At 50.3% G+C, this 536,371-nt stretch overlaps 5 protein-coding genes, 1 non-coding gene and 1 pseudogene across 10 annotated transcripts; 3 read left to right on the top strand and 4 right to left on the bottom strand.

The window, feature by feature from the left end:
- Positions 1 to 4,715: 4,715 nt before the first annotated feature.
- On the top strand, positions 4,716 to 43,992 carry Slc29a3 (solute carrier family 29 member 3). Of its 2 annotated transcripts, none has more exons than XM_076917228.1 (6): positions 4,716 to 4,813; positions 6,762 to 7,180; positions 26,605 to 26,687; positions 33,628 to 33,854; positions 36,624 to 36,786; positions 42,186 to 43,992. In XM_076917228.1, exons 2-6 carry the CDS (start codon positions 6,818 to 6,820, stop codon positions 42,838 to 42,840), a joined length of 1,491 nt encoding a protein of 496 aa, XP_076773343.1. In that variant the 5' UTR covers positions 4,716 to 4,813; positions 6,762 to 6,817; the 3' UTR covers positions 42,841 to 43,992. The 2 variants fall into 2 exon arrangements, with proteins under 2 accessions (XP_076773343.1, XP_034379623.1); XM_034523732.2 differs by having other exon boundaries at positions 4,718 to 4,813; positions 6,882 to 7,180.
- Positions 43,993 to 56,643: 12,651 nt separating this feature from the next.
- Positions 56,644 to 56,789, bottom strand: LOC117725016 (small nucleolar RNA SNORA48). Its single transcript, XR_004608883.1, has one exon. It is a non-coding gene; the product is annotated as a small nucleolar RNA SNORA48 (small nucleolar RNA).
- Positions 56,790 to 69,408: 12,619 nt separating this feature from the next.
- On the top strand, positions 69,409 to 451,655 carry Cdh23 (cadherin related 23). 3 transcript variants are annotated; one of them, XM_034524155.2, is made up of 69 exons: positions 69,409 to 69,792; positions 102,392 to 102,463; positions 110,287 to 110,364; positions 163,569 to 163,711; positions 164,327 to 164,374; positions 164,501 to 164,593; positions 219,603 to 219,797; positions 223,119 to 223,247; positions 230,875 to 230,953; positions 269,208 to 269,320; positions 270,599 to 270,787; positions 286,379 to 286,528; positions 286,945 to 287,103; positions 313,954 to 314,018; positions 315,642 to 315,879; positions 317,931 to 318,036; positions 318,659 to 318,786; positions 324,407 to 324,479; positions 326,077 to 326,193; positions 331,478 to 331,590; positions 332,925 to 333,032; positions 338,984 to 339,173; positions 339,509 to 339,654; positions 341,900 to 342,119; positions 343,654 to 343,806; positions 345,443 to 345,556; positions 349,017 to 349,165; positions 361,667 to 361,727; positions 363,336 to 363,484; positions 368,577 to 368,712; positions 370,447 to 370,835; positions 372,957 to 373,058; positions 373,272 to 373,274; positions 376,184 to 376,333; positions 376,666 to 376,794; positions 377,873 to 378,001; positions 378,688 to 378,915; positions 417,523 to 417,744; positions 418,054 to 418,173; positions 419,360 to 419,540; positions 423,880 to 424,013; positions 424,375 to 424,584; positions 425,651 to 425,758; positions 427,584 to 427,686; positions 428,900 to 429,025; positions 429,802 to 430,005; positions 431,272 to 431,730; positions 435,275 to 435,391; positions 436,790 to 437,014; positions 437,495 to 437,664; positions 437,863 to 438,000; positions 439,081 to 439,200; positions 440,088 to 440,265; positions 440,417 to 440,628; positions 441,962 to 442,153; positions 442,295 to 442,408; positions 443,178 to 443,307; positions 443,401 to 443,652; positions 443,729 to 443,890; positions 446,193 to 446,449; positions 446,751 to 446,848; positions 447,623 to 447,743; positions 447,825 to 447,904; positions 448,079 to 448,119; positions 448,217 to 448,277; positions 448,668 to 448,797; positions 448,913 to 449,035; positions 449,327 to 449,431; positions 450,247 to 451,655. In XM_034524155.2, the coding sequence occupies exons 2-69, from the start codon at positions 102,397 to 102,399 to the stop codon at positions 450,571 to 450,573; spliced, it is 10,059 nt and encodes a 3,352-aa protein (XP_034380046.1). In that variant the 5' UTR covers positions 69,409 to 69,792; positions 102,392 to 102,396; the 3' UTR covers positions 450,574 to 451,655. The 3 variants fall into 3 exon arrangements, with proteins under 3 accessions (XP_034380046.1, XP_076773283.1, XP_034380053.1); XM_076917168.1 differs by lacking the exons at positions 69,409 to 69,792; positions 102,392 to 102,463; positions 110,287 to 110,364; ... (34 more) ...; positions 431,272 to 431,730; positions 449,327 to 449,431 and having other exon boundaries at positions 377,879 to 378,001; XM_034524162.2 differs by lacking the exons at positions 69,409 to 69,792; positions 102,392 to 102,463; positions 110,287 to 110,364; ... (43 more) ...; positions 431,272 to 431,730; positions 449,327 to 449,431 and adding an exon at positions 433,520 to 433,740.
- C20H10orf105 (chromosome 20 C10orf105 homolog) lies at positions 350,264 to 355,221 on the bottom strand. Its single transcript, XM_076917169.1, has 2 exons — positions 354,873 to 355,221; positions 350,264 to 352,484 (listed from the first exon to the last, which is right to left on the bottom strand). Exon 2 carries the CDS (start codon positions 352,477 to 352,479, stop codon positions 352,099 to 352,101), a length of 381 nt encoding a protein of 126 aa, XP_076773284.1. The 5' UTR covers positions 352,480 to 352,484; positions 354,873 to 355,221; the 3' UTR covers positions 350,264 to 352,098.
- Vsir (V-set immunoregulatory receptor) lies at positions 386,139 to 409,159 on the bottom strand. 2 transcript variants are annotated; one of them, XM_034524167.2, is made up of 7 exons: positions 408,850 to 409,159; positions 397,627 to 398,055; positions 397,042 to 397,098; positions 391,472 to 391,579; positions 388,132 to 388,159; positions 387,214 to 387,407; positions 386,139 to 387,074 (listed from the first exon to the last, which is right to left on the bottom strand). In XM_034524167.2, the coding sequence occupies exons 1-7, from the start codon at positions 408,929 to 408,931 to the stop codon at positions 387,037 to 387,039; spliced, it is 936 nt and encodes a 311-aa protein (XP_034380058.1). In that variant the 5' UTR covers positions 408,932 to 409,159; the 3' UTR covers positions 386,139 to 387,036. The 2 variants fall into 2 exon arrangements, with proteins under 2 accessions (XP_034380058.1, XP_034380057.1); XM_034524166.3 differs by having other exon boundaries at positions 387,214 to 387,410; positions 408,850 to 409,112.
- Positions 451,362 to 478,229, bottom strand: Psap (prosaposin). Its single transcript, XM_034524165.2, has 14 exons — positions 478,067 to 478,229; positions 463,114 to 463,247; positions 462,213 to 462,287; positions 461,850 to 461,975; positions 460,579 to 460,776; positions 460,210 to 460,353; positions 459,091 to 459,147; positions 455,615 to 455,746; positions 454,398 to 454,493; positions 453,924 to 454,203; positions 453,675 to 453,829; positions 453,391 to 453,471; positions 453,118 to 453,225; positions 451,362 to 452,335 (listed from the first exon to the last, which is right to left on the bottom strand). The coding sequence occupies exons 1-14, from the start codon at positions 478,104 to 478,106 to the stop codon at positions 452,300 to 452,302; spliced, it is 1,662 nt and encodes a 553-aa protein (XP_034380056.1). The 5' UTR covers positions 478,107 to 478,229; the 3' UTR covers positions 451,362 to 452,299.
- A 31,475-nt stretch (positions 478,230 to 509,704) lies between these two features.
- On the top strand, positions 509,705 to 511,360 carry LOC117724743 (regulator of chromosome condensation pseudogene; annotated as a pseudogene).
- Positions 511,361 to 536,371: the final 25,011 nt, after the last annotated feature.

Here is a 536,371-nt window from a genome sequence, read left to right as displayed (position 1 = left end):
TAACTGCCTATATTTTTTGTTAACTGGATACAAGCTACAATCATCTGAAAAAAAAAAAGAAAGAAAGAAAGAAAAAGAAACCTCAGTCGAGAAACCTCTTTCATCAGATTGGCCTGCAGGCAAATCTATGGGGCATTTTCTTAATTAGTGATTGGCCCACTGGGGACAGTGCCATGTGTTGCAGGATATTTGATCACACTGTGAACCCTGAGGTGGTGTTGCTTACTGGAAAAACTTGTTTCTAGTTGTGGAGTGGCTCAGCCTTTACACACACACACACACACACACACACACACACACACACACACCTTTAATCCCTTTGGCTGGAATGCAGACATGCCCTTAGTACATGCCTTTAATCCAAAACAATGAAGATAAAGTTAGTTTGTAGAAGGAAGCACACATGTTTGAAAGTGATGCCTAATTGAGCGGCAGACAAAGTGATGAATCAGAGAAAGATTTGACAGAATAGGATACCCCCAACTCTCATGAGAAGAGAGAGGGGCTACTTAAGAGAAAGCAATTTCTGAGAAGAAAGGACAGACTTTACTGGGAGAGTTGTACAGAGACGGATTGCAGAGAGAGAACAAGTTAAACACACGTGAAGACAGAATGAGCCAGAGAATGGGCGGGAGCCCGAGGACTAGAACAGATTGTTAAAGTTAGTTCTAGGCCAAGCAGAGCAATTCAGGAGAAGCCTAGAAAGCCCAGATTGAATCAGTCAGTGTAGAGAGGAGTTTGAGCCAGAACAGCTAAGTTGAATCAGCCAGCCAGAGCTCAGAAAAAAAAAAAAAAAAAAAAAAAAAAAAAAAAAAAAACTAGGAATGGATGAACTTGAAATTCAGCAGCAAGTCTCAGAGGCTGAAAACATTCTAGGTCTAGATAAGATTGTACAGAGGCTAGAAGCTTCCAGGACTAGGCCTAGGTTAGCAGATGGAGGCAGTAAACCTCTGAGGCAACAATTACATGAAGGCCAATGAAAGATACTTTTACAGGCAGGCCTTGTAGGCGGTCCTGGCTTGTATTAAAAGCAAACTACGGTAAACCAGACGGCAGATTTACTCCATGGCTTCTGTTTCATTTCCTGCCTCCAGGAGTTCCTCCTGGCTCTTGAGTTTCTGCCCTGACGTTCCTTCTTATGGACTGTGTGTGTCTGGAACATTTACGCCAACTGAACCCATTCCTTCCCGAGTTGCTTTTGGCCACTATGTTTATCACAACAATAGAAAGCAAACCAAGACTGCCTCCGTTTTTACCTCCTGTTCCCATCTCTGCTGGCTACATTTATGTTGACTTGACACAAGCTAGAGTTATCTGAAAGGAAGGAGCCTGTTCAGAAAATGCCTGTATAAGATCTAGCCCTAAGGCAATTTCTTAGTGATAGATGGGGAGGACCCAGCCCATGATGGACAGTGCCATCCCTGGGCTGGTGGTCCTTGGTTCTATGAGAGCAGACTGAGCAAGCCATGATAAGCAAGCCAGTATAAGCAGCGCTCCTCCATGGCCTCTGCATCAGCTTTTGCCTACAGGTTTTTCCCTTTTTGAGTTCCAGTCCTGACTTCCTTTGGTGATGAACTGTGATGCTGGAAGCATAAGCCAAACACATGGTTGTCTTCCCAAGTTGCTCTGTTCGAGTCATCTCATGTTTCATGACAGCAATGATAACCCCAACTAGCACACTTGGCCTCTTCTTCCTCCTTCTCTTTCTCTTCCTCCTGTGTGTAACAAAGTTGCCAAAAGGCTGTTACAAATTCTTTCCCTGATCTGACAATGCCCATGCTTCAGTGGTGAGCATTCCTCAGCTGCAAGGTCCCAAGTACCCCACAGCTGGAGTGCAAGCCCTCAGAACAGAGAGTATGGCTGTCCCGTGCTAGATACTGATATTGATGAAGCCAGGACAGGCTACCTCAAACTAGGACAGTAGGAGACCAGAAGCAGACGAACCAAAAGATGCCTCTTTCGCATATGGGTTATTTTGAGTTAGTTATTTTGAGAAACTGAAGAGACGTGGTGTGCTGGCTAGTTTTAGGTCAACTTGATACAAGCTACAGTCATCTGAGATGAGGGAACATCAATTAAGAAAACTCCTCGGGCAGTGGTGGCACACGCCTTTAATCCCAGCACTTGGGAGGCAGAGGCAGGCGGATTTCTGAGTTCAAGGCCAGCCTGGTCTACAGTGTGAGTTCCAGACAGCCAGGGCTACACAGAGAAACCCTGTCTCGGGAAAAAAAAAAAAAAAAAAAAAAAACCAACCAAACAAGAAAACTCCTCCACAAGATAAGGTAAGCCTATAGGCCATTTTCTTATTAGTAATTGATGGGGAAGGCCCAGCCCACTGTGGGTGGTGCTATCCCTAGGCTAGTAGTCCTGAGTTCTATGAGAAAGCAGGCTGAGCAAGCTAGGAAGCACTACCCTTCCATGGCCTCTGCATCAGCTACTGCCTCCAGGTTCCTGTCCTGCTTGGGTTCCTGTCCTGACTTCCTTGGTGGTGAACTGTGATGTAGAAGCCAAAAAAACAAAAACAAAAACAAAAAACAAAAACAACAACAACAAAAACCTTTCCTTCCCAAGCTGCATTTGGTCATGGTGTTTTATCACAGCAATAGCAACCCTGACTAAGACACATGGTAGGAGAAGCTGCCCTTTGGTAGGGGAACTTTCTGTCTATAAGGAAGGCCTCTGGGTAGAAGGGTGGCCCTTTTCAGTGTGCTGGTTAGTTTTTGTGAACTTGACACAAACCCAAACAGATCTGTAGAGAGACCCTCAGTTGAAGAATAGACACCATTAGACTGGCTTGTGGAGCATTTTCTTGATTAATGATTGATATGGAGAGTTCAGTCCACTCTGGGTGGTGCCAGCCCTGGGAGGCCAGTTTTCAATCATATAAGAAACAAGGCCGAGCACCAGGTGGTGGGGGTTTGATCCCAACACTTGGGAGGCAGAAGTAGGTGGATCTCTGAGGCCAGCCTAGTCTACAGAGGGAGTTCCAGGACAGCCAAGACTACACAGAGAAAGCTTGTCTACACACACAGACACACACACACACACAGGTGTGCATGCATGCGTGCACATACAACTGAGCAAGCCACTGAGAGCAGCAAGTCCTGTAAACCTCAGTTTCTTCCTGGTGTCTGCTTTAATTCTTGCTTCCAGCTTCCTATCTTCAGTTTTTGCCTAGATTCTCCTCAGTGGAGGGCTAAGATGAAATTAACCCTTTCCTTCCCAGGTCCGTTTTCCTTGGGGGTTTTATCACAGCAAAGGACACAGGGGGACAACAAGAACTTCTCAGGCTACCTTCTTGTTTGCTCTGCTTTTTCTGATCCTGAGGTAACCTATGCCCACTCTGTGCCCGAAAGGGGATGTGCCCAGCGTCTGGAGCATGCTAGCTTCTGCTCTCCCACAGCGCTGCATTCCGGTCCCCACGTGTTCCCTTTACAGCGGAGGCTGGTGTTTAGGCCATGTTTTGAGATAGACTCATTTCTCTGAGCTTCACTCATGTGTGTATGTGTGTATGTGTGTATGCATAATGATGTGTGTGCATGTGTATATATATGTGTGTACGTATGTGTGCATAGGTGCATGTATACATATATATGAGTGTGTCTGAAGGTGTGCATGTATGTGTGTGTATTTATGTCACACATTATTAAAAGCCTGTTGTTTTTCTTCTGTGTTTGATGTTTGGGATCCTTTGCCAACTAGGAACCATGATGGGTAGAGAAAATTCTATTTTTTTTCCCCTCCTCTCCCCACTTACAAAAAGAAGCCTACTAAGCTCTGGCACCAGTAAGTCCTCAGCTTAGGTACCTGGAACTAGCCCACACCAGCCTTGTGCCCACACTTTCTCTGGTCTAGCCCCTTTCCATTCCCCTCATGCCCCTACTTCCTCTCCTCGCATGACCTGTAAGGACAGCACAGGCATGTGTCCTCCATCCCCAATGCCACCAGGGTCTCAAGTAGCCTGGGCTGACCTCACGCTCACTATGTAGCTGAGGTGGGCCTGAAGTCCAGATCCTCCAAAGTGCCCACGCCCCCTGCAGGTCAGTGGAGGAAGAGTCACCCCCAGTGGTAAAGGCTTCTGTAGAAAGGGATCTCAGATGTCTGTCACTCTTGGGTGTTTCCTTAGGTTCCCCACTTTTTTTTCCTCAAAAAGAAAACGAAAACAAAGCAGGTCTGCTCCTTAACCCCCACTCTGCTCTGTCCTGCCCTTCAGAGCACCGGAGCCATCTTCAGCTCTCTCCTGAACTTTGATCTCAGAGTCTCCCAAAAGTTTCTCTTCTGCAGGTTTGGCATCTGAATTGCCCCTCCGCACACACCTGCTCTGAGTGAGAGAGTTGGCCTCGCTCATTGCCACCAAATAGCTTCAAGTTCTCTCTGAGTCTCTCCACCTAGGTCAGGAGGCCAAGTTCATCCTGCAGGTGCATCCTGCTCAGAAAGTATTGAGGGGGATCAGGGGGTGGTAGGGCATCCCAGGGAACGAGGCGGGGGCGGGGGGCGGGGGACGACGGGGAGATTCTCCCAGGTCTAAGGCGGTGGATAACAACAGGGAGTCAGGCAGGACCTGTTCCAAAGCCTCACTTTTTGCACTTTGCAATTGGACGCCTGCAGTTATTGTGGTATGCCAGGCAGAGGCGTGCGTGGGGTGGCGGGGCCGGTGAGAGGAGTCAGAAAACCCGGAAGCGCTGAGCGGGGCGGGGCGAGCTGAGAAGGGGAGGGCGGGGCTGGGAGAGCAAGGGCGGAGCCCGGCCTGGCTGAGCTCTCGTCGCAGTGGCCCAGCGCCTGGGACCCGGTGGAGGTAGCAGCGGCAGCGACAGTAAGTGCGGTGCAGTGGCCCCCATGCTAGGCTGGGTCTCCCCTTCCTGAGGCTGAACCTAGCCTCCCCGGCACACTCTCTCTGGTCCTGCGTGTGGGGACAGATCAGCCCGAAGGATCCAGAAGGCTTTGCGGGTCCGGATCGGATGCCAAAGCTGCCTCTGTAGAGAGGACTTGTCTTAGTCTACTGTTGCTCGCTCTTGGTCCCCAGCCTGTGCCCTCAGGAGCCATCGAAGCACACGGGCTGGCCAGGCATGTTCTCAGTCCCCAGATTCCCACTCTTTCCAGTTCTGATTGGTCCTTACCCCAGTACCCCAGGCAGGGGCAGGGGCAGCCTGACCCGGGGAGGTTCTCGGCCACCTCTCCTTCCTTTGTCTTTCTCTATTCATCCAAAGCCACAGCTACCTTTTATAAAGAGTAATAAGGCTTCGCTCAGTCCACTGCACCGCCCGTGACCCGGTTAGAGAGGATCCCTGGCAACTTCAGATGCTTGGTCAAGGCTGAATGGTCCTTGATGAATAGACACAGTAGCTGAGAAGGGACTTCGGCCCTGTGTGGGTCTGGGTAACCCATGCTGAGTGGCTGGGCCCTGCACCCACCCTCCTAGCCTGAACTTCTGGAAACGGAATGGCTCCTTGCCAGTTCTCTGATGGTTTATGGTTATCTTTCACATTTAAAAAAAAAAAAAAAACTGTGTGTGTGTGTATGTGTGTATGTTTGTGTATCTGTGTGCGCAGTTCTTTCAGGTGCCCACAAGAGACCATTGTATCTACTAGAGCAGGAGTTAAACGCAGTTGAGCTACCTGACTAGGGTGCTGGGAACTGAACTCAGGTTTTTTGAAAGAACAGCAAGCACTCTGCATTGATGAGACATCTCTCCAGATTCTGTTTACATTAAAAAACAAAAAAACAAAAAAACAAAACAAAACAAAAAAAACCACCAAACAATCATTTTAAGCACTTTGCATGGGGGCCCTGTCTAGTGGTCATCTTTGGTCTTTGTGTGAACTAAGGCTATAGAAGGGCCCTGCTCAGCCTGACAGGACACTGTAGAACCTCCCCCCAGCCTGCCTGCCCCAGGCCACAGCTGCAGTAGTCAGGATCTGTTCATTCAGCAGTGTTGATGTGGGGCAGTCCCCTTGGCCCATCTCTGCTCATTGCCTCTTGCTGCAGGAAGCCTTCAGGAGGGAGGGCTTTGGGGACTTGCAACCAGCAGACAGAGTCACATTCCCAGAGTATCCCTGGTGGGGATGAGGCAGGGGAATCCCCGGGAGGGGGGTGGCATTCAGACAGCGTGACTGTATCATTTCATGCCACCGTGACCTAGACATGTGGCTTGAACTTTCTGAGCCTCAGATTCCTCAGCGCCTAACACCCGGCTGTCATAGCTCACACACTGGGTGTCACTGGCACTCTGAAGTCCTGCAGTTGTTTCTTAGTGAGATAGGGTCTCACTTAGCCCAGGTTAGCCTTTAAACTCTCTATGTAGCAGGGCTGACCTTGAATCCTGATCTTGCTGCCTCCACCTCCAGAGTGTTACTGGGTTGCAGATGTACCTGCACGAGTCTGCCACTATTCCTGGCCTAACTTGATTGAACAGCAGACACACATTGTTCAAATTCAAAGGCGCAGAAACACAATAATAGTTAACAATGAAGCTCCTTCCCTGTCCCAGTCTCCCTCCAAAGACACCCACTGTTGGAAGACCTCCCTGTACCTTCCAGCGTATGCTTGCTGCCATCAAGGGTTCTGACTTATATGTAAATGCATTTAGCCCAGGCTTGCCTTTCTGCACTGCTTGTCTTAGTCTACACCTGCGGTGATGTTCACACTGCCTGATGTGTTGACTGTGTTGTCCTTGCATAGTTGGAATGACCTCTGAAGTCACTACAGTTATCATAGCCTGTTCTTCTTCTAGCTTGATTTTTGTCTTTCTTCCTGATCCCAAGACTGGAAGCTCGCCAGCCAGACTTTGGAGACAGGATAGACCCAGCATGGATGAGAGATGTCCCCAGTCTGGATGCACACTCGCTCACCTGCCCTGTCTGTGCCTCTCTCTGTCCTCACAGTGGCCTTTGTCTCTGAGGACAATGAATACCACAGCTCAAATGCTGTCTACAGAGCCCCGAGCAACCATCACGAAGCTGACCAGGAAGCTCTACTGGGGAAACTACTAGACTACCCAGCCCCAGGCCTGCAGAGGCCAGAGGACCGCTTCAATGGTGCCTATATTATCTTCTTCAGCCTGGGAATTGGGGGCCTACTGCCCTGGAACTTTTTTGTCACTGCCAAGGAGTACTGGGCATTTAAACTCCGAAACTGCTCCAGTCCAGCGTCTGGGGAGGACCCTGAGAACGCGGACATCCTGGTAAGGGTTGTTTCCCTCACAAGGGGGAGGGGAGCAGGCAGGCCAGAGCCAGGCCATCCTTAGAGGTGGGTACTCAAGGGAGGCCATTTACATGCTCAGAATCTGAGTGTTGATGCAGAGCTGTGTGCACACAGTAATAGAATCCACTGGGTCTTAGACCCTGCCTTGTGTGGTACTGAGGTCTTGTCTCATGGCTCCTGAGGCCGACGGGATGGAGATGGGCAGACCCAGTCCATACTTCAGATTGCCTGCTGTTGTCCGTGGGAGGAGGGTGGGCATGAGGGCTCTCTACGCTGTGGGGTAGTGCATGTAAGAACACAAGATTCCTGTCCCCAGCAATTTGAAAGTGTGACTCTTACAACATTAAGGCAGCTGTGAACTCACAGAAAATTCCAAACAGCAGTAGCTAAGACAAGGGGAGGTCATTTTTCTGTCACATTCAACTTCGGACAGGTGGGTTGCTTTGACACATGTAGTTCTTGAGTCCAGGGTCACCTCATAGTCCAAGACAGCTGTTGAAGCTCCAGTCATTATATCTTTAGGGTGAGGGGAAGGAGGGAATGCCTGTTGCTTGTAAGAATACTTCCTAGAAAGTGTACCTTCCCTCTCTTTACATCCTATTGGTCCAAATTCAATCATGTGACTCTGTCAGTTACAGAGAAGACTGGGAAATGTAGTCTTTTTGTGTGTCCTACCACTTAAAACCAAGACTTCACATATATTAACATGCCCTGCACACACACACACACACACACACACACACACACACACGGGGTGGGAGTGGGGAAGAGAGAGAGAGAGAGAGAGAGAGAGGCCAAATATAGTCATTAAGCATAGTTTTATAACATCCTTGCTATACTGGAGCCTCAATAGGCTCTATGCTGGAGACAGAGCGTACTGGTCTATTTACCATGGTTTGCAGAAAAGTACCACAGGCCAGGTAGGGGATGATTGTTCTGAAGAATGGAAGATTATTTTGGCTCTTGGTTATGGCTCTAGGTTGAGAGACTGTGTCTGGTGATGGCTTTCTTGTTAGTGGCATTTTTCAGGTGGCACAAAGCATCTTGTGATGAGGAAAGATGAAGATGTGTGTGTATGTGAGTCTGGTCCCCTCTGCCTTCTCATAAAGCTACCAGGATTCACCTGGGGGTGGGGGAGGCTCCATCCCGTGACTGACTACAATCCCCTCTTGACGTCATAGCTGGATTCAGTTTCCCTCCTCTTAACCCATCCCGGTGGGGAATGTATTTCTGTATAGGAAAGTTTGGGGCACACTCAGACCATATGCCAACTATAACCCAGGGGGAGCAGGGCCCTGGGGACACACTCGGGTCACTGTGTTCTGGGGCAGCTGGGTTAGAAGAGTGAGCAGGAATCTCCCCAGGAAGGAGGGACTGACTTCAAAGTCTTTTGTTTTCTTCTCCTGTTCTGAGGATACAGAGCCCCTATAGGTCACCATGGCAACCTTCCCTCCATGAGGGCCATGGTTGTGTGTGTCTGTTGGCCCTAAGGAAAGCCATGCCATTGTAGGGGCCAAGGTCCAGACCTAGTACAGGAGGAGGGTTCAAAGGATCCTGAATGCCTGGTGAAGGGATCTGTCAAGAGTGGTTCTTCCGTGGCCTGGGGACAGAGCTGGCTTGTAAGCACAGGAGGCTGATACCGTTAAGCTATGTCTTCCTCTTCCACAGGTCCCTCAGGGACAAGAAGGGATGTGCTAGCAGACCTCAGCAGACCCTCCAGTGACCCCAGAGGTGGCTTAGTTTTGGGTGGGGAAAGCCACACAGTGACTGATACCTGTGAGCGTCACTCCAGGGTCCCATTTCACACGTGCCTGAATCATTCGCTTCCAGAACTACCCATGGCACCAAGCCCAGGGATTCCGATTGATTTAGCTGAAATCCAGGGACATTGGTGTCTAAGGTTTTACATGACTGCTGCATATCCCTCGCCCCGCCCATGTCATCCTGACGCGTGGAAGGGGACTGTTTCTGCATGCCTGTGGATTCATAGGAGGCTCCAGGGACTGCATATGTGCACCTGAAGAGCCCCGGGGACAGACCACCGTGACTTAGAGTACCACTGCCCCCATGTAGGACTGTGGGATCAGGAGCAGCCTGAAAACCTGTTGGAGAAAGGCCCTATTCCACCCCAATCCTGGAGTCAGGGCTTAATTTTTAACATGGGTGGCTGATGGGCACTGCGAACTTCAGGATTCTCCCCCTGAACACGGCCTTTGGATCCTGCACTCTCTGTTTACCTTGTGTATATACTGGCCATTTTGCTGTCCCAGCGTGGCTGTGACCATGAGGGCCATTCTTATATGTCACGTGATAAGGCCAGGCCCAACCATCCCAGGCATTGTGTAATCAGCCTCTCCGGCATCCTTCGGGACTGGTCTCATTCTTTCATGGACTAAGGACACAAGCCATCCAGCTTTCTGCAGGCCTCTGGGACTGACAGCACTTTCTCCAGAACCTCTCTGCCTGTCCGTCCATCTGTCTGTTTCCCCAGGCCAGGTCTAGGCTACATGTACACCTGTCCCACCCGCCATCGTCAGGCCTGTCTGCCAGAGAAGGACCAGGGTGCTTGCAGCCCTTCCCAGCTGCAAGCACTTAGCGTTCCAGGTCCTGCTAGGATACTTTATTGCCGCTCTCAAGTACTGGCAGGTGCAGGCATAGTACCTGCCTGCTGCCCGCAGCTCCTGGCTCTTGGCATCAGAGATGAGAGACCTGTCACCCCTCGATTCATGGGCCAGGCTGGGGAAGCAAGCATGCTGCGGGGCTCTCTGCATTTGATGGGGCTGTTTTTTCTTTGCCTCCTCGTCTGTGGAACCCGTTGCTACCCATCACCCCCCTGCTCTCTCCCTCATCTTGCTCATGGCCCCGCTCTGCCCTGTGTCCTGAGGGCCACTGAGAGAGGAGGGCAGACAGCCTGTTCCTCTTCAGGCTTCCTCCAGCGTGTTGCTAGGATGGAGGAATCTGGCCCAATAGGAATGTTGACAGCCTTTCCCATCCGTCCTCTTCCTTCAGGGCATCTCCTAACCACCCCCGGCTCATTTCCTTCTGCCTATGGCAGGTCTGGAGTCAGTTTAGAAAGCTTAGTGCCTTCTCTGCCCTCTTTGTTCTCGAGAGTGAGAACCTCAGATTAAGCCAATGGGGTGGGGCTGGGGGAGTTTGGGGCATCCACCCTGAACCAAAACCATCAGAGCACCAATAGACCAATTGCCATGAAAGGGTAGCTCGGGGTGGGGGTGTCAGGGTGTCAGCTTTGTGGGTTCTGGTTTCCTAGACCCACCAGACAATCCGGGGTGACACAGACTTTCTCTTACAGCCCTGAAAGATCTGAGTAACCTCTCATGGAGACAGAAAGCCAGAAGCTCTGAGAGGTTAAGCAACCAGCCCAAGATCACACAGCAAGGCAGGGCTGGAGAGAATGGCACTGGGAAATGTGGGTGGATGAATGATCACTGGCTGGATGCACCCTGAGAGGGCTGTGTGGGAGGCTGCTGTGGGCTGTGGCCAGGCTGCCTTCTCACTTGTTTTGAAGCCCAAGAGACCTGAGCCCTGCCCTTGGGCTCCGCCCCTGGTCCCAGACTGTCAGTGACCTTTATCAGCATCCTTACTGCTGTGTCTGAGGCTGTGTGTGTCTGTGTGTGTCTGTGTGTGACTGTGTGTGACTGTGTGTGTCTGTGTGTGTCTGTGTGTGACTATGTGTGACTGTGTGTGTCTGTGTGTGACTGTGTGTGTGACTGTGTGTGTCTGTGTGTGTCTGTGTGTGACTGTGTGTTTGTGTGTGACTTTGTGTGAATGTGTGTCTGTGTGTCTGTGTATGTGTCTATGTGTGTGACTCTGTGTGTGACTGTGTGTGACTGTGTATGACTGTGTGTCTGTATGTTTGTGTGTGACTGTGTGTGTAACTATGTGTATCTGTGTGTGTGACTGTATGTGTCTGTGTGTGTCTGTGTGTGTATATGGCTCTGTGTGTGTCCGACTGTGTGTGTGTGTCTGACTCTGTGTGTGTATATGTCTCTGTGTGTATCTGACTGTGTGTGACTGTGTGTCTGTGTGTGTGTCTGAATGTGTGTGTGACTGTCTGTGTCTGTGTGTGTCTGAGTGTGTGTGTCTGTGTGTGTTTGTGTGTGTGACTATGTGTCTGACTGTGTGAGTATGTGTGTGTGTGACTTATGTGTGTGAATATGTGTATTGTGTGTCTGACTGTGTATATATGTGTGTGTGTCTGACTGTGTGTGTATGTGTGAGACTGTGTGTGTGTGTGGTGTTGTGGGTGGTGTGTGTGTGACTGTGTGTGTGTGGTGTTGTGGGTAGTGTGTGTGTGTGTGTGTGACTCTGTGTGTGTGTGGGGGTGTGGTATTGTGTGTGTGTGTGTGTGTGTGTGTGGTCCTTCCAGCTGGGAGGACTCCTTGCTGCTTTCAGCCCCTGCTGCAGCCTAGATGTTCTCCTAGGCCAAGAACAGCAAAATCAGTCCCCTTCTGCCACAGATGGGACAGCAACAGTTCAGTTCCATGGGTGTTCCCTGAGAACCTCTCTCTAGGTCACAGGTTTACCTCTGTGCCCTCAGAGTCACGGTGCTTCTCCTTCAAGGTCTCCCCATTAAGCCCAGGGTGTCAAGCCAAGCTTGGGTGAGCCTGGTCCAGCCTCCCTAGACAGCAAGGGATGTAGGATCCAGATGACCGGGAGGATCGCCTTCTCCCTGCACTCTCAGACCTCAGGAAGTACACTGGGAAGCATCTGGTTGGTGCTAGGCATGTGGTAATATGTCACAAGGATGTCTGGCGTGGGTTATCATGTGGTCCAGGAGGGAAACAGATCTGAGATCACTGGCCAGCCCACCTTTCAGATGGGTTGGTATAGATGTTAAATGAGTCTTCTCCCTAGGGAAGGCCAAGTTGACCTGGTTCAGTAGGTGTGTGGGGGGCCCATTCCATATTTACAACCTACTGGTCCTGCTCCAACTGCCTACCTACAGGACAGTACCGCACAGGAGCTGCCCATATAATTAAAGACAGGCACTCCACTCCAGGGTTAAAAGGAACCAGGATGAACTGACTTCAAAAAGAGGAACTGGAGAATGGGTTAGCAGACAGCTTGTTGGAGATCTGCTGACTGTTACCGAGTCCCCGCCATGCTGCTTGAACCCACCCACGCCATGATTTACCACCCATCATCCATAGAATACCTTGACGGATTACTGTTTCATCCCCAATTTCCAGACAGGAAAACTGAGACTCCCAGGTTTGAGGCCACCAGCCCAAAGTCATTTGCTAACAAGTGACAGAACTGAGATTTAGACCAGGCTAGAGCCCCTGCCAAAATCACCATGTCCTGACTGTCCCTGTCTCGCCACAGTGGAGTCACCAGGGAGTTGCTACAAACTACCCACCCACCCAGTTCTGACTCACTTGGGCATACACATGCACAAGTTTGTAGCCAGGGAAGAACCAAGATCAAAGTCAAACAGCACTTAGTGGGGTAAAAAGCAATTATCATTAAATAGGCCGTGCTATAGAGTCAGAGAGGCAGGGAGTCTCCTCCAAGATCTCTGTCCAGTGAAAGTCAAGTTGCCGAACCTGGCGGGTGAGTGGCAGGCAAACCTATTTCCTGCTTGGAGAACTAGAACAACCCTACCTGGAAGTCCAAGGAATGACCTCTGCTAAAGTAGAGAGCCTGGGAGTCCTGACCCTTACATAGCAAGGGGGCTGGGGGCCGGGGCTGGGTACTGGGGGCTGGGTACTGGGGGCTGGGGGCTGGGGCCGGGGCTGGGTACTGGGGGCTGGGGGGCGGGGAAGGCTTGATTAATGTAAGTGCATTGAGCTTAGTTGATTTTTCAGTATATCTGCGTTGTCTCCAAGCTATGTCAGACAGAGATGGTCTTAGGTCTCTTAACCCTGTCTCACCGATGCTCACTATCGGTGGGACTGGGGAGCCTATGAAGTGTGTCTAGGAAGAGGGCTATATACTCCTCTTCCTGTTTCCAGGGCTTAAGGACAGAAGCAGCGGGGCCTATGGGGCCTCAGGATAGGTATCGTCTGAGGGCAACAAAAGCAAGATCATAGGAAGGCCTGAGAAAGGAAGGGGCGCTTTGGCCTCCTGCCTTCCATGAACCTCTGTGAGGTTTGGACAGGCCCAGGAACCTCCCCTGTCAGAAGAAGGGAGAAAAGTTCGGGATCATTTGTATCATTGGTTCTCTGTATGTGGGAGAAAGCAGAGCCCGTGCTGCCTCCTGGGCCCTACTATCTGCTGTGTGACAAGGATGTGACATGCTCTGTGGCCCTAGGTCTCTGAGCCCGTGGCGTGTACACACGGCGCTCTGAAACCATGAGGAAGAAGGCCTGACATTTTTACCACATATGTCCTGAGGCCTTCACTGAAGCAGGCCACAGCAGCAGCTGGTACCCTGCACCAGGCAGAGCCTCCATGAGCACTATCTCCTGGTCCTGTGTCACTGATGGGTAGCAGCTCTGCTACTGTCACCCAGACTGAGCAGATGCAGGAAGTTACGCCCAGTAACCATACGTGACACCTGGGGCTAAGCCAAGGACGCTGTAAGTCATCCCCGCTTTTAATTCCCCAGCCCTCCGTGTCTGCAGTTTTAAATGTCTCCACTTCTTTTTGATGATAATACTCACTTCACAAGGCAAAACCAATGTGCACAACAAAGCTGCACTTCCGGAAGTGCTGTCTGTGTGTAACAATGTAACAACTCCTCCAGCCTAGCTTGGCCAGTTAGGCCTATGTGTAATCCCAGGTACTCAGGAGGCAGAGGCAAGTTCAGGGCCAGTCTGGGTAATTTAGTGAGACCCTGTCTTAAAATAAGAAGCAAAAGTAGGGCTGGGGAGTGGACACAGTGATAGAGCATTTGCCTTAGTGTGTGAGAGGTCCTAGGTTTGACCCGCAGTAAAACATAAGCTAAGCCACTGAGCAAGTAAAGCCCCTCTGTGTGTGCAGATGTGGGGGGCAGCATATAGTAGTTTGTACCAGGCAGGATGGGCATAGTCTGCCCTTGGATTTGACCCTGGGCCAGTGTCCTTGGGGACTTTGGGGAGTGGAGATGGTACTTAGCCTGCTGGGGGTGTTTACTAAGTTAACAGGAGCAGGACTATGCCATTGGAGCTGACGGAGAGACAGCTCAGAGGTTAAGAACACTTGGTACTCTTACAGCGGAGGACCCACGTGGTGTCTTACAGCTATCTGTAAGTCCAGTTCCAGGGAATCCAACACCTTCTTCTGGCCTCTGTGGATACCAGGAATGCATGTAGCTCTGTCTGTCTGTCTGTCTGTCTGTCTGTCTCTCTCTCTCTCTCTCTCTCTCTCTCTCTCTCTCTCAATATAAATACTTTAAAAAAAACCATGTGAAGAGAAAAAGAGGGAGGCCAGAGGAGAGGGCCCCAGAAAATGGTACATTGGTAAGTGTCTTAGTTAGGGTTTTACTGCTGTGAACAGACACAATCACCAAGGCAACTCTTATAAAGGTGAACACTTAATTGGGGCTGGCTTACAGGTTCTGAGGTTCAGTCCATTATCATCATGGCAGCAAGCATGGCAGCATCCAGGCAGACATGGTGAGGAAGGAGCTGAGAGTTTTATATCTTGTTCAGAAGGTAAAAGACCCCTGAGAGGGGAGACCCTCACTCAAGTCTCGGGATGTCACGGCCACCCAGTAATTCACAAGACACTGATCTAGATGCAATCAGCAAGAGGTATATTTCGGGATCAACCAGCTGATGGTCACGCCATCAGCAGGAGCAACTCACGAAGGAGCAGAGGAATTGACCCAGTGGCCCGGGGGAGGGGGACTTTTACAGGGTAAAACCACAAACCAGGGGGTTGGGGGGTAACCAAGGGAACATCAAGAATGCAATCTCTTTCAACCATTCATCTTGTGGTCAGCTAGTTCCTGGAACCACCCAGATGACTTGCATCTTTCTTTGTACCATTCACCTTGTGGAACGTGTCTCCTGCTTTGGGCCTTCCCCACCCGCAGGTGGGTTCTCTTCCCTGAGGTCTGAGGAATGTTAATCAGCCTCTCCTTTCCTCTCCTAAATGTTAATCCAGCAAGTGTCCTCTGACTCGGGAGTAATGTACTCCTCCAGGAATGCAGAATGTATCCCAGGGCAGTGAATTCTAAGACCTAAAAATCTCACATTTAGTTCTGCTTTCTTTGTGGAACTAGTGAACCGGCTGGCCTACATTTTTGGCTCAGGTCTAGGGGTCATAAAAACTTTTTATACTTTTCATAAGTTTTCTATATCTTTCAAAGGGAAACAGGAAAAGACTGGCTTCCAGGCAGCTAGGATAAGGGTCTTAAATCCCATGCCCATGGTGACGCACTTCCTCCAGCAAGGCCACACCTCCTAATAGTGCCCTGCCTGGGCCAAGCATATTCAAACCACCACAGTAAGAAAGGCAGGTGGCAAAAAGAAAATAGGGTAAGATAGAACTCTGGCATAGAGCCATCCCATTGCTTCCTAGACTGTCACAGGCTGTCACAGGCCTATAATGTGATGGCAGATGCCTCCTGCCATTGTGTGGTGAGAGGGTAGGGTATATGAGGAACCTGCTGGAGGCTGCTCAGATGAATAGGGATACAGCGCACATCAGTGTTAGGTGGGGTACCTGGTCCTATCCTGCAGACTCACCTCCCAAGGTGCAGATGTGGCCAGCTGTCAGAGGTACCAGACCTGCAAGACTGTTCCCAGTATAGGGATACTAGTGTTTTAGAGACAGGCAGATTTCTTGACATGGATTCCTTCCCAAATGGAAGAGGGGTAGTCTGTTTGATCGTGTACTTTTTAAAAGTCAGGTTCTAAACACAAACTCCAAACTGAACTAAGGCACCTGCCTGAGCCAGGCCACTCCTCAAGAGGAGATAGCAGTGGTCAGCAGGCTGCAAGGGACGCTAGCTATCTGCCATAGAGTGTGGGTAGGTGTCCATCAGGCATAAGGGTCAGCTGCCTGACTCCATTCCAGTTCCCCATCGCTTGGCCTGTGTGGATGGCCGCTGTAAGCCATCTATAAAAATCCAGAACCCAAACCGAGTCATTTTTAAGTTCCCATGTCTCCTCTCTGTTACTAACCACAGTCCAGCCAGCATATGGTTCCCAGCGTGTGACACCTGGGATACCCCCCCCCCCAACTTATATTCCAGTGCTTCCTCCTTACGTGAAGCTGTTATCCACATCTCTGGCCCCTTCTGCAGCTCTCCCTCCCTCTTTATCCCTTCCCACCTGCTCACCATCCCTGCCCCACCTGTATGGCCACCCAGGCCCCTCCATCCCTTCCTGCCCCCCACCTCTCTCTGTCCATCTTCAATGTTATTTCTTTTTGAATATATCTTTAGACTCTAGAGACAATCTCCCCAGCACGATAGAAGGAAGCCTGGGCCATGGCGGTCTTTTTAATGTGGTTGATCATTGTGAGGAAGCTGAGAGCAAAGCTCTCTAGAGGCTTGCACAAACGCCAAGTACTTTTCTTTTTAAGGATTTATTTGTTTGTTTTGTATATACATATACATATACATATACATATACATATACATATACATATACATATGAGTACACGGTTGCTGTCTTCAGACACACCAGAAGAGGGCATCCGATCCCATTACAGATGATTGTGAGTCACCATGTGGTTGCTGGGAATTGAACTCAAGACCTCTGAAAGAGCAGCCAGTGCTCCTAACCGCTAAGCCATCTCTCCAGCCCCAAAGTACTTAAGGGCAGTCTTTGGCTGAGAAAGTTCTGCAGGGACAGTGGAGGGTCTGGGTTTCCATTAGACTGTCAGTGGTGTGTAAGTGTGTGTGTATGTATGTTTGTGTTGTTTCTGTGTGTGAGTGAGTCTGTGTGTGTCTGAGTGCGTGTGTCTGTGTATATGTCTTGTGTATATCTGTGCGAGTGTATGTGTGTGTATGTCTGTGAGTGAGTATGTCTGTGTGAGTATGTGTGTGTCTGTGTGAGTGTGTGTGTCTGTGTGTATGTCTTGTGTGTTTCTGTGTGTGTATATGTGAGTGTGTGTATATGTGTGTGTGCTTATGGGTCTCTGTGTGAGTGTGTCTGTGTGTGTCTATGTGTGAGTGAATATGTCTGTGTGAGTGTGTGTCTCTGTGTATATGTGTCTGTGAGTATGTGTATGTGTCTGTGCATGAGTATTGTGTGTGTCTGCTGTGTATGAGTGTGTGTGTGTGTGTGTACCTGAATCCAGTCACAACCTGTAGCTTTGACCCCACATGAATCTTCAGAGAAGTTTGTTGCCACAATGAAAATGCTGTGGGTGTAGGAGGAAGCACCTGTCAGGGCTACCAGAGAGGCCCAGAACAGCCGTGTCTCAGGCATGGCCCTTGTCCCTCACTGACGCCTCTACCCCACCTAAGGTCTATGGAAGCTGCCCTGTGCAGACATGGCTCAATGGGTTATAAGGATTTTCTAAGAAGGCCACCTTCCTATGTCCCCATGGCTTAGGAGAAAGAGAGACAGGCAGACTTGGACACTCATGGTGACTGTCTCTGGGGTGTGTGTATGTGTGTGTGTGTGTGTGTGTGTGTGTGTGTGTATGTGTGTTTCTCAGACTTCTTTTTCTCTGGTCCTTCCTTCTGTGCCCCCACCCCGCACCCAGAGCCACTGTTTGGCTGTTTCCGGTGCAGGAGGAATAGAAAGAGGAACAGGAGAGATGCTGGCTTGTCCTACTGGGGCCTTGGCAGGGGTGGGGTGGGGTGAAGTGGGGTGGGTAGAAAGAACACTGCTGTTCTATTCCTCCTCCTGAGGCAGGAGGACCATGGTTTGGGAGAGGCAGCCTTGGTTTCTGTGTTTCAACCTTATTAGTGACTAGGAGCTTCATGTCCATCTTTAAGAGTAAAGAAATTAGCCAGACAGCAGTGGTGCACACCTTTAATCCGAGCACTTGGGAGGCAGAGGCAGAAGGATCTCAAGTTCAAGGCCAGCCTAGCCTACAGAGTGAATTCTAGGAAAGCCAGGGTTACAGAGAGAAACCTTGTTTTGAAAACAAACAAACAAACAAACAGAGTGAAGAGGGCTGGAGAGACAAGGACCTGAGGTCAGAGTCCCAGCACCCACATAAAAAAGCTAACACTAACAGTATGTGTGTAACTGCAGCCTCGAGGGGTTTGAGATGAGAGAATCTGTGGTACTTGCCGGCCAGTCTAGCCAAATCTGTGAGCTCCAGGTTCAGTGGGAGACCCTGACTCAAAAATAAAATGGACACCTGGCATTGACCTCTGACCTTCACGCTCACAAATACACACATGTGTGTACACACCCATAAGAACACATGCCATCCATGTGTATATATGTGTAAAATGAGAGGAGACCAGGCCTCAGGATACTCAGTAAAGCTACCATCTCAGGCAGGAGTGACAGGAAGGACCACATCCCCATGTTTACAGAAGGATGAGGGTCACCCTTAGCCCTTGGACTGCCTCTAGCCGGCCTGTGTTGATGATTAACAGGCCTAGGTACAAATCAGGTTGTACAGAGTTGGGAGGTATGTGTGGATACCAAAAGATGGGGCAGGTGTTTCTCTCCAACTCCACCGCCTACCAAACTGGGAGGCTGGAGCCAAGGCTCCAGGGAAGAGCATTCCTGACATCTTGCAGCCTCCGGGGACTTTGGACCCTTGGCATCCCTGGGTCTGTCTTCACCTCCCCAACCTTGTGTGCACAGCCTTTTAATGTGTGCCCCATGCCTTGGATATGGAGCTCACCTCTCTTCATTTTAGCCAGATCCAGGGCTTCCTTTCCAAATCAGGGCTTACCTCAGGGCTCTAAGGCTACCCTAGGGTCGGAGCAGGGCTCCTGGACCCACTGTAGAAGGTGTGACCAATGATACCAGGAGCATGAGGTTAGAGATGACCTGGCTGTGGGGACCTTGGGACCCAATGCACGAACAGTTTCCCAGGGCATCCTGGGAAGAAGGCAGGCAGAGCTGCCTACAGAGCTGCCTACAGAGAAGGCTTTCTAGGAATTCTAAGGGAACGGGTAAGGATCTGGTGGGGGGAAGGGAGTCAAAGTACTTTTTTTTTTTTTTTTGCTCTTGACCCACAGAGAAGGAAGAGCCAGCCAGCCCTGAAGGAAGCAGAAATTGCCATCCAGGCAGTCTTGTGCAATGGCTCAGCAGCAGAGGGAGGAGAGACAGTGCTTCCTTCTGGTGGGGAGGTGCAAAGGAGTGCTCCTGCCTCTATGCAGACAGGGAAAGTATCTTTAGCCCAAAATAGCCCAAGGAGTCAAGGGACCCAGCGCTGAGGGAACCATTTGATGGAGGTTCCCCATCCTTAGGGACCTATGGTGACATATGGCTGGTTGCAGTTTTTTGAGGCTTCCCTGTCTGATTTCAGCTCAAGCTTGTTCTCTCCTTTGGACCCCCAGCTTCCTCCCCCCACTTGGAAGTGGCACAGCCTTTGAGCTTCCCCGTGTCCCAGGCCCATGTCTCCTCAGGAGCCCAGGAAACCACTGTCTTCCCTCTGTTTACTTCTCACTTTGTTCAGACAGGAGTGGACAACTGTTCCAGGATGAGGGTACATTCTTAACATCCCAGGCCATGGAGCCAGACAGCTGAAGGCAGGAGCCTGCATGGCCAATCGTTCTTGGCTGCAGCCCGCTCACTGCTGCTAATTTCATGGCCCTGTGATCCAGGTAACGCTCTGCCGCCCTGAGCTACCATCCCCAGGCTGGAATCACTTTCCTTACCCTGCAGGAGCCCAGCTGCCTCCTCCACTGCAGACTGGAGGTGGGGGCCACACAGAACTGTTCAGTGACAGTAGCTTCAGACACAGAGGCTGCTGAGGCTCGTGACTAATGGACTCTGCTTATATCAAAGGGCCCAAATGGCATTCCGAGGAGAGAATTTTACCCAAGGCCTGCCAGAGATAAACGGGCTCCTTTCAGGGGCTCCCTGCCCAGAGAAACCTTCTTACCTGGACCCTGAGCCCAGAATCAGATTCTTCCAGAAGAGCAGCTTAGCACGGGGCCTCTCAGCGAGGTGGCTGGAGGAAGTTCTCTGCTGGAAAATGGCCTCACATCTGGCCGGCTGGCTCCGCTAGGCTTTTGAATTTCATTTGAAGAGTGGTCCTCTGGTTCCTAGTTTTCACACTGGAGGACAGCAGATGAAAATGGTTTTCCTTATCACACTGCTAGTGAAGTGAGTACCCCCTGCCCTGGCCAGGAGTGGTCTGTCCACACTCATGGGCCATTGGGAGGCTGCTGGTACCAGCTACCCCTCAGCCAGGCTCTGTCCATAGTTGGGGGTCTGTCCCACACCTACCGGGGAGGTTTGGGGGCTGCTGACACCATGGAGAAGAAACTTAGAAATCTGCCCACTATTGTTCATCATGCTATCTTCAGTCCAGCATGGTTTTGTGGTACTGGGCACAGAGCATAGAGTCTCACGTATGCCAGGCATGCACTCTGCCACTGAGCCACACCCCAGCCTGTCTCCTCTTGAAGTGATCTCTGCTTAACCACTGACCATGTCCATTCATCCCCTGGGGCCAATCAAGGCAAGAGTTTTCTTTTTAATACTGTGTAGAGCTCTTAGCCTGTGTAAATGCCCAGGATACGAGGAAAGACAATGCCCATATTCTTGGTCACGGTGCAGACAGAGAGAAGAGGTATCAAACCCTAACATTTGCTGCCTTGGGGCAGAAGAACATGACAGTCTCTACAGAAAGAAGTGTAGCTTGCATAGATAGACTACGAGAACCTCTTGAAAGGCTTGTTTTGTAAGCATACATGATTTGCCGAAGAATGGTACCCTGGACTCAAATAGTATATAACTGCAAAGAGTGTGTTATTCTGCAGAAGTTCAGCATGCTGGGGTCTCCCCATTGCCAAGATAGAGAGACAACCAAGTGAGCTTGCAAGCCTGATTTAAAGCACATTAGGGAATTCCGGGTGGGTGACCTCTATGTTAATCTGCTTGGTTCATCTCTGTGGACATTCCATTACCAGGCTGTGTGGGCTGGACACTTGCTGAGGCTGTCTGGGAACTGTTACTGAGGAAGTAGCTGAGGAAGTCTGGGAACTGCTGCTGACCCGTTGTCCTTGCCTCAGGCCTGGTGGCGGGGCAGCTTCTGAGGGCAGAACTTGCCCAGTTCTTGGAGACAGATTTAGGCCTAGTCTCCTGAACTAACTGCCCATTTGAAGCCTGTCATGGAGTCAGCCTAACCTCAGTGTCACTGAGGCAGGCAATACACTGTGGCCATGATAGAGTATGGACTCGTGAAACTTGTGCGGATTACAGAGTAAGATGGCGGGTGTCCCTCAGAAGTTCCACGTGGGAAGTGCCTGTCACCATCATCAGGCGTGCATCTCTGAAACGTAGCCGCCATGCGTGGTAAAGTGTGAACCCCAGTAAACAGCTCTGAGTGTCAGCCTCCTTGCCCGCCATCTTGTTTGGGCCACTGTGTCTTTGTTGTTTGTCTCTGAATATGCCAGGCCAGCTGGCCCATGAGAATCCTGGCTCCATCTCCCGGCTCCCCGGCTGAGCCTTAGGGTTACAGACATGTGCTTCAGACCCAGTTTTACCTGGGTTCTCAGTTGAACCAGGTCTTTTTAGTTTGTCTTGTTTTGTTTTATGGGCTCCAAACAAGCTAGAGTTACCAGAGGAATCTCAATTGAGAAAACGCCTCCCTCGGATCGCCTGTAAGCAAGCTTGGAGGGACATTTTTTTTAGTGATTGATGTGGCAGGGCCCAACCCACTGGATCAGTGTGACCCCTGGGTAGGGTGGTCCTGTATGGTATAAGAAAGCAGTAGCCTGAGCAAGCCATGAGGAGGAGTAAGCCAGTAAGAGGAGTTCCTCTATGGCCTCTGTCAGTGCCTGCCTCCAGGTTCCTACCCTGATGCCCACTCAGTGGTGCAGTATGACCTGGGCCTTGAAAGATGAATTAACCCTTTCCTCCCCCACATGATGGTGATGGTGTTTCTCATAGCAACTGGTGTGTTTATAAAAACAGAAAGAGAGTATGTTCTGTGGCTGTGTGGCGAGGTATGGGAGAAGAGGATGTCTCCTCGGGCCCATGCGGAGGCATCCCTTCCCCCTGAGGGACCAGTCATGAGACAGTATAGTATAGGATAGTTTACTCAGGGAATGGGGAGGGGAGTTAAGAGAGTAGTAGAGGCAGAGAGAGAGAGAGAGAGAGAGAGAGAGAGAGAGAGAGAGAGAGAGAGAGAAAGAAGAGAAGAGAAGAGAAGTAGAGGCCGGCCATGAGCACATGGAGAGAGGGAGAAGGGAAAGGGGACAGAGGGATCAAGAGAGAGCAAGAGCAAGAGAGAGAGGAGGGGGCAAGCAGCCCCTACCTGGCTGTTGCCATATAACTGGAGAGGAGCACACCTGGCTCTTGCCACGCACTTGGGGGTGGGGGTTAGACAGAATGCTAACAGCCAACAGTAACCCTAACTAAGATATGGGGATTTACCCACTGGGCCATCTCCCTTATCCCAGCCTTGGGCTTCTAATTTGTAAAAAAAAAAAAAAAAAAAAAAAAAAAAAAAAAAGGGGGGGGGCTATCCCAGGCCTGCCTGTGCTGATGGATTGCCATAAGAACAAAGGGCTGGGTGGGAGCTGCACTGTTCCAATGTTCTGCATGGCTTTCATCTGCCCACTCTAGTCACCATGGATGCCAAGGTAGCCTTTGCTGTCATCCCCTCCACAAACTGCTACTGAGCCAGGCAGCCCAGGGAGATGACAGTGGGCGTAAGTGTCACTTCACACTGGGTTTGAGCACTCTGCATGAGACTGGTGCCCCCCCTCTGACATTAGCACCCTAGGGGCCTGGCTGTCTGGAATTCTGGAATGTCTGATGCTCCTGCTAGGTTGGCTCCCAAAGGGAACATGACAAGGTGACATCACCTCACGCCGAGTCCCCTCTGTACATCATCCTCTTCCCATGTCTTTGGACACGCCTCCCCCTCATCTTCCCAGCTGCCACCCAGACTGGTCCTACTGGAAGCCCCTGGTCGCCTCTCCTTCTGTGTCTACCATATGGTGTCTCTTGTGCCACAGCAATATGCTTCTGAAGACACCCAAAGGCTGTCAGGCACGGTTCTGCTCGTGAGCGCTGCCCTGCATGTGACTTGAGATAGCAGCAAGGGAAAGAGTTAAAAGAGAAGGTGCTGTTGGCATGGGCGGTGGCTGCCCAGCCATGACTGGGAGCCTAGGGTGTCCCACAAGGTTCAGATCTTGTGCCTGGGGCCCAGCGTGCTAAGGTAGAAAAGCCTGCTTGGTGAGGCCCTTCTGCTCTGTCAGTATCTTCTACCTGCTCTCCTACAAGGCCCACTTGGCCTTCGGGCCTTCAGGAGGCTGTATAAATAAACAGCAGCACCATCGAGCAGCCCTGCAGGCTGGGCAGAGCTCAGCCGCCATCACATAGCCACCTCTTTGTAGGGGTTCAGCCAAGAGTCAGAGTGAAGGGCAAGGAAGTGAGATTGGCACAGAGAATAAACACAGGCTTCAGGACCCTAGAGCTGGCCACCGCTCAGCATCAAATACGGCTAATACCCAGCTCCATGACTGTGTCCCCAGAAGCCGGGGGAGCCGAACCACATTTCAGAACTGCAGTTAGGATGGGAAGAGACAAGCAATTTCATCTGTGAGGATCTTTCCGTTCCCTACCTCACACTGGCCAGAGTTCACTCTGGGGCATTGATTCAAACTCCTGCCCCCAGCACCTTTCTGGGAGAGTTACTAGGCCCGTTGCCTAACAGACAGTGTTCAGGCTTGGTGGGCCTGGGTAGCACGTTTATCAAGTGCCATCACTGGAATCAGGGCATTTCCACAGAGAGGAGACAAGGTGAGACTGGAGGGACCAGTGTTCCCAGCAACCAGACCTTTGTTCCCCTGAGGGCAAGTACAGGCCAGAGGTCAAGGCTTGGCATGGCTGGATTCTCTCTGCTGAGGCTAAATCAAACACACACACACACACACACACACACACACACACACTCACACTCACAGACTCATACACATTTACACACACATATTCACACACACACACATCACAGACATACACACTGATAGACACAAATACACATACACACACACTCACACACCCCCTCTCTCTTCTCCTCTCTCCCTCTCTTCCCCTCCTCTCGCGCACGCATGCACACACACATACACCCACCCACCCACCCACCCACACACACACACACACACACACACACAGAGTGCAAACACCATATTTGCAAGGGAGGTGCTAGGCCCACTTTATATCGCCGTCTGCAGCTCCAGACCCTGCTTCTGATGGCCCAGCCTGAGTCCATTCTCCCCTCACTGGCTTGTCCTTCATAAAGTACAGAAATGGGCTTAGTCAACAGCAAGGGACTCAGGGCCTCCTGCAGTTGTCAGGGCTGAAAAAGCTTCCCAGCTTTAAAAGGTGCAGTCTTCAGCTTGGCTGTATGCAAACCAGAACATTCAGTTACCTGGAAAATCCCTGTCCCTAAAATACCCAGGGACTCTGAGCCTGCTTGGAAAAAGCAAACCAGGTTCTCCACACCATGTGAATGAAGCCACAGTTCCAGGTCTGGACAGGGGATAGAGGGAGCCTGCCAAGGACAGAGGGTCTCCCCTTCTCTAGCCTTTGTCCCTCCTCGGCCTGCCTGGCCTCACATGGACTCAGCCAGTGTGTCAGGAGGTAATTGACTGACTGCCCAGCCCTGGGCAGGCTCTGCTGAGCCCATCAGGGCAGGGACAATGAGACTCACGGGTGATGAACTGCGATTATCATTTTAATTTCAAGGCTGTCACCTTACAGTCAGGGTGCCCCTTCCAAAGAGCACAAAGCTGGCTGCAGCCTTCAAGGGACCTCAAAGGGTCTGTGCCACAGCCCAGGGGGTACCTAGGACATTTATGTCTCTCATCTTTGTTCTGTCCAGGCCTGACCACAGCCCCACCGCTCCCAGACCTTTTCTTACCCCCCATGCAGTTTTCACTGTCTCCAAGGCAGGTCCCACCTACTCCCTGGAACTCCGTGAAACTTCTCTCTCTTCTGGTTAGCCAAGCAGCAGCAACTGTAAGAACTTAGGAGGAAATTCTCCCAGCTGTCTGGGGTCGGAGGAACTGTGAAAAAACCTTCACACTTCTGCTACTCCCAGTGGGATGCACCACGTTCCTGGGATGGCGCGCGTGTGTGTGTGTGTGTGTGTGTGTGTGTGTGTGTGTGTGTGTGTGTACATCTCAGACTCCTCCATCCCGATCATAGACGGGATGAAGGTTTTACACACGCACACACGCACACACGCACGCACGCACTTCTTTGCACTTGGCTTCTGTGATCTCTTTCCTCGGTTGTGTGTTGCCGTTTCTTAAGCACTCCAGAGTGCAGTACTTACATGCTGCCTTTTCTTTGCTTAGAGTTAAATGGCTTAATCCATTTAAATCCCTTCTGTTTGTTACACAGCAAATGCTTAATGTGTGTAAGCCTTACTGCAGCTCAGAGCTCATCTGGGGTTCATGACCAAAGCAAGACAGTCAGCCCTTGGTTGTTTTTCCTCCATCCCTCCCTCCTTGTTCTCCCTCCCTTCCTCTCTTCCTTCCTCTATAGCCTCTCTCCCTCTACTCTCTCTCTGGCTGTCTCTGTCTCCGCCTCTCTCTCCTTCTTCTTCTTTTCCCCTTCGCTGTAGCGCTGGAGGATCTAAGCCTGGACCTCCTCCCCAAGGCTGCTGAATTCCCCTCCCCCACAGTTAGTTTGTTGTGTGGTTGACTTTAAAGATGCTATGCCCAGAGTCAACGCCCATTCAATCAAGTCTCCCCTAATGAGTGGGCAGCCGGTGGGGTTTTTAGAGTTGCATTCAGTTTGTACTAGGCCAGTCTGTAGCCCTGAGTCCCAGCCTGCTGTGGTGTGGTGTGTGTGTGTGTGTGTGTGTGTGTGTGTGTGTGTGTGTGTGTAAACCCTCTCCAGCTCCCCGAGGATTGCCCTTTTTCCTAGCTCATCATGGAGGTAATTTACCCTTCTGGCTTTGACCTGCAGTAGCTTTTTGGTAGCTGAGTCTCCTATAAGTTGCCGTCTGTTCTACATGGTCTGAGAAGCCGGTTACTATATAGTGTCAAAGGGCCAACAAGGGTAGGGCTTTCCTTTTAGCTATATACTGTGCTCCACTCCCAACATCCAGTCTGTGACTTGGGCAAGTGGAGCACTGGAAGCATGGGCCTCCCAGGAGCTGAGAACAATGTCAAAGCTGACCCTGTGACCCCAGCACCCAGCACAGCTAATATGGCACAGCTGTCCTTGGAGGCTGTTAGTTGAATGACTGAGTGAGCGTCAGATTGGAGGGAGAGGTGGGACCACATGGAGTGGGGTGGACTTAGCCATGGCTTCTAAGTATCTGGGGACAGTGAAAGCAGCCCTCCCTTGGGCCCTCACTACCCCTGAGTAACAAGCAACCTTCCTTGTGTGTTTCCAGAACTACTTTGAGAGCTACCTGGCAGTTGCCTCCACTGTGCCCTCCCTGCTGTGCCTGGTGGCTAACTTCCTGCTTGTCAACAGGTAGGTCAATGGTTGCCTCCCCTGACCTCCACCCCCTGGCTGCTCCGCTCTCCCCCAGTCTACAGCAGGAGTTTTCTGCATAAAGGGTGGTTCCCCATATTGGAGGCAGACAGTTCAGCCTTGCCATGCAGTTTACAAATCAGAGCAGGTTCCCCGGGGGCTCCAGTCAGGGGGGCTCCAGTCAGGGGCCGTTGCTCATTTACAGCCACTTACGGTGACACCCAGGTAAGGGCCATCTCCCTTTGAGAGGCCTTCAGGGCTTTGGGCTCTTGTAGCCAGGGTGTGCTATGTGGAGCAAGGCCTGAGGAAGCTGTTCTACATGCCCTGAGAGCAGCCAGCCGCTAACAGCATCCACTGAACTGTCCTACCTACAGAAAGCAGTCACCACTGTAATATGTTGATGATACCAGTCTGTCCCCTACTCATAGTGGGAGCTCATAGGGACAGATTGCAAAAGGCTTCTGGGTAACACAATGGAGGATGGAATTATTTGAAAGATAAGTAGTTGGTATGATCTATAGACCCTGCTATCTGTCCCTTCCAGTCCAGTCTCAGTTTGACAGTGGCAACAGAGACACTACGTTATCTGCCTTTTCCTGAAGCTGTCTCTAGGCAATAAGCATGGCCTCACTGTGGTCCAAAATCTCGGACTTGAGCTCATAGATACCTCAGGTCCCTGGTGACAAACTTATTCAGCTCTGGTCACTTAGTAGGAACTCCTGGATCTCCTGCTGAAAAACATTCTAAGGTACATCTGGCCTCAGGAAGGGTGCTGGGATTGATTAGTAATGTCTGCTCGGGCACAGGGAGGAAAGAGCAGAATGTACCCTGTTTGCTAAGCCTGTGTATAGAGCAGTCTTTCTAAACATATCAAGGTATAGGGCACAGTTGTATAGAAGATCCCAAAGTATAGTGGCTTGCAACTGTAGCAGTAATTAGTTTCTTTTACTGTCTGGGGTTGCCGAAGTCAGCCAGGCTCAGCTGGATCATGCTGATGCAGTCAGACAGTGTTGGGGTTGGGGATGCTCATTCTTTCCCACCTCCCTGTCTGTCTCTCCTCATTGGCTTGTTCACATGGGGTCAGAGACTGTTCCCATTGTGACTGAAGAGCAAATGTTCCGTGAGAGCCAGGGACAAGCCACAGAATGTTACTTTCTTCACACTCAACTTATTAAGCTGTCATAAAGCCTCCTCCATTTCAAAGGGACAGCACTCCCCTCCCCGTCTCTCCATGTATCAAAGAACCTATATCCCTCTAAAACCAAAGTGTAGTCTAAGAGAGAACTCAGCCTCACCTCCTGGCCCCTAGGAGGCTACCTGCAGTGGTCTCCTCCCAGATACCTAGACTTTAGACATACACTTTTGGGGGTGCAAGAGATATGGGAAAATTTGGGAGGTGTCTTTGAGTTTAACAGAGTCTTTTTGAGCCCTTCATGAGCTTAGGTGTGTGTGTGGGAGCAGGGAGTGGCAGGAAGATGCTGCAGAAAACTCAAGGGCCACCCTTAAAGCCACCCAAGCCAGTGACTTTTGGGTTCTGTGTTGCTAATAAGATAGAATTCACACACCACAGAGGATAGAATTTGGAAAGGAAGTTACAGATAAGTAGAGAGGAGCTCTGGGGAGGGGACAGAGCTCCTGTACACAGGAGAGATCCTAGGACATGGGATACCACAGAGCTGCGCTTTTGGGGCCCTGTGAAGGACTACGATGCCTTGCCGAGCAGCAGTGCGGTCTGCTCACCGATGACTTGTTCAGATACCCCTTTTTACCAGTGAGACCTTCCAGTATAGTTTCCAGGCAAAACTAAGAGATACAAGGGACCAGGGACAGAACCCTCTCCTGGCATTCCTGGTCTCCAGCAAGAACGTTCTCAGAGTGGCTATTCTGGGGTCCCTGCCCAACCTGACCACGGTCTATCCCCTGCTCTCATGGCTAAGAGCTGACTTAGCACTACAAGCCACCGAAGACAGAGTTCTGGACAGTGCCCAGAGAGAGGAGAGGAAGAGATACCGGAAGAAGATGAGACACAAGAGCACCTGTAGAGGCAAGGAGGCTTGCCTCACCCACCCTCTGCCCTTCCAGGCCTTGTGACTGACTTGTCTATCCGCCTGCTCTGTGGCACTGGGTACTTGTGCCGCTGGGACAGCTCAGTTACCTGTGGACAAGAATTCCTGTCGTCTTTAGATGACCCACACCACCACCTGACAGGGGCCGGGGGCAATAGATACCTACGACCCCTTCACTGTGCCACCCTGTATGTGCAGTGACTTAGGAGGTTGGAGTGACGTCCTATTTTTCCTGGTCACAGAGGTGCCACAGTGGAGCCACATTCCTGATATTTTTCTTGGTGGCCATGGAACCAGAAGCTGGCCCAGTTCTGAGGTCAGCCTGAGCTGACCCTCTTGGACCCTCTTGGGACCATGGAGTATATGACCTCCAGTCACAATAGACAGTCAGTGGCCAATCAGTGGTCTTGCATAAAGGAAGACATCCCATTCACTCAGGTGACCACCGCAGGTCACTTGGCCACTGAGGCCAAAGGGCAGGGATTTATTTCTAGAGGGATCTCCTCAGACTGTCTGCCCTTGAAACCTGAGCTACCTGCGGGTGCTTAGTTACCGGCTTTGTAGCCCGCTGGGCCAGGCTCCAGGCTTAGAGCTAGGCATGGGGAGGGTGGCTAGGAGGGGGCTGGGCAGGGAGGTAGTTTCACAGGTGCCCTAGTAGATCATTGGTTGCAGGCACTATTTGAGGGCCTTAGGAAACAGCTCTCCAGCCTCCCTTGTTGCCAGCTGCCAAGGACAGTTTAGGGCGAAGCTGTTTTTTTTTTTTTTTTTTTTTTTTTTTTATTTAATGTGGAAGATTGAAATGTCTCCCTCCCTCCTGGAGCACCCACGGCTTCTCTGACTGGCTCATCCATAATCGCCAAGTGTTTTATTATGTTAAATCTGCAGCTTTATAAATACAGATGAGCCAGATTTACATTTTGGAGATTTGGGAGGAAATCAGTCCCCCGGGGTCCTGGACTCTCACTGGCAAAGGAGTGGAGTGTGGATGGGCTGGGCCCTCCTCCAGTGTCTTCAGGGCCATGTGGCCTCTCAGCCTGGCTCATAACCGGAGAACACCAGGCAAGCCAGCTTGTGCCTAGACCTCCCTAGAAACTCAGGAGCTTCCATGCCAAGCCACTCTCCCTGCAGGAGGCGGTGTGTGTGTGTGTCTGTGTGTGTCTGTGTGTCTGTGTGTATGCCCCTACTGTGTTTATAAGGCTGGTCTCCAACTTCAAGGCATTGAGACTATCTCTCATGGGGCTTCTGAGGACCTGGGGACTCTCCTGGAGGGAGAGAGGCACTGGGAAGGAGCCCTGGGCAGGTGAGGGACAGCTGTAAGCAGTTCAGTGGGTACTTTTGCTGTTTGCTCTTCTTTCCCCCCCCCCACCCCAGTAAAAAGCCCCAGGCACCCCACTGGACCTTGTCACCATAGTAACTATGGGGAAGTGGCTAGGAGCAGAGGGGTGGGGGGATGCAGCCACACCTCCTCCCTCTGGTCAGTCTCTGGCTCCACCAGTCCTCATCAGGTGCCCCAAGGAAACCATTACAACTTTTATTGTTATTTGTCCCAGACACCAAGCAGACCTTCACCTTTGTATCACCTAGGCCTGCCTCATCATTTTGGAGACAAGGAAGAAAGGTGTCTGAGACCACACAGCAAATCCATGACAAAGCCAGGCTTTGTGCTGCTGTTCCTTCCATATATTGTGGGTGGTTGAGTGGCTCCTAATGCCAAGAAAATGAGTCTCTGTGGACCCATAAGTGTGTGAGGTCACCTTGAACCTCAAGCCTGAAGCCTTGGCTGCAAGCCTACAGAATACATTGGGGTTCACTTACCAAAAATAGCTTTGTGGGCTCCAGGGGTCCAGCCACTCCACCTGGCTCTTCCTCCAGCCCTAGCTTGCCTGAAGCAGAGTCTAATGAGAGGCACCCTAGTGTGGGGTTCTAGTGGTCATAGAGGCTAGATGTTTCTTAGAAGCAGGCCCCCAAACAAGGAGAGGTTCAAGAGCATGTAGTAAATTTGGGGGTAGAGGCAAAGACAGCAAGAAAGTAGCCAGGAGAGGAGGCCTTGTCACCCAGCTCCACAGAGAGCCACTAGAGACCCCGGAATCTAAGGGAGCCGCCCCCAGAGAGGGAGCTAGGATGGGTATCCACCAGTCTCACCAGCCATTGGCTGAAGGCTGCTGTTGGGAAGTCAGTAGCCTATTGCGCCCAACTTAACCCTGGGCCACAATGTCCTGAAACCATCTCTGGCGTTTCAGGCAGTGTTCTTTCCCCAGTCTGGAATCTCAATGTTTCTATTAGTGGCCACACTAGTAACAAATAGCACACAGGAAGTATTATTTGTTCTCAAATGGAAAGTTAATGTCAGATTTATCCTCAGGCATAGCTGGGTCTGGGGATGTCCTTTCTATGGTGCCAGGGCTCCCTGAGTCTTCTTGGGGGTCGGGAGGTACACGCTGTATTACAGTCCTTCCACACATAGCAAGGCAGAGTAAGACTCTTGTGAGCCTTAGCTTACAAGAGACCCCCTGAGTGAACCACAGGGAGACGTGAATCGATGCAAAAAGCAAGAGGAATTTTAGTGATCCAACACATTGGGGTCGTCCTGCACCCGAAGGAGAGACAGTGCTCCCCTCCCTCCTCCCACCCCCCCCCTCCCCCGCAGCCCATTTGGTCAGTTTTTATAGTTTTTAAGAGGTAGACTAGAGAAACAGTAACTAGGCACAATATGACTGGCAGAACAGTGTGACTTTTAAACTGATTGGTCTTTAGGGAATGAGGTGGCAAGGACCTCCCTTGTCTGTAGGTAGCCAGGGGAATGTGTTACATGCTCTGGGCACTCTGGGCCTTCTCCACCTGCAGGTAGGTTCCCTTCCTTGTGGTCTGAGGAATGTTAATCAGCCTCTCCCATCCAGCAAGTGTCCCATGACCTTTCTAAAGTTCCTGAGCTGACCCCTTCAGCAGCTGGACACACTCATGCAGTCGCTCCTACATGGCCCATGGCACCACCTTAGAGAGGACTGACTGGGTTCTGTGGGCCATGTGCAGCCCCTGGCTGTGTGGTAGCCAGGATCACCAGTGCTGTTCTTTGAAGTTGGACTGCTACGTGCGGTATAGCCCACTCTTCCACCATGCTGGAAATGAAGGAACACTTTCTCTCCCAGAGAGGAGATGCTGACAGACAAGCCTGCAGACCCACCCGAGCCCCCCTCTGAAGATTAAGGCCTGACTCATAAGACAGATGAGATGCTTGCATCCAGACTGGGGTTTTGCCTGTCTCCAGCTCAGCCAGGAAAGGCTCATCCAGTCTTGTCTCTTCCAAGGACACACGTGCTCTCTTCCATGCGTCCTCTCGGCTGTACCCTGAGATGTCACCAGCCCTTCTGCCAAAGTCCCAGAGTACCTAGTACTGGGGTGCACTGAGCCCCACCACTCTGGCGTTCACATCTGCACTCCAGTTGTTACCCAACGTAAGACAGACACTGAGGACCCAGGGTCACAGAAGAGCCCGGGCTGGGGGGCTCACATAGGTTCTCATCCCAGCCTCCAGGGATTTCCTGAGTGTCCTTCCTTCCCTTACATGGAGGAGACAGCCCTGTTCTCCCTCCAGCCCTGAACTCCCGCTCAGGACCCAGACATGCCACCAGCCAGGGGGAGGGGCTCTTTGTAAGAGCTCTTCCTTCCCTCCATGCAAATGGATTCACACCTAGCTGTGTACACAGATCTGTTTTTCTACCTTTCAAGTTTGACTTTGCCTGCCTGCAGTCCTTGTTTTAATCTGGAAAACATCTCTGCTTCTAATCTGGCTTTTCTTCCATCTGCACACACCCCCCCCCCCCCCTTCTCTCTAGTTAATGGGAAACAGAATTGAACATCCAATCAGGCTTAAAGCTTATTTTTTTAAAAGATTTATTTTTTATTTATATGAGTACACTGTCGCTGTCTTCAGACACACTAGAAGAGGGCATCAGATCCCGTTACAGATGGTTGTGAGCCACCATGTGTTTGCTGGGAATTGAACTCAGGACCTCTGGAAGAGCAGTCAGTGCCCTTAACCACTGAACCATCTCTCCAGACCCTAAAGTTTATTGTAATCTGATGGTTCCAACAGCCTCAGGATGGTGTTCGCTCTTTTGGGGTAGAGGGCTGCACAGCCACCTTTGATGGTTCCTATGCCTGCCCTCCTCCCTGGTCATTGGGGGTCAGGGGAGGTAGCTGGAGAGCCTTGGCTTGGGTGCAGGGTGGTATTTTAATGGACTGCCTGGGGTCCTGGCACTGACTGCAAGGGTGTGGTCTCGGCAGCTGCCATCCCAGCTAAGGAGAAACTTCTGAGAACTCCTGGCCTCATGGCTGAGTGATATTGAGCCAGCTTCTTTTTAACCTTTCTGGGCTCAGCTTCCTTACCTATGTGTAGGGGACCAAGAGTCTGCCTATGCCACAGAACCCGGTGGAAGGTGAACGGGGCAGAGCGTAGAGAACAACTGGAAGAAAATTGAGCACAAACCAAGTTCTGTGACATCAATGGTGGTCACGCTCTTCCCTCCCCAAGTGACAAATTTGGTCCACCAGGAGCTCAGCGATGTAGCAGAAGTAGGGTCTTGTCTGGTGTCCTGGCCTTGAGCGTCAGATTGGTAACAATCAGCAATGTCTCCTGGCCCCTCACTGGGCTTAGATCTTTGTGTTACATAAAGCTCCCTGGAGCACCCCCCCCCCCATTCCTCCATGTATAGATGGACACCCCCTCTGCAGAAGTGGAAGCTGGGCCCCCAAGTCTCCTTGCAGATTTCAAGGTCATGCCCCACGTCGACCTCACTGCCTTCTCTCCTGTGACTCACCAGCCTCAGGAGAGGCCTGGGGGGGAGTCTAACTACTGTTCCTGGTCCTCTTCCCAGGGTCCAGGTGCATGTTCGTGTTCTGGCCTCACTGTCCATCTCCTTGGCCATCTTTGTGGTTATGGTTGTGCTGGTGAAGGTGGATACTTCCTCCTGGACCCAAGGCTTCTTCAGCGTCACCATCGCGTGCATGGCCATTGTCAGCAGTTCCTCCACCATCTTCAACAGCAGCGTGTATGGCCTGACAGGCTTGTTCCCCATGAGGAATGCCCAGGCACTGATATTAGGTGAGAGCCCACCACAAGAGGAAGCCACAGTGGTCTTTCCAGAAGAAGAAATGTATCCTGGTATCTGCTTTATTTTCCTAGCAACACCCAGCAAATCATCCCAGACTCGGAAGCTGAGAGCCATTCTTTCTGCTCTGTCTGTAGCTTAGACAGCAGATGGAGGTTGGGATGGGGAGTGGGGAGGGGGACGGGACATGGCTCTCCACTGCTTTACCTATTGTTCACAGGGGTGGGCCTCAGTGGCATTGAACATGGACCTCATCATGGTTGCCTGGGCTATCTTGCAGCATGGGCCCAGGCTGTACACAGAGTGAGCATCAGAGGAGACTCAGGCAGGCATGGAAGCCATGTTGGGAGCAACTTCCAGAGCCCTTAGCTCACCTAGACTCCAGATGGGTCTCTGTGGCTCCACAGAAGGTGTAGAGTCTTGGCAGTAGAATGGGTAGGTGGCAGGGCGGGGGCAGTAGGACCATAGCCATGGTGGAAGCACACTATGCCTTTAAAGCATCGTCTCTGAAACCAGCCTGCCTTCCTTTCCTTCCTTCCCTCCTTGTCTCCCTCCCACTTGGCCCTTTTCCTCTCTTTCACTTTTTCTTCCCCCACTCCTTTTCCTCCCTCCCTCTTTTCTGTCTTTCTTTCCTTTCCAGTTTTATAGAGGCTGTACCCTCTGCCAGGGACATCCTATCAGAGCCGATAGTCTAGTGGCTAAGCTGCTGGTTCCCCCAGACCGTGCCATGCCGTGGCTTGCTCGGGGCCCTGACTTGGGGCATCTCTCTAGCTGAAGTCTGGAAGTGGATGCTAAGCCGGTTACCAGGGACCTTGGCTGGTTTTTTTTTTTTTTTTTTTTCCTCTCACTCAGATGGCCCCACAAGGTAAACAAAGCTGGGTCAGTTAGCATCTGTTTTATGTGACGACCACTGTCCCCTAAAGCAAGCCTGAAGGCTGCTCTTCTCTGTGTCCCCATATGTCCCTGGTGCTTTTAAACACTTGCCTACCTGAAAAAGAATGGTACAATGCGCAGGACTATGCTTGTTAGTTAATATGCTAGGCAGGATGTGGCAGGGATGACAAGTACCTTGACAAGCGCATGTCCACCCCTCCCTGCTCCATACCAGTGCCAGACATCACTAATAGATCCATATCTTTCCTCCCGAGCCTCTAATTCCCTCTCCAGCCAGCACTTGAGGCAATTACTCTCTGTGGATCAGAGGCTAGATATGAACTCCGTCTGTTTGCTATTTTTGATATAGGATTAGGCTTCTCGTCTATCCCAGGAAACCCTTGGGCCTAAAATAAAATAGAAATGAACTTGTCATTGGGTTTTCTGAATACAGTCAACACGCTCCTGGCATGACTTCTAGAAAAGCAGGGCCGGACCTAAAGGGATGGCTGTCAAACGCTAATCCCTTTGTCACCACTGACCTCAGAAAAGAGGCTCTACCCGCTCACCTTCCCACCCCTACCCCATCTGGTCAGAGCTCTTCAATACAGCTTCAGCCCTGCTGACAGCCAGCATGTGGCCTCACTAGTCCACCTGAAGATGTCTAGAGAAGAGTGTCTCCTGGGAATTTTTTTTTGAAGATCTAGTTTTTAAAAAGTATGGAATATATGGCATACACCTATAACCCAGTGCTTCACAGACTGAGACAGGAGGAATGTGAACATCAGGCCAGGCAGGGCCACCTAAGTGACACTCTGCCTCGAAGAATAAAAAGAATAGATGAAATTAAGACTTCCATGTCAGCACTAAGGTACTCGGCCCTCCCCAGCACCAGGCCAGCACCCCGGGCCAACTGAGCTGCCTCAGTTTCCAGTGGCCCCAGCCCCCTTAGCTTTTTTTTGGTCCAGAGGAACCCATCTGTGAATCCTGTGCATGTTGGCATCTGAGGAACAATTCATTTGTTTTGTGCGGGTGTTTTTTTCCCTTCCAAAGCCCTCATTTGCATATATTTCCATAAGTGATGAGATAGAAAGAGTCATGAAAGATGAGCTCCCCGAGGCCCGGTTTGTGGCTGCCGATAATATTGTAGATTCAAGTTGGAAGGGAGAGAGGATCGACAGTAGGGCTGTTAAGATCTCTTCCTCCTGGCGGCCACCGAGCGGCTCTCTGAGCTAACTGCACTTCTTCCAGAGCGCCCAGGTGGGGATTAAGGCTTCTCAGAAGTGGGCACCCCCGTAGCAAAGGGTTTACCCCATTACTTCTGCTTTGATGTGGGAAAGATGGGACTAGCCAAGTAGCTAATTGGGAACCTGAAGATTTACTTGGCGTTTGGGCGTCAGACTCTGTTTAACAAGCAGTAATCCTTTTAATCCTTACAACAGACCTAAGGGGTGGGCACACAGGAGCAAGCCGTGTAACAGGCACAGAGAGGTCAAGAGGCTTGTCAGGGATCACACAGCATGAGTCCCCAGGATCATTGTGCTAGTTTGGGTTTTGCCTGCCCTAAGTCCTGGCTTCCAGCCCCACCTGGGCTGAAGAACCTAAGGCTGGGAAGTTGGAAGAATTGTCTACTGGCACCAAGGGCAGTTCCCACAGTATGGGAGAGGCAGTAAGGTGGACAGAAACACTGTCCAAAGCTCTGGACCTCAGGCTGCAGGGACTCCCCTCCCCTCATCCCCATCCCCCTGTCCAGCTTCAGATGCTGTGAGCACCGAGGTGTTTTCAGTGAATGTGTGTGATGGGGTGGTGGTGAGGGGGCTGGATTCTGAGGCCATGTGCCCTCCTGAGCTCGTTGTGAAGTCCTCATGGTGTCCTCTTGCTCTCTATAGGAGGAGCCATGGGAGGGACAGTCAGCGCTGTGGCCTCGCTGGTGGACTTGGCAGCATCCAGTGATGTGCGGGACAGCGCGCTAGCCTTCTTCCTCACGGCAGCGGTCTTCCTTGGGCTTTGTGTGGGTCTCTACCTACTGCTGCCCCAACTGGAGTATGCCAGGTGAGGTCCCCCTGCCCTCCATATCTGGTCATCTGATTGGAACATAGGTCCCTGTGCCTATCGGTTGACTGCCTCCCAGGACTGTGAGTTTTCAGAGGGCTGAAGCATGAAGGAGTTTTGTTCCAGGGTCCCTCAGTTGTGCTGTAAATCGGTCTTGGGTGGGAGGAGCTGGCTCTGACCACACCTCTAAACCAGTATGGCCTAAAAGCTTGTGGTCAGGAAAGACCTTGCAGTGGAAGTGGGATTGAATAAGGAACCAGTTCCTAAGACTGGACGCGTCCCTGTTCCCGCCCACGCCCATCAGCCCCGCCCACGCCCATCAGCCCCGCCCACGCCCCGCCCACACCCCCAGCTCTAGCGGAAGGTGCAGCCTGAGTTTCTTTATCTCATTTATACCCGCACATTCCCGTTTCTCCTAAGGTCATGATAACTTGCTATTATTTATACGTGCAAGGGAGTAAACCAGGGGTCAGAACGGTCAACCTCTACTTTCAGTTCACTGCCTGTGGGACCCCTGGTCTCTCTCAAGTTCCATTCGTGTCTTTTGTGCCTTCTACTGCTCTTTGAAAACTGAAGCTGGGGTTGAGGATGTAACTGAGTCGGCAGAGTGCTTGCCTTGAGTGTATGAAGCCCAGGGTTCAATCCCAGTGCATGTACACCAGGCATGGTGGCACAGACTCATATCCAGCACTTTGGAGGTGAAGGATGATGGTTCAATCAGGCATCTTTCCTTGTGATGTTGAGCCTTGGAGCTATTCCCAGAGTGGTATTGTGGCCTTGAGGATCTTCTCTTGTTTTGTTCCTTTGTTCCTGAAAGGAATGACACCCTGAGAGTCCCCACAGCCTCCCTTTTCTTCACACCCCAGCACCACCGGTACTGAGATGTTTCTCAGTTCACCTGGGTAAGCCAAACACAGTCCAACTGGGCCTTCGGGGACCCTGTTGCCCATGAAGCAACTATATTTTTGTTGATTAAACCTGGGTGAGAAATCCTATGTGCAGAAACTTATGTCTGGCTGGGGCTTGTGGAGGGCGTATCTCAGGCCTCTGTACTGACTGTATCTCACTACAAGGGTGCTCCCAGTGCACGAGCCCAGAGTCACACTAATGACTCCCACCACTGGCTCGGCTGCTCTGAGCTCTGAGCTGGGGGCCAATGGCCTGGGCTTCTGGACCTTCTGTGGTGGCTAGTCTGATGTCAACTCAACATAAGCTAGAGGTATCTGAAAGGAGGAAACCTCAGCTGAGGAAATGCCTCCATGAGATACAGCTGTAAGGCATTTTCTTTGTTGTTTTTTGTTTTTGTTTATTTATTTAATGTATATGAACACACTGTAGCTGTCTTCAGACACACCAGAAGAGGACATCTGATCCCTTTACAGATGGTTGTGAACCACCATGTGGTTGTTGGGAATTGAACTCAGGACCTCTGGAAGAGCAGTCAGTGCTCTTAACCACTGAGCCATCTCTCTAGGCCTGGCATTTTCTTAATTAGTGATTGATGAGGCAGGGCCCAGCCCATTGTGGGTGGAGCCATCCCTAGGCTGGTGGCCCTGGGTTCTATAAGAAAGCAGGCTGAGCAAGCCAGGGAGAGCAAGTCAGTAAGCAGCACTCCTCCAATGGCCTCTGCATCAGTTCCTGCCTCCAGGTTCCTGTCCTGTTTGAGTTCCTGTCCTGACTTCCTTTAGTGATGAACAGTGATGTGGAAGTGTACACTGAATAAACCCTTTCCTCTCCAAGTTGCTTCTTGGTCATGGTGTCTCGTTGTAGCAATAGAAACCCTAACTAAGACACCTCCTGACGAAGCTAGGTGATGAGAGAGAGAAAGAGAGAGAAAGAGGGGGGAGACAGGGAGGCAGATGTTCATGTGTCTCCACCAGTCAAAGATAGTTGATATATCTAGGTTGGGTATTGGGTTACACTTCTGATTGAGCATTACCAAACTTATAAAGCCTTTGATTAACATTTTAAAAAAAGTGTATAAATGCAAAAAGGAAAAGGGAGCACGGAATAGGGATTTTCTGGGGAGGGGGGATGGGGAAAGGAGATGGCATCTGAAATGTAAATAAAATATCCAATAAAAAGAGATGTAAATAAAAAAAGGATAAAAAAAAAAAAAAAACCAAGAGGCTTATTCAAGCATGCAAGGGTCCCAAGCTTTACCAGAAAGACAATAGGAGTTCTATACTTATTTCTTCATGTCTATTGTCAGAGTTGAGTCGTGAGAGTTTGAGCCTTCATGTTCATAAATAAAACTTTGTAAAAATTTTGAAAAAAAAAAAAAGACACCTCCTGCCTCTATAAAACTGCCACCGCCACCTTACACTGAAGAAACTGAGGTCCAGAGAGGGGCAAGTCTAACTGGGGGGGGTCTAAAAGAAAGGCAGATGTGGGACAGAAACCAGGCCCAGGTGTTATTTAGCCCATGTTAATACAGTCTGCCTGGGCCTCCTGCCTTTCAGAGAGCTGGGGCCCAGAGAGCTTCAGAGGATCAGGCAATGTCACCCAGCAAGGCAAAGTACCCCACACGGAAGGTGTGAAAAGGTGAATAGTGTTGGAGGTGAGAGTGTGCAGGGCAGGGATCCTGCAGAGGCAACTAATCCTTGTCCAGGGCCTTGCTTCCCAGGAGCTTCCCTAGACACAAGCAAGCATGCTCAACACGGCAGGAAGCTGTCTATCTCCAATGGAAGGAGATGCATAGTAAGCCAGTGTGTGATGGCCGTTCTTGGTTGTCAACTTGACTGCCCCTGGAACTGACTGAATCCCAAGCAGCTGGGTACACCTATGAGGGGGTTTTCTTACTTAAATCATCTCAGGTGGGAAGACCCACTTTTAATCCAGATCTTTTGAGGAGAGAGGATGCACCTTTAATCTGGGCCCCACCTTCTGGGCAGCTGATGTAAAGGACATGGAAGGAGGAAGTTTTTACTCTTTGCTTGCTTGCTCTAGATCTCTCTGGGAAAATCTTCCTTCACTGACGGGATTCTGGCACATACTGAAGACTACCAGAGACATCAAGTCTCCTGGGCTGAACAACTGCTGGATATTTGGACTTTCTGGTGGTAGACAGCCATTGTTGGACTAACAGGGTCACAGCCTGTTAGCCATTGTGGTGGTTTGAATAAGAACGGTCCCCATAGCTCATGTATTTAAATGCTTAGTCAACAGGCAGTGGCATTGCTTGAGAAGGATTGGGGGCGTGGACTTGTTGGAGTAGGTGTGGCTTGGTTGGAGGAAGTGTGTGACTGGGCAGGTGGGGTGGGTGGTGGGCTTTGAGGTTTCAAAGCTTAATCCAGGTCCAATGGCTTTCTCTTTGTGCTGCCTGTGGATTGGGATATAGAACTCTCAGATACTACTCCAGCACTGTGTCTGTCTGCCATGTTGCCATGTTTCCCACCATGATGATAATGGACTGAACTTCTGACACTGTAAGCCAACGTTCTCTTTTCTAAGAGTTGCTGTGGCCATGGTTTCTCTTCATAGCAATAGAACAGCTAAGACAGCCATTGTAATAAATCCCTTCTCTTTTTAATTTTTTAAATTATTTACCTTTATTTTAATGTGCATTGGTGTTTTGCCTGCCATGGATTTCTATGTGAAAATATCAGATCTTGGAGAAACAGACAGCTGTGAGCTGCTGTGTAGGTGCTGGGATTTGAACCCATTCCTCTGGAAGAACAGTCAGTGCCCTTAACTGCTGAGCCATCTCTCCAGCTTCTTAAAATTTTTACGTGCATTGATGTTTTACCTGCATGTGTGTCTATGTGAGGCTGTCAGATCCCCTGGAACTGAAGCTATAGACATCTGAGAGGCACTAGGTAAATCCTGGGACTTGAACTCTGGTCCTCTGGAGGAGTAATAGTTCTCTTAACTATTGAGCCATCTCTCCAGACTGTTCTTTCCTTTTCTATGTGCCCCCCATCTCTGTCTCTGTGTGTGTGTGTGTGTGTGCATGTGTGTGTAGTGTATGGTGTACATATGGAAGTCAGAAGCCAACGTAAAAAAGCTGGTTCTCTCCATCCACAGGTTTCAGGTACCCAACTCATGTTATTAGTTAGATATGACATCAAGCACTTTTACCTGTTGAGACATCTCAAACATTTAAAAGTGTAAGTCTTTGAATCCACGGATCTTTTCTTGTGTGCCCAGGTATACATGTAGATTACATACTGCCCTGGGACGGGCAGTATCGAAGGACCAGGCAACCTGCATGTCATCTGTAGGGGGGCTTTTAAAGTCCATGCTTGGCTGTGATGCCATGACAGAATGGAGGGCCACAGAGCCATGTGAGTGACGGGGTGGCCACAAGTCAGTTTGTCCAGATTGGGATAGGTATGCGTTTATGAATGCTGGGATGCATGACCTAGGCTGTTGTGTGTGTTCTATGTATTATTTATAAATTATATATAGGCATTAAGGCTGTATAAGGCTTAAAATCTTTTTTTTTTTTTTTTTTTTTTTTTTTTTTTTTTTTTTTTTGGTTTTTGGTTTTTGGTTTTTCGAGACAGGGTTTCTCTGTTAGCCTTGGCTGTCCTGGAACTCACTGTGTAGACCAGGCTGGCCTCGAACTCAGAAATCTGCCTGCCTCTGCCTCCCAAGTGCTGGGATTAAGGCTTAAGATCTTTATAGCTGAATTCCACGTTTGTTTCAGAATTTCTCTCCTTCCCCCCACCTCTCTCTCTGTCTCTGTCTCTCTCTCTCTCTGTCTCTCTGTCTCTCTCTGTCTCTCTCTGTCTCTCTCTCTCTCTCTCTCTCTCTCTGTGTGTGTGTGTGTGTGTAAGTAACTTCATAGGGTTTTGTTGGGGGAGGCATTGATTATTTGTTGAGACAGGGTCTCGCTCTGTGGCTCGCTCAGGCTACCCTGCAATGCACAGTGTAGCTCAGGCTGGCTTCAACTCACTGTGTAGCTCAGGATGACTTTAAACTTCTGAATCGTCTGTCTCAGTGCCAGGATTACAGATGAGCTTCCATGTGTGTTTTGTGTGGTTCTGGGGATCAGATCAAGGGCCTCATACATGCTAAGCCAACACCCTTCTAACCGAGCCACGGTCTCACTGTGAAGCTCAAGGTGCCCCCAGACTCAATGCAATCCTTCTGCCTCAGCCTCCCAAGGGCCAGGACTCCTGACCCGAGCCATCATACTCTGCTTACATTTTACATCCCTGAGTGTTTTTACCTAAATCTCCCCTTTCCAACGCCCAAAACCAGGCTGGGGCCTCCATTTACCATGCAGTGATCAGGGCTGGTTTCCTGTCTCTGCTCATGGTATGACCTTTGATCCAGGGACTGGAGTCCAGCCTGGCAGCCTGGACAGGGATAAACACAAGCCATCTCTAACAACTTGGCCCCGAAGTTCAGGTCCACAGGGACTCACTGACCATGTCCCTGTCCCTCTGCAGGTACTACATGAGGCCAGTTGCCCCAGTCCACGTGTTTTCTGGTGAAGACAACCCATCCCAGGATGCTCCCAGCACCTCCTCCATGGCTCCTGCATCCAGAGTGGTGTACACGCCGCCCCTTGGACCCATCCTGAAGAAGACAGCTGGCCTTGGGTTCTGCACTGTTTCCCTCTACTTCGTCACCAGCCTCATCTTCCCTGCCATCTCCACCAACATCCAGTCCATGCATAAGGGCACCGGCTCCCCATGGACCTCCAAGTTTTTCGTGCCCCTCACCGTCTTTCTCCTTTTCAACTTTGCTGACCTCTGTGGCAGACAGGTCACAGCCTGGATCCAAGTGCCAGGTCCTAGGAGCAAGCTGCTCCCTGGACTGGCACTCTCTCGTATCTGCCTTGTGCCTCTCTTCTTGTTCTGTAACTACCAGCCGCGCTCACACCTGACTGTGGTGCTTTTCCAGTCTGACATCTACCCTGTGGTCTTCACCTGCCTCTTGGGGCTCAGTAACGGTTACTTCAGTACTCTGGTGCTAATCTATGGGCCCAAGATTGTACCCCGGGAGCTGGCTGAGGCCACCAGTGTAGTGATGTTGTTCTATATGTCTGTGGGCTTGATGCTGGGCTCAGCCTGTGCGGCCCTGCTTGAACACTTTATCTAGGAGGGGCGGCAAGGATGTGGGTACTGTGTGAGTGTGTGAGGCTTGGGTCCTTGGGAGATGGACAGGGTGAGCCGAGGTCTGGTGGTGTTAAGCAAGGGGTTGGCGTTTTATTTGATGCAGAACAGAGCCCAGTCATACTGCCTTTCTCTCAGACTGCTTGTGAGCCACATCCTTGCACATCCTGTGCAAAGAGACATTCCAGACACAGCCTAGCATGGTGCATCACACCTGTAATCCCAGCATGCAAGAGGCTGGAGCTGCAGGACCACTGTGAGTTCAAGGCCAGTCTGGCTACATCGGGAAACCCTTTCTCAAAAAAAAAAAAAAAAAAAAAAAAAAAAAAAAAAAAAAAAAAAAAAAAAAGCTGAAAACAAAAAAACCCTGAGACATTCCAAACACTTCGAGAGAACACTCCAGAGCCAACTGAAGGATGAGGGTGTAGCCGGGATCTAGCCCAGTCGGTAGGATGTTTGTTTAGCATCCATAAAGCCCCAGCTTCCATCCCCAGCACTGCACAAACTGGACATGTTGTTGAAAACCTGTAATCCTAGCTCTTGAAAAGTGGAAGCAGGGGCATCAGAAGTTCAAGGCCATCCTCAGCTACATAGGGAGTTTGAGGCCAACCTGGGCTATCTGAGACACCATCTCAAGAAAAGAAAAAAGGTGCAGTTGTAAAGAGTGGGGTATGTTACTTTCATAGCCCGTAAGTAGCCTGTGTCTAACTTGTGTTGTCACAAGGCCAGAATCCAGCCTCACTCTTTCCAACAGACAGCAAGGTGCAAGAGAATCTCCAGGGCTCCCTGTTCTGAAAGAGGCTCCTGGGTTTGAGGTCCCCTCTGCAACGGCCAGTACTCAGGCCTAGGGTCCAAGCACATGCTGATTCCTGGGCTCGGTGCGTGAGAAGAGGCTAACCAGCAGGAAAGCCCCACAAGACAGGCGTCCTAAGCCTTCCTCCCTGAGGCCTGAGCTCCCAAAGGCTCCCTCTGTTAGGGCCTGGGCCTGGTAGGCCCGGTCTCCAGATGAGGGTTGTATGACCCAGTGGTCTACCTACAGCCTGTTTAGCGAAGGGGGGAGTCTGTTTTAACAATCATGTTTACAGCTTGTCGGGGCCCTTGGTTCAAGGCATAATAAATACTGGGATTCTCAATACAAGCTTTGTTGGTGTCTCCATCAATTGAGGTCTTGGCAGAAAGCGGTGTGCTAAGATTGGGCGATTTGGAGGGATGTAGGGACGGCTTTGGGACATGCTACCTTTCCCCATTGCTGTAACAAAATGCCCGACTAAAGCAGCTTAAGGAAGGAAAGGTTTCTCCTGGCTCACAGTTTAAGAGGGGACACTGTCCCCTGTCGTCAAGGTGGAAAGGCACAGCAAGTGGATGTGGAAGTGGCTGATCACACTGTGTGTACCTCTAGGACCTCAGTCATGGGACGGTGCTGCACTGCCTACATCCAAGACGGGTCTTCCTCGGTTACACTTCTCTGGAAACATCCCCGCAGCCAAGTGTGTTTCCAAGGTGATTCTCAAGCCAGTCTCAGAGACGATGGAAATTCACCATCATACTGTTCAAGAACCAGCAAAAGTGAGGCCCTTCCAGGCTTAGCCTGAGGAGGAAGAGCAGCAAGCTCTTCTAGACTGCACACACGTGACCTTGCTTGGGACAAGCAGAGGCAGGTCCAGACAGCTGTGATCTCAGGAGAGAGGCAGAGACTCCCTCTTCCACACTCACGTCCAACATACTGAGGATGATACAGATTCCAGTGAGGGAGGAAGCTGGTGAGGTGAGGGTGGGCAGGAAGATGGCCTGCCCAAGGTGTTGCCCAGTGAGGCTGGCTGTCACCTCTGCTGTCATAGGCTTCTAGATGTCAGCACAATGCTGACACTTGCTCAGCAGAAATTGGGGCTGCTTCGTTTTGGTTCATTTCCCAACAGTTGTAGTTCTGGTAGTTTCAGAAGAGGACCTCCAGACTCTGTCACCCCACCCAGGACACCATGTCCCCTCATATAGAGGTGGGTGACACGGTGAAACAAAGTTCTGGTTGAATAGGTGACAAGGGCTCCTGAGAGGCTGTTGTGGGAGGAGGGCTGGCTCCCAGATCAGAGGACTTTATCAGACCGAGTGTCCTTTCTCAAGATTCCTGCAGACAGAGTGAGAGCGCATCCCCAAGACATGACTACCCTCTGAGCCGAAAGCCAGTGGAGAAGCATGGGCTGGGGGATCCTGCAGATGCTGATTAAGTGGGAGGCAGTATAATCCCCCCAGTGGCATCCATCAGCTTATGCTCCCTACCGTGGTCTGATTCCCACTCCCACTCAGCTGAAGGATGGGAGAAGATGCCCTTGAGAGGTTTTCTAAACTTGAACCTAGTTTAAAAAGAAACAAACAAACAAACAAACACAAACATTGCCTTCCATCCCCTATGTAATGTGGATGGCTTCTGGTGTGGGTCCAGGGGGTTGGCCCATCCCAGTCTTGGGTGTGCTAGAAGTGGGCCATGTATCTAATTAAATAGAAGCAGCTGTATGTGTGGTGTGTGTATGTGTGTGTGTGTGTGTGTGTGTGTGTGCTCGCATGCATGCATGCATGTGTGAGTATGCATGGGGTGGGGGTGGGGGGAAATATACTGCTCTCACAGGCTCTGGTGGAGGGGTTGGCTCTTGGGGACCAGAGTAGAGTCTGAATGGACTGGAAGGTTAGGTAGAAGCTATGGTTTGGCATCCAGACAGAGGGATGAATCCGTGCCCACCCTGGGTATGGAGGAGATGTGGCTGCTCAGCTGGCAGGGCTATCTCCTCTTATTCACCTAAGTGGGCATATTACCGAAGAGCCATCCCTCTCAGAGAGGAGAGCAGGGAAGAAAAGTGCAGTTTCAGGCAGGGGCAGACAGGACAGGTTGTGAGCAGCCTATGGGTTTAACTGCCCTGCTCCTAGTCTTGAGTCTTTTGACCACGGTGACTTGTGGGAGTAAGCATCTTGCCATAGGTGAAGGATTCTTCTATGTAGATTCCCTACCTTGGGCTCAATGAGCTTCACTGACTTTCCCAGAGTCACTCACATAGATGGAAATTAAAGCCAGTCCTTCCTTGACTCCCAAGTCCTCACCCAGCCTCCTTTCTTGCTCTCCCGAAGTCTGAAGTTTCTCGGTGGCTCTGGTTTTATGTTGTTGAGAGAGGCTCTACTGTGGAGCTCAGCTTGGCTTCTGATTCAGGATTCTTCTGCCTCAGCCTCCCAAGCACTAGGCTTAACTGCCTGTTCCTCCATGCCTGGCTTCTTCTCCTTGGTTCTTTATATACATTGCTTGTTTCCATTCTCTGCCATCTGGATGTGTTGCTCAGAACCCTGGCCTGGTGCTGGTTCCGTTGAACTGAGAAGCTGGGTTAGACCTCTGCTAACCAGGGCCCACTCAGTCCTGCCTCAGCCCAGAGCACACACATCCTCTTCGGTGGGCAAGGGATCTGGGATTGCGAAGGCCCTGGTCCCCCTGCTCCCATGTGCCTTTCCTTCCCCTATAGCATGGACTGCCATGACTGTCACTTCAGCATGGGCAGTGGGACAGGGGGCACAGTGTAGGTGTCAAGAAGTCTCACTCCCACTGGAGTGCAAGCCAGCCTTCCTGTATCTTGATTCCTTGTCTCAAAAGCAAGGACAACAGTCAGTCCCATGACTGTGACAGTATGCCATGCCTACTTCCCAACCGCACAAAGTGCACAGCACAGCACACACTGTAACACTGCCTGTAAGCACCGTAGCAGGTACACAGATTTCCACTGCCACTCTGGCCTCAACCTCAGGCTGTGACCATAACGTTGGCTGCCCTGAGCTTGACTCGAAACAATGGTAGCAAAGATGGTATGTTCTCCGCTCTTAGCAAACTTGGTTTTTATTCCCACTTCTTGCTGCTTAGTCAGCTTGTTGAAATGGCCAGCAGCTTCCCTGTGTGTGGCCATACCCTGCCCAGCGGCTCAGGACTCACCCTTGCCCCGATCCAGGCCTTGCTAGCAGCTGTCTACGCCCATACTTCTGGGTCTGCATCCCAGGCACACCCAGCCCAGAGTCAGGAGAACTGAGGATGGAAAGGGAAGGCTCCTGAGCTGAGTTGCTATGCACTCTGACCCTCAGACAAGCCTTCTCACTCAGGTTGCTAAAGGCTAAGCTAGAGAAAGGGTTGCCCCCACCAGGAGTGCAGATAAATATAAAACAAACCTAACAAACTAAAACCTTGGCGTCCATCCTTAGGAGAAAAGCTTAAGCCGGCATCCGGCCCACTGGTGTGAATGTACAGCCTCACCTCTTCCTGGCCATGTGATGGCGGGTCAGGTTAGTGTCCTCCACCCGTTTCTCAGTTTGTCAATGTGATTGTAGCACAATCATTGCGAGATGATGGTCATGCACAGAACCTGTCAGAATAGCCCCTGGTACCCTAAAGACTAAATGTGCCTCTATTCGTGTATGAAAACACTAATCCCATATTCAGTGACATTAGGAGGTCAGGGCTCTCAGAGGTGACCTCAAAATAACCATCCGGTCCCCCTGAGTGGGGTCAGTGGCCTTAGTAAGGAAGTCCAAGCAAGCTCCCATCCCTTCCAGTGAGAACTAAGTTAGAGGATGGTTGTCAGTGAAGTGGAGAGCAGACGCCAGGATTAAACCTCTGCCATCTTGGTGTTGGACTTTCTGGTCTCCAGAACTGTACGGTGTATATTTCTGTTGTTCAGAAGCCACTAAGGCCATGACATGGTTTTGTTTGTTGTTTGTTTGTTTGTTTGGTTGGTTTTTACGTGAGTATGTGGAGACAGAAATAGGTGCTGGAAATGAGGTGCCGCAGAAGGGTATACTTTTATTTTGGGATCTGGGTTGCTGGGACGAGCACAGTGGGCAAAATGCTTGCCTGCAAGGGCGAGTTCGATAACCCAGCCTCCCCCAGTGCATTCGTAATTCCAGCATGGAGGCATGTTTCCTAGGGCTCGCAGGCCAGCCAGCCTAGCCTACATGCAAATCCTAGGCCAGTGAGGGACTCTGTCTTTCCAAAAGGACAGTGGGTGGTGTCTGAGAAAGTTCTGGAACATGTGCACATGCTCTCACAGATGCATGAACATGCACATACATGTCTATACAAGAACTGGGCTGGGGCAAAGAGAGCTTTTGTGGGACATGGTAGAAAAGTACTATATTGCCACAAACACACAGTTAAAGGTGATTCTGGTCAGGTTTGGGGGGTGGGGGAAGAGAGGTGGGAACTGTGTTCTAAAAGGCCTGGATATGAGAGAATCCCTGTGTGATATCGATGCAGTAGTGATGGATATCCCAAAAGGCCTTCTATTAAAACTCACAGGAGCACCTTGGTTAACAGTGAGGATTTCAGGTTATGAAGTCTATGAGACCCAGGGAACAGAATGTAGTGGTTTGGCTGGGCAGTGATGGCGCACACCTTTAATCCCAGCAGTTGGGAGGCAGAGACAGGCAGATTTCTGTGAGTTCCAGCCCAGCCCAGTGACTTCCAGCACAGCCAAGGCTACACAGAGAAATCCTCTCAAACAGACAACGTAGTGGCTTGAGGACAATGTCCCCCATAGGTTCAGATATTTAAATACTTGATCCCCATTTGGTGCCACTGTTTGGGAATGTTCAGGAGGAACATCCTTGCTGGAGAAAGCATGCCACTGGGGCGGAACATTCTAGAGCCCTGGGCTTCACATGGTCTTGCCTCATTCTAAGACCCATATCCAGGTCTTAATCTGGGGTCCCTGGGTGGGATGAGGAATTCCCGGAATCCTTGTGGCCAAAGGCTGGAGTGTTTGCCTCCTTTGGGGATAGGAATCAGAGTTGTCACCAGATCATCAGTCAGAAATGGAGAGTGATGTCCGTGCTCCAACTTGGGGTCCAACCCGAGTGACCTATGCTAGATGGGGCTCTGCTCAAGAATGACTTCTGGGAGGCTGGAGAGATGGCTCAGCAGTAAGAGCACTCTTCCAGAGTTCTCAGCAGTTAAGAGCTCTTCCAGAGGTTCCAGGTTCAATTCCCAGCACCCACATGGCAGCTCGCAACGGTCTGGAACTTCAGTTCCAGAGGATCTGACACCCTTATGTAGACACACATGCACATGGAACAAAATAAAATCCTTGATAATAATAATAATAAAAAAGACCTTTTGAACCTGACTTCTTCCAGTTGGCCAATGACCTTGGACAGCCTCTGTAGCTCTGGTTCCTTCTGAACCTGTCACCCAGGCTAGAGGATCATTTGTCCCTCCCCCCTACCCCCCCAACCCCACCCCCCGGCACTGGTTCCATAAGGAGGAACAAAGGAGACAAGATGGTGACCCAAGTCTAGAGCCTTAGCTGGCAGATGACATCATGGGAGAGCGAGTCTGCTTACTGCTTTGAGATAGAAGGATGTCCTATAGGGAAACTAGTGGGTGAAGCAAACCAAAGTTTCATTTCTAGTCACACACTAAGCCAGTCACATTCCACACAATTCAGGAAGAGGCTCTGGCACAAGGCAGAAGCCATGCATCTGAGAAGGCCTGATAGGTGCCCCTGTGGCATCTTCCCATGGCCGGGTTGAAGTCACCTGTTTGGTCTGAGGTCTGAGAAACAGAGGAACTGTCAATCATTGAGTCATACCCAGAACAAGCACTTCAGAGGAGCCAAAGTGGAGAATGAGCCATGCAGCTGTATGCTGCAGTGGTGCCCGAGGTTGAAGGACTCCGGGACCAGTCCTGTAACAGCAGGTTTCATCAGACCCTTCAGAAGCATTTGCTAGGATGCAGAGGGCTTGATCCACCCTCCGGGTCCCATTTCATAGCACAGGTGGGATGACAAGTTCCCAGATGTCACCAATGCTGCCTGTTAGGAGGACCACCATGCTCTGAAAGATGGATGACGGTTGTCAGGAGCTTGCCCCTAGTGGGAGAGTGGATGAAGACTTCATCTGCTCCTGTTCTGGCCAAGGGCTTGCCTGGAAGGTCCTGGAAGGAGCCGGTGCACTGCAGGCTCAGTCAGCCTTCTGCAGACACAGTCAGGGACTGGGGTGTCCTCTGCATTTTAAGTGCCACATCCTGCCTTTCCGTGTGCCCCATACACCCATACACGGCTTCCCTCCTCCTCCCTTGCATCTTCCCACCTGTTCTCCTCTCACCTGAGGCCTGAGAGAGGGCGGGTGGGGGTGGGGGTGAAGAAGGGTGAGGACTGAGGAGCAAGTCTAGATGCAGAGCTGTGATCTCACTTCTGGCGGGCATTGTTGGAACCCAGGTGGGGTGCAGGGCCACCTCCTGTAGTGAGAGGGTCACACCTCCTACCTGCTCTCTGGAGCTCATTAGCTGCTGAGGTAAGGCTCAGCCTCTCTCTCTCTCTCTCTCTCTCTCTCTCTCTCTCTCTCTCTCTCTCCCTCCCTCCCTCTTTCTGCTGAGTCTTTGCTGAGACTCAAAGAGGGAAATGAGCCACTACCACTCAGCAAACACTCTTTGAAACAGAAACTGAACCTTCTGCATTTTCTAATAATGCCTCGTGAACTAAAAAGAAAATGCAGAAGTCTGGCCTCGCTTCTTCAAAAGTCCCCTTTCTGAAAAGAGATGTCTGGAGCTAGCCTTCTGCTTAGCAAGCTCCCAGGGATGGAATGGGAAGGGTCAGGTGCCCTGCAACATGCCAGGCCAGTTGATGCCAGCTTCGTGCTGAGTGACTGACCTCTGGGCGGTTGTGGCAAAAGTCCCAATTCCTCTTTTGTTGTTGTTGTTTGTTTATTTGTTCTCCAGTCCCCAGCTTAGGGGATGGTGCCACCCACAGCTTAGGGGATGGTGACGCCCACATGGGTCTTTCCCCCCACAGACATACCCAATGATGTGCATCCTAGTTGAGTCTGAACCCAGCTAGCCACTCCTCACATCCTGTTCTATGGGATAAAGCTCAGCCACTGCGATTCTAGAAATGGGGAGAATCGGGGCTGGCTTAGAACTGGAGGACCCTAGATGAGTCACTGACTGCTCTGAAGCCCTGGATCTTGAATTATTTGTCATGCTTACATCAGAATTCTGATCATGTTGGGGCACGAACCTGACGCTGAGTTTGTAAGGTTTTCTGAGCTGTGTTATGCTCGCAGGGTCATTGGATCCCCCCCCCCCCCATCATCACTCTCGCTGGGTTTGGACTCAACTAGGATGCACATCATTGGGCATGTCTGTTGGGGGGAAAGACCCATGTGGGTGTCACCATCCCCTAAGCTGTGGGCAGCACCATCCCCTAAGCTGGGGACTGGGGAACAAGGAGAAAGAGAGCTGGGCACCAGCAGTTGCCTCTGTTTCCTGACTGCAGGCATGGTGTGACTAGCCTGCTTCATACTCCGGCTTGCCACCCCTTCCTCACCAGGATGGACTGTTTCTTATCAAGCTGGAAGCCCACCTCAACACTGCCTCAATTTGCCTTTTTTTTTTTTTTTTTTTTTTTTTTTGTTAAGCATTTGATCAGAGCCATGAGAAAATAAAACTAGCATGAGCTCTTAGATCCTCTATAGGGCCAAAGGGACCTCACAGCCTGGAACCCCCAACTCTTCCCCATGCTGGAACGCGTTCTAGGGACCTGGAATATCTAAATCCCTTGCCAACGCTGTAAACCCGTGATGTGTCCAGGCCTTGCCCTACACTTATGCCCCCATGGGCAGGCTGTGCAGGGCTCTCCCAAGCACAGGGAGGAGGATGGGTGCAATAGGTTGATGTCACCATGCATACACCTAGGAGACCCTTCTAGATGCATAACTGAGCAAAATTCTGAGAAGCTAGAGAATGTTCAAACAAACAGTGTTCTAGCTGTGTGTCAGGGCAGGAGTGGTGCCCAGGGCTCCAGGACTTTGGTTTGTTCTCCTGTCCGTGTTCTGCAAATCTTTTCATTACTAGAAGTTTAAACTCTTCTCCCTTGGAGGCGGACACAGCTCTTGTTTCTTCTTGGCCACTGTCCACTGTCTTTCTAGACACTCATAGCTGGGCCTTATTAGAGAGTGTAGCCAGGATTGGCAGAGATTAGCAGAGGCCTCAAAGCTCCTCTCTTGACTACTTCTTTTCCTTTAGCTCAGAGGTTCTCACCCTTCCTAATGCTGCAACCCTTTAATACAGTTCCTCATGCTGTGGTGGTCCACCAGCCATCATTCCATTCTGGGTTTAAGCCTCTGCCTGCAGTCACTCGGGTACAGCCAGGCACTGACTCCATGCAGAGAAAGAGTGAGCAGAAGAGGCATTGGAGGAGATTCCAGTTCTCATGTCTGAGTGCCAGCAGCTCCGGTGATTCTCTTAGGCCCATGGAACTATGGGATGGACCCTCTGACTGAACCTCACAGCACCTTACTCTGCATCAGAGCCATGGTACAGCTGAGATGGTCTGCAGAATTTGACGGGCACTGGCTGAATGTCATGGCTCATGTCTGTCATCTCAGCACTTAGGAGGTCGAGGCAGGAGGATTTCCGTGAACAGGCTAGCCATAAAATTATTTTCATTGGTACTTCATAACTCTAATTTTGCTACTGTTATAAATCTTGATGTAAATATCTGATATGCAGCCCCAGAAGGAAAAAAAAAATCCATTCAACTCCCAGAGGGGTTGTGACCACAGGTTGAGAAACACAGCTCTAGGGCCATACAAGGGCCACCATGGGCAGGGACCATACATCTCCCTTGGCAGTGGCTGGCTGCTGTTTTGCCTTTTAGGGGTATCTGTGTTAGTTCACAGAGTGAGGATGGAATTCTGTTGTGTTGCCTCATGAAGTTGAATAACATTGACAAGTCACAGTTATCTTGTGTGTAGCAGGAAGCCTGGTGTAGTACTACCTGGTCCCTGCCCACCCACATCTCCACTATGGGAGAGTTTGGTGCTCAATTGGTAAGGGGGACAGTCAGTGGGTAGGAGATGTCAGTCAGTGACTTCATCACACAAAGTGGGGTACTTCCTAAGTAGAACCCAGATCTTCTGTACTTCCTCAGCCCATGGTACCACAACCCACATCTTACTGCCTGTGTAAACCCTTTCCCAACACCCTCTCCCTCTTTGGACACCCCTCTGGAAATGCAGACTCTGCTCTGGAAGTTGACTGGCTTGTTCAAGAAATCCAAACGGAAACAGTGACTCCCACTTTCTTCCCAGGGGCCTTGAAGATGCAGCAGAGTCAGGTGAACCGCTCTTGGTGCCCGTCAGACACTAGTTTGCTTGTTGAGACAGGATCTCACTCTAGGTCAGGCTGGCCTGGAATTCATGGAAATCCTCCTGCCTCGACCTCCTAAGTGCTGAGATGACAGACATGAGCCATGACATTCAGCCAGTGCCCGTCAAATTCTGCAGACCATCTCAGCTGTACCATGGCTCTGATGCAGAGTAAGGTGCTGTGAGGTTCAGTCAGAGGGTCCATCCCATAGTTCCATGGGCCTAAGAGAATCACCGGAGCTGCTGGCACTCAGACATGAGAACTGGAATCTCCTCCAATGCCTCTTCTGCTCATTCTTTCTCTGCATGGAGTCAGTGCCTGGTTGTACCCGAGTGATTGCAGGCAGAGGCTTAAACCCAGAATGGAATGATGGGCTGGTTCCAGTGTCTGAGTCCTAATTACCTGCAGGAGAAACATTCAGCTTCCTGATATGTTCTTCAGCCCCTCCTTAAAACACTGTGTTCTTCCCCCATGTCTCTGAGGCAGAGTGAGTCTTTCATTGGCCCCGGTGATCAATGATTCTGCTAGCTAGCCCCTGGGATCTGCCAGTCTCTGCAGGGATCCCCAGTGCTGGGACTATAAAAGCACAAACACCATACTGGCTTTTTGTTTGGTTGGTTGATTTGGTTTTTTCCTAATAATATTGTTGTTGTTTGTGTAGTCCTGACTATCCCAGAACTTGCTCTGTAGACCAGGCTGGCCTTGAACTCCTAGAGGTCGGCCTGTCTCTGCCTCTCAAGTGCTGGGGTTAAAGGTGAGCACAGGTCAAGTCCTCGTGCTTGTCCAACAAGCAGTCACCAACTGACCTGTCTCGCTGGCCTATGTGCTTTTTAAGGGAGTAAGCCCAGGTTCAAGATCTTGCCCACTGGAAATGAATGTTACTGGTCTTCCTAAGGTTTCTTGCTCTCTGTTTCTGGCAGGTGATATTGATCCTGTATGAATGATACACAGGGATTTTAAGATTTGTTTTATTGGGGGAGGTTTGTGATCCACCACTGCACACATGTATGGATCAGAGGACAGCTTAGGTGAATCAGTTCTCTCCTTCTGCTATCTAGGTCCTGGGGATCAAACTTAGATCTTGAGGTTCAGTGACAAGCTCCCACCGAGCCTTCTCGCCAGCCCATGTGCACAGGTTGGGTTTTGTTGGTGGTGGTGGTAGTGTTTGTTTACATAAAAAGTAAATGTAAGCAAAACAATGGAGCAGAAATATTCACTTATAAATAAATGCAAGTGGTCCTTTTTTACTTCTTAAAGTTTACCTACAGGGTAGTCTTTGTTATAGCATTTGTATGCGTGTTAGTATAAAGGGTCCTCATATGGGGCAGATACCATTCATAGGATACCCAGGCTGGAGTCTCCAAACATGAATTTCAGCCACTTGGGAAGAGCATAGTGTTGTCTTTCCTGGTCACGTTAGAATAGCAAGTTGGATATGTTCCCCATTTTGAATTCAGGGCCTTCCCTCCATCACCCACAGAAGAGGGCTATCAGGGCTACTCCTGGGCTTTTCAGAACTCTGCCTGAGCTCCTGCTGCTGCTACCCAAAAGTTAGGTCCTACCTCCAGGATGCCAGCATCTTGCCCTTTGGGGGAAGGGAAGAGATAGAAAGAGTTTCTTTGGCTGTCACTAGGGCACCCAGTGCTACACCTTGTCACAAGCTGACCCTGATGGTCTAGGTGAAAGAGGAATGAGAAGTCATCACCTTCCTTCTGTGACACTGTGCCTGCAATGATTTATTTGACTCTGTGTGAAGGTTTTATTTTGGTTTCTGTGTTTTTTGCAGTATCGTGAACAGAACCTGGGACCTGGTATATGTTAGCCAAACACTACCACTGAGCTACGTCCCCAGCCCTGAATCTATTTTTTACTTTTATTTATTTTTTAAATTTTTAAAAAAGATTATATATATATATATATATATATATATATATATATATATATATATATATATATTGTCACTCTCTTCAGATACACCAGAAGAGGGCATCAGATCCCATTACAGATGGTTGTGAGCCACCATGTGGTTGCTGGGAATTGAACTCAGGACTTCTGGAAGAGCAGCCAGTGCTCTTAACTGCAGAGCTGTCTTTGCAGCCCCTCTATTTTTTTTTTAATGTTTATTTACTTTGTTTTGTTATATCGTATAGAACAGAGTCTCACACTATAAAATCAGGCTGGCCTCAGACCTATGGGCAATCAATCTTCTTACCTCAGTTCTCTGAGTGCTGGAATCACAAGCAAGCACTTCTATACCCAGTTTGTGGGTTTTGTTGCTGTTGTTTGTTTTTAGCATTTTATTGATTCTTTGTGAGTTTCACGTCATGCACCCCAGTTCCACTCATCCCCTCATATCTGCCCTTGAAACTTCCCCCCAAGATAACACACACACACACACACACACACACACACAGAGCATAGAAAACATCTCATCATGGAAGCTGTAGTGTGTCACTGTGTGTCCCACATCTGTCTGCACATCTTCACTTGCAAATATTCATTGCAATGAGTCATTGGTCTGGTTCGAGGTCTCTGGCTTCTGTGACATCATCAATATTGGATCCTCATCGGGACTCCTCCTTGCTATCCTGTTGTTGTCCTGTGTCATGGAGATCCTGTTGCTTTCATGGAGAAGCAGGACTGACCATTTCATGCATCCCAACCCTTTGCAGATGATATAGGGGTGGGACAATTCAGAGCCCTGGATCTGGACCTGGGTGGTAGCTGAGTTGATCAGCCAGCCAGCTCTTCCTCAGTTGCACCACCAAGGTGAGCTCTCCAGCACTGCTCTGGCTAGGCCACCTAATGCTAACATCCGCAGGAGGCAGGGTCAGCTCTGCTGCTCCCATGCCCTCAGGGCCAGCTTGCCAGCACCCATGCCTCCAGAGCCGGCTCTACTGTGCTGCCCAGTCAAACTGCAAGGCCCACTCTCCCAAGTGCTGCAGCCTGTGAGGAGCTGGGCCAGCTCTCCCATTCATACACCCTTGGGGCTGGCTCATCCATGCCTTTGCCATCAGGCAGGGTACCTCGCCTGCTCTCTCGAGTGCTTCTGCCAGTGAGAGATGGTACCAGTTCCCTGGAGCACTGCATCTAGTGATGAGTGGGGCCAGTTATGCACAGTTTCTGGACATCTGCATGGTCCCTGGTGGTGGTCCAGACCAGAGACATCCTCATGTTCTCTAGTGGTTATATGAACTACGGACATTGACAGTGACCCCCTGCTGTGCAGGACTCAGACATGGCCTTCATAGGCAGCTTGTGCTGGGACCTGACCATGGACTCAGGTGGTGGGGCTGGCCACTCACACCAGGCTTCTTCGCTCCACCCTCCAGTCTCAGGTTCCGTCTCTCTTCGTAACTCCCAAGCTGCTCCATTTCTCTTTCTCTCCATCTGATCAGCACACACACATACATTGTGGTGGTTCCTGCTACAGGCTGGCCACATGGCTGGCGGATCCCTGGGTGACATCCTCCATCAGCACTGCATGGCATGGTAGCAAGTGGGTGTCTATGGCTTGCCCGTGCCAGGCGCTGGAGGACAGGTCTGTGAGTGGCACGGTGATCCACTGGTCTCTGTCTATCTTCCTCCTCCCGAGCTGCACTACCTGCACTGGATTGGTTTTGATTTTTTTGAGTCCTAAGCATAAGACGGTTTTGGCCACCAAGCCAGGCATCAAGCTAGGATGAACAAAAGATTCCCCAATCTGCTCTGTCCTTGACAAATATAAGAACCACACCACCAACAAGGTGGTTCTTTGCCTATTGCCAAGGTTGTGTGTGTGTGTGTGTGTGTGTAGAGGGAGGTTGTGTGTTTTTATTATAAACTTTTACCATGGAAATATTGAAGCATTTACCAAAAAAAAAAAAAAAAAAAAAAAAAAAAAGGATACTATGGCGAACTTCATGTCCCTGTGACCCAGCTTCTACCACGCTCTGTCATGTCTAGCCCTTGAACCCCCAACCCTTGCTGCAGAGGCCTCTTATGTCTCCTTCTGTAAATAATTTGCTGTGTAAACCCTTTAAAAAGAATAAGGCCTCGGAAAGCATACGCTAACATACATGCCATGAGTACATTGTCCCAACCCGCTGAACACATACCACCCAGAGTGCCGGATCTATCAGCCATGGACCATGTTAGCCATGGCAAATGTGTCACTCTGATAGCGGACATTCATAGGTGGGCACCGTGTGGGCATGGGTCGGGAGTGGGTGGCGGGAGAGATTGAGAAGTCTGTACCCTTAATTTTGCCGTAACCCAGAAACAACAGGAGGATTTGTCCTTAAAAATAAAAAAGCTCGTGGATACTGTCAGGAAACTTAAAAGGAGCAACACTTTCACGATCTATGATTAGAATGCCTGTCTCCCCCACGAGGCTGGGAGTGTCTCCAGCATTTTCTGCATTGCTCTTGGTTATATCCCTGGACCTAGCAGAGTGTCTGAGAACCAGTAAGTCCACAGGAGTCCCAGGCTAGGGAGGTGAATGAATGAATGAAAGAATGAGCAGACGAGGAGCTGAGGGTCCACTCTGCTCTCCGTGACCGTGACCGCTGGCTTGTCATCACTTGGCTCAACCGCTGCTCCCAGGTCCCCAGAATCTCTCATTCCGAGATGAACAGGACCGGTCCCCTCTTCTGCCCACCTGCATCTTAAACTCTCAGCGAGTGGCTAATCCTCTCCCATGGCTGCAGCCAGCTCCCCCTGCGAGGCTAATTCCACCTTCCCATTTAATCATCATACTTAGCACACTCAATGAGAGCTTTTCATCTCTGAGCACCACGCAGGCATTAGCTGATTACTGTAATCTGTTTGACTCCCAAGGCATCCGCCAGGAAGGCGGGGGGAAAAGGACCCGGAGCCTCCTTTCCCTTTTGGAAGCTCAGTTTCCTCTCCTGTAAACTTGGGGTTCAATGGCTAATGGGTGTACGGGGTGGTGGGGTTAAAGTCAGACAGAATCTGAAAGGGCCATTGTTCCCTAGCCCACAGCTGGGTTTGAATCCAGCCTCCTCTACTTCAGTTTTTCTGAGCCTTGATTTTTCTATAAAACAAAGACAGTGCCCACTTCTGAAGTTACTGGAAGGACAGAGCGACGTGCCACATGCAGCATGCTCTGCTCGTGATGCGTGCACTCCATGCAGGGCTCCAGAGAAGCCAGGTGGCTTAGGATGTAAATGAAGGTGCAAGAGGCTGAGGTGTTTGGTAAGCGGAAGTTCCTTCTTTCCACCTTTGTTCTCCCCCAAGTGTTGGAAAGGAGGAGACATCCATTGTGTCCCTCCCTGTAGCCTGAGCAGCTAGGCCTGCCTTCCTGTCCCCAGCGCACCAGTAAGGACAGGCATTAGGCACAGACAATGTTCAGTCTGGAGCGGGAGACACTGATTTCTGTTTATTTGCTTCATAAGTAGGATCTCATGTAGCCCAGGCTGGCTTCAAACTCACTATGTAGCCAAGGCTATCCTTGACTCTTCTGCCCTCACTCCCCCCAGGGATTACAGGTTCATGACGGCATTTCAGGTTTATGTGGTGCCAAGGATAGACTCCAGGGCATTGTATGTGCTAGGCAAACGCTGCACCCCCAGCCCACCACTGATGGAGGGCTTTTAGGAGAGAAGTTTTCTCTTAAGCCAAGAGACCATGGGTTAGTTCACAAATGATGAAACTGAAGCTCATGCAGAGAAACACAGCACCTATAAAGACCGAAGCCGGGGCTGTCCCCATGCTGGTTTGCATGTCTCTGGCAGGGAGGAGAGGTGAGTCCCTGCCTCAGCTGACCCTCTAATGCTCCAGGGAGGCTACAGTTGCTGCTTCCTCTCATTGGGCATGGGGTGAGCTGAGCGCAGGACACCTGTTTCTAGTTCCCTAGAATATCAACTGGGGGTGGTTACCACCAGCTGCTGTGGTTGCAGACTGCAAAGCTGAGGAGATCTGCACTTACTGTGTCCACAGGCATCAGTGTGAGGTAAGAGGGGACGTTAGGAGGGGAAGGAGCCCTCTCCTAATCATGCCCGGGCCCCACTGGGAGTACTATCCTACCAACCAGAGCTCCTGGCTGGTATGGAGTCCAGTCCACAACCAGAGTCTGGGCTGTAAGGGGCTGTCTGGAACATTCTTAGGGCACTTCCAGGAGCCAAGCTCTTCTTTGGTTGATGGAAGAGAGTAAGCAAATGGGCCATCAACCCATTTTCCAGATGAGCAACTGAGACACGCAGAGGCTAATCAACTTTAATTATCATGGTTGCAGCTAAAAGCCAGACTTATCTGTCCTCTATGCTACCCAATGTAACAGAAGGAGTAGTTGAGGCCCAGAGAAGGGCAGCAATTTGCCCAGTGTCACACAGTTAGCTAGTGGCTGGATAGAGAGTGAGCTTAAGAGTCCAGACAGCCAATCCTCAAATGAGCCACTTGCAGTTCCTAAGCCTTAGGTGACTTTCAGTTCATATCTAGAGACAGGGCTAGGGACAGACCCAGTGTGTCTGGAATCAGGGCACCTGGTGATTTGGGACGAGAGTGAGGGACAGGTGGTGCTGGGGACACCAGAACAGTGTGCTTTTTGGTCCAGGTTTCTGTGTGATTTCAAGCCACCTCTCCACCCAGCCCAGAGGAGGAGTGCTGTGCTGCGATCTGCCTCCAGGTGGCGCCCTGCACTGCAGATCTGGACTCCCCCAGGGACTGGGCGCCTTTGTGCCCTAGGTAACCCTCACCAGGTGGCAGTATCTTCTAAGTTTTCTAGATGCCCCTGGACAGCAGCCTCCCCCTCTCTCTTCCAAAGCTACTTTACCTGACTTTGGCAGCAAAGGGCTGGTGGGTTCTGGGGAGATTCTATAAGGGGATTTGGGGCCACCAGTTACTTCTTGGTCCTTGGCCATGGCCAACTTATACAATTAAGATCTCCCCCACCCCCAGAGTTGGGGATTGAGCCCAGGGCCTACCAGTAAGCTGCAACCTCAACCCTTTTTGTTGTTTTGAGGTGAGTCTTGCAAGTTGCCTAGGGTTACGTGGTGGTCTTCTTGCCCCAGGCTCTTGAGTGGCTAAGATTACAAGCCTGTACCTTGGTCTGCAGCCCTTTCCTTGACTGTAGAGTGCAGGTGTTTTATTTCTAGCACATTAGGAGAGTTTGATGGGATGTCCATAGATATCCTGGTCCACGGCAGGGACCTCCAGCCAGGGGCAGTCAGGATGATCCCCATGGACAGTGGCTTGCTGTTATGTCATGTCTGCCTGGATGCTGGCTCTTCCTGTCTTTGTCCGCTCATAAACTGGTCCATGTCTCCTCAACTTACCCATCATGCTCAGCCTCTCCTGTTCATGCTCACAGACCTCATATGGCTCACAGAAGACAGAGAAGAGTTGTTTGGGGATGATTCTGATTCTCATTACCTAGCCTTCAACTCCTACCAACCACTTCCCAGTACCTGGCTGGTGCTCAGTGGTGCCTGAGATGCGCCCTCCTGTGATGCTCGGCCTCCTGGGAGATGGTTGGGAGACGTGCTGGAGCAGCTCTGGCCAGGTAAGTGGGAGTCAGAAGAGGTGTGTGTACCCAACATTCTAAGTAAAGCAGTTGGGAGCCTGTGAATGCCCTCCCCCTGACCCCCACTTGCTTCTCTGTGGCTATAGGTTTATGGCTCCAAACTGAAGACACCCTAGGTTTTCACCCTTGGGAGCTGTCCCATGACTACTGGAACCCCCTGGGAGTAAAGAACAACCATCTGGGGCTACAGAGGCCTCCACTTTATTTATCTTACTTACAGTCAAGTCAATCTCAAACGCCACTGGGCCTCCATGATCTTATCAGTGAAATGGGGACAATACTGTAAGTCACAGCATCTTAGAACTGTGAAGCGGAGGCTTGGGTGAGTGTGGGACTTGCTTAGGGTCCTTCAGACAGAGTCAGACTGAATTCTGTTCTCTGAGACACATCTAGCGCTCCGTGGGTGCACCTCACTCTCTGTAACTGCTTCCTGTCCTTTGCAATCTTGCTAAAATGGCAGTGGCTCTTCTCTCAGGCGGTGCGATGCAGTATGACCCAGAGGAGGCCCAGATGTCTGATGGAGGGTATACTTTTTTTTTTTTGTTTTTGTTTTGTTTTGTTTTATTTTAGCTGCACTGGAGGTTCAACCCCCAGACCTTTCCATGCTCAATGATAGAGATTTATTGTTGAGCTAACACCAGCTCTCTTTTAAATTTTACTTTGAGATGGGATATTGAGAAGTTACCTTGAACTCACTGGCAACCCAAGCTGACTTTTGGACTTTGATCCTCCTGCCTCAGCTTCTCAAATAGCTGGGATTTCAGGTGTGTGCTACTTCACCCAGCCTGCCCTTCTTTTATAAAGGGCATTAGGTTTTTCTGTGTGTGGTTAGCGTGAGACTCTGGTCCCGATGAGAGCAGGCCTTGTCCACTGTCCCTCAGTCCCCACGGGCTCTGCCTTCTCCCTGTCCTGTTGCTCACACCCCAGCCAGCTCCAGAGTTGTGCCTGCATAGCCACAGAGGACCTGGCAGACTGGTGTTTTGTCGTAGCTGCCCTCCACTGGAATACAAGTGGATGTAACAAGCGGAGAGATTCTCTGTGTGACAATGGAAACAAAGCCACAAAAACCAAAGCAAGTTCTAGAATGAGATGTATGGTACGGCTGTGTTTATAAACAGCCATTCCTTAACATTCCAGCACAAGCTCGTGTGTGTATGTATGAGTGTGTGTATGTGTGTGTATGAGTGTGTGTATGTGTGTGTATGTGTTATATGAGTTTGTGAGTGTATGAGTGTATATGTATAAGTCTATGTGTGTATATGAATGTGAGTGTATATGAGTGTGTGTGTGTATGAATGCATATGAGTATGTATAAGTGTGTGTGAGTGTATACGAGTGTGTGTCTGAATGTGTGAGTGTATGACTGTGAGTATATGAGTGTATATAAATGTGTGTGTGTGAGTGTGAGTGTATATGCTTATATGTGAGTGTATGAGTATGTGAGTGTCTGTGAATATGTGAGTGTATGAGTTTGTGTGAGTGTGAGTGTGTGAGTGTGTGTGAATGTGTATGTGTGAGTATATAAATGTGTGTATGAGTGTGTGAGTGTGAGTGTATATGCTTATATGTGAGTGTATGAGTATGTGAGTGTGTGTGTGAATATGTGAGTGTATGAGTTTGTGAGTGTGAGTGTGTGTGAATGTGTGAGTATGTGTGAGTATGAATGTATGAGTGTATGTGTGAGTGTGCGTGAGTGTGTGTGTGCATGAGTATATGAGTGTGAGTGTGTATGAGTGTGTGAATGTATAAACGTATGAGAGTGTGTGTGAGTGTATGTGAGTGTATGAGTGTGAGTGTATGAGAGAGTGTGTGTGTGTATGAGTGTGTGTGAATGTGTATGTGAGCATGTGTATAAGTGTATAAAAGTATGTGTGAGTGTATGAGAGTGTGTGAGTGTGTGAGTATGTGTGAGCGTATGAGAGAGTGTGTGTGTGTGTGTTTAAGCATGATCCTGCCCCACCCTCTGCTGGTTACTTAGCAATCCTTTGAATTACTGTCCCATCAGGGAAGGCGGGAGACAAGAGAGTCCTTGGGTTACTGGTGTGATCATATTGTCAGCTTCTTACCAATGTCTTAGACAGTGAGGAACTTTAAATCACTCCAAATCTTGCATACTCTTCCTGCCTCACATCCTATGGTCACATGACCCTAAGTTCTTGATGTTAAACATTCGTTTTCTTGTCTTTCACATCCCAGATCGTTTGTGTTTACTAGCGTCTCTGTCTGCGCTGCTCCTGTTTCCTTCCCGACACTCTTGCTTCCATCTGGGACCATTTTCCTTCTGCCCGGAGCGTCCCCGTTGTGTGTATTTTCAAATCTGAGCCATTCATATGGTCCAAAAGTCAAAAGGACAGACGCATGCCATGATCGATGCCTCCCTCCCATCCCTGCTCCCAGCTAAACCCGGAACATTTCCATATGCATATCGAAGATCCTTTTGAAAGGAACACACTCATCTGAGAACAGTGGTTTGGGTATGTGGTCTGAAGTGTTGGTGTGGGAACATTTTCCTGTCTCCTGAGTGTAAAAAGACAAGGAGCCAGGCCCAGGGCTGGCAGCTGAGAGACCTGCTCTATTCTGACCCACAGCATCCCGCTCTGTCCACAGTGCACAGGCCTCTCTGTGTCATACCCCTGGGGACCAGAAGGTGCAAAGTTCTCCAGTCCCAAGACAGCTGGTGGCCATGGCTACAGCTAGCACTTGCTATGTATGCTGAATACCACGTTATAGCCCCAGCTCCCTCCACCCTCACATCAGCTCGGCTGCCATACCCCATCTTACAGACAGGCAGACTGAGGCAAAAGAGTTAAGTGAAGAAGGAGCCTGAGTCATGACTGTCAACTCAGTGTGATCCAAAATCACCAGGGAAACACATCTCTGTGTCTACGAGGAAGTTTCTAGGTGAGGTTAATTGAGGTGGGAGGGCCACTGTAAACATGAACAGCACCATTTCACCAGCTGGGGTCCTAGGAGGAACCAAAAGGAGACAGTGAGCTGAGTACCAGTTCCCTGCTTCCTGACTGCGGACACAACATGACCCTCTGCCTGGTGTTCCCGCCTCCATGACTTACCTTCAACCCGTGAGCCGACACACACCCTTCTGGTTTAGAATTTTGCCACAATGATGAAAGAGGTTACTAATACCCCCTCCCCCAACTCCAAGCTATACAGATGTCAGCCCCATTTTATAGACAAGCGAGCCAAGGGTTAGGCTTATATTCCAAGTCAGACTCAGGGGCCAGCGCAAAAACTCACATCCATGACTCTGAGGGTCCGAATCCATCCTTCTCATCCCAGGGGCTTCCCGTGGGGGAACTTTCAGGAGTGTGGGGAAGGCAGCTCAGGATGATTGGATAGAAAGTTCTGTTTCTATGGCAACCCCTCCATGCCACCTGAAGGCCAATGAGGGGAGGGCCTCTGCCCATAGGGGAAGAACCTGAAGTCTGTGCTGTCTAACCCAGATGGTGTCTCCTTAGCTCAGTAGCCTTGGGCAAGCTGCCTTTCTGTCCTCTGGCTGCCTCAGTTTCCCCATCTGTCAGTATCTTTATGTGGTAAGGACTGAATGAGCAAATCTGCACATAGCACTGGGAGCTGCTCTTAATCCTAGCAACATAATTGTTATTTGCTGTGTGGCTTGGTACAGAACCTGTCCCTCTCTGGGCCTCTGGTTGATTCTCCACCTGTGAGTACATCCCGGGGTTTGGGATGGTCCATGGCCTTGAGTGGGGTCTTTCATTCTGATGCCTTATCAGTAATGAGCTGGCCAGAGTTCAGACTGTCTCCACCACCCTAATCTTCCATAGAACAGCCTTCCCCCATTGCATGGAGGTGGCTGTGGCCCTGGGTACATTGTTGTTGTCTATAATGATACCTCAGCTGAGTCTGGCCTGTGTTCTTGGTGTTGATGTCTCTCCCAGCATGGAATGCTGGGCTGGGCACAGACAGAGGAGGTATCCTCTAGGGTGGGGGGATGGGAATAAAGGTTCCAGCTACTCCTGGCAGAGGCCCGGGTCTGGGTTTCGAGGCCCTCTGAGAAGAATCCTGGGTGAGGCAGCCAAGACTGAGCTGGGGGCCCCAGATCCACTTCCTTCCTATGAGTGCCCCAGGGCACTTGGTGCCAATCCTAGCCACCAAGCGCCATTCCATGCCCATGAATAATTCATGGCCTCGTGTGCCAATCCGTGCCAGCTTTAATTAGCTTCTAACTTTTTTGTCATTCATTTCCCTATGAACACCTTATAAATAAATGATGGGCCGGTGAACAGGAGTGGGGCAGAATGTGGGGGAAAGAGCCCAACTCCGAGGCCACGTAGGGGCTGGGGGGGCCTCCGGGGCTGGGTCCAGGGAAGCCCACATTTCAGGGGCCTCCTGGAGGGGGGCAATGAGCTGCAGCTGGGTGCCCCGCCCTCCGTGGCACCCTCCCAAACCTGCTTCTTTGAGAGCTGAGTTGCTACAGCTGTGCCTGGCTCTGTGGGCCCACAAAGCTAGTACAGGCACACACGTGTCAGTTTTATGGTGGCAGGGGCCCCCGGGAGAGGGACACAGTCTGGGGACCCAACAGGAAGCAGCAAATGAGGTCTTGGCAGCTGAGGGATGACAGTGAGGTGTGGGGGGGGGGGTCAGTGTCTGTGATGAGGGGAAAAAAAGGGAGTAGCGACAATCAGGAGGGTTGGCTGCGGGCACTCACAATAATGGCGGCGGCCCCAACCAAACCGAGGAGAGGCTTTTGCGTGTTGTATTTACAGAGTGCTCTGGTATAGATTTTTTTGCTTTTTACCTGAGTGACAGTCTAGGGTGGTGGTCAGAGGGACTGGGGGTTCTCGTGCCTGTTTACCGTTCAGGAAACTGAGGCTCAGGAAAGATGGCTAAAGCCCAGGCCCACTGTGTGCTAGCCAGAGGGAGTTGTCCCCTCTACTTTGTCCCTCTCCTCCAGGAGCAGATGTGTGGTGGGAAAGGTCTTTGAAGGACCACCATGCCAAGGTCCAGCCCATCCGGACTCAATGAACTACACGTTCGCAACAACACATCTTGGCCCTCCTTTCTTCACTTCCTCCTTCCTGTGTCTCTTATTCTGCTGCCCCTCTTCCTTTTCCTCCCCCCTCCCCTTCCTTCCCTCTCCTCATCCCCACCTCAGATCTCTTCTTTTCTAGCCCCGCCCCTAGCTCCACCCCTCCAGTCTCATTTCCTCCCCCTTCCTCCCAGCCCCGCCTCCTAGCTCCCTCTCCAGTCTCGTTCCCTCCTCCTCCCCACCTTGCTCCCATTCCCACTCATCGCTCTCTGCCTCCCCACCCCCACTTCTCTTCCTTAGGTCAGGCCCAAGGAGTGCCAGCAAGCCAGCTGGGCACTTGGTGCGTATGAGAGGCAAGCACGCAATAGGCCCTGGACTAAGATCAGTGGTGGTGCATGGACGTAGGATGTAGAGGCCTTATTTGATCCCTGGTAAAAAGAAAACACGTCTGGTTGGGATGTGTCCCTTTCTCCAGGAAGCCAGCCAGAGCCACCTGGAGCTGTGCACATTTCATCGTCCTTTCTCCGGCCCAGCGACTGGCTGGAAGCTGCCTCCGATGAGAGAGAGAGATGGCTACAGGAGCTGCCTGGATAAGATGTCCAGGTGTGAGCAACCGGCCACGGTCCGTTTGCCCTTCAGTTGAGTTTTGAAGACAGAGAGGCCAGGTCACTGGGGCCACATTCATCATGATCACTAGAGGGATGTCCTCTGGGTAGGGTACTTGTGCTGAGTACCCCCTTCCCCCCCCACCCCCCAGCTCCAAGTCTCCCACAAACACCTAGTGCTACCTCTGGTTGCATCATCTGCGGAACTTCAAGATGCTGCCATACTACAGGTCCTCGTTTTCCCCCGGGGACAACCTTCATGCTCACCTCCAGCTTTTACACATGATGTTCCTGTCATCTTTGCAGCTTGTACTCAACTCATAATCCTCCTGCTTCAGCCTCCCGGTGCTAGGATTATAGGTGTCAGCACATCTAGCTAGACTCAACTTTTCTCTTTCCCAACATCCCTGCCTCTAGCTTGAGGTTTTATAGTGCTTTTTTTTACTACCACTGAGCTCAGGGGTACCTACCTCCTTAGCCCACACCCTGACTTTCTTGGCATAGGGTGAGCACATGACAGCCACTTGGCCAATCAAGGTAGGTGCCGAAGAGGCCCAATGAGCAGAGGCAAGGAGTCCAACTTCTGAGAAGGTGATGGTTTCCTGGAGCTCAGTCATGTTTCATTCCCATGTAACTTGGCCACAGACAGTTGGGGGAAAGTCACAGTTGAAAAGGATACCACAGAGGGCTTGGGGGTATAGCTCAGTGACAGAGCACCCACCTAGCACATGCAAGATCCTAACTTCAATTCCCAGTACCACAAATAGGCTGGCAACTAACCAGAAAGCTTCAGCAGTGGAGACCTGAAGAATAAACTCATTTTATGAATAAAGAACATGAGGCTTCTGAGGTCCGTTCTCCTACCTCAAAGCATCCGACTGAACAGACATTGGAGCCCAGGTGCCCTGACTCCTGACTTATTTAAGCTGGGACTCCACTATACTCAAGAGCATTGTCTCAGCTTTTCCTAGTGGTCTGCCTGGCTCAACTCTGTCAGTGAACCGACCTTCATGCTCCCTGTGGCACATTGTGAGTGGGTGGGGGTGGGGTCTCCTGCTCTCTTCTTCACAGAGGCTGCCTCTTGAAAGTGTAAGACCCCAAAAGGGGACTCTCACCCAAGTCCGGACCTGCACGAACCCAAGGACACACTCAGAAACCAGCACCAGTCCTTGTTGACACCCCCCCCCCCAGCCTGAGCTTGAAGATATCTCTGTCAACGGCCTCTTGCAGCCTTGAGATATGTGTGCGTGTGCATACACTGGTGTGCACATATGTGTGTTTTGTTCTCAGATACCTGAGCATCTCCAGCTACAGATGTACCCTTGCTTTTTTTTTTTTTTTTTTCCCTCCTTGAGGATCTGGAGAGAGTCAGGGCTTTGGATTTGCCAGCCATGCAGCATGTAGCATGAAGGGAATCCCAAAATACAGACGCTTATCTGCATTGTCCGTGGATGTTAGTGTTAATAAAACTTTATTTACAACATAAGGTGACGGGACAGATTGGGCTGGTAAGCAGGCATTTGATCCTTGCTCGAGAACGCACGGCTTTACAGCATTTGGCAATTGTTTTTATTTATGTCGATGCGTCTGTGTGCGGGTTTGTGAACATGTATCCTGGTACCTGTGAATGTCAGAGGAGGGCACTGGATCTCCCAGAGCTGGAGTTACAGTCTGATGTGGGTGGTGGATTCTGGGAACAGAACACTGGCTGGTCATCTGAAAGCCACTCAGCCCTGATAAACATTAGCAGTGAACCAGTTCTGTCCCTGCTGTTCAGCTCAGTGTCCCTTTTGCCAGCTACAAGTCAGATCAGATCCTACCTCCCCACCCCCACCCCGATCCCGGGGGATCTGCTTTGAAGTATTATTCGTTGGATAAAGACTAACCAACCCCTGCCTGGGGGATGCAGCTTAGTGGCAGATCACGTGCCTAGCATGTCCAAGGGCTTGATCCTCAGCACCTGAGAACAAGGCCTCAGATGAAGGCCAGCATGCCCACCAAATCACCCTCTACCCTCACCGTGTGTGGTCCCCCACTGTACCTGGGACTGCTTCCTGGGGCTTTCTTGAGTCTTTGAGAGAGTCACGGAGGCGTCGCTAATTCTGGCTGCAATGTTACCTGTTTATATGCTTCCCTGAACTGGTTCCTCTTTAGAGGGTTTCCCTGAGGCGTAGAGCCGTACTCAGCCTATTTCAGAAGCCAGCACATGGTAGCCAATATGAATGACTGAATTAATGTTAAAAGACTGGAGCTCTAGATTCACAGTTACTCTGGTACAATTCCCGTCTCCATCCTCTGGCAAGTCACTGGCCTCCCAGAAGCAGCCTCTCTGCCGGGAAACCTGGGCTAACCTCAGGACCCAGCAGAAAGCTGTGTTTAAGGCGAAATGAGTTGAGGCCTAGACCCTGGCTCCAGGCAGCCAGTGCCAATAAGCGAGCCCGTGGAGGGACCAGTCCATTTAGCTGAGGAAGTAAAGTCGCCCCATGTTCCCTGTCAATCCTGTCGTCCAATAGCTTCGAAAGCTGTCTGCTAGGCTTGCAAAAAGGTGGAGGAATCTTCCTTCAGTTGGGGTTGCTACAGAGGGGTATCCCATGGGTGTAGGTGCCTGGGGACCTCCAGGGTATCTCTGACTCAGGGCCTTTAGTTTCTAGCATCAGAGGTAGTCTGGGGTGCAAAGTCGGAGAGGAGCAGGTGGGCCCACAGACTTGAGGCAGGTGAAGGCGAACGGTGGCAGCGGTGGCCAGTAGCACCGAGGACCCGAGGAACCTTTCAGCGACTCCGGGAGCAGAAAGGGGGCGCTTAAAGCCAACAGATGGCGCGGCCTCACCTAGGCGGTGCGGTGCGCCTTCCTGCTTCCCGAGAGCGTCTCAACCTCAGGCCTCGGCTCTGAGCAGGCGGGAGGCTGGGGTTGGGCCCCAGCCCTTGGCGAAATCGCGGACACGCAGACACAGCTCGGGCACGCTCCCAAGAATCGTTCCCTCCGCCACCCCCCCACCCCCCCCCCGCACCAGTCTCCCTCCTGCCCCTTGGGGGATTCCACGGGCTGCCATAGCAGCCAATGATATGGCATCCGCAGCCAGCGCAGGCATTTTCCCATCTGGGCGCCCTGCTGGGGTCAGGGCGGCTGTCGGGCTTGCGACCGGGAACGGGGTCCGGGGCTCCGGGTGAGGCGCGCGGGCGCGGGCGGGCGGAGCTCGGGCGCGGTGAGGGGAGCGCGGCGCGTCAGGAGGCGGGGACTGGCGCGGGGCCGCGCGGGGCGGAGGAGCGAGGGAAAGTTGATCGCGGACTTGAGCGGCGGCTGCGGCTCGGAACAGGACACGATGCACAGCCCGGGAACAAGTCCCACAGCAGCCGAGCGCTGAGCTGCGCAGCAAAGAGCGGGCCCAGGGATGGAGCACGCTGGTCCCGAGTCCCCGTGTGCCCCGTGTGGGGCAAGCCTCTTCTGATCTCGCTGTGCGTCTGAAGTTGCAGCCAGCGAGCAGCTCGCCGGGATCCGGCGGCCTGAGTGGATCCCAGAGCGACCTTCGCGCCGGCAGCAAGAAGCGGCTGTGGCCAAGACTGGAGCAGGTGGCCCGTGGGGGCAGAGCCCGTGACGAGCAGACCCCGAGGCGCGGCGCAACGCTGCTCCACCTGCGCACACGGTACCGGGAGCCCCTCGCTGCCCTTCTCTCCCCGACCCCCTTGCCTTCTCCCAGGCCAATTGCCCGCTGCGTGGGGTCAAAGTTAGAGCCTTGGGGCCGCGACCTCAGCCGGTAAAGCCACTTGTTCCCGGAGCGATCGTAGCGCGGCGAGCGCCGGGGTCTCCCCTCTGTCCCGCGTCCCGTTCCAGCCCGCGGCCGGACGCGCGGCAACTTTGATTCCAGGGAACTCCAGTTCCCTGTATGTTGGCCTTGGCAAGACACGCGCCACCCGGAGCCCCGTTTCGGGGCCGCGACATTCGCAGGCTTCGCTCTTCGCGCAACCGAGAGGGTCTGGGTCTAGCTAGGGTGAGAGAAGGTGTTGGGGACCATCCTGTCCCCTCTGAGCTCAGGGGCCCTAATTGGAGCGGGGAGGTGGGGTGTGGCACCTCCACCGCAAGGTGGACAGCGGCGCTGAAAGAACCTGAAGTCACGTAGTTCTCCTCCCTGCTCACCTTCCCATGCCCACAGGAGATCCCAGGGGACTTCTGCCACCTTCCCAGTAGTGGTACCTCTGGGTAGAAGCGTCCCTAGCAGCGTTGGGAATCGTGTGCCTCTCGCGCTTCGCTTTCTGCGCCCGGGGGCTGGCAGGCCTCGGGTAATGTCTACTCATCCCCAGAACCAACCCTGGGAACACTGCCCCTGTTGTCCTCGCAGGTCAGGCTGCTTTCGTAGTACAGATCCCGCGCATTCTAGGGTGGTGGCGAGGCGTCAGCCCGGCATTCATTTCTTTTTGCCCAGAGCGAGCACAGAGGAGGACCCCTGCCTCCGCGAGAGCCAAGCGGAGATCCTGTGCCCTTGGCCACTGCGACCCCGGGTCCCCCCAACCTCCCTGGCCCTGGCGTGGTGTCACACCTTGCTTAGAAATTAGCCTTGCAGGAGTAGTAACACGCCCACGCGCCCCAGAAAGAGGACACGCCCATTCTGCACACTTGGTCCTCTCAGCCAGAACAGACCTTGGCCCTTATCCCCTCATTCAGCCCCTTAGCAAATGCCTGCTACCCCAGTCTGGGTTTTGAAATAACCTAAAGGGGCATGAGGATTATTTGCGGGCCAGATTCTTGCCCTGAGAAGAATCATGCTGTGATTGGGGGTGGGCTTGTGGAGCAGGGTTGGGGCCAGGTGCGAGGTGGTGATGAGTCAGCCCACTGTGGCGGAAGCTGCTGGAAGGAACGAACGCTTGGCTCCTGGTGCAGGGGTAGGCGCAATGCGGCCAGCACCTATGGGGGTGGTAGGACCAGATGTCACTGCCAAGGAGGGGTGGGCAAGGGACATCTTGGCCATAGGAATAGAAGAGGCCCGCCTGGCAGAGAGAGCACGCGGTGTCTGCAAAGGCACTACAAAACCACTGGTGTGAAGAGAGCTGGAGGCGAGCATTTGAGGGTGGTATCCTGGCCCTGGCTGTACCCCCATAGTCACGTCTGTCCCCGCCTTCCCTAGTTCCGTCAGTTGGGCCCCTCAGGGCTGCTCAATAAATGGCCACACGGAGGTTATGGCCACAGAGAGTTGGGGTTCTCTCTCCGTCAGCACCCCTTTCCTACAAGCCACCTTGCCTGCCATTCCACCGGATGTGCTTCATTTCTTCCCATTCAGTATGATAAAGGCTGCTTTGCCAAAGTGTATGCAGATTCAAAACGCCTCACCTAGGAGATGAAGGCCTAGGGGAATCTTGGAACCTAAGGATGGCCTGTGGTACAGAATCTGCATTGGGGGTGGGGGACCCTGTTCGAAATGCAGATCCTCTATACTCCAGCCTAATCTCCAACAGATCAAGGCCTTGTATCCCCTAAGATTCTCCAGCGGTTGGCAGGCTGCTAAGTTTGTGCTGTGGAACCTTCTAGGACATTGGAATAGAAAGCGGATGAAGCTCTGCCCCGGACACCTATGTTAGGGTTGGGCAGCCCCTGGGGATGTTATGGGATTGTCCATTCCACGGGCTTTGGACAGATGTAGAGGGCACTCTGGCTTTCTGTGCAGCGTAATATGTTGCTATATGGTTGCTGGGGCCAGGAGGAGGTGGGCAGATTTCTGGAAACTGGATGCACAGGCTCCACCTCCAAGGTTCAGGGATGGGTGGACAATGTCCTTAGGCAGCAGGATCTGAGCAACTGTCTTCAGCCTCAACTGGCCCGCTGGTAATGCTTCTCAGGGAATGGTCACCGAGAAGGGGCTGCTTTAGAGCTCAAAGTGGGAAGAGCAGGGAGGGAGGATGCAGAAGAGACTCGGTCTCCAGCAGCCTTTGACATCCCACTTCTACTGCCCTAGGAGAGGTCCCTAGCACCAAGCTGCGAGGCTGGGGGTGGGCATGGCAGCATGTGCTTTCGAACCTGTGCCCTCAAAGCTGGTTGAAGCTGGGGTCAAAGGCCTGGCCGAGGTAATGATGTCACAGGTGAAAGTCATCCTCTGCATCCCAGCCCTGTCTTTACTCACGCAAGGTGAGTGCAGCTCTGCTATTGGGTAGGGTGGCTGGGAGGTCACCAACTGGCACAGCCATAGGCCTTATAGAACAGGAGGATTCCTGGTGTTGCTGGTGCTGGTGACTCCTTATTCATCTCAAATCCAACGGACTCCAGTCTAGCGTAATGGTCTCACAGTGTTCTTGGGCTGTCAGGTTGAAGAGATTCCATGTTCTCATGTGTAATTTTAAACATGAGCTCAGCTGCCTTTGAACTGGTTTATTTCCCATTCAATTATAGGTGCTTTGTAGCTTTTTTTTTTTTTTTTTTTTGAAAACCCCTTGTAATCTGGGTTCCTCTTGGTGCTAGGTCAACTCTATTTGTCCTTTAGTAGCTGAGCAATGTCAAGGTGGACACCAGGGGGTGGAACAATTCAGGATGGGAGCATTTGGCCCCCAGGGGATGAGGCCATGCTTCCGCAGGTCACACAAGTGATTCCGACACTGCAGGTACCTCCTACTCAGGAAGCCTTCCTGGCTTGGTGTGGAGCTATGAGTGGGAGGTAGGCTGCCTCTCTCTCTCTCTCTCTCTCTCTCTCTCTCTCTCTCTCTCTCTTTCTCTCTCTCTCTCTTTCTTTCTCCTATCTCTTCATCCCTCCCTCCTCTCTTGCCATCTTTCCCTGGTGCTTTCCACTGGTCTGCATGACTCTGGCATCCTGTTCTGTGAGAGCCCATGCCCTGTCTTTCCTCTGTGCCCCCGCCAATTCCCGTCCCCTGCTCCCCCACCTCCCGTGGCTACTGGCTACTGAATGGCCAGTGGTGTGGTTTGCATCCACTGTGCGCTGGCTTCACTGATTGGCCTTCAGTCTTCTCTCACCTTTACTGTTTGCTGGGCCCACAGCTGGGTTTGACTGTTCATGTCAGCTGTTGGGGGATGGGTGGCTAGTCCTCCCCATTTGGTGGATCTGGGCGCATGCTCTTTATGCTGAGATCACCAGCTCCCATGCTTTAAAGGCCTAGGAGGCAGATAAGAGTGGCGTGGGGGACTGGGCTTGGTGTTACAAATGCCTGCAATCCCAGTTCTTGGGAGGCTGAGGCAGGAAGATTACAAGTTTGAGGCCAGAGTGGGCTGCACGAATAGAAAGTTCCTGTTTCAAGCAAAGGAAACTAGGAGGCTGACGGGATGGCTCTGAAGCTAAAGGTGCTTGCTGCCAAGCCTGCTGGAACCCACAAGGTGGAAGGAGAGAGCCACACATGAAAGTTGCTGCCTCGCCTGCACAAGTGTGAACACACACACACACACACACACACACACACACACACTAAATAAATGTAAAAACATTTTTTTAAAAAAATACACTTAAAAACAAATAAAGCAAAGCAAAATATGAGACAATAGGGAGAGGTGGAGTCTGAAGAACAGAAGGGCCATCAAAAAAGAGCAGCTAGCTGCGGATGTAGCCCAGTTAGTAGAGTCCTTGCCTAGCATGCAGGATACTCTCAGTCTGACCCCAGCTCTGTAGAAACTATGGTTGCACACCTGTAAGCCCAGGCCTCAGGAGGTAAAGGCGGGAGAATCAGGAGTTCAAGGTTATCCTCAACTATGTTTGAGGTCAGCTGGGCTAGAGGATACTTTGTTTCAAAAGAAAAGGAAAAGAACCATCAGGCAACTATATAATGATGTCTGGGAGCATCATGACCCCAGATGCACCTTAGGAACTGGAAATTTCTAGAACTTGGTCAGAAAGTTTGCAGCAGTGATGAATTTGTGTGTGTACACAAAAAAGACAATTCAGAAAACGTGAGAACATTTATGGACCATCTTCATTTGGATCGGCTGTGGAAGCAGCTTGATGGAGGGTCACAGGATGGAAAATGCATACTTCTGCCCCAGTAGCCACCCCCACTTCTCCCCATCCCCCCGCCCTCAGTGTCAGTGAGAGACTGGCGTATTTAAGAAGTAGCCACTGGGAGCCAGCTTCTAGATTTTCACTATGGAATCTGATCTGGCTCAGCCCTGTGGAGTGGGGTGGGCACTGCTGCTCCTCCTTTCGCTCCCTTACGGATGGGTCTCAGGACTTTGCTCCTGGGCTCTGTCTTGCTCACTGGATAAGAGACATGTGGCCTTGGGTTGTACTGCTCAGCTGGAGACTGGCATTCCTATTTGTGTGTATTCCTCAAGTATGGGCAGGGATGGCAATGATAATAACGTATAGCCTGCATGAGTTTTAGGGACTAAGCAGAAACAGCATTGTGCCCCTGGGTTCTGAAGGCCCTGGGATGGCACTCAGCTTGCTCAGGCCTTGGCTTTCTCATCTGTAGAATGGGAATAATTTCCAGCCGCCTGTAGACTTGCTGTGAGAATCAACAAGGTGCAAACTACGAGAAACCTGGCCTCTGATGTACATGGGAAAATCAGATTGTTGGTTTTTTTTTTTTTTTTTTTTTTTTTTTTGTTGTTGTTGTTGTTTTTTTTTGCCTCTTTGATGTGATTTGACCTTGGGTGAGACACTGTAATAGAGGTGAGGTGTCCCTTGACTTCTACACGTGTACTTCTGTGTGTGTGTGTGGGGGGGTGTACATACATGTGTACCTGTGTGTGTGTGTGTTATCATAGGTTTTCACTTGGACTTATACTCCTAAAGTTAGGTCCTGCGGTTTCACAATAAAGTCTAGACCTTTGGCCATCTGATTAGGACTGGTAACATTGTATCCGTGTGTAGCTGAGAATGATGGGTAGAAGCTGAGAGTTTTCCCTGACCCTAGTCCCCAGGCTACTCTGAAACTATGTAGCCCAGGCTGGCCTTGAACATCTACTCCTCCTAGTGGGTCCTTCGGTCACTGACCCTCAGAACTTCACACACAGCATTTTGGGAGACTGTGGCTATCTCAACACTCACCTCCTGCTGCCATTCCCCCTGTACCCCGACTCCTGGGGCTGGCTGTTAACATTACTTTCTTCCTCTTTAAAGGACATCTTCTATTTGGAGAGAACCTGAGATGCCATTTGTGACAAGGGCTGGCACGCACACCACCTTGATTGTCTGTTTCTGAAAGAACACTGTGATTTGGGAGCTAATGAAAGAGAGAGAGAGGAAGGTAGAGGAAGTCAGGGGAGGGGAGGGGAGGGGAGGGTAGTAGAGGGGAGGGGAGAGAGGAAACAAAGGGGGCAGCTGGTACCCTGCCTGGCTCTACCTGTATTGACAGGGATGTGGACTTTGTCTTGCCTCTCTGAAGGCCCTGTCCTTCCCCGGGCACAACCCAAATCTAATGGTGTCTTTTAGGTTATATTTTTTCTTTGCCTAGAGAGAGAGAGAGAGAGAGAGAGAGAGAGAGAGAGAGAGAGAGAGAGAGAGAGAGAGAGAGAGATATCTGGTATCCATCCAGCCCCAGGCTTGCCTAGGTCTTCATCTGGAGCCCCCAAGGTTCCATGACCCTGGGAAGTTGGTGCCTCCCCTCTTTACAGTGGCCAAGAGAGTTCTGAGACCGTTTTTCAGGGAGTCAGTAGTGCATGGCTCTGAGACCCCTTTGCCCTGCTGTGAGGTCTGGGCTGTGTCTTATCGATAGATGCAGTTGAAGGGTAGGAATGCTGTATCTAGAAGGCCAGTGGGAGCTCCCAGCCTGTCCTCTGGGGTTCTGTAGGCCTCCATTCCCATGGTTGGGAGGCATCCACTCAGCCCCCACCTCATTCCAAGCATGTACCAGCTCTATATGAGTTAAGAGGCCTCTAACTGAACACCCACAGCATCCTTGCCTGACAGAAAAATAGCCCAGGACACACTCAGGGACCACTGTCCACTGTCTACTAACCACCCCGATGACAATATTAAAAACAGGGGTTAGGGATTTGCCTCAGTGGGTAGAGTATGGGGCTCTACCATATCAGAGCTGCCGTATCAGCCAGGCATGTAGGCTCACACCTACAATCTTAGCACTGGGGAGGGGGAGGCAGGAAGATCCATCCCGAGTTCAAGAACATCTTCAGCTTCAAAAAAAAAAAAAAAAAAAACTGGCAGTTTTGCTAGTGAATTTTATGACTACGCAATCCCCAGAAGTTACCCTTTCAACATATAATCACCGTGTCAACCTTGTGATACTCTTGTCATGGGACGTCTGTGAATGGCATTGACAGCACATCTCAGCACGGACGCTTGAGTGTTAGCTTTCTAGTGGCATCCTGTCCCCGTGACTCTTAAGCAAGCCAAGAAAGCAGCAGTCCTCTGTGGCCTCTGGTGTTTAGTTCCTGCCCCAACTTCCCTTCTGGATGGACTACAAGCCTCTGCTTCCCAAGTTGCTTTTGATCTTGGTGTTTGTCACAGCGGTAGAGAGCAAGCAAAGATGGGAGTTTTCCAAGCAGTGGATTGGGTGACCTGGAAGCTGAGCAGTTGGGGGAAGCATGGAGCATTGGGGGAACCTGTCCTCTCAGGCAGAAGTCTGTTGTGTCGTGGCTTGAGTGCTTAGGTGTTTTGAGGGGGGACACTTAGAACATAGGGCCCTCTCTCTTTTTCTCCTGGACTTGGGGCTGGAGTAGGTCTTGGGGTTCTAAAGAAGCCATTGTGTGCAGATAGATGCACAGGACCAGGTAAATGGCAACTCTCCCTGCCTGTGGCTTCTTCTCCCCCACTGGTCTAAGGGGGTATCCTTCAGGGGCACATAGGATCCAGGATGCTGGGCGGATGTAAGGCATCCATCTCTACGAGCTTGCCTTGCCGAAAAGGAATGCTACTCTTCTGTCTGCCTCTGTCACTAAGCAGCTGGCAAAGCATCTCTTAGGCCGCTGGAGACTGTGGCTTTACATTCTTCCAGAGGATAAAAAACAAAAACAAAACCCAAGTTTTTAAAAAAAATAATAAAACCTCCCTATTGCAAGCGTTACCGAGTAGTTAAAGTATTTTAAACACCACAAGGCCACTTATTCATTGGGCAGGTGTTTAATGAGCCCAGGCTGGATGGCATGTGCCGTTCTAGCCCCATGTGTTTCTGTGGTTCCTACTCCAAGGGAACAAATAGCATAGGCCTATGAGTGGCCAGTTTGTGACCTGTGACATGGACTTATAGGGTGTCTGAGCTAGTGCGAATGAGAAGAAACACTTATTAGGCATTTCCTGTGTGCCCAGGTCCAAACTTAGCCTTGCTTGCACCTTATAGCAACCCTAGGGTATAAGACCTACATTGATACCTGTTTTCCACAGATAAGAGACAGGATGCACAGAGAGGTTGTGCACTTTGTCCAAAGTCACACAGCTGGCAGATATGGAGGTAGATTTGAACCAAGGCTCTGAAACTCTTTAGTCATTACCATTATTGAGGGCAGAGTGAGGTCCCTGGCCAAGTAAGTGGAAGAAGATAAGAACAGAAAAAAGAGCCATCCTGGGGCCACAGAGGGCTGCAGCTGGTGTCTGGGTCACCCCCTCTCCTGCTGTCAAGCTAAGATGGAATATTTGGATATCTCCAGTACCTGCAGAGAATTTAAGAGAGGGGGAGTGGCCCAGACAGCCTTAGGAATGACCCAGGTGGCCACCTCAGCAGCTCAGAGGCCACAGGCAGTGTCACTTCCTTGTGGTACCTCAGAGCTATCTGTATGTTAAGGGTTTGAACAATATCCTTGCTCCACCCTGGCCCCCCACAGTGGGGCAGGCTGGCACCTGGCTCCCTCAGTACTCATGGCTTTGTTGCTTCATCCACAGATGTCCTCAGGCTGGGACTCATGGTACAGAAGCCTGGTGGGTGGATTGACGGTGTGGGCAAGGGCAGAGTGACTTGGAACCGGTGATGGTGATGATGAGGGAAGCATGCCCCTCCCCCACCCAGACATGCTGAGATATTAGTGACAGGTCTGCTGCTGATCACCCCCCCCCCCCCAGAACTTAAAGCTTAGGACCCTTACTTCTCATATGTTAAGCTGGAAGAAACCAAACCAAACCCTAAAACCTGCAAGTGGCTAACTCTCCTGATCTGGGGACCAAGACTCTCACAAGACACACAACAGTGCGTGACAGAACCAATGGTGACTCGTGCAACCCCTGCTAGGTCAATCTGTCATTTTTATTGATCCCCACCAACTCAGTGACGTGAGCAATAGGCAACCGGCTGTCTCAGCATGGCCACCTCCCAACCCAAAGAACAGTGTCTTCCTGATGGCTCCGACCCCTTACGCCCTCGCTCATTTTGACAACCATCTTCCCCAAAAGGCATGTGTGGCAGCAGATATTTATTAAGCACCACCTGTTTGCAGGAAACTACACACACACTCAAAACAGGGATGGGCTAGACATGCTGGTTCACACCTGTAATCCCAGCATAGGACGGCAAATTCAGGGCCAGCCAATGTTACAGGAAAGAGCCTGTTTCAAAAACAAACAAACAAACAAACAAACAAACAAACCAACAAAAGTAGTAGAAACAGACACACTACTGTCCTGGCCTTGGAACTTATTTGGAATCCTGTTTGGGGGACAGCTTTCTCTGGCCCTCTCTCTGCGTGTAGGTATGGTGCAGTTCTTTTTAGCGTCCTGTGTATGACTCAGCTAAAAGTGCCCAACTTTTGTTCTTCTCCCTTGGCCCCAGAGCTCCCACCTCACCTCAAGTGTCCAGGAAGCTGTTACCGGAAGGGCAGGGCAGGGTGTGAGGTGTGAAGGCCCGATGCTACAAGCTAGACCAGTATGGCTGACCTGCCAAGCCAGGTCTGCATTGCCTGAGGGCTATTGGAAACTGGAGCTTGGCCGGAAGAAGGGAGCCCATGAATAATACAGCGGGAGGGGAGGTTGTTATCTAGGTGACCTGGTTGCACCTGCGTGCTTCACAGCTTCCGAAGGAAGCCACCATGCAGGGCCAGGGTGTCAGAGGCAAGGCAGAGATCTTGGGGAAGGCAGGACAAACACCCCTATTCCAAGTGTGTTAGCTTTTCCTGAGCCTTCTTCTCTGGTGTTGGCCCTGTGCTTGCCTGTGTACGTATGTGTGTGTGTGTGTGTGTGTGTGTGTGTGTGTGTGCCTTCCTGTGTGCCTTGGCCCAGGTTCTCTTTTGCTGAAATGGCCTGGGTAGGGAGCAGAGGGCTCTTAGCTAGTGCCTGGGGTGGGACCAGGTGCTCTGGAATCCATTTTTTGCTTCTGTTCTCAGTCCTGTCAGTAACAGGGCCTGAACCTGGGGAAGCTCTGACACCCCCACCCCTAGATTTGGCAAGGGACATACTTCTCCCACACCTCCATAGTATCTAAGCCTGCATCGCTGGGTTATGGACGAAGCACCACTGACTAGGGCCTCTCATCTTGGAACTAGGCCTTTAAGGGATGGGACAGCTGTAATGGTCTGCTTGGGAAAGACAACCGCTGCTTGGCTTGGGTGAGTATCAACAGGCATCCTGTACCCAGTTTTATCTGTGTACCCTTGTAAACAAGGGGATTGTGTCAATCTAGAAGCCTCCTTCCCTAAATTCAGTCCTGGCTCATCTACTGTGAGCCACCAGGGAAGTTCACTAAGTGCTCTGTTCTGTTGTCTGGTCAGAAAAATGAAAACACCAGCACCCAGTTCAGAGGATTCTTGAGAGGATAAAATTATGTAAAAATAAAAGATGCTTAGAAAGAATGCCTGCCACACAGAAGAGTTGAGCATCTGCTGCTTTTATCATCATGATACCGGGCTCTGAGGTGTCACAGGTTTGCAGGCTGCCTGGGAGCTTTTACCCACGAGTGAAGTCTCCATGAATTGTTCTGGAGAGGGAGGCCCCTTCCTTTTACCCAAACTGAGGAAAGCTCAATAATAATTCATTTGGTGAGTGGCCAGAGAGAAGAAAGGGCATGTCTGTGATTGAGTATTGACGTTGGTGCCAAGCGAACCAGGACTTTTCCAGTTTCTTAACTGATGTGTACTATACAGAAATGTGTGATACATGGATACAGTCGGAGCTCCACAAAGCAACCAATTTCTCATCAGCTCCACTCAGACCAAAGAACCTCATCACTAAAGGCCATTTCTCCACCATCCCTCCAAGGCCACACCTACTCTGACTTTGTTATTATGGTACTGGCTTTGGACCCAGGGTCTCACTTAAGACAAGCTCTCCCACATGGCTACAGCCCAACTTATCTTCAAACGTAGATAAGCATGCAGTGTGCTGGCTCCGGGGTTCTAATGCACTGTACTTGCTGTGAGATTGTTCTTGCTTGTCTCAGCCCACTTCTGTTTCTCTGCAATATGACTGAGATATAATTGGACCATTCTAGTATGGATGCCCGATGATTTGAAACTGAGCTATCGCACAAAAAAGAATCCATGTGAACGTGCGTTTGTGTGCACACACACACATGTGTCTTTTGGCACAGACACACGAATGTGCAGTTCTCTTAGTGTGTCACTGTCCTCGAACCGATACAAACCCATGGCTTGGCTCTGACAGCTCGCTAGACACTGACTTGATACCTGAGAGTGTGGTTTCTTCAGTTTTATCTCTCTTTAAGACTGTGTTTTAGTTTTGGCTCTGTGCATTTCCGTATAACTATTAGAAGCAGCTTTTGAACATTCCCCAAAAGCCCTGCTGAGATTCTGATTGCAATTGCATCGAGGAAAATCGACGTCTTTGCAATATTGAGTTTTCCAATCCATTAACAAGATGCACCTCGTCATTTATCCATGTCTTAATACATTTCTTTCAGGAATGCATTTAGGAGTCTGTAGCATCTCTTACGTCTCTTATAAGGCTTATTTCTATGGGTTACTTGTTCTTAAGTACTGTTATAAGTGATATTTTCTCATATTCAACCACCTATTTGTCATAGAAGTATGATTTATTAAAAAATACTGGCCCATATCTTAAAAACTTTGTCTAATTTCTTTACTAATTCTGGCAGTTTATCTACAGACTTCTAAAAAACATTTAGAACACATGACCATGTTTTTCTGGAGATATAAGATTTTTATATCATGCTTTTGGAGACTTTTTTTTTCTTGTCTTATTGCGATGGCAAAGTCTTTTGGCCTAAGACTGGATGTCAGCGGTAGAGAGACTTTTTTCCAGTTCACACCTAACACCAAGGACAAAGCTGTAACTGTTTGCTACTGTGGTGTTTGCTATGGCTATTTTGTTGATGCCAGTTATAAAACTAAGATTTTATTCTAATCTCCCCCCCCCCCAGTTATGGCCAAATGCATATAATAACATAAAATTTGCCACTTAGCTCTCAGAGACACGACTCATCTGTTAAGAGCACTCGCTGTTCTTGCAGAGGACCTCAGTCTGGTTTCCAGATCAGTCAGGAGGTCACAGTCGCCTGTAACTCCAGTTCCAGGGGGTCTGACACCTGCTGCTGGCCTCCTTGGGCACTGTATTTATGTGTGCATACCCATACACAGACACACATAATTAAAAATAAAATCTTGGAAATACTGCCACTTGAATGGTGTTGAAACTTACAGCTCAGCAGTGGTGAGTACGTTTGCAGCTGGGAAGCTGTGTGGTTCTCCATCTCTGCAAGTCTTTTACTGGGCTAAACAGAAGTCCACTCCTGTCACCGACTAACTCCCCATTCCTCCCCTCTTCTACTCTTGGTGACAGCCACCTTCCTTCTTGTTGCCGTGAACTGGATGACTCACGGTGTCTTGTGTGTTTGGCTTTCTTCACTGACTTGTGTTTTCTAAGTTCTGAATACTTAACTCCTTCTTATGGTCAAATAACATTCTGCTGAAGACGCGCCGTGTTCTGTTTACTGTCCAGGCATGGCTGGCTGTTTAGATTTTTGCTTTTGGTCCAGTTTTGAATTGAGTCGTTTATTGCTTTCGAGTTGTAGAATCTTTTTTAATTCTGGCATTTAATCTCTTATCAGATAGATGAGTTAAGAATAGTTCCCTATTTTGAGGGTTCCCTTTCTTCCCTCTGTGGAGAGAGTCCTTTGATGCACAGAGATTTTTAGTCCAATAAATTCTAAATATCTTTCTTGCTGGGCAGTGATGGTCACACACGCCTTTAATCCCAGCGCTGAGGCAGAGGCAGAGGCAGAGGCAGAGGCAGAGGCAGAGGCAGAGGCAGAGGCAGAGGCAGAGGCAGAGGCAGAGGCAGAGGCAGAGGCAGAGGCAGAGGCAGAGGCAGAGGCAGAGGCAGAGGCAGAGGCAGAGGCAGAGGCAGAGGCAGAGGCAGAGGCAGAGGCAGAGGCAGAGGCAGAGGCAGAGGCAGAGGCAGAGGCAGAGGCAGAGGCAGAGGCAGAGGCAGAGGCAGAGGCAGGCAGATCTCTGAGTTTGAGGCCAGCCTGGACTACAGAGCAAATTTCCAGGACAGCCAGGGCTATACAGGGAAATTCTGTTTCAAAAAAAGAAATAAAAATAAGTATCTTTCTTGCTCTATCATTGTCTGGGCTTTAGTGTCATAGCAAAGAAGTCACTACTGTATCCAGTGTCATGAGGATTTCCCATGCGTTCTTCTGGGAAGTTTAGAGGTTTGGTTCTTGTGATGCCTATTCTTGGCTGGCAACTTGATTACATCTGGAGTTAACTAAAACCCAATCAGCTGGGTATACCCGTGAGAAATTCTTGTCTTAATTAAATCACTTGAAGTGGGAAAACCTTTTAATCTAGATCTTTTGAGGTGGGAAGATACACCTTTCATCCAGATATTTTGAGGTAGGAAGATCCAGCTTTAATCTGGGCCACACCTTCTGGTGGCAGTCCATACAAAGGACCCAGAAGAAGGAAGCACTTGCTCTTTGCCTGCTTGTTTTTGCTGGCAAGCCCATTCCTTCACTGGTATTAGAGCATACTTTGGCAAATACTGAAGACCAGCTGAGACATCCAGCCTTATGGAATGAACAGCTACTGGATTCTTGGACCTTCTCTTGGTAGACAGCCATTGTTGGGTCACAGCCTATAAGCCTGTCTGTCTGTCTGTCTGTCTGTCTGTCTGTCTTCATTCTGTTCCTTGAATACTCTAATACAGTTCATAAGTTTGTTTCTCTCTCTGTTCCATTTTGGGTTCAGTTTTGCACACCGGGTACGATAGGACTTAGCTGGACACTCCTGCATGTGGTTAGTTTCCCCTGTCCCATCTGTCCTTTCCAGACTTGGTACCTTGCATAAAACCAACTTACTCTGTGTGCTGGTTTGTTTCTGGATTGCATTCTATTCCACTGGTCTGCATGCCTTTCCTTCTGTCAGTACCATATGCTTTGATTATTGTAGCTTTGTAGTCAGTTTTAAAGTATTTGGATGGTTTTAACTGTAGTTAGGGGATTCTATGAGATTCTGCTTCAAATCTTGTGATGGATTTTTCAATTTCTGTGAATAGCACCACTGGGATTTTTCTTTGCAACCTGGTCTCACTATGTAGCCAAGGCTGACCTTATATGGGCCACCTGCCTCAGCCTCCTGTCTAGCGGGGATTACAGGTATAGACTACCATGCCCACTTCCCACTGGGATTCTGATGGTACCGCATTCAATTTGCAGATTGTTTTAGGAACTATGACAGTATCCTGACAGCACTGAGGTCTTGGGATGAGCATGGGATAGCTTTATACTTATTTACCCTCTCAGCTCAGTCTCTTCCTGCAGATGTTCTACAGCCATTGGTGTCCACATTTGTCCAAGTTAGACTTCTAAATGTCTCCTCCTTTTTGGTGCTATCATGAGTGGGATTGCCTTTTCTACTTATCTTCCGGGTTTCTTTCATTGTCTGTCTTAGAAATACAGCTAATTTTTTTTTTTATGTGCTGTTATGTATCCTGCAACTTCATCGAATGTGTTTATTCCTTCTGCCGGACTTTCGTAAGCTCGCAGGTCACACACCACTCAGCTCCTGTTCCAGGTACACCGTCGTCTCTTCTTGCTTTGAATTTGGTTTTTTAAAAATTTCTCTTTGTTGCCCAGTTGCATTATCTAGAGCTTTGAAAAAAAAATGACCTGTTTTGTATGTATGTGTACGTGTGCTTGCATATGTGCAAGTGGGGGCCTTAGAAGGTGTTGGGTCCTCTGGAGTTGGAATTCCAGATGGCTGTGAGCTGCCTGATGTGAGTACCGAGAACTCGGATCTTCTATGAGAACAAGTGCAAACTGAGTCATCTCTCCTGCCTCTTACGGGAACCTTTAACGAGGCTGTAGACTGGACGTGTCAAGAGCAGGCACCTTCACTATGTTATCACAGTCAGGAGAAGCGCTCAATCCTTCACTCTTGAATACAACATCTGTTAAAGATATTTTCCACATGTGGCATCTTCCGTTTCTTTTGCTAAGAGCTTCTCGTTTGTTTTGTTTTTGAGACAGGGTCTCACTATGTAACTCTGGCTGGTTTAGAACTCAGTATGTAGACCAGGATGGTCTTGAACTCACACAAATTCGCCTGCCTCTGCCCCCTGCATGCTGGGATTAGAGATGTGCACCACCACACCTGGCTTGTACGGAATTCTATCAACTATTGTGTACATTGAGACGCTAATATAAAAATTTCTTCTTTCTTCTGGCAATGTAGAGAATTATAATGTTGGATTTTCAGAAGTTAACATAGCTTTCATTCCTGGAATAAATGCAGACATACATACACACATGCACATACACGGAGACACTGAACATACAGACACATGTGTACATGCAACACATGCACATGAGTGCACACATATGCACATGCGCACACATGTATGTATCCATGTACACACATGCAGGAACATGCACACATATGCACACACATACATGCATATGCATATACATATATACACACATGCACAGGTGTGTGTATGCACACACACATGTATCCACCCCATGTGCACTCATGCATGCACACACATACACATGCCCACATACACATATGCACACACATGTGAATACACACACACACACATACACACACACACACACACACACTTTTCAAAGCTTCTCTCTACCACCCACCAGCTCCAGCAGTTTTGTTCTGCATGACAGCAGTTTGCTGTGTTGGGATTGATTTTATTTCCACGTGTGCTCCCGGACTTCCCTTTCTTGTGATCCGACTTTCCTTATTGGATCACAGTCAAATTCCGCTGGTTTTTGATCCATCGGGAACCGTTCCTGTTTTTTTCCTGTTTTCTGGGAAGGTTTGTGCTTGTGTTCTCCTTGTTGGCTGAGTGGTTCAGCTGTGTGGGCTCGGGCTTCCTGATGGGAAGGTTATGAACTGTAGTTCCCAATTCTTACAGTCATGGGGCTATGTTAGTGTTTTGTGTGTCATTTTAGTAAATTGTATTTTATGAGAACTTTATCATTTGCTACTTTTCAAGTCAGTTGACAACAAAAACACCTCCTTGGTTTCTTATTTAACTTTATTTATTTATTCAGTGTAAATACATATGTGTATGTGCATGTGAGTATGCATGCATGTGAGTGTGCATGGGTGTCTGTCTGTGCTGCCTTTGTGTGGCTGAAGAGATCAGAGGACAGCTTCTTTCCTTCTACCTTGTGGATCCAGGAAATCAACTTTCATTCATTTTTTAATACATCCTCATTTGTTTATTATTTATTTATTTTATGTGTATGGGTGTTTTGCATGTTATGTATGTCTGTGCACTGTGTGCATGCCTGGTGTCTGAGGAGGCCAGAAGAGGGTGTTTGAGTTCCTGGAATTGTAGTTAGAGCTGGTTGTTTTAAGCCTCTGTGTGGTACTGGGAATTGAACCCAAGACTCCTAACTGCTGAGACATCTCTCAGCCTCATGTGTCATTATAGTTAAGGTAGAGATTCTGTAAATAGGATGAGGTTTTGCAATTCAATCTGTCTTTGTCTTTCGAGTATTTGTTCCATTTACATTTAAGATACTTGCACACACACACACACACACACACACACACACACACAAATCAGGTGTTCTCAACAATCTCAGAAGTTGCTTTCCATACAGTGTTTATTTTTTCTGAGGCTGGATTAATTCACTTAATATAGTAAATTTTGAACTCAATTAATCCCCCCTGCATTCTGTGCTCTTGTTTTCTTTATGATAGATAAATTCCCATGTGTGCGAGTGAGTTTCTCTTATCCCTCTGTGTGTTGATGGACAGCTGGGCTGGCTCCATTTTCTTGCTGTTGTAAATGGTGGATGAGCAAGGGAACCCAGGGTCTCTGTGGTGGGAATCAGGTTCCATCGGTGTGTACCCAGCAGTGGTATAGACTTTATTTCACCTTAGCTTGATATCTTTAATTAATGTCTGAAGAGTTTCAGTTAGAGTGTTCTCTGTATTTTGCTTCTGACTCTTAGGTCACCGTGTTCTGTGTATGTCTTAAGCTATCTTTAAAAATCAACTTTTCACCCCTGCATTTCTGTGTGTGCGTCATTCTGGTTATTTCCTGCTCACCTGTTTCCAATCTATTCATCTTCTCTTTGACTGTATCTAATTCGCTGTCAAGCCTATCTATTCAGTCCTTGACTTTAAATTACTCATTTTTGAATTTTGTTTTATAGATAGGCTTGGGATCTGTCTCATACATAAATGAGGCTGGCTGGCCTTGAACTCACAGAGAGCTACCTGCCTCTGTCTCTGGAATGCTGGGATTAAAGGTGTGCACCACTATGCCTGGCTTTCAGCTGGGAATTTATTGTGTTGTTTTTAATTCTCTGGTAAGCGTGTCCATCCTTTTGGTCACTTATTTTTGCAGGTATACTGCCACTTCCTAAGACATAGGCTTAGGAACTTTTTTTTTTTTTTTAATAATGTATTTATTTTATGTTTATGAGTACACCATTGCTCTCTTCAGACACCAGAAGAGGGCATCAGACCCTATTTCAGATGGCTGTGAGCCATCATGTGGTTGCTGGGAATTGAACTCAGGACTTCTGGAAGAGCAGTCAGAGCTCTTACCCACTAAGCCATCTCTCCAGCCCAGCTTAGGAACGTTTAAGCTCATATTTTAAAACTCTTGTTTCTGCAACATATCACGATCTCCTGTTTTCCTTTGTCCTGAATGTAATGCGGCTGACAACTTTGTGACTGTCAAGTCCTTCTGCATGACGGTCTGGAGTATTGGGGGCTGTATATCCTTGCAGAGAGGACTCAGGGTATCACCAGGCAGACAGTAGGGTGGCCACTCCCACTCTTCACTGCTTCCTTCTCTGAGGAGGTCCCAGGGCTGCTTCTGCTTCCAAAGTGTGCATGCTGGGTGACACGGTGACCGCGAGCGTGAAGAGGCAGCTCCGGAGGCTTCTTGCTGCACCTCTTGCTGTCACTCACGACTGTACCCTTCCCAAGCAGGGCCACCCAAGGAATGGCTCAAGGACAGCTTCCCAGTCATTGAATGTGGGTATTAGTGTTTGTGGAATGTAGCCGTCCAGCAGCCACGGGAGAACTGGGTTTACCTGAAAGCAGGGCTGGAAAAAAAAAAAAAAAAAGGGGGGGGGTGAGAGAAGAATGAAGTCAAGACAAAGTTCTGATCAAGGCTCCAAGTTTAGTAATAAACATAGCATATATAAAGGAAAAAACCACAAAACCCATCCCCTGCTTCAGGTTGGAGTATGTTGCAGAGCAAGGTCAGTGCAGGCAGCCCAAACAGCTAACTTCCCATGGGAATCTGCAACCGCAGCCAAGGCAGATGTCTCTGTCCAGGTTGATAAGACCCTGGCGTGGCAAATGTTCAAGGTCTGCTTAGCCTGCTCAAAGCTGGGAAGGGCCTGCTAGGAATGCTACAGTGGGATATAATGTAGTCCTAGAGGCTGCCGTGAGAAATATGTGGAGTCCCTAGTCAGGGACCCGGCAAGGCCCACAGGAAGTCCCTCCAGCCCACCAGACCACAGGAAGTCCCTCCCACCCACTAGGCCACAGGAAGTCTCTCCTACCCTCCAGGCCACATGAAGTCCCTACCACCAACCAGGCCACAGGAAATCTCTCCCACCCTCCAGGACACAGGAAGTCCCTCCCACCCACCAAGCCACAGGATCGGTATTCCCAATGTTGACTGGGACTTAGAGAGAGTGTGTGTTGAATGATTGAGTGACTTGCTCCAAGAGGTGGGAGTTAACGATCCTTTAAGAGAGGAGATTGGTCACTGGGGGCGGGGTGGGGTCCCTGCTGAGACACTAAATTACCTATTTTTAAATTTTATTTATTTTAATTTTATTTATTTATTTATTTATTTACCAGATTACCTATTTTATTGTTTGAGTTTGTTTATTTACTGTGGGTGCTGCACTCCCCTCTCTGTGTGCACATGCATGCAGAGGCTCGATGTCCGTGTTGGATAGCTCCCTCAATTACTCTCTTTTTTTGTGTGTATGTACATGTGGTGGTATGCATGCGTGTGTGATGTGTATGCATGTGTGTGTGTGCATGTGTGTGTGATATGCATGTGTATATGTGTGCGTGTGTGGTATGAGTATGTGCGTATGTGTGGTGTATGTGTGTATATGATGTACATGTGATGCGTATGTGATATGTGTGTATGTGTGTGTATGTGGTGTGTGTGTGTATGAGTGCATGTGTGTGTGTGTTCCCCTTCTTCTTATTCTGCTGAAGCAGTGTCTCTGCCTGAACCTGGAACTTCTGTTTTATGACAGACAGTCAGCTAGCTTGCTTTGTAAATCCCTTCCTGCATCTATCACCACCTCCCCCAACCCCTTGCTTGGTGCTGAGGTGGCAGTTCTTGTCTCATGAGTGCTGGGGTCCAAACCCAGGTCCCCATGCTACACAAGAGCCACTCTAGCCCTCTCCACCTTCTGTCCCGGGACAGGGTCTCTCTGTGGATTTGGCCAGCGAGCTCCGGGATCGACCACACAGCAAGCTTCTATGACAGATGCTGGGATTTGAACTTGAGTCCTCATCCCTGTGTGGGAGGCACTTTACCAACTGTGCAATCTCCTCAACCCTTAAATTTATCTCTGAATACTGAGTAGGGCACATGTAAAACTCCAAAGTCCCCAAAAGGTATCTAGAGAGACGCTAGGCCTGGCTTCTCAAGTTCTCTCCACTAGCATGTGTGTACATGCGTATGTATGTGTACACACACTCAAATGATGACAGCGATGTGATGGTGTTGTATGGATGATGATGACGGTGGCAGTGTTTAACTATGACAACTGATGATGGTGATGATGAAGGTGATGGTGATGATGGTGATGATGAAGGTGGTGGTGATGATGGTGATGATGATGGTGGTGGTGATGATGTCAGTATTGGCCGCAATCATGACAATGACAATGGTGACGATCATGCTGACCACAGTGATGATGGCAACTGACAATAGTGATGTTGACGACGATAGTGACAACAGTAAAGATGACAAGAGTGATGATGTCCAATGATGTTGGCAGTGACGATGACGAGGATGTCAATGGCCGTGACGGTCGATTACTTCTAGTGCCCAATGTGAGCTTGCTCATGTGAGGCCTCATTTCTTCCCTCCAACAACCCTCATCTGTTTCAGAGAGGAGGGAAACTGAGGCACAGAACAATACAGCTGCTCGCTCAGGCTCACACACCTGAGCAAGTAGAATGTGGACCCCGTGGGTCTGGCTGTTTATCTCAGGACCTTTTGCGCTCTGTAGTTCTTGGTAGAGCATCAGGCTAGCCAGGTCGGTGCTGACCCCCATCCTGGGAGACATTCAAAGAAATGATCGCCAAGGCTCTCCCAGACAGCTCTGTTCCCGTCTATGGTTTCTGCTTCTCCCTACCTCGGGGCCATCTTCTCTCCGGAGGAGCCCCTGGGTCCTCTTCCATTCCTGCTGATCCCCTTTAAGCCCTCAGGAGCCCTTTTAGCATCTTATGAGCCAAGAGGCCTGCCTAGCCTCCCTCCTCACAGGGATAGTGGTGAGCACAAAGTGTGCACCACTTAGCTGCATAGTAGGTCTGTCCAACCAGGAACTGTCTGTGGTGTCCTTGCCTGGTCCCCTGCCTCACTGCCTCTTCATAGTCGTTTCTTCCCGCCTCTATCCTCCCCGATTGCCAAGCTCAGTTCTAGGAGCACCTTTAAGCCTGGGGATGTGGATGGGGGCACATGGGAAAAAGCCAAGTAAAATTCCTCACTGGGAACAAATCTCATTTTCCAGAAAGTCTTGACAAAATGAGGCATTAAATTACAATATTTTGGAGAGCGTCGTAATTCTATTGCAGACAGCCCTTCATCATGGCATCTGAAAGCTGAGAAAATACAAAACTCATTAGATTAAAATAAACCACCTACCGCTCAGGAGAAAAGCTTATTTATCAATATCAATTTACTTGTGATTACGCCGGCCCGCAATTTGTTATTTTTAGGAATTATGATTTGTGTATTGCTTATACACATGTGAAATTTTTTTTTAAATTGAGTATTTAAAAAAAAAGATATCCTTGTCCTTAGCAAAGGTTAGAAAGTGATTTCAGGGTGGCGGGAGAGAGTTATAAACATAAAGAGATGGGAGGCGGCAGAACAGGGTGAGCTGTGTGATGCTCGTGTGACTCCCCTCATGAGCCTTCGGACACATCTTGTGTACCTCTTGGGACAGGAGGTTCACTATCTATTAGGAATATACTCCATCCTTTGGATATCTAAGCTAATTAAGATGCCTTTCCTCTGAATGACTCAAAGGTTGCTTTTAAAATGTTGCACAGAACTCCCGGTGTGCTCTTGCCCACACTGGCTGAGTCTCAGGTTCAAACCTATCCCCTCAGAGCTCAGTCTTTGCACCTGTGAAATGGGCATGCCATCTGTGTACCCTGCTGTCTCCTGGGGAACCAGTATGGGAAATGTTCATATTAGAGATGTGTTGTTTTACATTTTTATTGCCAAAGCATACAGAGAACATGAAGTTAGCCATTTGAGTCATTTTAAGCATGTGGTTCTGTGGCACTGAATACTATTGGACAGCATCATGACCATCTACCTTCTGGAACTTTCTATCATGTGCAACTGAAACTGTGCCCCATTCGGCACTCCCCAGTACCTGGTACCATCCTTAAACTTTCTATGAACTTGATTGGCCCAAGTAGCTCATATAAGAGGGGTCCTAGGGTCTCCCTCATTCACCTTAGTTAATGTCTTAAACTCCCCCCTGCTTTAGTGTGGGCCAGATTTTCCTACAGTTTCGATCATGGTTCTCAACCTTCCTAAGGCTGCAATGCTTTAATACAGTTCCTCAGGTTGTGGTGACCTCCAACTACAAAATTATTTTGTTGCTACTACATAACTGTAATTTTGCTACTGTTATGAATTGTAATGCAAATATCTGATATACAGGAGATCTGATATGTGACCCCTTTGGGGGTTGTGACCCACAAGTTGAGAACTACTGCTTTAGGTTAAAAAATATTGTGGCTGTACATGCAGCAGAGCACGCAGACAGTAAATAAATTAATGTTGGGGCTGGGGAGATGGCTCAGCTGGTTAAGAGCACTGACTGCTCTTCTAGAGGGCCTGGGTTCAATTCCCAGCAACCACATGGTGGCTCACAACCATCTGTAACTCCAAGATCTGACACCTCACATAGACATACATGCAGGCAAAACACCAATACATATAAAATAAAAATAAATGAAATTTAAAAAGTGTGTGTGTATGCATCATACATGTATATGCATGATATGTGTGTGTGTGTGTGTGCGCGCAAGCGCACCAGTGCACCACAGCACACTGTGTGAAGGTCAGAGGACAACACTGTCGATTCCCTCCTTCTACCTCTACATGGTGTACTGGCTGGTTTTGTGTCAGCTTGACACAAGCTGGGGTTAAAACAGAAAAAGGAGCCTCCCTTGAGGAAAGGCCTCCATGAAATCCAGCTGTAAGGCATTTTCTCAGTTAGTGATGGTGGGGGGAGGCATTGTGGGTGGAGCCATCCCTGGGCTGGTAGTCTTGGGTTCTATAAGAGAGCAAGCTGAGCAAGCCAGGGGAAGCGAGCCAGTGAGTAACAGCCCTCCATGGCCTCTGCATCAGCTCCTGCTTCCTGACCTGCTTGAGTTCCAGTCCTGACTTCCTTTGGTGATGAACAGCAATGTGGAAGTGTAAGCCGAATAAACCCTTTCCTCCCCAACTTGCTTCTTGGTCATGATGTTTGTACAGGAATAGAAACCCTGACTAAGACATGGGGTCCTGGGATAGGACTCGGGTTGCTAGACTTGTTCAGTAAGCACCCCTATCATCTAGTTGGCCCAGATTTCCTTACCTTTAATGGTGAAGGTTCCCCCACTGTGTGAATATGCTGCGTTTTGCTTATCTATTTGGTCACGAGCAGTCAGTATTTGGTAGGTCCAACCTTTTGCCCATTGAGTTGATGTTGTTCTGAAAACTGGTGTACAAATGTCCGTCTATGCTTGGGAACAAGAGTCTGACAACCTGCAGCGATGGCTAAAAGAGGAACAGAGCCTGGTGAGTTGAAGGCAGGAATCTGACAATCCAAGGGAAGGAGGAACCCACTTCTGACTGGATGTGTGGAAGCTGTTCGCTGACTGACTGCACAGATGGAGATAAATTTTCTCAGATGAGAGAGGCAAAGACAGGAGCCTCAGAGAAGAGATGAGATTGTCGTGTCTTCGAATGGGAGCCCATGCTCTTGGGCAGATGGCTCACAGAAGGAGGCAGATGCTGCTTGCAGGGTGTGGAGGGTGTGCTGGCCCAATGGCCCTGGGTTGCTCCCTCATCCCATGCTGGGACAGATGCCTGGAATGATGTAGGAAGAATGCTAAGGACCCCCTTTCAGGAGGATCCAGGATGGTGCCACTTGGCACCAGAACTGTGCCTGGAGAGCAGGGCTGGACACTCAAGGTGGGGCCAGCAGTGCTCTGAGGAGAGGAGCCCAGCCCAGCACACTGGTGACTGGCATGGGAGGTGTCAGCATGGCGCTATGCCTGGCCAGACTCTGCAGCCTGCTAACTTTAGCTGAAGCATGGGAGAAGAGGTTGAGTTTGACCAGTCTGTTCTTGCTCTTATAACTTGATGCAGGCGGTCAAGAGCCTCCGGTGTCTTTCTAGAATAGGCAGAAAGAGCAATGGCCTTGTGGTGTCCTGACTAAGGGGATGTGGCTTACAGTGCACGTCTTAGAGCAGTGGTTCTCAACCTGTGGGTCACTACCCTCTTGCAGAGGGTGGGGGGTGCAGGGGTTGAACGACCCTTCCATAGGGGCCACATATCAGCTATCCTGCATAGCAGATATTTCCATTACGACTCACGACCTTAGCAACATTACAGTTAAGAAGTAGCAATGACACTAATTTTGTGGTTGGAGGTCGCCATGATATGAGGGAGTGTATTAAAGGGTCACAGCATCAGGAAGGTGGAGAACCACACACAGCCTTAGAGTGTATTTGGCAGCAGGTGTGAGATAATACAGCTCCTGAGTCCCAATGCCTAATTGTGTGTTTGTGTGTTTGTGTGTGTGTGTGTGAATTTCGAAGTGAGAATCTACCATGGTTTTCTTTATCAAAATGAAATGTTAAAGAAAACAACCTATGGGGCTGTCAGCAGAGCCCGGGGTCAGTTATATTGTCCTAGGTGCAGGCTAGTTTTATGTCAACTTGACACGAGCTAGAGTTATCTGAAAGGAGGGTCCCTCGATTAAGACAATGCCTCCATAAGATCCAGCTGTAGGGCATCATTTTCTTAATTAGTGATAGATGGGGGAGGACCCAGGCCACTGTGGGTGGTGCCATCCTTGGCCTGGTGAGCCCAAGTTCTTTAAGAAAGCAGGCTGAACAAACCAGGGGGAGCAAGGCAGTAAGCAGCACCCCTCCATCAGCTCCTGCCTCCAGGGTCCTGCTCTGTTTGAGTTCCTGTCCTGAATTCCCTCAGTGATGGACAGTTGCCTGGAAATGTCAGCTGAAAAAAAATCCTTTCCTTTCCAAGTTGCTTTGGTCATGGTGTTTCATCATAGCAATAGTGACCCTACCCAGGGCACATTCTAACACTGAGATACCCCTCAACTATCGAACAGTGTGAGGCAGGCAGCCTCCATGGAAACTGCACCTATACTGTCAGCTGTTGGGAAGGCTGAGATGGGAAGACCTATAGAGTCTTGGAGTTCAAAGCCAGCCTGAACATTAAAGCAAGACCCCTTCTCTAAATCACCCATCCATCCATATCTATTTATTCATCTGTCTGCCTGTCCATGCATCTATCCATCCATCCATCTATCCATCCATCATCCATCTATCATCTATCCATCCATTTATCCATCCATCATCCATCCATCCATCCATCCATCTATCCATCCATCTGGGAGTAGAATGTGGTTTTATTTATTTGTTTTTACTAAGTGTGCAGGTGTACATGTTTGATGTTAACACCAGAGATCAACTTCAGGTGCCACTCCTCAGATCTTGTCCATTTTGGGTTTTTGTTGTTGTTTGTTTCTTTGTTTTTGAGTTAGGATCTCTCATTGGCTTAGAGTTCACCAATTAGGCTAGCCAGCTGGCCAGTGAGCCCCAGGGATCCTCATGCATTTTCCTTGCCCGTGCTGAAATTACAAGTACATGTCACCATGCCTGGCTTTTTGAACAGAAATGTGGTTCTGCTGGTTGAATTTAGGTCCCCATACTTGCATGGTAAGTACTTTACTAAGTTATCTCCCTAGTCCCTAGGTATTTAAATAATGTTGTGTGTACTATGGCATGCACATGAAGTTCAAAGGACAACTTTGGGAGTGGGTTCTTTGCTTCCAACGTGGGGTCGATCTGGGGACTGGACTCAGGTTGTCCAGTGATTTTACCCTCTGAGCTCGCAAGACTCCTCTTTATTTTATTAAGAGAGGGAGCACATCTAGGCTTAGTGGCTCATGCCTTTAATCCCAGCACTCAGGAGGCAGATCTCTGAGTGCAAGGTCAGAATGACTGTGTCCTTCCTTTCTGTCCCATTGGCCCAGACACTGTGGCCTTCGAAGTGTGGTCACTGGTGACAAGCATCGGCTTGTCCATGAACGGCCTTAAAGTTGTCATTGGCAGGCACCACACATGCACAAGCCTCTTGGTGTGTGGTGACGTGACTAACCCCTGCCTTGGGTTTGATTTTGGCCGCATGTTGCCATTCAGAGTTGAGTGCATCTGATTTTATGGGAATTCATAACTGTTCCAAGTAAACTGTAGCACCCTGCTGTGAAAATCTCTCCCTCCTGGGAAAGCAAAACGCTGCTGCTCAGACATCCTCCTCTGCCCCTGCCCCTCCCCCTGTTCTGCTAGCCTTTCCCCCTGCTTGCTGGGGTAAGGGAATACTGCCTCTTACCAAAAAGTGTTTCTTCACTTTTTGTGGTGGGGGTTGGGGGTGAGGGTGGGAAATGGGAGCTGCAGGTGGCAGTCACCCTGCATAGGAATCAGGTCTGTTTCCCAAAAGATGGAGGTGTGGTCAATTGTCATCTCAGAGATGAACCCTTTGTCTGGGACATCTGGCTGCAGTGGGCTTTCTCAGTAGGTATGTGAAAAGATCCCTTCAGATTAGCACAGGATGTGGCTTCCTCCAGCCTGGACAATGGAGTGAGACAGGATGGGGAAGCCTTTGGAGTCAGGCTGGGGGCCCCACCTGGATAATAAGCATTTTGTGGGTGCTCTCCTTGAAAGTCAAAGAGATCCCAGCCTCTGTATGGGTATGTTTAGATACGTGTGTGTGCCACATAAGTGTGTATGCTGGTGGGCATATGTGTGAATATGTGTGTGCACGTGTGTGTATGCATGTATGTGGCATGTGAACAGCGCCTGGACACATGCTTTTTCCTCTAACTTTTAGTCTTCAGCTGGGGCCATGCTGCAGACCTGGGTCTCGTCTCCAAGGCCTGGTGTGGGCTGTTCTACGCTCATGGATGCCCCGCTGTTGGGATGTGGCATATCCTCCTGACTACCTCACCACGAAGCAGGAGGGCAGCATGGCTCAGCTTCCCAAGATGGTGAGGCGAGGACTGCTGTGGCTTCCTGAGACGCTTACAGTTGGCTTTTCTTGGTCACAGTGACTGACACACACTAGGACTGAAACAACTTTAAAAACGAACGGCAGATTTGAGCTCAGGGTCGCAGAGGTTTTGGGGTGTAACTTCTTAGCCCGGCAGAACATTCTGACAGAGGGAAAGAGCCCGTTCTTCACTTCTTAGTGGCAAGAAAGAAAATAATGAATTATGGGAAAAGACTAGATTGAGATATAAACCCTTAGGGGAGACTCCACCCTCCCACCCCACTCATGTGACTGTCTTACTCCTGCTAGGCCCCGTCTCTTTTTTATTATCCTCCAATAAGGCCGCAGTCTTAGCAGTCCGTGGAAGGATCATGTCACAGCTTGCCATGTTGGAGACACCTCCACACATCTCCATCCTGGCCTCAGGGCCCCCAGCCGTACCTGCTCAATGTGGTAAGCTGGCCATGAACAGCAGAGCCCAACTAAGCAGGCCCATTCTGCCTGCTGGTTGGTCCTTGTTCTTCGGTGGCTTTGCTGCAGCCGTGCTTGCCTTGGGTCTCTACCTTCTCAGTGCTTGGGCCAGAGTTGCGGTGCCTCTTTCTGGCGGAGGTGTGTCATCTCCGGGAGGAAGCCTTTGGTGCTCTTGCCGGGATAGGGCCCATAATGTGCCATATGTCACACTGTTCCCTGGTGGGCATCCAAATTAGCTCTGGTCCGTATCACTAGTTTCTTCCACCTCAGTCGGCTTCCATCCCACTCGGTGCCTACATCCATCATCCACTTAGAACCAAAGCCACTCGGCCGGCAGGGCTCAAGGTGTCCGGGATGGCTCTGTTACCTCCCTGCCCTCATCGCCTACACTGTCCTTCATTGTACGATCTAATCAGCCATGCTAACCCTTCCGTTCCTCAACTATGCTCTAAGCACATTCCAGCCCCAGGACCTTTGTACAGGCCATTCATTGCATGAACCTTTTTCCTTCAGATGTTCACATGGCTCATTCTTCTACCTTCTCATCCATCCATGTCAGATTGTTCTTACCCCAGTGACCCCCAGAGTGTTCTCACCCCAGTGACCCCCTGAGTGTTCTCAACCCAGTGACCCCCAGATTGTTCTCACCCCAGTGACCCTCAGAGTGTTCTCATCCCAGTGACCCCCTGAGTGTTCCCATTAGAGTGACCCTCAGAGTATTCTCATTCCAGTGACCCCCAGGGTATTCTCACCCCAGTGACCCTCAGAGTGTTCTCACCCCAGTGACCCCCAGAGTGTTCCCACCCCAGTGACCCCCAGAGTGTTTTCTTGGCCTGTTCTTTCCTCCTGCTTCTTCCTGCTCTTAACACAGTCCCCTCCCCCAACAACTCTGATTGAGCCAATCATGCTCCCCCCCAACCCCTCCCAACGGCAGGGTCTGGACCTTGTACTTTCCTGTATCCTGGAGTACACAGTTGGTCACATCAGGTCAGGCATGCACAGTGTCCCCTCTGTTAGCCCCTCTTCTTGGTCTTCCTGATGGCTCAGCCTTTAGGATGTTGGAATTGAAATCCGATATACTGGCCTGTCCAGTAGCTGTAGAATCTTGCTTACTACCCTCCACTTCACCAGGCATGTCTGAGCTCATGACATCTGAGGTCCCAAACTTTGAGTGACAGTGTGAGCTTTAGGAATGGAGTTTAGCTCCAGACCCGACCACTTACTAGCTGTGTGACCTTAGGCAGGTTACTTAACCTTTCTGAGCCCCAGCATGTAGAAGGCCTACCATACCACACACACTGAATAAACAGCATCTTGGGCATCTCTGTAGCTCTCTTGGGTACCTTGGGATCTATACTGGTGGCCCTGGGCAGTAGCAGAAGGTAGCACTCATTTGACACCTAGCTCATGTCTACAGCCATGCTCTGGGTCCTGTTGTTCATCCGTAGAGCTTGGTGTAAGGTTGGCAGGAGCGTTCTAGGGGCAGAATGTTTTAGGGCCTGGCCATGTGTCTCCTTGGCAATGGCAGTATTTGAGAGGTCCCTGGAAGGTTTCCTGTGCATGTGAGGGAACCCTAAGCCGGATACCTGAAAGATCTGGGGGTAGCTGCATGTACATGGTTCTGGCAACTTGTAGGCCTAGGCAGGAAGCCCCGCATGAAGGGTGTGTATGTGCTCTGGCCTGGCTTGGAGAGGTGATGGGACACTGACCATATCTCCAGGGTAGGAACTTGTAGCCCGTGGTAGAGGGAGGCACCGGGCCAGGCTGGGTGAAAGGAGGGAGGGCCAGGAGGCTGGGGAGCAGGTGCTGTTCAGAGCATTGCAAGGTTAGGCTTTCCTGGGGTGGGGGTGGGGTACTGCCACTCATTGCAGCAGGCCAAGGCAGGATCCATCAAAACAGCCATGTGCAAACCAGGCCGCAGGCTCTGCACACTGCCTGTGCTAGGATGATCTTGGGCCATTGTACTGGCTGGTTTTGTGTCAGCTTGACACAAGCTGGAGTTGTCACAGAGGAAGGAGGCTCCCTTGAGGAAATGCCTCCATAAGATCCAACCGTAAGGCATTTTCTCAATTAGTGAGCAAGGGTGGGAGGGCCCATTGTGGGTGGTGCCATCCCTGTGCTGGTGGTCCTGGGTTCTATAAGAACACAAACTGAGCAAGCCAGGGGAAGCAAGCCAGTAAGTAACATCTTTCCATGGCCTCTGCATCAGCTCCTGCTTCCTGACCTGCTTGAGTTCCAGTCCTGACTTCCTTTGGTGATGAACAGCAATGTGGAAGTGTAAGCTGAATAAACCCTTTCCTCCCCAACTTGCTTCTTGGTCATGATGTTTGTGCAGGAATAGAAACCCTGACTAAGACAGCCATCTCATCTGTAAAATATAAATTGCCAAAGGGGAGGGGCCATAAAAGAATGAGGTCTGGGCTTCAGCTACCATTCAAGACCAGTATGGACCAGTTCAGGCCACTTGCCTTCACCCCTTTGGATGCTATAAGGTTAGGGTGTGGATCATGGTCTCACAGTAGAGACTGAGAATGGAAGTCTTCAGAGTGTGAGTTGGGTTTGGTCTCCCAGTGAGCTGGAGCACTGAGCCAGTTTGATGGACTGAGGAGACAGACAGACACCTTCAGAGGGAGGTTGGATCCCAGAACACTGCAGTGACCTTGAGCAGGCCCTGTGAGATGGGGCATGTGTCATGTGGGCCTGTGAACTGTGTCAGGCACTCTCACTGGGCAGAAACTCCTCCTTGATGAACACAACCTCTCCTGCAGGGAGAGGCTCCCTTCTCATACGGAAGAAGACCAGTTTGGGGTTGTAATGCATCAGTGTAAACTCAGTCCTCCAGAGGTAAAGGTAGGCTTGTAGGTTCAAAGTCAACCTTAGCTATAGAGCAAGACTACCTAGAAAGAACAGCCCAGAACAGGTCTGGGAAGACAGCCCATCGAGTTACGTGTGAAGACCAGCATTCACATCCCTGGTATCCATGTAGTAGCTGGGTGTGACAGCCTGCACCTGTAGGCCGGGCACTGGAGGTACCGTGGGGAAAGCCAGGTAGATCCTGAGGTCATGTTGCCCAGCCAGCTTATCCCAACTGGGAGCTTCAGGTTCAGTGAGAGACCTTGTCTTAGACAGCACAGTGGAGAGCAACCGAGGAAGGCACCAGTTGTAGGAGTTTTGCTTCTATAGGCACAGGCATGTGTGAGCACATCTATGTTTCTGCCCCCACCCCCAACACACACACATAAAGAAACAGTACATGTGAGCAAAAGGAGTTACAGAGGACGGTATGGTGGCCACAGCCCCGGGTGACTTTTCCTGGTGACAATCTCATCATCTGTAAATGGAGACAGGAATACTTTTTGTTGAGATACTGGGGAAGACTGTGATTGAAGAGACAGTAGTAAAAAGCCCTGACTGGTGGAATGTCTCACAGGCCAGTCCTTCTCTTCCTTCTTCCCTCTCTGTGTGCGCCACAAACTTCCCGCGGCTCCCAGCAACATGGTGTGAATTCCCCAGCTATTTCTGGGTGATGTTCCTAACAGATGTTTAACTCTCCTAACATCTGGTCTGGGAAGGCAGATTCTTTTTCTTCCTAAAGACAGTCACTCACCACGAGGCCTCGGCTCGTCGCTCAATTGCCCTGTGCCTCGGTTTCTCCAGTTGTAAATCAGGGATAATGTACGTGACGCTGGCTGGCTCCTTTTTGGGATCCGGTGGGTAATTCAAGGTAACAGATGGAACATTTAGAAAAGTGCTCAACCTCACCGGTAGTTAGGGAAATGCAAATGCAAGTGAGGGCGACAGGCCATTTGTCGCGGGATCACTTGCAGGTGGGACCCTGCTGCACACCAAGGGAGGGACCGAGAGTTTCTGCCACCATTCCCTGTTTAGGTGACCTGGCAATGTTCCAGCTGGAGGACCACAGCCCTGGACTTAGCAGAGCCCTGCACAGGCACAGAGGGGAACACCTACAGTAGCCTTGCCTGTAGGGGAAAGAATCCAGATGCGTGTCAGAGGGGACAGCGCTCTCTATTGTAGGAAATCCCTGCTAGGCTATTTTTAGCTCCTGAAGAAAAGGAGACAGTCACATAGACCTGGAGGGTCATTTGTGAATGTCACAGAGGAGGGGAGGTGGTGACTTTTAAATTTTAATTAAAAAAATTTTTTTCAGGGCTAGCTATGAAGCCCAGGTCCTTTCATATGCTAGCTAGGTGCTAGGTGCTCTACCACTGAGCCACACCCATCTCTTCAGTGACAGACTCTAGGCCATCTCTTTACTGATGAGCCTCTCTTCCTCTCCCGTCCCCCGCTTACTGGCACTTACTGTACCACTGAGCTCTAAACCCTTGGCCCCCACTGGTGGATTCTGTGTAGACATTGTACCTCTGAGCCACACCCTAGCCCCTCACTAGCAGATTCTAGGCAAGCTCTCTACCACACTCCTGGCTTGCAAGTTGTCACAGAGATCGGCAGTAGTCCCAGAGATCCAAGCAAACACAGAGTGGGAACACACTGAGAAACAGAGGGGGTGGGGGGAGGCCCGTCAGGCAGGTGCCCACTCTTCTCGATGGATGGATCATGTCTGGCTTACAAAGTGCTTCTTAGGAATTATCTACCAATATTTAAATGTTTAATTCATATAAAAACCCAACTTCCAGGCTAAATCAGAAACTCTATCCATCCTGGACTCAGAGCCCCTAAGATAGGCTGTTAACATGTTAAAACTTGAAGGGCAGAAGGACTGAGGAATGGAGGAGAGACCACGTCATTGGGACATACAGCTTCAAAGCACTTCCTCTCCACACGGCCGTTTACTTATGTGATTAGCGTGCTTTAAATGCACACAAGAGGAGAACCAAATCTGTCCGTGGACCATTGTACATCGTTGGTTGTAGTATTTATGGGGATCACCTCACTGTCTGCTCGGGACACAGGCTGAGTGAGAGATACTGTCCCTGCCAGGCTGAATTGGTGAAGTGGCCACCAGTATTGGCAGATGTGGAAGTCTCTCCACAAAGTCCCACCCAGGGCCAGTTATCATCCCTTTTCCTAGTCAGTCATGGATGGCCAAGGCGAGCCATCTACTGTGTCTCAGTGTTGACTACACATACTGGTGGGAATCCCTGAGGGAGGAGGTGTGCAGCTGATGGCTGTCTCCTGAGACAGGGATGGGGGAGGCCTCTGAACAAGACACCCAGTGGGTACTTACTGAAGGGTGATGGGTGCCTACCATGCTCCACATTCTCAGACTCAGTTTGGAGAGAGCCGTATGCTGGCTACAGGGAGGTCTCCATCCTGAGGCTCTGATGTGGAGGGACCATGACCATGCTGTGATGGGGTAGGAGTGGCCCTCCCCCAGCCTCCTTCAGGGACAGGGCCTTCCTCACTGACATCACATTTTTCCAGAGCCCAGCTCCAGGCTTCCACACAGGTGTGTTGTAGTTTGTGAGCCTCTTTAGAGACCATGACCTGAGTTTTTTTCTCACTCTCCTGGGTTAGAAGATAATACTATGGACTTGAGAAAGCAGAATAAGGTTGGCTAGATGGCTTGGTGAACTTGTCAGGCTCCGTCTTCCTGGTTAACACCATACTTGACCCCTTTCCCAAGCTGGTAGTTCTATGCTTGCTGCTCTGCGGGATATGAGTTCAGAGGGCAGAGGCAGCAGTCTGCCCTTTCAAACCCTGAACCTTGAATGTCTGCCCTGAGGTTTGTCTACCACATCAGTCCTGGCAAAGCCCAAGTACACCAGACTACTGCAATCCATCCAGATCCGGACAAGGCTGAGAATGGTGGTCCAAACCCTTTCCTCATGGGAGTTGTTCTCTCTTCCCCTTCCAAGGCTGTGCTATCCTGGGGCTGCTGAGGTGGGATTCTGGAGGGGGGAGGGTTCCAGGAGTTTATATCTCATCTGCTTCTCCTTGTTTGTGTTCCCAGGAGCCATGAGGTACCCCCCTGTCACTTGCTATGCTGTGCTCTGGCTTCTCACACTGGTGTCTGGATCCTGGGGTAAGTGCCACTTCTCTTTGATAATACCAGCCAGTGCTTGGGAGGCCAGGCTATGGGTTACTCAGACCAGCAGCCTGGCTTCATGCTCTAGGCCCCTGGGGAGTGAATGAAGACAAATTTCCCTTTCTAGGCTTCAGTTATTTCCTACAGCTTGCATAAGGCTGAAAATACTGGCTGTCCCTAAGGCCCAGGCCTACGGGGCCATGGAGGAGTCTTGAGAAATTCTTAGGTTCCATGATCTGTAGCCATGAACTGTCCTGGACTGAGGAGAGTGGCCACAGTTCTGTTCCACTGTTTTGAGTACCTACTCTGTGATGCTGTGTGCATAGTATGTTACCTCTAGGGAGTGAAGATATCAACTCCCATGCCAGGGCCCTGGGCCAATAGGGAAGAATATGCAAGGTTGAAGGTAACAGGATGCAGGGCAGGGTGTGCTCACAGGGACATCCCTGGCTCCTGAAAAGTCACTCAGAAGACAGGAATCATCGGGCTCCAGGTGGAAGCCATCTGGCCAGGTGGGAAAGCTGTTTTATCTTGTCTTTAAGGACTGATGGTCATTTTAGAAGAGTTGGTGTGTGTGTGTGTGTGTGTGTGTGTGTGTGTGTGTGTCCTGGACATGGGTAGGGTGTGGGGTTGGTGGTGGGAATGCCTGTGGATATCAGAACACAGGCATGTGATAGCCCAGAGCTGTTCTTATAGGAATCTCCCGTTCCTCCCAGTGTCACGGGTGTCCACCAAAAAGGCCTGGACACCTTGTCTTTGCCCCTGGAGGAATAGATATAAAGGAACATGGAGGCTCTACTGAAGGAAGGCCAGGACTGTAGGCATGCCATGCAGGATCCCCAGGGGCTGGGGTGTCCTCTGAGAACGGCTATGGCACTGTGTGCCTGGCGACGCAGGCAAGAATGTTCCCACGGGGCCCACTCTCTGCTGCTTCACTCCAGGGAGCTGTGGGTCTTTGGAAGACACTGCTGCCTCACGCTTGCACCCGTTGGAGCTTGCTAGCATCCTGCTGTGAAGACAGCCTCCTCTCCTTGTCCCCGTTCCCTACTTGAATGCCCCCAGCAATGGGGAGCTCACTCCTATTCAAGAAGCTTGGAACTGCAGCCCAGGCTCACAGACTCAGAGAATGAGCAGATACAGTCTCAGAACCTTTCGCAGAGGAGTCTGGGATTCGGAGTCACCCAACCTGAGAGGTTTTTTTTTTGTTTTTTTTGTTTTTTTTTGTTTTGTTTTTTTTTTTATCACATGACCCCCCCCCCTGGTCCGCTCCATGCAGAAGACCTCTGGGTTTGTTAGATGGCAGAAGTGAGGACCCTCTGTCTCTTGTAGGACTCTGAGCTTAGACACTTTTCTGCTTTGTTGCACCAGCTGTCTGTCCATTAAAAGCCACACATATTAACTAACTGTTCAGCGGTTCGCGGTTCGTCCCAGCTTGCTCAGGGGGACGGCTGCCTCCCTTGAGCTCTCAAAGACTGTTCAGGTATTCTGCACGGCACACTCCACTCAGCCTGTAGGCTCCCTTGAGCAGGCTTCTGAACCTCCCCGGACTGCGTTTTCTTTGTCTATGGCTCAGGAGCAACACAGCTCCATCCCGCGAATCAATGTGAACACCAAGCCTGACTGGCACATCGGGCGCTGGATGAATGCTTGCGTGATGCTCACCGTTTCGTTAGCAGCATCCTTACCTTTCTTTCTTTGGGCTGGAACAGAATGGGGCACAGAAAACAGAGAAGTATATCAAGTCTCCGAAGGCCATCCAGCAAATTCCATGGCAAAGCATACATGATCTGCCCATGTGCTGGCTTGCTTTGCTCACCACATCTGTGCTTGCTAAATACCCAGAGTGGCTCCCTTAGCGTGGCAGGTGGCTGATGCCTGACCTAGGGGACCTTCAGGACATATGATTTCCCATTTCTGTTGCTATTCATCTGCCTATGTTAGCCCTTTTCTGGTTTCTAGACTAGATCGCATGGTTTCCCCCATGTTGGGGATCCTACTCCCCAGAATAAGCTGTTACTCCATCCCAGGGAGGCAGAGGGGAGATAAGTCTTCAACAGTTGTTACTTCCTCTCAGTCTGTCATTTCTGTGCCATAGCCTCCCATCCCCTCTCCCAGCCTGTTCCCCATAGACTCCATGGGCTCCTTTGCTCTGTGACTGGACAGTGGCAGGTCTTCTCTGATCCCCTTCCAGCCAGTGTTTTGGGTGCTGTGTATGAGGAACCTCAGACTTAGAGGAGGCCTGGCTCCCCTGAAGACACTAATGTGTTCCTGGAGTTCAGTGGCAGTTCTCACAGCGGTGACCCTTTGTAACTAGGCAGGCCCCTTCCCCCCCTTTTTTTCCCATCCAGAGGCTTCAAAGTGATTCCCGGAACATCTCTCTATGCTCCCAGTGCCCCCAGTGCTTCTTCCTTAGCCTGGGGCAGGGCTGGAGGACTCTGGTATTCTCTGGCTACAGGACTCCGTGCTGAAAGAGCCGCCCTCACCACTCAGAAGCCTGGGAAGGCAGCCATCTTGGATCCAGACTGACAAGTTCAAATCCAGCTCTGCCCCTGATGCGGCATTTACCCAGTCCATGATTCTGAGCAAAGTCATGCCTGACTTTGCAGCCACATGAGCTGAGGGAGCAGTCCCATGTAGCCAGGAGGACATCTTGCCTTTTGGATCAGCACCCTGCATGCTCTATGTCTCCTGCCCCTGCTTGACTTTGTGACTCCTGCTGTGTGTATAGGTCACTGCCTTCTTTTATGGCCTTGCCCTCTGCCTTCTCCACACCACCCTAGCATGGGGTTTAGAAGATTGAGCCTTACACCTGGACTCCCCGCCATTTCTCAGGGGTCAGAACATCAGCTGGCAGGGGTGGGTGGGGAGAGGGCAGAGGTGCTAAAAGGTAAGCAAGTAGCCCCAGCTGGAACTGAGGACGTGAATTTGGACCCTATAGCCTGAATCGGCTTTTCTTCTACAACTCAACCACTGTCCCACCTCTGTCTTAGTCAGGGTTATTCCTGCTGTGATGGAAAATTATGAGCAAAGCAACTGGGGGAGGAAAGGGTCTATCTGGCTAACACCTCCACAGCACTGGTCATTATGGAGGGAAACCAGGACAGGAACTCAAGCAGGACAGGAACCTGAAGGCAGGAGCTGATGCAGAGGCCATGGAGGAGTGCTGCTGACTGGCTTGCTCCCATGGCTTGCCTAGCCTTGGGAACCCAGGACCACCCCCACCCACCCAGGGATGGACCCACCCACAATGAGCTGGTCCCTCCCCCATCAATCATTAAGAAAATGTCTTACACTTGGATCTTACGGAGGCATTTTCTCAACTGAGGTTCCTCCCTTCCAGTTAACTAGTTTGTGTCGAATTGACATAAGATCAGCCAGCACGCCAGCCATTTTTCCACAGCCACTCATGTTATGCAATGGTGGAGGCCTCCAAGCTCCTACCACAACGGGTTTGTCCCTGGAACACACAACCTTGAAAAATGACTTTTAAGAGAACTCACCTGACTGCACTCTGCCCTCCCCTGTTCTGCTAATTCCTCCTATTCCCGGGATCCCCAGGCCAACAGCCCTTGAGACCGGTTGTGAAGGCATAGTTTCTGCCTGCTTAGTGGTATGTGGCAGGTGACTCAGATCCTGAGTCTCTGCTAGGCTGCCTGAGTGGTGTTTCCATCCCTGGGTGCCAGTAGGTCCTAGGAAAGAAAATTTATTTAGAAATAAACCAAGCTGCTGCAGGCAAGGTTTTTTTCTCCATCACCAATTTTCCATCCACAATCCCAGCCCACTATTGTACCCCTGGGGTACCCAGGGCCCTCCACAAGCCCCATTTTTATTACCATCTTGCACAGAAATAAGCAGAGGTACAGGAAGGTTGTGTGCCTAGATGGGGTACGAGGAGGTTTCAGAGAGGCAAGGTGCCGATTCTCCAGCTCTTCTTGAGACTGAGGCTGCAAGCTGTGAACCTGTATGCATGCATGTGGTGCATGTGCACACATGAGGTGGATCAGGTGAGGGTGTCCTGAAAGAAGAGACATGGAAAAGAGGCAAGGCCTGGGACCTAGCCTGGGAAGTGGAAGAGCCAGAAGCCCTGGAGAGGAAGGGAGAGGCCAGAGTGTTGGAGGAGCAGAAAAGAGTACACGCTGGCTGCCTGTGATGGGTTGTATATGCTTGGCCCTGGGAGTAGCATTAATAGAAGGTGTGGCCTTGTTGGAGTAGCTGTGTCACTGTGGGCCTGGGCTATAAGACCCTCATTCTAGCTGCCTGGAAGCCAGTCTTCTCCTAGTGGCCTTAAGGTGAAGCTGTAGAACTCTCAGCTCCTCCTCCACCATGTCTGCCTGGATGTTGCCATGCTCCCACCTTGATGATAATGGACTGAACCTGCAAACCAGCCCCAATTAAATGTTGTTTTTATAAGAGTTGTCTTGGACATGGTGTCTGTTCACAGCAGTGAAAACCTAATGTAGACATAAGTTGGTACCAGGGACTGGGCTATTGTGATCAGCCTGACCATGCTTTTATTTGGAAGGATGTGGATTTTGGGACTTTGGATTTGGAAAGCAGTGGAATGCTTTAGCTGGGGCTTAATGGCCATCCTAGTAGGAATACGGAAGACTTTGTTACTGAGAGTAATTTGAAGTGTGTAGACCTGGCTCAAGAGGTTTCAGTGGAGAAGAATTTCAGTATGTGGCCTGGAGACTGTTCTTGTGGTATTTTGATGAAGAATATAGCTAGTTTTCCCCCTTGTGTGAAGGATCTACCTGAGGCTAAGGTAAAGAGATTTATATTAATTGCATTGACAAAGGAAGTCTCAAAAGGGCCCAGCAGAGGCTTTGTTCTCTGGTTAAGTCTCATGAAGAGCATTTTGAACAAGCATAGCAAGCTTAGAAAGGAAAAATATAAGCTATATCATTTTGAGGGCTAAAGGGGCACCAGGAAGTGAAATGGAGCTGAATCCTGTGTTCAAATATACTAAATTGAATTAAGGAAGTCATGACCTTGGGACAAGATCCCACCCAGCTAAATTTAGGTCCAGGCTTGTTGGCAGCATGAGGCTTTAATCCCAGAAGACAGGGACAAGCAGATCTCTGAGTTCAAGGCCAGCCTGGAACAGAGCAAATTTCAAGTAGAGAAAAGCTTAAATCGAGGCTTGGCATTACATGTCTTTAATCACAGCATTCAGGAGTCACAGCGACGGAGATCTCTGAGTTCAAGGTCAATCTGCAGAGCAAATTCAGGGCAGCCAAGCTAGGCAGTGTGAAGGAGTTGGAAAACAGAAAGCCGTTGATAATGTACTAGAACAAGGGGGCAGTGTTCCAGCTCCAGCAAGCAGCACAACTTTGGCAGTTTCGGCCATGTGTCTCTGGCTTTATGGTCTAGAGGAGAAGGAGACTACTGGGACAATAGATGCTGGTCAGCTGGAGTTAAGAAATCAGCAGTGATTAAGAAGAGACCAGCATCACTGAAGTGAGATCTGGGAACATGTTTTCTGAGAGCACAAAAGAGCTGTGTTCCAGAGATAGACAAGGTTGTACCTCCTGCTGCATCTGTACTTAGCAATGTGTGAGAGTCACCCAGGTGGTACTGGTTTTGAAGGCATGAAGGGGTCATGAAGAGCAGCTGAGGCTTGGTACTGTGAGAGGCTATGGAAGGCCATTAGTGAAGGTGCAGCCTCAGTTGCAGCTGACGGCCCAGGATTGAAGGAGTCATGCAAAGGAGTTGAGGCTTGGCACTATAAAGAGAGCCTGTGAGAGGATATCGCTGAAGCCCAGTGGCAGCAAATGACCCCAGTATATTGGAGATGCCAGTACCATGGGAAGATCACCAAGGACAGCAGCGGCAGTGGAGTGGAGTCAACCAGAGCTTAGAGTGCTACAGAGGGCAGAGCTGGAGAAGTGAAGCCAGCCCTTCGGAGGAGCCCAGAAGATCATGTGTGGATCCCAGAGATTGGAACAAGAAGCTGTGAAGTTGGAGTTGCCTTGGAGACCCCAAGATGTTAAAGATGCCAGAGCTGTGGGATACCTGCTGAGGTATCCTAACTGCTAGCTGCTAACAGGGAGTGGAAGCAGGCCAAGAGAAAGAAGTTTGTTGCAGTCAACAAAGATGGAAAAGGAGTCAGAGATCTGAAGATTGCTTTTGACATCAGACATGGTGATGCAGAGTTTGGAGATTGCCTAGCTGGTTTCTTGTCTTGCTTTGTGGATTACAATTAAGTGATTGTATGAATTTCTGAAGAGATCTTGAACTTTGGACTTTTAACATTGTTGATTATGGGGGCCTTGGAGGTTGGATTAAATGTACTTTTAAAAATTATGCTATGGCTAGATATGGCCTCCATAGACTTATGTGTTTGAACAAACCTATGGGGGACAGGGAGTGGAATGTGATGGTTTATATATACTTGGCCCAGGAACTGGCACTAGTAAGATGTGTGGCCTTTTTGGAATAGGTGTGGCCTTGTTGGAGTAGGTGTGTCACTGTGGGGGTGGGCTTTAAGACCCTCATCCTAGTTGACTGGAAGCCAGTCCTCTCCTAGCATCCTTCAGATGAAGATGTAGAACTCTCAGCTCCCCCTGCACCATGCCTGCCTGGATGCTGCCATGCTCCCGCCTTGATGATAATGGACTGAATCTCTGAACTTGTAAGCCAGTACCAATTAAATGTTATTCTTATAAGAGCTGCCTTGGTCATGGTGTCTGTTCACAACGGTAAAACCCTAAGACACTGCCTAAGCAGAAGGAAGAGAGATCCCATGTTCCTGTATGTCCCCAGTTCTCTCTCTGACTCCAGCTTTTCATCCTTTGGGAGCCTGGCATGAGTTTAAGGGAGGGCCAGATAAGTAGAAAAGAGAGTGGGGGAGCTGTCCCTGCCCCTCTCAGGACCCCTGAAACACCCTGTAAGAGCCCCTGTAGCAGGAAATGCACCGTGGAAACTGAGATGCTCCCCCCCCCTCCAGTTTTCAGTGACCAAGCAGAAAGTGTCCCCTCAGCCTACTGATGGAGGAGATGGAGAACAGGAGAAGCCAGCCTTGGGGAAGGCTTGCTAGGGGCTTTGTGGTTAATTTCTCTATCCATGTACCTATCACCTGGCTCTTCTCAGCCTCCACCCTCATGAGATACTGTTGGAGTGTACTATGGTTAATGGGAAATTTTCAGTGTCTGGGCTCTGGTATAGCCTGAGCTACTCCTATAAGCCTCATTTCAAGCCTGCCTTTCTGTTACTAGATTGATGTGATCTGAGTGGCCCGCATGGAAAAGCAGATCCAGAGTCATTAACTGTGACAACTGTCATAGCTATGACTATTATTGTTGTTCTTCCCATGACAAACTTGCTCTGGGGGCTCTCTAAGCACCAGACCCTGCTATGGGTGTCAGGGTTAACATGAGCCACCAATCCCTTGAAATAAACCAAGAGTCCATGTGAGTTATGGCACAAACCACACTGCCCAGTGGGAAATCCACCACAGCTCATGGGCGTGAGCTTGACATTTACAGGAGCCATATAAGAAGAGTAAAAAGAAACGGTGACATTCATTTCAATAGTGTCTTTCACGTTACCTAAGGTATCCCAAATAGTATTTCAATGTAGCATCCACAGAGTTTGGGGGCTGGTGGTGGGGGTCAAAGCCTTAAAAGTCTGGTGTGCATTTCATGCTCAGAGCCTGTCTTCATGGGACCAGTGCTCAACAGCTACCTGTGGCCTGGCTGACTGTCTTGGAAGTTGGTATAGTACATGTTGAGTGCCATGCAGCCCACTCGGTGTCACCCTGTAGGATACGTAAAGCTGGCAGGGGCCACCATGCTGATACCTTGACCTCTGTCTTGCAGGCCAGGTGAACCGACTACCTTTCTTCACCAATCACTTCTTTGACACATACCTGCTCATCAGTGAAGACACGCCTGTGGGTGAGTTGGTCCCTGAACCAGTGGGAGCGCGGGTAGCATGGGGTGACGTACCTTTTGTAAGTGGAAAGGATCTTGGAGGTTGAGACAGCCTTCAGCCTGCACTGGAATCTGTCTATGGTATTCATCTGCCTTTTGTTTGGATGCCTGTAGGGACAGGACCCTCACTATCCCTCATGGCAGCCCTTTCAAACTGAGGAATCTTCTAAACAGCATGGTTTCCCACTTCCCCCAGTGCTGGTTTCCAGCCGGGACTAGTTTTATCCTGTAGAATGCCTCGTTTCTCTTCCGCTCCAAGTCTTTGTGGAAATTTGAAGATGGCAGCCAGTGTCGTCTTAGTACTTTCTCAGTGACGCCATACCTTTCTGTAATGAGCTCGCTAGGTTTTGTCATGAGACATTAAGTGACTTTGAGTATCCATCGCCTCTCTGATCCAGTTACCTCATCACAAGGCTGCTGTGGCTGGCTTCCTGGCATGGCTCTAATAACGGTAGCTCAAGTCTGTGCTTATAGCTCCGAGGTCCCAGCTCAGCTCCAGGAACCACGGTCCAGTGAATGAGCTAGGATTGTGGGCCATGCCAATGACGGTCGAAGGCTTAGCCCCTTGTGTGTGTGTGTGTGTGTGTGTTATCTATGAGCCCCTTAAGGGTCCTGCTGAGTTGCTTGCTCTCCTCAGGGATAGGTGGGGAAGGTGGTAGTCTTTGGATCCATCACACATTGTATTATTTTGAGGGTTTATCCATGTGGCATGTCCCTCAGGCAGTTCTGGAATGGTGCTGTGTCGTAGTTAGGGTCACTGCTGCTGTGATGAAGCACCATGACCAAAGCAAGTTGGGGAGGAAAGGGTTTATTTGGCTTACACTTCCTCATCAGAGCTCATCATTTAAGGAAGTCAGGACAGGAACTCAAACAGGGCATGATTTGGAGGCAGGAGCTGATGCAGAGGCCATAGAGGGATGCTGCTTACTGGCTTGCTCCCCATGGCTTGCTCAGCCTGCTTTCTTACAGAACCCGGGACCTCCAGCTCAGGGTTGGCCTCACTCATAATGGGCTCTCCCCCATCAATCACTAAGTGAGAAAATGCCCTACAGCTGGATCTTCTGGAGGCATTTTCTCAATTGAGGCTCCTTTTCCCAGATGACTTCAGCTTGTGTCAAGTTGACATAAAACTAGCCAGCACAGGCTGGTATGAGCAAGACAGGGTAGACCCTAGAACCTGTGTACGGACTCGGCACATTCAGGCTTTTGGCATGACCAAAGTGACCTCATCATCACAGAGTTCAAGCTTCTAGAACGTGATTGGGTCGTTTTCTGACTTTGTGTTGAGTTACATCCACAACTCTTCTTGATTGCACATGGCCTCATAGGGACCATAGTTGCAGATTGGACACATGCCTGGCAGCAAATGCATGAGTGGCCTGCCCTGTGAGAATAACCCTTAGGACTTCTGCTCCCTTCCATTCCTGTCATTCATTCCTCTTTGTGTCAGAGATACCTGGGCGGTCACCTCTGTGCCATCCCTGAATGCTGTGGCCACAGAAGGATGTCAGGCAGATGGATGAAGAAATCAGGGCACTGGGTGGACAGGGGCTGAGTGTGTCCCCCGGGTGATGAGAGGGAGCAGGACAGAAGTGAGAGGAGCTGTCCCTCCCTTGCCTACCGTTTCTACAGCTGGCTTTTGAACCTGCTCATGGTCATCCCACCTATATGGGGCAGTCCCCTGAGGTAGAGGGTATGCATTGATGCAGCTGACACATTGGTGTGACCAGCTACTGACTGACTGGTGCTGCTGGGAAGGGACAATGGGCCTCCTTGGGGAGCAGGGCTGGCTGTGTCCTGTCCGTCACTTCAGCCCCATGCTCATTTGGCATGTCCAGAGGCTCACTGTGCAAGGAAGGTAAGAGTGGGCATAACTTGGCCAGTTCTGGTTGTGAGGGGTCTGAGGCTAGAGGCCCACCAGAAGCCATCCAGCGGGCCGGGATCCTGTTACCTTTGGCTGCAGCCCTGGCTTGTTCTCTGCTAAAGCCAGCGTGGATCGGCTCCTGGGAACTACTCCCAAACACCGAAGCCCTTCCAAGGCGGCCACAGCAGACTTGGCTGTCTAGTGCTGTGGAATTGATCTTGGCTCCATCCGGAGAACTGAGGGACACCTCTGCCTCTTTCTCTTGGGAAGGGGTCCAGCAGCTTCCTGGCTTTCCTCCTTTCTTTTGCATAAGGATCCGGACAGCAGGGCTCTAAACCTAGAAGTCAGAAGCCAAGGTTTTGTTCCTTACTGTGTGACCTTGGACACTGAGCCACAATCCTCTGGTTCTCTATTTCATATCTTGTCAGCAAGAAGATTTTGCAAAAGTGTGCCTAATTGGCTGTGATCGGAGCAGCCTGGCTGTGCTTGTTTCTAGGTTCTCTGAGGATGCTGGTCTGGAGTCTCTTGTGGAGTTTTGGTACCCTGGGCTGTTCACAGGATAGATGTTGGCGTCCCTGTGAATGTGGCAGGCATGTGTGCAGGGGCCTGGCCCTTGCCTTCTTTATGGAAGGGGAAGCATCCCAGGGCTTGACTTTGAGGACTGGCCACTTCTACCTACCTCCTTTCTCAATATGTATGCCAGTGTGAATATTGGTGATGAGGAATTTGCTTGAAACACCACAACCCCAAAGCTTCCATACTTGGAATTATCATCTCTGGAGGTAAAACTCTATATGGCCCAGTGATGGTGACTGGGGCTGCCTACCGGCCAGTGGCTTACAAAACACTGCTAAACACCAGAAGAAGTTGGCTCTGGTGTGTAGGACAATGCCAGAGCCCAAGCCAGTCTTGGGACAGCTGGGCTGGCATTTCCTTGGGCTATGCTATATGGCTTTGCCTTGGAGTCCTGGTGATGCGGCTTGTGATGCCATGACATTCCTCCATGGGAGAATTTAGGACCAAAATCTCTTTCCTGGTATTGATATGAAACCTGCCTCCCTAGAACCTTTGACCACTTTTCCAGGTCACCAGTCTGATTCTGTCTGCTGGAGCCTTCAAGAAACAATGATAATGGGGTGTACACAACGTAGGTAGAATTTGTTCTAGTAACAGCCACACTTACTGACTCTCAAGGCAGTTCCCTGAGTGTTTTTATGTCTCAGTTCATTAAAAGCAAACCTTTAGGGTAGCAGAGGGGCCTAGCAAAGAGCTCTTTGCTCCTGTACTGTCTGGAAGGCAAGTTCCAGGGTTAGAGACAGACCTGCTACCTGCCGGGCATTTTACCCTTTGGTCTCAATTTTCAGTGGCATGTGGTAGGGGACTGGGATGGAGGGCAGAGTGTGGAAGACACATGCTATTATTGCTGTCTCTGCCATTCCGGACTTCCATTCCTTCTGCTTGATTGTCTTTTCGAAGACCATCTCCTAGCCAGAGAAGACAGGAGTCAAATGATGTCATTAAGTAGACTGGCCTTCCTCTGTCCTGTCTGCACAACCCCATTTTCCAAGGCAAGGCTCCTCTGTCTTAGTCAGGGTTTCTATTCCTGCACAAACATCATGAGCAAGAAGCAAGTTGGGGAGGAAAGGGTTTATTCAGCTTACACTTCCACACTGCTGTTCATCATCAAAGGAAGTCAGGACTGGAACTCACACAGGGTAGGAACCTAGAGGCAGGAGCTGATGCAGAGGCCATGGAGGGGTGCTGCTTACTGGCTTGCTTCCCCTGGCTTGCTCAGCCTGCTTTCTTATAGAACCCAGGACCACCAGCCCAGGGATGGCAGCACTCACAATGAGCCCTCCCACCCTTGATCACTAATTAAGAAAATGCCTTACAGCTGGATCTCATGGAGGCATTCCCTCAATGGAGGCTCCTTTCTCTGTAATAACTCCAGCTTGTGTCAAGTTGTCACACAAAACCAGCCAGTACATCCTCTGTGTGTGTGTCCTGTTGTAGACATGAACACCAGTTTCACGAAGAAGGGCCTAGTTCAGAGGGACTGGGGGCAAGGGCAGGTCTATGGCTCCATGTCTGGTCAGGCTGGTGAACGTCACACATACCTGGATTGCCTCTGGGCCATGAACAGCCATCCGGTACCTGTTACATGAGATGGCTGCTCAATCCACCTTGCCTTAAAAGTCTACCAATATGGTTGGAGCTAAGATTAACTATGAGCTGAGTCTGGTAGCATAGGCTTGTCACCCCAGTACTTGGGAAACCAAGGCAGGAGGATTCTGAACTCAAGGCCAGCTTGGGCTATATATCAGAGCCCTTGCTCGAAGAATAAAATAAGTTAGGAGCACCAATACTCGCTATGTGACTGACTGAATTTGTGGCTAATTCTTTGTCCTTGTGGGCCTTTCCCCTCTTCACGGGATGCTCTCCATCGTAACCTGGTCCCTATGCACCATCAGCTCCATCTCTCCGTACTGGATGGCTGGACACTCAGCTCTTGTGTTACTTTTCAAATCTATTTCCCCGTGGTTTATTGTCTAGTCTTGGTCTCCTTCCTGGCTGAGTGGCAGTTCATTTCTTGGATTATGGATGTTTCCAGGTAGACAAGGCTAGACCATGTCCTTGATCCCTAACCCTGTGTCTCACATATGCTGGAAATGCCTGGTGTCTTCAAGCCAGTGGGAGAATCTTCCAAGACTGACAACTGGCTCCCCCGCAGAGCCTCAGACCATAGCTCCCCTGACAGTGAGTGTCCAGGAGGGAGGTACTGGTGGTGGTGGAGGGGGTGGTTCAGAGAGTGGGCCCAGGAGAGCTTTCCCCCAGATGGCACAGACGCTAAACGTGCCTGTGCGTTTGAATGGCCCGACCCTCGCCATGCAAGGATGGCGATTTTATCATTCCAGCTGCCTGCTGGAGCTGCATATAACATATTTGCTTAAAAAATCCTCTGGGACATAGAACATAGCCCAGGGAGGGACCCAGCTAAGCATGGAAATATCCAACCTACCCAGCTCCTGGTAGGGTTCAGAGGGAGTGCAGGCATATGTATTGGCTTCGAACCTCGGGTCCTGGAGTCCGTGATGTCTCTATTGTATAAATGCCCTAGGCCCAAAGCTTTCCAAAGAAGAAGTAAAATTGTCTGTCACAGTTCACTTCCTCTCTCCCCACAGACACCTGCTCTTCAGCCATATCCAACTGCTCAGAACCCAGAATGACATAATCTGACCGGTTTCTGAACTTCGATGGAGACCGGTCCCTCCGCTCAGGGGGGGGGTTCCTTTCCCTCCCTGGCAAGTTCCTGCATAAAGTCCAGGTCACCAGTCCTAGAGGGCCCAGCTTGCCCTCTCTTGTAAGCTTTGGTATTAGCTCTGCTCAGCACCGAGAGACTTGTGTCCCAGTTCTTTGTGAGTGACTCTCCACAGGGCTATTAGTTTTTTTTACATATTAAGTTTATTAATACCAGCATTGCGATTAATGATTATTTTAGTGTTTTGGTGTGGTACGAGATTGCGGAGTGGTGACATTAGCTGTAGCTTATTGACTTCTGGCCTCCCGCAGGCTCTTGGTAAGCACTTTCGATTGCGTGGCCCCCGTGGATCTGCCGTGAGCCCCCTCGATGGATGGGCTGTTATCTCTGCTTTGCAGCTGCATAACAGGAGCCTTTCCCTCAGTGCGGGGCCCAGCACGGAGTGGGCTGGGGGATGCCCGTGAGTGGGAGAACGGATGAGCGAGTGAAGGAACGGCCGTGGAGCATCTGGCCAACTCCCTTCCCTTGGCTCCTCATCCCTCCATTTGTCACCCGGTTAGATTCACAGGGAGCTGACTTCCCCCAGGCAGACCCTCAGCACCCCCAAAGTGTCTTGAGTCACAGCGAAGGTGATAATGCCCACGCTAATCACCTGCGCGAGAAAATTAGTCTTGTCAGGACCCATTAAGGTGGGAGCTCAGGAGGCATTAGGATGGAGCGGGCCCAGGCGGCGCCTGGCACTGCTGCCAGTTGGCACTGATTAATTTTTCTGCAAACTCCATCAATGCCCAGCTGTTTTGTCTGGACCGGGGGAAAGCAATTTTCAGGTGGGCAGACCCTGCTGCATCGGTCTTACACACGGAGTAGCTCAGGCCTGCTTGCCACTCTTGACATCTCCCAGGGAGTGGTGGGAGAGGAGCAGGGGATGATGGGACGGCAGGAGGGGGTGGAGGGACCAGACTGTGGGCTGGGCTGTGGGACAGTGGCGAATGATAGGATATTCTGAGACAGGAATGGGCCTCCGGGACTAGGCTCAACCCCGATAGTGGAAAGGAGCTCTCCCTCCTTACTGGGCCTTCTCCCAGGCTCTCTAAAGAGGGAGAGCAGTAGCAGGGAGGCCATTATTTCTTTTTCCAGCCTTAGGCCGTTTCTGAGGACTGACACAGGTCTTAGTGAAGGCTGTGGATTCTCTCAGTGAGGGCCGCTGAGCAGGCTGCCAGGGCTGCGGGGATAGAAGACGCGGATGTGAGGGGCTGCTGGGGGTCCTGACTGTTTGAGGGGCATTTGACGCCAGCCTGCCGACTGACTATTAGCACAGAGGCAGTGACTGTAGGTGACAACAGTCAAGAGGCAGGGCAGAGGGAAAGGTTAGCGTTCTTGCTGATACTAGTTTAAAGGTCACCTATGTCTTGGGGGGGGGGTGAGGGTGGGTAAGAGCTAGATTCCTCAAGTTCACCCCCATCCCACCTGAGGAATCCAATGAACCCAGGAGCCTCTTTGAAGGACAGTTCTATAATCATTTCTTCAGTCAACGAAGTCCCACTTTACATACAGAAAAAGTGAGGCCTGGACACCAAGTCTCACAAGATTGACAGCAACTACAGGACTTGGTCTGGGCAGATGCCGGACAATGTGTCTGTCCAGACACAATTGTCATAGTGAATTATCTCACTATTCATGGTCCAGGTAGCCCCATGTTACTGACCAAGCCCATGACATGTCTAGGGGACACAGATCCAAAAGAGCAGTGGGGACTAGGGCAGCACCATAGAGAGACAGGAACATTTTATTTTACTTTTATTTTTATTCTTTATTTACTTATTTGGGGGTTCGTATTGAGGTAAGAAACTCGGGTTGGTCTTGAGCTCACAGCTGCTCCGATTTCCAGAATGCTGGGCTTACAGATTTCAGCCACCACGTCTGGCTTCAAAGGACCACTTTAGATCATAGTGGTGTGTGGTCTTGGGACAGCCTGCGATCACATCATTATCATCAGGAGACCATTATCCCAGGGATGGGAACACCAGCTTAGGTCAATAACTCTAAATTTACTTGTTTATTGATTGATTTCTTGCTGGCCTGGAACTCACAGAGTTCTGCCTGCCTCTGTCTCCCCATTGGTAGAATTAAAGGTGTGCACCACTATGCCTGGCTGCCTTTTTTTTTTTTTTTTTTTTTTTTAGCTTTTTATTTTTCCATTATATTAAGCTGCTGGAGAAGTTCAGAGAGCTCCCGTCGTCTGGTTTCTCTTGCCATCAACATCTTTCGCAAATATGATACAATTATGGAAACCAGGAACATAACATCGCTATGACGCTGTTAACAATAAAGTGTTTACATCCCTCCAGCTTGCCCAGTAAAAGAACATTCCCTCTTTTCCTGCAGGCAATATGATTTATCTTAAATTTGTGCTTTAGTTTTGGTTAATATTTGGGCAAATTGAATCTTACCCCGGAACCTTGAATGTCTGTACACACACACACACACACACACACACACACACTATATCCATTCAGCAGACTTTTCCTTGAGGATTCTATTTGTTGGGTGCAGACAGACACCCATCCCTGTCTAAAGGAGTGAGCTAGCCTGGGGAACAGACAGGAATGGAGAGCAAATATCTTGTCTACACATGTTAATGATAACGGAGAATAATGGTCTTTGATGCAGGCCAGGGGTGGGCAGGGGTGCTACCAGCCTGTACTGTGTGTGTCTATCTTACCCCAGCCCCAGAGGCCACGTTGAGCTCCCAGCAGAGGTGTCCACTGTCACCTACAAAGTTCATGCACAAGAATGGCACAATTGAGTTACAAAAAGTAAAAAAAAAAAAAAAAAAAAAAAAAATCACAAAAATAGCTCTTATAATGTTTTTAGTATGTTTGCAATCTCATATTGGGCCGTGCTCGTAGCTATCCATGGACCACGGATTGACAGGGAATGCCCTTTCTAAAGCATCCTGTAGGGCAGTTTGGAAGCCATTGTAATGGTCAAATAATCACATTTCAACAATGGAGAAAAAGGCATGAGAAGGGGTCCAGGTTGCAGCCTGTCTTGCCAATGCAAAGAGAACAGGCCCAGGGCAGTGGTAATGTCCTGGGCTAAAGAACCAGCTTCTTAGCACTTGTAGTTTGCAGAAAGGGCTTCAGCGCCATTGCTGCTCTGCCTTGGGGGCCAAGTGCTTGAGCAGAGGCAGTTGGGGGGTCACCCACAGGCTCTTGTGGTCAGCAGTAAGGGAGAAAGGAGGTTACGTCCTATCTGTGCAAGTGACCAGATCTTGAAACCTAGGAACTTCCAGATCCTGGGGTCTTTTGACTCCTTGGAGGATGTCCTTCTTCTTCTGGGAGGTATGAATTTGTTGTAGAGCCTGAGGAAATGTCTGCCACTCCTGTTGGCTTTCCTTTTCCCAAGAACGGCACAGACTTTCCACAGAGGCGTGGGACAAGATCACTGGCCTCATGGGGACTTCAAGAGTGCAGCTACTCCTAACAGGCTCTAGGCCAGCACACCTGGTGGACACTCTGGCTGTGCACTGCCCGTTGCTACATGAGGAGGGGGAGGGGGCGTAGGGAGGGGGCAGGTGTTTTGGATGCAGCCATAATAACACTAATGATAACAGTGATGACCACCTGTCATGTGGGCAGGCTGTGAATGGCACACACTGAACACCTGTGCCAGGCTGTGCTGGGGAGGAAGGCAAGGGACACAGATCACAGATGACTGGGGAAATGGCAGCTATCTCTTATTACACAGGGCTTTGTCTAGAAATATACTGCTCCGTCGGCTTTGTATAGCGAGCCTAGCATGTCGGCCTCATCTGTTTTGAAGATTAAGAGGCAGAGGCTTAGAGAAGTTAACATATGCAAGCTTGCATGGCTTCTGCAGGATGAAGTTGGATTTGACCCCTGGTGTGGCCAGACCCCCACCCCCCAGGCCTGTGCACTTAAATGACATCTCTTAGGTTCTACATGTGGGCCTAGCTTTATGGATCCCTGGTTTAGAGCATAGAAGTCCCTCACCCCATAATAAGTGTCCAGTTCACACCAAGGGCTTCAGGGTGACGCTAATGCCCTGAGAAGGGAGGAATTTATTCAGGGCCTCAGACTCAGAGAAAGTATCTCAGGAGAGGTGGCACCGAGGGGTTGGGACAAATATTATTTGGGGGTTTCTACCCCACCTCAGATCATTTGGTTCGCAAACAAGAGACACAAAACCTTTCTATTTATAATAAGCCACAAAGCACCAGAGCTGGTGAGTTGACTTCCCTGCATCTGTTTGTCCCTTCTGGACAGCACAAAGGATGACAAGCATTGAAGGACCTTCATTTGGAGATGGCTTTATTTGTGGCAGTTATTTATTTAGGGGTTTCTACCCACCCTAGATCGTTTTGTTCCTAAATAAAAGATATAAACCTTTATATTTACGTAAGTCTTAAAGCACCAGAGCTGGGCAGACATCTACACTTTATGCTATTTTGTCTACTTCCCAGTCCATGGCCCAGAGATATCTCTTTCCATGTTCCACCTGGGCTGCTCCTATTCCAGCTGGCCAGCCCTCATGGTCATGTGCTCATGATCCACTTATCCTGTGAAGATGTCTTCCTTCTTCCTTCCTCTCTTTATCTAAGAATCTGGACATTTCAAATCTCCATTTGGGCTAAAAGGAAGTTCTTGCTGCCCCACATTGGTTCACCAAAATGAGGGATTGCCAGAGCCAGGTCAGCTGAAGCCACAGGAGGGGGGGGGGGCTTTTCTGCTGCCCAGCAGGACTGGTAGGCTCCTCCCTGAGCCTATCACCCAGGAATGAGCCACTTACCCAGTGGCTGAATAAGTGTAAGGCCACTCATTCTGGAAGAGCCTTGCACAGACCTCAGACTCTGGTTCTGTTCATGGAGTGATGGGAACTTAGGGACTTCTGCTTCCTGGGCTATCAAGCCTTCAGACCCTTGGGAGATGTATGTCCTTGTTGGTGACGCTCCTCAGAGCCAGCCATACTTTTGCAATAATGGCCCAAGGGAGAGAAGGTTCATTAGGCTCCTGGCCTTGGGTCTCTCTTTGGGTCTGAGGGCTGGAGACAAGCCTGGCTATCAGGGTGAGAATGAGCTGAGCTTGCAGAGGGCTGGGAACACTTGGGCTCCGGGGAGCTGGCGGAGGTATAATTTACAGGAGCTGAAACCCTCCAGCTGGCTGCTGAGACCAGGCTGGCAGCGCTGACTTTGATCTTGTCATCACTGTTCTCATCCCTATGGTGCTTTATGAGCCTCTGGGGATATGTGCCTGACAGTCAGCCCTTGACCAGGAACAGGCCAGTGCTCAGGAAAGCTGTCCCCAAAGGTCTTTACCTGATGCCTTGCTTTTTTCTCCTTCCGGACCTGAGCACTGTATACCAAGCCCCAGAAGTGAAGGCTTGGGGCCTGGATTCAAATTCCAGGTCTACTTCTTATTAGCTGTGTGACCACAAGCAAGGCTCTTGCCCCTCTCTGAGCCTTGTTTTCCCCATCTGGAAATGGAAAGGATCACATTTGCTTGGACAGGTTCACAGTGGACTTAGAAGGAGCTTTGGAAATGCAGTTGCTATATGGAGTGGGTGCTGTTGTAACTGAGAGATTTGTCTCCGGACCCCCTTCCCCCACAATGTGTCTTCAGCAAAGGATTATGTGACCCCTTCTCTCTGACTCAGTTTACTCTCTTAGAAAGTGTGGGTCAGACTGGAGAGTTGGCTCAGCAGTTAAGAACACTGACTGCTCTTCCAGAGGTCCTGAGTTCAATTCTCAACAACCACATGGTGGCTCACAACCATCTGTAATGGGATCTGATGCCCTCTTCTGGTGTGTCTGAAGACAGCTATAGTGTATTCATATACATAAAATAGATAAATCTTTTTTTTTTTTTTTTAAAGGAAGTATGAGTCATGATTCTACTGTGTCTCCTCTTAGATACCTGGAAGGCTTTGGCACATAGAAAGGACCTATACGGAGTAATAATACCCATCGATGCTGCCTTCCTTGTTGGTCAGTTCTTTCCCAACTAATGAGTCACAGCTTCAGGTAGGAGTGATAGCTTGAGACCAAAGCCTTCTGGCTTGGCTTCATGTATGATTCTTCCAAGGGATGTTTTCATGCTGAGATAGGCCTGGGGCTCCTGGCAAGACCAGGAAAGCCCTCGAAAGATCTCGTGTCTGTTGCAGTGAGGAACAGTTTTGTGTCTCCTCCAGCAGTGAGACTCACCTCCAGCCTCATCCTTCCTTTCCTTTGACCCCTGCCTCACCATTTGCTATCTCCACAGCTCCCAGTTCCCCTGTGTCCCTCTTCACATGACAGCTGTGGAGGTCCACAGACAGGGGCCCATCCTGGACTCTGCCCTGATGTCCTTGGTGATTCTTGTTACCTGCCCCTCCCTGGGGACAGAGGTCACCATCCTTCTCCCTCCTAGTCATGTCCAGACTCTGTGCAAAGAACCTTTGCCATGCCTTGCTCATTCTGTCTTCATAGTACCCGGTGGAAGAAGAGAGATGAACCCACACTATATATGAGGAAGCAGGCTAGAGCGCTTGTCAACTCTGCAAGCCAGTGAGTGACCTAGCTAGACACAGGCCAACTCTCCCTACCTGGCTGCCTCTCTACAGTCTTTGGTAGAGGTTAGAGTAGACATGGAAGATATCCCAGCCCCCTTGGAGCAAGGCACTCACCCTGCCCCTGGTTGTGGTCTCTTCCTCTCCCACCTTCATGCCACAGTATACAGAGGTGACAAAGGCCTCAAGTCTTGGTCCCCTCTGCTCTTGATAGATGAGAGGCCTGCCTCATGTCACACAGTCCTACCTGGGATTCTTTCCCTGGGCTATTGAGCAGCTGGACTATGTGCAGGGGATGGAGTCCATCTCCTTTGACAAGTGAGTCCGCTCTTGGTCGGGTAATTCAAGATGCGAGCATGGTGCTGATGAGTGAGATGGGGTGGGTGTTCGACATGGCATCAGGTCTACTCTTCTATACCTCTGTGAGCTCTTGGGAAAAACTGTACTGTGAATAGTTAAGACTTGACAGACAGAGAACATCTGTCTCCTGTGGTCTCTGGTCGGCAGAACCAGTGAGGCCTGCAGACCCTGCTTGTATGACCCGGGTCCAGCAAGTTGCTGCTAACCCTTGTAAATGTGACAGCTATTCCACCATCCTCCTTCCAGTCTACTGTGCTGTCCCAAGTGTAAGGTAGAGCAACAATGGCTCTGGCCTCTGCTATCATGGAGTGAGCAGGCCAGAGCCTGCAGATATATTTGTGGTTTCTGATACTGTCTACCCTGGTTGGACAGTCCAGCCTCAGTGCTAAGGACGCCACCTCTGCAGGTTGGTGAATTTCCCTGGATGATCAAAGAGTCTGATGTGCAGAGACTCAGGATACTGTTGGGGAGGTTACACATGAAGGCAGGGGAGCAAAGCCAGCTCAGCCGTGGTCACCTGATTACAGTCTCTAACCAGCCACAGCTCCTGAGCCCTGCAGCCTACTGCATCCTAGGGGACTGTCCGGGTATAGGCAGGGAAGAGAGAAAAAGCTGTGACCTCCTTGAGGACAGGAGCTGTCGTAGCAAATGCTAACCATGCATGGCTTCTTTTGATGCCCAGAATCCCTGTCAACAGGCATGGGTGTGGCCTATAGTGGGGCTGGTGACTGTGAGCTATGACCTCAAAAGTCTGTGCAAATGCAAGAGCACACTCAACAAGCCTGCCACAGACTTGCACTCAATGTCTCTTCTGGGGATGAGGTGTGTGGAAAGGGAACAGCCTGAAGACACAGGACCATGGCACAGGTGGTAGACTGTCTCACAGTGTGACTTCAGAGACAGTGCAGTGACCCTAGGGGGACGGTGGTGGGATTAAAGCAGCCTCCTGCCATCTGTGACAGTCCAGGTCTGCTCCTTGACCCACACTCTTTCCTGTATCTCATCCCAGGACAGAATGTGATCTGGGGCTGAAAGCCCCCCTTGCTGTGGCATTTCCAATATGGCTGATCCCTGTCCTTTGGTCCTGAGAAAGCCCATATGGAGTCCCTGCCAGCTTCAGGGGGGAACCTGGCAGTCTCACCCCAGAATGAGGGCTCGAGTCTGAAGTACTAGTTTCTTTCCTGCTGTGTGACTTTGCGATGGCTGCCTCAGTTTCCCTATCTTGTAATCTAAGCATAGCAGGCCTCTGTCACTGCATGCTTTGCTTGTTCCCAGTAGGTCTGACACTAAAAGAGGCTTAAGACTCCTCTCTTTCCACCTGTAGAGATTGTCAGTCTTGACCTATAACCTCTGGTTTTTTTCCTTAGAAGCTCGGAGTGGGGGACTGGTCAGAGAACCCGTGTTCATAGCACATTCTTAGCTAATGCTGTACTGTGAGGAGGGGGTGCAGACCCCACCCGGGACTGCTGTGTTGGATATGCTGTACCCCCGAGTGGCAGAGTCCTGCCTTGTCCACTCTGGGTGATTCAGCCCTGGACAATAGCTAGCCTTAGAGCAATGGTTCTCAACTTGTGGGTCGCGACCCCTTTCTACCAATCATTTCATGGGGAGCACCTGAGACCATCAGAAAAACACAGCTATTTACCTTACAATTCACAGCAGTAGTAAAATTACAATTGTGAAGTGGCTGGGGATCACCCCAGCATGAGGAACTTTATTAATGGGCTGCAGCCTTAGGAAGGTTGAGAACCACTGTCTGAAGTACAGTGTGGGACCCCTGGGGCCTATCTGCCTGTCTTGCGGTCTTGCAGGCCTCTGGATTGGGACACAGGTTATGCTCACTTCACCTCAGCTGGAATCCCTCCTAGGTACCAGGCATGTCAGTGAGGAAGGATGCTGGAGAGATGACTCTACTTAGGAAAAGCACCACCCCTAGCCCTGCCTCCTGTGTTTACAGAGTGGTCACACCTCAGTCCCTTATCGCTCCTGACAGCCTTCATTAAAAGCACAGGGACAATTAATAGTCAATTAAGGGACAGAGAGCTGCTTCCTTCTCCAGGTGCCCCCTCACTGACACTTGTCACAGAGGGAGTCCCAAGGAACCTGTGGGTCCTGTGGAAGTGGGATGTCACGGAGGGGGTGGTGGCTTCTGAAGCTGGGGATCCCCATCCTCCATGGCCGCAGCTCCTGGCTGATGGATCACTCTGAGGTGCGCTCAGCCACAGGCTACGGAGGAAGTACTTGAGCCTGGTTGTTCCCCTAGGGAGCACTTACTTCGCTCTCAGAGCATCGGTCTTCCTGTACAGCGGGGCTGGTTAGTGTAGTTCGCAGAGTGTTACAATGTCGTGGTGAAGTAAAGTTACGCGTTACGTGGCTGGGCTGGTCGTTCCCATCTCAGCTGGGGATGCCCCTTCCTCCCATGCAGGGCACTGCTACAGACCGGAAGCCCGGCAGCCGGCAATCACACCAGGTCTTCCCTGGCTTCATGTAGCCTCTTTTTTATTTGTTTCCATTAATTTATTTATTCATTTTACATCCTAATCACTGCTCCCCCTTCCCATCGCCCCCAAACACAATCCCTCCCCTTTTCCTCTGAGAGGGTGGGGCCTCCCATGGGTACCCACCCCCCCACTTCCCCCACCCCTGACCCTAGCACATCAAGTCTCTGTGGGACTAGGCACATGCTCTTCCATGGACGCCAGATAAGCAGCTCAGTTAGGGGAACAGATTCCACTGTTAGGTAACAGCCTTAGAGACAGCCCCTGCTCCAGTTGAGGGACCCACATGAAGACTGAGTTGCTCACCTGCTACATATGTGCTGTGGGCCTTGGTCCAGCTCATGTATGCTCTTTGGTTGACAATTCAGTCTCTGTGAGCCCCCAAAAGGTCCAAGTTACTCTGTTGGTCTTCCTGTGGAGTTCCTATTCCCTTCGGGGCTCTCAATCCTCCCCCCAATTCTTCAATAAGAGTCCCTAAGCTCTGTCCAGTGTTAGGCTGTGGATTTCATGCAACCTCTTACTTCTCTGGAAGAGGAGATGGAAGGCGAGGTGTGTGTGTATGTGTGTGTGTGTGTGTGTGTGTGTGTGTGTGTGTGTGTGTGTAGGCTCTTCTAGATAAGGCCTCTCACCTCAGAAAGCCAGGAACCCAGGGTAGAAAGCCTCTTTGGAGAATGAAGTTGCCCACCACTGACTCCACAGAAGATGCAAACGGTCTTAGTTGGAGGCTGTGCTCACCCTTAGCTCACATCTGCGTGGTGGGCTGGGGAAATCAGGCAGCAGAATGGCCTTGCTGTTCAACCCCCAAATGTCAATATCTGGGTCTGGTTGGGAGGTAGCATGTTCTGAAATTAGATCAGGAACTGTATAGAAAAGACAGCCTGCCTGGGACCCCCAAGGGGGCTTTTCCCTGCTTCAGCCTGGTGCTCTCATTCAGGGTGCTGACATATGGACGGTGACACATGACATCCGACACATGCCCGGCACAGATCCGGGCACACCGTCAAGGCTTCAACTCTCAGCTCCTCCGCTCCCTACCCACTTCCTGGCAGGAAATGACACCTTTTTCCTCTCCTGAAATCATATTCTGCCTAGTTTCATGCTCATTAAAAGGATGCTGAGGAATGGATGCAGGCTTACCCCCTGCTGCCCTGCCCTCTCACCCGGGTAGGCTCTCTTCTCGGCATCTGTGTGTGTGGCTGAGAGTGAGGAGAGGGTGGAAGGTTCTTGCTGGCTGAAGGAGAGAGCTGCTCTCACCTCCCTCCCCCACGCCTCTTTCCCTGCCATAGATTTAGATACTGACTACCTGTGACCAAATGGCAGGAAGGGTGACTCGCCAGGGTGTCTGCAACTGAGGACCCTCAAGGCCATATGCACCTTACTCTTAGCTGCCCTGTTTCGCCTGAGCCGGGCCTGCCGACTCCCCATTCTCTGTCTCTTTAGTCAAAGCTGCAATCTGTCAACCAGAGACCAGTGTTTATGTTCCTGTGAGCAGGTGAGGAGCAATAGACCTGCTGCTGTCATAGATCTGCTGACTGTGGAAGCAACCTACCTGTGGGGAGGGGCGGAGGCGCTACCTGTGTAAGCAACAGGGACCTGGAAGGTCAGAGGGCCATATTTCCAGTAGAGCTGTTTTATTGTCTGGGTGCTCAGGCTCTGGAGACCCCCAGATGTCTGTGATAAGTACTAGTCTCATGGAAACGTAATTCTGTCCAAGCCCTGCTGTGCCAGGGTCTTCTAAGTCTCCCCTGGGTGGTACAGAGTGGACCAAAAGCTTGGGGTGGTAAGAGCAGAGAGTTTGGTAGTTGGGGGCAATGGGCGTCTCTCATTGGTGAGTGAGCACTTATGTGTCCCTCCCTGGTGGCAGCTCGCTCTGCTCAGCTGTTGAAATAAAAAAGGAATGATAGAAAAAGATGTCCTCTAAGGTCCCCTTGTATTCTAGCACTACTGAACTTAAATCCCTTTCTTCCAGTCTTTCTGTGTCCTGTAGAGTTACAGGAGCTGTCATTATGGAGGTTACTGGATTAGTTAGTGTCTTAGTCAGGGTTTCTATTCCTGTACAAAATATCATGACCAAGAAGCAAGTTGGAGAGGAAAGGGTTTATTCAGCTTACACTTCCATGTTGCTGTTCATCACCAAAGGAAGTCAGGACTGGAACTCAAGCAGGTCAGGAAGCAGGAACTGATGCCAAGGCCATGGAGGGTGCTGCTTACTGGCTTGCTTCCCCTGGCTTGCTCAGCCTGCTTTCTTATAGAACCCAGGACCACCAGCCTAGGGATGGTACCACCCACAATGGGTGCTATCCCCTTGATCACTAATTGAGAAAATGCCTTATGGCTGGATCTCATGGAGGCATTTCCTCAAGGGAGGCTCCTTTCTCTGTGATAACTCCAGCTTGTGTCAAGTTGACACACAGAACCAGCCAGTACGGTTAGTTTTCTTGTTTTAGTAAAATGTCTGACCAAAGCAATTTAAGAAAGGAAGAATTTATTCTGGTCCAGAGTTTGCAGAAATATTGTCTATCATGGCAGACAGAAACGATGGCAGGAACCCAAGGCAGCTGGTCACATTGTGTCCACAGTCAGGAGGCTGAGAGAGAGGAATGGACAGTGTTCAGCTAAATTATCCTTTCTGCTTAGTGGAGATCCCAGCCCACTGGATGGTGCCAGCCACACTCAGGGTGAGTGCTACCACTTTAATTAACCCAGTCTAGAAACCCCATGTACACATGCCTAGAGGTTTATCTCCTAGGTGATTTAAAATCCTATTAAGTTGACACCAGTACTAACCATCTCTGTTACATAGGCATCAAGCCTTTTGGTCTCCCTTTTCACCAAACCTTTATGACCCCTGTGCTTGTGGCTGCCAGTGTTGGTCTCTGTGTCGCTGGCATGAGAAACTTTGAGCATGCAGGGACAGTGCAACCCTGCGCTGTGCCAATCTGTTCTCTCTATTGCAAGGATGCCTCAGATAATCACATTGCGTGAAAACAGGTTTATTTTAAGGTATTTATTTATTTACTCATTTTTTATGTGTATAGGCATTTTGCCTGCACCCATGGCTGTACATCATGTGCCTGCAGTTTCCTTGGAAGCCAGAAGAGGGCATCATATACATTGGAACTTAAGTTACTGGATATCACAAGCTGGCATGAGGTACTGAGAATCAAACCCAGGTCCTCTGGAAGAGCAGCCAGTGTTCTTAACCACTGAGCCAACTCTGCAGTCTCCCAAAGCAGGTTTATTTTGACTCATAACAGCCTGGACAGTTCCACGTCACAGTTCACAGTTCACAGTTCACAGTTCACAGTTCACAGTTCACAGTTCACAGTTCACAGTTCACAGTTCACAGTCAGTTGCCTCTGTGATCCGTGGCGAGGCAGTATGTCACTGTCAGAGACACATGTTCATCTCATGGCCAGAGAATGATAGAGAAGAGGAAAGGGCTTGGGGTTCTGTATTTCCCATGAGGATGCACCCCTGTAATGACTTCTCAAAGTTTCCACACTTCCTAATAGCTCTGCATCCCAAGACTACACCTCTAACATGTGTACCTTTGGGAAAAGTTCCTCATCTAAACTACAGTAAGTAACTGCTGCCGGCCACATGTGATCATTTAGAAGCCAATGGATCGCAGTGAAATAAAAAACCCATAAAATTCACTTTCTTGTTTCCACTGGCCACCTTTCAAGTTCTTGGTCACCGCTCTCTGGTCCTGTGGTGACTGTGTCAGACAGTGGACACATGGTGTTTCCATTACCACAGACACTTGGGCATGGAGTGTCTGGTTCTGAAAGAAGAGCCCAAAACTTGGCAGTATGCTAGAGTCACCCATCTGGTGGACAGTTGACCCAGGCAGGAACACCCAGGCCCTGTTCTCTGGGCCTGACTATCCTCCCTCTGGCCCTAAAGACAAAGAAAATTTTGTACTAGTGGTGTGGGAAGAGGCAACAGAACCTGGATATGACTGAGAGACTGGGGGGGGGGGTGGTGATGAAGGCAGAGGGCCTGGAGCCAACGACCCCAGCCATTGGGTCAGGGCAGCTGTGGGTGAGGTGCTCGCCCAAGGCAATCCTGCTGGCTGTGATTTTTTTTTTTTTTTTTTTTTTTTTTTTTTTTTTTTTTTTTTTACAACTGTTTACCTGATGTTCTGTCCAGGAGTGAAATAACTCTCCCCACAGCCACTATGAATTCTCTGTTGCCCCAGGAAAGGGAGCTGCTGTGATGGGAACATTGTCTGCAATCCTGTCAGGTAGCCACCGTGAGTGACAGGCAGAGGAAGCAAGCCGCTGAAAGCCATTACCCTCGCACTTCAGTGCGGTTGGAAAAATAGTCATAAATTAGTGCTGGGTGCTGAACGAGGGGAGAGGAAAAAACACAAAAAGGAAAAAAAAAAAAACCCGCCTCCTTGAAAGTCATCATTTTTCTCCTGAGGGTGGAGGAGCGGAACTCACAGGAGGTGGCGGGTAGATGTGGCATCTAGCCTTGCCTGTCAGCCGGTTTGGCCATATTGGCATATGGATGCAAAGCCAGAGAGATGATCTGGGAAGACTAGAGGGCCGCCCTCTGAAGATGAAGCATCCACCTTTATGTGCACACATGCACATATGCATGTCCCCATCCATATGTGTGTTAGTGTGCTTTGCAAGGTGGTGTCCCGCTTCCAAGCGAACTTCCATCCCCTGTTGTATGGACTCAGACCATGTGACCTTACCTTTAACTCAGGCTGTACTGAGATTCTATTCTATAGGATATTCTGTATTTCGAAGACTCATGTGAAGCACCTGAGCCTAAGAAGGCTGCACATGGGCTCGTGTGTGTGTGTGTGTGTGTGTGTGTGTGTGTGTGTGGTGTGTGTACATACCCTGAGGGCTGCCGACCACTATGGAGGCTACTAGTTATGATGAGGCAGAAATTAAAGGGAGGAAAAAGCCGTCTCTGTGGGATGATCCTTATTTATAGGCCACAGGCTCCAGACTGAGCCATGAATAGGGGCCAGACACAAGGCAGACAGATCCAAGCTCCTTTGGAATTCTCAGAGCTAAGGGTGGAGGGTAGGCTAGACCTGGGCTGTGATAAGCACCTGCCTAGGTTCAGCATGATAAGCGTGCAAAGAAAATGGTGTGAACTTGAGCCACAACAATCTGTAGGTGAATCCTGTAGTTGTTAGACCTGAAAGAAATCTGTTTAGACCAGATGCCTGGGTTCCATCCTGGGGATTTGGGGAGTTCAGTTTTAGCAGGCATTGGGTGGTATGTATTTCTATTGTGGTCTGGGTGTTGTTGATGCTGTCAGTCTGAAGACTCTACATTCAGAACTAATGGTGGTGCAGCTTAGAGTGTACTTCAGTTCCTGTGAGGCTAGGCAGGTAGGGCATACAACATGGTTGCTGACTGGAGGGGCTGTCAGACTCTGCTACCTGCCTGCAGTGTGTCCTTAGGCTAGGGACATAGCCTCTCAGTGCTTGTCCTTCCTCTTCTGGGAATTGGGAGAGGAGGGCGATCTATGCCCAAGGCCAGTAGTGGAAACTTGACATGCTTAATTAACAAAGCTTAGAAGAGATGGCTTCAGTGTCTGGGCTGCTGTAGTTATCTTCACCTTGCAGGTGAATAAACTAAGCTTTAGTGGTCATGCTGCACATTCAGGTGACACCTCAGACCCTGCCCCCAACCCTGAAGCTCTTCAGTCCCTCTTTACTTGGGTCTTGCTTAGACCTGTGTCCTGTCTCAGTGGTAAGCACCTTTCCCTTTCTGGTGATGTGTGTGAGTTGGGGGTAGACCTTATTTCTTCCCTCTCAGTAAAAGAAGTGGGGTAGAACAAGTCCTATAGGTCACCCTGACCCTTATCCTCTACCACTTCTTACTCCCCCAGCTCTGCAGTGAAGCCCAGGCTACCACATGCCCCTGGGGCTATGCTACTTTAAAGCCAAGCTTGAGGCTTATCTGGAGTGGCCAGGATGGGGGAGAAAAGCCGGAAAGCCAGCTAACCGTGTACACACATGGAGATACAGGGGTCTGTGCACAGGGTACATCCACATGCACATATACTCTTGTGCGCACTGTGCTTACTCAGTGCCTCTGGAACCCTACTGTCTTTCTGTGGCCCTTTGCAAAGGGTGGGCTTCCTGGACAGTGAAGGCAGCATAGTCACTATGATAAGCTGAAGGGTTCTGGTCCCCAAGATGCTAATTCTCCATGTCTGGATGATGCTATAGCCAGAAGTCTGGCAGGTTCTCTACCTTGGTAATACACATCATGGGTCCGAACTGTTTCCGCCAGAGATATTGAGAATCCCCTGGGATGGTCTGAGTGGACATGGTTAACGTGTTGGTGGTGTTCTGACCCATTCCTGAATCCCCACTAGGTTCTGGGCATCTCACTTTTCAGCTAACTGGGCTGCTAAGGCTGGACATGGACTGCAGTGTGGCAAGCTAAGAGAAGTGTAAGGTGGGAACAGGAAGAGGGGCCCTCAGGGCAAGGAACTATTGGAAATAGTAGAGTCCGGCAGTTGGACCACTTACAATAAGGCTAAAAACCAGGTTGTAAGGCTCCTGGCCCAGCTGCCAACCAATCTGACTTCCTCTCCTGCTTGCTCTCCTGCTTTCTCTGCCTGGCCTTGGTGTGAGCCAGGGATATTCTCACTGTAGGGTCTTTATACTTGCTGGTCCTTCTGCCTGGGACTTTCTTCTGGAGTCTACAGAGAACTCACCCCCATATCCCTCTGTGAACTCTAGAGAGCAGGGAACTTCCCTTTGCCATGCTTTGACCCATGTGCCCAGCCGAGGGCTTGGCACACAAGAGGCTTTCTTAATAGATATTTATTGAATTTTTTTAAAAAAGGTAAATGTTATAATGGATAGATGGAGGAGAAATGGCGGCACTTGGGTAAGGAGTTCTCTAAGCCCCCGATTCTTAAACTGCAGGTTACAACCTGCTCCCACACCACATAATTGAATATGTTGGTTGTGGGGACAAAAATCAGCAATAATAAAAGTTTCCTGAAAACTCACTGATCAACAATGAATTCAGAATAAACGTGTCGTGGATAGAAGGTGTATCTGTGTTCCATCGCGTCTCCGAAGCCTTGGGTATGAGCACCCCAGTACACACTCTGCCCTGTGCATGCCTTCTCATTACACAGTGCCAACGAATGTCACCCAGACCACCGTGGCTCAGCTCTGAGACCATGGTGTATTGTGAACTACATTGTTTTCCCTTTGCAGACAAAGCTTCCTGCTCTTATAGAAACAGAACAGCTTAATTAGAGCAAGAAGAGACTTTTCTTATTTTCTAGCCGCTGTTCTTCAACATGGCAAGTATCAAATTAGTATGCCTTTGGACTGTGTTGTGTTAGTTGGTATGATTTTAAAAAATTGCTCTTGGAGTTGCCATCTTGGGGCTCCTAGAAAGTCGTTCAGTGAATTCTGGGTTGGGATTAGGATAGAATTTCCAATGAATTCAGAAATGACCCTAAATATACTTCTGCCATTTTGTATTATGAGTTTACGTGAAGCAATATTCCCTGCACTGAGAACCATGAAAGCAAAATACCAGTCAGCCCTGAAAAACACTGAAGACACCCCATGGCCCACAACACCAAATATCCAGCCAAGACTTAATTATTTTTATAAAAATAAACAAAACACATCCTCTTGTTAGTAGGCAGAATTGCTTTCATCTTTAATAAGTGCCAAGATTAAATGTTTGTCAAAGAATTGTTTGGAAAAACTCGTTTGTGATTTATTGTCAGTAAGTGTTTGTACGGCCCATTATATACCTGTATGTCTGCTGTAGTGTAAAAACGTACTGTGGAAAGTGGGGTTGAGAGTGAGCCAAGTTCAAGACACCACACGCTGAGGAGCTAAGGAGCAAGGTAGCAGTTGTGAGCACAGAGGAGAGTGGACGAGCAACAGGTCCCCAGCTGGATGAGAAATTTTGAGAAAAGAATTACATTACCGTGTGGGGGACCCGCAGACCAACTCCTTCCCTTCTGGACTTGAGCCTAGGTCCTACTGAGCAGCAAGCCTGTACCAATAGCAGACACAGGGTCTTTGACACTGCTCCCTTATGGTACTTCTTCCTAAAGCTTTAGTGGCTCCCACTGGCCATACGTCCTTTCCAAGCTCCTTAGCCACCAGCTCAGCCTAACTGTGGTCAGACCATAGCCCTTGGAGATGTGTCTGGGCAGCCCATGTGGATGTTTTGTTCCCCTAAAAAGAGCTACAGTCCTCTACTTTCTCAGGGTGGTCAGTGTGTTGCCCCAAGTTGATCTGGCCATTTACCTTGTTCCTCCCAGATGCCCTTTCCAAGTCCTCCCTGTCCACAGACCTCTGCCAAGGAGTGCTCCTCTGTAGCACACCCCCTCTGGGTTGATGGCAACTTTCACTTTCTTTACTGGAATACTGGGTCTGAGGACATCAGACCTGAACAAACAGCTTTTCCCAGTGCATGCTTGTTACCCATAGTTCCCCAGTCAGACCTGCCACCCATGGTGCTGATGCTCAAGAGAAATCTATCTATCTATCTATCTATCTATCTATCTATCTATCTATCTATCTATCTTCTATCTATCTTCTATCTATCTATCTATCTATCTATCTATCTATCTATCTATGTATTTATGCACTTATTTGTTTATTTTTATGTGGGTCTGAGGGAGATGTTGCATGTAAATTTTAAAAAACACACTCCCATCTTAGCCCGGGACCTTGGCCGTCTCCCTAGCTCAGCTCCGAGATCAGCTGTCGGAGGTCCCACTCCTGACTTGCCCGTTCCTCTCAGCTTAGCTCCTCCCATGGCCACCAATGACCCAGCTTCTCTCTATATCGGCCCACCTTTGGTCCAAGGATGAAAACACTTAGACAACTTTATTATTTTAGAACTTGTCAGGTCCCACAAGACACTGGTGGGTGCAGTGCTGCTGGGTGCAGCATCTCCCGATCTAACCTTATCGACTATCAGCTAGCACCCGCCAACCTCCTCGGCCCTATTGTGCCCAAAGGCCTTACACGACTCTGCTTTCTTCTCCTCCCAATATATGTCTACAAAAGCCCCCACTCTTCCCTGCCTTTCTCTTTCCTTCTTCTGGGACTCTGAAGTCCCACCTGACCCTTCTGTCCAACAATTGGCTCCAGGCCTTTTTTTATTGACACAATTAAGGACAGATTAGGGAATCAACACTTCCCACTACAGGGAGATACAATAACCTCTTGTCCCCCAGGAGCCCCAAGCCTGGCTTATACTCCAGCCCCTCAGATCTTCCCCTTCCCTCTGCTACCTTCTAACTTTATTTCCATCCAAGTTAAAACAATGTTTCTACTGTGACATTAGGGAAACAAAATAGGTGTGAGTCAGTGGATAGGACAAATATATTCTGACCCTCACATATATGTCCTTGAAGGCACCACCACAATCAAGACAGTGAACTCATCTGTCACCTGTAGGATGTCTCCTGTTCCTTTGTCTCCTTCCTGCCCCACCAGGTGACCCCTGGACACCTCCAATACTGTGGGTTGGCCTGTTTCTCCAGAAGCTTAGTAAATGGAGGGCTGTTTCAGGCTCTCGGTGTGCATAATAGAATAATCATTTCAGTCCCACTGTTGGTTGACATAACCGTTCATCGACACTGGGGTGATAAGGACCCCAACTTGGAGCCTCATGCTCACAGGGCAGACACTTTATTGAGCCATCTTCCAAGCTCTAGTTTTCTTTTTTCTCTCTTCCTCTTCTTCCTCCTCCTTCTCTTCTTCCTCCTTTCCTCCTCCTCCTTTTCCTCCTCCTCCCTTTGCCTCTTTCTCTGCTCCTTCTCTTCTTTTTCTTTGAGACAAGATCTCACATAGCCCAGCCTGTAGCCCAACCTGGCCTTGAACTTGCTGTGTGATTAAGAATGACTTAAGCATCTTGGTCTTCCTACCTTGGCCTCATGAACTGGGATTGTCACCGTGTGCCACACAACACTCAGTGATGTTTGTATTTCTCCCAATTCTGGGCTCCTCTGAATAAAGCTGCCATGAACGTCTATGTAATCTGTGCACACAAGTCCTTGAGTTGGGGACATCAAGGGAGCAGTCTGCAGGCTGGCAGTGAATGGCAGGGGGAGCAGAACTCTCTGTGCTCTGTGCCTGGCCCCTTTATCTATTAAGCCCGCTGAGTGGTAAAAGCTGAATGGCCCCAGGTGGTGGGATAATAGCATCTTTAATTGTTCTCCGAATGAGATTAACTTCTTATCTGACAGTTTGACATCTTTACTGTTATTAATGCCCAAATAACGCATTGTTATTTTTATAAACTCCATGGTGGCAAACATATTTTCCTTCATTTGGATTAAAAATAGATATATTTGTTACCTCTCATTACCCCAGGCTGAGTCCCTGGCTAGGGAAATGTGGACTGGGGAAAGAGAAGCCACATCCGCCTGTCACCTCCCAAGTGGCCTCAGGGGCTGGGCCCAGGAGCTAGTCACTTGGTAACTGCACAGCTGAGACCTCTGGTGAGCAGAGAGCTATGAGTTCCAGGTATCTATGCCCGCTTGGGAGGACATGTCACTTCTGGCTGTCCTGGATGCTTTGGCCCTGAACGTTGTTCTAGAGGAATCTGGAAGCTTTATCCCGCACAGTTTGCAGAATGATACTTGTCTTATTTTTTTCCTCTTTTTAAATTTCTTTTCTTTTTCGCTTGTCCTATTGGTTTTAAGTTGAATTCAGCATAGATTTCCCACAACATGAAATGGGCAGAGAAGGAGAAGAAGACACTGTAAGAATAGAGGTATCTTGGCTTAATCATATGCTCACTTACATGCATTCACTGATGCCCTGTGGTGTGTGAGATGCTGAGTTCTGACTCCAGATGATCTATGCTAAAGGAGGTCCAGGGGAGAGTGGGTGCTACTGAGGTTATGGAGCACAGGTTCACTGTTAGAATACTTGGCTCCACATCCAGATGTCTCAGCACGTTACACATTTACCCTGAGCCTCAGCTTCTCTTGTCTGTGAAGTGGAGACTAGTGTATGTCTTTCCACAAGTCCATGTAAACACAGTGGCTGCTGCCCGGGGCTCAGCAGAGCCCAGACGACATCATCAGCGGTAATTATTCTAGTGCCACCTGCTCAAAGCGGGGGTGGGGGTGTCAGGAAGCTCCAGGAGGGAGGACTACCTACCCCCGTGACTCTTCACCTGCTGCCAGGGCCCCTGGCACCTCCACTTACCCCAGCGTAAGCCAGGCTGTCAAGGTCGATAATGCCCCTACCTTGGAAATCTGGCGCCGACGTCTTTATCAAAGCCAATATTAATTTTCACTAATTAGGAGCTGCCGCTAATGAGTGTCACAGCTAATTTAGCTCATCTGTAACCCAGGGACAACACCATTCTTGGGCCAGGCTTCTGAGTCCTGGATGCTGGTGCCCACCACCTCCCTGCTTCCTGGCCACTGTGAGGGAGCCACCAGATGCCGGGGTTGCTATTCTTTTGAGCTGCCTCAGCAGGCTGGCTCTGCAGAGGGTCTGTTGGCCTGTGCTTCCAGAAAGTGTTCCTTTCCCCCAGGGAGGGGACAGTGTATATCTCGTCAGTCCTGAAAGTGGGTTCTGAGATCCCTCAGAGAATTCCATCTTATTAGGACCATATGCCAGCAGAGATGCTAGCTGCATCTAGTACCTTCTCTGCTTCCGTGATGAAGCCTTTGGAGCTTTCTCCCCTCTAGAGCCTTGGGCCACTGGACACATGCTTGGGAGCCAATCAGAGACTGGTGTAAGCAGAGAACGAGAACCGGCTTCTTGCAGGTTTGAATCATTAGGCCTGTGCCTCGGTTTCCTGGAGAAAATAGTATAATGTCTTGGAGAATCATGATAGCAAAACAAGGTATGCATAGGCTCTCCCGCTCCCACTGTGACTCAGTGGGCTTCATTGCTAGACTTGCTTTATAGATTCCATCCCTTTGAGGGAACTGACCTGCAAATCCCCCCTCTCAGTTTCCCTGCACAGGGCTTTGCCTAGAGCTGACACAGAGTCAAGAACCCTGGCTGTTTCCCTGTCTGCAGACTGAGGTCTCTCTCAGCTCCTTTCTCCCAAGATCCTAGGAGATTCTGGATAAATAGTGGGTGAACAGGTGGGCCTCTGCCCTTTACAAGAAAGACAAACCTAGTGGCTTGTTCTCCCCAGCTCCTTGGGGGCCGTTACCCGCTCTCAGCTTGGGCTGGAATCTGGCCCTGCTCTGAACCCAGACTCGGCCATTGTGTTGGGTTGATATTGATCTGTCCCCTTCTTTTACTTCCAGTTGACACAGAGATGCCTTGACCAGGGAAGTCAGCCCTCACACACTCCAGCCCCCTGTGGTAAACAGGGTCTCCTCTCCTCTGACCTTCTAGGCATCTGCATACTACTGAGAAACCAAGGGAAGACCATGTTGAGAGGGAATTTTATGCATGGGAGGACTTCTGTCCCCACTCTCTCAGTTCTTGCAGTACAGCTCAAGCCCTGGCCTCAGGGAGGGAGGGCTGGGCAGGGGAGGACGTCTTTTTTTGCACTTATCACCTCCAAAAGGCGACCTTCAGGCTGAGCCAAGTTTGGGGGAAGTGCCTTCAGGCGTGACAGATTTGACTATAAATCTTCTGCATTAATGCCCGGGTCCCAAGGTCTGTCATTCTGTATGTCACGTGACAAGTACAAAACTGTGCAGGGCCCATCAGTCACCAGTGGGTCCCCACCCCCGTTGGCTTTGTCTGAGCCAGTGGCAGGCTCAGGGCAGGCTGTGAAGAAAAAGGGTCGGGCAAACGTGCCGATGCCAGGAGAATGCCCGTCAGAAGTGCTGTGGGGAGGGGGCGAGAATCTCAGGTGGAGGCTGGACTACAGGCAAGGGCTGGTCATGAACAGAATGCCTTCTGAGCCTGGGTCCTGGGGGCCAGTGGGGAGGAATGTATAGCCTTCAATGGGGCCCATGGCAAGCTCCAGCATTTCCACCTTCTGCTCCCCTCCAGCCTGCGTGTTTCTCAGTTGGGCTGGCTATCCTCTTGGGGGGCCTCAGAGTCTACAGTGGAGTGAGTGTTGGAGATGACATCTGAGACCACAGTGCTCTGGCTGCCCCTGGCTCCCTGTAACCTCCCAACTGCATCCCCGACCCTTGGAGCTTAGCCTCTCAATGGGACCACAAGCCAGGTGGAAGAGTGCAGAAGATGCATCATCCTCCCTTCACATCAGAGCACAGGATGCTGGGATTGGTGGCTGGATCCTTGAGAAATCGATGATACTTATGTAGGCACACAGCTACACAGGCGACCAGCAGCCCTGCTGTTTGCTCCTGGCCCCAGTGATATCAAGTGAGGACTCCGCTGACACGCAGCTTGTATCTAGAAGCCCTCTCTGTGTACTGACACTGAGTTCAGGAAAGATGTGACTGAGGTCACAACAGCAGGTGGCCAGGCTGGACACTGAGAGGGGGATGTGACTCCTACTCTCACTTGCTCCTTAGGTTGTCAGGCCTTTCTCTGTCTTTTGGTCCCCTCCCTACATCCTGTACCCCCCCCCCTTCTCTGGTCTCTTCTCTCCTGCATCCTCACCTCAGCTGCCATATACATGAGCCAACTTGGGAGATTGCTTTATCTTTCCCCAGAGTTCTGCACGCAGATGTCACCTGTCTCCTAGGCCTTAGTGCCAGGCACCCCAAACCCAAGTTCAAACATAAATTGTTTTCCTCCCTAGCTTCTATAATTCACTGGTTGCTAAGCCAGAACTTTGCAGGCCGTTACTCCCGTCCTTAAGCCTATTTACAAAGCCACCGGATCTTCTGTTTGCTTCCAAGATGTCTTTCTTCCTTTCTTACTTCACGTTTACCATCTCTGCTTAGCACAGAACTGGCAAAGCCCAGCGCTCAAATCACTTAAAAAAAAAAAAAAAAAAAAAGCCTAGTCAGACATCACTAGTCAATCATAGAGCTGTTTTTCTTCTGTGCACAGCATCCCAGGCAGGCACTACCAGTCTTCCAGAGAGGGTGCACAGAATAAAAGTGACCTTCTGCCTAGGGCCCATCTCTCGTTGTCCCATCTCTCTTACACAGCAGCTGCCAGAAGAACCATTTTTACAGTACTAATGAACTAGGGTTGTCCTTCCCTTTAAAATCCCTTTCTAACTCCCCATGGCCAACAGAATAAAGTTGAACTTCCCAGACTGTCGGCTTGGCTCTGTGGGTGAAGACACTTGCAACTTGCATCTAATGACCTGAGTTTGATTCTGGGAACCCATGTGAAGCCAACTCTATTAAGTTTCTCTCTGACCTCCACATGCCACATGTGTGTCACCTGATCATGTACACACACACATACACACACATATACACAAACACAATACACACACATACACACAAACACATACACATACATATACACATACACACATATACACACATACATACACACATACATACACACATCTACACAAACATATAATACATACACATACACACAAACACATACATACACACGTACACATATACACACATACACACACATATACACAAACACAATACACACACATACACACACATATACACAAACACAATATACACACATACACATACATACACACATACACACAATACACACACATACCTATACATACACACATATAAACAAACACACAATACACACACATACCTATACATAACACACATACACACATATACACAAACACACAATACACACACATACACACAAACACATATCTATACATACACACATATACACAAACACACAACACACATACATATATATACAAACACAATACACATACATATATATACAAACACATACACATATACACATATCACACACATATATACACAAACATACACATATATACACATACACATACACACATATACACATACACACAAACACATACACATACACATATACACACATACATACACATATATACATACACACACACACACACACTGTAAACAAAAAAAACCCCACAAAATTTCTTAAGCCCTCATCCCAGGCCTTCCTGTCCCAGCCCTGTCCCATCTGTGAGCCCCTCCATCCCCAGTGTGGCTGCATAGCTTGCTCCTCCATTCCAGCTATTCTGGCTACTCTTGACATTCCTGAAGACTTACAGTTGTGTGGACAGGTCTCATTCCTGTCTTCATAGCTCACCTCAGGGCCTTTGTGCCTGCAGCTACTGTAGCCTCTACCCTCCTCTGCTTCTTGCCTTTTGATACTCTGTCTTTCTGGCCTCCTGTGAGCTATCTTTGTCCCTAATAGTGTGCTTCCCACCAGTCACCCAGGGTATCACCACTTCAACTTCAGCATTTCCCTAGGTGACCCTGTGCGAGCAAGCACTGTGTCTCAGAGCACCCTTCTGCAAGGAAAGATGGTCCAGCAGTTAAGAGCACAGACTGTTTTGCAGAGGAGCCAAGTTTGGTTCACAGCACCCACAGAAGGCAGCTTGCAATTATCTGTAACTTGAGCCGCAGGGGGATCTGCCGCCCTCTGCTGGAGCATGTGCTCATGGTCCCGCCCCCTCCCCATATACACAGGGAAAAAAAAATCTTTGTACCTTTCAGCCTGTGATGGATAGGGTTTGGCCGATTCCGAGATGCCTATTTTTCTTATTGTACCAATTAAAAAATAGTTGGTTTCTTTTTAATGGCACTAGTCTGTCTGTTTAACAGATAAGTTTTCCTTGGCCTAAATTTTAATTTTTTTTTTCTGGGCAAACTACAAGTTTTAAAAGGCTTTCTGATATATGTGCTACTCATAATTATCCTTATAAACTGGGCTAAAAGTGGCAAAACAAAGCAAAAGGAAATAGAACACCCCATGCTACAGTCTGTACCACGGGATGCTTTAACATTTCCTCTGCCAAATTCAGCAGTTTATCAGCTTTAAACTCTACCACACATAAAGTCTCACAATGCCACAACGCACAACCTCACTGTGTGTGAGGAGGGTTCTGGGTGAACAGCGGTAAGCAAGACACTGTGTACAGAAGCAAGAGCATGTCCACCAGATGCCTTGCAAAGAAAGTGGGGCCCAGAGTGCTGCAAAGGCCTGCTGTCGGGGACAAGGCCCAGATGAGGGGGACTTGCATCACACTTGACAGCACTGACAGCTGTTGGGGTGACACGGGAGCAAGATGATGTCATTAGGGATGGCTTCCAGCCTCTGGCTTTGGGACCTGCTCAGGGAACAATGTCTTCCGGGAGCAGATGGGGGATCTGCTTTAGAGACACCTAAGTTGGCTTTATGGAAATCCACAGGTTGGCTGCTTGGGAACTTTGGCCTGGGATTGATGGTGACAAAGAGGGATCTCAGACCCCTAGGGAGCCCTACCCAAACTCTCCTGTCCAGCTGTGGTCCAAAGTCTCCTCCATTTTCTCAGCTGGAGGCCAGAGTTTGGCTTTTCTCCTGGCTGTGCTGACCTCTCTGGAGGAACCCAGACCCAGACCCACCCTCAAGCCCTCTCAGAGCAGTGCTCTGGTAAACACACATGTCCCAGGAAGCACACAGTCTGCTCTAGAGGCTACAGAGCACCAGCCAAAGGGTGAGGTTAATTGGCTTCTTGGTGCAGTCATTAGCAGGCAGCCCAGGGTCCACACCGACAGCCTTCAGGGTCAGGGCTGAAGAGAAGGGGAGAATGCTTGTGGGGCAGAGGCCACTATGATTCCAAGGAGGGAATCAAGACTTGAGGGCATTGCATGGTGCCTCTTTTAGAGGGTTGGGTTAGATCAAACCAAGGCAACTGGGGGCCTTGTAACCTAAGCCTGGGCTGCCATTTCTCTTTACCGTGGTCCCTCAACAAGTGATCTGGCTATGACTAACCTGTGCCAGGAGGAAGCTTTAAGGCTGGCCTGGGAAGCTTCAAGAAGTTACTGGACAAAGAAGCTTGGGTGGGTCTCTATATCCTCATTCAGACGTGGACAGGAGTCTTTGAAATGGGGACCAGGATGTATCCTGGCACCCCCATTGTAAAGTCCCTCCCATCTGTGGCTTTCTAACTAACAGCTGCTAAGCTTCCAGGCACAAGGACCCCCTGCCAGAGCCCTCCTCCCATCTTTTTAATCCCTTCTTCACTTCCTTCTCTCCCTCCCCTGAATCCCCTCTCTCTTTACATTTCTGTTTCTTCCCTTGTCAGTTCTTCTTCATTGTAGAATCTGTAACACAAAGGACATCAACCCTAGAATCCCTTGCAGCTCTACTGATCCCCATATTCCTGGAGAGCTATCCTAAGACAGTTTATTAACACCCTCTTGACTGCCACAGGTTGTGCTGGTGCTAGAAGCATTTGAGAAACCTGTGCCCTGGACCGTAGTGGTGAACCAAGGCTGAGGAATGGGCTGCACAAGCTGGGAAGAGGCTTTTCTTTTCAGAGGGACACTGATCATCCCCAGGCTGGGACCACACAGAGGCAGGGTGGCTAGCAGTGGAGGAGTGATGTGTGGTGGGCTTCTTGTTTATTTCAGATCTCTTTTCTCTGAAGGGACTGAGTCTTTAGTGGGAGAAGCTCTTCATGGCTGGTAACAGGGGAAGATAAAACACCTCATGCATGTGGAGGTAGCAGAGGGATTAGGGGAGTAGCAGGAGCCCGAGCTGAGCAGATTACAACCTTTGGGCCTTGCATTTGGCCCCAAGTTTTCTAACAGTTAAATCCAAAGAGAGCCACACGGAAGTGTTTCCAGGCAACAGAAAGTGTACCATTCGTCTCCAGAGACAGCTTCCCTCTGGGGGCAGGTCTCTAGCAGGAATGGATCCCTTAGGGCCTCAGGACACAGGACATCAAGTGAGTGGTACCTTCAGCTGCACTCAGCTGCCAGATGCCTGTCCTGGGGTTGACTGAAGTAAGGCCTGGTGTTCCAACAGGGCTTCACAGTTTCCCACAGGCTGTTGAGATCTGGAGCCCTCCCTCTAGGCTAGCGTAGCTCCAGGCTCAGTGCTGCCTACAAGCTAAAGTTGCTCTTGCAGCTAGCACAGGTGACACCTTGACTCATCTGCCCAGCGGGACCTGACCAGCTGCCACAGACCCTCTGTTCCTAGGAGAGCAGGTTGAGGACAGGGAGAGGCTGTCTGTCTGGCAGTAGCTTTCTCAACCACGTGTGGTGTTTCAATCCCTTAGCAAGCAGTGCAGCTGTCATGGAGGGTACCAGCTGGATCGCAGCCTCTCACCCAAGTGCCCTCTTTGCCAGTCTCTCTTGCGCTATTCCTAGCATCCCTCGGGCACTGTCTCCCCAGCCCTCAACCCTGCAGGGAGGTTGACCTTCATAAGGGCAGTGATGGAAAAGGAGAGATACCCACCCCCTCCAGAGCCCTCTCCATTCTGGCCATTTCCTAGGTTTAGCCCCATTCTGTAGATTGGTGGATATTTATCTTCTCTAGGGTATCTCACATCCGTCCTACATGTGAGGAAGTGTGGTCAAGTTCTAGTTCTGGGACCATGGAAAGTGAAACGTGTTTGGTTGGTACACACATACACACTACTTGTGTTTGTGTTCTCCCACTAGCAATACATATGGGGACATCTCTTCCTCCTCCGTTTTTTTGTTTGTTTGTTTGTTTTTTGAGATGGGTTTCTCTGTGTAGCCCTGGCTGTCCTGGAACTCATTCTGTAGACCAGGCTGGCCTCGAACTCCACCTGCCTCTGCCTCCCAAGTGCTGGGATTAAAGGCGTGTGCCACCACCTCCTCCCCGCTCTCTTCCTCCTTCTTATGCAGATGTATTCTCCTTCCCAGTTGTCTTAGCTCCCAGAAGGTGCCTTGTTCTCCAGCCATAGTGATCCTATAAAATCCAGTTTGGGGATCTTCCCCTTGTCCCCACACCTATGGCTACAGAGTCCCAAAGTCTGTTACTAGGGAGGGGGCAAGGACCAGAGGTTTCATGGCTCCATTACTCACAGGTGGGAGGGCGCAGGAACAGTTGGGTCGCTCTTAAACGTCTCTTCACGTCGTCCTCATTAATAACTGTAATGCCGGCATCACTCGCTCTTAAATAGCCTCATTTATCAACAAGCAATTTGCCATGGCGAGGTGGCAGGGACACAGATAAGCAGACAGGGCTGGGGTGCTTGCAAGGCACCTGCCAAGTGTCTTCCTCTCTCCTCCTCCATCTCTCAGGGGAGTGGGAGGAAGGGGTACCTAGCAGGAAGCTGGGGAGAGGTGATATTGCAGTCTCGTGGAATCAGCTCCTCTGGGTACCAAGGGCCTGGCCAGGGTACAGGCAAGGCAATGGGGATGCTGGCCAGACGCTGGCCCTCTGGGGAACTCAGGCAGTCCCAGTAGGTCCTCTGTCTGAACTCCTTCTGGAGAACAGTCAGCCAGGTACCTACATGTATAGTCAAGTTCTGATTATAGGACCACATAGGCCGCCGAAATTGCTTGGTTGGAAAATACACATACATAGCCCTCTGCTGCTTCCTGCTGATGCCCTTGGGGACACCTTGTGACCACTCCTTGTATCACCTGTAAACATGAGTCTTGTCTTGATTCGGATTTTATGAGGCCCCTGTCTGAGTTTCTTTCCCATGAGCCTTCACTGCAGTCTCTATCTGTTCTATACATTTTATCCTGTTCAGGATCGCCACTTCTGATCCCAGATGCTTTATCAAGAATAAGAGTTGACTTCGTATGCACAGGCAGACTCCCCACCTGTAAAATGGGAGCCTCACACACCCAAGTCCTTGCACATCCCCAAGAGCGGAGTCAGAAGTGTACTTGGGTGCAAATCAAGACTTTTTTTTTCACTATGGGTTGGCAACTGCTGGGATTGATTGGCTCACTGGATAAATGATTGTGCTGGCTCATTTCAAGTCAACTCAACACAAGCTAGAGTCATTTGGAAGCTCAGATGAGAAAATGCCTATACCTGATTGGCCCGGTGATAGATGTGGGCAGGCCCAGCCCACGGTGGGCGGTGCCACTCCTCAGAAGCAGGTCCTGAGTTTATAGGAAGGAACGTTTCGCAAGCCAATAACCGGTGTTCCTTCCTGGCTTCTGCTTCAGTTCCTGCCTCCCAGTTCTTGCCCTAGAATCCCTGGATGATAGACTATAAACTTTAAGCTAAAATGAGCCCTTTCCTTCCCAAGTTGCTTTTGCTCATGGTGTTAGAAACCCTTCATCCAAATAAACTTTGCCTCCTGCCCCCAGCGGCCTCTCCTGCCACCTCATTGGCTGTGTATGCTAGAAGACTTGCCCATAGCCCCATCTGTCTCCTGAGGCTGAGGCGGTTAGTCCTTCCCTGCCTAAGGCTCCTACCCTGTCTAATCAATGCAGAATATCAGAGCGGAGTGTGGCTCTGCCTGGGACTCCATTGACCATAGTTGGTATCCTGTTCTTGAGATGTCCTGACTCCATGGTAGAGACATGTTTAACAGGAGGTGCCATTTGGGAGTCTTTGGGTGGGGCAGGCTACTTGCATCAGGCTGGCTGTTCCTCTCTGCCCTCCCGTCATCTCCAGATTCACCTCTCTTCAGAATGCTCAAGCAGTTCCACTTCTCTGTCTCTCCTATCTCTCCACCACAGACTTGGACATCATAGTGGTTCCCACTGTGGGCAGGCCACATGGCTGATAGGCCTCTGGGTGTCTTCTACCCACCCATTGCTGCGGGTACCCACCCATGCCATGAGGGGTCTGCTTCTTTGGGCCTTTGTCAATGCATCCCCTCCACAAGGGCTGTTTAGTCAGGAATCACTAGATTAGCAGACTGTGTGGTGGTGACCCATGTTTCTGAGAGTCCTGAGAGAGGGAAGCTGAGGAGGCTGTAATAAGCAGGAAGGGCTTCCTGGTGGAGGGGCCTGGAGTTCAGAGAGACAGGATGGGCAGAGGGGTGAGTGTGGTGGTTTCACAACAGCAGCAGGGGAGCACCACACTTGAGTATGTGTGGAGCTGAAGGACAGAGGCTCAATGCAGTCAGTGAGCTTTACCGTTGCCTCCTGATGCTAAAGGTTTCCTCGGGCAGTGCATGCCAGCCTTCAGCAGAACAGGGCATGTGCTGCAGTCTTCACTGTGTGCCTGGAAATACGCTCCGGACACAGGATCCACCCCACAGTCATCAGGGATGCAGGCAGACAGTAACCCATTCTGTCCACTCCAGCTGTGACCTGTGGACCACATCTTAGACCGGACTCTTTAGGAAGATTCTCTGAGATGAGGATCAAGAAGTTTGGGGGTGCAGGGTACCAGAGCAAAGGGACAAGGCTGAGCAGAGGTAGGAGAGGAGCCACAAGGGTGCTGCAACAAAGATGTCAGCTGATCCCCTGGGATGGGGCAGGTCAAGTTAAGACAAGGGTCAGGTCTTCTGTCCTTCCAACCACTCACTGGGTGCAGACAGTCTCTAGGGAGGAGGCGTGGACTTGGGTGAGAATTGTGATGTGTGCCCTCCCCGATGTAGCCCTCTGGACCTAGGCCAGCTGTCTCCCCTACCTGGGATGTTCCTCACTCTTTAATTACAGCAGCTACGGGCCCAAGTTTATACATCATAGCTTATATCTCTAAAGTCTGCTATCAGAGCTAGAGCCAAGAAAAGGTAGACCACCATGCCACTCATAGGAGCACAGTGCATATAAATATGTACACGGTTGCATGTATGCAGACACACACACACACATCTTCATGTTTACTTACCTATGCATGATATAAACATGTCTCCAGAAAGATATGCATGGAAACTACATGTAGCAAGCAGTTCCTTAGAAATCGGACCTAAGGAAGCGTCCAGGTAGAGACCAATAACCAACCAAGGAAGCAAAGCTACCCAGGCCTCGCTTGGTGAACCAGGGCATTTCCTGTGGTTATTTATAGAAATGCAGGTACAGCACCAGTTTACTGAGCATGAGGAAGCTTACTGCTGGCTACTCCAGTGAAGAAGACCCCCACCTCACCCCCAAACAATTTTTAATAACTTGTACATCCTTGGGGAGGAGAGGAGCCTCATGCACACTTGCCTTGAGGATGTTAGTGAGCCTGGTCTTGTGAAGATGTCTTGCAGGTAACTGTGGCTGTGCCCATTCCAAAATGGCGACAGCTATGCAGAGACCTGGAAGACCACATGGTTCCACAGTAACATGGTTTTCGTTAGTCACCGGTGTGATCGTTCTGTCTCCACTGATAGACGGCAAGCATGTTGAAGGTGGGCTCAACCTCAGTTACCCAATTGCCTGACTGGCACAGGTATAGGAGATAGATAGATAGACAGACAGACAGACAGACAGACAATCAGCCTCAGCATAGCTATCCAGCCTCTTTACCCTCTCTTTCCTCCTTTGCTTCTAAACGCACATATGCACCAGCCAAGAGACCTTGTGCAATACATCCACCCAGGCTGGTCAGCTCAGTAAATGGTCTGTCCTCTCTTGGTGTCTTCTGTCTTGTAGTATTTGGCCCGGAATTTATTATGGTTTGCTTGTGAAAAATGTCCTCCATATCCCCCCCCCAGCTGGTGGCGCTGTTTTGGAAGCTTTTAGGAGTCGGACCCTGGGTGAAGAAACTAGTCTCTAGGAACAGGCCTGGAAACTCTGTAGCCTGGCTTTACTTTCTCTTCATGCTGTTTCCTGACTGTGAAGTCGATGTGACCAGCTGCCCCCATGCCTTCTCCCTGTGATGGATAATGTCCCTTCTTAAACAGCTCCTCCCTTAGGTTGGTTTGTGCCAGGTACTGGGTGGCAGGACAAGGCACGTACCTAATACAACCTTCCTCATTCTTCTTATCAATACAGTGCTCTCTATGAAACATCTTGGTTGTTTTGAGCTTTTGGGTTGATTCAGGTGCCTCCATGCGGTGCCGGAATCAGAACTGAAGACCATTTAAATGGCAGCCCATTTGAGAGCAGGGGGTCCCATCACTTCATTCAGGACTTTACAAGGGTAATTTGTTTTTACTTTTTTGTGTACCAGTGCTTTCCCTACATGTATGCCTGTATACCCTGTACCTGCAGTGCCTTAGAAGTCCAGAAGGGGGCGCCGGACCCCCGGAACTGGAGTTAACTATGAGCGGGCTGGAAACTGAATCAGGGTCTTCTGCAAGAGCAGCAAGTACTCTTAACCGCTGAGGCATCTCTCCAGCCTCTCCTATTCAGTCTTTCGGTTTCGTCTCTCTGTCTGCTTTTTCTGTCCGACACACACACACACACACACACACACACACACACACACACTGAGGCCACACACCAGATGCTTCGCTCATGTTAATTGAGGAATGAATGACCAAGCAGGGAGAGAATGACGGGTGGATGAGTTGGCAAATGGAAGTTCATCATATCACAGGCCTAGAGAGGCCGAGTGACTTCCAGCGTTGTCTGATCTACTGCTCGGGGAGCCAAGGTTACATGATAAAGGCTCATTAGGGACAGCCCATATTTGGAAAAGCAGCTGTGAAGTCTTTATGCTTTACTTTGAGAATGATATTGATAATCAACATTTGTTATTATTATGAGCAGGCTTGTGTGTTGGTCCTTCAGTGTTCTATGCAGGATACTCATGCCAGCTTGTCCATCACCTTTACAGACAAGGAAAATGAAGGGCAAAGAAGCAAGGTGACTGGCTCAAGGTTACCCCTCCCCCATCTCAGTCTGCTTTGTGTTGCTACAATAGAATGCCGGAGACTGGGTCATTTATAAAGCACAGAAGTTTATTCTCAGAGTTCAGGAGGATGGGGAGTTTAAGATGGAGCATCTACCTCTAGCAGGGTCCTTTCCTTGTATCTTAATATGGAAGAGGGTTTCATGTCAGGACCAGTGTCTGCGAGTGCCACATGGGATCAGTGTTCAAGGCTATCACATGGCAGGAGCGTGTCCAAGTAGCCAATACATCCTGTACACACCAAACAGGCAGAGGAAGATTACTTTCCCAAGAACCTAGTCTTGAGGGGTGGGGGATGTCACTGTGGGTGCTCACTGCCCTACGCTGCCCGCAGTGAAGGACAGAGAGCTCTAAGACAGCCTCTTGAGGCAGTCGCAGGCTTCAGGAGATGAATGAAGAAGGGAGACACTCCGAGGATGGGAACAGTTCTGGCCCAGGGTCCCAGGGTTAGAACGAACCCTCGTGTGGAACTGCGGTTTCAGAGGAATAAGTACCAGGGTGAGAGTGTGAGGGCACCAAACCCCAAAGTGGGTGCCAAGCTGAAGGCCACCTATATATAGTCCTGTGTTCAGTGGCAAAGAGGCCTCAGCTGCCCATGTCACTGCCTCGGTCTCCTGCACACCCATCCCTACAGTTGCCATGGTGTGGACCTTAGAGCTTTCAGCTCTGCATGGTGTTGGAAGGACAGAGTTGAACTCCAGTTTTGGAAGGGGTCTGAAAATTGTCCACAGCCTAAAGGATACAGGTTTTTGTTGTTGTTGATTTTTTGGGGGGAGGAGGTTGTTTGTTTGGTTTTGTTTTTTGGTTTGTTTGTTTTTTTGAGACAGGGTTTCTCTTTGTAGCCCTGGCTGTCCTAGATCTCACTTTGTAGACCAGGTTGGCCTCGAACTCACAGAGATCCACCTGCCTAAGCCTCCTAAGTGCTGGAATTAAAGGCATGCGTGCTCCACCATGCCTGGCTGTGTCCTCGACTTAATAATGAAGCATGTATCTTTCAAGAATGGCCAGTGAGCCAGACACCAGCCATCTGAGGTGCTAGGAAGGCTGGTTCCTGCTCTACCCTCTCAGCCTGCCCAGCACTCCACGTGGCTACTCTCTAGGATGTGTCCAGGGTGGGGGAGCAGGTCTAGAGAGAGGTGGAGGTCTGGTGTGGCCTTTAGAATTACAGAACTACAGTCCTGCGGTCCTATCATCTTGTGATAATTTGACAATCCATCACTTCATTCATTCATTCTTTGCTGGGTCGGGGGGGGGGGCACTGACCCATGGCTGGTCTGTGCTAAGCATTGCTCAAATCTCTGGGGATGTAGCAGAGAACATGGGTCACCGTGCTTGCCCTTGGGGTGCTGGAGGGAGACCCAGGCTAAGAACTTTCCTGTAGTAGGGTCCTCACAGCCTGTCGTGGTGACCAAGAAGTCTCTTTGGGATAAAATCCTTGTATGCAAGCATGAAAACATAAATTTGAATTCCTGACCCCCACACTGGACATGGTAATATGCGTCTATAAACCCAACACTGGGAAGCAGAGACAGGAAGATACTGCTTTCTAGCAAGACAGTCTAGCTGCAATGACAATCTTTGGACTCAGTGACTTTGTCTCAAAAACTGAGAGAGAAGTGATGGAGACAACACCCTGGAATCAACCTCTGACATCTACATGTGCCTGCCGGGCAAGCACTCCCTTCATACATGCATACGTGCATACATGCATACGTGCATACATGCATACATGCATATATGCATAGTGGGCCCAGGGTCTCAAGTCATGAAACAGGGAGAGGTGACTTGGCAGGGACACCTTGAGAAGGGTCACTCACTCACTGCTCCTCCATGGCAGAGGTTCTGAGGTATTCCTATGATAATAAGAGAGCCATATTTCTTCCTTTACTCATCTGTTGACCTCCTTATCAACCCACCTACCCACGTGATTATATACCCATTCACCTACCCATCCTTCCATCTACCCATTCACCTACCCATCCATCCATCTACCCATTCACCTACCCATCCTTCCATCTACCCATTCACCTACCCATCCACCCATCTACCCATTCACCTACCCATCCATCCATCTACTCATTCACCTACCCATCCATCCATCTACCCATTCACCTACCCATCCATCCATCTACCCATTCACCTACCCATCCACCCATCTACCCATTCACCTACCCATCCATCCATCTACCTACCCATTCACCTACCCATCCATCCATCTACCTACCCATTCACCTACCCATCCATCCATCTACCCATTCACCTACCCATCCATCCATCTACCCATTCACCTACCCATCCATCCATCTACCCATTCACCTACCCATTCACCTGTGTACTCATTCACTTACCCATCCATCTACCCATTCATCTACCCATCCATCCATCTACCCATTCACCTACCCATTCACCTGTGTACCCATTCACTTACCCATCCATCCATTTACCCATTCATCTACCCATCCATCCATCTACCCATTCACCTACCCATCCATCCATCCATCTACCCATTCACCTACCCATCCATCCATCTACCCATTCACCTACCCATCCATCCATCTACCCATCCATCCATCTACCCATTCACCTACTCATTCACCTGTGCACTCATTCACCTACTCATCCATCTACCCATTCATCTACCTTCCACCCATGTACCTACTCATCTAGCCATCACTCACGTACTAATTTACCCATTTCCATCTATCTATTCATCTACTCATTTACACATCTGTCTGTCCATCTGCCCATTCATCCATCTATCATCCATCCATACACCAGTCCCCACCCATTCATCCATGAATCCATTCATCTGCTCTTTCATCACCCATTCATATGGCCAACCACCCTTTCATCCATCCATCCATCCATCCATCCATCCATCCATCCACCCATTCACTCATTCATCTGCCCCTCCATCAATCCTTCGACTCATTCATCCAACTACTCCCTGATCTAAGTCAGCCCAGCCCCAGATCGATCCATTCCAAGAAAAGATATGCCTGAAGTCACAGTAGCCAGGAAAGCTTCTAGACCAATGTTTTCTCAGGTCGTCTTTCTTAAACCACGGGTGTTGTTTGAGACGACCTCAGAAGAAAGTATTTCTTGTCCACAAAGACCTTGGGAAAGCTGTCTCTTCCCCCACCACCATGTTGGATATTAGTGTAATAATGGTAATAATGGTTCTGAGAGGTCCTGCAGAGGAGAATCCTGTTTAGATTCTCTTTCACTTAAATCCCTTAAAATATTTATGTACTGGGGGATGGGGGCCGCACACAAGGCTGTGGTGCTTGTGTGGAGGTCAGGGGACAACCTTGGGAGTTGATTCTCTCCTTCCACTGTGGGGATCCTGGGGATCAAACTCAGGCCGTTAGGCTTGGCAGCAAGCCTGCTTGAGCCATCTTAACGGCCCCAGGTTATTTTTCTAACGCAATGTTCTTCTCTACATCTTTTTGACCAAGGAACATTTTTTTTTTTTTAAACATGGAGTAGCCGTGAGCCTCCCAGGGAATTAATGATTCGTGAAATACACTTTAGGAAGCATTCCTTTAAGCACGAAATCTTTTTTTAATTATAATGACTTGCATGGAATATTCATAAGATCTATTATATATGTACCTGCCGTCTCCCGTTGGAGTGACTCATCCTTCAGCCCTTCCTGGGCACATCACCCAGAGCAGCATCCTCCAGTGAGGCTCTGTCCCTGACAGGAGCTACGGAAGGGACAGAAATGGGTGTGCTCCTACTTTTCAGAGAACCATTTGGTCTTTCCCTCTTTTGGCGAACAGAGCACAGATGTGCTAGCTTCCTCTCTTGTCTGTGTTCTCCCTGGGAGTGAGATGGAATTTAAGACACCTAAGTACCAACTTTAGTATGGAAACTCAAACACGGCCTCTGAGTAAGGGTCTGACCAGATCTCTCCTTTGCACTAACTTGGTGTCTTAGTTAGGGTTTTACTGTTGCGAGCAGCTACCATGACCAAGGCAACTCTTAGACAACATTTAGCTGGGGGCTGGCTTACAGGTTCAGAGGTTCAGAGGTTCAGTTGATTATCATGAAGCTGGGAACATGGCAGTGTCCAGGCAGGCATGGTGCAGGAAGAGCTGAGAGTTCTACATCTTCATCTGAAGGCTGCTAGCAGAAGACTGGCTTTCAGGCAGCTAGGATGAGGGTCTTATAGCCCATACTCACAGTGACACACCTACTCCAACAGTGCCACCCCCTAATAGTACCATTCCCTGGGCCAAGCATATAGAAACCATAACACTTGGAATGTCGTGTAAGTATTTATTTAGTTGTAGGACTTTTTCAGCAGCCTTTGTGGATTATTTTCTACATGCATGCATGCTATTTATCCGTTGATTGATTGATTGATTGATTGATTGATTGAATGTGGTCCCAGGAATCAAATCCAGAGCCTTGCACGTGCTCAGCTACTGTTCAACAACTACTTATGCCCCAAGCCCTCTGCTTTTGTCGAGGCAGGGGCCCACTCTGTAGTTCAGGTTAGCCTTGAACTCACAACCCCGACGTCCTGGGACTACAAGCCACTATTCCCACTTAGCTTTATTGTCCTGCTTTAATCGATGTTTTGGATCATTGCACAATTGTCATTGGAGCTGGTCTTGGATTAGAATAAAGTCATCCGGGTCAGCTGGACTTAGGTTTGAATCCTGACCTCTCCCTCTCCCTAGCTGTGTGATCTTGGACAAGCTGCTAAATCTGTTTCTTTCTCTGAGTGTGGAAATGTGTTCTCATGTTTTGGGGTAAGTTCTAGACAAGGTTGTTTGTGCCTAGTACTTTACAGAGTGCTCGACATATGATAGGCATTTGATAAATAGTGGCAAAGTCGGGACTAGGGTGAGGCGAGCGAGGGTCCTCGGGCATATCAACTTTTATGACATTTCAAACTCCTGCACACATGGGGACAGCACCCAAGAGTGAGTACCACCTTACCGCCTTTGTCCTGGGTGCCTACCGTGATGCATGGTCTCCATCATCACCTGGGGATGCTCATTTATACCTTCAGCTGCTCGATGGGTCTGAGCATCCCGAAGGCCTATTCAGTAAAGACCCTCACCTGGGCAGCAGATGAGCTGAACAAGGATGGGGCCCAGGTGGATGAAGGCTGTGCCAGGGCTGGAGGGGGGAACTGAGAAAGGCCCAAGGTATTCAGTCACACAACCATGCCTTTGCATGAGCACAGACTGCTGTGGGGTCCCAAGCCCCGTGTCAGAGCCTCCGAGTCAGGGCGAGGCCACCTCCAACTGCCCTGAACCTTCCTTCTCTTGCCTGTCAAAACTTTTAAAAACACAAACAGAGGCGAGAGCGGCATTTGCATAAATCTCATTAGAAAAAGTGCAAGTTTCATAAATCTTGTGATAAATTAGTGCGAGATCATTCCCAACGTGATGTATTAATTTTAGGGCAGAATGAATGGTTCTGTGATCATCGTGGGTAATTGCGAGTCTCCTCTGAAACGAGGTGATTTCTGGGGGCCCTCCTCTGGTTCCCTGGCAGTGGGGGCTGGGGGAGGTGTCTTACCCTGCATCTGGATGCCCACATCTTGTTTCTTCTGCTTGGAGAAGTGGTAAGAAGCTGAGTCTTCAGCCAGGGCCGAAGAGCAGAGGTCCAGGAAGCCACACCTTAAGGTATATGTTTCCAAGAACCAAATTGCCTTCAAGAAGGATTTGAAACAACTGAGTCTTAGGCCCATGAAAGCCATAGCCCAGAGTCATGGTCCAGGACCAACAGCCTTAACACTGCAGGGAAGATTGTTAGAGATGAAGCCAGAAGCTCTGCAGAGACCATGAGTCTGTTCTACAGGCATTCTCCTAGTGAGCCTGAGGCTTGCTCTACTTTCAAAAGTCTTTGTGTTAACCTGAGGGAGCCACCTAAGGGGTTAACGCATTATGCTACCCCACTCACTGGCAAGTGGAGCTTGGCTTGCTTTGCTTGCAAACACTCTCCAGGTGATGTGAAAATGAAATCAGGTCAAGATTTGATGTGTTAAAGCAAGGTGATTTGGAAGTTTGGACACAATAAGGATCACAGATTACACACACACACACACACACACAAATGTGCACATATGCACAGACACATATTACACAAGTATATATTTTGCCATGCCTACAAATTGGCCTGGGCGCCCTACTATAGCTGGGGACCCACTCATGACATTAAGAATGTAGAGGCTCCTGGGAAGTTGGCCTCTCTGTGGACCAAATGAAAATACCATTAAAGGCCATGGCCCCATCATAGCTTTCCAGAGGAAGTACTTCCTGAGACTCTGACCCTCCAGCACGCAGTCCTTGCCCCAGACCATGAGTCTACCCTTAGAGTATGAGACACACGCAGGTATAGTGTGACTCCAGGTGGTTTTGATATGACTGTGAGTTTGGAATTAATTGTTGGCTGTGGGCTGGCCTGCATCATAGACTCAGGTTTGTCCCAATGCTTGGAGGGAGGGGCTCAAGCTACCTAGCCCTGGATGTCCTCTCTGGAGGTCACATTTAGGGGTGTCAATGAGGGTTGCATGGATTCAGCCTTGATCCCAAGAGTAGGGACTGTGAGTGGTGTCTCTGTCCTGAGCTCCTGGTAGCAGGGCATCAGCAAGGTGGCTTCTGAACAGGAAGGAGCCAACTTGAACCCGCCACCGCCGCCGTGTTTAGACTATCTTCACCAGCCTTTCCCGGCCGGCAGTGCTGTTTATTTTAATGATAATGTCAAGTTCAATTTGCCGTCATTTTTCCACATTTCCTTTTGTAAAGTTAATTGAACAGTTCAATGAATTGAAAAGTTTCAGGAGAAGGGGAAAAAATAGCTCACTCTTATCATTGTTATTAAATCTGCTAACTACTGCTTGGCTCTCTGGCCTTAAGAGAGGACTCCATCTGCCCCCCACCTCCACCCCCAATTCCTCACACACACCCCAAGGGCCTCAGAACTGCAAGGACTTGAGAAAGTCAGACAGAACATTCTAGAATTCCTTACTTCCTGGTCATCTCACATTCTACCTGCTGTTTCTGAACAGGGAAAGCAAAGGGTGCCCAGTCTCCCTGTTTCCTGAGGATGGCAACCAGTGATGCATCTTTGAAATCATGAGGGGCACCTATGTGGTCTATTTCCCAATATCAAGCATCCCACATTGACATTGCATGAGGTGTGACCAACAGGGTCTTAGTAGGATAGATGAGTCAACTGACTGTGGCTATAATGCGTAGCAGAAAGCACACATTATGAGAGAGAGCCTGGGGACCAATTTGGGCATAGTGGGCTTGTCTCTTAGCTGCCCAGCCCCTATTTCTTTGTGAGTTTGTTGGGTCTATCAAGAACCAGAATGTGAGGCCAGTGTCGAGATCCCCTACTGGAGTCAGGTGTTGGAATCAAAGCCTCTTTCTTGTTAAGTTCTGAGGCAGCCACCTTCCCCTCTTCCTCTGGACGCCCCAGTGCTGCTGCAGAGAATCTCAACCCCAAGCATGGCTTCTGTTCTCCCCAAGGACTGCTATGATTTGACTACTGATTCCAGGGCCCTCCTGGTGTTGGTGATGGAGGAGCCAGTTAGAGAGGCTAGCATCTTTTCTCATGTTACACAGCATCAGAAAAAGTGGTGGCTGAGTAGGAACCAGGGCATCCAGGTACAGTTTATCCCCTGCAGATTCTGTTTTAAAGCAGAGAATCATTGGAGGCAGCCCTGCCCATAAAGTATCTACTGGGCCATTTGTTTGTTTGTTTTTCAAGACAGGGTTTCTCAGTGTAGCCTTGGCTCTCCTAGAACTAACTCTCTTTGTAGACCAGGCTGGTCTTGAACTCACAGAGATCTGCCTGCCTCTGTCTCCCCAGTGCTGGGATTAAAGGTGTATGCCTCCACTATCCTGGCTATCCTATCCTGGCTATCTACTGGGCCTTTTGTCCCTGAGTCCAAGCCCTCACTGCCCTGGAAGATGGTCACTTTGCCTCTCTGGGCCTTGGTTTTTCTTCCCTAAGTAGCAGGTGTGACCCTTTTATGTATGTCTCTCGTTAGAAAGAAGTAAAAAGTAAATAAAAATAAGTAAAAAAGAGTTCCGAAGTGGAAACTCTTGGTCTCACTCAGTGCCTGATGTGTGCAGGTCTTCCCTTAGGCAGCAAGTGCGTCAATCCATCCCTGGAGTGGGCAGTTTCAGGAGAGCTGCTATTGGGAATGGAGGTGACCTGAGGACTCTAGACTCATGACTGGTCTCTCCACCCAAGGTGAGGGTTTCTGCTGGGGACTGCAGGGTTTGCCTTGGAGAAGAACCTGGGAGGAGCTCAGGCTGCAGGAGGGAGGCGTGGCCTCAGGCGATGGCCTAGCATCCCAGGTGGGCAGAGTTTAGAATAAAATAAGGACCCAGAGGTCAAACCAAGTTCAGAATTCCAGAGGCGGGGAGCCTGACTGTAGTGGGCAGAGGAGAGGGAACGCTAAGACAAAAGAGAGGAGGGTACCTAACAGGCAGTCTGATCCCAGAGGAAGACAGATGGGACCACAATCTACAAGGCCAACTGGCTCTGAGGGGTGTCCTGACCCAGGAGAGGAGAAAGCGGCATCTGTGACTCTAGCAGGGACCAAGGTCAGGCCGGGAGTGGACTGGGTTCTTATCTGTGTGTGTGTGTAGGTCTGTGGGTGGGAGTGGGGGACGGAGCAGCTCTGTTGGTCAGTAGTGACACAAGGGTGGCATAAATGTCACCAATATACACGGCACACAAGTGCACCCATAGCCCTGGAATTGTGGCAACATAGTGAGCATCATCCAGGTAAACTTCCCAGCTTGCTCTTCCCCATGTGAGGTGTGTGTGTGTGTGTGTGTGTGTGTGTGTGTGTGTGTGTGTGTTGGGGGTGTGTGTGAGACCTCTGCTTCCACCATAATTGCTCTCTGTTTCTGAGGTGACCTCTGTACTCCTAGCCTGACTCTGTCCTTTCCAGCTGCCCCAATCCTGGTAAGAGACAGACAGCCAAATCCTTGGATTGGGAGAGACAATAGGAACCAGTTGATGTGAGGTCACTTTATGTCACAAATAGCAAGAGATTGGCTTTCATATGTCTTTTAAGGTTGATGACAGTGACAAGGAGCCCAGAGTTGTGAAGGTTTTTGCAGTTGACTGTAGTGGACAATGGTTGATTACTAATATCTGCATGGGAAAGGGCTGGGTCCAGCTAGCCCTCTGACTTCTAGGTAACTGATGGAAGCGTGGGATCCCAGGGGACTGAAAGGGCCTTGCCAACCTGTCCTAGAGCACGGCCGTCTATGTTCCAGAGTGATGGCCTGTTGCTTGCTACACAGAGCCAGAGAAGCTGAGGGCAGAGAGACAGCTTGGGGCACATGGAGAGACGGTGTAAAGGCATGTAGCAGGACTTGTGTGTGCTCAAGAAGGCTGGCAGCAGCTTGGCATTCTGACCCACAGTGCAATGTCTGTGACTGGCTAGGGGGAATAGGAGAGAGGGTTGTGCCTGACTTGGCAAGAGCATTGGACGCGATGAGTTTGGATGCTGGGGGACCAGTCACAGATAGGCTTTTGGACACTGCTCCTCTAAGGCAGAGTGTGCTCAGTGCTCTTGTTCATTCCACAGCCCCTGCCCCAACTTGGGGGACATGCATAGATCACAGCCTTCTCCTCAGATAAAAACTCAAAGGCTTACAGCTTGCCGCCGATGTGCATTTCTGTCCCTCCCCTCACCAGGCAGGCAAAGATCCACACCCCTCTCCCTTCCAGTGCAGATAACAACAATAACAGTAATAACAGTCATCTGGGCCAGCATCAGGGACCCAGCGGGGACTCAGGAAGCTGTGATTGTCCGCCCCTTGCTTGGAAGGCAGATGCGACTGGCAGCTGAGGGGCCGAGGCCACCATAGAGGACATGTCCCCAGCTCTGTGTTTCCCAGAGACCGAAGCTGCCTGCACAGGGAATCCCTACCTCTAAGATGGGGCAGACTGCCCCAGAACAGGACACCTGGTTGACAGGAGAGACTGGACAGCCCTTAGGAAAGAATCCAAGGCCAGTGTCTACACACTCCCAGCTGTGTGGACTCCAGCTCCGCATTCCAAGTCAAGTGCTACTGATTTGGACTTTATTAGGTGTGATTAGCCTTGTGCTCTCCTGCCCATTAGTGCAGTAATTAAGATCTAACTGGCCACACTCTCTGCTCACCATGGCTCCAAGGTCCACCTGGGGACTATTTCTCTTTTCTCATTCTTCCTGGGCTCTGCAAGACTCAGGATTTTATTGAGCGACTTTGGGATCCAGCTGCTTATCAGGCTAAGGAAATAGGACAGACAGGCTGCTGCTCCCCCAGAGCTGACGGGAATGTGCTGGGAGACTGGCGGCCAGCAAGACAGGTGAACACACAGGTGGCTTCAGAGATGAGGAACTGTGAGGACAGAGAGACCAGATGTCCTTTAGGGTGGGTGTACTGACTGGCTGACCAATATTTGAAAAAGGCTCTGAGGGAGGTTAACAGAGGTGAACGTTGAGCCTGGGCACGGGGTGACTTCTGGCAGCAGTGCTCTCTCCAGCACAGCTATGAACTTGGCCCAGTCAAGAACAGTCTAAGACAATGCGGCCAGAGACCATAAACTATTGGGATCTGTCGTACTGGGGAAGATTACTAGAGCCCAGGGGTGGTCTGATTTATTTATCTAACTTTAAAACCATGTGAACCAGGGAAATGGTTCAGTGGTTCGAGCAGTTGTTGCATAAACATGGGGACCCAAATTTGATCCCCAGAAACCCATGCCAGGCTGGCGTGGTGGCCATCTTGAAGTTCTAGCCTCAAGAGACAGAGACTGGATTCCCCAGTAGATCGAGACCTGAGAGCTCAGGGTTTGATTGGGAAACCCTGCTTCAGTGGAAAGATAGTGTGAAAAAAGAAGAGAGGACGATTCCTCATATCAGCCCCAGGCTCCCAACATGCACTGCGTGTGTGTGCCCATGCCCATGTGTGTCCTCACACATGCGGATATGCATAAACACGCACATGAAAACAAGAAGGGGGAGAATTTAAATTTAGGGTATACACATCTTGGAATTTATCCCCTTACACAGTGTGAGACTTTGGTTCCATAGACTGGGCCGTCTCCAGAACACGCCTTGGCTTGAAGCTCACGACTCTGTACCTGTAAAACGTGTAAAAGATGAAGTCCCCTACCCTATCCTTCCCAGCCTCTGAACATCAGTATTCCATGCCACAAGGTACTTGGGAGAAGTAGGATTGTGCATTATTTATTTGTCACTGTGTGGCTGGCTTATTTCACTTAGCACAGCATCTCAAGGCTCATCCACGTCGTAGCAAGTGTCAGCATCCCCTTCATTCCTAGAACTCGATGATCCACTGGCTGCCCAGGCTGTGTTTTGCTTATCCATCCATCCGTGGCTCCTTGGGCTGTTTCACCTCTTGACCATTGTGAAAACTGCTATGGCTGTGGGTTTGCCGTGGACTAAGTACTTCAGTTTTAAATGTTCTTCTGCCCCGAGGTTCGACGGGGCCCCAGCTTGGCTCAGGACAGAGTGGAGCTGGCTGGCTCAGTAGGATGACCCTTCCTAGCAAGGGTGGGAGGCCAAATGCAGAAACGCCTCTGGCTGTACTGATTGAGCCAAGAGGCCTGAGTCTGAGCCATTAAATCATGCCAGACTTGGAGCGGTCCCTCTCTGCATCTAAAGCGGGAGCCATAAACCAGGCTGACTTACCGGCAAGCACTCAGAGCTTGGTTGTTTATAGCCAGCGTCTGCTTGGATTGGTAGATTCCTATGCTGCGCCCATTGTTAAATATTTGAATATAGGTCTGCAATAAACCACTCCGGGACTTCTACACATGACTGTGCATCAGTCTCCTGAAGAGAGGGGTGGGAACTCTGTCTAGGGGGTTGTGTCCTTAGCACCTCAGCAGCCTGCTGGGCCAGCAGGGTTCGGCAGTATCAAGCACCCCCCCCCCCCAATGGCTCAGATGCATTGTCTTTGGGGTTTTCTCAGAAACAGACCTTGTGATGGATTGGTTGAGGCTGGAGTTCTTGTTTGTGGTGGGGCGTTCTGTGATTGACAGGTGCTGGGGTTACAGGCATGCATTACCACACTCAGTTTGTGGTATGCTGAGGATCGAACCCCAGGCCTTAAGCATGCTAGACAAGCAAGTCCTCTATCAACTGACCTGTATCCCTAGCCCACCAGATTGCTTTTTTTTTTTTTTTTTTAAATCACACCAAGTATTCTGTACCCAAGATCCTGTCACCTTCAGGTGTGGGACCTGTGTACCCCAGAGTCTCACAGTTAGGATGGTAATCTTGTAAAGGCTAGAACCGAGTCCCACAGACAGACCAGATCTGTAAGGATGGTATGACCAAAGATTGCCAGTGGGCGGCTTGCCTGCTTTCCAGAGAAGCCAGCTCTGGCCACTTCTGCAGAGCAGCCAAGAGCACCGGGCGGGGGAGGAGGTGCCCAGCTGGAAAACTGTGGGGTGTCTTGTCTTAAATATAATATTAAATCAGCACCTTTAATTAGTACGCTTAGAAAGGCCACTAGCAATTACCTGGGACACCAAGAAGGCGTGATCTGGAAAGAGCCTGGGAGGAAGCCACAAAAGACCATTTTGAACAGCACATAATTGAGGAGAAAATGGATAAAAGTCCAGGAAATTACAGGGTGGGTGACAGCAGCTGATGGCCCCATCCCTATCCTGCCCAGCATCCCCCTCCCTGGGAGGACCCAAGTGTCAGGCCTGGGAAAGCCATTTGGGATATCAGGTTCAGTCACACGACCTTGGCTACAGGGCTGAGGTAGCCTTCCCACAATGCCCTTGGCCAGCCAGAGCTTCTTCTCATTGAGCCCTCCACCTGGTTCAGGACAGGGCTGCTGTCTGACGGCCGAAGGCTGTAGATCTTTATACTGTGGAGGAGCAGGGCATATGGGGAGACCTTGTCCCCACCCCCCACATGGAAACCAGGGATCAAAGCTAGAAATGTCTGCACAGTTTTAGAATACACCATTTAAGAATACAGTGTGTGGTTCATTTGGCTCTTAATTGACCTTTGACATCTGGAAATAAGGTCTCTTGGGAAAGATGAGCTTGACTTACCTGTGACTTTCATGCACTTCACACCTCTGACTTGGGCAAAAAAAGGGCACTGAGCCTGGCATGTAGGCATTCAGAGCAAAGATGGGGCCACGTGCTTCCACTGTCCAGCTGGGTATTTCTCTCCTGTGTCTGGCTTCTCTCTATATAAGATGTGGACGCTGGGCTCCATGCTTTAACTAGGCCCCTCTCACTGCCTCCATCACTATAAATGCTGTCTGCCTCTGATGATTGACATGGGAGAGGCTATGTTCCTTCCATGAACTTCAATATCCTCATCTATAAAATGGGTAGAATAATGATTGCCAGAGGGAATTATGGGAGGATTGAATGAGCAAACTCAAGTGAACGGGCAAAACAAACAAAAGCTTCCCATTTTGGGATCCTGGTCGGGTCCTGATAGGGTCAGATCTGTGAAATTCTCTCTCACCACGGAAGAATTGCATCTCAAGTTGACTATGGAGTCCAGCTCTGCCATCTGTTAACCACAAGGATGCGGGAAATTACAACATTCCTTGCTAGTGCCTTAAAAACTCCTAGGCAGACAGAATGGAGTGTGGAGCTCCTTGCCTGCTTCTCAGAGCTCACAGAAGTTGGCTGTCACTGTCAGCTTAGAGCTGCTCTATGATTAGCCTCCCGACAGAAGCTCCTGATCACAGCCTTGTAGCCCCTCCTTCCTTCACATTGTCCTTTGGGGCTGTTGTTAGATATGAAGTCAGTATTTGGGGGAAGATATGGCATCTGTCCCATTTCGAAGGTTCAGCCAGGCTCTTAAGGGAAGGGGGTAGCCCAAGCAAGGCTCTGAGATGATATTTTATCTTCTCTTCAGAGACTTCCATGCTGCACACCTGGGGACTTAAGAGCCTCCTAAGACTGAGGTGACCAGCTCTCCCAGCCTGGAGCTTTGAGGACTTGGCACTTGTGCCAGAATCCCATTCATTCCAGGCAGATGGGGCAGTAGGCTCATCCTCTTGGAAGACCACTAGGGAACCAGGGAGCCCCCAAATAAGCTATTCTGTGCCAAGCCTTCTGAGCCAGGCTGTGCGCCACCATCCTGATGTCTGGGATGGCCTGTATCCAGAGCACTTCATCCTGAAGAATATGGTCCCTACCTCCTGGTCCTCTTCTTGAGGACAGGAACCAGACCCTGTTGGGGTGATTCTTGGGGTGATACATCTTCTTAGCCTTGGTGCACAGATGAAGGCTGGAATATTTTGCAAAATACTATGAATTAGACAAGGTGCTTCTATTTGCAGAAGATGGAAACCCAACCCAACAGAAGTAGGCACCAAAGAGCAAGGAAGGATGTGGCACCTATAGCTGAGACATCCAGAGGCCTGTGCTGGCCCTGGCCCTGTGGCTGTGCGCCTCCATCCCAGTGGGACTCTCCTCTCCAGTTCCAAAAGCTTAGCTAGCTTCCCTGATAGCCTCATCCTCAGGCATGCTATTCTTGTGAGGGCTAAGATGGCCCAGTCAGCCACCCAATGGAATGAAAGAGTAGGTCCCAGAGTTATCTGTTCATCACCAAAGGAAGTCAGGACTGGAACTCAAGCAGGTCAGGAGGCAGGAGCTGATGCAGAGGCCATGGAGTGATATTTCTTACTGGCTTGCTTCCCCTGGCTTGCTCAGCTTGCTTTCTTATAGAACCCAGGACTACCAGAACAGGGATGGCACCACCCACAATGGGCCCTCACACCATTGATCACTAATTGAGAAAATGCCTTACGGCTGGATCTCATGGAGGCATTTCCTCAAGGGAGGCTCTTTTCTCTGTGATAACTCCAGCTTGTGTCAAGCTGACACACAAAACCTGCCAGTACATAGCCCAATGATGTTTAGGAGGTTTGGGGATGATCCTTGGCCTCTGGAAGACCTTGAAGTTTATGAGGTGGCTCTGCTCTGAGAGATGCCCCATTATTTGAGCAGGGTGGGAAGAAATGAGTGTGACCCCGCCCCCATGTTTTCTCTTCCTTTCATGTTCAACCACTCCAGGTTCTTCTGTGACCCAGTTGCTGGCCAGAGACATGGACAATGACCCCTTGGTGTTTGGCGTGTCTGGGGAGGAGGCCTCCCGCTTCTTTGCTGTGGAGCCCGACACAGGTGTGGTGTGGCTCCGGCAGCCACTGGACAGAGAGGTAATGCATGCAATGCCTGAGTCTCGCTCCTTTCTGGAGGGGCAGGGACAGACAATGGAAGAGGATGGCACAATATCTTTTGGGGGGAAGCTCTCCTGAGGTGTCATTGCACCTTTGCTGGGTTCACTTGTCTCAGTGGTAGCTCTCTTCCAGGGCTGTGTTAGACCTGAGGTGGAGTGGGTCAGAAGGGAGTGTCCTGAGCTAGGAATAGCATTGGGTAAGCAAGAGGGAAGTGACCATGAGGTCATCTCTCTCGTGGGGTGGAGGAGTCTAACTACCCCTGAAGATTCTTCTAGAGCAACAAGCATGGTAGTCCCACATCTCAGGATATGGCAACAGAGGTGCTCAGTGGTTTGCTCTGCATCCCGCAGACACGTGGAGGCGGCACAGCCAAGAATGGAACCCTCGATTATTGACTGTTCACTCGCTGTCTTCAGGATGGATTCAGAGTCTATACTTGCTTCCCCAAGTGTTGAGAGATAGTACTGGCTTTTTGGGGAGACACTTTTGGACACCAGGCCCACATGAGGTCCTGGACGGTGCTAGAGACCACGTAGCCACATTCAGAGCCTCTCTAATTCTGTTTTCTCCCTTTCTTCCTCCGTCTCCATTTAGACTAAGTCTGAGTTTACAGTGGAGTTCTCCGTCAGTGACCACCAAGGGGTGAGTGTCCCTTGAGGCCCTGTTGTTCTGGAATGGCTATTCCTGGACTCCTCAGGTGTCTAGGATGTGGGAGTGGGATGAGGCCAGGGGGAGTGACAGTGCTGAACCCTGTACACCTCTCCTCAGGTGATCACACGGAAGGTGAATATCCAAGTCGGGGATGTGAATGACAACGCACCCACATTCCACAACCAGCCCTACAGCGTCCGCATCCCTGAGGTGAGCGCCCTCTAGGTCATGTGTAGTGTAGTGATAATGGTTACTGGGACCACGGCTGTTCTCCATTCAGGCTGAGTGGTATGCATGGCGATCTCTGGGTACAAGCAGACACAACTGTCTTCTGTTCATACCCTAGCTTGGATTCTACTTGGGACCAATGAGAGCCACCCATCCTATGGTTGAAAGAATACCTGTGGGCTGGTGGATAGAGCCTCAGGCCTGAAAGAAGGCCAATACCCCCAACCCCATCCCCACCCCTGTTAGAGCTTACCCCCACTTGAGTTAGTAATGGAACGGGAGCGAGGAGAGGCAAGTGTTATGCCCTCTCGTCTTCTATCTGCAGCTTGCTATGAGTCTTAGACAGGGCATTTGGACAGGTCTTACCACAGACCTGCTTGCCTTGGCCAGAATCCAGTTTCTGCAGGACTGGAGAACTTGCAGGCCCCTCGCTGTGTTGTCTGGCCTGCAGTCTCCCAAGCTTCTGTTCTGTGTACTCTGAATATGTTTGCATGAGTGCATGCATGTAAAATCAAGCCATCGCTGGTAATTGAGAAGTACAAATTATTGTATTACAAACGGTTCGTTAATAAGCTGGCTCCCGATGGTACCAGGACTCTCTCTTCGCTTGCTGTCCCTCACCACAATGGCTGATGGCAATCTTAAGAGCTGGCAGTTAGCTATGAGAAGACCTTGACTGAGACTGATAAAGAGCTTTTAACTGGGTGTCCCTTGATCCTGCCCCCAGGGCTGAAGCTGGGGCAGTATCAGTAAGAACTGTGATGAAAACGATGAAGATACCCCAGGAGGGTAGGCTGGCACCAGACACTTGTATCATCTGTCATTGTACAGGGAACAAGAAAAGGCAAGAATTCCCTAGGCTAAGTGGGAGAGGGACTTGCCCAAGGTCACACAGCTGTAACATGGACCCTAATTCCTGGGGCAGCAAAGATCCCCTGAGGGATAAAGGGGTCTTGTCTCACATCCCAGAGGTCCTGGCTGTCGGCACTCAGTGGTGAGCCAAGGGTTCTACGTGTGTGCCAGTTGGAGGATGGAAGGACAACCATATGGCTAGGACTGCCTAGTGGTGCCTGCGCCCTTTCCTCACCTGGGCCAGGATGGAGAGAGAGAGAGAGAGAGAGAGAGAGAGAGAGAGAGAGAGAGAGAGAGAACATTCATCAGCATGGAGGGCCATGGTACCCTGCCATGCCTGTGGACAGCAGCTTGGCTCCTGGCTCTACCTCACTTGGAAGTGCCCCTAATTCAATTAAGGGGCTCTACGTGCCAGTCTGCACTCTGAGCCTGGACTCAGAAGCCAAGGGCACGGCTCGGAGTTAATGAGCCTTGTGCCCATTGCTCAGCTGCCGTCCTGGCAGGCCCGGCTGTCCTCTGTCCTCCCTGGAGAGGGAATGGCATACAACAGCAGGGGAGGGAGGACAAGCAGTCCTGTCCCTTTCTTCCCGGCCCTTGGGCTGGAGGCCAGTTCTTTCCTCTCTCCTCCTGCAGAGATGCGGCCTGCAGAACACCACCCCTGCCGGAACCCCCACCCTGGGGTCCTCCAAGTCTCTTGGCTTCCTTTGTACATTCAATTAGCAAGAATTGTCCAGTATGTGCCCTGGCTTGGTTCCGTGTGGCTCTCCTTCTCAGAAGGCCTGAGAGGTTACAGAAGCAGAGACTGTAAGAGCTCAAGGGGAACAGCCCCAGGACAGACCCTGCCCATGCATTGTCTTTAATGCCTCTGGGCCTAATCTTCCTCGTCTCCTAAGATTGAAGACATGACACAGAAGGCTGCTCCAGAAGGCACAGAGTGCTGGAGGAAGACCTGTGCAATTTATTTGGTCACTCTGTGTCCTGATATTTGATGCTGGCTTTGGGGCCACTCAGTGTGTCCAGCTAGATGGTATCAGCTAGATGAAGGTCCAGCCATCTTGGCATGGCCCAGCCTGGGCCTTGTGTAGTCACCTGAGCTGGAACTGAGCTACTTGGCTCAAGCCCCAGCTGGGGAACCAGCACAGGACCTGTTGGCCCCTGGCCTGGAATGAAGGCTTGAGTTCTCTGTTTTCGTTAACTTGTGTGTCCCCTGGACATACCATGGTTCTCTGGAGAGGCAAATTCAATTGCGGAGGCCCTGGAATGGGAGCAGGGGAGACTGTAGATGTAATGGGGTGGAGTGAGGGGCAGGCATACCACAGATCCCACTGGGAACGAGTACCTGGTAGCTGCCAGAGTGACTGGGAGTTCCCAAGGCTTCCTGGAGGAGGTGGCTTCCTGTAGACCTGAGAGCAGTAGGAGGAAAGGCAGTAAAGATAGGAGCCTAGCCTCCGGTCCTGTCATGCAAACTGCTTGGTTAAGACTTTATATCTGCCATAGCCTTTCTGCTGGCTTGTGGTGTGTGTGTGTGTGTGTGTGTGTGTGTGTGTGTGTGTGTGTGTGTTTAAGGGTGGATGCAGCTGCTCACCTAAGGATTGACCAGGACATGTCCTATCAAGAATCTAAGGGTGCAGCCTAGCAGGGCATGCTCTTTACTTCCCAGGATTTCCTTATGCTTCAGGGATAGTGGAAAAATTCCTAGACTGCCTCCACCCATCCACTCAACTCCTCCATGAGCATTTAAGACACTGTACCAAATCCCTAACCTTTCTAACCCTAATGTCCCCAAGTGGGTCCTGATGATAACTGGTCTGTGTGGTCAGAATAGCATGGCTGTGGTGCTGACACAGTTCCTTCCCCACCTTGCCAAGGATATAGGGAGCTCCCCATGCCTGGAGGTATACAAGCAGAAGCAGGAGGACCATGCACTCCCAGACATATAGCATGATATATTAGAAATGGGGTGTAACAGGGGGTCCTCCAGTGCCCCAGCAGAATTTCCTGGGAGACTGCTCAGAGGTATCATCCCAGCCCCTGTGATTCGGCCTCAATAGACCAAGGCAAGCCAGCCTAGGGATCTGCTTTTGTATATATGGGTCCTGCAGCTAGCCACGCTTAGGCAAGCCCGTGACCCATTGTTGGGCTCTGTCCATTCTTTTACATTTTTCTTTTGGACAGGGTCTTGTGAAGCCACCTAAGCTGGCCTCACATACATTATAGACCTGTGCCACCATACCAGGGAGACTAGAGATCTGCAAGCTGGTGACACTGAGCCCAGCTAGGCTTAGAGAACTTCACAGAGTGACCACGAGTGTTTCTGAAAGCTGCCGAGAGCAGCTGACTAGGAAGAAAACCTTTATCCATCCACGATGCCCATGGGGACCTCTGTCCCTGAGGCCAGGAATAGTGGGGTGGGAGGTACTTAAGCCAAAGCCCAGTCCCCCAGCCTACCCAGCCCTGTGCCTGGTACCTCTAAGGGTCCAGCCTCTCTGCCATGAGAAAGCAGACAGGTGTGTGTTTGCGTTTGTTTGTGCTGTCTTCCTTCCTGCCCACTCTCCTCCCCTTGCTAAGCTGTTCTCCGTGTAATTATCCATTTTATCAGGGCGAAAGGCCCTGCAATTCAGTTGTCGAAGTTCTAACGAGGGAGCTCAGATGCTTTCAAGTCTGTAAAGAAAAGGGAAATCCGGCTAGAATTGGCAACTTAATTCACCAAGCCAGCCTCGACAGACCTCATTAAGCCCCCGTGTATTCATTTCAGCCTAATGGCTGTCACGCTGACTGCTGTTTGATTTGCTGTAATAGACTTTTATGGCCTGCCAATTTGCTCAAACGTGTTTGCCTGTGTCTGTGCCCAGCGGTACTGCTCCACTACCTCAGTGAGGGGCCCCGGCCTGCCTTGCTGACCTTCAGCGCCGCTCAGCCCGCTGCTCTCCGGAGGCCAGTTCTCAGTCCTGCAGGGTGCCAAGGGAGGTGACCCTGATGCTGGGGTATTTGGGCAGGAGGGTAAGTGTGAGGTTAGAAGTCTGAAGAGCTGGTGGCTTCTGGGACAAGCAATCAGAGAGTCCCCTGGAGTCTCAGGGACACTGTGTCCTTGATGTTGGAACAAGTGTGGTCTCCTGAGCTGGGCCGCTCCGGCTTTTATCCATCTGGTCACAACATACCTTCCACCTCACTCGGAAGACTCCTCCTCTCAACTAGAGGGCCAGTTCAGTACCTACAGTTGGCCTGCCTGTCTTTCTCTAGTCTAACTCATTAAAGCCCAACTCAATTGAGCCGTCAAAGCCCAGGTGGGATCCTTGAAACCTTTTTTTTTTTTTTTTTTTTTTTTTTTTTTTTTTCATGAATACAACAAACATTTTTGAACAGCTACTGAGCGAGACCCAGGATTCTTAGATGACGTGATGATGTGAACATGCAGGGTAGGAAAGTGGGTTCCCCAACTTACCAGTTACACTGCTTTGATGAGTGATTTACTCTCTGTATTCATACTCTTTCTCATCCCTCCCTGCACTCCCCATGTCTTGTCTGTCTGTCTTTCCTTCCGTCCATCTGTCTGTCTAAAAGGGCATTGCACGTTAGGCAAGTATGCTAACAATGAACCCCAGCCCCCTTTCATTTTTTATTTTGAAACAGTCTCACCAAGTGACCCAGGCTAACCTTGACCATACAGTCCTCCTGCCTCAGGCTCCAGAATAACTGGGATTACAGGCCTGTATCACCAGGCCCAGTTCAGACCTCTGTCGTGTTCTCTAGAAGATAAATGATGAAATTTGTCATCAATAAAATCATTGGTCCCGTGCTAATGTAGGTAGGAGAAGTTCTTACCCTAAATGGTGCTGAGTTTGTCTGAGATCTTTGTCCTCAGGAAGGGTCATTTTATAAAGAGAGAACCCTGTGAGTGGTGTCCAAGTGTGCCTCAACTTATTAAATGTCGTGACAGCTTTGTGTGTGTGCAGCCTAATGGAAGCATGTGGGGGTATGTGCTGGGTTCTAGTAGGTTGTGTAGGAGTTCGAGTAGGTAACTAATATCATGTATTTTCTGGAATCTTTTGTTGTCTTTTTATATACCGGAGTTTCCAAAGAAATTCTAACCCAGACTAGAGGCCCTATTGAGGCAAGATGGTAGCTGGGGGTAAGGGGTGTAGGTCCTTTGCAGGTCTCCAAGCTACTTCAAAGAGACAAATAGAGACAAAGCCAGTCTGAAAGTGGGCTCCCTGGGCCCTGCTCAGGTCTCTGTGGCACTTGGATCCCAGAGAGATCTTTGCCAGCTGTGGCTTCAGGTGACTGGTTGTAAAGAGGCTTGGTGGGGAGTGCAAGGAAGGACCTTCAGAGAGCTGGCCTAGGTTCCTACTGGGTCCCTGTTCTGTCACTTAAGAAGGACAGACCTTGTACATAGATGGGACAGCGGGGTGGCCGTCGGCCAGTGAAGCCTGTCTTAGTTGATTTCTTTTATTTATTACTGTGATGAGACCCCATGACCAAGGCAGGAACTTACCCTGTGAAACTGGAAGCCTCTGTTAAATGCTTTCTTCTATATGTTGCCTTAGCCATGGTGTCAACACAGCAACAGAAAAGTGACTAAGGCAGGAACGTGAGTCCCTGGTCATCACAGCAGAGAGCACAGCAGCAGGCAGACAGACAGGGTGCTGGAGCAGTAGCTGAAAGCTTACATCTGGGCCCACAAATAGGAGGCAGAGAGATGTATCTGGGAATGGTCTGAGCTTTTGAAACCTCAAAGCCTGTGCCCATCGACACACCTCCTCCAACAAGGCCACGCCCCAACAAGGCCACGCCCCAGCAACATCACGCCCCCTCCAACAATACCACGCCTCCAGCAAGGCCACGCCCCTATCAAGGCCACGCCTCCTCCAACAAGGCCACGCCTCCTCCAACAAGGCCACGCCTCCTCCAACAAGCCACACTTCCTAAGCAGTTCCACTGAACCAGGCATTCAAATATATGAGCCCCTAGGGACCATTCTCATTCAGACTAGCACAGTGGGAACGTGATGCCTCTGCCAAGATGATTGCTCTTGCTGCTTCCATTCCAGAAGTGGGGCTGAGAGCAGAAAAGCTCAGCACTACTAGCCTTAGCAAGAAAAGACCTGGAGGAGGAGGAGGAGGAGCCAGACTCACTTTGGGCCAGCTGCTGCTCTCTTCCACCTATGGAGTAGAAACATTTACACCCTATCCTTCACATACACTCTCAAAGCAACCCAACAAAATGGCTGTGTGCACGCAAAGTCCTCAGCACAAGGACCAGGACAAACATGTCTGGCACGTGGCTAGGCTGTGACCGTTACCATCTGTATCACTGTTCTCCATGAGTAAAGCAAGGATGAGGTTTGGTCACCTGGTCTGCTGAGTACCAACCCGGGCCCTGGCATGTGCATGGTGTCCAGCAAGTGGCTTTCCACAGCTAGACGTCACGATGGGCAGAGCCATGTTACCTCTCTGACTGGTGGCGCTCCTGAAGATGGCAGGAGAGTTTATCCAGGGGCTTTGCCAGCCAGAGTCTCTTCCCAATGTGGGCGTCCCTTTATAGTGTTCATATAGATGTGAGGAGTAGCAGGCATGGCATTGACCTGGGATGGGGGGCCCATTCATACCCCACCCCTTGTTTCCCCCGATAATATCAAAGTAGTCATGTTCAAAGCTGATGGCCTTTGGTGCCTGCCAGTCCCTGGATCTCAGAATCTCCATGCAGAAGTGTGTAGGGAGCCGTGAGTTGTTGACTGTGTGAACCCAGAGCACGTGAGGACCCAAGGAGGCCAACTTCTTAGTACCCCAGCTGACCTCCATGCCTTTGGTATGTGAGTAGCCGTGAATGATTTATGAACTGCATCCTCAGGTTGCAGGGGAGGTAGGGGTGGGGCTCCCCCCTGGTATGGGCTGCCACCCCCTCCAAGGTGTCAGTTTTACTCAGGATAGTGTCGTCTCCCCCACGCCAGGGAAGGCAGTCCCTTGACAGACCGTGTTAATTTATATGTCAGGGCTACGGTGCCTGAGGCCCCCTCTGCATCTGTAACCAGTGCCCTATTGATCTGAGAGCGAGAGAGAGCTATAAATCATCTTGGCCTGGGACTTTGCTGGCCACAGTAGGGCAGCCGGCTCCCCAAGACAGCAGCCTTCGGATGTCTCTATACCCCAAGGCTCTCACTCACCCTCTCACTCAAGGCTTTGGCCTCCTACCTCTGTCAGCATAGTGACAGATCCCTGGGACTCCCTCTCTGTCGACAAAGGTACATGCCACAGCCTGCAGCAGCGGAGACAGCATGCACTGGGCTGGCAGCAGAGATGCCCCTTGGATATCCAGCTACCACCTGTCCCAAGGATGGAGGAAGAGGGAAAGAAGAGGGGAGGAGGAGGAGGAGCAGAAGGGGAGGAGGCACACATTTAAATACTTCCATCCAGGTCTTGGGAGACAGAGGCTCAATGAGTAAATCCTGGGGCCCGAGTTTGAATCCCCAGTGCCCACATAAAGCCGGAGATAGTAGAATACACCTGCAGTCTAGAATCCTACAGTGAGATGAGAGGCAGAGGCAGGAGAATCCCCAGAAGTGTGTGGGCCAGGTAGCCTGGTGTATGTGGCAGCTAGCAGCAATCTCAAGGGGGAAGGCAAGGATTGACACCCGAGTTTGTCCCTAGACCTCTGTACACATGTCATAGCTTGTGCACCCATACACAAGCACAAATATATACACACACACAAAGGCGCATCTTTTTCTGGGACACTCCTCCCTCCCACCCGTTCTCATTCATCTTCACAATGACCCTGAGCAAGAGAAGACTCAAGTTTTACATTTATAGTTGAAGGAATCAGAGGCCAAGACAAATATGCCTGCTGAGTTTTCTCCAGGTCCCAAAGTGAAGTCACTTGTATGCCAGGACTGTCTATGGCAATGTCCTTCTCCTGGGGCATATGTGCAGTCTGCCCCACCATCTCCAGCAGTGTCCCAATCCTACAAGGACTTCCAGCACCACCCACTCACAACATCCTTGTGTGTGTGTGTGTGTGTGTGCCTTTCTGGTGCCTGCTTGTGATTGGCTGCAGGCTCTAGGCTTGAGATTCTGATTAGGCTAGAATAGGGAAAGGGGCCAGGAACACTATGCTTTATGTCTTTGTTTGCCCCATAAAGGTCAAGCTGTCTTCATATTTTATACACAGGTCAATGGGGTCTAGTGGCAAGTTCACCCAGAGCCCAGTGCTGGCTCTATGCAATAAGGCCCAGCCCCATTGGTGTCCTCCTGTGGCTGGATAGTTATAGTCCCTGTGATGTCATTGGGCTTGTGGGCTAGTAGGTACTCGGAGGCTGATGCTATTCCAGATGTCAGGTAACAGAAGTAGGTGACTCTCCCCCACAGGCTTGCCTCCATCCTGTCTTCAGCCACCTCCCCCTGCTTCTTGGCTACCAGGAAAGACAACAGTGGGCCCCAGAGCTGAGCCCAGGGAGCTTGACCCAGACATACACTCAGACAGGTTCCTTACTCTCTCCTCTGCTCAGGGAAGTGATCCCCCAATACCTCTTGCTCATGTATACGAGGCATGACCAGGCTCATAGGTACCCTTCCTGCATCTTCCACACAAGGAAAAGCAACATCACAAGATGAAAGGAACCAGATGTTATTAACATGACTATTCAGTTTTAAAGACAACAATGTTCTCAGTGACGTCATTTCTTTGTCAGTTCTTGCTGGGAGTCTTTGGGCTCATAGACGTTTCTGTCAGTGACCATGAGTCCCATACCAAGACACAGAACATGAAACAGGGACTTTGTAATGCCACCTTGGGGGCTCTAGGGATGCTTCAGTATTGCCTCTCACCTTTTCAATAATGACCCTTGATATGCAAAGAGAGGGTGGCTGCATCCTGATGCCCCGAGCCTGGAGCCCAACTGTTGTCTTGTGTGGCTTCCTGTCTCTTTAATGGTCTCCTTAGTCTCACATGGGCCCTCCTGGCTAGCCTTCTCCTACAGTGGAAGACCTGGGTAGGGCTGGCTTTAAAGCTACTGGGTCCCAAGAGGCCACAAGGAGCAACTTAGACATTTCTGTGTCAGGAGAACCTGTGGCTGGCTGTGCCACAGATCCTGGATCCCTGCTGGGGTGCCTTGTGATGTAGTCATAAATACAAGTTCTTATGTCAAGCTGGGTGGCCCGGTAGCCACTCTAAGCCTCAGTGTCTTACATGGAGTTCTAACCGTCCAGTAGAGGCACAAGGATGGTCTTTGACTGTAACTCTGATTATGAATGGTCCAAAAGAACTCAGGAGTTTTCCTGGAAATTCAGAGAGCTCTCCAGGTGGGCTATATTGCTTTTGACCAGTCAGTGGATTAGTGGCCAGAAGCCAAGAGCCCAGTAGGAAATGGAAAATGTAGAAACTCTGCAGTGGAAGATATGGGTGGGGGTGGCTGTGTAGGTTTGTAGGCCAGGGTTTGAATACTTAGAACCCACATAAATGCTGGGAGGACATGGTGACCCATGTGATTCTAGTTGGGAGTCAGACATAGGCGTCCTCAGAGCAAGCTGACTAAGGAGACAAGACAGTTGGTGAGCTCTGGGTTCAAGAGACCCTCCCTCAATGTTGAAGAGAGATGGAGGAGGGTTCCAATATCAGCCTCAGATTCCCACACGTGCACACACAGGTTCACACCCACCCCAACACACACATACACAAAACATGCGTGTACACATGAGAATACAAGAGGGGGTGGTGAGATGGCATATGGTGGGGGGAGGGAAGACACTTGTAGAGCAAATCTGACCTGAGACCTGAGTTCAACGCCCAGAATCCCTATCAAGGTGGAAGGAGAGAACCAACTTCTAAAAGTTGCCATCTGACTAACCCTGTGTGCCCCATGACAAGCATATACCCATCCCCATTAAATAATAACACATTTTTAAAACACTAAAGCCTAGGGGCTGGTAGATGGCTCAGTGATTCAGAATACTTAAGAGTTTGATTCCCAGCACCCACATCTGGCAGCTCACAGCTGCCCATAGCTCCAGTTTCAGAGAATCTGACACCCTCTTCTGGTCTCTTTAGGCACCCGTACATATATGTTCAGATGGATACCTCTACACATACATAAACATAAAACCTTATTAAAGTGAGATGGCACACACAAAGACATGGCAGGGAAAAATTGGTCACAAAGAAGTAATAAGAATATCCTATGTTCTATAGACTCCTGTCCCTCAGGGTGGACAGCCCATCCACACATTCTGTAGTAGTCAATACTCCCACAGAGGGTCAAAGTCTTGTTCAAGGCCATTTGGTCGGGGATAAGGCTATGGGGACCCGAGCTAGTCAAAGAAGAGTCTCCGGGATTCAGCATAGAGGACCTGTATCCTGAAGCCCATTCATTCCTGGGTCAGAAGCTTGTTCTGTGTCCCCAGCCAGGGTAGGCTGGTGATGCCTCTAGATGCCGGAGTTGTGGCCTGGAGCTGTATGGAGGTGCAGGGTGCAGGTGCCGGCATGCATAGAAAACCTTCAGTGAGCCACTTTCTGCCTGTCCCCTGGGGTGCGGGGACTTCATCTCAGCCCTTGGCTTCCACTTATCCTAACAAGTATTGTCAAAACTGCTTGGGGACAAGCCCACAGCCCCCAGTGACACTGAGCCCCACAGCACAATGGGCTGTTTTGATGGTTTTGCCAGTTGCTTGACCCTCCCTGTTTCCTACCGGGAGGGGACAGCGCTCTGGCAGGCTTTCTGCAGACGGAATTAGTATAATTTCTTTGATTCCGCAGCAGCCTCTAATTACTTTGTAACTTTGTGGTGCTTGCTAGAAGTGGGAGGGACTGGGCTTTTTCTCTTTATAATAACCTTAAGTGGAAGCTGCCTGTCCATCTATTAAAAAGCCCGCTCCTCTCTCCAGATGAGATAATGCCGCAGGGAGATATCGCCCCTGGCATAATCACTAGGTACAATGGAATACTCCCTGCTTGCACTCTGCAGCATCCACTGCCAACCCTCCTCCCCAAGACGGGATTGAGGAGAGCTCCGGGCCAGGTCACGTCCTTGTTGGAGAGGGCACAGACTTGAGGCGGGTCCCCTTTCTGAGGCTTGGCCCAAAGAGAGGGAGATGACACAGAGACCCCTTGTGGCTGCTGCTTCTCTGTCTAGTCCTGAGCGTAGCCCAGCTGCAGTCCGGCCTTTACAATACCTCCAGGTCTCAGAGAGCACTGTTAGCATAAACCCGTAAGCTGGTGTGAGGTTGGAGGACACGGCTGTCCCTGTCCTTTCTGACTGGTCATTTTTTCAGGGTGCAGCCTCTGTTCATGTATGCCCTGTCCAAGATACAATCGCCAGGTGGTCAGCATGTCCTCTGCCAACCTCTTGTCCAAGCCTATGCTCTCTCCCTAGAATGGAGTCACCAGAGAGGCTGACCTCAGCCATCTCTTGCCTTTAGCAGTGTCCAAGGGCATCCATCTCCAGATCCTTCTCTTGTCCTGATCTTGGGGTGCTTTCCCACTGCCCCAACCCCAGTTTCCAGCCTGACTGGACTCTGTCCCCTGACCTTAGCCCAGCCTTTCCACTGGGTGGCTCAGGTTCATGCCAGCATGCAGGGCTATCAGTCATAGCCTCCTGTCCATAAACTCAGGCGGGCTCCCTCGGCAAGTCAAAAGACACCTCCTGACCAGAAAGGGGTGAAGATCTCACTTGTGGCCACATTGCTTTTCCAGAGTTCTTATCATCAGTCTGTCAAATAGGGCTGCTTGTCCTGGGTCTGTACCCCACAGAGGGATACCTCCCCAAAGTTGGCATTTGACATGTAATCTCTACTATGAGAGGGGACCCTCAGCGCCTGAGGCATTTGAAAGGGGACTTGGGAGGTAGTAAGCTTCTGTGAGTTGTCAGGGTGGAGCCAGGATTGAGTCCTTGTGACTTCTTGGGAAGAGGACAGTAAAGGAGATGTTTATGCACACACATAGCCCTGCGCAACCCCAAAAGACCACTGCCACAAGTGGACTTTTGACCTTTGGCCAGAACTAGAAGCCCAAACAACCTCCCTTCCTTCCTTCCTTCCTTCCTTCCTTTCTTTCTTTCTTTCTTTCTTTCTTTCTTTCTTTCTTTCTTTTTTAACTTCATTATATTCCCACCCTCAGCTGTTTGGTTATAGCAACAGAAACAGGGCCGAAGTAGTAGTAGGAAACAACCCTGGGAAGACTTGGAGTGTGAAGCCTCGTGCGGGTGACACAGGTCACTCACTGGCACGCTCTGAGTCAGTGTATTAGTGAAGTGGCTGCCTGGAGAGGTGACAACTTCGTTCACCCGCTGGAGTGCTTACCGTGTGCAAGCATTCAGGTAACAGGCCTGGCCAGGACCTCGAAGTCCTCCCAGCTCCTCCCCTCCCCTCAGGTGACCTTCATGTGTGTTTCAGGGGAGAACTGTTCTGCTGCCCACTGATGCCTTTGTACATGTACTCATTAGGGTTTGGTTTCGTTTTGTTTTACATAGGATCTTTACATCCCAGCCTGGCTTCAGGCTCAAAATCTGCCCGCCTCAGCCTTCCCAGTACTGAAACCACATGTGTGTGCTACTACATCTGGGGCTTCTGTCAAGCCTTTAGTATTGCCCAAGCTCCTGCAAGCAGACAACCAAGCCTCTCCTGGGAAGTCACTCCCCACGATGGGGAGGAGCACTGTATTGGGAGTCCCCAGAACAGGGGTGAAACTCGAAAGCTGGGTACAGCATCAGCAGCTGTGCCCTGGAATGTTTGCTGTCTGTGAATCCAGTAACTGTAAAATGGGTGGCATGAGAAATGTCTGTTCAGAAGGACCTAGACACCCTGTCTCCAGTTTAGGAGACCTCTGGAGGTGCCTTAAGCTGGGTAGGAAACTGATGGGGTGGAGGACATAAAAAGAAAGGGGAAGAGGGGGAAAAAGCCTCAGAGAAGTCCTTAAAATTAATGTGAAAGGTGGTAAAGTTAGGGAGGCCCAGAGAGGGCATGCAACTTGACCAAGGTCACACAGCTAATCCCAGCTCTCACTATTTTTGCTGCATCTTGTCTTTTTCTTGCTTTAGTCTGCATGCATCTTGCCCGAGCTGCAAGGTTTGGGGGTCGATTTGGAGTCAGTTGTAGGGTTGTGCTGTCTCCAGGGAGCAGCCCTGAGTTGGGAAGTGGAAGGGGGAGGATTCTTCGAGGTGACTTTATTGTGTTCCAGCATCTTCTGCCTCCTTCCAAGTTGCCGTTCTATCAGCAAGCCCAATCTCTGGCCCGCATGAGAAAACACGAAAATCTTTAAAGGTTTCTTAGAGGTTGGAATGGATTTTTTTGTCTTTGTTGGTCAGGGCTGGGGCAGGTGGAGGACAGAGGAATTAATTCTTGTAACACATTGTCATGTGCCTCGCCTCCCTGCAAACCATCAGGTCTCCCAAACCCAGGGGCTAGCACACCCTAAAAGAATTGTACCAACCGCAACCCCGAAGATGGAGATGGAGGCCATGCGTCAGCAGTCACTGAGGCGGAAGACTCTAAATGGTGTGGAAGTAATGCTTAAAGTGTGCCACGATTACAGACATTTCCAACGGGGCCGCGGGCGACCGGGGCGGCGCCAGTGGCTGAGGAAATAAATCCTCAAGTGTGGGGCCTCTGAGAGCCCAATGGCTGTTGCCAGGCACAGGCTGGTGCAGTGAGCCCTGGTTCAGGGCAGAGCGGGGTAGTGGGGTTCACTCTGTCATTCCCCATCCATCTAACCCTTCCAAGCTGGAGTTCCTGGGACGGGTGGCAGCCTGTCTCTTCCAGATGGAGATGGTGCACAATGGTATAGCACTTGCCTAGGGCAGGCAAGGCCTCCGGTACCATGCCTAATCCCCCTACCTCCCATACCTCACACACAAATGAGAAACGGGGTAGGGGAGTGGGGAATGAATCTGTCTCTGTCCCTGGTGTGCTCTGTCCTCTAAGCTTTTAAAGTTCCGCCTGGTTTCCTCTGAGTTCAGAACTGGCCGAGTTGGTCAAGGGGAAGACACCCCATTCAAAGGAGCAGGCATCATTTAAAGATGGTGCGGCAGGCAAGATGATGGCTCCTCCCTTGTTACCTCAGCTGGCCACAGGGCGTGGCTGATGGGATGGCCCTGTGTGGTTTTCAGGGGATGGTCAGAGAAGGTGTGTGTGTGTGTGTGTGTGTGCATGTGCGCGCACGCATGTGTGTGTAACTAACTTAAAGATGGACGTGTCAAAACACCATAGTGATACCTAATACTTTGTACCTTAACTAAAACCATAAGAACTTATAAAAAGATGAGCACAGCCAGGAGCCGTGGAATGCGCACACACACCAGAAACCAGAAAGGTAGGCCGAGATCCTCTCGAGGCCCTCAGAGAACCCTGCCCGCAGGATGATTTGAGCCCAGCTGGACTCACTCTGAGTCTCCGAACTCTAGAACTCAAAGATGATAAATCCATGCTGCTTTAGGTCACTGAATATGGGATAATTTGTTACAGCATCTACAGGTCTTCAGTACAGAGATCTGCCCTGAAGGCAGAGTAGCGAGAAGGAAGGCAGGCAGACAGGGAGGAAAGGAAGGAGAGAACAAAGGAGAGAGGAAGGCCTGTTGAAGACTCTGGTGGGGCTAATCCTTACCCTCAATGACTCCCTTTAAAACAGAAATTGAGACCTAGGACCTTGGGACCAAGTAGCCATCACTTGGAGTTTAACTCTCAGGTTGTTGGGGGAGGGGCAAGGTGGGCAGGCAGTTCATCAGTCCAGTGCTGGCCTGACTCCACTTTGACCTGGTTCCCCTGTCCCCCCTGTAGGTGCTGATCCCAAGCACACCTTCCTCCTGGTGGCAGAGCTGGGTACAGCAGCTGGACCTAAGCTTGGGAGGTTGGCACACCCGTAGCAGCCTCAGGGGCAGCACAGATGTTGATGGGCAACAGATACAGGGCCCCCTCCTGATCACAGAACCTCCTTCCTGAAGGCACAGGAATCCTTCCTTCTGAGCACAGGGCCCCCTCCTACAGGAACAGGGCCACCTTCCTGCAGGGTTCCCCATCTGTAGGTTGTAGCTGAGGTATATAGAGTCCCCAAAGATGGAATGGCTGCTGCCCACATGGACCCCCTCTTTGAGGAAGGAGGAACAGGGCCCACTGGCCATCACCTCCAGGCTCTAACCAACCAGACATGGCTTTTCTCACACATAGGATACTGGGACTTACCATCGGGTTGAAGTTAAGTCTGTCTAACAATCTGTGAGGACCACATCTAGGAGTCCTGAGTATAGGGACTGAGTGACAATAGAAATGGTGGCAATAAGGGTGGAGGATGTCCTTCATCTGTTCATGTCCCTGCCACAGCTGATGACATGGGGTTATCTATCAGCTTCAGGTTCTGACAACAAAGCCCGGGCAACACCCTTTTGAAGTACAGAGAGATTTATTGTGCAGATAGCATTGGGGCCCAGTGTCTACCTGGTATGCCTCAGGTTTGACAAGGGCTGCCCCTGGTCTGTATCAACTCATAGCACATGGTGGACGCCATTGGTAAGAAGAAGCTATTGTATGGAGAAACTGGGACAGACAGAGGACAGGCTAGGTTCCCCCTAACTTCTTTGAAAGTGGCACCTCCAAAAACCTATGAACCTGCCACTACCTAGTAGCACCAGTCTGGGAATTGCATCATTGTGTAGATCTCTTAGAGAGAATCAATATCTGGGACATAAAAATAGGCTTAGGGTTTTTCCCACATCTAAGATAGGGATTACCCCAGAGAGACCAAGTTAGCTACTTATATCACACAGCAGACCTAGGATCTAGAGCCACTTACTTCTTGTGGGCCATGAGACTGGGCAGTGACTCCGCACCAGGGAACCATGGCCAGGGTTCCTAGAAAACCTGCAGTGATAGCCAAGGTTTAGGAGTTGGGATCCCCCAAACCCTCCTTAGAGCCTTTCCTCCAGGACTGGGATGCTAGATGCCTCCCCCAGCCCTAGAGAGCCCATCTGGAAGAGTGTTCCTGGAGAGACTGCTCTGCCTGTGCCAGTACACACGCTTACACACACCTCTCCGGGTGTCCGCCCTGCCTCCTTCTATCCCAGTGTCTCTCTCACGGGTCATCGCCCCAGAGCGTTAAATCATGAACAAATCGGCTGCAGCCAGCAGGAGAGTAAGACAGAGGGAGGGGACACGGCCAGCGAGGCCATTAGCAGTGTGCTGGCCAGGCGGACGAGGCTCGGCTGATTGGGAAAGTGGCTGGCTGGCCTCCTCTTTAGAACACGGCTAGTCAGAGACTTCTACAGGAGGATGTGCCCGAGACACATGTGGACTGTATGCCTTTCTCAGGATTTCCAAAGCCTGCATGGCTTGCTGCCAGAACACCCAGTCTTTTTTTCTGTCATGAGATCAGTGTTCAGATGGACCCTGTTCTTCCCTGATCAGTAAGATTTGCAAATGTGTCCTGTGAAGGAGACAGGAGAATAGAACACCCAAATTGGTACCTAATTGGAACTGATGTGAGTTCTGGCCTGAGCCACTAGGCCAACAATTCAGCTTTGCTGGCACTGATCTTTCTCATCTTAGAATGGGGACAGCCACAAACCTCCAAAAGGTTCCTCTCTGTACAAAACACTCAAGAACAGGGCTCGCCTGGCCACAGTGAGAGTTCTGGAAGCTGAGGTGGGGCTTGGGGGTTCCTTGCATGGCCATTGTGGTGGTTTGAATAAGAATGGCCCCCATAAGGCTTTGAATGCTTACTCAACAGGGAGTGGCACTATTTGGGAAGGATTAGGGGTGTGGCCTTGTTGGAGGAAGTGTGTCACTAGGGTTGGGCTTAGGGGTTTTAGAGAGACCCAGTTCTCTCTCTCCCTGTAACCTGTGATCAGGATGCTGATTTCAGCTACGGCTCCAGTATCATGCCTGTGGCCATGCTCCCTGCCATGATGACACTGGACTGAACCCTTGAAACTGTGAGCCAGCCCCAATTAAGTGCTTTCCTTTTTAAGAGCTGCTTTGGTCATGGTGTCTAAGGCATAACTAAGACAACCCCTAAAGAGTAAAGGAGACAGTCTTGCTGATGACTCTCTGTGATAGTACCGGAGATTTTTCCTCATGACTTTCATCTTGCTGGGCCTCTGTTTACCTATCTAAAAAATAGGGTAGTAGCTTTGACTATGGCTATAAGAAGCAGAGAGGCCAGTGGGTTCAAAATGACAGCAGACTTAGGGGCTGAGCTCCCTAGTCCTGAGTGGCCAATGCCAGGATAAGGCGTCTGGGTGATACTCCCATGCCCAGGAGGAGTTGGCAGCCAACATTCAGATAGGGACAAACATTATGAACTGTGTCACCCTGTGGGGCCTCTTGGGACTTGGGTTGTAGTGTTCTCCCCCAACAAAGATCATAGGTCAGTCATGTCCCAGTGACCAGCGAACAGAAGCAGGATACATGTGGGTAAACTGAGGTTCAAGACTCCAGGATACTCTGGATTTACCTGGTGCTCAGAACAAGCACCTCCGGTACTGTAATCCACAGGGCCTGGTAGGGGCCCTCAGCCGGGCAGGTCCATCCCTTCTGCACGGCTGGCCTCGCAGCCGCCCTGCAGCAGACACGGCTTTTTTGTTTTTGGTTAAAAAGCCTCATTGGAGCGTTATGATATTGCAATGTGAGGGTAATTGAGCTGAAAGCTATTCTCTTCCTGCAGCCAGTGCGATAGGAGTGATTGAGGTGCCGGGCCTCCCCACCAGCCTGGGGATCCTGACCAAAGTCCCAGGCAGAAACAGAGCTACAAGCAAGGAGGGCCCTGATTCTGGGATTTGGGGACTTCTAGGCTGGGTGTCTCCCCACCAGGAGCAGACATCCAGGGCCCCCATGGGTTGGTATAGACAGAGGGTCCTTGACAGGTCTTGGGAGGCTGGGCTCTGGCTGTGTCCCCTCATCTTCACCACTTCAGCTTCTCAGAGGACTATCCCTTTCACCCCTCCTTCCCTCCCTCTCACCATCTCACTCCCCCCCCCTTTCTGTTCTGGAGGTTGCACCCAGCTTCTGGAATGTTAAGCAAGTGCCCCATTGCTGAGTCAGACTTCCAGACTCCTGTAGGGCTGAGTTGTAGGCAAGCAGTCTGCTTCGGAGCCAAGCCCTCAGCCCCTCACCCCTACACAGGTTCTCTACTGTGAGCCATGCCCTAGCCATCCCTGGTGGATTCTAGGTAAGCGCTCTCCTTCTGAACCATACCCCAGCCCAGCCCTTCACTGGCAGATTCTAGGTAAGTGTACTACCATAGAGCCAGCCCTTCTTGACTCTATTGGGCTCTCTCTCTCTCTCTCTCTCTCTCTCTCTCTCTCTCTCTCTCTGCTTTCTGGGTCTTCCCCAAATTGTACCCCACTTCCTCTAGTGTTTAGATGCCATAGTGTTTACTAAGCCAAATGTTATATACCTATGACACCCATTAAAGTACAGCCTCTGACTCTGCAGGTCTGAGACAGGACCCATGGTTCTATGTGGCTTCTGAGCTCTCTGAACCACTTCAGAGAGCTTCTTCTGAGTGGTCTTCTGAGACCACTGCTGCTGGTCTCTAATCTTACTTTGAGAACTAAAAGTTTAAGAAGCCATTGGGGCCATAGGCTGAGTAAGAGTGACCTAAATACTCAGCGTAAGGCCCAGCTGTGAGGGAGCCACTCGGTGTGTGACAGGAGCCTGTTCCTGAGCAAGATGTCCCCGTGTGGTTGTGTAGGTAGCACACTGGACAAGGATGTGTGTGCTAGTCAGGTATAGTCATGGGACTCACTGGGTAAACTGAGGCTGAGCACAAAGGCACCCTCATCCACCACCCAATGTCAGATCTTCAGGCAGAGTGTGGAAGTTCAAGGAAGAGACCAAAGTGCTCTGTGCTTTTCTCCCTGGGTTGTTTCTGGGCAGGAGTGGGTCTTACTTGGTGGAGTGCTTGCCTAGCATGAGGGAAACCTTGAGTTTGGTAACTTCAGTACTGCATGTTGTGTTTAGAAAAAGATAAAGAGATATGGGATATGTTCTATGGGGGTGTGGTGAGGTACGGGGGAGGGGATGTCTCAGTGGGCCCATGTCGAGGCATCCCTTCCCCTGAGAGACCAGCCACATGACAGTATAGTATAGAATAGAGTTTATTCAGGGCATGGGGAGGGGAGTTAAAAGGGTAGTAGAGGCAGAGAGAGGAGGAGAGTGTGAGAGAGAGTAGAGAAGTAGAGGCCGGCCATGAGTACATGGAGAGAGGGGAAAGGAAAGCGGGAAGGGGCGAGGTGGATGGGGGGTGGGGCAGGGAGCAAGAAGGCAAGAGAGCAGGAGATCAAGAGAGAGAGAGGAGGGGGCAAGCAGCCCATTTTATAGTGGGCCAGGCCTACCTGGCTATTGCCAGGTAACTGTGGGAATGCTAACACCACACAAACCAGGTATAGTGGCACACTCCTGTAATCTCAGCACCTGGGAGAGGTGGGGACAGGAAGCCCAGATGTTCAACACCATTGTCTACATAGAGTCTGAAGCCAACCGGGGCTGTAAGAGACGAAAGCTGGCAGCCCCGTCCAGCACTCTTCTGCCCATTGTCTGCTCCCAGCTCCTAGAGCTGAGCTTCAGACACAAGGACAGGAGAGCTGCGAGTTCCTGCTGAGGGGAGGGAAGATCCCTAGTGAACAACTTGCTCCACCTATCCAGTCACATCCTCAGCCACACGGCCGTGTGTACACGTGGAATGTCTGCCTGCTGGGATATTAATTGCCACGAGGCTGAGGGGTGCCCATTAATATGAGCTCCCTCAGAAGCAAGGAGCCGGCCTAGACTGAGACTTTGTGCTTATCTCTGCCGACCAGGCTTTCTGTGAACATAGCTCCCCTGGCACATGGCCAGGCCCAGTGAGGATGGAGAGACCCAGCTCTTCTGACTGTGCTGAGGATCCCAGCTGAGCCTGGGCTCCTTTTCCTTCACTAGAGCCACAGGGTTGGCAGGACCTTTTAGGCAGAGCCATTGCCAAGTGCAGGGTGGGCTTTGAGTTCATGTCACAGCCCTGACCTAGCCCAAGTTCTTCTTTCCCTCAGGCCACTCTGCCAGGGGGCAATAGAGATGGTTCTTGCTTATTGGTGACAACAATGTACAGGGCCCTGGCCACCTTTTATCTTCCTCCTTCTGTCCCAACAGTTCATCATCCCTTTCTCTCTGACCGAAGAGGCCCAGAGAGGATGCGAGACTGCCTAGGGCCACACAGCAAACTAGCACGCACTGAGTTGTGCATGACAAAATAGTACCTCATCTCAACCCAAGGCTGCAATGAGTCACTCTTGGCTCTCTGGGGTCACCAGACCCACTCAGACATCTCCCCATTCTGAGAGAATTCTTCTTAGCTTGGGCATGGTGACCCATGCCTATAATCCCAGCTATGATGTAAACAGTAGTAGGAAGTATATGGGCTTGAGGTGAGGAAGGAGGGAGGGGAAGAGGGAGGTATTATGCTTTCTTTCCTCCAGCCAAGACTGTCCATCAGCAGCCTGGAGCCTCATCACTGGGTAGAATTTCCCCTTGGGTCCATTAGCACACAGCACACATGTGTCAGCAGCTCTTCCTCTTGGGACTAGCTTATAACGAACAAAGAGGTCCCGGGAGCCCTGCCATGGGGACCCTTGTCCTTCACCTCTATCTTTTTGCTAAGCAAGCTCTCGCGGTCCTCCTCTTTTGGGGTCCTAACCTCAGCATCTCCTCTTCAGGATTCTGAACCTCTCGTTAGGGGCTTCCACATGCCCCATTCCACCAATACCAACACATCTCCAAAATAACTGTGATTTCTTCCATTCTAAATGCCCGTTCACGCCTCGGCACAAAAAAAATGCAATTAAGAGTTATCTATTTGATGAGGTAAAATGGCTTAGCAGGTAATGGTACTTTCCACCAAGTTTGTTTCATCCCCAGGACCCACATGGCAGAAGGAAAAAGCCAGTGCTTACAAGTTACCTCTGACCACCACATGTGTACATGTGTATGTGCACACACACACACACACACACACACACACACACACAATGTAAATGTAAGAATTTTTTTTACTCACGACCATTGCCATACATACTGGCCCACTTGATCCACTTAAAGTAATCAATCTGTGTCCATTAACCCTGCCCCTGGGGACAGTGGACCAGGATCACCCTCCTTTCTGAGGGGCAAAGCTAGGATGAATAGAGATGGAGAGATGGGGCCAGAGGAGCCTCTGTACATCACCCAATGCCCTGGTCCACCTCCAGACTCATAATACTCAAACTGACACTTCCTGTGCAGGCAGGAAATCCCTGCATTTTCCCCTACGCTTTGTCTGGTTCCACATCAGCTTGGTACTTCTAGGCCAGCCCCCTTTGGACCAATATTTCCTGTTTGCCCCAGTCTCTGAGTGTGAGTTTCAGAGGCAACGAGGGGGAAGAGTATTCATATTCCCATCCATTCACAAATTTGGTTCTCAAATATTCCCTATTCCTTGGGAGACTTCAAGTAAGCTGCTCTCAGGAAGAGGGTCTCCTTCTGAGAGTGGACACACACACAGTGAATCACAGAAGCCACCAGGAAGGCAGGAAGGAGTGCTGAGGCTCCTCTGGGAGGCAGAGGAGCTAAGCTAGGCCGGCTCCCTCCTTCACAGCAGCATCCCTTCCCAGAAGCCCTTGGGCAAGAGGGCTCTAATTGATGAGCCTGTTCTCAGTAGCTGACACAGGTCTTCAGTACCTCACAACCCATCTGCCTCTCAAGGAAACTCTCCTGCCAACTCCCACCATGGTGTCTGCCAAGGACAGACACCACCTGTGACCAGAGCAGCCGAGCTCAGGGATCGTAATAACCACAGAGAGGAGTCCAACTGAGGCAATGACAAGCACTCCTTTGGAGGAAACTGGATGGCAGACCAGCAGTGTGGGGGGATAGGTGGTACCCATGAGGTGAGTTTTAACTGAAAGCCAACCCTAAGGTTTCTAAATCTTGAAGGCAGAGCCTGGCTGTCTCACTGAGTCCTGAGGCCACTCTGGCTCTGGGGACCTAGGGGGAGACCCAGAGGACCTGGCTTTGAGTTTTCAGCCCTGAGGTCTTAATCTAAGGACTGGAGCGCTCAGACCTCAAGGGCTAACTTTGGAGGGCAGCAAGCACTTCCTGTTAGCCCTGTGTGCTAGCTCACTATTTGTCACTCATGCTGCTCTCCTCAGCACACCTTGCCTTTTCTGGGTGAGAGCACATCTTGTGCACAGATGCCTGGCACTGCCTGACTCATAGAAGGCATGCTGTGTGTTCCAGTACCACGTACCTCCTGAACTCGGTCCGTTCCCTGCTGCCAGCCAGGGAACACTAGGGACCAATCATTCAGCATAGACTCCCACACCCCTTACCCTCTGCTTTCAAAACACTTTTCTGCACTTACTACTTATTTAATTTTGAGTGGGTTCATGGGTGGGTGTGGGCACCCATGAGGAGGAGGTCAAAGGGCAATTTGTGGGAACCGATTCTCTCCTTCCACCGTGGGGATTCCAGGGATTGAAGTCAGATGGACAAGTTGCTTTTCTCTCACTGGGCTATCTCACTGAGTTTTACCCTCTTTTTTGAGACAGAGTGAGTGCAGGCTGGCCTAAAACGAACTATGGAACCCAGGCTAGTCCCAAATTCAGAGTAATCCTTCTGCTTAGCCTCCCAAGTGCTGAGATGGCAGATGGAGCCCACTCACACACTTGGCTCTACTTTTCCTCTTGTGTTCTTGGAGGACATGAATGCTCTTGGACACCTCCTAGGTCTAGATCCCACTAGCCTATCCCTAGACAATTGTACTTTATGGGCAATAAACCAGCAGATGCTTACAGACTTGGTTACTTTTTTATTGCTGTGCTAAGACACCATGGCCAAGACGACTTATTGTCGAAAGCAATTAACGGGGGCTTACAGTTCCACAAAGTGAGTCCATGGGCATCATGCAGGGAGCATGGCAGCTGACCGGCAGGTACTGGAACGGTAGGTGAGAGCCTACATCTCATCTACAAGCAGGAGGCAGAAAGAATGGGTGTGCATAGGCTTCTGAAGCTCAAAGACTTCCCCTGCTTGTGACACACCTCCTCCAACAGGGCCACACCTCCTAATCCTTCCCAAACAATTCCACCAATTAGGGACCAGGTATTCAAATATATGAGCCTTGAGGGGGTGGAGGTGGGGCATGGGAGGGGAGAGCCCTTCTCATTCAAACTACCACATTTACTGTGACATAAAACACAGCGTCCCCCTACTCCCAGGAATCTTTCCCAATGAGTGAGATAGGTAGAAGTTCACACCCATCTGAAAGCAAGACCACCAGATCCATCCTGTACCAATACAGACTGGGGCTGCAGAAGCAGGAGGTGTTTGGTCAGGCCACCAATGTTGACAACTGAGATGGAGGAGCCAGTGTCCCAATCTGGTGGGACTTCCTCTTGTTGGCCAGTGGAGGGCCCAACTCCAGAAAGATCTCAGTTGCTTGCAAAGCAGGATGGGATGGAAGAGACATCAGAAGGAAGGGTGTAGACACACAAATCTCTCACCTCCACACAGCATAGCCACGTTCTGTGTACCACCTTTCTGTTAGTCACTTGTCAGTTAACTGAACAGCTACTACTGTCCTGCCACAGTGCTGGGCCCAACCAAGTGGCTCTTGTTTTACCCAAGACACCAGTTGGATTCATTTTCTGTTATCTCTTGCTTTGCCTAAGTTTTGAACTGAATATAGACATATATGTGGAAACATACAGAGTTGGGCCATCTCTGTGGTTCCAAGTATCTCCTCACCTGTCCATTTAGAGTTCCCAGGACCTATCCCCATAGGCAGAGGATGGCAACTCCGTGAATGCTCTCTGCCCTGAGCCCACTCCTCGTTAGAGGGCTAAATCTGTATCTCCCTATTTTGGAAGAGGCCCTGTGTCCCACTTCCTGCTACCTGCACCTTCCCTCCCCCCCCCCCCGAGGTTTTTGAAAGTATCTCCTTTGAGGCTCTCACTGCCTCCCCCACCCCCATTCCCAGCCAGGGTCTGAATTTTAACCACTCTATTTTCTTTACCGATTTTATGATAAACAGCCCCATGTTTCCAATGCCTTTCCTAAGTGTGTCAGGCTGTCCCTCGAGGCACTGTGCGTCCCTCCACTCCAAGATGCCCAATCTCATGCCCACCCCAGCTGCATGACTCTTCCCGCCTCCCACTGGCTCTTTTCAAGTGGCCGTCATATTTCTAGTCTACCCCAGATGCATAAACATTTAGGGGCAAGTGTCCATCATCTCAAACTGAATCTGGGTCATGCTGGCTGCTGAACTACCCACGGAGCAGGTCCTGAAGCCCAGCTGGGTGTCTTCACTTCCTGCCTCTATCTAAGGTAGGATCTTGGCTGCCGCTAGCAACCATGCAACTGTCATCTCTCATGGAAGAAAACTCCACTAGCCTGGAGTCCATGTCCTGGCCTGATCCAGACAGCTATTGTTTGTGCAGAAAGGAAATGATTGCATGTAAACCTCTCTGAGCCCGTTTCACACACGCACGCACACACACACACACACACACACACACACACACACACACACACACACACACATACACACATATGTGCATTGGAGACAAAGTCTTGCTATGTAAGCCCATGTTGGCCTGGAATTTGTGATCCTCCTGCCTCAGCCTCCTTAGCATTGGGATGAGAGCTGTGGGCCACCACATAGGTGCTGGCTTTTCCTTGGTTCCCCCCTCCCCCTTTATTCCTCAGGTTCAGAAGAAGGTCTGACAGGTGCATCTCTTTTTCTCTGCAAATTCTACCTCCACCATCAGCCATGTGCGCCCCCAGAGTTAAGCAACTAAGAGCAGATAGGAACATCTGGTTGGAAATGGTAGACCCCAGAGACAGTTTAAGGCTTATTCTGCTGCTCTGTTGGTGACACCTAGACACTGAGGCTGGGGGACAGGTGTGGACACAGCGGCAGTCCCAAAGGCACACGTGGATCAAGTGATTGACTAGGTTCTGGTACCTCTTGAATTTGTTTTCCATAAACTCTAGGGGCCCAGAGGGCATGCTCAGCTTGGCCAGCCGGAGGAGAGGCCCTTCTAATCAGAGAAGCTAGCAGTGCCTGGCCAGATGTGGGAAGAGCTCTGTGTCCCCTTTGCACATGCAGGCTCACAGGAGAGGGCCCTCAGGGTCCGGCTCCCTCTGAGCTGGCCCGTATCCACTGGAGCTCTCCGGGGGAAGTGTGGCTGGCTGCCTGCTCCATGGCCAGTCTCCTCCATCCAGACCGCTCATTGCACTTTTTATGGCTCGAAGCTGAGAATTTATGAAGCGGGAGAAAGACAGCGTGAGACTGAAAGAAGGGCAGGCCGGGGGTTGGGGGGCGGGTGGATGGCACTTATAACCTCTGTTCAGGCCCAAAGACACTGTGCAAATTATGGCCCACGTCTCTTCCTTTGTGCCCACTTTGCATTCCTGAGCAGATTGCCTTCTGTGTCTTCTGCTGGGAGCAAGCAGAGCTTAGGACCCACCACACTGGGGAGCTTGTCCCAAGGGTAAGCAGCCTACAGAGTGCAGGCCAGGCACTGGTTCCTTATGGAGGCTGGATATGGGACATCTGCTCCCTCCACAGAGAGTGCAGGGACACACACCATTTGACAGACACCCGTTTCCTTGACGGACAGACACCCATTGAGCTAACAGGCTCTCACTACTCACAGCTCTGCAGGAGACCTGGCCTGTGGTCTACCCAGGAATTGGTAGTCAGTAATTCTAAGACCCCTTGCTATCTGGTCTGGGCCTAGAGCTGGAGGAGTTAGATTTCTACGATGACTTCCTCTCCCACAGGGTAGCCAGGCCCTTCTTCTATATGCCAGCTGAATGATATCAGGTCTGTACTTGGTCACTGCTCACAAGTGCTAAGTAGACAGCTCTCTCAGGGTGGTGTGGGTCAGGAGACTGTGATGTGCTGGTTACCAGGCAGACACTGGGAGCCCAAGGAAAAGAATGAACATATGCCTTTGGCCAAAGTCCTTGACCTCTACATGGGACTGGCTGCCATATCTCTGCCCTGTGTGGGTGGCGGAGGGTACACGAGTGGGTGACATTGCAGGGCTCTGTCATGCGCCTAGTGTGGGGCTACAGCCTACAGGGGCTGCAGACTCCCACTGGGGAAGGGTGGGACTGAAGACAGAAACAGATCCATTGCCAATATTCAATTGATCCTTCTGTCTAAAGCGCCAGTGGGATGAAGGAGGCAGAGCGATTAGCAGCGTATGGGTGGGGGTGGTGGGAGGGGCTCTTTGGAGTGCAGCTAAAGTGGGTGACAGCCTGGATTGGAGTGACCATTGAAATATAGGGTGAGTACCCTGACCGTGTCCTGAGTCTTAGAAGCCATCTGCAGGCCTGGAAGTTTCAAGAACCTTTGGAATGAGTCAGATCAGTTGGGCTGTGTTTTTGTATCAATGCTTTTAGAAGCCTTATGACACCCTTCACTGAAAAGAGCCACTGGACCACTCCCCACCTCACCTTTTCATTTCTGTGGTATCTGTGGCTGAGGGCCTGGGGTGGGATCAAGGGGCAAGTGTTCCCCCACTTTGCAGCCCACAGCCCTGACACCACCCCCAAGGAGCTGCTCGGCTCTCTAATTGAATAATGTGTGGGAATAATAGGATTTCTCCCAGAACCATCCGTTACGTTTCAGAGCCAAATCATAACGAGAAAGTCATTAGTAGTAATAAACACAGTAGAGGGCCAGAGACACGATCTGTCAAGGGTCTGATGGACGACACAGCAGGGAGGGACAGTCATATCATTTGCATTTTTGTAAGCTAGCAGAATGTCACTGACAACCCCCACCCGCCCGCCAAAAAAGTCACAGAGCAAGAAAGCACATTAAGCTGAGGGATTTGTCCCCTCCTGGTGTCACCAGGGCTGAGGCTGATATAGCTGGTAATGGCTTTGCTTCTGCCAAGTGGTTCTTTATCCTTCCTTACAAACCGAGTGTCATCAGGAAATTGTCCTTTCCCATTGCTCTTCAATCAGACTGTCTCTGAAGAGCCCGCTAATGAGTGGACCTGTGGGCTTCTCCAAGGCTCAGGCTTTGCCCCAACAGGGTTTTTGACTCCCCAGCTGGCCCCTAAAAAGATCCAGGTGAAGGTGTCCCTGTTTGTATCAGCGTCTCCCTATCGAGGTCCATAGAGGGCCATGCTGTGACCACTCCTGTCCTGACTTCTTATGTCTTCATGTTTGAGATGGGGGGGGGGTCTCATTATGACATATAAAAATGAGGAAACTGAGGCCAAGAAGCATTTCAGTTAGCAATTCCCTGGGCTGGAAAGATAGCTTATTGGGTAAAGTGCTTGTCAAACAAGCTTGAGGATCTGAGTTCAATACCCAGTGCCCATGAAAGAGCCAGGTTGGGGGCTTCATGCTTGTAATCCCAGCACTGGGACAGCAGAGACAGGAGGAATCCTAGGATGCACTAGCCTGCCAGTCCAATGTAGGATCCCTGTCTCAAAAACTAAGACAGGAGAGTGATTCGGGAAGACACCTACCACTGACCTATCCTTTCTATGTACATACATGCAGATTAGAGCATCCCCTGGTCTATAGGAGAGCTGGAATTCAAGCCCATGGGCAATTATGGAAGCCATATACATAGTAGGTGTTCAAGAAATACGTGAGTTCATTATCCCAGGATTCTCTTAAGTGTGTGGTGGAGCACCTAGCGTTCCTGTCCCTGGGCCCATTTCAAACAGGGCGACTAAGGCCCACAGTCAAGGTCACTGTTGCACAGCTCAGGAAAGCAAATGGCCTGGCTCTATCGCTCACTCAATGCTTACCCTATGAGGTCACCACAGGACGTGTTGCTCAGGGTGGAAGTGATGGAGTCTTTTTTCAAATGGGCAGAATATGAACTCTAAGCTGCAGACTTGCCACACCCTCCAAAAGGTTCTAATAGCTTGCCCCTGGTCTTCCAGAAGGTTCTAGTAGCTTACCACCATTCTTCTCGAGGGGCTGACAACAAGTACGATGGTGCCAGGAACCATCTCCTCTTAGATCATGACCTTTTCCAGAGAATCCCAGAACCTTGAGCCCTACTCCCCTCACTCACCCTGCATATAATGTCGAGGGAAACTGAGGCCCAGACAGGAGACGGTTGACATTCAGGGATGCACGCATGATTGGTGAAGCATTGGCCCCAAAGCTTCGTCCCTCCCCTCCCCACACACCTCAGGCTCCTGTCCTGTTCAGTACAGTTGTTTCTTTTTTGAATCTTGAATTAATCTGATTTTAGCAACACAGTACACTAGGCGAGGGCATCGGGGTGGTCTGATGTCCAGGTGAATGCTTTCTAGCAAATGACAGGCAGCTATAAAACCTCCCTGCTCGGTGGGGCTGGCGACGTAAGCTCCCAGGAGTTGGCAATCAGTCATCTCGGTTTGTGTTTGCTTTTCTTTACAAAAGTACATTTGTGGTCCTGAAGTGCACCAACAGACTGTGGCTGTCCCGCTATACCAAAGCCTCACTGAGGCCTGGGGAGCCTGGCAGGGCACAGACTCTTCTTGTAGCTGGACTATAATGGGGAACGTGAGGTAGAGGAGGGGACCTGCTGAGTCTCCCATTTGTTAGAGTCAGAACTGAGCAACACATTAGACTCTAAGATCCAAAGCCTTGGGCTGTGTAACCCTGAGAAGATGGGTCGCTTGTCTCTAGGTGATCTAGGGAGATCCCAGTACCTGACCCTGCCAGTCCAGACCTAAGCCCCAGGTAGGAGGTGAGGTCTCTCCCCATGTTGTCTCCCTACCTGCTTGACACTGTGACTCCCTCCCCAGCTGGTGGGGCAAATGAATGACCTTGACTTACAGATGGCAGACTCCAGTCTAGTCCTCTCTGTGACATCCCAGCTAGGCTATCAGAGTGAACACACTGGTATACTCTAGGGCAGGACTGGCTGCTTGCATGCCTAGCCTGCCGACAACCTGGAACCGAAATCTCCCAAAGCAGGGAAGCAACCCTCCTAAAAACCAGGATGTCACTTCCAAGTCAAGCAAGCCATGTTCTGCAGCTCAGCACCCCCCCCCCCCTGCATTTGCAGAGACCGATAGACACACACACCAAGGCTAAGTAAATGGTGCTGACCCATACAGTGCCTTTTATTCTCATCTCCGAACCCAATCTGCACCTTCATCCCCTGAGGCTTGGACCACATGCCATCCTCCTACCCAGAGCATTTATGTGATGAACACACAGGTTCAAGTTCCAAGGCCCTCCATCCTCCCTCTGCCTTTCTCTTCTCTCTCCACATGACCTCTCTTCCTCTTCCTCCCCTTCTTCCATTTACCCTGTTCTCTGACCCCTCTTCTTCGTCTCTCTTCCTCCGGCCTTTTCTCCTTCTCTGCTCACCCCATCCTTCTTCCTTCTCTACTCCTGGAGGGCAAGATGCACCTAGCAGAAGTGCAGGTGTTCTTGGCTTCCTAACACTCTTTCTGCCAGGATCCTAGCTGGAACCCTGGGCCTCTCTTCTACCAGGAACCTGAGGGTCTTGAGAGGGTAGCCTGAGATTGGCTACTCACTGAGTACTGGGGAGCACTCACAACCTCAGATTCAAGTCATAAGGGGATGGGATCTGCCTCCAGGTGTTGGGTAAGGTGCAAGGCCTGAGGCTCTCTCAAAGACCAGAGTCTATATATTTTCTAGGCCTCGGGACACCTGGGGCTGCACTGGGAGAACCCACCAAGCCAGAGAACGGACAGCAGCTCTTTCCTTCACCCTGTGGCACAAAATGCGTATGTGCTTTCTAGACTGTGATGATATGATATGTGCTCTATCCCAGCATCCGTGGTCCTTGGAGTGGCAGCAGCTGGAATTCCCCACATGTGCCCCACACATAGACTCTTGTGGATGAACCTATTTGGCCCCCACTATCCCAAGAAGTTCTTTACTTGTCTCCCCAGAAGAGTCTGGGCCAGTCATCTCCCCATTTCAACCTTTCTCAAACCACTTTGGACAGTGACAAGAGAGAAAGTCCCAAATGGGACAGGAAAGACTTTCAGAATCCAAAGTCCCCACTACCTTCTCCAGCCAGTGCTGGCTGTGGTCCTAACCCTGAATTCCGGGCATTCCTAGAGGCTTATTGATGTCACAACCCTCTGTACCTTCCCATCCTCCAGAGAACTGAGATAGAGCTGGGTTTCCAACAAGGTTCTATGTCAGGCCTTAGAAAGCAGACTCCCTCCTGGGTTCCCATTGCCATTTCTGTCCCAAGCCTGACTTTAGTTCCCTATCCAGCTCGGGTTTCAGGAAGTGGGTTCAGAGAGGGCCCCACCGCTTCCGCCAGCCCGGCTTTTCCTGGCCCAGAGCAAACACTCCTGAGCAAGGGAACGCATGCTTCTCATGCAGCCTGCAGCCTCTTTAGAAATAGACAGTCATCAGGTTCATATGGATCCTTCCAGCCCCCTTCTGTCCCTAATAATCCGTCCTCTGGGGTGGTATCGATTCTCAGCTGCAGGTTGCCTCTTGGTATGCGGGAGCCTGGTTTGGGGTGGATAAATCGCTGCGCTGTCATCTTCACGCGGCAATTACCCGCTCTGATTCCTCTCCTCCAGCCACGCAGACACCCGCTTATCGACAACACGCTCAAGCCCCAGCCAGCTGGGCAGGCAGCCCGCAGACCTGTAAGAGCAGATGCTTCGGCAAGGCAAGCTTAGACTCCCCCACCACCCCCACCACCCCCCACCCCCAGGCTCTGAGCTGGACACAGTGGGGAGGTGTTGGAAGTCAGTTCACTACAGATATTGAGGCACCCCCTTGGGAGTATAGGTGGGATCCCACATTTTTTCCCGGGTCTCTTATACGCATGTAAAGAGAATCATTCAGCAGCTGGTTTCTTCATTTTGTTCCCTGTTGGGGCTTGGAACCTGGACCTAGCTTAGAGGCTAGTGGACACAAAGCCCTGCCTGTTAAGGAGTTAGGATTCTTCTAGGGTCTCCATTAAGCTTCCTCGCCACACAAAAGGAATTATAGATGGTATATGACACAGGAAAGTCCAGCCTGGGACTCACATGCTGGATGTAGCCATGTGACCAGGGATGAAAATAAATGTGGCCCAATGTGTAACTGTAAGCTTACTAAAACATGATATTTATTTATTTATTTATTTATTTATTTATTTATTTATTTTTTGTGACTAGTCTGTGTGGGTCTCAAACTTGAACTTTGGAGGTGCTTGGAGATGACAGATCTCAGCTTCACAGGAGTGGGCACCCCTGAAAGATGCATGAACCTGGTTCAGGCACAGATGCTGAGCTGGGATCTTATGCAATTTCCATGAGCTATGAAATACTATCTCCAGATTTCTCTGCACAACACACTGAAACATGGAGAAACTATTCTTAGCTGGTGGCTTGCACAAACACAGGCTGTGTAGGCCAAGGCCAGCCTCAACCATAGATTGCTTACCCCTGATACTTTGATTTTATCTATCTAATCTTTGTGTCTGTGTGTGTGTGTGCATACTCATGCGTGTGTGTGTGTGTGTGTGTGTGTGTGTGTGTGTGTGTTTGAGTGTATGTAAGACTGAGTGAAACACGAAGCCGTATGCATATCACAATGTGGAAATCAGGAAATAATTTTCAGGAATCTGTTCTTTTGCTATAACACAGGTCCTAGGGAAAGAAACTTGGGTCATTCATCTGTGCAGCCGGTACTTTTACCTGCTGAGCCATCTCCCCGGCACCTGATTTGATCTGTAAAGAATTACAAGGATGTTTGTTGTACTTGATACTCTTCCTGCTTCCATTCTCCAGATAAGAAAACCGAGGCTGTAAGAGGGAAGCATCTTGCCTCCCTGCGGCAGAGAGGGATGCTATAGCTAGGGTCTCCTCAGCAGGTAAAGCCCCTCTGGGGTGTTTTATGTAGTCGTGTAGAGATTTGACAATTGACCTTGCTTACTGAGGGACATCTGGGATCTTGTCTCCACAGCTGGAGCTGAATCCAGTTGTCACATATATTTCTCTGGAGCATCTGCTTCTTCCGGGGAACCTGCTTCCTCACGTGGGAAATAAAGGGAAAATCGTTGCTAAGAATCTTTCACCCCTAAAAGTCACAACTCACTATGACCCTGATTAGTGCTTGAACCTCGATCTTCAGGGTCCTAACGTGTATAAAGATTGTCAGCCCCAAGGCCACCGCCCCCTACAGCAGGACTCTGACCTCACATCCTACCTGCCTGTTGATGCCAGCATGCTCCAGAGTCCCCCTTGACCAAAAGTCCTGCTCTAGAGGTAGCCTCACTGTGGGCCTTACAGCAAAGCTGAGCTCAGCAGACCTCCACCCAGGCAGGAAGCCAGGGAGATAAGACCAGCCAGGGCCTGGCCACTGATACCTGGCGTGAAATTGAAAAGCACTCGACTTCTCCCTCCACAGCCCGGTGCCTCCAGTGAGACAACTTAGCTGGGAACGGTGAATGAAATCGAGCAGCTGGGCCAGACTCCAGGCCTCCACACTCCAATTCCCCTCGCCCCTCTCAGGGGAGGTGGAGGCAGAGTCCAGTTTGTGAACTCAGCCTCTTTAGGGATGCTGGCAGCTCTGTGCAGGGTACGCTTTGCCCAGGAGGCTCACCGAGGCTTAGGGAAGTCCATGTGAGTCCACAGATGCTACCACTCAAGGCCAACATTGCTATGCTGCTCCGGGCTTATTACAGCACAAGGGTAGGGAGTAGATAGCTGGCCCAGTCCGAGTCAGAAGACTCTCCTCCTGTGGCCCTGTCCAGAGAAGGGCATTGAGGCTTGGGAGCTAAGGGCCTGGTCCGGTATGCAAAGAAGCAAGTTGCCCTTGGCCCCAGTTCTTGGAGCAGGGTTTGTACATTTTGCCCAGCAGGAGCCATAGCTTGGCCCTCTCCAGAACTCAATCCCTCAGAGAGCCTGTAAGAAATATGTTGTCACAGACTTAAGGATGGCGTACATAATTCACTCAGAGTCCAGCATCTCTGGTGTGGGGTGCCAAGGGCCCTGGGCAGCTGTAGACTTGCTAGGTTCACATATGACCGGTTTTCTCTCTTCTTGATGGTGGCTGAACTAATTTGAGATTCACTCTTGTGTGTGTGTGGGGGGGGGGGGGTTGTGTGCAGATTCTGGTAAGTGACTTGTCTTCAGCATCCTAGCCTTTCATCAGCAGCCCGACTTGGACCAACCGTCCTTCACTCTCCAGGCCACAGTTGGCAAGGAAAAAGGTTCTTAACCCATCTCACAAATGGGACAATAGAAGCTGGCATGGACACATCAGTCCCAAGGTGCAGTTTAGGGCCCAGGGCCTAACTGATGAAGTCAGTCATCAGCACCCCATTGCTAACCATGACTCTGCATTGGGGGAGGTGCTCAGGGATGCTGAGAGCTACTGCTTCCTGGTCACGTGCCCCCTACAAAGTACCAGGACACTGGAGAGTGGATGAATGTAAAGTGGGTTGTTGGGTGTCTTGGACTGGAGAAAAAGCCTGAGGAAAAGTAAGTTGGAGGAGGGAGAGGAGGAGGGAGAGGAGGAGGGAGAGGAGGAGGGAGAGGAGGAGGGAGAGGAGGAGGGAGAGGAGGAAGAGGAGGAGGAGCAGCAGCAGCAGCTTACCTCCCATCCCTCTGCAGCTGCTGTTTTAAAGGGCCAGGCTTGCCTTTTTCAGCTGGGGTAGGATGGAGGAGGAGGAATCGGCATTTAATCAAAGCTACATTCGACGAAGCTTTTATTAGTCCCCTGGCCTTATTACAGTGATTTTTGCTCTGAGGTTTTTAAGTTAATTTTCCTAGTTTTTAACTGAACTCCAGGTCGCATGACTCACCGGAGACACGAGCGAGGTGGCCAGGAGTTGAGGGAAAAAGGAAAAGTGAGAGAAATCAAATCGAATAAGCTCACCTCATCCAGTGGACCAGGAGAGTGGACGGCAAACAACCTTAATAACAGAGGAAGGCTCCAGACAGAGGTGGGAGTAGGGCGCTGAAATGGGGCCTAATCAGTTGGAGCTGGAGGGGTCCCAATCACTCCTAGGCTGGCAGGGGCAGGTAGAGAGCAGGAGGCTGAGACATGAGAGCAGGCTGGGGCTGGGCCAGCCGCAATGCAATCAGGGCCCGGGCAGAGCCTGCCCATGCCCACTTCTCTTCCTCCAGCTGAGGGAGTGAGGATGCTACAGAGAGGTTAACCCATTAGAGACAAGGACAGGGAAGAGGAGTGGCAGGCCCACCCCACCCTGGGATTGAGGATGCATGTCTTGGGGTGCTTTGCATCCCTAACTCTCCTTTCCACAATCAGGTGTGAAGTAGAAGCACCTACTAACAAAGAAACATTGGCTGCAGGTGCCTAGGGTGAAGACATAGACCTGTCTCCCACCCTCTCCTCCTTCAAAGGAACTACAGTGCTTTTTGCTTTTACAGACAGATAAGACCCCCATCAAGTGGCCACTCCAATTTCTTCACAGTCAGATGATCGCTTTATAGCTAGGCTTAGAGCCCGGGATGGCCCAGGGATTGGATCTCATTATGTGTTCACAGTGGACTAGGCCTGGAGCCACAGCCAGGGGTAACATCAGGGCTGTCCCTCTGGCCATGACATTGGGAAAGAAAATCCACCAGTACCCTGTGGGCTGCTAAAGGAGAGATTTGGACTCACAGAACAGCCAGAAGCTAAAGCAGGAGACGGAGGTTAAACCTTGCTGAGCAGACTGCTGACCCCAACATGGTAGACAGATAGGCTTCCCTGAGCACACAATATCATGGGCTCTCCAGGCCCAGGCCAGTTATTACAAAGGTCACTTTGAACACCGTGGAGTTACAGGCAACATCAGAAAGAACAACCAGGTTGTAAGGATCCAAGAGAAGTCCCAGGCTGACCTAGTTCGATTTGATATCTGTGTGATAAACACCTGTGACCAAAAGCAACGTGGGAGGGAGGGGCTTATTTTCTTTTGTAGCTGACATCCAAAACTGAGGGAAGCCAAGGCACAAACATGGAGGCAGGAATGGAAGCAGAGACCACGGAGGAATGCCGCCTACTGTCTCACTCTCTGCAGCTTCCTCAACCTTGTTTTTAAAACTTCTCAAGACTGCCTTCCCAGGAGTGACATCATCCACAGTGGGCTGGGCCTCCTCACACGTCAATCATTAATCAAGAAGATGCTCCCATAGACTTGTAGAGGCCAATGTTACAGAGGGCATTCTCCAACTCAAGTTTTTCTCTTCCCAAATGATTCTAGATCATATCACGTTGATTAAAACACTTCATCGGTACAAGGACCAAACCTGGAGAAGCCTCATCCGTCTCTGCCTTGGAAGGCAACTTGACACAAACTTCTTGGTGTGCACACACATGCACACATGCACATGTGTTTTATTTATATTTGTGTATATGCACGTGTGTGAGTATGTACATGTGTGTACAGCTGTCCACAGAGACCAGAAGTGGGCATCAGATCTCTAGGAGCTGTAGTTACATAGTTACACAGTTACATAGTTACGGTTACATAGTTACATAGTTACACCTGACATAGTTGCTGGGTACTGAGCTCAGCTTCCCCGTTATCAGCAGTAAGTGCCCTTAACCCCTGAGCCATTTCTCCAGCCCTTGCCAATATGTTTTTTTCTTGACACGTGTATACATTTGTGGGTTACGGTGTGGCATTTCACACACACACCACATGTGGTGATCAGATCAATAGCGTGCCTATTCCATGCTCAAGAACATCTAGTGCTATGACCCGATGTCTTCTCACTCAGGGCATGTAGATACCCCCTCCCCCCACACCCCCTCCCCCGCATCTCCCATGTTGTAACTCCTCTCAATGTCTGATCCCTGATACCCTCCCTACTGAGACCATGGCTTTGAGACAGATGTATCTTCTCTGTGTTCATGTCAGCCACTGGTCCCCCTGTCTCAGGTGTCTCACTCTCCCCACCTTCGCAGCTACAGTGGAAGTAAGTCATTGCCTCGTGCCAAGAATGCACTTGTCACAGCTGCTACATGCCAGACACGGGCTGTGGTGGTCCCAGGTGTTGTGGTGATCGAGGCAGCTGGGGAATGTTAACATGGCTTACTGAGGCTTGCTGAGCCTTGATTCTTAAAAGAAGAAGGGTAAGACACGCCAGGTAGCCATAGTGCAGGGTGGCGGGCCAGGCCCACAGGGAGAAGCCTGAGCCCAACCTGGCTCAGGGAGTCAAGGGATTCCAGCTCTCTGGAAGTGGTCCCCAGTGGGAAGTGAAAGGTGACAGGCATTGTCCTTATGTTCCTGTCCTCGAATGTCACCTGACACATACGAAGTGTTTAGTAATTCTGTGTGGAATGACTGAATAAATACACCAGGAAGAACACTCTAGGCAGAGGACAGCATCAGCAAAGAGCAGCAGTGTCAGATTCTGGTGACGGAGAAGCTGGGTGCTCCCATTCAGGTCTAGCTTCTTTCAAGTCAGGCCTTAAGACAGGAGAGGGACTGGTGCCCACAGAGTTAGTCCAGTGGAGCCACTGCCCAGTATTTATGGGAATAATAAAGAAAAAAACTTGAGAGTCAAAAGCAAGCATTGGGGTTGCCCGACATTCAGAAAAGATGTTTTGCAGGAGATGGGGGATGGCTCACTGGAGAAAATGCTTAGTTTGCGAGCGTGGAGCACTGAGTTCAATCCCCAGCACTTGGTAAAAAAGTTGTGCATGATAGACCAGCCAGATGCTAAGGGGGGAAATGATAAAGGGGCCTCACAGGGCAGCCAGTCTAGTCAAAAACCTTCAGTGAGTGATGAGACACTTGGCGTCAAAAAATATGATGGAGCCCCATCCAGCTATCAGTGGCCCACTGACTTCTGACCTCCAGATGCACAAACAAGCATATGTCACACATGTTGTAGGGGGCTCAAGAGCACCTTAACATCCTGGGCCCTGGGGAGACACAGTGGGTAGAACCTGACATGGCCCAGCTTGAGGGGCTCAGAGTCTTGGGTAAGCAGGTAGCTATTGAGCTATATAATTGCACAGTTTGTTGGTTGGCACCCTGGGAAAAAGCCCATGTTCTCTAGTAAGACCAGCAAGAGCCCGGTGTGAAGGTCAAGCAGGTGTCAGTGCAGGTAAAGAGAGGCATTTGTGGCTGGGCTGCAGGGCAGTGGCCCTGGGGAAGTAATGTCCAAGGTTGCAAGCAGGTCTGGGGCAAGTGAGGTAGAGAAGCTGGCAGGCAAGGCCACGTAGAGCATCGGAGGGTACCAGGACATTGACCCTGGGGGCAGAGAAAGCCATGGGACAACTGTTAGAATGCATAGGCAGGTCTGTGGTGTTTATGTCAGCTATTGGAACATCTATGCGGCAGAGGACTCTAAGATGTGCACGTGGCCTGATACCACCCCCAAGGAAGCCTGTTGTCCTGCAAGCTTGGGCTCCAGTGTGGCCATGTTGAAGGGTGGAACCTTCTGGAAAGGGGATGATCTGGGGATGGAAGGATACGTACCCTGGGGTTCCACCCTTGGAAGTGATGAATTCTGGTTTCCATGCTGAGATCTTTCTAGAGTAGGTTATCATAAAGACTGTTCCCCATACCTGTGGATCTTTCTACACTCAGCTGCTTTTGTCTGCACTTAATCCATTGTGATATGACCAAGGAGTCCTCACCAGAGGCTGAATAGATGGAGTATCCATCTTGGGATTTTTAATTTGTGCACTATGAGTTAGATGAACTTCTTTTCTTTATCAAGTATGCAGATGCAGGTATTTTGTTATAGCAACAGAAACTAGATTAAAAACAGGAAGAAGGGGTGCTGGTCAGGAAGTCATTGGTATGGCCTAGAAAAGAGTTGAAGGGAGAAGGGGGAAGGGGAGAGAAAGGGGGAGGGGGGAAGAGCAGATCAGAGAACAAAGGACCTGGGCTTTGGTTTCTGGCCTAACAGCTGTATATAGTACAATTGTCTCAACATTTAGAGAGCCAAAGATGCAATTTCCAGGGCAGATTTGTAGCTCCTTCTTAGGTACGTAGAGTCTGAAGTGTCCTTGAGACACCCAGGTAGGTATCAAGGTGGTTTGTATGGGACCCAGGGACCTCCATGGAAGTGGAATTGCCTTAGTTGCTGTGGTCAGGGCTAAGGAGCCCTTCAGCCTGCCTCCTACCCACAGAAGAGTGTGCAGGGGTCCTGGTAAGGCTCTGCAGCTCCTCCAGCCCGCCTGGAGCCTGTCAAACACTCGCTGATGGAGTGCATTTCTCCGCACAGCAATAGATTCGGTCCCAGCAGTTGGCTCTAAGTGCTTTCAGCCCTGATGGTTGGCACTGGGGCAGTGGGAGGTGGGAGGGCGGAGGGACCCCGGGGGACAGGGTTCTCTGCTCTCAGGAGCCTGCTTTGTGCCTGAATAAGTGCCACAGCCCTGTGCCTCACATCACAGGTCACCAGGCTGTTTGCAGGGACAGAGTGTCTCCTTGCCAGCTGGGTAGAGACAGCCTGTGGGTCAGTTCTTAGAGGCCAGTGGCACTGGAAAGCACATGACTGCATTGTCTGCTTCGTGTACCAGCAGTATTGTCTGACCAGACACTCTTCCTCCATCAACAAGTTCCAAGAAACAGGATCTGAGACCTGTGTTATAGCAGGCTGGATGGAAGACAGAGCCCCTACACACACACACACACACACACACACACACACACACACACACACACACACTGGGGATCATTACGCACAGTGGGGAGCCAGGGAAAATCCAACCCAAACGATGTGCAGATAGCCTCAGATAGCCTTCCCATAGATCTTTGGGGTGTGATACTGAACCAGACCAGGGAAGGCACTGTACACACCACAGGGAAAGAAATGAAGTACACAGTCTCCAGAGTAGTGCCTGGGCTTCATCTTCTGAGCAAAGCACTGTGGTACAATGGGCTTCACTCAGGAGTGGCATTATACTCACCCGGCTTTAAATTGCCACGCCTGTCTCCTTGAAAAAGTCACCTGCTGGCTGTACCCAGAGCCCAGGCAAAGCCCTCCAGGAGTTCTTGAGAAGCCAGCTCTGAGGTTAGAGAGAATCCGTTGCTGTCTTGTCTGAGACTGACGGGCTGCCTGCAATCACCATAATTGATAGCTCAGGAGGCAGAGGCAGTAAATAATTGTTCCACAAGGTTCTAGAATGAGTGTAATTAGTACAGTTAACAATGTTAGGTGATTAATTGGTCCATTTAGTGCCAGTGTGAATGGAGGAGACCCTGCATGGGAGAGGAAGCTGGAGCCTCTCCTCCCCACCTCCACCCCCCACCCCCAAACACCAAACAGCTCGAATCTCACCTGTAGTGAGCAGTGTAGTGAGAAGTGTCTTAGGATGAAGGCCGATGGTTGGCCATTAGTCAGGGCCCATGAATAGGATGTATCCGAAAAGGCTTGAGGGCGGGAGGACTAGGTGTGGCCTTCATATTGCTTTGACCATTAGTTAAAGGTCAGCATACTATGGGAAGTGAATCCTTACAGGAGAGGAATGGTTCATTTATGTCAGAGAATTCCAGACTTCAGGATTGCTGGCCTCTAAGAGAGGTCACTGAATGACAGTCCCTTAGCCAGTGAGCTGAAGTGCTTATTATACTTCCCTACCTCCCCCTGAGAAACAAACAACGGCTTTGACTGGGACTTCAGGGCATTCAGAAGGAGTGAAAGGACACCAGGAAGAGAGTATTAGTCCCAGCTTCTGGGGTCCCTAATGAAGCAACAAGCAAGTGGGAGGAGAGATGGATGGGACTGCCAGGTGTACCCAGCTATCCCCTGCTGTGCCCAGGGTATTAGTCTTTCCGAGGCAGCAAGGAACTTCTCTAACAAAGACCTCGAGCCTTGGAAGTTGTGTGCAAAGGCAGAGCTGCTTCAACTCTGCAGAGAGAGCCATAAGCCCCTGGATCTCCCTGCATGGTTCTCTTTTCCAATGGGTACGGAGAAGCGCACCAAGGGCCAAAGAGGGTTTATACTTCAACACTGTGCTACCCAGAATTCTCTTCCCCAAGACTTCTGAAGTTTTGGGGTGCAACATTAAGATCAGTCTCAGTGAGAGAATCCAATAGCCCAGGAGGTGCAACTGAGGGTACTCATCTCTGTTACTCCTTCCCAACTTCCCAGTCTTGGGGCTGAGTGTATAAATTGGACAAGCTAAGTTTTGTGGGGCCAGCCTAATTTTTTTCCTGACATAGAAAGGGTTCTATATCTGGGGGTAGGATTTTTGGAGAGAAGAAAGACCCTGTAGGTGGGGGGTGGGGGGAGGAATTGCCAAAAGCCAACCCTTCAGCACCCTTCTGCAAGCTCCAAACACAGAAGTGTACAGTGCGCGCAGGCGCGCACGCGCACGCACACACACACACACACACACACACACACACACACACACACACACACGCATCTGCAAGCCAGTATCAAGGAACTGAGTGGAGCACAGACCTAATGATTCGTGATTATTATTTGAAGGGTCCCACTGTTACAGATTTATTTGTCATTTCTTGTAATAACACCGATGGTAATGAATTCATTTGTATTAATGCGAGTGTCGCGCGGACTTCCACGCAGATTCCGCATTAATTAATGTACCATTAAAACAAAGTGTCGCCCAATTAATATCAAACGGAGGTGAGGCTGCCAGGGTCCTCTTCGTCTGGGTTTCATTTGAAATTCATGGTGTTAGCACTCCATTTAATGAGAGGCAGCAGTTTATCCCAAGCTCTCCCACTTCCTTTGGAACTGGGTAGAGTACCAGCCTGGGAACTGCTAAGAACTGGCCGCCCAGACAGAGGGAGGAAGGATGGGAGGGCTTTCTCCTAGAAATATCACTGTATCTGTTGACTCCAGGTGGGGTCTGAGATGCCTTGAAACTTTCTTCCCTGGTTGACACCAATTTGACTCATCGAAGAGGTGCATGTAGGATTTCTGGGCCTTCATCTTTTTGGGGCATCAGACATCTTACAGTTTGCATGTGACAGGGTCTCTGGGTGTGCCTGAAGCCATGGAAGTCAGAAGCCCATGATTAACAAGGTTAGCAAGAGCCAGCCCCATTCCTAGGGTTTTCACAGGCCTGCATTTGCCCAGAACATCAGGGACAGATGCTCTACCATCTCGGCCTTTAGAATGCATCTTGGGACAGTTCCCAAGGATAACCCTGCTGGATGTTGTCTCCTTCCAATGTTCTTTAGGTGAGTGGATCTCCTGGCTCCCTTTCTGCGAGTCATAGAACCTGAGTCTGTCAATCCTTGGCAGTAGTGAAGTTGGCAACTAGACGTGGGCCAGGCTAAAGCTAGATGATGCAGAATTCTTTTGTCTGAAGGACCCATCCCTAGGGTTGTAACAGCCATCAGAGAGCTAAGGAGGTGGAATCACAGGGTGCCACGTTTTCTTCTGTCTTGGCCCATGATGCTCTTTAATCTCTGAGTTCTTCCTTTTTGGATGGCCCATTACTGTAGGCCTGGTGCAGGGTGAGCCCCTCTGTCAGGGTAGGACTTGAGAATTTGTGTTTTATTCCATCCCTGAGAGTACTACATAAGCCTGTAGAAAGAGAGGCTCCTTAAAAAGGAATGAGAAAGAGATGGCTTTTCCCTCCCAAACCTGCAGCCCTTGTGTGTTCTGAGGATGGGCACAAAGAAAGGAGCTGGGTTTTCAGCAAAGGTGCCTGCAACTGGTGTCAGGAAAAACTCAAATCAGGACCTTCTACAGTAGGAAGGATGTAGCTACACCTTACCCAGAGCTTCGCTGGGACCATGCAGCTCTGGATAGATCTTCAGGAATCTGGGTCAAGGGCCACACCTCTCCCCAAGAAGCTAAGAATAATAAGCGGCTGGGCAAGCTACCTTCCGTCCTTGTTAGGACAGGGTAGGAGAAGGCCAAGGAATAAGCTCTTCAGTGACTGTTTTGAGTGATGACAGCCAGGTGCCCTTTCTTCCCTGAGTCTTGGCTTCCCCAGCCATAGCATGGGCTGCTGAGCTAGGGTCTGCTTCTCTGCCATGGAGCCACACTGGATTCTTCTAAAAATATACAACACTGAGGCTGCGAGTGGCTTGGCACTAAGACCTTAGAGATCCCAGCTAGTTCCAATCAGTATAGACATCTCCTCAAGTGCTTCTGTTTTGGGTTTTTGTTGTTTTGTTGTTGTTTTGTTTTTCCCCTCAAGACAGGGTCTCATATAGCCCAGGCTGGCCCTTGAACTTGCTATGTAGCTAAAGATTCTCTTGAACTGCCAATCATCCTGAGTGCTGGGATTTCTTTCTTTCTTTCTCCCCCCCCCCCCCGCCTTTGGTTTTTTGAGACAGGGTTTCTCTGTGTAGCCCTGGGCTGTCCTGGAACTCACTCTGTAGACCAGGCTGCCCTCGAACTCAGAAATCCACCTACCTCTGCTTCCCAAGTGCTGGGATTAAAGGTGTGCGACACCACCGCCCAGGGAGTGCTGGGATTTCTGATGCCTGCTTTCCAATTCCTCTCCGCCTATTGTGTCTTAAACCACCTTCCCATAGTCCCCAGGATCCAGTGAACTCCTTGGTCATCCTTTCCCTGCCTGTCTCAGGGGACCAGTGGCAACTGGCCCTCAGCAACCCTGCAGCCAGTGTGAAGCCTTCTCCTTGCTGTCCCCCACACCCCTCCCATCTCTGACTCTGTCCATCCAGACCCTCCCCAGGTATAAGTGACAGGCTCACACCACCTGAGGGGCTGATAGCTGTAGCCACAAGAGTGGGCGGAGAACAAGCCAAAGCACCCGTGCCTCCCTTGCCCTGCCCCTTCCGGCCTCTGCTGCTTCTTCACCCACCACTTCCTCTATGTACTCTGCAGGGTCAAGATGTGGAGCACTGGAGAGGGAGGAGGGAGACTGAGTTCTATTGCTTGAGCTGTCTCCTTATTCAGATCCATTCATTAGCAATAACTTCCAGAGCTGTAAGGCCCACTCTAAGGAAATTTACATATTCATTTGTTTAATACAACTCTTCATCAAGAAAAGGGCTGGGAGCCCCTTTGAATTGGAGGTGGAGCAGGGACCACAACCTTTAGTGTCATCCCCTTTGACTCAGAGCCTCCCTATCAGAAGTGCAAAAACACTTTCTCTAGTTCATTGACCTTGATCTGCACAGATGGCCACTCTTCACCTCTGTGCCTGCCCCAGGTCAACATAGAAGTTCCCTCATCTTCTTTAAACACACACTCACTGGGCGCTTTGTATGCTGTTTTCTGTAGGAGACAGAGCTCCTAATTGTGTGCATTTCACTGTTAGGAAACTGACCCAGAGAGCCTGTCCGGCTTCCCCAGAATGCTTCAGGGGTGCAGCTGGGTCTCTAACCACAAACTCCCTTATAGCCCCACTTTCTGTATTCTCTCCTACAAGGGAATTTTTAATGATCTCAGTTTTTTTTAAAGTTGGAAAGATAGGAAATGTGTATGGTCAAGGCAGTCTTGTCCCATGTTCTCCAAACATGCCCAGGACCTATGGATGAACGAGCCTGGTTGGTCCTAGCAACATATTCATCTGCTCCTGATACTTCCCCCAAAGAACACTGACACCTGTCATTTAGGAAGCTGGGGCTTTAGAATGGCCTAAGTCATTTCTGCGGCACTTATGATCATCACTGGAAGTCACTAGCACTTAGCCAAAAACGGCAGCACGGGTCCTAGTTTCCCAAGGTCCCCTTGTCCGTCACATCATGTTCCTGGGTACTGGGGATGGCACACTATGGTGATTAAAAGCTTGGGCTGTGGGGTGCCCTGCTAGGGTGCAAGCATTGTCACATGGGGCTGGGATCCAAAGGAGGGAGGAGTGACACTGTCTGCTGTCCAGCTGCTGTGTGGACTGAGATGACATGGTTAGAGGCCTACACAGGAAATCCCTGACAGATGGAAGCTATTACCCCAGATTCACGAAAGCCTAGGGGAGGTAAGCCCTTCTAGAAGACTCCATGCATCCAGAATCTCCGGGCCACCTGCAGCTCTGGACTCTGGTTCAATCCCTGGACTTGAGGGCATTTGTTAACAAGACTTCCAAGGCCACCCCCCCCGCCCCCCCAGATTCTTCTCAGAATTTTCCGACTCAGTAGGAGGGTATGAAGACTTTGATAAGGGCCTTTGGTCACATTTAGTGTGTTTGCTCATGGTGTGGGGCCCCGGAGAGTCCCAGACCTCATTTGCAATGGTCAGGGACACCAGCACCAAGCCAAATTCCCAGGAAATCTTGATTCCTGAACCCATCATTCACCACACAAGAGGCATCCCTAATTTGAACTTCCTACAACCAGGCGCATTCCTGATGTCTCTCAGGTTTGAGTGTGTCTGCATGGACTCCACCCATTGAGCATGCCTAACGTGGAACTTTGAAATCCAGAGATATTGTGAGCAGTCTGCTGATACCCAGGAAGCATGGGCTCTGTGTTCATTTTAACCCTTTCCATCTCTACTCCAGCTATGCTGAAGGCAGCACAGACCTTATTATTCCAATTTCTTAGTTAGGAAAATCATATACCTACTGATGTCCTATGGCCACCAAGGAGGACCTCATGCAGAAGGACATAGGAGAGCATCAAGAACATAACCCAGATGTGCACAAGGTTGTCTCTAGGTTTTCCCATTCAGGACCTCTGTGATGGTCCACAGATGGATCCCTGTATTTCTTTGGAGACCAGAACCTGGCTGAGATTGGGGGGATAGGAGGGGGGTCTTTCAGTGTTCAATTACACTAACACCTCAAGCTAGGACCACAGGGTAGAAGAGTAGAGACCGATCCCACAGGTCCTGCCACGGGTCCCTGTTCCTCTTCTCCAGCCCTAAAGAAGACAAGATAAGGCCAATTCTTAGCCAGGAGGCCATATTGCCTCATGTTGTGAGACTGAGAGTCCTGTGGACACTGGAGCTACAGGAGTGTCCAGGTCCTATCTTTTCTTTACACATGGACTTCAGGCAGCTGTCAGGCAAACCTACCAGCTGCACACTGCCTGGTACATAGGACCTTGACTGCCATGTGCCTCCCTGTACACCTGCTGGCCATACTGACAGTCCTGGAACATGAGCACTTGTGGGAAGGGCTCTGTCATTCATTCTTCAGGACAGTCACTTGTTGGCATGGAGTGAGTAAGTTGCTTCAGATTGCCTTCATGGGAAAAGGTGGGAGCTGGGGTCTTTTCACACCTGGCTCAGAAGCAAGCTCTGATGCACCTGTACCATTGTTGGCTAGCCATAGTGTCCAGCATCCGTGGAGTAGTCAGGGCCATGTGTACATGACAGAGGAAGAAGTCTCCAGCCAAACCTGGATGCAAGAGCCAGTGACCTGGTAGAGCTAAGAGCTGAGCAAAGCAGGAGTCTTGTGGGTAAGCAGTGGAAGACAAGCTTGGAGACAGAATGCTTGGTCACAATGGTGACATCCAGGGTCTGAAGACTTGGTGTTAGAGATAACAGAGAGCAAGGGATGGTGTCTGAGAAGGAAGTGAGGAGAAGACAGAAGAGCACTGTGGGACAGAAAACTCTCCAGCATTTCCCACAGGGGACAGAACTGAAAAGGAGAGGGACCTTCAGAGTTTTAACTATGGCAAGATTTCTATAAATTTTTTATATTAATTTAATCAAAATCAAATAAGGACGAGCTTAAATGTCTTCTAGAACAGTGTAGCTTCTAATAAAAACAGCAGGGCCCTGTTCCATTTTTCTTCACTTCAAGACACCCTCCTCTAATCTCTGGAATTTACCTTCTCAGTTTTAGATCATTCCTTTTTAATTGTTTACTTTTAAAAATTAACTAGTGAATGTTAACTGCAGAAGAGAGAATTTGGCATTTATCCACTTCCACCTCCTCTTTGCCACCACAAACACCAGGATACATTTACAACTACACATGTGCACACATACAAACACACACACACACACACACACACACACCAACACACACCACTAACATTCCCTACCATTCCTTAAAGCATGATTGCCTTCCTGTTAGTTAAAAGAGCATTTAGTAAGTTAAATGTACTGATAATGTAAATGTTACTTATAGATGAGCCACATGATATACTGTCTGACTCTTGTATGTCTTAGAATTTATTCACTTCTCTAATTTGCCTCTTTTGTGGTCCATGAGCCTATCACTTATCTGCCCCTAAACATTCTAGCATAATTGAACACCTGTTAGGTGTTCCTTTATCTTTTTTCTATATTGAATATGGTTTTTTTTTTTAAATCATGGATATCAGTTTTTCCTTCTTTCTTGGTTTCTATCATCATTTTGATAGAATACATTCTTCAGTTATTTTCCAGGAAAAGGAGTTTATGAAGAAATTTTAAAATGCTTTTCTGGAAAATGTGTTTAGTTTTCATTTTTTACTCATTGATAGTTTGCCTGGGTATAGAATTGGTTTTCCTCATTCTGTGAACTCCTTTCCTGTTCTCTACCTGTTATGCCTATAATGTTAAGACTCTGGATGGCAGTTTGATTCTTGATTGGCTGCGTATGGGCTTTTGCTTTCTCCCTAAAGTCCCATATTCATATTTTGAAACATCTTAGTTTTATGACATTGTGCAGGTCTCTCCCTGAAGGGTTTGTGTCTGTTGGATCTGGAAGGTTTTCCTTTATGCTGTATGACAAGCTTCCTGATGCTACTTCTCTGTGAACTCCTGTTAGTTGGGCTTTGGGTTGGGTCTAAGTTGTTCCTCTAATGTTTTTACTTTTCTCTCCCATGTTTATCTTTGGGTTACTTTGCTTTGGAAATTTTTCTTAATTTCCAACTCTTCTGTTGAATTTCTTTCTTTGTTCATTTGTTGTCTGTCATACTGGGGATTGAACCCAAGGCCCTGCATAGACTAAACAAGTTCCTTATGACCTAGTTGAACCCTCAGCCTCTCTTTGTCTCTTCACATTTTGAGACAGGACATCTCATTAAGATGTCCAGGCAGGCCTTGAACTTTTGATCTTTCTGCCTCAGCCCTCTTGAGCTGACCTTTACGTTCTGCTGGACTCTTCTTCCTCCTGGAATTTCCTACTTCAAAGAGGCTCTATCCTGACTCTGAATTTTCAAGACAACAAGTTGCTTATTACTTGTCTCCCTCTACCTTCCTCCTTACATCTATCCTTCCCTCCCTCCCTTTCTCCCTGGATTTTGAAACAGACTTCTGCTATGTAGCCCAGGCTGGTTCTCAAACTTCCAGTGAGTCCTCTTATCTCAGTTTCCCAAGTGCTGAAATCCCAGGTGTGTACTACCACACCAGCTTTCTACTGTTTCTTCATGTATGAGACTGTGTTTCACTTCTTGACCACTCATCATGGGTACGTAAGGTATGTGGGGGTGGGGGCTTGTTTACTAGTGGGCTTCAAGATTGTACAAGACTTCCACTGTTGCTTTCAGGGACCCCAGACATGCTACTCATCGAGTCTTCTCTCTGGCTGGTTTTCTGCATCCTACATGGATGCCCATCTTCTGAAGGCTGAGTAGCAGGCCTGTTGGAGATGAGAGAAGTTAGGAAGATGAGAATCATCTGAGCCTGGAGTCCAGACCTCCCTAACACAGCCCTCCAAAAAAGAGCTTGCAGTCTGCTGCAAGGATTGGAGACACAACCTTGATTGCGACCATCAGACCTGGTACCTCTCTTTCCATCCTCAGCCCTTACGCCATCCCCTCCCATGCAACATAATGTGGCTTTTCCAAGCCCTGCCTCCCTGCTTCCTAAGGTTTACATCCATCTGTTTCCAATTTCCAGGGCTACATTGGCATCTCTCATCTGCTGTGGTCTCCTCTCCTGTTCTGTTTGCCCTTGTGGATTTATGCATTTTTAATTTGCTTATTGTCGTCTCGGGGAGGGGCTGGAACCAACACCGAAATAAATGAATGTGTTCATCTGCCTTGTTTGCTGGGAAGCCCCCCGATTCTTTAACAATTTTGTCACATGGCTTCTATAGACAAGAGACTTGCTTAAGAACTGAAAGGGGGGCCAAGGCAAATGGCAGGAAGATATGGGAGTGGAGGTCCAGGGCCACTCCAGCAGGCCACAATCAGAAGCCTGGTGTCTGTTCAGGAAGTATGTTTGTAAATGTCTACAGAGCTCCGTGCAAAGGCATCCCATGCTGCATAGCAGGGCCCAGAGTTGTATAAATCTAGGGAAGATCTGACTATTTGGGATGCCTGCCCAGGGAGGAGTCTTCCAGCTGCATCAGGTTACACACATGCGATTCCCTGAGAGAAAGAGAGAGAGCAGACAGTGGTCCAGATAGGAGATGTCGAGCCATGAATTCTCCTAGGTTCCTCCATAGAGATGGACCACAGATGTACACATGTAGGTCAGCCCATATAACAGTGCTCTGTCTCCACCATAACGGGACCACTTCTGATCTATATGGGCCAGTGCACCTGTCCTGTAGACGCTATTCTTCTCCCTCCAAGATCATAATAGGTGACAATACATCCCATAGTGACATTAGGAATGCCACAAAGACCTCTGGAGATAACACGCCACCAAGGTACTCCATGGAATACAAAAACACAGGTGCTTCCCTGGACCTGAGAGTCCAACTATCATTCTTCTTGTTGAACCAGAAGCCCTCTCATTGCCTGAGAAAGTACTGGGCATTCAAGGTGCCCTGTTGAGTCTGAAATTCCTTCAGGGTTAACATGTCCATTTGTCCTGTCTCCTCTAACCTAGGCCAGCCTTCATCCAGGCTGCATCCCCGTCTGACCTCTCCCCTACTCTTCCATCTCACCCTAGGGACAGTTCCCAGCCTCTTGCTACCTCCCATGTTCCAGAAGGGTCTTTTCCCAACTCAGATTCACCAGGCCACCTGCACCTTGTCAGAACTCCATCTGTCTGGAATTTATTACCAATGCATTTTCTAACAGGCTCTATAATAAGATATTAAAGACTGTAGCTGCATCTAGCAAGCATTCCATAAATATTAATAATGCCTTTAGAGATGGCACCTAAGCAGAGATGGTAGCAGGTTTGGACTTCTGATTCTTCTTCCTCAACCTTCTCAGTGCCTAGATTACAGATGTATACTACCACATCTGGATTTATACTGTGTCAAGACTAGAACTCAGGGCTCTGTGCATGCTAGGCAAGCACCCTACTCACTGAGCTACAGCCCAAGCAAGGTGTTTTCTTACTTCATTTTCTTTGTGTGCAACTTTACCTTCATAGTGTCTCTTTATTCTCTTGGTTTCTGGCTCAACAACTGTGTCCCTGGCTCCTCCAATACAATCTCCTCCTAGGGTTCTCTTTTCTTTTTGGTCCCCAGCTCTGTCTCTTTCCTTGTCCCCAACCCACTCTTCTTTGTGTCTGTCTGTCCTTCTCTCTCATCTTTCTCTCCTCTCTCTTTTCCTCTCCAACCTGCCACCCATTGTCTCCCCCTCCCCCCTCTCCCTGGCAGTACATAGCTCTCCCCCCACCCCCATTACTCTGTTCCAGTGAGCACCCTAAGCCACCTCCAGAGAAGCCCGGAGTGGAATGTAGCTCACCCTGCACGGGAGAAGCGAGCCATTCATCATTGTTATTAACGAACAAGATCCCGAGCACGGCAGAACTTTCCCAGAGTCTATTCCCTTGTCACCCCGAGGAGTAGCAACAAGATTTATTTGTCTCAGAATTGCACAGGGTGGCCCATTTACAGCAGGCCCATCACAAGTGATGTGGCGCTTAAACGGGCACTGGAGGAGGCAGAGGCCTGCCCTGCCTGTGACCTGTATGGTACGGGCCATTTGCTCAAAGGGACAGTTTGAGGTCTGAAGGGGACGAGAGCTATCTAGCCGTCTCTCCAGGTGGTGGACTGTGACAAGCGCCTGATCGGGCTGATGCTTGTTCACTCTGCCACCTCCCACAGCCCTGTGAATCACTGCAGTGATCTGTGTAGATCTGCATGTTCAAAGGCATGTCCAGGGATAGTTAACAAGATGCTACAGCCGGCGTTTACCCATCCATTCTCATCTTAGTGCCTCTGAGGTGCGGTCTATCTAGGAACCGTGGCCTGGTGCTTGGCTCTCTGTGCTGACTATGGGTGCTAAAGGAGAAGAATCCCAGCAGGGAGAGGTCGGGGAGCCTGTGGCAGTGTCTGAAAATAGGGAGCACATGTCCGATGTATGTTCTAGGGCTGATGGATGGGACAAAAAGAGCTAAGACCCAGAGAGCAAGAAGGTGTCTGCCACAAACGCCTCAGAAGGAGGGTCCCACACGCTGCCCAAAGGGTTGTGGGAGGACCAGTATGGGAAAGACTCAGAGAGCCTTGTCTCTTCCCTCACTTAGATGGACATTTCCCTCACTGGCCCAAGCCCATTCAACCCTAAGTGGATGGCAAAGATCTTTCCATTGAAATTCCTTTAGTGAATTGAAATTTCTGAGACCCCATCTGATTGGCCTGTGTAGGTCAGATGGTTATTCCTGCACCAATCAAATGCATCCCGGGTCTGAGGTTGCTTGACACTTTAGCTTATGAGAGAGATTGCAAGAAGCCTTTATGAGAGTCAAAGTACCTGGTCCGCTGTCACCCATCAGGAACCATGGTAAGACCTGGAACAGAACCTAACACCTCTCTGGTCTCATTTTTCTCACCCGTCAATAAGGGGACTGGCCTGGATCATCCCGAAGCTTCCTTGAAGGCCATACATCCAGAATGGTCCGAAGTGAGAACTGGCCTTTTGGATTAGGGACTTCCCTGACTTCAGACAACCCCGCATCTTAGGTCCCACTTTCTCCTCCTCTGATTGGCCCTGCACTACTGCAGGGTTTCCTTGGGCTCTTTCCCAGTCAGTTGTTTTGCAGGAACCAGGAACCAATACATGGACAGGTTTCCTATTTGAATTAAAAAGAATTGTTACATTTATTTGTCTGTGTGCATATACGCGCGCGCACGCGCGCGCACACGCACACACACACACACACACACACACACACACACGCACATGCAGAGGACCACTTGTGGGATCTGGCTTTCTCTTTCTATTATGCAAGTCCAAGGAATCAAACTTAAGTCACCAGGTATGGCAGCAAGTGTCTTTACCCACTGAGCCATCTCTGCATCCCTAAGATGCCTGTCCAAGTTTATAATGAAATTCATTTGTAGGCTCTCCCCCTTTAAGCATGTGGGAGCAGTGGCTCATCTCTCCCTGCCTGTGATGCTATCTCACTGATAGAATAGTGGTGGCAGGCAGTGGCCCTTTGTTGCGTGTTGTTGCATGCTGCCATGTGCTTGGTCCAGCGAAGAGCATGGTCTTTTTATTCACATCTCAGCTCAGGTCATTCTTTCTCACATCATCCTTGAGAGGCCATGCCGTTAACAGTTCCATTTTACACAAGAGGATGTGGAAGCCAAACGAGGTTGTGGCAGCCATGCCTGCGGTCTCCTGGTGGAAAGATCTGGATTCAGAATTTGGGGTTCTGACTCAAGGTTCATGCTCTGAGCCGCCAAGGCTCACTGTCTACAGGGACCAGATGTGCCCAGCCCCTGAGAATCTGCTCATGCTGAGCTTGCAGGTCTGTGTACCCTTCTGTGCACTCCACGGAGCAGCAGCTGGCACTGGACAAGCTCCAGCGTGTGTGCTGATCCTCTGGTCCTCGGTGAAGCGGGGTGCCTAGGGTCTGAGATACAGGAAGTCAGCACTCCGTTCTCTCCAATGCCTGTCCATTCTAAGTTTATGAATGGCTTTCTGCCAGGGTCATTTAAAACCTATCCTAAGTTATGCAGAAATTAAATGGCTTTTCACTGTACAAGACAACCCAAGGTCAGTTACAGATGGGGCTCTTCCGAATTCTTCCCCTTCTCCTCAGTCTCCATTCCCCAGATCTGATGTTCAGAGAGCCTGAGACCCTTTGTCCTAGACCATGAGGCATGGACAGGTGAAAGGTCATCTCTCTGAGGCAAGGCCTCAGGAACTGGCGTCTAGTGGGGCCATACTGCTGAGCTGAGCTGTGTGCCATATAAAGCTGGTGTCTCTAAAATGTGTCTGGACACTTGTGTGCTTCAGAGGGGTATGGGGAGGCTGAGGAAACATTGTTGGGGAGTCTGACTTCACTGGGCTCTGCACCAGGGGAGCTCTGTCATGCAGCTGCAGATTTGCAGGTGACTGTGATCATCAGTGCTCCACAGGAAGAGATCTTCTTAGGTAGCGCCAATTAAAGTGTGTCTGTCAAGTGCCCACTTTCAAGAGGGTATCGTATTAGTCAATGTCCAGGGCTGTGACAGAAGACCCAAAGGCTGGAGAGACAGAATAAGAAAGCCAGAGAGGGCTGGAAAGATGGCTCAGAGGTTAAGAGCAGTGGCTGTTCTTCCAGGGGTCTTGAGTTCAATTCCCAGCAACCACATGGTGGCTCATAACCATCTGTAATGGGATCTGATGCCCTCTTCTGGCATGCAGGTGTACATGCAGGCAGAATACTATATATGTAATAAATATATAATATAATATATATATATAATAATATAATATATATATGTAATAAATTAGAAGGAGGAGGAAGAGGCTGGAGAAATGGCTTCTTACATATGCAAGAGGACCTGAGTTTGCTCCCCTTGTTTCCCAGGATTAATAACAATGAAAGGTTAAAAAAAAAAAAAAAAGATGATAATCCTGGGGCCTGGGGAGTCAGAGGCCACCCAATGAACCTGTATCAACACCTGTAAGTATCAGCTCCAGGTTCAGTCAGAGATCCGGTCTCAAAAATCAGAGAGTGATTGAGGAAGACACAGGTACCAACCTCTGCCCTTCCATGCACACACAGACGTACACACCTAGACTCACTTGCACACATCACATCCAAACGTGACCACATAGGTAGACATACGTGTGTGTGAAGAGAGTGAAGAAAGAAACTGACGCAAAGGAAGGGAAGGTTTGTTTGGGTTCACAGCGTTCTGTCCATGGCTGCCTCGCCTGTGGTAACTTAGAACATCGTGTTGGGAATCATGGGATTTGAACTCGTACTTACTTCCTGGTGATCAAGAACCAGGAAGAGGAGGAGGGCTTGGGAGGGAGGGAAAGAGAAAGTGAGGGAGAGGGACAAGTACCTAACTTCCTCCTAGGCCCCACTTCCTAGACTAGGCTCTGCTGCCTCCCTGGAGCACCCTAGGCTATGAGGGACACGCATGGAAGATCCAATGAGTGGAAAAAGATAAGGGCTGTTGAAGCACCCGGGGGCAGGCCACGGAGGGATACACCTCCTACCGCAAAGGCTCCTTGGAAGAGGAGGGCTTCAGAGGCCTTCCAGGGGGCGGGGCCACAGGGTGGGCACTGGAGGGGTGGGCCTAGTACTCAGCCTTTCCTCTGCCCACTGAGCTGCTGCCAGCCCCACCTCCACTCTCAGTTGGTAGAGTTCTTCAGAATCCCCTAAGCAAGTGAGTTGAGGTCTGGAGCAAGCAGGCTAGGCAGAGCAGGCTATCCTAAGGTACAGAGGCAGAGCAGACTAAACCAGGGTGGGGTTGGGAATGAGGTCGGGGGTTCGAGGAAGTGGGACAGACAGGAAGTGCCCAGCACGGTGCCTGTAATACTTACTGTGTTTCTTGAGACCTCCCTGTCCTGCTCTTAGGTGGCCCTGCCTATACAGTTCTAGCAGGTGATCTGATAGGACAATCATAGCTCCTTCCTTCTGGGCACTTACAAGCTGGAAAGTTTACGCTGGTGAAGCTGTAGGTCTGCCCTCTTCGAACTAACCCAATGCGGTAGTATTACCTTTAGCATACAGAATGGGGATGAAGGAACAGAGAGCTTAAGTAACTAACCCAGAAACACACAGTGAGGTTGGGATTCCAACCCATGTCCTGGCCCTGCCTGAATGCTGACACTTGTCCACTCCAGCCACCAACAGACTTGCTTCCCTTTGAAGGGAAAGAGCAGGACGTATGTTTCCCAAGAAGCTGGGGGTGGGGAGAGACGTGTGTGGGAACTGCTGGGTTGGGGCAGTACACATGCCTCCATGCATCTAGGAAATGCATAAAGGGTAATCCAGGGCCCAGTCCTTGTGGGATGTTCTATGCCAGGGGTACTGGGAAGCCACAAATGGTGAACAGGAGAGGGCCTTCCCATTGCCTGTCTCCTGTTCCCATCAGCAGATTACTGGGGGATATCCCAGCAGCCCCATACTTGGTGGCCAATAGAGAAATGGCCAGTTCAGGTAGCAGCCATAGCAGCTCAGTGGCTGTGCTCTCTAGAAGCTCTGGTTGCCATGGCACAGCCAGTGCCGGGGTGGTAGGGAAGCCTTTGACGCAGCTGTTGGGATCATGTATCTAGAATCAGCAGTACTTGACCCCCAGACCTTGCCACCTCCTCGCCGTATGGCTTTGGACCAGCTGCCCTCCCTGTGCCCCATAGTTTTTACTTTCCCCTCTCTGCAAACAGCCTCAACAACAGCCTTCCTCCAACGCGTCCAGAGCTTTCTATTCTGTAGAGAAATTGGCACAGCCAATGATGAGCCGACGCTGCGGGGATGAGGGTGGACGGGTGGGTGGTATAGGCAGACATTCAGAATATAGTGCCTAGAGCTGCTGAGCCGTGCCCGTGTGCTCACAGCTGTTTACTGCCTCGCCTGTGTGCCAGGCACCATCCAAGGCAAGGCAGACAGGACCTATGGAACTACAGGCAATGGAGGGAAGGGGCATACGGACCAGTGTGGTGAGTTGCAGAAAGTAGCATATTAACAATGACAGTTTGCAGCCTTCTTGAGGAATGTGGTAGCCCCAGTCCCAGCCTCTTGAGGAAATGGCCTTAACCAGCCACCCTGAGTCAGAAGGGGACAAATATGCATATTCATGACAGAACAGAAGAGTCACTCCTGAAAGGCTTCTAGAAGGTGGAGGCAGGAGACACTCTGATGAGATGCTGCCAAGATGGGGGGGGGAAGGTGGTGGCATGAGATGCCCTCCAAGGCCCCCCGCCTGGTCCCAGTCTTACCGTTGACAGGTCCCCACAGACAGGTTCCTTGCCGCCCTCTAGGGAAATCTGCTGCAGCTTGGGCAGCCAAGGGGGCCCTGGACAAAGGAAGCGAATCCACTAAGAAATGGGTTTGGGGACCAGAAGGCACCTCTTCCCGGACTCTGGGATAAGCGGGGCCGTCTTCAGAGGCAGTGTTCTTACAGCCACCAGGAGGCCATCTAAAAGGGGGAAAGGAAATCATGCATTTTACATTCCTCCAAACCCGCTTAGGATGGAAATGACAGGCCGGTGAGTCGGCTGCAGGGGTGCAGTTAATGGCCTTTGCGGGCGGAGGAATGGCGGCTGTGCAGGCAGCTGCTTCTGGTGAAGTGAGACTCATCCTCTGGTTTCCTTTCCTCTCACCCAGAACACACCAGTGGGGACACCCATCTTCATCGTCAACGCCACCGATCCTGACCTGGGCGCCGGGGGCAGCGTCCTCTACTCCTTCCAGCCCCCCTCTCAGTTCTTCGCCATCGACAGTGCCCGAGGCATAGTCACTGTGATCCGGGAGCTGGACTACGAGGTCACACAGGCGTACCAGCTCACAGTCAACGCCACGGTGAGTCATTGCCCTGGGCCTCCAGTGTCCACCATCCAGAAGGACACGGGGTATTCCAAGGAGACTTGATTTAGCTCCATACCCCTCATGATTTACAACCAAGAATCTAATTGTGTTAATAGTGGCAGGTGGTGTCGTTATGTCTCTGACATTGTTCTTAGCCCTCAGATGGACTTTCTATTAACCTTCAAACCCTACCTTATTAGTAAAGGTAATAAGCCCTACTTTATTAGTATTGTTGAGATGCCCATTTTACAGATACCCACAAGAAGACTAAGGCATAGGGGCAATTCAGTGGATCACCTAAGTCACTCTTGAGCCCAGCTGCAGAGTTCACACTGGCAACCTCCTTAGGAGAGTTGGTACAGGTGCCTGTAGGACACAGACCAGGGTTATCAACCCAGCTGTGTCCTGACACCATCCAGCAAGCAGGGACAGAGTAGTCCAAACCCCCTGACCAAAACCCCATAGCATGGTAATGCATCCTCACCAAGGAGCATCCACTGAGCTATGCTTCCTGCCCGACCCCAGGGAACTGCAAAGTCAGGGGAAGTTAGCCCATTTTATGGATATCAACAGTGAGACTCCCACAGTTGATTAATAGTGGGGAAGTAAAAATTCAAAGCCAGGTTGTCTGACTCCCAATCCTGGGCTCTGGCCGCCATGCCCCATGGCCAGGAGTCTGTACAGGTCTTTGATGATAGCTGTTTGGGAGGAACTGAAGGCTAAGCAAGCCATATCTTAAACAGGGTCCTAGCCCCATGTGCCCTTATTCCAGCTGACACCTAGGAACACAGCTGCATCTACAGTGGCCTGCAAAGCTACAAGTGACCCCACACTCAGCTGTCCTTCAGATCTGTTTGTAGAGCTCAGGCCAAGAGCAAAAGAAGTCCTGGGGTCCTCTCTTCCCCTCTGCTCCAGTGGCCTGGCTTACAGCACCCAGATCTTGCTGCAGAGAAGGTACCTGCCCTGGCCCCGTGAGGCTGCAGAGAAAATGTTTGGCTTTGGCACCATATGGCAGGAGAGTTAACAGCTTACCGCAGACCCCATGTGGCAGCTGACATCTCAGATTCCTAGATCTAGCCCTGAGTGTTGAAAGTGGAGCTTTTCCCTCCGGCTTGGCCGAGACCTGGAGCCAGAACCAGGAAGCCCCCAGAGCCAGGAAAAGCAAACTTCGTGCCTGACTCTCTGGGAGGTCCCTGCCAAGGCCTCTTAATCTCTCTCCTAGTTACATATTAATTTCCTAGGGAGACGCCTACATAAATAAAATAAAACTGACTTAGGGAGTGGAGAGGACTCGAAAGTCTGGGATTCTTTTTGGGCACACCTAGTCCCAACTTCTGTGCCCTTCCCCCGTCCCCTTCACTACACCTGGGCCCAGAAGCATGCAGGTGATGGCTTCCATTCTCAGAGAAGCTGTCCTATGGGGTAATCGCTGCCCAGAACACAAATGGCGTTGGGAGGTAGGACTAGACCAGAGCTGGGCACGAGAAGGAATGTGGGTGGCTACGTCCATCCAGAGGCCAGGCTTATGCTGGGACGGTGAACAGAGCGAGATTTCTGGTAACCTACCAACAGTCAGGTCCTGAGGGACCTCAGGGTGGTCCACAGGGAGGGAGGGGCTGAGGCTTCCCAGAAAATAGCCTCCCACTTACCCCTGGATACCTGCTACCAGGAGCTCCGGGTGCTGATGAGTAGCTGTCGGCCACTGTGCACTTCCCCAACATGCTGGCTCTGTCTCTGTCCCAGCAAAGAAGAAGAGAGCCACAGATCGCAGGGCCATTCCTGGGAGCCTGCACTGGCTTGGCAGCCAGATACGCCCTCTTCCCTCATCTCTTCCCTGTCAGCATAGGTTACATGCCACAAGTATAGAAAGAAAGGGGTTGTAGCCACAGGCATGGGATGGATATCAGGTACCAGGCTGGCTATTTGGTACCTGGTAAAAGTCTGGTAGTAGCAAGCCAAAACCACTAGCATCTCTTACTCAAGAGACCTGGCCCCCTGGGGCCTCCCTGCATGCCTTGTGGTCTTTCAGGCTGCTGGCCAGTATTGTGCACCCCATTCCTGGAGCTGCCAGCCTTCTTTCCTGTGCCCACATACACACATCTCCCCTCCCCCACATCTCCAACAGTCCTCCTGTGCCCTTCCTGGCTGTCCCTGAGTTCTCAGACGGACAGCCAGGAGGTCATCTCTCCTCCCATAGACTCTATGGCACCATCTGCGGAGGACAGAGGCCAGTGCCAGTCTTCGTTCATATAATGGGGTGGGGGGAATGCCCCAGAGGAACCAAGACCAAGTTAACCTGGATAGACACAGTGACTCCTCAAGTCCCAGCAGAATTTGTAAGCCCAGGGGCCATTGAGCCATTTACTGAAGCCTTTTATTTTATACAAAGGACTTTGAGAATTTGTCTGCAAGCTGGAGACTGCCTGACCTGAGGCCCCAAAATGAGGCTGTTAAAGGCAGATGTTTCTAGGTGAAATGACCCATGCTTGGGTTCTGGCTATTTCCTTAGCAGTGTGACTATAGATAATGTCTGTCTGTCTGTCTGTCTGTCTGTCTGTCTGTCTGTGTCTTGCTCTGTCTCTATTAAACCACCTAAAAGCCTAGCCTGTGACAACAATGAGTGGGGTAGGGCCTACCTAGGACATGACAGTCCTTGTTATCATGGCTCTTGCTATCTGGGTGTACTGGGCTGTTACACAGACCTTGATCTACGGAGCATTTAGGGTCTTAGAACACAGGCTTTGGTGTTCCATTCTTAGTGGGCTTCCTAGGACCAGGTTTCTGAGTATAATGGCTCTATATGGCCTGCCCTGTCCCAAGGGCACACACTGCTTCCTGGAGGCCCTCAGGTGGCACAGGCCCTGGAGCTCCCCCTGCTGGTTTGATTATAAATTACTGGCTAGCAAACAGCACAGACATGGAGGAACCTCTCCTGTAGGCCAAGGGCACCCCACTTAATATCCTCTGTTTTGGGATGGGGGACAGTGTCTTTTCACACCCACACTAGTGGCCCCCACCACACACATATTCAAGGTAGCTAGTTCTTGGCCATGGCCCTGGGGCCAACAGATCATCCTCTCAGCCCAAGTCTCTACTGTGGCACCACCAGCCTCCCCTGTTTCCTTTTCTTGAACATCTCAGGAACACCAGAGAGCCTTCATGCTCTTGGGCCTCCATGTGGGAGTGTAAGTGTTTATGTGTGTATTTGTGGATACGGAGGTCACATACCACAGCCCTATGCATGTATGTGTTATGTTTACAACATCCTTCTAACCCAATGCTGTGTGCTCCTGTTCTCCCTGTGTGTCTCCCAAGGATCAAGACAAGACCAGACCTCTGTCTACATTGGCCAACCTGGCCATCATCATCACAGACGTGCAAGACATGGACCCCATCTTCATCAATCTGCCCTATAGCACCAATATCTATGAACACTCTCCTCCGGTAAGCCCCGCCCCCAGCCCCAGTGGTGGCCATTCCCTGCCTGGGGGTCCCTGTGAGAAACAGTGGAAACAAACCCCAGGTCCTTTGCAGGTCACACTATCTTCCATGTCTCTCCTGCTCCCTGGAAATTACTATGGGGCAGAGAGATCAATCAGTGTGACTGACTAATCAGGATACAGATACCCAGGCAGATTCTAGCCCGTGCCAGGGATGGATATGAACCTAAGCACGGCCAGACATCCATGTTGCTGAGTCATGCCCTCCACGGACCTGCTGCCTCTGTTGGCCGTGTGTACCACACACAATGACACAGCTTTCTTCCTTCCTGTCGTGAGATGTCTCCCTCAGGCCCAAGCTGTGCCTGGAAGCTCATGGACCCGTCTGCCCTCTCTTGTGACTCTTTATTTGGGGCCGGGTCTCAAGTTCTGGTTTCAGGACAGCTGCCTGATTTTGTATTTACATCACCCGTTGTCATCGGCGTATCTTTTTGATTCCTTTAGAGCAGAGGTTTTCAACCTTCCTAATGCTGTGAGCCTTTAATGGAGTCCCTCATGTTGTGCTGACCCCCACCATAGCATTATATGCATTGCTACTTCATAACGAATCTTGCTTCTGCTAGGAATTGTAATGTAAAGATCTGATATGCACTAGATCTGATATGCAACCCGGTGAAAGGGCCTTTTGGTCCCCAAAGAGGTCACAATCCACAGGTTGAAAACCAAGGCCCTAGGGCTACCCAGCTGCACCTGGCCAAATGGGCTGTGATTAGGGGAAGGTCTCACAGGACAAAATAGGTCATGGTCCACCCCACCAGTCCCTGGCTAAGCTATGAGTGGGTGTCACTGGCTTGGTAACCATCTTACTGTATATAGACTGTAGTGGAATGCCTGCTATGGCCCGGTGAAGGGGAACAGGGCGCATCCCCAAACAGACAGAAGCTTCAACATGCATCTCGGGGCAACGGTATTTGTGAAGAGAAAGGAAGGACTTAGCTCTGAGGGAAAGTGGGAGACCCTCCCCCCCCCCCCGCAGACTGGAGATGTTCAGAGCCTCTCCTTAATCCCCCCCCCCAACTACTCAAAGCCCCAAGCATGGGGAGAGATGGATGTGGACAGAGTCTCAGCCAGCTCAACCTGGGGGGAGCCCAGTCCTGTTTGGATGCTATAGTTATTCTGACTACAGATATCCCGGCACTAAAGCCATGGATCTGGTGCTGGATCACTTGCTTTGAGGGCTAGGTACAGAATGAAGATCTCACAAGAAGATGCTATTTTCTTACTACTGCAGGTGTCTGAAGCTACATGGAGAACAGACAGAGCTATCTCAGGCTCACTGCTCCCAGCTTTCCCTTTCTCGGCATGCTAGGCATATCTGGTTCCCAGCTTTTGAAGTCCAGGCTGCACATCTCAGCTCACCCATATCCAGGGACTTTCCCTTCCTTACTGCTGCCAACCCCGGCTGTGCCAGGCCTGTGTCTCAGCCTCAATCCAGACCTGACTGCCATTTTCAGACAATTTCAAACCTGCCACCTGTCTCCAGGCCTTGGCTTCTCCTTCTGAGTGCTCAGAGCTCAAAGGGACTTGACTAGCGTCTGCTGGTATTGTGCTTGCCTGGGATCGTGGTTCAGCAGGGACAGTCTTTGATGGGCATGGTGTGGTATGTGAGAGTGTCTATGGAATGAATGAATGAATGAATGAATGAACATAGGCTCTGATACCAAACTCTTGTGGCTCTACCATTCAGGTCATCCTTGTATGTGCTCTGGTCACCAACCCAGAGACCACCTGTCCCAGCTCCCTCCCTCCTTTCTTAGACTCTCCCTAGCTCATCCCCTACTAGTCTCAGACTTAGCCACCCCTCCTCGCTGTAGTACATCTGACTTGTAAGGTAAATAACTTATCAATCCCAGTCTCATGGAATGTTTACATAGCAACACAGACAGACTGCTTTGAACCCCTGAGTAACCCCGATACCCCACCTCTGGAACATTGACTCAGGATCCCCTTGGGTCTCCCAGCACACTGTGTCCAAGAGTGTAGAGAAGAACCTTATGGCCACCTTGATTGTTATGTACCAACATCACACTGACTGGGTCACCAGAGGAACTCTGAAAAGCCCCCACACTGCTATCTACATGTTTCCTGGGAGATAGGGCAGGGCAGGGGGTTCAGAGAGGGCCCACTCTCACAGACATCAAACTGTGGTGGCTGGTGACTCAGTGGGCCCAGTAGCTATGGGGTGAGGTATTCAGCCCTGCTTCATGCTATGGTCACAAGACTATGTATCTGAGTGGAGCTTCCTCTGAGTCTCCATGGTGACGGCTTTGTAACTTGCACAGGTGTTCTCAGTCAGGTATCAGAGTCTCCCCGCCCACTCATTCAGTAGTTTAGCCTCGTATCCGTCCCCCAGAGAGTTACTAGTACTACGTGCCCTGTAAATACTTTCCTGGGCTAAGTACCCTGCACCCTTCTTTTCTAGAGGATTCCACGGAGCATACCACTAGCGAGTGAGTCTCCCTTCACACTCGGTCATCTCATGGCCCCTCTGCTGCACTTCATATGACTTTCTTCCCTTAGCTCAGAGACCTTAGCATTTTGTTGTGTATTCACGTTACCCATCATCTGGCAGGTTCCCGAGGAGCTACTGCACGCATGCTCTGGGGGGAGGATAAGCGCTTTTACAAGGGATGCATGTAGCCCAGTTGAGGAAGACAGACCAGGCAGTGAGTTAGGGTCCAGCCTCTTCTAGGCACTGACCAGCCCCATAGCCCCAGTGTGCATCTGCTTCTCTTAGCTCCCCCACTGGAAAAGGGATCCCCGCTTTCCCATCCCTTACAGCCTTCCTCCTCCAAACCAGTTCCTGCAGGATCCAGGCCTGATATCTCCGGGCTGCTAATCAGTTTCCACGCCTTGATCTGGATCTCCGTGTCCCTTTAGTGTGATGCTCTGATGTCACACACTCGTTCTTTAGCTGGGCCAGGGCTGAGGTGCACCATGGCCTGTTTGGTACCCAAGGACGGGAGAACCCAGGGATCCCTCATGCCCAGCCCTGTCAGTACTGCTCCCACAGGCCCTGTCAATACCCTGCCCCGCCCTCCTGGCTCCCCCCATCTTTATCTGTGGCTCCCAGCATGTATGTCTCCCTCTATCAGTGTATCAGGCTACCAAGCTCCATCTAAAGTGTATATATTACCTAATAAAATCCTTCTTATTTGGGATTATTGCATCAAATTTTAATTTCCTCACTCGAACAGCAGCATGTCGGCCTGCCCGTCAGCGAGGGGCCGACAGAAGGTGAAAGGAGAGGACAGGCTGCACAAATTACTGCCGGTGATGCCTATCAACCCTTTGACTGGAATTGACTGGAATTAAGGACTGAGAAATAGGATTTTCTGCCTCAGAATCCGCTGTGGCAGCTCTCGTTGGAAGTCCCCAGTAGCCCCCACCAGCCAGCCCCCACCCCAGTAGCACTCTCCCCCCAACTCACACCTCCAAAGCAAACTGCATGTCACCTGTCACCTTTCAAGTCCTTAATCGAGTCAGGGAAATGGGGGCTGGGTATCCCAGCTAAGCTTACAGAAAATGTGATGTATAGTAGTCCCTGAGGTCCGGGACAGTCCAGTCTGGTCCCTGCTGCTGAGACATGGTTCCTTCTAGTGAAGTCTCGGGTTGTGCCCCACTTCCGGCCCACCAGGCAGAGGCCTGGTCCTCTAGTCTCCATTATGACAGGCTTATTCCAGGTTCCACTTTCCATTCCCCAGTTACAAGCACCCTGCTTACCCGCCATACCTTGTGAGCTTCAGCAACTCCCGAAAGCTCCAAGAGTGTGTCCTCCCTGCGGGGGAGGGGTTAGGAGAATCTCCACACAACCCATCCTATCCCCAGCACATGGTTGGCACTCAGGGGATGCTCACTTAGCTGGCTCTTCCCCATAGGGTCCCAGCTGCTCCTTAGCTCTGGAGTGGAACCTATCAGAGTGGGATGTCGAGGATCCAAACTAGCTGAAGTTGTTTAGAAATGTATGCATCGGGGCTGGAGAGATGGCTCAGTGGTTAAGGGCACTGACTGCTCTTCCAGAGGTCCTGAGTTCGATTCCCAGCAACCATACGGTGGCTCATAACCAACCATCTATAGTGGGATCTGATGCCCTATTCTGGTGTGTCTGAAGACAGCTACAGTGTGCTCACATACAATAAATACATCTCACAAAAAGAAAGGAAGGAAGGAAGGAAGGAAGGAAGGAAGGAAGGAAGGAAGGAAGAAAAGAAAGAAAGAAAGAAAGAAAGAAAGAAAGAAAGAAAGAAAGAAAAGCAAGCTATGTATAGTTCCAGACAAAGCACCAAAATTTCACAAGATGCACCCAGCAACTCTAGGGCCCAGCTTTATAGTGTCAGTTATATTTTCTCCTGTGTTTGGGGTGGGAGAAGAGGAAGTGTATGTGTGTGTTGTGTGTTGTGTGTTGTGTGTGTGTGTATGAGAGAGATAGAGAGAGAGAGAGAGAGAGAGAGAGAGAGAGAGAGAGAGAGAGAGAGAGAGAAGGAGGGAGAAAGAGCAGGAGAAGGAGTGTTGTGCGTTCATATGCATGGAGATAGATATATATATGTTCAGCTGCTGGACAGTAGAGCCTGTTATACCCATTTTACAGATAGAAAAACAACAAGTGAGAGGTCCCGACTTGCAGGAATCAAACCTCTATCTTCCTCTCTGCTTCTCTTCCTATCACAGGGAGTCAGGACCTTGCAGGCCTGCGTACCTGTCACCTCTCTGAGTAGAGCCTCGGTTCCCAGAAGGTCACCTCCTGGGGGAGGCAAAACCCCCTCAACAGGGACCTGTCTTCAGCCCTCTAGCTGGAGCAGGGTCTCCCTCTGGCTCTCCTGGTCATGCCCCTGGCAGCCTCACTTCCCACAGAGCCACACGCTGCGAGCGTGGACTCATCTTTAGAGGCCCAGCTCTGTGCTGGCAGGCTACACTTCCTCCTTGTTCCTCATCTTTGGAAATAAGTTGCAGTATATTGAAAATATAATCACTGAGACTCTGAAACAAGAGCCGTGGGCTCCCGGGAGCCCCCATACCTCCTTGTTAATTCCTTCTCATAACGTTTCCAGGCCTTCTGTCTGCACTTGTATTAAAAGCTCAGAGTTTTATTAAAAGTGGATTTATTTACCCAAAAAGAGATGAAACCCCAAACCTGATTGGGAGCCTGGCAGAGTTTGCTCGGTAGAGGCTTGGCTCCAACTTTGGCTGGGAGAGGAGTTCCCTTATCCTCGTGTCCCACAGAGACAGCTAGCATCAGCATAGTTCCCCGACCCAGCATGGGGATGGGGTCCAAGGGCTCCAAGGACTGAGGGCTCTTAGGCCACAGACTTCTCTGGACAGCCCAGCATAGCTGCCTTAGCCTGTCCCCTTGAGCCGAGCATAACTGACCTTGGATATGGCAAGGCACACATCTGTCTCTTAAGTGTATTGTTTAGTAACTCAACCCTGGAGCTCTAGTAACCTCCGTGCTCAGTCACGTTGGTAAGTGAGTCCCTGCTCCAGCAGCCCAAGGGCAACTCAGGAACCCTCTTGTAGGATACATGTAGGCACCTAGGCAGAATGGAGCTGCCCTCCATGTCTAGAAAGACTGTTCTGGAAGCTGAAACCTTGGATAGTTGTATACCCCCGGGACCACCTGCTGAGAGTCAGACCAGGTTTTCCCTAATGGATAAGCAGCTCCCCCAAGAGAGTGGGGTGATAGGGGAAAGATATCTAGGCCCTTTAAGTTCAGGGTTGTGCTTCCCTGTGACCTCCATGGACCTCAGTCAGGGGCTCTTCATGTTCCGTGGCCAAGCTTGGGAGGGCAAGGTCACTGACTGGTCTCCCATGTGACTACCCTTGGCCCCTGATCAGTCTAGAACACATGGCATCTCCACGGAGGGCTGGCAAGTAGGCATTTCCAAATTCCATGGGAACCAGTGCCTAGAATAGTTCCTGCCACAGAGCAGTGACATTCGGAAATGACATTCACATTATTATAGTAGAACCCTGCAGTGGCCCCAGCACCTGGTGGACCGGAACATCAGACCCTGGGTATTTAAGTGTGTTCCTGGCTTCCTGTTTCCTCGATCCCTGCTCTGGGACCTCCAGGAAGTCTCTCAGCCTTCTGCCTCTGTTTCTTCATCTGTAGGAAGGGGCTAGGTCTTAGGACATTGGGAGGCTGGGGTACTTGAGAACATTGGGCCAGAGTTTCAGCGACCATCTGTGCCAAGGAAGGTGTGCTTTACAGTGTGGTCAGTTGGTTCTCTACATGGCCTATTGATCCAGCTTCTTAACAAGCCCAGAGGATCCAACCAGGATCCCTGGAGGAGAGAACAAAGAAGAGGCTGGGCCTGCTCGCCATATGGCCAGGTCTCTGCATATATCATGAGATATTCCCATGTTCCCTCGGGGAGCTTTGGGGCATTCCATCTTCTGCATTCTAGGCTAAGGGAGGGTGGAAGGGTTTCTGGGAAGAGCAGTGTAGTCTGGGAAAGGAGATCGTGGTAACTGCTGTGTCCCCACAGCCAGACTGGGAGGACTTGGAGGGATGGATGCTCTCGACCCTGAGGCAGAGAACTGTCCTAAAGTATGTGAAAAGCAGACAAGACCACACGAGCCCTTTTTAGGCTTGTGAGAACTAGGAGGATACTTCCACGCCTCCTCTCAAAGATGGAGGCAGGGCCTGTCTGCTGCCCTTCACCCAGGGAAAACTAGGGCAGTGGTCCTCAACCCTCCTAATGGCACAACCTTTTAATACAGTTCCTCGTGTGGTGGTGATGCCCCAGCCATAAAATTATTTTCATGGGTACTTCATAACTGTAATTTTGCTACCATTATGAACTATAGTGTAAATATCTATGTCCTCTGGAGACCCCTGTGAAAGGATCATGGGAGCTCCCAAAAGGGTCCAGACCCACAGGTTGAGAACGACTGTCCTAGAACCTGACCCTCAGGTGTAAGATGAGCAGGGACAGCTGACATACGCAGGGTGTGATGTGGCGAAGCCTGGGGAGCCAGATAGAAGCTGATCCCGGCAAAGGACATCTCAGCAAGCGGTGATCCTGATGGCGGTGTCAACTCTTTGTTTATTCATTCAACAAACCGCCGTCATTTGATGGTTACTTACCAGCATCTCTTACTAGAAGCTTACACAGCCGAGCCCTGGCCTGCTTTGTTTTCTCTCCCTGGGACCCCATCCCTTTTCTTTGCTCTCCTTGGAAAACTCCTACTAAGTCCTCACAACCCATCCTAAGTGGTACCATCTGCATGCTCCTTTCTAGGCTTCTCCAGGTGGGCTGGATGGATACCCATTCTGTCCTGTTCATGTCGCCATCTCATCTGCCCCAGATGTGTACAGCAGCTGTCTGTGTCTGTCCTTGACCCCTTGCTTGGGTCCATATATGACTATCAGTGTCATGGGGGAATGGCGGGTGCCAAGGGCAAGGCCATTGGAGTCAGGGGCAATGCCTCGTGGCACACACTTCCCGGGCAAGCCTTGCAGTTGGGATTTAGGCTCCGAAGGGAAACTGGGGTGCTAGGACACTCACAAAGAAAGATGGCTGCCTGGGATCTAGGTGACTGAACTCAAGTCCCTTCTCTCTCCAAACCAGGGCACAACTGTGCGGGTGATCACTGCTGTGGACCAGGATAAGGGACGCCCCCGGGGGATTGGCTACACCATTGTCTCAGGTAAGCCAAAGGCTGTGTGTTGATGGAAAAGAGCCGCTGCTTGTGGCTCTGGCTTAAAGAGCCGAGGACTACTTGGAATGGCATTTGAGACTTGCCTCCAGGGACTGTCCTTGCTAAGGAAGGGGACAAATGGATATAAAAGGGAGGGGCTGGGTTAAAAGACCATGGTGTCTGGGGGCCTCCGGAACAGGAACGTGTGTCTAAGGTCTGAAGCCGTGAGCCTTCTGGGGCTCTGAGCCTGAAATGCAGCGACCCTTAACTAACTTCCTGCAGGGTTCCAGGGTTTCTGTTGTTATTTGGTGAAAGGGTGGCAATTTTTACATCACTTTGGAACAAATAGTACTGCTGCTGTCTGATTTCGCGTTCTAGTCACACTTCAAGCTGATAGTCAAGTAGCATGGGATATCACCGCGGGATGCACCTTGGCTCCCTCCCTACCAATAGATCCATGGGCCATGCAGAACATGACTGACTGAATTGATGGCAACCAGTGAGGAAATGTCCAGCTCATGCCTCACCCATAGATGGACCCATGGCAGCTCTGAGGGGCTGTCCAGGGGCTAAACTGCCCCTACTTAGAAACACTGGCTCTGCTCTTGTAGCACACACACCTGCTCACAGCATCCCTCGCTCAGCGTTCGATCCCTGAAGGGTCAGCCTGGTGTATCCAGGCAAGCCAGACAGATGAGGAAGAGGAAGTCAGAGAGCATTTCCCAAAAGGGGAGGAAGGCATAGTTGTCAAGGGAGAAGGGAGGGTCTCCCGAACCGGCTGTGTTGGTTAGGTGTCTCACTTGTCACTCGTGTGTTGGGAACAGGAAGAATGCTTGTGTCAAGGTGGTTTATGGATCCTATGACTTACTCATGTGAAGAGCTAATGTGTGGAGAGCACTTTGTAAGCACTCGCTCTTGATAGTACCACCAGCAGCTGACAAGATGGTAGCTGCAGCAGTTGGGAGAGCCCCTCACATCTAGGATCATAGGCAGCCCGGAGTGTTGCAAGCCTCAAGCAACCTACAGTTACTTACAAGACTCCGGTGAGCCCAGAGAGCCCTAGGGCAGAGCAGATATAGCCAGTCTGCACTGAACATCTGTAGGAATTGGTACTTGGACCCCTGAATCCTCAGATGCCTCCGACCATGCCCCTTTTCTGGTGTCCAGACTAACATAGACCTTGATGTACACTCATGGAATGATTGTCATTCTCAGGTCCCGGGGGACCACTGGAGTGGTGACCTGAGCCTCAGGCACCTAGACAATCTGGACTGGTGGCAGGAGCTCTGCCTTTGTGTGGCAAGGCCCGCCTTACCCAATCAGGGGCACAGAGGCCCAAGCTAAGACCAGGCACATGCAGTTAACCTGTCCGGATCTGAGGCCCTGTCCCCTCTGGGCTGTTTATCAGTCAGGAGCGAGGGGATTTATATCTGCCCACGAGAACTCACCTCACTACTAATGATCCTTCTGTTTTGCCAAGAGCAAAGAGGCCTTCAGTGGTAAGTTATGGCTCCATCTCTAGCAATTTGTTCTCAGCCCCGCACAGTCGCACTGAACCTGGTGAATGACAAGGTTCTTTCCCACAGAGGACTTGGCGCGGGTCCCATCTTCCCCTGTGCCTGCCACCTCAGGCACCAGTAGTGTCTGAGTGGACACTCCCTAGCCTCATCCTCCTCTTAACACAAACAGTCCTGCTTCAAGAAATGCTCTGCCTACCCCGTGCAGAGCGCCGTGGGTGTGAGGGCATGCTTTTCTCCCTGACAGGGCTGTTTCAGGATGTTTGGCTTACTGCAGGCTTGATGATGATGCCTACCTATAAGACGAGGTTAAAAGTCCTGGGGCCGTAGGTGTAAGTCAGCTGGCCGTATCCTTGCTTAGCATTCTGGTGCTACATAAAACGGGCCAGGGTGATGCCTACCTGTCAAACCAGTACTTGGCTAGAAAGGTCGAGGTCATCAGTGGGTGAGTTTGACGTTTGCCTGAGCCACGTGAAATCCTGTTGCAAAAATAAAATAACATAATAAAAAATAAATGGAGGGAGGGAGCAAAAATACAAATAAAATAAAATTAAGAAAGGGAGAAGAGAATCCCTATGGTACTGGTGGCTCTGAAACGACCATAAAACACTAAGGATTGACAAGTAATTGTCAGAGAAGGATCCTTGAAGCTGATTCATTTCTTCAAGCTATGGAAAAGCATTGAGCAAGGGCCACCGTCCTTGGCACACCTCCAGACAGGCTGGCCAGGTACAGCAGCCCCCCAAGGCTACTGAGCACCTGTCCCCTGGCCTTTCTCAATTGAGAAGTACAGTCCGTGTGACATACAGGGCTGGGAGTGTGGCTCGGCAAGAGCCCACAGACTTAGCTTGCGTGAGGCTCCAGGTTCTATCGGGGCACAGCCAAGAATCAGTATCAATGAGTCCCATTGGCGGTGCGCTGAAATGGTAGCATTTCCTTTCTTCTGGCTTGCCCACAGTCCAGCATCAAACTCAGTGTTCAGTCTTAGGTTTAAGTTGCAGCTGTGCTCAGATTGCTAGAGAAGACCCTGCTCTGGAGTGAGCCTTCCCTGGACTTAGCTCCAAATGTGGACCGTGTCTGGCAGGGCGCTGCAAGGACCAAGCAAGCCAATTAAACCAGCAGTCGGTTGATCAGTGGAGCCTGGATTCCACAGCAGGTGCTCACAGAGACGGGGAGCACTGTGTCCTCACCCACCACAGATGGCCAAGGGCTGTCTAGGTCGATAATGATGTCCTGGGAGGGTGGTATCCAGGTACCATCTTCATCACAAGAATCCGCAGTTTTGCCAGGAAGGTGGACCTGAGCTGCACAGAGACAGCGAAGATGTCCAAAGATGCACAGGATGCGGGATGCAGTGAGGGAGAGGGAAGAGGCTGAGCTGCATCTGGGGCTATATCAGCATGAACCGGGGCTCCCCAAGGGGACCCCCCTCAACTTCCCTTTGTAAGAAGAAATAAGAGAATTCCGTGAGATACTGCACACCCAACCATTCGGAGTGGGAATCTTGCTAAGGCTTGGCCATCAAAGCTGGCACGCATCATGGATCATGAATGGGGATCATGAGTGGGGATTAGCATGATGGGCAGAGTCAGGGGAGTCTGACACATCTGTCACTTACAGTGACTCTGTGGCTGAGCAAAGAGCACCTGAGGTTGTGAGGAGACAGATGACTGAAGGTAACAGGGCCAACTGTGTGGTGTGTGGATGGACAGTCTGGGTCCTGAGAACATTGGGACTTCAGCAGGAGAAGAATGAAGCTCTGTGTGAGCTTGGGGTCTGCATGTCGAGAAAGTGGGGCTAGTGGTTTGGGGAAGAGCAGGCTGAAGCAAGCAGACTGACAGGAAGGATGCTATAATGTCCCACCTAGAGGTGGTGGCAGCCCGAGCCAGCAGTCACGGTACAAGGACAGAACAGAGAACAGAGAATAAGAGGAGGGCCAAGGAGCTCCCAGGACCCAGTGACTGACAGCCAGAGGCACCAGCCAGGGAGGAGTCTGGGATTGCTCTACAGTCATTCATGTTTTCCTCTCTTTTCAATGATGAGGGTGGGACCAAGGGCCTTCCACATGGTAGGCAAGTGCTCTCCCACTAAAGCCATACTCCGTACTCCTAGCTTCCTAACTTTGGCCAGAAGCAAACCTTTAGAGCCCTGGGCAGAGGAACTTCACAATTCAATGCCAGATACTACTTGTACCCAAGAGACACCTTTCTCCCCTGGCCCGGTGAGAAGTGAGTCACTCCCTCATAGCTGTGAAAATCAAAGAAGAACCTCATGTTGGCTGTGCTGGTGGTAATAAGTCAGATCCCAAAAGGCAAACTCCGCATGATGTGCCTTATGTGTGGAATCCTGATAAAGATGGACTCATAGTCATAGTGACAGAGAGGAGAAGGCTATTCCCTGAGGTGGTGAGGAGGGGGGACTGGAAGATCCTGTTAAGAAGGTCATTCATCAGAATAAGTCCCAGGGACTGCTCACTGCAATCTGATGCTTACATGGTGCATGCTGGCACCTGCCGAGGAATGAGCTGAGGTACCTGCACCACATTCCCTAGCTTAGAGCAAGGTGAGACAGTGTGTGTAGCTGCCACCTGTCTATGGAGCTCACAGACAGTGGGGCTCACATGTGTCTATCAAAGCACCTTGTGGCATACCTTGATCATATGCAACTTTGATTTATCCATCAAACCTCGACAAAGTTGAGCAAAACTGGTTTGACCGTTCTGTAAAGTGACTGCCACTTGGTAGTCATCTACAGCGGGTGATATCTAGTCGACCCTCACCCCATGCCAGTTGTTCCCCTATTCCTCTGCCCAACAAGATGCATCTTACTGTCACAAGCTATATCACTAGAATGGTTTCTGTTGCCCTCACAACCGGAAGCTGGTGAAGGCCTTATTTCAAAAGACTCTAAAGTCCACTGTGCTGGCTAGTTTTGCGCCCACTTGACACAGACTAGTGTCATCTGAGAGGAGGGAGCCTCAGTCGAGGAAATGTACTCTTAAGGTAGGGCTGCAGGTGAGCCTGTAGGCATTTTCTTAATTAGTGATTGATGTGGAAGGGCCCAGCCCATTGTGGGTGGTGTTATCCCTAGGCTGGTGGTCCTAGGTTCTATAAGAAAGCACACTGAGGGGCTGGAGAGATGGCTCAGTGGTTAAGAGCACTGACTGCTCTTCCAGAGAGACTGAGTTCAAATCCCAGGAACCACGTGGTGGCTCACAACTATCTGCAGTGGGATCCAACGCCCTCTTCTGGTGTGTCTGAAGACAGCGACAGTGTACTCATATAAAATAAACAAAATCTTAGAATGAGAGAGAGAGAGAGAAAGAGAGAGAGAGAGAGAGAGAGAGAGAGAGGCTGAGCAAGCCAGTAAGCAGCATCCTTCATGGCCTCTGCATCAGCTCCTGCCTCCAGGTTCCTGCCCTGCTTGAGTTCCTGTCCTGACTTCCTTTGGTGATGAACAGGGGGATGTGGAAGTGTAATAGTGATGTGGAAGCAGATTAACCCTTCCCTCCCCATCTTACATTTGTCATGGTGTGTCATCACAGCAATAATAACCCTAACAAGAACAGTCCACCACCTGGATCCTATCCTGACAACCTCTCCCTGCAAGGGCCAGATTTCTACCCTCCCGTTGATCACTCTCCAGGTAGGGAGTCCTCTGGGGAAGCTTTTAAACTGAAGTCCTTGGACCAGCATCACCAGGGGAGCCTGCTAGACATGAAGCTGCCCAGGTCCCCACACTGTGCCTGCTTCTCCAGGCACTACAGAAGTAAGTCCTAGGTCCCTGGATCTCTGAGAATGAGGCTATGTGGATCCTTTGGTCTCCTTGGGCAAAGCATCCATTGCTGATAAGCACCTGGCTGAAATGGTCCTTCTTGGAGCCTCTTCCTGCAGCAGCAGGTCAGTGACCATTTAGGGTATATAGATTTGGTTAGCAAGCCCACCCTAGAGTTTCCATTGCTTATACTCCAGGCCTCTCCTTGGTCCTCTTTAGGAAGAGGCTGAATCTTTTTTAGCAGTCGATGTCTCTTTCTCCATCTGATGTTTGTGCACACACACACACACCAAGGCTGAGGAGGTAGGACCCCAAGTTGCATGTGCCAAGCCCGGCCTAGCTTGACCATGAGTTTTCCTTCGTAAGAGTTAATGAAGGAGAGACATTTATCCATGTTTAGACAGAGAAAAACAAGAAGTGACAGAGTAAGCATTGAACTGGGCTTCAGAGAACACCCAACTTCTGTGACAACAGAGGTCCCCAGACCTCCAGCATTGATGTCACCCAAGAAATTACTGGAAATGCAAAATCCAGGCCCCCACTAGGGGCAGGCGACACTGATGGTGCTGTACCTCACTCTGCGAGGCTCTGCATGCTTTCTGTACAGATGATGGCCCCCACCAAGGGGGGTGACATTTCCTGTGTGAGAGGGCGACAGTATCTGAACTCTTCTTATGTGTGAATCACATATATGTATGTGTGGTACTGAAGTTGCATATCAGGGAGGTAATTAGGAACCAGGGTCTCCAGGGACTCGTGGGGTGCAGCCAGGTGGGGTGCAGCCAGGTGGGGTGGGGAACGTTGAGAAAAGACATGTTCTTAGGAAGTGCTAGTCTAGAATAAAGGCTAAATAAGAAGTGAGCTGGCTCCAGCCCATCACCCTTCACCTTCGTCAGCCTAGACCACACAGGGGACAGGGCAGGCACAATGGTGGAAGGCAGTTAGGTACCAGGCTCCTTCCTGGATTCGCCATCAGATGAGACCTTTTGAAAAGATATCGTTTAGGAGGGAAAGCTGATCCACGTGTGCAAGTGTGTACCCCTACACACGGGAGAATAGTGATTTTTAGTCAGACTTGTGTGAACACACACACACACATATACAACAGCAACTACATCAGGCCCCTGGCCACGGCCTGCTGGGTCAGCCATCACGGGAGACCATCCAGCAACACATATCAAAGCCCTGGTGATTAATCTGCTGTGGATTCCCCTCCCTCTAGGGAGAGAAAGCTCAAAAGTAGAATTACTTTGGAAATCTGGATGGCTTGTGTTGATAGTGCTGTGGGTACCTGGAAGCCCCAGATTTCAGGCCTAGCATGTAGCTGACCTATGGAGACTTGTCCAAGGGGACATGGAGAACAGATCAGAAAGAGGTAACAGGACTGTTGGCTGAGGGCATGAAGGAAAAGCAATGCCTGGTCATGGCTGGCTGGTGAGGCTAGGGGCTCACAAGATGGTTTGTCATCTGGATCGGAAGAGGAAGACATGAATATGGCCCCTTAATAGGCCACTGTACTAGCTCTTCATAGCCCCTCCAAAGTAAGGTCTCAAAGTGGAAATATGCAAAAGGGTGAGAGCAGGCCCTAATGACAGTCTGAAAATAGAGACTACGAGGAAAGGAGGGGAAACCCTCACACACACACACACACACACACACACACACACACACACACACACACACACACACACTTCTAACCACTGAGCTAGGTTTCTGAGTCCTGGTGTATGCCTAGGCTGAAAGCCTTAAGGTTAGCCGATCTGCTTGTCTCTGTGAGTGCCCATGCTAGACCCACATCAGCACCTGCACCGGAACACCCCATCCCTCACCGAGGCAGACATCACCAGCTGAGCCCAGTGCCACGATAGGCGTCTGGGGCTTTTCTGCCTTGCCCTCTGCCAGCTGCTATCTATTGAGAGGCTCTGTGTCTCTCTCGCCACAGGTGCGGGGAATGTGCCGCTGTGTGCTGTCCAAGGCTCAGCAAATCAGCATTCCCTGGCTCTCTTTCCTAGACAGTATTTAGGGATGAAGCCTCTGGGTTGGCAACGGTAAATTGAATGCTCTAAGCACTCTGAGTGTTATTCACAGTTTTCTGCCTCCCCAATACCAAAATGATGACATTATGTCATGCTGTATTCCAGTCCTTCAGGTGAACCCCAAAAGTCTGCATGCTGCTTCCCCTGAGCCTTGCCCCTCCCTTCTCAGGACCACCTTCCTGCCAGGAGCCCCTGCTGATGATGCTCTGTGCATCACTGCGGTGGCACCACTTTTCTGACACCTGTGTAGGCATGTTCCTCCTTACGTGGGGCCCAGGAGTCCCTGGCCAGGAAACCGCAGCCTGCCATTTGCTTCTTTCCTGTGTATTGCACAAGTCGGGGGGGGGGGGCAGATTTTACAGCAGTTTCATGGCAATGGCAGCCTGAGACTCTTTCTGCATACTGTCTTCCTTATGCCTCTCATCTCGGGCAGGAATAACCCTTACTTGGGGGGCGGGACTTGGGGGGCGGGGCAGTGGCCTCCCAGGTGTCTGCTCTCCTATGGACAGACCTTAGATCTCCCCACTGCTGACTCTTGAGTCTACTTGCCTCAATGGACAGAAATGATGTCATGGATCCTTTAAGTTGACAGCTCGGGTTGGGAGCTACTTCTCTTCCAACCCAGTCCTGACTAAGGTGGTTACAGTAGAGGAACGTGGAAAGCCTCATTCTCTCTACCCACCCCACAGCGCTCTGCCTGGGCTTCTCCATTTGCCCTCATCTTTGAATGAACTTCCAAGACCTCTGGGGTCTTGGGAGGATCATAGAGTAGCTACCATATGTCATTTAGGTTCTCTCTCTCTCTCTCTCTCTCTCTCTCAACTTGGCATACCTCAGAATTGATCTAAGCAGAACCCTTCGCTTTAAAGTTGTCAATATTGGTTCCCACGTGGCTGTTTTATTTCATTCTTGACTTTATTTTTTATTTTTGAGACAAGGTTTTTCTACTCTATGGATCTGGCTGTGTTGGAACTCACTCTGTAGACCAGGCTGGCTTCAAACTCCCAGAGATTCAGCTGCCTCTTCCTCCCGAGTGCTAGGGTTAAAGGCATGGGGCACCACCGCCCAGTTCATTCTTCACGTTAAAGGTATCCTGGACACCCAGGAGCCCACCAGCTCTGTGAGAGCAAGATCGGTACTCACACCTGCCTGTGTGGTCCTCCTTCAGCCGCCACTTTCCCTCCTCCAGATCAGCTGAGGCCACACCTTCCAATCCTCCCCTTTGTTATTCCCTTGCTTTGGGGAAATGTCACATCTGGGTACATCACACCTATTCGGATTTAGCTGTCTTTGAACTTTGTTCTTAGAGTCTTGTGTTTTGTGCGTCTTCCACTCCAGTCAGAGGCCTCGCATTTGCTGGTGTGGCATCAGTTGCTCGCTCCTCTTCCATCCGTGCAGACTTGTGGGTTTTGCTATTTTAATCCACACTGCTTTGACCACCTTGTCCGGCTCTCTCTGCACATGCGGGACACATTGCCTTGCCTATGGCATCGTTTCTTATCCATCCACATGGTTGGCGAGAGCCCTTCTAGAGAAACAGACATTAAGATGCACAGAGCATATGGAGCCTATTTAAACACACAGAGTAGCTCAGCATTTAACCCAAAAGGCTTTTACTTTTGCCTCCAAAACCCCATTCTTTTGCCCTAAACACCAAGCAAATGTTAGCCTGGGGTCTATGGGCTAGAAGTTAGAATTCATTCATTCAGTCAGTCAGTTAACCACTGGCCCCCATGCTCAGCCTGAGACCAACTTGGAATCAAGGGTTGCTGTCACTGTCCTGGTGAGCTCACCATTTAATAAAGAACATAGCAGCAGAGGCAGTGTGGCCCAGTAGGCAAGGCTCTCTGAGTAAAACGGCGTTCTGGGTGGCAGGTAACAGGTGCACAGGCATGCAGGGAGCCTGTGTCCTGACCATTTGCCTCCCCACTTCTCAGCTATAGGTACTAATCGGGGTCCTGCTGCCCCCACCTCAGAAAACGGTCTTCGATCTGCTATCCCTAGGGGCCTTTGGACTTGGGATGAGCCTCGCTAGACAGCCTGGCTCTCGGCTCCTTCTCATCAGATGCCTTAGATGGCTGCTCAGCCTTCAAGGCAGCCCCCAGCTGGGGCTAATCTGAAATAAAAGTTTTTATTTATCTAGCTTGATACCTGGTGCAAGGTTAAAGCATACAAGAGAGAAAGCAATAAAAGAGAAAGATTAAGTGTAAGGCTCCCGCTTAGGCCTGCCCTTTTGCAATATGGTTACAAAGATATTAAGCCCCAAGTCACCCACAGCACCCCCCCCCCCCATCGCTGTTCTTGAGTTTCAGGCTCAGCTTGGCTGAAGCGGAGGGGGACGTGGATGAGGCTGCAGGAGAGGAATCCCTGGGGTGCCCTGCCATGAGGGTAGGCTACCAGATGGAGTTCCAGTCTTCAGCCAGTCAGCTGCCTCCTAGCCAGCACATCTGTGATTCATGGCTTCCCTGGGGAAACGAAGGAGTTGACACCTGCACCTATGTGGCTGCCAACATGTTTGTGTCATCAGTATTGATCAGGAGCCTACTGTGGGGCCAAACCCCTGGGGAGAGGAAGTTTAGCCTTACCTGCAGCTACCCTAGGCTCCGGTACCCCATGCCCTTGATGGGGTACGCCTGCTCTCTGTGCTTCCAGCTCAGCAGCGGTGGGAAGAGACTGACAGCCCAGATGAGAATATTTTCAGGGCTAAAGGAGGTGATGCAGTAATAGTTCCCCAAAACATGCACAGTGTGTGCCTGACGCATAGTAGGCATTCATGAAATGTTATCTGGCATCGGCATCAGCGAGTGGCAGTCTAGCTGGCGAACACCTACGAGAAACAGTTCCCTCAGGCTGGAGGGAAGGGGCTGGAGATGTGGCTCGGACAGAGTCCTTGCCTAGCATTCATGAAGCCCTGAGATCCTTCCTCAGCACCAGATGAGCCAGGCACAGTGGGACACACTGGTAATCCCAGCAACTGTGTGCTGCCTGGGAGGTGGAGGCAGGAGGATCAGAGGTTCATCGTCAATCCCAACTATATGGTGAGCTCCAGGCCAGCCTGGGACACATGAGACTCCCGAAGCAGCACTGGCTGGGAGTAATGGTGCATGCCTTTAATCCAAGCACTCAGGAGGCTGAAGTACGTAGATTCTTATGAGTTCAAGGCCAGCCTGGTCTACATAGTGAGACCCTACATCTTAGGGTTTTATTTCTGTGAACAGACACCATGACCATGATAACTCTTATAAAGGCAAACATTTAATTGGGGCTGGCTTACAGGTTCAGAGGTTTAGTCCATTGTTATCAAAGTGGGAACATGGCAGCATCCAGGCAGGCATGGTGCTGGAGGAGATGAGAGTTCTACATCTTCATCTGAAGGCTGCAGGAAGAGAGGGTGACATTGGGCCTGACTTGAGCATTTGAAACCTCAAAGCCCACCCCCAGTGACACTTCCTTCTACAAGGCCATTCCTCCTAATAGTGACACTCCCTCTGAGCCAATGGGACCATTTACATTCAAACCACCATGCCTTGTCTCAAAAAAAAAAAAAAATCTCTGGCTCTCTATAAATCTTCACATAAAGTTTTAGAAGTACTTGTGGGTAGGTATGTATATTCTACATACCTGTAGAATATCACCCCCTGCTTGAGGAGTGTTGGGGTTCCGGAGTCACCCCACAAATCACACAAACACCAATCTCAGTTAAGCAGGGATGGTTTATTGAATGCACACCCCAAGACTGATCGGCCAGGGCAACAGCTCAAAGCTGTACACTGGACATTTCTCAGGGTTATAAAGGCTGAAACTGCAAAAGCCACAATGAAACATGAGCTCGTGCTGGAAGTGCTTGGCCTTTACGATTTATTTATTTATCTTATGTACGTGAGTACACTGTCACTGTCTTCAGACACACCGGAAGAAGGCATCGGATCCCATTACAGGTGGTTGTGAGCCACCATGTGGTTGCTGGGAATTGAACTCGGGCCCTCTGGAAGAGCAGTCACTGCTCCTAACCACTGAGCCATCTCTCCAGCCCATGCTTGACTTTTAACTTAATGGGTCCTATGTGAAGCTTATAGTTGTAGAATTTCTTAAGATTAACAAACCTCGTAACATACAGAACCTAACAGGGTATGTGGTCAGCATGACCCTGCTCTGCGTCAAGTTTTTTTTTTTTCCTGTGGCAGTGACTGGCAGGCATGTTACAGCAACAATATGAAATAGCTGGTGGGCATGGAACAAAGTGGCCACAGCTATGCTGGGGGGACAGACCTCAACAAGGAGTGTGACTCATTAAACCTGCTGTCAGAAGCTACTGGAATGGTCTCGTATTTCTGGTCTCCTCATAACTCCGAAGCCACAGTGAATCATAAGCAGAAATAGGGGTGACGTCTTCCCACACTCTGCACTTGAAGCTTAGTCCCACATAGTCACAGCTTAGAGCCCTGGGAGCTATGACCCCATGTAAGCAGCATCTATACCCCCAACCCAAAGCCTTCCCCTCTGTAGAGCCAGACAAGGCCACCAACGCTGTTGTTCCTACCCTGTCTTTCCTTCCAAGCCTGCACTTTGGAGCCATTAGAAAAGAAAGAGAAACCAAGGGAAGGAGAAGACATCTCTTCTTCACCCCAGTGTCACCTGCCACCAGACACCACCAGGGCAGACTCGGGGAGGACCCACCACACAGGCAACTCGCCCTGCACAGAAGCCTATAGCATGGCTTCTGTGAGGAGTATTTCTGGATCTGAGGAAAGGCAGTCCCTCCGGGGCATTCCGATGGATAGAGGCACTGATGGAGGAAGGTGCTACCAGTCAGAGGGTGGAGTACAGACACATTTCAGGGGAGGCACTTTCCTCCCCCTTAGCCCCCTCTTGCAGGCTAGGACTCGCCTTAGGAAACCTTTGAGTAAGCTAAGTAAGGGCAGTGACATGGGAGCTAACCTGGGTGCTGAAGTTCACCTGCCTCGCCCTTGAGTCCTCCCAGATCCCATGGGGCTAGGTAATGCATTAGGATTATTGTTCCCATTTTTCAGATGGAGACACTGAGTCCAGATTGCAACAGGGCAAGGAGTAGAACTGGCTTTGAAAGCAGCAGGTTGGCGCTGGGCACTGTCCCCAGCTCCCTAGCCTGCACAGCTTTTCTCCAAACATGGCTACCCTCCCTGTGGCCCCCAACACCCTTCCCTTGTGGGAGTCTGGGCTCCACCCCCAGGCCTCCTGACTGGCTTTATTGCACTTCTCTATCTCCCTCATTGTGAAGTGCTCTGCCTAAGGCAATTAACTCGCTGCTCCACATTCAAATATTTGACCAATATCTGGAGACAGAGATTCCCAAGCAGATACCTCCAGACATTGATTGACACGAGCAAACACCGCACAGAATGAATTTCTCCTCGAGCATCTGCAGTGTGCTGGCTGTGCACCACCCTAGGGCCCTTGAAGGGGCTGCGTTTGTCGAGGGAAACGGACAGGTGGGACCCAGTGACTCTGTAGTTCAGCATCCTGGTCCTGCCACCCTTCCTACTAGAAGGGCATAAAAATGTCACACTGTGGAGCTCCAGGCTGGTGACACATTCATGCACTCCAGAGCCCAGAAGCCTGAGCTAGAAGTGCCCTTTGTAATGATACCGCTGGTGGTCAAGTGTTGTTTTAAAAGGCCTGGTGACTTGTCCCCTGGTGATGGTCTGATTCTTAAATGTCAGCAAGGGCCATTTAGTTGAGACTCACAGGAATATCTGGCAGTGAGGGTTTGAGTCTTAGATTTGCTGTCTTTGAAGACTTCTGGGAACAGAGTTGCCTGGGTGTGTCTCACTGATGCATAGAGACCTCAGAGAGCTACCAGATACTAGATCTACACTGTGGCCCCGGGAAGTCCTCCCTGGGACCAGCGGAAGCTGAGGTTGGAGGTTGTTCTAGCAAGGACTCTGGTGGCACCAGTGCTGAGCCCCCAACCGTGACATATGTACTCCCAAGAGCTGACAGCCAGAGGCAGAACTCACAGACACATGGGGGTGAAATGACTCTGACACATGGTTAGGTGTTTATCCTCTTCTTGATTTCCTTCACTTTCTATTCCTGTCAGTTCTGCTCAGGAGAAGGTCTGCTTGGGTGCTCAAGTCTGTAACACCCCTTAGCCTTGGTTCAGATCGCTCTAGAGCTAGGTGAGCAGAGCCAGCTGGGCCTCAGGAGATAACACATGCTCCTAACCACAAAGGCAAACCATGGGCCCCATGTCTTCCAGTCACAGGATGGAAGGACTCTGGCAGGACAGACCAGTTGGCTCTTTGGGACACTTCCTTACTTTGTCCCCTTTAAAGTGCTTCTTGAAAGGGAAGCATTGAGTGATGAAGGTTGTGCACACACAGGACTGAAGCTCAAAAGAGTGGGGCTTTGGAAACCAGCGTGTAAGCAGAACCTTGGTCTCCAAGCCCTTCATAGTCTGGACACTAGGAAAGATTCATGGGGACCCTTGAGGGCCACATCTCTATGTATAAAGTGCTTAGGACCGTGCCTGTCACAGAGCAAGTGCTCTGGGATGCCAGCTTTACACAGACAGGGTCATGGTCTGAGAGCCGCTATGGGAACATGGAGTACTGCTTATGTGGAGAGGCTGTCCCAGGAAGAAGGGACCAAGATAAATGAAGGATGCCTTAGTCAGAGACAGACCACCTGGGCTAATGAGGGGAGCAGAAGATGAGGTGAAGCCCCTGGTAGACAAGAAGCTGGGCTTGTCCCTTCTTCAGATGGGACCAGAAGAAACTAGGGATGCTGAGAGAGCTGGTGGGGCACTCGCAGAGAGGCATCAGGGCCTCAGTGGCACCCACAGCATCTTGTCTTCATGGTTGTAACTCCTGGGGTCAGAAATGGGGGCACCAAGTGTTTCTTCTTTCTCTCTTTGTGTGCTGGCCTGGAGCTCACTATGTAGACCAGGCTACCCAGGAACTCAGAGATCTGCTTGCCTCTGCTTACTGATAGCTGAGATTAAAGGTGTTTTATATTTTATACTTTGAGCTCTTTCACTGACCCTGGAACTCACTAACTGAACTGAACTAGCTAGCCAGTAAGCTGGAGGAACCTGTCTCTGTCCCTCCGGTACTTAGGTTACAGTCCAGCACCATCACACTAGGCTGCTGTGTGGGTCTCGGGCCCTTGCTTGAGCAGCATGTCTTTAACCAACAGAGCTGTCTCTGCGGCCCTTCTAGTTTTCTTTTCTTTTTTCTTTTTCTTTTTTTTTTTTTTTTTTTTTTTTTGTTTTTGTTTTTGTTTTTTGAGATAGTATTTCTCTGTGTAGCCCTGGCTGTCCTGGAACTCACTCTGTAGACCAGGCTGGCCTCGAACTCAGAAATCCGCCTGCCTCTGCCTCCCAAGTGCTGGGATTAAAGGCGTGTGCCCTAGTTTTCTTAAAAAAAAAAAAAAGAAAGAAAGAAAAAAAAAAGAATAAAGAAGCAGTTGACATAGAAAGAAGTGGACTTGTTGTAGCATCTCCAGACATAATATAAGACTTAGATCTTAGGTTCACCGCCTTCCTCCCACCTATGCTCTCACCTGACCTCTCCCTTCCCTAGACAGTCTCCCCCTCCTCCCTCCTCTTAGACACTTCCTCTTGCTTTGTGGTCCCCTCTCCACTTTCATATCTATATACATATAAATGTTTTAAAGTCCTCTCTAGGCATTTGTCTTTCTGGATCTGGCTTACTTCACTTAACACCGTAATCTCCAACTCCACCCATTTTCCTGCAAATGATAATTCCTTCTTTTCAGCTAATAAAGCTCCATCATGCACATGCACCACCTTTCCTTCGTCCATCCATCTGTCCATCCATCCACCTGTCGACAGGGATGTAGGCTGGATCCATTTCTTACCTGTTGTGAATACTGCATCAATAAACACAGATGCGCGAGCATGTCGGTGGATGTCATGTCAGTGGGATGGCAACTTAGCCTCCGTCAGACACACACCCGGGAGCGACAGACAGGGCCATGTGGAAGTTCTGCTTTCAAGGTTTTGAGGATCTTCCATACTGACTTCCATAACAGCTGTACGAGTTTACACTCCTCCCGGCAGGGGCTAACGGTTCCTCTTTACCCAGCTTTTCCATCATGCCATATTATTAGTTGGCTTTAATAATGGTCATCCTGACTGGGGTGAGATGGACTCAGTGTAGCTTTGATTGGCATTTCCTGGTGGCTAAGGATATTGATCATTTTTCCATGTATCTATCCCCCCCTGAGCTTTGTCCTTTGAGTACCGTCTTTCATGTCATCCGTCCGTGGCTCCATTTGCGTGACTCAGGTTTGAGGCTGCTGAGGGTTTTTTGAGTTCTTTCTACAGTCTGGATATTAATGCCTGGTGGAGTGTACTACTGACCATTCTTGCCTTCTCTCTATGTCTGCATCCACTTGCTGTTGCTTCCTTAAACATCGTCTTTCAGCTCTGGAGAAGGGAGGTCTTACTGGTTGAAACCCAGGTACTGTCAAGCAGTTCCCTCTGGGTGCCAGGGACACCCCCTGTTCCCGTCTCTCCCAGCCTGTGATGCTGCCCTTGCTGGCCGTGGCTATGCCATCTCACTTCTCCTGCTCACTCACAGCCATCTCTCCTGAGGCCATCATGCCCTCTGCTCCCTCCCACAGGGACCCTTGTGATCATATCTAGAACCTACCAAGAAACCACAATAATCTCCCACCCTGAGGTCCTCCTCTGGCAGTGCCCTGTGACACTCAGCAGCTACAAGGACAGGATGCCTTGCATCCTACCTCCCTCTTCATAGTCATTTCTACTGGCTCCCTCATTGTTATCTTGTCCACTGTGACTCCAGGGTGCCATCTGTACCGTGGGTATCAGCCATCTTGAGAGAAGAAAGATGGGCTAGTTGAGTATCACAAATAGTGTCCATGAGGTATCAGCATGACATGATGTCACTGTCGGTCGCTGGCCTAGAAGAGGGCAGTCGGGCTCCAAAACACATTATTGTTGGTGACATTTTCTCCAGACAGAGTTTCCCTATGGAGCCCAAGCTAGCTTTGCACTTAAAGCTGTCCTCCTGCCTCAGCCTCCAAAGTACTAGGATTATAGGCATGTGCTATCCAGCTCAGTCAACGTACGGCATCTTTAAAGACAGATGGCTGGGCCCATGAAAAAGAGAAGAGCTAAGCTGACTCAGGTACAAGCAGGGGCACCTGATAAATGGCATTGGCGGTATTGCAAATCAACAGGCAAAGGGTAACTTGTTTAGTGACTGGCATTGGGGAAACTGGTTTTCTAACTGGAAAAATAAAATAAAGCCAGATCCTCAGCATGCACCATGTACCAGGGTGGACTCTGGATGGATTAAAGACCTCAGTGTGAAAGGAAAAATACAAAACTCATAAAAGGAAGTCAGGGAGTATATCTTCCTGACCTTGTAGTAGGGAAGGACTTGTTGGCACCCAAACAGCACAGCCCCCTGCCCCGGAAGAAAAATGCATGAACTTATGAGATGGTCAACTCCATAGGAATGGATGAGCAAAGTTAACAGCAGGAGGCATATGGGGAGATGATTTAAATTAAAACCAACAAGGAACTCGTGGATGGAACACACAATGAGTCCCTGTAAGCCAGTGGTTCTCAACCTTCCTAATGCTGGGACCTTTTATACAGTTCTTCCTGTTGTGGTGATCCCCAACCATAAAATTGTCTTCATTACTATTTCATAACTGTAACTTTGCTACTTTTACGGATCATAATGTAAACATCTGTGTTTTCCCAATGGTCTTAGGCCACCCCTGTAAGAAGGGCAATCAACCCTAAAGGGGTTGCAAGCCATAGGTTGAGAACCACTACTGTAAACCACCAAAGCTAAGTTGGGGAGTCCCTTAGGAAAACAAGCAAATGATATTCCTGCAGTGGAGAATTCCCAGGATTTGTGGGCAGGGCAGCTCTAGAGAATCTGAAATTATTGGAAATTAGTAATATGCAAATGGAAGCCCTAATGGCCGACCTCAGTTCCACTGTGACTGGGGGTATAGGGGGATGTCAAATCTTCCACCTGTGGGTCTTGTACAGTCTATAGTCCAAAAGAACACTTCAAACATGAGAGTCTGTTTGCAGTTGATCTGTAGGGTCATAAAGATCCTGGAAGGCCTCAGTTAAGGAAAATGGTTCCTCTGATCTCCCAAATTCCATCCCTGTCCTCAGTGGACCTGCAGTAGAAGACATTGCTACTTATTATATTTCAAATGCGTTAGAGGTTTTTTGCAGAAACTGCTTCCCTTTCTTGTTAAAGAGGGACTAACGTAATGTTCTTGATGGCCTGCAAAGGCTACGGGATTTCCTGTGGCATTTTACAGAGATGGTTTTCCAAGCCCTGCGCTAAAGGATATTCCAAATTAGTGAGGAGCCGCATCCTATAAGGTGCAAGCACATAAAATCACTGCTTTTGTAGGTCAGAAGTGGTTGGATGTCTGCTCTTCCTCGCGGTTTAACTTAATGGGTGTACCTACAGCAAAATAGATAAATATTTAAAACCAAGTGTTGAGTCATAAAAGAAATGGGAAGGAATGAGATATTTCATTTCTCTAAAACAGAAAAAAATAAAAAACAGAGGGAAATCAGAAGTGATGGCATTTAGAGAGAGTGCAAGCTCGCTCGGAGCTGCATGTAGCAAGCTTCTGGAGCCAGCGTTTGTTATGGAGAAGGGAACAGGGGCCAGGGCAGACTTTCCCCAACATCTGACCTTGCACCTGCCCAGCTCCAGGCAGCTCATGGGAGTGCACTTATTCCTCAGCAGCTGGCGGAGGGAGGTGCCATCACTGAATCCACTTTACAGATGAGATAACCAAGCTCAGTGTGTCTAAGTAACTTGCCCGAGGCCATCCTGCTTGTAGATGTTAGAGCTGGGATTTAGATGCAGGCTAGTGAGGATCTGGGGAGGTGGCTCAGCAGTTAAAGCTCTTACTACACAAGCATTAGGGCCAGAGTTTAGACCCTCTCTCCCCAACTTGTACAAATTCGAGGTGGGCATGGTAGACCATCTGTAATTCTAGTCTTGGAAGGTAAAGGCAGGGCATCCCAGAACAAGCCGGGTAGAAAGACTAGAAAGCTCTGGGATGATCGAGAGACCCTGATTCAGAGAATAAGGTGAAGGAGGTAGAAAGGATGGATTCTAGCATTGACCTTGGGCCTTCACATGCACATGTGCACATACACACACACAAGCAACTGTGCATGTGTGCACTTGCACACATGAGCAAGTGTGCACATGAAGTGCACGTGCACACACACATGCGCAACTGTGCGTGCATACACATGCACACACACAAGCAACTGTGCATGTGTGCACTTGCACACATGAGCAAATATGCACATGTGCATATGCATGCATACACAGAGAGAGAGAGAGAGAGAGAGAGAGAGAGAGAGAGAAAGAGAGAGAATAAACATTTGTACAATAGAGGGTAAAGGTTTAAAGATGAAAAGAGACCCACTACCTGACAAAGAAAGCCCAATCTTGCTGTATCCTGTACACTGACTGTCTCCTTGCAAGTGGGAAGTTGCTTGCGTTTCTCATCCTCCATCTACAGAATCCAGAGCCCTGGCCTCACCCTCTGACTGTTCCATGGGCATGTGGTCCACAGAATCCTGATCTATGCACATTGTCCCTGCCTTGACCCCACCTGAGCCATGGGAGTACTACTTCCAGTCAGACAGACTGACACTCCCTGAGCAGCAATTCTGGCATTGGGACACTGAGGTATAGCCACCAAGGAAGGACTTGAAATCAAACAGGTCCAGCTTCAAACCATGGCTTTGAGGTCATCTTTCTGTGAGCCCTCACCAAATGGCTTCTGTACACAGGAGCTGAAAAGCCCAGCTCAAACAGTCATTACAAAGCCTCGTGCCTGGATGTGCTCTGTGAATTACCACTCACAGGCTCCCCACGTACACCTAGAGAAGAGGCGACATTTTTATTGCATGTCTTCAATGCTGGGCACTTGGAAGGACAGGGAGGAGCCTGTGCCATCCTTGGCACTCTGCCTGGCCCGTGTTCTCTACCTGACTATGTCCTTCCCTCCTCCAGGACTTCTCTTTGCATTCCTCTCTGCCAGGAAGTCTTCCCTGAGCACCCAAGTCCCTTATTCCCCATTCTTTCTTCACCAGTGTGGCAGCCATCTCTCAGTCATCTGTCACCACCCACCCATCCTGAGCCCCGGGCGGTGCCCTGTCCTGTCATGGCCACCTAATGTCTGCATCATCTTTCTTCCAGTCATGTGACCATGGAACCCCTGGGATCCTACAATCCACCGGCTCTTGGGACATGAACTGCTGAGATCCCAAACATACTAGCTCTGCATCCAGAAAGGAGGGGCCTTTCCCCAAATTGCCCATTTGAGCCAACAGTGTGAAGGGCCTGTCTCTCTGCTTTGCTCATGGGGCATGGGGGCCTCCAGCAACCTGGTGGTCCAGGCAGGAGTTGGCACCAAGTCACCTACTCCCATATCCAGGTGCCTTTAACCATAGCCCTGCCCCAGCTACCTCTAATCCGTGATAACCATGGCATCCTCCTTTAAGCAGGGAAACCAGAGACCACACAGCCAACTGTCCTCCGAGGCAGGGAGACTCAGGACTGCCAGTTAGACACCACTGACTGGTTGGAGCTGGCTCTGAGTGGCTGAAATGAATGCTAACTTTCCAGGGCACTGAGGAAGGTGCCTTGCCCTGGCTAGACTCACATACAGTGTACACTGTGTGGGATGAGAAGACCCTACTTCTCTCAGCCTTAGTTAGGTCAGGAGGTCTCACAGAGAATGTCAGAAAAAGACTCTCCATGATGTTTAATTGTGTGTATCTGTGTGTGCTCAGCATATCAGTGGATGACTTTGTGTGGCTTGTTCTCTCCTTCCACCTTTGTGGGGCCCCTGGAGACTGAACTTAGGTCATTGGGCTTATGTGGCAAGCACCTTTACCTTCTGAGCCATCTCACAGGCCCTCCATCTTTTTTTTTTTTTTTTTTTTTTTTTTTACAATGAGAACCGGAATGTCCCATTGCACAGATGAGGAGACTGAGGTCAGGAAGGTTCTGTGATGTTTAGGCTTGAGACTATGCAGGCCTTGCCTGCTTTAGTTCCATCTTACAGATACAACCCAGATAGCAAAACCACAAAACAAAACAAAAAACCTCCGTGTCAGCTGTGTGATACAGTGTGGACACTGAGCTGGCTTCCAGTCTCAGTTCTGCTCACTGGCAGTGGAAGAGTTCCCAGGGGAGGAGATGAAGCTGGGTTGTCCTAGGTTAGCACACTAAGCTAACAGGAGGCCTAGCTGGGTAGGCTAAGAAGGGCCATGTGAATGAAGTTGACAGGCAAAGCTGGGAAGGATGGAAGACCATATAGAGAAGGCCAGGTTTGCACTGCCACCTGGCCCTGTCTCTGGAGCCGCCCAGAACTTCTTCGCTCCTGGGTTGGGACCATTCGGTCGCTGAGGTCAGATCTTTGTTTGAAGGACAGATAATTAATCCCACAAAGTAATCCCAGCCCCCTGGCAGATTTATGGAGATCGCCTCTGTCCCGGGAACATGGCCAGTCATCTTTCATCTCCAAGCAAAGCCAGTCACTCGCTAGAGCTCAGGCCCTGGACAAGGGAGTGCATTTAGGGGAGTCCCCCCCTTCCGCCGGGAAGATTGATCACAGGCTGGGTGGTGGAGGGAGAAGCGGCCTCTGAGCTGCTCCTTCCTGCTCCTGGCTCTTTGCCAGGGGCAAGGAGGCACCCAACCATCCTCATACCCAGCCCTCCCAAGTCACAGGCAGAAAAGGCAGAGATGGGGAAGGGCTCTGCTTTTTGGTGGAGTCTCTGAGCTCCACCAAGGTAGGGAGGAGGAGGACATTGCCAGGGCTGATGGTAACTGGCTCTCCAAGCCCTAGGAAGAGGGGACACAGCTCTCAGGACTGAATGGTTGCCTCTGGTTTGTGGTTTCTGCTACTAGCTTGTTGGGTGAATTGGAACACTATGATTATCCTCTGTAACACATAGACTTTTATGCGCATGCGTGTGTGCATGAGTGCGTGTGTGTGTGTGTGTGTGTGTGTGTGTGTGTGTGTGTGTGTGTACACATGTGTGTATTACTAGGGGTTGAGCCCAGGGCAAAACCTAAACAAATGGGTTTATTCACTACTGGGTTATTTCCCAGCCCTTGGGTATTTAGAGACAAGGTCTCACTATATAGATTAGAGCTGGTGGTCCCTCCCTCTGCTGCAGACTCCCTGGTACTGGGATTACAGGTAAATGTGATCCATCCTTCCCAGCTTTTGCCCTACCTATGTCTCCTTGGATCATGTGATGCGTTGTGGGTTTCCATCTAGCACCTCCGTGTCCCAGCTGGAGACACAACCATGAATAAGCAGGGGAAGCTGACACCCTTAAGAGTCTAGAGAGGATGACCGACAAACCGGCAAGTAGATGAACAGTGCCACCATTTGAGACTGTGTCAGTGACACCGACCCACATGAAGATAACACAAGGACATGGTGGAGAGTGACTGATCTGGAGCCCTTAGCTGGGGCACTTGGGGTCCTCTGTGATAAGGTGGCTGACAGCAGGAGGCAGTGCAGGGTGAGGGGGCGCCGACAACACGTGCAAAGGCCCTGGGGCAGAGACAAACTAGATACTTAGGAAACAAATTAGAAGAGTTCCAATGAGGCAGGGGCTGGCAGGCAAGGAAGACTTGGGATTTTGCTTCATTTGCATGGGGAAGATATTACAGTGGGGGGATCTTAAATGACCCCCAAATACTGCTCAGTCAGTAGAATAAGCTAGAACAGAGTGAAGGAGAGTCAGGAATCAGCTGAGAGGCTCCAGTGGTGGCCAGAGGGGATATGCCCATGTCCCTCATGCGTACCTGCTGTGCATCCTCTGTCTGGGTAGCCCCTCTAGTTGCTTCAGCAACCCCCATCTTTCTTTTGAGGGCCTCCCCTGCTCCTTCTGCCTTATGTATCACAGACACACACACTCACACACACACACACACACACACACACACACACACACACACGGGTGGGGGGAGAAGCACCCACGTAACCCTCACCAACTTAGTGGCCAATCACACTCACCAAGCATGGTAGGCAAAGCTGGCTGCTTCCTGATGTCCACACTCTGTCCTTGGTAATTGAAGCCTATGTCATCTTCTTCCCGCAGACTGAGCTGCTGCTGCTGGCACTGTCTAGGTTAGGGCTGGCAGAACTGGGCATATTTAGGCGGAAGTCTTTGAAGGGGTTGGGGACCCCAGCTGCTTCACCTTCCAACCTGGTCTGGGGTCATGTGGGCTTTGCCAAAGCTTCCTCTACAAGCCAAGGACAAACTTACCCTCTTCTGTGGACACAGTAGGTCTAGAGCAGTGATTCCCAACCTGTGGGTTGTGACCCTCCCCCTTGGGGATTGCATATCAGATATCCCGCATAGCAGATATGGGCATCCACGGTTCACAACAGTAGCAAAGTTACAGTTACAAAGTAGCAATGGAATAATTTTATGGTTGGGGGTCACTACAACATAAGGAACTGTGTTAAAGTGTCTCAGCCTTAGGAAGGTTGAGAACCACTGCTAAAGAGCTGGCAAAAACCACCCCACAAATGCCCACAGTGGAGTCCTTGAGTCCTCTCCCCTCCAGGAGTATCAGTCTGTTCCCAGAGCTAGAGTGGGGTGCTATTGGAACCCTAGTGTGGAGCTTCCCAGAGAACTGCCCTCCTGTCAAGAGGGCAGGCCCTGTGGCCCACACCAAGAGAAAGAAGCAAGCTGGAAGCCCTGGAGCTGGATAGGGCCCTAAATTCTGTTCCACGACCCTCTCCATCAAGAGTAACCAGAGGCTTTGGGAAGATGCTCTCATTTTAGCGGCTGAGGTTTGCCCCTGCCAAAAACAAAAGGATGGCCCTGTTCATCCCCATTCCCGCCTGCTCAGCAGAAGCTATCTGCTGCCAGGGATGGGAGCATCTTGGGACGCCTGTCCCTCTGTGTCTAGCTGGGCTCATTCATCAAATATTTCCTGAGTGTCTGCATGGCCTGAGGCACTGAGCCAAGGGCTGGGGACATCATGTGACATGGGGGCCTTGGCTCCTGAAGCGGGACACGGGTGATTTGGAAGAGGGATATTAAGACAGGATGCCTAGCTGCCTGTTCTCCACATGTAGCCCCAGCCCAGGGCCCCCAGCCCTCCTTCATCACACCAGCAGGCCAAGTTCATAGGGGACTATTGGCTGTTAAATAACCTGAGACGCCATTGTACGCACCACTGGTGATGTGTGGGCAGGGCCACACTGGCTTCGGGTCCTCTTTGCTCTTTTGTTCCTTAAGCAATAAGACATGGCAGAGGTTAAAGGTCTGCTTGGTTCCTGTTCCTGTTCTCAGAGGCCTCTGGGGACCGAGAGGGAGCCTATGACAATTACATAGCTCCAAAGATAGACCCCAACTTTAATGTGGACTGTGTCTCGGAGCACGAGTCGTCACCCACACGGAATGGAGGGATGCTGGCGTCTGTTTGCATTTTGCATCTTCCTGGGCAGTATTCAAAGATGAGGGCTTGCTCGGCTCACACAAGGCCCCGGCTTTGATCTCTAGCACCACATAAAGCAGGTGTAGTGGTGTGCACTTGTAATCCCAGGACATGAGAGGTGGAGGCAGGAGGATCAGTAGGTCAACCACAAATCGATATCAGTGCCAACATGGGCCACCTGAGACCCCGTCTCAGAGACACACAATAAAGATGAGCCATGATTTGGTCTGATCTTACTATTAAGCATTGATGGAGATAATTTTAAAATAAATAAGACCAGCAAATGTCTGTGCTAACTGACGAACTGGGCTCCACTCGTCTCTCTGTTTTCCATTCTTGTTTCTGTTGGAAAACATTTGTCTTTCTGTAGTCATATGTGTAACCCACATATGACCTGTGGCCTCTGCCTCACACTCAAGTCGAGTTGAGATCCACTCATGTGGACCCAGGTCTGCCTCCACCTCGCTGTGTAGCTATGGCCAAGTAACTCTCCATCTCTGACCCAAGAAAACTCAGAAGCTGATGGGAGCTTAGAGCCTATCTGCTTCCTCCTCTTACGTTTGGCACAGCTGACTTGGGTGCTCAGGGGAGACCTATCTAGAGGGGAGTTGTGAGCCTGGCCTCTTACGTCTTCAGCCTCCTCAGCAATCTTCACAGACCTGTAGCTTAGTCTTTGAAAAAGGGACTTTTTTTTCCTGTTCATCTGGAAAGGCATCAACCCCTATCAGCCTGACTGTAACAAGTCACGATGCCTGTCAGACACTCAAGGCTCTGAGAAGTCCCGCTGTGATGACCGCTGGCCAGCCTTCTCTAAAGCTGACCCTATGACATTTGCATGATGGCTCTACCAGGATCCTGGCATCAAAGTTTTGGGCAACCCCTGGGCCTTCCTGCTTTTAGACAGAGACTCCTCCCCCAGTGGACAAATTGTCTGTTTTTTCTTGTGTGCGCGATTCTGATTCATGATTAGAAGAAGCCAAGACCTTTGATGTTTCCCTGTTGCTGGGTGAACCCGCTCTTCGTTCAGCGTGTTGTCTTTCCCTCTGCCATTCCAGACCAGAAGCATCCACTCTGATGTTATACTACGGGTCACTGACCAGACCCAAAACACACAGCAGGAACAGGCTAGGTCTGATCAGTGTCCTTTCTGGTGGGATAGAAGATAGGCCCCTTTTGTAGCAAGAGCTCTGGGTTCAAATCTCAGCTCCCCCAGCAAGCCATATGACAGACAAGTTCCCTCACCAGTGGGTTCAGCAACAGGGTGGTCATTTCCTTTCTTATCCAAAGGAAGCAAAAATACTGGTGAATTAAGCCTATTCTCCATGCTGAATTCTGTGCTACACTGGTCAGCTGTATTACCTGTTCTGATCCCCCTCATCAGCCCCAGGAGATGAGGACTAGTCTTCCCTTTCCACAGTGAGGGAAACTGAAGTCCAGACAGGGTAGGTTATTGAGCTGCAGTCACATAGCTGGTATTGAGTGATGTTGAGATTTGAACCCTGGTCCCAGCTAGTACAAAATCATCCCTTTGCAGAAGACCAGGTCCCCCGTGAATGTGCTAATCTCTGAAGCAGTTTCCTGGTCCTGGTGGGGCTGGGTAACATGAATTCCTGTGGATTCTTGGGTGTGTGTCTGAACCTACCAGGACAGGTTAGAGCCAGAAAAGTCCTGGAGAGCACCTCGTGCTCTGAGCGCGACAGACTGGATACTGGGTGCCTGCCTGTGGGCATCTACTAAAGCACAGACTTCCTAAAACAGACATGCGAATACCCCTGCCGGGGCTGGGGAATCTAGCTGAGTTGGTAGAGTACCTGCTTAGTGTGAGTGTGGCCTTGAGTTCACGTGAAACTGACGGTACACACCTGTAACCATGGCACCCTGGAGGTGGAAGCAGGACAATCAGAAGTTCAAGGTCATTCTTGCTCCATAGTGAGTCAGAGGATAGCCTGAGCTAAGTAAAAGCCTGAGAGGAGGGAGCGTGACAGAGACAGAGAAAGAGAGATTCATTGAATGAACTAAGCCACCAAAAGGAAGCCACTTACAGCAGGGCGGTGCTGGCTCGAGCCTTCGGTCTCTGCACTTGGGAAGCAGAGGCAGATGGATCTCTGCGAGTCTGAGCCAGCCTAGTCTACAAAGCAAGTTCTAGGACAGCCAAGGCTACACAGAGAAACCCTTTCTCAAAAAAAAAAAAAAAAAAAAAAAAGGGGGGGGGAGGAAAAGCCCAGAGAAGCAGAGAAGCCAGACGTCTTGCCTAGAAACACCAGCTGTCCTGTGTGTCCCGGGCAGGCCTCTGTCCTCCCTTCAAGCCTCAAGCATGGCTGAGCCTGAGGGGACTCTGCAGCCCCTCAGAGACTCTCAAGGTCAGCTAGTGGCCAGCCCTGCCAGCTGGTGGCCGGCATCTATGAAGATTACTGTTTCTGGGCCTGGCTCCCTGAACCTCGTCTGACCACATCTATTTCTGGGCTGCAGGGCCCTGACGGAGCACAATTTGATTCATAAATTACCCAGCTCAAGGTGTGTGGATGGATTCTCCTTCTGCAGACTTGAAAGTCATTCACTCTAGAACTTGCAGAACTTGCAGAGGGAGGGGAGGACTGTGTGGCTAGTAGGACTGGCACCCTCTTCTTTGGGGAAGGGAATAGAGAGATGGGTGGGATGGGGGGGTCTAGATGAGGAGCAGGAAGCCATCATTCTGTGCCTGCTCCGACCCTCAGACAACTCGGGAGACAAATGTGGTACCAGCTCAAGTGGGTGACTTAGAAAATTTAGACTCCAAGAGAGCATCCCTTGTCCAGTGCCCCATGGTGGGAAGGTGCCAAGACAGACTCTATACCCCTGCATGCCATAGATGCCTGTGTGTGGCTGTGACAGCAGAAGGCAAAAGACTAAATGACAGGCTCTGGTAATAAGATAGGGAGAGGAGTCAGGGTGCAAACCACCTCATCCTACAAGCCTCAGTGTCCCTCTAATTGACATAGCAACACCCCCACCCCTGCCCCATGGACCCATGGTCTGTCCAGTTCCTCCTACCTAAGTTCTTCTTAGCTGCCATATTTGGGGGTTGGGGGAGACAGGGTTTCTCTGCATAGTCCTGGCTGTCCTAGAGCTTGTTCTGCAGACTAGGCTGGCTTTGAGCTCACAGAGATCCACCTGTCTCTCTCTCCTGAGTGCTGGGATTAAAGACATGCTCCATCACTACTAGTGGTGCCCATCATCTTTGATGGGTACCTGTCAGATGTGGGTTCAACACCTCACCATTTGTGAAACATCTTAGATCCCTTGTCATGGGACCACCCTATAACCCTTTGGACAGGCCTTACACACACACACACACACACACACACACACACACACACACACACACACACAGGAAACCAACACTCTGAGAGGGCCACAACAGGAAGGGCTGAAACCAGGCCTCCAAGCTCACTCACACAAAGTCCCTTGGAAGTACTTCAGTGACCTTTATACCTACACCTGGCCTTCTGGGGGTGGGGTGCAGAGGGTATCTTCTGCATCAGGTGATAGGTGTTCTGAGAATGTTCCCCATGCTGCCTCTTGCATGGTGGGTAGTCTGTGGCACCCACACTTCCTCAGAAGTTCAATCCTCAAGACTATGGCCTCTCCACATCCCCATTGCTCAGAGAGGCACCAAGGGACTAGGGACAGACTGCTGGGTTGACAGCATGATCCCCTTTAAAGCTTCTATCTCTGTGGATAGTTCAGGGACCTCTTTGTTTTCTTAAATATGGCCCCTCCTCTCACGTCCACTCGCCCCTCCTCCCGTCCCTCCTCCCATCCCTCCTCCCACCCCTCCTCCCACTCCCACCTTCCCTCCTTCTCCCTTCTGGGCAAGGCCTTTCAGATCATCAAAAGCAAGTGCTACTTATGCTGGACTCAGATGGCTTTATCTGAGCAGTAAATCTCTCTAAGGCCAGACCTGTCCTGAGCACCAGGCTGCTGGAGAGTTATGAGGGCCTGAGGCAGAGGGAGCACACAGCCTCTAGGGGTGTGGCTCCCATGATAGCCCCAGGAGAGACCCCAGCTGAGGGAGGCAGGGGCATCCTGCATACCTGTACCAGGCTCAGAGGGCAAGGAGAAATGTAGGGGACCTGTAGACCCCACCTTTTCCTCTCCTGACTCCTCTCCGTAACTGGCAGGGACTGTCCCCCACAGGACAAGCGTCACCTGGCAGCCAGCAGAACTGTGTGCCCCTCTGTCACCGTGTGTCTCTGAGGTGTCACCTCACCTGAATGAGCCTCAGTTTTCTTCTTCTAATAGAAGCGTGGCTGCATCGGCCTCATCGGGAAACATCGTGGAACTAGAGGGATGGAACACGTTGCCACAAGCTGAGCACAGCACACTCAGAGAGGGGGTTAAAAAACACCCCAGAGTGGCCTTGAGTCTGGCTCTCCCATTTGTGCACTGTGACTTCGGGAAATCACGTGATCTCCCTATGCCGTGAGCACGGCGGTCATGATGGATGATGCTGGTAGTGAAGACGGACCTGCCCCATCGGGGTGTCCATAAAACGTGACTGACAAAGATGTGCATGACACCCATAGCCTTGTCAGGCACATGTGGGCCAGTGCAAACTGTCCCTCACTAGAGCCCCTCAGCCACAGCCCCCATCCCCATCCCTCACAGGTGCTCCTGCTTCCATCCGGACCCCCCTGGGGGGACACTTTTTGCTACCCATTGCCATCAGATAGCCGCCAGACTACATCCAAGGCTGCTATCTGCTAGTGACAGCCTTCTCTCCTCCCCTGACTCCCCACCCCACCCTCTGCTCCCCTCATCTGTACCCAACTCTGTCCCCTACCTCCTGCTGCAGGAACTTCCATGCCCCACCCCCAAGCCCAGCACGGGGTGGGGGGGCGGGGCTTAGCAGGCCTAGGTCCTGCTTCCTCCCCATCATCTAGAGTCATGCCAAGATGAGAGACCTCACCTATTCCCATTCATTCAGTGCCGTTGAAGCCAGGGCCAGGGCTGTCCCTGCCATCAGCATCAAAGTCGGGAATTGTGACTGTGAGGTGACTAGGAGTCAGCTTCAGAGCTGCTCTCCTCTGGCCAGCACTGGAGGTCCATGCCACTGCACAGAGTCAGGTATGTAGTTTCATCTGGAGGTAAAATACATTACATTACGCATTATGGAATGACTGGGCCATTCCAAAGTCTGAGGTTCTGAGCCCTTGTTCCACTCAAGATGTGTGTCAGCCTGTCTGTCTAACGACAGGCCTTTGGGGTTCCTTTTAAAAGGATTCAAAATGACTCCCTTTTTCAATCAAAGTATCATTCAGTAAGACAGGAAAAAGCCAGAGTGACTGTAAAGTTCTGAAACAGGGGGATTCCACCCGGGGGGCATTTTTGCAGTGTTTTGGTGACTGGTCTGGAGGACAGAGCATGTGACATCACACTGCAGCCCAGAGGTGCTGAAGCCCTGACCAGCACCATCCGTCAGAGATGAGTCATGTCTGCACCATTGGTGGGTTGCTCCTATAGCAGCTTTGAGCACCTGACTGCATTTTGTGTCTTATTTAACCAGCCCCTCTCACTGGACACTTAGGTAGGCTGCTGTTTTCGTTATGAAATATTGGTGGCTGCATTTGTGAGACCCACGATCCTCCTTCCCCTGAAAGTCCCCTCAGTTGTAGAAGAAGGGGAAGCTCTGAATTCAGCCATGATGCCTGGTGATGTCACAGGGGTCCCCCCACTCAAATGTCTTCAGAGGATCTGGGGCTGTGTCTCTAAGATCCCTGGTTCACAGGGAGCCAGACACAGCGTGTGTGGAGCAGCATAGCTCCTCACAATCCTAATAGACAAGGCTAGCTCCTCCATCTACCCAGGCTAACGTTTCCTGCATAAGGGGGCACAGTTAGGGAATGAAAGTCAGGTATGTAGTCTCAAGGAGGTGATTGCTGTGAATTTACTTAGCTTGTGAAGGCCATCCTGGATGAGGAAGGGCAGCCAGCACGTGTACCTCACACTTACGCCCAGTAGAAAATAGTAACTCTAATTATCACACATGGCTCAGCTCAAGCAGATGCTATGTCATGGGGACATCAGGAGGGGCATGATAGTCATGATAAGAACTTCTGATTAACCGATCTCCTCAGAGGCCCTGAGCATCTTCATGATGGGTGACTGACACAGTGAGTGGCTCCAATATTGTGATTCATGCCATTCATTCATTCATTCATTCATTCATGTATCCCACAGCATTTATTGAGCCAGGTGTGGTATCCAGAAGGATTGCAAGTTCAAAGTCAGGCTGGGCTACATAGTGAAAACCTGTCCTTCCCCTCTCAGCCCAAAGCAAGCAGGTATTGATTACCCTACTGTGTGTCAGCTGAGTATTTAACTAGTACCTGACCTTTAGTGGTTACCTTCCTGTGAGAAAAACAAACAGTGAGAAGAAACCCACTAAGAGAAGAAAAAAGAAAAAGAAGAAAAAACCTGAGATCAATAGAGAAGCATTTCGAAAGCAATAGGAAATAGGGCTGGTGGCAACTACACTATGAGGAGACCTTTGAACTGGGACATAAATACACATAAGCCAACATCCCCCCCTCCAATGGGGCAAGACCTGCTGAGATCAGGATTCTATCCCAGGTGGCTTCAAGAAAGGCACTGGAAAGGGAGAGTCTCCCACTCCCACCCCAGGACTTTAGGGAGGGGCGGCAGGATATCAGCTTGTCCCCTCCCAGGCTGGCAGCAGGGATAACCCGCACCGATGCTTGCCATATGTTAGTCACGGAGTTGTTGAATACTACCCGGCCCAGGTGCCACGCAGGACCTCAGCCCCTTTTGTCAGCAGGCAGATGAATAGCAATTTTTAATTCATAAGCTATCTTGCCCAAAGCCCGTGTCTCAGAAGGACCTGCAGTTTTCATTATACGGTGATAAAATTCTATAGCAGCCGGAATGATAAGGCTCCAGTGGACAGCGATGGGCCTGCAGGCTAGGCTGCCTGGGGCCCAGGGGCTCAGGAGCTATGATGATGACCCTTGGCAGGACAGAGCATAGATCAGAGCTTTGGGAAACACCCCTATCACTGTGACCTCAGCAACAGCAGAGCCATGCCTTTGATATGTTGGTCACTTTTTTTGTCCTGTATGTGGACACTCAGAAGTTGGAGTGGACATGAGTGTCTTTGTAACAAGCCCAAGGCACAGACAGAGACAGAGACTAAGAGGCAGGAGAGACAGACTCCATGCAGTTTCCGGGTGGGGGTGGGGCTAACTAATGCTGGGCCAGACCAGAGGCAGAGAGAAGGGATCAGGCCACATAGGAATGCGTTCTAGCTCAGATGGTTATAAGTGAATAACAAGTCACAACCTTCTTTTTCCTGCCCGAGGTCTAGCCCATGGCTAGATGCCAGGGATAGCCTGCCTTCTGAACCTTTTCTCTGATCACTGCTAAGGGAAAAAAAACAACAAGTGTGTAATGAACATCTCTCTGGGGACCCCAGGGGGCGAAGCATGGCACCCTAGACCTAACCCTCAAGGCCAATGCTGGTGGCCCCTGAGAACCAGGAACACCCCAGCACAGAGAAGTGCCTGGGCAGTTCTGAGTACACCAGCCTGACTCTCTGGGGTTCTGGGCCTCTGGTTAGGAGGTGAGGCCTGGTTTTCATGGCAGGCCTTGTTGGCTCTGGAGATCTGGCTGGCAGGACTCAGGAAGGGTGGGGTCTCGGGCTTTCCTTTAATTCAGAGCAGAGGGAGTCCAGAGGCGGTGCTGGGCTGTTAGCCCAGTGGAGCAGACAAGGCAGTTCAGAGCCATCAGCCTATGCTCCCACACACTCCATCGACCACTCACGAAACCGCATTCTACCCAGACCTGGCAGTGCTGGTCAAGATGCTGCAGATTCCATAAGGGATAGTGTGAGGGGCTGATGAGATTTGGGGAGGGCAGGCAGGTGAGGGGCAAAGAGGAAGCCGCCAAGGAGGGTCACCCCAAATGAGCCCCCCTCTCTCTCTGCCCACCCTCCCCACCTCCCTCTGCTATCCCATAGAGGTCCTTGCTCCACTCCAATGTTCCCTTTGGTAGGTGAGCCTGCCTTTCACATCTGGCTCTCACTATTATCCCCACCCCTGGCTAATTCCCTTTGATCTTAAAATCATTCTTTGGGGACACCCAAAGACTATCAGTGACTTTAGCCAACTCCTCAGCCAGTTGAGTCCCTCTGCTTACCGGCTGGTATCTTTCTCAGGGTCACCCCCTCTTACCTCAGGGCACATAGCACTTGAGGGCTGGCCTTCATTTTCTGACAGCCACTGGTGTCTTCTAAATACCCCTGCATGTCCCCAGTGGGGCCATAGAGACCAGCCCTGCCAGGGCATAAGTCTCCAATACCCAATGTTTGTCCACTACCATGGTACTGGCATCCCTTTAGGGCTAGCCTTGGCCCTCCAGCCCTTCTATGGGCTATCTCTCCAACTACCTGGAGGACATGACCGCGCAGACTCTCTACTGCTATGTAAAACCGTGTCGCGTCGTGGAAGATTTCATCTAGAACTTTCAAGGAAATAATTTTTTACCCTGCATTTTCTTCATTTCCAACTGACAGCGGCTACACATATTTTTGGTATACAGTGTGATTGCTTTGCAATGCATAAACCCAGAGGATAATCATCATCAAATCAGGGGAAATTAGCATACACATCACCTTGGGCACTTACCATTCCTTCATGGTAGGAATATTCAAAATTCCCTCCCCAGCTATCTTGAAATATGCAACTGCATTATTTAAAACCACAGTCACCCTGTTGGACAGTCGGATACATGGTTTGTTCTTCCCAACACACTGACCTTGTATCACTGGCCAGCCTCTCCCTGTGTCCCCCCCCACAGCCTTAATTTCTCTGATAACTCCTGTTCTATGTTATCTCTGAGACAGACTTTTCTGGGCTCCACATATGACTGGGATCGAGTTTCCTGTGCCTGGCTTATTTCACTTAATATTGCCTCCCCAGGTGGAATTTTGTCTTTTTTATGGCTGTGTAGTATTCCATTGTATTTGCACACTATGTCTTCTTTGTCCACTCATCTGTGGATGACATGGACTGAGTCCATATCCTGGCTGTTGAGAGCAGTGCTGCATTGGTCGTGGAAATGCCATCTCTTGGACATGTCGATCCCATCTCCTTCACGTGTATGTATGCAGTAGGTTGCTGGGTCCTACGGAGGGTCTCTTTTTAGCTTTTAAAGGGCCAGTCATGTTGTTTTCCATTGTTACAGTATTGGTCTATGCACCACCCCCAGCAGTGTGTGGGGGATCCCCTTCTCTCCATTTCTTCACCACCACTTCGTATTGTGTGTCTTTTTAATAATCATCATTTAAACTAGAGCGAGGTGGCAGCTGGTTGTGGCTGTGCCCGCATTCCCTGACAATCAGAGGTGCTCATTATTTTTCCATGTGTCTATTGGCCATTTCCATATCACCCTTTGAAAATGTCCATTCTGGGCCTTTGCCTCCTGGGACTCCTGAGAATCTTTGGTCTATCACACACGGCTGGGTGCAGGTGGATACAGATGTGTGCCCAGGCTGAATGCACATGGGAAGAGAGGTGGGCACGTGAGTTGAGCTGGTTGGGTTCTTTGGGTGAGGTATTTCACACCTGAGCCTGCTTCCTCTGGAAAGAGTGGGATGTCCCTTCATGGGGTAATAGGGTGGCAGTGGTGAAGAATGTATAATTACAATGTAGACAACTGAGTGTCTCTGAACAGTGGTCACTGTCTGACAACCCCTTTTTGCAGCTTTCCCTCCATGCAGAGATGGGAGTCCCATCTCTCAGATTTCTGAAGCTCCTAGAGGGGTGTCTGTCCTCAGGAAAGCCAGAGAGGTCAGGAGTAACCCATTGTTTTCTTGTGATATTTAGACTGACAGTTCCAGAATCCAGATTCCTCAGGCTGCAGCTCTGCCATCACACTAGAGCCTCATGCATGCCAGAGGTCCCCCACACTAGGGTCGTCACATGTTGAGAAGAGAAATGACTTCCCTCCTGTTTGGCAGTGGAACTAAATGGTGACATGAGTCGTCTGGGCTTCCCTGTGACTTGGATCTAATAGATCGTTAAGGTGGATCAATTTCCAGAACAGCAGAGAAACGCTCACATGTGTGCGAGTGCATGCGAGTGTGCATGCACGTATGTGTGCATGTGCACGTGTGCACATGTGCAGAGCTCACAATCCCTGGGAGTAAATGATGGTGGGAACAGAGGCTGGAGCAGGGGCATGATGCCCTGTAAACCCAGGCGTCTGCTCAAAGACTCATCCACACAGCAACCAACTTGGAAACATGAGCCTTGGCTATGGAATTCATCATCAAGGCTGTGTCCCCACTAGGCAAACAGGGATGGGCAAGGGCCCCACTGGATGGTGCCCAGCACTGAGCAGGAACCACAGCAGCTATCTTAGTGCCGTCTGGGCAGCCAGCATTTGTGGACACTTCCCGTAGTCCAGGCTCTGTCCTGACTCGTCACATCTCACCAACCCTCTGCAAGGACGACTCCTGCTCGCTCCATTTTGCAGACTAGGAAATAGTGCTACAATTGCTAAGAAACTTAACTAAAGTCTCACAGCTAGTATGGAGCTGAGCTGATCCCATGTGACCAGCCTCCTGAGGGCATGACTGCACCCTCCTCTAGTCTGCTTTTCCTCTGGAGCCTGAGCCCCATGAGGGCCCCTTCTGTCAACAGTGAGGACAGCTTCATAAAAGACAGTCCTTGTTGTAGCCTGAAGGCAGGACCCCACACAGATGGTCCTGTGCCTCACCCGTGGTCAGGGCTCAAGTATGAACTTGCAGAGGATAAGTGAGGGGCTAGCTGATGAACGTGACCTTTCCCACACGGGGCTCACTTCAAGCCAGTGCCCAAGCCCCACAGCATCCTAGCAAGTGCTACGGTTGCTATGGTGACAGCAGCAGCAGCCAAGTGAGCACCTCACTCAGGTGGCCTTGGCAGCTCCCTGGGTATAGCTGTTTTTGCCGGCTGGTTTTAGGAGCTATGGAAAGTGTGTGGTGTGTGTGTGTGTGTGTGTGTGTGTGTGTGTGTGTGTGTGTGTGTGTGTGTATGTGTGTGTGTGTTGGTATATCACGTTGGGTAAGGTCCCCAAACTTATTTGAGAGTGCCCCAGTTAGTGGTATTTGTCAGTAGACTTATTGGAAAAGGTGCTGAGATGGAGGATGACTGTCTCAGATTCAGAGGACAGTGAGGCCATAAATGGAGGGAGGGTGGGTGCTGGGTAAGAGGATGAATCTGAATGTGCCAGGGTCAGAAGCCCTATTCTCCCAACCCAAACCTTAAGCAAATTGTTCAGCAAAGGGGTGCTCTGTTTTCTGAATGATTTATGGCAAAATCTTACAAAGATCAAAATTGGATCACATTCACTTAAACATTTCATAGGCTCCTTTATTGGAAAGAATAAATGGATATGAAAATCTGGAGTGATGGGAAGCTGGCCATGGGGCCTGGGGATGCCAGGGCCTATGGGAGGTGAGGAGGAACAGGGGAGGACCAGCCCCCTCTAAGATCCATGTAGTCCTGGCTTCATTCCACTCCAGTCCTGTCTGGTCAGCTGTGCTATGAGGACCTGGTAATGACTCCTCCTCCAAGAAGTGTGTCCCTAACACCAAGCAGAAGCAGGCCAAGAAAGAATGAATGACAGCATGTAGTCCTATGAATGGGTGAGTGAGACCACATACTCCTATGAATGAATGAGAGCATGAGGGCCTATGAGTGAATGAATGAGAGAGAGCACATAGTCCTAAGAATAAATGAATGAATGCATGCATGTGAACATGTAGTCCTATGAATGGATGAATGAGACCACACACACTCCTATGAATGAATGAATGAATGAATGAATGTGACCATATAGTCTAATAAATGGCTGAATGAATGAGAACATGAGGTCTTATGAATGAATGAATGATTGAATGAGAGCACACAGTCCCTCATTTCTTGTAGCAAATGGCCTAGTGATAGCCACTCTCTGTGCCTCCTCATACCTTGTCTTCTTTACACAAACACAGCCACACCCACCAGTCTGCTGCGTGGGAGAAACGTCAGGCAGAAGCATGTGGGAATATACTTACAGAACTGAGGCCAGCTCCAGATTCCAAGCCACATAGAGGCGAGTCCTGCAGTGGCTGAGAGAACCAAAGGGACTCCTGGCTGACGTCTGGTGTCTGCATAAGCAGGCCGGGAACAACCCCTGTCCTGAAGCCTTAAAGATAGAAGGAGAAGCTATGATTTCCATTGTTGGTCCTTTGAAATGGGGACAGGGAAGAGCAGGGAAGTACCATAGCTACCAAGGTGACTCTGGACTCGATGCGTATTAAAAACTTGGGTATTACTTCTTTTCCCGAATCAGAGTCAGGGACAGTTCATGCTCACCCTGGTTCTGCCTGTACCCCAGGCCCTGCTCACAACAGCATAAACCAAGCAAGTAGCTGTCCCAAGGCAGAACATCCTCTCATTTTATCCTCACATGAGGTAGATGCCAGCATCATCCCTGTTTACAGCTTGAAGCACAGAGAGGTTAGGGAAGTGGTCCAGGATCACACAAGAGCATCAGAATCCTCTTTCCAGCTGCCTTCCCTCTTCAGCCTTCCCATCTGTGAACAGTGACCTGCTGTGACCTCAGAGCCCTGATTTAGGGGCGAGCAGTGTGGGTTCCTTCTAAACTATAGCTTCATTCAGCCCGAATTCCTGACTTGTAACATCTGAGCCCACAGTGCCAAGCTCAGGCCTGGCCGCAGGATAGCCTGTCCTAGCGACTGCAGAATTGTGAATGGATGCAGTAGATCTGGGAATGAGCCAACTGGTTGGTGAGGATCACAGCCTGGCTGCAGGGCCACAGTGAATGGACAGTAGGCCCCTGGAGCTGCCCCATACAGGATCCATACAGAACAGAATATCCTGGCACGCACTACCACAGTGGACAATTACAAAATGTCCTTGTCTCCTGGGAGTTCATAGGCCAGACAGGTAAAGGAGTCACACAGAGAAGCCAGAAGAGGGACCACTGCCTGTGGGTCAGGGAGAGTTGGCTGGACAGCTCCACCGGAAGAGAGGATGGCTGAGTGGGGAGGGTGGGAGATGAGAACAGAGAGGAAGCCAGGGAATGAGAGATCTGAGCAAGAAGGAGCATGTGTGAAGCCCAGGGAAGCCGAGGGAAGCGGGAAGTGGGGTGGGCACAGCGTGGAAGCAGAGAAGCAGGAAGCCTGGTTGGCAGGGGAGGCGCAGAGGCTGCAGGGCCTCGGCAGGAGGCCAGAGGTGCTCATGTTTAATTTTTGTGAGTCGCTTAAATAAGTGTCTTTAATTTAGTAAGAACTTAGAATATTCTTTAAAATTGAATTATGTTTTAACATATTCATCATTTAAAAAAAAAAAAAGCAAACCGTTATTGCTGTAGAAAGTCAGGATGGAGTGACTAGGCTAGACTAGAATGGAACTGTAAACATGCAGAACGCGGGCCAATGAGATGGCTCAACGGGGAAAGGAAGGCCGTTGCCTGACAAGCCTGACTAGCTGAGTTCGATCCCCAGAACCCATGGAAAGGTAGAAAGAGCAGACTTCACAAAATTATCCCTGATCTCTATGTGCACACCTCAACATGTGCACCTTTATACACACTAAACACTAACAGAAGCAGCGAGACATATTTTAAATTAAAAAAAAATAGTACAAAGGAGGGGGCTGGAGAGATGGCTCAGCGGTTAGAGCACTGACTGCTCTTCCTGAGTTCAATTCCCAGCAACCACATGGTGGCTCACAACCATCCGCAATAGGATGTGTTTCCCTTTCCTGGTGTGTCTGAAGGTAGCAACAGTGTACTCCTATACATAAAATAAATAATTCTTTTAAAAAAAAAAATAGAAAAAAAAGGAAACCATGTCTACTGAGTCCTGTCTGAGTTTGCCAGCTTTGGAAGGCTCTGTTCTAAAGGAAAACACAGGCCTGATGTGGCCCGGCATGTTTGAACTCCATCTTTGAGCCCCAGCACTGCATAGCCAGTTGTAGTACACCCTGCAAGCCAGCACTCCGGAGGTGGAAGGGGCAGCGGATCAGAAATGCAAAGTTATCTTTGGCCACATAGAGAATTCAAGGTCAACCTAGGCTATCTGAGACCCTGTCTCAAACCAAAACCAACAAGCAAAAATAACAAAAAAAAAAAAAAAATTAAAAAGAAAAATGGTATGTAGTATTAAAATTTGCCAGCACCAAAGGGAGACTTTCCCCCTGGCTCAGAGAGGGCTGGCTAGGTGGAACCTGGAGAGGGCGCTGTAATCTGTTTGTGACTCAAAGTTTCTACCCTTGGCAGAGACTACTGAGTTTGTCCCCCTGCAGAGCAGTGTGCATCCTTGACTCTACACCCCTCTGTGGGTCCATCATAGCTCTCGGCTTCTGTCTTGCAGGGAATACCAACAGCATCTTTGCCCTGGACTATATCAGTGGAGCTCTCACCCTGAATGGCCTGCTGGACCGGGAGAACCCCCTGTACAGTCATGGCTTCATCCTGACAGTGAAGGTGAGGCCCACCGGCTGGATGCCACACCTCCTAGAACACCGAGGAGCCAGAGGCCATCCCCAGCAGTCTGGAGGATAGGAGGGGGAAGGGTGGTTGTAAATGCAGTTCTGCCCCACCCTTCACACACACACTACTGATATATGTACTGACTAAAGCTTCTATTTCCCTTTCAGGGGTGATGCTTCCCCAGTTTAGCAAACAACAGGCTATAAGGGAAGGGGTAGGAGCTGGGGTCCCTACCTAGAAAGTGTGGAAGAGATGCCAGCATTGGGCCTTGCAGCTACCTGCCACTCCTGGACAGTTTTAATTGAAATCAATGACTTGCTGAGCCATTCCCAGGGAAGGCTATTGAAGGATTGGATCCTGGTAGGGAGGAGAGGCAGGGTACCGGGGGTTACCAAGCCCCAGGCATGTATCAGTGGGGGAAGGGACAAATATAGGCAAGGGGCCTTGAAAAAGACCTGCATGAAGGTTAGGGCACAGCTGGTTTTGCATGGGCCCCTCCTTGGCCTTGAGAAAGCCTGAGTCAGCTATAGACCTCTTGGCTCTCATGGCTCCCCATGTCCTTCCTGTCCCCTGTGCTCAGGTATGAGTCTGCCAGGGAGACATGTAAACAAAGTGCCCCAGCATACACTACCCAGTACCTCCACGGCCTCACCTGGGGCCCTCTGAGTCCTGTGTTCCCACCTTCATACAAAATGTTAGGCAAACGTGCCATTGGGATGGGCATTTCTATCTCTGTGCTTGGTGGCAGACACCCTACCCAGGTCTCCCTCAGAGTATCTGAAGCCATAAATTGGGGTCAGAACTGGGAAATTAGTACTTCAGAACCTGAGGCATCTTTGGGTCCTTTCTGCATCTGACTCAGACCTTCCCAGGCCCAGTGATGTTGGGACCACAGAGGGGACTCAGTTGAGTCTTGATCTATCAGTAGCAAAAGCAAAGGCCTTGGTTTTATCATCTTCCAAACCAAGTGGACTCTCCCTGCACCCCTCAGTGTGTGTGATATCTGTCTGATCATCCTGCCCCCTCCTGGATGGTTCTAGAAGCCCATTGCCTGAGTTTGAAACCCACTCAGGTTTCTTCTGGTACAAACTACCCCACCTCTATGATCCCCAGTGTCTTTGTGACATGAATGCAGAGGGTGGAATCATCTTCCTGGGGTCACACTGGGGATGTCATGGATAGTTTACACTGACACACATGACCTAGTGCTGAGAACGTCCTGAGTGGATAATAGCTGTTTCTCTGACCGTGGATACCTTCCCCTGTCTTCAGGGCACCGAGCTGAATGATGACCGTACTCCGTCTGATGCCACCGTCACCACGACCTTCAACATCCTGGTGATTGACATCAATGATAACGCCCCTGAGTTCAACAGCTCTGAGTACAGCGTGGCCATCACCGAGCTGGCACAGGTCGGCTTTGCCCTGCCTCTCTTCATCCAGGTGGTGGACAAGGATGAGGTGAGTGACTGGAGCTCACAGTCCATCAGCACTCACTGCCTGCCTGGTCTATGCAGCACTAGGAAGGGTAGCAGGAGTCCCTGGCTCCTGCTTCTGATGTACTAATTACCCCCTCCTCACATGGGGACATGCCTTCCTCATCTCACCAACTCCTGTGGCCTAAGAATGCTTAAAAGCAGTTCTAGCATTGTCTCACATTCCAGTGGTTCATCCTGTACCCTCTGGAGTGTCTGCATTGCAACACACACATACACACACATACAGACACACATGTATCACACACATTTCATTCACAGACATAACACATAGCATACACTCACATACATCACACACACACAATGTATAGACACATGCATCACAGACTATACACACATATGCACCCCACACACACCATGCTCACACATGTACCACACACACAAGCACATGTATGACACACACATACCACACACGTGCATCATACGTATGCACATACATGCATCATATACACATCATGCACACACATGCATCACACACATACACACCACACACATGTATCACACACACCATACACACATAAACATCACACACATACATACACACCACATACACATGCATCACACGCAAACCATATCCACGCATGCACCACACATATACATACACTCCACATACCAAAATATGCATCACATACATACATACATACATACCACCCACATGCATAATACATACCATACACATACACATGCATCATGCACACACACCAACACATGCATGACACACAACACATACCACAAATATGCATGACATACACCATACACACACATCACACACATACACACACACACACCACACACACAGTGTGCATGGGAACCTTAGAGCCAAGCCTAGTCCAGGTTTCTGTGGAATAATGATACCTAAGGAACAAGAAATGCCCATACCTGTGTAGCATCCAAGGTCCAGGGCTCATAGGCCATGAAAGATCAGCTGAAGAGAGGGGTCCCTGGGGAGAGGAGTCTTGAACGGAGCCAACAGGAATACAGGAAAACTGGTGGCCCACAGAGGCCCAGAGGCAAGAACCTGCAAGCAGATGGCAGAGCAGGCTGTGGCTCACACAGGCAATGCGGGAGTTGGGCTGGGATAGAAGCAAGAGAGCTGGGAGTCAGGCAGAACACTTGGACTTGATCTTGGAGGCAGCACAGGCTCTATGCCCAAGGGGCCTGAGGAAGGGTAAACTCCTGGGGAATACAGGGATAAGGGTTCAGCCACAGAGCTTGGACTGGAACATCCACCCTGTGTGACCAGTTCAAATACTTGGCCCCACCTAGCAGTGAGTCCTTCCAGCTCCTGCATGGCTGGCAGGAGGGGAAGAAGGAGGGACCTGAGCCAGACAGGTGACCAGGACACACCTGGCAAGAGTGTGTTCTTATTTCAGCCAAGTGTCATGATTAATTTGTTTGGCCAGGCAGTGGTGGCACACACCTTTAATCCCAGCACTTGGGAGGCAGAGGCAGGCGGATTTCTGAGTTCGAGGCCAGCCTGGTCTACAGAGTGAGTTCCTGGACAGCCAGGGCTACACAGAGAAACAAAAACAAACAAACAAACAAACAAACAAACAAACCAAAAACGATTAATTTGTTTGCGGAGCCTAAGTGGGAGGAGGGGAGCAAATTACCCACCTCCCCAAGGACAAAACATCACCACCATGTAATGAAGACAAGTGGAAGGCAAGGAGAACATTCCAGAATGCTGGGCTGGTATGAATGGGGGGCAGGGTGAATGGGGCAGAGATGCTTCTTCTGCTAATCTCAGGCTCATGTTTAGTCATCACCCCGATTTTCCATTCCACATGTGTTCTAGTTTTCTCAGAGAACCAGGGCACACGCTTGTGTTTATTCACAGTCCCTTGTCTGTCCGTTGCTGTTAGCGGGTTTGTCCGGGGCCCCTCCCTTGCACCCTCTACGCTCTGCACTGTGAAGGGTGTATTCCTACCATGGCTTCCTCTGGCACCTCTGGAAAGCTGCCTTCCAGTCCAGGAGTTTCTGTGCTACAGGGATAGGAGCGCACTGACCCTCTAAGGGACCTAGACCAGAGATGAAGAAAAGCCCGTGAGTTTATTCTCATGAATGTGAGCTTTCCCCGCTCTTTTGTTACAGATCTAGATGCAAAGGGCTGTGACTTTGGCCTCAAGAAAAACCACTGATATTTTCATATCACTTTACTGGTGTTCCGGGAATCTCAAAATCCTATTTACACCTGACCTTGCCTTGAAATAACAGTACATGGCAGGCATTTCTGCCCCTAAATATGCTGGCTGCATGAAATCCAAAGCAGATATGTGACTGCACAAGCCCCTTTAAAATACTCAGATAACTGTTTCAAAATAGTCAGCTGACTCGGTGTCCCCTTTATTTTATACAGTTAAAGACATTCCGATTGGCTAGGGATGTGGCCCCATTGATAAAGTGACTAGTGTACTTGAGGCCCTGGGTTCAATCCTCAATCCCACATAGATCAGATGACATGGTAGTGCAGGCTTGGAGTCCTAGCAGGAGGATCAGAAGTTCCAGGTCAGCTTCAGCTACCTAGGAGGTTTGAGGCCAGCCTGGCGTAGAGATCCTGTCAAAAAACAAACAGAAAACAAAAAGCAAATAAACAAAAAACACCCCAAACAAACAAGCAAACAACCCCCCCCCAAAAAAAAACCTACCAAACAAAAAAAACCTTGGGCTTCAGTAGGCTTCTAGAAGGATCCGTAGCATTTTTAAAAAAAAAAAAAAAAAAAAAAAAAAAAAAAAAAAAAAGGAGGATAAACAAGCCGGGAGGCAGTGGTGGCACATGCCTTTACGCCCAGCACTCAGAAGGCAGAGGCAAGCAGATCTCTGTGAGTTCAAGGGCAGCCTGGTTTACGGAGTGAATTTTAGGACTGCCAAGGCTACACAGATAAACTCTGTCTCAAAAAAACAAACAGCAACAAAAAAGAGAATAAGCAAACCCCTGCTTCATAGGAGCCCCCATCTTCACTACCTGCAGCCCCTCCCCCCAGCTACCTCTCCCCCTCCCCTTGGTCTCCTCCCCTACCCCACCAGGCATTTTGCTTTTGGTTCTTTTGGCCCAGCAGGCTCTCTCAGGTGTGAGTCCACTCAGCATCCTGAGCCTGCCTCTGCGTACCTGGGTGAAGCCAAGACCCCTTGGTCCCTGTCACACATTTGGCTGAGTATCCATCACTCAGACCACTGTTCCTCTGGGCCCTGTAGTGTCTCCCCAACACATAGTTTGTTTATGGTGGACGCAGTAGGTACACACTCCTGCCTCTTTGGAAAGTAACCCCAGAGAACCCCGAATGCAATTGTCTAAGCCACTTATTTAGGAGCAAAGACAAGGGATGTGAGACCAGGCCACCAATGGTAGGACTGGACTCTCTGTGAGTGTGTGTCCATCCATCCATTGTCTTGCCACATCCCCAACCTTTCTAAGCAAGTAACTAAGACATAGCTGTCAATCACCAGGAAATTTGAAGGGAGTGGGCGGTGATGCCTCCAGTTCTGTCCCCCGTCCAGTCCCCCACCCCATGCCCACCCACTGCCTCTCACACAGAGCTATGAGAAAGAGCAGGGGAAAGGCTTCTGGTCCAGGGAGAAACCAAGGCAGCATACTTCTGCTTTCGAGTCATGGTCCCTCCGCCAAGACTGAGGCTCTCCAGAAAGATATCTATTGCCTGAGAAGCCTCTCAGCTCTAGAAGGGATGCCACAGGAGCAGGACAACCCCATCTGCATTTCCCATTAATTTCTCTCCGGATGCCTTTGTGGAGCCTCTTCTTGCTGAGATTGATTATTGGGATTTTTTTTTTTTCTGGCTTTGGCGGCGTTCTCGCATCCCCGCCGAGTGATTCCTCTCAGCTCAAAAAGCTCCAGCCTCCCTGAGGACAAGAGGGTGGCCTGGTGTGACTCAGATACCTCCTCACTTAGTGCCATCACAGGTGTAATTAGCATGTGATTTGCCCTGGTCCCTGCCTGGTGGGAGTTGGGGCAAGTGATGAACCCCGCTGGGAAACACTGGTTTCAGAGTGTCCCTGGACCTGTCATAACACACCTAAGTTCCCTGAGCTACAGCAGGGTGTGTGTGTGTGTGTGTGTGTGTGTGTGTGTGTGTGTGTGTGTGATGCTTCATGTTGGGTCTGAGGACTGGTTCCCGTTGTATCTGTTTTCCAGCTAGGACCCTTTCCCATGATCCTCCATGCCTGAACCTGAGCAGGACCTAGTTGGAAGTAATGAGACTCATTTTATCCAAAAAGTCACATCCCTAAAATGGCACTTAGTCTTCCGAAAGCTCCCGTGGGATCAGAAGCACCTGGCAAGCCTTGTCCCCCACCCACCCTTAGACTACCCGTTGCCTGGCTCATGCCGCCCATGGTTCCCTGTCCTCTGGCCTGTTCTCTCTGGAACAATGCCTTTTTCCCACGCTCCCCCTTCCTCCCACTTCATTCACATTGTTCATCTCAGCATGTGACATCACCTTGGGCAGCCTCAGCTCCCAACGTGGGAAACCAAAGAAACAGAACGAGGCAGGCAGTGGCAGTTCAGATGCTGGGGCTGCTGAGGAAGGGTTGTGGCAAGATCAAGTCACCCAGGACTTTGGCTCTACTTTAATTTGGGGTTGAGGGTGGTGATTGAGACGTTTCTCTGTGTAGCCCTGGCTGTCCTGAAACTCACTGTGTAGACCAGGCTGGCCTCAAACTTCACAAAGATCTACCTGCCTCTGCCTCCCAAGTGCTGGGATTAAAGGCAGAGGCAACCACCACCACCCAACTAAATTAAACTTTTTAAAAAGGGCTGGGCATGCCCCTGGGCTAGAGAGACTGCCCAGCATGTGGGAGGCCCTGAGTTCAATCCCCAGTATTGGAAAACAGATAGGTAAACAGGAGAAACAGCATGGCAGGTAATAACTTGAAGAAAAGGAAGCTGGGGCCAGGGTTGTAGCTCACTTGGTGGTCGGCTTGCCTAGCTCAGCACGCAGGAAGCCCTGGGTTCCAGCCCCAGTGCTGCAGAAAGCAGGAGTGGTCATACACATCGGCAACTCCAGCAGTTAGGAAATGTGTGTGTGTGTGTGTGTGTGTGTGCGCGCGCGCGCGCGCGGACACGCACATCTGATGATGATGATGATGATGGTGGTGGTGGTTGTAGTGGTGGTGATGATGATGATGATGTTAGGGGTGCTCCAGGGAAAGGGGTTCCTCTCTGCTGAGATATCATTGAAAGAGAGACCTCTGAAGTGAAAACATTTAGTGGAAGGATATTCTAGGCAGAAGGAAAGCCTGAGGGCATGACTCTGAGACAGGAGCATGCCTCTCAGTCAAGGAAGAGGATGTAGTCAATCCCAGTACTGGGGAGGCAGAGACAGGAGGTTTCCAGAGCTTGCTGGCTAGCCAGCCTGGCTGAATTAGTAAACTCCAGGTTCAGAGGGCTTGAGTCTCAAAACTTAAGGTGGAGAGCAGTTGAGGACACCTGGTGTGGTCCTCTGCCCTTCACATGCGTGTATGTTTGTGTGCACATGCACCCACATCCGTGTACTCACGTCACATGTGCACACAAGTGCACACACACACACACACACAGAAATAGATGACAGCATTGGGGGAGAATCAGGTATGTTCAAGGGTATTGTCCTGAGAGAAGCTGGCTACCAGATGATACAGTCTGTGTGACTCTGTGACATCCCCAAAGAACACAGGAGCTCCATGGCTGACAGCAGGGCTACAAAGACTTAGAACAAGGCAGGGTTCTTTGGTGGGGGTGGGGTGTAGAATTATTTGGAGCCTTAGCTTAGTGGGGGGAAGACTGGGATCTATACATGAATTGTTACTCATAAAACTGTAGAACAAAAACTGTTAATCATACTACATGCTAATTTATGAAGTATTGCAGGTGTCCCCATCCCCCCAACATCATGAGGTGAGAGGAGTCACCATCAAGCATATCTATAGGGGCTTCTAAACACCTTCCTCGATGTTTTAAATCAGCAAGCCTGTAGTATGCATACGACAGACAGGCATCTCTGATTCAAGTGTGACAGGTAACCCATGGCCAGATAGGGAAACTGAGCCAGACAAGCCAGAAGGAAAAGGGGACAGAGGTCACAGGACTGAACCACATGGGACACAGGACATGTGCTGCACTGGGTCCTGAGGGCACAGACTCTGTGCTTAGAAATCAGAGGAGGAGGAGGAAGGGAAAGAAGGAAGGAGGGAGAGAAGGAGGGAGGAAGAGAAGAGTAAAGGAGAGGGGAGGGAAGAAAGGAGGGAGAGAGGGAAGGAGGGAGGGAAGGAAGGAGGGAGAGAGGGAGGAAGGGAGGGAGAGAAGAGTAAAGGAGAGGGGAAGGAGGGAAGATGAAGGAAGATGGGAGGAAAAGAGAGAGGGGAGGAAGGATACCTTAAGGCCACAGACTGAAGGTCAGGTGTAGCTAGCCTATGAGAGATTCCCACAGTGCACTTGGCCATGGGCTGCAAATTGGGAACTGTTAATTTAAATACACCTCCGTGCATGCGCGAGCACATTCTGAAGAGCTGGGGCAGGCAGAGGGAGGTGTGCTTCCACAGGTGAGGAGCACCTGCCACCTTCCACAGCGCCACACCCATGTGGGATGAAAATGATAGCTCTCTAGTGTTCTTCCCTGCAAGTGCCAGCTGCCAGTCGGATTGAATTAGATTTCACAGGCTTGCTGGTTTTTTCCTTTTTCCCCAATACATGGAATTCGCCAGCAAATTACTCTTAAAGAGGGAAAATCAATCATTTGGAGCGGAGATAAGCTGAAGGCAAGGCAGCCTGGGATTGATCCCATCTGTGCAGGCGTGTGTGGAATTCGATGGGTAACCTGGGGCACCAAGGAGAAGAGAGGAGAAGAGATGGAAGAGGAGAGAGAGGCTGTCAGTCCATCTGGGCCAAAGTAACCAGGGGGCTTACTTGCCTCTGTGTGGAGACAGGACAGTCTAAGACCAATGAGCCAGAGGATTCGGTTGCACGGCAAGCGATACTTCCTGGTTTGTAGACGGTCATTTTCTCCCTATGTCCCCACGTTGCAGACAGGGCAAGGGTGGCCCTGGGGTTCCTTTCATACATGCCATCAAGAGCTGGCATCCCACCCACACACCAGGCCACTCCCAGAGACTCACCCTCCTTTGAGATCAGGGTTTCAATGTGTATATGGGCTGGGTGTGTGTGTGTGTGTGTGTGTGTGTGTGAGACACTAAGTGTCTACCGTTTCAGACAGGAAGTAAAGGGACAAGAAGGGGAACAGAGAGTGTGGGAGAAGAAACAAAAGGGACAGACGGAGGGAGGAAACACTTCAGTCAGAGGACATCAAACAGTTCATGTTCGTGGGTGCACAGGAGAAGCCCCCAAAGCAAAAGTACCATTTTACAGACTGGGAAACTGAGGCACAGGAAAAGATCATCTCCAATCACACAGCAATGGGTGGTAGCTCCAGAGAATACACACTCTCACCTTTAGGCCTGTCTACTTGGAGGCCCAAACCTGGGAAGGCAGGACTTGGGGTGAGAGGAGAATCAGAAAGGGGGGGGTGCCATGGGCGTGAGGCAGTGGCCTGGGGCAGCAGGTCTAGAGGTGTGAGGGAGAAGCAGCTGACTCCCAGGGAGAGGGCGAGGGGTCCCTTCCCTGCCGAGTCCACTTCACCATGTCTGATTGGGATTAATTAAGCGGAAGACGGGACAAAGGAGTGATAAAGAACATAGCTCGTCAGCTTTGATTTTCTGTCACTCAATAGCGTGGATGAGCTCAACAAAAACCAAGAGTATGGAGCCTGGCAGTCCATGCTGAGGGTGGGAGTGGATGGTCCCTACCCTACACATCACATTGCCAGTGGTCCTCCTCCTCCTGCCCCTCCCAGCCCAAGCCAAGGTCTGCCCACCTCAGGAGTGCCTTCCCCCCCCCCCCCCCCCGCCTACTAGAACTCTGGAAATGGCTCTCCTACGTGAGTGTCTGTCCAAGGAGCTACCAGGATGTCACAGTTTGTCCTCAGTAGTCTGCTGGGTGGACAGTACCCCTCCCCACCCCCCAACCCCCAACCCCATTTTGCAGATGAGGAAAGCAGGTCTAACGGAAGAAAATCATTTGTGAGAAATTGCAAAACTAAAGGGGGGGTGCCTGGGTCAGGCCTCGGGTCTGACTGCTCAGGGTGTTTAACTTCTTTTGTTTGTGGTGTATGCGTGTGCAGAGGCATGTATGTGGAAGACAGAGGTTACCCTTGGGGGCCTTCTTTCCACCTTATTTTCTGAGACAGATTCATTACTTGCAGCTCATGAATTCTAGTAGATTGACTGACCAGCAAACCCCAGAAATCCTCTCTCTGCCTCCGTCCAGCCCCCACCCTCACCCCCATCTCTGCTGCTGACATTACAGGAGCATTCTGTACGTGGTGTTTACATGGGTGCTGGGAATCAAACCCAGGACCTCATGCTTGTAAGCGAGCACTTTACTCCCTAAACTATCTCCCCTAGCCCTGATTTTAACAATCACTAAACTTCAGTGTTCCCCACTGTGGCAGATCTGAGTTCTAGACAGTATTTCTAAAGAGCATGGCACTGACTCTGGGGACCCTCACTGCACCCCACTTCCTTATCCCAGGTCTCCGCACTGGCTCAAGGGCTCTCACCAGCCCATGGAGCTCCCAGGAGCCACTTGTCTCTGGGAAGAAGATTCAGTTCATGTCAGAGAAGGCAGGCTCCACTGCTCTCCCTTCAGAGATGGAGAAGGTGTGGACAGGGGATAGAAATTAGCAAGGAAGTCTGGGGTTTGGAGCCCTGAAAATTAAGTTTTACTATCATCCTTGGTCAGAAATAAAACATGCCCTTGGTGTTTAGGCCAGGGATGGTTGAAGGGGATTTTGAATATTTATCTCCTCCTTAACAAATCCTCTCGTCTGGAGACTTATCCATGAGGGTGTGACCAATGCTTGAATTTAGGCACTAAATATTTTGTAATAGTTTCAGAATTGAACCTCTAGATTTTTATGGTCAGAGTAGGCTATAGCCATTCCCCAAGTTTTTAGGGTTACTTCTTTAAAAGAGGGAACATGATAGTAGTCTGAACTGGGGTTCTGTTGAGATCCACAAAGAGAAAGCCACATCCTGTAACAGAGAAGCCCAAGATTCCAGCGAAAGTGAGCCACCAGGTCATTGGCCTGGCACTGCCAGTGACCAACAGCAGAGAGCAACAGTGTAACCATAGTAAGGCATCTGTGCTTGGGCTTTGGGACTGGTCTGCAGGCCTCAGGCCATGGAGGAGGCCTGGGAATGAGTAGGGAGATGCACTGAGACCTTCCTCACTCTGGGAACCAGGGTACCTGTAGAGGTTTGGAGAATGTTCAACAGACCACAAAGCCTTGCTGAAGAAGTCAGGCCAACTTCACCCCAGGCAACGCAGGTCCCCTGTCCCTCTCCTGTGGAAGCCTCAAGAACCAGTATTTGTAGAGGGCCCAATACAGGGGCCCCACCCCATGAAGGACTGAGGCTAGCACTTGGCCAGGAGGCCACTGGGACAGAGCCCTGGACCCAGTTCCCCAGGCTTAGTGGCAAAGAACAAGGGCAGGGCCTGCTCTGACCATACCTGGTGGCCCTCCCCTTCCAGAAACTAAGGGTAGGGGCAAGGTTAAGGGAAGTGGCCAGGCAGTCTCTGCTGGCAGCTGGCTGATAAGGAGCTGCCCTCTGCAGGGGGCCGGAAGGCTGTAGTCACTAAGAGCAATTGGGGAAAGGCAGCGGGAGGAGCTGGGGAACAGGAATGATTTCCTCAGTGTGTAATCCTTCCTAAGAGATACATAAAGCCAAGCCTTGCAGAGGTCTCCAGCCAGCAGCCCCTGGCTGCTTGGCCTTGGGAGCAGGCTGCAGCTCGTCTTAGGGACCACAGCCCCACCAATCAGTCCTTCTGATCACCTCACGCAGAGTAGACTTTAATCCTGCGCCCCGCAGGGTCCACTCCACACACACCGGGCTCCCTTTTGATGTTCTTTTTATCTCCCTTTCCAACCAAATAGCCTTTTAACGGCTCTGAAAGTGCCTCCTGTCACCTCCAGCAGCAGGATGGCAGCTCTGTAGAGGGACAAGTGAGAATGGGAGGGTCCTGGAGTCTCAACAGGTACCGGACGCCACCCTTTCTTTACCACCTGTGGCATGGGAACAGGATGGACCAGCGACGAATCCTCCCATGACAGCTGTGTATATTGAATAGCTGTCCTCTGTCTTTTGTAGAGGGCCTGGACAAATGTTGATGTCACACAGATGTGTGTCACACATGTTGAGGCCAAAAGTCAGAAGCTGTTGAGACAAAACAGGCCAGGGCTGTATTTAAAAGGGTTTTGCACCAAGTCAACATACAAGGTGGGTTAAGCTCACACACGCCCATCCCTGCAGATGAGTTTCCACTTGGCTCTGGCTGGAACTGGCCCTCCAGAACAGACAGGGGGAGCATGTGGGGACTGGTCAGCAGTGATTCCCAGGTGATTCTGGGAAACTTCAGAACAGTAGCACAGAGTCCTGACAAGGAAGGGGTCAGGCCTGAGCTCCTGGGGGTAGATCCAGGAGAGAAGATCAGGAGTGGGCAAACCTTAGTAGCACAAGTAGACAGACTATAGTATCTGAGACCCACAGACGTCAAGAGGCCAGAGAAGGGACTGGGAAGATGATGGGTTAATAAAATGCCTGTCACAGAAGCATGGGGATTTGAGTTTAATCTCCAGCTCCCACCGAAAAGCCAGGTTTGGTAGCACAGGATTAAAGTCCTAGTTCTGGGAAGAGAGAGACAGTATCCTGGGGCTCCCTGGCTGGCCATCCGCAGCAACCTGGCCACATGGGTGAGCCACAGGATCCCAGTGAGACTGCATCAGATCACAAGGTGGATCTGAGGCACCGGAGGATGAAACCTGAGATGGATCTCTGACCTCCACACCTGTGCACGTGCACACTCACACGCATAGACACCCACGCACCCACACCTGCACGTACACATGAATACTCCAAAAGATGGGCGTCGGCTAGAGAGCTACCCTGAGGGTTTACACAAACGCTGTGCTGTGCAGAGCTCATGCTGTCCTTCCAAGAGGCTAGTCAGTTCCTGTGGTTGACCTCAGCAACTGGGTGCCCCATCTCTCTCTATGTGCTTCCCGCAACCTCCTCTGTTCTTCTGTCCCATCTGCAGTACAGATCACTCTAATTAAGGCTTAGACTTGTTCCTGCCTTGCTTGCTGGTTCCCAGTGGCTCTCACATTGAGATACCTGGAGAACTGTTACAACACGGTGCTGGGACCCACTCCAGAGCCTCTGGTTTATTTAATCAACCTAGGAGTATGTGGCCCACAAATGTGCTTTCTAGCCCGCTCCAAAGAGATGGTGTCAGCGCTGCTGTAAAGTGTACCGGGGCCATACTCTGAGAACGCCACCCCTTGGGTGTGTCTGGAAAGAGCCTCTGGGGAGAATTAACCGAGGAGACTGATCCTGAATGTTCATGATCCCATCCCATAGCCCAGAGCCTAGACAGAATAAAAATAGGTCAAAGGGGAACTAGGGATTCATTTCAATGGGTAGAGTGCCAGGCTTGCCTGACATGAAGCCTGGGGTTCAATCCCCAGCACCAAATAAACTAGGCCTAGTGGCACACACCTGTAATTCCAGAATTGAGGTGGTAGAAGCAGGAGGATCCAGAATTCAAGGTCATCCTCGGATATATAGGAAGATGAATACCAGCCTGAGATACAGGAGACCCTGGTTCAAGGTCATGGGCAGGATAAAGAGCAGAAACAGCTGTCTGGGGCATTCTCTCTCTGCTTTTTGGCTGCCAAGGCATGAGTGACTCTGTTCCCCAAACCCTCCCTGCTCTGCTGGACTGACGCTTCCCAAAGTGAGAGGCTTATCAAAGTGTGCCTTCCTCAGGTCGTTTCTGTTAGCCATTTGGTCATAGCAACCAGAAGCCTGTCACTTCTGGTAATGATACTGCTCACCACAGGGCCAACATGCTCCTTACCTGCTGCACCCCGGCCCTGCAGTGGGGAAAACCCTATGTCAGAACCCTGCTCCTTTGCCCTGTGGGGCAGGGTGCACTGACCTGGAACCTGGGCCTGCGTTGTTTGCCAACTACCATCTTCCAGCCACCATGATTAGCTCCCCCAACCTCTCTGAGGGGTCTTCACTGTCATCTTGCCCTCAGGAAGAGGGTGTGATGGAGAACTCCTGAGACCACTGCCTTCTACCTAGTATGTGTGCGAGGCTCCCAGAGTGATGAGTGACCACAGAGACTGATGATGCAATGGGGGATGCTCTGCAGCCTCTAAGAGAACTGAGGAAGGGCTGGGGCAAGGGCTCTACTTAGTAAAGTGCCTGGTGAGCAAACATGAGGAACTGAATTCAAATCCTCAGACTCCATATGCAAAAAAAGCTAGACATGGTGGCGTGTACTTACAGTCTCAGCACTGGGACAGGAGAGGGAGGGAGACACGTGGATTCCTGAAGCCAGGCAGCCCAGCCCAGTTGATAAGTCTCAGGCTCAGTGAATGGTCCCATCTCAAAGAGTAAAGACAGAGAGCAATGGGGGAAAGACGTCTGTGGTTGACCTCTGCTCTCTACACATATGTGCACATGTGCAATTTGTGTGTGTGTGTGTGTGTGTGTGTGTGCATACACTAGCAAACACCTATACCATAAAGTACAACACAGACAGAAACACACTAGAGGCAGGACAAGGCAAATCTTCAGACCACTCAAATGCTGAGAGCCACACCAGCAGGAGGCACTCAAAGCTGTCTGTGGCCATCCCAGTCAGCAGTGGCACCTGGCCATGGGTAGAAAGCCATCCCCACAGTGGAGCTGCAAGAGGAGGAAGTGTGTGCTTCTGTGTCTCATGGAGGTATCAGTGTCTGTGCACAAAGAGGTCTACCCCTTGGTGTGGGCCTCTTGGGGCAAGGGCCTGAGAACAGGGTGAGGGGCCACCTCTGGGGAGTGACACAAAACAGTTGGAACATTTCCTAAGTTTCTAGCTTTCCCTCCTCCTCCTCCTCCTCCTCCTCCTCCTCCTCCTCCTCCTCCTCCTCCTCCTCCTCTTCTTCATCCTCTTCATCCTCTTCCTCCTCCTCCTCCTCCTCCTCTTCCTCCTCCTCCTCCTCCTCCTCCTCCTCTTCCTCTTCTTCTTCTTCTTCTTCTTCTTCTTCTTCTTTCCTCCTCTTCCACCACTTCATCCCCCTCCTCTTTCTCCTTCTCCTCCTCTTCTTTCTCCTCCTCCTCCTCCTCCTCCTCCTCCTCCTCCTCCTCCTCCTCCTCTTGTTCCTCCTCCTCTTTCTCCTCCTCCTTCATTTTCTGAATGTTAGGAAAATAAGAGGTTGGCAGTGGTCGGGGCTGATTTCAGCAAGGTTTTTCTCCAGGCTTCTGGAAGCAGAGTGTGGGCCATGGCCCCTCACCTCACAGCTCACTCTAGGGACACCTGGCCTGCAGGAGGGCACAGAAAAGAATGTGCACACCTCCTGTGACCTCACCTTCCCTTGCTCGTGCTCCACCCTCTCTCCTCTCTCCTCTCTCCTCCAGTATCCCTGCCTTAGCTGTGGACTCAGGCCTGAGCGTTCTGTCCTTTACCACAGGCTAGGATCCCAGGATCCGTTTCAACCCTCACCTTTGCCCTGGCCAGTGATTCACTGTCTTCTCTCTCTCTCTTTCCTTCTTTCCTCCCTGTGTGGCTCTCCCTCTGGCTCCTCCTTGTCCCTGCCTTTGACTGATGGGTTCCTCGGACAGAACTTGGTAAGTGAGGGCAGAGAGGCCTGGGGGTGGGGTGGGAACAGAGAACCTTCAGCAGACACTCCCAGCTCCTCAGTGCTGTGGTCAAGAGGCCAGGGTTCACAGGAGACAGCTATTGCTGTCGCCTGTTTAGAACTGTCATGCTCCATTGCCTTTGCTATTAGTGTCCTTTCGGGCATTTAATTGGTCCCCTCCAGCTGATGGGATGGATCCTACCAGAGAGACCTTAAAATTCTGCAGTCCAAGAGGCTCAGAGTAGCACTGTCTGTACAGCAGGCTCCTGGAAGCTGTTCTGGGCTGGGGGCTCTGGAGTGCCCTCCCAACCTGCCGTGACCCCAGAATAGGCTGAACGGGGCTGAGAGTGCTTGGCCCCCAGATATTGTTCACAATCTCTATTCTAGAGACAGGAGAGTTGTCCCTGGCTCTGAGAACAGATCGGCAGAAGTGCCTCACCTTGCTAGTCCAGTAAGATGCTCCAGAGCCCGCCCCAGTGGGTCAGGTGCCTGACCCCTGGCTTCTGTAGCAACTCAGAATCCCTGCCCTGGTGGAAGGGACAAAGTCAGCTCTGCATTGAAAGGCTCATGGGGCCAGAGATGCCTGGTGGTCCCCTTTCACCATGAAGATCTAGCAGAAGGGAGTTCCCCAAAATCTCAGGTTCATGATAATGCTGTAGACCAGTGTTCAACCACAAGGGGCCTGTCTATTCGGGTGGAGCATCAGACGGATTGGTTACATAGGAGCCAGAAAAACATCTCAGGTTGGTGATCACTAAACATCTATAGCCAGGGTCAGACAGACACACCTGACGGGGTACACACCCCATGGAGAGGAGTTCCCAGGAACTCAAGTCAGCAAGTTCTACCTCCGCTTCACTTCAGCCTTGGCTCCAACCCCCTGAGCTGAGATCACGTGGTCTTGAGCCCCGCCTCCACTCCCATGAGCCTCCTTGCCTAGTATGCATAAGGACCTACAGGAAAAGTGAGCAGGGTAAAATACTGAGGTAGAAGAAAAGTCTGCACGCTGAACCCCAAAACAATGGACTAGTGTGGCTGACGCAGCAGCCCCAATGCAGGTCTCTGGGGTGTGAGGAACACAGTAGTGTTCTTTGTTTGCTAGATTCCTCGGTCACCCCCATGTCATGCATGTCAGCTCAGCGCTCTTCTTAACACAATTTTCCTGTCCTCTTCAGTCCCAGCCCACCGTAGCCACCTCATTTATTTTTTTTCTTTCTCTGCTTCCCGGTTCTCACTTCTCCCTTCATCTCCCCTGAGTCTTTTATTATTATTATTATTATTATTATTATTATTATTATTATTATTATTATTTTTAATTTTACATTCACTTGTTTACTCTGTGATGGAGAGGCCTGCGGGTGTCACGACATGCGTGTGGGAATCAGAGGACAATATGTTGGAACCACTTCTCTTCGATTATGTGGGTCCCAGGGATTGAACTCATGTCTTTGGGCTTGGTGGCAAACCCATCTACTGTCTAAACATTGAGCCATCTCTTCAGCACTCCCTGCAGGTTTTAATTCTGGCAGATTCCTCTTTTTCTTTGGCACCCCTTAGTGGAGAAAGGGCCAGGAGGTAGGAAATGAACCAGGCATGGAGCGGGACACAGGGTGACAGAAAGAGCCAGAGGAGGCTCCTTGGGCCTTAGAGGTGGAGATGGAGCTGAGCAGCAGGCGGGAAGACCCTCCCCAGTTCATTCCGCCTTGCTGCACTGCAAAGCGAGGTTGCTGGCGTCACCCTCCAGTATTCTCTACTTCTCAGTCTGGCTCCACCCCTTGACCTTCTGCACCTTTGCAAATGTCTTCTTCACTCTCACACAGGGTCTGAACAGCATGTTCGAGGTGTACCTGGTGGGCAACAACTCCCACCACTTCATCATCTCCCCAACCTCCGTCCAAGGGAAAGCGGACATCCGCATCCGAGTGGCAATCCCGCTGGACTACGAGACCGTGGACAGATACGACTTTGATGTAAGCTTCCTTCACCATCTCCTGGGGCCATCTGGGGAGGTTGAAGGGAAGGCTAAGGAGGGTGGAGTAGCATCCCCTAAGTCCTGCCTCCCAGCTCTCCTCATTTCCCTAGGGATCTGTCCCAGAGAAATGACAGAGATGGCAGGATTAGGACATGCCTAGGAATAGGAGCAAAATCACCAGACCCGTCTCTGGTGTCCCTGCGGTCCATCCTGGCCAGCACAGTCCAGCCCCCAGAACCACTCCTTCCCTGAAGAAGGACCTGTGACAGGGCCCATAGAATACAGTTGGCATCAGCCTTGACTCTAGCAGACGCTCCTGGTTAGAACCAGCCAAAGCACAGAGAGGTCTCATGGGAGACAGCGAAAGCTCGGGAGATACGTGGGCGCTCATGCACCTCTGCTCTGTAACCCCAGCTCTTTGCCAACGAGAGCGTACCCGACCACGTGGGCTATGCCAAGGTGAAGATTACGCTCATCAATGAGAATGACAACCGGCCCATCTTCAGCCAGCCCCTCTACAATGTCAGCCTGTATGAGAACATCACCGTGGGAACCTCCGTGCTGACAGTCCTGGTAAGTCCCCATGTCCACGGGAGGGCCATAAGCTCTTGGATATCCCCAGGGACACTGCGCATCTGGGTATCAGAGCGTGTTGGTTGGTGAATGATTGTATCCAGACCCTTCTTGGAAAAGGGAGAATGGACCAGCCAGTGGAGCAATAAAATGGAGAGGGATACTTCAGTTTTCTTTATTTTCCCCAAAAGGCATGCATCCCAGATGGTCCAGGAGACCTAGAAACCCCATGTAAGCAATGGACTGGGTATGAACCATCTCTGAAGAGACTGACCCTCTCTGTTTCTGAGTACAGCAGGCTCCTTGAAGCTGCCTAGGAACCCTTTGACCTTTGACAAGCCCCCATCCTCACCTAAGGTTACTGTGTGTAAGCCAGTAGAGGCTCTTGACTGCAAGAGGCAGAAAGTATCAGCTCATTTAACTTGACATTACAAGTTAGTTCAGGCATGGCTGTATCCAGGTGTTCATAGAAACAATAATCTGTCATTAGTAGCCAGCTTAGCTTTTTTTTTTTTTTTTTGGTTTTTCGAGACAGGGTCTCTCTGTGTAGTCCTGGCTGTCCTGGAACTCACTCTGTAGACCAGGCTGGCCTCGAACTCAGAAATGCACCTGCCTCTGCCTCCCAAGTGCTGGGATTAAAGGCGTGTGCCACCACTGCCTGGTAACTCCAGATTTCTTACCAGTTTATCAATGCTAGTGGAGAAAAAAAAAATTTTTGGTAGCCCCAACCAGTGTCCTAGAACTGACCTCAACATGTTCGTCCTGGCACCAAGTGTCATGATTCTGACATGCCAGCTATGGGTCACACTTTCCTTAGCAGAGCTAGCCCTTCGAGGTTGGTTCTATTTGGATTATATGGGCTGACGATGTAAAAGGAGCATGCATTATAAAGCTGAAGCGGCCGCCGAGCAGGTCAATACAGTAGATGCTGCTACCCAGGGTAGATGCTGATGCCCAGGGTCCGACTCATCACAGGCAGTCAATAAATGTTAGGTTACCACATCCTATGAATGAGAGGCCCACAGAGGCCTTGCTGCCATGTCTTGCTCCAAGCTGCTGTTGCCTGCCATTGCGGGGGGGGGGGGGCCTCCCCCACCCTGAAGTGTGTTTACTCTGCAGACAGATGGTCTGGAGCAACATTGTGCCCCCAGGCCTTTCCATCTGACAGTTATTAATATTTCAAACAGATGTTTAGCTAGTCAGGTCGTCAGATGGAAACCCTGAGCCTGCTGCGGCTGTTCTCCGAATCCACTGCTTCCCAGCCCAGGGCTCCCCCAGTCTTTACTGCAGTGCCTGAGCAATATATCACCCATCGCCTTGGGCTCCCGGACCCTCCTCTAACCACCTAGGTCCAACCCAACAAGATGTACAAAAGGCTCCAGCCTCCTGGGCTCCAATATGTGTCTCACACACACCATGGAATGTCAAAGGGAAGGGTGCCAGTCTGAGATAAAACCAGGCAGGAGACAGTGGCCATGTGCATAGGTCAAGGACTGTGTGACAAAGAATTCTCGTTTGTGATTCAGGCCGGGTGGTAGCAGGGCACTTGTTCCTGGAGTCCTTGCTGGGAGCAGAATTCTTTTTGTATTTGGCAATGCTTGTAGATGAACGTTTCTCCACCTGTCCAGTGCTGTGACCTCGTGTTGTGGTGACCCCCAACCATGAAATTCCTCTGTTGCCGATTCCTAATTTTGCTACTGTTACAAACCCTAATGTAAACATCTGATATGCAAGATCTCTGATCTTCAGCCTCCGGGAAAAGGTCATTTGATTTCCAAGGAGGGTCTGGACCCCCCGGTTGAGAACCTCTGCTGTAGATGGTGGAAGAGTTTGGAACACCTTAGGGCTGAAATTGGGGCACGAGCTGAATAGTCTGTCAGTCTCTGGTGACCATGAGTTAAGCCCTTCAAGCTAATTTTCCCAGAGCGTCAGTAGGCCCGAGTCTGCTACAGACCTACCTAACACCGCCTCTAGTCCCGCTCGCTCTCCTCCCTGCCTTTCTTGGGGTTGCTGACGGTCTCTGCACATGGCTGTCAGAAATGGCCATCCGCTGCCTTCACTCTTCACCACCCCAGCCTCACCGTCCCGATTCCAGGACTGTGGAACCACGAAGCTGTGGGGCTCTTAGACGTGGTGCTAAGCTGTGGATTTCAGTCTCAGACTTTTGCTGAGGGCTGCTTCGTCCCTGTCCCTCTAAGCTTGTGTTCATGGCCTCACTAAATTTATCTGAAAAATGGGTATGACAGACCCAAAGTTGTGGCGATGGAAGTTACAAATGCAGCCATGAGTGGCCCCCACAACTGTCAGCTCTCTGTCACCCCAAGGTGCTACCCAGCTCTGGGCCTATGGTGTTCCCTGACCACAGCCCTGCCTCCACCCTCACATTCAAGCACAACCCTTATTTTGGCCCCGCCCCCTTTAGATCTTGGCCCCACCCCCTTTAGGTTTGCCTGCCTCTGAAGTGGCCACCGTTACAGCTGCCTGCTCAAAGACCGTAAAATTCCTTTTCCCTGACCTTTTCCATGGTGTTATTAAAATGTTTCATGGGCAGTTGTGTCAAGAAAAAAATTATAAAGGAAAAGGAAGATGTTTTAATTTGCACCACAGGCTGAGCAGAGCCTGCTGCAAGGGGTTTGCCCAGCCCCCACCTGCCACCTGTGCTGGGGAAACCATGGCATGACAATAGCCAGGGGGAGCTAGCTGTGGCCACGAGTCTGGGGATCCTAGGTGGACCAATGGAGCCCAGCCTCTCATTTCTCTGCTGGCTGGGTTTCTGGAGCCCTGTTTAGAGGTCTGCAGAATGCCGTGTTCTCCACTGTGTTAGAGAGCAGGGACCCGGAGGCCAGAGTATGACCTTGAGCCCAGTTCTGGTTGCTTGCTTGGGTCATCCCTTAGGAATACTTCCTGGGGCTGCTGCCAGACCTAGTGCCCAAAGCACTTGTGCTGGGGACAAGGATGATGGGGATGCCTGGGTGGGATGGCCTCTGAGGACCAAGTCCTGTGTCCTTTAGAGTGGATATGGGGCATATGACCTTGATGAGGGTCAAGGACTTCTCTGAGAAAGAAGCACTAAAGTAGACATTACCAGATAACCAAGGAGAGAGGAGGACATTCTGGAGAGGGAGACCAGACCGGCATGTGCAAAGGGCCTGTGGTGAGGGGTGTGGTGTACACGGGGCTGGAGTCCTGCTTCTTCAAGGCCAGAGCCCTCAAATGTCTCTCTTCCTTGTAAATTGGCATTTACACCAGGAAGCCCACTGGACTGATCATGCCCTTTCGGGTTCTCTGTGGGCGGCATTTGACTGACTGGGAGGGTCATTGTAACCTTGTGCAGTGCAGAGTACCTCCCAGCTACAGACAGGTAGGCCTCAGGGAGGCAAAAGCAGGCTTCTGTCTCACTCTGTCTTCCAGTACACTCAGATGACGCTTCTGTGATCTCTGGGCCGTAAGTCACCCAGGAGGAACTAGACTCCTGTTTTCCGGTCACAGGCCACTTTCTTTGGGACTCTGCTTCCTTTTCTACACAGTGAGAGAGAAGTGCTACCTTGGCCACCAGGATGATGCTAGGGCATGAATGGTAACGGGGTATACACATAGCATCTTATATTATGGTTGGCTTATCTGCCACCCCGAGAGCTGAGGGCAAGCGTTAGGTTTTCTATGGTAGACTTGGTAGTGACAAGCTGTGAGACCTCAGTTTCTTCCTCTGAGCCCTGGGGGTGCTTCCTGCTGAGGAGGGCGGTTGTAAAGGTGAATGGAGAGCTTCCTGCAGATTCTCAGCTCATTCAGGAGAGCTCCGGTCATACCAGGTCATACCAGTGTTCTCAACAGAGTTTCCCCACAGCATAGGTCCCCACTAGGTGTCTCCCTTGGTGTCCTGGTCCTGCCCCAGCAATGCAGTCACTGAGCCTCTATAGGCCCCAGTGACATGCAAGGAAGGTATTCTGTTCCATTTCACTCAGCCCCAGAGGCAGGGGTAGCTCCCTGGCTGGTGAGTCTCACTCCTGGCTATAAGAGTCCCACCCTCCCAAAGCCCATATGCCCACTGCCTCTGGAGCCTCTCATCTGCTCTGCTCCTTTCTCTCCAGCCTCTTGTCTGGAAACTTGGGGAAGAAGCCCATGATGACCTAGACTTCCTGAGCCCAGAACTAACCACATTCTCCCCAGTCAAGCTGGCCTTTCCACTCTGTTTGTTAACACAGAGTCCCTATGCTCTTTGACTTCTCTGCCTCCGCAGCCTGCTTCTTCTTCTTCCTCCTCCTCTGCCTCTTCTTCCTCCTCTTCTTCCTCCTCTTCCTCTTCTTCTTCCTCCTCCTCTTCTTCTTCCTCCTTTTCTTCTTCCTCCTTTTCTTCCTCCTCCTCTTCTTCCTCCTCCTCCTCACAGATACCAAAGGAAAAGGGGAAGTTTTATCATTGCCCCAGGCTGTCCTTGGTGGAGGCCAACTTCTATGCTGTACAGTCAGGCTCTGAGGGTAGACTTCTAATACAGCGGGCCTCTCCTATCAGCTGCAAGGCCTGGCTCCCAGCTCTATGAATGCCAGCAACAAAGCCTGCAGGGTCAGGGACTCCATGCCCTGTCCACTCCTTCTGTTGAGCCTAAGCAATTGAACTTAGAGCCAAGACAAGGAATCTGAGAAGGCCATTTCTTGCCTCTACTTCAGGTGGTGCTCCCTAAAACTCACCCCAGGTCCTCCCCATCCTTCTGTTCCCAGGAGGAGAACACATTGCTCCATAGCCTCAGTGGGGGACCTTCTAGAACTATATCAACTACTGCAGGAGGATGCTGCCTGAGAACAGAGCTCTGAAACCGGAGACCTAGGTTCCTGTCCTAGCTTTGCTGATGGCTGAGCCTGACCCTGTGTAGGTGCTCAGCTGTGTCCTGGTCCCACAGACTCCACAATGTGATGTGGGGGTGATGGACTAATAATCATGTCATAGTTAAGAGACAGGACAGGGCAGGAGAGGTGGCTCAGTGGTTAAGAGCACTGGCTGCTCTTCCAGAGGTCCTGAGTTCAATTCCCAGCACGCACACGGTGGCTCACAACCATCTGTAACTCAAGGGTATACAATATCCTTTTGTGGCCTCCATGGGTATGAGGCATGCATGCGGTGCATAGGTATACATGCAGGAAAACACCCCTACACATACAAATGCATAATTTTAAACAAGAGACAGAACAGCTCAAGCATGGAGTGCCTTGGGTGGGTGACAGCTTTGATTGTCATCCTCAGCTGCCCAAGCAACTTGAAAGCACTGAGCTCTACCTCCCCCCCACCCTTCCATTCTGACTCCCCAGCCTCCAGGTCTCCTCCCTTTGCACACAGAGCTCTTGCCTATGTCAGGCACAGGAACCCAACACACAGCCTCAAGGCACCAAACACAGTTGAGGCTAGCAGAGCCAGGGGGACGGGACAAGATTCCTGGAAGAGCAGAGAGCCCCACACTGCAGGGTGTGGGGCTTGTACAGTTGCTCAGGGACCTGGACTTCAAAGGTCCCTGTACTGCCTTAACCTAAAATTCTCCCCACTGTTTAAACAGAGCCCTTCAGCTCCTGCTGTGCAGGCCCTGCATATCAAAGAGATGGCTCGTCGGTTAAGAGCACTGGCTGCTCTTCCAGAGGTCCTGAGTTCAATTCCCAGCAACCACATGGTGGCTCATCACGATCTATAACGGGATCTGGTGCCCTCTTCTGGCATGCAGGTGTAGATGCAAATAGAGCACTATATACATAATAAATACATCTTAAAAAGAAAAGCAACTCAGGAGCTCTCCACAGCTCTTGCCCACTCCTGCATCTGCCAGCCAACCATCAGCTAACCCTCAGTTCCTGCCTGCTCAGCATATGGCTACTCCTGCTGTTCACATGAAGCTTTTCTCTGGGCTGATTGCCTTGTTAGAAATCACCATATCCTTACACTTTGTGGATTCTGTGGCCAGAGATACAGACACCCTCTGGGACTGGTAGGGCTCACCTCCACAGGACCCTCCTGGAGAAACTGGACATCCTAGCTGCCCCTAGACCGGGGGTTCTCCACATGTAGGTCACAACCCCTTTGGGGGTTGAATGACCTTTTCAGAGAGGTCTCCTAAGACCATCCACATCTCAGATATTTACATTATAATTTATGATTCATGATAGTAGCAAAATTACAATCATGAAGTAGCAATGAAAATAATTTTATGGTTGGGGGTCACCACAATATGGGGCAGTGTTTCAAAGGGCTTTAATGTCAATGTGAGGCATTAAGAAGGTTGAGGACCCCTGCCCTAGATACTCGCTGGCAGCTGAGTTTAAGCACTCTGGACCTGGGTTGGCATTCAATGCCTCAGCAAAGCAGGCCCTAACGATAGCCCTCACACCTGCTCTCCTGCATCCCAGGCCCTCCATCCTCCCTCAGACTCTCAGCCTTTCCTGTCCCAGTATCTGCTGTGCCTTCCCTCAGTTTATCCATCCTCTTGACTGTAAGAGCCAGCCCACTGTGCCCACCTCCAACAGGAAGCCCTCCAGCACACGCCCATCTCTCCTTCCATGCTCCCGCTCCCTCCCCCTCCCCCAGGCCTTTTCCTGTTCCCTGACAGGCTTCTTCTCAGGGATCTGCACATACAGTAGCTTTGAGTCCTGTGTAAGTGAGTGGAGGATCTAAGGAAACTTGCTGGGGGTGTGTGGCAGGAGAACGAGTGGCCTAAGGCCTTATGGAGAAACTGAGGCACAGATGGTAAACAGCATTACTCTAGGTTACTCAGTCAGTCAATGAAATTTTTTTTCAAGTGTGAATGCGTCCCTGGGCTGGATGCCCCAATGAGCCAGGTATTGACCTTCTGTGTGACCCTAGGCCAGTCTTGTCCCCTGTCTAGGACTTGGCTTCTAGTTCAGCCCAAAAAAGAGGTATCATCCAGACATCTTCTGAGGATTCCTCTGAGGGCAGGGAGGGCTTCAAAGAGGCAGGCTGAAGGCTAGGAACCAAGACTAGGGGACAGAGGTGGAAGCAGGCAGGGTAGAAGGTGAGCTATCAGCTACAGGAGAGCATGGTGAGAATTGAGGGGGACCTTTCTGCTGCCTGGATGGGAAGTGGGGGTCACCTTTCTCCCTGCATAATCCCTCCCCCAGCTCACCTGGGATCTGGGTTTTACCTGTCAATCAAACCCACCTTGGTGCCACCCTTCCTCAACTGACCAGGTACTGTAGAGTGAAAAATTATAAAGACCATTTTATAAAATATATACAGGCTTTTTCTTTACCCCTAAACCTGAGCAAAAGAATGCAGGTTCCAGAAAGGGGAACTGAATGTAAGATTTCAGGTCTTCACTGCCCCGGGATATATTCCAGGAAGAGTACATTATCCCCGAGCCAGAGGACACTTGCTAGGTTAACATTCCTCAAGCCTCAGGGAAGAGAACTCACCTGTGGGTGGGGAAGGCCCAAAGCAGGAGACACATTCCTGACCACAAAGAGAAATGCAAGTCATCTGGGTGGTTCCAAGAACTAGCTAACTTTCCACTGTTCTTGGTTACCCCCCCCCCCAGGTCTTCCCAGTGTTACAGCCTGCTGATGTTCAAAATTTGTAAAGCAACCAATCATGTGTAACCGCTCGAAAATTCCTCCCTTTCTCCACCCCGTGCTATAAAAAGCCCTTCAACTTGCTGGTCTTTTGTCAAATTTCTGCTCCTGTGTGGGCAAGCAGTTTGACCTTGGCTAGCCAACTCTCCCTAATAAACCTCTGCTGATTGCATCCAGGTACGGTGTCTTGAGATTTTTGGGTGGCCGTGATTTCCCAAGATGGTCTCCCAAGTTTGGGAGTCTTCAATACCTTCATGGAGAAAGGGGCCCATGGGGCCCACAGACAGGGCAGCAATCACGCCTCTCTTTTCCCAGCAGGATCCTGGGGCAGGCTGCTGCCTCCTTGGATTCTGGACTCATGCTCTATGCCATGACAGACCAGGGTTCCTACCTTCTCAGTATCTCCTCAGGGTCACAGTCCAGGGTCTACAATGAGCAAGTGATCCTAGAGCTGACCCAGTGTCCTAATGTCTGTTCGAGGTGTCCACCAGCTGTCCCAGGCTTTCTAGAACAGCTCAGCTCCCTGCTTCTGATGGCTTCCGTTCAACTTGATTCTACCATGGCATACAGCTGCCAGCAGAAGTCACAGCGTGAATTATTAGTCAAGGGAGTCTGCTCCCTCAGCCCAATGGGTAGGCCCCATCTGGATAGTTTACCAAATCCCTCGAAAGATAGGGGGTCAACCTTGGGAAGACAGCCCTGCTATGGTAACTTAGAATCCCTCCCACCCCCCTACTCTTCATCAGCCCTTCCCACAGGTCCATTCCCCATTCCCCTCCCCTACCCCTCCCTCCAACCTTTACCACTGGCATCTTAATTGACCTCCTTGTTCTGGAAGCCCTAGAGACTGGAGACTCCAGCTGTGCTTAAACAGAACAAAATCTCTTCCAATTTCCCCACCGTTTAAAAGAAAATTGAATTCTTTATCTGCAGCCTGGGGAGGGGGAGAAGGGGGGAGAGGAGGAGGTAAGGTGATAAAAACAGGAAATAGCAGGTCACTGGCCCAGCTCCCAAGCTGACCTAGAAGCCCTTGTGGACACACGGGTCCCTCCTTTTGAAGGATGCCTAAGGCTATCCCTCGGGACCTCTTTAGTAGGCACTTGGTTCATGTCCTGTTGGAGTTTGTGTGTTGGAATATGTGTGGTGGGGGGAAACCGAGCCTCGTAGGCTGAGCTGCTGGAAGTGATTGACAGGTCGGAGTTCCTCTAGCTGTCAAGCCTCAGTGCTTCCGGACTGTGTTTATCGTCTTCATCTAAATATCCTAAAACCAGAATAGGATGGAGTTCCAAGTTAGGGCAAGGTGCTCAGGAGAGTTCTGAGCAGGGAGGCAGCTGGGATTGCTGGAGAGGAGGAAGTGAGGAAGGATGCCACTGGGATTTCCAGCTCCTGGGCTGTGTTCGGGTATAAAGCCAGGATCCCCCGACCCCCCCCCCCCCACACACACACACACACCCACCTCTGCTCTTGTAGTGCACCGGCCTGGTTGATGATGGTTCTCGGAAAATCACCTGAGCCAAGAGTCTAATCCCACCTGTGTCAACCCTAAGCCTTCCACCCCACTTCCTAATCAGCGTCACTGTAGTTCCTGAGCTCTGCAAATGTAGGGCTACCCACAGGTGACCTTGAGCAGTCCCTCACAAGGGACCTTGGTATCCTCTTCTAGAAAAATGAACGGACTCAGCTGAGTGCTCTCTTACCTCTCAGGCTGGCCTGTGATCACCTGCCCCCAGACGGTCCTCCTGCACCTAGAGTTTCAACCCAGAAGTCACCCTTCCGTAGGCTGGCCACTGATTGGTCCTTGCTCAGGCAATTGTACTAAGAACACCAGAGCAAAGAAAATGGACCCCGTGGGCAAAGGGACAGTGGATGGCTGTAAACGTGGCCAGGACTGGTGCACGTTCATAAATACCACAAACCAAAGGCCTTTGTCAAGGAGCTCTGGGCTGGGAGCTGGGAAGGTTCCCAGGCTAGGTGGGGGGAGGAGACTGGAATATTAGTCAAGAAGACCAACCAGGGCCTCAGATGAATTTGTCTAGACAGCGGCTGGAAGAACGGCTCGAGGTAGACTGATAGGTGGGGTGTGTTTGGGAGAAGTGGAGCTGGGGGCTCGGCTCAGAGTTGACCCAGCTGTGTAGCTGTGGGAGGGGCGGGAGCCATACTTTCTGCAAGTGTGGCTTTAGGAAGTCCTTTAGGTGCTGACTTACCTAGTGATTTCCAGACTTTGCTTTGGTGTGTTGTGTTGTGTTTTGTTTTGTTTTGTTTCAGAGACAGGATTTTACCATATAACCCTGGCTGGCCTAGAACTCACTGTCTACACCAGGCTGGCTTGAATTTACAATCTGTCTGCCTCTGCCTCCCATTGGCTGGGCTTAAAGGCACAGGGGCCATTTAATTTCTTGACCCCAGGACATGTCTTCATGTTCTGATGCCCCAGTATTTTCTATTCTATGCTACAGTGCATAATTTTTTAAAAGTGTGCTCATTAGAATGTAGTGTCTACCCTTTTGGCTTCCCCAGACCTCATTGGATGAGGAAGAATTGGGGGAGGGGTACACATAGTTGCAGAAGCATGCGTGTACTTCTGCTGCATGAGATTACAACATGACGTTTTCACCTATGAAATCCATGCCCGAGAAACACACAATCACATTACAGAGGGAAAAATCACACGTACACACAAAAATAATTTTTCATCATGTTTTTTAAAAGGTTATGGTTTTCTGTTGGGCCACACTGATGGGCTCTGGGCCATCAGTCAGGCACACCTACACTAGACTGATTTCACGAGCAGCTACTGGAGGGCTGGCCCAAGAACACCACACCTGCTCTGCCATAGAATGGTGATGGTGATGGTAACAGATTTTCATCCAGTCTTTGGCCACCAGCTTTATCCTGATCCTGCTACAGCTGAGCTGCGACGTTGAATGGTGTTTACCTCGAACCAGCAATGGCCAGTATAGCTGCCAGCAGCAGAAACACACTCCCCCCAACAATTGCTTATACCATACTGAGGTGTGTTTGTCAGCCATATAAATGCAATATGGTGGTGAGAAGCGTCGGGTGGTAGCTCTTCCACGTACTCTCCTTCCTCCTCCACAAAGCGCCTTCCATGTGTGTCAGCCATCATATCCCTACTAAGGGCAAAACAAGCTGCCTTGTTTTTATACAGAAGGACACTGACCAGATGTCAGCCGTGGAGGCGGTGTGAGCTTATGTCTCTAGGGTATGGTTAGTCTTCCCTTAAGAAATATTAAAGATTCTTTGAGGAGATTGGACTCCTCCCTGTGAAGCTGCCAAAACCTAGGGCTAGGTTGGGGAAATGACTCAATTGTGCTTCTTTTTGGGGTACAGAAACTTGCAGTTCAATTCTAAGAACTGGGGGTGGGGGCTGGTATAGTGGGCATGGTTATAAACCTATACTTGGTTAGAGGCATGGGGAAACAGAGACTGACAGATAACATAGGCTCACTGGCCAGCCACCCCAGTCTACTTGAGTTCCAGGTCAGTGGGAGACTATCTCAAAGACCAAAGTGGCAAGCCTCCCCTCCCCTACCACCTCCTCCTTCCACCCAAGAATGACAGTTAGGGTTGACCTCTCTGGCCTCCATATACATGTATGCACATACACACACACACACACACACACACACACACACACACCTCTAATGAGGCCACAAGATGGCTGTCACCTTTTATAACAGATCCAAAGTGGATTGCTTTACCCTCTTTACCGGCTCCTGCCTGCCAGTGGTCTTCCCACCAGCAGAGAGGCCAGACTGAACAGAAGTCCCCTATGGGCTCCCACTGTGTGCACAAAGCCCTTGCAACCTAGAATTTAGAAGATTGGGGTCTTGGACTGGTTGAATGATGGGGGACATTTTGCTCTGTAAGCCTCAATCCCCCTCTCTCAACGTCTGCAGAATGAGGATGTCCGAGCCCTCTGTCCTCTAGGCTGGGTTTAGAGTACTGGACTTCTCCAGTCTTTTAGGTTATTCTGACAGCTAGCTGGGGAGGGGGCAGGGGTGAGGGGGGAGAGCGGGGACAACCTAAAGGTCATGAGTCTGGGGCAGGACAGTTTCTTGGTTCCTAACAGGCACAAGATCCTATCCCCAAGCAGCCCTGGGTTAAAAACTCAGAAGAGTAAAGGGCTGGGAGCTAGAGATCCCTGCTAAGCTCAGATCTGGGGTGATACACACTACCAACCATGAACTCTGACCTTAATTTCTCATGTCATGTGGGACTGTAAAATCCATTAGGGCTCGGCAGGTGGAGTGATGGAGATGTCAGGCAGGCAATCGGGTGCGTATTTAATCTATCAGATGTGAGGCTTGCCATTCAGTGAGCCAACAAGAGAATGTAGAATCGATATGTTCATTAGCAAAGACATGTGTTGACCCAATCAGCACCCACCAACGACAGCAGGCACGGGGCATGTCACTCATGCGTCAAATCACCTCGGAAAGAGGGCATGGCCCTGATCATCAGTCCCCTTCCCCCAACATCCAGGTACCCCTCTGTAGCTTCCCACTTGTCTAAAAGGCTGCCTGTCACCTAGATAGCCCACAGAGGTGGGGGTAGGGAGTGGATGATTCAGGGAGGGGACCCAGTGGGCTAGCTGTAGCCCTGGATAGGCTGCTCCTCCAGGGGGTTGATTGGACTGTCTTTTCTCTTCCATCCCATCTCCTGGCACATGCTGGCCCTCTTAACTAAGCCTTGGACATGTGTCTGTCCCCACACCTCTCCTCTACCACGTAAGCCCAGCTTGATAACGGCTGTAGAGAGGTCCAAGTCTTTCTGATTACAGATGTCTCACACTGCCCAGCCAGTCCCCCTCCCATATCCCCAGGAAAATGGCTTTTCTGTGTCCAGTTTGCTTTGCTTGGTGATCAGATATGATTGAGGGAAAAAAAAAAAAAAAAAAGGTCACTCAATCGTATTTTCTTCAGACCTAAGGGCATGAGAGACAAGAGTCTGTGAAAGGCCTGAAGGAGGGCTTTCCTCCTCTCTTTCTTCCTCCTCTTCCTCTTCTTCCTCCTCTTCCTCTTTCTCTTCCTCTTCCTCCTCCTTTGCTATGTGTATGTGAAAGCCAGACAAACCAGGGCTCAGCTCTTGGTCTTCCTGGTCGCTGATTGTAGAACACTAAGCCATTTGTAGCTGTGGGACCTGAGGAAACAGCAAGCATGCTGCCATATCCCATCCAGCCTAAGGACTCCGCCTAGGTCAGTCTCCCTCAGAAGCCACCGGAAACAATGGTGGTGGGCAGGCAGCTTGCTCCAGAAGTGACATCCACTAGAGCCTTGGGCGGATGAGCACGATCCAGCTGGGAGATTTGAGCATGGATGCCAAGCCCCACCCCAGCTTGGGCCAGGAGACAAGAGTGTTGGTCCATAGAAAGTGAGGGGAGCTTCTGAAGAGGTGGCTTCCCCTGTCATTCTTGCTGCCTCTTCTGAACAAAAGCCCACAGGGAAAGGTAGACAAGTTCTTGGATAAACTGGTACCCAGGGCCCAGAGATGAGCTTAGAGCCATTTTTAGTGGCTCTGTGGCTTCTGGGGCTATCAGGCACTTAGGAGATGCCTCATAGCCATGTGGGAAGGGCCCCAGTGTCCTCCTCTGAGAAGGGTCCATGAGTGTTCTTCTTGGATGCTATACTCTTGGCCCAGATACTCAGCATGAGTGCTGGCTCCAGGCCCTGTGATAGTGATGTCGCCAGTAGTGTGATACATAGGAAGGTGTCCTGGAGCTGCCCCTTAGCAAGCCCTCTGTCTAGGGACATAGAGGCTCACTGAGAGGTCTTGAGTCACAACAGGAATTGGGTCTTATCTCAGGGAATTCGTATCTGGTGTTGGGTCCTGGGGGTCCTGTTTGGCCCCTGGCTCCACCTGGGTAGCTCTGGAGCCCAACTCTGCTGCCGAATGATTGCATGCTCACCTGTGGCCTTCAGTAGGCAGGTCTCAGGAAGTATCTGGCCTTTCTCCTTAGCTCCCGTCAAAGCATAGGAGGAGCAGGGCAAGCCTTCCAGAGGGCTCCTGGGAGGAGACTCTTCAAGCCTCTAGAGACAGGCAGTTCTAACCTCTGCCTCTATCTGCGTACTTCCTTCTTGCCCCTTCCAAGTGTACCTTGCCAAGACACTTGTCATTGGATTTAAAGCCCAGCCAGATAATCCACTATGACCTCATCTTTAGCTTAGTTACACCTGCCAAAGCTGTTTCCAGGGCCACATAACATACCTTTGGAATAAGGATGTAGACATGTCTGGAGGGGCAATTGTTTGACAAATTTCATCACCTTCAGATGTGTGTTATAGATAACAAAAGGGACAGCTGGATTAAAGGTTGTGCTGGGGACGTAGGGACAAGCAGTGTAACCTAGAGGCTTTTCATATCTTCTCCCAGTGCCCTAGCCCACCCACCGTCCATCTCACCTCAACCCTGCCTTGCACCATCTATCCCAGGACCATGGCATCTTCTGGAATGACCCACCTGGAATGACCCCTTCCTTTCTGCAGGGCCTCCTCTCCCCATTCTTTGTCACACCATTCAGACTCCTAACCTCCAGCCACAGTGAGTCCATTCTGTAGGGACTGTACCACCATGGGTAGTAGATGCATGGTGAAGAGACCAGGCTGCCTCTGGCACTCCCAAGAATCATTGCTTGTCCTGTGTGGTTGGTGACCGTGCAGATTCATATTGAACCTTGACTGGGAAGGCTGACTTGCCAGTCTAGCAAGGCCAGAACCGTAGACATCCCAGACAGGGCTAGAAAAACCCCCTTCCTGATACTGTGAAGGGAACTGGGGCACAAGACAGAGAATGACTTCTCTGAATCACATGACCAATTTGAAACAGGATCTCTAGCAGACCCGAGTTCAAATTCTGACTTTAACTGCGGTCCACTGACTTTAACAAGTCACTTAGTCTCCCTGGGGCCTTAGTGACTTGCCTGGAAGACAGACATGATAATGAGGAGAAAATGACAAACAAACTCACTTGAGTGTGCCTAATGCATAAACAAGCAGCCATCTACTGCCTTAAAACTGTCATCACTGAGATTGTCTTAAAAAGGAGGCAGGTTTGGGAAACGGCACGTACTCGCCTTGCGAATGTGAAGGCCTAAGTTGGAATCCCTTGCACCCACACAAAAAGGTGGGTAACGCTCCCAAAGAACAACACTCAAGGTTGCCCTCCATCCACATGCATGCACACACGAGCACATATGTGCACATGCATGCACACGTGCACCACACAAAACGCAGAGTCTCTTCGTTTCTGCCAGTCTGCTAACTCTTGTAATGTACTTGGTAAACCTATTTCCTTTCTTACACACACACACACATACACACACACACACACACACACACACACACACAAAGATGAAATTGAAATTCCTTATACAAGCCTTTTGACCACCCCATCAGAGAATCTCGGCAGTGCTGTGTGACTTCGATGCCTTGCTTAACCTCTCTGAAGCTTGCTTGTTTCATCCCTAAAGTGGGGACCATGTTAGGAGCAGAGTCAAAATGTCAGCACATACACATCTCTCACAACAGTGCTGGACCAATAAGGACTGAGCAGGAGGGGAACACAGTCCTGGTGGCCTCCAGCTGGCTGCCACCAGCAGACACCATTCTGTTGGCCTCCAGCTGGCCGATACCAGAAGAGGTTTCACCTTGGACCCCTTACCTCACCGCTTCTCATCAAGGTTGATGTCAGGTTGTTAAAGACAATGCCGTGCATGGCGCCTGGCCCACATTCTTGGCTATCCCTCTGCCTTGGAGACCCCTCCCACCACCACTGAACAAGAGTCCCTGGGGACTGCCAGGCAGTTGACATACTCGGCTCCCGTGCCCCTGACAGCCTTTGACATGGCGTAATTGCTTCCCCACGACAACTCCTTTAAGTTTAGAGCTGGATTCCCCACCCCCCCCCCCATCAATTTTTATTTCTAGATTTTTAGAACAAAGGAAAATAAAGCAAGTCACTCTGGTACCCAGGAGCAGCGCCGCATCTGTGACAGACATGTCAGACCAATGCCTCCCCAACCCTTGCCAGCCACCCTTCCTGCCTGTGGGACTGGCATTTTGATAGTCCAGCAGGGTGGGCGCCACATCTTCCTCTTCTTGGCCCAACTTCTGCTGCACAGTCCAGGAATCAGCAAGGCTGGGCTGAGGATGCTCGAACACAGAGAAGCTTGGAGAGTGTCCTGAGGGCAGGATAGGGAGGAGAGGGATGAAGCTTGGCAGAGTACATACCTGGCTCTCTCAAAACCCTGGGTTCGGTCCCCAGCACCACATGCACCAAATAGATGCATGAGCATCAGAAGTTCAAGGTCACTCTTGGCTACTTAGCAAATCTGAGGCCAGCCTGGGATACATGAGATTACGCTTTAAAAAAACAAAAAACTACCAATGTTAGCTTCATTGGAAAGTTGTCCCCCTGTACCAGACACAGCAGAAAACACCCTCCGTGAATTGTCTTCATCAACCCCCAGCACAGCCTCGTGAGATGGCTACTGCTATTGTCCCCATTTCATAGATAAGGAAACTGAGGCTCAGGGTGGATTATTGTCCATATTTCACAGCTGAGGAAACAGATGCTCAGGGTAGATAAGACAGTGTACTGAGGGCTAGGGATCCTCCCTCTCACCTCCCTCTTCCTTCTCCTTCGTCTGTTACTTCACCCCTTCATTGTCAATCTTTCCTCCTGAGAAACCCATTTGCTCGGCATCTGAGTCTCTAGGCTTGCCTCTGCTAGGTAGGGCCTTCTAAGTCACCACCTATCAACACTTTTTTCTCAGCTGAGTCTGGCAAGGCCTCAAGGGCTGGTGCCCCCTGGATCCTAGAAGGCTCTAGGGAACTAGAAGGCTCAGGACAGCAAGTCAGACCTTCCCACCTCATGCTGTTTGCCTGCCCCAGCCTGGGCCATGCTAAACCTCTCTCAGCTTCTATCCCAGGAGCCTTTGCTCTCCCAGGCAGCCAGAGTGAACCCAACAGAGGCAAACAGTTTGCAGACGATGAGGAGGCCGGGAAAGAACCTTCCTAACAGAGGATGTTGCTGGTCCCAGGTTAATGATCTAGGACCAAGCCATACCTGGGAGGAGCCTGAGGACTGAGTGACAGGTAGAGGTCACAAGGTTGGGTGGAGGGTGATCTGCTGGTAGGAAGCAACCCGGAAGTGGGCAGATGGCTCTGGTACCTGGGCAGCACGCAGACCCCAGCCTAGGTTTTTTAGTTGGGCAGAATACAGACTGTGCCATCCTGAAGTGGTATCTTCAAGATGGTGCTTAACCACAAGTCCTTGTTAGATGAGATGAACTTTGTGCCGGCATCACCCTGAACTCCAGGGACAAGTGCTTTCCTCACCCTGGAACATCAGAAAGCCCGGTGGGGACAGCAAATATATTAGAATACTGATTCCACTGCACCATTGATAGCCACTCTAGGAACATGCCTGGAGAGAGGTGCCAAAGCCTTGTAGCCTTCAGTGCCATGATCATAATGTCGGCTATGGGCAAGGGTGACGGAGCAGTAGCTGGATCCCCACTGGGCACAGGGAGAGAAGCCCCCCTTTTCCTTTCTCTGCAGCTCCCAGCAATCTGCACACCTTCCCCAGCTTTTCCATTTGGTTCACGCTCTCCAACTGGGGGGTTCTGGGCTTCCAGCTCCAGCATCCTCAGTAACAGGTCTTGCTCCAGACTTCCTACAGGCTCAGAAAGCCCAGATGAGGCACCAGAGACGTCCTTGAGTATGTATATCTCTTTCCCCTTCACCCACAGCCCATCTGTTATCTCCCCTGTAACCTGTGGTCACCCCCTGGCTCCATTGCTCTCTGGACCACCCACTGTCTCATCACTCAGGGTCCTAATACCATCAGTGGCTCTTCTTCCGTGGATATGGCCACCCCCCCCCGGGAGACCATATCTCTCAGAGCAACAGCATCCTGCCACACTGAGCTCTGCCCACCACATGGCTACTGTGGCCCCACCCTCAACCACACTCCATCTGAGTTGGAGAAGAAATTTCCCAATGTGCTATGCATCGCCACAGAAGCATAGAGAGCCGGGCTGTCTCCTGGCTATAACCTTCGACCCACATCCTTTGTGGCATGGGGGGAGCACATAGAAAGCTCTGTGCTCTTGGGTCCCGCCAGCGGAGCCTCTCCCACTCATACCAGCCTCTCTAGTCCCACGTCCTACATGTGGGTGATGGGGAAAGTTTCTCAACAGTGCCCAACATTCTCACTTGATTTGCGGAGCTGCTCCAAGGGGCCTGGGTGATGATGAATGTGTAAAGTATTGCCGTGCAGCACCGGGGCTCGCTGGATCTGTTTAAAAATGCATTCTGGCATGTAAATTTCTGCTCCATCAATCCTTATGACATGTCAAACATTGCTATTGTTTCCTGAACAAATTGTGCCCGGTGCCCTTCTCTGCAGATCTGTGCATGGGAGCAGAACCGCACTCGACACCTGCTAGGTTCCTAGGACCCAGCGCTGCCTGCAAGGTAGCCTAGCAGCTGGGCTTGCCGTGCTTCAGAGCTGAAGTCCCTGTACGCACGTGCAGGGAGTCTGGATGTACATGCGTGACTAGAGTGCAGGTGTTGGATGAGGACTGTGTGCGCCGATGGGCATGCTGGGAGAGATGTCCAGGTGGCTGGGAGAGGCAGGGAGAGGACCTCAGGGGCTGATGGGAGCTCTTGAGATGAAGGTGTGTGTGTATGATCTACATGACTCAGGGTTAGTAACCTGGGAGGTCTCTGCCTGCCTGAGACAGAGAGGAAAAAAGAGATGCTGGAAGTATACACAAGGAAATGCCAGGATACTAGGAAGAGGGTCTGTTTGAGACTCAAAGAGAAAGGGTCTATGTATAAAGAGGCAACACAGGAGGAGGTACAGTAAGGGTCAGCTTTTAGGCTACAAAAAGGGGTTGAGGTGTTCTGGGGTTCCTGTCCCAGCAGGAAAAGAGTCAGATATTTGAGTGCAGCATCCAGGAAGGGCGTGGCTGTATTTGGAAGGAGGCCCAGAGTACGGCCATCTTGGGCTGATGTAAGCAAGTGGGAACCAGTGGCTTAAGACTCAGCAATAGCAGATAAGCATTGACAAGGCCAAATCAGGAGCCTACAGGGAGGTGCAGGGATGGCTGTGGTGCGCGCGCGCGCGCGCGCGCGCGCGTGTGTGTGTGTGTGTGTGTGTGTGTGTGTGTGTGTGTGTGTGTAGAGGGTGCTGGCAAGGCAGGTATCCTGAGCTAGGACACTTTCGTCTACTGGAGGTGAGTCAGAAAGGCTCTTTGAGAATACTAGGTGGGTACGAGGGCACTTTCAGGGAGCGCGTGTGAGGACCTGCTCCCTGTTGGCATGGGGAGTCCCTGTGAATACCTCAAGGATGCTAGGCTTACTGTGAGCCCTGGACCCACAGGCACAGGGAGGCCTGTATACTGGGGGGTTGGGTAGGTCAGAGGGCACCTGTTTTAACCAGGATGGATGCCTGGAACCCTCAGCAAAGATGTCAGATGATAGACCACACAGTACCCCTTCCCTTCAGGTCATGTCTAAGATACCCACACAGACCAAGCTCAAGCATGCAGAGCTAGGGACCTTCTTTGGAAGTCAGTGGAAGGCACCTCTTCCAGGTTCCAGCCCCCTGGCTAAGGGGTTACATCTTGGAAGAGCCAAGCCCATGCTATCTATACAAGCTTCCTCTCTCAGTCAAGGATAGAAGGACACCCAAGCAGGGGCAGAGCCACTGAGACAAGAGGAGAGCCCTGCCTATAGGGGACACCTGACTCCTCAAGGCCAGGACCACCCAGATCCCCTCCTCCATTCGCAGAAGGCACGTGGTTAACAGCTCAGGCTACAGCCACCTTTTCCATACCCCAGCACTGTGGTTGTGTGACCTTGGGCAAGCTAATTGACCTCACAGAGCCCCAGGTCCCTCCTTTATCTGTAGAATGGGGATCCTGCAGAGCTATTGGGGAGGTAGAATGAAGAAAGCATAGGAAATACTTGTAAAAATCTGTGGCCTGTAGTGAAATGCTCAAAGCAGAAAAAAAAAAAAAAAAAAAAAAAAAAAAAAAAGACAGGCCCACCGCCCCTCCCATCCGTTGATGCGCTGAGCAGAGACTGGAGTTTCTGACAAGTCTGGGGACCACACCCCCCTCCCTCTCCAGGCTCCTCACTCACCTTGTCTTAACCTTTGGAATTTTCTCCCCATGTGTGTTTATTTTTTTCCCTTTCCATCCACAGCAGAAAATTACACTTGTGCTGGCATTGTCCATCACGAAAATAAGTACCATGGCTGCAATCACGAATCTCAAAGGCGGAATGCACTCTGCCAGGAAAGCAGTGCAGGGAAAGGTTGAGGAGATGCCTCAGAAACTGGGTGCCCCGACACCTCAGCCTGGTGTGACTATCCCCAGAGGAAAGGCATGTGGGGCAGGAGCTGACCACAGGAGTGGTGCTGACCACATAGACACTGACCATGGGGACAGGAGCTGACCACAGGTGCAGGTGCTGACCATGTGGATAGAAACTGACCATGGGGACAGAAGCTGACCACAGGGGAGGTACTAACCACGATGATAGACACTGACCATGAGAACAAGAGCTGACCATGGGAGTGGGTGCTGACCACTGACCATGGGGACAAGAGCTGATCACAGGGGCAGGTGCTAAACACAGGGCAGGTGCTAAACACAGGGATAAGATGCTGACCATGGGGACATGAGTTGGCCATGGAGACAGGTGATCTAGACCCACCTTCATTTTTTCTAGTCTGTGGAAGGCCTGGTGAGGGAGACAAAGATGTCCTGAGTCCCCAGGCCTGGGTGCCCTGCTGTGTACAGCGGGTAGCTGTTGCACAGACACCAGGCACCGTACTGCAGAACCTCCTGCCATTCAGACCGACCTCCAAGCCACTTCCCCACCTAGAGCCCATTCTTTTCTGTATCTCCTCGTGGCTCTGGCTGCTGTCTGTGTTCCTCTAGGTTTTTCTCAGCCATCTGTCTCTCTATTCTGATCAAAAGTCGCCTTTCAAAGAGGCCCTGACACTTTGTTTCCTGGCACAGCATCTGGCACACTAGAAAGGCTATAGAGAATTTACTGAGTAGCAAGGGGAGGGGGGCAGGTGCTGTCATAAGACTCCAGGTAGGCCAGTCATTCTTCATCTGCCTTCATCTCCACTGTGTCCTGCTTGCAATACCCCTCAAAGGGTCATTCAGCCTCCATGCTGTCCCTGGGTTTATCTTTAGAAGTTGTCTTAGTTGTGGTTTCCATTGCTGTGATAAGACACCATGACCAAAGCAACTCTTATAAGGACAACATTTAATTGGGATTGGATTACAGGTTCAGAGTTTCAGTCCATTATCATTGAGGCAAGGAGCATGGCAGCATTCAGGCAGGCATGACACTGGAGGAGCTGAGAGTTCTACATCTTGTTCCAAAGGCAAACAGAAGACTGACTCTTTCGCACTGGTCAGAGATTCAAAGCCCACCCTCACAATGACACACTCCCTCCAACAAGGCCACACCTCCTAATAGTACCACTCCCTATGGGCCAAGCATACTCAAACCATCACCACAGAGGTAATCAAGAGTTGGGGGGTGCATCGGGGAAGATGGGGCTACAGGAAGAAGGTCATCTGGGATGTGTCTAGCCTTGACATCAGGATATTGGCCTGGATTAGTTTAACAAGTAACAAGGAGGCATTGAAGGTTTTTGTTGTTGTTTTGTTTTTAGTAGAGAAGAACAGTAATCATTTTTAAAAATATTTGTATATTTGTATGTGTGTTATGTGTGTGCAGGTGCCTACAGAGGCTAGAAGATGGCATCATACTCCCTGGAACTGGGGTCAGAGGCCTCCTGTGAGCTTCCTGACATGGTGCTGGAAACCCAACTCGGGTCCTCTGGAAGAGCCCGTGTTATGCATGAACTCAAAGGCTTTGCCGATGGAGTGAACCCATACATTTTGCCAGAGGGCTAGCTATCATCCCGGACTTCTGCTCCATCTATGTGGCAGCAGGTAGTGAGTCACCATGCTGATTGCCCAGCAGCAAGCTTCGTGAAGCACTTGCTAGTGCTCTTAAATCCCGAGCCATCTCTCTAGTCCCTGTAGAGATTCGCTAATAAAGTGTACTAGTATGTAGACGTCATGTGTCTGCAAGGTGGGGTGGTGGTCTCTATGCAGGTACCAGAAGGGGGCGCTAGAGGATAGTTGAAGTGTTCACCTTGAACTCGGTTGAGACTCCTGTATGGCCAACTGTGCTATCTCCCCCACCATCCTGCAGCATGACCTGGAGGCCCCAGGAGTGTCCTGCAGGACACCCATGTACTCATTTCTAGACTGTGGCAGAGAAGCAGTGCTTGTGTCTGGAGGGGAATTCTATTCTCTACCCACAGGCCTTTGAGCACATTCTTTTTTTTTTTTTTTTTTCTAGACAGGGTTTCTCTGTATAGCCCTGACTGTCCTGGAACTCACTCTGTAGACCAGGCTGGCCTCGAACTCAGAAATCTGCCTGCCTCTGCCTCCCAAGTGCTGGGATTAAAGGCATGCACCACCACCACCCGGCCTTTGAGCACATTCTTATGTGAGCTTGGCCTATTTGTCCCTTGATATGGCAGTGGCTGTCGGGTAGCTGCTCTGAGGAAGTCTGAGGAAGGAGGTGGCTTATTGGATGCCTGAGCAGACAGAGCTGGGCAGGATGGAGCCAGACCAGCAGCTGCCTGACTGCACAAAGTAGCCCATGGGCGCACTAGATATCCAGCCCTGAGGGTAACACACAGAGGTCCTGTGTCCCTCAAGACACAAAATAGATGTAAGTGGGGATGTGAAGACAGGTAACTGAGCATGGAGCTTCTGTTTCCTCCTTGGTAAAAGTTGCTTTCCCACAGCAGAAACCAAAATGCCTGCCAGAACAAGAAGGGAGGGAGGATCTATTTCAGATCGTGGTTTCAGAGGGTCCGACCCATGGTCCTTTGGTCTCATGCCTGTCAACAAAACGTCATGGTAACAGGAGTGCGTGATGAATGCTGCCCTTCGGTACTTTTAGGATGCACACAAGAACATGACAGGAAAGGGCCAGGTGCAATGTACTCCAAGGACCTGCCCGCCCCACTGACCTACTTCCTTCATCTAGGTCACACCTCCCCAAATAGCATCCCAGCTGGGGGCCAAGCCTTCAGTGTGGGGACATTTCATATAGAAGCCACAATGGAGGATGGGTTATAAGTACTACCTGGTAGGGATGTCACAGCTAAAGAGACTTCTAGGGCTGGGAGGCTCAGTAGTCAAGTGCCGTGCACGAGCACAGGAGACCTAAGGGTGGTCCCCAAAACTCCCATAAAAGTGTGGTGGTGCCTGCTTGTGATCCCAGTGCTAGGAGGCAGTGACAGGAGACAGGAGGATCCATCCCTGGGGCTCACTGGCTAGCCAGCCTCACCTGACCAGCAAGCCCCAGGTCCGAGTGAGAGACCCTGTCTCCAGCAGGGTAGATGGCTCCTGAGGAAGAATTCCTGAGACTGACTTCTGGTCTCTACACACACAAACGTGTGTGCATATATTCTAAGAACACGTATACACACATGTAAACATACACTCAAATACATATATACAGACACACATAGACATGCATGTGGCTATACTCCACAAATACATACACATACACAAACATATATGTGTATATGGGTATATACATATATACATACATATATATGCAGACACATATATATGCACGAGCACATTCACAAACACACACATATACACATACACATATACACAAACATATATATATATGTATATATATACAGAGATATATATACACATACATATGTGCACATATACATTTACATACATAACTCTACACATGCACACATATATACAATACATACACATATGTACATATATACATGTGTATGTACACATGTACACACATACATGTGTACATATACATATATACATGTACAGACCTACACAGATTCATTTATTATATATTATATTATTATATATGAATACTATATTATTATATCGTATATATGATATAAATATTATGTTATATGTTATATGATGTTATATGTTATATGATGTTATATGTTATATATGCAATGTAGATGGGCACACATATAATTGTAGACAGATACACAAGTTACTCTCCAGGCCCCAGCTAGGCTTCAAACATATCTGCTAGCTTGTCCCCACCCTGCACTGGGGCACCCAAGCTAAAGGGGCTGTAGGTTAAAGCATTAACCAAGGCTGGATTTGAAGAGGGCAGGAGCAAGTGAGACAGGCCAGAGAAGGACCCTAAGCTTGTCACAGAGCAGCACAGCCTACTCCATCCCACAAGTTGTCTGTGGTCAAGCCTGAACTGGAGGTGGCTGCACAGGCTGGGGGTGGGGCTGGTGTAGCCCCTCTCCTCCCCACATGATAGAGTTCTTGACCTTACCTTGGCTTCATGAGTTGAGAAATGAAAGCCAGTCCACGCCTTGGTGCTGGGCCCACATACGTCACACGGTCATTAGATGGTGACACCAAAGGGCTCACAAATGTTCCCTCATCAGCCTTGGTGGCCTGAGCAGGCACTGAGAGGGCCCTAGGGACCAACCAGGCTCTTGGGAAGCTGTACTGAATCTGACTGACCCAGGGAAGGGAGGGTGGTCCTTGGGGAAGAGGCCAGCGTCTACATTAAGATGGTCTCAACTGGTCCCCAGGGACTCACCAATGGGCCCCCTAGGCCTCAGCTGTTCTAGGCCCAAACTCCAGAGTGAAGGGCTAGGTTAGGGGCACTCAGTAGTTTTTCCTGTCTAAACAGTCCACGTGCAGTTCTCTAGGGCTCCCAAACCTACACAAGAACTCCCAAGGCAAGGATATATATATATATATATATATATATATATATATATATATATATATATATATGTGTGTGTGTGTGTGTGTGTGTGTGTGTGTGTGTGTGTGTGTGTGGCTGCTGGGTCACTTTTGTCCTTCTCCTCCCTGGGTGCCCCTTCCCTTGCCTTTCAGATCCTTCTGTATTAGTCAGGGGAACAGAACCAATAGAATATATGTATATGTATATATATATATATATATATATATATATATATATATATATATATATTTATATATTTATATATTTATATATTTATATTTATTTATATATTTATATTTATATTTATATTTATATTTATATTTATATTCAGTCAATTTATTAGGTTGGTTTACATGATTAGGTCTGGGTATCCCAACTATGACTCCTGTACACAGTGAAGCCAAGAAGCAAGTGCTGAGTGCACAAGGCTAAGTACCTTGCCAGTCCCAATGTAGTACTGGAAGTCTAGAGGATTCATGGAGAATACCTGGTGTACAGTGTACTTGGAAGAACCAAGTACCAAAGATGTTGGGTTCTGATATCAGTGAAGAACTACCACCTCCAGCAGCAGCAACAATAGCAGCATCATTAAGGTAGAGGAACTTGCCAGCAAGAGTGAAGGCAAACAGGCAAAATTGCAGCTTCCTTCTTCCACCTCCTTTATGTGGGGTGCCATCCACATCTAGCGTGGGTTTTCCCACTTCAGATAATCTGCTTGAAGAAACCCCTCACATGTGTGCCTACCAGCCTGCCCTTTATTTGATTCAATTGTGCTGGCAAGCGTGATTAGCATTAACCCTTCCTTCAGTCTCTCTTCATGTTCCCATCCCCCACATTCCTTTTTTTGCTAGGTGTTGCCCATTCATTTCTGGGAATCAGCAAGAACCTATTCCTGCTGTGTGCCAGGCACTGTGCTAGTCAGAGCCCAGCTGGCAGAGGCTCCACTCTGCAGAACCACCAGCCCTTTCCTCAAACAGAGGAAGATGCTATTTGGTCCCACAAGGGGCCACTGGCCTCAATCTTGTGTCTCTACCCCAGTCCAGCCTCCACTAAAGGACTCCATGACATGGTACCAGTTTTTCCTCAGACACAGAAACAGTGCTGATATCTGGTGATATCCTGAATGCTGGTTTGCCCTTGAGATGTAGGGATGGAAGGAATGAACTCCTCAACCCTCCCTTCTGACAAAGGCATCGTTAGAGGAGCTATGGTTGCTTTGACCCTGTTAGCACCCAGGCTCCTTTCCTTCTGGAACGACCTTCTTGGGTTAGAGGAGGTCACTCAGAAGCCACAGGCATGGGATACAAAGTGAGCTTTGTTCTGTTTCAGGCTGTGAGCCTTGGATGAATGAATTGTTTGTGGTGCCTCAGTTTCCCCGTCTATCATTTGGGTTTGTTATAAGGATGGCACCTCCGTTGTGGCGGTGGGGGAGATACTGGTAATGGCAGTTGTCACGAAGAATGGCTCAGGCAGAAGAGCCTCCCAGGGATCTGTCCTGCACTTATTCAGCACCTACACTGAGAAGCTTAACCCAGCTCTGAACCTGGCTGGGGCCATGGTGTAGGACGGGGGTCTGTCTGCGCACAGACTGTAGGATCATCGCTGTGGAGACATTGAGTGGAAACTGGTGCAGGAGGCAGTGCCCTGAAAGCGGGCAGCCCAGAGCGCTCAGAAATGGCATCTTTATGAATAGCCACATTTTCTGGTTAACTAAGGTCTTAATTCTCTGGATATAAACATATTTTTCATTTCATTCATTTGGGATAGAAATCTATTATTCATCTATCTGCCTTCCGGAACTGGATATACGGAACACGCATTAGCGTCTCATGAAAATTCAGGTTTATTATAAAGAACGTAGAATTTAATAGATTTCATAGAATCTGGGAGCTTTAAAAAAGAACCTCAGAAAATATTGAGCAGAATGGCATTAAAAACGTATTTTTAGCTGCACTCTCTATTCACATACGATCTTAGAGGGAGAAGCCAGAGGATAAAGCCGATGTAAGTAAGCCCCAAGGTCAGCCCAGGCCTTTCCCAACTGACAGGTGGGGGCAAGCCACAGCTAGCCAGACCTAAAGCTTCAGCCTAGGAAGGGGCCAGGGTTCATGTCAAGGACAGTGCCCTGTGTGGACAGCCTGCTGAATATGCAAGACAGAAAAAAGCAGAGGGAAGGCAAACCCAGATATGCTTTAGCCTGTGCTGAGGGTTGCAGCCACGTCCAGGGTGAAGCCAACAGCCCTAGCCACAGAAACCTTCTAGAAGGATGGTGCCCTCCAGTGTACCCCAACCACCGTCTGTGGCCATTGACCACCTTGTCGAACAGCATGGGCTCTGGGCAATTTGGTTGGGCCACAGGAAGCATTTAGAAGTGACACAGCTTGGTCACCTGGGGCCCTTTCCTGGCCTGGTAGTGACAACCTCATCTTTTACCACTGCAGGCAACAGACAATGACGTGGGCACTTTTGGGGAAGTCAACTACTTCTTCAGTGATGACCCGGACAGGTGAGTTCCTGCCCCAGCCCCTTGGCAGCAGCCTCTGGTGGCTCACCCAGTCCAGCAAACTGCTCTGTGCTCCGTCGGGGTAGCTCAGGAATCAGAACACTAGAGCAGTGGTTCCCAACCCTCTTAATGCTGCGACCCTTTAATACAGCCTCCCGGGTTGTGGTGACCGTGGACTTTAACGTTATTTTCATTGTAACATCACAGCCGTAAGTTTTGCCACCGTTACACATCATAATGTAAATACCTGACATGTGACCCCCCCTTAGGGTCGCGACCCACAGGTTGAGAACCACTGCTCTGAAGCGAACCTGTCAGATTCTTACCAGAATAACTTGGTTGAGCCCCTAAGCTCTCTGGTACAGGGTTTCTCTCTTCAGGAGTGGCGAATCAGACATCTATGAGGCTCAGGAATTCTAACAACATTACTCCTGCTACCAGGAGCCACAGAGGACATTTGAGGTCCTAGGTAGATTACTTGCCAGCCTTAGACCATGTCCCTCCGCCCCCATCACCATCATCATCATCACCATCATCACCATCATCATCATCACCACTTCCTCACAGGCCAAGGGAAGGGCTGTGAAGTTACTATGATCAAAGACCTGGTTGAATTCAGAGGGCAGGTCCGCTGCTAAGAATGAGTAGCCCAGGGCTAGGGAGGAGCCTCAGTCAGGAAAATGCTGACCCTGGGAGTATAAAGACCTGAGTTTGATCCCAGGAACCCATGTTTTAAAAGGAAAAAAAAAAAAAAAAGCCAGGCATGATGGTACATGTTTGTAATCCCAGGGAATTACAAACTGGAGGATACCCTGGGGGCTTACAGGACAAATGGCCTGGCCAAATCAGTGAGAGAGCCTGTCGCAAAACACAAAGTAGATGGCATGCATCTGAGAAATGACAGCTAAAGTTGAGCCTGGGCTTCCATACACAGGTGCAAACACACATGAGCGTGCACGTGCACACGCACACGCACACGCACACGCACACTGCATAGCCCGTACATTTGGGACTAACTGAGGCAGTCTGGCTCTGAGCTGGCAGTCACAGCCCACACAGTCTATGAGTGATCAGGAAGAGTCTAGGACTCTATCAGGTACCTCACTGGCCTTGTCGGACACTCTGTGACAGACACCTCAATGCTAGGTGGAGCTGTGGCACTGGCTGCGTGCACAGGGCAGTGTAGCTCTCAGGGACCCAGTCATCTTGGCTATCTCCTCTCTTCTCATCTTTGGACCCAGGGCTTCCCTGTCTCTCGAGCTGGAACCTTCCAGAACCTTGAATGTGGCTAACTGCTGAGTAGGCAGAGCACACACATGGCCTGCTCACATGGGTTTCTAGAGGGCACATTTAGAGGGGTCTCACTGGCCCTCATGATGTCCAGAATACCTCTACCATCCTCTTCCCAAAGGCTTGGTCCCTCCAGCAACTGACAGGGTCAGCTCCAAGAGAGGACTCAGCAATCTTCTCCAGCTATCAGATTGCAAAGTTGGTATCCCGAGTTCTGCATTATTCAAACACACCCCAGGGAGGAAGTGCCTGTCACCCAGTCCTCAGCCCCTGCAGAAACTCATCCACAGCTTGCTTTGATCCTGGCATCCTCTCCCTCCTCCCTGCCCAACACAGGTTCTCACTGGACAAGGATACAGGGCTCATCATGCTGATAGCCCGGCTGGACTATGAGCTTATCCAGCGGTTCACCTTGACTGTCATTGCCCGGGACGGTGGTGGCGAGGAGACCACAGGCCGGGTCCGGATCAACGTGCTGGATGTGAACGACAACGTGCCCACCTTCCAGAAGGATGCCTACGTGGGTGCTCTGAGGGAGAACGAGCCATCTGTCACGCAGCTGGTGCGGCTCAGGGTAAGGCCGGGGACCCTAAACTTGTCATCTCTTTCCCTAGTGTTATTACAGGAGGTTGGTAAACTCCCACCTACATGCCCGGGGCTCCTCTGAGCATCGCCTCCTGCCCCCTAGAGACCCAGAGGGACACCTTCAGAGTGTCTACCTTAACCCAGATGTCAGGCCATTTAGTATAAAAACACCCACGTTCCTTACAAGGCCATTGGGTGATAGCAGTCCCTTTGCAAGACCGGCAGAGTGTCCAAAAGGGAGGTAACTTGGCTCAATAGGAAAGGGCCTGCCATTCAAACATGAGGACCTGAGTTTAGTCCTGAACACCCCTGAAAAAGCTGACTCACAGGCTGGAGAGATGGCTCAGTGGTTAAGAGCACTGACTGCTCTTCCAGAGGTCCTGAGTTCAATTCCCAGCAACCACACGGTGGCTCACAACCATCTGTAATGGGATCTAATGCCCTCTTCTGATATGTCTGAAGAGAGTGACAGTGTATTCATATACATAAAATAAATCAATAAATCTTTAAAAAAAATAAGCTGGCTCACACCCTCACACCTATAATCCCAGTGCTGAGGAGGGGAATGGGGGGGTGGGGTGGGAGGGGGGGAGGGGAACCTGTGTTAGGCAACTGACAAGGTCCAATTGCAATGAGAGAGGCCCTCTCTGAAAAAATAAGACAAAGAGCAATGACTGAGACCTCTGATGTCAACCTCTGGCACCACACGCACTCACACAGGTGCACATGCATCTGCACATATGTGTGCACATACACACACATATAAAGTAGCCACAGAGACCACAAAAGGGAGACCAGCAAAGACATAGCCTGTGGGGAGAGAGCAGGGCTCACCTGAAATGGAGACTCTGTTCTTCACAAGTTTCCCTGAAGTGAGTCCCTAGTGCACGGCAGAGATCTCTAACCAGGCAGGGACTTCATGTCCCCTTACCTCTCGCCTATGCTCACATCCAATGTGACAGGACCCAGAGACTTCTCCCTTTGGAGTTTGTTTCTGAAACTAGCTATAGTTTCATGCAATGGTAGGCATGGGGTGCACAAAAGGTGGGACTGTGTGCCACCCAGCCTGGCATGGTTTCCTCAGAGACCCTGCCCTTCCCTTTGGCTTGGCTCCAGGTACAGCCAGCAAGCTGGGAAGCCCTGGAGGCTCTCCAGAGTCAGAGACACTCTGGAAAGAGGCTGATTCATTCCTCCAGCCAGAGGAAAAAGGATCCCTGGCCCCTTCCAAATGCCTACGTCCTCTGCCTTGCTACATGCTACATGTTACATGCTACATGTTACATGCTACATGTGCTGTTGCTAGAACACAATGGCTGAGGCTGTGTACGTTATAATGAAAATGAAGTAGACCGAATGTGTCAATCAGGTCGCCCTCTGATGAGCGCTCCTTGGATCCCTCGCCATGCTGTACATGAGAGGATCAGAGGAGGAGGCTCACACTGCTCAACAGGAAGTGAGATGGAGTCAGTCAGCCATGTTTTTTCTTGATCTTGAAGAACCTAACCAGGATCCCTGAAAAACTACATTAATCCATTCTGGTGACAGAACCTCCAGACACGTAACTACCTCACACTAGACCCTACCCCTTGAAAGTTCCACTCCCCTTACTACCACACTTCTGAGGACCAAGCCATCACCATATGGACCCTTGGGGACAAACTGGCTCCCAACCATGGCAGGCTTATCTCTAGGGAGTCACTATGCCCTGAGGTGTTGGGAAGTGAGACAGAGAATGTGGGACATTGACATGCCGGTTATCTTCTGGGGGAGCCCAGCCCCACCTTCTAGGCCCCAACCTGACCTCTCCACTTTCCAGCCCACCTCTGTGCCCACAAGTGGAAGGAACAGAGTTTTTCTGGGAGCCAGGGAGTGGGTTCCTGCTGAGGAACAAGAGAGTCCCTGAGGTCCTGGGCCAGGAGATAACCTGAGCTACATCATCCAAAGAAGAACTGAGAGTAGCTGAGCTGCCTCTCTGCCACCCTCACCTGTCCCCAGGGCTTTGGTGGGCTCACTGGGCCTTAACTGTGCTGTTCCTTCCAGGCAACAGATGAGGACTCCCCTCCCAACAACCTGATCACCTACAGCATCGTCAATGCGTCCGCCTTCGGCAGCTACTTTGACATCAGCGTGTATGAAGGCTACGGAGGTACAGATGGGGACAGGGCGGAGGACCCAGTAGGGAAGAGAGTTGGTGGGACCCTTATTTAAAGTCACAAACCCCTCCGGGGTGGGGGTGCCCTCCATCTCCCATACTTGCTGCACTTTTCTGGAAGCTCTGAGAAAAGAATATGGCCGGAGGTCATAACTCCCCAAGGCCAACAGCTGACTCAACACCAGCCAGACCTTGCTCTGAATCTGAGGCTTATAGCCAGCCATGCAGGCACAGCTGGAAGCCTGAGGTGACTGGGGTTGATGAAGGAGGCTAGAGGGACCAAACTGTCCTCTGGACAGGTGGGTGTGGCTACCTCCCAGCCTTCGCAGGCTACAGCCTTTTCTTGAGGGCAGAGTCTTCCATGGAAAGAAACGGGAGACAGTGGAGGAGACTTTCCTCAGCAGCTGTGTTCTGTGGAGTTCAGGAGATGAATGACAAAGTCACCTTGTTGCCACAGTAGTGGCCGGTGGATGGGCTGAGCACAGAGCCAGGCACTGCCAGTCAGTAAACCAAGTGAAAGGCCCAGGAGGTTCGACATGCTGCCTCTACTAGAGGGAAGCCCTATCACTGGATGGCTGAACTGTACTTATTAAGGTCCTCGCTCCTGCTGTTCCAGTGATCAGCGTGAGCCGCCCACTGGATTACGAACAGATACCCAATGGGCTGATCTACTTAACAGTCATGGCCAAAGATGCTGGCAACCCTCCGCTCTACAGCACCGTGCCTGTCACCATTGAGGTGTTTGTAAGTATCCAGCTCACTGGCCTTACTCTCCCAGGGTGGTGAATGCTTCTCAGAGTACCAGAGGCTTTGCCTCAGCCTAGTGGTAAAGGCCTGTGTCCTCACCACTGGACCTGTCCCAAATCCTGCTCCCCGAGCATTGTGCCATTGCTTTAACTGCCCAGCCTCCAGCCTTCATGAGCAGAGAGACCCAAGGGTCCGGAGCTCAGTGAGTGGTGCATGAGCTGCCATCCCGCTTTGGCTCCATATGTGAAGCCTTGGGATGTCTTCTGGAAAGCAAGGCTGGGGAGAGAAAGAGGGAAATGGCTGAGGATCCCTTCCTCAGAAACCATGTTCCATAGAGTCCAAAGGAATGATGGGAAGCTCGTCATTCCTCTTCCCCCTCCCTCTTTGTACCCCTCTTCCTTTTTTTCCCCTGCCTCTCTCTGGCCCTCTGAAGATAGAAAAGGGCCTGAACGCAACCTGCCGCCTGTCTGACATGAATATCAAATACACCTTAGCGCTTTCCTGTCTGAAATTATCAGTCTCCGAATCCATCTCCACACTGGTTCATTTGCCGTGTGCCGCTCCCCCAGCCACGCTGGGGGCGGGGGGTGGGGGGGACATAGAGCACAGTCTGACAGCAAGGCCCACAGGTCTCTTCCTCCTGGGACCACCACACACACCTGAGCACACACCAGCGTGTCCCCTCCCTATTTGCAGCGGAGGGTGACTGAATGTCATAGGAGTTAGGATTAAATAGCACCATCAGCTGGGACATACTAGGGACAGAGGTGGGTGGGGGTGGGACACAGCTCAGGAATGTCCCCAGAGCAGGCTTACAGTTGGCCTTCCAGTGGCAGCCAGCTCCAGGCAGCCTCTGGGGCAGCCCTACACCAGTCCTTTACTTAGCCTGAGGCTGGGACCAGCTTCCAAGCTGACAAGTCTTCTTCAGGACAGGAGACCTCCTACTTCCTGACTCACTAGGGTGGAGTTGGGGTGATAAGGGGTCTACATGATGCCTAAGGGAACTCCCAGGGGACACTGGGAGCAGGGACACTGGGATATCAGGGAAAGGAGCCTATGCAGATAGGGACAGCTCAGGAATATTCAGGGGGTGAGGACTTTGTTTTAGAGAGTGGCAAAGGATTCATGGGAATCCAAAAACACAGAACTACCTCCTCCTGCCTGAACCCATCAGGGTAGCCAAAGAGCCAGAATGTGCCCAGTGCCCAGTGCCCATCATGTGACCTGAGCCTGACCATGCCTCCCAGCCCAGCTTTGGTTTCCCCATCCTGATCACAGCCCCTAACCCTGCCCTCCTCAGAGCCACACATTGCCCCCTGACCCAGCCAGGCCTTTCTCCCACCCACCACCCCCTCCAATCTGTCTGCATTTGAGGCACATGAAGTCTGGCAGTTTGGAGAGTCAGCACAATACTGGTGCCTCAGCTCCCAAGGGATAGAGAATGAAAGAGGAGGAACTCAGTGCTTCTTGGGGTTCTTCCGGGGGGCATGTGGCTCAGAACCTGTGTGTTCTGTGCTTCTCACTACTCCGAACGTCAGCTTTCTCATCTGTGAATGGGGACAAGTGTGGTGCCTACCCCATGTGTTACCATGAAAAGGGCTTGAGACCACACAGGCAGTCCCTGGCATGTTGCCCATCGTCACAAATGCCAGGCCAGGAGTGTGTCCTGCCAACAACAGCATGCCCAGCCTGACCTTTTACAAATGAGCGCTCTGGAGGGGACGGGGGCTGAGTAGGAGTCTCTAGGCTTTGGGACAAGGAACTAGGAAGGGTGGGATGAGGGAGGATGGGGAAGGGAGAAGGGGGAGGTGGCATATTCTAGTTTCATTCTGCTGCTATGATAAAACACTCTGAACAAGTGCAACCCTCCTTAGGGAGGAACGGGCCTATTTGGCTTACACTTCCAGGTCACAGGAAGTCAGGGCAGGAACTGAAACAGGAACTTGAAATAGGAGCCACGGAGGAGCACTCTTTGCTAGCTTGTCCTCTGGCTCACTTAACTTTCTTATACAACCCAGGCCCACCGGCCTAGGGCTGGTTCCGCCCACAGTGGGCAGGGGCATATCAATCATTGATCAAGACAATTCCTCAGACAGGACCATAGGCCAGTGTATTGACTGAGACTCCAGATGACTCTAGGCTGTGTCAAGTTGACATTTGGCACTCATTAGAACAGGGGATTAGGGAGACAGGTTGGTCCACCCTGGCCTAAACAGATGATATCAGCCATGGAAACTAAAACTCACTGATTTCACCATGGAGCCAGGGGCTTCCTGTAGCATAGTCCCTTCTAGGCCCTTGATAGAGGGAGCTGAGGTCAGTGGAAAGAAGGCCACTGTATCCTTTTACTTGCTGATGACAGCGCTGGGATTGAACCCACACCTGAGGAACATCTGACCAGACACTTTTCTCTCCATAGTCACAGGCTGGGAAGACTGGGGCATCCTTACTCACATGTGACTGAGCCCGGTACTCTTCAGAGACCCCACCCCTTCCTTGTGAATAGGATTAACAGAACCAGGGATGTCTCATCAAATAAAGTATGGTTCTTATGGCTATAACCTGGAAGGCTGAAGCAGGAGGACAGTCATGAGTTCAAGATCAGCCTGGGCTACAGGCAATTCTAAGCTAGCCTGGGTAACAAATTGATAACCTATCTCAATAAACTAAAATAAAGTGTGGTTCTTACCTAGTGGCCCTGATTAGGGCCAAGACTCTGCACTCTTGTCAAATCCTGCTGGCATTGACAGTTAACTATTGCTGCTTCCTGTTAAGGGGCCACACTAGACACAGCCAGGCTGTCTGTGATCTGCCCTCGGGACATTGAAATCCAGGCTACGTTCTGCTCTTTGTGGCTCAGTGAAGAGACCTGACAGGGCCTCTTCTTTGCCTCAGCCCCTCCAGGGGAGCAGAGCAAACAGCAAGACCAAGGGCTGAGCTATCTTTTTCCCAATGTAAGTGAAAGATGGGGTAATAGCCTTCCTGCCCGGATACCAGGCAGAAGACACTCCGTGTGTGTGTGTGTGTGTGTGTGTGTGTGTGTGTGTGTGTGTGTGTGTGGCGGGGGGAGAGTGATTACAAGCTCCACCGCCTTCAGTTAGGTAAGCTAGTAAGCCCCAGACAAGCAGAAGAGCCCCCATTGTCACATCCTCCCGGGCACTGTGAGCGGAGAGCCCCTGGGGGTCTGCACTTCCCCTGAGTGGAGCCCAGCCATCTGGCAGCAGGAGCAGGCGGCAACAAAGACAGGTGCCACCACGGCTCTCAGAGAACATCAGCCCAAGCTCAACTCCCAAGCAGGGCATTTGGACAACACAGTCACTCGTGTCTAAGGACCACACTTGAAAAGGTCACCGCCTTCGGGTTGATTTCGCACGTGGGTGATTTTTAAATAGCTGTCACTCTGCTTAGCGGCCTCCTCTCTTGGCCGAAAGGATTTTCTCTTGCCTTAAAAAAATAAAATAACAGAAACAGCTTTCATTGAATAATCGGTGGAAGGCTTCCCACGCGGGCTGGCATGGGGAGAGGCGATAGAGTACCTTCAGGCTTGGGCAAGGAGGAGCAGGTAAGAGAAGCCAGGTGATCCCTTTTCATCCGCTGCTTGTTGGTTTTTAATAAAGAAGTCAAACTCGGTTTGTAGATTTCCCATTAGGGGACAATAAGCTTTTATAGAGGGAACCACTGAATTAGAACTAATAGCAAGTACAGTGCCAGAATCCGGGGAAATATCACCGCTAATAAGTTTCTGCCTCGTGCTCTGTCGCTGACATTCTCCGAGTTGCTTCGTGCAGCCAAGCAGAAGCCTCCGTGTGTACCCAAAGCACTTGAGTCCATGCCAGGAGCCTGGGAGATGCCCTGGGTGGCCTGTGGGGATGTTGGGTGTCAGGAGACTCCCAAGGCTCCCAGCTCCTTGGGAAGAGAGTGAGCCTGTATGCAGGACAGAGTAAGGGCACAGATTTGGGAAGAAATGGAGCGATCGATTCTGGGAGCACACCACGTAGCAGGCTAGGTTTGTCCATAGTCTGGGGGGAGGAGAACCAGGCAGCATAGTCTCATCCTTCTCCTGTTTGCTCATGTAGAAGCAACCGTAGCAAAAAGAGTTCAGCAAACGCAAACTCTGTCCCCTGGAGAGGTCCCCAGTTCCCTGAGCTCCGAGGACCTAGTAGTGGGACCCATTGAATATGGTGACATGGGGAGAAAGATGGAACACTCAGCCAGACCCTGAGCTCCTCCCTGCTCTGTTGAGCTGAGGAGAGGAACACGGAGCAGAGCCGGAGTCAAGGGAGCCAGAGCATCTTCAGTGAAGAGGGCAACTGGGAGGAATTCTTGGTGAACAATTGCAGAAGCTGGGCATGGTGTGAGCCCCAGAGGCGGGGGGGGGGGAAGCCCGCTTCTCTGATGGAAGAGTTTAGGGAGCTATGGGCTGCACCTGGCACTGGTTTCCCCCAACTCAGGGCTCATCCCTACCTGGTCCAGCCCCTCAGCCAGGCTTCCCACTCCCATCCCTAGCTGCTCCAGGCTGAGACAAAGGAAGGAATGTTCTAAAACTGGCAGGTACCAGGCTGCAGGCCAGGGTGGTACAGAGGATGAGAAGCTAGTGGATCAAGCTGGCTGTCTAACCTCAGCTACAGCCATTCCAGATACTGGGAGTAGCCTGACCACCACCTGCCCCTGCACACTTTGGTATCTTTGCTGCTAGATATACCTTTCTCCTTCACTCTTTTAAAAAAAGATTCATTTATTTTTATGTTTATTGATGTTTTGCCTGCATGTATGTCTGTGCAAGGGTGCCAGATCCCCTGGAACTGAAATTTTACAGACAGTTGTGAACTGCCGTGTGGTTGCTGGGAATCAAACCAGAGTCCTCTGGAAGAGCAGACAGTGTTCTTTACTGCTGAGCCATCTCTCCAACCCCCTCCCTCACCTTTTAATTAATTAAAAAAAAAAAAATATATATATATATATATATATATATATATATATATATATATATATATATATATGTGTGTGATTGGGTGTTTTGCTTACACGAATGTCTCTGTACCAGCTGTGTGCCTAATGCAGAGGCCAGGAAAAGGCATCAGATCCCCAAGAACTGAAGTTACAGATAGTTGTAGGTGCTAGGAATTGATCCTGGGTCCTCTGGAAGAGCAGCCAGTGCTCTTGACCACCAAGCCATCTCTTCAGCCCCCTCCTTCATTTCAGCAGAACTTCTAGAATCTTTCACTGAGTCTCGATTCGTCTGGGAGAGAAGATCGAGTGGACACTGTATAGGAATGAAAGAACTAATTCAAGGCCTCTGGAGTGAGCTTGGAGTGCAGCTGTTAGGCAGGAGACTGGGAGCTATAGATGAGCTGACTGCTGTCTTATTCTGTGTCTGTCTCTAAATCTCATTTCATCCCCACCCCCAACCCTTGCACGGTTCCACAATGACTGTTCAACCTATCCTTCAACATGACCTGGGAGAGGGACTCCTGGCTTTCATAATACCCTAGCCTCTGGTGATACATAGAGGCCAGAGGCCCTCGGGGCCACCCTTCCTAAACTGCCCGTTGGTCCCTACTTTGTGTAGTTCGACAAGTACCTTCCTGACCCACTGATCCGTGTGCTTCCCTTCCAGGATGAGAACGACAACCCTCCCACCTTCAGCAAGCCTGCCTACTTCGTGTCTGTGGTGGAGAACATCATGGCAGGTACAGCTGGGCAGGGGAGAAGGCACACGCACACGGCAGGGGAGAAGGCACATATGTTTGGGGGGCCTACTGTCAGCTTCCCAGGTATTCATAACAAATCAGGCAAGTCTTTGGGGACGTCTAGGTTATTGTCAGCTACCGTGCATGACCGCCATTGGACACTGGGTCACGCTCATCTACAGCCAGTCCAGTGGGAAAATAATAGGAAATGATTAACTATATAATCTTGATTCAAAAATCTGGAGTGTGGGGTGTTCTGAGTCTGTACCTTCCTGGATCTGAGTCAGATCCCAGGAGCCACGGCTTTTAACGGGGTGGCTTTGAAGGGTGCTCTTGAGATATATCCCCGTAAAACCCTGAGAATGGAAGGCCCAACTTGACCCAGCATCACAAGTTCCATATGTGGGTCCCTGTCCTTGGGGCAGATGGGTGGGTTCACCTTCACCTCCAAGTGTGCAGTCCTCATGAACGTGAATATTGCAAAGACTTCTGAGCCCTGGTACAGACTAGGAGACAGTGAGTATCCAGAACAGCTGAACTTAGAGACAGTTGAAATCAATATAGCCAGAGCTAGAAGGGCTACTTTTCCATGTATTGGGGTCTGAGCAGAGCCTCTGGGTACCTCTCCAGTATCTGAAGGTGAGTGACTTAGGTGACAGGCTGTGCCAACCCCCATATTCCTGTGTCTAGCATCCCCTAAAGATATCCCTACCAAAGGCTCCCTGCCCTCCTAGGCACCCTGCAAAGACAAAGTCTTCCCGTAAGAGACCTAATTCTCCTCCTGTCTCATGCTCCCAGAATCAAAGAGTACATCTGAGGCCACTGACCACCCAGAAGGGGCCTGCCTGATGCATGCTTTTCTTGGAGACTGCTAGTCCTCCAGTGCCTGGCACCTGTATACGCCCAGGGAGTCGTCCCAAAATCCCAGCACGCAGGTAGACCCCTGTCGGGTCATCTGCAGGGGAAGCGGGGCTAAAGTGCTCTTCCAAGGGCCACGGTGCTCTAATCTGGGCTGACACCCAATCTCTGAGTGCCCCCGAGAGCAGGATGGTACTGCAGCCCAAAGCCTGGGTAGGCACAGCCATAAGTCAGACCACTTGTGGGGTCTGGCCATGGCTGCAGGGATAGTCGACCCCTCCCTAAACCCAGGATTCTATGTAAATAGGAAAGAAGAGAAAGGCAAAGGCCTTCCCTGGACATTAACGAGAAAATAAAGTCCTTTATAAATTCTGCCATGAATAGGATGAAACAGGAGCAAAAATGGGATGTGGTAAATGTAGAGTAATTTAATCGGGCTCTTTGTTTCTTTGGCCTCAAATGAAAGCCGGTAGACCTGGGTGGATTTGATCCACAGGGCGGCCAGGCAAGGTCAGAGGACATTTTTGTGCTGTTGAAGGCTGGGCCAGGTGTCTGGGGAAGGGGAGGGGAGAAGACCCTAACTCAGACCCAGCCTCACCTCTGTGAAGCCCCAAGTCCACTCAGCACCCTGGGGTACCTCATGCATCAGGCTCTCTAACTCCTAGAGACCCAGTCCGGGATGTGGTGCCAGGGAGTGGAGGGGTCAGAAGAGCAACCTCCTACCTCTGTCTTCCCAAAGGAGCCACGGTGTTGTTCCTAAATGCCACGGACCTGGACCGCTCGCGGGAGTATGGGCAGGAGTCTATCATCTACTCGCTGGAGGGGTCCTCACAGTTCCGCATCAATGCCCGCTCTGGTGAGCCCCAAGCCTGATGCTCTGCACTATCAGGCTGCCCTTCCTGGGCCAGTCAGGGACCATGGTCTCCTCCCACGCTGTTAGCAGCAAGCTGGATCTAAGTGCCTGATTTCACCTCTGAAGTAGCCACTCTAGTGTTAACTGTTCATCTTACCCTGTGCCACCTCACCACAAACATGTCCACCATACCGTGCCGGTCAAGGGCAAAGAGTGGCTAAAGCCGTTCGTTTTCCAAATAGCTGACACTTGCTACTCATCAGGGGTCTGTTCACCCCAAAATATCTTCCATCACGGCTGCTCACTTGGGTCTTAAACCTGGCTTCCTCTTTATACACACCAGGGTTGCCTTTGAGCTGTTGTGTGCACAAGAGCCATTGTGTGCACAAGAGTCGTTGTGTGCACTAGAGCCGTTGTGTGCACTAGAGACATTGTATGCACTAGAGCTGTTGTGTGCACTAGATGGATGACTGCAATAGGCACACCTAAAATCAGCCTGTAGGAAGTACAGAACAGAGTCGCTCCATTATTTTCTTCTGTATATTCACCTGGGGCTCCCATCTGTAGTTCTGTTTGTCCTGCGCCCTTTCTAAGACTCTGTACCTCCAACTCTCTCTCCTCCTAGAAGCTCAGGGTGGGAGTAAGTGAGAGAGAGAACAAGATTCCAGGCTGTTCAGCATGCCTGGGGAGAATTTAGGGCTCCGTGTGTTCATTTGGAAGGTGCCTAATTCAATGTTAGAGCGTAGGAAGAATAAAGTATGGTCCTCTTGGGGTCCAGGTCAGCTGCATGGGCATGCAAATCACCTGCTTCTAGGGGGGGCATTTCTGTAAGTTTAAAGGAACTCTAGATGCAACAGGCTTATCCCAGACTCTCAGCGACTCACAACAATGGGAACATACAGCAGTATGGGCAGATGTCCAGTGGACAGTCTTTCACGTCACAATTCTAAACCCAGGTCCCTTCCATGTTGTGGCTCCAAGTTCCCTGAAAAAGGAGAAAACATCCAAGAGACATCGTACAAGGTGGATCTGACAGGCCAGGCCTGAAAGGGACATCTGTCACCCTTGCACATGATACCTTGGCCAGAGTAGGCAGGAGCTACTTCACTACTTGAAAGCCCAGAGAACAAGGGTCCCTGGCTAATGATCACCACAACAGCTTATCCTGGTCAGGGGGCAAGGTTACTGCCATCCCTGCCATAGGCAGTCAGTAGCCCAGTAGGACCTTCCTGTTTTCCGTGACTCCTAAATCAAGGTTGGCCTTCCAGTTCTCCTTTCGTGCTCTTACTCTCAACGCTTTTAAGGAAGATGGCTGCTATTGTTGTGTCTGAGGACAGAAGAGGAGAGAGCCAGAGTCACATGAGTCTCTCCTCAGAGCAACCCTCCTTAGCAAGCCTCATTTCCAAGAAGCAATGGTCCTGCCACAGAATCTGCAAAGGGTCAATTCCATGAATCCCAGGGACAGCAAAGCATTGCCATCCCTTAGGGAAAATGGTACGGTGTTTGCATGTGGCCCACACATATCTCCCGGCACCTTTAAGTCATTTCTCAGTCACTAAGAACGCTGCACTCGATGTCGGTTCTGTGTAAACAGCCGGCGTAGGATGAGGAGATGGCCCAGTGGAGAAGTGCTTGCTGGGCAATGTGAGAGTGTGAGCTCACATCCGCAGAACCCACAGAGAGCCGGATGCAGTGATGTATGTCTGTAAGCCTGTACTGAGATGGGAGGCAGAGACAGGAGAGTGTAGCTTACAGATGAGCCAGCCTGGGCTACATCGCAGCAAACAAGAGACCTTGTCTCAAATGTGGTAGCAAGTTAGGATTAACACCCAAAGTTGTTCTCTCCCCTCCACAGTTTGCTGTGGGACACACACAACTACACACACAGACACACACACACACACACAGACACACACACACCCCAGGGATAGAAATGTAGCTTAGTTGGTAGAGTGTTTGGCTAATATGAATGAAGCCCTGGGCTCTGTTCCAGGCATGGGGGAGCCTGCCTGTAGTCTAGCACTCAGGAGGTGGAGGCCGGAAGATCAGAAATTCATAGTCACCCTCAGCTACGTAGCAAGGTCCAGGCCACACTGGCCCCATGAGACCTCCATCTCACAAAACAAACAGACAAAAAATGGTTACACTATATTGTACAAAGAATAATGAGAAGAAAAACAATATGCACGCTCAAGCCAGATGCAACCCTTAAAACACTTCCGGCCCAAGGAGAGTTTAATCCCCAGATATGGAACCTGCAGATAGTTAGTCTCACACCATTCGTGAACACAAACCAAGAGCCCAGTACTATCTCATTTTTCCTTCCGGCATCATGCCCATTTTCCAGATGAGAAAACTAAGGCAAGAGCCAAACTCAAAATTTGACTGAGGTCTCTCAGAGTTTGACCAGCTGACCCCCAGAGCTCAAATGTTAACTTTTGGGGCCCATAAAACCATATTGGACCTATATCCCACCACTTGCACATCCTGCTACAGGTCAGGGACTCCAGCCCCACCCCAGGGCCACCATAAGGATGCTTTCCTGCCGCCTTAACATGTCCTCAACCCAAAGGTGGGAACATTTTCCTCTGAGGTCCTTGGTCGCATTAGCCAGGCCTGCTACACAGAGGTGGCCTTAATTGATTCTAATTTCCCAGATGGGGAAGGTCATCTATCATGAATACAAGTTCACGTTTAACACTTTTTATGGATTAATTTTCCTAACCCTACCAATTCATCAGTTGATGCCACCCAGAGAGGAGCATGGCTCCCTGGGCAGATCTTAGCCAGTCCATGGTCCCCAGCTCTGGGACCTTCATTGCTTTGTCCCCCAACTCTGGCTCCTGCTCAGTCCAGGACAGGTGGCTGTGTCAGGGAGAGAAATGTGGATGTAAGGAGACTCGGGGAACCAGCTGTCCCAATGCCCGTGGCTGCACAGAGATGTAAAGTAACTTGCCTCATGTCACACAGCTCAGACGACAGGAACAACAAATAAAATAAAATGGCCACCACATAAGCCCCTGCCTGCATTGGGGAACTCAACCTACTACTGGAAAGTAATCAGTTTCTGAAAGGTGAGAGTTTCACCTATAGTTCCTTCATTGTGTGTGTGTGTGTGTGCGCGCGCGTGTGTGTGCGCACGTGCACGTGTGGTGTGCATGTGAGTGTGTGTACACACATGTGTGTGCACCAAGTGTATGTGTACATGCACACATGTGTGTATGTGTGTGCATGTGTGTGCATGTACATATGTGTGTGCATGTGAGTGTATGTGCATGTTCACATGTGTGCACATGTATATGTGAGTGTGCATGTGAGTGTGTATGTGCACGTGTGTGTGTGTGTGTGTGTGTGTGTGTGTGTTTCAGTACATGAAGACTGGAGGCTGTCAGGAGTCCTCAATCACTGTCCATATTAGTTTTTGAGACAGAGCCCCTCACTGAACCTGAGGGACCTGGAGCTCATTGATTCAGCCATCCTAACCAATGAGCTCCAAGGATCCTCCTGACTCCACCTTCCCCACAGCTCCTAACCAATGAGCTCCAGGGATCCTTCTCCTGACTCTGCCTTCCCCACAGCTCCTAACCAATGAGCTCCGGGGATCCTCCTCCTGACTCTGCCCATAGCTCCTAACCAATGAGCTCCAGGGATCCTCCTCCTGACTCTGCCTTCCCTACAGCTTTAGGGTTCCAAATACATGCTGCCCTGCCAGACCTTAACATGGGTCCTGGGATTGCAGAGCAGGTCCTTAGCTAATGGAGCCATCCCCTAGCTCCACCCTTTATCTTTGTAACAGCTTCACCTGAAGGCGTTCTGAGCCCCTCCCTTCTGACAGTGAAAAAACTGAGCCTCAAAGAGCTTCAGCCTCCTTCCAGGGAGGACCGTTCCAGGAAGGTTACAGAGAGAATTCACATCTGGGTCTTTGCTCTCCAAGTAGAAGCCCTCCCCGGTAACACCATAGGCTGGGGCTTGTCCTGGCTATAGTGATGTGCCCAGCTCTGCTTGCCCACAGCTGCTGTGGGAATGCCATGGTCAAAGCCATTGTGTCAGTGACTTGATTTGGTCCTAGTGGGAGTCTTTATACCACGGAAATCAACAAATGGCTTTTGTTCTCTTTGGGGAGCTGTTTGTCAAACACTTACAGGTACAAGATTACCAAGTGGGCTGGGAGATCGATGGTTCCGTTGGTAAAGTGCTTGTCACGCAGCCTGAGGGCCTGAGTTCAGTTCTCAGAACTTGCATAAAAATGTCAGGCACAGTGGCACTTGCTTGTCCTCCGGTGCCAGGGAGACCAGACAGACGGATTCACCAGCCACCCTGCCTAGTCTAAGCAGCTAGTTCCGTGTTCCAGTGAGATGCAGCACTCAAGGTTTTCAATTGGCACACACACACATGAACGAACACACATACACACACACACACACACACACACACACACACACACACATACCAAGAAGCAACTAAAGGACTACCAAGGTGACCTCGATAACAAAGGACAGCCAAAAACAGCTGAAAGAAATTGTAGTTGATTTTAAACTTGTCTGTTAATAACTGTTTGCACACTAAAAAAAAAAAAAAAAAAAAAGTGCTGCTGGTATTATTATACTAATGATGGATAACGGGGAAAGTGTGTTATGACTGTTAATTCAGAACTCTGTAGGCATGCACACTGTAGGTCCGTACACTGTAGCTCGCACACTGTAGGCTCACACTGTAGGCTTGCATGCCCAGGCTTGCATGAGCCACAAGTTAAAGCATGTGTGAACTTCAGCCTGCGCTATCCCTCTTCTGCCACTGGTGACTGCACTCCCAGTGACTCTATGCCTAGATAGAGCCTGGGGCTATTCTGAGGATTTTCATGACATTAACTAAATGACCCTCACAACCACCCTACTGTGAAATTGTCCTGCCATAGCTCCCTTTTGGGCAGGTATGGAAACTGAGGCACAGGGCACTGAAGTAACTAGATTGTGCTGATAAATCCAGAAAAATAACATCATATCTAAGCCAGAGGTGTAAGTGAGTCTGGTGCTAAGTCACCCTCCTACTCTGCCAGTCCCTGCCCCATATCCGCAAACTGCCTCATTGTGGGGTACTGTCCCTCAGCTCTTGGGTCCCCTCTGAAATGCAGGTCCTTTCCTTTCTCAAGCACACAGATGGGCCCAAGGCAGCTGCAGAGGCCATGGCTGCCATGACTGGCCAACTGCAGCTTGGGAGTAAATCTCTGTCTACTTCCTTCTCCCTGCACCCTACCCCCACCCCACTCATCCCCCTCTCTGTCCAATAGGAGAAATCACCACCACATCTCTGCTGGACCGAGAGACCAAATCTGAATACATACTCATTGTGCGTGCTGTGGATGGGGGTGTGGGCCACAACCAGAAAACTGGCATTGCCACTGTGAGTACATCCCTACCCTGCTGACCAGGTCCCTCCTCCCTGCTGTCCAGGTTCCTCCTGCCTGCTGACCAGGTCCCTCCTCCCTGCTGTTCAGGTCTCTCCTTCCTGCTGTCCAGGTCCCTCCTTCCTGCTGTCCAGGTCCCTCCTCCCTGCTGACCAGGTCCCTCCTGCCTGCTGACCAGGTCCCTCCTGCCTGCTGTCCAGGTCCCTCCTCCCTGCTGTCCAGGTCCCTCCTCCCTGCTGTCCAGGTCCCTCCTCCCTGCTATCCAGGTCCCTCCTCCTTGCTGTTCAGGTCCCTCCTCCCTGCTGTCCAGGTCCCTCCTCCCTGCTGACCAGGTTCCTCCTCCCTGCTCACCTTCAGGCCTCTGGGTACCATGTCCTGAACCAGGGTGAGACACTATGAGGTGGCATCTGCAGAGAGTAGCCATGGGAAAAGAAGGCCTTGCCGCCAGGACATAGGACACCCAGGAGGGCACAATAGAATAAAGTTTCATGCCATTCCAAAGGCCCAGCAGAATAGCGAGTGACAGAGGACATGAGCCTCAGAGTCCTCTCATGCTCTCCAGAACATCTCAACCAAAGCCACAATTCCCATGAGGAAGAGCCAACTAGTGCAAGAATCAGGGCCCTTCAGGGCCTATAGTGCTGAGTTTCCCTGCCTCTGGGACGGCCCAGGAGCCCAAGGCTGCCTCTCCACAAAGGAGCCTCAAGGAGGAGAGAGTAGCCCAGGGGTCCTAAGTGAGCACCTGGTGCCAGAGGGGAAAACTGGGACAGTGAGGAGTACAAAAGGGCCCTGAGACAGGAACAACCACAGCGGGGTGACCTGTTGTTCCAACCATATCCAGTCCCCATTCCCCACGCTTTTCTGGGCTCCCTCTGGAGGCCTCTTGCTTCACCTTGTTCCCTGGGAAGCTGTCCCGTTCTTGCTAGGCCTGAGGAACTGGGCTTGGGTTGGCTTCACTTGGCTGGCCCTGCTAACTGGAGGTGAGCAGAAAAATCACTTCCTTTGTGTCTGACTCTGGAAAACTCAAAGGATCCTCTCAGGTCCCCAACTGGGTGGGGGCTAGGGGCTTCACCTTCCCCCAAGACCAAGTGGCTAAGAGAAGTCTGGATTTCAGATACCTCATTTGTTCTCGGCCTCCTCCTGGGCACAGCACCTACGCCTTCTCCTTTGGCAGGGACCTAGCCCCACCTTGTCCCTGACACCCTGGGCTCTCCTTGAAATAAGCAGATCAGCAGAGCTATTGGAACTGAGACCCCTGGGTGCCCCTGACTCTGCTGCCCCTTGCCCTTTTTGGCCGTCACAGACCACAGCACCCCCTTGTGGTCCACAGGTGAATGTCACCCTTCTAGACATCAATGACAACCATCCTACCTGGAAAGATGCTCCTTACTACATCAACCTGGTAGAGATGACACCTCCGGACTCTGATGTGACCACGGTACGTAGAGACACAGCAACTGCCAGGCAACCTTACCATGGTGGATGGACTACCACCAGGATCCCCTGGCCTGCTGTAGAAACTCCTGGGCTTGGCATTTCATCCCAAGCTGGCCCATGTCCTTTACCACTGAGGCCCTGCAGCCATTGGCCTGGGTAGTTCTGTCCCACGTCGGCCCCCAGGACTACCTCAGCATGGGGTTGAAGCTCACCCCAGGGATTCTTTGGCAGAGGATGCTAGGTGTTTACCCCACGTCCTGTGTGTGCCTGCTATGTTTAGGATATGGCTTAAAGCAGGGAAAGGAGACACGGTCAGAGATGCTGGGCCCCAGAGCAGAAGCTGGCTTGCAAGAGCAGCTGAAGACAGGCAAAGCCTATGGCCCACTTGCTCTACCCAACTCTCAGATTCACATTTGTAAACCTTTCCTCCCCTAACCTTTGAACTCCATTTACCCTCATCAGGGAAGGCTGGTCCCCAAATATCTAGCCATCTGCCACCCAACAGTCCTGTGATGGACATGAACTCTTGACAGCTCTCAGTAGTCCTGTTGATTGAATGTCTGTTCTTGGGATCCTCCCCCCTGACAGCAGGACTCAGAGCTCAAGGCCCCAGAACCAGTGAGAGGTAGTACCAGGACTTGAACTCAGGCCTGTTGGCTTTTCAGTAAGGATTCAGAACCAAGCTGGCCCAGCCCTTGTCCCTCTGTAGACTCACAGGATACCTGGCAGAGCCCCAGGCCCTGAAGAACTGGAGAATCCAGTGTAGACTGGGGCAGGCTCTGAGAGCCTGCCCCGCCCACACCCTGAGGCTTTGAGCTCAGGGTTCCCACGCTGCACTATGGTGAGATCCTGAACGTGATAGGCTCTACCTGGACCAGATGGGGAGAGTGGAGACCTGGAAGGAAGGACAGAGAGGGAAGTGGGTGTGGTTATACAGTGCTTCCACATGTTCGAGATCCAAGTGTCCTCAGCTGGTCATCCGGTCTCCTTCCAGAGACTCCCAGGCAGCAAGACAGGGTGGGTGATCTAGAGTGCATACGTTTCCAAAGCTGGGGGCTACAGTTCAAAATCTCTAGCTGGGATTCTTGCAGGGGCTTCTAAGGCTCTGGGTCCCATAGGCACTCTCTGCTGCCACCTTGTGGGCACCCTAGTGCAGGTTAAAAATAATCTCCCGAGTCCCAACCTGGGATCTCAAGAGTGGCTCTGGAATGCCCACCTCTGAACCACCCATCTGTCATTGTGTTTCTGGAAAATTCCTCCCAAAGGAAATTGAGAGCCAAGTGATGGAGATACTCTTTGCAGGGGGTTAGACTGCAGAAGCCTTCAGCCACCACGGGCTTTGTGCTAGGGCTTTGAGTGGAGGCTTTACCTCCAGAGGGGCCTCAGGGCATACACTGCCCAGACTTACCACTGGCTCCATCTTATCCAATGTAACAGCCAGAGTCAGGGTGGAGCGATGGCTTGGTGGTAAGAGCATCTGCTCATGACACTTCACATTCATATTGGTTGGGACTAGCCTTGACCTACCTTCCCATACCTACCACACACATACACATACATGTGCTCACACGTGTGTTAACAAAAACATACCTACATCCATCCATCCTACATCACATGCACATATATTAACGCACATATCTCCCAGTACTCATAAAAAGCTGTGTGTGGCTTTATACCCAAATGCCCATAACCCAAGCGCCATGACGGACAGACACAGGATTGTGGGAGCTTGCTGGCCAACAGCCTAGCTCCAGCTTCAGCAAAAGCCCTGTCTTGCTGGGCGGTGGTGGCGCACGCCTTTAATCCCAACATTTGGGAGGCAGAGGCAGGCAGATTTCTGAGTTCGAGGCCAGCCTGGTCTACAGAGTGAGTTCCAGGACAGCCAGGGCTACCCAGAGAAACCCTGTCTCGAAAAACAAAAACAAAAAAAAAAAAAAACAAACAAACAAAAAGCCCTGTCTTAGGGCTTTTTTTTCCTGTCTTAGGGAAATGTGTGAGAGAGTGATAGAGAAGGACAACTATTCTACACACAAGACATACACATACATGCACACATGCACTCACATGTGCATATACACACACGCACATGCATATGAACACACATGCACCCACACATGCACACATATGCACATGAATACTCACACATAAGCACACACACACAGACAAATAGCCTACAGGACCTGTTCATGGTTACCTTGAGCAGTTATGTAGGCCTCAGACAATATGGCAGACGCAGGGCTACAGCCCCGAGCTTCCCAGGAAGGAGACAGCAAAATCAAAATTAAAAACGTGTTATAGTAAGCAGCTGGTAAATGTAGTACGCAGCTTTGATATTAGGAAATGTAGAGTTTGTAGACATTTAATTACATGGAGAGGCAAATTCTAGGTTAGATTCTCTAGACGTAAGAATGTTCCAGAACTGGGTAGAACTCCCAGTTGTGTGTGATGAGTGCCAAGAAACCAGAAATCAAGTTGCTTATTCATTGATCAAGTTGGTCACAGAAAAGTCATTTCAAGGAGAATCGCCGTAGAAATACTTTAAGTTTCATAACTCCTAAAATATGTCTGTAAACATTGTAAGGCCTTTGACAAGGCCCCAGGGCCTGGGGTCTCCCTGCAGCCCCGGGGAGGCAGGGCTGTGGTCAGGCACAGGAAAGGTGGCTGTAACAGAGAATGGTTAGCAAAGAGCCAAGGAGAAGGTGATCCTGGCTGGGACTGGCCTGCCTTCCTTCCCACACCTACCACATGCCTACACATACATGTGCTCACATATGTGTTAACAAAAGCACATCTGTACACACATCCATCCATCCTACAACGTCATGCACATGCATGCACATACATTAACAGACATATATATACATATATGCACACACACACACACACACACACACACACACACACACACATTGACTTTTCCATTGCTCGCGCCCTCACCTCTCCCTGACTGAGCACTGACACATCCCCCACAAGGCTCTGTTTCCCTGACCTCCACCACGCCCCTCCCTCTATCCTAACTTCAAAATGCCACCTCTGAGTGGCTCACTATCCCCTGCCCCTTCCAAACTGTCTCCTTCTGAGAAATTCCACAGTCCAGGCTTATGTGTTAAATTACATAAGTATAGTAAATGGGCAGCCTCTGGTACCAAAGGACCTGGGTTCTAATTCCAGTGACATCAGTTGTCAACTCTGTGACCTTAGGCGGGTTACTGACCCTCTCTGTGTTCCCTCCCACTCCCTAAAAAATAGGGCTGGCAGGAGTCTCCAGTTGAGGCTGCTGTGGTCAGATCGTGTGGGTGTATGTATGTGTTGTGCTGTATATGTGTGTGTGATAATATGACCGCTTTAGCTATCCAACCTTGTGCTCTCCCTCACTTGAGTCAGGGTCTCCTGTCGCTCATCACCCCATTCTCCAGGCTTATCTGACCCAAGAGATTCTAGGGCTTCTTCTGTCTGCCTGTGTCCTGCCCCAAGGGTCTGGCAATCGCATACCATGTGCTTTCACTTCCGATGTTTATGTGCAGTCTGAGGGTTTGAACTTGGGTCACTGGGCTTGAGTGGCAACTGCCTTGTCCACCGGGCCATCACCCCAGTTCCCTGTGTTGGGTTTTAATTAGTCAGAGCGCCGAAAGCACTAGGACCTGGCAGCTGCCACCATCAGCAGTCTCTCTGTCTGGCTGCCATCAGCAGTCTGTCTGGTTCTCTGTGGAGCCATAGCCAGACACACCCTAGCTAAGCAATGCATCTCTGATACTTACTGTTTAAGCTGTGTTCAGCTGCTGGGTTGGTAAGCTTCACCTCATCTCCACTCAGCCTCTGGCTGTGTCTACACTGACTCCTCCTCAACTGGAGAATCCGTTGGTGGCCCAAGGGGCACTCTATCATAACAGCCGTTACTCCAGAAGCCCAAAGTAATGGAAACCAGGATTTTCCAGAGTCTTTGGCAGATGAGCCTGGACCTGTGTGTGTACCTTCAGTCAGTGTTCTCTGAGCTGGCAGAGCACATGCATCTCCTGGCCTTGATATGCGGGACATGTGGGCGGGCTCCAAGGGTGTCTACCTGATGGGCGTACACCACAGGCTAGATGTCTCTCTTGTCTCTCTCTCTTCCCGCAATGAGCTTGGGCCCCGCTTCTCCCTGCTTCTGCGGCCTCCTTCAAGGACCTGCTGATGGGCATTGATTTAGAACCTTCCAATGCCCTCCAGCAAAATAAAGAAGAGGGAGAGGGAGAGAATTATTCCCCGTCAGGCAGGAGAAAACGACGAGCGTGAAATGGGAAATAGATGAGGGAGAGTGTGAGTCTACAGACTTGCCCAGGAGGAGCCTCCAGGCAGGGACTATCTTCTCCCAGGCCCTCTTCCCATCCCATGACCGAAGGCCAGTGCCCACTCACAGCTGGGGTCTGGGGCAGGTCTCTGGGAGTCCTCTGCAGTAGTGTTCCTCTCATTATGAAATTGACAACACAACACGTGTTGACCTGGCCTAGGTTGTTTTGGCTTCACGTCTTGGTTTCCCCATCCAGAAGAACAGGGATGAAGAGGGATGTCCCTTCTGTAACTGTCGAGGCCCACAGAAACTCAAAGGATGCCTGCTTCATCTGTCCCTCAGTGACAATGCAGCCCAGCTTGAATCGTGCCTGGGATGGATTGTCTCCTTTTGTAAAATGGGGTGGTGGGGACCCATCAGAGAGGCCAGAGATAATATGGTCACAATATAATAATGGGATCAAGGACCAGAAGGTGGGGACCCCTCTGTACCCCTCAGCTACTGCAAGGCTAGGGAGAGTACATGATGAGGGGAGTCTAGAATGAGATGCCCGTGCTAAAGAGAGCCTCACTGGTGAGGGACATGCCCTGAAAGCCTCTCTCCCTGCCCCCAGAGCCCAGAGATGGTGACAGGTAAGAGCTCCTGGCCACGTGTCATATATCTATCTGTTCTGGTCTAGTGACCCCAGAGACACCTCAGCTAGGGATTAAGCCGGAGCAGGGACAAATTCTGCCAGAAGAGCATAAAAGCTCACACCAAGTGAGACGGAGGAGCTGACTAGCCCTGGCTGTCATTGCCCTGTATCATGAAGTTAATGACATTGTCCTGATGCAGCCCCTAGGACTGCAGCCATTGTCCCCTGCATGCCCACCATGATCCTACCTGTGATGTCATCGTGGTTCTATAACACAGAGGGAGGGTGGAATGAGGGCTCAGAGCTACTGTTGTCTCTAGACTCTGGGAGACTACCAGAGAGGGAACAGGACCAGCACAAGACTGATGCTGTGTGACCTTGAGCCTGGCTCATGTGTCTCTGGGCTCTGCTTGCTCTCTCCTGGCTCCCAAAAGGAGATCCCAGCTAATGATTCCTTGCCCAGGCCTTGGTTTCACAGAGCCCCAGTGGCTTTTCAAATCCTCAACCATCAGAACTGCTAGAGGGAGAAATAAAAGGCCTTCTGATAACTGTTCAGCTTCCACAGCCCAGGGCTCCCCAAAGCTCGGTAGAGGGGCAGGATTCCCAGCCTTCCCAGCCCCTAAGCCTGGAATTTCTGATCTCCTTGCCTCCAACCCCTGGGTCCTAAGAAATCAACTTGTACCACCGTTGTTGATTTATGTGGTACCGAGGATGGAGCCCAGGGATGGAGCTGCACGCATGATAGGCAGGTGCCCTACCAACAGAACCCCATCCTTAGCCACCCTCTTTAAGCCTACCCATCCCACTGTTTTACATGGGCAGCCACACTTGAATAAGAAAGGGACTTCCCTGTAGTCAGCTGATCAGTGAAGATGCTGGAGAACCCAGACTTTAGTACTAGTGTATTCTGTGACACCCCTCCCCCCACTTCTTGCTCCTAACAGAGCCCTCACTGGGCCAGAGAGCCCCATGCCTGCTCCTGCTCCTGCACTTGGGACTGGGCCTGGGACTGCAGTGTAACTCAGTAAGAGGTCTGTTCCTTCCCTGGCAGGTGGTAGCTGTGGACCCAGATCTGGGGGAGAACGGCACCCTGGTGTACAGCATCCATCCCCCCAACAAGTTCTATAGTCTGAACAGCACCACAGGCAAGATCCGCACCACCCACGTCATGCTGGACCGAGAGAACCCTGACCCAGTGGAGGCGGAGCTCATGCGCAAGATCATTGTCTCTGTCACAGACTGTACGGATCCTGCACCACCAGCCCAGCCCAAGCTTCCACATAGGCAGAGGCTCTTGACCTTGGGGGATGCCCCCATGGGTGGTCCTTAGGGGTCCTGGAGCCCTCTCAGGAGGACTATCTCCTTACTAAGAATAGATTGGTGTCTACATCCCAGATGTGGCTGTCCCCAGGGCCCCCTATGGAAGGGAGAAACTGGGAAGAGACCCACAGCTTAAGCTCCCCCTCACAGGGACACTGGGAAGCGGGATGGAGGTCTGTATATTCCTCCCTTTCTCCATCATTTTTCTCTGATACCCATTCTCCTGTCTCTGTCCCCCTCTTCCTTGTCCTTTCAGGTGGCAGGCCCCCTCTGAAGGCCACCAGCAGTGCCACAGTCTTTGTGAACCTCTTGGATCTCAATGACAATGACCCCACCTTCCAGAACCTGCCTTTTGTGGCTGAGGTTCTTGAGGGCACTCCTGCAGGAGTCTCTGTCTACCAAGTAAGTATGGCTCATCTCGCCTTGTCCCTTGTGGGCCAAGGGGGATCCCTACGTGCTTCATGTTAAGCATTTTCATGAGGGCTGGTGATGCCAGTCAAGACCCCCAACACTATGTGAGCCAAGTGGCCTGGGACAACTGGTGGCCTGGGACAACTGGTGCCCAGGGATGCAGTGGCTGAGGTAGTCTGGGAGGCCTCTAGGGACAGACTCTTGAGCCGAGTCTGGAAAAACTGATGGATTTGGAGGGGATGAAGGCAGAGCAAGGAAAAGGATCAGACAGAAACAAAAATGAAGAGGGTGGGCAGAATTTCAGGAAGCTGACTCAGGATGTTCTCCCCATCCTGGGGGGTTAGAGTCTGGCCCAAGATGCCAACTCGAAAGCTGTAGATGGTTCTAGAACAAAACGTCAGACACCTGTGGCTCAGCATCCATGTATAAGAACCCCATTTCCTCCTGTGAGCCCTCAAGCAACCATGTGCAGAAATGACACCCTTCCCATTTGGAAGGAAGCTTTGAAGAGACTTCCAAACTCCCCAAAGCCTAGAAGAGACAGGGGGCCTCTCTCCTGGTGCCCATCACTCTTCTAGACTGAGAGGCCCTGAAGGTGCTGGTTCAGAGAACATGATGTCCAGCCAGGAGCATCTTAGAAACTCTGAGAGGCTTTCAAGGTTGAGATTCTGGACTTTTGAGCTGGGGTTGCAGCCAGGTGGGATCAGAGCAAAGCAAAAATCATGCATTCCTAGCATGAGAGAGGCCCTGAGTTCCATCCCCACCACCTCAAAAGAGGAGCACTGGAGGTGCTTCCCAATATGCATGTACATCCCAATTCTATCTCTCTTGCTGTATGACCCAGAGTATACTCCTCAACCTCTCTAAGCTTCAGCTTCCTCACTTGAGAACTGGAAATGGCAGTAGTGGCTGCCTCCCTGTGCTGAGGATATGCAGGGAACACATGGTCGCTTGTAGAGCTTGGTGTGTGTGGTGTGGTTTATACATACAGACATATACAGACAGTGAGATTGCTTGTCTCAGCTCCAAGAACACAGGGCTGTTTCTTGGGACACCAGAATACATGACCTTGGCTGGGCTCCTGGCTCACTGTACCTGCTTCTTTTCCTGTATGAGGAAGTTGACCACTGAAAATTGGGAACATTTTCCCAAGCCCCCAGCAGGTGGAGCCTCTGCCTCGAACACAGCAGCCAATCCCTAAGGAGAAATTCCCAAAAGATGTGGGTGTGAGAGAGTAAGCGATCTCTGGGGGCCTCGGAGACAAGGAGGGAAAGAGAAACCTGGGGCAGAAGTTGCTCGGTGCTACAAGGAAGGACTAGGAGAACTGGTGATATGTGACAGGGAAACCGCAGATTCAGGAAGGTTTCCGACTTAATCTCCATGCCCCCAGCCCTACCCAGGACCGCAGCCAAGAGAGACATGTATAAGAACTCTCTTCAGGGCTTAGGATGTACATTAAGTCAAAGTGCTGGGCCGCAGCCCTGGAAGGCATCCGAGAGGCATGGAGAAAGCTTGTCCAGTCTCTGCACTCAGATGAGGCCCTTGTCTTCCAATGGGCAAAGCCTTGCTTAAACCACAATGTTCTCGCCCTTGCTGTGGTTATCCACCTGTCTCCAAGTTCTCAGGTGTGAGCCTGTGAAACTCTCTGTGCACTCCTCCTGTGCTGGGAAGCTTCTGACCAGGGCTGGAACTGTGGGACCTGGGGAGGGGCTTTAAGTGACTTTATCCCAAACAAAATCTTCATGTGGCCTTAAAGGATAGCATTGATATCTTCTTACAAATGTCTCTATTTTAACTCATAAATCAGAGAGGAGGGTTGGTTCTGGAGGATACAAAGCCATGGCCCAGGAGATGAAAGGGTCCTTATGCTGAGTGGTACTCCCAGCCGGCATCCTAAGGGCTGGAGAAAGACAGAAGGTTCTGGGCCATGGCAAAATATAGGAGCCCAGGGCCTACTGGAGGCTGGAAGCACTTTCTAAAAGGATACCAGGGATTGAAGGACAAGGGCCTGGATCTGGTCCTAGCAAGCCCTTCTCACCCCGGTCTCACTCAGTCCATTTGGACTGGAGATCATCTACGAAGCTTCCAGCCCTAACATCCTGCTGAGTGAAGGCTGCCCTGGGGACAGTGGCCAGTCCTGAGGCTCACAGGGTAGCAGGTGTGTCCGATGCACCAAGCTCTGGTTAGTAGGAAGGGAGAGGTCACTCCGCCTCACGCAGCTTCTGCTTTCCCCCAGGTGGTGGCCATCGATCTGGATGAAGGCCTGAATGGGCTGGTGTCCTATCGCATGCAGGTGGGCATGCCCCGCATGGACTTTGTCATCAACAGCACCAGCGGCGTGGTCACAACCACAGCTGAGTTGGACCGGGAACGCATTGCCGAGTACCAGCTGCGGGTGGTGGCCAGCGATGCGGGCACACCTACCAAGAGCTCCACCAGCACCCTCACCATCCGCGGTGAGGGGCGACTCCTGCTAGGAGCTGGGTCTGGGATGGTGCCATCACTGACCAGCCATACAGTGGCTATTGGGCTTCCTCTCCAGTAGGAAGCTCAACAGCCCGGTCCTGTTTCTACTGTATTCAAAATGCTCACTTTGTCTGTATCTGAACATTGCTTTGAAGCCCAGAGCCCCACCAAGGCTCTCCCCGATCCTAATCTCCCATCACAGGAAGGACAAAGAAGGTCAAAGCTGACACTGGGAATACCCAGGGTTCTAAGCAGGACTGCCATCTTAGGAAAGGCAGTGCTTTCTCAAATGTAAAGAAGATCCCCGATTCTGTGGGTGTGGAACCATGGGGCTTCTCATGGAAGGCTATGGTTGTGGTGGGAAGAGGGTAGCTAGGAGCCTCCACTCCCAGATTCTTTACCCCTTGGGGGTAAATGCCATTATGCCCACCCTATATGATGAAATACAGTTTCCCATCTGTAAGGGTTTTAGCTCTGAGGAAGATGGAGACTTTGGCAGTGTGTGGCTGGAGGCAGGAGCGAGCCTGAGAGCGTACGTGTAGGGATTAACCTGGCATGGCCCTCCTGGCTCTCCATCCAGAGGATGCGTGGAAACAGGCCAGCGGTGAGCCTAACACAGACACACAGCCTGGTCCTCCTCAGTTGAGACCTGGAATAGTGAGGGTCTCAGAGCCAGCTGTCATCTCATGTGGATACGAAACCCCCTTGTAGATGCCAGGAGCCGGTTTGGGGACCCACTTCTTCAGCAAATAATCAGCAGGAGGTGTGCCTCCTCTTCTAAAAGGACCCGCAGAGAAGCTCTTCCAAGCTCAGTACAAACCATACATAGGAACAATGGCCTGTCACCTCTCCCAGTGACACCACAGAGAACATGTATGTCACTTGTAAGGGTCACCCTAAGCCCCATATGCCCAAGGAAGAGGGGCCTGCTGTGAAAGGCTGGGCACACAAATATTTAAGGGAAAGTAAATTTTTAGAAAGGACAAAGTTCAGAGCCAGTTCCTGGGATCCCCACGATCCCGCTTGCAAACTGTAATAGCTCTCTCCACGACCACATCCCCTCTGCTGTGTGATTGCAGGCAAGTTACTCAACTGCTCTGGGCTTCTTTCCTCTCACCTACAGTGTGGCTGGTCATGCCCACCTCAGAACAATGCTGTGAGGGGTGGGAGCACAATGCTGGTGTGTGTGTGTGTGTGTGGCTCTGGATTGTGTGAGAAAACTACAGCGTCATTGCTGTTGTTATTATTGTTGCTATTGTTTTTGTTAAGTACATACCGAGGGTGGGAATGCTCCGTGCCTCTCTCCATCTGACAGTCAGGGATAGTGTGTGTTAGGAGTGCTAGCTCTGGTGAGCTTGAACCTGGATGACTCAGCCACTATACGAACCTCCTGGGTCCATAACCAGACAGCACTGACACCTAGGCCCCCCGGAACCCACCATCCCCTTGGAAACCCTTGCAGCATGGCCCTGGCCATCTACAGCAGTAGCCGGGCCTAGGCCAGCGTGTCCCTTCAATTTTCAGTGTTGGATGTGAACGATGAGACGCCCACCTTCTTCCCCGCTGTGTACAACGTGTCCGTGTCTGAGGACGTTCCCCGTGAGTTCCGGGTGGTCTGGCTGAACTGCACAGACAATGATGTGGGCCTCAATGCGGAACTCAGCTACTTCATCACAGGTACTGACCACCCTGGCCGCCTGACAGGGACCTGGACCAGGCAGAGACAGAAGCATGGAGGGGGTGGGGGGCATCGGCCTCTACCTCCTTGCTTCCCCGAGGGTTTGCTCCTAGTACCCAGGGAGCTTCAGGGCTGAAGGTGTACTGGGCATAGGCAGAGGGGACAGAGTGTTGACTGGGGTGTCCCTTCACCCCATTTCAGAAAGCAGTCACTGCAGGAAACCTTCCCCAAGGACTCATGAAAAGTATTTGTTGAGAGCAGATGATTGCAAACCCCTAGATGGATTAGTTTGGGCTGAACATGTTCAGTAGAGTTGTAGGTAAAGCTGACAAGGCCCTGTCCTGGCTCTCTGGAGACAGTGAGCCTGCCACGGTGGTGGAACCCCATGAGAAATGGCAAACATGCCCTGTCATCTCATGAGCTGTAACCATATTCCGCTTTCTTCAGTGCCTGCCCCACCTGACGGGCACTAGGACACACATCCATCATAACCCTCCCATAACTGCCTTCTTTCTGCCTGTGAGCCATCTGGAGCCATATCGTATATATATTACATACCTGTACACATATGCAGCGTACACACTACCCTCCCTGACGCCTCTCCCCAACAGCTAGGGATCCCAGGCTCACGCGTCATGGATGGCTCCGTTACCCACAGTGGCTTTTCAGCCCGCAGGCTCTTCTTCCCAGGCTCTCCTGTCCTTTCCTCTTCATGCCCACCTCCTAGCCCAGAGACCATTCCAAGAAACCATATTTGGTGAGATATGACATCAGCCTAGGGCTTCTGCTGCTAACACTAATTGCTCTTTATTTCCTCCCTGCCTCATGCAGAGCTGGGTTCTGTCTCTTGCAGAAGATATATTAGACTGTGAGGAGCCTGGAAGTTGACTTCTGGGTCTTTTCCTCAGGGGTAGACCATGTAAAGAGCACCTGAAAAGTGACTCTTCCTGCTCACCTGCCTTAAGCCCTTCTAGATTGTCAGTCTCTGTAACTAACCAATTGCACTGCCTCAATTGTTCCAAGCACAGTACAGTACCTCCCTCTGCTGTCTAGAGTCCTGTACTGCAGCCTGCTCATACAGGAGGCTTCTCTCTCTTACTGGTCTCAGAGAGTACCTTCTTCCCTGGCTCCACTCAACAAGGGGACCATCATCCAGGGACACCAAGCCCGCTTGTCTCCTGTCCACGTGTTTCTCTACACCACTCCGGTCCTCCATAAATTCCCGCCCAAAGAGCTGTAGTCCTTCAGTCCCTTGCTATCCCCAAAGATGAGGGTCCTGGGAAATTCACACCAGCTACCCTAGTCAGTCCTTAGCCATGTGTAAAAACTTCCTTACCCAAGTCAGCTGCTCAGGCTCCTCTGGAAGAAATGCCAGGGCAATATGGGCAGGACCCATGCTCCAGAGTGAACATACAGGAGGAGCCTGGGACAGGGCACAGAACCTCAGATCAAGTGGAGGTTAGATGAACTGGTCCATAATTGGAGTGCCTGGTACACAGTAGGTGCTCATACAAGCTGCATCCTCCACCTGCAAGAGCATCCTCTGAGAGCTCCTGTGCAGGTTCCCACTTAGAGGAGAGTCACGGTGTAGAGCTGTCCTGAACAACCTAAGTCTCCTCTCCCTTCTGCCTGCAGCGGGAAACGTGGACGGGAAGTTTAGCGTGGGCTACCGTGATGCCGTGGTGAGGACCGTGGTCGGCCTGGACCGTGAGACCACAGCTGCGTACACACTGGTGCTGGAGGCCATCGGTAAGTACTGCCCTACACCCTGTCTGCACGGCTATTCCCAGCAGAGTTCACACTGGGGAGCCAGGCTTAGAGCCAAATCTCTGCCCTGAGGCCATGAAGAAAGGCCCACCACACTCACAGGGCACTATGGGGTAGGTGGCTTCTATCCTGTGCTCCCTACGCTAGAAAACAAAGCAGGGTGGGAAGACAGGAGACATGTGAGCATCACACATCCATGTGTGGTGGTGCATGTTTGTGATCCTAACACTGGGGAGATAGGGACGGAAGAATCAAGAGTCCGAGACCATTCCCAACCTCACAGCAAGTTTAGGTCCAGCCTGGGCTACATGAGACTCTTTATTAAACCATCAAAAATTAAAATAAGCGGGCAGTGATGGTCAGGACTGGGGACATCGTTGGACCTTGGTCTTCCTGCTTTGGTTACTCTGTGCCTGGGTATTGATTGTGTCATTGTCTGGACCACAGTGGCCATTCTTTCCAGCCACCTCAGTTCAGCATCCTCTCAGGTTCAAGTGTAGCAGTAGAAAAGGCAGCACAACCCTCGATCCAGCCTGGCTGCTGGAAGCCTTTAAACAAGCTGTGGTCAGTTCCATCTGGCCTGTACTAGTGCCTGGGTACTGCATTATGGCTAGGGAAGTGAGGTGTGTTCAGGTGTGTCTGTAAGTTGTTGATCTCTAGAGCTACAGGCAGGGTGATGGGGTGAGGGTATCTGTGGTGGTTTGAGTAAGCTTAGCCCAGGAAGTGACATTATTAGAAGGTGTGGCCTTCAGAGTGGGTGTGGCCTTGTCAGAGTGGGTGTGGCCTAGTGGGAGTTGGTGTGGCCTTGTTGGAGGGAGTGTGTCACTGGGCATGGGCTTTAAGACCCTCATCCTAGCTGCCTGGAAGCTAGTCTTCTCCCGTCTGCCTTTGGATGAAGATGTAGAACTCTTGGCTCCTTCTGCCTCACATCTGCCTGGATGCTGCCATGCTCTTGCTTTGATGATAAATGGACTGAACCTCTGAACCTGTAAGCCAGCCCCAATTAAATGGTGTCCTTAAAAGAGTTGCCTTGGTCATGGTGTCTGTTCACAGCAGTAAAATCCTAACTAAGACAGTATTCCAACCATTGGCAATTCCAAGCCTCAGCATGGGGGGAGGGGTTGGGTGTGATCTTCCCAGGAAAGGGCAGGATGTGCTGGTGGGCAGGCAAGAAAGGTATGGTGTGTGTGTGTGTGTGTGTGTGTGTGTGTGTGTGTGTTTCCCAGTACACACTGGCCAGTAACCCAAGGTATGGCATGCTCTGGAAGCACAGGCTAGAATCAGATAGGAAAGGATATGGAAATCTGAATCTTGAGCTAAAAGCTTGGTCTTTGCTCCATAAGCAGCAGGAAGCCCCTGGGGCACTTCTCTGGAGGGAAGAATGGTGTGAGGAGGCCCGTGTTCCCACCCCCAGTGGCTCCTGATCCTCCCAGGAGCCCCTATGAGGTGTTTGTGGAGATTGGTGGGTACGCAGGAATAAGCTATGCTGCCCCTCCCCCTCCCAGCTGGCTCTGGCTTGCTCTGCCCTCTGCCCATCCTGAGTGGAGCCTGGGAAGACACTGCCTTTTGGGGAGCCATCACCCAGTTAGAGCCAGCAGAGGGCTTTGGTCCCATCCTTTATGAAGGTCTCCCGGCTCAGCATCCTCAGCAGAGGCAGAGCCCTTGGGATGAGTATCTCAGTTAAGGTTTTGTTGCTGTGAAGAGACACCATGACCAACACAACTCTTATAAAGACAATTATTTAACTGGGGTTGGCTTACAGCATCTGGGCAAACTTGGTGCTGGAGAAGCCAGGAGGTCTATATCTTGATCAAAAGGCAGCCAGGAGAAGACTGGATTCCATGCACTGGGCAGAGCCTGAGCATAGGAGCCCCCAATGCCCACCTATATAATGACACACTTTCTCCAACAAGGCCACACCTACTCTAACAAGGCCACACCTCCTACTAGTGTCACTCCCTATGACCAAGTAACAAAACGCATGGATCTTTGAGGGCCAAACCTGTTCAAACCACAACAGAGAGGAGCCTAGAAAAGGGGCCACCCTGGGGTGAGTGACCTGCACCCCAGTTTATGCTCAACTGAAAAAAAAATTCAAAGTCACTATTGGTTCCCAGCCAACCCGACCACTCCTTTCCCCCCTGGGAGTGTGGCTGGGACACACAAAAGTGAGGAAGAGTGTTATCCTCTGGGGAGGACTTTCAGCAGTTTGTCCAGGTGGGTCTATGGTTGTTGGGTCCACCCCAACTGGCTCCTGCTAAGTCCCAGCATGCCTTGGGTTTGAAGACTACGTTCATCCTGGAGGCATGCTGATCTGGCCAGCCCAGTACTTACTAAGGAATAGCAAAACTTAGTGGAGAACATTTTTTTAAAGCCTTTATTCCAAAGTTCAGATGTTTAGTCTCTTGAGACATGAGACATCAGGTATTGCTGGGCCCACATTTTGCTCATCATTTGTGACTGGAGCAGCAGACACCTGCCCTTGAGTTGGCTGACCCAGGTATCTTACCCATGGCCCTCACCTCTCACAGCATCCTGGCTCTGACAGCAGGCTATGTTATATCTCATCATCTGTGTGGGTCCTAGGCTTGCCGGGACAAATCAAGGCACCATTGGTGGCATGAAAGAGCCATCTCTAGAACCAGAGATACCAACTCCCCCTCCCAGCTCAGCCATGCCTGGCTGGCTCTGTTCTGCTCTGCTCTCTGCCCATCTTGAGTGCAGCCTGAGAAGACACTGCTTTTTGGGGGCATAAAAAAGCACAGATGTGGTACCTCTGGTTCTAGGTGTTGGGAGAGCCACAGTCCCCCCATAGCCTCTGGGAAGAATCCTTCCTTGCTCCTCCATGTCCGGTGGCCTGGGGTCCTTGGTTCATAGCTCCACCTCACCTGGCCTTCTCTTTGTTGGTGGTTTGGGGTTTTTGTTTGTTTGGTTTTTTTTAGACAGGCAATACTCAAATAACTGGTCTCTAATAATCCTCCTGCCTTGGCTTCCCACGAGGAGCACGCGCTGTGACCAGAGCACAGTATCTTCTAAGTCACTTAATCAGTGGTTAAATGGATAGGAGGACTGACCTCCCTTCAAGATCTTCAACTTAATTATGTCTCCAAAGGCGCCTTTTATGAAATGGATAGTGTGTGTAGGCTCTGAAGATTCGACCATCCCTCCCCCCTCCTCCCCCTGCCTTCTTTAGTAAGCCTTAAGCTGTACGTTGGGAAGGAGAATCCTGCCTGCTTCTCTAGGTTGTTGTGAAGACTGAATGAACCAGGCAAGTCTCTGCCTGGGACATGGCATCATGTCAGCCCTGGGGTAGCGTTAGTGTTGTTGATGATCCGGAAGGACAATGAGCCACCATCCCGTGAGGCTGGTGTAGGACAGTGTAACTCTGGCTGATGGCCGGGAGTTCGTAGCTTCTGATGCTTGTTCTCCTTCACCCCCACAGACAATGGCCCTGTAGGCAAGCGACGCACAGGTACGGCCACCGTGTTTGTCACAGTTCTGGATGTGAATGACAACCGGCCCATCTTTCTGCAAAGCAGCTATGAGGCCAGTGTCCCAGAAGACATCCCAGAGGGCCACAGCATTGTACAGGTAGGTGGCAGGCTAGGGCCAGGCAGGACTCTGCTCAGCCCTGAAGGCACAGGCTTAGTAGCATCATGCCATAGGGGTGGGGACAGCAGGGGTCGGGGTGGGCTGGAAGTGGCTTGCACTTCAAAAAAAATGGTCCCTCCTCCCTTCTGGGAAGAGTGGGCCCCAGTCTGTGTTAGCTGAGGACAGGGCCCTGACTCACCTTGGCCTTCCCAGAGCCTTTCAAAGCAGTGGGGAGAAGGAAGTAACTCTTTCCTGGAAAGGAATCAAGAGGAGAGGGAGCCAGGGCTCAGTATGGCCAGAACACAGCATCTTTCATGGCTTCTTGGCCAGGCTCCCCTCTTGGAAGAAAACAGGCAGAGGAAAGGGCTCCTGGGCCCAGCGTAGGAGCCACAACTCAAAGGCCCAGAGGGAAGAGGACCCTAAAAACGAAGCACGCCACACACACACACACACACACACACACACACACACACACACACACACACAGGGGGAGGAGGGGCTCTCAATTGCAGGGAGGGAAGACAGGGAATGAATGGCTCATTTCACCAGCCTCAATGTTTCAACTCACCCCAAGGGTGAGCCAACTCAGCAAAGATGAGCCTGCCACTACGGCCTGTTTCCTCGCTCAGGGGGGAAAGAGGAGTAGGAAGTAGGAGTGTGTCTACCTCCCCGTGTGGCCACTGGATTGTCAGGAGAGGCTCAGAAAGCCGACTGTAATCCAGGAAGACCAGAGGCATGTAAGAGTCCAGCAGCTGGCTCCAGAGGGAGGGAGGAAATGGGTCCCTTCCTCTGGCCTCAGCTAAGAAAGAATTAGAGCCCCACCACCATCATGAGGCAGTAGGGTCCCCACCCTTGCTTAGTACCTGCCATCTTCAGCTCACTGATAGGTACCCCAGAAACTGTAGCCCACCCAAAATAAGGGCATCAGAGTAGGTTATGAGAGAGCCTTGTTCCTACGTTTTAGCCTGCGGTCTTTCAGGGAGTTGAAGAAACAAGGGGTTGTGGGGTTGTTCTAAGATGGTTTAGGGAGGAGGCTGGCTTTCTTCCCGGCCCTGAAATGCTGGTTTCTATGTATGTAAGACTTGGGTTCACATCCTCGAGTCCCTGAGTGACACCCCAACCCTTTACCCCCACCCCCACCCCCGCTCTCCTCACCTCTCAGGTGTTCAGAGTCCCAGGACCCTCTCCTAGGCCCTAGACGTGCCCTGCAAAGATGCACCCCTCCCTCTCTGAAGTCACAAGGATGTAGGAGCAAGGCACTGTAACCTTACCTCCATAGCATGCTTAGAGAGCCACCTTCCTTTAGGGCTGTCACAGGAGACACTGGGAAATCAGTGTGGGTCAAGCTCACACCTGATATCTGCTACGTTGGTGAGTGGGGTACAGTGAGTTCTGGGACAAGACCTGGCTCCCTACTGTCCCCAGGCACATAGGAAAGAAGTCAGACAAGGCTGTGCACGCTGCTGGCCTCCCTGATGCAGATTAGACACAAGAGCTATTCCGGGAGAGAGGGCGCTTCTATTGTAAAACAAAGAAGGCCCCAAAATGGTGGTGCCAGTAAAGCCTAAACCATAAACGGGAGGACAGCATCATTCAGTTGCCTGAAGTGTCTGGTCAGGATGAGGCTAGAAATATAAATTGAAGCTGGTGCCCAGATCCTGCTGCACACCGTGGAGTGGGTACATCCAGCAGACACAGGGGAGACAGTGTCGGCTCTGGACCAAGTAACAGCAAAACCAGAGATTAGTCCTTGGGAAGACTTGGGTGGCTTGACTATGGGTGGGGTAGGCAGCCATGTGATAGGCTCCTGGATCACTTGACTCTGGGACAGGAGCGAAGTATTTCAGGTTCCCTCTGCTCCGTCTTCAAGTCTAAGATGTGGAAGGTGTTGGCCGTAGAGTGAGAGAAGGGATTCCCAGGAGCCCATGCCACACTGGAGTGGGCCTGCTTCCTGTCACTTGATAAAGTTGTTGCCACACCACAGAGAGCACAGCTGGTGCCATCCAGCCTTGATCCTCCAGCTGTTCTGGGAGGTCTGGTCCACACTGCATGAGAGGTGGCTACCTCTTTTCCAGTGAGACATGATACTACTGCCATGCATTCTCAGAGTCCAGGTGACATCGCCTCTGGTGCTGACAGTGGCCAGCCTCCTACCACAGGGATACAGCCTCCACCTAGGCTTGGACAACACAGCCTAGTTTTTGTTTGTCTGATTTGTTTTGATTCTATTTGAATTGTGATTTTACGTTTAGCTCAGGCTGCCTTAGACAATCCTCCTACCTTGGCCTGTTGCATGGTGGGGTTGCAGGTGTGATCTTCCACACTCAGCGTACAGGAAACATCTCAATCCATCTTCAGCTTTTCCTAAGCTGTCCTGACAGGCAGCCACTGAAGGGTGCTCCCAGGCTCATGATTTGATCCTTACCAGTGCCCTAGCTGGCAATGAACAAGACCCACCAGAAGGGGCAGGGAGGTCAAGAGAGAGATGCCTGGGTCCCTTTCCCAGGGTTAGCACAGATGCAGATATGCAAGCATCCTACTTAGCTGAGGTATCTGGACCTTTTAGTAGCTGTTTTAAGCTGGACCTTCAGAAGATGAACAAGGCTTCTGCTGGGCCAAGGGTGCTATTCCTAGGATTAGTAGATACCTAGCTTCCAAAATGGGTGCTCCAGTGCCCCAAGTTATACCTCAGAGGCCTAGAGTAAAGGTCTAGAGACCTTTGGGTATTCATCTTTTGATCCAAAGGTCTATTAACAAGCAGAATCAGGGGCCTTCAGAGTCTTCTGGGAAAGGACATAGACTAGATACACAAGGAAATATTGGGGTGCTTTAGGGGTCCAGAGTATCCGTACCAGTGTCCTATGTCCTCTGATGCCAGGTTCCATCAGAGGCAAGATGGTCTTGGGTGAGCCTGTGTGTGGATGGGCACTGTGTCACATCTTGGTGGCTTCAGTCCAGTCACCTCGGTGGTCATCAAGGCCCGGCAGAGGACACTGCTGGATAGCAGGCCTGCCTCGTCGGAAGCTGTGCAGAGATCGTCGCAGCGAGCCCAGGCGCTTCCAGAGCCGGAGCCTGGGTTCACTGGGGCTCACTGGGTGATGTGGCATGCATTCCCGGGCCCCTTGGCGGCCAGGGTCCAGGGCAGTTGGCTTGCACAACATCATGAACAGCAGGCAAGAGGCCAGCAGTAGAAAAATGCAGGCCAGGGCGACGAGGATCGGTACAGGGTCGGCAGCATGGGTGTAAGTCCCAGAAGTGGCAGAGGGTATAAGGAAGGTTGGAGGGCTGAGGAGGCTGGAGCCGTCTGTGTTCATGGTGCCTAAAAGGGCAGGACAGAGTCAGAGCAGAGTAGCTTCATCCCAGACAGGGACAAGTGAGACTTACCTGGAGCAAGCCAATGGGGACTAAGCAGTTAGTCATGCCCCCTTGATAGCTTGTCACAGGTTAGCACAGAGAGGCACCATATACATCTGATTAGTGACAGGGCTGGCTCTGTACCTGGGCCTTCTTTCTGCTATCCCCCTGCCCCTCTGCTGTGAAGAACACGAGATTTAGAAAGATTTCTGGCATTTTATAATCAGTTCTCAGCAATTAGCAGACAGTCTTAAACCCAAAAGCCCTAAGAGTCAGTAAGCCACTTGATGAATCAGGCACAAATCAGAGTGTGAGATGCTGTGGTGGACTGGCAGGACCCCTAACAGTAGCCTAAGGTCAAAATGAGATTTCCAAACCAGGTGGAGTGCTGCATGCAGGTAATCTCAGCATGCGGGGGCCGGGGTGGATAGGAGTTCAAGGCAAGCTTTGGTTGCATTTGAGACCAGCCTGAACAACGTGAGACTCAGAGATGGATGGATGGATGGATGGATGGATGGATGGATGGACAGATTGACTGATGGACGGATGGACTGACTGACTGCTTGATTAATTTCCAGATATCTGCATGCCTGACTTCTCTTGACAATTATCAGTCTCACTGTTGGCTTCTCTGATATCCCCTTTACATAGGGCACTGGCCCCAGCTGGCCACACTCCCCCATGCCTACCACATACCTATTTCAGCTGCCTGGATCCAAGGGTACTTCTGTTGCTACTTCCTGATGCAGTCTAGCCTACCTCCAGGGAAACTGAGGCCCAGCATGAGAGGCCAAACCCAAGCCACACGAGCAAGCAAAGGACAAGACCAGGTGTCCCAACTCCTGGCCCCATGCCTGCCCCCTTTCTAGCCTCCAACCCTCTCTGAGCCCAGTGAGTCACTCAGACAGACCTGGGAACAAAACCCATTAAGAGTTGACAGAGTAAAGGCAGAAACCTGCCCTGTAGCATTGTTGCCTGCTGGACGACATTTCCGCTATCCCTGCAGAGGACCCATCCCGCAAGGGGAATGCCACAGATGCTCCGCACGGACAGAGGACCAAGCTAAACTGGACAACTAGTGGCTGAGCCTTGGTGTGGGTGGTGCATGATGGGGCAGCCCCAAGAGGGCCCTGGCTCTCCCCACAGCCTAGGCTGATGGCCCTTCAGGAGTAGGAGTTTTGCCCAGGCTCTTCCAGCTTCTCTACTGAGGCAAACAAGTTTTGTTTTTTGTTTTTTTTTTAAGACAAACATTCCTGCTGTTGCATTGGCAACCAGTCCAATGTTATTTGAAGCACAGAGGAGAAGCAGGTATTCATTACAAAATGCCAGCTGAACTTGATTCCAAAAATTTTTGAAATCAATTTTCAAATATTGGACCTGAGACAGAAAGAGAACAGCTTCCGCTCTCCCGGTTTACTTTGTATCTCCCTCAGATTCTACCACTAAAGCCAGGCCACAGGGGAGGCTCTGTCCCAACAAGGCCCTCCCAGAAGCTATGGGAAATCAGGGAGCATGGCCACCCAGCCCTGTTAGCCACTAGAGCCCTTGTCCCACCTAGGCACTCACCAGCAGCTCCGGGACCTAAGTCCTGGCTCCTGGGCACAGATGACTGAGGGCATCTAGTGCTTTCCACCCACTGTGCCACCCAACCCTTGTCCCAACCCCTCCCAGCCTTTGCAGCTGCTCCAGGCTGGAAATTCTGATGCCTGTCTAATTGCTGAGGGCCTCCACCCTCCAGGCCTTGGGCCTGGAAAGCACTCTAAGTGGACAGCATCCATGGGTCAGCCCTTCCTGACATCTGAGTTAGAGCAGGGATGGGGTATACCCACTCCCACCCCTGGTGGAGAGAAAGCTGCCCCCTTGGCTCTCAACATTTGGCCCCAGTAAGGAAAGGGCAGTCCCAGCTAAGGCCTGCATCCTAGTTGCTCAGAACCCAGAGAAGCTGTGAGGCTACGGGCCCCAGGGCCACTTCTGCACGAACACCAGAGACTCTCCAGTGGCAGTCTGTGACACTGGAGAGCTTGAGACCAGGCCCAGGAGCTTGAGGCAAGCCCAGCTGCCTACCAGATTCCCTGCTGCCAGCCAGCAAGATCCGCTGGTTCCAGAGGGAGTTCTCCTGAAGCCCAAGCAAGGAGCCCCCTTCCTACTGGAACCTTCCTCTGAGAGCATCCCTCTACACCGAAAGCATCTTACTTCCTTCCATATAGTCCCTCAGAGAAAGTGTGGCCTTGGCTTAGCCATTCCCCTTTGCTGGGCCTTACTTCTTTTCTCAGAGTAATAGAAGGACTCCCTGAATCTGAACACACCCTCACAGCCTCCCAGGTTCCCAATAAGGGTCTCCCCCACTTCTTACATTGGCTTCTGTCCCTCGTTCCTCGGCAACCTCACGGCCTGCCCTCGGAGGTCTGTATTCTCAGTGGCCAGGTCTCTCAGCTGTCCCAGGAGATCCAAGGGGTACCAGCGGGCCTGCTGTGACCCTATGTTGTGCTGCAGAGCCTGCAGCCGACTGGCTTTCCTCTTGCTTTTCCTTCTGGGCCTGGTTTTGTTGGGAGAGTCCTGGCCTGTCTGGGGGAGGGGACAACTGGGAGTGTAGAGGTAGCAACTGAGTGGAAAAGAAAGAGAGGGAGGCCTCCGCCTGGCTCACTCCAGCTTGTCTCCTTGGAACCCTCTCATGTGGGGAAACACTGGTCAGGGCAGGAGCAGGTTTAACTGCCTCTTGGCCTAGGGCTCCCATCACCCCCTTTGGAAATTTGAATGGTATGGTCGACTATTCAGTGCCTGCCAGCCCTCAGGTTACCAGGGAGAGGGTCTATAAGCAGAGAGGGCAGCAGGAGGGACAGGGGTTGATGGGCACCTCTGAAGTCTCCAAGGCCTCCTCTGCAGAGTCCCTAGGCCCTGTTTCTCCTGGATTCTCAGAAAATGTCCCTTATCTGGTGCAGAAGTGAGTGCCATTTCTCAAATTTCAGAATGCTTCAGACTGAAGGACGGGCCATTCACAGTGTGAGCAGGGTACCAGGATCTCTCCAACCCTCACCCGCCACCCTCCCTTCTTCCCAGAATACCAAACTCCCTTGGCAACCAGCTGTCTGCTCAGGAGCCTAAATATTGTGCAACTTGCCCATCAGGGGACTCCACGGTCTCAGAGTGCAGCAGGGTGACAATCACAACCACAGCTAAGACTTATGGGCCTTCACCACAAAATAAAGCCTTGTCTCCCAACCCCCGGGGTGGATAGAAGCCTTCCTGTTTACTGTTAAACATGGAGGGGGCCTTGGTGATCCAGCACCATCCCTCCCAACAGGTGACAAGGCTGTGCTCCAGGCAGGTATAGGCTGCCCAGAATTATCCTACAAGTTAGTACTGGGTAGGAACCCAGTATTTCTCTAAATAAAGGACACAATCTCTTGCCTTAGACAAGTGGGGCGGGGCAGTCTGTCAGCCTGTCTGCTGACCTGATCTTTGCAAGCAAGATCCCTCTTCCAACTTTCTCCCGAAGTGTGTCCAGTCAGTGAAGATAAGGACATTTGTATTAGAACTTCAAGTGGCACATCACAAACTCCTGATTTGATCTCCATAGAAAAGAGGGAGACCAGTGCCAGAGCAATCGTGGGGAGACCCACAGGATCAAGGGGAAATAAGATGAAGACACAGCCGGGCTTACAGAAGATCAGGGACCAGGGATCGGAATGTTTCAATGCCGTATGTTGCACCAGTCTTTCATCTGTGCTTGCTGAGGGTCACCTCAGTGTCTCTCACCAGAGACTGGCCACTCGGTCATTTACATCTCCATTCAGCAAATAAACAAAAAGCCAGGTGTGACGATGCACTCCTATAATCCAGCACTTGGGACCTAGAGGCAGGAAGATCAAGAGTTCAAGTCCAGCCTGGACTATTTGAAATCTAATCTCAAAACAACAACACAAAAGCAAACAACCCTACTATGTGCCAGAGAGCAGGAACATGGCAGCGCACAGAGCCCTTCTTCTTTTTATGGGGTCGGTAGAGGGAGGCGAGAACAAACATGTTCACTGGAGGAAGAATAGTGGCAACAAACCAAAGAAGTGATTGACCCAGGCCTCTCATGGTGAGCCAATGACTTTCTAAGAGTTACTTACAGGACTCAAAAATAAATAACTCAAAACCATTTATGTCATCAAAAGGCTCACCCCGGCATGGGTCGTGACTACAGAAGATGTAGTTTCCGCCCTAAGTTTCTAGGAGATCCACCCAAGAGTCTTTTCAGTAATTACCATCCACTGCAACAACAACAACAAAAAAATGCTTTCCTGCCTGGCGCTGACAGCAGCAAATAATCTATAATCTATGTGTGGAATATAAATACATGGGAAGTTATTGGACAGACACCTCACATCTGATAAGCAGAACAACCACTGTGGCCTTGCTGCTGGGGACTGTGACCTCCACAGCCACAAAGTTTTGCCCTGACTTACAGTACCAAATATGAGTTCTGCCCTGTGGCATGGGCCTTCAATCTGATTAAGAAAGAAAGAAAGAAAGAAAGAAAGAGAGAGAGAGAGGGAGGGAGGGAGGGAGGGAGGGAGGGAGGGAGGGAGGGAGGAAGGAAAAAAAGTGCCTTTAACATCTATACCACTATTGTACCAGAGGGCACATTTTTGCTTGGTACGTAGTCCATATAGAGTCCGTAACAGAATAAGATTGTGACCCTCCTCTCCTCATAGCCTGCACAGTGCCTTCTAGCTCTAAAAAGCCAGCCAACAAGGAGGGAGTTCTAGCTTGCTTGCTTCAACAAAAGCATATCATGACTTCAACAATAAGGACTTACCATCTAATGTTGCCATGCAACCAATACCAGTTACAATGGACCATTTGACGTGGGGGTCTCACGGGGCCTCCCTGGCCAGTAGCCCATGCAGCACTGGGATAATTAGTCAATAATCGTATGGCTTCTGGGCGTGCCCTTTGGCACCTTTTGCACCTAGACAGTGTGGCTTTCTTCAGACTCTTGTTACTGTTGCTCCAGATGCTTTTCCAAATCTGTAAGGCACTCGGGCTTGGCTTTATACAGTGAAACTTTCCCATAGAAGATGGACGTGATCTCTGAAAGCCTGTCTTATTCTGAAAGCAGCACCGCTGGACTTGTGTGGTTCAGCAGCTGGGGGGACACCAAAAGAATTTAGCAAGGTCCAGTGATGCATGGTGGGATCTTGTCACTGTGCCACTTCTGTCCTCAAAGCAAAGCAAAGCAAAGCAAACAAACAACATTAAAACCAAAGAGCGATATTGGGTACCACATCATGGTTGGGACCTCTACCCCCATCTACCCCCCCAGAATACAGTCATTCTCCATAAACCACTCTATGTCCTCAACCTGGGACACCGCCATGGGGCTGCCATGTGTTTCCCTGCCCGGGATGGGCTTGATGGGGCTAGCTTGTGACTCTTGGCTGAACTGGTAATTAAGAGTGAGTGGCATCATGTTGCCATTGTTCATGCTAAAAGGACAGGCTTTGGTAGGTTCTATACCAGTTCCATTGTCATTATCCGTCAGGCACAACTAGTTACCGAAAAGACCCCCATCTGGGTGAAGTTTTTGATACACAATCTTATTTTGTAGTCCAGGCTAGAATGTGTAGACCATCCTAGCTTTAAAATTGTGACAGTCCTCCTGATCGTGCATGTTGCACAGGGGTCGCAGGCGTAGGCCACCACTCCAGCCCTGAAGTGGTACAGCTTACTCTGAAAGGATCGTTTCCCACCCTTTGCTTGCTTTTATCTGTCTCACTTACTCCACCCTGTCACTTGCTCCTGCTTTCTCCCCTCCCGTAAATCCTTCTAGAAGCTCTCGGGTATAGTGTCTGCCCTTCTGTCGATATTTGACCCAACTACAAATCTTACCACATTTGCTTTTCAGTGACCTGGACGGTCCTTTTGTTTCCCCCTTCTCTCATCCCCTCATCTTCGGCTTTAACACCTTACAAAAACAGTTTACATGGTATTGGTCTAAATTAGCAGTTCTTAACCAGTGGGTTGCGAACCCTTGTTGGGGGAGGGGGAGGTGACTAATGACCCTTTCCCAGGGATCACCTAAGACCACCAGAAAACACAGATATCTGCATGACGATAGTCATAACAGTACCAAAATGGCAGTTACGAAGCAGCAACAAAAATAATCTTATGGTTGGGGGTCACCACAACACGAGGAACTGTATTAAAGGGCCATAGCATTGGAAAAGTTGAGAACCACTGGTCTCAATCATTCAGATTCACCAGAGCCTTTCCTACTTTGTAAAGGTCACGTCCCACCAGGGAGTTCAGCAAAGCGACTCAAGCCCCATAACCATCCCTAGGTAAATCAACTTCTCTTGTAACTCTCCGCTAAACACAGTCCTCAAAGCCACAAACTGGCCATTAGTCACCACCTCCCACATACCCAGTTCCCATAGCAATGCTTGTCACTCCTCCTTGGCCTCCTGTCCCTGCTAGTCACAAAGACCTTAGTCAGATGTAACCCAGTGCCCCTATTGGCTTATATGAGCCAGTCCATCAGGGACTGGCTTCTCTCCTATTGGCTCAGCTCATGCCACCTCAGCTCAAGAAGAAATGGATGGCTATATCACTGGTTTCTTATTCACACCCAGCTCAGACTGTCCCCATCCTTCACTGTCCCATGGCCACACACAACAGTCTGAGAGAGGCTCTTTTATTCCTTGTTTAAAAGTCTTTTTCCCGAGGCTTGAGAGATAAAAGGAACATTAAGAGCCTTTCTTCCAGAGGCTCTCTGTTTGCTTCCTAGCGTCCACATATGGTCGCTCCCAGGGATCTGACACCCTCTTCTTCTGGCCTCTGCAGACACCCACATACTCATGGCATACCTACATGTATATGTGCAAAAATAATAATAAATCTTAACCAACCCCATCAGTTTGGAGGCTGAGGAATCCCTGATTGTCACTGTTTATTGTACTGGGTCATAGTTAAGGTCTCCGCCTGCATCCTGAATCATAGATTTGCCCCCTTTTCTCTGTACTGAAGACTGATACACCACTCCTCCATACCCTTCCAAGCCATTACTTCCCAGGAAACCTAGTTATCTCGGTTCTAACTTGCAGCCTCTCTCCCTGGCATCTGGCCAGCAGTAGGAAGCAGCTCTGTCTCTTCTCCCTCTCTGGCATTTCTCCTGCCAAGCCAAAGGTTGTGGTGACAGATGGCATCGGCGCACCACTTTCCTATAGTAACTCTTCCCTTGCAAGAGGCCAGTTCTTTCCGGGTTGCCGAGCCTCAGTTGCACATCATCACCCACGGCAGAGGCCGCACAACTGCTGCAGTGACCGTGTCTAGGGCACCCCTCAGAAGGAAAGCCTCAGATGTACATCCCATCACCCATGGCAGATGCGTTCCACTGATCCTGCTCTGGTGCTGTCTTAGTTACTTTCCTATTGCCATTATAAATAAACTAAACTAAAGTGTCTTAAAGGTAAAGGGCGCATTTGGGTTTATAGTTTCAGAGGGATACCAGTCCATCCTGGCAGCAGGCAGGAAGGATGTGGTGACCGGGGCAGGAGGTTGCCTGGTCTCACACACACTGCATCTATAATGGTGACATGTTGAGTAGGGGTACCGGAAAACCAGGAGGAGCTAGTCCAGAGCTAGAGTGGTGTCCAACCCCATAAATCTCATCCTGAGAACCATAGGAGTGAGGACCACTCTCTCCCTGACCCCAAGCCTGCATGTCCAGGGACACATAGTCCTGTATCCCACACCTTTGTCCCAACCAGAGGAGGTCCCGTAGTTGCAGCCAGGTTAAACTTCCTCTCTCCTTATAAGGTCATGTCCAGTTGCGTCTGGAATCCCTCCTTATGCAAATGAAGCCTTCCCAGCCCCTTAGCCTCAGCCAATGAAAAGCCTCTACCCATTCCTCAAAGGTGTAAATAGCCTTTATTCTCCACAGTTGAACAAGCTGCTCAGTGAAGCCCACCTCCAAAGTCTGTTTCTCACAACATTCACTGGTTGCCTGAGGTCTCCATCACTCCTGGCCGTTCTGGCCTCCTGCTTCCTCCCCACAGGATCCCCAGCCACAGAAGCAGAGAGTGAATGGGAAGGAGACAGGCTATACGGCCCCGCCTCGAGTCCAGTGAATACATATAGAATACGACACACTAGGACCACCTGCAGGGAGTCAGATCAGCTTTACTTGGGGGTGATTCAAGGCTTTGGGGAATTTGGGGTAGAAGCATCCATGATGGGCAGAGGTCTTTGGCTGAGGGCTTAGGGTACCAAAATGCCTCATTAAGCATGGGGAAGCATCTCAGGAATCTCAGGTGCTAAGTGAACAGGTTCTGATCAGGAGTAAGGAAGTTGAATCTGCAATCTAACTAAGGCTACACGACATTCTGCAAGTAGAAGTAATGGGGGGGGGGGGGTTGAACTCCCCAAGCAAGGTCAGAGAAGGAGAAGCCCTGCCCATGAAGGGAGTCCTCCATATTGCAGGGAGCTGAGCCCCAGAAGGCTATCAGTCAACAGTAGACTTCAACCTTAATTAGTAAGGCAGCAGGGGAACATGCCACATTCAAATCACAATAAGTACCAATTCTATTGCAAAGCTTTCCCCAGGGTGGTATATACCAACATCTCCTCACCCCACATAGGGCACTAATGATAAGCACAAATGATTCCACCCAGTGCCACCCTGGTGAACCAATAAGTTTAGGGGCATAGGCTACTTGCAGATCCTAGAAAACTCTTCAGTGGAACTGCCTGCAAGTTGGTCAGGGAGCTCCAGGGACACAACTTTTAAACATCACCACCCATGCTAGGGTAGGCTTTTCAGTGATGCAGCACCTGCTTCAGAGTCACCCTCATGATGGTCCTAAGACATCAAGAGCCTCACTGGTAGGAGGTTATAGAGGTATGGAGTGGCCTCCTTCAGCCTGGGCCAGAGAGTGATGACATAATGTCTCACATGCCCCCCCCCCCCCATCCCTCATGAGAAAGGGATAGAGATGGGTGGTCATGGACAGGGCGACAGAGACCACAGATGGTAGGGTGTCCTTGTGGACACTAAAAAGGATGCACACATGTGCCTAGGGTCAGTTATGGGGGACTGCAAGGACAGCTCTTCTCCCTGCCTTGGGGTTAGGGATAACTCCACTGTCTCTTTTCCTTCAGCTGAAAGCCACAGATGCAGACGAGGGCGAGTTTGGGCGCGTCTGGTACCGCATCCTCCATGGTAAGTGGGTTGCTACAGGATACGGATGGCTCCTGCCCCACAGAGACATCACTTCTTTTAGGCTGAGCAGAGAAGATGCCCAAGCACCATATGCAGGGGCTGCAGCTCAGGGAGAAAGTGGGTTCCTTGATTGTTTACACTAAGTTGAATATATTCTAAGCAAAGAGCAGTGTGCTGGCCTTGTACCTAAGGGCTCCACATGCTACAGTGTTCTCAGAGCTGACATTATGACAGAAAGGACATTAGACAGCCCCTGGGAAACTCATTGGTTTCATTCATTCTCATTCATTCACTCTTCTTGGTCTAACTAGAAACCCGAGCCCTTCCCTGAGCTGTTCGATACAGCCACTCCCCTGCTGGCTTCAGGATCAGGAGTGCAGCACCCTGTATGAACTCCAGAGATCAAGTGTGGATAAGTGTGTCCATGGAGAGAAATCAAGATCATGGGTACCAACCTAGCCCAGTCAGGTCCACTACACCCTAGATTCACTCACCACAGACAGCAGGGTCTGGGTTCTCCTGAAGCTTCCATATTCCCAATAAGAAGTGGAGGTGTGGAGATAAGGATTAGACCCTAGGCTTCATATAAAGAAGAGGCAGGTGAACTTTGGTTTCATGCCCCACTCTGTTAGGCCGCTGTGGGCTTTAACCAAATTCCCAAGTGAAGGGATGATTTTCAGTGGGTGATACAAGTTAAAATCAAACATAATTGAGGTACAGAATTGTAAACTCTTTAAGTTAGGGTAGATGACAGAATACTTTACCTACATTGCCAAACATGATAGACTAGATGTTATAAGTGTATATCATACCTTACAATTTACAATACATTTACAATAAAGCAAATGCCTTACAATTACAATGTAATTGTTATGATTATGTTCAACGTGTATCTGAGAGAAAAGAGCCTTTTTAATTGGACAAAAAGGGGGAGATGTAGCTACTTGTATTCTAATACTAATTTATGTCCCCGAAATAAAGGGTTTGCATGAGAGGGTCTGCACGTAGCTTCTGGAAACCTATCCCCAGTTGGTTCTCATTGGTAAATAAAGATGCCAACAGCCAATAGCTGGGGAGAACAGACAGAGGTGGAAGTTTAGGCTTTCCTGGGCTTAGGACCAGGAGCAAGAAAGAAAGGAGGAGATCTGCCATGCCAGGAGAGTGTGGAGGGGAGGAGAGGCGCCATGCCTAAGAGTGCAGGACGGAGAGGCATGGCTGCCGTGTGAAGGAGCCAGGAGAGTGCAGCCCAGACGGCTGCCCAACTGGGTCCAGAGCAGCCAAGGTAGAACATAGAATTAGTAAGTAGTAACTCGCGATTATCAGCAGGACACAGATTCTATTAGTCTGGAGGCTGGGCAGCTGCCCAGCTATTGGGCTGCATAAGGCATTTTAAAATATAAAGGCTGTGTGTGTGTGTCTTTCATTTGGGAACATAAACCATTGAGGCGGGTAGCAACCCCGCCGTGGGATTTATTAATTAACAATTAATTCAACACCCAAGTCCTATGGGCAGAACCAACATGCCCCAGGGCCTGGAACGCACTGCCTTCTACCTCATAGACATCCTCCTCCAAGTCTAGCCCATGCATCTCATGTGCCCCTCTACAGGTAACCATGGCAACAACTTCCGGATCCACGTCAGCAGCGGGCTCCTGATGCGAGGCCCAAGGCCCCTGGACAGGGAACGGAACTCATCCCATGTGCTGATGGTAGAAGCCTACAACCACGACCTGGGGCCCATGCGGAGCTCTGTCAGGGTGAGAACACACACTGAGGCCGGGGGTGGGGCTGGGGGGAGGCGGGTGGGCAGAATCACCACTGATTGATGCGCAGAGCAAGGAATCTGGTGAGGAGGCCAAGGGCCCAGCCCAGCGGGGGATTGTGGATTTATCCTTTTGCTCCATGCCACGGTTTCTTCTTGAGGAGGGGGATCTGTGATACTCATGCCTGTCCTAAGGGAGGAGAGAGGAATCGTCACCGATCTATCCCTTATATCTATCTACCAGCTCTCCACAATGCATTGAGCAACGCCCGCCCCGCCCCCAGCCCCAGACATAACCTTGGAGGAGTAGAGAGCAATATTGTTTTGCAGATGAAGAAACAGAGTCACAGAGAAGTGTCCAAAGGCAGGAGCAGACTTGAGACTGTCTGTGTATGCTGGGTCCAAGTTCAACGATGTTTCTCTTGAAACCGTTCCTAAAATTCTCCCACCCCATTCCCAGCCGCCCCACGAAATGCATTCTTCGCACACACCCTCACCAGGCAGCCGAGGTCAGAGGACCTTCTCTAATGGTCTCACACACAGAGGTCTGCCTCCTGCCTGTGCTGTTTATGTGCACCCCTCCTCATCCTCTATACACACGTAGCAGCCCGTAGGCCCCTTCCCCTAAAACTATAGGAAGTGAGTCAGGGCCCAGAGGTCCCTATTGTGGAGGAAGGTGGGAATTCACCAGGCAGGGACGTGTACGCAGGCTGAGTCAGCTAAACGTATCAGCCGGTCACAGTCGGCTGTTTCCTGGGACTGGAAACCACTGAGCAGGATATACTGTCCTTCACATCACTCCAGGATACTTCCCCACATGATAAGGACGGATGTCTCCAACCAGAGTCTGGGCCCCACCCAGATCTGTCAGAGCTGGGCCACCTCTGAATTTCTAGCTCCTTGCTCTCATCTTAGAGGAGGTGGGAGAGAATGTTGGCTCCTGACAAGCTACCCGCCACATCCCTTAAGAGTGAGTGAATACCTGTCCAAGTGGATACAGCCGAGGGATCCTTGGATCCTTAGAGAACAGGCTGCTTGACCGAGATGTGGTTTCCTGGTGTGTACCAGGAAGTTGTCACAGGAGCGTCCCTGTGTGGCAAGCTCTTACTGATGTGCTGATGAGCACGGCCAGGCCAGCGTCTTCCCTCTGCACACTCACATCAGGTCACAAGAGTGGCTGGTATCAATGAGATTCAGATTAGAACCCTGGACTTCAGGCTTTCTGACCACAGCCCTCTCTGTGTCCCTTCACCTCCCCCACCCACCTGTTTCTCAAGAGCCTGATCACTGTGGCTTCTCTGTGCCATTTTTAGCCACCAACCTTGTTAAACCAAATTCTTTGCAACATCCCAGGGTGTAAAACAGATCAAAGGTAGACTGTGTACTACTGCAAGGTGAGGCACCCCAGCCACAGCCTTGGGCCCCTTTTATATGCTCCTGCCCTCAAGACTCTGGAGAAAAAGAAATTGACCCAATTCTGAGGAAGGCCCTGTATTACACCCATTCTGCGGTTGAGGAAACTGAGGCAGAGAGGAATCAATCAACTTGATTAGAGTCCCATTATGATATGGGTAGAGCCAGGCTTCACTCCCAGGGCAGGTGGCCCAGACTATTCTCTTACCTCTACACTGTACGATTCCTGGACCACAGTGCTCAAGAAGGCTTCTCAGAACCCTGACAAGAGCTACATCCCCAAGAGTAACTTTAAGAATTCAGGTGTTATCCCCTGGCTTGGAGATTTGATGGCCCCTGCAGTCTATAGCCTCTATTCTCCTAAGAGAATCAGGAAAACTGGGGTGCTTTCTGATAGCAATGTGAGGACTCTAGCTTTGTCTGTAAGCTCTCATTCCCACTTTAGGGGTTAGCAACAGTCCCCATGAGGGTCAAAAAGTAAGTAAGAAGGGAAACCATCCTTATGGATGCTGGGCATCTCTGTGTGTCCATGCCCATGCCCACAAATATATACACACATCTGCCCCCTTGTCTCCTGTTGGAGGGTCTAGCAGCCCTGTGCAGAAACTCCGGACAGAAAACAGCCTGGCTCTGAGGCACCTGGCAGCATCCTCCTGTTCAGCGAGAGTTCAGCTGGCCTATACTTCCTGTTCAGCTGTGTCTCTCAGGTTCACAAACCGCACCATCTTTCCTCCTGTCTCTACTGCTGAAAGCAGCCAGAAGTATTGAAAGCCCGGCCGCATTGCGGCCAAGCTACACTCCGCCCCTCTCCTGTTCCTCTCACACTGACAGACTGACACGTTTTCCCCCATCTCCCCCAGAAGGCTAGATCATTAGAACAAGCAGACTACGGAAAGGGAAGGCTTGCAGTGTTGAAAGCTGGATAGTTCATCTCTGTTTACATAGAGTTCCCGAAATTCACCCACACCAATTCCCTTTACAACCGCCACGCCCAGGATCTTCTGCAACAAGTTGTGGGCAAAGCCAAATTTAGGAGGTTCCCCACAACAGCTGCGATCTGAGGTGGACACTGTCGTTTGCATAGGCGATTCTTGATGTCTGGACATGAAAGGCGCTGGCGTGGCATGGCTGCAAAACCTCAGAGCAATAGAGTAGCAAGCCTTGCCGTGAGCCTCGTGGCCACCACATCCATCTTCTCCTCTGGCTTTGCCACCCTTCCTACCCTGAGTCATCCAGTAAATTCCCTGCTAACCTAGAAGGGTGTGTGTGTGTGTGTGTGTGTATGTGTCTGTGTGTCTGTGTGTCTGTGGTATGTGGTGGGAGTTGTGTATGTGGTATGTGTGTGCAGTGTGTATATGGGGGTATTTGTGTATGTGTTATGTGTATGGGGGTATTTATATGTTGTGTGTGTGTGTATATGTGTATGGTATGTATGGAGGTGTTTGTTATGTGTGTATATGTGTGTGTGGTGTGTTTGTGTGTATCTGTGTTGTGTGTGTGATGTGTGTGTGTATATGTGTGTGGTGTGTGTGTGTCTGTGGTGTGTGATGGGGGTTGTATATGTGGTGAGTATGTGGTATGTGTGTGGTATGTAAATGGGGGTGTTTGTGTGTCATGTATGTGTGTGTCTGTATGTGTGTGTATATGTATGTGTGTGTTGGGATAACCTCAGAGGCAGCTATGTATGTGTGTGCATGGAGTGATGTGTGTGTGTGTGTGTGTGTGTGTGTGTGTGTGTGTGTGTGTTGGGATAACCTCAGAGGCAGCTATGTAGCTATGTATGTGTGTGCATGGTGTAGGGTGTGTGTGTGTGTGTGTGTGTGTGAAACCCCAGAGACAGCTATCAATATAGGCAAAGTGCCAAAGTCAGGTTCTCTGGGGCTGCCTTGCCCTCCTCTTCCATTCTGTCCTTTCCACTGACTACTGTGACCTGTGCTGTCCGCACGCTACCCCACCCCACTTCCTCCCTTCTCCATCCTGCTTCATGGTAATGTTTTCCTGGCTGTAGGGAGCCAGGAGAAGGGCCTGCCTTACACTGGGGCCAGCTCATCCCCAGCATGGAGCCTGAACATAAATAGGGAGCCAGGAGACGCCAGCCCTCCTTGTCCCTGTGAGATCTCAGGAAAATTACTTCTCTTTTCTGGGGCTCTTTTCTCAATCTCTGAAAGGAAGCAGAGCCTGGGATTTCTAGTAGATTGTGTGTCTCTGCACTCTGATGTCTCTTCCCTCCACTCTGATCTTCCAGGCAACAAGATTCAGGTCTTCAGAAAACTCTCTGGGCATTCCCAGATGTGGGAAGAAGGGAGGGGCTCTCCTTGTTTGCAGACACATCTCCATAAACATCCTTTTTGTTTGTTTGTTTGTTTGTTTGCTTTTGTTTTGTTTTTGTTTAGAGCTGAGGACCCAGGGCCTTGCACTTGCTAGGCAAGCACTCTACCACTGAGCTAAATCCCCAACCCCCATAAACATCCTTTTAGCAGTGGCATTTTTCTACATCTGATGCATGTTCATTAAAGGACAGTTTCAAAGGTAGAGAAAAGCAACAGGAACATCACACACACACACAGAAATCACACAATTCTAAAGTGGTCACTTTCCCCAGAAAGCAACTCCAGGACAAGGATTGTTAGGAAAGTCATTAAGTTTCCCCAGAAAAGTGGTAGGGGGATCAGGAAACCCTGTGGGTTGTGGGGCTGATTGTCCTCTGTTTCACTGAGAGCCCTAGAAGGAGTCAGGGATCAGTGCCCCCACACTGTTGTCTGCCATGGTGGAGTGGCAGTCTTTAAAGGGCTGCTGTGTGAGGGTCACGGGGCCCCAAGCATGACCACTTCTGTTCCTGTTACCATTGTGGGTTTTTTTTTCCTTGAGTCTATCCTAAATGCATTTTGGCCTTTGGATAGAGTTAGTTTTCTATTGATGAGACAAAATGCCATGACCAAGACAACTTATAAAAGCAAGCATTTTATTTGAAGGCTAACAGTTCCAAGGGGCTAGAGTCTTTGACCGTCATGGCAGGGAGCCTGGCAGCTGGCAGGCATGGCACAAGAGCAGTAGCTGAGAGCTTACACAAGGGAGAGAGAGAGAGAGAGAGAGAGAGAGAGAGAGAGAGAGAGAGAGAGAGAGAGAGAGAGAGAGAGAGAGAGAGAGAGAGAGAGAGACAGAGAGAGAGAGACAGAGAGAGACAGAGAGAGAGAGAGACAGAGAGAGAGAGAACACGAATTAGAAACCCACCCCCAACAAGGCCACACCTCCTAATCCTTCCCAAACAGTTCCACCAACTGGGCAACTGGGGACCAAGCATTCAAACATATGAGTCTATGGGGCCAGTCTCATTCAAACCACCACACTCACTGTCTAGCAAGCACTTCCACGAACCTGGCATATTTTATCTTCCTAACCACCTCAGGAGCCGTGTGGCATGAACCATTAGTGGCATTACTGTTTTATGCTGGAGAAACTTGACTACCCCAAAAGTGCCACTGGTAGTCGCTGGATCCTACAGGTCAGTGCAGAACCAAAGGGTGTCTGAACAGCAGCCACAAGCCAGGTCCTATGTGAGGGGCCGGATTCAGTGGGAGATAAGGCAGGACTAGGTCCTCCAGAGGGAGCAGGGGCCATACTCTGGGATGCCAGGCTCCACTTTTCCTGATCTGAGCCCTGGCACATCTCTGTAGGTAATTGTGTACGTGGAAGATGTCAACGATGAAGCCCCCGTGTTCACACAACAGCAGTACAACCGCCTGGGCCTTCGAGAGACAGCAGGCATCGGCACCTCAGTCATCATTGTCCGGGCCACTGACAGGGACACTGGTAAGACAAGCAGGGGGAGCCAGAGATGCCACTTCTCAGAGTACCACTCCCATTGCCAGGGGCCCTGTCATCCTTAGACCTTCAGTGCCCCCAGCACCCAGGCTCAGGAGGGGCTCCTTGGTTGCTATTTACTCCATACAGAAGTCCAGGCCCCAGAGGACTAGAGTCAGGGAAGTTATCCAACCTCTGATGGCCAGAAGAGAGTGGAAATGTTTGCACACCCAGATTAGTCATCTCGGGACCTGGCAGCACAATGCTAGCCCTTTGCAAGCTGGGAAAAGGGAATGGAGCCATATCATAAAGCTAGCCTAGGCCTAAGCCTCTATTCAGCTGCCACCTTCTACTGCCCAGAGCTCGGTACTTGCAAGCCTCCTCACAGCCCATCCCTCCCATAGGGAAGTGACAGGCTTGGCAGGCAGCTCCAGCCTGGCAGAGATTTCCATAGCCACAGTGGTCAGTGTAAAGTGAGCAGGGTAGGATTCCAGGATAGTACGGCCTTCTCTAGTGAGCCCGTGCCCGGTCAGGAGAGGGCACTTCCCTACCACACTGTAGTAGGGATATTTTAATAAATCCAGGTGTGGGGTTACTACCCTCGTCAGTGGTTTGTGTTCCTGGATGAAAGACACACACACACACACACACACACACACACACACACACACACACCATAGCCTTTATATTTTAATATGCCTTAAGCAGCGCAAGAGCTGGACAACTGCCTATCCCCCATGCTGTTAGAGTCTACTTTCCTACCAAGAACTCTGAGTTACTTACTCATTTCTATGTTTCATCTTGGCTGCCCTTAAGTCAGTGGAGCAGCCCTCTGAGCCATGTCCTCTTGGCCCTTTTACACGGTGGCTCTCCTTCCTCCTCCTGTATGTTCCATGGTGGCTCTCTCTCCTACGTGTTCTTACCCTCCCATGGCAGCTTCTGTCTCTCCTCTCCTTCCTCATCTGTGCTGGGATTTATTAAAGTATTCCTACTATACCACACAGCTCTCAAAGAGGCTCCTCTGCCGCCCTGGCTGCAGCCCAGGCCTCTTGTCAGCGACCCCAATAGTCCCCATGCACCCTCAGCATCAGAGATTACCTGCCTCCCAGGACAAGTGACAGAGACATAGATTTTAGGATTCATAGCTGGTTCATTCTCTAAATGGCCCATCAGCACAGGGTCAGGGCCACTGTGTATTGCCAAGGCCTCTTCTGGCATAGGTAACCCTTTGAAAGGCTGGCAAAAGTCGTGGATTCCTTGGCCAAGCTGAGTGAGTTTGTGCCTGTCTCCTTCTCTGCCTTCCCAAACTGCCTGCCTCATGTTTGAGCAGTGGTGTGTAGAGCAGATGGAGAAGTCCTTGACCCTGAGATTCTCTTCTACCAGGGACCTGAATGAAGGCTTGGCTGTTCTGAGGGCATTAGGGTTTCTAGGTCAAATCAGTACTACAGGGTACCTGCTTTTGCAAGTAGTCAAGTCAGGTGTTCAAACGTAAACTTTGAGGCTCCAAGAATAGAGCCAGGTCCTTCTAGTGCCAATACCAAGCTCCAGAGTGGGTTAATGGTGTTCTGGGGCCTTGTCACCCAACTTGACTCCCTGCCACATCTTTTGGGGATAGTATACACTGGGGGTAGACGGACAGAAGAGCCAAGGCCTCTCAGGAGCAGCCCCTGATAGAGAGCAATGAAGAAACCACAGGGCAACCCCACCTCCATATGGGATTACATAGTTTGCGTCTTCTCGAAGGGGACGGTGGCCTGGTGAGCTACCGCATCCTGTCAGGCGCAGAGGGCAAGTTTGAGATTGACGACAGCACGGGGCTCATCGTGACGGTTGACTATCTGGATTACGAGACCAAGACCAGCTACCTGATGAATGTGTCAGCCACAGACGGTGCACCCCCCTTCAACCAGGGCTTCTGCAGCGTCTACGTGACCCTTCTCAATGAGCTGGACGAGGCTGTTCAGTTCTCCAATGCCTCCTACGAGGCAGTCATCATGGAGAATCTGGCTCTGGGGACAGAGATTGTGCGGGTGCAAGCCTATTCCATCGATAACCTCAACCAGATCACCTACCGCTTTGACGCCTATACCAGTGCCCAAGCCAAAGCCCTCTTCAAGATAGATGCCATCACGGTAAGGAGCCAGGTGGTCACAGTGGGACTCTCCCAACCAGCAGGAGTATTTACAGAGCTCCTTCTTGATGGACAGCATTCCTCAAGATAAGTGTCCTTCTGGTGTTATACTGAAAGCCAGTTAGTCTAGTGTCCTAGATATTAGACAACGGAAGTTATAACAGGAAGAGCCTAATGCTTTCCTGTTGTAGTAACTGGTTAATCCTGCTCAAATCGACCTGGTGGACACACACACACACACACACACACACACACACACACAGCCTTCTATTTTAATATGTCTTAAACAGCCCAATGGCTTGGCACTTCCAAACCTCCATGCAGCTAGCACACGCCCCTCTGATATTCCTGAATTATTACTTACTGAAACCTACACTCCATCCTGGCCTCCCCAGACCCAGGCCTGTAGCCCTCCTGAGCCACGATCCCTGACTCTCTTAAATGTTGGCTGTCTTTCTGTCCTGTATTTCTCAGGCCTGGTCTTTCTCCTTTCCCAGCATGGTGGTGCTAAAACCTTCTTCCTCCCTTGGTCCCCTTGCCCGTGAATCCTAAGGTCCGGCCTCTGTCTCCCTGCCCAGCCATTGGCTGCTGGCAACTTCATTTACCAGTCAAAGCCAACTGGGGACAGGGACCCTCAGCGTCTTTCATGCAGAATCTCATGCAATTTTGGGAACCAAATTAACATAATATAAGCATTTGACCAGATCCACAATACTTTCCCTTCTAAATTCACACTACCATAGGCTGCTTCTCTAGGTTCTTGCTGTCCACTGGGAGAGCTGGGTCAAGTCTGAACAGCTCCAGCAGGTGGGATCTGTAAGGTCATTGATGGCTGCCAGTCTGCCCTGCTTCAGGTGCAGGTCGCCAGCTGTTTACCGTGTTCCTGAGACCCCTCCTGAGCTTCGGGTAGCCGGTTACAGCCACTTCAGAAACACTTTGCTTGCTTACTGTGGCCAATTCTGAGGCTACTTCAAAGGATTCAAATGAGAAGATGAAGAGGTACATGAAGCAGGCTCTGGGTGCTTCCATGCCTCCTACAGACACAGCCCAGTCCCCTCAAGAACATCTGTAATCCCAGTTCTCAGGAGGATCTAGATCCCCAGACCAGCCTAGGCTACATGACAAGACTCTGTCTCGAAAAAATAAAACAAAATGACCTCCATATATTCATTGTTAGTCCAGATGTTCTCCCAGCCACACAGGTCAGGGGATTTTTATGGAGGCCCCAGCGTGAAGACACAGTCTGTTATGTTCAGTAGATGTTCCTTTTCTCTCCCTATTACCAGAAAATTCTAAGGAATCGTGCATTCTGCCATATTCTCTATCCTATCATTATCCAAGGAATCTTATTTCCCTTTTTACGTAGTCTGTTAGGAAACTCAGATCTAGCTCTTTCTCATCTCTTCAGTAGCTATACTAAGGCAGGCATCTGGTACGACTGCTCCTTAAGCCCCTGATTTAGTGGATATTCCTGTAGAATCCCTTCTTTGATGATAGATAGTCAAGGTACTAATCCCTGCTGGCCAATCTGATGGAAGGTCACAGTTTGACAACCCCCAGGCCTCCTGGAAGGCAGTCTTGCTGTGTAGACTTCTAGCAGAGTCAGGCCAGCCCCCGCCCCCCATGCAGGTCCCACCTTTTGAGCCAAGGAGTGTGGATCTGATGTGATGGGCTGCCTGTGTGCTGCTTGCCCTGGCCAAGGTGGATGAGAGCCACTCAGAATGCCTGCAGTGTGCCAGGCCTTGTCCCAAGGATATTGGGAACAGGCGGACAAAGAGCTCTGGGGCTGGGAACAGAAGTAAGCAAAAAAAGCTATGAGTTTGAGCATCCAGATAGGATGCAGGAACAGTGTCCTAGTGGGGTAATGGGTACCACTAGTCCTCCAACCCAGACAGGACATGCTTGACTAGGATGAAGGAGACCCTTATAGAGATGGCTGGTATCTGGAAGGGACATAAGAACAATGTGATCTCAGCCAGGAGACTCATGGGAAAGTTGTGTCAGGACAGTAGAGTGAACATGGCTGGCGGAGTGGGGTGGGAGGGATGGTGAGCTCCAACTGGAGCACAGAACTGCTGCCTGATGATGCTTGTCATCCCCTTCCCCACTGACACCACCACAGGGTGTGATCACAGTCAAAGGCTTGGTCGACAGGGAGAAGGGCGACTTCTATACATTGACGGTCGTGGCAGACGATGGTGGCCCCAAGGTGGACTCTACTGTGGTGAGTGGGTCCTGGGTGGCAGCCCCTCCCCTCCCCAGTACTCCCCAGCACCTGACCCGTGGCTGGGGCAAGGACAGTCTCAGGACCACCATGTGACCGGACACCTGGGCTAAGACCCCATGGGCAGTGGGTGGAAAGTACCAGACCAGCCAGTAACTGTCTGTATCTGTTTCTCTCCCTTCTTGCTCCTGCTCCTGCTCCTGCTGCCTACAGAAGGTGAGTTAGCCCATGAACTACCTCATACCACTGGTGGTGCACAGACCTTCCCTGGAGATAGGGCCCACAGGGCAGAGGGCTGTCAAGATGGTGCAGAAGAGAAAGGTGATTGCGACCAAGCCTGATGACCTGAGTTTGGTCCCTGGGACCCACATGGTAGAAGGAGAGAACCAACCACCCCAACACACACTAAAGCAATCAACGTTGTGAAAAGAAAGAGGGGAAACACATACGTATTTACAGCGCACCTTCCTCTCAGACCCTGAAGGACCTCTGCAGCCCATCCACTGTCCTCTCCCAAGCTGGGTCCTCCCTAAGGAATCATGAGATGGAGGTGCGGTAACAAAAGAAATGCCTGGAACATGCCCAGGAAGACACCTGAGGGCTCTTCAGTGGCTGTGTGACAAAGCAGAGCTGCTAAACTTCTCTGTGCTTCTCTTTCCCTCCTTAAAGAGAGAATCCTGCCAGCAACCTTGCCCTCCTCAGAAGGGGTGGCAGATATAAGGAAGAGAGACATGAAGGAGGGAGGGTACTCAGGGCCCAAGGAGTGCCTGGGATGGTAGCTGTGTCCACAGGGCGAGCCCCATTACCAAGACTGTGTACTGAGGAGTGTCAGGGGTGTCAGACAAAGCCCCAGAAGGGCTGAGCCTGAAGTGGAGTTCAGCAGGTTGGGGGTGGGGTAGGGCAGAGGTAGAGGGTGTGAATAGGGCTTTGACCCCCCCCACACACACACACCCCACACGCCTGGCTCTCTTCAACTCCTTGGGCAGCAGGCAGGCACCCCACATCCTAAATCTTTCAGTGGCTGCTGGGTATCCCGTGAGAGCGTGGTGCCACTCTGGCATCCGGGCAACCCTTGTTCTGATGTGGATGGCAAGAACTTCAGACTCTCTCTCCCGCTCAGCTATCTGCTCTCTTCCAAGAAGCAAGACCTGTTCTCACGCCCCAGATACACAGTCCAGTTGGCCCCGTGCTGTTTGAGACACTAGGGTGCACGTACAGAAGGCCTTTAAAGGTGGTACAGTTTCCTCTCGGAGGCCCGGAGCCAGACCACAGCTCACCTCCACCTGACTCCTTCCTGCCTCAGCAATGGGGGCTGGGGGGTGGGAGGGGAAGGCCGGAAGGAAGTCTCAGCTATAGGAGTTCCTGAGTTGCACACTTGGGTGCTGGGGGAGGGGCAGGAAGGTGAGGTTCTGAGGCTGGGAGCTGGAGAAGGCATCCTTTCCTCACCTACCAAGGCTGTCTACCTTCTCCCCCCAAACCCCCATCACCACCAGAGAGTAGCAGCCACAGCAGGGCCACTGACTTACTACGCAGAGCCAGGCCTATGCCGGCTGGGCTCCTGGTGCAGCAGAAACCCAAAGCAGATTTAACCCTGCATGAACTAGATTGAGGTGGGGAGTGGACCCTATCACAGCATCACTATGACATAAATGTATGCCTTATACAATGTCAGGGAACGCTGGAGTGGGCTCACCTACGGTCACTCAAGCTGAGCAGGGGTTAATGCAGCCAACAAGGAAAGGTTTTCCTGGCACAGGGAACAGGGTGTGCATAGGCGCCGTGGTGTGAGGACATTGACTGGCCAAAGAATTTGAAGGGCCAGGTACACACGCACACGCACGCACGCACGCACGCACGCACGCACGCACGCACGCACGCACGGCAGCTCTCAACCTGGTTTCGCTCTGGGCATAAACGTCACTGTTTCTGTTTCCCATAGCAACTTGCTTGCTTAGCAGACTCCCACTACTCCCTGGTAGACAAGTACAGGCTTACTGGGGAAAGGCTGAATGTCCATCAGACAGGAAGAGGAGGGACAATAGAGATTACGATATACCAGCTGTACCATTTCCTGCTTCCTACATCCAGTGCGGTGAATCTTCTTGGTTCAGAGTTTTCCGCTGAGAAAATGGAAAACCAGGGAGGTCGAGTAACTATGTGCAAAGTCACATAGCCAGCAGAGGAGAAGTTGACCCCCCCCACCACCACCCCCAGTTTCTGACAGCAGCCTGATGCCTGGGGGTTGGGCAGGACTGAAACCAGAAAAGGCAGCCTGATTGGGGTTTGGGGGGAGCAGGGGGGGGGGGGCACAGTGACTTTCTTCTGTAAGATGGAAAGGACCCACAAGGACCATGAATACTGTGATACCAAAAGGCAGTCAGCTCTGGGATTCAGAAATCATGATCCTAAAGGATGTTGAGGACTGGCCTAGGGTGGGTGGAGCAGCTTGAAGCGGTTCTCAAAACCCAGGCTACCTCCCAACCTGACCCTGGCAGTGAATGTAGCTATGCTTGTAGTCTCTGTGGCCTGTGAACTTCCTAGGGCTGGTGGTCACGCCCACAGTGACCCTTCTCTCTTCCTGTTCCTGGTGCCCTTCTCCACCTGAGATCCAGACCTTGAACTTGAGAGAAAATGCGATTTCTCAGAGTTTCCTTCCCCACTGGGTCACAGTAGCCTCTTGCTCCTGGCCTGGTCCTCTCTCTTTAATGCAGAGCTGTGGATGAGAAGGCCGGAATCTGGCCAGCAGCTGTTTCAACCAGCTTGCCCAGGATTTTCATTTCTGTGATTCATCGTCTTATTTCATATAAGAATCTGAACTCCTTAATCTTCCTGAAAAACAGGAAGTGATGCCAGCCAGTGCCATCGGGTATTCCAGGCCCTCATTCCCATGAGCTGGAACCCAGCTGTCCAGTTGTCACTGCCTCACCCTGTACCACCTCAGACAGTCGTCACCGGCCCCTCTCTTTGCTGTTCTGGCCCTGTGATAAGTGTGCAGCTCACAACACACACACACATACACACACACTCTCAAACATTGAAGGTTTGCCCGAGGCCCCTGCTGACCTCCTGGTGTAAGGATATCTTGGGGACAGAGGCAGGAGGTGGCTGAGTGTGTCTGCCCCCAGGTCTATATCACCGTTCTGGATGAGAATGATAATAGCCCACGCTTCGACTTTACCTCTGACTCCACCATCAGTGTGCCTGAGGACTGCCCTGTGGGCCAGCGAGTAGCCACAGTCAAGGCTCGGGACCCTGATGCCGGCAGCAATGGACAGGTAGGCATCATGCCAGGGTCCACCCAGGCTGTAAGGTGTTTCATATTCCTCAGGGACCATCTGAGCCAGCAAGCTTCATGTCAGCAAGCAGGAACGGGCATTTACACGGGGAGATTCAGGCCCACTCTCCAGGCTCCCAGGCTGCTCTGCTAATGCCCCCAGGACTAGGCCCTTGCCAGGCACTTAAGGCCTTTGTGGATCTGATCCCGTTCCTTGACATTATCTCTTTCTTCCAGGACCCCAGAAGAATAGAGTCATAGTGAGCCTGGAGGCAAGGCAGCCCCATGAATCTGAACAGTCACCTCCCTTCCTTGTACCCTCTCTTTCCACAGGTGGTCTTCTCCCTGGCCTCTGGTAACATTGCTGGGGCCTTTGAGATTATCACCAGCAACGACTCCATTGGTGAAGTGTTTGTGGCTAAGCCCCTGGACAGGGAAGAACTGGACCACTATATCCTCAAGGTGAGCACCCATTGGCTCTGCCTGGACTACTCACAGCCACTTGGGAGGGAGTGCACCTCACAGAATACCCTGGTGGTCAGTTTCTTTGCCATCACCAAGTGATATAGGGCATGTGACCTCTCTAGAGCTGCTGGGGAGAGGGTGACCTGGGACAGGGTTCTTTTCCCAACAGAAGCAAACTGAGGTGCCTGTCCCTGCTACAAGAGTCAAAAGATCCAGGTGTGATGGTACACGGTACATGCCTATAATCCAGACACTCAGGAGGTAGACAGAGGCCACAGGATCAGCAGTTCAAGGTCATTCTCAACTATATCTGAAATTTGAGACCACCCTGAGCTACATGAGACCCTGTCTCAAAATCAATCAATCAATCAATCAATCAATAAAACAAACAACAAACAAACAAAAAAAAAAAAAAAAAAACAGCCAGTAGAATGCCTAGTGGAGCTTGTGGAACACTGACTCTGTCCGGAACACAGTGGGACCTTGGACAAATCATTTCTTCTGTCTGGGCCTCAGTTTCCCTACATATGCAATGGCCAGTAGAACCCCACCTGGCCTGCTTCTGTTGCAAAGTGAAGTACCACGCTGACTGTAGTGGCTGCTGAGGTCCTGGGCATGGCCTGTGCACCATGAACTTCCAAACAGCCCACACTACCAAGAGCCTAGAGGCCACCAAGGCAACACTGAGCTCTCTACAAACCGGCTCAGTGTGTCGTCATGACTCCAGAGAGTTGCAGAAGAAGAATATTCCAGACCTCCCCTCCCTGCTCTGCTTGCGAGAGACCTAAAGGCTTGAATCATGTCTCAGACCTGAGGTCAAGGTGAAAGGCTAACACAGCCCCAAACACAGGCAGATCAGGAAAATGATGAGTTTGCACACTGAAATCAGAAGCCAAGTGAATCTGACAAGACTTAGGCAAGGATTGTCTGTAGCATGGGCAGAAGGGGAGAGCACAGGACCAAGATGGATCCGTGGCTCTCCAAGGTCCTCTCTATCAAGTGGACAGCCTCTCAGCTCCATCATCCTGATCCCGTAGTTCGATCCTGATAGCAAACCTCTTTTTCCTCCTCACAGGTTGTGGCTTCCGACCGTGGCACTCCTCCACGGAAGAAAGACCACATCTTACAGGTGACCATTCTGGATGTCAACGACAACCCTCCGGTGATTGAGAGCCCCTTTGGATACAACGTCAGTGTGAATGAGGTAAAGACTCCAGATCGCCCGCAGCAGACCGCCCAGGGTGGACCATGGTCAGCTTCTGACCATGAGAAAGCCATTCAAATGTCTTGTTGGCCCACTGGACCCTCAGTCCTGGGAATAGAGATCCTAAATAGATACGGCCCTAGTACCCAGCCTGGTAGTGTATTTTTGTGGTTAAAAACAGAGACCCCAGGACAGCTTCTTTTTAAAACAAACGTATTTGGTACCTGGCACTAAGGCTGGACGACTTCACAAAATCTTTTTCCAAGCCTTGCCTGGGCATAGCACCAGGGGCTGCTTATGAAGGAAGCACCTCTCCCACATCCTCCCTATCAAGGGGACAGCTGTGGGCACTATTACCCTGATACCATAGTTCGATCCCTACAATAGCTTCTGATTGGCTGTGTGGGTATGCATGTATCCTTCTCCTGCAGTTTTCGTATTTGAATGTGAGCATCCAATCTGAGCTCACAGGTTTGGATCAGAATCAAGGGACTCACACAGGACCTGTTGTGTAGGAGGTATCCAAAGCGTGTTGTCTACCAAAATCCTGATCACCCTCATCAGTGCCCCAGGGGACACAAAGCAGAACTTCCAGGGGTCTGGGTGAAATCTCCAGGCACCAGGAGCAGAGCTAGGCTTTTCCCTGGCTGTGGGCCTGGGATAACCACTTCCTGCTCTCCTGGCAGAATGTGGGTGGAGGGACCTCAGTGGTCCAGGTGAGAGCCACTGACCGTGACATCGGGATCAACAGTGTCCTGTCCTACTACATCACCGAGGGTAACGAGGACATGACCTTCCGTATGGACCGTATCAGCGGTGAGATTGCTACACGGCCTGCTCCACCGGACCGTGAGCGCCAGAACTTCTACCATCTGGTGGTCACCGTGGAAGATGAGGGCACCCCCACCCTGTCGGTGAGTAATGGAGGTGGATGGGGCAGCTCTGCCTGCTGTGTGTGGGAAGCCAGTGAAAGGGTTGAAACTCCTCATAACCCTCAAACTATTGAGACTTCCTAGGTCGTATGCCTTAAGTTCACAGGCCAGGGACCTCACAGGGCAGGTATGTGCCAAGCAGGGGACTGGGTCTCTCTAGTCTGTACCGTTCTGAGTCTCTGAGCATCCTCTCGTCTCATTCGTTCTTGCTATCAGATGAGCCTAAGACCAGGCCTTGGTCAGGGGTACATAAAGTGAACATATGACCAAACTGTGCTCTGCAGGACCACACTCAACCATAAAGCAATGCAGCCCTCTGACCCCTCTCCCTGCACCATGTTAGCATGATACTGTCACACACTGGGGGTGGGAGGGGCTGATGGCTGTAGTCATGTGTGGGTATGCATGTATCCCATGTATGCTTGGTGAACATGGCCACAGCCCATGGTTGTGTGATGCCCATGGTTACGCAAACTGGGGAAGGAGGCGTGGCTTGCAGACTGGGTCGAAACTGTGCAAGCGGAAGAGGAGTGCTCTATGACTTGAAATCTTGCAAGTTGGCCAATCAGATCCTGCCAGAATCTCACCTTTGTTGCCTGTAAAAGGTAGACAAGATGGTATTTGGGGAAGTGAATTAGCTCAGGTTGGCACAAGGGCTTGGTTAAGAGGGAAGATGGGGAGTATAACATCTGTATCTATCATAACATTCAACGGTGAGGCAGATGAAACCCAGGATGGTGTGAAGCAAGGCTTTTATCTGCAAGCTGGTGATGTAGACTGAGCTCTGCCAGCCAGTTATGGTCTCGCCAGGGGCTCCTGCCCTGTACATGCTGCTGTCATGTCAGCTGAGCAGGCTACACTTCTAGCAATTGGCTGGCATCCCTCGAAGGTGATAGGGACGGCTCCTCCAACTAGCAACTCCCTGCCTGCTCACAAGAGAGAGCAGTAGATACACACGAGGCCCAGTGATACCCAGGCTTGGGCTGGCACAGGGTCCCTTCTGTGGCTTTCTCTTGGCCAAAGCAAGTCATGAGCCAATCTGGATAGAGTATACCCTCAATGAAGGTAAAAACTGGATACATCTCTGCATAGTTGCTCTCTGCCCGCAAGAAGAGATGTCTTACGGGTCAGCTCTGTCAGTGGCCCCACAGGAGGAGCAGGTCCAGGCTGGCATTCATCTGGAGTGACACTGACAAAGGGGTAGGAACTGCCTGTGCCGACAGTCCCAGGAACGCACATCACATTTGGAAACGGGAAACAAGACCCACGCTGCCCTGCCTCCTAACTCATTCCCAGGGCAGCTTGGTGTCTTTGCTAGCTCAGCCAGCGGGCTAATCAGGACATGGGTAACTGAATGGAGGTGGGGAGGCAATTGGATTTTTTGTGATGACATGGAAGGGTGAAGTTCTAATCATCTTCAGTGAGACACTTGGCTCCGGGTAGCAGATCTTCAGCTAGAGTTGATAATTACAAAGATTGACTTTGTGCTCATAACAGTTGCTGTTTCTGGGACTTCTTAGTTGCAAAAACAAACAAACAAACAAAACAAAAAACCTGACATTAAGTGGAAGAAAAATAGAAGAAAAAAAAAACAAAGTGGGAAAGTCCATTCTTTGGAGTGTCCTTGTTTCTTAGCATAGAAGAACGAGCTCTTATTTTATTTTCCTTTTGAGATGTTTTCCTGTAACCTAGGCTGTTCTAAGCCCACTCTATAGCTGAGAATGACCTTGAATGTCTGATTCTCCTGCCTCCACTTCCAAGAGCTGGGGTTGTAAGTGTGTATCACCATGCCCGGTTTACACAGTACTGGGGACTGAACCCGGGGCTTGTGAATACAGAAATGCTGTTGAGAGGGAAGTCCACCAACTAAGCCATATCTCCAGCCCTATGACTTGAAATCACTAGTGTCCCACAGTGAAGAATTGGATTGACCTGAGAGACAGGCTCAGAGCTCTCCACCTCCACCTGGAGATGAGGGCACTGGTCCCATCTCTGCTGGTCAGCCCTGTGGCATAGCCAAATATATCCACGTTATGGTCTGAGCATCCGCCCAGACAGAGGTGGGTCTGTGGGCTGCACCTTAGCTCTCAGCAGTGTTCAGCCTCCAACTGTGCATCCATCCTCCTTAGCTGTTTTATCTGAAAGAGCTTTTAGTCACCAGCAGCAAGACCATACCAGAGGCTAGGAAACCATAGACAGTCCCAGGCCTGCAGGAAAAAGGCATAGGATAAGATTGATACTCTGTGTATGATGGGACCCAGGGCTGGGATCTCAGAGCCAGGGACCAGGAAGGATTTCTAGGTTGTATCATTACTAAATAATTTACTTAAAGAACATGATTTATTTATTTACTAATTATTCTGTGGGTGGAGGGGGCGTGTGTACTTGCACACGTGCATGTGTACGGGCACACGTGCACACTGCCACAGGATGCTTGTGAAGATCATAGGACAGTTTACCAACACTGGTTCTTTCTTTCCACTACGTAGAAGGTTGAACTCAGATCATCAGACTTGTTTACAAGTGTCTTTACCAACTGAGTCATCTCACCAGCCCACGGGTGTTATTTGTAGCATAGGGCTTAGGAGTCAGCTGCCAAGAAGTTCCCAGAATCCCAGAGGAACCCCTGTGTCCAAACCCCTCCCCTTCTTTCTCCTCTGGGTAACACCCCCTCGCCTCCCAAAGCCGGACATTCCAATCCATAGCCTTTAGCCTGTGTCATCTAGGCCAGGGACAGCTGGGCTGCAAGGACCAACTGGGCCAGCCTCAGACCTGCCACACAATGACCCGCCACCGGCCAGAGGAAACCATTGTATTGCTTGGGACCTCTGCTAGCTCCATGCCACAGGCAGGAAGGACAGAACTATGACAAGGCCCAAGTGGCCATCAAGGGGCCCTGCGGGAGGAAGGGTTGGGTCCAGGGAGGAAGGATGAAAGGCAATGACGAGGTCAGGGGCCGAGCCCTGGCCCTGAGGCACCTTGGCAGGAGATTGAGGAGAGAGGGTGGCCTCGTTGACATATGAATGACAGCCAGTAGCAGGAAATATAGTCCCAGATAACCCTGACTTCCCTGCTTGCAGGAGAGAAAGTCTGTACTCGCCCAGTTCCCAGGCCCAGGCAGTGCCTCTAAAGTGGGCTGTGAGCTGGGAACACCATCCTAGCAATTCATCACCTTCTCTAAAGTGAGCCTCGGCAGCCAGAACACTGGCTCCCCTGGCTTTGGCTCTGACCACTCCCCACCTGCCTACCCTAACCATTTCCATGTGTTCCTATCGGGCAGGCTAACCTGTCCCAGGCCAGCAAGAGTAACCCAGTCGCTGGCCTTTTGTATTTACTTGTGTTTTTAATCAAATATGCTACAGGAGAACAGGATGGGCCATTGTTCAAGCAGCATCTGCAACTCAGCTTGCTTGTTGGGAGACACTCTGCCACTTCCCAGATGCTGACACACAGCTGGCTGAGCTTCTAGGGTTCAGTGGTCAGAGGAATGGGCTCTGTTCCCTTCCCTTTCCCCTGGTGGAAACAGGTAGAGTACAGGGACTCCTGCGTCTACCAGAAATCCCCAGGCAGGAAGGGGGTGACAAGAACTGCTATAGAAGGAGCCCACATACTAGCACAGGTTCTCTGGGCCACGAGAAGGCCCGAGAAGACAGAGCATAAGCGTATATTCCAGGTATGGCGTGAACTGCAATAGTAAACTTGTGGGGTCAAGTTCATCTCTCAGCGGCCCAGTGTATCCAAGTTGAAGGCGACAGCAGGTTATGGACAAGAAGGCTATTTGGTTCAATGAAGGGAAAGGGGCTAAGCCCAAGAGGCAGGAGAGCCAACATTAGTCCCACCAGCCACAAAACATGAGCATTTCAGAACCACCATTTCCTCCTGCATTAAATGGGGATGGATGGTAAAGATTCTTGCTTGGAGGTAGGGGTGGCTCAGTAGATACAGTGCTTGCCACACATGCATGAGGACCTGAGTTCAGATCCCCGGTATCCACAGGCTGCATGTAGTCGATAACCCCAGCAGTTGGGGTCAGGGTGGGGCAGAGACAGGCAGATCCCCAGAGCTTGCTACTCAGCCTCATGCTGAACTCCAGATTCGCTGCAGGGTCTGCCAAAAATTAAGCGGAGCACTAATGAGACAGCTCCAGCTCAGCAGTTGTGAGCTCTCGCTCTACTTCCAGAGGGTCCTATTGACTCCATCCCTATAACAGATCCATTCCCAAGTGATCCAGTGCCCCCCTGGCCTCCACAGGTGCCAGGCATACATGTGATACCCATAGAGACATGCAGGCAAAACCAAAACCAAAAAAAAAAAAAAAAAAAAAAAAAAAGCAAAAATAAATGCACATAAAAATTTAAAATACATACTTAAAATGCACAATGGTGGAGCTGGAAAGAGAGTTCAAGTAGTTAAGAGCTGTCTTTTAGGTTGTTGCTCTTGCAGAAGACCTGGGTTTGATTCCCAGCCCTCATGTTGTAGCTCATAACCACCTATAACTCCAGTTTCAAGTGTTCCAACAGGCATGCACATGGCACCTATGCATGCATTCAGGCAAAACATAAAGGAAATAAATATTTAAAAAAATACATTGCAAAGGAATGAAGGAAGACACCCACTGGTGATTTCTGGCTTTCATATGCACACACAAAAAACATATACACATGTATACTTCATACATATACGCACCGAAAGGCTTTCAAAACTGACATGGAGAAAGATGTCAAAGAAACAAAAACACACATGGAAATCTTTTGGGAAGCATATTTTAACAACGAAAAAAAAAAAAAAAAGATTAAGATGTGGCATCCATACTGCCACTTCCTCCAAGTCCATGGCAGGCATTACTAATCGATCTCCCCACTTTCTTATCAGCTGTATCCTTATCAGAATTCCTCTCACCATATTTTCCAGGAAGCCACACCCGACAGATCAGATCTCTTGGCAATAATGCCATTATGGAGATCCTCGCAGGCCCAGACAAAGTTAGATCCCCAGAGTGGAATTCTGAGGTCCTGGTTCAACCCATTTACCCAAGGACTCTGTCAGCTATCAGCTCCCAAGGCTGGCATTAGTCCTCATCCTCCCAGGACTCACATCCATTGTGGGGAAGGAAAGTGCCAGGGCAAAGCAGTGAGTATGCAGGGCACGAGCCAGATGGCCCGTATTCTCTGTGGTCTGGGACTGGCACTCAGACTGGGCTGTCTGTTTCAAGAGACTTTTGCACCGCCCCCCCCCACAACCCCCCCCACCGTCCCCCAGTTCCTCTTTTGCCTATTTTAGTTCCCTGAGAAATTTTTAGTTCAACTCCCACCGTGGCAGGTTCAGCGCTTGGGCGCTGTGCCAGCTCACACCCAGGAAAGCCTTTTCCAGGAGGTAGCATCCTAACAGTGCCCAGGTTAGGAGAGACAAAGGGCTCTCAGCAGCCCTTAGCCTAGCTGCCTCCTCCAAGTCCTTCCTCCAGGGAGCAGCAGTTCTTGAAGGAGCTAGCCCCTTCCTGGGCTCTCCGCCTCTTCTAGGCAGAAGTAGGGTAGCCCCAAGGCTGTTCTTTTGAGAAGTTGGTCCAAGGTACACTCCAGGAGGGCCAGCTTGGTCCACAACAGCTCCCAGTGGCCCTCTGGCTTGTCAAGAAGCCCCTGCTGTATCAGAATCCTTTCCTACTGGGTCCTTCCATCTCAGACCCGGGGTGGGGGGTGGTGGCAGAGAGAAGCTTCATCAGAGATAGGCAGAGACCCTCCAGAGATAGATCAAGCACCCCCTCCAAATTTCTGATGGATTTCCTAGGGATGAATTACCTCCTCAAAATACAGACTTCCCTCTCTAGGCTTCTACTAGTACCAGGAACCCAATCTGGCCCTTGAGGCTACAGGGCTCCTCCCTCCTCTTTGGAAGGAAGCTCAGTTGCCCCACTGTGTCTCACCACCACCCCCTCTTATGCCCCAAGGGCTAGTACCTCAGGGCACCTCTATTTTCTACCCCAAGACCCTGCTACTGTCTCCACAGTAGCAAGTTGGTAGCACCCAAGTTCATGGATGTAGACAGAGCCCGAACCACACAAAACTTCACCAAAAACAGGAAACCACCAAGCTGACATGCCTTTGCTTGCAAGGTCCCAAGAAGAAGAGACTAGAGCCCTATAGGAGGAAACTGGGCAGGAAGTGAGTGGCTTTCTGCTAGGGGCTTCCTCTCCTTTCCACGGAGCTGCAGCCTTGCAGGGGTCCCCACAGTCAAATTCTTAGAAGTCATTTGGGTGGTGATGTCTGAAGCTTAGGGCTGGAGACAGGTCAGGCTCCCCCCACCCAGGGGATAGGCTATACTCATCATACTACTGGTCTGTGGGTTTTATTCTTTGACGGGACCCACTGCCCCGCCACAAATCAGCTGGCACTTCACCAGCCCATTATTCCCAAAGGCAAAAGAGCAACACATTCTGTCTATAGTAACTGCATAGAGTCTCGACAATGGCTGGCGCAGAAGAAAGGACCCTGAGGATAAAACAGGGGTCCTGGTTTTGATGTCCTGGCCACCCCGACACTCCTATGATGATGATATAAAGCCTCTGGCATCCCCAAGCCCCGGCATACCTGGCATCCCACGGGGCCTATGCTTTTGGACCTTATCAGACAACTTGTCTGGTTCCCAGCAGGTAGCTTATTGCTGCGTCCCAGCCCGAAACTCTCTCTTCCCCTCCCCCGCCCCCCCAATCTGTCCTCAGGGAATGAATGGGGTTCTCCCTGCCTGCAGACGCAAAGCATGAGCTTTTCTACCCAGGCCCAGTTCAGCCCAGCCAGGGGAAACTGCAGAAAGACAAATGGTACCATTGGACTGCTGCTCTCCCAGTACTGGGGCTTCTGTCCCTCTGGAGACTGGAGGGTGACTTGCCCAGCCGTATCCCTCCTCACCCTCAGACATCAGCTGCCCCATTCCTACCTCAAAGGAACTACCCTTTCTCTTCATGCTTTAAAATCCTTTCTGAAGACGCCCCTTATGTGCTCGGGTCATGCCAGACACTGGAGATGAGAGCCAAGAGTAGCATCGGAGCAGGGACAAGCTCTTCTGTGTGCCTGAAGGTCACCCTGAGGTGAGGCTCGGAAGAACAGTGATCAGAAGCAGAGTGATCCCTAGGCCCTTAGCACAACCCCCCCCCCCATACCAAGCCCTGCACCCCCAGGGCCTTACAGCCAGTACCTCCAATCCATTCATAGCTGTTCCCAGCCGTTGCCCATACTGTTTTTAATAGCATCTCCTTCACACTTAGAAGTGGCCCAGCGTCATTAGGACACTGTGGAGGTCGGTCACCTTGGCCATTGCTCCGCACTGAACAGTGGTAGTGGTGGATGACGAGGACAGGAAGGAGTTGCGTCTCCCCTCATCGTCCCCATCATGCCCTTGCCACCCTCCATGTCCACTGGTCCAGGCCTCACTTTGCCCAAGACACTAATGAGCTCACTGTGGTTCCTGAACCTAACATGTACTTCCTGTTTCGGAGCTTCTGGCCACTGAGCCCTGTGGACAGCCGTACAGGCAATGCAAGCCCAGAGTCACTAAACTGTTGACAGACCCTCAGGTTGAGGGCAGGAGGCTGCTGAGGTAGCTCCTCGAGTAGGGCATAGGCCGGTCAAGCTCCAGAATCCAGGGGATAGATAGAGTCAGGCCAACAGAGGAGTATCCTTAGGTAAACAGGCAGACCAGCCACACCCTCACAGTGTGTAGGAGTCTCTTGCTTGGGAGGGTGGCAAGGTGCCTACCTCATCCCAGCCTGGCTGCTGGTTTCCATGAAGAAAGGCTGTTGCCAAGCTGGACGTTTGTAGGATGCGGGTCATTTGACATCTGAGGTTGGCGAAGTCAAGTCTCTAGGGAGAATCCGGCATCCCAAGATCTTGAGAACAGCAATGAGCCATCCAGCACCTTCTCCCTGATCCCCCGAGTAGCATCTGAAAGTGATAGGGGAGGGTCCGTGTATCTTGTAAAAGCAGAGTCGAGGCTCAGAGCAGGCGCAAGGAAGCTGGAGCCAGTGCCTAAATAAAGGTCTGTTAAAAGGCCAGCCACAGATCAAGTGCATCTGTCCCTGACCCAGGTACCATGGTCCATGGCGCCCCAGCTGGTTTAGATGGCTTCAGAGTTAGGGGAGTCGGGGACTGGATCTATAAAAGAAAACATCAAGAAGTGAATGGGGAGGGGGGAGTCTGTGTCTCCTTGCTCAACTCTGCCCCATGAAGATTCCCCAGGGATGGGGGGAGGACTGCAGAGCCTAGGTCCTGCCATTTATCAGGTGACACTCACCCAGGGATGGGAAAAAGACATCCCCAGGGCCTGGAGGAGACAGAGGTGTGCTGGGGTCAGAGAGCAGGTGCCGCCCTGACTCAGAAGGTTGCCGCTGGGCCACGTAGGACAGTGGAGGCCTAGTCTTGGCCTCAGGCATCCCCTGGAAGGGTGGAGTGGTTTCATAGCCTGGGTTTTCGATTCCTTGGGTGTTGCTGCTGGAGAAACAGAATGGGGGGGGGGGGGGTGATCAGTGTGCCACCTGGAGATCAGTGTCACAAGGAGCACTCAATCCTCCCTGCCTGCCCCCACCCCTTTATTGATCCCTGGCTGGGACAAGGACAACTTGTGAAAGCTCTCCAGCTCTGAGTCACGGGTAGAACTTTCTTTGGTCTATCTGAGAAGCTGTCTCCTCTGAACACATTGTAGGACAGGGAATTTCTGAGCCCATCTAAGCCAGCCCGTGGCCAAGCACAGATAACATTGTTCTACCTGCCCATCTCTGATACAACCCCCCAACCCCACCCCTGCCCAGAGCAGCTGTTGGTTTTGCTCCTTCATCTTCAACCGGACGGCTTCCTCTTGGAGTGCCTGGCAGAGCCAAGCCTCAGCCATGAATAGGGCTGGGCCTGGGCCATGAACTTCATTTACGTGTTGTAGTATCTGGTCCAGCCTGCATCTTCCACTCTACCCCAACCTAAGCCATGTTGATTGCTGAGACCCAGAAGTACTGGGTCTTATTGGACTAAAGCACGTCCAATAAGAATCAGGGCATGACAAGGGTGAAGGGGTACACAAAGCAGCCCACCAGCCCAGATGTGCCAGACGCAGCTCCAACCAGCTGTGTCTTGGGCTGAGCAGGGGCCTCCCATCACATACAAACACCCTTTCCCTGACATCTGGTCCCAGGAAGTTTCTCAAAGTCACCATGGGACTCACCTGTCCATCCTCACCAACTCCTGGGCACCTACAGATAGACAGAAAACTGGTCACAGGAAGGAAGCTTTATGTAGGTTGCACCCCCAGGACCCTGTCCCTGAGGGGGACTGAGTTCCATGTGTCTGTCCAGCAGATGGACCCCAGGCAGAGCCACCTTTGTGCACGCATAAAATGTATCCTCAGTCAGACCTTGAGAATCTTAAGTTTCAACCGAAAACCAGGCCCCTGCATGTGATAGAAACTCTGGCTTCTATCAGGAAGTTGCCTCTCTGGTCTTTAGCCACAACTTGTTGGGTGGATAATTCAAGGTCATGCCTTAGAATTAGAAGGTTCTTTCTTCCCTCAGTCTCCCTATTGCTCCTCAGCCTCTCTACCCACTTTCTCCCCCACAGGCCATTATTACCTCAGCCCATGCTTAGGGTCCCCCTAAAACCAGCCACCATTCAGATGCAGCCAGCGACACCAACTTCCCTCTTTCTTGCAGCTCCCCACACCCTCCCCCAGATCCTTCTTGTAGGAGGAGGTTTACATGGGGAAATGGTTGGGGAGGGGGGATGGGGGAGTTGGGGAATCTGCAAGATGAACACAGGGAAGTTGCATAGAGTTCCTGAAATCAAGTTCACTTCTGCTGACTCGGTGGCTCTGTGTCAGGCTGTATGGGCCAAGCCTCACCACTTGGCTCTGGGGTAAAGACAGTGATCTCCACTTTAGAGCCTGGTACACTGAGCTGCCTTCTCCTTTCTTCTGTCCTGAGCAACCCAGTGCTCAGCCCAGGCTGAAAGCCCTGAGTTAGTGCATCATGCACTGTGAGCTAACCTGCGGTGGGCCTGCTGCAGTGGGGCAAAATACTGAGACTTGCTGGCTACTTTCAGTTGCTACTCTGGGGTCCAAGTAGATCAGTGACTCCCCATCCTTTGGCACTTTGTCTTTCTAAGCACTAACAGCTTCTGACATCGTATGTTTCTGTTGCTGAGTCTGAAATCACAGGATGGATTGGGGGACTTCCATTTGAAGGCAGAGTAATGACTCGAAAATCTTGCTTTAGAAGATAATTTTGCTTTGTTTTTTTTTTGTTTGTTTGTTTGTTTGTTTGTTTTTTTTGTTTTTGTTTTTTTTGGGGGGTTTTGATTGTTTTGTTTTTGAGACAGGGTCTTACTATGTAGCTCTGGCTGCCCTGGAACTCACTATGTAGACCAGGGTAGCCTCGAACTTAACAGAAATCCTCCTGCCTCTGCCTCCTGAGGATTAAAAGCATGCACTAGAAGGAAAATTCTTGTTCCTTTCCTGTTACTGTACATGGGACATCCTTACTCTAGGACAGGACAAGACTTTTTTTCTACACTCAACATGACCTGAAGTGTACTCTATTTCAGCCCATTGTCACCACGGGGCTCTTCTCTAAGTCCAGGTCATGTGTCTACCTGGGACAGAGGGAAGTTTGCAGCCAGTGCTTAAAGTGAGGGTGTATGGAATAGATGAACTGAGATCCGTCTATAGAACCCCACATGAATGGCATTCTTGCCTGGTAAAACACACACATACACACACACACACAGACTCGCACACACTCATACACAAATACACACACTCACACACACACATACTCACACATATGCATACACACACTCATACACACCCATGCATACTCATACATACACACTCATACACACACTCATACACATATACAGTCTCATACACATACACACACTCACACACAAATACATACACACACTCATACACTTCATACACATACTCACACCTACTCATATGTACACATACATATACACATGCACACACATACACACATATACACATACACATACAAACTCATATATACACTCACATGCACTCACACACATACATATACACATGCATACACACATAAACACACACACTCATACATGCCAATACACATTCATACACACACACTCACATATACACTCACACACACCTACAGCATACATACATACATGTACACATACACACACACACACACACACACTTCAGTTTTCTTTCCTCCAGCCATCTCCATCCTACTAGATCCCATGAGCAGAATGGGAAGCCTGCAGAGACCTTGCAAGAAAGGCCAGACCCACCAAGGGGTGGGTGAAGTCCCTATACATGCCTTAAGTCCCCACCAGAAGGTCTGCTTTCCAATTCTTGTCCCCTGATCTGACAACATGACCAGGCAGTGCTGTGGTGTGGGCAGAGGGAACAGAAAGCACCTTGGAATCCCTCCAGAGCCTGGCCCCCCTGCCTCTGGGAAGTGGGACTAGGTGGCTCTTCAAGCCATTCCTTCCCCCTGCAGAGCCCTGGGTTCCTCCTTCACTCTGACCTGTCCCATGCTCCATGCTGCCACGTTGGAGGCACCCACAGGCAGGCTGTAGCAGGGTGGTAACTGGATGGAACAGTGAGAGGAAGGGTGAGGTGACCACAGCCTACTGTGGGGGCTCCAGGCTGGGCCTCCAGGAAAGAGGGGAAGGGGAGATGGCAGGCAGATTGGGAGGTGAAGGGAAGGCCAGAGGAAATCTGGTGCGACCTGGTGACAATGGTCCTTCCCTCAATTACCTACTGCAGCTAGGCAGAAGGAAGAGGCTGGGGAGGGACTGTAAGCAGAGGACTCCCCCCTCCAGACCCCCTCCCCTTGGAGAATGCAGACTGAACAAGGCTCATAGGAGAGGCCAGGGCAGACGAGAGGCCAGCGAAGGAATGTGATTAGTGTTTGTGGCCATGAATCTGAACCCTGGTTCTACTGTTTATTTACAGTGTGTTTCATTAGGGAAGTTAGGGAACCTTTCTTGGCCTCAGTTTGTCCATCTGTAAAGTGAGGATAGTAATGTCCCCCTATTTGAGTTGCTATGGTGATTAAGTGAGGCCCAGAGGTAATAACAGGACACAGTTTCAGGCACGGTAGCCCCACCGGCTGGGGGCCACCTCAGCTCTGCACTCACAGTGTCCTGCAACATTCAGTCAGTTAAGTTGCCGAGCCTGGGCTTTTGCTGTCCATTACAAAATAAACCTACCCATTGGCTCAAGCAGGTTTCTAAGAGATTGCTGAGAGGAATCATCTTTATAAACCAGTTTGAGTTAGCCCCACCCTTCTGTGTGATTACCTATTCATTCATTCGCATGGAGAGTGACCAAGCCAGCCCTGTCTGGGTACCAAAGCAGCTGGCAGACATCAGGCCCAGAGAAAGGCACACATAGGCCCTTTTCACTCAGCCACAGAGCCAGCTCCTGGCAGGAAGAGTGGAGAAGGATAGTGCAGCCCTCAGGTCCCAAGCCTTCGGTGGCCTGCCAGCCATGAACCCCCATCACCATCCCAGAGGAAGGTACTTACGGCGGTGAGAGGCCACCTGCCTCTGCTTATAGACCAGCAGCAGGATAAGGGGCAGGCAGAGGATTCCCACGATGCAGGCGCCCGTGGCCAGGGCCGCAGCCGTAATGCCTGGAAGGACAAAAGCAGTTGACATAAGGGTTCCCTTCCTGCCGCTTCTCCTGAAGGGAAACTGAGGCACAGAATGACCACAGAGGCTTAGGAAACCTTCCTAAAGCCAGCCTGACTTCAGTTCCCCTTACCCCAAGGAGGTACCCATTGCAGAGAAAGTTGGGTTACCATCTGGAACAGTGGTCTTCCTGGGGAGGCACTGGTGTAAGCGGTTGCCCAAACCACCCTGTGGTGTGTGCCCTTTCAGAGCAGGGAGGATGAGAGGCCCAGACAGCAGGGTCCCTTAACCAGATCCTTAGTGACCTGCAGAAGCTAGGGAGGTCTTGTGACCTCCTTCTGGAGGCAGCCCTATGTCCCAGATCCCATGGGACACAGGGAAATGAGGCCTGTAGCCCATGACAGAGGCAACTCCAAAGAAGAGAGAACAACCCTCCCCCCCCACACACACACACACAATCCTGCTTACAAAGGAGAGCTAGACCTCCCTGGACCTCAGTGTCCACTAAAAGACCCTTCACACCAAATGCCAGGGCTCAAGCTCAGAAGCTCTAAACAAATTAGAACCGCAGCATTGCACAACAGCAAGGATGGGCTTCCTTACACGCCACTGACATTGAAAGATGGAGATTTTACTGCAATGAACACAGCTTCACCAGGCATGATGGTGCACGACTTTTATCCTAGCGCAGCAGAGGCAGAGAGGCAGAGAGGCAGAGAGGCAGAGAGGCAGAGAGGCAGAGAGGCAGAGAGGCAGAGAGGCAGAGAGGCAGAGAGGCAGAGAGGCAGAGAGGCAGAGAGGCAGAGAGGCAGAGAGGCAGAGAGGCAGAGAGGCAGAGAGGCAGAGAGGCAGAGAGGCAGAGAGGCAGAGAGAGACAGGTGGATCTCTCTGAGTTCAAGGCCCAGCCTGGTCTACATAGTGAGTTCTAGGACAGCCAGGACTTCATAGACAGACCCTGTGTAAAAATAAATAAATAAATAAAACAAACCTCAAGCCATCCTTTGAGGGATCCTTAAGCTGTCTAGGGTGAGGTCCCTGGAAGCGTGGCCTCTTGATCACACACACACACACACACACACACACACACACACACACACACACACCAGGAGAATAAAAGCCTATAGCACTCGCCTAGATGCATAGCCCCTGAAGTCCATCCCAGCACTTAAGACGGGTGAGGGGGGAGACTAGAGAAATATCATTTTTGTTTTATATCTTTAAATAGCCCAAAACAAAGGCACACGTTTAAAAATACTTAAGGGGCTAGAAAAAAGGCTCAGCCCATAAATTGTTTGCTTCACAAACATAAGGACCCATGTTTGACTCTTCAAAACCCTTCTAAAAAGCCAGATGTGGCCATGTGTAACTGTGATCCCCACTGGTTGGGGAGGTGGACACGGGCAAATCCCTGGAAATCACGGGCCAGCCAGTGTTACCTAACTATAAGCTATAGATTTGGTAAAAGAACCTGCCTCATAAACTTCAGGAGAGAGCAATGAAAGGAACATACCCAGTGTCAACGTCTGGTTCTGCATGTACACATACATACATGCACACACAGTAATGTACACACATATACAGAGTTCAAAAGTCTCCTCAACGTGGGTCCCTTCACACAGTCCTAGCCTATTTAGATCTGGTCTTGTCTTATGGGGTCACAGGAGAACCTTGTCCCAACACCCAAGCAGAGCTTGAACATCTCTGCCTACACAGAGGCCCACTTCCTTCTTCCCAGGGCTCTGTTATACACAGCTTTCCCAAAATTGATAGAGACATCCCTGTCTGGTGGTGACATCGTTCACTTCTATTTTCAACAGTTCTTTCTGCAGCAAGAACCCCTTAGGCTCAGATTTCTGCTCACCCAGGCAGGACATCTGGACCTAAACACTTAGTGTGTAGCACCGAGCCAGGGAGCGTTGCGTGCATGTTTTCTCTTAGGCTGTTGTAAAACTGTCTCAGAAAGGGCCATGCCACTGCATGAGCCCTATGTCATGGGGGGTTGGTTTATTTCAGTCCATCTGCTGACTCTAAGAGTTTAGCTGGGAACAGACGAGCCCTTGGAACCACAACTAGCGTAAGCCCATTTCCTTCCCAATTTGAACCTTTCTCTCTGCCAAAACATGGGTAGGCGCTCTTGTCATAGGATTGGGTTCACCTCCAGAGAGCTCTGGGAGTGCCTTGGTCTATATGCTGCCTCTGCACTTTACGTGGGAACAAAGGCCATTTTTATCCCACTGGATGCTAAGCAACCTGGAAGCATAAATACTCCCACAGTGAGCAGTATGGAACTGAGCAGACCCTTGGCAGGCACTTTAGAAATACCCATTGGTACGGAAACAGTACCAGTTGCTAGGCTAGGCGGATTGCAAAGGAAGTTGCAATCCACAGTAAAGCAGATTCCCTGCAGGTTTTAATGTGGCTGCACTCGAACGTGGGATATTGAAAGTAAAAAACGTTCTGTAATTCACTGTTCAGTGTGGCTAAACTCCATCCTAGGACCTTACTGTGGGCAATCTGAGAAGCTGGCTGCAAACACACTTGTCTCTCATCCCACGGTTACTAAACAACGTGTGGTGCAGTTAGCCAGGTGCTCACAAGCTGCCTTGGAGGTTTGGCCAGGAACTCCCTGCCTGACCCTCTGGCCTCCAAGTGGCCATCCTGCCCTCTATGGCCGGTTTTCTTTCACTCACAGAGCCTGTTTCCGTATACGCTGCAGTTATTGCCCGGGCTATGGTAGGACAGGCTCTGGGGGTGTATCTGTGGGCTCAGCTGCCCTCAGAAGCTCAGGAACCCTTTATAAAGCCAGCCTGACTTCAGTCCCCCTTACTCCAAGGAGATACCCATTACAGAGAAAGCTTAGTTACCATCTGGAGCCAGGCCCTTCCTGGGAAGGCGATGAGGCACTGGTGTAAGCAGTTGCCAAAACCACCCCATGGCGTGTGCCAGGCCCTTTCAGAGCAGGGAGGCTGGGAAGCCTCAGCTTGCTCAGTCCAGGGCCTGTTGGGTACCCTGTGGGTCTGTGCAAAGGAGTCTGAGGAAGGTGTCTGGTATATCCTGCCACATTAGGGATGGGAGGGCTACGGAGACAGGCTGCACGGTCCTGTCCCGATCTCAAGGGAAATCCAAAGTTCCTTGGCAATGCTATCAAATGCCAGCCCACACCTTTGGCAGGCTCCTTCCCTTGGTTCTCGCTTACACTTCCTCTTACCTGAAACCCCACTTGGACTTGGACCGAGTTTAATGTAGCTACTCTTCCCTAGAATAACATTTAGCCACTCAGACTGGAATTAGAGAAGGAGAACCCAAAAATCTTAGCCGGAAGCTAATAGACCCAGGGAGTGCTGTGGTTGAGCTCTGAGAGTTGAGGTTGGGACCTTCCAAAGTTAGTGAGCAATACAGAATAGTTCTCAGCAGCTGGCTCTGGGGCCTGTATAGCAATAGCATGGGTACCCATTGTTAAATACATTAAGGACCTGGCCATGCCTGCTATCTGTCCTCATCCTGCCGTGGCACGGGAGTGACTGGGCTGCTGAGACATTAGGCCTTGTGTCCATCAGGAGGAAATAGGCCTCCGTGGTGCTGGAACTGTTCTTGCAGACTGGTGGCTGAGAGTTCACCACAGTGTTCACCTCTTCCTACTATTTTGTTCTCCAGCTTCCTGGGCCTGAGACACAGCGCGTTTCTCATCCCTGAGGCATGTGCTTAGGTGGCATTTGCTTCTCTGTTAAAGGGATATAGTTATTCCCATTTCTCAATAGAGAAGTGATCCAGAAAGTAATAGAACTACCCAGATTCTCCATACATACTCCCAAAAATATAGCACACATAATACACATACACACACATACATATATATATATACATGTATATATAATGTGTGTGTGCCTAGTGTCTGTCTAGACTACTAGAATATATATTAGAAATATATAATATTATATATTTCTATTATATATTATAATATATAATATTACTGGAGCCAGGGATATAGAAGGGGACATCAGAGGTCATCAGAGTCATCCGCTGCCCTCAAGCAAGCATGTTCTTTTGGACCTCAACAAGCCAGTTCGCCGGACAATAGCTCAAGGGAACAGAAGCCAGAAAGAGATTTCCCAGCTCCAAGAATTGGCAAGGATTTAAACGTCAAAACCCAAGGATGGAGGTGCGTGGAGAAGAAAGACTAGCTACCTTGGAGGTCAAGTCTGCCTTACCCTTAGATTCTCAGGAGCAGAAAAGTCCCCCAACCTCCTCAGCCTGAACTCTCTACCATCTTGTGTCTCTGTTCTCAAGACTGAAAGCATACGGCTTCTTTTCAAAAAGTTCTGCTGAAGCCAGGTGTGATGGTTCACACACACCTGAGATCCCAGAAGTTGGGAGACAAAGGTAGGACGGCTGCTGCAAATCTGAGGCTAGCCTGGTCTACATAGCAAGTTCCAGGCCAGCAAGGTTCTCTCTGAACCTCATTTCCCCGCCCATGACATGCAGGCGGCAGCAGAAGCAGCAGTTTGCCAAGACAGATTCTTGAAGAAGAAGCAGAACCAGTGTGATTGCTCAGAGCGAAGGCACCGTGGGGAAGTGAGCGTCCCTCAGGCACATGCATGTGTGCCCACAGTGTGAACTGCCTCATGGGAAGGGAGAGGATGCTGAGAGGGGAAGTGAGGATGGCATGGTGGCTCGGTGCTGAGGAGACACTCAGCAGGGTGTGCGGCAGAAGGGTTTGAACCAAAGGCCTCTCCACCACACTGTCTCATTCAATTCAATAAATCACAGTGGGGCGGGCAGGCGGTTTGAAAAGACAAGTAATTTGAATAGAAAGTCATCTTGGTCATTGAGCCAGGGCTTGAGTCGAAGCTGTAGCTCTGTTGTCCCCATTCTGGCTCAAACCCTCAGGTTTGTCCAGGATCACAATTTTTCCTTCTGCCTCTCCAGGGCCTAAGCAAGAGCTGACTCATACTGGATGCCTAAGAAACCTATGAGGCACAACCATCTTTTCATAGAAGTGTTGGGCACTATAAGACATAGCCTCTTGTAGACAGACAGACAGACAGACAGAGATATAGATATATACTATATATGCCAGGGCATTCTCAAATGAACCTTGATGTGCCCAGCCTCCTTAAGATCAAAGCCCTGTAACTCACCCATAAGGTTTCTCTCTGGGCCAGCACTGGGGTTGACAGCCACCCTCTGCTCTGCATGCCCAGTCTCCTCCCACAAGCAGGGGAGTTGGGCTCTGAACAGAGCCAGAAAGGCTACCATCCAGTCCCTGCTGTGTCGCTGGGCACTGAATACGTGCCCTCTCTGCAGAGTATGGCTGGTGACGCCTGCTTCACAGAGTGAACAGTGACAGGAGTGGGGATGGGGTGGGCAGGGGGTTGTTCAGGGGCCACAGTCAAGAAGGGACAGGGTAATGAAGCAGCAGAGAGGAGATGGGATGTGCAGGGGATCAGGTTTGAAGTGTCCTTACTGTCACTGTCCTGCTCGTTAGACTGGTACGCTGTGCATGCAGACGCTGAGCCTTTGCCTGTGGGAACAAAGAGAGGTCCATTAGGTGAATGTGAGGCTCATGATGTCACAGGGGTTAGTCCAGGCTAGTGACTCCCCTCTCTCCTATCACAGGAATGCATGCTAATGCCCGCCTGGCAGTGCTCGCCCGGCAGTGCTCGCCCGGGGGAGTCTATACACGTGTGCGCGTGTCTTACACTCTCAGCTGGACAGACAGACAGATAGACACACTCACCTCACAGCCATTTGGCTGTAAGAATCAACTCAAACCCAGGACCCATTCAGTCCCCTGCTGCCAGTGTTTTCTCATGAGTGGTGACACTGTAGATTCAGGTACACACACCCTCTTACATAAAAAAGGTCACTCTGTCAACAAATACACACACACACACACACACAAGATGTCCAGACCCCACACACATGCACCCACTTCTTACACAAAACTACGTGGTCATGTGGCAGATGTGCAGATACCTCCCCTCCCCCACCAGCCCACTTGCCTACCTGCCCAACTCCCAACTATGGCTGCCTGTGAAAAATGTCTCACCTGTCTGTACTTGCAGCTCCATGTACCCGTAAAACCGTTGCTCTGGGTGGCGGTGTTTGACTTCTATCACCAGACAGCAGTAGAGACCGCTGTCTCTTAGGGTCACATTGTGCAGGGTGATGGAGAAGTTACCGTGGTGGTCAGAAGCTAGCTCCAGCCCATGTGTCTGGGCCTGGTCATGGCTGGCATTGGCAGCCAGGTGGCCTCCGTGGTGCTGATGGTGGTGCTGCGCCGTGAAGTTTCGTATGGGCCGGTGTTCTTTGCACACCTGAACCTCGCCCCGTGAGCTGAGGTACCACGTCTTGTAGAAGGTCACATCGTGCCCTTTGGACACGGGACCCAGAATCCTGCAGGTGAGGGTGGCGTTCTGCCCCTCGGGACACACATACAGAGAATATGGAGTGGTGACCTTGAAGGCTGTAGCCAGACCTGTTCAGAGAGAGGAGAAGCCCTGTCACCTGCCTGAGTGAGTGCCACTCCTTGCTACCCTCAGGCTGAGAAAGCTTGACTTCAGCCTCTCCCTGGCAAGCCAGACCCTGGGCAAGCCAGTGAATCTCCTCAGCCTTAGGCTTTTGCTTAGTAAACACTCCATCTTGACCCACCCACGTGTGAGGAGCCTCCAGGCCTTTCAAGTGGGAGGGGATCCAAACAAAAGACTGACCAGCCAACATGGGGCCTAGAATATGAGTCCAGCTCCACTGCAGGCAATGGCCCCACCTTGGACGACTCTGCCCTGCACAAGATGGAGGTACAGAGGAGAATGGAAGGCTTCAGTCTTTGGCCACACTTCTCAGGAGTGCCGGCACCTTCTACCCACCCCCTCTCCACATCCAGGTAATGCCTTCTTCCGTGGCATTCTCCTTGAGCACTAACCGAACGCCTGCAAGGGTGGGGCCAGTGCCTGGTACCCTACTTCAGCTTCACAGCCAGTGACCCCAGCTGAGCAGGCAAGCCTGCATTAATGACCCTGTGGACAGAGGCAAACCAGTGCCCAGTTTTTTCAGAGACTTGGGAAGGAAAAAAAATGCCCTTCTAGGGATGGGCGTGGCCCCTCTGGGTCTTTGGGCTTTGAAAGCAGGGAAGCGTGTGAGGGCCAAGGATGAGGAGTGCATGACAGGGCCTCGTGTTCCACGCACCTGCCGCCCACCCAAATGCAGTCCCCTACCCTAAGCAGATAGAGAAATCCTCTTGCTCACCATAACCTCAGCTCCCATTCCTCTACTGCTTAACCCGATGGTTAGCCCCAAACATACTGTGTAACTGAAGATGACCCTGAACTGATTTCCCCGTCTCTACCTCTCAAGAGCTGAGATCATGAATATGGGCCATCAACCCAGTTTAAAAGACACAGAGTCTCTGTGCATGCTGGGAAAGTGCTCTACCAGCTGAGCCATATCCCCAGACTGGAAATATAAGCTGGACACCCCGTTCCTCTAACTGACCACGTGAGCCTGTTTTCTCCCCTATAAGAAGAAAGACGTTCACGGCAGCATGGGGGTGGGTGGGAGGAGAGGTGGGGGTGCCGAGGGCTCTGGCTACCAGATCTCAGTATGGCTTTGGTTTTTACTTACATTGCAAGGGCTACGAGGAGGTCTGACAGACAGGGACAAGGTTTAGACTACATAGAGAGACTGCGAATGGAGAGTCGGGGTCACAGCTCAGTCAGAAAAATGCTCACCTCAGAACCGTGAGGACCCAAGTTTAGACCCTTAGAACCCAAGTATAGTTCTGGGGTCCTCATGTGAGGACAGGCCTGTAATTCCAGTGATGGTGAATTGGGAGAGAGAAGCAGGCAGGTGCCTAGAACTCACTGGCCAGCTAGATAAACTTGGCGAAGTTCCAAATGAATGAGAGACCCTGTCTGTCTTAGGGTTTTACTGCTGTGCACAGACCCCATGACCAAGACAACTCGTAGACAACATTTAATTGGGGCTGGCTTACAGGTTCAGAGGTTCAGTCCATTATCATCAAAGTGGGAGCATGGCAGCATCCAGGCAGGCATGGTGCAGGAGGAGGTGAGAGTTCTACATCTTCATCTGAAGGCTGCTAGCAGAAGACTAGCTTCCAAGCAGCTAGGATTGAGGGTCTTAAAGCCCACACCCACAGTGACACACCTACTCCAACAAGGCCACATCTACTCCATACACGACTGCACGTGCACGACAGTCTCACACACACACACACACACACACACACACACACACACACACCCTATGTGTATTGCACATACATTCTTTCGATTGCTCCATCCAGAGGTACTACCTGTACCCTCCCTGCCCTCAGAGCCCAGGACCCTTGGATCCAGGCTGGGAACCCCTAAAGCTCTGACAGCTTGGTCAAATGCAGAGCAGCAACAGCCTGGTGTGGCTTTTGGATTTGGAGCAGGCAGCACTGAAGTCCAGTGACACTGAGTCACTAGACTGAGCCTCAGACTCAGTGGAAGACAAAAATAAAAACATCAACAGAGGACGGGAATCATTCACATGACTGTCCTAAAAGTATTCTCTGTGCAATTCAAGAAACACCCAAACCCAATGGGATGAAGATGCTAGCTTCAAACACTTTGTCACACAGATATGAATGACTGGTGAAAGCTGTACAAGCCCCTAGTACTAGGGGCTTGTGTGTGTAAATCACAGTAGGAAGGGGACAATGTGGCCCCAAAGAATGCCTGGAGGAGTGGAGTTTTAGGCCTACAAAGGAAGGAAGACGGGCATTCCAGAGCCAGCCATCAGTTCTGCTTACACCCAGAAGAGATTTCTGGAATGTTGTTGCCAAGGTGAGCAGAGATTTCAGACCATCTTTGGTGAGATACGATCTCCTTTTCAGGCAGTGACAGGCCCAGGAAGGGAAAGTGATTTGGCTCAAGTTGCATTGGGTCTGGAGTCAGGGCCTGAACCATAGTAACCTCAAGAAAAACAGGCTTCCCAGAAAACTGTGAGATGCAAGGATGCCCAGGTGTGTGGTGCCTGTGACAGCCAGAGCGAGTAGGGCTGGAGTATTTCACTAATGAGGAGACCAAGTCCATAGACAGTAAAGCAGCTTGCTTGCTCACCATCCCACAGCAAGGGACCACTGGAGTCCAACTTCAACCCAGGCATGCGTGCCATTGCCAAACTGGAAGCCCCCAGAGCCCCTCTAACCTTCAGACCTTGCATCTGACCCTTAATGTAGGTTTTTTTTTCTCTTTTGTTTTGTGGGGTTGCTGACTTGAAAAGATATGGATCTGTGGCTCAGGAGAGTTGGTTCAATGATTAAAAGCACTGGCTGCTCTTCCAGAGGACCTGGGTCGAATTCCCAGCATCCATCTGGTGGCTCACACCTGTCTCTAACTCCAGTTCCAAGGGATCCCCAACGCCCTCTTCTGGTCTCCTCGGGCATGAGGCTTGCACATGGTGCACAGACATGCATGTACTCTGGCAAAACTGCCATACACATAAAATAATTTTAAAGCAGGGATTTGATGTGAACAAGTTGATTCCCAGTTTCTATTTGGATCAGAAAGTAGCTGGCTTTGTCCACACCAGCCTGGAGACTCCCTTATGGTCCTTTACTGAATGGGTATGATCACTAAACCATGGCTCTGCCAGAGACAGGAGGGGGCTACCTAGGGAAAGGGGCTTTCCAGACATTCACAGAAGGAACCAACCCACAGCGAGTGGCAATACCTCTGCCCTATCCCTGCAGCCTCTGGGCAGCTAGCCCATCCCCCTCTCTTCTCTCTTCAGTGGCTCCTACCTGAGAGCCATTACCATCCTTGCTGCCAAATTTCCGTCAGCCTTTGCCCTGCACACAGCCCCCTGAGGGCTGTCAGCAGGTCAGGCAAAGCAGAGGCCAGGGCCACAGGCCTGTAGTGGGTAAGGGTGACAGGACAAGGGGCAAGGTGCTTAGAATCAGAGGCAGGAATGAAGTGGGACTCACATGCAGCATGCGTGTCTCCTGAACTGGGGGTTGGGAGTAGGGTGCCAAGCCGACAGCCCTCAGGGCCCAAGCAATGTTGTTTCAAGCTCAGGTCTGCACAGGAGCAGGGGGAAGGGATTCAGTCCCATTGCACTGTCAGGGGACCATGGAGAGAATGGGTTCAGAGAGAGCAGGACGTGGTTCTGTCCCAAGTGCCCGCACTCACTTCCATTCCCCTCTTCCTGAGTTAGAGGGAAGGGGAAGCTGTCCTTGGATCGTTGAGATTGGGTTGGAATGTCAGATTTTAGGTTTAGAGGCCTATGAGTGGGCAGAAAAGACACAGAGTTTGTTTTGAAGGAGAACAGGAGGGCCAGAAGCATCCCTTATGTCTGAGGCTCAGAGCAGCCTGTCCCTGGGAGAATACTCCAGGGCACAGGGTTATGGAAAACAGTACACAGGCATGCAGGCATGCAGAACAGCCTGTGCATACACACACACACACACACACACACACACACACACACACACACACACACACTGTGGGCAGCATGCAGCCTGGCTGGAATTATAATTACTTGGCTGGAGGATGTAGTTCATTGTCGGCTGCTGATCCCTTAGGCCACCTGGGTTATTGTCCAGGAGACCAGGAAAGTGGGCGGGGAGGAAGGCCTCTGGCTCTAGGGCAGCCAAGTTTACATGGGAAAGTATCCCAAGTCCTGGCCTGAGCGCGTACCAGTGAGGACAGGTCCCCTGCTTCCACCTGGCCTGACTTGTCACTGAGTAAGCCCACCCTACACCTGCAGGAGGGAAGCTGAGAGCTAGGAAAATTCCAGATCTGGGGACTATTATAACTCTGTCCTAGACAACAAGATTCCTGGGCCCCCAGGCCTCCTACACTGGCCCTTAACTACATGAACCCATGCAGATCCCACCCTTCTCTGAGTTGCTCTCCCCTCCATCTGCAGTTAAGGGAGTCTCATGTCCTGAAGCCTCAGCTCCACTCTCAGGTATATGAATGAGAACAGAGGCCAGAGGTATCAGATCTCCTGGAGCTGGAATTACAGACAGCTGTGAGCCACCTGACGTGGAGGGTGCTGGGAACCAAACCCAGGTCCTCTAGAAAAGCAACAAGTGCTTTTAACCCCAAGCCATCTCTCCAGGCCCCTCAGATTCATTTCTGACATGTTAGGCACTTTATCCTGATGTGGGTATAATCCCCTCCCCTATTCCTTATTCTTATTCTTATTCTACTTTTGTTGGGTCTTAGGGGTTATAATTGGTTGGGGTTTTTTGTCTTTTGAGCCTTTTGCTGTGCAACTCAGGCTGGTTTAAAACAGAGGAAGTGATGCCCCAGGGCACAGGCTGGAGCCCAGGCTGGTCTTGAACTTGTGATCCTCCTGATTCTGAGTCCCCAGCACTGGGATTATCGGCAGATATGCCATGCTATGCCTCATCTTCATTTAAAAGATAAAACTGACTGGAGAAATAGTGACGTGGCCCCAACCACCCCACTACCCCTGCCACCCACACCCCTACCCCTCCCACACACACACACACATACCCTGGTAGCTGAATGGGAGACCCACACTTTCAACCAGCAGGCAGACAGGAAGCCCTAGGGGGGGTGGAGCTAACATTTCAGGTTTCAGCTTCTTAGGAGAGGAGTTGACCCTGAGTTGACCCTTACACTCAGAGCTACAACTATCCTTTCTGCTCCTCAGACCCAAACCAAAACATTCTTTCATTCCACAGGTATTTAGCCCAAGGCACAGGCTATGGAGCTCAGAGCTCCCTCAAGGAATCATCCAGTCATGATGGTGGCTACAGGTAGCACACAACCTCTGGGGAAAGTTTCAAAGGAACTCTTACTTGGCATCCTCTCTGGCCTTGTTTTTTTGAGACTGTCACACAACAGGCTCTGTGGGGATACAGGGGATGGGTGTGTGTGTGGGTGTGGACGGGCTTTAGTATCGTTTTCCTTGACAGGCAGTGCTAGCTTTACCCACAGTCACCAAGGCAACACCCCAGTTTTGGAGGTGGGTCCGAGCTTGATTGGTCAGGCCAGGAAAGCCCCACCCTCAGACAGCTGAGGTCTATCCAGCTGCTAGCTTGCCAAGTAAACAATTATTTGACTGTCTGCTGTTACTGGCCTCACACTTAATGAAAGAGAGAGATGGGTCTCTGGCCTTCCAGGCATGAGAACTGGTCCCACCCAGCTCACAGGTCCCATTTCCCAGGATGTTCTCCAGGTGCTTGAAGGGAAAAGCTGACCTATATCTTTATCAAGATGTAAGGTATAGAGGGAAAACAGAGGCAAGGTCCAATCAAAACCCAGAGGAAATGCCCCCAGGGTGAAGGTTGCAAGCTGAAGCCAGCAGGTCTGTGTGGAGGCTTCTAGGTTAATGAGGACAAAGGGTATCTCAGATGTGTTTATTGATCCCTGCCCCAGCAGGAAGTGTCCATTCATATAGACCAAGGAGGGTGGGAAGGGGAAGCAGGGCTCTATGGGAGGAAGCCACACTTCCAGCGTCTTGGGAAACCCGCAGGCATCCAGTCAGGCCCCTATCCACTGTGCCTCCTGGGGAGGGGCTGGGCAGTGGGCCAGGACCTTGGCTGGGGGAGGCTCCTCTGGAGGATCCTGAGACTGGAGATCTCTCTGAGGAGAACTCAACCCCATTGCCACTTCAGACAGATCCTCAGGGGTCAGGCCTGGCAGACTTCCTAAGATCTGAGTCCATCCTCACAAGGGGCTCACTTGGTAGTAGTGTTCTAAGCGCGCACACATGGGCTTGTTTACTTAATTAATTCCCTAGCCCGTGAAATAGGTGCTTGGGTTAGGATGGCAAAGCACAAAAGAAAGCTGTCTAGAGTCGAACAGAGAATAAGTGTGTGGACAAAAGTTAAACCCAGGCCGGAGGGAAGCAGATGCTTTCTCCAGAGACTAGAGGTAACCAGAGACTGGCTCTGCCTCCTTCCCACAGATGGACAGCTGACCTGGCCAATGAGGGCTCAGTTTGCCTGGCAGCTGTAATAACTCAAGTAGTTTTACTTTTGATTTTACATTAAATAACATTGAATCATAAAGAGAGGTGGTTGTTCCCTTTTCAGTATTCCCTCGGCTCTGGTTATGTCAAAAAGAAAGTCATAGTTGATGGCACACTCTCTAAAATGTCCTTTTTAATTTTTACTTCCTTCCTTCCTTTCTTTCTTTCTTTTCTTTTCTTTTTTTTCTTTTGTTTTGTTTTTGTTTTTCGAGACAGGGTTTCTCTGTATAGCCCTGGCTGTCCTGGAACTCACTCTGTACACCAGGCTGGCCTTGAACTCAGAAATCCGCCTGCCTCTGCCTCCCAAGTGCTGGGATTAAAGGTGTGAGCCACCACTGCCCGGCACTTCATTTATTTCTACAAGAGACAGCAACAGGTTTGAGATGCTGAGCCTTGCCCAGGCTAAGTTTCCAGCTAACATTTAATTCCTTTATTTGGCTTGCCGACGGTGTTCTTTTATATGTTCTATTTATGGCCAATGACACTAATTTTCCACTTGTGACACAGACTTAAAATTTCCTTTAAAAATTTTTACTTTAGAGAAAAGTATAGATTTAAAGGAAAAACAAGTAGGTAGAAACTCGACAGATACTACGTAAAGGTGATAAGCAAATGAATCCAGAATGCACTGAGGGGAATTACCCTCCTCCTCCTCCCTCCTCCAGCCCCCCTCCTCCACCCCCTCCTTCTCCCCGTGCTCCCCCTCTTCCCCCTCCTCCTCTTCTGGGAGAGCATCAGCTAGCTGTAACCTCTTCACTCAGCCTGCTCACTGCTCAGTTGGGAGAAGTGTGTGTTTGGAGCCCCATGATGAGGGAGTAGTCGACCCAGGGTCCCCTTGGATGCCGAGACCCTATATACAAAAGCTACAGGAAGCGCTTGGCTAGTAGCAGAACTCAGCAAGTTCATTACTGACTGACTGACTGGTTGGGAGTGTGTCATCCCTGTATCACTCTGGAGGTAGTCCACAGGAACTAGCCTGAGTATGGAGCTGGGATGTGAGCGACTCCCCCACAAATCAGCACACCCTAGGCCAGGCTGGCTGTGGTGGCCTCTTATCTAGGAGACTTAGGAGAAGAACCTCTAGATACCCCTGCGGCCATTTCAGACTCTCGGTCCAAAAGGGTAGCTAGAACCAGCCTGCGTATCCTTCAGGTAGTAGGGGTCTGGAAAATGCATTCCCAATGATATTTCTCATGGCTCCTAAGTCCCGGCCACTGTCAGGGCTCTGTAGGCAGCAAAAGTTCAGATGAAAAGCCACCAGTATGGAGTCCCCAGAAACCAGGAGATGACATACTACCAACATCCCAAGGACCAGGCACCCTGGGAAGTCTTGCCCATCAGCTCCACACAGCTGTGTCTAAGGGGAGGCAGAACGCCACTCTAAATTACAGATGAAGACTTGACTAAGGACGCTGAGAAGCTTGCCCATCTCACAAATGGCCAGCTAAGATTTGAATACAGGTCTCACTATGAACAGTTAAGCTGGAGCGGAGAAAGCCCTGGGATGCAGATTACACCAGACTCCTTGCTTAAACACCAGGAAGGCCACGGCCCAACCAGACGTTCCAAAAGAATCCATAGGTATGAGAAGCCAGTGCTACCAAGCACTTGGGAGGCAGAGGCAGGCAGATGTCTGAGTTCAAGTGAGGCAGAGGCAGGCGGATGTCTGAGTTCAAGGCCAGCCTGATCTACAGAGTGAGTTCCAGGACAGTCAGGACTACACAGAGAAACCATGTCTCGGAAAAAAGAGAGAGAGAGAGAGAGAGAGAGAGAGAGAGAGAGAGAGAGAGAGAGACCAGTGCTATTTTCTGGCAAGGCCACTGGTCCTGGGCAATAGTTGCCTTTGAACCTAGGACCTCAAGTTTAATACACCAGGCTTGGTCAGTACCAGTGGGCCCCATGGGCCCTGCGAACCCTCTGTTTCTCCTGCTTAGGCCTACAATCCTGTATCCTGAAAGTACAGAGGCGGCTCCTTTAGCTTCTCTTTGGTTCCTCTTCCTTGGATCCACAGCAGGGAAGCACTGCCTCACAGCCTCCTGGCTCTGCTGCCCTTCATGTTTCTGGCCCCTGGGCATGAAACAGCCTTATAGCCTTGACTTGGCCATCTCTAGCCTCAGGCTACTGGGCAGGGCTAATGGATTTCCTAAGAGCTGACCACTACCGGTTCAGAGACTTCCAGCACTGAGTTTACTCAACAGGCCTTGCAGGCTTGTTTACCCTGAAGGGGAACACAGCTGCCCCTCTCTGGGACACCAGTGCTCCCACGTGAATGGGGCTCCTGGGTCAGACTAAGGACAGGCAGGGTAGTAACTTCCTCAAATCTTAGGGACACTTGTGGGGAAGAGGTTCTGTACCCCTTGGGGTCTGGGGCTCCTGTTTCCAAAGGCAACCCCTCCCCCATCAGCCCATGTCAGGCCAGGAAAGGAGTATGTTCTATGTAGTCCAAGTACTTTAAGCTCTGACTGTCTGAAGTCCCCTGGACCCCCAAACACAATTCTTTCCAAATCAACCTAGCTCCGACGACATTAAGGCGGAGGGTAGTTTTCAGCCCCTAGACCTCCTGACCAGGTCTGCTACAGGAAACAGAAGGAAGACGTGAGTTGTGAGTTATAGTACAGCCAGTGCTGAGGTCAGAGCAGCTCCAGGCTAAAAGTTTCCTCTGTTTCTTTCCCGAAAGCCTCCTGGATCACTAATTACCTCCCGGAGCTGGAGCAGAAGGGAGGTGGCCTCCAGCTCACCAAGCAGTCTGAATAGGCAGAAGCAGTAGGCCTTAGGATCTCCTAGGATGAGGATTCCCAGCTCCCCTGAGGGCCTCTCTGCTGTTAGATGCTCTGCAAGCTACCGACCCTCTCCCCTGAAGCTCTAGGACTTAGTTTCCCAAACTGAGGCTGCTGAGCAGAAAGCATCCCATTCTAGTAAAGGTGGAGAAGAGGCAAGAGAAGGGATCTCATGGAGTCGCTGGGGATAGTGGCCTGAGGGAGGTACCACACTGGCCTTTCTGCCTGCTGCCATTCTCCATTCTCAGAAGCTATGCCCTGTGAGGAGTCTTGGCATTAAGAATGAAACATTCCCTCTGCCTGTATCACCACCCCATCCCTGCCTCAGGCTCTTCCTTCTAAGTGGTAAGCAACTTGCAAGCCAGGGCTTCAGTTGTTCTGTCTGTAGGTGTGGGCGCCTTCTGTCTTATCAGAGGTCCAGGCCAGCCTCCCAGTGTAGATAAGGAGTTAGTTCCCTGTCTCTCCTCCCTTTCATTCCCTTAACCCTCTCCCTTCTTTTCTGATGCAGCCATTGGCTCCCTCTGCCGAGTTGAGCCCTCCATCTCTATCCTGACAAAGGTGACTCTGCTCATGATTGATGTTGTCCCTGGACCCTTCCTCTCTCCTGCCTTGCAGAAGCTATTTGTACCCTAGGTTCTCAGCAGGGAAGTGTCAGGCAGACAGTCTCAGGGGACACACCTGTCTACTGTTTGGACAACTATCAGGGTATCCCCCTTTTTCTTTGAGATCTTCTGCTCCGCACAAACAAGGAACGGGCTCCGGGGAACTGCTGTGTCCCGGGACAATTTACAAATTGTGAGTCTGGACTTTGGAAGTGACATCTTCCTGTGTGGGGTTTCTGTGTCTGTGCTGAGGTGTTATCCAAACGAACCGGTTGCTGGGCTCAGGAAAGAGTCCGGTGTCTTTCCTAGTGATCCGTATCAACTACTCAGCTGAAGTCTGGGTAAAGGACAGGAACCCACTGATCACTCAAACAGGTCATCAGACTTTCAGTCCGGAGCAGGTGACAAACATGCTCAGATCTGGGCGTGTCCATCAAGACTCCCCCAGAAGTGTCAAAGGGATACTGGGTCACAGCACCACACCCCCTAAGTTCTCTAAGACTCTGGTGCCAGAAGGCAGGGAGATTCCCTGGGTGTCAAAATCCAGTCAGCAACCACAGGGCGATTCTCATCCTGTCCCTCTCCTGCCTTGCAGAAGCTCTTCATGGTCCCTGCTCTGGGCTGTCTGGTCAGGAAAGTGTCTGGCAGGCAGTCCCCAAGGGACATCCGTGCCTGCTGTTTTGGCAGCTGTTAGCAATTACAGATGTGCCTGATGTAGGATGGAGACACCACTGCACCCTGCTGGGCTGTCCCAGCGGAGCAGCGGGAGCAGCGGTAGGGTGGAGGTTACCGCAGGCTGAGGGGATCCAGGGCACTCCCATCCCGCCTGAGTCCCCCCCTACCCTACCGGGCTGTATTCCCTGTCGCTCTCCCTAGTACCCCACCGCCTGTGGATCTTACCTTTGGATGCAGCCAGGAAAATAGCGAGGAGCAGGGTTCCCCAGCGCGGGTTGCTGGCCTCTGGGACGGTGAGGACACCCATGTCGCCGTCGAGCCGGGCAAGAGCAGACACGGACTGCTGGAGTGCGCTTGGAGCAAGCGGGGCTCCGGGAGCCCAGAGAGCCAGCTGTACACACCGCTCGCAAGAGTGAATGCTGAGCCCACTGAGAGGCAGGCGGCCGAGAGAGCTCCCCGCCCAGCAGCGCCCCCAAGGGGCGGCGGGCGGTACAGCGTCTCCAGGGCCCGGGGATGGGGTGGGGAAAGGCTGGAGTTTCAGATAGAAGTGGCAAGTGTCCAACCAGCCACTTCCCTCTATAAGTCTCGGTGCTTTTTAGAGATCATGAGGGCCGTGCACACTAAAGAGTGAATCTAAGTCTTACCCAGCTTGCCTTGCCGTTCTCCTAGTCTGGAGGCAGGAACTTTGGCTCTCTGTGCTCCAGCAGCCCAGGGTAGATGGGTGGGCAGATGGTTAGGTAAGTAAGGGAAATCTGATGTCAACAATGAGTTTAGCAAGTGGGAGGGAGTTTGGCCCATTCTGAACTTGTGTGCACCACAACTGATACACCCTGGTACAATCATGCCCACCAGCCAACACACCTGAAACGGGCAGGGCATGCACAAGCCCAGGACTTTCCAACCTCAGGACACGCACGCACGCACGCCTCTGCATCTGATGGTGTGCCCCATGGAATCCTCTCAGCCTCCTTCCCTCAGGGCTTTACCCATTGCTGTGCAGTTATTCGTAGGCTCTCTTGATTCCGTCTTGTTGGTACTTTGTTTTTAACTTACCTGGAGTTTTGTTTCTGCGTGGTTTTTATTGTTTTGTTTGGGCGGGGTTTCGTTTGTGGTTTTTAATGTGTTAGCTTTTTGAGACAGGATGTTGCCATGTAGCTCAGGCTGGCCTGAAGATTCTTCTACCTCAGCCTAATGCATGCTGGGATTGCAGGAGTGCACCTCCATGGCCCCTCTATAGACTCACTCCCATGTTGTTCTCCCGGCCCTCATAGGTATCTACACTCATCCATGTACTTGTGATCACTTAGGGCTTGCTCCTCTCTGTTCCTTCCTCACCTGACCTTGGAGCCCCCTCCCCCATCCCTTTCTGTCAGTGCTTCCTTCAGCCACAAGACCAGATCTGAGACAGGAACCAGTTAATTCCTTACCTGAATTCTCCTGTCCTCCCAAACCTACTGAGTTCTGAGGACCAGGGCCTCCCACTGTGTGTATGTGTGTGCCTGTGTATGTGTGTGTATACATATATATGCATGAGAACCCCCAGAAGATATGTGTGTGTATATATATATATATATATACACACATATATATTGTACACACACATTGTGTGTGTGCTCATGTGTATATGTTTGTACCTGTGTGTATGCATAAGAACTCTAAAAGATTATATATATATATATATATATATATATATATATATATATACATATAGTGTGTATATATGTTCATGTGTGTATGTCTGTGTGTGTGTGTGTATTCCATTAGTTCAGACTAGCCTTGACCATCCTATGTAACAGGGAATAATCTTGAACTTCTAATTTTTCTACCTCTGCCCCCTGAGTGCTGGGATTACAGGTGGACACCATCATTCCCAGTTTCTCCAGTGTTGAGTCAGACTCAGGGACTCATATACATCCTAGGCAAGTACTCTGCCAATGAAGGGGTATCCCAAGCCCCAAAGATTCTCTTCTTCACTCTGTTTTAGCGCTGGGCATTGGAATCAAGGCCTCACAGGCACTGGGCTAGTGCACTGCTACTAAAATGTATCACCATCTTTCTTTGTTCCTTTGTTCGTTTGTTTCTTCCTTTGTTTCTTTGTTTCTCTTAACTTCTCAGTAAGTTTCCCAGGAGGGCCTTGAATTGATCACAGTCTTTCTGCCACTGGCCTCTCAAGTATCTGAGATTGTAAGCCTGTCCCACCACGCCTAGCCTCTCTGGCTCCCCTGTGATTGAGTCCCTTATACAGGACCAACATGAAAAGGCTGGTCAACTGCACTGTCACTTGAGGGACAGACCTGAGAGTAAGCCCTGTCTGGATAGAGTGGCAGAGGTGACCAATGGGGGATGACTGTGTCTAGGGACAAGGATATTGAACTCCTAGTGTCTCCTGGCCAAAGGACAGAGGATAGACCAAGTACAATGTCAGGGATGGGGTTGGGGGCAAGGGATTGGGGGAGACTGGTAGCTATAAATTGTGGGTGATATGGATGGCCTCTCACAGGCTCTGTGGGCACCTCCACTCTGGCTACTGGGTAAGGAAGGAGGAGAGTCTGTCCTGTTGTTATTACGAGGTGACCTTATGCAGGCTTGCTATGCCTAAAGCTGGCAGATGCCTCGGCATGAGAACCCAGAAGCTGCCAAAGTGTAAGTCGGGTCCGGTGAGACAACTTGGGGTCCTTCTTGGTGATAGAATGAATATTCTCTTTTGCCAGAGGGCAGCCAAGACAATAGAGATGAGGTAGACACTAGACCCTCTTCCCACCCTACCCATTCTCTGTAGAGCCCTTCCAGGGAAGAGCAGAGCACCTCCCCCACCCTGTCCCTTCCTCCCCCTGACACACACCCCAGCACTGAGCATCCTTGGGTTGCACCACAGGAAGACATTGCCCAAGCTGTGGGCCTGGCCCAGCAAACCTCAAACCATCCTGAAAAGCAGGGCAGGCTATGGGGGTCCAACTTCCTCCTTAGCTCAGAAGCCTAGGAAATCAGAGGGGGATGCAGAACAGGACACAGGGCAGCACACTCCTATTCAAGCTCCCCACCTTCCAGCCCTAGCAGCCTGAGTGATGGTCAGACTCACTTCCAGGGAATCGCCAAGGAGTGTGGGACAGTAGCCATGAGAAGGTTGAACTCCAACCTTTCCTTACAGCTGGTGTTCTTGTCTTTTAGTGATGGCTGCAGGGACTGGGGCAGGGTGGGGCTCAAGTTGAAGAAGAGGGAGGTGAATGTTTATAGCTATAACTAGGACCGTGCAGAACACAAGGGGATCCTGTTGGCCGTCCCTGATGGTCATTGTGGTGTCGCAGAGCCCTGTGCATTACGAAGAGAGATGTGAAAATTCTCCTGAACTGCAGAGGGTATGGGAGAGATTTTGAAGGCATTTCCTGCCTGGAAGGGATGCTGAAGCTTTTCTAGTGTCCAGTCTATTCCAGACCCAGTGCACGATCTTCCTCCACCCCAGTGAGAAATGTTAGCACAGTTCTCTCTCCCCCTCAAATGCTTACTATCATTTACATGTATTTATCCATCCATTTATTCATCTCTGTGTGTGTTTATACGTATATAGGCTCTTGTAGGCCACAGCAAGCTTGTGGAGGACAGAAGACGATGGCAGAGGTTGTTTTATCTCCTTCCACCGTGGAATTGATGTCAGGTCATAAGGTTTGGGGACAAGTGCCTAGAGCAGTTGAGCCTCTCACTACCCCTGCCCCCAATCTTTGCTGCCTCACTAAAGATTCCTTAGGGACCCTAAGATCCAAGTAGTGTGTGTCTAACAGTGGGGTTCAGCCCACAGGACTACTGACAATAAGACGGAGCCCCAGAACATCTCTACTAGAAGATATTTTAAGATCAACGAAGGTCTGTTATTCACAGACAGTAAATGCCTAGAGAGGAGGTGCCAACTTAATGTCACACAGCTCCTTCTCAAGGCTGCTGGCCCTGCCCACTTTGGAAACAGTCTTCAAAGCCCCTGTCCCCAAGATCCAGAGCTATGATCCTATGTCATCACCTCCTCAGGGGCAGTGACCACCTTCTTAAGTCCAGAAGCCTTTCCATCACTGTGCAGCTAGCTTCGGGGCCAGACAGAAAGGAGAACAAAGTCTCGGCCATGTTGGTCATTTGCACTTTCTATACTACCTGATTTCCATCTGTCCTTAGCAATGACCTGCTCCCATCTTCTCTCTCTCATGCCCAGCCATCTCTGAAGTTCTCCTCTGCTCAGTATTTCACAGTAGCCTCTAATCACGGTGTAGTCATTACTTTTGCATAGCTAAGGCAGAGGGAAAGCTAGGCAGATGGCCCAGCTGGTGAAGTGCTTGCCGGGCAAGTGTGAGGACATAATGGGCCCCCAGAAGAAGCGGGACATGGTGGCCTGTGCCTTTAATCCCAGCACTGGGAACATAGAGATGAGAGGGTCCTTGGGCTCTCTGCCCTAATCAGTGAGCACCCGGTTTAATGAGAGACCATGCCTCAAAAAATAAGATGGAGGGGCTTGAGCGACGGCTCAGTGGTTAAGAGCCCTGGGCATTTTTGTTTTAGATATGTAAATACACAAGAAGGAAAAACGGAAAAGTGTCTGCTTTGTGTGTTCGATTAACTTAAAAAGTCATCCAGCTTTTGATAATCTATTGCTAATTGTGCATTTCAATTAAGACCTAAACCATTGATATCAGGAAATTTGTCCAAGGGCTTAGGGTGTTTTTAAATTTATTATTTATTTATTTATTGATTGATTAATTAATTAATTAATTATTGGGAGAGTAACACACACACAGACCATAGTGTATGTATAGGACTTGTAGGACTTGGTTCTTTTTCTACCATGTGGATGTCAGGGTTTGAACCTGGCTCAGTAGAGCTTGGCAATAAGTACCCTTTTATGCTGAGCCATCTTGCTGGCCCCTATAAATGTGATGGCAAAAAAAAAAAAAATGTTTCTTGGAGCCAATGGCACAGCTCCATAGCAGGGTATGTGCTTAGGGTGTTCAGAGCCCAGCGTCCAATTCATGGAATAAATAAATATTTAGTTTCAGTGCTAAAACATAATTAAGATAGAGACTTACAGGGAACATCTGCCCTCCACACACTCTTGAAACATGCATATATGCATGCATGCACGCACACACATACATACTTACCACCTCCCCACATATACTTACACACACACACACACACACACACACACTCGCCACCTGAGAGAACAGCGTAAAGGAGAATAGTGTGCCTTGCTTACTGTTCTAGAGGCTCTGTCTGTGGTTGCTTGGCCCCAGGTACTTGAGCAGAACATCATGGCAGAAGGTGTATATGTTGTAACAGCTCATAGTGGACAGGAAGCTCAAGAGAAGAACAGATTAGGTAACCAAGTATAATCACCCAGGGCACGTGCCCCCCACCCCCACCCCCGTAACCCTCTCCTTCCAGCTTGGCCCCACTTCTCAAAGAGTTTGTCACCTTCAGAAATGGCACGGTCAGCCGAGGACCAAGCCTTCCACATATGAACCTGTGGGAACGTTTCATATTCAAGCCAGAGCAAGTGGCTTCCTTCGGCCAGGGTCTCTGCAGGCGCAGTGTGGTATATGAAGAAAAGGCTTGACTCAAATGTTCAGTGGAGGGACTCTTCACGGGGGAGTAGCCGAGCACCTAGAGACCAGCAGACACAACCAGCATGATGCACAAGGAAGAGGGATATGTTAGGGATGGTCCTTGTCGCTGTAATCGAATGTCTGGAGAGGAACTTAAGAATGGAAGGGTTTATTTTGGCTTACCACTCACAGCCCTCCGTGACAAGGAAGAGATTAAATACTGAGAGATTACGGCAGCTGGAAATGTGTGCAAGGGCTTAGGGTGTGTTTAAAATGCTTTTATTAGTATTATTGTGTTATATGTTATCATTATGTTGTAACAATAGGAGATAAGGCAGCTGGTTATATTGTATCCACAGTCTGGAATCAGAGAGAGAGAGAGAGAGAGAGAGAGAGAGAGAGAGAGAGAGAGAGAGAGAGAGAGAGAAACTCATGGACCAGCACAGCCCACAGTAGGATGGGCTCTCCTATCTCAACCCAGTATAGAAACTCTCACAGACATACCAGAAGCTTGTCTCCTCAGTGATTCCAGACCCTTTGAAGTTGACAGTTGTCCTGCTTAGCTTCCTGTCAGCTTGACACAAGCTAAAGAAGCAACCTCGGTTGAGGGGTTGCCTCCATCAGACTGCCTGTAGGCAAGTCTATGGGGCATCTTCTTGATCTCTGATGGATATGGAAGAGCCAAGTCCACAGTGGGTGGTACCATTCCTAGGTAGGTGGGTCTGGGCTGTGTAAGAAACAGCTGATCAAGCCAGTAAGCAGCTTTCCTCCATAGTCTCTGCTTCAGTTCCTGCCTCTGGGTCCTGACTGAGTGCATTGATTCCACACTAAAGACATCCCAGGAGGAGTGTTCAAATGTGTCTATATTGCATAAAGGGATGAGAAAGAATCTTACTCTTGAAGTAGTTGACCAAGAGAGAGCTCAAGTTTGAATTTTCTACTTCTCTCTGTGTGTTTTCTGTCTGTCTGTAGTCGTGGCTGTTAGTCTGTTTGTTTTGTCTGTCTGGTGTGTGTCTGGTCAGTCCCTGTTGCCTATCTGTTATGCCTGTGTGTTTTGTCTGTCTGTAACTACTTTCTTTCTTTCTCTCTCTCTCTCTCTCTCTCTCTCTCTCTCTCTCTCTCTCTCTCTCTCTCCCTCCCTTCTTCCCTCCCTCTCCCTCTTCTTCTCCTTCTCTCTCTTTCTCTATGTGTGTGTGAGAGAGACAGACAGACAGAGATAGAGAGATCTCTGTCTTTCTCTGTATCTCCCCCTAACAAAGGGTTTGCTCTGTATCTCCCCCTAACAAAGGGTATTGAAGAACACAAAAAAACACGATTTAAAAATGAGGGATTCTTTAACAGAGCTTTATGAAGGAAAACATTACTCAAGAGACCCAGAACAGCACTCAAAACCACACAGATGTTATCAGCTTATATCCACATGTTGCTTCCAACGTTTATGGGATATTTGTTGCTTAACACACACACACATACACACACAAACTATTCTGTGTCAGGGGCATGGAAGAGTGGATTAAACATATACATTAGCTTTGGTTGTAAAAGCTGGTTGCACAAGAGAAATCCAAGACATAGTAAGACTGGTTATGGGGTTCCCTTAAAGGCAGGTCAAACTTAAGCCGAGGACAGCAGGCTAACTACATAGTCTTAAATGATCCCAAGGCATATTATTAACTTGGCTTCAAGGTCCAGCAAAAGTTCAGCCTCGGGCTGGAGAGATGGCTCAGTGGTTAAGAGCACTGGCTCCTCTTCCAGAGGTCCTGAGTTCAATCCCCAGCATCCACATGGTGGCTCACAGCTGTCTGTAATGGGATGCAATGCCCTCTTCTGGTGTGTCTGAAGGCAGCTACTCATTTAAAAAAAAAATCTTAAAAAAAAAACAAAAAGTTCAGTCTCTTCAAAGGCAAGAGGTGTATGTTTAGAAAAACATATGACCACACTCAAGTTCCCACCCTGACTTCCTTCCATGACTGTGATGGGGAAATGTAACCCAAATAAACCCCTCCCTCCCCCACATAATTGCAGCAACAGAAACCCAGGTAAGACAAAGATCAATGTTAGCCATCGCAAAGGAGGTGATATTATTGGATCCCAGAAAGATCTCTAGAGCTTGGAGGGTCCCCAACAGGAGACCTCCCCAAGCAGGACAGGGTTGCGGTGAGGAATAAAAGGAGGGGTACAAGGAGGCTGCCCCCTTTCTTCCACCCCCCACTCCTGTCTTCTGCCAGGAACCCCTACTGGCCAACTCTTGAAGGCAGACAACAAGGGTTGCAGGCAGGGTAGGCCACAGGTGCAGCCTCCCAGGCAGAAGATAGAGAAATAGAAGTCAAGCAATGCCAGCACATAGGGAGGCTGTCTTTACACACACACACACACACACACACACACACACACACATGACCCCCACAGCCCCCAGTTGTGTAGAGCCAGACAGCCATCCACAAGATGTTCCTGAGTGCTGATTGGCTGAGTATAATTCACGGTCTGATGGTCCAAGCATCAGCTAGAGATAGTCAATCATAGAACCACAGAAACTTCCTGCAGCAAAGTCATGTCCTAGGGATTTGACTTTTTCAGAAGTCAACAGATTCGTACCATGAAGTCACCCAAGCCTGATATCCTACCTCTTTAAAGTACTATAGATATGTATTTTAATATTATTATTATTTACACGTTGGGGTGAGAATATCATGTTCTTGCCTCTTGTAAACTTATCTGGAAGTGCTCTGAATTGTGGAGGCTACTGGAGTTCATCCCATGTGCCTGGAGGATTTGTGGGGTTAATTTCTTTGAAACAGTGTCTCACTATGTAAATCATGACTGACCTTAGTCTTATTTTGTAGGCTAAAGTGGCCTTGAATTTTTAGCAATCCTCCTGCCTTTCCTTCCCAAGTGTTGGAATTACAAGCGCTTGTCACAATGGCTAGCTATATGCCAGTTTTAATCACTAGGTAGGTCACTGTGCTGACAATGATTTCAAGCTTGCATCTGGCCCCAGTAGTGTTATGATTGATTGGTGATGTCTGAATTGTTTTGATTGATTGGTGATGTCTGCCATGAGCATAGACATAGAAATGTTAATACATGTGCCAACCTGCCCTAAATAGTTACCTGGCTTAGTTTTAACAAAGCCTCTGCATGATCTTCTAACAGCCTGTGACTTCCTGTCCAACCTATTCTCTCCTCTTTTCTTCCCTATATGGGATCCTAAATTGGATCACACTGAGTGAGTTTAACCCAGAAAAACAGCAGGCTGGATCCACCTTGATCCCTCCAGCCTCCTGACCAAGACATCTGACTATGTTCTTCTCTCCAGGCCACTACTCACGTGTACGTGACTATCGTGGACGAGAATGACAACGCTCCTGTATTCCAGCAGCCACATTATGAGGTGGTGCTGGACGAGGGCCCAGACACAGTCAATGCCAGCCTCATCACCGTCCAGGCGCTGGACCTGGATGAGGGTCCGAATGGCACTGTCACTTATGCCATCGTGGCAGGCAACATCATCAATACCTTCCGAATCGGCAGGCACACGGTCAGCAGCTGGGGGGCAGAGAGGGGGCAGCCCCTCTTCAGGGTGTGATGGGAAGTTTTGTGATATCATAGGGTATAAGGAGCAAACATAGAGCCTAGAAGGAAACTGGAGTGCCCAGTGACAGAGAGAGCGGGGTGGGGGGTGAGGGGGTGAAAGGCGAAGCTATCTGACTCCAGTGGTGCTGTGATCGATTAATGATGTCTGTCATGAGCACAGACACAGCAATTGTGGCTAGGATGTCAGAGTCTATTTGGTATAACCATAGAGTTATATCATCATCCTCTCTCCTTGAACTTTCTGTGTCCCCAGGGTGTCATTACTGCTGCCAAGGAACTAGACTATGAGATTAGTCATGGTCGCTACACCCTGATTGTCACTGCCACGGACCAGTGTCCCATCTTATCCCACCGCCTTACCTCTACTACCACAGTAAGTGGAATACATCCCCAATGTGGTGGTGAAGGAAAACAAAGAATACCCAGGAGGCTTCCTGATCGAAGGGAAAGGAAAAGGGAAATTCCTGTTGGGAGGAAATGCCTGCAGGCAAGAGCTCCTGCTTATCTTGGCAGCTCATCTAGACTTGCTGTGTTACTTTGAGGATGTTGTTGGGCTTCTCTGTGACTATGTCTAGCAGATGAGTGAAAACCCCTGCCTTCTTCCCCTTCATGGGAAAAGCATGGCTTCGGGTCAAACTAACAGTGATTCAGATCTCTGCTCTTTCATTCTCTGGCTGTGTGACTCTGGACCATTTAACCTCCTTGAACTTCTGTTTCCTCGTGAATGAAAGCTATGGTTCAGGATATAGGAGGAGCAAATGGGACCACATGGGATGACCAGAGTATAAGAATGAGTTAACCCATGGTGGTATTGTTAATCAGTTATGCCTATAAAGACACACAGAAAGTAGAGATGGGGGATTAGAGGTTCAAGACCAGCTCAGGCTATGTAGGAAGACCCTGTGTCAAAGGGGGTGGGGGAGGGAAGCTGGGGTGAAGGTCACTTGTAGAGTACTTGCCTATCATGTACAAGGTCATGAATTCAATCCCCAGCACCACAAATACACACACATAGACACATACACACAGAGAGACACACAAACACACATATATACAACTACAGACACACACACACATAACTACACACATACACACAACTACAGAGACATACAACTATACACACATGCACACACAACTACAGAGACACATACATACACAACTACACATACATACGCACACAACTATACACACATATACACCTATAGAGAGACACAGAGACACATACACACAAACACACACACCTACAGAGAGACACAGACACATACTCACAAATACACACATACAACTGCAGAGACACACAGAGACACATACATAGACATAGACACATATACAACTACACACACAAACACATATACCCAAAGCACAAACACACAAAGGTGTGTGGTGAGGGGACGTGGACCAGAGCCCCTACACATGCAAGCTTAAATACCCTCCCACCCTGTGACACTGTGTGTTCCCTTTAGCCCCTGGGTGCCAGCACCAGACCTAGTACAAGGTGCAGTTGCTGGGTTTCTCCAGGCATCTGGAGCCAACCCTGGCTAAGCTGTTCACTGTCTCAGGTGCTCGTGAATGTGAATGACATCAATGACAATGTGCCCACTTTCCCTCGGGACTATGAAGGACCATTCGACGTCACCGAGGGCCAGCCGGGGCCCAGAGTGTGGACGTTCCTGGCCCACGACCGGGACTCCGGTCCTAATGGGCAGGTGGAGTACAGTGTTGTGGATGGAGACCCACTGGGTAAGTGGGGCCCGTGCTGGCATTGTGGTGGGCATGGCCCAGGGACCTCTCTTCACCTGCTTGGGACTAGGATGAGGAAGGTCTTCACCCAGTCTATCCACCAGTATGTGACCTTGTCCTCTGTGGACCTCAGTCCTACCTGCCTTTATCACCATGGCTTCCGGGACACAGGCTGGTGATCGTAGACGGTCATAGCTCTCTCTAGGCGTAGGTAGGAAACACCCATCTCATACTTGGAGAAATCTTTAGCTGAAGGAAAGCAAGCATGTACCACCACCTGTACCTCAGGACCCCAGAACCTAGGATATACATCTAGGGAGCACTCAGCTCCTCTGAACACCTCAGTGTCCCCCAACAGAAGCCTACAGGGCTGGGCACGGTGGCCCATACCTTTAATTCTAGCACTCAGGAGGTAGAGGCTGGTGGGTCTGTGTGAGTTCAAGGCCAGCCAAGGCAACATAGTGAGGTGCTGTCTTTAAAAACCGAAAAGTCTCACAGCCTTCGTGGCTGCTGACCTAGCTCAGGGGCTGGAGGCTAGAAAAGCACTTTCTCTCAAGACACTTTGTTAGCTAGAGCAGGAATTTCAAAGACTCAGGGATTCAACCAAAAGACACAGGGTGGGAGGTGTGGTCAGGGGGAAGAAGGGACCTTCAAAAAGGTGTAATAAGGAAGTAGCCGAGACTGTGGAAGACACTAGTCACCCACAGGGACTCTGTCTGGGGTGCCAGGCCTACCCCAATTTTTAAGAACAAAGGGATACATCAGATATTTGTAAAATAGCCTCCTTTCTAACTGATCATTCTGTGACTGTTCGTGAGGACCTACTATGTGCTGGCCATGTGCCAAGGGATGTAGAAGAGAAACAAGCCAGATGGACAGGTGGGGAAGAGGTATTCAGAAAGTACAGCAAGCACAAAGGCCCTGAGGTCCAAGCGAGCCTGGTAGGCTAATAGAATTGGAGGGTGCGGGGAAGGCCCTGTGTGTGGTGTGAACTTGAGCAAGAGAAGGAGGAAAAAGAGAGGGTGTCATCAAGAGGTCTTGGTATTTACTGAGTGAGGTGGGCACCGCTGTTCTTGGAGCAACATGACTTGCCACTCTCTCTCACCCCCACCCCTCAGATTCATCTCAGCTCTGCCTCAGACCTGTTTCTTATCAGCAGATAAAGGGACGCACCCAGGCCACTCAGCACAAAGGTCGCTGCAGCCTGAGCCTGCAGGGCCTGCTCTGTCTCTAGCTCAAGTGTTTGTGCTATGCTCTCCCATGACCTGCCTGCTTCCATCCCCTCATCTGAAAGGCCCCAAGCACAGGAACCACGGTGAACTCATTAAAACTTTAGTCATGTCACATCCATTCCATGCTCAAAGCCACCAAGGTGTCTACCTTTCTCAGTAAATGCCTACTACTCTGGATGATCCTCAAAGCCAGACAAAAATCATCTCTTCAGCCTCTTTCTCTTATTCAGATCCCCACTAGACTGTCTTTCTGCAACTCCCTGAGCCTACTGGGGATGCTCAGACCTCAGGACTTTTGCACGTGCCATCACCAACAGTTCTTACGGGGGTTGGGGGGAGAAAGCCAGGGAAACATGCCCTCCCCACTTAAGCTGTGGCCACCAATCTTGCTTCCTTCTCGGGACCTCCCAGCTACCCATTCTGGCCAAGTCGTTCTGGGACCCCTTCACAGCTCTGTATCTTCTTTGCAAGCTCCCAGTCCTCTAGAGAGCGCCTGGGCTTCTTTTAGGATGTCCCTTCCATATCAAGAGTTAATTTGTGATCAGGCCGACCCAAGGGAACTCCTGCCTGTGAGCCCATTTTTCAGGTGGGACAATCAAGGCAAGGCTTGGGAAGAATCCAGCTGTAGGCCAGACACAACTGGACTGAAGGTTGTGGTCTCCTGTCTCTAGGTATAGGAGATCCCCCCCCCCTCGGGGGGCGGTATCAGGAGTTCTGGCCAGGGGAAGTTACTGAAAAGACTAATACAGAAATGTTGGGGGGCGTGTCTGGCCAGGGTTCCATCATCACTCCAAGCCTGCTCCCAGAAGCCTTCCATTGTAATCAGGTCTTCCCTGCCTTTGTGGAGGCGAACTATTTGCCAGCACATAGCAGGGTGTCAACAGGACTGGGAAACCCCAAGAAAGGGAATCCCCATGCTTTGGAGGCCTTGGAGCCTAGGGCACAGGAAATCCTGCCTCTACAACTTCCTCACCCTACACAGGGAGGGCCAGGGTGCTTAGGGAGCCTGGGAGCGGAAAAGCCAGCGGGAAGTTTCAGCTGCAGGTGGGCACGGGAGCTCTTGTGGCAGAAGCTGGGTACCCGAGTTAGTGTCCTGGGATGTGAGACAGACAACAGAAGCCACCATGTTGTCTATCTTTGCCAAGCCTCTGTGCTGTGTCCCTCGCTCTAGACCCAGGCCCCAACTACCAAGAGGAACAGAAAAAGTTCATACTTGTATTCGAACACTTAGGAGGCGAGGGCAGGAGGATTACTCCAAATTCTAGGCCAACCTGGGCTATAGCCCGAGAGCCTGTCTCAAGAAAGAGGGGGCAAGATGAGGTCAACTTTCTCCCCAGCTCAGACCCTGGAAAAATGTGCAGAGGTGACCCCTCCTTACCGATGGCCAGAGCCCCAACCCCTTTTCTGTCCTCCACAGAGGTTCCCACTTGCTCCTCGGGCTTCCTTCATTCCTCATATCCTGTCTCTGTCTCTCAAATTCCTACCCCATCAGCCCTGAGGGGTGTTATTTAGAAAGCCTTTGAACCCCACGGGATTCAAGCCTGAGTTCTGTCATTGACACACTGGAAGCCCAGAGGATACTGTTCTCTGGCTCCTAGCTTCATGTTCCAAAGAACATGACCCACAGGGTAGGCCAGAGTGTGTGACCTGAGGTTCTTACTTTAGACACTGGCACTTGTGTCAGAGTTAGATTCGTGTTAGCCCTTAGCAGGGTCCAGAGGAGATGTGAGCCACAGTGGAAAGAAATCAGATTACCACAAGCCTGGAAGTTGTTACCCTGTGTTCCAACTGGAGCTCCACACAGGAGCCAACCAGGGTCCCTCATCCTGCTAACCTGCTGCCTGGCACTCACAAGAGCATCATTCCTATATGGTAGAGGTGGCCCTAGGGTACTGTCTTTTCTCACAAGACCTGGGCAGTTACATATGCCACTGGTGCAGGCTGCGGACACTAGAGACAGCTGGCTGAGAGATCTAGCTCGGCCCAAGGATTCCAGGTTCTTATCTCTACCAAAGAATTTAGAGATAAGACAAAGGAATTGGGAGGGGTTTCCCCCTCTCTCCTTTGTGCGTGGGTACAAGCATGCTTGCATGGGTGCGTGTGTGTGTGTGTGTGTGTGTGTGTGTGTGTGTGTGTGTGTGTGCATATAGAGGTTTGCAGTTAATCTCAGGAATCATCCTCACCATCTTCTACCTTACTCATTGAGGAGGGTCTCTCACTAAACCCAGAACTCGCTGATATGCTAGCCAGCTTGTTCTGGGGATCATCTCTCTCTGCTTTCTGAGGCCAAAGTTATGGGTGGGAGGACATGATGTCTTGGCCTTTAGATGGGTTTCTGGGGATCCGAACTCCAGTCCTCATTCTTAAATGGCAAGTACTTCAACTTTTCAGCCACGTCCCTACCCCAAGGGAGGAAGTTCCATCACGGAAAGAAAGCTCATATCAAAAGGAAGTGTGGACTTCTAAGGAGAGGCAAATCGCCAATTATGCTAGGCTGATGGTGTTATTTGCAGAAAGCAAAGAACAGACCACAGCGCTTTCCTTTGGTTATAGTGGTGGCAGCCAGCGTAGACAGTTGCGTGACACTCTGCTGTGAGGTGGCCCAGTGGTTGCTTTGGCCACCAGATACCTTCAGCTCTCTTACCACCTGTCTAGAACACACTTTCCAAAGTCCTAATACCTTCATTAGTATGTTTCTAACCACAAATGGCCAGGAAGAGTGTGTCATATAGGGAGGGTCCCGTAACCCAGGGAGGGACAAAGGCATATTGCTGGAATCCTAACACTTGGGTCATGGAGGCATAAGGGTAAGGAGTTCAGGGTCAGCCTGGACTACGTGAAACTCTGCCTCAAAACAGACAGAAACAAAGGTTTCCTCCCCACCCCTACTTTTTAACACAACCACCACACCTGGGTCATCCTCTGGCCAGCTCCAGGTCACAAGGGAAGCTGATTGGCCAGGAATTGCCACCTGCCCATTATGCCCCTAAAGGGCCCAGGATGACATGTGCCTCAGCTGCTCCTGTTATCATGAAGATGGCTGGCTGGAGGGATGGGAAGCTCTCCGTCAGGACCAGCTAACTCGGGCCTGTTCTGGTGGCTTCCAGGGGAGTTTGTGATCTCTCCTGTGGAGGGTGTGCTGAGAGTCCGAAAGGATGTGGAGTTAGACCGGGAGATCATTGCCTTCTACAATCTGACCATCTGTGCCCGAGACAGGGGAGTGCCGCCACTCAGCTCCACGGTGAGTCTGGTCTAGCTCCATGCATCCCTTGATGGACACTGAACACCCGTAAACATTGTCTCTCTTAGCCCAGAGAAACCAGAGGTGCCTCAAGAACTCAGCCTTGGGGAATCTTGTCTCTCCAGGGGAATCTTGGCTCTTCAGGGCACTCCCCTCATAATACCCGCTCAAGGGGCCGTCTTTCCTTCTGACCCTGCCCCTGGTTCACACCTGTCGCTCCCCTCAAATTCCGCTTGGCTTCTCTTCATCCTTCATGTTCCTCTTCTTCCACAACCTCTCTCAATGTCTTTGCCACCTTTGCTCTGTCTCTGTCCCCTCTTCTTCAGTCACACCCACCCCTGGCTCTTCTCCCCACCCCCAGATGCTGGTGGGGATCCGAGTGCTGGACATCAATGACAACGACCCAGTGCTGTTGAATCTTCCCATGAACATCACCATCAGTGAGAACAGCCCTGTCTCCAGCTTCGTTGCCCACATCCTGGCCAGCGATGCCGACAGCGGCTGCAATGCCCTGCTTACCTTCAACATCACCGCTGGCAACCGAGAGCGGGCCTTCTTCATCAATGCCACGGTAGGTTCTGATCTGCCCAGGGCTCCCAGCTCTTCCTACCAGAGGCCCCTTGAAGAGCTCTGGGTTCTAGATTGGAGCAGAGACTTCTTTGTGGCAGTGAAGAAACTGGACCCCCAAAGCATGAGCCGCAGTTCTAAAGTTAATCTGAATCCATGAGTGGTAGTGCCCACCCAGCTCCTGGCCAGCCTTTTCGAGGCTGAGCAGGAGGATTGCTGTGAGTTCACAGTCAGCTTGGAATTCCTACAACCCTGAATCAAAAGAAGCAAGTGTAAGCTGGATGCAGTGTTGTGTTCCATAACCCTAGCCCTTGAGATGCAGCAGCGAGACGAGGAGTTCAGGTTTATCCTGGCTCCATGGTTTGAAGTCAGTCTGTGCCATAAGAGACCCTGTCAAAAAAAAAAAAAAAAAAAGTAAAACAAACAAGTATAATGTCAAATCTGCTCAAAATAAGCCAGCTCCCAGAGCCAGACAGGTTGTGGGAATTCCAGCCAACAGAGGAGCGGACAATCGCCATCCACCCTAATTAAACAACAGGGAGGTGTCAGAAACAACTGAGTTCTTCAGTCAACCAGTCCTTTGGTTATGGGTGCAGTAATTAGCACACATTAATTAATTATGCTGCTGATGTGGATTGCGGTTGTATAGTGCAGGGACTCAGTCCCAGTCAGTGAGTCCCCCTTGGTTTTGTGGAGCAGCTGTTTTCTGGTACCCACCAACCACTCCCTTAACCCACCCTCCCAAGCCTCCTGGGCACACATGGACCCTAAACTGTAAGATAGCTTGAACCATACTTAAGTGCACCTGAATTTCTCTCCTGGCCTCTTGGAGTGTCTGTAAACAGTTGACCCTAAGGTTCCTTCTTTTGGGGTTGCCCAGAACTTGGTAATCACTGGCTTACCATCTCCTTGGAAAGATCCTGGTGCCCCCCTTTGACCCTTATCTCTTAGGTATTTTGGGGAAGGTACTTCCAGCTGCCTAGGAACTGTGTGGTCGGAGCATGGGTGACTTGGGGGGTGGGGGGGGGGTGGGGAGTGCCTGCTCATCTAACCAGCCGGGCACATCCCAGACAGGGATTGTCACTGTCAACCGGCCCCTGGACCGAGAGCGCATCCCAGAGTACAGGCTGACCGTTTCTGTGAAGGACAACCCAGAGAACCCACGAATAGCCAGGAAGGTGAGGCTGCAGGAGACTAAGGGTGGATCGGGTAAAAGGGGGAGGGGAGAAGGGATGGGAAAAGGGGAGATGTGGAGGGGAGTCCAAGTGTGACAGAGTGCGTTGTAAGAATGAGAATGGATGCTCAAATGCATGCGCGCGTGTGCACACACACACACACACACACACACACACACACACACACACGCACACACACCCCTGATGAGTGGGTGGCAGCCTGCCACAGGCTTAGAAGCACACATCTGCCTTGGCGCTGGCTTCAGGTCTCAGTTCTATCCATGGGTATGTGCTGGGCCGATCAGTTTTCTCCCCAGCCTCCCTTTTCTCTTCCACAAAGTTGCATCCCTGAGTCAGTACTGAGCCTGGCCCAGGGCCAACACCCATTAGATGCCAGATGACCCTTCTTCACCAAACCCCAGACATGTGTGCACACATAGGACTCAGACCTACACTTGGAAGTCCTGAAGGAGGAGGGTGGGCTACAGTGTTCTTTAAATGTCAAACACACAGGTTCCTTACTGATAGGCAGTGATTGCTACCTGACAGTCCCTTTCCGGTTGGAGTCGGTCTGTTCTTACTGCTCCTGGTATTGTGCTAGGCTCCTGTTTCCTCAGAGCTGCTCCTGACCAGCTAAGTGCTTGTATTGGTACACTGCTTTCTCAATACCTCAGTTTCCCCATCTGGACTCTGTACTGGAGCACGAGCAACTTCTCAGGGCTACACCAATGAAGAAAATATCATCCCCAACTCTGCCTACAGTCCCTTGTGAGCTCCTCATATTCTTGACGAGATGCTTGATTTTATTGTGAAGGGATGCCAATCTTGCCAGACCCATATCTGTTGAGATGCCTGTGTGATCTATGGCTCTGGGTCCACTTCTGTGGTGAATTACATTTACTAGTTAGTGTATATTGAATCATCCTGTCATCTCTGGAATGAAACCAACTTGATTTTGCTGATCACCTGGATGTGTCTCTCTTTGAGGCTTGCAGGTGTTTTGCTGAGAATTTTTGCATCTCTGTTCAATCAGAATGAGCTGTAGTTTGTTGTTCTTAAACAGGGCTCTCTGTTGGCACGGAAAGCAGTCCCGGTGACAGCCGTCTCGGGGAGCCCTTTCTTATACGATTCCTACTGTAACCTTTATAAATTTCACGGAAGTGAGGAAGGTTGATCTGCTGTGTCCACAGTGTCTGTGGTACTGGTGGCAATTGTGTTGGTTGTGATGAGGGGAGTTGGTTGGGGTAGTAAACAAGTGGACCGTGGGGACAGGAGAATCAGCTGGCAGAGCAATAAAATGTCCCTTTTCCCTTCATTTCCCTAAATATAATGAGTCACTTGTCCAATGCGGCTTCTATGATGCCGTCTTACCTCAAAGTGCATCCCTGGGCTTTGAAGCACAGATTACTATCTCTGTGTCTTCATCCAAGGGCTGCAGAGTTGTATTCAGGGGCCCCAGGAGGACACATGGTCTGAGCTGCAGTTTTGTATAAGAGCATGGGTGAACTTGGGCTAACATCAATCAGACATGAAGGTCTGAAAGCTGAGATTCACCCTCCCCCCTAAAATCCTCCGTCCGTAGGCAGCGTGGTGCGGCTAAGTACCCCTCTCACCCACACTGGCCCGCAACCACACACCATTCCCATAAAAGAGTTAAGATTCTTGTTGATCAGAGAGGAAGGTAGAGACAGGCCAGAAAAGCTCACCCGGTGAGCGGCCGGTGAGATGGCACTAGACCTCCCAATCCTTGCTTTCAATCCCCCATCTCTGAGCACGGTCCCCTTCGATAGCATGGCATTGGGCCTTCTCACTCTTCTGCCCACCACAGGATTTTGACTTATTGCTGGTCTCTCTGGCCGATGAAAATGACAACCACCCCCTCTTCACTGAGGGCACGTACCAGGCCGAGGTGATGGAGAACTCTCCTGCTGGTAGGTGCTCCTATTATACGGGCAGACACACCAGTACCTCAGGTGCCAGGGATACGCTGGGTGCCTGGTGGCATAGCTAGACATAGAGCCCAGCAGGTACAGAGGGGAGGGTGCAGCCCCCCGAGGCTTGGGGGCTAGGGCTGCTGCAGAGGCCACAGGTCTGTTTGGGAGAGATAAGACAATCATTGATATTAATCACCCTAGGGTGATCTGAAAGCAGCCCCACTGTAACCTTAAGAGAGGAATTCAAGGTAAAAAGACTGCCCAGGACAGAGAGGAGCCCATCTTTCCTGTCCCACAGCCCTGTAGGGTAGAAATCCTGGGATCCGCCATTAGAAGTGGGACTCAGGGATCCTGCCCAGTCAGCCTAGCCATTGCCCCTACACAACACTAATTAACCTTGCCTCCCTCAGATGCCTGTGGGAGGTCCTCACACCCTTGTCTACCCCCACCTTGAGTCCCCAGTCATTGATTTTTGACTCAGAAAGAGATAAGCCAGATAGTACTATCTTTCTGGGTGGATGTCACCTCTGTGTGGATTTGACTTTGAAATCTGCCGGCGTGCACATCGGCGCATTCACCGGTACACTGCCACATCAAGGTGGATGTGTGGAGTTACATGTGTGCACAGACACATGTAGGCGAGTGGTTGGCCCTATGATGTGCTTCCTGCACTGTCAAGTGTGCCTGCCAACAGAGAGAGACACACAGACAGGAGCACAGCCGGAGCGTCTTAACCTGAACGTGCCCTGTGTGCATGCAATCGCTACCATGTGATCTCAGAGGCCCATACACATACACGAGCGTATATAAAGCCAGGTACAGTCAGACCTTATAATAGAGCAATGTCTACATGCATATGGACAGACAAGACACACACGTGGAAGGGACACCAGGAAGCCCTCTAGATCCTCCAGCAGAGTGGCCAGCCTCAAAGGCTGCTGGGAAGCAGGCATAGCTCCAGGCAGGCCGGAGGGGCTTGCTCACCGCTCTTGTGTTTTCTCCCCAGCAGAACTTTGTGGCTGCTCCCAGGCATCTGCGTTCAGTCTGCCAAGGCTGCCGCAGGCCCACCCCAGGGCCTCCCTACTCCTCCCTGCCCACCTCCCCGCCTTCCCCTCTCATCCATCGTCAGCCATGGTCATGGGGACACGGACAGGGAGGGGGGAGGGCGGGGACCAGGCTGGCTCGTGGTGACTCCTCTCCTCTGGCTCAGGGACACCCCTCACCGTGCTCAATGGGCCTATCCTGGCCCTGGATGCTGATGAAGATGTGTACGCCGTGGTCACGTATCAGCTCCTGGGCGCCCACAGTGACCTCTTTGTTATCGACAACAGCACAGGTGAGGGAGGGCTGGGCAACAGCTTACAAGCCAATTCTGTGGTGGGACTGGCCCAGGCCCGGGTCTTGGGAAGTGGTTCTCAACCTCTGGGTCGCGACCCCTTTGGGAGTCGAATGACCCTTTCATGGGAGTCACATATCAGAAATCCTGCCATTTACATCATGATTTTTAACGGTAGTAAAGTTACAGTTATGAAGCAGCAATGAAAATAATTTTATGATGGGGGGCTCATCACACCATGAGGAATGGTGTTAGGTCGCAGCATTGGGAAAGTTGAGAACCACTGTTCTAGGGTTCCTCCTTAGTATGGGCCCAGGTTCTTCTGGAACCCCACTGACTGTAACCCACATCCCACATTGTAACTAGATTAGGCCCCCGGAGTCTCTATGGGAGGAGAAGAAGAGTAGAGGCAAGAGTTTTCTGCATAGACTCTCAGCCCAAGCAAACAACTCCCGTCCCCAGGAGCCATGTCACAGCAGTTTGGTCAGGACAGGGGGCCAGTTTGGTGACAGGGACATCTAGGAAGCATGTCCCCCTATGGAGCAGGCCAGTTCTCTGCCCTGGCCACTCTCAGCAGACAGGACCCCTGAAACTTGCAGAGGTCACCATGGAGGGACAACCATGGCAAACATGGGTGTTCTGGGATGTGGGGGTCACGGAACCATCAGGAAATGAGGTGTCTTTCTTCCCTGTTTCTGCTATGGTGGCTCTTGTTCCGTTTGCCAACTGTATCCCTTTCCCTGTTCATCTCCCTGGCTGGCGGCACTGGTTGCCAGGTGTGGTGACTGTGAGGTCTGGGGTCGTCATTGACCGGGAGGCCTTCTCGCCCCCATTCCTGGAGCTGCTGCTGCTGGCTGAGGACATTGGACAACTCAATGGCACAGCCCACCTGTTCATCACTATCCTGGATGACAATGACAACTGGCCCACCTTCAGTCCTCCTGCTTACACCGTCCACCTGCTGGAGAACTGCCCACCAGGTAACAAGGGTCGGGGCCCGGACTGTACTGCAGCAGCAAGAGCTGATAGGTAGAGGGTGGGGGTCAGAGGCTCAGATGGACACACAATGCTCTTCAAGAAAGTGAGGACTGGAGTAGGGAGGCATCGGAAGACCGGGCGTTCCTTCTCAGAATCTTGGTGTGCCGTAATGATCAAGAACATTCCATCTGTCTAGGGTTTCACTGCTGTGCACAGATACCATGACTAAGGCTCTTATAAACCACAGCATTTAATTGAGGTTGGCTGACAGATTCAGAGGTTCAGTCCATTATCATCATGACGGGAAGCATGGCTGCATCCAAGCAGGCATGGTGCTGGAGGAGCTTAGAGTTCTACATCTTGTTCCAAACAGGAGAAGACTGGCTTCCAGGCATCTAGGAGGAAAGTCTCAAAGCCACCACCACAAGGCCACACCCACTCCAACAAGGCCACACCTCCTGATAGTGCCACCCACTCCCTGGGCCAAGCATATTCAAACCACCACATCATCCTATGAGGGACATCTAGTTATTATCACTGTTGTCGTTACTTTGAGATAGGTTCTCAAAACCATAGCCCAGGATATCCTGAAATGTAGCCCAGGCTAACTTCAAACTCAATACATAGTCTAAGTGGCTCGTGAGCTCACAGTAGTCCTCCTGCCTCAGCCTCTCAAGTGCTAGTATTACAAGTAGGATTACATGGTGATGTCCATCTAAGCCTGACGGGTTTTTTTTTTTTTTTTAATGAGCATAGATTCAGATTCATTCTCACAATAATTCAGTTTAATGGAGGAGAGAAGTAAGTTCTGTTCTAAAGGTTGCCAGAGTTAGAATATTCTGAAACATAAGGTCACCACTCTGTTGCTTTCCGGCAAGACTGTGGGGAGGAGAGGTCTCATTTGCACCATCAACAAAGGGTCTTGGGCTGTGGAGAGATGGCTCCAGGGATCTGAGTTCAAATCTCACACCCACAAACAAGGCTCGTATAGCTGTGGGTATATCATTGGGGGGTGGAGACAGGAGGATCACTGGGGTTTAATGGGTACCAGTCTAGCTCCAGGTTCATTGAGAGACTCTGTCTCAGAGAAATAAGGCAAGAATTGATAGAAGATGCCTGGCATCCTCTTCTGGCCCCTGTGTGCAGGGTATGTATATCTACATACACATAGGTACAAAAATACCGCACACAATGAACAGAAGGTCCTGATAGATCTTTCTAGAAGAGCCCCAAATGCTCACCCGCTCCCTGGTTCCTGTTTCCCACAGGATTCTCAGTCCTTCAAGTCACAGCCACGGATGAGGACAGTGGCCTCAATGGCGAGTTGGTGTACCGAATAGAGGCCGGGGCTCAGGACCGCTTCCTCATCCACCCAACCACGGGAGTCATCCGAGTTGGCAATGCCACCATTGACAGAGAAGAGCAGGAGTTCTACAGGCTGACAGTGGTGGCCACCGACCGGGGCACTGTTCCCTTGTCAGGCACGGCCACCGTCACCATCCTGATTGACGACATCAATGACTCCCGCCCCGAGTTCCTCAACCCTATCCAGACAGTGAGTGTGCTGGAATCCGCAGAGCCGGGCACTGTCATTGCCAATGTCACTGCTATCGACCTCGACCTCAACCCCAAACTGGAGTATCACATCCTCAGCATCGTGGCCAAGGATGACACTGACAGCCTGGTGCCTGACCAGGAAGACGCCTTTGCTGTGAATATCAATACAGGTATGAGGTGGCTGCGTTCTACCACCCTCTCCTGACCCAAACCCAGAGTCCCTGCTCCCTCCTCCCTCTCTCCTTCCCTTTCCCCTTTTTCCTCTTGCTGTGTCTTTGTGCTCTTGTGGTCTTATCCTCTACAGATGTGTCAACATCCCTTTTCCCTTCCTTGCTCCTCCGTGCCAGGCCCCCACCTCTGCCTTCCACCTCCCTTGACTGCTCCTGTCCTCTTTGGCTCCTTCACCCTGCAATGTGGCAGAAGTGTTCACCTCTGCACATTCACGCTGGCCTTACAGACTTTTAATGTTTGTATTTGAATGGAAAACAATCCCTTGTTATTGTATGCATTTCCTTAATAAGGACATTTGGCCAAACACCTTTGATCAGTTTGTATTGGCATTGAAACGTTCTATAAATCACATCTGTGTCCTTATAATCTTCTTCCGCCATCATAAAAACAGAACCACGATTTTCTCTCTCATTGTTTATCCCGCTGACAGTAATTTTGGCAGTTAGCTATTGGTCCAATGGTTTTGGGAGTTGGGGAGAGGCATGAGTCTAACCGGAGTGTCTTAAAAATTAGCATGATGGCGACTAAACGCTAAACATGATTACCATTGAGAGACATGGACTGAAGCAGTGTGGGTGCTCCACAGATGACAGCAGACAGCAGACAGCAATATACTGTTGTCTGGATAGCAGCATGGGGACACTGGAATTCTTGCATTACAATAGAGTTCAGACCAGGGTCCCCAGCAGACAGCAGTCAAACACAGGGTACATTTAGATCCCAGGACCTAGCAGCATAGAGGGTAAAGAGTCATGGGCACACACCATGGCATCAGTGAGCCATTGGCTGGGCACATGGTCATGGGGGGAGGGATGTGTTCAGAGTAAATGCTGGCTGGAATGGTAGGAACAGGATACACAACACAGCAGCATTTGCATAACTGTAAGGGAGTAGCCAGTCCCCAGGAAGGCTTATTCTATTTGTCACAGCCCAGCCTGACCTCAAACTTGTAACATAGCCAAAAGGACCCTCTTCCCTCTGCCTCCCAAGTGATGGGATTTCAGGCATACACCATTATGCCTGTTGTACAAAGAACCGGCAATGCCAGGTGGGGGTGGGGGTGTCAAACCCAGAGCCTCCTGCACGCTGAGCCAGTAACCACACCTGAGCTACACCCTTAGCCCCAGCACGAATGCCATAAGAACACTCCGCCTGAGTGGGGAGGCATGAGGGAACAGGAGGTGAATACTAAAACCAAAGAAACGCCAACAGTCATAGCATGCAGTGAACCAGAGTTGGATTGATCTCACCCGCATCTGTGACCCAAAAGAAAGCTAGCCCATGAGCCCTGGGAGAAGTTGGTAGAATTGTGTGCTAGCCTCAGCCAGCTCCAAGAGGGTCCCCGCTAGTCAGTCAGGACCATTGGAGAGCCACCCAGCCCTGCTTCCCTGGATATGGAAGCTCCTCAGCTTTTCTCTTCCTTGCTCCCCTGCTGCCTCCCACTGATTTTTTTTCCTCTCTCTCTCTCTCTCTGTTTTCCTTTCCAGTGTCTACTCTGTCTACCTTCCTCATGGCCCTCAGCTCCCTTGCTCTGTTTTCCTACCCTTTCCTCCCAGATCCTCCAACTGGGTTCTCATCCCCTTCTCCCTCTTGCCCCGGCCAGCTGAGTCCTGCAGCCACCTCCCCACCCAACACGTCCTACCCACCCCGTCCCTCCTCGCTGTACCCTGAACTAACCAATGTTAACCCTCTCTTTCTCCCTCACGGCTGGCAGGCCTACAGGTTTGAGCTCTGTTCTGTCACCCCACACTTCATCTCCTCTCTGCTTCACCCCATTGCCTCCCTCCATGCCTCACACCCCACCCTTCCTGCCCTGGGGGCCCGGCTCAGGCCAGTGCCCAGCCTTTGCAGACTGAACGCAGCTGCCCTCTCCCCAACCTCGCTCCCCAGCCCGGTGCAGGGGGAGCGAGAGTAGGAAGAGGAGGAGGAGGAGGAGGCGGCCACTCAGGGTAAGTGACTACCCATGGCTGGGGACCTGTGGAGGACAGCAACCCAGCAGGGGCTCTGCCAGGGGGAAGGATGTCCTAAGACTCTGGTACCTAAGAGGGCAAAAGTGGTCTTGGTCTAGGACCAATGAGGGGGGATACCAGAGGAGCCCCCACAGGCACCATCAGGCAGGAAGAAGAAAGGCTCCAGCAGATTGGCCAATAGGAGACTTCCTCTCTGGTTTATGGAGTTACCAGGGAAGAGAGGGAAACTGTTGTCATCAACATAAATGGATATTTCTGTTCTGTAACAATGTCACACCCTGTTTAGTCAGGACAAAGGGCCACACCTGGAGTCTCCAGATGGTCCCTCCAGGGTAGTTGTCCCTCAGCAGGTTCCAGCTGCCATGAGAACTTCCTAGATAGAAGCATTTGTAAAATTGTGACATAGAACAAAATAGACCGTCTTAATTTCTTTCTTTCTTTTTTCTTTTCTTTTCTGCTAGTACTGGGTATTGACAAGGCCCTTTTCTTTGTATGCTAGGCAAGGGCTCCATTACCACACTGTATCCCCAGCCTCATTTCTAAATTTATTTTTTATTTTAAGACAGGGTCTTACTGAAGTTGTCTTGGACTCATCACCCTCCTCTGTCTCATTTTTAAAAATTAATGACTTGATTTCTTAATTTTTTTTTAATTTTTATTTGATGTGTTCTGGTGTCTTACTTGCATGTATGTCTGTACCATGTGCACACAGTACTCATGGAAGCCAGAAGAGCATGCTTAATCCCCTGGAACTGGAGTTACAGATGGTTATGAGCCACCGTGTGCGTGTGCTGGGTATAAAACCAGGTCCTCCGGAAGAACAAACAGTGCTCTTAACCACAGAGACATCTCTCCAGTCCTGTTTTACTCTTTGGAGTACCTGGGATTCCAGGCATACACGCTACCATGCTCAGCTTGGTTTAGTTTTTTGAGATAAGGTCTTGCTTTGTAGCCCAGGCTGGCCTCAAACTCACTAGCCTCCTGCTTCAACCTCCATGGCTGAGGTTGTAGATCTGTGCTTCTGGGCCTGGCTCAGCTCAGTCACTTTTTAGTAGTACTGAGAACGTTCACAGTGTTGTGGAATACAAACACGCCACTGTTTTTATTTTTATTTTTATTTTTATTTTTATTTTTATTTTTATTTTTATTTTTATTTTAAATCACACAGCACTTTGTATCTGCCAGGCAAAGTTCTAAGTGCTCCACTGATGGAATCTCCTGTAATTGTTCTGATTCCCTGGAGCCCCTGACATGTTGTTGTAAGTCCTGCCCTTTTGTAAATGAGGAAACCGAAGACTGACAGACAGCTTGCCCAAAGTCACCAGCATTGGATGAAGGACAGAGAGATAGGTTACAGCTTATATGTATGGCTATGGACCATCCCTGCCTCAAATCTCAGGCTCCATAAAGGACTAGTGCCATCAGGGTGGGGGTGCAGAGCAGCAGGAGCTTGGAGAAGCCTAGATTCTAGAGGGTTACCCTCGGTCTGAATCTGACTTGGTCTCACCCATAGGGTCTGTGATGGTGAAGTCCCCTCTGAACCGAGAGCTGGTTGCTACCTATGAGGTCACACTCTCAGTAATTGACAATGCCAGCGACATCCCAGAGCGTTCTGTCAGTGTGCCAAATGGTAAGACTCCCTAATGGCGTCTCTTATTGGCCACTTAGAGCCATTCAAGGGCTGGGGTGGGCTAAGAGTTAGGACAAGCCTGGTCCTACTGAGGGAATTTCAGGACTCAGCTGCCAGGGCCTGAGTTCAGTCAGACTACCTTAGAAAAGTGACAGCCACCTTGACACTCAGGGTGACTGTGAAACTAAATGTGTGGGACCTGCACCCTTAGACTCTGAAAGGGGAGGAAAATCAGAGCTGAGAGGGGACCAGCCGGAGGCGAGGTGGCAGAGAATAATAATGCAATCTAGGGTGTGGGCAGAGCCAGAGACAGGAACTGTCCCTCGGATAAGGATCTAATAGGAAATGGTAGGTCGGGACAGGAAGTCAAGAGCAAAAGAAGAGAACTCAGGGCCACAGACCACAGTGGCCCAGGCTCAATGACAGAGAAGGGGGCAAGTGCCATGTCTTCTAGGATATTATGGGCTGGATTGGGAAGGCTAGGCAGAGGGGGCGTGGGAAGAGTGTAGGGATGGAGTATTCTCTAGTGGCTAAGACAAGAACCATTGTTGGGGTAGCCTGAGCCTGGCAGGCACTGGCTGCTTATCTTCACAGCCCAGAAACCCAAGTTCTTCAGAGGGAAGTGCATATTTGTTTATCTCTTACATGACCTGAGATTTTAAGGTCACAAGCCCAGGCTGCTTATGCTGAGGGGACCACTCCTAGGGGCTAGAGAAAGAAAGCTGGATCAGAGGAAAGGTCTAAAGCCATCTTCATCCTAGCTCTCAAAGTCTGTCAAGAAACTGTAGCCAGCCCCGGAAGGACCAAGGGCTCCATCAGAGTCACCCAGCCCGTTGGTAGAATGCAAGTCCCTCTTCTTGTGATAGAGAGATAACCAGATCAGAGGGAAAGGTCACAGGTTACAGTCTCAGAGTTGGGACAGATTCTGGGGGGAGATAGCTCAGTTAGTAAAGTGCTTGTCTTGTAGGCATGAGGACCCAAGTCTGATCCAAGCTCAGATAACCACATAAAAATTCCAGGCACAGTAAAACATCCCATGACTGGGGAGGTGGAGGCAGGCAGATGCCTGGATTTTTATGACCAGTTTAGCCTACTTGGTGAGTTCCAGGCAAGTGAAAGAGCAACTGAGGTTGACCTCTGCCCTCCCCATACTGCACACATACATGCACACTTGTGCACACTCTCTCACACACACACTTGATTGCACACTCATGAGCATGAACATCACACACACACACATAAAATAAAATAGATAGTGTGAGACATTGCTAGCCTCTGAGCTTGGAACCCCTAGGCTCTGAGGGGGAAGGAAGACCCGTAGAGCTTGGTGGGGAACAGCAGGCATCGGGGTGGGACACTGGTGTCCATCTCTGATATTAACTCCCACCCGCACCCCAGCCAAGCTCACGGTCAACATCCTGGATGTCAATGACAACACACCGCAGTTCAAGCCCTTCGGGATCACCTACTACACAGAGCGGGTCCTGGAGGGGGCCACCCCAGGCACGACCCTCATCGCTGTGGCAGCTGTTGATCCTGACAAGGGCCTCAATGGACTGATCACCTACACCCTGCTGGACCTCACACCCCCAGGCTATGTCCAGCTTGAAGACTCTTCAGCAGGTACGTGACGGATCTCCATGTATACCCATGCCTATTTAGGCTCTGCAGGACTGTGGCTCACTTACCAACGTCTAGTTGGGACACACCTCCCGTAGCCTGTGCATGATTCAAGATGGTTGACATGCCAGTCATTTTCCAATGCTCCCAATGGAGGATAGAATTTTCTAGTCCTGGCTGGCACTACCTTAGCAGGCCCTACCATCATTTCTACCTAAGCTCCTGTGAGCACATCCCCCTGGGAGCAGGGTCATGGAGGAGGAGGTGTCTCAGAACACCTGGGATCATTAAGTTCCCTGAGTACAGGAAGCTTTCCGACCTCTTTGTTGAGGAAGACAAATAATGGCAGGCAGTCCCTCCTCAGCCTCTGTCCTGCCGTGGGCAGTGTGCTACCTACTCACGTTCCCTGGAAAGTGTCCCCCTCCTTAGAGAACCCAGGATGAGAGTGGCCACAGCTCAGCCTTGGGCACCTCTGTGTCTCAGGGAAGGTCATCGCCAACCGCACAGTGGACTACGAGGAAGTGCACTGGCTTAACTTCACTGTGAGGGCCTCAGACAACGGGTCCCCACCCCGGGCAGCCGAGATCCCTGTCTACCTGGAAATTGTAGACGTTAATGACAACAACCCCATCTTTGACCAGCCCTCCTACCAGGTAGGTGGACAGACCAACATGGGGGTCAGGACCTCTATTCCTTGGGGTCATTTGGTTTCCAAATGGGGGCCTCACTGCATCGGTGAGTTCCTTGGGCAGGGCATAGGCTCCAGGGTGACCCTGCCATCTCTCTCCTCCTCCTTGTCTCCCATCCTTTGTCCCCCTCCCACCTCTTCACATCCACCCCGCTCTCTTTAGGAGGCTGTTTTTGAGGATGTAGCTGTGGGTACCGTCATCCTGAGGGTTACAGCTACGGATGCCGACTCGGGCAACTTCGCCCTCATCGAGTACAGCCTGGTGGATGGAGAGGGCAAGTTCGCCATCCACCCCAACAGTGTAAGTGGACAGTGAAGGGGGGGGGGGGCTGACCCCAGAAGTGGGAGGGCCTGACCCCGGGAGTGGGAGGGCCTGACCCCGGGAGTGGGAGGACCTAACTCTGGGAGTGGGAGGGCCTGACCCCGGGAGTGGGAGGACCTGACCCCAGGAGTGGGAGGGCCTGACCCCGGGAGTGGGAGGGCCTGACTCTGGGAGTGGGGGGGCCTGACCCCGGTAGTGGGAGGGCCCAGAGTCCTGGTCTGAAACATCACCAAAAGCATCGCAGGCATCGGTTTCTGGGTTCTGACACATCTGTAGACCTCAGGCTTCTTTAGCTAAGTAAGCTAATTCTCCTCAGAGTCCCTGGGGTTGTTAAGACTGTGACCCACAAATAGAAGAAAGAGGGCACCAGCTTTAGGAACTGGCCCTTTGGTGACATGCCCCAAAACAAGTTCAGGGGGTCACTTCTTGAGACTGTCGCAAGAGGCCGAGGAGCACTGTGGGAATTGGGTGTGGTGTTTAAGCACCTGCTATATGCATAGTCCTGTAGTCAATGTGGAAAGGGGAAGGGTACCCCAAAGGGTGGGACCCACAAGTCCCCATAGGTCTCAGCCTTTCATGAGAGTAGAAATTTGGAGGAAAAGCTGGGCTGGTGATTCAGGTGTCTGCTTGTTAATCCAGAAGCTGTTATTTCCAGTGTGTGGAGATGGCTTTGCGACAGGCAGGAGTGTCCGCAGCGCCTTCTGCAATTCCTGGAACTGGGGTTTCTTGCCCTCTATGTCCCTCTGCACACTTCCCTTCAGGAGGTTTTACTCCTGTGAGCTGAGCACTCAGACATGGTGCCTGGCATTAAGAACAGTGACTGTTACCAGAAAACGTACTCAATGCCAGGCATGCAGCTGGCTCCAGCCTGGGCTAGTCACTTCGTTTCAGACAGAATGTGGTAGTGAAGGTGGAGAAGAGTACCAGAAGGGGGACACCACAGAGGGTACTGCTCCTCTTCAGAGCCTTAATACAGACACTGACGGTATCTGGCCATAGTAGATGCTCAGTAAACATGTCAAATTGATGAATCACCTGAAACCTTCTTCCTCTGACTAGGGTGACATCTATGTGCTGTCCTCTTTGGACCGAGAGAAGAAGGACCACTATATCCTAACTGCCTTAGCCAAAGACAACCCTGGGGATGTGGCCAGTAACCGTCGAGAGAACTCAGTACAGGTGAGGACACCAGCCTGGGCCCAGGACAGGAGGCAGCAAGCCAAGTCCATAGAGAATGGCTGTTTCAGGCGGGCCACCAGCCTCCTCGGGCATGGTGACAGGAAAGGAGAGAGGTTGGCTGCTGGGCTTCCCAGCTATGGCTTCAGGAAGAAGAGACTCTCATTCCCAAGTGCTGCATGGACAGCCAAGTATACCCAGCCGTGATCCAGGTGACACCTGGCTGTCTTCACAACCCAGCATCTCAAGGTGCCCAACAAAGCCATATACAACAAAAACTAACTATAAACTAGCCATTTTCACTAGTTAGTTAGTTAGTTAGTTAGTTAGTTAGTTAGTTTTTGAGACAGAGTCTCAATATGTGGCTTATGCTGTCCTTAACCTTGGAGATGCTGCAATGCCAGTATCCCAGGGTTGTTTCAAACGTTTTGTAGCTGAGGGTGACCTTGAACTCCTGATCCTCCTGCCTCTACCTCCCAAGCACTAGGATAATAGCATAGACAACCATGCCTGGTATATGAAGTGATGGAGACCAAGCCCAGGGCCTCGTTCATGTCAGCTACAAGAGACCAGCACTCAACCAACTGAGCTCCACCCCCCAGCCTAAAACACTGTCTCAAAAAATAAACAACACAGGTGTGATGGCACGTGCCTTAAATCCCGCCACTCCGGAGGCTGGAGGCTCTCTGTGAGTTCGAGGCCAACCTAGTCTACATAGTGAGTTCTAGGCTACCCCAGAAAGGTCCTGTATCAAAACATAAATTAATTTACTAGTTAAATGACAAGGCCTTTCGCCTGGGGTGGTGCCCTGTCCCTCCTCTACTATACCTTACCCTTGTGTGACCGGGTTTCCTAAGCCAGCCCCTTTCACAGTCTTGTGATCTCCCCAGGTGGTGATCCGAGTACTTGATGTTAATGACTGTCGGCCTCAGTTCTCCAAACCGCAGTTCAGCACCAGCGTGTACGAGAATGAACCAGCAGGCACCTCAGTCATCACCATGCTGGCCACCGACCAGGATGAGGGCTCCAATGGCCAGCTGACCTACTCTCTCGAGGGCCCTGGAATGGGTATGTGGCCTTCCTTGGCTGCCCAAGAGGACTTAGAGGGTGGGGAGGGGCAGGCTGCCATGTCTACCATGATGGGCCCGGGAGAGGAGGCCAGGGAGGGGACAGGAGGGCTGTCTCAGCCAGGCCATCCCTTGCTCTATCTCACTGCCAGAGGCCTTCTCTGTGGACATGGACTCTGGCCTGGTGACCACGCAGCGGCCACTGCAGTCCTACGAGAGGTTCAACTTGACCGTTGTGGCTACGGATGGTGGCGAGCCCCCTCTCTGGGGCACCACAATGCTCCTGGTAGAGGTCATCGATGTCAATGATAACCGCCCCGTCTTTGTGCGCCCACCCAATGGCACCATTCTGCATATCAAAGAGGTAGCCCTGATCCCAGGCCCACTGCCCACCCACTCACACATGGTTCCCACATCCTGCCTGCTACCTCAACCTGCATTTACCCCCTGACAGAGTAGAAGGCCCATTGCGAGAGTGTGAACACTGAGGCCAGACTTGCCCAGTGCCACATGGGAAAGATCTTAAGCGTTGGCTCATCCTGTGGGCAGTCTAGGAAGTCTTCAGTCTAGGAAAAGAACTGGGTTCAAGTGTAGCTCTTCGGCCAAATGACCATGAGCAAGCATCTCATCTTGTCTTCCTCTTGAGAAACGGATAATAATAGAAGATACGGCAGCTCTCTCTCTCACAGACAAGGAGTATCTGGTCCCCTTCCACCCACTTCCCCTCAGACATAGTTCAAAATAGACACCAGGCCCTTCCGCCTGTCTGCTGGCCCTGGGATGCCAAAATGCATGGCTCAGGCTCTCTCGTTGTTTGGTCTATTGGCCCTCCAGTCAGGAGCAGATGTCCTGACTGTCTTCTGCTCTTCCCGGCAACCCTAAGGCCTCAGTGATCCTTGGTATAATTAGGATATCTCTAGCTTGTCCTTTGCCTCATAAACTCACAGCTCAGAACATCCGTGCTGAGACCATCTTGTTATTCTGACCTCCTTTTTGAGGTCCTGCAGGAGAGAAAGATCCTAAGACCAAGCTCTGGGAAACACTGGTCCCGGTGTCACACCACAGTGATCCATCAGCCCTTTTTGCTTTACCCACCAGGGAGCTGTGTCCTAACCCTGCAAGAGACTTAGGGCACATACTTTGCCCTCAGCTTCCAATCTTACGCCAACTTGTCCTAATTTTTTTTTTTAACTCATTCAATCTCATTATAATTCACTTTATTCTTGCCAGCCACTTCAAATCATTTTCCGTGAAAGGAGTTGGGACATAAATTAACAACAATCTAATTCTCTTCTGCACCAAGAGGTGCATCTGCTAAGTATTCCCTTCAAGGGCTCTGTATTTGGGGAGATCCATGTCTCCTGAACAGTCTGCATTTATAAAGTAATTATCTGTCATCCTGCTTTGATCACTACTTGTCATGAATTACAAGAAAACAACGAAGGCCGGATGAGCTGAGAGGTTTCTAACAGTCAGGAACCATGTTCCTGTTGGGAGGAGCAGAAGGAGATGCTTAGGGCAGGGCCGGCATATGACTACAATTGGGCTTTTTCCAGACCTAGACCAAACTTAAGAGAATGCAGGCCCTTGAGGCTTGGAGAAGAGAGGGCCTTGGCTGAGGCAAGAGCCTGGCTCTAGGATTTTTTTCATGCCCACATGCCACATCCCCATGACTCCCCACCCCCACCCCCCACCAGGAGATCCCACTACATTCCACTGTGTATGAAGTCTATGCTACAGACAATGACGAAGGTCTCAACGGGGCAGTCCGCTACAGCTTCCTGAAGACGACAGGCAACCGTGACTGGGAGTACTTCACCATTGACCCAGTTAGCGGCCTCATCCAGACAGCACAGCGCCTGGACCGTGAGAAGCAAGCAGTGTACAGTGTAAGAGGGCAGGCCTAGGATGAGACTGTGTGGATTTCTCCTGCACTGCCACTGGGGAACTTATTCCATTGAACTTTCCTGGGGCCCTGAGCCAACCTCCACCCCCGTCTTTCCGCTCTGACTGGGCTCCTTCACCTCTAGCTCATCTTGGTGGCCAGCGACCTGGGCCAGCCAGTGCCATACGAGACGATGCAGCCATTGCAGGTGGCCCTGGAGGACATCGATGACAACGAACCCCTCTTTGTGAGGCCTCCTGTGAGCTCACTCATCCCCTGTACCAGTGACACCCCCACAGGGACTTGCCACCTGTGAGCCCACATATGCAAACATTCTCCCCTGGTACACATTGGGTTAGCACACAGTGAGCCCCCACCTATACGAGCTCCCCACAGACAGCTATGGCATTCAAAGTTGGGCACTAGTGCAAGGCATCACTCAAGTGATCCAAAGAACAGGCAAAAATGCCCAGTACCTATGTGTGCACATATGGTCATGTTTATCACATATATGTGTACATACACAGCATAAAAATTGACTCTGGAGTCTTGAGCCCAAACTCAGCCGAAAGGACAGCAGGGATTCAAGGGCCCTGGTGTGGCTTCCGTGTGTGTGTTTTGTGTGTGTGTGTATGTGTGTATGTACGTATATGTATGTGTATATATGTGTGCATATGCATGTGTGTGTTTACATATATATACATATATATGTATATGTACTACATACACACACACTTACACATATATATGTATATATACACACATATATACATATACACACACACATATGTATGAGTGATATCTCAAAGAGGCAGTGTGTATGCACATAAGCATACAGACACTTGATGGAACATGCATTCAGATACTGGGGATACATCAGAAGAAGGTTTAGCCCTAATTTCATGGAGATTATGGTGGTTCTGCCTGCTCTTTGGGTGATAAAGGCCTCAGACCCACAGGGTAGATACCAGAGGTCCTCTGGCCAGGCCTGAAGCTTGGGCCTCCTGTAACAACCTCCTCTCTTACAGAAGGGAAGCCCTCAGTACCAGCTGCTGACAGTGCCTGAACACTCTCCCCGTGGGACCCTGGTGGGCAATGTGACCGGTGCTGTGGATGCAGACGAGGGTCCCAACGCCATCGTGTACTATTTCATTGCAGGTGGGGTCCCCGGAGCCGGTGCCCCACCTGCCCTGGGTTTGAAGAGGACTCTGAGGGGAACTGCCACTCACCCTGTGCCCCGTCCACCTGCAGCTGGTAACGAGGACAAGAATTTCCACCTACAGCCTGACGGGAGCCTGCTAGTGCTTAAAGACCTGGATCGGGAGACAGAAGCCATCTTCTCCTTCATCGTCAAAGCGTCCAGCAATCGCAGCTGGACCCCTCCCCGCGGACCCTCCCCAGCCCTCGATCTGCTGACTGATCTCACCCTGCAGGAGGTGCGCGTCGTCCTGGAGGACATCAACGACCAGCCTCCGCGTTTCACCAAGGCTGAGTATACCGCAGGTGCAGGGACCAGCCAGGGCCCGAGGGCATGGGCGGCTCCTTCCCTGACATTGATGTGGCCTGCCTGTTCCCACAGGAGTGGCCACCGATGCCAAGGTAGGCTCGGAGTTGATCCAGGTGCTGGCCCTGGATGCAGACATCGGCAACAACAGCCTGGTCTTCTATGGCATTCTGGCTATCCACTACTTCCGGGCCCTGGCCAACGACTCTGAGGATGTGGGCCAGGTCTTCACCATGGGTAGGAGCCCCTGTCACTGCGTGGACTTCAGTCCAGAGATGGAGTCTGTGAGCACAGGACCTAGGGGCCATCCACGTCAGTTCCCCCGTGCAGTTTCTGCTTGCCTATTCTTTACCTCCTCATTTTCATCTATATATACACTTACTGTTTTTCTATGTGTGTGTTGGGGGGTGCATCTTCATCCATTTAAAGGAGGGAGGTACATGCCCACAGAACGTGTGTAGAGACGTCAGAAGACAACTAGGAGCCATTGGTTTCTCTCCTTCACTGTGAGTCCCCAGGGATCAAAAGCAGGTCATCGGGCTTGGTGGCAAGTGCCTTCACCCACTGAATCACCTCACTGGCTTTGTTTCACTATTTATTTTTTAAACAGCGGGGCATCATGTAGCTTCAAGCTCTCTCTGTAGTCAAGAATGATCCCGAGTCATGCATGGCAGTGCATAACTTTAATCCCAGCACTCAGGTTGCAGAGGCAGACAGATTATTTGTGAGTTTGAGGCCAGCCTGGTTTACATATTGAGTTCCAGAACAGCCAAGACTAACTAGGAGAGACCCCGTCTCAGTTCATAAGAATCTTACGTGCCTGATTCTCCTACCTCCACCTCCTAAGTACTTGAGATCACTCACATGCCACCACACCATGTTTATACAGCAAAGCCCTCTATCAACAGCTGTACCCCAGGGCTCTTCTTTTCTTGTCCTCGTATCCATACATCCCTCTGTTTGTCATCCACCCCTCTCCCCATGCTGCTTTCCACCTCTGTACCCTTTCTCTTGTGTCACGCATCTGCCAAGGCACTGGGGAGCAGGCGACCAAGCTGTCATGGCACACATTGCTTGAATTTTCATCTGTGTGGATGGGCAAGACACTCCAGGGCAGAGCCTGCAAGGTGTCTGTTTACTCCCCATCCGACATGGGGTGCGTCCATCTTGTCATCCAGAAGGTCTTGGCTTGCTATCCAAGGCTCTCATATCTTCCTCTGGTCCCTGCTTCTGGTCCTCATAGCCCCCTACCATCTGCATTGGGTTCTGTATTCAGACAAGCCACTCCCCTGGGTCACTGACCTGTGTGCCTTCATTTCCTTAAACACCATCCCAACCTTCGTCTTTCCTGAGATGCCCACCTTGTCCTTCCAGGTTAAGTTCAGATCCCACCTGCTTGAGTTGGATAGCCAGATCTTCTGAGCCCTTACTGTGCTTTTTTAAATGTGATGCTAGGAGCCAAACCCAGGGCCTTGGGCATGACAGGCAAGCCCTGCCACTGTGCTATGATCCCAGCCTCCACCACTCTTACTTTAATAAACTAACTTGCAGAGAAGCTATGGAACTTGCCACATGGCTAGAAAGTCTCTGTCTTTTTTAGAGTCACCTAGGCTAGTGGTTCTCAGTCTTCCCAGTGGTGAAACTTTTTTGATACAGTTCCTCACGATGTAGTGGCCCCCAACTGTAAAACCGTCATTGCTACTTCATAACTGTAATCTTGCTATTGTTATGAGTCATAATTTAATATATTTGTTTTCCAGTGCTTAGGTGACCCTCCAAGGGGGTCATGACCCACAGGTGGAGAACCACTGGCCTGAGTCATCCCTCTGTTGTATTTGCGGAATTCTGAAGTACATGTGACTACAAGTAGCGCTTCTTAACCTGTGGGTTGTAACCTGTTTGGTGGTCAAATGACCCTTTCACAGGGGTCACCTAAGACCATCTGCCTATCAGATACTTACATTATGATTCATAATAATAGCAAAATTACACTTATGAAGTAACAATGAAAATAATGTTATGTGTTGGGAGTCACGACAGCACGAGGAAGCTTGTATTAAAGGCTCACAGCCTTAGGAAGGTTGAGAACCACTGGTCTACTACATGGGAAAGACCCTACAGAGCTTAGAAACAGTCATCACACCCTTGTCAGGGCAGGAGAGCCAGTGTTGGGGCTGGAGAGATAGCTCAGAGACAGCTCTTCCAGAGGTCCTGAGCTCAATTCCCAGCACCCACATGGTGGCTCACAACCATCTGTAAAGAGAGCCAATGTCCTCTTCTGGTGTGTCTGAAGACAGCTACAGTGTACTCATATACATTAAATAAATAATAAATAACAATTTAAAAAAATAAAATGCAGTGTTTATATAAAGCTAGAGCAGCCATTAAAAAAATCACGAGATTTCAGTCAGGCATGATGGCATATGCCCATAATGCCATCACTCAGGGTATGTGGACATGAAGAACTATGACTTCCTCCAAGGATTTATCATCAACGTGTGTGGCCTCTGAGCTCTGCCACCCCTGGACTCTTTAACAGGGAGTGTGGACGGCATCCTACGCACCTTTGACCTCTTCATGGCCTACAGCCCTGGCTATTTTGTGGTAGACATTGTGGCCCGAGACCTGGCCGGCCACAATGATACCGCCATCATCGGCATCTACATCCTGAGGGATGACCAGCGCGTTAAGATAGTCATCAACGAGATTCCAGACCGCGTGCGTGGCTTCGAGGAAGAGTTCATTCGCCTGCTGTCCAACATCACAGGCGCCATTGTCAACACCGATGACGTGCAGGTGTCCTGGGGCCCGAGGGCTGGGGCGATGGGAAGACACAGGACAGATGAGACCCTTCCTTAGTCACTTCATAGCCACACGGCTTTAGGGACGGCTCCAGGTCTGTGGACCTCCATTTCCTTGTCTGTAAATAAGGCTGATCGTGAAGGAGCCCTGTGTGGGAGTTAGCACCAAGTCAGGGGATTCAAGAGTGATGGATCTCATCAGATAGGCACATGGGCTCCTGCATGATGCCGGCCTGTAGCATCCCATCCCCAGTGTAAGCCATGCAGCCTTATGCCCACAAACCCCTTCTCCCCAGTTCCACGTGGATATCAAAGGGAGGGTGAACTTCGCACAGACAGAGCTGCTCATCCACGTGGTCAACCGCGACACAAACCGCATCCTGGATGTGGACAGGTAGGTGTGGGGGTGGTGTTCGGACCGCCTGTTATGGGGAGAGGAGCCCACAAAGGAGACACAGACTTAACCACCAGTCTCATGGCACTGTCGGAACTGGGGAAGAATACAGCAAGGCAGCGGGCACATGCTCATCCCTCTAGGCCTCACAGGTTAGCCAGGCTTCTACTACTGTGAAAAGACACCATGACCACAGCAACTCTTATAAAGGACAGACATTTAATCAGGGCTGGCTTACAGTTCAGAGGTTTAGTTCATTATCGTCATGATGGGAAGCGAGGCAGCGTGCAGACAGACATGGCACTGGAGAAGGAGCTGAGAGTCCTACATCCTGGTCTACAGGCAGCGGGAAGAGACAGTGAGAGTCTGGACTTGGCTTGAGCATCTGAAACCTCAATGCCCACCCCTGGTGACACACTCCCTCCAACAAGGCCACACCTCCTACTAGTGCTGCTCCCTAGTGACCAAGCATTCACATCTCTGAGCTTATTGGGGGCCATTCCTATTCAAACCACCACAGACTCCTTGTCTATCTATAAAACTGTCCGTTTGTTTGGGGGGGCATGTCCATGAGGACCATGGACACAGACCTGGCTGCCCTGTAAGATACCGTGCTCTCCCAGCTAGGTGGCTTTCCTCTTGCAAGGCTTCAGAACAGCATGTGAAGCATTTGGGGCTCATGGTGGGAGCAGGACACACTTCCCCAGGATGGAGGGTGGCACTTGGGAGGTGGTGGGTGGCTGAGGTAGGTCAGAGACCGTGGCCCCTTTACAGGGTCATCCAGATGATTGATGAGAACAAAGAACAGCTTCGGAACCTCTTCCGAAACTACAACGTTCTGGATGTGCAGCCTGCCATCTCTGTTCAGCTGCCGGATGATATGTCTGCCCTGCAGGTACCCTTATCATGTCTGTCCCCGTGGTCTGGGTTGTGCCCCCAGACCAACCTGCTAATGGCTGGCCTGCTATGTCCACAGATGGCCATCATTGTCCTGGCCATCCTTCTCTTCTTGGCTGCCATGCTCTTCGTCCTCATGAACTGGTACTACAGGACCATGTGAGTGTCCCCACCTCCGGCCTGAACCAGAATAGCCAATGTTTCCTGGACAGTGGGTACCAAGGCAGGCAGGGCTAGGCCGGAGACCAAGGCCAGCTTCCATTAAGAAGCCAACTGACACTCTTTCCCTCCCCTGCTCCCTCTTCCTCCTTCCCTCTCTCTCTCTCTCTCCAGACACAAGAGAAAACTAAAGGCCATTGTGGCTGGTTCTGCGGGTGAGTCAAGGCTGTTGGGGGTCAGGTTAAGGGGCCCTGGTCCTCCCTCCCCTTAGCTGTACCCTTTCCCCACCTCACTCACATTCTCTCCCTGCAGGGAACCGTGGCTTCATTGATATCATGGACATGCCCAATACCAACAAATACTCCTTTGACGGGTGCGTGGACTCCTCAAGTCTGCAGATCCCCTTTGGCGTTCCCTGCAGGACCCAGCTAGTGAGAAGTATCTGTAGCAGACCCCCACACTGGCTGAAACATGGAGCGTGGGCTCCACCTAGTGGCCTCGTCACCTCTCTGCACTCTCAGATATGTGTTGTCCAGGTCCCAATTACAAGGGAGCATAGGGAGGGGGCGACAAAGCTGTCCCAGGCTGGCAGGCAGTCCTAGCTCTAACAGGATCCTATGACAAAAGGATGTAGCCAGAGGTGCTACTACAGAGCTCCTGTGTAGACCTGCTGAAGGCACTGTGGCTGGCCAAGGGAATGGGCAGTCTTAGCAGCAAGACAGTGAAGGCATCTTGTTCACCCTATGCCACTCCCCAACTGCAGAGCCAACCCTGTGTGGCTGGACCCCTTCTGCCGGAACCTGGAGCTGGCAGCGCAGGCTGAGCACGAGGACGACCTCCCAGAGAACCTGAGCGAGATCGCAGACCTGTGGAACAGCCCCACCCGCACCCATGTGAGCCAGGGCAGCAGCCTGTGGCCAAGCTCAGGACGTGAGAGGGTGGGGCTCCCTATCCCATCTGCCTATGATGTCAACCTCCCTGCTCCAGCCAATGCTCCCTCTCCCCCAGGGAACTTTTGGGCGTGAGCCCGCAGCAGTCAAGCCTGATGACGACAGATACCTGCGTGCAGCCATCCAGGAATACGACAACATTGCCAAGCTGGGCCAGATCATTCGAGAGGGGCCTATTAAGGTGAGCTCTCTCCTGCAGGGTCCAGTACCCAGGCCCTGTCTTAATTTGAGCCTCTACTCAAGGATGTAAGGAGAGGGTTTATCTGGACCTGACTTCTACCAGGACTGAAGGGAGTTTGGGCACTGGGCTGATAGCCTCCACAGCCTGTGGTATCTTTGGATCTGGACGGTCAGTTTTCAGGCTCTCTTCCCATCCTCTGCATTAGGACTGGATACCTGTACTGCTGTGACTGCTGTAAGGGGTAGGGCAGGCACCAGCCTAAGTGGGGAGTTAACCTTCTCCCTCCCTCAGGGCTCGCTGCTGAAGGTGGTCCTGGAGGATTACCTACGGCTCAAAAAACTCTTTGCACAACGGATGGTACAAAAAGCTTCCTCCTGCCATTCCTCCATCTCCGAGGTAGTGAGGTAGCCTCGGGAGCGGGGGAACTGTGTGCTGTGCCCCATTCCTGGGGATGTTTTTCTCTCTCCTCCCCACCCCCTCTCTCCACCCTGTTACTGGGAGTTGTCTGCTCTTCTCTCTGTAACCTAGCAGCCAAACCCAAGAGCTTCTCCAGGAAGTCAGAAAGGAGGTTATAATGTCTGGATGCTGTGGGGTCTTTCCTAGAAACAAGGTGGACTCAAAAGCAGTGGTTCTTAGTGTCCAGGAACCCCAAACCACCTCCTAAGGGGCCTTCACTTTAAGAAACAAGACAGGAGGGCCAAGCAGGCCTGCCTGCCCTGGGCTACTGTTCCAGCAGCTAGGGATAGCCAGTTACACTGACTTTCCCAAAATGCCCATTTCCCCCCCTGGCTGTGTACTACCAAGTGGGCATAAAGCCTACAGCAGGACGAGAGTGCTCCTCCTACTTCTGGAGAGAGGTTCTGCCTGCCCACACTTTACTATCAACTTGGTTACAAACCCAGATGCCACAGTGGTGTCCAGACTGATGCCCACGAGCTTGAGGACAGGTGGTGAGCCTCTTAATATCCAGCTCTGCCTCCCAAGTGCTGGGATTAAAGGTGTGTGCTACCATTGCCCGGCTGGCAAGCTCAGTATCCAGCCTCTGGCCCTCCGTTTGAGAAGGCTGGCAGGCCATTGGGTGGATCTGTCAGATGAGGTAAGGAGGAAGCAGATCACAGCCAGTGTGGTTCTGGGGTGAGCTGCTTACACCCCAGGCACAGCCCTCAGCTCGCTGTAGTTTCTGAGTCATGAGGGTGCCCCTCCTTTTGCAGCTGATCCACACTGACTTGGAAGAGGAGCCTGGGGACCACAGCCCAGGCCAGGGCAGCCTCCGTTTCCGACACAAGCCACCCATGGAGCTCAAGGGGCAAGATGGAATCCACATGGTTCATGGCAGCACGGGCACACTGCTGGCCACTGATCTCAACAGCTTGCCAGAGGATGACCAGAAGGGGCTGGACCGCTCACTGGAGACTCTGACAGCCTCTGAGGCCACTGCCTTTGAGCGCAATGCCCGCACAGAGTCGGCCAAGTCCACCCCTCTGCATAAGTTGCGAGATGTCATCATGGAGAGCCCCCTGGAAATCACGGAGCTGTGATGGCAAGCCTTGCTGCAGAGCAGCCTGCCCACTACCCTCCAAGACAGGAGCATGGCCGGCCCTTGCCCAGTGCAGCCTTTCTGAGTGACCCTGGGCTGGCCCTAGCAGCCTGCACAGCTGCTCAGATTTACCTCCTGCCAGAAACTGATCCAGCATCTATCTGATCTCTAGCTTCATAAAATTGGTTATTTTTTTAAGAAAACTTTAAAAATGCTAAGTGTCTAAGGACACGGTAAGGAAGATCTCTGGGGAGCCCAGAGACTGAGGACCAGCTTGGCTCTTCCTGATGCCTCCAAGGAGCAGAGGGTCCAGCACAGAACTGACAACCCAGCTGGCCCACCCCTGCCTCAGTTCAAGCCACACTGTACTTCTGCCTGCTGGACATGGGTGGCTCCCTGCCCCTGCACACACACAAGTGGATGAGGCAACCAAGCACCCATCCCATCTCCCCTTGTCGTCTTGAGGTGCCCAGTTGCTGGACATGACTGATGTCCCGTGGGTTTTGAATGTAGAGTGTTTGTGTGTATCCCTTTTCTAAAGTAAGTTACTCCCTCAGGATTTCCTCCAGGTTCTGTTTAACTGATACTCAGTGAGTTTCTGGAATGCTCTGTTTAAAAAGAAAAGCAACTCACATGGAACCAGCAATACCCTGACTTGGTGCCATATGAAGGTCCTGGGGGATGGGAGGAAGCCTCTCAGTCAGGAGGGGGCTGCTAGGAGCTGAAGGGGAAGTGGACCCAGAACCCCACTCTCTTCTGGCTGAAGTATCAAAGAAACACAAGCCCAGATCTGGTTAACAGAACTTTATTAAGTCACAGAAACTTTAGTGTAAAACAAAATCTAGGTCCATTTAACTGCACATGCCCATCCTGCCTACAGTCTCCAGGCAACAGGAGGCACGGGAACTTCAGCTCCTCACCAGGGACAATCGGTGATTCTTACTCTACACAGAGACCCCTCAGTTCATTGCCCACTGCCAGGCAGACGCTTCACCCATGAGTGAACAGGCAGTTCAACAAGAGCTATAGGTAGGAAAGGCGTGCAAGACCCCAAACAGCCAGGCAGCGGCCACTGTTCATGGGCCTCACACACAAAAGACTAGGCCCACGTGACCAGACATGGCACAGGCAAGTTACATTCAGAAGTTTCCCCTCCCCACCCTATCCCACAGAACCCCAACAAAGCAGATGGGAAGACAGGAAAGAGAACCCCAACAAAGCAGACGGGAAGACAGGAAAGCAGAATGAAAAGCTGGCCCAGGGACAGCGACATCCCAAGCAAGCCACCTGCAGGTGCTTCTGAAATCTCTGTGCTATGACAATGGCCATTCCATCAATCTAAAGGCCTGATCATTTTGTGCTTCTAATCATCCAAATTAACTCCTTGGTACCAAAGGAAGTTGGGTGGCTCCCTCACAGTAGAAGATGGCCATAGATCCCCCCACACACCAAGAAAGGGCTCAGAAAATGCTCCTGCCCTCTGGCTCACCACCCCCCTCCAGCAGGTGGGTGAAAAAGGCAGCTGGGGAGCTGATGCCTGGGTGTCCTCATCCTTCGAGCAGAAATGGGACACGGAAGTGGCTGTCAGCACCTCTTACGTGACAGAAATGCTACAGTAAGGGAGAGGAGATGGGGGAAGGACAAAGAGGTCCCTACTTATTAAGTCAAATAGATCTATGTGTTCATTACCCTAGACCCACAAGTAGGTAACTTCTGCAGCTGGAAAACTAGTTCCACACGTGGCGTCTGCAATGATCGATAGCCTGGGGGAGAAAGGGAGACAGGTTAGGTCAGACAAGACAAACATTCACGGTTCACTTGCTTAGTATCAAGCCAAGTGTGACCTGGCTTTGCTGAAGCCACCAATGCTAAGTACCTAGGGCACTATTAAAACTGGGCCCTCAGAGCTTTGAGGTCTCTTAACCAGAGGCAGAGCCCCTTGCTGTCCTGTAAGAGCACTCCTGCAGGACAGCAGGGCTCCAGACCCCCAGACCCTGCTGCTTGACTGAAAAATCTTACAGCAGCAGCAAAGCCAATGAGCAAGCCCTCAAGAGGGGGCAGCCTCAGGCCCACATGCTACCCATGGGTGTAGCAGTGCAGACAGGCCAGCAGTGTCCAGCTGACTCTGAGAAGGACTGAGAAAGCTTTGTGCACCACAGGCCAAGCCCAATGCCCATCAGGGAAAGCAAGTCTGGCCCCCAGGGCTGCTCACACACACCCTGTGGAGCACCCTTGAATCAAGGCTTCAAGGCTTGTCCCCTGGGGCCCGTGAGGACTTGGCAGAGGCAGGGACCATGGGCCCAGGGTTGGTGCAATCCCCGATGGTTGTCTATGAAGCTGATGAGAAAACACTAAGGGACACTGAGATGGCTCAAAGGACAAGCAGCACAAGCCACACAAGCCTAAGCCCTGAGTCCAGGACCCCACACTGTGAGAGAACCAGCTCCGAAGTTGTCCTCAACATGTCACATGTGTGCCCACATATCATTCCCCTGCTCCACAGGCGATGCCCAGCCACTCTGTAGAAGCCATCCAGGACACTCACATTGCATCGAGCAGCAGTCGCCATGTTCTGACACCAGTAACTAGGGCCCCAGACACACTTCTCGGTTCCCAGCAGCAGCTTATAGGCAGAAGGACAAACTCCAATTTTCTGTATGACAAGAGATGGAGATGAGCTGCCCTGCTAAGCCCATTCAGAGCTGAGACTGCAGTGCTTCCAGCATCTGGCAGGTCTGGCTATTCTGCTCCTCACCCACTCCACCTGCTTAGAGCACATCCATGCAGCTCCAAGACCCAGGCATCTGGTGAGGCTTACCGAGCACACAAGGGAAGGATCCATCACTTCCACGAGGAGTTCCATTAGCAAGGGCTCGTACTGAACCACAAAGCTATCGCACTGCCAAGGAAAGGGACATGGGTCACAGTGTTGGCTATGTCCGCAAAGCTAGACATTCGACCAAAGACCCCGACATCTCAGAACCCAGGGTCCAGAGGCTCGTCACTACCCCAGGGCCTTCTCCTTCCATGGCTCCACGTGCTCGCTGACTCTCAACCTCAGGCCTAGAGCAGAGGTCCCCTGTACACTTGGCACGCCCATACCTCCTTCTGGTAAGGGTCTGGCAGGAAGCTGCAGCCCTTCTCAAGTGCGGCCAGGATCTCCTCCTTGGTGCTGTTTTTCTCCAGGTTATGTTCCAAATAGAGGACCAGTTTCTTGCACACCTCACAGAACCCGTTCTTCTGAGGAGGCACATGGGCTAAAGAAAAGAGGACACAGGGCTCAACCCGGGCAAGGTGTTCCTTAACGGAGAGTGGCCCCTTCTTCCTTCCCTCAGTGTGTCTTGCACTTACCACGCAATGCAGACTGTTTGGGCAGCTCGGGCTGTTTTGACAGTGCAGGCTCTTTGGGCAGTGCAGATACCACAGCTGATGCAGGCTGCTCAAGTGTCTCCGCCACATCCAGGCGGGCAGAACAGAGGTGGACCAAACTGCACACAAAGTTCGGGCTCACCTCATGCATAAGGATGTCCATCAGGGAGGGGCCGAATGTTACCACCACCTCCTGGCACTTGGTTGAAGCAGGAGCAGGGAGCAGGGAGCAAGCTTTGTTCAAACCTTTAATTAGGATTTCCTGAAACACGTGAGAGGCTCATCAGGCTGGAGCTGGACAGAAGGAAGAGATGCTACACCAGCAGGAGCTGGTCAAGAGTTGGGTGCTTCAGCCCTCCCTCCTGGGTACTGGGGTGTGTAGTTGCCAGGAGCCGACTCCCAGGGCACCTTCTGACTCTGCAGTACAGGGCACCCCCATGCAAGGGGGTGGCATACCTCGGAGGCATTGTTGACAATCAGTTCAGACAACTTCTGCATCAAAAACTGACAAGCCTGGCAGAAAATCACATTGCGGGCCTGGACCAGATCCAGCTGTGAAGGACAAGAGGAGACTGTTTAAGGCTGGGACCTGACCTTACCACAGAATAGCAAAAAGGACAGGGCCAGGAGCCTCCCACCCAAGGCCACTGCCTACTAAAAGCAAGGTGAGCATGGCTTCCCCACTGCCCTGATGCAATCCCTATCTACATGGTGGGAACCCGCCCCTTTCCTTGACCTTCTACGACCCTATACACCCCAAACCACCCTAGTCCTACACTTCATCAAGTGTTGCAACAGCTGTCCCCTGGGCATTGCATGTCTTTGCCACCCTTTGATCACATGGGAGAGGTAGACGGCGGGCTGTGTAGAACAAATTTGATATCTGCCTTTTTAGAAGTCGTCATGTGGTCATGTGGTACTGGCAGGTCCCTCCGTACCCACAATCTCCCATCTGCCATCCAGAAGGCCCTTAGAAATGCAGTGTGTTCCAAAGACTGGAATCCCTAATCCTAATGATTCTGCCTTCTCTCCATCAACTGGAGTGGGAGGAGGCAGTGATCCCAACAACTCCCTTACTCCATGAAGCCTCGCCCTTTCCTGCTGCTATACATTGAGAACAGGGGAGACAGAACAAGATGGCTGACGGCCAGACACTGTGGGCATTCTTGAATCAGAAGAAGGCACCTATGCTTTCTTTGTGTGGAGGCATCAGGTCCCGAGCAGGCACTTATATCCCAGGAACACAGGACATCCCAGAATACTACCCAACCCAGTCACGTTCAGTGGAGCTCCACTATGGGACAGAACAGTATACCCTGGCCAAGGATGGCTCTAAGGACACAGGACTGCCTATGTACATCCATACAGGCAACAAGCCCCACGAGGCTTCTGCCCCGGTGTCAGCATGTGTTCTGGGAACCTCCAGTTTGTGCTGTGGCTCTGGGGGACAAGACCCAGGAAGCACACATGGAGTAGTCGGCTTGGAGCCGTCCCTCCACCAGCTGGCAGGGTCTGCTGAAGATAAGCGTTTCCCAAAGGCATGGGGCCAGGAGCTAGATTGTGGGCACTCAACTTGAAATACATTCAGAGGGCAGGCAGGGCCCGGAGAGGATGTGACAACATGGTAGGGTAGGTATCTATTCCAGTCAGCAGAGAACGGCAACAGAAGGTACCTCTTGGGGGTCTGTCAGTTCCAGGGCAGGGAGGATATTCTTGATGGCCTCGGTGGCAGGGACCAGAGTCTTCATTGGCACTGTCTTGACCTCGTCACAGAAGCCAACTAGCACACAGATTTCCTTGGGTTGCTGAAGAAAGCACATCCTGTTAGACAGCCTGTGTACGCTGCCCTCAAACCCCTCCTTAGACACAGACCAGAGGGCTGGGGGCCTCCTGTAAAGCCCAGCCCGGTCAGGCTGGCTGAGCTCTCAGATTGAAGGCAAAGAGCTCCACCTAGAGGAAGCACTCCTCAGGCAGCCCCTGCTACTGCCCGATCACCGGAGGATAGTCTTCTAGCACTTTCTGTAACCCCAAGCATGGCCAGGCTACATGTCAGCTCACTGTCAGAGGTAAGCTCTCTGGGTGGGAACTACATGGCCCATGATCTCACAGAAAGCCCAACGTGACTATGTCAGAATTAAAACTACATGGACATACCCCCCTTCAGTGACAGTAGCATTTAAAATGCTACATTAAGGGGAAGAAAGGCCGCTTTTCTGAGAAGTCATATTCTGTGTTCACAACTGTACACAGTACATGTGAGAGCCCAGGAACTGATGAGGCATTTTGTCACAAGGGTTTCATGCAGATCCACCCCTCACCATCTTGACACCAAGCCAGAGAGAAGTGTGAATACTCTGACCACCACACTGAAAGCCAAGAGCAAGCCCATCCACAGAGGCAGTGTGCTGTGTGACTGTGTGCAGCAGCCCTCAGCTGAGCGCTGATGGGAGTGGAGATGCTGACAACGGGAGTGTGGACAGTGAGCAGGGGCAGGTTCCTAAACTCCCTGTCTTTAGCACATCTTAAGATTTGGAGATCGAGGTCAGAGAGACTAAAGGTACAAAACCCTTTTTTGGGGGTGGGGTGGGGTGGAGAGGCCAAGATTCAGGGGGTCTGTCTGTCTGAAGCAGCATAAATGAAAACTCAGACATTTCCAGTTAAGTCTTTCCCTATGAGATTCAAAATGCCTTCCAGCATCTAAAACTCAAATCTAAGAGCCTGGAGCAGACCCAAACGGGCAATGGACCAGCCAGGATGGACTGAACAGTGATCTCCACAGCATGCCATCCCTGGGGCTCTAGGTGCCCCAAGACCCATTCTCTAAAGGGCAGAAGCAACAATCGACAGCCCTGTGCAAGGTTCTCCACCCAGTAGGCCAGGCCGCTGCCTGCATCTAGTTTGTTCATGCAGAAGCACTAGGGTTAGGGAACAGCACTAAATCATGCAACGGCACCCACTGTGAAAGACACAAGGTGGTCTGTTAGGGGCAGGAAGCTAAGGTACTGCCGCCACCACCCTGGTGACAGGTGATGCGCTATGTGGTAGCTACACCTTCTGGCCCCCACAAACTGAACTGCTCAACCTGAAGGAAAGGACGTATGGGGAGATCCTTCATGGTACCTGTCAGGGTTCACCATACCAAACTAAAAACCGAAAGAGAGAGAGAGAGAGAGAGAGAGAGAGAGAGAGAGAGAGAGAGAGAGAGAGAGAGAGAGAAAAGAAGCCAACAACTAGAAGCAGCAGACACTACAGACCACTACCACAAGCAAATTCTGTCACATACCTGATCCTGCTGTTGAACAAAAAAACAGGAAATCGGAGGAGACAATAAGAGAAAGGAAAGGACACAGTAGTTAAGAGAAATTAAAACAACCATCAAGCAGTTAACCTGGCAGAGGGATGTCATCACGTTTAAGGGCAGCAGCCTGGCAGTGAGGGATGGACGGGGCCTAGACCTGGTCCAGCCCTGAAGGGACAGGCATGCACCGTAGCTGCTGGAAGCTGTCCTTGTGAAGGGTCTCTAGAGCTCGTCACCAGCTTTCTGGCCTTTCTAAGGCTACAAGAGCAAACCCCACAGCCTCAGGCCGGTTGCCAGCCTGGAAGGTGAGTGTGTAGGCTCTGGTTGGAATTCCAGCTGCAGTTATCCTCAGTGACAAACAGGGATAGATGAAAGAATGCTGTTGTCCCAAAGGCAGTCTACCTTACCTACAAACGTCATAAAAGAAGTCATATGAATTATGTTCTATCTGCATTTTGGCTTAATATGTAGCCACATACAGGAGTAATGACTAGCTGGGTGTGGTCGTTTAAACCCCAGCATTCGGGAAGTAAGGGCAGGCACGTCCAGTGAGAAAAACTGAGACCAATATTTTTAAAGTCAAAGGCAAACTAAATTGTATTCCGCCCCTTTTATAAAAAAAAAAAAAAGGCTAGTGTTAAGCCCAGCAGTGGTGGTGCACACCTTTAATCCCAGCACTTGGGAGGCAGAGACAGGCGGATTTCTAAGTTCGAGGCCAGCCTGGTCTACAGAGTGAGTTCCAGGACAGCCAAGGCTACACAGGGAAACCCTGTCTCAAAAATCCAAAAAGAAAAAAAAAAAAAAAAGGAAAGTGTTTTTAGGGATGTTTTTAAGATGTTTTTAAGATGGCATATATAAAATGATTTCACCAGTCTATTTCAAACCCCAAATAAATTGATACAGAAAAAAACTTTAAAGCCGGGCAGTGGTGGCGCACGCCTTTAATCCCAGCACTTGGAAGGCAGAGGCAGGCGGATTTCTGAGTTCGAGGCCAGCCTGGTCTACAGAGTGAGTTCCAGGACAGCCAAGGCTATACAGAGAAACCCTGTCTCGAAAAACCAAAAAAAAAAGAAAAGAAAAAAACTTTAAAAACAACTTCCCCCATTATAATGAAATGAGTAGTTATTCTGAAGGAAGCATTTCACCAGGCCACTGCACATCAAAGGGTGTCTTTACCATGGAGGTCTTTACAAGCTGTCTTTAGATGTTTGCGGCATGAGCAATAATCTCAAACAAGCCACCTGGCCAGATGGACCGCTTGGGCATCAGGTTAGCCCAGCAGCTGGACAGTAAGTATACACAAAGCAGGAAAGGGCCCAGGTTCAAGCATGAATAGGACTCACAACAGCCCGTGAGAGTGGAGACCAGGGCGTCTCACCCACTCACTCAGCTCTGCCAGACACATCAGCCAAGTCAGCACTTACCAAGTCTAGCTGTCCCTCCTGCCCCATGTGTCCCACTTCTCACAGGCAAAGAGCCCCACCCCACCCCAATTATCAGATGCCAATTTAGGAGCTAGGGAACCCAGCAGCAACTGCAGCTGATTCCTTCTGACCCAGAACCACAGGCTGCCTTTGAAATCTCCCACGGGCTTAGTGGCGCAATACAGATCCAAGGGTTCAGCCAGACACTAGCAATCTGATAGCCAGCTCACGCATGCACACACTAGCAGACTCAGGCTACCAGGGCAGTCCAGGATCACACCAGCTAAGGAAAACTTTGCGGGTGGGGATAGGCTGGGACCGTGAGTAGACGTTTGCTGGACAAAGAGTTTACTCTGGCCCTCAAAGGGGGGATCCCAAAGCATGGAGTTGTTCAATGCAAATGCTGAGTGGAAGTTCCCACACCTACCATGTGCATCATCATCTGGACAGCAACCTCAGAATACTGGTCAACGTAGTTCTTGCACTGCAGAGAGACAAAGGTTTGATTCACCACAGCCCAACTGGCACTTCAACAGAGCAACTGGTAACTTGCAGACAGACATGGACAGGCCTATAATCCCAACAACCAGAGGCTGAGGCCAGCCTGGGTTATACAGAGACCTGCTCTCACAAGGAAAAAAAAATTCCCAGAATAGATCTAAGTGTCTCCTCAAGATTTTCTAAGATAATAATATAGCAATTTGGTTATTCTACCCCCTATTTAAAAAAAAAAAAAAAACTTTGTAGAGATGTCAGAACAAGAAACCTGGCAGTCCTCAGTGTCTGACAGCCTAAATGCCTCCCAAGGCCACAGAGTGACCATTATTAGCAAGCTAAAGAACACAGCTGCAAGACACCTGTAGGAATCTTCCAAGGCCATTCCCAGGCTCTCGGCACTGAGTGAGTTCTGAGACCCCAGAAGCAAATGTCCTTCAAGCTGCTTGTCAAGGCAACCCACTTCCTGGGAGAAAGAGAGCTGCGAGCCTCAGTCACAGACCACGGCCCTTCCTTATGGTGAAAGGATGCCATCGAGCCAGACAACTGAGTTTTATCCACAAGGGCCCACAGCCAACTCCCACAGGCTGACCTCTGACAGCTGGACACTGTTGTGCATGGTACACATCTAGTGTGTTTGGTTGGTTGTTTTTTTTTTTTTTTTAGTATTATTTATTTAATGTATATGAGTCACTGTGTTCAGACACACCAGAAGAGGACATCAGATCCCATTACAGATGGTTGTGAGCCACCATGTGGTTGCTGGGAATTGAACTCAGGACCTCAAGAAGAGCGGCCAGTGCTCTTAACCACTGAGCCATCTCTCCAGGCCCACACCTAGTGCATACAGTGACAGAGGAAAAAATAGCTTTACTAAAGTAACTTTCGTCCACTGCAGATTCAACTAACCAAAACTAGTTCTAGGTCTCACTAAACACAGCCACGGAAAGGGACACCCTGATGCACCTTCCTCAGGGCCACTAGGAAGGTAACTACCTGCTGCCACCCAAGCTCAGAACACTATCCAAAACCTGGGGTGCTAGAGGCTTACTATGTCAGACACGCCTGGCCCTAGGCGGTCACAATCCTCCTTGACGTGGTCCACCAAGCCCTGGACAAAGCTGGAGTTGGTCCTCACAGCAGTCTGGATGTCGGTCACCAACTTCACACAGTCCTGGCAGACGTCCTCATCAGCCTACAAGAACGACAGCAAGCTCCTGAGAGAACACCACATCTCACAGGCAGCCACAGCACAAGAGAGACAGGCTCAGGCTCCTGGGATTAACCTACTGCCATTCACTAGAGTCAAAGTACTGAAGGGGCAGGCTGTGGGGCACGGCCTAAAGGGAGAGCCTGTGTTCTGTCCAGCACCATGATGCTTCTGCTGTGCTCGTCCCGACTCCACCCGCCTTCAGCTAACCTCAGGTTGGGGCTCACTGCGAGGGTGATCCTGAGGGTACAGCAGGAGAGGGATGTTGGACATGAAGGGGGCAACCACACGGGCCATGTCCACCTCCGGGATCTTGTTGGACTCTAGCTGTTTCTGGTTTTGCTCGGCCAAGTACTCTTGAAGGGATTGGCAGAGGTTGAGCGCAGAGCACACTTCGCCAGGGTTGCTCTGGAAAGGAAAAGAGACAGCTGCGAGCCCTGCCCACAGGCAGAGCAGCCTGCTGCTATTCAGTCAGCTCCTCCCGCACAGCCACTATGCTCAGTGTACCTAGGAAGATTAGGACGTTACATGCCAGGTGTCCAACCTGCAGGCCTCCCAGCCCCCGGTGTCTCACCATCAGCTCTTCTTTAAAAAAGATGAGCCACTGAGGGGAGGGGGGGAGTCAGAGACTGAGTAACGGCCACCTCACCCGCAAGCTGCAAGCTAAGGCACCCCACCGACTGCACACACATCTTCCACGAAGCCCACAGATCCCCAGCTCTTACTATGACTCACACTCGTGACACCTCAATTCTAACCCGCTCAACCTGCTTCCTGGCATTTCAGTGGACTCAACTCCCCATTTCTCAGAGACCCAGAGTCGTTCCCAGTCCTTCAACTCCTGTGTCCCTCTGAGTATGGCCAGTCCATCTACTCTTCAGAACACAGTGTGCATCTGTTGTCACCACCCCTCCTAGCAATGTGTGCTGTCCCTCCTGAGTGTCTTTCCATGGGACACATGGGAAGGCTTTGTGGGTCACATGCACAATTTCCTCACAAACCCTTGGCTCCATCTTTGGCACTCTTAGTCCCACTGGCCAGCTTCTTCAGGACCCCCCCTTCCTGAAGGCCTTTCAAACTCTACAGAACTGGCTCCTGGTTCGCTGCCAGCTCCTGGCTCCTGGCACCCAGTTTGGACACAGTACATACTTGTTGAATGAGTATCCAGGAGCTGACCCCACACTGCATCTCACGATTACTCGTGACTTCTGCATTCACAGAGATGAAGCCATGTGCTTGCTCTAGACATAAGGGCTGACAAGGGCTACCCACTTCTATCTATCAACAGGATGTAGGAGTCAGGAGTCCAAGGCACCCTGCCCAGAAAATCACAGACAGGAACTCACTACGCTACAGCTACTCTGTGCAAGAGGCTCTATGAAGAAGAGCTGCAGGAGAAACCCAAAGCCATGAACACAAGCACACTTCCCATTCTGGGCCCTAGAAGTGGCTGCCTTAAGGGGCCTGCCCCAATCACCTACCATCTCCCCCTTAATCATGTCCAAGATGACAGGCAGGTAAGAGTCAACCACCTCCTTGCATGAAGCTGACAGGCTGGAGTCACGAATCCATTCACAGGTCTTCTCCAGGTAATGGAGGATCTCCTCCTGCAAGAGGACACAAGGCAAAAGTGACTCCATCAGTGACTCTAGGAACCATCAAAAAGGCCTGTCTGTACCCTCAGCATCCATATACACAGAAGCCAGGGTTGACAAAGTTACCCCAAGCCCCAGTGCTGGGGGAGGTGTGGCCAACACTACTCCTCTCTGGACCCGCAGAGCCCAGAGCCCCTAAAGACACAGAGCCTCCACCACAGCCCCACCCTCTCCTCCCCAGCTCCTTACCTGAGTAGCATTATTTTTCAGCAAGTTCCCAGCTTCGGTGACAACAGTTATGCATATATCACAAGGAAGGGATTTCTAAGAGGAAAGAACATGACAGAGAAGGTTCTGTATGTCTGGACACTTCACACAACGACACTGCCCCTGTAATGCCCCCCCCCCCCCCCCCCGGTACTGTCCTAACCACTACCAAGCTACTAACCCAGAAGCTTCTGAAGCCCCCAATCAATGCACAGGAAACTTGCTAAGAGAAAGCCATACTCAAACCAGAAGTGAAAGCAACTGAGAACCCACATTATAAAGTTTTGGTCGCAGAATAATGAGTGATTGATTAGGCCATGTTTAATCAACTTTCCTTCTCTTGCTAAAATCTCCACTAAGTCAAACTCAGCCCATCCCACCTGTGGGTCCTAGAATGCCCTGTCATTCTCTGCTTGGTCTCTGAGGTACACAGAAGAATGCGTGGGGAGTCCACCTGTCTCCCTTCACTTCTCAGAGCCCCACAGCATGTCCCATTCATCACCATCAATGTGAAGGCAGCCATCTTCCCCAGTACAGTTACAGCTGGGACTAAAATGGCATAACTAGCAGTCTCAGGCTCAGTCAGTGGTCAGCCTGGGAGGGACAAGGGAAGGTAAGCAGATGGAGTCTGGACTTTCTGAGTGATGAATGCTGGGTATGCCTGTGCCTGCACAACCCAGAAGCCCCTCACCTGGGGCAGGAGATAGACCCTGAGGTCCCACAGGGGAGTGTGGGGCCACCAAGAGACAAGGTGCCTATGGCATGGCAAAGGTAAGCAGAGCACAATCAAGGGAAGTTCCTGTCTCCAAGGAGAGCAGGACAAAGTGCTCTCTCTTCACAGACACTGGGAGGCTGCAAAGGGCAGCATGGAGGCAGCACTCACCACTGTGGGCTTGCTCCAGACCATCTGCTGGCAGTGCTTCACGGCCCCGCAGTCCACCGCCGTCTTCACATCTCTGCACAGCACTGCTGAGCCCCCAGAACAGGTCTTCGGGTCTTGGACGGGGCTGGTCAGAGCTAAAGGAGAGCCGTGTGTGTGAAGAGGGGGTCCTTTCCAACACGCCCAGTGCATACATACACAGACGTACGTCAGCTCTGCCTGCCGGCTGAGCCATCGCTGGGCCCTCACTAACCCAAGAACTTCAGATTGCATCACAGAATGGCTGGCCGGGTACAGTCTGTCCTAAATCATGGGACTGACAGGAGGCATGTGTCCTGCCTAGCTCCTAGAAACACTGTCAGGTTTTGAGTCCTCAAAAATCTGACTGTAGGAATCTTAGCACTCAGGAGGCTGACGCAGGGGATGGTGAGTTTGAGGCCAGCCTGGGCTACACAGAGAATTTATCAGACTCTGAAGATGGGATAGCATGAGGACCAAACTCTGGCAGGTATCAGGATGCTGAACCAACCTCTGATGCAAACAAGAGGCCCTTGGCTTCAATCAAACAGGCAAGCCCCATGGCCCTCAGTCACATTGCTTCACCTTGGACACCCAGGGAGTCCACGCCTGCATCCTGCAAACCTGTACCCAACACAGGGATCCGTGAGCAGGCTCTTCCTGAAGACTAAGGGAATGAATGGCATGCTGCATTGCTGCAGCTCCTTTGAGGTTCTCTGAAGAGTCTGAGCCAGCTCACATGCCTGACAGCCCGTACCTGTTCAGACACCGGCACACAATCCTGCATCTTGTGCCTGCACTCCAGCCTTCTCGGACAACACACACACACCCACACACACACACACACACACACACACACACACACACACACACACACACACACAGGCATCTTGTTCTCAAGCTCAACTTCCCAGAGGCCAAGCCAGGCTGAAAAGAGTAGTGGGGGCGGGGGGGGATGTCATTTGGCAAAAGTTCCTAAGAGCTAATGAGCTACAGAGCCATGTTCCAAAAACAAAAACCACATCGCCTGGTGCTATCCCCAGTGAGGAAAAAAAAATGGCGCCCAGTGACAGGCACATGAGGAACCAAAGGCCAGCGGGCTCTCCAACCCCAGCACTTCCATCTTCACTAGGGACTTGCTACAATGACCAAAGCCACCAGATTTCCGGGAACCTAGCCTGCTATCCCAAGCTCAAGCCACAGCAGACCCTGTGGTTGTTTTGCCTTCCAGGAACTTGACATGGAAATCACACTCAGTCAGCCTGCTTTGGTCTGGTGACTGAGGTCTGAAAGTAACCCTGACACAGATCCAGGTAACAAACTTATTATTCAATCCCCAGCACACTATCCAGTGAGTTGTCCCTGAGACAGAGGTCCACCACCCTATGGGCAACATGCCAGCAGTAGCTAAGGATCTGCGGGCACAGGACAGAGGCTCACAACTGCACTTTAACCACAGGCCTAAGGCTGCAGCGGTGAGAAGGGAAGACGGGCGGCAGAGTACCCCACTGGAAAGCGAGACAGGAACACTAAGCTGTGGCGGCATGCCTATAAGTCATACATTAGGGAAGTGGAGGAAGGAGAATGGTCTGAGTTGTGAGCCTCTTATCTCAAAGGGAAAATAATGTGGGGGAGGGGTTAGCTCAGTGGGTGAAGGTGCTCAAAGCTTGACAATCCAAGGTGAACCCCCAGGATCCACATGATAGGAGAGCAGGGAAATATCTCAGAGTCACGTATGGAGGTTTTCAAAACATCAAGGGAGCTGTCCTGCCTATGGCAGGGGGGTGGAACTGTTCTGGATGTTTCTAGGCCCCAGAGCACTGTGCAACTAGCTAAGGTTTAACTATGAGGGCCACCCTTAACCCAGCAAGGGACACACCAAAGAAAGAGTTGGGTTGTCTTGCTAGGCACTGACATCCAAGCCCTGGGTATTTATCAACGACTAGATAATAATTACCTAGTGCTGGTGAGATGGCTCAGTGGTTAAGAGCACTGACTGCTCTTCCAGAGGTCATGAGTTCAAATCCCAGCAACCACATGGTGGCTCACAACCATCCATAATGAGATCTGATGCCCTCATATGGGTGTCTGAAGACAGCTACAGTGTACTTACACAAAATAAATAAATAAATTCTTAAAAAAAAAAAAAAATTACCTAGTGCTGGAGAGATGGCTCAGTGGCTGATACCACACACTGTTCTTGCAGCAGACCTGAATTAATACCTATAACTCACTTCAGGAAGATCTAACTCTTCTGACACTCATGGGCACCCAGGCATAAATCCTCGTAATCAAAAATAAAAATTTTTCCAAAAAAAAAAAAAAAAAAAAAAAAAAAAAAGGACCCCCCAGCCACTTTTTGACCAGTTCTGTGTTCACAGGCCACATTCTGGCCTCCAAACCTGCAACATTCTGGCCTCCAAACCTGCAGCATTCAGTCCTTAAAACCAACTTCCTTCTCAGGCGGTTGGCCAGCGACCTCTAAGATGCTCTTAGACTGTTTGCCGGAGCTCCTAGCAGGGCTGATTCAAGCTGCTGTTATCCATGTCCTTGTCGATATGAACAGCACTCAGCACACACAAGTTAAACTCTACACTTCAAGGGCCTGGCCCAAGAATCAAAGCCCAGGCTGCAATGGGTCTCCACTGGGGGTGGGGACCAGTGTCTTCCCTTCCCCGTTCAGTCTTCTGAAGACAAGGCCTCCACATACAGCGCAGGGTCGCCTCAAACTCAAGTCCTCAGCCCTTAGTGCTGAGATGAAGAGGCATGCCACCATACCTGGCTTTGGCTTTACTCCTAGCACTTATGAGACTTAACAAAGGCCTCTGCGAGTTCAAGGCCAGCTTGACACACACACAGACACACACAGACACATAGACACACACAAAGGTTCCAGGCCAACCAAGACTACCAAGTGAAACCCTGACTAAATAAATAACAATGGTGACATTTGCCTGTAATTCCTGCACTGAAGTCTAAGGAAGAAGGACTACTGGGGCTAGCCTGGGCAGTAAGTACAAAGCCAGCCTAGTACTCATAGAAAATCCTGTCTGAAGAGCACAAAACCAAGGCTGGGCATGGTGATAGACCTTAATCCCAGCACTGGGAGGCAGTGGCAGGGCCTTAGTGAGATGAGACAGACGCTATCTACAAAGGTCGATACAGCTCGGCGGCAAGCAGAGTACTTGCCTAGCACATGTGGGAACCAGGCTCAATCCTCAGTCCTGGCAAACAATGTAATAACAAACTAACCTAAAGTAAAACTAGGTATCAACAGAATTATGTGGTATTAAGAATAGCTGTCAGGAGCCAGGTTCCATGGCAGCCCCAGAAGCTAGACTCAAAACACTCCCAGAGAGCTAGTAAGATGGCTCAGCAGGTAAAGGTGCTTACTGCCATGGGGTTGGGGTAGGGGGCTGGGCGGGGGGGTGGGGGGGGGAAAGACCTGACTCACAACTTACACACTGTGGAATATGTCTACACATACAAGTGTTATTAAAAAACAACATTCATAGGAGTCAGGTGTAGTAGTTTATACCTGAAAGCCCAGTAATTGGGAGACTGAGACAGGGGGATTATGGAAACTAGCTGGTACTAAACAAGATTCTGTCTCCAAAACAAAATGAATCAGCCAGATGATAAGATGGCTAAGTGTGCTTGCTGGCAAGCCTGGCAGCCTGGGTTAAATGCCTGGAACCCATATGGTAGGAAAACCCCACAAGTTGCCTCTGACCTCTGCATTCATAGCATGGCACAAGTTCATCTACTGCCCACCCGCCCTCAACCCCTCCCCCACACATACACAAATAAAACAGAAGGCTGGGAGGCAAGAACTGCTCAGAACCTTCTGTGGTCCAGGCGCTCTTGAGACATCTTGAAAGATTTAAAGCTTCATCACCAACACTGGGCAACGTCTAATTAGACGTGACACAGAAGAGACATGACCTGCCTGCCTCTCAGTCTAGCTCTGTCACTCGCTATCCAAACAGCCTTAAGTGAGCGACTGCTCTTCCAAGCTTGTGTGTGCAGCCTTAAAGCCAAGCTTCTGATGTCAGGGGACTGAAGAATCAAGATGATCTAATCACACACAAACACTTCAACTGCCTGAGCTCACCGCAACCACCACCCTTCATCTCCCAGGGACTGTAACTGGCACCCTTTGCCAAGCCAGCCTGGCTGGAGCAGCCTGGCCCTTACTTAGGTGGAACTCACTTCTAGTCACATGCCCCGGAGACCTTGGTCTCTTAAATCTGCACATAAGGTATTTATTACTAGTACCTGCTTCAAGGGATCTGGAAGCATTACCTGACACCTGTAAAACATGTGCAGTCACACAGTGAGTGAGTGCCACTGTCATCTGCAGCTGACAGCAGCAGCAAGTCCTCCTGGTGACCCATTCTCCAGATTAGAACTGGATACTTAATCATGAGAGCACAGAGATCTGTAAGCCAACAAGTGTAGCCTAACAACCTCAGAGGCTGATAGCGGCTGACTCAAGCCCCAAGAGTCAAGCAAAGGAAAGTGAGCCCAGGACACCTGTCAGGAGCTAAACAACTTCCACAGAAGTCAGAACAACCCCCCCCCCCCCCAGCAAGAAACAAACAGTGTCATTGTGACGCTAACACTGGGCAGTGGCTACCTGCTGATCACACTCAAGGAACTCCCTACACCAGACACATTGTTTGGAACATACCTGGAACTTCACACGCACATGTGTGTGCATGTCACGAGTGTGCACGCATGTATGTGTGAAGTTCAATCATGAATGTCACTGCTCAGGAGCCATTCACCTTGAGACAAGGCCTCTCTCTCACTAGGACCTGGGGCTCACGTGTTACCATGTTACCTTGACTGACCAGAAAGCTCCAGGATCCCCTTGTCTCAGCCTCCCCGTGCTAAGACTTGACACCACAGTTGGTGGCTTGCAGGTTCTAGGGATCAAACTTAGGTCCTCATGCTTGCTAAGCCTCCCCTCCAGCCCAGCATTGTACAAACATTTCCGCAAACTACAGAAGCTTCTCCTTTTCTGGAAGGGCAAGGACTGCAGCCTGAGACCATCCAGGACGGAAACCCCTGCTCGACTGTACACTAACCCCGACAACAGCTTGCTCACACTAATCACCTGCAATAACAGGAACCATCTCTAGACCATCTGTGGAGATGAAACTCGAAAGCATGAGGGCCTCTGGTGCCTGGGAAGCTCTGAGATCTACTTGGCCAAGTATAAACCGTGAGCCTGGACGGGAACCCAAATGGAGAGAGGCTCATGTTCCAGAATTTACATTTCAACATAAAAACTGTTTTTCCTTGGGTTACTTTTAAAATCAGAAAAAGCCTTACAACTGTTTACAACAGCTACTATTCTGTAAGAAGACAAGCTATTCCCAGCATATTGATGGCAGGATAGAAGACTATTCTTTGCAGTCTCCTATGCGACAGGGTCTGTTCATCTGTTCATGAGAGGCCATTCATTACATCTTACATGAAACTTAGATGCATGGCTGGAACCTCATCAGCCTTCTTGAACCATGAAGGAAAAAAGAATGCAAAGCGTGAAACAGACTCTCTAGACCACCAGGCTCCCAAGAGACTGTTAGACTGTATGGGACTTCAGGAGTTCTAATTTTAGCTCCCTGGTTTCTGCCGTCGAAGCTACATCCTACTAATGTGCATGCATAATCAATCAGTTTGTTCACCAGAACATCTCCACACAAGTCTTTATCATATATGAGGCCTGCCCCCACTGAGGGCACCACCCTGTCTAGAACAGGCACCTGCTCGCTACTCGACAGATAGCCTCTGTATTTGGGCAATCCTCGTCCCCTCTTCCTTTAACAATTTTATGTAACCTGTGCTAATACCAACTGAATTTAGTTACCAAAGGAGTAAGAAAAAATGTTCAGCCTCCCTGAGCAACTGCATTCCACAGCTTACTGTGTCTGCTGCCTGGGGAATGCATCGCCATGGCAACAGCAGAGTTGCTTAGAAACAGGAGAGGCAGAGTGGACTTCAGTCCCATTTGCAGAAACTTCTCCAGGGAAATGAATACACAGCAGTGCCAGTCTCTCTACTCAGCTGGGCTTCCAGATGCCTTCACTGGCACTGCAACTTGTCTCCTCAGAGTCCTGCTTACAGAACCTGAGCTGTGTGCAGCCCATTCTGATTTTGAGAGCCCAACTCAAAAGAAAGAGACCTTGACAAGCTCTTCTTTCGAATGGCCACACATCCGGTGATGAAATGAACTTCTATATATTTAGATAAGATTGCAATATGCTCTGGCCATGAGCATACCCTGTCCTGAGAAAAGCTCCAACCAGGCGAGAAGGTGACAGGTCAGAGTCAAAGGCTCGGCAGCATGGTTCTACAGCCTTGGCATGGTTCTACAGCCTTGGCATGGTTCTACAGCCTTGGCATGGTTCTGGAACCTCAGGAGAGCTGCTCATCCATCACAGTGCTCCACCGCAGGGCCAGCAAGTTGCAGGTTGGGAAACAGACTCAGTCAGTCAGCCCCCATCAGAATGGACCCCTGCACACCAGACCATGCAGCCCTGGCACTTCTGAAGATAACCCACCAGACACACCAAGAGGCTGCTCACAGTGTGGCTGCTCACAGTGTGGCTGCTCACAGTGAAGGCCTCAGACCCAAGTGCCACCTACAATGTCATTCTGGGCTTCCTTTGTTTGAAAACTGAAACCTAACATTTCAGCCCTCCTCTCTTGACCTAAGTTAAGGCTGGCTGCTAGAATGGCCCAGCATTCAAGATGGTTACTTGGCTCTCCCACTGCTGTCACAAGAACTAAGCCACACTGCCTTGAGTAGAAAGCACTTGAGCCACCTCGGGAAGGGCTGGATACTCTGGCTGCAGGCCCTGACCAGAAGCTGTTCAAGACACAGTCCTAAAGACAGGTCCCAGAGACCTCAGAGAGGTGCAGGAGGAGGACCCCAAGCTCCTCAAGACACCGACTGCTTTCCAGGAGCATCTGACATGTGGCCCAACCACTGACCACAGAAGCAGCTGTGTTAACATAACACCAGCCAGGTGTCAAGTGGTTTGGGGAGGAGAACAAGGGCTCAGTGGTAATGCGCTTGCCTAGTGTGCACAGATGCTGGGTTCTGTCCCCACAAACAGGCACAGCCACATGTGCACACCCTGATGCACACACGAGGGGCCGGGGGAGCAATGCTGACAGCAACAATCCATGAAACAAGAGCTCTCTGGAGCCTGCGTAAGGGTCCTGAGGGGGAACCTCTCCTCCTCCCTGGGATTTTAATTAAGTTCCTTCTGTTACTAGCACAGACAATGGCAGAGTTCATGGTAACATTCTCATGCATCACGGCAGTCTGCTTGGAGCCCCCTTGTGCCGCCCACTCAAACCAAACTGAGAACCAGAGAAGGAACTGCTGATTTCTAGAACTGTGGGGAAAATTAGTTCCCCAAATTATAGCTGGTTCCCTTTTCAGATCTGCCTCGCTTCCTGGGTCCTACAACCTACAGAAAAATGATCTTCCACAGGCACTGGAGAGGGCGTCCATCCTGCATGATCACAAATGACTGAAAACTAGCATTTCACCTCAGCCCAGAGAGTCATTCTGGATTTGCCAACTCCCAGAAACTACGCGTTAATGTTACCATCAGAACATAACATCTAATCCTGATAGAGATTTGGTGAGCCCAGAATGAGAATGCTGGCCTATAATCCCAGCTATTTGAGACAGAGGGAGAGGCAAGACAGCAAATTCAAGGCCTGCCAAGGCTACAAGACAATGGTTCAAAGCCCGCTGATGACACTTATTGAAACCCTGTCTCAAAATAAGAGAACTGGGAATGTAACCTAGCGGTAGGATGACTGATTGCTCAGCAGGACTAGCAGGAAGGATAAGACAGAGAAGCAAACAGACCAGATATGGCAGCAAACAGCTGTAACTCTAACATTAGAAAAAGACGACTGGCACTGGTTCAAGGCCAGTAGTAACCACATAAGACCCTGTCTCGGTCTACTCTGCGAGCCTCGGTTCAATCCCAAACTCTGAGGATAAAGAGATCTGACACTATTTTATTTATATGTGTGAGTAGAGGTGCCAGTGGAGGCCAAGAAAGGGTACCCAGTTCCCAGGAACTAGGGCTCCAGCCAGTTGTGAGCTGCCATGTGGACACTGGCGATCAAACTCTGGTCCTCTCCAAAAGCATCCAGTGCTCCTAAGCACTGGGCCAAGTCTCTAGCCCCAATCACATCTCTCTATCTGTGCATGCATAGGCTCTCACCACAGCAGGCACTGGAGGTCAAAGGACAACCTGAAGGAGGAGTCATTTCCTTTCACCACATGAGTCAAGCACAGAGCCTACAGTGTAAGCTGTAGACACAGTGAGTAGCTTCCCAGTAATGCTCAGAGGAAGAAGCTGAAAGGCTCCAGGGCAAGGTGAGGCCAGTTCAGGGAGAGCAGAGCTCCAGCTCTGTGCCAGCAGACTTAAAGAACAGAAGGAAGATGCTGCAGGGTGGACTCAAGCTCACACATACTCTATAAAAATGTGTGTGCATGCATGCGTGCAAGTGGAGGTCAGCCAACTTACAAGCCCGTTCTCCCCACGCCCCCCAACTATGTGAGTCCTGGGGAATCAGACTCAAATCTTGGAGGCAAGAAATTTCACATGCTCAGCCATCTTACCAGCACATCAGCACCAGGACCACCACCACCACACACACACACACACACACACACACACACACACACACACTATAACCACTTTTAAATAGCTAGGGAACATGACAACTAGACAAGAATACTAAACCAAGAAATGAGACTACTAGGTAATCTGGTAAAAACCTGCAAAGTCTGGAATCTGGTCGATAAGTTAGTGTCTTCCCTAAGGCCCACCCTGTCTGCCTACCCTGTAATGACAAAGCAAACTACAAGCCAGGAAGAGACTCTTCCTCCGAGGAGAAGCAAATAGTCTTCTTTATCCCTGTTGCTTAAGCCAAAAATGAAAGCAGTGCACACAGATTTAGCTAGGTGAGGGGTTACAGGAACCAGAGGTACTGTCTTTGTAACAGCATTGGAGAGCAGGAGTGAGTGATTCCAGTTGAGGCAGAAGAATTGCCAATAGTTCCAGACCAATCTGGGCACCACAGTGAGTTACAAGCCAACCAGAATGGATACTGTCTTATGAATGAAATAAAAAAGAAGACAGCAAGCAGGGCTGAGGGGCCACTGTTGTCTGTGATCAATTAGCACCCAGGCCAGGCAGAGTCACAGACAGGAGACCGGCTCTTGGAACCTATTTCTCAACCTGGCCACTGAATAACACAGGGTTTGTGTAATCCTCCTACCACTTTTCTAAGTGTCTAAAAAGACCAAGAAGCAAGAGTAGTCCTCGTGCTACCATTTCTGGAGGGTCTGCAGGTATAACTAAGTGTGAGAGATTCTGAAAAGGAAAGGGGGAGGGGGGAAGGCAAGCAGAGTGCTTACTGAGGCGGGGAGATAGGAGTGGAGAGACAATCGGTCCAGGCTGGTTAGTCCTTGAGCCTGTTTTCTGTATGTGTCTATGTGTACGGGGAAGCCATGCTTGGGACTTGAACAGATGTATTCCAGGATCCAGTCAGTGACAACAGGTTTAGATCCAAGTGTTTAGATACCTTAAAGCCGTTGAGGGTCCACTGATGTGAGGGTATTAAGGCTGGCCTGGTAGTTGAACCTGGTAGTGACTGGCTAACAACTTATCTTCCTAACTCAGTAATTATGACCGGCAAACACATTTTCAACAAGTCATTTAAATCTGTTGCTAATGTACAGCATCCCTTAAAATGAAAGAGGCCAGAGAAAAATCACCAAGCCAAGGGCAGAGGCTCACCATGCTTCTTCTGCTGGTGGGACAAGAACAGAGACAATCTGATAATATCATCATGACACAGTACTTCGCCAAGCTAATTAATGAAAACCTCAGGGCAGCGAAGTGAGAGTGTAACAAGAACACTCGTGGCGTATGAAGAAATCAGGAGGTGAAGTACCTGGCCTAAGGCCACACAGTGTTGGCAGTGAGATACAGCTCTGCTCCACTGTCTCATACCCAACCTGGACTACCAAACTCAAAGTCGGGTGTGGCTCTGCACACCTGCAAATCTCCACTTGGGAAGCAGAGGCAGAAAGACTGCAAATTCATAACAAATTTCAGGCCAGTCAAGACTAGATAGCAAAATCCTGCCTTAAAACCTAGACTCCAATGGACTTTACTCTGAACCTTCATTGGGTCTGGAAAAAAAATGAATAAAGTAACTAGTGTTTTTACAATGCCAAAGTCTCCACCCAACCACTACACCTACCACTGGTTTGGTTTTAACATACTTTCACTGTGTAAACCGGGATGGACTCAAGAATCTGCCCCTCTGCTCCAAGGGCTGGGATTAAAGAGCTCTCTATGCAGAGTGACTGCCTAGACTTCTACATAGACCAAGCCGCCCTCAAACTCAGAGACTCATCTACCTATGCCTCCCAAGTGCTTTGATTGAAAGCCTGCAAGACTGCACCCAGCTGCACCAACATTTTAAAGTAGGAAGCTCCTGGGAATCCAGCTCCATAGTAAAGTGCATTCACAAAGTCCTGGCTTCAATCAGCAGTACCGCCTTCAAATACATTACTAAATAAAACAGTGTAATTTGAACTAGGCACAAGGGTACAGTACACACCCATAGTCTCAGTACTGGAGAAGTACAGCCAGCAAGCAATCAAGGCTAAAAAGGAGACTCTGAGTTCAAGGCTGACCCTGAGCCCCACATGGTAGCACTCCCCTTCAGTCCCACAAGTCAGGAGGCAGAGGCAGGGGGATCTCTGTGAGTTCATGACCAGCCTGATCTACATAGTGAATTCCAGGACAACAGTGGAACCACATTTCAAAAATAAATAAATAAATAAATAAATATTAAGATTCAGCTAGGGCTGGGCAGTGGTGGCGCACGCCTTTAATCCCAGCACTTGGGAGGCAGAGGCAGGCGGATTTCTGAGTTCAAGGCCAGCCTGGTCTACAGTTCCAGGACAGCCAAAGGCTATACAGAGGAAACCCTGTCTTGAAAAACCAAAAAAAAAAAAAAAAAGATTCAGCTAGGGGTGTGGCTCAGTGGGAGAGCCAGTGCTTACTATGCACAAAGTCCTAAATTCAATTCCTGGTACCAAAAGCAAAAGCAAGCAGGTCACCATGTAATTGGTACTCATCTGTTCCTTTTACAGAAAATCCAGAGGTCTGTTGTTGTGCCTTACTTATTAACATGTAGAAGAAGCCCTGAGTTCAATCCCCAATAACAGGGATAGTGGGAAATCTTTACCTGACTGCCCGGTGGCCAGCTAGGAAACAGGGCTTAGAGCCTAGAAGCCAGCACTCCAGAACTCATGCCAACTGCCTGCTTCAAAAAACAGCCAGCCATTATTCAAGCACAGGCTCTGGCCTTAGGGACTTCCCAGGAATTGTCATTAGGCACTGTTCCCAATCGTATAGAGCACCAACCTGTCCTTCCTCTTCCTGTCCATTTCAGATCCTGCCAAGAACCTGGATGATCCAGTTTCACAGGAAAAAATGGGAGTCGAAGGGTTAAGAGCGTAGGGTGCTTGCCAGGCACATGTAAGGCCCTTGAGTTCACAGCATCATAGACAAACAAACACAAGCTAGGTTCTTCTCTGCCCTAGACAATTCCATCCAACTCAAATCCAACACACTTCAGAACGACCTGTCAAATATACTTCAGGAACTTGACAAGATGGGCTGGGCAGGTAGCTGTTTGGCTATACAAGCCCCAAGGCCTGAATTCAGCTTCCCAGCACCCACATAAACAGGGAGTGGCCACACCCTCGCCTAGCACTGTAGGGGTGGACATAGAAGCATGGCTGGGACTTACTGACCTCTATTCCCCGGGCTCAGTGAGAGATCTGGTCTCAAGGGAATACAGAAAAGCATAATGGAGTGTGCATGATGGCTTCCTCCAGCCTATGAGAGGCCTGCATACCCCACGCTGCACAGACACCCAAACCACCACACAACTGAGATGCTAGGTAGGGTGGGTCACACCTGCAATCCCAGCACTCCCGTATGTGAAATGGGGATTGTGTTCAAGGTTAACCTGTGCTGCACAGTAAATTAGAGCCCAGCCTGCCTAGGGTACAAGCAGGAACCTGTCTTTAAGAAAAAAAAAAAAAAAGCACTACCTTTTGCTAAACAGGATTTACTTGGCAGGTCAAACTGGGGGTTCTTGTTGCTATTCATAACTTAAGCAAGCTAGGCTACAAAGTCACGTGCTAAAACATCTCAGAGAACACACTGCCTCAGAGTTCGGAGTACACAGACACTCGTCAGAGGTTAGCCATGGCCCCAAGGACACCAGCACTGCCTTCTCTGCTTTGGTGAGAGCATTTGTCCCATGGCAGCACCTTGCCACCTCTCTATGCTCAGCTGGCCAACTCTGACCTACTTATTCTCACTGGAGCAACCCGCAACTGCATGTCCTGGCACTGCACGAAGATCTGACACTGGGTGAGCAAAGCTGTTTCCTGCAAGCAGGCAAGACACAGCATGGAGTTGGGGGCTGCCACGGCAGCAAATGATGCCCTGTGATGGTTCGGGTTAGCCTGCTACCACCTCTGGAGAGTGTGTGCATCGAAATTAACATTCAGCACAGGCTTTTGGAACATATATATATATATATATATATATATATATATATTATACATATATTTTTTAATTTATTTTAATGTTTGTCTCTGTGTGTGTGTGCACTGGGTGGGGGTGAGGGGACATGAACATCTGCACTTGTGTTCTGGAGATCAAAAGAAAACCCGCCTGAGTCAGCTCTCTCCCTCTACCCTCTACCATGGGGCCTGAAAATGGGCACCTGTCCTCACTCCTTATGAAGAGGTTAAACTGACTTCTAATTCTTTTGACATGCCTTTGTTTCCTATCTAGGTGGGAAAGGCAGTCAGACAGGAGGGCTGAAGAGTAATCAAAAACAAATGTCTGTACCTCCAGGATTTTGTGAAGACTGGATGGGACCTGGAACATTCTAAGCACCCAGAACATCATGAAAAGGCAAGCTATGAAACCTCTCCTCTCAAGTTTGGGTGGCACCTCGAACAACAGCAGTGCCACTCGGAGCCCATAAGCCTTAAGATCCCCTGGGAGCACAGTGAGCTCCAGTTATCACAGACTTCACCAACAACTCAACGTGGAGTCAAGACAAGCTACCATTCTTTCTGTTATCAGAGTGACCTTGGCGTGATGCTACAAGCCTGGAGTTAGACCAAGGCCATCATAGGACCCTCCCACCTACCTAAGCGCTCAAGGAAGAAGGGACCCAGTTAACCAGACTGTGGTCAAATGAACTATATATGCATTAGAAATAATGTTTCCATGGAAACAGGTAAGGGCTATAGTGTGACGTGATAGAGGATAGTCGTCTACCATGTGTTATGGTCCAAGTTCAACGAACCCCACACTACAGAAAGAGAAAAGAGAAGTCTGGTTTTGGTGGTGTGGGTGAGTCAGAACCCATGAGTTATGTATGTATGACACAGTGGCAGCAGGACCCAGGGCATTTCTTTTCATTTTTTCTTGCAACAAAATCTCAATACATAGTCCAGACTAGCCTTGAGATTTTTCTGTGTAGCCCAGGCTACCTCAAATTCAAGATCCTCCTACCTCAGCTTTCCAAGAGCTGAGATCACAGGTGTTCAATACCCTAACCTGACCAAAACTTTTCTTTTAAGCACTTGTAATTCCCACTTAGGAGACAGAAGATCACAAGTTCAAAGTCAGTCCCAATGGCACAGCAAGTTCAAGGTTAGCATGGGCTACAAAAGAGTTTAAGGCCACTTTGGGGTACTTAGCCAGACTTAGAGAGAGGCCCCCTTCTACACTACAAATAAGCAGACCCTGAAGTTGAGAGTTAGAGATTCCTACTTCCTTTGGTGGGCTTTGACCTGAAAATATAGAGTTGAGAGGTGCCCCTCTATAGGGATTAAAATCTCGATTCACGCCGGGCGGTGGTGGCCCACGCCTTTAATCCCAGCACTTGGGAGGCAGAGGCAGGCGGATTTCTGAGTTCGAGGCCAGCCTGGTCTACAGAGTGAGTTCCAGGACAGCCCAGGCTATACAGAGAAACCCTGTCTCGAAAACCAAAAAAAAAAAAAAAACTCGATTCACAGTGTCTGTGCTCCATCATAACTGAAATGAGACTAAGGCAAGACCAGCCACAGCACACCAGGTAGTCTCCCCTAGAACCAAGTGATGCAGCGGGTCCCCTGGCGCTGCCTTGGCAACCTGCAGTGCTTTTAAAAATCATCGGAATCATTAGAAACATTTGCTACAAAATAAAGGCTGGCCACTGGCTTTGCCAGATCAAACAGTAAAAAATTAAGAGTCCCAACGCAATGAGGATCACAAAACTCCCTCCAAGACCTACAACGCTCCCGAGTTCAGACAGAAGCCAAGTTCACCCCCGGCCCTGGCAGACACACAGGCGTTTCCTGCAACTCCTACACCGGTGCAGTCAGGGGCGGAGGTCACGGACAACCTGACCTGCAGGATGGGGCTTCAGGCCATGTCTATCATCTACGCCAGGACAGGGACAACACAGCAGCGGGAGAGGTCACCGAGTCCCACCTCCCCCAACCCCCATCCCAGGGAGAAGCGCAGTTACCCGCGAGGCACAAGGCCTGCACACACGGGACCCGCCGTCTCCCCCTCACGGGGGAGTCGTCCCCACTCGGGTTTTCAGAGAATCGGGAACAGGTTCCCTCAGGCACCAGCTCCGATCTGCGCCTGCGCACAGCGCGGCCTGGCCAAGCGCTCCCGGGAAAGCAAGCTGAGGGCGAGGCCCGTGCGGCAGAACTGCCGGGTTCCCGGGACCCAGGGGACGCTAGAGCGTCCTTCTCTACCAGACCAGAGGACCCTTCGGAGCTCACCGGTGACCAGAAGGCTGGCGAGGAGGGCAAGAGCGTACATGGCGCCGCTTCACTCGGCAGGCTGCAATGCAGATCGTCAGCTGACCGGGCGGATATAAATCTACCCCCAACCCCGCCGCAGACGCTACCGCGCAGGCGCGGGCCCCGCCCCAAATGGGCGCAGCCTGACTCAGCGTCGCGCAGCGCGCCTGCGGGGAGGGAGGATGCGAAGAGGACCAGCTGAAATGCTCTGGCTTGGGAAGGTGGTCGGGGAGGCGCGGGTAGTGGTAAAAGAAAACCTTATCTGGTGAATAAATCAAAGTCAGGCGCTGAACGGTAGCCAACTCCTCTCTTTGCCTTTGCAATGTGAGGAATCTAGCCCAAGGCCAGTACCAAGCCCTGAACTGCATCTTGTGGGGGGAGAGGGGATATCATCTTTTAAAAATAAATAAATAAATAAATAAAATTTTTAAAAAATTGGTGCTAGGTGGTGGGGGAATCCCTCAGTTGTTAAGAACACTTGATGCTTTTGCAGAGGACGACATTAAATTCCCAGCACCCATGGGGGTTGGGGGTAGAGGGCAGTGTCACAACCACCTGCAACTCCATCTCCAGGAAATGTGACACCTCCTGGTACACCTGCACTCGTACACATACCACACACAGACACATATATGTAACTAGCAATGAAACATTTATTTTTATTATTATTATTATTATTATTATTATTATTATTATTATTATATTATCATCATTAGGCTGGGTTGGGGGTGCCTTTAATCCCAGCATTTGGAAGGCAGAGGCAGTTAGATTTCTGTGAATTCAAAACTAACCTGGACTACAAAGCAAGCTTTAGATCAGCGAGGGCTACACAGTTGAGCCCCTGTCTCAAAAACAAAAAGTCACTACCAGACTGGCACGGTAAATGATGCCTATGACCCCAGCACTTGGGAGATTGAAGCAGGAAGCTGTAGCGACCAACTGGGCTACCGGTTTTGAGACCCTGTGAAGAAGGAGGAGGAGGAAGAAGAGGAGGAGGAGGAAGCACCACCAGCAGCAGCTGTTGCCAAGCATGGCGGCTCAGGCTGTAATCCCAGACTGATGTTAGGATCATCATAAATTCAGGTTAGCCTGAGCTATGAAGTAAATTCAAGGTCAGTCAGAACTAGAGTGAGACCCTTCAGTCAAAAAACTGAGAGAGAGGGTAGAGCCCAACCGTTTGTTTCTGGGGTAGGCAGGTAATGGCTGCTGGGGACAGGAGACATTTTCTTCAGCGGTAGTCACCGGGAAGGTCACATACACAGGAAAGAGGGAATAGCTGATCCGTTCAACACAAGGGGGAGGAGACAAAGTAATGGGGGTGACCATGATCAAATGTATTCATTCTGTACAAGCATGGGGATGTTGTTATAAGACACATTATTGTATATAAGTAATGTAGTCTAACAGCATCTTGCTAAGTGATAAGCCAGACAAAATGGCTCAGTGAGTAAAGGCACTTGCTGCCAAGCCTGAAACCTGAGTTCAATCCCTGGGACCCACATGATAGATGAGGTAAGCTAACTTGTGCAAGCTGTCCTCAATCTCGTATGTGCCTATACACACACACCAATTATATAATAGGTAAATGTAATTTTCAAAAGCTTAACAAGATGGGGAAGCTACAGCCACTAGAAAAGGGAACAGAAGGAAGTGAGCCAGAATTAGGGAAACCCATTGAGATTATAACAGCAGAATCTACCTCACCTTCACCTCTCCTTCTCGGACCCTCCCCAACACATTCCAGCCCAGGTGAAGAAAATCAAGTGGCCCAGCAAACCACTCACCAGCTCTGCAGCTGGCCCTGGGGCTCACACATGCACACACATCCAAGAACAGTACCACCCCCAGGCAACGTGAGGACAGGACTTGCAACACATTGGCACAAGCCCTTAGAGGTTATCAGCCCCTATTGTCATCTTACTAATGGGAAAAGTAAGGCCTGAGGAAAGAAAGAGACAATCATCTGAGATCATGAAGCATCTTGGGCAACAATCTTGTCTGGAAGCAGGTCTCCTGATTGAGGGGAACCCCAGCCTTTTTCCAACCTCCAGCAGCCTGCTCTCCCTTCCTAGACACACAAGCCTCAGACTCCCCTCTTCAGTTCCTCCTAGCAGCTCCCACTTCCCCTGAGGAGCAAAGTGAGGAAGTGGGCATTGAGCAGGATGCTGAGAGCAGCTGAAGAGAGCTGGAAGATGTGATCTTGCAGAACATGGTGGTTCCAAGCTAAAGAGGCAAGAGAATCGGACTTTTCAATTAGCCTCTGCCAAGTTTGAGACCAGCCTAGGATACAGGAGACGCCATGTCAAAACTCACCAGTTTGCATACACAGCGAGTGTATTATCACATTTTTTTTTTTTTTTTTTGCCAAATCAGTGGGTACCTAAATTATCTATAAAATTTCTCTTAGAGCCAGGTATGGTAGCCCGTGTTTAAGCCCAGTACTTGGGAGGTGGAGATGGGACTTAAAAGACCCTGTAGTCTCAGAGTGAGGGTAGGGGGTGGAGAAATGTGAACCGGCTCAGTGAGAGTTTGCCCCAAGCTCAACTCCTGGGACCCATACAATGGGATGAAAAAAAAAAAAAAAAAAAAAAGGATTCTCAAAAGAGTTGTATTCTGACTTCCAGAGGAGTATGGCATGCAAGTGCGCGCACACGTGTGTGTGTGTGTGTGTGTGTGTGTGTGTGTGTGTGTGTGTGTGTGACACTTGATAAGTTTAATTTAAAAAAAAAAAAAAAAACAACCACAGGGACAGCAAGATGACACGGTGAGTAACAGCTTACCAATACTAGCAAACCAGAGTTCAATCCCCACAAACCACATAAAGGTGAGGGACCAATCCCGTCAATCTGTCCTCTGACCTCCACAAACACACAGCATGCACCTTTCCCCAGCTACCACACACATAATAAAAAAAAAAAAAAGAAAAGAAATAAAAATTTAAACCTCAAAATATAAAGTAAATAAATGAAGAATTCTCCTGATCTGGACATAGGCATTAAGAGCCGTGAAGCCCTTGAGAACTTTTGCCTGGTCCAGCTGTTCTAGGAACCCCCAGGGATGCATTCATTGGAAGTGTTCACAAAGGGCTCTTTAAGCGAGGCATGGAACCCAGAAGGATCCCAGTGGCTGACGGTGCTGGGGTGGTAAGGAAACAGGGCTAGTGAGAACAGTGTACAGAAACTGTCTACAAGTGAAAGGCAGATGTAGCAAGACTGGTGTGTGCAGCCAGTCTGCAAGGCAACGTGATTCCAACAAACACTGGCAAAGCAGGGCCCCAAAGCTCTATGTTAGATCTGAGCCCTCCCAGACTTCCCAGAGTGCCCAGCATAGCTAGCCTCACAATGAGAGACCGTGCTGTAGTATCTTCTGTGAAATGCAAGGTTTTGGTCTGTGGGTTTGATATGGGTCTGGTCTTCCTATGTAGTTCATTCAGGCTAGCCTGGAACTTGTCGTCCTACAAAACACAGGGCAAGAACCTCCTGATGTTTCAACGACTGCAGGAGCAGGGCAGGAGTCGACCTTCTCAGGGAGCTTTTTCCCAGCACAGAGAGGAGAGTTGGATGGTCCTTCCTGACAGGGCAACCTGCAGAGGAGATAAGGCATCAAGCAAAGGGAGGGAGGAAGCCAGGTACTATGGTCAGGAGAATCTCACAGCAGACTTATTAGCAATCAAGCTGTTAGCAATCAGGTCTTTTCTGCTGCCCTGACTTGATAACGACAAGATGCTTTATTGATACAAGTTTTACAGAACAAAGACTGCTTGATTCGCCAAGTGGTACAGAATACATGTTTGTCTATACACTACACGTCCAAGGTTACAAGTTCAGTCACAATTAGAAAATACAAGCAGAGCCGGGCAGTGGTGGCACACGCCTTTAATCCTGGCACTTGGGAGGCAGAGGCAGGCGGATTTCTGAGTTCGATGCCAGCCTGGTCTACAGAGTGAGTTCCAGGACAGCCAGGGCTACACAGAGAAACCCTGTCTCAAAAAAAAAAAAAAAAAAAAAAAAAAAAAAAAAAAAAAAACAAGCAGAGCAGATTATTCTTGCTGTTATTAGTCCTATAACTCTAATTTAAAGAATCTACAGAATGTTACCTCCAAAGCAAACACATTTAAATATATGACAGCCTGCTTTTAGGCTGGCAATGTTTGCTGTTTGAACAAAAAACATTTGAATAGCAAATACTAATACATAAATTCTTTTATTATATATTTCATTATATACACCGTAAAGTAGGAAAAGTTTGTTTTAGTCAGTCTATCTTATTTACTGATTTTTATTCCTTCAGGAATACTCCCTACAACCCTTTATCTTTAAATTACATTTTTAGAGACCTCTAAGCCTATAATAAAAAGAGACCTTGAGTCTGTAACCTATTCTCCTGGCCAGTCAGAGTTTGTCAATTGTCTCTGTTTGCCCTCCATCAATTATCCTGTTTGAGTTTGCTCAGCGGTGGATAGCCTAAGAAGGTTCCTGAAGGAATGGCCTTATCTGTGTACTTATCAGTGCTTAATGATCTCTTGATCAAGACTTCCAAATAATGGCCAGATAAAGTTAATTCTAGGATTTTTTCCTAAAAAAATACTCAGACATAATTTCTCTCAGAAAAAGACATAGAATGAGCCATAACACAGAAAGTCCCCCATTATGCAGCACACAGAGACCAAAGCCCAAAAGTTAGAGATAGAAGGACAGCGATTGTAGCAGTCTGCTCAGCTTTGCGGGAACCTTGTCGAGCAGCTGTGCTGGCTTCGTGACTCTCTGTGTCTAGTGAATACGACTGTGCCAATCGATGACTCCTGATGACATCAGTAGCAGCTGTCATCTCTTCTATTCCATTATTGGTCACTTCTGCTCCGTCACCTGAATGCCCTCTTTAGCTGGATACAGGCACACTTATAATAAAACTACATTTCCCAACCTCCCTCACAGCGTGAGACTTTGTTTTACTCAAAGACACACACACACACACACACACACAAAACCCCAATATTCTTTTTGAGATGTCTCAGTACTGTTCTTGATGAGAAGGAAGGGATTCAATATCTCACAGCCAGTCCAGTCTGGCTAAAAAAAAAATCTTGTTTGTTTTATCTTCTTTGTATTATCTCCCTTATTTGTCCTCAATGCTTTGGTTTGGTTTAGTATTTTGTTTGTTTGTGTTTGTTTCTATTTTGTTTTGTTTCTGCTGAGGGTGAGGTCTTGATCCACACCTCCACCATTCCCAGTTTGTACAGTGAGGGGATCAACCCCAAGGGCCCCTTGCATGCTAGGAGGCACTCTGCAGCCTCAGGCCAGAGGTTCGACTTGGCTTGGTTTGGAACAGGATCCTGCCATGTATCCCTGGCTAGTCTAATATCTACTATGTAGCTGAGGTGTGGTGCTACACATCTTTAGTCTCAGTACTGGGGAGGTAAAAGTACAGGATAGCAATAAGTTCTAGGCCAGCCTGGTCTACTACAGAGTAAATTCCAGGGCTACATACAGAGATGCTGTCTCAGGGAAACAACAACAAACGGATATGCAGCCCCAGCTGACTTTGAACTTTCCTGGATTCTCTTCTCCCTCACTTCCCAAGTGCCAGGATGCTAAGTATGAGCCACTTCACCTAGCTAAATGAAACTTTTTCCCTTGTAGTACTTGAACCCGGGACCTAACACATGCTGGACCATGGTTCGGCCATTGAGCTACATCCTCAGCCAGAGAAGCCTTTTCTGTGCTTCAGGAAAGTTTCCTGGGATCTTTGATTCTCATTAGCATTTAGATTTTGTTGTTCCAACAACACATTTATCTAGCACTAAGTATATATGGGGCTGTGTACTAGGGACACAATAGCAATGTCATGATAGGAGACTTTCCTTACTCTGCCACTGGGAAGCCAGCACCCAGCAGGCCCATCCACCCTTGGCACAGGGGTCCCATTTGGCACCAGGAGGCCCTGTCCTTCTCTGGGCTGGGAAGGAACACTGGAGGCTGACTAGATCCAGGATGTCCCTCTGTCACAGTGTCAGCCTGCCAAGTCTACCCACTGCTGCTCCCTCCCCTAAGAATATCCAGAAGCTTCAGGCTTCTGGGTAGGGTGTAGGAGCAGCTGGTACAGACCAGGCAAGGGCTGCTGAGTCACCCCTGAGAGGGAGCTCAGAGGAACCTAGTGTATATTGCTTGAAAAATGTCCATGATCAAGCACTGCCTTCAAGAAGGGCACAGGCCTGTTGTGCATGTTAGTGTTTGTTCCTCAGAGAGAGGATTTAGCCACTTACAATCCTACAGCTAAAGAGAGGGGGCAGCTCTGAGAATTGTCTTCGCTAACTCCACCCCAAGAGTCTGGACAAGCTTCCTACTTCCAACTTGGGAAGCCCAGATCCCTCAAGCCTCTGGTTTCTGCTCTTCCTCCAGAGACCCTTGCTTTCAGAGCCTTGGCTGTGAGCGAGGCTCACTGGATGAATGATTCCTGAACCTGGAAGGAGCAGGAGCAGGACTCTCTGTGCGGGCGGGCGGGCGGGCGGTTGTTTCTGTGATGTTCTCTAAAATGTGGGGGCTTGCCCCGAGCTTAACCACTGGGAAGAGCGAGGAGAAAAAAATCAAAAAGAGGGGACTGATAATATTTATGGTGATGCTGCTTGAAACCCAGCACTCCAACTGCGGAGGCAGGAGGATCTGGAGGAGTCCAAGGTCAGCCAGGACGCTGTGGGGTGGGGGTGGGAGGAACTTGAAAAGTTAACTTTGTAATACATGTTATGCCATTGTTTTGACTAGACCTCAGCGCTGGGGAAGAACAAGAGGTAAAGTTCTACGTCATAACTAAAACCATCCTATCTACGGAGTCTTCCGGTTTCCGAGAGAGCGGGAGAAATAAGGGACAAGTCCCTGTTCCACGCGGACTAGTTTGAGTCAGCCAGATACTGAACTTCCTTCTACGTAATCCGTGTTCCAATGAAGTAATCGGTTGGACAGTGGTGCCTCTGTAAACCCCAGCTATTCGGGAAGCTGAGGCAGAGGGATTGCCTAAACCCAGAAGGTCAAGCCAGATTGGGCAACATAACAAGACCGCATCTCTTAAAAATAGATACAAGATAAAACAGTAACCTAATGTTCTTTCTCTCTCTTAAAACTTTTTTTTGATACATGTATATAATGTATTTTGATTATATTCGTGCCTGCCCCTCCCCCATCTTGTCTCCCACACCAACTAGTCCCCCTCCTAATGTCAGGGCTTTTGTGTGTATGTATGGGAGCCGGTGTGGTTCATCAGGGTTGCTTACAGGAGCGTGGGCACGCTACTAATGGCTCCTGCTGTCCCAACAACCATTAATGGCCTATAAATCCTCAGGAAGGGGCGGGGCCTTCTGAGTCCCCTCCCCCCACACCAGTCAGATGTTGTCTTCGCTTTAGCACCTTCCTGTCCCCACTTCAGGAGGGAAACAATTGAGCTGACCTCAGCACTTTTTCTTCTTGGTCTCCAAGTGGGTCGGTCTTTCCCTGTCTATAAAACCAGCTACCTTTGCTCAGCCCCATTAGGGTACGTATTCCAATTTAAAGGCTGAAGAAGCATCGCCCAAAGGTACAGTCGAAGATAACACCACTGACATCTTTGAACTAAGCCCAGCGTGGTGGCTCACACTTGCAATCCCAGCACATGAGGAGCAGAGGCAAGAGATTCTGGAAAGTCCAAGATAGCCTGAGCCAGGCCAAGATAGTATGAACGCCAGGCCAACCTAGGCAACAAAGTAAGACCCTCAACAAAAGGAGAAAACAGAAGCTGGAGCCTCAGTTGGAACTGTGTTTGCCAAATAATGCACAAGGCCCTAGGTTCAATATCCAGTACCAAAAAAATAGGGCAAGGTGGCACTGGAGGCAGAGCTGGAGGAGCTGGAGGCAGGAGTTCAAGGTCATCCTCGGGTACTTATCAAGTTTGGAAGTTAGCCTGGGCTACGTGAAACCCGTCTCAAAACCAAACAAACAGCAGGCTGCAGAGATGGCTCAGCAACTTAAGAACACTGGCTACTCTTCCAGAGGACCCAGATTTGAGTCCCAGCACCCACATGGTGGCTCACAACTATCTGTAACTCCAGCTTTCCAGTGGATTTAACACCTTCTTCTGCCTTTCTTGGATACCAGGCATGGACATGGTACACAAACATACATGCAGATAAACACATAATATAAACAGACAAGAGCTAGATATGATGGCACATGTCATTAATCCCAGAACTTGGGAGGCAAAGGCAGGCAGATCTCCGAGAATTCAAGGATATCTTGGTCTACAGGTCTACCAGGTCAGCCAGAGCTACATAGTGAGACTCGGTCTAACACACACACACACACACACACACACACACACACACACACACACACCTGATATCCTAGGAATACCAGCTACTCCAGAGGTTAAGGCAGGAGGGTCACAAGTTCAAGGCCTCTTTGGCTACAGAGAGTTCAAGGCTAGTCTAGGAAATTTAGCAAGACAGTCTCAAAAAGCAAAGAGAGGTCCAGGGCTGTGGCTCAGCGGCTGTACTTGTCTCCCATCTGGCACTGGGATCGACCTCTAGTATAAAACACAAGCAAATAAATAACAGGCAAATAAAAACACCGACTTTCTGTGAATATGCTGTCGCTCTGAGCTATGAAGTCCAACCTTTGAATTGAGGTTTGCTTAGGTTTGATTAAGAAACTGAGGCTCAGAGAAGCTGATCAGGCTGGCAGAGTCAGGACTGGAACCTGAGATGGTTTGGAGCTGTAGTCTATGGCATGTTGTCTCCACAGCACAGGGTGATCAGCTGGACACTACACTTAGTGCCCAAGACATGAAGACATCGGAGACAGGTGCCAGGGGTTGGGGGGGGGGCATCTGGGTCAGATGCTACTGAACACCTCTCTATGCCAGGAACACCACCCTGAGAACACTCTGTGACTTCTGTGACCTTCTGGCTGATGTTCAGTCTGATAATTCTGCTCCAGTGACCAGGCAACGTTCCCTCAATTGGTCTGCCTCATGTGTCAGACTTGAAAATTTTATTTTAGCATGTCTTTGTCTGTCTGCTGCATGTGTGTCCACATGTATGTATACGTATGGGTGTACGTTTTCCAGGACACACATGTGGAGGTTATAGGACAGTTTTGGGGAACTGGTTCTTTCCTTCTACCCACAGGTTCCAGACATAGAACTCAGGTTAATCAGTCTTGGAGGCAATCTTGACCCCAGATTTTTTTTTTTCAGTTTATTTTATTATCACTGTGTATGATGTGGGGCAGGGATGACACCTGTGGCAGTCAGGGTGTATGTGTGTGTGTATGTGTGTGTGTGGTGTGTGCATGTATGGGGGATGTGTATATGTATATGTGTGGGGTGTGTCTGGTTTGTGTGTGTATGGTGTGCATGTGTGGTGTGTGGGTATGAGTGGTGCATGTGTATATGTGTGTATATGTAGGGGATGTGGTGTGTATGCATGTGTATGTGGTGTGTGCATGTGTACATGTGTGTGTATATGTGTGGGGTGTGTCTGGTTTGTATGTGTGTGTGTGGTGTGCATGTGTGGTGTGTGGGTATGAGTGGTGCATGTGTATATGTGTGTGTATATGTAGGGGATGTGGTGTGTGTGCGTGTGTGTGTGGTGTGTGCATGTGTACATGTATGTGTTTGTGTTTGTGTGGGGGGGTCAGTTCTTTCCTTTTACCTTCACCTACGTCCTGTGGATAGACCTCAGATCTTCTGACTTACATGGCGAGTGTCTTTATCTGCTGAGCCATCTTGCTGTCCACCCCCATTATTGTTGGTTCATTCGTTTGTTCCTTGGTTTGTTGGAGACACAGTCTCATGTGTCTAGGGCTGGCCTTAAACTTGCTATGCAGTTGAGGATAGCCTTGAACTTCTGATCTTCCTGCCTCCAACTTCCTTTGCGGTGATTCTATGTCCAGGGCCATTTTATGGAATGCTGGAGATGAAACGTAGAGTTTTACTTGGTTCATGCTAGGCAAGCAGGCTACCAAATGATGAAAATCAGCAGGCTCCAGGGCTTGGTTTGTTCTGTGATAGGGTCTCACATACCCCAGGCTCAAACTTTATGTAGCTCTGAATCCCAACCTTCTTGATCCTCCTGCCTCTACCTCTTAAGTGCTGCAATTATAGGCTTATGTCACTGTGCCTGGCTTTAGGCTCTTGGATATATTAACTTTAATCAAGGTAGTAACAAGATGAAGACATCTTACGGCTAGCCTCTGATCACCATTGTGTCACCTATCTTAGCCCTTAGAATAGTGGACTGATAAAATTCTCTTCTCGGGCTGGAAGTTTGTGCCTTAAATGTCTTTGGAATCAAGGAGGCTAGGTACGGAGGATCGAATCTTTAGGTTTTCTGGAGATTTCCATTATAGTATCTTGGCCACTGGGGAGTTTATCAGTTCTTATTCTGAATTCAAATTGCCTTGACTGAGATGGCAGCTCTCTACTGTCCTCCTAGAGCTGAAACAGATGGATCACTGGGAAGTTTGAGGTCAGCCTGAGCTACATTGAATGAGCCTACCTGAGAATGGAAGCAAAAAGAACTGGAAGTATAGCCCAGTGGTAGAACACTTGCCTAACATGTTTCAAAAGCTTTCAACACACACACACACACACACACACACACACACACACACACACTACACCCTTACATATACACACAAATATACACATGCACCACTCATACCCACACACCACACACACACAAACCAGACACACACCACACACATATACATACATGCATATGCATCCCACACACATGCACACACCACACACACATGCCACACACACAAACCAGATACATACCACACAACCCACACACATATACACACACACTACTCATACCCACACACTACACATACAGATACACACCACCCCCCACACACATATACGTACACACACACACACACCACTCATACTCACATACCGCACGTACACACACATACATACCACACACCCACACACGTATACATACATATACACACCACAACACACATACATACACCATATACACACACACACCACACACATACACCACACACAACACATACCTCACACATGTACCACACAGATAACACACACACACATACACACACACACACACACACACACCATGGCCACTCTCACTTGAACCCAGAAGCTTGGCTTAGCTCATGAGGCCAGCACTGACGTCAACGATCCAGAATATTTTCCACTTGCTTCCAGCTGGCTGCCATCTTCTAAGGAGAGCCTTGATTTGTATCTAGCTTCCCTGTCACCACCACTGACACAGCTGCTTGGCCAATTAGGAGAAAAGTTCCCATACACGGGCAGGGCAGTTCATTGCCACAGAAGGCAAACGAACCTGTTTCAAGGCTAGACTTGCCCTTCAACCGTTAACTCACAGATAGGGTTTCGGCCTGGCTAGGCCAGGTATAGAGTGTTCAAAGCTGGTCCTGCCCTTAGCAGACCAGAGCTGGAGGAGGTTATTAACATTGTACTCTTGTCTGGAGAAGACAAAATGTCTAATAGTTTCTCCTCTCCACAGATTACCAAAGTCAATTAGTTTGGTGTGTGTGTGTGTGTGTGTGTGTGTGTGTGTGTGTAGAGTATGCTTATGTGTGCACACATATGTGCAAGGACACTCACCCGCCCTTCATTGAATTGCTTCTTTGCTTGCTTTCTTTATTGAGACGGGACTCTTGCTAAGCTCAGTGCTCACAGCTTTGACTAGACTGGCTGGCCAGCAAGCTCCCAGGATCTATCTGTCTCTGTCCATCGGAGCTGCAATTACAGACCTGCAATGCCACACCCAACGTTATGTGGGTACCAGAGATCTAAACTGGGGTCCTTATGTTTGCTCAGCAAACACTCTACCCAGTGAGCCATCTGAGCACCATTATGTACTTTTTGTTTTTGTTTGGTTTTGGTTTTTCGAGACAGGGTTTCTCTGTGTAGCCTTGGCTGACCTGGAACTCACTCTGTAGACCAGGCTGGCCTTGAACTCAGAAATCCATCTGCCTCTGCCTCCCAAGTGCCGGGATTAAAGGCGTGCGCCACCACTGCCCGGCTGTACATTTTAAGAGAAAAGGAATCACAAGGCATAATGACACACACCTATAACTACCTCCAAGCCCCAGCCTGGGCTACATAGTAGGTTTTAAAGCAGCCTGGAGTGTGGTTTGATGGTCCAGGCCTGTAATCCCAGCAGTTGGCTACACAATGAATTCAAGGGCAATCTAGGGCACATGAGTGTTAGAGAGTGGTTCTAATGCTTTTTCTAATTCGGCTCCCAAAATTACTTCAGGCGCTAAAAGAAGCCTGCTGCCAGTTGGCTCTGATTGGGAAATAAAGTTGCCAACAGCCAATGGCTGGGCAAGATAAAAGAGGCGGGCAAGAAACCAGGGTAGGAGAGGAGGAGACTCACCAGGACAGGGAAGCAGAGGGATTAGTTAGTTGTAAGAACTGCAGGAAATAAAGCAGCCAGCCTTGTAGGAACTCAGGAAAATGGCCCTAGCAGCTGCTCTCCTGATTGGATTTGGGACAGCAGAGATGAAATGTTGATTTAGCAAGTTACTCAGGAAAGTTGGTGGGGATAATGTATGCTATGCTAGGCGCGGGGAGGATTAGAAATGCCCAACCATTCACTGATTCACTGAGCTAGTCAAGGCAAATCAAAATTAGCTGGTGTGTGTGTGTGTGTGTGTGTGTGTGTGAGAGAGAGAGAGAGAGAGAGAGAGAGAGAGAGAGAGATCTTGAATCCAGAGAGCTCTTGGGTAGGTGCAATGCATGCAGGTGACCCACTGTGAGCCAAAGGGAGACACCAAATAAAACAAACAAACAAAGAAAAAGGGCCAACCGGGGAAACATAGCAAACCCCCCACTTCTTGGGTTAGCCTTGAACCCTTAAACTCAAATAATCTGTTTGTTTTCATTTTCTGAATACTGGGGACAAACATCTGTCTTTTTTTGAGCCAGGATCTCACTATGAAGCCTTAACTGGCTAGGAGCTTACAATGTAGACCAGGCTGGCCTTGAACTCACCTCCCAAGGTCTGGGACTAAAGGCATACACCACCAGACCTGGAGAGCTTCTGTCTTAACTTGTCCTCCCAACAAGGCTTTACCTCCCACCATTCTATCTGTATGAAGAAGAAATGAAGCTATAGCCAGAGCTGCTATTTAACTGGTATCAGGAGAGCTAACTCAGTAGTTTTTTGTAGTTCTTACAAGTCAGCTGGTAAATATCTGCTTGGTGCCCTGGTGTCACCTTTTGCTGGCTCATCACTAGGAACCACTCATCCATCTAAGGCAGCCATGTGACTTGGTTGAAGCCTTCCAGATCATTCCTTTAGCACCATGGCCCGTGTCCTGTGGAGTGGTTGTTAAATATTTGAAATAAATATTCGTTAGACTGTCCATATCAGATCTATCTCTTCCTCTTGGAAACAGTACTGAGAAACCACAACATGGGTATTTGTTCTTCATTTGGAAAAAATAAAAGGCAGGCTCATATTTCTTTGCCAAAGAGCTTCAGACAGTGTCTGATTACTTTAGGGGCACTACAGGAGTGTGACAATACTATATCTGTTTTACACACACACACACACACACACACACACACAGCATGTGTAGAGTTGGCCCTCTTTGGAGCTAGGAGCAGAAGTCTCAAGTTTTTGTCTTGTTTTGTTTGGGGGGGAGATGTTAGGGAGTTTCCCCAAAAGTATGAAGCACACACACAACTATGTTACTATAGAACCCCACCCCAGCCTGGGAAGGAATCTGTCACTATAGTCAGGGTGGAGTTGGAACATTATATGCTACTGTAAGCCCTTAAGGGTACAACACAAATGGTAGGTTGCCATGCCAATGCCAGCTTCAGCTAACAGTAGTATTAAGTACCCAGCCGTCAGCTAGAGGAGCTAACACCAGATGCTAACTGGGATGCAGGGCATGAAGGGACCAGTGGGTCTGCCTGCACCATCAGTCACTCTTCTGTACACCTAAACACTAGTGTAAGAAGCAAAGTATGGACAGGAGGTGGCCCAGCAGGTAAATGTTTGGTTTCCAACAAGGGACAAGGGACTCAGGTGCATATTTTATGTATCACAACAGACCTGGCCTCCAGGTTTTCCCAGCATCCCTCAGTCTCTACCTGAAATACCCTTCTCCCAACCCTGGCCTTCCAGGTCCAGGGGCTAGGCTTCCTTCCCCAGAGGCTCTTCCCTGTATCACCACCACATTTTGGTCTCCTCCCTCTCTCTTCTCCTCTCTTTCTCTTCCCCCTCCCCACTCTCTCCTTTTGAGGATAGTCTGGTCGACATAGCAAATTCCAGAACAGCCAGAGCTATGTAATAGAGAGACCTTGTCTCAAAAACAAATAATAAGCAAGCAAGCAAATAAATAAATAAATAAATAAATAAATAAAGTGATTTTAAAAAAATCCTTCCAGGTTTGGTCCTCAGCTCTGAAAAAAGGGGGGGAGGGGGTTGGAGAAATGGCTCAGTGGTTAAGAGCACTGACTGCTCTTCCAGAGGTCCTGAGTTCAATTCCCAGCACCCACATGGTGGCTCACAACCATCTGTAATAGGATCCAATTCCCTCTGTCTGAAGACAGCTACAGTGTACTCATATAAATGAGATAAATATTCAAAAATATTCTTCCTGATAGTTAAATATTTAAAACAAACAAAAATCCATAGATGCTGGCCAGTTGGGAGGCAGAGATGGACAAGGTCCTGTGTCGGTGGTGCCAGGTCAGAATCCCATCTCTAGCCTGGTGTGGTGGTGCATGATTTAATCTGGCACTGGAAAGGCAGAAGCAGGCAGGTCTCTGTGAGTCTAAGATCAGCTTGGTCTACATAGCAAATTCTAGGGCAGCCAGAGCTAGTTAGAAAGACCCTGTCTTTAAAAAAAAAAAAAAAAAAAAATCCCAGCTCCAACGTTTGCTGTACCTCCTGTAGAGATGGGAGGTAGGAAGGTGGGGCTTTGCTAAGCCTCAGTGTTCTCATCTAGAAAGTTGGGGGAATAACTGTACCCTTACAGGACAGTTAGGGAGACTGTCACTCCCAGGGCCTGCTACAGCCTTGTTATGCTCCCTAAACAGGACCTAGGAGGAGGTCAGAGTCCCACCTCATGCTGACCCCAAAGACAGTGCTCCAGTCTAGAGTCACCCGGCAGCACCACCGCCATGTCACCTATGCTGGTGGAAGGGCCAGTAGGACCTGGAGTGGCTGCAGTGACTGTAGAGTCAACCACTGGAGGAAGGAGAGAGATCTTGCTGTCCCCAGCCAACACCCATCCTGATAGCAGCTGCTAAAGCTGCCTGTGGGCTAGACCTCTCAGTTCCTGCTTCCTCTAGTTGGCGGGCCACTTGAGGGACCTCCTGGCCACCTGCAGCCCCTCCCTGCCTACCCAGCTGCTGAGGAGCTGTGACAACACATCCTGAACTCAAAATGGCAGAGCGTGTCCCTACATCCTCTTCAAAGTCAGGAGGCTCGGTGGTAGGACTCAGCCTGCCTCGCAGTTAGTTTCTGCTCATCATGACTGGGCTGAGGGGCTTGGACCCAGGGATGCTGTCCCCGTCACTGACGGACCTGTGAAGGGCCAGGCTCAGGGTGGCCTGCTGCACGCCACCCCCCAACCCAGCACCAGCCTCCAAGTGGAATGGTTGTTGTGGAACTCAGCTTCCTAGGTAGAGGATGTCCCTGATCTCAGTAAGCACTATGTGGCTTCATTCTGAGCATAGCAGGAAGGAGGGGAAGCAACCCCATTTGTTCTCATGAACACTAAGTAAGAGTGAGGGGCAACAGGCTCTTCCTGACCTCCAGGCCTGAGGTCAGACAACATGGCTTGTATCCTAGCCCCACCACAAACTTGCTGAGTGATCTTGACAAGACATCGACCTCTCTGTGCTCGGATTTCCTCATCTATAAAATGGGGCCATTAGTAGTACCTTTCTGGTGCTATTTTAAGTGACCCAGTTAATGTACATGAGGTGCTTACAGCAGCTCAGGGCACATGTGACATGCACAACGAGGCTGGGAGTCATGGTTATTATTCCCAGTTTGTAAGTCCAAGAAGGTACATGACTTGCCCAGTGACAGCTAGGTAACCTGAGGCCAAGACTTCACACACACACACACACACACACACACACACACACACACACACACACTCCTCATCTGTTTTATCCAGAAGGATGTTTCTTCTACCTCCTGCACTGATGTTTTTTATTTTTATTTTTAAAATCTTGAGATTAGAAGCTAGAGGAACAGCTTAAGTGTGGAGGAAGGATCAAGGCTCAGTTTCCAGCAAACATGTGACTCTCCTCCTCCCCCTCCTCTTCTTCCTCCTCTTCTTCCTCCTCCTCTTCTTCCTCCTTCTCCTCTTTTTCTTCCTCTTCCTCTTTTTCCTTATCCTCCTCTGACATCTCCAGGTTCCTGCATGACTATGGTGCACAGACATACACTCAGGCACACACACACACACACACACACACACACACACACACACACACACACAAATAAACCTAAGGAAATAAATCCTGAGATCAGGAGTGAGGTGATTTTAATGGTCTTAAAAAGAGCTAACATATCTGAACAGGATAGTTTCTTTCTATTAGCATATGTTTCTTTTCTTCATTTCTTTGGTTGTTATGTTCCTTTGTTTGTTTTTCAAGACAGGGGTTTCTCTCTGAAGCTCTGGCTGTCCTAGAACTCACTCTGTAGACCAGGCTGGCCTTGAACTCAGAGATTTGCCTGCCTCTGCCTCCCGTGTGCTGGGATTAAAGGAGTGTGCCAACACTGTCCAGCCACAGACAGAAGTTTCTAGCAATAGGTTAGCAAGTGAGCTGGCTGTGGTGGTGCCCTTCTATGGTTCTGGCACTGGAGAGGATGAAGCCAGGGGATTTCAAGTCAGAGGCTAGCCTGGACTACATGTATCAAAAAGCAAATATACAAAAACCAATCAAGAAAGCTTGGGAAACACAAAGAAGGAGTAACACACACACACACACACACACACACACACACACACACACACCATCACTTTGGGATTACAAAAGAGTATCCTATTATCCTTGGAGAACTTGGGAGGAAGGGGCCTGGACTAACTGTGTGGAGAAGATGCTGTCCACAGTACAAACAGTCCCCTGGAGGAAGCCACTGCCTGCAGCTGCCAGATCACGAGCCTGGGGGAGTGCCAGGCCATGAGACTGGGCCCTCCACAGACTTTGTGTTTGTGGCCCTGTGAGACACAGTGACTCAGTAGGATGGGCTCACCAGTTCTGTGCCTTGGAGCCAAGTGCTGCCACTTTTAGAAAAAAAAGATGTGGTGGCTCATGCCCAGTCTATTCCAACACTCAGAGGGTTGAGGCAGGAGGACTACCACACAGGAAAACCTTGTCTCAAAGAAAACCAACCAAACAACATCAATAAAACAACAACAAAATTAATAATGGACTCCAGGGTCCCTGACTGGAGGTAGTGGAGTGAGAAGCACTAGGCTGGGCTGAGAAGACCTCAGGCCCTCAAAAAGGACAGGGTTTTAGACAGGGTCTTGATAGCCAGGCTGGCACTGTATTCACTCTATAGCCAAGGATGACACAAGTTCTGATTTTTCTTCTTCTGCCTCCCAAGTGCTAAGATTACAGGTGTGTAGCATCACATACAGCCCAACTGGGCTCTCTCTTTCCCTTCCTCTCCCCCTCCTTCCCCCTCCCCATGCCCCACCCCCGTTCCTCTCACCAGAAGGAGAAACAGGCCCAGAAGATGCCAGACTCCTCCAGGGTCATCCAAGCTAGATCTGGAACAAATTCTAAGTCCCTGGCACTGTGGACAGGTTTTTTTTCCCCCTGATTAGTCTTTTGTCCTGGTGACAATCTGCTTAAAACATAAACCTCCAATTCTCTTTAATCTCGAAGGCCTGAGGAGCTTTGGGGAGGAAAAAGAAAGCTTTGTTCTCAGAGCCAGAGCTAGGACGAGATTGGCTGGGCAGAAGCTCTCCTGTGCCACCCTTGCCATGGCCAGGGAGCAATGGGTGTTTCTAGAAAAGGCTTAATTTTGGAAGGCAGGTGGGAGTTCCTGGAGGGGTGGGGGTGGAGAAAGACTGCTCACCTGGTCTCTCTCTCTCTCTTTCTCTCTCTCTCTCTCTCTCTCTCTCTCTCTCTCTCTCTCTCTCTCTCTCTCTCAATTGCCCTGACACTCACTGTGTCTGCTAAATTCTGCCTTCTGTGGCCTTTGGGGACCAAATGTGTGCAGGGGGAACCTGGTGTGAGAAGAAAAAGCTAGCCCTCCCTCTCCCCTGCCCTCCCTCCTTCCTTTCTTCCCTTAGACAGGGTCTCTTCTAGCCCAGGCTGGCCTCAAACTCAGAATGTAACCCTAAGGATGACCCTGCATTCTTTTTTTTTTTTTTTTTTTTTTTTTGATTTATTTATTTATTTTATGTATATGAGTACACTGTCTTCAGACACACCAGAAGAGGGCATCAGATCCCATTACAGATGATTGTGAGCCACCATGTGGGTGCTGGGAATTGAACTCAGGACCTCTGGAAAAGCAGCCAGTGCTCTTAACCGCTAAGCCATCTCTCCAGCCCCAACCCTGCATTCTTAATCCTTTCAAATGCTAGGGTTACACCAAATGTGGGGGTCACACCAAGTGCTGGGGCCACACAAAATGTTGGGGTTACATGGAATGTTGCGATCACATGGAATGCTGGGGTCACACAGAATACTGGGGTCACATGGAATGCTAGGGTTACACTGGATGTTGGGGTTACAGGCATGTGCTATCAGACCTCATTTATACCATGCTGAGGATCAAACCTACGGCTTCATGCATATTAGGCAACCACTCTACCAACTGAGCCACATCCCCAGCCTGAGAGGGGGTCCCTGTAACTCACCTTTCTCCCCAGAATGCTTTTGAGAGAGACTAGGGACTCCTTCACACACTGATAGCCCTGGGCATCATCTTGCTGGGTGAGTGAAGACTGGAGTGAGAACCTGTGACCTCACCCTTGGTGCTTAAAGCAGCCAAGTCACAGCCTTGTGAAACTGTGGCCCCAGGGGTGGGTGTGGGAGAAGAGCACACAGCCAATGTGACCCAGGAAAGAGGAACTAAAACCATCAAGGATAAGACTGGCCTGGACCATCGCCCTTCTATACATGGGCATAGGCAACTCCAATAGCCACTAGGACCAGGGTTTAAGTCCAGTGCCCCCAAGCAGAGAGTGAACGATGTAGGTGACCCCCTTTCATCTATGTCCCCATCCTCCACCTACAGAAATAGGTGCACAGATTGGAGGCTTGCTTTAAAAAAGGTTTCCCACCCTATATGTGCCCTGCACATGGTAGGGCTCCAGATACATAGAGGGTCTGTGTCTTCTCCATGAGACCTTGAGATGTCAGCCTGGAATTACCCACAGCCCTCTATGGAAACTGAGGCCAGAGGTGCCTCATGTGAGCAAGAGGAGCTTCTTTTGCCTATATATTGAGCCACTTGGCTCCTGGCTCAGCAACATTACCAAATAAGGAAACATTCACTGGTAGACTGTGGGAAGCTCACACAGTGCCAAGAGCAGTAGCCATGCCAATCAACCAAGGGCCACCTCCAAGGAGCTTTCTTGGGCCTCTGTACATCTGTGAGTATGGAGATGAAGAGGATACCCTAGAATGCGCAGAAACTTCACATGTCTCTCCGACTGTGTCCTCTTGCTGCACACAGGAGAGACATGGCACCCACCTGGCTCTGCAGTGGATGCCCCTGGGGAAAAAAACCTCCCGTGTGCAAGCAAAGGGCCCTCAGAACCCTGGTCTTTCAGAGAACAGATGAGGAACACACACATTTGGTCCAGACAAGGCTCGTAAGTGTCAGGGTGCTCAGGGATGCACATATTTGAAATACTGAAAGGATTTGTTTGCCCCATCTGATACCTCAAAGCCCACCCCCAAGTGACACACTTTCTCCAACAAGGCCACACCTCCAAAAATGCCACTCCTTATGAGTCTATGGGGGCCATCTTCATTCAAGCCATCACATGGACATATTCTGGATTCTGTTCTTTCTGTCTGCAGGCAGGAGGAATGGCTCAGTGGCTGCCCTTCCAAAGGACTCAGGTCCAAGTCTCAGCACCCACATGTAGGTCACGGATGTCTGTAACTCAGTTCCAGGAGATCTGATGTCCTCCTCTGGCCTCTGTGGACACCAGGCATACACATAGTACATGTGTATACATACATGAAAACCATTCATACACATATGGAACATTTTTAATTTAAATAATTTATAATCCATTATATATTATATGTAATGTAATATATAATATATAAAATTTATATGTAATATATAAGAATATGTATTATATAATACTTTATAATTATTTAATTATATAATATATATGTTATAATATATAATTAATAATCTGTATTATTATATGTTGTCTTAGTTAGGGTTTTATTGCTGTGAACAGACACCATGATCAAGGCAAGTCTTATAAGGACAACATTTAATTGGGGCTGGCTTACAGGTTCAGAGTTCAGTCCATTATTATCCATGTGAGAGCATGACAGTGTCTAGGCAGGCATGGTGCAGGCAGAGCTGAGAGTTCTACATCTTCATCTGAAGGCAGGTTCAGAAGACTGGCTTCCAGGCAGCTTAAATGAGGGTCTTAAAGCTCATGCCCACAGTGACACACCCACTCCAACAGGGCCATGTCTCCTAATAGTGCCACTCCCTGGGCCAAGCATCCACAAACCATCACATATGTTATATATGATTAATTTATTTTATACATATGAATGTTTTGCCTGCATGTATGTGTGTCATGTGCATGCCTGGTATCCACAGAGGCCAGTAGAGCTTGTATGATCTCCTGGAGTTACAGATGGTTGTGAGTCACCACATGGTACCACAGTGTTTGGAACCTGAACATGCATCTTCTGCAAAACAGAAAGTGGTCTCAACCACTTAGCCATCCCTCCAGCCCACATACTGTAATTCTAAAAAGTGGACTTAGAGACAGAAGGTGGAGAGAGGAGAGGACGCCATGAGGTAGGTGGGTCATGGAAACACAGTCATGAGGGCTGGCCAGATGGAGTTAAGAGCGGTCCAGATGGAACATAGTAAGTTACAACTCAGGGTTATTGGTAGGGAAGTAAATTCTAACAGCTTAGAGTGTAGATATCTGCCCAGCTCTAGTGCATTAAAGAATATCTATATGTATATATGTGTGTATGTGTGTATGTATGTATACATGTATATATGTATGTATATATATATGTATGTATGTATGTATGCACACACACGGGGGTGGGTAGACAGGTTGGTGTGCTTCTTGAAGCCTGGAGTCAGTCCTGATCTGCAGATCTACTTGAGGATCATAAACAGCAAATGTGGAAGCCACAAATTGCGCTGTGTGCACATTCGTGCATTTGTATGTGTGTGGCATGTTCATGTTCGTGAGTTCCCACGAGTGCGGGTTGGAGATTGACACCAGGTGACTTCCTCAGTCCTCTCCATTTATTTTTGAGACTGGGTCTCTCTCTGAGCCTGGAGCTCAATGGTTGGCTAAGCTAGCTGGCCAGTAAGCTCCCCTGATCCTCCTGTCTCTCTCTCCCCCAACACTGCGGTTCCTCTGTACACCACAGCAAAGGATGTTTGAATTCTGCTGCTGGGGATCGGAGCTACAAGCACTGCACTCGCTGAGCTGTCTCCCCTCCCAACCCCATTTGCAAATTTAAACTAATGATAAAAACACATCAAGAGTGCTTGCTGGGGAGCTGGAGAGATGGCTTAGAGGTTAAGAGCACTGATTGCTCTTCCAGAGATCCTGAGTTCAATTCCCAGCAACCACACAGTTGCTCACAACCATCGGTGATGGGATCTGATGCTCTCTTCTGGTGCATCTAAAGACAGCAACAGTGTACTCGCATACATACAATAAAATAAATAAATCCTTAAAAAAAAAAAAAAAAGAGTGGTTGTTGTTATGGTTGCTGTTTTGAGACAGAATCTCAGGTAGCCCAGGCTGGCCTCAATACATTGACAAGAACAGCCTTGAACTTCTGGTGCCCCTGTTTTCACCTCCCCAGATCTGGAATTACAGCACACCCTATTTATTCAGTGCTAGGTTTGAAGCCAGGACTCTGTTCAATCCAGGCAAGCACTCTCTGCTAGCTGAGCCACACACTCAGCCCCACAGAGGATCCTAAAGCCATTCTGAGGAGAAAGGTTAATTGCTGAGGCATTAAAGTGGTCGTGCTGGGCAGTGGTGGTGCACACCTTTGATTTCAGCACTCAGAAGGCATGGTAAAGTACTGCCAAGGATAGAGAGCAGGGGACAGACCACCCACTATGGGCAGAGAGGAGGGGAGGTCACTTGGACTGGAGTATCAGGAAGAAGCCATTAGAGTAGGTACCTGGAGGAGGGCCGAAGGGCATTGTGTCTAGGTGTAAATGACCTGGGTGTGTGTGTTCAATTTGTTTGTTTGGTTTCTTGAGACAGGGTTTCTCTGTGTACGCCTGGCTGTCCTAGAACTCACTCTATGGACCTGGCTGGCCTCCAACTCAGATGCACCTGCCTCTGCCTCCAGACTGCTGGGATTAAAGGTGTGTTCCACCACTGCCTGGCATCACTTATATGATTCTTAGAAGTACATTTTGTTGGAAAAAGTATTTAGAAAACAGAAAAGCCTAATTAAGGAATGGAAGCTATAGCCCTTCTATAATTCCACGCCTCCTGACCAGCAGTCCGTTGGATTGACTGGGCAGTTGGATTGGCCTCTCCGTTCACCGGGTTCCCACATCATGATTGTTGTGTTCAGGCCAGAAACAGGAGCCTGTAGCAGACAGGGTTCTAGATGGGAAAAGCATTTGGATCCAATTTCAGCCAAAGATAAGCCTTATCACTGCCTCTACAGCCCTGGGGTTGGTTGAATTCGTAAGAAAACAAACTGGTCTTACCAGAACCAGAAGAGGACAATTATCTCATGGGTGAGGTGTTTCAGGCACAGGGAGGGTGATATAGGACCGGCCGCACCCTTACAGAGGGAGGGCAGTTTGTCAAGAAGCACCAGGAATCTCAGCAGGCTGCTTCTTGCGGTTTGAATTTCTAGGCACTTTGTGTCCCTTAGACTAAATATAAAAACAATCACCATGAAGGATGAGGCGTGGAGTGTTAAGGCCACAGGCCATTAGAAATGTTTATCATGACGTGAACAGAGAATGGTAAAAGGCCGGAGATCATCCCCGTGTCTGATGTACCATAGCAAGCCAGTGAGATGGCTCAGCAGACAAATCCACTTCCTGCCCAACAACGTTAGTTCAAATCCCCAGGACCCACACAGTAGAATGGGAGAGCCAGCTCCCATCATTCTCTGAGCTCTATGACTTTAATGTGACACACGCACGTGTGTACAAATAAATGCATGTAATAAATATTTAACCAGTGTGGTGCCACAAGCCTTTAATACCTGGGAATCAGGCAGGTTTATTTTTGTGAGTTCAAGGCCAGCCTGGTCTATGTAGTGGATTTCAGTGGGTAAGCCAGAGCTGCACAGTGAGGCTAGGGATGGCGCTCAGTGGGAAAGCCTATGCCTGCCCCAAGGCCCTAGGTTAATCCCCGGATTGTAGTGGGCCATATCTCCAGTCATTCAGAAATACCAACCTCATCCTGCTTCCTCTTCCACTGTGGACACAGAACAACTGTTGATTGTTGTGTTTGTTGTTGTTACTGTTTCAAAGCAGGGCTTCTCTGTATAGCTCTGGTTGTCCTGGAACACACAGAGTTCAAGGCAGTCCAGGCTGGCCTTGAACTCGGAGATCCACCTGCCTCTGCCTTCCAAGTGCTGGAATTAAAGGTGTGTGCCACCGCCTCTTAGCTTGGTTGTTCTTTGTTTTAGGTTTTTTTCCTGTCCTTTATTATTATTATTTAAATGTGTCTGAGTGTTTTATCTGCATGTTCATGCCGTGTGCAGAGGGGACAGAACAGGAAATCAGATATCCTGGAACTGGAGTGATAGGTGGCCATGAGCTGCCAAGTAGATGCTGGGAATTGAACCTGGGTCTTCTGAAGAACAGCCAGTGCTCTTAACCGCTGACTCAACTCCCCAAGTTAAAACAGGATGTTGCCCAGGCTGTCCTAAAATTCACTATGTAGTCAAGGCTAGTCTTGAATTCTGACCTGCTTGCCTCTCTCAAGTGCTGAAGTCATAGGCATGGATCATACCTGGCTTTAGTTTTGGTTTGAGAAAAGGTCTCTTGTAGCCTAAGGTAACCTTGAACTCATCCTACATCCTCAAGAATGACCTTCAACTCCGGGTCCTTTTGCTTCTTCCTATTGGAGAACACCACCCATGATGGTCCGCTGCAATTCAGAATTGGGAATTCAGAGGACACGTGCCCCAGTCAAGGAGGGGTTCTTGAGGGCTTGTTTGAGGAGCCAGCTCTAAGGGGCTGTGCTCTGCAACAACAGAAGAATCTGCTGGTGGCCAACTTTTTGAGAAACGATGCATTTATTTTAGTTTATGTGAACCACAGTTCTGCTTGAGTGTATATGTATGTGGACTGGTGTGTATGTGTCTGTAGTCTCAGAGGTCAGAGGAGGGCATCAGATCCCCTGCAACTATAGTTACAGAGGGTTGATGGGGGTGGCCAACGATCTTTTTTTAATTAATTAATTAATTAATTAATTAAAATGCCAAACGACACTCCCCTCCCTGTACCCATGCCCCCCCCTGCCCTACACAAAGTCCTTTCCTCCTATTCCCCCTCCCCTTCTCCTCTGAGAGGGTGCACACCCCCCCCCCCCAGGGATCCCCTCACCCTGGCCCATCAGATCTCTGCAGGATTAGGGGCATCCTCTTCCACTGAACCAGACAGGCAGCCCTGTTGGGAAACACAGTTAGGCTACAGCTTTAGGGAAGAGCCTCAGCTCTAGTTGCTGGGGGCCACATGAAGACTGAGTTTCACTCGGTCTGCTGCCCGTGTGCTGGGGCCTTGGTCCAGCCCGTGTATGCTCTTGGGTTGGTGGCTCAGTCTCCGAGAGCTCCCAGGGGTACAGGTTAGTTGACTCTGTTGCTCTTCCTGTGGGGTTCCTATCCCTGTCACTCCTTCAGTCCTTCCCCAAACTCTTCCATAATGGTCCCTGACCTCTATTCAATGTTTGACTGTGGGTATCTGCGTCTGTTTCCAACTTTTAAAGTCTATAGATTACAACAGCAATGTGTGTAATCTATGCAGAGTAACTGTGGGGGCGGGGAAGGAGGGAGAAATAAAAGAAAGGGTGAAGAGGAGGGGAAGTGTAGAAAGGCCTCTATCTAGAAACATCTTACATCTGCAGCCTTAGTAGACTGAATATTACAGAGGTGCAACACTACGCTTGGTTTGAAAAAGTCTGTTTCTGTTGTAACACAGATCGCAGGTATGCGAAGGGTGCGGTTTAGCTCATCACTGTAAGTAAGGTGAGTTCCCTGGGATGGAAGAATTCCACATGGGTGTGATCTCTGTGCCTGTAATCTCAGTACTAAAGAAGCTGAGGCAGGAGGTTACTACAAATTTCAGGCCAGCCTGGGCTACAGAGTGAGTCCCAGTCTCGATAAACAATAAATAGGGCGGAGCTGTGGTGGCACACGCCTTTAATCCCAGCACTCTGGAGTCAGAGGCAGGCGGATTTCTGAGTTCAAGGCCAGTCTGGACTACATAGGTAGTTCTAGGATAACCAGGGCTGTTAAAGAGAAACCCTGTACCCTGTCTTAAAGAAAACCAACGTGTGTGTGTGTGTGTGTTTGCTTAGAATGCAGGAGGTGATGCTCTCAGTCCCCAGCCCTGAATAAAGCCTCCTGGAGTCCCAAAACAATGCACCTAGAAGGTGGGGGCAGAGGAGGATTGGGGGTTCAAGGCCTGCTTTGGCTACCTAGAGAAGCTGTGGCCAGCCGAAGCCACCCAAAACCCTATCTCAAAACTCAATTAGTCAATCAATTAACCGACCCACCAATCTACTGCTTCTTGGATCCTCACCCTGCAAAAAGCTGAGGTCACCTCCTGACCTTTGTTCCCACACACAGGACATTTTTGGTGGTTAAACTGGGGAGAGCAGCCCAGGGTGCTTAGGGAAGCGATTCCAACAGTTTCTGGCCACCACCCCTCTCCCCTGCCCACCGCATTGCACAAGACTCCCGGGGGCCCGTGGCCCTGAGCAATATCCATCCTCTTTCGAAATTACAACCATGTGCAATGCTAGTCGCCTGCACTGCAGCTTTCCTGAGAAACAGGATGAGAAACTTCACCCATGGGACAGGCAGGGATGGTGGGTTCCCCGGCCTGAATGGGAGCACCCTCACTGCCCTAGGCCTGAGTGGGCGCGCACTCATGAGGGTGCGCGCGCGCACACACACACACAGAGGAGAGAGAGAAAGAGAGAGAGAGAGAGAGAGAGAGAGAGAGAGAGAGAGAGAGAGAGAGAGAGAGACTAGTGCTCTAGGGATAGGTGTGCCTGTCCCGCTAGCAAGCAGCAGCTGGAGTGCTGGGTCGCTATCCTTCAGATCATTCACACACTATGAGGTCACACACACCCTGCCTGTCCTCTGCACCCTGCCTGTCCTCTGAGCGCTCTGTCTAGGACCACCTGCTCCAAGAAGCCATTGGCTGCAAGAGGCCATCTGCTGAGGGGCCACCTCTCTCCTAGCTATTCTGGCCTTCTTCCGCAGGAACTAATCCTGCCTGGGCCTGTGTGGTCCAGTTTATGGTATTGGTGGCTACACAACCTCAGAAGGAGCCGCCTCCCTCCCTCTCTCTCTCTCTCTCTCTCTCTCTCTCTCTGCCTTCAGTCTTCTTGTCAGTGATGTAGAGATGAGGAAAGATAGAACTGAAAAATTAGGGGCAGTTGGGAAGGTAAAGAAGCCCCTCCCCTGAAGAGGACAATTCCAGGACTGGCTCTGGAGGTGGCTTCCAGGGTCAAGGTACCTTATAGACCTAGTGACCTGGGTTTGACTCCTGGAACCTCCTCCACAAAGCTGCCCCTCCCCCCCAACTCTTCCACTACTTTTTTTTTTATTTTAATTTTTATTTTATTTCATATATACGGGTGGGTGTTCAGCTTGTGTGTATGTCTGTGTACCACCTGCATGCCCAGTGCATTCAGAGGCCAGAAGTGGGCATCAGATCCCGGAGTCACCATGCAGGTGCTAGAAATCAAACCCTGGTCCTCTGGAAGAGTAGCCAGTGCTCTTAACCACGAAGTCATTTCTCCAACCCTCCAAAAAATGTTTTTTTTTTTTTTTTATTAAAATAAAAGAATACCTGGGACTGGAGAGATGGCTCAGTGTGTACGAGCACTGTCTGCAGTTCCAAAGGTCCTGAGTTCTATTCCCAGTACCCACATGGTGGCTCACGACCATCTGTAACGTGATCTGATGGCCTCTTCAGTCATGAAGGTGTACGTGCAGATATACATAAAATAAATAAGTCTTTAAAAAGAAATTTCTAGCCAGGAGAGATGGCTCAGAGGTTAAGAGCACTGACTGCTCTCCCAGAGGTCTTGAGTTCAGTTCCCAGCACCCACATGGTGGCTCACAACCATCTGGAATGGGATCCGATGCCCTCTTCTGGTGTGTCTGAAGACAGTGACAGTGTATTCATATAAATAAAAATAAATAAACCTTTAAACAAATTCTCAGCATCCATGTAGGGTAGCTTACAACCACCTGCATCTCCAGCTCCATGGTGATCATGGGCACCTACACACATGTACACACACACATACAGAGAGAGAGAGAGAGAGAGAGAGAGAGAGAGAGAGAGAGAGAGAGAATTTAAAATAATAATTAAAAAAAGGAAGTAAGCCGATTGGACCATAGTGGTGGGGTACTTGCCCAGCATGCATAAGGCCCTGGGTTCTATCCCCTGTATTACAAGAAACAAGAAAAGCTCCCCCCCCCCCCCCATGGACACAACATCTCATTCCTGAGCATCTAACAAAAGAGGTCCTTACAATAGGGAGACAAGGAGACCAGGATGGAGGGGTCCTCCTCCCTACCTGGAGAGGGTCTCAGTCTGTCTGTCTGTTCCCACTTGCCCTGTGGAGACCAGGTCTTGCTTTGTAGCCCAGGCTGGCCTGAACTTTAGATCTAGAGCAAGCTGGCCTTGAGATCACAGGAACCCACTCGCCTCTCCCTCCCAAGTGCTGGGATTACAGGGTTGCATCTCCACGTCTGGCTAAGATGGGAGCCCTCATCAAACCGGGAACCCATTGTTCTCGGCTAGAGAAGCAGGCATCCTGTAAATGCCTGCCATGGCTCTGGGGTTCTAGGTTGGAAACAGTCTGGCTTTTAATACGTGTTCAGAGGCCAGCCTGGTCTACCACAGTGAGGTTCAGGAAAGCCAGATCTACAAGGAAAGACCCATACTCAAAACGAAACAAAAACAAATCAAAGTCCTCAAGATGACTCAGTAGGTGAAATCAATTGTCACACAAGCCTGGTGAACCGAGTCCTGTGGACGAGAAAACAGGCCCCACAAAACTGTCATCTGATCTCTACACACTTGCTGTGGAATTGTCTTAGTTAGTGTGATTATTGCTTTGATGAAACACCATGAGCAAAGCAAACTAGGGAGGAACAGGTTTATGTGGCTTACGCTTCCAGATCTCTGGAGGAAGCTAGGACAGGAACTCAAGCAGGGCAGGAACCTAGAGGCAGGAGCTGATGCAGAGGCCATGGAGGGGTGCTGCTTACTGGCTTGCTCCCTACTGCTTGCTCAGCCTGCTTTCTTATAGAACCCAGGACCACCAGCTCAGGGGTAACACCACCCACAATGAGCTGGGCTTTTCTCCATTATTCACTAGTTAAGAAAATGCCCTACAGGCTTGCCTGATCATAGACAGTTTCTTAGCTGAGGTTTTCTCCTTTCAGATGACTTCAGCTTGTGTCAACTCAACATAAAATTAGCCAGCATAGAAACGTTCCCCACCCCGACCCACCCCTATACTAATAAATATCAATTCGTCAACAAATTAAAAAGGAAAGAGACTGTGGGGCATGGGTTGGGCTAGGACCCCACCCCTATGTACCTGGTCCCCGCCCTCAGGAGGCAGAGGCAGGTGTAGCTCTGTGAGTTTAAAGTCAGCCTGGTCTACAGATCAAGCTCTAGGCAAGCCAGGGCTACACAGTGAAACACCGTTTCAACAAAACAAGAAGCGGAGATGAGCAGAAGTGGGGCTGGGCCCTTGCTCTGCTTTAACCTGAGCCTGGGTCTGCGGGCCAGGTTGTCTGGTTGCTCACCTACTCAGAGACTCCTACATTTATGACCAATTATTCATTTAGGGGATTTAAATGTATATTATTTAGGGCATTATAATGATTGTTTAAGATGGCGTGTAGCTAAATGTCATGTAGCTAAGGCTAGCCTTGAGCTCTGATATTCTTGCTTCAGCTTTCCAGGTGCTGTGGGATTACAGGCCTGAACCACAATGCCTGGCTAACACGCACGCACACGCGCACACACACATATGCACGCACGCACGCATGCATGAACACGCATACTTTACATATACTTTTTTTTGAGACAGGATTGCACTTTGTAATCCTAGCTGACCTGGAACTCACTGGCTGGCCTTGAACTTGTTGCAGGGATAACTGGTGTGTGCCATCAACATCATGCTTAACTTTTTTATTTGTATTTTTTTTTCTTTCATTACTGGGGATTGAACACAGAGTTAGCTTTGCATGTGGTAGGCAAGCTCTGGACCACTAAGCCACATCTCTACTCCTTGTCTTTTTTTTTTTTTTTTTTTTTTTAAATATGTATCCATTTATTTTAAATATATGAGTACACTGTTGCTGTCTTCAGACACCAGAAGAGGGCATCGGATCCCATTCCAGATGGTTGTGAGCCACCATGTGGTTGCTGGGAATTGACCTCAGGACCTCTGGAAGAGCAGCCAGTGCTCTTAACCTCTGAACTAGCTCTCCAGTCCCTGCCCTCCCTTTTAAAATAGCTTCCCATATATCATAGAGTAAGTGAAACTTTCTATGTAGCTTAAGATAGCCCTATTCTCTAACTCCTCACGTCTTGGCCTCCCTATTGGTGGGATTACAGTACACTGCTGTGACTAATTTTTTTTTGAAAGTATAATCACATTATTTCTCTCTTATGGCTTTTCTTTAAGTGTACATATTCCCGAACACATAAATACAACCTGCTTAGTCAGTATGACGCATCTTGTATGTATATGATTTCTGGGCTGACTACTTGGTATTGGATAGGTAACTGGGGATCTCCTCCCTCCCTTCCTCCCTCCCATTCCCCATCTCTTTCTGAGATAGGACCTCACTATGTAGCTCTAGCTGTCCTGGAATTCATTATGTAGACCAGGCTGGCCTTGAACTCACAGAGATTCCCTGTTCTTGCTTCCCGAGGGCTGGGATTAAAGGTGTACGCCACTATGTCCAGCTGATCTTTTTTTTTTTTTTTAACTGTTTTGCTTCATTTGTTTACCTGCTTGCACACCTGAGTGTGGTGATCACTTTGCTGAGTGTTCTCTCCACCACTCGGGGCTCAGGGATCAGTCTCAGGTCATCAGGTTTGTCAGCAAGTGCCTTTACCTGTTGAACCATTTTGCCAGCCCCAAGGAAAGGTGTAGCCCAGGCTGGCATCTGCCTTGTATTCTTCTTGCTGGGAATTGAACTCTGGACCTCTGGAAGAGCAGTCAGTGCTCTTAACTGCTGAGCCATCTCTCCAGCCCCTGGGTTATTACTCTTACATTGGTTTTTACTGGTTTGTGGTGCTGAGGCTCGAACTTGGGACTTTGCGTATGCTGTGTGAATGCTCTGCTATGGAGTGATGTGTGCCTTTTCTGCCTTCTCTTTGGGATTTTTTCCAACGTTTTGAGAGTCACAACTGAAGCACCTTGGCTGCTTGCCAGGTAGGGGAAGACCACTGTCCCCATGACAGGCTTGTGTACTGAGCAGGATAAAAGACGAACTTGCGTTCGGTTCAGGGAGCAGTATTTTCGCTCAAAACAAAGACCAGCAGACAAACTATGATTACTAATATAAAAGCCAAATGTGAACAAGGTGGGACACAGCTGAAATCACAGCCCTTGGGAAGGAGAGGCAAGAGAATCAGGAGTTTAGAGGCCATCCCTGATGCCATATCAGATTTGGGGCCAGCTTGAGATACATGAGACCCATTTAAAAAATTAAAAAGAACACAAAGTATACACATACAAGCATGCACATTAAAACTGGGTTAGAGTTCAGCTTAACTATGCTAAATGCCTATAATCGCAACACTCAGGAGATGGAGACAGCAGATTCCAGAGTTCAAAGCTAGCGTCAGTTACATAAAATTGGAGGCTAGGTTGGGCTACCTGAGACAGCGTCAAAATTAGATAAAGGTAGTAAGTTATGTTGGATCTGGAGCGGGTTGAGAACACTGCTGCTCTCTGGTGGGCACTTTTAGCATAGCGAGAAAGTGAAGACAAGGCACTTGCTACTCTGAAGCTGACCAGCAGGGAGCAGAAGAACACAATAGTCACTGAGTTAATCGTCTTTGTGCTAAATGCACAATGTCCTGGAGAACGAGGACTCACTACCCAGCCAGAGTGCATACTCTCTCTGGCTTCCACAGCAGCTTTGGAAATGGACGCAGCCCTGATTCCCCTCAGGGAGCCTAAAGCGGAGCAGAACAAAGCAGAGACGCCCTACAAGCATGTGGATGTCAACCCTGAGTACCGCTGTTCCTGGCTCTGGGAAATTACACATCTAACTAAAACTTTTGGCCTTTGGTATACGCTTAATAAAATCACTCACATTTAACCCCAACAGAGGCAGGCAGATCTTTGAGTTTAGAGGCCAACCTGGTCTACAGAGTGAGTTCCAGGACAGCCAGGGCTACACAGATAAACCCTGTCTTGGGAAAAAAAAAAAAAAAAAAAACCAAAACAACAACAACAAAACAAAACACACAACCCACTCACTTATTTAATCAAGAGAATTTTCCCTGACACCCATCAAATACCAGGTTCCAAACTTGTTTCATGTCTATAATCTCAGCACTTGGGATGCAGAGGCAGGAGGATGACCTGGAGTTTGAAGCCTGCTAGCTTTAAGGTACAGAAAGTCTATCAAAAAGAGACCATGAAGAAGAGCAGAGCATGGTGCCTGTTCAAGTGCTGTGGTAAAGGTAGCCGTGGGGAGCGACCATTTGGCTAGGCTCGCAGCTGATGGAGACCTCTACACCTTGGGCTGTGTACTGTTGAGGACCGTTCTGCTCCATGCTTGGGGGCCAAGTGACCCAGTCCATTCAGGTCGATCAACAGGGTCAAGGAAGAGAGAGAGTGGGGATGGAGGGGCAAGAGACTCGAAGAATGGAGACAAGACAGGGTGTGTGATCAAGTCCCGTTTATTAAAAGGAAATCCTGGGTATACATAAGCACAAGCAGGGGAACACAGCTGAGCTGAAGACTCTTTACCACGTGCACCTTGCAGCTGGAGGCACTAAACAACAAAACAAGATATGTGGGATAAACAAGATGTTTATCAGAGTGTGCTCAGCTGTTGTGGGCTGTTGAAAACAAGTCTCTTGTCAGGGTATATGGCCTGAGATGGCTGCAAAGATGACATCCGCTTTCTGCTAGGAGTCAGCTCCCAACAGTGTACCTGAATTATATGCCAATTGAGGTGGCTGTCAGGGCCTTGAGTGACTCCTGGGCCCCAGATGTGTGCTGCTGAAATTCAGGGAAACCCGGGGGCCGTGTGAGGTTCCAGGATGCCTTTTGTGGTGCCTATTTCACTTTTGCCATCTCCCATGAGAGCCATGTGTGTATGGCTTTGGCCTCTCCAACTATCACCAGCTGGGAACTCCAGGCACTGGATCTTACTTCATTCCTTAGAACTTGACATCCTTCAAGAATTCCGCCAAGTCCTGGCTGGGCTTCTCTGGTGACCAGCATCATACAGTCTGCATGGATTCAGAGAGAAAAACATACAGCTGGGTCCGGCTGAGTACGGGGAGGCTGGGCCTCGGGGAGGGTGCTAAGGAGAAGAGCACACCTACCCCCATTTCCCAGTTTGCCGGTGGTCTTCTCAGTGGCCTGTAGAGCTTCTGTGGGGTATGCTGTGTCCAAGGATGGTTGTGGGTTTGCTTGGGGCATGGACACCAACAACCAGCTGGGCACCGGGCAGGATAAAGATGCCTGGAGCCTGGTGGAAATGACTGGCAAACAGCTGGAGAACCGTGTGGTGTTAACTGTGTCCACAGTCTTACTAGTTAAGGACAAGGCACAGAGCTGGTGAATTCTTTGGGGGCCTGGCTTCTGGCCCCAACCCAGCTTCACAGAACAGGAAAACAGCCAGCTACAGATCCCAGAAGGTCCCTCCCTAGTCCTGAGCAGATATGGATATTATCTCCTGTCTTCTCCCAACACCACAGCAGAATCCTTTTTCTTCTGTTTCATCCTCTTTCTAGAATCATCCTCTTACTTGTAGGATGTGGGGGTGGGGTGGGAGGAGGATCTCAGAAGGATCTTTGCTTACCAGAGGCTTACTGTGCCTCTGGTCCCCTGCCTCCTGTGGTCCTAGGAGGAACCAAGGTGCTGGCTCATCACCTGAAAACCCTCCCCCAAAAAACGGTAGCATAAAACTATATGCCACATCCAGCCCCGGGGTTTTGGTGCCCACACTCTGAAAAGTTGGGACTCCATGAAGCCCTGCTTCCCATGAGCCTCTCTTTCTGTTCCTAACAGTAGTAGTTTCTGAGGACACAGATGGTTTGTATAGTCATCGGGTCCAGTTGTCATGGACCCATGCCTGGGGAGATCTGGACTAAGGCTTTACAAGGCTCTGGGTAACCTAAGCCAAATATTGGGCTCTAAACAGGTGTCCCTGGGCAAAAACACTGAACCACGTGAAAAACCAACTATCCTCCCCAAAGCACAAAGCACCTCAGTGTCCCTTGGGTGTCACCTGTCTGTTCCCCATCAGTCAGCCTTTCTGCCATAGAGGACTGGGTAGCAGCCATACCGGGCTCGGCTGGGCAGTCAAGGGGAAGGGGTTGAGGGAGCTGTTTTACAACGGTGCTGAGGGAGAAATGGAAGGAAAGGCTTGGAGGGGCAGAGGCTGGTCCTAAGAAAAGTAACAGTGGCTGAGAAAATAGTTTTGATTTTTTTTGTTAATTGCCTAAGATTTTGGAGGGAAGATTAAAATCTTGTATAAAATCTTTGAATAAATTTAGAGTTTTATAAAAAAAAAATTGTCCATATTTATGGGGTGCAGTGGAACCAGTTTTTGGTTTGGGGTTGTGTCTTAGTCAGGGTTTCTATTCCTGCACAAACGTCATGACCAAGAAGCAAGTTGGGGAGGAAAGGGTTTATTCAGCTTACACTTCCACACTGCTGTTCATCACCAAAGGAAGTCAGGACAGGAACTCAAGCAGGTCAGGAAGCAAGAGCTGATGCAGAGGCCACAGAGGGATGCTGCTGACTGGCTTGGTCCCACTGGCTTGTTCAGCCTGCTTTCTTATGGAACCCAGAACTACCAGCCCAGGGATGGCCCCACACATGGACATTTCCTCACCGGAGGCTCCTTCCTCTCTGATGACTCTAACTTGTGTCAAGTTGACACAGGAAACCAGCCAGCACACTTGCTTTTCTGTTTGTTTGTTATTGCTGGTGGTAGTGATAGGTTTATGGTTTTATTTTTGCTTATTTGCTGCTGCTTTTTTTTTTTTTTTTGGTGGAGGGCATTATTGGAACTTGAACCTAAGGGCATATTTCTTAGCTGCTGAGACTACCCCTTCAGCGAACACTGGAATACTGAATGGGATGGCTGGACCGGCTAGATTTTAGTCGTGAAGCCATTGAAAGTTGAAGCAGATGGGAACAGTCTGATGACTGGGTGAGAAGAGACAACTTACAGATCATGTGTGAGTCAGAGCTTAAGACCAACGTGTCAGTGAGACTGACGGAGAGAGCAGAAGGGCTTAGAACCAACAGACCTTCCTGGTGTGTTTTCCCACTGTTATCAGAGGATAGAAAGCCCTGACTTAGAGATGGAGGAAGAGGCTGGGAACCAGGGCCCTGTGTGTGTGTGGGGGGGGGGGGGTAAGGGGGTGAGGGATAGAAACTGGGAGAGGTAGGGAACCACTTCTTCCTCAGAGGGAAGCCCTGGGGCATCTCTACTTACATCTAGAGAGACTCCTGGGGACATGTCGCTTCTAGAACTGTAAGATTCTAGCTGTGTAGCTGATAAAGCCAAGAAGCCTGTGACTGGTCATTAAGACAGGAGCAGAAAATATAGCCAGCTGCAGACCGAGGGCCTCTTATCCTCCTGTCACATTGCTTAAGCCTAAGAGGTTTGGTGGCCTCCTGTAAAGAATGCTTTGGACAGCCCACTGTGGTCTCTCCACAACACTCCAGTCCCAAGGGGCTTCCTGGGTTTGGAGCTTAGTCTACACAGACAAGGCCTGGCTCCCTGCCCTTGACAGCGGGCTCAATCCTTCCTGGAGCTCCTTTTCCTCCAACCCAGTTCAGCGAGGCCTGCCTCCACCCCCTGTTGCTGGCAACAGGAAGACAGTAGCTTCAGTGCTTGCACTCTGAGAGGCCAAACCTGTGTGGCAAGCACAGATCTCGAGGCTAGTCAGGCATGTCCCCGGGTACCTCTGGAAGGGAAGGCTGACTTGTCCTTCCATCCCCAACAGAATACACAATTAGGCACCAAGACACCTGTCACAGCAAGTTTGTTGTGTGTCGTCAGACATCCATGGAAATGGCTATGTGGATTTCGAGGGCCCCTCGTCTGTGCAGTTTCCTGTGAGTGACTTTCCACTCTGCTGTCCTTGGTTACCTTCCTATTGCTGGGAAGAGACACTGTGGATAATGTAACTCATTTAAAAAAGGCATTTAATTGGGGGCTCACAGTACCAGAGGGTTAGAGTCCACGACCATCTTGGCAGGGAGGATGGCAGCAGGCAGGCAAGCATGGCGCTGGAGCAGTAGCTGAGAACTCACATGTAACTGACAAGCACAGGCAGAGAGAACTAACTGGGAATGACATGGGCTTTTCACACCTTTTTACTGCCTATGGCTGATGCTAGGCCTTCAGTGTATAAGCAGCGCTGCCCCTGACAGGAACTGGAGTCACAGATGGTTGTGAGCTGCCGTGTGACTTCTGAGAGACAAACTGGGGTCTTCTGTGTTCTCAACCACGAAGCCTTCTCCAGCCCAGATTTTCTTTTTTCTATCTTTTTTTCCTTATTTCCTTTGTTTTTAAATTTTGTTTGTTTGTGTTTATTTGTGACTATAAATACTCCCTGATTTCCTCTAGTCAGTGGGTTTTGTTTTGTTTTGTTTTTTGAGACAATTCCATCAGGCTCAGCCAATTGGAGGATGATCTGCCTTGTCCATCCTGTGAGTGGCCTCACAGCTGGCAGAGATTTAAAACTGGACATTAAACTTGCCTCCGCCTATCAACCTTGGTCACCTTCATCTAGACGGATGCAGGTCCCTGGCACCAATGATACGGTTGCTCAGAGCATTTCCACAGCATGGACGGATGCTCATGAACTCACCCGGTGTCTTCAGGCATGCTCCCTCCAGGTCCTGTGTGAGGGCAAGGCTATTTATTTCTGTTTAATTATATGAAGATGTGTGTTTGTGAGACTGTGGGTTTGTGCCTGTGGGTGCAGTGCTCATGGAGACCAGAAGATGGCGCTGGCTCTCTTGGAGTTAGGTGTTTGTGAAGTCCCAGAGTGAGTTCTGAGAACCAAACTTGGATCCTCTGTAAGAGAGACAGGTCCTTAACTGCTGAGCCACTTCTCCAGTTTATCTCTCTTCCTTCCCTCCTTCCTTCCTTCCTTCCCTCCCTCCCTCCCTCCCTCTCCCCCTCTGCCCTTCCCTCCTTCCCTCCGTCTCTTTTCTTCTTCTTCAGATACATTTTCACTCTCTTCCTGGCTGGCCTCAAGCTCACTATGTAGTTAAGGATGACTGAACTTCTGATCCTCTTGCCTTTGGTTCCCGACTAGGATCACAGGTGCACACCACCATGCCCAGCCTGAAGGGGCAGCCAGGCTGGCATCGGACTCCGGGTCCTCCTGCCGAATCCTGTTCAGCCCATGCCTACCAGAATGGGACATTGCAACTGGCGTTCTGTTTGTTTGTTTGTGACAGGGTTTCACTCTATAGTCTAGATTCACTTCAAACTCACGGTGATCCTCCTACCTTAGCTTCTCAAATGTTGGCATCACAGGCATGCACCACCACACCCATTCAAGTTACAAGGAAATAGAAAGGGGCAGGAGAGACCTGTGCAAAGCTACTACCCCAGGGAACCTGGAGTTATACACAGCTGTTACAGGTACATCTTCCAGATGCTGATCACAGGAACCCAAACCTTGTCACACCCATGAGTGGACACATTGTGTTTCTTCTATTGTTCTCTTTCTTTCTTTCTTTCTTTCTTTCTTTCTTTCTTTCTTTCTCTTTCTTTCTTTTTTTTTGACACAGGGTCTCACGATGTTGCTCAGGCTGTCCTGGAACTCACCCTGAAGATCAGGCTAACCTCAAACTCACAGAGACCTGCCTGCTTTCTCCCTTCTGTCTCCCAAATGCTGGGATTAAAGGCGTGGTCATCACACCTGGCTGCTTGTGTTTCTTTCCCAGATCTCAGTTGTGGGTGAACAATGCTGCTGTTTGTCCCCTTAAGGTCTCCGTTGCTGTGATAAACACTATAACCTAAAACAACATTTCTAGGCAACAGCCCATCACCAAAGGAAGTTAGGGCAGGAACTCAAGCAGGACAGGAACCTGGAGGCAGGAACTGAGAAGCCGTGGAGGAGTGCTGCTTACTGGCTTTCTCCTCACGGCTTACTCAGCCTGCCCAGGGCGGCACCAGCCACAATCTCCTAGGCCCTCCTCCACCAGTCCAGAAAATGTACCAAAAGCCAATCTGGTGGGGGGCTTTTTCTCTCAATTGGGGTTCCCTCTTCCAAAGTGACTCTAGCATGTGTCAAGTTGACATAGAACTAGTCAGCACATAGTTGAAAACTTTCACAGACATCTCTGAGTGGCTTGTTACCTCTTAGAACACAGTCTTAGCTGGAGACTCAGTGGGCTCAAGGGGAACTTCTGGGACCCCAGCCCTTCCAGGGCGAGCCATGGCAGTTCCCTCAACTGGGTTGATGACAATCCTGGCTGTTGTGGGAACGAAAGTTCATCCCCCTCTCAGACAGCTTTTGCAAAAACAGCAGCTTGTTCTGCCTTCCAGGATGTTTTAAAAACCAGAATCCTTACAAATGGAAAGCACAGATTGTGTGTCCAGATGGTCTCTGAGAACAGGCTCAGGGAGCATAAGCTTCAGAAGAGGGCGGAGCCTCAGAAGAGGGAGTGGTTATATGGCCTGTGTCTGGATCTATGGTTCTCAACCTTCCTAATGCTGTGACCCTTTATGTTGTGGTGACCCCCTAACTATAAAATTATTTTCATTGCTCCTTCATGGCTATAATTTTGCTACTGTTATAAATTTTAATGTAAATATCTGACATACAGGGTATTGGATGTATGACCCCTATGAAAGTTTCAATCAATCTCTCCCCACCCTGAGGGGTCACAACCCATAGGTTGAGAACCTTTGGCTCTGGAGCACCATGCAGAAGAGAACATGCCATCAATACATGGTAGAAGATGTGTTCGTGGAGATGTTTCCTTCCCCTCCTGACCTTGGCCAAGGCTTTTGGGTATTTTTGTTTTGTTTTGTTTTGTTTTTGAAATGGAGTCTTACTATGTGACCCTGGCTATCTTGGAACTCCCCATATAGACCAGGCTGGGCTCAGACACATGGAGATCCACCTGCCTCTGTTTCCCATGTGCTTGGATTAAAAGCATGTGCCACCATGCCACGGGCTAACCTGTGGTCATTTTTCCTCATCCTAGTCACCAGTTCTGACAGCCCTATAATTTGGAAGCCAGACAACCCTTGTACTATAATCCTTAGTAGACAATTATGTGTCCATTCAAGGGCCCAAGGGTTCAAGGCCCACTGGAGCCAGCTCAAGATCTGAATACCGGCCTCCAGTGGCAGGGTCCCTAGTGGGTCAGTTACAGAGGCACCTGGGCATCTGTCATTTTCCTCTTAATTCTTGTCAGGAAGGTCAAGTGTGAGGCATAGGAGGGGACTGCCTGTGCCTGGATGACGTCTGAGCATGGCTATAGAACATTTCAACTGTTCTAGTGGTATGTGGCCTGTTACCACAGCCTCCTCCACCACAGCCAAGGAAGAAGGTGTTCTCCCAGCATTTATAATGAAGGCAGGCACGGTAAATACAACCACAGGAACATTCTGGAAACCATGGTGCCTGTGGCTTGATTTTTCTTCCGATAACATCTTTGGGTGCTACTCATACTGACTTTAGGGGAGCCTTGGAGTACACTGTGGTCTGTAGGACGGCAGTGATGCCCTATTGACTAAGTTTGCCATTGGGCCGGAGGTCTGGCTGGCCGAACCTCTGTGACTGTGGCTTGACAGTAGAGGTGGCAGAACTGCGAGGGACCCTGAGAGTTATCAGGAAAGAATCTCAGTGTTGCACGCAGGAACAAAGCAAGAGCAATTTGGCAAGGCAGTTTCTTTCCTTCTGCGCATGACCAAGATGGCCTTGTCTCTTCTCCCTAATGATGGTCCTGACTACTCCGCTCCCATTGGATGGTAGTCCTGACTACTCTGATCCCATTGGATGGTAGTCCTGACTACTCCGCTCCCATTGGATGGTAGTCCTGACTACTCCGCTCCCATTGGATGGTAGTCCTGCCGATCCCATTGGTGGGAGCTGAACTTCACAGTCTGACACAATTGCTAATTGGTGCAAAGGGGAAGAAGGTTGTTGGGGGGCATATAGCCTGTGTGGGGCTAACTACCTCCCCCCAACTTTTTATTGATTCTCTGTAAGTTTTGTATCATGCACCCCAGTCCCCATCTCCTTCATATCCTTGCAACATCCCCAATAGAAAAAAGAAAACATAGAAAACGTCTTGTGGAAGCTGTAGTGTGTCACCGTGTGTCCCACAGTGTACCCCTCTGTCCACACATCTTCACTTGCAAATGAGTCATTGGTCTGGCTTGAGGTCTCTGGTTTCTGTGACACCATCAATATTGGATCCTCACTGGGACTCCTCCCAATTACCCTGTTGTGCCCTGTGACATGGAGATGCTGCAGGTTTAGATTAATAGGACCAACCCCTTCCTGCTCCTATGATTCACAGATAACATAGACGCTGGGGTGGGACAACTCAAAGCCCTGGATCTGTGCCTGGATGGCAGCTGAGTCAGGCAGCCTGCCAGCTGTCCCACATCTGCACTTCCAGGGTGAGCTCTCCAGTGCTGCCACAGCTAGCTTACCCAATGCCACTTATGCACAAGGCAGGGCCAGCCCTCCTACTCTCATGCCCTTGGGGCCTTGCTCACCCGCACCCATGCCACCAGAGCCAGCTCATCGTGCAGCCTACTCGACTTGTGGGGCCCACTCTCCTGAGTGCTGCAGCCAGTAATGGCTTGGGTGAGCTCTCCCAACTACCAGAGGTGGCAAGGGCATATGGGCAAGGACCATCACCTCCTCACCTACACCACCTCACTGTAGACAAGTGACAGAGCCAGCTACTCCTCACTCCCACTCTTGCCCTCAGTGCCTGCTCGCCTGCACCCTCTCCACCAGGGTCAGCTTTACTGCCCTGCCTGGATGAGGTACAGGGTCTGCTCTCCCAAGTGCTGCTGCAGCCAGTGAGGGGCAGGGCCAGTCCAGCACAGCCCATGGATATCTTCATGGACTCACATAACTACCCAGACCAGGGACATCTGCATGGTCTCTAGTAGTAATATGAGTCACAACATGGACACCTGTCGGCTCCTTGCTGGCAGGTCCAGGTGAGAGGAGAGTAGTCTCAGTCCAGCCAGGTCTCTCCGGGACTGAGCAGGATGGTGAGTGTTGATGGCCCAAAAGAAACACACTAGTACAGGAGTCTTGTCAAAGCAGGAACTCAACTTTATTGCATCAGCCTCTTGCTTATATAAACTCAGAGCATAGGGAGGGGGTTTTTGGTGGGGTGAGATGACATAGGAGGTGGGAAAGGGTGACAGAGGGTATGGGGTGACTGACAGGGCCAATGGCAAAGCTCTACATCAGCAATGGCAGGACAGAGGCAGGGCCAAACAGGTCTTGCTGAGTCAACCCGGTACAGAAGTGACTGAGATAGGTCTCAAAACTTGAATCAGGCTTAGGCTCTCCCACAAGGCCACAGAAACTTGAGCCAAGCTTGGGTTTGTCCTCAAGGCCTAAACTAGGGCCAAACTGGGGCCCAACATCTCTCCCTCTTTTGTTTTTGTAATAAGCAGGTTACATGGCCCCGTCTTAGGTTGTCCCCACATGGGGATATTACCTATCTCTGGATACCATGTGTCACTCTGGCTCAAATGGGGTCTGGGGCTGCTTCACAACCTGTCTTAGGTTGTCTCAGCACATCTGAGATCCTACCTGTCATTGGTCAGGTGGAGAGCTGAGGAGGGGGTGCTTATAGGCAGAGGGATATGTAGAGCCTGGCTTGGAAGAACCAGACTCTTGGTGAAGAAGAAGCAACTTGGTGAAGCCAGACCACCTCTAGACTCTGATGAATAAGTTGAGTGAGGTTATTGAGCACATATGGCCCAACAGTCAAGGAGAAGGAGAAGAAAGGGGCCAAGGAGGAGGGGGGAATAGGGTAATAGGCCATGAAATCCAGTCCACAATGGTTGTCTTGGAGCTCTTGTTTCCACCTTTACACTCACAAGGATTACCTGGCTTTTTTTGAAGATTTCTCGTGCTCCTCGGGGATCACTAAGTCCTCCCTCAGTCAAGATAGGAAGCAGCATCCATGTCAGCAGCAGGGTCATTTTCTTGATCATCTTGGTCTCCTGAGAGAGAAACATAGGGAGGTTTCTCAGGGCAGGTGGACTCCCTGGAAATGTCATTGTGAGCCTCCCCTTGTTGAGGCATATACTTTATATCTCTGGGTGGTATCCCGATTGGTCTTTTTTCACTTTGGGGAAATATGCAGCCGAATCCCCTTCTGGCTATTAGGAGCAGGTCTGGTCCTCTCCAGGCTCCTGTCAGTGGGTTCCTCCATCTGACTCATATTGAGCTATAGGAGATGGAGAAGGTCCAATGTCTTTGAAACGGGGACAACTGAAGATTTTCTTTTGAAAAATTTAAAATATTTAAAGTGAATAATGCTTTTAGCTGATCATGTGGGGGTAAAGACTCCCCCTTTTGTTTTTTAACAGAGACTTTAAGACTTGATTTTGTCTTTCAACAATTGCCTGTCCTCTTAGGTTCTAAGGGATGCCCATAGTGTGGGAGGTCTTCCACGTATGGAGAAACTCTGAAAAAAGTTTGCTTGTAAAACACAGGCCATTATCTGTTTTGATTTGATCTAGAAGTCCAAGTGTGGCAAAACATTGGAGCATATGGTTAAGAGCATGTTGAGATTTTTCTCTGGCATAGCCAATGCCCAGCACACATGGGAGAAGGTATCAACAGTCTCAAATATATTTTTTAGTTCCCAAATGGGGAATAGTGAGTAACATCAAGTTGCCAAAGATTATTAGGGCAGAGCCCCTGGGGATTTTTCCCCATGGGCTGGAGGGGAGGTACCTATAAGAATGGCTGACAAGACCTACAGGTACAGTTGATTTTTTTAAGGTCTTTTATGGGGACCTGGGTGTATCTATGTCTTAGGCCCCTCCAGTTGACATGAGTTAATGAGTGGAATTGAGTCACCTCAGCAAGAGTATGGCATTGTAAGCCTGAAGCAAGTTGATCAGCCAGGCGGTTTCAAGTGGATAGAAACCCTGGGGGGTCTTGATGACCTCAAAGGTGTTGGAGAAAAATGGGATGTTGTCTTTGTTTTAGTAGGGTACGTGCCTGGATCATCACGGGGGAGATGGGATTAGAATCAAGCCTAATATGAGACTCTACCAAAGTAGGCAGTAAGTTTACTATGTAGAGGCTGTCAGAAAACAAATTAGAGGATTCAGAAATCGTATTTAACACCATAACCACTGCAAACAATTCATTAAATTTTACAGAGCCCTCAATTTTTTGGAGGTCTGACTTTGTAGGTGATGGACCTTTGTCAGACGAGGAAGGGGGGGGGAAACAATAATGGAGAACCCCAGGTACCCACCATTGTAAAGGTGGTGGGATACTTTGGGTTGAGGCTAGTTAGAAAGAGTCTAGGGGGCTTCCATTCAAGTCTGGAAAAGGAACTCATCCACTTATATGATCCAAAGTGCCAATCAGTTTCGCCAGGAAAGCCCTCTAGGGTGAGATCAACCTGGCTATTGTTTCTCCCTGGCTACAGTAACCAAAGGAAATCTGTATTCTTAAATGGGGTAACGAGGGCAGAAGGCTCTGTTCCAAAGAGCCTAATGGAAGGACCTCTCCCCTTAAGAATGCAGTCAGCCAGCTGGTTGGCCATAGAATAAACTCAGGGGCTCCTCCCACTGAAAGGTGGATCCAATGGACTGATTCACCCTCTTGACCAAGTAGCGCAATGCATAACGTTTCTCCAGGGAAAATATATAAAATAAAGGGTAGGTTGGGATCATATTGTTTAAGCATGGCTGAAACGATGGCCTGTTGAATCTCGTTCAACAGCTGGGTATTCAGATGTCAGCACTATAGGGCTGGAGAGGTCATTTCCCTTAAGGAGGTCAAATTATGGTGCTAGATCTTCTGTGGCAATGAAGATCCAAGACTTCATCTAATTAATTTCTCCCAAAAGCCTTTGTAACTGTGGGAGAGTATAGGAATCTTGAATTTGACATTGAGGCTTAACAGGGGACACAGCATCCAAGGACAGCATGGAGCCCCGGATCTTAAATGGCAGCATCTTTTGAACCTTTTCAGGAACAACCCAAAAATTATTATATTTAAGGATGGAGAGACACTTGGACACCCAAAGAGCTAGGGGCACCCAAAATAATATCATCTATATAAATGTAAAATAAAATATTGGAATCATCTAAAGGGGATGAAAAAATATTAAGCATATAATATTGACACATGGGGAGGCTATTGGCCATGCTTTGGGGTTGAACCATCCACTCAAACCTAGAATCAGGCCCACCAAAATTAGCAGAAGAAATAGAAAAGGCACCGAGCAGTGGTGGCGCACGCCTTTAATCCCAGCACTTGGGAGGCAGATTTTGAGTTTGAGGGCAGCCTGGTCTACAGAGTGAGTTCCAGGACAGCCAGGACTACACAGAGAAACCCTGTCTTGAAAAACAAACAAAAAAAATTAACAGAAGGAATAGAAAAGGCGAAGTTCTCATTATCTTCAGGGTGTAGGGGAATGAAGCAGAAACAATCTTTAATGTCAGTGACTGTCAAATGATAGGTGCTAGAGATTGCCAGGACCCATGGAAGTCTTCTCTGGGAGGTCCCAAAAGGAATCATTCTCTCATTAATTTTTCTCAATCTCCAGGACCTGTTGGCTTTCTTAATCACAAAAATGGGAGAATTCCAAGGGCTGGTAGAGGCCCTCAAATGTCCCAATTTTAATTGCTGTTGTAACAAAAGGTGTAATTGTTGTAATTTTGGGACAGAAATAGGCCACTGCTCAACCCATATGGGGTCTCCCGGTTTCCAGTGTATCTTTGGTAAGGGGGGGGGGGTGAGCAGTGGCTTTTAGAATTGGGGGTGAGATGAAGGGCATTGTTGGCACATCTCAAAATAAGGATAGTCTGTATAATTTGGAAACACTATCTTTCCCTGTTCAAAAGACTGTTCATAAAACCTTTTATGATCAGTGATAATAAAGGCTTCAACCTCCCCAAGTATAGCCCAGAAGGTTAGCCGTCAGGCTGGAAACCACGAGGGGGCTCACTTCACCTCGATAGCCATCATGGTCCTCCCAGGAAAACCAGGTGGCAGTCTCCCATGAGGTTGACTGTCCACCCACACCCAGTAAGGGCAGGCCTGGGATGAGCTGCCAAAAGTGGGAGACTTCCTCTTTTCTAATCACCGTCCAGTCTGCGCCAGTGTCAAGGAGGAACTGGAAAGCTTTCCCACCTATGGCAAGGGTCATTTTAGGCAGAGCCCAGAAACAAGAGGAACCAGTTAGCACTAACTGGAGGCTTCCCCTTATTTAACAGGGCTGGGGTCAGCTTGTGGTGGTGGGGGAGTTTAAAGGCTGGCCATTGAGATCAAATTTAGATTTATGGTCCCTAGCCCAGTGAAAGTCCTTCTTGCACCTGGGGCAAGGGGTATGTGGTGAACCCTTTGTAGTATGTGAGGCAGCTTTTGTCAAATTGGGCCACTCTCTTTTAAAATGGCCCTCTCCACCACACCCGACAAAGGTCTGTTCCCTGCTGACTGAGGCAGCTGACCTGTTATTGCCCTCCAGCAGACCTCAGTCAGCAGGGAATGGACCTTTTTCGAGTGTGGTCACATCTTCCTTATGGGCCTCCTTTAGAGCAGTGGCCAGGGCCCTAGTCTGAAAGGAGGAGGAGCCTACCTCTCTGGTGGCCACGATCTGTCTGTCAATAGCCTGGTTGTGCAACCTCACAACCAGTCTATTGACAGGCAGTCTCAAAGGTCACCCGTGGGGATTTCCTTTGCATGCTCTTTGAACTCTTTCAATGAAGGAGGCAAGGTCCTCAGTAGGTTTCTGAGTAATCCCTGCTCTGAGGGACTCAGTGGGCCCTTCATCAAGTTTCCTCCAGGCAGCAAGGCCAATGGCTCTGACCTGATCCTGGTAGGGGGATGGGAATAGCCTCTTGTTGGGCACCCGTGGAGTATTGGTTGGAGGCACCGGAGAGCATCCCAGCAGTGATTTGTATGGCTGGTTGAGCATTTGGATTCCTTTCCCCTGTGCATGGCATTCCTCACTAATATGCCAGAAGCTTAAGAAACATAGGCCCAGGGAGGACCGCCTTAGTTAACTCCTTCCGATCTCGAAGGACACATGCCTGGTGGGCCAGATCCAGGGGGAGTTTGGCCCATCCTCAGCCACCACCTTCTTGAGTTCTTTAAAATCTTGGGGATTCTCAAGGGTACCAGGCAGCTGACCTGTTGCCCCCAAGGTTAAGGTTAATGGGGGTAGTGGTGAGTGGTTTCTCTTGAGTTAGGGCCTCCACTGGAATAAGGTGGCAGAGCAGAAGGCACAGGAGGAGGAGGAGCATGGAATGGATTAGTTGGAAGATTGGGAGAAGGACACAGGAGTTAGACACAGACTGTCCCCATAACTTATGGGAATATACTCACCTGCAGACTGATTGGCCGGTCAGCGATCTTCTGTCAGGAGGAGTGGGGAGAAGTTCCTCACACGGAGCACCAGTCTGTCGGCTCCATGCCAGCAGGTCCAGGCAAGAAGAGAGTGGTCTCGGTCCTACCGGATCTCTCCGGGACTGAGCGGGATGGTGAGTGTTGACGGCCCAAAAGAAACCCGCGGAGCCAGGAGTCTTGTCGAAGCAGGAACTTAACTTTATTGCAACAGCCTCTTGCTTATATAAACTCAGAGCATAGGGGAGGGGGTTTTTGGTGGGGTGAGATGACGTAAGAGGTGGGAAGGGTGATGGAGGGTATGGGGTGACTGACAGGGCCAATGGCAAAGCTCTACATCAGCAATGGTGGGCCAGAGGCAGGGCCAAACAGGTCTTTCTGAGTCGTTCTGGTACGGAAGTGACTGAGCTAGGTCTCAAAACTCGAGCCAAGCTTAGGCTCTCCCACAAGGCCTTAGAAACTTGAGCCAGGCTTGGGTTTGTCCTCAAGGCTCAAACCAGGGCCAAACTGGGGCCCAACAGACACCAAACTCTGCCGCTAGGTACATGGCCATGGAGCTAGACATGGTGTTCAGTAACAGCAAGGACTAGGACTTTACCATGGCCTCAGGTGGCAGGGATGGCTACGCAGCAGGCTATTCCTTTCCATCCTCAAATTCCTAGTTCCATCTCTCTTCTTCATGCTCAAATGTTCCGTTTCTCTCCCATCTGTTCACTACATACTTGCACTTTGTAGTGGTCCCTGCTGCAGGCAGGCCACATGGCTGGCTGGCTGGCCTCTGGGTGACCTCCTCTGCCCAAACTCTGCAGCATGGCATAAGAGAACCTCTATGTGTCTACAGCCCACCCTTCTGACACACTGGCGGCCCACATAGTGTGGCAACAGGTGGATCTCTGTGTGTCTACAGCCTGCCCTTGCCACGTAGCATGGCAGCACACAGGTCTCTGGATGTCTTCCTCCTCCCATGATGCATTCATTGCATGGCAGCAGAGGGGCCTTTGTGTGTCTATGGCTTGCCTACGATGTGTGGCAGCAGGCCAGTCTTTAGTGGCTAACTACCTCTGGTAGAAAAAATATTTCGCACAGAGAAGGTGGTCTGATGTCCCTACTGTATGGACAGAGGTACAGGGACAGACAGCAAAAGCACTCTTGAAGACACAGGTATCAACATGGGAGACAAGGTCTTGGGTTGAGTTCCATGCAGGGAGCTGAATCTGGACTCTTGTTTGTTTGGTTGGTTGGTTGGTTTATATCAAGACAGGGTTTCTCTGTGTAGCCCCGGCTGTCCTGGAAATCACTCTGTAGACCAGGCTGGCCTCGAACTCAGAGAACTACTTGCCTCTGCCTCCAGAATTCTGAGATTAAGGGCAGGCACCACTACCTGCCCACCTGGAAGCCAGGGATAGTGAGAAGACAAGCACTGGACCGTGATCCACATCAAGCCAGTCAGCACAGACACAGGAACTCTGCTCCAGAGCCAATAGCTACAAGGCAGAGCCATTCCAGCCAGGATGATGAGATTCCAGGCACCAGAATTGTGCTATCCATACCCAGGTGGCTATGAACCCCAAAATACTACCCAAAGCAGCCCTCTAACTTAAAGGTGCAGATGCTGGGGCCAGGAACGGAGCACCCAGAGACAATGTGCCTAGAAAGTGAGGGGACAAGCAGGCCATGGAGATTTTCTCAGTTCCCTGTGGACTCCACAAGCTTTACAGGTTTCCTGAAGCCATCTAGAGAATTGATCTTCTATTCAGGAATCAGCACATGCTGATTGACTGGCTCAAGATCCACTGTGGGCCCCGTCCTTACTGCCTAAGTCTACTGCCTTACTACCTCATGTCTAAGGGACTGCATCTGATTTAGAGATCACCCACTTCTAGCTCCCTGTGTGGGAGAAGGAGCTGATGCTTACGGTCACACAGATGTCAGGGCCAGGGCTGGGGCAGACTTCTGACTTCATAAGGGCATGCTTTACTGGAATGTCTCTCAAGTGCTTATCAAGGCTCTGTAGGAAGTCAGGCATCTATCTAATCAGGGAGACGGCAGCAGGGGACAATGAAGCCAAGGGGAGGCGGGCATGCCGTGGCCAGCTATAGCTTACCTGGATCCCACATAAGGACAGGTCTGTTCACAGGAAGTATTTCAGAAGCATCCAGAGAGGGTCGAAAAGATGCAAGCTTACTTGGAACACCTGGGCACACTGGGTGTTTGTGGAAGTTAGAGAGGCAGAGGCGCTGCCGGGCAGTCAGCCTGGTTCTTGGTTTCAACCTGGAAACAGGAAGGTGTCTAGAGCTGCAGCCTTTATTCCTCCTTGTCCTAAAAAATGCTAAACTGTAGGGGAGGTGGGGCAGAAGCCCCATTGCAGAGTGCTGGCTAGATTGTGCACAAAGCTCTGGACTTAACACATTCCTGGAACAGCCTAAACTGGGTGTGGTGGTACACACTTGTAATCCCATCTCTTAGAAGGAGGAGGCAGGAGAATCTGAGGTTCACAACCATCCCTGTCTACCCTGAGCTCCAGGAGACCCCGTCTCAAAGATATGCAAACAAGACTTCCTCCCTCAGCTCCTCTCTCTTAAGCCTAGAGCTAAATATATATATTAAAATTGCTTTTTTTTGGACAGTTTTCAAATTTGTTTCAAAACGTAGAACAGAAACAGGGGCCTATTGTTTTAAAAACAAAAAATCCCAGCTATCGGATTTTACCAGTGAAGACTCAGGAGCCAGATGCTGGGGTGAAAACCTGCTGGCTCAGAGAGGGAGAGAAAGCGCCCAGCTGAACCTCCCTTCTTCTCCATGCTGTCTTAAATGCCTTCCAGCCCAGTGTCCCTCCTTTCTCTTATATCCCCTCCTTGTCAGCTGGTTGCTTGCTCTGTCTCTTCACCTAGGGTTGACTTTAGCTCCTGGGCTAAAGGTGTGGGCTAGGACTGAGCCACACCACAAGGTTTTCCCAATTCTCAATCTTGGGGTTCACAATGTGATCAAATATCCCATAACAGAGGCCAGTAAGATGGCTTTTGCTGGGTAAAAGAGCTTGTCACCAAGCCTTACGACACGAGGTGGATCCCCATGATCCCTTCCTCATGTTGTCCTCTGACCTCCACATGTCCCCAGTAAATAAAATGTAACCACTTTTTAAAGGATCTTGTCATGAAAATCATGAAACCTACACAAAACCAAAACTGTAGGGAGGAAGCTCCGGCCTGAAGGACAATGGCCACTCAAGGCTCTACCAAGTTCCCACTGGCCCCTGGTCAGAACTGACTGTTTTGTCAGGTTAGGTAGCAGTGCCGGGCTCTAACCAGGCCCAGGCCTTCTTTACCGGTCTTCCAGACCATCTCAGAGTCCTGGGTTGCTCCCTACACCAAACCCAACCGAGGTCCCCTCACTGGCCACCATGCAACTGACACCCCTCCACCCTCTGTACCTAGAACATTTTTAGCACCATGTTCCAATTCAGATCTTTGAGAAGGAGGACATGCCTTACATAAAGATCTTTAACCCATCTCTAATCTGGGTCAAGTCCTCTGCAGGAGGCTATATAAAGATACAGGAGAAGGAAGCCTTTGTTCTTCGGCTGTTTGCTCTCAATCCTTCTAGCAATCCATTCCTTCGTTGGAGCCTACTTCTTTGGGGTACGGAAGACAAGCCAAGACTTGTGGGCTGAGCAAGCCAGTAAGTAGCACCCTTCCGCAAACTCTGTCTGCATCAGCTACTGCCCTGTTCGAGTTCCTGTCCTGACCTCTTTCCACGGTGAACACTGTGGTATAGAAGTAGAAGCCAAATGAACCCTTTCCTCTCCCGGTTGTCTTGGTCATGTTTCATCACAGCAATAGTAAGCCTAAGTAAGACACCCCTGCCTCCCTCCCACCCACCCCTCCCCCATCTCCTGTCTCTTTGTGACTAAGCCCATCCTTGAAGGCTTTAGTTCCCATGAACATCGAAAGGTTTGGAGAATCTGTACATTCACCTTTCCCAAGCAAAAGCTTAGATTATTTCTCCTAAGGATATGTCCTTGGAAGCTGGGCCTGGTAGCACAGGCCTGTAGTTATAGCATTTGGAGGTAGGAGCAGGAAACTTAGGAGTTCAAAGTTGTCCCGGTTACATAATGAGTTTGAGGTCATCCTGTGGCGCAACATGAGACCCTGTCTCAAAAGACCGGAAAAGACAGAGATGGTGCCGTAGTTAAGAGCGTAGTTGAGTCACTTGAAGATGACTCAAGCTCATCTGTTAATGCCATGGGCCAGCCCGTCCTGCTTGGAACTTTCAAAATATAAATAATATTTCTGGTTTGAAAAGGCAGTTGCCCTAGTTCCGGGTTTCCTGAGTTTTCTGAGTAAGATCCTCCCTCTTCTTCTACCCCATATCCAGCCCAGCCCAGACTCTGACGACCCCATCTCTCCTGTTCCCCATGGCCACCATCTTCTGCTCTAGGGACTCCTTGGTCCATAACTCCACTCACATAGCTCTGTGCTCATAGTGACCTTGCCTGAGGCAGATAGCCACATCCCTATCCTGCTGTCCATCCCTCCAGAGCTGCCTAAGAAGGATTCTGGATCTCTGCAGACACACCACAACCCCCTCCCTCACTACATCTCCCCTCCTGGTCCAGCTAACATCACACTTCAGCTTAAAGAGGTAGCCTTGAGTGCAACTTGTGTTTGCTGATCTTGTTTGGAAAAAGACTGGAGGAGGCTGGTTTCGAACTCTAATTATTCCATCTCCTCTTCCCAAGTGCGAGCATCTCAGGGGTACACCAATATACTGTACAGCTGTATGTGGTTCTCAGGACGGAACCCAGGCTTCGGGCATGCTGGGCAAACACTCTACCATGGATCTGTGTCTCCAGCCCTTGAAGAAACAAACAAAACATTTTTTTTTTTTGATACAGGATCTCAGGTAGACCAGGATTACCTCGAACTTACTGTATAGTCAAGGTTGGTCTTGAACTCCCAACCCACATGTCTCCACCAGAGTGCTGGTGTTACAGGTATAGAATATCATGTTAAGGATCCTTAAAGAAAATGTCAAACACATACAGAATGAGTGATCTAATGGGCACAAAAGACCTTCCCCACATGGTCTGTCACATTTTACCCATATGCACCCACTGTTCCTTAATAAGTATTTGGAAGGACACTCGGCCCCCTGGTGCACCATATCATCCATGTTTCAAGATGTAATTTCCTCTCTCTCTCTCTCTCTCTCTCTCTCTCTCTCTCTCTCTCTCTCTCTCTCTCTCCCCCCCCCCCCTTTTTCGAGACAAGACTTCTATGTGTGTGTTGCCCTGGCTGTCCTGGAACTCGCTCTGTTGACCAGGTTGCCCTCGAACCTACAGAGATCCACCTGCTTCTGTCTCCCAAGAGCAGGGATTAAAGGCACATGCCACCACCACCAGCCTCAGAAACCGGTGTCTAAGATAAGGACTCATTTTTTACAAAACCAGAATCACAATGCATTATCGCACTTATCCGATCTTGGAATTCATCCTGCAATTGTGGGAACTCCATCAAAGGTCACACCCCACCAACAATTTTATTGATCTTTAAAGGTGAGATTTGGGTTTTGAGTCAGTTAACCAGCGTGTGGTTAACATTCCCAGGTAGTAGGCAGGATAGTGAGTCTCTCTGGGAGGGGGCGGGTCTTTTCAGAATCCCACAGATGCTGACTCTTTTTGAATACAGAGCCTGCCATCTGAGCAGGGCACTAGCATCTGCTCCTGTAGACAGACACCCAGGCAACAGAGGGCTGTGAAGCTTGATATCTCTCTACAGTTCAGTTGGCCATGGTGGTGGAGGCTTTAATTCCAGGGTGGCTGAGGTAGGAAGACCACACATTTGAGGCCTGCCTGGATCACCCAGCAAGTTCAAAGTTCAAAGCTAGTTTGAGTAACTTAGTGAAAGTCTGTCTCCCAAATTAAGAAAAGGGTACTTGGGGGATGGGGGTGGGAAGTTAGACCAGCAAGGTGGTTCAGCGGGTTGAGGTGTTTGCCACCTAACCTGATGACCTGAGTAGGATCCCCAGAACTCACATAGTGGAAGAAGAGAACAGACTCTCATAAGTTGTCTTTTGACCCCAACACTCATGGTGTGGCTTGTGTGTATATGTACACTAAGTAAGTGAATGGATGTCCCGTGCATTTCCGCCCCCATCACTTTTAATCCAGTTTCCTGTTTCTCTCTGACCTCCCTCTTCTCTGCTTTACAAGTTTTATTTAGTGGTGGCTGTGAAATCTGAGTCATTCATTCGTCCATAGAACTTTCCAGAGGCTGCATGATGTCAGTCTTTTAGTGATGCTGGTCAGGACTACCGTGGTAGATGTTCTATAGCACCAGCACCCCAGAGGCTGAGGCAGGAGAATTGTCACAGGCTTGGGAGCCTGCCAGGATTAATGAGTATAAGACCAGCCAGGGATACATAGCAAGACCCTGTCCGAGAAGCAAGCAAGAGCTAGGCATGTAGATGTACGGGCAGTGGAGCAAGAAGTGCTCGTGGCCAGCCTCAGCTACAGTGAAAGTTTGAGGCTAACCCTGGCTAGAGACTCTGTCTTAGAAAACCTTTTGGAGTGTGTGCTTTCCCCTGATCGCTGGCACACTTCCACCACGAAGAGAGCTGATTCCCTTTTCATAATAAAAATCTCCCTATTTCTGCTTTTGCTCTCTTAAAGGGTCACAGGAAGGCAGAGGCAGTCAGGTCTCTACAAGCTTGAGGCCAGCCTGATCTACACGGACAGCTCCATGGCCTACACAGTGAGACCCTGCGTCAAAAACAAAACAAAACCAACAAACAAAAACCGACAATGGAAGGCAGGATCTGGGCATGGTAGCTTATGCCTTTAATCCCAGCACTTGAGGTAAAGGCAGGAGGATCTGGGTGAGTGCAAGGCCAGCTTAATCTAGCCACACAGAACTTTCTAGATCAGCCAGGGCTGCACAGTGAAACCCTGTCTCAAAACCCCAGCAAACAAGCATGAACAAAAAAATCCAAGCACTAAAATACAATGTAAATACAATGTTTTTCCTGTCCATTATATCCTCTGCTCTCTGGCTCTCTCGCTATCTCTCTCGGCTGGCTGGCCTGGCCTAGAACTCACAGGGATACACATGCCTCTTGCTGGGATTGAAGGTGTGTGCCACCATGCCCAGCCTGCCTCCTGCTCCCTTCCACCCGTTACCCTCATTCTCCTCCTCCACCCCACCCCCACCCCATTCATTTGTCTGTAGCAGAGTGGACCGCTGCTGTCTGTCCTTCACCCTTGCTTTACCTATTCAGGCATGGCTGGACTGATTACATCTCAGATTCAGGAACTGTGGGGCATGTGGGAACCACACTACCAGACAGCCAAACCCGGGGAATCTCTGAGGTTTGGCGGACGGACGGCAAGACTGGAGCCTGCTTTCTATCTCTCTGTACTTACTCTGGAACACCTGACCACGGCACCCCACTGAGGGGGGCCACTCAGTCACATAGCATAACACCTGGATATCTTCTCCATGCTAATGAGGTATCTAAATAGCCTTGAGCCTTCAGCCAATGACCTTCTTGTGCTGGGTAATCCTTCCCACAAGAGGTGTATAATGCCTGGTTCACCCCAAATAAGTGTATGCATTTACATCCACCATTACATAAGCCAGTATGGACAAGCAAGAGAGCTGCTTCATTAAGGATCGTTGTCCTTCCGGAAGGCCTTCACTAAAGAGCTGTGTCCAAGACTCGGAGGAAGGCTCTCTCTCCTCTCGCCCCTCTGTACACTCAGCCCTGGCTCTCAGTCACACTGGATTCTGCTTGTTCCTGCTCCCCCGTCCCTCCACCCGGCACACAGATACCCTGAGGGGAAAGGTAGACCAGGGACTCCGGTTCTGACTTCCTCTCCTGATGGTATGAGAGGTGCAGAATGTTACGTTAAGTGTGACCTCGGGCTTTGCTTTAGCCAGTGACACGAGCTTCTGCATTCACGGTACATGTGTGTTTTCTCAAGTATCTTCTATTCTTTTGATCTATTTTGAGAAGACTGTATTCTAGTGCAGCTACTGACCCACGTGGGTGTGGATCTAAAGAAAGGCGACCTGAACTCAGCCGGAAGCCTAGACTGTCCTCGAGTCCTGCTATTCCCTGCCTGAAACAGAATCCACCTGCAGCCAGAGAGCTGGAAATGAGGAAGGCCAGCATCTGTCGTGTTAAGTGTGAAGAGTCGGAGGGTGTTTGTTACGCAGCAGTGTTGAAGCTGTAGCTGACCGTGACATCATTTATCCTTTTGCTCCAAGTCCACCACAATACTAGACTTTAAACGTGCATAGTAATCCACGTCTATACTTTGTTTGTTTAGCAGTACTGAGGACAGAACCCACAGCCTCCTCGTGCCTGCCAGGTAAATGCTCTGCCACCAAGCTGCTCTCCAGCCCCTCATTCTTTGAGCCAGGACATCTGCAGTAGGGGGTTTCTCAAGCATGGTACCTCTCATGGAGTTTAGTACCTCTTCTTTCAAAGGGTATAACAGTGGTTTCTTTGCCATGAGCCCAGACTCTGTTTGCCTCTCTCTCTCTCTCTCTCTCTCTCTCTCTCTCTCTCTCTCTCTCTCTCTGTCTCTCCCTCTTTCTTTCTTCTTTAAAGATTTATTTATGTATGTATATGAGTACACCATTGTTCTCTTCAGACACACCAGAAGAGGGCATCAGATCCCATTGCAGATGGTTGTGAGCCACCATGGGAATTGAACTCAGAATCTCTGGAAGAGCACCCAGTGCTCTTAACCACTGAGCCATTTCTCCCTCTCTCTCTCTCTCTCTCTCTCTCTCTCTCTCTCTCTCTTCTCTTCTCTTCTCTTCTCTTCTCTTCTCTTTTCTTTTTTTGTTCCTTTCTCTCTCTTTCTTTTTTTTTTGAGACTATGTAGACCAGGCTGGCCTCAGACTCCCAGAGATTCACCTGTCTCAGATTTAAGAGTCCTGCAGCTAAAGGCATTTGTCACTGGCTAAAGCAAAGTCTGAGGTCACACTTAATGTAACATTTTTGCTGTATTTTTATTTATTTTTATTTTCTTATTTACCTACTTATTTATTTTTTGATTGACTGATATAAAGTCTTGCTGTGTATTCCTGGCTGACCTGAAATTCACCGAAATCCTCCCGCCTTGGCTTTCAGAGGAGTGGGGTTACACCAGCCGCCTTGGCCAGCTAGTTCTTTCTGTTTTTCAAATAGGGAGAAGTGGGAGAAGGGAGGGGAGGAAGACAGGGACGCCGTTCTTAGTTAAACAATACCATACACTGAGCCTGGAGAGTATTTTAGGATGAAAAGTGCTTAAGTCTCTTGGGTTAGACCTTTCCACTCAGTGGCAGGTCAGATGCCTTTACTGAAGGCCCAGGAACCAGCTGCCCTGGGTTGAGGTTTGCTCTGTTGCTATGTTTTGTAATGCTAAACACTAGCCCCCAAGGTCTGGTTGCCTCAGGGATATGAGAATCCTCGTGTACATCAAGTGATGCTACGTGACCTTGCTCCTTAATGTAAAACTATTGGCTGAGTAAAGATGCCTACAGCCTATAGCTGGGCAGAAGGAGCTAGGTGAGGCTTGGCTTGCCGGTCTCGGGGTCTGAGGCAGGACCACAAAGGGGGAAGAAGAGAAGGTGGAGAGAGGAGAGGACGCCATGAGGTAGGTGGGTCATGGAAACACAGTCATGAGGGCTGGCCAGATGGAGTTAAGAGCGGCCCAGATGGAACATGGTAAGTTACAACTCAGGGTTATTGGTAGGGAAGTAGATGCCCATAGCTTAGAGGGTAGATGTCCACCCGGCTCTAGTGCATCAAAGGCTTGTCATAAATGTAAAAGTCGTATGTCTTTTATCTGGGAACTGAATGATCCAAGGTGGGATAGAAACCCCCAACTGAGATTAAATGTTTACTACAAGAGCCCTGGTATCCCAAAGCCTGGTGAAAGGGTGTTTTCCATATCTGCCGAGCATTCCAGGTAAGGTCTTCAGCTCAAAGAACAGGGCAGCAGCATGGCAGGTTCTGACAGGCAGCTGTCAAATACAGTGCCTGGTGGTCCCTGCACTTTAGTTCTCCCTACCCTTGCATTTGTTTAGATCAGCGGTTCTCAACCTTCCTAAAATTACAATCCTTTACTACAGTTCCTCATGACGTACTGACCCCAACCATAAAAATTACTTTTGTTATTTCAGAACTGTAATTTTGCTAGTGTTATGAATAGTAATGTAAATATCTGATATTTCAGATGGTCTTGGGCAACCCTGGTGAAAAGGTCATTCAACCCTCAAAGGGGTCACAATCCACAGGTTGAGAACCACTGGTTTGGATGTATATCTGTTGGGGGCCGACTTTTAGCAGAAAGTGGCTATCAGCTTTGCAGCCATCTTGAGCCATATACCCTGACAAGAGACTTGGATTACAATAGCCAACAACAGCTGAGCACACTCTGATAACATCTTGCTTTAGATACCCAGGACTTTCCTTGGGTGTGTGAGATTAAAGATGTATGAGATTAAAGGTGTGTGAGATTAAACGTGTGTGACTTAAGAGTGTGACCTAGAGATCAGATTTAGAGACAAGACCTAAGGGCATGATTAAAGGTGTAACTTAGAGGCATGGCTTAGAAGTGAGACATATAAAAGGCAGAGGCAGATGGCAGAGAGATATACTCTTTAGGGAGACTCTTTAGAGAGTACAGCTAGACTTGGGACTTGGACTAGGAAGAGAGACTGAAGAATAAATGGGATTGAATCACACTCTGTCTGGGGCCAGGATACAGTGGCCGCCAAGCATGGAGTGGAGAGGGCCGCAACATTTTTGGCGCCGAACGTGGGCTAGTGCAGTTCTCAACATATATCTGTCTTCACTACTGCCTATAATACACTGTTGACATAGTACTATCTGTTATAGAAAGTGACATAGTAGTATCTATTATTACTTACGATGTTTCATCTGGGCTGCTCTTAACTCCAACTGGGAAATCTAAGTCTTGTTTATTCATAAGCTAGTCCGGGATAAGGTTAAATTACTTTTACTACAACTACCATATATTATATTATATTATATTATATTATATTATATACACACATATATTCATATATACACACATTTATATACATACATACACACATATATACATACACACATACACATATACATACATACATAGACATAGACATATACATACATATATATGAGACAGGGTCTCTAGTGTTCTACGCTGGCCTTGAACTCCCTGTACTTGAGGATAACCACACCCAAGTTTATATAGTGCTAGAGAACTGAAGCCAAGCCCTTTATCCTGTTAAGCTCCATTCTCAGCCTGACACAGGCCTAACTTTTGGCCTTTGTGTACCCTAAGGTGTATTCCAAATTTTGGGTGACAAAATCCAAGACTCCCTGTGTCCCCAAGGGAAAGCCTTCTGCATGAGGCTAGCAGGACAGAGTTTAGTTGATCTTCTTCACAGGCTGTCATCTAAACAGAAGTAGAGTTGGGTGCATGTGTGTGTGTGTGTGTGTGTGTGTGTGTGTGTGTGTGTGTGTGGTGTGTGCGTGTGTGTGTGCGCGCGTGCGCGTGCGCGCAACTCCAGACCTGTAAAAGAGCTTGGTGGTCTATCAAGGGCCAAAGCAGAAAAAGGGAGCCAGGGAATCAATCCCCTAGAAGTGAGCTGGGTCTGCATTTTCTCCAATTCTCGTCTTTCCAACACGCTACGGATCACAGGCAGCCAGTGAGGGTTTTCTTGCTGGAACCTAGCTGCGAGTCTCACATCATAGTGAAGGGCACTTCGATCAAGCCCCTGCTATCCAATAGGTTGGCAAAATCGTACCAACCTTCTAATTAGGGACCTGAGAGGGAGGTCTTGGAGCCACCTGGGTCCCGCTGTCCATTCTGTCTAGCTCTGTATCCGCTGCCAGAATCTGTTATTGTCTTCCGCTGATATAAACGTTCAGCCTGACAGAGCAGGGCCGAGGACAGATGTGTAAGTTTCCTTTTTTATATTTTCTCACTTCTCCTTTATAGA

This window comes from Arvicanthis niloticus, chromosome 20, assembly GCF_011762505.2.
Source record: "Arvicanthis niloticus isolate mArvNil1 chromosome 20, mArvNil1.pat.X, whole genome shotgun sequence".
NCBI classification, from domain to species: Eukaryota; Metazoa; Chordata; class Mammalia; order Rodentia; family Muridae; genus Arvicanthis; species Arvicanthis niloticus.
Note: the sequence above shows the minus strand (reverse complement) of the source record. Positions and strands in the feature narration are given on the sequence as shown.

What these genes read in the sequence shown, in the direction of transcription:
- Slc29a3 (XM_076917228.1), top strand. Translation starts at nt 6,818, where the DNA reads ATGTCCCCAGTCTGGATGCACACTCGCTCACCTGCCCTGTCTGTGCCT. An exon ending in AACTTCCTGCTTGTCAACAG is followed by an intron (nt 26,688 to 33,627) that starts GTAGGTCAATGG and finishes TCCTCTTCCCAG; the next exon opens with GGTCCAGGTGCATGTTCGTG. An exon ending in CCCCAACTGGAGTATGCCAG is followed by an intron (nt 36,787 to 42,185) that starts GTGAGGTCCCCC and finishes GTCCCTCTGCAG; the next exon opens with GTACTACATGAGGCCAGTTG.
- Vsir (XM_034524166.3), bottom strand. Translation starts at nt 408,931, where the DNA reads ATGGGTGTCCTCACCGTCCCAGAGGCCAGCAACCCGCGCTGGGGAACC. An exon ending in TTTCCTGGCTGCATCCAAAG is followed by an intron (nt 398,056 to 408,849) that starts GTAAGATCCACA and finishes CTCTCTGAACAG; the next exon opens with GTCTGGCTACAGCCTTCAAG. An exon ending in GGAGCTGCAAGTACAGACAG is followed by an intron (nt 397,099 to 397,626) that starts GTGAGACATTTT and finishes TTGTTCCCACAG; the next exon opens with GCAAAGGCTCAGCGTCTGCA.
- Cdh23 (XM_034524155.2), top strand. Translation starts at nt 102,397, where the DNA reads ATGAGGTACCCCCCTGTCACTTGCTATGCTGTGCTCTGGCTTCTCACA. An exon ending in CAGTGAAGACACGCCTGTGG is followed by an intron (nt 110,365 to 163,568) that starts GTGAGTTGGTCC and finishes CAACCACTCCAG; the next exon opens with GTTCTTCTGTGACCCAGTTG. An exon ending in CGTGTATGAAGGCTACGGAG is followed by an intron (nt 318,037 to 318,658) that starts GTACAGATGGGG and finishes CTGCTGTTCCAG; the next exon opens with TGATCAGCGTGAGCCGCCCA.
- Psap (XM_034524165.2), bottom strand. Translation starts at nt 478,106, where the DNA reads ATGTACGCTCTTGCCCTCCTCGCCAGCCTTCTGGTCACCG. An exon ending in TGAAAAATAATGCTACTCAG is followed by an intron (nt 461,976 to 462,212) that starts GTAAGGAGCTGG and finishes GTCCTCTTGCAG; the next exon opens with GAGGAGATCCTCCATTACCT. An exon ending in GGCCAGGCGTGTCTGACATA is followed by an intron (nt 459,148 to 460,209) that starts GTAAGCCTCTAG and finishes GTCTCTCTGCAG; the next exon opens with TGCAAGAACTACGTTGACCA.
- C20H10orf105 (XM_076917169.1), bottom strand. Translation starts at nt 352,479, where the DNA reads ATGAACACAGACGGCTCCAGCCTCCTCAGCCCTCCAACCTTCCTTATA.